This window comes from Mytilus edulis, chromosome 12 (genome assembly GCF_963676685.1).
Source record: "Mytilus edulis chromosome 12, xbMytEdul2.2, whole genome shotgun sequence".
NCBI classification, from domain to species: Eukaryota; Metazoa; Mollusca; class Bivalvia; order Mytilida; family Mytilidae; genus Mytilus; species Mytilus edulis.
In genome coordinates, this window is record NC_092355.1 from 81,704,251 (window position 1) to 82,280,966 (window position 576,716).

The following is a 576,716-nucleotide window of genomic DNA, read 5'->3' on the forward strand; positions in this document are numbered from 1 at the left end:
TGTTTTTGGTGTTCAGTAGGGCTCTCATCTGAAAGGCCTAGTTTTTGTATGCCGGTTACTAATCCCAGATCTGGGATTAAGGTAACTTCCGGTGACTTAGTATCGGAAGGCAAGACAGCAGATATCTGTGACAGCAAGTTCAATGCCACGGATGGCACGATCGCTGGTGCTTCGTGACTCAACTCGATCTTAACAGGAATTTGCTTTTTCTTTTGAAGACCTGTTACTTCCTTTACAACAGTTGATACAGGAAGTCTATTGACAAAATCTTGCACACGCTGGAGCGGGTCTTCCTTTTCGTTAGCGAGATCGATAAACGCTTGGCTATCATCGTATTCCAGGATACGAGCCTGCAGCTTCTCTCTGTGGTTCAAGAAGTTTAAATTTGGCTTTAAGCTCGACCTTTTCCCGGCTTACTCGTGCGGCTTCTTGTTGCATTTGAGCCTTACGTTGAGCGACTTCTTGTTCCATTTCTGCCTTTTTACGTGTGGCTTCCTGTTCCATTTCAATTTGTCTGGACAGGGCTTGTTCCTCTAACATTGCTTCCTGTTGTAGGATAAGGGCATGTTTTTCTACAAAGGCTATTTTAGACTTGGCAGCCTCTGCCTTGGCAAGCTTTCTCCGTGCTAGGCTTGACATGTCTGACACGTTAGAGCTACCACTGCGTGAGGTTTTCTTACCTTTTGACCCTGAGGTCCTTGTTTTAGTTGATTTAGCCTTAGTGAGGGCAAGGCGATGCTCGTGTAAAGAGTCCATGGCCAGTTCCACTTTGGACAGACGGAGATCCAATGTAAGGTTACATGCGTCTATGTCTTTTTGACTGTCCAACGTTCTGGTCCTTTTTAGAAAGTCCAGATATTCGTCTGTGAGCCTACGATAATTTGTATAGGCTTTTACAAGATTGTCCTGGGCTGTTAAGACTTGCTGAAGTTCATTGGGAGGTGTGGTAATTTCCGATAACTGGGTCGTTATATCTGACCAAAGGACCTCTAATTCCTCACAGAACTTATTACGTCTTTCTGTGTAGGCTCCTTTACCTTTTTCGGTGAGATCCCGTACTCGCCTAGTCTCGGGATTTTCATCTAAATGTGTGGTATTAGACGGATTTTGTAATAGTTCTAGATCTGGGACATTTCCCTCTGGGGGCTGTATCTCTTCTTGTTGTTCCACATGACTGGGATCCATGTTGACTCAACGTTGTTGGGTTGCTGCCTAGTACACACAAGTTATGTAGTCCACTGTCAGTGTAAAGGTATTAACGTTGTTATGTTGTCGTTCCTTGTCTGGATATGTAAAGACAGGTTGTCGTCAATTTACTATGCTGAGCCTGACTCAGCTAGTATAACCATGGGACTGTATCGCAATCTCGGCAAATTATAAAGAATAACAACTTGTGTGTGAAGATTGTAGATTATAATTCCACCAGAAATGGTACAGGAGTTTTACAGAGTGTGTATTGTTTGGTAAACTGAAAGAAATAAAAATACAATATTTACAATATGTACGAAAGAAATATATGAATGTTCAATGCAGTAATAATATCAAGTCAAAAACGAAAGTAGAATTATCAGGTCAATTCATAGAAATAAACAATTACAGTTCATATTTGTTGAATAAACGTGGAATTCAAGTTAACGGAATTAACGGTATATATATTTAACAGTTTATAATCGATTTGAAACGTACTTGACGGTGATTTGTCACAATATCCACAGGAGCAGATTTGTAGTGGCATCCATTTGCAATAGACAGGTGAGGAAGAGAAAGTAAACGGTAGTGAAAATACGGATAAGTCCAGATTATTTCCGGAAAATATGAATGTCTGAAAATTCAATCCAATAGACTTTATAGTAAATATAGTTGCGTATGTGATCCAGAATACTGTTTAAGGGTTTCATCAATGACCCTCCCAACTATTTGGAAAAATCCGAAGACCCTGTAAATATCCATTGTCTGATGTATGCCGATGACATCATTTTACTATCTTCTACAGCTACTGGTCTTCAATCAAAACTTGATATTTTGGGAAATTATTGTCAAGTTTGGTGTCCTACTCTCAACCCAAATAAAACAAAACTTGTGATTTTCAACAAGGCAGGCAGACACATCCGCCTCAAATTTAAATACAAAGAATATGATATTGTAAATATCTAGGTTTGTATGTTAGTGCTTCAGGTACATTCCTGTGCTCAGAATGAATTATACAAGAAAGCTTTAAAAGCATATTTTAAACTTAGAAAATATCTATTATCTCTAAATCCTAGCTTAAAAACTAAAAACTAGTGAACATGTTTTTGATCATTACCATTAAGCCTATTCTTCTTTATGGAAGTTAAATTTGGAGCTCATTTAATCCCTTTATAGCAAAATTTAGATCTGGAAACCAGTTAACTTTGGATAAAATTTATTCAAATTTAACTTGTGAAAAACTACACAGTAAATTTTGTAAATTTATTCTGGGTGTGCACAAAAAAAACCCCACAAATTTGGCAGCCTTATCTGAACTTGGTCGGTTTCCATTGTACTTTGACTTAGTTAAGTCTATTTTGAATTATTTGCTTAGAATAGAAAATTTAGACTCATTTCCTTTATTACAAGATGCATACTTCCATTCAAAATTATTTTTTTCTCAGCATAAATCGTCATGGAATAGCTCTCTCCGACAAATTTTAAAAACTCTTCCCGGGTTTGCAAACATAAATGATGGGAAAAATACCACCAGGAAAATATTGAAAAAGACGTTTATAAAAATTTGGAAGAACCAACTGACCAAGAATTCAGAAGGGAAGCTCCGCACTTATGTAAAATTTAAGAATAATTATGGTTTCGAAAAAATATCTAAATATCATAACCAATTTTGAGCTTAGGAGATCATTAACAAAATTGAGGGTGTCGTCTCGCCAGGGTGTCGTCTCACCATTTACAGATTGAAATAGGGTACTTCTCCACACCTTAGACTATGTCAGAAGTGTAACTCTGGTAATATTGAAGATGAAGTTCATTTACTCTTTTATTGCACTTAATATAACGAAGACAGACACATTATTTCGGAATCATTTCCCAACTTCATTAACTAAAATTCCCAAGAGAAATTGCTATGACTACTGTCTTGTGAGAACTCAACTGTATTAAAAGAGTTGTGTATATTCCTGGTTAAACACTGCAAATATCAGATTTGTATTACATGTTTCGCAAAATTAGCAATTGTTGTTATTTAAAAAATATTTGTTAATTGACAGGATTCAGTTTCTCTATTATTTTGTTCATCTGCTTCTGACACGAGGAGGATTGCTGTTATTGCCTATCGCAAACCAACAGTATATCCTACAGCACCGTCCCTTGGTGTCTCCTGCAGATGAACAAATTTCCATCTTTATAATCATTTAAGTTTATGAAAACTTTATTATTAAAATTTTTTTATGTGTGCACTGCTGGACATAGAAATAATAATGGCAAGAAGGAAGGAAGGAAAAAAGGTACTTTTAATGTATTTTTGTTATTAATGCTATTTTCATTTGTCTATTATAATATCTGCCACGTTATATACTGTACAATGTCTCATGTTAGTTGCTTATACTACCATAATTGTTAATTGTAAATGCCCCCTGTGGGACCCTGATTGGAATAATATTTTTTTTAATTTTAATTATATACATGTATGTACCTATTCCTTATTTTTATTCTCCAAGTAAAATGTAGTATAACTTACGTTGAACCAAGAAGAACTCTAAAATTAAAATAATGTGTAGCCGTATTGACCTTACAGAAAAGCCGTACAAGAATATTGACGGATTTTGAAAATGACCCGTCAATGAACAGCAAACCAACGACTAAAAATTCAAAGACATCTGGAGGTGAACATACGGGCTTCACCAAGACAGGTGTTATACGTATTAATTAAAGGTGATTTGGAGTTTATATCAATGATACAGCAAACCAACAACACAAAATCAAAGACATCTGGAGGTTAACATACGGGCTTCACCAATGAACAGGTGTCATACATATTAATCAAAGGATATTTGGAGTTTATATCAATGATACAGCAAACCAACAACACAAAATCAAAGACATCTGGAGGTTAACATACGGGCTTCACCAATAAACAGGTGTCATACATATTAATCAAAGGGTATTTGGAGTTTATATCAATGATACAGCAAACCAACAACACAAAATCAAAGACATCTGGAGGTAAACATACGGGCTTCACCAAAAAACAGGTGTCATACATATTAATCAAAGGATATTTGGAGTTTATATCAATGATACAGCAAACCAACAACACAAAATCAAAGACATCTGGAGGTTAACATACGGGCTTCACCAATAAACAGGTGTCAAACATATTAATCAAGGGAGATTTGGAGTTTATATCAATGATACAGCAAACCAACAACACAAAATCAAAGACATCTGGAGGTTAACATACGGGCTTCACCAATAAACAGGTGTCAAACATATTAATCAAGGGAGATTTGGAGTTTATATCAATGATACAGCAAACCAACAACACAAAATCAAAGACATCTGGAGGTTAACATACGGGCATCACAAATAGACAGGTGTCAAACGTATTAATCAAAGGATATTTGGAGTTTATATCAATGATACAGCAAACCAACAACACAACATCAAAGGCATCTGGAGGTTAACATACGGGCATAACCAATAAACAGGTGTCAAACATATTAATCAAAGGATATTTGGAGTTTATATCAATGATACAGCAAACCAACGACTCAAAAACAAAAGGCATCTGGAGGTTAACATACGGGCATCACAAATAGACAGGTGTCATACATATTAATCAAAGGATATTTGGAGTTTATATCAATGATACAGCAAACCAACAACACAAAATCAAAGACATCTGGAGGTAAACATACGCGCATAACCAATAGACAGGTGTCATACATATTAATCAAAGGATATTTGGAGTTTATATCAATGATACAGCAAACCAACAACACAAAATCAAAGACATCTGGAGGTTAACATACGGGCTTCACCAATAGACAGGTGTCAAACATATTAATCAAAGGATATTTGGAGTTTATATCAATGATACAGCAAACCAACAACACAAAATCAAAGACATCTGGAGGTTAACATACGGGCTTCACCAATAAACAGGTGTCAAACATATTAATCAAGGGAGATTTGGAGTTTATATCAATGATACAGCAAACCAAAAACACAAAATCAAAGACATCTGGAGGTTAACATACGGGCTTCACCAATAAACAGGTGTCAAACATATTAATCAAAGGATATTTGGAGTTTATATCAATGATACAGCAAACCAACGACACAAAATCAAAGACATCTGGAGGTTAACATACGGGCTTCACCAATAGACAGGTGTCATACATATTAATCAAAGGATATTTGGAGTTTATATCGATGATAAAGCAAACCAACGACACAAAATCAAAGACATCTGGAGGTTATCATACGGGCTTCACCAATAAACAGGTGTCATACATATTAATCAAAGGATATTTGGAGTTTATATCAATGATACAGCAAACCAACAACACAAAATCAAAGACATCTGGAGGTTAACATACGGGCTTCACCAATAGACAGGTGTCAAACATATTAATCAAAGGATATTTGGAGTTTATATCAATGATACAGCAAACCAACAACACAAAATCAAAGACATCTGGAGGTAAACATACGGGCTTCACCAATAAACAGGTGTCATACATATTAATCAAAGGATATTTGGAGTTTATATCAATGATACAGCAAACCAACAACACAAAATCAAAGACATCTGGAGGTTAACATACGAGCTTCACCAATAGACAGGTGTCAAACATATTAATCAAAGGATATTTGGAGTTTATATCAATGATACAGCAAACCAACAACACAAAATCAAAGACATCTTGAGGTTAACATACGGCCTTCACCAATAAACAGGTGTCAAACATATTAATCAAAGGATATTTGGAGTTTATATCAATGATACAGCAAACCAACAACACAAAATCAAAGACATCTGGAGGTTAACATACGGGCTTCACCAATAGACAGGTGTCATACATATTAATCAAAGGATGTTTGGAGTTTATATCAATGATACAGCAAACCAACAACACAAAATCAAAGGCATCTGGAGGTTAACATACGGGTTTCACCAATAAACAGGTGTCATACATATTAATCAAAGGATATTTGGAGTTTATATCAATGATACAGCAAACCAACAACACAAAATCAAAGACATCTGGAGGTTAACATACGGGCTTCACCAATAAACAGGTGTCAAACATATTAATCAAGGAAGATTTGGAGTTTATATCAATGATACAGCAAACCAACAACTAAAAATCAAAGACATCTGGAGGTTAACATACGGGCTTCACCAATAGACAGGTGTCATACATATTAATCAAAGGATATTTGGAGTTTATATCAATGATACAGCAAACCAACAACACAAAATCAAAGACATCTGGAGGTTAACATACGGGCTTCACCAATAAACAGGTGTCAAACATATTAATCAAGGAAGATTTGGAGTTTATATCAATGATACAGCAAACCAACAACACAAAATCAAAGACATCTGGAGGTTAACATACGGGCATCACCAATAAACAGGTGTCAAACATATTAATCAAAGGATATTTGGAGTTTATATCAATGATACAGCAAACCAACAACACAAAATCAAAGACATCTGGAGGTTAACATACGGGCATCACCAATAAACAGGTGTCAAACATATTAATCAGTGGATATTTGGAGTTTATATCAATGATACAGCAAACCAACAACACAAAATCAAAGGCATCTGGAGGTTAACATACGGGCTTCACCAATAGACAGGTGTCATACATATTAATCAAAGGATATTTGGAGTTTATATCGATGATACAGCAAACCAACGACACAAAATCAAAGACATCTGGAGGTTAACATACGGGCTTCACCAATAAACAGGTGTCATACATATTAATCAAAGGATATTTGGAGTTTATATCAATGATACAGCAAACCAACAACACAAAATCAAAGACATCTGGAGGTTAACATACGGGCTTCACCAATAGACAGGTGTCATACATATTAATCAAAGGATATTTGGAGTTTATATCAATGATACAGCAAACCAACAACTAAAAATCAAAGACATCTGGAGGTTAACATACGGGCATCACCAATAAACAGGTATCATACATATTAATCAAAGGATATTTGGAGTTTATATCAATGATACAGCAAACCAACAACTAAAAATCAAAGACATCTGGAGGTTAACATACGGGCTTCACCAAGAAACAGGTGTCAAACATATTAATCAAAGGATATTTGGAGTTTATATCAATGATACAGCAAACCAACAACACAAAATCAAAGATATCTGGAGGTTAACATACGGGCTTCACCAATAGACAGGTGTCATACATATTAATCAAAGGATGTTTGGAGTTTATATCAATGATACAGCAAACCAACAACACAAAATCAAAGGCATCTGGAGGTTAACATACGGGCTTCACCAATAAACAGGTGTCATACATATTAATCAAAGGATATTTGAAGTTTATATCAATGATACAGCAAACCAACAACACAAAATCAAAGACATCTGGAGGTTAACATACGGGCTTCACCAATAGACAGGTGTCATACATATTAATCAAAGGATATTTGGAGTTTATATCAATGATACAGCAAACCAACAACACAAAATCAAAGACATCTGGAGGTTAACATACGGGCTTCACCAATAAACAGGTGTCAAACATATTAATCAAGGAAGATTTGGAGTTTATATCAATGATACAGCAAACCAACAACACAAAATCAAAGACATCTGGAGGTTAACATACGGGCATCACCAATAAACAGGTGTCAAACATATTAATCAAAGGATATTTGGAGTTTATATCAATGATACAGCAAACCAACAACACAAAATCAAAGACATCTGGAGGTTAACATACGGGCATCACCAATAAACAGGTGTCAAACATATTAATCAGTGGATATTTGGAGTTTATATCAATGATACAGCAAACCAACAACACAAAATCAAAGACATCTGGAGGTTAACATACGGGCTTCACCAATAGACAGGTGTCATACATATTAATCAAAGGATATTTGGAGTTTATATCGATGATACAGCAAACCAACGACACAAAATCAAAGACATCTGGAGGTTAACATACGGGCTTCACCAATAAACAGGTGTCATACATATTAATCAAAGGATATTTGGAGTTTATATAAATGATACAGCAAACGAACAACACAAAATCAAAGACATCTGGAGGTTAACATACGGGCTTCACCAATAGACAGGTGTCATACATATTAATCAAAGGATATTTGGAGTTTATATCAATGATACAGCAAACCAACAACTAAAAATCAAAGACATCTGGAGGTTAACATACGGGCATCACCAATAAACAGGTATCATACATATTAATCAAAGGATATTTGGAGTTTATATCAATGATACAGCAAACCAACAACTAAAAATCAAAGACATCTGGAGGTTAACATACGGGCTTCACCAATAGACAGGTGTCATACATATTAATCAAAGGATATTTGGAGTTTATATCAATGATACAGCAAACCAACAACACAAAATCAAAGACATCTGGAGGTTAACATACGGGCTTCACCAATAGACAGTTGTCAAACATATTAACCAAAGGATATTTGGAGTTTATATCAATGATAAAGTAAACCAACAACACAAAATCAAAGACATCTGGAGGTTAACATACGGGCTTCACCAATAGACAGGTGTCATACATATTAATCAAAGGATATTTGGAATTTATATCAATGATACAGCAAACCAACAACTCAAAATCAAAGACATCTGGAGGTTAACATACGGGCTTCACCAATAAACAGGTGTCATACATATTAATCAAAGGATATTTGGAGTTTATATCAATGATACAGCAAACCAACAACACAAAATCAAAGACATCTGGAGGTTAACATACGGGCTTCACCAATAAACAGGTGTCAAACATATTAATCAAAGGATATTTGGAGCTTATATCAATGATACAGCAAACCAACAACACAAAATCAAAGACATCTGGAGGTTAACATACGGGATTCACCAATAGACAGGTGTCAAACATATTAATCAAAGGATATTTGGAGTTTATATCAATGATCCATAAAACCAACAACACAAAAACAAAAGACATCTGGAGGTTAACATACGGGCTTCACCAATAAACAGGTGCCAAACATATTAATCAAAGCAGATTCGGAGTTTATATCAATGATACAGCAAACCAACAACACAAAATCAAAGACATCTGGAGGTTAACATACGGGATTCACCAATAGACAGGTGTCATATATATTAATCAAAGGATATTTGGAGTTTATATCAATGATACAGCAAACCAACAACTCAAAAACAAAAGGCATCTTGAGGTTAACATACAGGCATCACCAATAGACAGGTGTCATACATATTAATCAAAGCAGATTTGGAGTATATATCAATGATACAGCAAATCGACAACTAAAAATCAAAGACATCTGGAGGTTAACATACGGGCTTCACCAATAAACAGGTGTCATACATATTAATCAAAGGATATTTGGAGTTTATATCGATGATACAGCAAACCAACGACACAAAATCAAAGACATCTGGAGGTTAACATACGGGCTTCACCAATAGACAGGTGTCATACATATTAATCAAAGGATATTTGGAGTTTATATCAATGATACAGCAAACCAACAACACAAAATCAAAGACATCTGGAGGTTAACATACGGGCTTCACCAATAGACAGGTGTCATACATATTAATCAAAGTATATTTGGAGTTAAATTCAATGATACAGCAAACCAACAACACAAAATCAAAGACATCTGGAGGTTAACATACGGGCTTCACAAATAGACAGGTGTCATACATATTAATCAAGGGAGATTTGGAGTTTATATCAATGATACAGCAAACCAACAACACAAAATCAAAGACATCTGGAGGTTAACATACGGGCTTCACCAATAGACAGGTGTCATACATATTAATCAAAGGATATTTGGAGTTTATATCAATGATACAGCAAACCAACAACAAAACATCAAAGACATCTGGAGGTTAACATACGGGCATCACCAATAAACAGGTGTCATACATATTAATCAAAGGATATTTGGAGATTATATCAATGATACAGCAAACCAACAACACAAAATCAAAGACATCTGGAGGTTAACATACGGGCATCACCAATAGACAGGTGTCATACATATTAATTAAATTGATTTGGAGTTTATATCAATGATATAGCAAACCAACAACACAACATCAAAGACATCTTGAGGTTAACAGACGGGCTTCACCAATAGACAGGTGTCAAACATATTAATCAAAGGATATTTGGAGTTTATATCAATGATACAGCAAACCAACAACACAAAATCAAAGACATCGGGTGGTAAACATACGGGCTACACCAATAAACAGGTGTCAAACATATTAATCAAAGGATATTTGGAGTTTATATCAATGATACAGCAAACCAACAACACAAAATCAAAGACATCTGGAGGTAAACATACGGGCTTCACCAATGAACAGGTGTCAAACATATTAATCAAAGGATATTTGGAGTTTATATCAATGATACAGCAAACCAACAACACAAAATCAAAGACATCTGGAGGTTAACATACGGGCATCACCAATAAACAGGTGTCAAACATATTAATCAAAGGATATTTGGAGTTTATATCAATGATACAGCAAACCAACAACACAAAATCAAAGACATCTGGAGGTTAACATACGGGCTTCACCAATAGACAGGTGTCAAACATATTAATCAAAGGATATTTGGAGTTTATATCAATGATACAGCAAACCAACAACACAAAATCAAAGACATCTGGAGGTTAACATACGGGCTTCACCAATAGACAGGTGTCATACATATCAAAAAAGGATATTTGGAGTTTATATCAATGATACAACAAACCAACAACTAAAAATCAAAGACATCGGGTGGTAAACATACGGGCTTTACCAATTAACAGGTGTCAAACATATTAATCAAAGGATATTTGGAGTTTATATAAATGATACAGCAAACCAACAACACAAAATCAAAGACATCGGGTGGTAAACATACGGGCATCACCAATAGACAGGTGTCATACATATTAATCAAAGGATATTTGGAGTTTATATCAATGAGACAGCAAACCAACAACACAAAATCAAAGACATCTGGAGGTTAACATACGGGCTTCACCAATAAACAGGTGTCAAACATATTAATCAAAGCATATTCGGATTTTATATCAATAATACAGCAAACCAACAACACAAAATCAAAGACATCTGGAGGTAAACATACGGGCTTCACCAATAAACAGGTGTCAAACATATTAATCAAAGCAGATTCGGAGTTTATATCAATGATACAGCAAACCAACAACACAAAATCAAAGACATCTGGAGGTTAACATACGGGCTTCACCAATAGACAGGTGTCATACATATTAATCAAAGGATATTTGGAGTTTATATCAATGATACAGCAAACCAACAACTAAAAATCAAAGACATCGGGTGGTAAACATACGGGCTTCACCAATAAACAGGTGTCAAACATATTAATCAAAGGATATTTGGAGTTTATATCAATGATACAGCAAACCAACAACACAAAATCAAAGACATCTGGAGGTAAACATACGGGCTTCACCAATAAACAGGTGTCAAACATATTAATCAAAGACATCTTAAGGTTAACATACGGGCTTCACCAATAAACAGGTGTCAAACATATTAATCAAAGGATATTTGGAGTTTATATCAATGATACAGCAAACCAACAACACAAAATCAAAGACATCTGGAGGTTAACATACGGGCTTCACCAATAAACAGGTGTCAAACATATTAATCAAAGGATATTTGGAGTTTATATCAATGATACAGCAAACCAACAACACAAAATCAAAGACATCGGGAGGTTAACATACGGGCTTCACCAATAGACAGGTGTCATACATATTAATCAAAGGATATTTGGAGTTTATATCAATGATACAGCAAACCAACAACACAAAATCAAAGACATCTGGAGGTTAATATACGGGCTTCACCAATAAACAGGTGTCAAACATATTAATCAAAGGATATTTGGAGTTTATATCAATGATACAGCAAACCAACAACACAAAATCACAGACATCTGGAGGTTAACATACGGGCTTCACCAATAGACAGGTGTCATACATATTAATGTAAGGATATTTGGAGTTTATATCAATGATACAGCAAACCAACAACACAAAATCAAAGACATCTGGAGGTTAACATACGGGCATCACCAATAGACAGGTGTCAAACATATTAATCAAAGCAGATTCGGAGTTTATATCAATGATACAGCAAACCAACAACACAACATCAAAGGCATCTGGAGGTTAACATACGGGTTTCACCAATAGACAGTTGTCAAACATATTAATCAAAGGATATTTGGAGTTTATATCAATGATACAGCAAACCAACAACACAAAATCAAAGACATCTGGAGATTAACATACGGGCTTCACCAATAGACAGGTGTCAAACATATTAATCAAAGGATATTTGGAGTTTATATCAATGATACAGCAAACCAACAACACAAAATCAAAGACATCTGGAGGTTAACATACGGGCTTCACCAATAGACAGGTGTCATACATAATAATCAAGGGAGATTTGGAGTCTATATCAATGATACATCAAACCAACGACTCAAAAACAAAAGACATCTGGAGGTTAACATACGGGCATCACAAATAAACATGTGTCATACATATTAATCAGAGGATATTTGGAGTTTATATCAATGATACAGCAAACCAACAACACAAAATCAAAGACATCTGGAGGTTAACATACGGGCTTCACCAATAAACAGGTGTCATACATATTAATCAAAGGATATTTGGAGTTTATATCAATGATACAGCAAACCAACAACACAAAATCAAAGACATCTGGAGGTTAACATACGGGCTTCACCAATAAACAGGTGTCATACATATTAATCAAAGGATATTTGGAGTTTATATCGATGATACAGCAAACCAACGACAGAAAATCAAAGATATCTAGGGGTTAACATACGGGCTTCACCAATAGACAGGTGTCAAACATATTAATCAAAGGATATTTGTAGTTTATATCAATGATACAGCAAACCAACAACACAAAATCAAAGACATCTGGAGGTTAACATACGGGCATCACCAATAAACAGGTGTCATACATATTAATCAAAGGATATTTGGAGTTTATATTGATGATACAGCAAACCAACAACACAAAATCAAAGGCATCTGGAGGTTAACATACGGGCTGCACCAAAAAACAGGTGTCAAACATATTAATCAAAGGATATTTGGAGTTTATATCAATGATACAGCAAACCAACAACACAAAATCAAAGACATCTGGAGGTTAACATACGGGCTTCACCAATAGACAGGTGTCAAACATATTAATCAAAGGATATTTGGAGTTTATATCAATGATACAGCAAACCAACAACACAAAATCAAAGATATCTGGAGGTTAACATACGGGCTTCACCAATAGACAGGTGTCATATATATTAATCAAAGGATATTTGGAGTTTATATCAATGATACAGAAAACCAACAACTAAAAATCAAAGACATCTGGAGGTTAACATACGGGCTTCACCAATAGACAGGTGTCAAACATATTAATCAAAGGATATTTGGAGTTTATATCAATGATACAGCAAACCAACAACACAAAATCAAAGACATCTGGAGGTTAACATACGGGCTTCACCAATAAACAGGTGTCAAACATATTAATCAAAGGATATTTGGAGTTTGTATCGATGATACAGCAAACCAACAACACAAAATCAAAGACATCTGGAGGTTAACATACGGGCTTCACCAATAGACAGGTGTCATACATATTAATCAAAGGATGTTTGGAGTTTATATCAATGATACAGCAAACCAACAACACAAAATAAAATCAAAGACATCTGGAGGTTAACATACGGGCATCACCAATAAACAGGTGTCATACATATTAATCAAAGGATATTTGGAGTTTATATCGATGATACAGCAAACCAACAACACAAAAGTAAAGGCATCTGGAGGTTAACATACGGGCTTCACCAATAAACAGGTGTCATACATATTAATCAAAGGATATTTGGAGTTTATATCAATGATACAGCAAACCAACAACACAAAATCAAAGACATCTGGAGGTTGACATACGGGCATCACCAATAGACAGGTGTCAAACATATTAATCAAAGGATATTTGGAGTTTATATCAATGATAGAGCAAACCAACAACACAAAATCAAATACATCTGGAGGTTAACATACGGGCTTCACCAATAGACAGGTGTCATACATATTAATCAAAGCAGATTCGGAGTTTATATCAATGATACAGCAAACCAACAACACAAAATCAAAGACATCTGGAGGTTAACATACGGGCATCACAAATAGACAGGTGTCATACATATTAATCAAAGCAGATTCGGAGTTTATATCAATGATACAGCAAACCAACAACACAAAATCAAAGATATCTAGGGGTTAACATACGGGCTTCACCAATAAACAGGTGTCAAACATATTAATCAAAGGATATTTGGAGTTTATATCAATGATACAGCAAACCAACAACACAAAATCAAAGACATCTGGAGGTTTACATACGGGCATCACAAATAGACAGGTGTCATACATATTAATCAAAGGATATTTGGAGTTTATATCAATGATACAGCAAACCAACAACACAACATCAAAGACATCTGGAGGTTAACATACGGGCTTCACCAATAGACAGGTGTCAAACATATTAATCAAAGGATATTTGGAGTTTATATCAATGATACAGCAAACCAACAACACAAAATCAAAGACATCTGGAGGTAAACATACGGGCATCACCAATAAACAGGTGTCAAACATATTAATCAAAGGATATTTGGAGTTTATATCAATGATACAGCAAACCAACAACACAAAATCAAAGACATCTGGAGGTTAACATACGGGCATCACAAATAGACAGGTGTCAAACATATTAATCAAAGGATATTTGGAGTTTATATCAATGATACAGCAAACCAACAACACAACATCAAAGACATCTGGAGGTTAACATACGGGCTTCACCAATAAACAGGTGTCAAACATATTAATCAAAGGATATTTGGAGTTTATATCAATGATACAGCAAACCAACAACACAAAATCAAAGACATCTGGAGGTTAACATACGGGCTTCACCAATAGACAGGTGTCATACATATTAATCAAAGGATATTTGGAGTTTATATCGATGATACAGCAAACCAACAACACAAAATCAAAGACATCTGGAGGTTAACATACGGGCTTCACCAATAAACAGGTGTCAAACATATTAATCAAAGGATATTTGGAGTTTATATCAATGATACAGCAAACCAACAACTAAAAATCAAAGACATCGGGTGGTAAACATACGGGCTTCACCAATAAACAGGTGTCAAACATATTAATCAAAGAATATTTGGAGTTTATATCAATGATACAGCAAACCAACAACACAAAATCAAAGACATCTGGAGGTTAACATACGGGCATCACCAATAAACAGGTGTCATACATATTAATCAAAGGATATTTGGAGTTGATGTCGATGATACAGCAAACCAACAACACAAAATCAAAGGCATCTGGAGGTTAACATACGGGCTTCACCAATAAACAGGTGTCATACATATTAATCAAAGGATATTTGGAGTTTATATCAATGATACAGCAAACCAACAACACAAAATCAAAGACATCTGGAGGTTAACATACGGGCTTCACCAATAAACAGGTGTCAAACATATTAATCAAAGGATATTTGGAGTTTATATCAATGATACAGCAAACCAACAACACAAAATCAAAGACATCTGGAGGTTAACATACGGGCTTCACCAATAGACAGGTGTCAAACATATTAATTAAAGCAGATTCGGAGTTTATATCAATGATACAGCAAACCAACAACACCAAATCAAAGACATCTGGAGGTTAGCATACGGGCTTCACCAATAAACAGGTGTCATACATATTAATCAAAGGATATTTGGAGTTTATATCGATGATACAGCAAACCAACGACACAAAATCAAAGATATCTAGGGGTTAACATACGGGCTTCACCAATAGACAGGTGTCATACATATTAATCAAAGGATATTTGGAGTTTATATCAATGATACAGCAAACCAACAACACAAAATCAAAGACATCTGGAGGTTAACATACGGGCATCACAAATAGACAGGTGTCATACATATTAATCAAAGCAGATTCGGAGTTTATATCAATGATACAGCAAACCAACAACACAAAATCAAAGATATCTAGGGGTTAACATACGGGCTTCACCAATAAACAGGTGTCAAACATATTAATCAAAGGATATTTGGAGTTTATATCAATGAAACAGCAAACCAACAACACAAAATCAAAGACATCTGGAGGTTTACATACGGGCATCACAAATAGACAGGTGTCATACATATTAATCAAAGGATATTTGGAGTTTATATCAATGATACAGCAAACCAACAACACAACATCAAAGACATCTGGAGGTTAACATACGGGCTTCACCAATAGACAGGTGTCAAACATATTAATCAAAGGATATTTGGAGTTTATATCAATGATACAGCAAACCAACAACACAAAATCAAAGACATCTGGAGGTAAACATACGGGCATCACCAATAAACAGGTGTCAAACATATTAATCAAAGGATATTTGGAGTTTATATCAATGATACAGCAAACCAACAACACAAAATCAAAGACATCTGGAGGTTAACATACGGGCATCACAAATAGACAGGTGTCAAACATATTAATCAAAGGATATTTGGAGTTTATATCAATGATACAGCAAACCAACAACACAACATCAAAGACATCTGGAGGTTAACATACGGGCTTCACCAATAAACAGGTGTCAAACATATTAATCAAAGGATATTTGGAGTTTATATCAATGATACAGCAAACCAACAACACAAAATCAAAGACATCTGGAGGTTAACATACGGGCTTCACCAATAGACAGGTGTCATACATATTAATCAAAGGATATTTGGAGTTTATATCGATGATACAGCAAACCAACAACACAAAATCAAAGACATCTGGAGGTTAACATACGGGCTTCACCAATAAACAGGTGTCAAACATATTAATCAAAGGATATTTGGAGTTTATATCAATGATACAGCAAACCAACAACTAAAAATCAAAGACATCGGGTGGTAAACATACGGGCTTCACCAATAAACAGGTGTCAAACATATTAATCAAAGAATATTTGGAGTTTATATCAATGATACAGCAAACCAACAACACAAAATCAAAGACATCTGGAGGTTAACATACGGGCATCACCAATAAACAGGTGTCATACATATTAATCAAAGGATATTTGGAGTTGATGTCGATGATACAGCAAACCAACAACACAAAATCAAAGGCATCTGGAGGTTAACATACGGGCTTCACCAATAAACAGGTGTCATACATATTAATCAAAGGATATTTGGAGTTTATATCAATGATACAGCAAACCAACAACACAAAATCAAAGACATCTGGAGGTTAACATACGGGCTTCACCAATAAACAGGTGTCAAACATATTAATCAAAGGATATTTGGAGTTTATATCAATGATACAGCAAACCAACAACACAAAATCAAAGACATCTGGAGGTTAACATACGGGCTTCACCAATAGACAGGTGTCAAACATATTAATTAAAGCAGATTCGGAGTTTATATCAATGATACAGCAAACCAACAACACCAAATCAAAGACATCTGGAGGTTAGCATACGGGCTTCACCAATAAACAGGTGTCATACATATTAATCAAAGGATATTTGGAGTTTATATCGATGATACAGCAAACCAACGACACAAAATCAAAGATATCTAGGGGTTAACATACGGGCTTCACCAATAGACAGGTGTCATACATATTAATCAAAGGATATTTGGAGTTTATATCAATGATACAGCAAACCAACAACACAAAATCAAAGACATCTGGAGGTTAACATACGGGCATCACAAATAGACAGGTGTCATACATATTAATCAAAGCAGATTTGGAGTTTATATCAATGATGCAGCAAACCAACAACACAAAATAAAAGACATCTGGAGGTTAACATACGGGCTTCACCAATAGACAGGTGTCATACATATTAATCAAAGGATATTTGGAGTTTATATCAATGATACAGCAAACCAACAACACAAAATCAAAGACATCTGGAGGTAAACACACGGGCATCACCAATAAACAGGTGTCATACATATTAATCAAAGGATATTTGGAGTTTATATCAATGATACAGCAAACCAACAACACAAAATCAAAGACATCTGGAGGTAAACACACGGGCATCACCAATAAACAGGTGTCAAACATATTAATCAAAGGATATTTGGAGTTTATATCAATGATACAGCAAACCAACAACACAAAATCAAAGGCATCTGGAGGTTAACATACGGGCATCACAAATAGACAGGTGTCATACATATTAATCAAAGGATATTTGGAGTTTATATCAATGATACAGCAAACCAACAACACAAAATCAAAGACATCTGGAGGTTAACATACGGGCTTCACCAATAAACAGGTGTCAAACATATTAATCAAAGGATATTTGGAGTTTATATCAATGATACAGCAAACCAACAACACAAAATCAAAGACATCTGGAGGTTAACATACGGGCTTCACCAATAGACAGGTGTCAAACATATTAATTAAAGCAGATTCGGAGTTTATATCAATGATACAGCAAACCAACAACACCAAATCAAAGACATCTGGAGGTTAGCATACGGGCTTCACCAATAAACAGGTGTCATACATATTAATCAAAGGATATTTGGAGTTTATATCGATGATACAGCAAACCAACGACACAAAATCAAAGATATCTAGGGGTTAACATACGGGCTGCACCAATAGACAGGTGTCAAACATATTAATCAAAGGATATTTGGAGTTTATATCAATGATGCAGTAAACCAACAACACAAAATAAAAGACATCTGGAGGTTAACATACGGGCTTCACCAATAGACAGGTGTCATACATATTAATCAAAGGATATTTGGAGTTTATATCAATGATACAGCAAACCAACAACACAAAATCAAAGACATCTGGAGGTTAACATACGGGCTTCACCAATAGACAGGTGTCATACATATTAATCAAAGGATATTTGGAGTTTATATCAATGATACAGCAAACCAACAACACAAAATCAAAGACATCTGGAGGTTAACATACGGGCTTCACCAATAAACAGGTTTCAAACATATTAATCAAAGGATATTTGGAGTTTATATCAATGATACAGCAAACCAACAACACAAAATCAAAGACATCTGGAGGTTAACATACGGGATTCACCAATAGACAGGTGTCATACATATTAATCAAAGGATATTTGGAGTTTATATCAATGATACAGCAAACCAACAACACAAAATCAAAGACATCTGGAGGTAAACACACGGGCATCACCAATAAACAGGTGTCAAACATATTAATCAAAGGATATTTGGAGTTTATATCAATGATACAGCAAACCAACAACACAAAATCAAAGGCATCTGGAGGTTAACATACGGGCATCACCAATAAACAGGTGTCAAACATATTAATCAAAGGATATTTGGAGTTTATATCAATGATACAGCAAACCAACAACACAAAATCAAAGACATCTGGAGGTTAACATACGGGCTTCACCAATAAACAGGTGTCATACATATTAATCAAAGGATATTTGGAGTTTATATCAATGATACAGCAAACCAACAACACAAAATCAAAGACATCTGGAGGTTAACATACGGGCTTCACCAATAGACAGGTGTCAAACATATTAATCAAAGTATATTTGGAGTTTATATCAATGATACAGCAAACCAACAACACAAAATCAAAGACATCTGGAGGTTAACATACGGCTTCACCAATAGACAGGTGTCATACATATTAATCAAAGCAGATTCGGAGTTTATATCAATGATACAGCAAACCAACAACACAAAATCAAAGACATCTGGAGGTTAACATACGGGCTTCACCAATAGACAGGTGTCATACATATTAATCAAAGGATATTTGGAGTTTATATCAATGATACAGCAAACCAACAACACAAAATCAAAGACATCTGGAGGTTAACATACGGGCTTCACCAATAGACAGGTGTCAAACATATTAATCAAAGGATATTTGGAGTTTATATCAATGATACAGCAAACCAACAACACAAAATCAAAGACATCTGGAGGTTAACATACGGGCTTCACCAATAGACAGGTGTCATACATATTAATCAAAGCAGATTCGGAGTTTATATCAATGATACAGCAAACCAACAACACAAAATCAAAGACATCTGGAGGTTAACATACGGGCATCACAAATAGACAGGTGTCATACATATTAATCAAAGCAGATTCGGAGTTTATATCAATGATACAGCAAACCAACAACACAAAATCAAAGATATCTAGGGGTTAACATACGGGCTTCACCAATAAACAGGTGTCAAACATATTAATCAAAGGATATTTGGAGTTTATATCAATGATACAGCAAACCAACAACACAAAATCAAAGACATCTGGAGGTTAACATACGGGCATCACCAATAAACAGGTGTCAAACATATTAATCAAAGGATATTTGGAGTTTATATCAATGATACAGCAAACCAACAACACAACATCAAAGACATCTGGAGGTTAACATACGGGCTTCACCAATAGACAGGTGTCAAACATATTAATCAAAGGATATTTGGAGTTTATATCAATGATACAGCAAACCAACAACACAAAATCAAAGACATCTGGAGGTTAACATACGGGCATCACCAATAAACAGGTGTCAAACATATTAATCAAAGGATATTTGGAGTTTATATCAATGATACAGCAAACCAACAACACAAAATCAAAGACATCTGGAGGTTAACATACGGGCATCACAAATAGACAGGTGTCAAACATATTAATCAAAGGATATTTGGAGTTTATATCAATGATACAGCAAACCAACAACACAAAATCAAAGACATCTGGAGGTTAACATACGGGCTTCACCAATAGACAGGTGTCATACATATTAATCAAAGGATATTTGGAGTTTATATCAATGATACAGCAAACCAACAACACAAAATCAAAGACATCTTGAGGTTAACATACGGGCTTCACCAATAAACAGGTGTCAAACGTATTAATCAAAGGATATTTGGAGTTTATATCAATGATACAGCAAACCAACAACACAAAATCAAAGACATCTGGAGGTAAACATACGGGCATAACCAATAGACAGGTGTGAAACATATTAATCAAAGGATATTTGGAGTTTATATCAATGATACAGCAAACCAACAACACAAAATCAAAGACATCTGGAGGTAAACATACGGGCATAACCAATAGACAGGTGTCAAACATATTAATCAAAGGATATTTGGAGTTTATATCAATGATACAGCAAACCAACAACACAAAATCAAAGACATCCGGAGGTAAACATACGGGCATAACCAATAGACAGGTGTCAAACATATTAATCAAAGGATATTTGGAGTTTATATCAATGATACAGCAAACAAACAACACAAAATCAAAGACATCTGGAGGTTAACATACGGGCTTCACCAATAAACAGGTGTCATACATATTAATCAAAGGATATTTGGAGTTTATATCGATGATACAGCAAACCAACGACACAAAATCAAAGATATCTAGGGGTTAACATACGGGCTTCACCAATAGACAGGTGTCAAACATATTAATCAAAGGATATTTGGAGTTTATATCAATGATACAGCAAACCAACAACACAAAATCAAAGGCATCTGGAAGTTAACATACGGGCTTCACCAATAGACAGGTGTCATACATATTAATCAAAGGATATTTGGAGTTTATATCAATGATACAGCAAACCAACAACACAAAATCAAAGATATCTAGGGGTTAACATACGGGCTTCACCAATAGACAGGTGTCAAACATATTAATCAAAGGATATTTGGAGTTTATATCAATGATACAGCAAACCAACAACACAAAATCAAAGACATCTGGAGGTTAACATACGGGCTTCACCAATAAACAGGTGTCAAACATATTAATCAAAGGATATTTGGAGTTTATATCAATGATACAGCAAACCAACAACACAAAATCAAAGACATCTGAAGGTTAACATACGGGCTTCACCAATAAACAGGTGTCAAACATATTAATCAAAGGATATTTGGAGTTTATATATCAATGATACAGCAAACCAACAACACAAAATCAAAGACATCTGGAGGTTAACATACGGGCTTCACCAATAAACAGGTGTCATACATATTAATCAAAGGATATTTGGAGTTTATATCAATGATACAGCAAACCAACAACACAAAATCAAAGACATCTGGAGGTTAACATACGGGCTTCACCAATAAACAGGTGTCAAACATATTAATCAAAGGATATTTGGAGTTTATATATCAATGATACAGCAAACCAACAACACAAAATCAAAGACATCTGGAGGTTAACATACGGGCTTCACCAATAAACAGGTGTCAAACATATTAATCAAAGGATATTTGGAGTTTATATCAATGAGACATAAAACCAACAACACAAAAACAAAAGACATCTGGAGGTTAACATACGGGCTTCACCAATAGACAGGTGTCATACATGTTAATCAAAGGATATTTGGAGTTTATATCAATGATACAGCAAACCAACAACACAAAATCAAAGACATCTGAAGGTTAACATACGGGCTTCACCAATAAACAGGTGTCATACATATTAATCAAAGGATATTTGGAGTTTATATCAATGATACAGCAAACCAACAACACAAAATCAAAGACATCTGGAGGTTAACATACGGGCTTCACCAATAGACAGGTGTCAAACATATTAATCAAAGGATATTTGGAGTTTATATCAATGATACAGCAAACCAACAACACAAAATCAAAGACATCTGGAGGTTAACATACGGGCTTCACCAATAGACAGGTGTCATACATATTAATCAAAGCAGATTCGGAGTTTATATCAATGATACAGCAAACCAACAACACAAAATCAAAGACATCTGGAGGTTAACATACGGGCATCACAAATAGACAGGTGTCATACATATTAATCAAAGCAGATTCGGAGTTTATATCAATGATACAGCAAACCAACAACACAAAATCAAAGATATCTAGGGGTTAACATACGGGCTTCACCAATAAACAGGTGTCAAACATATTAATCATAGGATATTTGGAGTTTATATCAATGATACAGCAAACCAACAACACAAAATCAAAGACATCTGGAGGTTAACATACGGGCATCACCAATAAACAGGTGTCAAACATATTAATCAAAGGATATTTGGAGTTTATATCAATGATACAGCAAACCAACAACACAACATCAAAGACATCTGGAGGTTAACATACGGGCTTCACCAATAGACAGGTGTCAAACATATTAATCAAAGGATATTTGGAGTTTATATCAATGATACAGCAAACCAACAACACAAAATCAAAGACATCTGGAGGTTAACATACGGGCATCACCAATAAACAGGTGTCAAACATATTAATCAAAGGATATTTGGAGTTTATATCAATGATACAGCAAACCAACAACACAAAATCAAAGACATCTGGAGGTTAACATACGGGCATCACAAATAGACAGGTGTCAAACATATTAATCAAAGGATATTTGGAGTTTATATCAATGATACAGCAAACCAACAACACAAAATCAAAGACATCTGGAGGTCAACATACGGGCTTCACCAATAGACAGGTGTCATACATATTAATCAAAGGATATTTGGAGTTTATATCAATGATACAGCAAACCAACAACACAAAATCAAAGACATCTTGAGGTTAACATACGGGCTTCACCAATAAACAGGTGTCAAACGTATTAATCAAAGGATATTTGGAGTTTATATCAATGATACAGCAAACCAACAACACAAAATCAAAGACATCTGGAGGTAAACATACGGGCATAACCAATAGACAGGTGTGAAACATATTAATCAAAGGATATTTGGAGTTTATATCAATGATACAGCAAACCAACAACACAAAATCAAAGACATCTGGAGGTAAACATACGGGCATAACCAATAGACAGGTGTCAAACATATTAATCAAAGGATATTTGGAGTTTATATCAATGATACAGCAAACCAACAACACAAAATCAAAGACATCCGGAGGTAAACATACGGGCATAACCAATAGACAGGTGTCAAACATATTAATCAAAGGATATTTGGAGTTTATATCAATGATACAGCAAACAAACAACACAAAATCAAAGACATCTGGAGGTTAACATACGGGCTTCACCAATAAACAGGTGTCATACATATTAATCAAAGGATATTTGGAGTTTATATCGATGATACAGCAAACCAACGACACAAAATCAAAGATATCTAGGGGTTAACATACGGGCTTCACCAATAGACAGGTGTCAAACATATTAATCAAAGGATATTTGGAGTTTATATCAATGATACAGCAAACCAACAACACAAAATCAAAGGCATCTGGAAGTTAACATACGGGCTTCACCAATAGACAGGTGTCATACATATTAATCAAAGGATATTTGGAGTTTATATCAATGATACAGCAAACCAACAACACAAAATCAAAGATATCTAGGGGTTAACATACGGGCTTCACCAATAGACAGGTGTCAAACATATTAATCAAAGGATATTTGGAGTTTATATCAATGATACAGCAAACCAACAACACAAAATCAAAGACATCTGGAGGTTAACATACGGGCTTCACCAATAAACAGGTGTCAAACATATTAATCAAAGGATATTTGGAGTTTATATCAATGATACAGCAAACCAACAACACAAAATCAAAGACATCTGAAGGTTAACATACGGGCTTCACCAATAAACAGGTGTCAAACATATTAATCAAAGGATATTTGGAGTTTATATATCAATGATACAGCAAACCAACAACACAAAATCAAAGACATCTGGAGGTTAACATACGGGCTTCACCAATAAACAGGTGTCATACATATTAATCAAAGGATATTTGGAGTTTATATCAATGATACAGCAAACCAACAACACAAAATCAAAGACATCTGGAGGTTAACATACGGGCTTCACCAATAAACAGGTGTCAAACATATTAATCAAAGGATATTTGGAGTTTATATATCAATGATACAGCAAACCAACAACACAAAATCAAAGACATCTGGAGGTTAACATACGGGCTTCACCAATAAACAGGTGTCAAACATATTAATCAAAGGATATTTGGAGTTTATATCAATGATACATAAAACCAACAACACAAAAACAAAAGACATCTGGAGGTTAACATACGGGCTTCACCAATAGACAGGTGTCATACATGTTAATCAAAGGATATTTGGAGTTTATATCAATGATACAGCAAACCAACAACACAAAATCAAAGACATCTGGAGGTTAACATACGGGCATCACCAATAGACAGGTGTCATACATATTAATCAAAGCAGATTCGGAGTTTATATCAATGATACAGCAAACCAACAACACAAAATCAAAGACATCTGGAGGTTAACATACGGGCATCACAAATAGACAGGTGTCATACACATTAATCAAAGCAGATTCGGAGTTTATATCAATGATACAGCAAACCAACAACACAAAATCAAAGACATCTGGAGGTTAACATACAGGCATCACCAATAGACAGGTGTCATACATATTAATCAAAGCAGATTCGGAGTTTATATCAATGATACAGCAAACCAACAACACAAAATCAAAGACATCTGGAGGTTAACATACGGGCATCACAAATAGACAGGTGTCATACATATTAATCAAAGGATATTTGGAGTTTATATCAATGATACAGCAAACCAACAACACAAAATCAAAGACATCTGGAGGTTAACATACGGGCTTAACCAATAAACAGGTGTCAAACATATTAATCAAAGGATATTTGGAGTTAATATCAATGATACAGCAAACCAACAACACAAAATCAAAGACATCTGGAGGTTAACATACAGGCATCACCAATAGACAGGTGTCATACATGTTAATCAAAGGATATTTGGAGTTTATATCAATGATACAGCAAACCAACAACACAAAATCAAAGACATCTGGAGGTTAACATACGGGCATCACCAATAGACAGGTGTCATACATATTAATCAAAGCAGATTCGGAGTTTATATCAATGATACAGCAAACCAACAACACAAAATCAAAGATATCTAGGGGTTAACATACGGGCTTCAATAATAAACAGGTGTCATACATATTAATCAAAGGATATTTTGAGTTTATATCAATGATACAGCAAACCAACAACACAAAATCAAAGACATCTGGAGGTTAACATACGGGCATCACCAATAGACAGGTGTCAAACATATTAATCAAAGCAGATTCGGAGTTTATATCAATGATACAGCAAACCAACAACACAAAATCAAAGACATCTGGAGGTTAACATAAGGGCATCACAAATAGACAGGTGTCATACATATTAATCAAAGGATATTTGGAGTTTATATCAATGATACATAAAACCAACAACACAAAATCAAAGACATCTGGAGGTTAACATACGGGCTTCACCAATAAACAGGTGTCAAACATATTAATCAAAGGATATTTGGAGTTTATATCAATGATACAGCAAACCAACAACACAAAATCAAAGACATCTGGAGGTTAACATACGGGCATCACAAATAGACAGGTGTCATACATATTAATCAAAGGATATTTGGAGTTTATATCAATGATACAGCAAACCAACAACACAAAATCAAAGACATCTGGAGGTTAACATACGGGCATCACAAATAGACAGGTGTCATACATATTAATCAAAGGATATTTGGAGTTTATATCAATGATACAGCAAACCAACAACACAAAATCAAAGACATCTGGAGGTTAACATACGGGCATCACAAATAGACAGGTGTCATACATATTAATCAAAGGATATTTGGAGTTTATATCAATGATACAGCAAACCAACAACACAAAATCAAAGACATCGGGTGGTAAACATACGGGCTTCACCAATAAACAGGTGTCAAACATATTAATTAAAGGATATTTGGAGTTTATATCAATGATACAGCAAACCAACAACACAAAATCAAAGACATCTGGAGGTTAACATACATGCTTCACCAATAGACAGGTGTCATACATGTTAATCAAAGGATATTTGGAGTTTATATCAATGATACAGCAAGCCAACAACACAAAATCAAAGATATCTAGGGGTTAACATACGGGCTTCACCAATAGACAGGTGTCATACATATTAATCAAAGGATATTTGGAGTTTATATCGATGATACAGCAAACCAACAACACAAAATCAAAGACATCTGGAGGTTGACATACGGGCTTCACCAATAAACAGGTGTCATACATATTAATCAAAGGATATTTGGAGTTTATCTCAATGATACAGCAAACCAACAACACAAAATCAAAGACATCTGGAGGTTGACGTACGGGCTTCACCAATAAACAGGTGTCATACATATTAATCAAAGGATATTTGGAGTTTATATCAATGATACAGCAAACCAACAACACAAAATCAAAGACATCTGGAGGTTAACATACATGTTTCACCAATAGACAGGTGTCATACATGTTAATCAAAGGATTTTTGGAGTTTATCTCAATGATACAGCAAGCCAACAACACAAAATCAAAGATATCTAGGGGTTAACATACGGGCTTCACCAATAAACAGGTGTCAAACATATTAATCAAAGGATATTTGGAGTTTATATCAATGATACAGCAAACCAACAACACAAAATCAAAGACATCTGGAGGTTAACATACGGGCATCACCAATAAACCGGTGTCAAACATATTAATCAAAGGATATTTGGAGTTTATATCAATGATACAGCAAACCAACAACACAAAATCAAAGACATCTGGAGGTTAACATACGGGCTTCACCAATAGACAGGTGTCATACATATTAATCAAAGGATATTTGGAGTTTATATCAATGATACAGCAAACCAACAACACAAAATCAAAGACATCGGGTGGTAAACATACGGGCTTCACCAATAAACAGGTGTCAAACATATTAATCAAAGGATATTTGGAGTTTATATCAATGATACAGCAAACCAACAACACAAAATCAAAGACATCTGGAGGTTAACATACGGGCATCACCAATAAACCGGTGTCAAACATATTAATCAAAGGATATTTGGAGTTTATATCAATGATACAGCAAACCAACAACACAAAATCAAAGACATCTGGAGGTTAACATACGGGCTTCACCAATAGACAGGTGTCATACATATTAATCAAAGCAGATTCGGAGTTTATATCAATGATACAGCAAACCAACAACACAAAATCAAAGATATCTAGGGGTTAACATACGGGCTTCACCAATAAACAGGTGTCAAACATATTAATCAAAGGATATTTGGAGTTTATATCAATGATACAGCAAACCAACAACACAAAATCAAAGACATCTGGAGGTTAACATACGGGCATCACCAATAAACCGGTGTCAAACATATTAATCAAAGGATATTTGGAGTTTATATCAATGATACAGCAAACCAACAACACAAAATCAAAGACATCTGGAGGTTAACATACGGGCTTCACCAATAGACAGGTGTCATACATATTAATCAAAGGATATTTGGAGTTTATATCAATGATACGGCAAACCAACAACACAAAATCAAAGACATCGGGTGGTAAACATACGGGCTTCACCAATAAACAGGTGTCAAACATATTAATCAAAGGATATTTGGAGTTTATATCAATGATACAGCAAACCAACAACACAAAATCAAAGACATCTGGAGGTTAACATACATGCTTCACCAATAGACAGGTGTCATACATGTTAATCAAAGGATATTTGGAGTTTATCTCAATGATACAGCAAGCCAACAACACAAAATCAAAGATATCTAGGGGTTAACATACGGGCTTCACCAATAGACAGGTGTCATACATATTAATCAAAGGATATTTGGAGTTTATATCGATGATACAGCAAACCAACAACACAAAATCAAAGACATCTGGAGGTTGACATACGGGCTTCACCAATAAACAGGTGTCATACATATTAATCAAAGGATATTTGGAGTTTATCTCAATGATACAGCAAACCAACAACACAAAATCAAAGACATCTGGAGGTTGACATACGGGCTTCACCAATAAACAGGTGTCATACATATTAATCAAAGGATATTTGGAGTTTATCTCAATGATACAGCAAACCAACAACACAAAATCAAAGACGTCTGGAGGTTAACATACGGGCTTCACCAATAGACAGGTGTCATACATATTAATCAAAGGATATTTGGAGTTTATATCAATGATACAGCAAACCAACAACACAAAATCAAAGACATCGGGTGGTAAACATACGGGTTTCACCAATAAACAGGTGTCATACATATTAATCAAAGGATATTTGGAGTTTATATCAATGATACAGCAAACCAACAACACAACATCAAAGACATCTGGAGGTTAACATACGGGCTTCACCAATAGACAGGTGTCAAACATATTAATCAAAGGATATTTGGAGTTTATATCAATGATACAGCAAACCAACAACACAAAATCAAAGACATCTGGAGGTTAACATACGGGCTTCACCAATAGACAGGTGTCAAACATATTAATCAAAGGATATTTGGAGTTTATATCAATGATACAGCAAACCAACAACACAAAATCAAAGACATCTGGAGGTTAACATACGGGCTTCACCAATAGACAGGTGTCAAACATATTAATCAAAGGATATTTGGAGTTTATATCGATGATACAGCAAACAAACAACACAAAATCAAAGACATCTGGAGGTTAACATACGGGCTTCACCAATAGACAGGTGTCAAACATATTAATCAAAGGATATTTGGAGTTTATATCAATGATACAGCAAACCAACAACACAAAATCAAAGACATCGGGTGGTAAACATACGGGCTTCACCAATAAACAGGTGTCAAACATATTAATCAAAGGATATTTGGAGTTTATATCAATGATACAGCAAACCAACAACACAAAATCAAAGACATCGGGTGGTAAACATACGGGCTTCACCAATAAACAGGTGTCAAACATATTAATCAAAGGATATTTGGAGTTTATATCAATGATACAGCAAACCAACAACACAAAATCAAAGACATCTGGAGGTTAACATACATGCTTCACCAATAGACAGGTGTCATACATGTTAATCAAAGGATATTTGGAGTTTATCTCAATGATACAGCAAGCCAACAACACAAAATCAAAGATATCTAGGGGTTAACATACGGGCTTCACCAATAGACAGGTGTCATACATATTAATCAAAGGATATTTGGAGTTTATATCGATGATACAGCAAACCAACAACACAAAATCAAAGACATCTGGAGGTTGACATACGGGCTTCACCAATAAACAGGTGTCATACATATTAATCAAAGGATATTTGGAGTTTATATCAATGATACAGCAAACCAACAACACAAAATCAAAGACATCTGGAGGTTAACATACGGGCTTCACCAATAGACAGGTGTCAAACATATTAATCATAGGATATTTGGAGTTTATATCAATGATACAGCAAACCAACAACACAAAATCAAAGACATCTGAAGGTTAACATACGGGCTTCACCAATAGACAGGTGTCATACATATTAATCAAAGCAGATTCGGAGTTTATATCAATGATACAGCAAACCAACAACACAAAATCAAAGACATCTGGAGGTTAACATACGGGCATCACAAATAGACAGGTGTCATACATATTAATCAAAGCAGATTCGGAGTTTATATCAATGATACAGCAAACCAACAACACAAAATCAAAGATATCTAGGGGTTAACATACGGGCTTCACCAATAAACAGGTGTCAAACATATTAATCAAAGGATATTTGGAGTTTATATCAATGATACAGCAAACCAACAACACAAAATCAAAGACATCTGGAGGTTAACATACGGGCATCACCAATAAACCGGTGTCAAACATATTAATCAAAGGATATTTGGAGTTTATATCAATGATACAGCAAACCAACAACACAACATCAAAGACATCTGGAGGTTAACATACGGGCATCACAAATAGACAGGTGTCATACATATTAATCAAAGGATATTTGGAGTTTATATCAATGATACATAAAACCAACAACACAAAATCAAAGACATCTGGAGGTTAACATACGGGCTTCACCAATAAACAGGTGTCAAACATATTAATCAAAGGATATTTGGAGTTTATATCAATGATACAGCAAACCAACAACACAAAATCAAAGACATCTGGAGGTTAACATACGGGCATCACAAATAGACAGGTGTCATACATATTAATCAAAGGATATTTGGAGTTTATATCAATGATACAGCAAACCAACAACACAAAATCAAAGACATCTGGAGGTTAACATACGGGCATCACAAATAGACAGGTGTCATACATATTAATCAAAGGATATTTGGAGTTTATATCAATGATACAGCAAACCAACAACACAAAATCAAAGACATCTGGAGGTTAACATACGGGCATCACAAATAGACAGGTGTCATACATATTAATCAAAGGATATTTGGAGTTTATATCAATGATACAGCAAACCAACAACACAAAATCAAAGACATCGGGTGGTAAACATACGGGCTTCACCAATAAACAGGTGTCAAACATATTAATTAAAGGATATTTGGAGTTTATATCAATGATACAGCAAACCAACAACACAAAATCAAAGACATCTGGAGGTTAACATACATGCTTCACCAATAGACAGGTGTCATACATGTTAATCAAAGGATATTTGGAGTTTATATCAATGATACAGCAAGCCAACAACACAAAATCAAAGATATCTAGGGGTTAACATACGGGCTTCACCAATAGACAGGTGTCATACATATTAATCAAAGGATATTTGGAGTTTATATCGATGATACAGCAAACCAACAACACAAAATCAAAGACATCTGGAGGTTGACATACGGGCTTCACCAATAAACAGGTGTCATACATATTAATCAAAGGATATTTGGAGTTTATCTCAATGATACAGCAAACCAACAACACAAAATCAAAGACATCTGGAGGTTGACGTACGGGCTTCACCAATAAACAGGTGTCATACATATTAATCAAAGGATATTTGGAGTTTATATCAATGATACAGCAAACCAACAACACAAAATCAAAGACATCTGGAGGTTAACATACATGTTTCACCAATAGACAGGTGTCATACATGTTAATCAAAGGATTTTTGGAGTTTATCTCAATGATACAGCAAGCCAACAACACAAAATCAAAGATATCTAGGGGTTAACATACGGGCTTCACCAATAAACAGGTGTCAAACATATTAATCAAAGGATATTTGGAGTTTATATCAATGATACAGCAAACCAACAACACAAAATCAAAGACATCTGGAGGTTAACATACGGGCATCACCAATAAACCGGTGTCAAACATATTAATCAAAGGATATTTGGAGTTTATATCAATGATACAGCAAACCAACAACACAAAATCAAAGACATCTGGAGGTTAACATACGGGCTTCACCAATAGACAGGTGTCATACATATTAATCAAAGGATATTTGGAGTTTATATCAATGATACAGCAAACCAACAACACAAAATCAAAGACATCGGGTGGTAAACATACGGGCTTCACCAATAAACAGGTGTCAAACATATTAATCAAAGGATATTTGGAGTTTATATCAATGATACAGCAAACCAACAACACAAAATCAAAGACATCTGGAGGTTAACATACGGGCATCACCAATAAACCGGTGTCAAACATATTAATCAAAGGATATTTGGAGTTTATATCAATGATACAGCAAACCAACAACACAAAATCAAAGACATCTGGAGGTTAACATACGGGCTTCACCAATAGACAGGTGTCATACATATTAATCAAAGCAGATTCGGAGTTTATATCAATGATACAGCAAACCAACAACACAAAATCAAAGATATCTAGGGGTTAACATACGGGCTTCACCAATAAACAGGTGTCAAACATATTAATCAAAGGATATTTGGAGTTTATATCAATGATACAGCAAACCAACAACACAAAATCAAAGACATCTGGAGGTTAACATACGGGCATCACCAATAAACCGGTGTCAAACATATTAATCAAAGGATATTTGGAGTTTATATCAATGATACAGCAAACCAACAACACAAAATCAAAGACATCTGGAGGTTAACATACGGGCTTCACCAATAGACAGGTGTCATACATATTAATCAAAGGATATTTGGAGTTTATATCAATGATACGGCAAACCAACAACACAAAATCAAAGACATCGGGTGGTAAACATACGGGCTTCACCAATAAACAGGTGTCAAACATATTAATCAAAGGATATTTGGAGTTTATATCAATGATACAGCAAACCAACAACACAAAATCAAAGACATCTGGAGGTTAACATACATGCTTCACCAATAGACAGGTGTCATACATGTTAATCAAAGGATATTTGGAGTTTATCTCAATGATACAGCAAGCCAACAACACAAAATCAAAGATATCTAGGGGTTAACATACGGGCTTCACCAATAGACAGGTGTCATACATATTAATCAAAGGATATTTGGAGTTTATATCGATGATACAGCAAACCAACAACACAAAATCAAAGACATCTGGAGGTTGACATACGGGCTTCACCAATAAACAGGTGTCATACATATTAATCAAAGGATATTTGGAGTTTATCTCAATGATACAGCAAACCAACAACACAAAATCAAAGACATCTGGAGGTTGACATACGGGCTTCACCAATAAACAGGTGTCATACATATTAATCAAAGGATATTTGGAGTTTATCTCAATGATACAGCAAACCAACAACACAAAATCAAAGACGTCTGGAGGTTAACATACGGGCTTCACCAATAGACAGGTGTCATACATATTAATCAAAGGATATTTGGAGTTTATATCAATGATACAGCAAACCAACAACACAAAATCAAAGACATCGGGTGGTAAACATACGGGTTTCACCAATAAACAGGTGTCATACATATTAATCAAAGGATATTTGGAGTTTATATCAATGATACAGCAAACCAACAACACAACATCAAAGACATCTGGAGGTTAACATACGGGCTTCACCAATAGACAGGTGTCAAACATATTAATCAAAGGATATTTGGAGTTTATATCAATGATACAGCAAACCAACAACACAAAATCAAAGACATCTGGAGGTTAACATACGGGCTTCACCAATAGACAGGTGTCAAACATATTAATCAAAGGATATTTGGAGTTTATATCAATGATACAGCAAACCAACAACACAAAATCAAAGACATCTGGAGGTTAACATACGGGCTTCACCAATAGACAGGTGTCAAACATATTAATCAAAGGATATTTGGAGTTTATATCGATGATACAGCAAACAAACAACACAAAATCAAAGACATCTGGAGGTTAACATACGGGCTTCACCAATAGACAGGTGTCAAACATATTAATCAAAGGATATTTGGAGTTTATATCAATGATACAGCAAACCAACAACACAAAATCAAAGACATCGGGTGGTAAACATACGGGCTTCACCAATAAACAGGTGTCAAACATATTAATCAAAGGATATTTGGAGTTTATATCAATGATACAGCAAACCAACAACACAAAATCAAAGACATCGGGTGGTAAACATACGGGCTTCACCAATAAACAGGTGTCAAACATATTAATCAAAGGATATTTGGAGTTTATATCAATGATACAGCAAACCAACAACACAAAATCAAAGACATCTGGAGGTTAACATACATGCTTCACCAATAGACAGGTGTCATACATGTTAATCAAAGGATATTTGGAGTTTATCTCAATGATACAGCAAGCCAACAACACAAAATCAAAGATATCTAGGGGTTAACATACGGGCTTCACCAATAGACAGGTGTCATACATATTAATCAAAGGATATTTGGAGTTTATATCGATGATACAGCAAACCAACAACACAAAATCAAAGACATCTGGAGGTTGACATACGGGCTTCACCAATAAACAGGTGTCATACATATTAATCAAAGGATATTTGGAGTTTATATCAATGATACAGCAAACCAACAACACAAAATCAAAGACATCTGGAGGTTAACATACGGGCTTCACCAATAGACAGGTGTCAAACATATTAATCATAGGATATTTGGAGTTTATATCAATGATACAGCAAACCAACAACACAAAATCAAAGACATCTGAAGGTTAACATACGGGCTTCACCAATAGACAGGTGTCATACATATTAATCAAAGCAGATTCGGAGTTTATATCAATGATACAGCAAACCAACAACACAAAATCAAAGACATCTGGAGGTTAACATACGGGCATCACAAATAGACAGGTGTCATACATATTAATCAAAGCAGATTCGGAGTTTATATCAATGATACAGCAAACCAACAACACAAAATCAAAGATATCTAGGGGTTAACATACGGGCTTCACCAATAAACAGGTGTCAAACATATTAATCAAAGGATATTTGGAGTTTATATCAATGATACAGCAAACCAACAACACAAAATCAAAGACATCTGGAGGTTAACATACGGGCATCACCAATAAACCGGTGTCAAACATATTAATCAAAGGATATTTGGAGTTTATATCAATGATACAGCAAACCAACAACACAACATCAAAGACATCTGGAGGTTAACATACGGGCTTCACCAATAGACAGGTGTCAAACATATTAATCAAAGGATATTTGGAGTTTATATCAATGATACAGCAAACCAACAACACAAAATCAAAGACATCTGGAGGTAAACATACGGGCATCACCAATAAACAGGTGTCAAACATATTAATCAAAGGATATTTGGAGTTTATATCAATGATACAGCAAACCAACAACACAAAATCAAAGACATCTGGAGGTTAACATACGGGCATCACAAATAGACAGGTGTCATACATATTAATCAAAGGATATTTGGAATTTATATCGATGATACAGCAAACCAACAACACAAAATCAAAGACATCTGGAGGTTAACATACGGGCTTCACCAATAGACAGGTGTCAAACATATTAATCAAAGGATATTTGGAGTTTATATCAATGATACAGCAAACCAACAACACAAAATCAAAGACATCTGGAGGTTAACATACGGGCTTCACCAATAGACAGGTGTCATACATATTAATCAAAGGATATTTGGAGTTTATATCAATGATACAGCAAACCAACAACACAAAATCAAAGACATCGGGTGGTAAACATACGGGCTTCACCAATAAACAGGTGTCAAACATTTTAATCAAAGGATATTTGGAGTTTATATCAATGATACAGCAAACCAACAACACAAAATCAAAGACATCTGGAGGTTAACATACATGCTTCACCAATAGACAGGTGTCATACATGTTAATCAAAGGATATTTGGAGTTTATATCAATGATACAGCAAGCCAACAACACAAAATCAAAGATATCTAGGGGTTAACATACGGGCTTCACCAATAGACAGGTGTCATACATATTAATCAAAGGATATTTGGAGTTTATATCGATGATACAGCAAACCAACAACACAAAATCAAAGACATCTGGAGGTTAACATACGGGCATCACAAATAGACAGGTGTCATACATATTAATCAAAGGATATTTGGAGTTTATATCAATGATACAGCAAACCAACAACACAAAATCAAAGACATCTGGAGGTTAACATACGGGCTTCACCAATAGACAGGTGTCATACATATTAATCAAAGGATATTTTGAGTTTATATCAATGGTACAGCAAACCAACAACACAAAATCAAAGACATCTGGAGGTTAACATACGGGCTTCACCAATAGACAGGTGTCATACATATTAATCAAAGGATATTTGGAGTTTATATCAATGATACAGCAAACCAACAACTAAAAATCAAAGACATCGGGTGGTAAACATACGGGATTCACCAATAAACAGGTGTCAAACATATTAATCAAAGGATGTTTGGAGTTTATATCGATGATACAGCAAACCAACAACACAAAATCAAAGACATCTGGAGGTTAACATACGGGCTTCACCAATAGACAGGTGTCATACATATTAATCAAAGGATATTTGGAGTTTATCTCAATGATACAGCAAGCCAACAACACAAAATCAAAGATATCTATGTGTTAACATACGGGCTTCACCAATAGACAGGTGTCATACATATTAATCAAAGGATATTTGGAGTTTATATCGATGATACAGCAAACCAACAACACAAAATCAAAGACATCTGGAGGTTGACATACGGGCTTCACCAATAAACAGGTGTCATACATATTAATCAAAGGATATTTGGAGTTTATCTCAATGATACAGCAAACCAACAACACAAAATCAAAGACATCTGGAGGTTGACATACGGGCTTCACCAATAAACAGGTGTCATACATATTAATCAAAGGATATTTGGAGTTTATCTCAATGATACAGCAAACCAACAACACAAAATCAAAGACGTCTGGAGGTTAACATACGGGCTTCACCAATAGACAGGTGTCATACATATTAATCAAAGGATATTTGGAGTTTATATCAATGATACAGCAAACCAACAACACAAAATCAAAGACATCGGGTGGTAAACATACGGGTTTCACCAATAAACAGGTGTCATACATATTAATCAAAGGATATTTGGAGTTTATATCAATGATACAGCAAACCAACAACACAACATCAAAGACATCTGGAGGTTAACATACGGGCTTCACCAATAGACAGGTGTCAAACATATTAATCAAAGGATATTTGGAGTTTATATCAATGATACAGCAAACCAACAACACAAAATCAAAGACATCTGGAGGTAAACATACGGGCATCACCAATAAACAGGTGTCAAACATATTAATCAAAGGATATTTGGAGTTTATATCAATGATACAGCAAACCAACAACACAAAATCAAAGACATCTGGAGGTTAACATACGGGCATCACAAATAGACAGGTGTCATACATATTAATCAAAGGATATTTGGAGTTTATATCGATGATACAGCAAACCAACAACACAAAATCAAAGACATCTGGAGGTTAACATACGGGCTTCACCAATAGACAGGTGTCAAACATATTAATCAAAGGATATTTGGAGTTTATATCAATGATACAGCAAACCAACAACACAAAATCAAAGACATCTGGATGTTAACATACGGGCTTCACCAATAGACAGGTGTCATACATATTAATCAAAGGATATTTGGAGTTTATATCAATGATACAGCAAACCAACAACACAAAATCAAAGACATCGGGTGGTAAACATACGGGCTTCACCAATAAACAGGTGTCAAACATATTAATCAAAGGATATTTGGAGTTTATATCAATGATACAGCAAACCAACAACACAAAATCAAAGACATCTGGAGGTTAACATACATGCTTCACCAATAGACAGGTGTCATACATGTTAATCAAAGGATATTTGGAGTTTATCTCAATGATACAGCAAGCCAACAACACAAAATCAAAGATATCTAGGGGTTAACATACGGGCTTCACCAATAGACAGGTGTCATACATATTAATCAAAGGATATTTGGAGTTTATATCGATGATACAGCAAACCAACAACACAAAATCAAAGACATCTGGAGGTTGACATACGGGCTTCACCAATAAACAGGTGTCATACATATTAATCAAAGGATATTTGGAGTTTATATCAATGATACAGCAAACCAACAACACAAAATCAAAGACATCTGAAGGTTAACATACGGGCTTCACCAATAGACAGGTGTCATACATATTAATCAAAGCAGATTCGGAGTTTATATCAATGATACAGCAAACCAACAACACAAAATCAAAGACATCTGGAGGTTAACATACGGGCATCACAAATAGACAGGTGTCATACATATTAATCAAAGCAGATTCGGAGTTTATATCAATGATACAGCAAACCAACAACACAAAATCAAAGGTATCTAGGGGTTAACATACGGGCTTCACCAATAAACAGGTGTCAAACATATTAATCAAAGGATATTTGGAGTTTATATCAATGATACAGCAAACCAACAACACAAAATCAAAGACATCTGGAGGTTAACATACGGGCATCACCAATAAACCGGTGTCAAACATATTAATCAAAGGATATTTGGAGTTTATATCAATGATACAGCAAACCAACAACACAACATCAAAGACATCTGGAGGTTAACATACGGGCTTCACCAATAGACAGGTGTCAAACATATTAATCAAAGGATATTTGGAGTTTATATCAATGATACAGCAAACCAACAACACAAAATCAAAGACATCTGGAGGTAAACATACGGGCATCACCAATAAACAGGTGTCAAACATATTAATCAAAGGATATTTGGAGTTTATATCAATGATACAGCAAACCAACAACACAAAATCAAAGACATCTGGAGGTTAACATACGGGCATCACAAATAGACAGGTGTCATACATATTAATCAAAGGATATTTGGAGTTTATATCAATGATACAGCAAACCAACAACACAAAATCAAAGACATCTGGAGGTTAACATACGGGCATCACCAATAGACAGGTGTCATACATTTTAATCAAAGGATATTTGGAGTTTATATCAATGATACAGCAAACCAACAACACAAAATCAAAGACATCGGGTGGTAAACATACGGGCTTCACCAATAAACAGGTGTCAAACATATTAATCAAAGGATATTTGGAGTTTATATCAATGATACAGCAAACCAACAACACAAAATCAAAGACATCTGGAGGTTAACATACATGCTTCACCAATAGACAGGTGTCATACATGTTAATCAAAGGATATTTGGAGTTTATATCAATGATACAGCAAGCCAACAACACAAAATCAAAGATATCTAGGGGTTAACATACGGGCTTCACCAATAGACAGGTGTCATACATATTAATCAAAGGATATTTGGAGTTTATATCGATGATACAGCAAACCAACAACACAAAATCAAAGACATCTGGAGGTTAACATACGGGCATCACAAATAGACAGGTGTCATACATATTAATCAAAGGATATTTGGAGTTTATATCAATGATACAGCAAACCAACAACACAAAATCAAAGACATCTGGAGGTTAACATACGGGCTTCACCAATAGACAGGTGTCATACATATTAATCAAAGGATATTTGGAGTTTATATCAATGGTACAGCAAACCAACAACACAAAATCAAAGACATCTGGAGGTTAACATACGGGCTTCACCAATAGACAGGTGTCATACATATTAATCAAAGGATATTTGGAGTTTATATCAATGATACAGCAAACCAACAACTAAAAATCAAAGACATCGGGTGGTAAACATACGGGATTCACCAATAAACAGGTGTCAAACATATTAATCAAAGGATATTTGGAGTTTATATCAATGATACAGCAAACCAACAACACAAAATCAAAGACATCTGGAGGTTAACATACGGGCATCACAAATAGACAGGTGTCATACATATTAATCAAAGGATATTTGGAGTTTATATCGATGATACAGCAAACCAACAACACAAAATCAAAGACATCTGGAGGTTAACATACGGGCTTCACCAATAGACAGGTGTCAAACATATTAATCAAAGGATATTTGGAGTTTATATCAATGATACAGCAAACCAACAACACAAAATCAAAGACATCTGGATGTTAACATACGGGCTTCACCAATAGACAGGTGTCATACATATTAATCAAAGGATATTTGGAGTTTATATCAATGATACAGCAAACCAACAACACAAAATCAAAGACATCGGGTGGTAAACATACGGGCTTCACCAATAAACAGGTGTCAAACATATTAATCAAAGGATATTTGGAGTTTATATCAATGATACAGCAAACCAACAACACAAAATCAAAGACATCTGGAGGTTAACATACATGCTTCACCAATAGACAGGTGTCATACATGTTAATCAAAGGATATTTGGAGTTTATCTCAATGATACAGCAAGCCAACAACACAAAATCAAAGATATCTAGGGGTTAACATACGGGCTTCACCAATAGACAGGTGTCATACATATTAATCAAAGGATATTTGGAGTTTATATCGATGATACAGCAAACCAACAACACAAAATCAAAGACATCTGGAGGTTGACATACGGGCTTCACCAATAAACAGGTGTCATACATATTAATCAAAGGATATTTGGAGTTTATATCAATGATACAGCAAACCAACAACACAAAATCAAAGACATCTGAAGGTTAACATACGGGCTTCACCAATAGACAGGTGTCATACATATTAATCAAAGCAGATTCGGAGTTTATATCAATGATACAGCAAACCAACAACACAAAATCAAAGACATCTGGAGGTTAACATACGGGCATCACAAATAGACAGGTGTCATACATATTAATCAAAGCAGATTCGGAGTTTATATCAATGATACAGCAAACCAACAACACAAAATCAAAGGTATCTAGGGGTTAACATACGGGCTTCACCAATAGACAGGTGTCAAACATATTAATCAAAGGATATTTGGAGTTTATATCAATGATACAGCAAACCAACAACACAAAATCAAAGACATCTGGAGGTTAACATACGGGCATCACCAATAAACCGGTGTCAAACATATTAATCAAAGGATATTTGGAGTTTATATCAATGATACAGCAAACCAACAACACAACATCAAAGACATCTGGAGGTTAACATACGGGCTTCACCAATAGACAGGTGTCAAACATATTAATCAAAGGATATTTGGAGTTTATATCAATGATACAGCAAACCAACAACACAAAATCAAAGACATCTGGAGGTAAACATACGGGCATCACCAATAAACAGGTGTCAAACATATTAATCAAAGGATATTTGGAGTTTATATCAATGATACAGCAAACCAACAACACAAAATCAAAGACATCTGGAGGTTAACATACGGGCATCACAAATAGACAGGTGTCATACATATTAATCAAAGGATATTTGGAGTTTATATCAATGATACAGCAAACCAACAACACAAAATCAAAGACATCTGGAGGTTAACATACGGGCATCACCAATAGACAGGTGTCATACATTTTAATCAAAGGATATTTGGAGTTTATATCAATGATACAGCAAACCAACAACACAAAATCAAAGACATCGGGTGGTAAACATACGGGCTTCACCAATAAACAGGTGTCAAACATATTAATCAAAGGATATTTGGAGTTTATATCAATGATACAGCAAACCAACAACACAAAATCAAAGACATCTGGAGGTTAACATACATGCTTCACCAATAGACAGGTGTCATACATGTTAATCAAAGGATATTTGGAGTTTATATCAATGATACAGCAAGCCAACAACACAAAATCAAAGATATCTAGGGGTTAACATACGGGCTTCACCAATAGACAGGTGTCATACATATTAATCAAAGGATATTTGGAGTTTATATCGATGATACAGCAAACCAACAACACAAAATCAAAGACATCTGGAGGTTAACATACGGGCATCACAAATAGACAGGTGTCATACATATTAATCAAAGGATATTTGGAGTTTATATCAATGATACAGCAAACCAACAACACAAAATCAAATACATCTGGAGGTTAACATACGGGCTTCACCAATAGACAGGTGTCATACATATTAATCAAAGGATATTTGGAGTTTATATCAATGGTACAGCAAACCAACAACACAAAATCAAAGACATCTGGAGGTTAACATACGGGCTTCACCAATAGACAGGTGTCATACATATTAATCAAAGGATATTTGGAGTTTATATCAATGATACAGCAAACCAACAACTAAAAATCAAAGACATCGGGTGGGAAACATACGCGATTCACCAATAAACAGGTGTCAAACATATTAATCAAAGGATATTTGGAGTTTATATCGATGATACAGCAAACCAACAACACAAAATCAAAGACATCTGGAGGTTAACATACGGGCTTCACCAATAGACAGGTGTCATACATATTAATCAAAGGATATTTGGAGTTTATATCGATGATACAGCAAACCATCAACACAAAATCAAAGACATCTAGAGGTTAACATACGGGCTTCACCAATAAACAGGTGTCATACATATTAATCAAAGGATATTTGGAGTTTATATCGATGATACAGCAAACCAACAACACAAAATCAAAGACATCTGGAGGTTAACATACGGGCTTCACCAATAGACAGGTGTCAAACATATTAATCAAAGGATATTTGGAGTTTATATCAATGATACAGCAAACCAACAACACAAAATCAAAGACATCGGGTGGTAAACATACGGGCTTCACCAATAAACAGGTGTCAAACATATTAATCAAAGGATATTTGGAGTTTATATCAATGATACAGCAAACCAACAACACAAAATCAAAGACATCTGGAGGTTAACATACGGGCTTCACCAATAAACAGGTGTCATACATATTAATCAAAGGATATTTGGAGTTTATATCAATGATACAGCAAACCAACAACACAAAATCAAAGACATCTGGAGGTTAACATACGGGCTTCACCAATAAACAGGTGTCATACATATTAATCAAAGGATATTTGGAGTTTATATCGATGATACAGCAAACCAACGACACAAAATCAAAGATATCTAGGGGTTAACATACGGGCTTCACCAATAGACAGGTGTCAAACATATTAATCAAAGGATATTTGGAGTTTATATCAATGATACAGCAAACCAACAACACAAAATCAAAGACATCTGGAGGTTAACATACGGGCTTCACCAATAAACAGGTGTCAAACATATTAATCAAAGGATATTTGGAGTTTATATCAATGATACAGCAAACCAACAACACAAAATAAAAGACATCTGGAGGTTAACATACGGGCATCACAAATAGACAGGTGTCATACATATTAATCAAAGGATATTTGGAGTTTATATCGATGATACAGCAAACCAACAACACAAAATCAAAGACATCTGGAGGTTAACATACGGGCTACACCAATAGACAGGTGTCAAACATATTAATCAAAGGATATTTGGAGTTTATATCAATGATACAGCAAACCAACAACACAAAATCAAAGACATCTGGAGGTTAACATACGGGCTTCACCAATAGACAGGTGTCATACATATTAATCAAAGGATATTTGGAGTTTATATCAATGATACAGCAAACCAACAACACAAAATCAAAGACATCGGGTGGTAAACATACGGGCTTCACCAATAAACAGGTGTCAAACATATTAATCAAAGGATATTTGGAGTTTATATCAATGATACAGCAAACCAACAACACAAAATCAAAGACATCTGGAGGTTAACATACATGCTTCACCAATAGACAGGTGTCATACATGTTAATCAAAGGATATTTGGAGTTTATATCAATGATACAGCAAGCCAACAACACAAAATCAAAGATATCTAGGGGTTAACATACGGGCTTCACCAATAGACAGGTGTCATACATATTAATCAAAGGATATTTGGAGTTTATATCGATGATACAGCAAACCAACAACACAAAATCAAAGACATCTGGAGGTTAACATACGGGCATCACAAATAGACAGGTGTCATACATATTAATCAAAGGATATTTGGAGTTTATATCAATGATACAGCAAACCAACAACACAAAATCAAAGACATCTGGAGGTTAACATACGGGCATCACAAATAGACAGGTGTCATACATATTAATCAAAGGATATTTGGAGTTTATATCAATGGTACAGCAAACCAACAACACAAAATCAAAGACATCTGGAGGTTAACATACGGGCTTCACCAATAGACAGGTGTCATACATATTAATCAAAGGATATTTGGAGTTTATACCAATGATACAGCAAACCAACAACTAAAAATCAAAGACATCGGGTGGTAAACATACGGGATTCACCAATAAACAGGTGTCAAACATATTAATCAAAGGATATTTGGAGTTTATATCGATGATACAGCAAACCAACAACACAAAATCAAAGACATCTGGAGGTTAACATACGGGCTTCACCAATAGACAGGTGTCATACATATTAATCAAAGGATATTTGGAGTTTATATCGATGATACAGCAAACCATCAACACAAAATCAAAGACATCTGGAGGTTAACATACGGGCTTCACCAATAAACAGGTGTCATACATATTAATCAAAGGATATTTGGAGTTTATATCGATGATACAGCAAACCAACAACACAAAATCAAAGACATCTGGAGGTTAACATACGGGCTTCACCAATAGACAGGTGTCAAACATATTAATCAAAGGATATTTGGAGTTTATATCAATGATACAGCAAACCAACAACACAAAATCAAAGACATCGGGTGGTAAACATACGGGCTTCACCAATAAACAGGTGTCAAACATATTAATCAAAGGATATTTGGAGTTTATATCAATGATACAGCAAACCAACAACACAAAATCAAAGACATCTGGAGGTTAACATACGGGCTTCACCAATAAACAGGTGTCATACATATTAATCAAAGGATATTTGGAGTTTATATCAATGATACAGCAAACCAACAACACAAAATCAAAGACATCTGGAGGTTAACATACGGGCTTCACCAATAGACAGGTGTCATACATATTAATCAAAGGATATTTGGAGTTTATATCGATGATACAGCAAACCAACGACACAAAATCAAAGATATCTAGGGGTTAACATACGGGTTTCACCAATAGACAGGTGTCAAACATATTAATCAAAGGATATTTGGAGTTTATATCAATGATACAGCAAACCAACAACACAAAATCAAAGACATCTGGAGGTTAACATACGGGCTTCACCAATAAACAGGTGTCAAACATATTAATCAAAGGATATTTGGAGTTTATATCAATGATACAGCAAACCAACAACACAAAATCAAAGACATCTGGAGGTTAACATACGGGCTTCACCAATAAACAGGTGTCAAACATATTAATCAAAGGATATTTGGAGTTTATATCAATGACACAGCAAACGAACAACACAAAATCAAAGACATCTGGAGGTTAACATACGGGCTTCACCAATAAACAGGTGTCAAACATATTAATCAAAGGATATTTGGAGTTTATATCAATGATACAGCAAACCAACAACACAAAATCAAAGATATCTAGAGGTTAACATACGGGCTTCACCAATAGACAGGTGTCAAACATATTAATCAAAGGATATTTGGAGTTTATATCAATAATACAGCAAACCAACAACACAAAATCAAAGACATCTGGAGGTTAACATACGGGCTTCACCAATAAACAGGTGTCAAACATATTAATTAAAGGATATTTGGAGTTTATATCAATGATACAGCAAACCAACAACACAAAATCAAAGGCATCTGGAGGTTAACATACGGGCTTCACCAATAGACAGGTGTCATACATATTAATCAAAGGATATTTGGAGTTTATATCAATGATAAAGCAAACCAACAACACAAAACAAAAGACATCTGGAGGTTAACATACGGGCATCACAAATAGACAGGTGTCATACATATTAATCAAAGGATATTTGGAGTTTATATCAATGATACAGCAAACCAACAACACAAAACAAAATACATCTGGAGGTTAACATACGGGCATCACAAATAGACAGGTGTCATACATATTAATCAAAGGATATTTGGAGTTTATATCAATGATACAGCAAACGAACAACACAAAACAAAAGACATCTGGAGGTTAACATACGGGCTTCACCAATAGACAGGTGTCATACATGTTAATCAAAGGATATTTGGAGTTTATATCAATGATACAGCAAACCAACAACACAAAATCAAAGACATCTGGAGGTTAACATACGGGCTTCACCAATAGACAGGTGTCATACATATTAATCAAAGGATATTTGGAGTTTATATCAATGATACAGCAAACCAACAACACAAAATCAAAGGCATCTGGAGGTTAACATACGGGCATCACAAATAGACAGGTGTCATACATATTAATCAAAGGATATTTGGAGTTTATATCAATGATACAGCAAACCAACAACACAAAATCAAAGACATCTGGAGGTTAACATACGGGCTTCACCAATAAACAGGTGTCAAACATATTAATCAAAGGATATTTGGAGTTTATATCAATGATACATAAAACCAACAACACAAAAACAAAAGACATCTGGAGGTTAACATACGGGCTTCACCAATAAACAGGTGTCAAACATATTAATCAAAGCAGATTCGGAGTTTATATCAATGATACAGCAAACCAACAACTAAAAAAAAAGACATCGGGTGGTAAACATACGGGCTTCACCAATAGACAGGTGTCATACATATTAATCAAAGGATATTTGGAGTTTATATCGATGATACAGCAAACCAACGACACAAAATCAAAGACATCTGGAGGTTAACATACAGGCTTCACCAATAAACAGGTGTCATACATATTTATCAAAGGATATTTGAAGTTTATATCGATGATACAGCAAACCAACGACACACAATCAAAGACATCTGGAGGTTAACATACGGGCTTCACCAATAAACAGGTGTCATACATATTAATCAAAGGATATTTGGAGTTTATATCGATGATACAGCAAACCAACGACACAAAATCAAAGACATCTGGAGGTTAACATACGGGCTTCACCAATAAACAGGTGTCATACATATTAATCAAAGGATATTTGGAGTTTATATCAATGATACAGCAAACCAACAACACAAAATCAAAGACATCTGGAGGTTAACATACGGGCTTCACCAATAAACAGGTGTCATACATATTAATCAAATGATATTTGGAGTTTATATCAATGATACAGCAAACCAACAACACAAAATCAAAGACATCTGGAGGTAAACATACGGGCATCACCAATAAACAGGTGTCAAACATATTAATCAAAGGATATTTGGAGTTTATATCAATGATACAGCAAACCAACAACACAACATCAAAGACATCTGGAGGTTAACATACGGGCTTCACCAATAGACAGGTGTCATACATGTTAATCAAAGGATATTTGGAGTTTATATCAATGATACAGCAAACCAACAACACAAAATCAAAGACATCTGGAGGTTAACATACGGGCTTCACCAATAGACAGGTGTCATACATATTAATCAAAGGATATTTGGAGTTTATATCAATGATACAGCAAACCAACAACACAAAATAAAAGACATCTGGAGGTTAACATACGGGCTTCACCAATAAACAGGTGTCAAACATATTAATCAAGGGAGATTTGGAGTTTATATCAATGATACAGCAAACCAACAACACAAAATCAAAGGCATCTGGAGGTTAACATACGGGCTTCACCAATAGACAGGTGTCATACATATCAATCAAAGGATATTTGGAATTTATATCAATGATACAGCAAACCAACAACACAAAATCAAAGGCATCTGGAGGTTAACATACGGGCATCACAAATAGACAGGTGTCATACATATTAATCAAAGGATATTTGGAGTTTATATCAATGATACAGCAAACCAACAACACAAAATCAAAGACATCTGGAGGTTAACATACGGGCTTCACCAATAAACAGGTGTCAAACATATTAATCAAAGGATATTTGGAGTTTATATCAATGATACAGCAAACCAACAACACAAAATCAAAGACATCTGGAGGTTAACATACGGGCTTAACCAATAAACAGGTGTCAAACATATTAATCAAAGGATATTTGGAGTTTATATCAATGATACAGCAAACCAACAACACAAAATCAAAGACATCTGGAGGTTAACATACGGCCATCACCAATAAACAGGTGTCATACATATTAATCAAAGCAGATTCGGAGTTTATATCAATGATACAGCAAACCAACAACACAAAATCAAAGATATCTAGGGGTTAACATACGGGCTTCACCAATAAACAGGTGTCATACATATTAATCAAAGGATATTTGGAGTTTATATCAATGATACAGCAAACCAACAACACAAAATCAAAGACATCTGGAGGTAAACACACGGGCATCACCAATAAACAGGTGTCAAACATATTAATCAAAGGATATTTGGAGTTTATATCAATGATACAGCAAACCAACAACACAAAATCAAAGACATCTGGAGGTTAACATACGGGCTTCACCAATAGACAGGTGTCATACATAATAATCAAAGGATATCTGGAGTTTATATCAATGATACAGCAAACCAACAACTCAAAATCAAAGACATCTGGAGGTTAACATACGGGCTTCACCAATAAACAGGTGTCATACATATTAATCAAAGGATATTTGGAGTTTATATCAATGATACAGCAAACCAACAACTCAAAAACAAAAGGCATCTTGAGGTTAACATACGGGCATCACAAATAGACAGGTGTCATACATATTAATCAAAGGATATTTGGAGTTTATATCAATGATACAGCAAACCAACAACACAAAATCAAAGACATCTGGAGGTTAACATACGGGCTTCACCAATAGACAGGTGTCATACATATTAATCAAAGGATATTTGGAGTTTATATCAATGATACAGCAAACCAACAACACAAAATCAAAGACATCTGGAGGTTAACATACGGGCTTCACCAATAGACAGGTGTCATACATATTAATCAAAGGATATTTGGAGTTTATATCAATGATACAGCAAACCAACAACACAAAATCAAAGACATCTGGAGGTTAACATACGGGCTTCACCAATAAGCATGTGTCAAACATATTAATCAAAGGATATCTGGAGTTTATATCAATGATACAGCAAACCAACAACTCAAAATCAAAGACATCTGGAGGTTAACATACGGGCTTCACCAATAAACAGGTGTCATACATATTAATCAAAGGATATTTGGAGTTTATATCAATGATACAGCAAACCAACAACTCAAAAACAAAAGGCATCTTGAGGTTAACATACGGGCATCACAAATAGACAGGTGTCATACATATTAATTAAAGGATATTTGGAGTTTATATCAATGATACAGCAAACCAACAACTAAAAATCAAAGACATCGGGTGGTAAACATACGGGCTTCACCAATAAACAGGTGTCAAACATATTAATCAAAGGATATTTGGAGTTTATATCGTTGATACAGCATACCAACAACTAAAAATCAAAGACATCGGGTGGTAAACATACGGGCTTCACCAATAAACAGGTGTCAAACATATTAATCAAAGGATATTTGGAGTTTATATCGATGATACAGCAAACCAACAACACAAAATCAAAGACATCTGGAGGTTAACATACGGGCTTCACCAATAGACAGGTGTCAAACATATTTTTTTTTTTTTACAACAAATAAATATTCTTTATTCATCAAATTGCTTGTTACAACTTTATTTCATTGTCCAAGCTTCAATAAAGTATCCCTGTGAAATACTTTCTGAGTATCCAGGAAAATACACAGAATATAAATAAATATAAACATTATTTTTTTTCCATCAATTATATCAATCTTTTTAACTTTATGAAAAATACATTATGAGATATTGTTTTGTTCTCATTCATAAACCTTCGTAGTTCCTTTATAAACATAGCATACACATCTAAAAATTTCAGTTTTTGCTCTGACACATAGTACGACTTGTAAATACAAAAACCTAAAATTGTCAAGAAATAATTTAAACCGTTATATCCTTGATCTGATATTTTGTATCCAAATACTATATGTTTTGCCAATATCTTGTTTTGAAAATTCATTTTGGCTAGAAGATAATATACTTTCTCCCAAAAATCTTTCAAAAATGAACATGTAATAAAAAAATGCAAATAATCTTCTTCTTTTGTTTTACAAAAGTTGCATTTATCGTTCTCAGATATTTTCCACTTTAATAGTAGCTGCTTTGTAGGAATGATATATTGAAGCAGTTTCCATCTGAAAATTTTCAACTTATTTTCCTTTAAAATTTTAAATATAAAATCATATACAAATGGCATCTGTGGTACGTATTCTAATTTTAAATATCTTGTCCAAATGTTGATACCGATTGGCTTTGTATATTTTGTATCTACTAAAGTTTTATAGAGTATTTTATTATTGATATCTTTTGTTTCAATTTGTTTATTTTGCCATCTTAATTTAACCTTACATATATTGATTTTACTCTTAACGGAGTTTTCTTTTTTTAAAACTTGCATCCATTCTTTTGGGATGCAGGATTTTAACATCTTAAACTCTGCAATCCAGTTTGTTTTATTAATTAACTTTTTTAAAATAAAACTTTCGGATAAATTTCCTTTACTATCCAACATGTCGTTTATATAAACCAATCCACTTTTAACCCAGTTCGGGAAAAACAGGCATTTGTTGCGATATTTAATATTTATTTCCCCAAATAATCTGTTTTCTAATATTAGAGAAGTGATTAGAAAATGTTGATAAACCTCCTCCTGTTTTAACCCAACTTGAAATTACTTGTGAATAAAAGTCGGGTATTTTTCCATGTCTATCTATTGATTTAATATTATCTAAATTCATGTTAAAAACAAGAAAGTTTTTACCAAGATTGTTAAAATATTTAGTAGGAATAATCTTCCAATTCGACATATTGGTTGTTGTTAATTTTGAGACCCATGAGGCTTTCAGTGCAGTAAAATAACTATCAAAATCGATCATTCTTAACCCCCCTTTTTGGTATTCTCCAATAAGTGTGTTTCTTTTTACTTTGTCATTTTTTCCTTCCCAAATGTATTTGAAACAGCAGCTTTCAATTTCTTTCAAGTAAATCTCTGGAACTTTACACGAAGTAGCCAAAAATGTAAATTTTGGTAATATTAAAGATTTTATGATCAATATTTTCCCAACCATTGTTAATTTTCTTTTTTCCCATGTTTTAATTAATGATTTCATGTTATCTATTTTAGGTTCCCATTTTAACTTTTCACATTGAAGTTTATCGTGACCAAAATAAATACCTAAAGCTTTGACGGGTTTGTCGGTCCAGCGTATGCCTTCAATCTTATCTACGCTGTTTTTAAGCGCCCCAATCCAAATTCCTTCTGTTTTATTACGATTTAGCTTTAACCCTGAGAAAGAGCCAAATGTTTCAATTATATTCATAGCTTTAGATATATCTGATTTTGAACTACAAAACAAAGTTGTATCATCAGCTAATTGTGATATTTTAATGCTATGTGTTTTATTATCTATAGTAACACGAAAACCTTTAATGTCTGAGGTTTGCCTCAATCGCTCGGCCATAATTTCGACTGATAAAACAAAAAGTAAAGCCGATAAAGGACACCCTTGACGGATTCCTCTAGAGTTTTCAAAAATTTCGGATACCCATCCATTATTTATTACACACGTCTGTATTCCCTTATATAATGTTTCCACCCATGATATGAATGATTCATTAAAACCAAAATGCTTTAGAACACTTAACATAAATTCCCATTCCAAAGAATCAAAAGCTTTTGTAAAATCAACAAATATTATAGCCCCATCTATTCCGTTTGATTCTGCATAGTCCATTATATCTTGGATTTGCCGTAAATTAAATCCAATAAAACGATTTTTTACATATCCGGTTTGATCTTCATTAATTAATTTAGGAAGAAGTTTTTTTAGTCTCTGTGCTAAAACATGAGATAGTATTTTCAAATCTACATTTAATAATGATATCGGACGATAATTGTCTAAAGATAATGGATCATTTTTCTTGAATAATAAAGAAAGAACACCTGTTCGTTGTGTATATAAAAGAAGTTTTTCCTCATGTCCCTTATTTAGAACTTTTACCAACATTGTTTTTAATTTTTCCCAGAATGTCTTATAAAATTCTAATGTTAAACCATCTAGACCAGGTGATTTATTTAGCTTCATCGTGTTAATAGCTTTAGTACATTCATCTATAGTAACCTCCCCATCACAAACTTTAAAGTCATTTACATTTATCTCCCTTTCCATAATAGTATCACCTACATATGTATGCAGTAGATCTTTATCTGGAGCCGTGGTTGTATATAATATTTTATAATAGTTTTTAATCATTTCTAAAATTTGTTCTTGATTTGTTGTTACCTCGTTATTTTCATTTCTGAGTTTGTTAATAGATTTTTTGACTTGTCGCTGTTTTTCTAATCCCAGAAAATAAGAATTATTCTTTTCCCCTAGTTCTATCCATTTCTCCCTTGATCTAATTTGAGCCCCCTTTGCTTTATATTCATAAATTGTGTCTAATTGTAATTCTAATTGTTTAATATTATTTGTTAGTGTTTCATCTTCTTTTAATTGTTTATCTCTGGTTGTCATTAAGTGTTCTAATTCGCTTTCTAATTTTCTTGTTGTCTCCCTTGATAACTTCGATTTTCTTTTACAGTATAGAATAGATTCATCTCTAATTTCAATTTTTAGATTGTCCCATAAAAGACGGATATCGCTACTGTCAGTATTGATCATACGATTTTCGAACTGATTTATTACCCTGTTGATTGTGTTTTTATATTCAATTTCCTTTAAGATAGAATTATTTAGTTTCCAGTATCCATTCCCTCTTTCTGAAGCCCCTGTCTTAAAGATTAAAACTATCCCTTGATGGTCAGTCACTTTAATCAGTGCCGGTTTAATTTTACAATATTCAACGAGAGACTGGAATTCTTTTGCAATTAAAATTAAATCTATCCTACTAGCTTGTGTCTTATCCTTTCTTCTCCATGTAAACTGTTGTGTGCTTTTATGTATAATACGCCAAATATCTATAAAATTATGATATTTTAAAAGAACTTTTAAACTATTAACAGGCTCTGAAAATTTCGTATTTTTATTTAAGCTTTTCCTATCTAAAGTTTTCAATGCTTCATTGAAATCGCCGGCAACTAGAGTAATGCCTATAGAATTTTCTTTTATAAAATTGTTTACTTTTTTAAAGAAAGAATTTCTATCGGTTCTATAATTTGGTGCGTAAAGACAAACTAAAGACAATATTACATTATCCATTTTCACATTTAATAAAATAAGTCTTCCGTCATTATCGCAGAATTTATTAATAACCTCAATGTCTGCATGCTTGTTTATACCTATTGCTACCCCCCTACTTGCCGTAGTTCCATGACTGCAGTGAAAAATAAAATCAGTTTCTTTTTCTAGACTAGCCCTAGTTTCTTCATTTAGATGTGTTTCTTGTAAAAGTGCAATGAACACTTATTACGTTTAACCCAATCTATGACTCTTAATCCTTTTTCTTTATTTTGTATACCATTAACATTAAGTGTACATAAATTAATATTTGTCATTGTAATGATTAGTTAAAAGGTAATTTAATTTCGTTGACTTATCTATATGATCTATTCTAACATTAAAGTACAAACTTTCAATTGACAACAGGTAAAAATTTGCGACCTTATTTAATCTCGTGTCAATTATTAACCCGTGAAGTACGGACGTACCCAGGTACATAAAATTTGTTTCATCACCTGTTACATTGTGTATAAAGCATTCAACATGTTCAATTTGGACAAATATTTCTACCTCTAACGGTTTAAATGGATTACGCTGCAGTACACTAAAAAATAAGTAAAATAAAAATAATGTGCGAGTAAGACCTTTTAAACATATGAACTGAGTATTTTGCAATTGAAAAGTGCTTTTGCTTATGTGGCATACTATAGAAAAGCCTGAACTTCGAATGGATTTAAATCCTGTTTTAGAATTCATACGTAAATGATTTTTTGGATTACTTTTACAATTCTGAAACAGATGTTTTCTGAAGATGAGCACATCACTGATAAGGTAAGTAATTTTGGATATATACCCAAGATTGTTTTTATTTGTTTGTTTATAAATTACTTTGTTATCACTTGCAACAAAAGGTTTGTGTTTGTTATCAACTAATAGTAAGTCCCAAAAAGTGTCGCTTTTATGATGTACATGCATATTGAAATTATATTTACTCACATTAACATTATACAAATACATTGTAAGAAATAACTGTTTCTCAAACATACAGCTACAGGTTTTAAAAATGACTATATGTAATCTACCTTGTTCTTGTTTAAAGGTAGTTTTACGATTTTTTTTGCTATAACATATTTCTAAAAATAGCTTTGGGAAAACCCGGTATTGCAAGTAAGCACATAATTGCTTGATATATAACATCCTCGACATTGTACATTTAAACCTCTGTTTATGATATAATTTAATTAACTCCTCATCTACTATCTTATAATAATTGTATAAAATCTCAACTTCACATGTTGATCTTCGTGCTATAAAACCATAAATGTTGTACATTGTCATTTCCATTTCAGATACGAACATTTCAAATTTAATCAATATACATTTGGCGAATAACAAAATGATAGTACTACATACCCATGTCCATGATAATATTGGTGTAGTACTAACAGCTAAATATATTTGATTGAAATTTATAAAGCAGCATAAAAGTGTATAATATAAACTATATGTTTTGGTCAATGAATAACTTCTGTTATCCGATAGATTTTCACACTGATTTAATGTTTCTAAATATAGCATAGGGAAAACCCAGTTTTTATAAAACAGCTGGTTGACTTTTTTTCCCATACAATAATACTTAAACAAATGATTATGCAAAATCTGGTTGATCATGATTCTGAAAATAAATATTATCTTTTGACCTATTAAATAATTTATGTAACACCATAACTTTGATTCTAATATTTTCAATTGACCTCTTAAAAATACAAACATTTGTATAGTAATACATAATATTAGTTTTATTAATAGCGTTTTCAACACCATATTAACTTTTTTATACCATATCTTGTTTAATAACATTCCAACATTTTTAAATATTTCATCTTTACTTCGATTAAACTCTGTATTTGAGCTTGATTTTTTTTCCATTTATATATTTTTTGTTTTTGTTTTTTTAAATAGTGTAAAAACATATGTTCAGATCATTATAGTACATTTCAGTGGTAAATCATTAAAATACAATATTTTGAAATATGTTACAACAGTTGTATTGACTATAACGTGATAAATTAGTCTACCCTTTTGATTTCTTAGGTGCAATGTTATCAGTAGGTGTTGGTGGGGTATGATTTCTTGCTGCGGTTCTTCTTGCATTTTTTGGAGTTCTCACAAATTTATCAATTGATTGTTGTGATTTGTCATTGCCTGAGTTACTGACATTTGATATTTGCACATTTTTTGTTGAACCTGTTCTTGTATCACTGTGTTTGCTAGATCCACTGCTATTTTGTGATGGTTTAAGTTTTGATGTGTTGGATGTTTTGTCAGTTGTTTCAGACATTTGTTCTTTTGTCTGAGCTTCATTGGACTGTAGATTTGCATCAGCACTTTCATTAACATCAACCTCTGAGTTTTCATCATTTTTATGTTCACTTTGAAGGTCAGTTGGGCAGTCTATCATTTTATGCCCACTTTCTTTGCAAGTTCTACAAACCCAGTCATTTGGACATTCATATATCAAATGACCAGGCTTCAAGCATTTATGACAAGTTTTTACATTGTTTTCATAATTGATGCTTCTGTTGAATTCAGGTTGTCCAGCATGGAAAACCCTAGCCATGTATTTGCCTATCTGCAGATTTCTTGGTATGGTCTTGTCTAGTACCTTGCTGATAACCACTCTGTCACCAGTCTGGCAAGCAGTTAATTCACCGTTGACTCTCAGATATTCTCGGAAAAGGTCTTGAATATCACACCCTTGTAGGGTTAGAGCTCTGTGGATTTGTCCATCGTCAGCGGACAGAGGGACATTCTTCACCTTAATACGAATAGTATTTTCTTGAAGCCTACCAGGATTGCGAGGATTTTGCGAGTACAGGGGCACCTGCCTGCCACGCAGGTTAAGCCCTGTCACTAACAAAGACAGTCTGTCCTCCTCGTTGTCCATATAAAGGCGCCACATTTCTCTGATCCGTTGAATACCTTTAATACACTCTGCTGGGACTTTGGTACCTATGGCATTGTATATCTCTACATTTGTGAGCCAAAGAGTTCTTGGGGGTTTTACTGAGCCATGTACATCTTCGTCTTTCAGAAAGATGGGTTTTACAAAGTTTCCGGTATTATTTCTTTGAGGTGTCTCAGATTGATTGTTTTCAGTTTGTTTGTTTTGAGTTTTACCAGTGACTACTTCAGAAAAAGACGCCATTTTTTCTTGGTTTTGATTATGTTCATTCACTTCATCTCCGTCAGATTCACTTTCTTCGTTTTGTAGAACACTCAGTAGGCGTTTCATACGATCAGCATTCATACGCTTACATATTGCTTCAAGTTGTGGATCCATCTTACCTCTATTTCATTAATAATTAAACTTTTTTAACGGAGTGCTATCTCAACGAGCCTTAGCAACAAGGGACATCACTGTCAAACATATTAATCAAAGGATATCTGGAGTTTATATCAATGATACAGCAAACCAACAACTCAAAATCAAAGACATCTGGTGGTAAACATACGGGCTTCACCAATAAACAGGTGTCATACATATTAATCAAAGGATATTTGGAGTTTATATCAATGATACAGCAAACCAACAACTCAAAAACAAAAGGCATCTTGAGGTTAACATACGGGCATCACAAATAGACAGGTGTCATACATATTAATTAAAGGATATTTGGAGTTTATATCAATGATACAGCAAACCAACAACTAAAAATCAAAGACATCGGGTGGTAAACATACGGGCTTCACCAATAAACAGGTGTCAAACATATTAATCAAAGGATATTTGGAGTTTATATCGTTGATACAGCATGCCAACAACTAAAAATCAAAGACATCGGGTGGTAAACATACGGGCTTCACCAATAAACAGGTGTCAAACATATTAATCAAAAGGATATTTGGAGTTTATATCGATGATACAGCAAACCAACAACACAAAATCAAAGACATCTGGAGGTTAACATACGGGCTTCACCAATAGACAGGTGTCAAACATATTAATCAAAGCAGATTCGGAGTTTATATCAATGATACAGCAAACCAACAACACAACATCAAAGGCATCTGGAGGTTAACATACGGGCATCACAAATAGACAGGTGTCAAACATATTAATCAAAGGATATTTGGAGTTTATATCAATGATACAGCAAACCAACAACACAAAATCAAAGACATCTGGAGGTTAACATACGGGCTTCACCAATAGACAGGTGTCAAACATATTAATCAAAGGATATTTGGAGTTTATATCAATGATACAGCAAACCAACAACACAAAATCAAAGAGATCTGGAGGTTAACATACGGGCTTCACCAATAAACAGGTGTCAAACATATTAATCAAGGGAGATTTGGAGTTTATATCAATGATACAGCAAACCAACAACACAAAATCAAAGGCATCTGGAGGTTAACATACGGGCATCACAAATAGACAGGTGTCATACATATTAATCAAAGGATATTTGGAGTTTATATCAATGATACAGCAAACCAACAACACAAAATCAAAGACATCTGGAGGTTAACATACGGGCTTCACCAATAAACAGGTGTCATACATATTAATCAAAGGATATTTGGAGTTTATATCAATGATACAGCAAACCAACAACACAAAATCAAAGACATCTGGAGGTTAACATACGGGCTTCACCAATAGACAGGTGTCATACATATTAATCAAAGCAGATTCGGAGTTTATATCAATGATACAGCAAACCAACAACACAAAATCAAAGACATCTGGAGGTTAACATACGGGCATCACAAATAGACAGGTGTCATACATATTAATCAAAGCAGATTCGGAGTTTATATCAATGATACAGCAAACCAACGACACAAAATCAAAGATATCTAGGGGTTAACATACGGGCTTCACCAATAAACAGGTGTCAAACATATTAATCAAAGGATATTTGGAGTTTATATCAATGATACAGCAAACCAACAACACAAAATCAAAGACATCTGGAGGTAAACATACGGGAATCACCAATAAACAGGTGTCATACATATTAATCAAAGGATATTTGGAGTTTATATCAATGATACAGCAAACCAACGACACAAAATGAAAGATATCTAGGGGTTAACATACGGGCATCACCAATAGACAGGTGTCAAACATATTAATCAAAGGATATTTGGAGTTTATATCAATGATACAGCAAACCAACGACACAAAATCAAAGACATCTGGAGGTTAACATACGGGCATCACAAATAGACAGGTGTCATACATATTAATCAAAGGATATTTGGAGTTTATATCAATGATACAGCAAACCAACAACACAAAATCAAAGACATCTGGAGGTTAACATACGGGCTTCACCAATAGACAGGTGTCATACATATTAATCAAAGGATATTTGGAGTTTATATCAATGATACAGCAAACCAACAATACAAAATCAAAGACATCTGGAGGTTAACATACGGGCTTCACCAATAAACAGGTGTCATATATATTAATCAAAGGATATTTGGAGTTTATATCAATGATACAGCAAACCAACAACACAAAATCAAAGACATCTGGAGGTTAACATACGGGCTTCACCAATAAACAGGTGTCATACATATTAATCAAAGGATATTTGGAGTTTATATCAATGATACAGCAAACCAACAGCACAAAATCAAAGACATCTGGAGGTTAACATACGGGCTTCACCAATAAACAGGTGTCATACATATTAATCAAAGGATATTTGGAGTTTATATCAATGATACAGCAAACCAACAACACAAAATCAAAGACATCTGGAGGTTAACATACGGGCATCACAAATAGACAGGTGTCATACATATTAATCAAAGGATATTTGGAGTTTATATCAATGATACAGCTAACCAACAACACAAAATCAAAGACATCTGGAGGTTAACATACGGGCTTCACCAATAAACAGGTGTCAAACATATTAATCAAAGGATATTTGGAGTTTATATCAATGATACAGCAAACCAACAACACAAAATCAAAGACATCTGGAGGTTAACATACGGGCATCACAAATAGACAGGTGTCATACATATTAATCAAAGAATATTTGGAGTTTATATCAATGATACAGCAAACCAACAACACAAAATCAAAGACATCTGGAGGTTAACATACGGGCATCACAAATAGACAGGTGTCATACATATTAATCAAAGGATATTTGGAGTTTATATCAATGATACAGCAAACCAACAACACAAAATCAAAGACATCTGGAGGTTAACATACGGGCTTCACCAATAAACAGGTGTCATACATATTAATCAAAGGATATTTGGAGTTTATATCGATGATACAGCAAACCAACAACACAAAATCAAAGACATCTGGAGGTTAACATACGGGCATCACAAATAGACAGGTGTCATACATATTAATCAAAGGATATTTGGAGTTTATATCGATGATACAGCAAACCAACAACACAAAATCAAAGACATCTGGAGGTTAACATACGGGCTTCACCAATAGACAGGTGTCATACATATTAATCAAAGGATATTTGGAGTTTATATCAATGATACAGCAAACCAACAACACAAAATCAAAGACATCTGGAGGTTAACATACGGGCATCACAAATAAACAGGTGTCAAACATATTAATCAAAGGATATTTGGAGTTTATATCAATGATACAGCAAACCAACAACACAAAATCAAAGACATCTGGAGGTTAACATACGGGCATCACCAATAAACAGGTGTCAAACATATTAATCAAAGCATATTTGGAGTTTATATCAATGATACAGCAAACCAACAACACAAAATCAAAGACATCTGGAGGTTAACATACGGGCATCACAAATAGACAGGTGTCATACATATTAATCAAAGGATATTTGGAGTTTATATCAATGATACAGCAAACCAACAACACAAAATCAAAGACATCTGGAGGTTAACATACGGGCTTCACCAATAGACAGGTGTCATACATATTAATCAAAGGATATTTGGAGTTTATATCAATGATACAGCAAACCAACAACACAAAAACAAAAGGCATCTTGAGGTTAACAGACGGGCTTCACCAATAAACAGGTGTCATACATATTAATCAAAGGATATTTGGAGTTTATATCGATGATACAGCAAACCAACAACACAAAATCAAAGACATCTGGAGGTTAACATACGGGCATCACCAATAAACAGGTGTCAAACATATTAATCAAAGCATATTTGGAGTTTATATCAATGATACAGCAAACCAACAACACAAAATCAAAGACATCTGGAGGTTAACATACGGGCATCACAAATAAACAGGTGTCATACATATTAATCAAAGGATATTTGGAGTTTATATCAATGATACAGCAAACCAACAACACAAAATCAAAGACATCTGGAGGTTAACATACGGGCTTCACCAATAGACAGGTGTCATACATATTAATCAAAGGATATTTGGAGTTTATATCAATGATACAGCAAACCAACAACACAAAAACAAAAGGCATCTTGAGGTTAACAGACGGGCTTCACCAATAAACAGGTGTCATACATATTAATCAAAGGATATTTGGAGTTTATATCAATGATACAGCAAACCAACAACACAAAAACAAAAGGCATCTTGAGGTTAACAGACGGGCTTCACCAATAGACAGGTGTCATACATATTAATCAAAGGAGATTCGGAGTTTATATCAATGATACAGCAAACCAACAACACAAAATCAAAGACATCTGGAGGTTAACATACGGGCTTCACCAATAAACAGGTGTCATACATATTAATCAAAGGATATTTGGAGTTTATATCAATGATACAGCAAACCAACAACACAAAATCAAAGACATCTGGAGATTAACATACGGGCTTCACCAATAGACAGGTGTCAAACATATTAATCAAAGGATATTTGGAGTTTATATCAATGATACAGCAAACCAACAACACAAAATCAAAGACATCTGGAGGTTAACATACGGGCTTCACCAATAGACAGGTGTCATACATATTAATTAAAGGTGATTTGGAGTTTATATCAATGATACAGCAAACCAACAACACAAAAACAAAAGGCATCTTGAGGTTAACAGACGGGCTTCACCAATAGACAGGTGTCATACATATTAATCAAAGGATATTTGGAGTTTATATCAATGATACAGCAAACCAACAACACAAAATCAAAGACATCTGGAGGTTAACATACGGGCTTCACCAATAAACAGGTGTCAAACATATTAATCAAAGGATATTTGGAGTTTATATCAATGATACAGCAAACCAACAACACAAAATCAAAGACATCTGGAGGTTAACATACGGGCTTTACCAATAAACAGGTGTCAAACATATTAATCAAAGGATATTTGGAGTTTATATCAATGATACAGCAAACCAACAACACAAAATCAAAGACATCTGGAGGTTAACATACGGGCTTCACCAATAAACAGGTGTCAAACATATTAATCAAAGGATATTTGGAGTTTATATCAATGATACAGCAAACCAACAACACAAAATCAAAGACATCTGGAGGTTAACATACGGGCTTCACCAATAAACAGGTGTCAAACATATTAATCAAAGGATATTTTGAGTTTATATCAATGATACAGCAAACCAACAACACAAAATCAAAGACATCTGGAGGTTAACATACGGGCTTCACCAATAGACAGGTGTCATACATATTAATCAAAGGATATTTGGAGTTTATATCAATGATACAGCAAACCAACAACACAAAATCAAAGACATCTGGAGGTTAACATACGGGCTTCACCAATAGACAGGTGTCAAACATATTAATCAAAGGATATTTGGAGTTAATATCAATGATACAGCAAACCAACAACACAAAATCAAAGACATGTGGAGGTTAACATACGGGCTTCACCAATAAACAGGTGTCATACATATTAATCAAAGGATATTTGGAGTTTATATCGATGATACAGCAAACCAACAACACAAAATCAAAGACATCTGGAGGTTAACATACGGGCATCACCAATAGACAGGTGTCATACATATTAATCAAAGGATATTTGGAGTTTATATCAATGATACAGCAAACCAACAACACAACATCAAAGACATCTGGAGGTTAACATACGGGCTTCACCAATAAACAGGTGTCATACATATTAATCAAAGGAGATTCGGAGTTTATATCAATGATACAGCAAACCAACAACACAAAATCAAAGACATCTGGAGGTTAACATACGGGCTTCACCAATAGACAGGTGTCAAACATATTAATCTAAGGATATTTGGAGTTTATATCAATGATACAGCAAACCAACAACACAAAATCAAAGACATCTGGAGGTAAACATACGGACATAACCAATAGACAGGTGTCATACATATTAATCAAGGGAGATTTGGAGTAAACATAAGTACAGTCACCTATAGCTGCTTACATCTACGTCATTTGTTCTCTGGTGGATACTTGTCTCTCTGGTAATCATACCTGTAGAACATACGTACAGTCACCTATAGCTGCTAAAATCTAAGTCATTTGTTCTCTGGTAGATACTTGTCTCTCTGGCAATCATACCTGTAGAACATTAGTACAGTCACCTATAGCTGCTTACATCTACGTCATGTGTTCTCTGGTGGATACTTGTCTCTCTGACAATCATACCTGTAGAACATAAGTACAGTCATCTATAGCTGCTTACATCTACGTCATGTCTTCTCTGGTGGATACCTGTCTCTCTGACAATCATACCTGAAGAACATAAGTACAGTCATCTATAGCTGCTTAGATCTACGTCATTTGTTCTCTGGTGGATACTTGTCTCTCTGACAATCATACCTGAAGAACATAAGTACAGTCACCTATAGCTGCTTACATCTACGTCATTTGTTCTCTGGTGGATACTTGTCTCTCTGACAATCATACCTGTAGAACATAAGTACAGTCATCTATAGCTGCTTACATCTACGTCATGTCTTCTCTGGTGGATACCTGTCTCTCTGACAATCATACCTGTAGAACATAAGTACAGTCACCTATAGCTGCTTACATCTACGTCATTTCTTCTCTGGTGAATACTTGTTTCTCTGGCAATCATATCTGTAGAACATACGTACAGTCACCTATAGCTGCTAACATCTATGTCTTTTGTTCTCTGGTGGATACTTGTCTGTCTGGTAATCATACATGTAGAACATACGTACAATCACCTATAGCGGCTTACACCTACGTCATTTGTTCTCTGGTGGATACTTGTCTCTCTGGGAATCATACCTGTAGAACATAAGTACAGTCACCTATAGCTGCTTACATCTACGTCATGTCTTCTCTGGTGGATACTTGTCTCTCTGGGAATCATACCTGTAGAACATAAGTACAGTCACCTATAGCTGCTAAAATCTATGTCATTTGTTCTCTGGTAGATACTTGTCTCTCTGGCAATCATACCTGTAGAACATTAGTACAGTCACCTATAGCTGCTTACATCTACGTCATGTGTTCTCTGGTGGATACTTGTCTCTCTGACAATCATACCTGTAGAATATTAGTACAGTCACCTATAGCTGCTTACATCTACGTCATGTGTTCTCTGGTGGATACTTGTCTCTCTGACAATCATACCTGAAGAACATAAGTACAGTCATCTATAGCTGCTTAGATCTACGTCATTTGTTCTCTGGTGGATACTTGTCTCTCTGGCAATCATACCTGAAGAACATAAGTACAGTCACCTATAGCTACTTACACCTACGTCATTTCTTCTCTGGTGAATACTTGTTTCTCTGGCAATCATACCTGTAGAACATACGTACAGTCACCTATAGCTGCTAACATCTATGTCTTTTGTTCTCTGGTGGATACTTGTCTGTCTGGTAATCATACATGTAGAACATACGTACAATCACCTATAGCGGCTTACACCTACGTCATTTGTTCTCTGGTGAATACTTGTCTCTCTGGGAATCATACCTGTAGAACATAAGTACAGTCACCTATAGCTGCTTACATCTACGTCATGTCTTCTCTGGTGGATACTTGTCTCTCTGGGAATCATACCTGTAGAACATAAGTACAGTCACCTATAGCTGCTAAAATCTAAGTCATTTGTTCTCTGGTAGATACTTGTCTCTCTGGCAATTATACCTGTAGAACATTAGTACAGTCACCTATAGCTGCTTACATCTACGTCATGTGTTCTCTGGTGGATACTTGTCTCTCTGACAATCATACCTGTAGAACATTAGTACAGTCACTTATAGCTGCTTACATCTACGTCATGTGTTCTCTGGTGGATACTTGTCTCTCTGACAATCATACCTGAAGAACATAAGTACAGTCATCTATAGCTGCTTAGATCTACGTCATTTGTTCTCTGGTGGATACTTGTCTCTCTGGCAATCATACCTGAAGAACATAAGTACAGTCACCTATAGCTACTTACACCTACGTCATTTCTTCTCTGGTGAATACTTGTTTCTCTGGCAATCATACCTGTAGAACATACGTACAGTCACCTATAGCTGCTAACATCTATGTCTTTTGTTCTCTGGTGGATACTTGTCTGTCTGGTAATCATACATGTAGAACATACGTACAATCACCTATAGCGGCTTACACCTACGTCATTTGTTCTCTGGTGAATACTTGTCTCTCTGGGAATCATACCTGTAGAACATAAGTACAGTCACCTATAGCTGCTTACATCTACGTCATGTCTTCTCTGGTGGATACTTGTCTCTCTGGGAATCATACCTGTAGAACATAAGTACAGTCACCTATAGCTGCTAAAATCTAAGTCATTTGTTCTCTGGTAGATACTTGTCTCTCTGGCAATTATACCTGTAGAACATTAGTACAGTCACCTATAGCTGCTTACATCTACGTCATGTGTTCTCTGGTGGATACTTGTCTCTCTGGCAATTATACCTGTAGAACATTAGTACAGTCACCTATAGCTGCTTACATCTACGTCATGTGTTCTCTGGTGGATACTTGTCTCTCTGACAATCATACCTGTAGAACATAAGTACAGTCATCTATAGCTGCTTACATCTACGTCATGTCTTCTCTGGTGGATACTTGTCTCTCTGGGAATCATACCTGTAGAACATAAGTACAGTCACCTATAGCTGCTTACATCTACGTCATTTGTTCTCTGGCGGATACCGTTTCTCTGGTGATCATACCTGTAGAACATAAGTACAGTCACCTATAGCTGATTACATCTACGTCATTTGTTCTCTGGCAGATACTTGTCTCTTTGGTAATCATAACTGCAGAACATACATACAGTCACCTATAGATGCTAACGCCTACGTCATTTGTTCTCTGGTGGATACTTGTTTCACTGGCAATCATACCTGTAAAACATACGTACAGTCACCTATAGCTGCTTACACCTACGTCATTTGTTCTCTGGTGAACACTTGTCTCTCTGGCAATCATACCTGTAGAACATACGTACAGTCACCTATAGCTGCTTACATCTACGTCATTTGTTCTCTGGTAGATACTTGTCTCTCTGGCAATCATACCTGTAGAACATAAGTACAGTCACCTATAGCTGCTTACACCTACGTCATTTGTTCTCTGGTGGATACTTGTCTCACTGGCAATCATACCTGTAAATCAAATTGAGAATGGAAATGGGGAATGTGTCAAAGAGACAACAACCCGACCAAATAAAAAACAACAGCAGAGGGTCACCAACAGGTCTTCAATGTAGCGAGAAATTCCCGCACCCGGAGGCGTCCTTCAGCTGGCCCCTAAACAAATATATACTAGTCCAGTGATAATGAACGCCAAACTAATTTCCAAATTGTACACAAGAAACTAAAATTAAAATAATACAAGACTAACAAAGGCCAGAGGCTCCTGACTTGGGACAGGCGCAAAAATGCGGCGGGGTTAAACATGTTTGTGAGATCTCAACCCTCCCCCTATACCTCTAACCAATGTAGAAAAGTAAACGCATAACAATACGCACATTAAAAGTCAGTTCAAGAGAAGTCCGAGTCTGATGTCAGAAGATGTAACCAAAGAAAATAAGCAAAATGACAATAATACATAAATAACAACTATTCATATCTACTGAGGTAAAAGTTCGAGGTATTAGCGATGAACGTGTATATGTGAGCCAAAATTTGTTCCTGTGAAAAAAGTTCCAGTGGAACTAATTTCACAGGAAATATGTTCTGGAAGAACTTTTTTCACAGACAGTTTCTATATAATTTGTTCCATCTCTATGAAATAAGTTCCACACTTTACTTCGTGAAAGAAGTTCTGGGTTGGTGAAATTTGTTCCTTACCTAGTGAAATAAGTTCCATGTTTGTGAGATTTGTTCCTTACCTGGTGGAATAAGTTCTGGATTTGTGAAACTTGTTCCTCACCTGGTGAAATAAGTTCCTTGTCTGTGAAATATGTTCCACTGGTTAAACAAAATGTCTTATATACTGAGCACTTGTCATCAGTGAGTTTAAAGTCATTATGAAAAACATGTATTATATTGCATAACGTAATAAATAAAAAGTGTAAACATCCAATTGGATCATGTGGAGTAAAGAAAAAGTTTAATCACATGCTCAAGTAATAATACTAAAAATGGCACTTATGAGCCAGGAAAGAGTAGAATAAGAAATAATAATAAAAGTCATTCCGAAAAAAAGTATTATAGTTGAAGATGAATATTTGTACTTTTTTGAAAAGGACAAAGTGGCTGATCAATTATATTAAAAGACATAAATAAACAAAATACACGCTCTTTAAAAACTGTGCAATGACCATAGCTAAGTACATGTATGATTAGAACACCAATGACAGATCATCAGGAAACATGTTGAATACCACATATACGATCAAACATAGATACATTATCATCGCTTTTATTTCTTATCTTCATCCTAAAGTCATTCCTTCAATTGCAAATGTACCCCATGCAAGCACAGAACTTATTTTCTGTGAAATAGGTTCGAGCAGAACATTTTCATTGATTTCTATAAAATACCTTCGTTTAAAACTAATATCACAAGAACTTATTTCACTTTTTTATTTAATTTTAATATTGGAACAAAATTCATGGTCCTGTGATTTTTGTTCCGGAACTTATTTCACACTTGGTTAAAAAATTAGTTCCAGAACAAATTTTATAGTGCTGGAACATATTTTCTGTAACATAAGTTCCGGTGGAACATATTTTTTGTTACATATACAGCAATTTGAAAAGGAATTTTCTTATGTGACCGGTATCCGGGGTCACCTACCACCTTTCGCATTGAATGCAATTATTGTTTTTATTTCAAAATGATTTAACAGATAAAGCATAAGACTTTAGTGTGTTCAGTTCAGATGAAAAAAGAAAGAATACTTTAGAAACATAAACTTTTCGGATTGACATTGTGTAAGAAATGAATTCCTGTATGTTTACATTATTTGGTTTCTAAGATAATGTTTCACGTTTTTACATAAACTTAATTTGTATAAAAAATCGAGACAGGGTAACATATCTTCTAAATTATTCTATAGCTACGTTGTGGAACCAATTTTGCAAATAATTTCGGGTGTAAAAATACTATTTTTCACCTGTGAAGTCTTGTTCAGTCCTGCAGTGGTCTGGAATGTCCCTGTTCTACGTGTATGTAATTCAATGCGTTCCCTTGGTTTTTAGTCTTAGCTGCTTTTATTGAATACCCCACCGTTTATATAGTTTTCCCTAGTATTGTAATTCACAAAACAAATGAAAAAAAGGTACACGCCTATATATATACGCTGGATTTTAATAAAAAGAAACTGCAATTACAAAAAGTTACACAAAAAGTTATTGACTTTAGTGAAGTGGATCATGTATTTACTGAGTCAGACCCGGGGGACATTCGTTATCGTAAAATGTAAAAATAGTAAATAGTATAGCTGGGCAGTGAACATTCAGTTTGTATGTCAAAGGTTGTGTTCGAGATAACGATTGATATCCCTCTCTGAAAATGTTGGTTCCGCAGCTGAAAGCAGCATAAATCAAAATCTATATTGTCAACAGATAACGATCAATCCCCTTTCAATAAAAATCTTGGGTTTTAAAGGTTCACGGAAATAAACGGGTTAAATGATAAAAAATCCGAAAATTGTACAAAAAAACCCAAAACATTCTGTCAAGTCTCCCTGCCTCCACCTTTTGACTTTTTGCAATACGTCCCATTCAGCAAGCGTTCAAGTTTCTGTTGGAACGGGGGAAGTCCAGGCCATATTTCTATACCCATTTACTTAGTATACACTATTGGAGGGTGGTTGTATAATGAAGGTAAAATGAGGTAAAATATTCCAAGAAATAAATTTTATTTCATATAAAACTAAGTGGATCTTCTTTGTAATTGTAGAAAATAACTAATTTTTGTATAAAGATATAATTAGAAAGTCTATAATGTTATGTAACTTTTAATATATAAGTATTAGATGTGAAATTCTTCTTATTTGACACTTAGCGACATAAATAAGGTTTGACAGCTTACACTCTTAGAAGTATTTTCTTTAGCAAATATATCTAATTCTTTTCTATTGTTCAACTAGAATTCTATCTAACCAAATAATCGGATTTCCCTTATGGTCGTAAAAACAAAGTATTAAGTAATTAAAAATAGTAACCCCAAATAATGTAAAATTGTAAATTAGTTTAAAAGATATCTAACCAATAGAAACTGTTCTTATAAAAATATGTATTCTAAAAGTCATTTTGATTGGTGAATAAAACAAGTCCAACCAGCACGTGTACTAGGGGTTTAAAATAGGAAACCCTAAGGAATCAAACATTAATTTACTGGTATGGTTGGACTCGAAATAAACATATATAGACATCTTTGTTTTATTCACCAGGAGGCCTCGAAAGAACACGAACGACAGTCCCCCAAACTGTTGTAGTTAAAATAGAAACACAGATATGTAAAACAGAAACCAACAACACATAAACCCTTCAACGGGAAAGGGGAGGCAACTGCCTTAGTCTGCGCTTTCCCCCTCTTTCCCGCACAACAGTTGTAACACAGGTTGCAGCTAGCGTTGGTTACTCATGATCGTATAGCTTTATATTATACCCGTATCCATCATGGAGTTTAGACACTTTTACGAATCCCCTTAAAAACCACTAAACTACGTTAGTGTTAGCACCACACAAATTATTTCTTAGTTCACCTGGCTCGCAACTTAGCGTCCGTCGTCGTCGTCGTCCGTCGTCGTCGTTAACTTTTTACATTTTGAACTTCTTCTAGAGAACCACTGAATGGAATGAAACCAAACATGGCATAAATGTTCCTTATGAGGTGCTGATCGAGTGTTGCTACATTGTTGCCGATTTACTGTTCAAGATGGCTGCCAGGATATTTTTTTATTAAATTACGGGGCCAATATTAAACCAAGTTTCGTTTAACATAGGACTCTATGGACAATTCATACAAATTTCTTTTAGAGAACCACTGAATGGAATGAAACCAAACATGGCATGAATGTTCCTTATGAGGTGTTGACCAAGTGTTGTTACTTTGAAGCCGATCCATCATCCAAGATGGCCGCCAGCGGGGGACTTCGTTTAACAAAGGACCCTAAGGGAAATATATACAAATGTTTTCTTTTGAAGAACCACTGAATGGAATGGAACCAAACGTGGCATGAATGTTCCTTATGAGGTGTTGACCAAGTGTTGTTACTTTGTACCAAATCCATCAACCAAGATGGCTGCCAACGGGGGACTTTGTTTAATAAAGGACCCTATCGACAATACATACAAATGTCTCCTTTTAGAGAACCATTAAATGAAATGAAACCAACCATGGCATGAATGTTCCTTATGAGGTGTTGACCAAGTGTTGTTACTTTGTAGCAAATCCGTCAACCAAGATGACTGCCAACGGGGGGACTTAGTTTAACAAAGGACCCTATGGGAAATATATACAAATGTTTTCTTCTAGAGAACCATTGAATGAAATGAAACCAAGCATGGCATATGTCTTCTTCTAGAAAACCGCTTAGGATTGAAACTAAACATGGTATGAATGTTTCGTTTGAGGTGCTGACCAAGTGTTGTTACTTTGTAGCTGATTTGTCATCCATATGGCTGCCGGGGGGGATACATACAAATGTTTTCTTCTAGAGAACCACTAAATAGAATAAACCAAACATGGCATAAATGTTCCTAATGAGGTGATAATTTATTTATTTGCCTCCTATTGGAGAGTATGAAACAAAGCAAAGACAATTACAATAAATCATATACAAACAACACGAACTATGATTTACACAGAGACAGTCAATAAAGACGAGATCACGACGAAAAGTTCAATTATTTACATATGTTCATTACAGTTTGAAGATAGTTTATGTACTTCTAGCAGCAGTTGCGGTTCTGTAACAATTTATAAGAATTGTAGATAAAGTTCACACACATGAAGTTAAACTGTTCACGTTCTTCATTCTGTAGATCAAAATCGGTGTCACAGGCAAGAATACAATTAAGCAATTTATTGTCAGTCATATTTCCTAAGTGAACACTAAATGTAATCGGGTTTATGTCTATAACACTCCTCCAAAATTGATCTCGAGCATCAACTGTATAGTCACATGAAAGTATTGCATGAGTACAAGGATCATCAAAAAGTTTACCACATTATCGCACAGTATTCTGTTGTTTTGTAAGTTCACGCGTATAAGACAGCACGTTGATGTTACAAAATGGGCCTGTCTGCGCATCAGTGGGTGACGTAGTGCTACTCTCCACGCCGCATGCGGAACACAAAACGAGTGAATGTCTTTAAAAACAACAAAATCAGGATCCACTGCCATACGATAATGCCACTTTACTACCTCAACCTGGTAAATTGACGTCTTGACTACCGATTTCCAAGTTGCCGAACTTGGGAATTGTCCATCATTGAGAAACTGATCTAGATATTTCGATAAACCATATTTTGTGAGTATTTCAATAATGTCACAAGCGAAACCTGATCTGGTGTCATATTGATTATGTCTCGCATCAATGAGTCTACGGAGAAGAATACGGAATGAGACAGCTGAGTATGGAAGACGACATGTTCTTCCAAAAAACAACAGTTTTCTTTCACATATAAAACTTTCAATTGAAAGCCATCCTAACAATGACACACACATGTCACTTCTTGTTCTTCTTGGTAAACCTTGTATAAATTTACAAATATAGTGGTGAGTTCTTTCAAGCATCAGTATTTCAGTGCAGGTAAGTTTTCCCCAGAGTTCACAACCGTATAGTGCTTTCGGATAGCAGAGCTGACGTATAATCTTTGCGCATACAATTGGATTTACAATGGCTGGGTGTATTCCAAGGCGTATAACTGATGTCGTTGTCGAGCGCAAGGTGCGACAAGCTTTAAGAGTTCTGTCCATTGTTTTTAAAGATGTATCTAGTTGAATACCAATATGTCGAGCAGAAGTTACATAGTTGATCGGTTCTTGATATAGATATGTTGGAGTAGAAGTTCTGCGTTTACCGAATTGTAATAATTTGCTTTTTGCTGGTGAAAACGTGAAACCCCACATGTTACTATAGTTCTCACATATTGTTACCATCCGTTGTGTCGAAACGCAGTTTGTAGCAATAATAGCAATATCGTCTGCCTGAACTGGAGAGCTAGCATTAAGATCATAAAAGAATGCACCTTCTTTTGAAGATTCTAGTTCGTTTATAAGGTCATTTATATATTTTTTTATATTAAATTACGGGGCCAATATTAAACCAAATTTGACCTCAATCATTATTAGGGTATCTGTTATGATTTTCATCTATTTATACATGATTTCCAAAACCAAAGTAGAATCCTGTGAGCGACACAGGCTCTTGAGAGCCTCTACTTATATTTCCTCCTATGTTTGCCTTATAACATTTTGATTTTTATTATTCGTTAAGTTTTGTATTTTTGTTTAAGGTAAAAAAAAACTACACTATGAACTTACAGTTTACATTTAATATATGGTCACGACCGTCTGCCAGTAAAATGTGGGTGTGATTTAGTTAAGAGAAGGACCAATACCATGCACAAGGCCAAGTCATTATCATAAAGATACATAGGAATAAGGGAATATTTGTGTCTCAATAATACACAAATTAAGATCGATTTTTATATCAGAAAATTATAAAAATTTAACAAAAAATAGATCTGGTATGAGCAATTTTCTATGGTAAGGACAATATTTTGAAAATTTTGATTTACGGAAAGTGGCAAAGTAAAGATTAGCAACAAAACATTCTGACAATATAATCTTACGGCTTTCAAATGAATTACTAAGAAGAAAAAATATATAATTTGTTTGTAAGAAAGCACATCCTGTCGATACCGTTTACTTATATTTTGGTATTACACTATGTCATGCGTTTCTAAGACTGTTTATGACGTTTTTACACTGAATCTGTTGGATGTGTATTGATTGATACTTTAGTCTTGGAGAACATGATTTCTTTATAGTTGTAATTTGCTTTAATTAGCTTTCAGTAACTACCAGTACTCTTGTATCGGTGTTATGTGTCTATTGTTTTATGATAGTTGTATCGATCTTTTGAGTTAATCCAATTGCAACTGAATTTTACAGTTTGTTCTTATGCATTGCTGTTACACCACTGCTCCATGTTAAGGGAGGGTTAAGCGCTCACAAATATGTTTAACCTCTCCACATTTTCAATGTGCCTGTCCCAAATGAGAAATCTGTAGTTCAGTGGTTGTCGTTGGTTCATGTCTGTCATATTTGTTTTTCGTTTATTTGTTATAGATTTTGTCGCTAGTTTTTTCGTTTAAATTGTTTCACATATTTCATGTCGTCGCATTGTATGGCCGACTATACAGTTAAGGTTTTCTCATTGTTGAAAGCCGAACGTTGACCTATTATGTCTTATATCCACTTAGTTGGACTCTGGTGGATAGTTGTCTCATTGACAATCATATTACCATATCTCCTTATGTTTATATTTGTTAGTATATATCTCAGAATATGAAAAAGAATCTTGACAAACAAATCCAGGGGCTATAAATTAACTTATCTTACACAAGACTCGTACGAAAGCTTGCTTTGGATCTTACCATTCTTCACAAGGCTCATACGAGCGCTTGCTTTGGATCTAACCAATCTTACACGGCTCAAACGATCGCTTGCTTTGGATCTAACCAATCTCCACTAGGCTCATACGAGCGCTTGCTTTGGATCTAACCAATCTTAACAAGGCTCATACGAGCGCTTGCTTTGGATCTAACCAATCTTCACAAGGCTCATACGAGATCTTGCTTTTGATCTAACCAGTCTTCACAAGGCTCATACGAGCGCTTGCTTTGGATCTAACCAATCTTACACAAGGCTAATACGACAGCTTGCTGTGGATCTAACCAATTTTATTCAAGGCTCAATCGAGCGCTGGCTTTGGATCTAACCAATATTACTCAAGGCAAATACGAGTGCTTGTTTTGGATCTAACCAATCTTTCTCAAGGCTCATACGAACCCTTGCTTTGGATCTAACCAATCTTAAAAAAGGCTCACACGAACCCTTGATTTGGGTCTAACAAGCCGTACAACATGCTCACACGAACCCTTGCTTTGGATCTAACAAGCCGTACGACAGGCTCACACGAATCCTTGCTTTGGATCTAACCAATCTTACAAAAGGCTCACACGAACCCTTGCTTTGGATCTAACAAATCGTACAAAAGGCTCCCACGAACCCTTGATTTGGATCTAACTAACCGTACAAAAGGCTCACACAAACCCTTATTTGGATCTAACAAATCGTACAAAACCTTAAGGCTCAAACGAACCCTTGATTTGGATCTCACCAATCGTACAAAAGGCTCACACGAACCCTTACTTTAGATCTAACCAATCGTACAAGAGGCTCACACGAACCCTTGATTTTGATCTAACCAATCGTACAAAAGGCTCACACGAATCTTTGTTTTGGATCTAACCAATCTTACAAAAGGCTCGCACGAACCCTTGCTTTGGATCTAACAAATCGTACCAAAGGCTCATACGAACCCTTGCTTTGGATCTAACCACTCGTACAAAAGGCTCACACGAACCCGTGGTTTGGATCTAACCAATCGTACAAAAGCCTCACACGAACCCATGATTTGGATCTAACCAATAGTACAAAAGGCTCACACGAACCCTTGATTTGGATCTAACCAATCTTACAAAAGGCTCACACGAACCCTTGGTTTGAATCTAACTAATCGTACAAAAGGCTCACACGAACCCTTGATTTGGATCTAACCAATCGTACAAAAGGCTCACACGAAGCCTTGATTTGGATCTAACAACTCGTACAAAAGGCTCAAGCGAACCCTTACTTTAGATCTAACCAATCGTACACAAGGCTCACACGAACCCTTGATTTGGATCTTACCGTTCGGACAAAAGGCTCACACGAACCCTTGCTTCCGATCCAACCAATCGTACAATAGGCTCACACGAACCCTTGATTTGGATCTAACAACTCGTACAAAAGGCTCACACGAACCCTTACTTTAGATCTAACCAATCTTACAAAAGGCTCACACGAACCCTTGGTTTAGATCTAACCACTCGTACAAAAGGCTCACACGAACCCTTGGTTTGGATCTAACCAATCTCACAAAAGGCTCACACGAACCCTTGGTTTGGATCTAACCAATCTTACAAAAAGCTCACACGAACCCTTGGTTTGGATCTAACCAATCTTACAAAAGGCTCACACGAACCCTTGGTTTGGATCTAACCACTCGTACAAAAGGCTCACACGAACCCTTGGTTTTGATCTAACCAATCTTACAAAAGGCTCACACGAACCCTTGGTTTAGATCTAACCAATCTCACAAAAGGCTCACACGAACCCTTGGTTTTGATCTAACCAATCTTAAAAAAGGCTCACACGAACCCTTGGTTTAGATCTAACCAATCTCACAAAAGGCTCACACGAACCCTTTGTTTAGATCTAACCAATCTCACAAAAGGCTCACACGAACCCTTGGTTTTGATCTAACCAATCTTAAAAAAGGCTCACACGAACCCTTGGTTTAGATCTAACCAATCTCACAAAAGGCTCACACGAACCCTTGGTTTAGATCTAACCACTCGTACAAAAGGCTCACACGAACCCTTGGTTTGAATCTAACCACTCGTACAAAAGGCTCACACGAACCCTTTTTGGATCTAACCACTCGTACAAAAGGCTCACACGAACCCTTGCTTTGGATTTAACCACTCGTACAAAAGGCTCACATGAACCCTTGGTTTAGATCTAACCACTAGTACAAAAGGCTAACACGAACCCTTGGTTTGGATCTAAGCAGGCTTACAAAAGGCTCACACGAACCTTTGGTTTGGATCTAACCACCCGTACAAAAGGCTCACACGAACCCTTGGTTTTGGATTTAACCACTCGTACAAAAGGATCACACGAACCCTTGGTTTGGATCTAACCAATCGTACAAAAGGCTCACACGAACCCTTTCTTTGGATTTAACCACTCGTACAAAAGGCTCACACGAACCCTTGGTTTGGATCTAACCAATCGTACAAAAGGCTCACACGAACCCTTGGTTTGGATCTAAGCAGGCTTACAAAAGGCTCATACGAACCCTTGGTTTTGATCTAACCAATCTTACAAAAGGATCACACGAACCCTTGCTTTGGATCTAACCAATCGTACAAAAGGCTCACACAAACCCTTGCTTTGGATTTAACTAATCGAACAAAAGGCTCACACGAACCCTTGGTTTGGATCTAACCAATCGCACAAAAGGCTCACACGAACCCTTGGTTTGGATCTAACCAATCGCACAAAAGGCTCACACGAACCCTTGGTTTGGATCTAACCAATCGCACAAAAGGCTCACACAAACCCTTGGTTTGGATCTAAGCAGGCTTACAAAAGGCTCACACGAACCCTTGGTTTGGATCTAACAACTCTTACAAAAGTCTCACACGAACCCATGCTTTGGATCTAACTAATCGTACAAAAGGCTCACACGAACCCTTGCTTTGGATTTAACCACTCGTACAAAAGGCTCACACGAACCCTTGTTTTGGATCTAACCAATCGTACAAAAGGCTCACATGAACCCTTGTTTTGGATCTAACCAATCGCACAAAAGGCTCACACGAACCCTTGCTTTGGATCTAACTAATCGAACAAAAGGCTCACACGAACCCTTGCTTTGGATCTAACTAATCGAACAAAAGGCTCACACGAACCCTTGGTTTGGATCTAACCAATCGCACAAAAGGCTCACACGAACCCTTGGTTTGGATCTAACCAATCGCACAAAAGGCTCACACGAACCCTTGGTTTGGATCTAACCAATCGTACAAAAGGCTCACACAAACCCTTGGTTTGGATCTAACCAATCGCACAAAAGGCTCACACGAACCCTTGGTTTGGATCTAACCAATCGCACAAAAGGCTCACACGAACCCTTGGTTTGGATCTAACCAATCGCACAAAAGGCTCACACGAACCCTTGGTTTAGATCTAACCACTCGTACAAAAGGCTCACACGAACCCTTGGTTTGGATCTAACCAATCTCACAAAAGGTTCACACGAACCCTTGGTTTGGATCTAACCAATCTTAGAAAAAGCTCACACGAACCCTTGGTTTGGATCTAACCAATCTTACAAAAGGCTCACACGAACCCTTGGTTTGGATCTAACCACTCGTACAAAAGGCTCACACGAACCCTTGGTTTTGATCTAACCAATCTTACAAAAGACTCACACGAACCCTTGGTTTAGATCTAACCAATCTCACAAAAGGCTCACACGAACCCTTGGTTTTGATCTAACCAATCTTAAAAAAGGCTAACACGAACCCTTGGTTTAGATCTAACCAATCTCACAAAAGGCTCACACGAACCCTTTGTTTAGATCTAACCAATCTCACAAAAGGCTCATACGAACCCTTGGTTTTGATCTAACCAATCTTAAAAAAGACTCACACGAACCCTTGGTTTAGATCTAACCATTCTCACAAAAGGCTCACACGAACCCTTGGTTTAGATCTAACCACTCGTACAAAAGGCTCACACGAACCCTTGGTTTGAATCTAACCACTCGTACAAAAGGCTCACACGAACCCTTTTTGGATCTAACCACTCGTACAAAAGGCTCACACGAACCCTTGTTTTGGATCTAACCAATCGTACAAAAGGCTCACATGAACCCTTGTTTTGGATCTAACCAATCGCACAAAAGGCTCACACGAACCCTTGCTTTGGATCTAACTAATCGAACAAAAGGCTCACACGAACCCTTGCTTTGGATCTAACTAATCGAACAAAAGGCTCACACGAACCCTTGGTTTGGATCTAACCAATCGCACAAAAGGCTCACACGAACCCTTGGTTTGGATCTAACCAATCGCACAAAAGGCTCACACGAACCCTTGGTTTGGATCTAACCAATCGTACAAAAGGCTCACACAAACCCTTGGTTTGGATCTAACCAATCGCACAAAAGGCTCACACGAACCCTTGGTTTGGATCTAACCAATCGCACAAAAGGCTCACACGAACCCTTGGTTTGGATCTAACCAATCGCACAAAAGGCTCACACGAACCCTTGGTTTAGATCTAACCACTCGTACAAAAGGCTCACACGAACCCTTGGTTTGGATCTAACCAATCTCACAAAAGGTTCACACGAACCCTTGGTTTGGATCTAACCAATCTTAGAAAAAGCTCACACGAACCCTTGGTTTGGATCTAACCAATCTTACAAAAGGCTCACACGAACCCTTGGTTTGGATCTAACCACTCGTACAAAAGGCTCACACGAACCCTTGGTTTTGATCTAACCAATCTTACAAAAGACTCACACGAACCCTTGGTTTAGATCTAACCAATCTCACAAAAGGCTCACACGAACCCTTGGTTTTGATCTAACCAATCTTAAAAAAGGCTCACACGAACCCTTGGTTTAGATCTAACCAATCTCACAAAAGGCTCACACGAACCCTTTGTTTAGATCTAACCAATCTCACAAAAGGCTCATACGAACCCTTGGTTTTGATCTAACCAATCTTAAAAAAGGCTCACACGAACCCTTGGTTTAGATCTAACCATTTTCACAAAAGGCTCACACGAACCCTTGGTTTAGATCTAACCACTCGTACAAAAGGCTCACACGAACCCTTGGTTTGAATCTAACCACTCGTACAAAAGGCTCACACGAACCCTTTTTGGATCTAACCACTCGTACAAAAGGCTCACACGAACCCTTGCTTTGGATTTTACCACTCGTACAAAAGGCTCACATGAACCCTTGGTTTAGATCTAACCACTAGTACAAAAGGCTAACACGAATCCTTGGTTTGGATCTAAGCAGGCTTACAAAAGGCTCACACGAACCTTTGGTTTGGATCTAACCACCCGTACAAAAGGCTCACACGAACCCTTGGTTTTGGATTTAACCACTCGTACAAAAGGATCACACGAACCCTTGGTTTGGATCTAACCAATCGTACAAAAGGCTCACACGAACCCTTGCTTTGGATTTAACCACTCGTACAAAAGGCTCACACGAACCCTTGGTTTGGATCTAACCAATCGTACAAAAGGCTCACCCGAACCCTTGGTTTGGATCTAAGCAGGCTTACAAAAGGCTCATACGAACCCTTGGTTTTGATCTAACCAATCTTACAAAAGGATCACACGAACCCTTGGTTTGGATCTAACCAATCGTACAAAAGGCTCACACAAACCCTTGCTTTGGATCTAACTAATCGAACAAAAGGCTCACACGAACCCTTGGTTTGAATCTAACCAATCGCACAAAAGGCTCACACGAACCCTTGGTTTGGATCTAACCAATCGCACAAAAGGCTCACACGAACCTTTGGTTTGGATCTAAGCAGGCTTACAAAAGGCTCACACGAACCCTTGGTTTGGATCTAACCACTCTTCGAAAGGCTCACACGAACCCTTGGTTTGGATCTAACAACTCTTACAAAAGGCTCACACGAACCCATGCTTTGGATCTAACTAATCGTACAAAAGGCTCACACAAACCCTTGCTTTGGATTTAACCACTCGTACAAAAGGCTCACACGAACCCTTGTTTTGGATCTAACCAATCGTACAAAAGGCTCACATGAACCCTTGTTTTGGATCTAACCAATCGCACAAAAGGCTCACACGAACCCTTGCTTTGGATTTAACCACTCGTACAAAAGGCTCACACGAACCCTTGGTTTGGATCTAACCAATCGTACAAAAGGCTCACACGAACCCTTGGTTTGGATCTAAGCAGGCTTGCAAAAGGCTCATACGAACCCTTGGTTTTGATCTAACCAATCTTACAAAAGGATCACACGAACCCTTGGTTTGGATCTAACCAATCGTACAAAAGGCTCACACAAACCCTTGCTTTGGATCTAACTAATCGAACAAAAGGCTCACACGAACCCTTGGTTTGAATCTAACCAATCGCACAAAAGGCTCACACGAACCCTTGGTTTGGATCTAACCAATCGCACAAAAGGCTCACACGAACCCTTGGTTTGGATCTAAGCAGGCTTACAAAAGGCTCACACGAACCCTTGGTTTGGATCTAACCACTCTTACAAAAGGCTCACACGAACCCTTGGTTTGGATCTAACAACTCTTACAAAAGGCTCACACGAACCCATGCTTTGGATCTAACTAATCGTACAAAAGGCTCACACGAACCCTTGCTTTGGATTTAACCACTCGTACAAAAGGCTCACACGAACCCTTGTTTTGGATCTAACCAATCGTACAAAAGGCTCACATGAACCCTTGTTTTGGATCTAACCAATCGCACAAAAGGCTCACACGAACCCTTGCTTTGGATCTAACTAATCGAACAAAAGGCTCACACGAACCCTTGGTTTGGATCTAACTAATCGAACAAAAGGCTCACACGAACCCTTGCTTTGGATCTAACCAATCGCACAAAAGGCTCACACGAACCCTTGGTTTGGATCTAACCAATCGCACAAAAGGCTCACACGAACCCTTGGTTTGGATCTAACCAATCGTACAAAAGGCTCACACAAACCCTTGGTTTGGATCTAACCAATCGCACAAAAGGCTCACACGAACCCTTGGTTTGGATCTAACCAATCGCACAAAAGGCTCACACGAACCCTTGGTTTGGATCTAATCAATCGCACAAAAGGCTCACACGAACCCTTGCTTTGGATCTAACCAATCGTACAAAAGGCTCACACGAACCCTTGCTTTGGATTTAACCACTCGTACAAAAGGCTCACACGAACCCTTGGTTTGGATCTAACCAATCGTACAAAAGGCTCACACGAACCCTTGCTTTGGATCTAACTAATCGAACAAAAGGCTCACACGAACCCTTGGTTTGGATCTAACCAATCGCACAAAAGGCTCACACGAACCCTTGGTTTGGATCTAACCAATCGCACAAAAGGCTCACACGAACCCTTGGTTTGGATCTAACCAATCGTACAAAAGGCTCACACGAACCCTTGCTTTGGATTTAACCACTCGTACAAAAGGCTCACACGAACCATTGGTTTGGATCTAACCAATTGTACAAAAGGCTCACACGAACCCTTGCTTTGGATCCAACCAATCAAGACTAATACGACTGGTTGTAATAATGCATAATGAGTGAAATATCCAGAATAAATGGCAAAAAAAAATAGGAAAAAATAAAGAATAGAGAATTATGGGTTGCTAAAACATAAAGAATAGATAATAATTTGCAAAAATAAAAAAATAAAAAAATAGAGAAAATGAATTAAAAACTACAGAAATGAAGGGCCCCCATCCAGATCCTCATTTACAGTTGTATTTGTTTGTAATTTTCTTTGTTCTGCTCATTATTATGCCATGAATATGTACTTAACACTTCAGCTTTTACTTTGCATTAAGCATGTTAAGTGAATAGAGAGATAAACAGATCTAACTGATCCTCCATTTTAACAACTGCTTACATGTACCTTGAAATTTAAATAAGAAATGAGCTAACTCAAATGTTTGCGTTATTCGCAAAGATTCGCATTATCAGTAAACACTTACATACTAGGTAGAAACCGTAAACACAAGTTTGCATGACGTTAACACGTTTCTGTACAAAACACTATTAAAGTTGATCTTTTGTTATTGGTTCAATAAACATATATTGCATTTGCATTGAATTGTATTGTATTACATACTTGATACCCGTATGTAGAAATAAATTGTTGACGATCGGCAACGTTTATAAATGAAACGAAAATGGAAATTCTTTTTAACTAAGAGGACTACTTTTAAAGGTAATTTTAGTAAGCTCTGTTGAATATATATTTGAAATATCAATATGATATGAAGTTGTTTTCCATTTGTGTGATGTTTTTAGCTTTTGATTTTGCCTTTTGATAAAGGACTCTCCAATTAAAAAAATTCTTTGAGTTCGGCATTTTGGTAACTTTTCTTTTCATTTTTCAGACAGAAATTTAAGTATATTCATTTTCTATAATTATGTTTTATATTAAATGACCTTTATGATAATAAAATACTATAGTAGTTTGTTGTGAACATGGGCGTATCAGGGATGCGTCTTTTATTGCTACATGTGTTTTAAGTTTTAAGTTGATTTTTTTTATATTGAGCGCCTGCTTTTTTAATCTTCCCCTTTGTATCCCCCCTCTATGAAAGTCCGCGATCTGTTACTGCATGGATATCATATGTTACACATATAAATGCCCTTTGAGTACCTCATTCTGGAATATGAGAAGACAACTATTTATGTTACTATTTAACTAAGTGATTTAATTCATAGTAAACCAAATAGAATAGCTGGACTTCATAATAAAACGTGTAAAGCCTCGTAAGATGTACAAAAGTTTTTGTTTAAATACACTTATAAACAAGTCTAACATGTAATTCAATCGTCTGTGTGTATCGCTCCATGAATTATTTGAAAAAAAACTATTAGTGCTATTTCAATGGGTTGCTAACAAGGGTTTATCTATTTAAAGGTCTATCTAACAAAGAATACCTACATGTAACTTCCTTATTCATTGTACACGCTCCATTGATTATACCATTTGAATGAACCAGTAAAGTGACTTAGACAAAAAAATCCCGAGTGAGACCTACCGTATAAGCCTTAATTCCGCGTTTACAACACGAAGCATGACATATGTTGAGAGGGATCTGCTTACCCTTCTTGAGCACCTGAGATTATCCCTAGTTTTTTGTGGTTTCGTCACGTGTTGCGCAGTCTTATGTTTTCTATGTTGTCAGTTTGAATGACTTATGAATGTCCTTCTAGAATCTTTCGACTGCATGACAACACCTACACTTAAAACAGCAAACAACTTTTGACACAAATCATTCGTCTTTTTCTGAAGATTAAACATTGTTTATGAAAGATTGTTAAAAAGTAAACAACATTGACATGAGATAGTTTGCTCAGTAAAGATAAAATCAGCATCTATCTAGAGTACTATTTTTAGTAGCAGGCGCCTTCCGGAGTGTCATGAACTTGTTTTTTTTGCCCTCCTCCTTATTTCAAAATCCATTGTTTGGTTTCTTTTAATTGTAATAATTTTTTTGTGTTTTTCTGTGTTATACTTCCATAAATTTTCAACAAACAGCGTTTGTTTACGATTTATATTCCTATCAATTGCTATAGTTTATTGTCGACAGCGGTCACTAATATTTCTTTGTATCAGTATTGCCGATTGACGACCAAATGTCTGATTTTTCGTCATTTTTTCTATGTGATCTTCATACTGCAAAGCAAATAATGTTTTGGAATGCAACATTTTTTGTTTTCTTTCAAGAAAACTGCTCACATGATCACATTAAAATTTTAGTACTAGTACATTGGACAATTCAGAGTCATTTAATATCTTAAAAGGGGTGGATGGTTTTTTTTTCTGTGGGATACCAATTTTCTTAGGCCCGATTGGCTCAAAATATATCTGAAGGGTGCCCATTTTTGTTTCTGATGGGTCTTTTGTTGTCTTAATATGTAAAATTGAGGAAATGCACCTGAGAGAAGTTGAAGTTTGCCTGAATTTTTTTTCTACAAGGTATAATCCCCCCTCCCGGCTTTTCATATATTAAATGGAATGTCCCATTACGAAATTGTTTCAATGCAGCATTTTTGTTTACCATATAAGACTATGGAGCAGTCAATATACAAGACTCAGGGTGGATATATTTCAAACGAGGGGGCGGCTTTATTTCAGAAAACGGAATCTATCTACTACCGATATCATGAGCGGAAACAGACCTTTTCGCTATTTAGGAATCTGTGACACTTCAGTAAACTATTGACGTATAATACAACAATCACTTTTCCTTTGTGGCGTCAGACATTTTCAATTGTGACATCATTTTTTTCGAGAATCAAAGGCTATGTGATGTCTAGTAATGACGGACAAAAAGCATTGTACGACTTTGCCCCCCCCCCCCGCAAAGCTATAGAAAAACAGTACATTAACGGGTGTTACACTCTTTTTAGACGATACACGGACTCATTTTAGTTGTTACACGGACTATTCTTATCAGTACACTAAGGGATTAGACATTTAACTTCAATAGTGGGGAGGGGGGGGGGGGGGTATGGTTTTCTCCTAAAATAGATATTTTGATCCCAAATTTTATGAGAAAAAAATTATCATGGTCAAGCAGATGACAACTTAATGTTTTGCATGATTCCTGATTTTCCGAATACCGTTAATAGTGCTCATTGGCGGATCCAAGGGGGGGGGGGGGGGTCAATGCATTTGAATGGGGACATATAGTTTGAACCCCCCTTTGTCCTGGGTTGGGACCCCCTTTTGGAAATGGCTGGATTCGCCCCTGGTTCTTATTTTAACAAAAACATTTGAGTGATGGCGTTGAAAAGTAAATAGTTAATATACTAAAAAAAACATACCGCCCCCTTTATGTAGCAAAGACGTTACGCATGATATTGGTGTACTTTTGGTAACGTCGTATGTAAAAGGAGGTAAGGGTTTACACCATGTTCTCTGTGGAACAAAAGAAATTATGAGGTATACGTAGTGTGTTCTATGAACGAAAAAAGATGTTGGATATTCAGTAAATGGGCATAAGGATTTGTCGCCTACGATTTGTTGTTATATATTTCATGTAAATCTACGTTTTTTTCATAAAAATTATTCAGAGACTATTTTATGTTGGGGGTTTTAATCAAAATTGGTGCCACAGAAGCAGAACTCTCATAGTTTTTTTGGTAAATTATTTGTTGTGAAGCGTTAATTATAAATTTCCGATGATACACACAAAATTGATTTTCATCCTAAAATTTGCTTAATATTCCAACTATCTTTATTTGAATAAAAGTAACTAAAGAAAAATTATGACCAAATAAACAAAAATATATTCTGCGTGATCCTTCTACACATGGTTGGTAAATGCCGTCAAAATGTATAGTTTTGCATCAAATTCTAATGATTTTTTTTATTAGCTGACCGATTTATTTGTATGTTCAGAAATCTAGGACAATCAAAAATATATGTATATGAGCATGTAGCTACATGTATAATGATTGATAAAATGTACGTCACACCAAAATTCACGGTATCACAATCAGAGTTATTTTTTTATATAGTTTTGTAGAGTTTTGAAAATGTTAAATGGAAGACTAGTATGAAGTTTTGAACTTAAACTTTTACGAATAATATACTTTTAATGAATTATTCTGTTCTTTTTAATACAATTTTATTGGTTATTAAAGAACCGATTTAGCATAATGTGATTTTATCGGTTTTTTTTCTCTCTCGATTTGTTTGAAAGTAAAAGCTTTATACAAAACATGAAATAGATCAACACGAAACAGTAATTGCTTTTTTGTTTCCTTAAATAGTAAATGAATGTGAAAATAACGAAAACAGCTCTTGTTTTCAAAACTAATAAACATTAAGTATAGGAACAATTATAGGTTTAGTTAGCTATAAAATCACTGACAGGTTTAATCCACAATTTTCTACATAAGTTAATGTCTGTACAAAGTAAGGAATATGACACTTTTTCTCTATTCGCTTGATGTGTGTTAGCTTTTGATTTTGCCATTTGAATTTTCGTTTTTAATTTTCCTCGGAGTATTTTTGTGATTTGGCTTGTTATAAATAAGTATTTTGAACTTGACCCACGCTTTAACCGAAAATTAATTGATTGAGAGTTGGTGATTAACGCAATTTCAGCAGTCTACTATATGAGAAGCATATGTTTATTTCTATCCAATGGGCCCACAAAAGCATATAGCATGTACAATAAAAGACATTATTTAAGACACCAACAGAAAAAAAAGAAAAGAATTGCGTCCAAAATTAGTTTTATTTGCAGAGGAGGCCGCAGTGCACAGAGAAAGCACTGATCTTCGACTGGAAACCGTCACTTCCTAGTAAATAAGGTTCGTCGAATTTACAACCTCGATGTTGACACGGTCACACCTAGTGATCAGTGTAAATATACTTCTTAGATCGCTTTGAAAACAAGGCCTCGGAAATTCTTTAAGTAGTAGAAATCAACCAAAGAATTTAACTATTACAGATCACAGTACGGCTCTCAACAATGAGCAAACTTGATTCCGCACAGTAATCTAAAAAAGGCCTCGAAATAAAATAAGGTAAAACCATTCAAACGAGAAAAGTAACGGCCTGATTTAAATACATAACAATCAACGGGAAAAAAAGATATACAGCAACAAACGACAGCCACTGAATTTACAGGCTCCTGACTTGGGACAGGCACATACAGAATGTAGCGATAAACATGTTTGCTGGCGCCAAACCCTCCCCTTACCTGAAAGTGAAACAGTACAACACATACCCTCGCACATTCAAAACTAGTATCATTTTCTTCTTTAATTTAATTCAATGTGTCTCAAGTCGGATATTTTCTTGTCAAATAGATATAGTCGACTTTGCAATGATTTAGGTTTTATTTGTAGTTACTTAGATCGATAATGAGACAATTAGGCAAGTAGGGGGCAGAATTTGGTGTTGTCTCACAAAATTTGTTTATTCGTTCAACTCGTAAAATATTGCTGTTTGATTTAAAAAAAAAAAACCATAACGAACAAAAAGACTTCACCGATGTTTACTGGGTATGTACCGTAAGACGATACATATACGTGTACTTATTTTAATTAAGAAACGTGAAATAAAATATATGGCATCGTATAGAATGTATCATTTATAATGATTTTTTTTTGTAATTTAAATGTCATTTGTTGCAGATATATATATAAAAAAATCTCCGAATTTGATTTATTGCTGTTGTGCCGAAGTTTGCGTTAATTCCTAAAACGATCAATATTCTAATTGATACGAATATCATTCAAGATATATCTAAATTTCCTATTTGGTCTCCGGAAGATTTGTGTAAATATGTTTAATATTTGTTGTTGAGTTGCTGTCTGATTGAAATATACTCAAATCAGATTTTATTGAAATATTATGGTATATTTAAATGAGAAACGCATTTCAACGAGGTGAAATCAAATATAAATTATAAATTCATATTTTATATATACTCTCTAAGTAAAATAAATACGTTACAAAAACACATTAACGTACCAAGTGAACGTCAAAAACGTCAAATTAGCGATGCTGTGACATATTGGTAGACCACCATGCGACCTCTTCATTTTGATGATTTTTAGATTTCTCTTTACTTTATACATGTTATATACATCAACATGTTCCTTTTGCAAAGGAATTTGACTTTATAGTGATGTTTTTCGAAACACTTATGTTGTTTTTACTTTTTTTTACGATAAGTAACAACTTGTCCTTAATAATTCTAAGAAAAAATGAAAACGCTTTCATTATGACATTTTGGTAGACTCTTTCAACGCATCGATATTCGATACTAATCGATAAAGATATTATTCTAAGCAAAGAATATTTTCTTTTGTGTTTGGAATTTATCATGCTGGCTTCATTTCTCCGATCTTTTATGCAAAACACATTATTTTTCGGTGTTTTCTATAACCAACACCGGAATTTCTAACGTAAAACGTTGGTGAAAATTGTTAGTGACGGGAGACCTTTGAGGTTAATATTAATATACTAAATATTTTTTTTGTTTTAATGCTATAAATGAGATTACTGTCCGAATAAATGCCGTTCAAATGTAATAGATTAGGAGGCATGTTATATTTCATGACTTGATGAACAATTTTGCATATTTTTAATCAATATTGATAATTTCTTTATAGAACAAGTTTTTTTAAACGTTATTGTGACAGTGTACTTTGGGCTAGATTTTTGGTAATGATGTCGAGGTTTTCAATGGTTTGCTCATTTATACATTGGATTTCTTTGCTTTCATAGAATTTTCAAAATTTGTTTTACAAAAGGATATGCGCAATCATAAATTTGAGAATATAATCTTCTCGCTATAAAAACATTTTAAATGGTTGTGCCGTAAGGGAGTTATATTTCTCCTTGGTGTCTACAGTCAAAATTGACTTCTTTCAAGACCTACTCGGTCCACAAATTGCGTTATTTATGTTTTAAACACATGTCACCCCAAAGCCCTAACGCTCTTCTTCCCAATGGTGTAGCAATATTATATATTATAAAGGTATATAATATATAATATTGCTACACCATTGGGAAGAAGAGCGTAATTAGGGCTTTGGGGTGACATGTGTTTAAATACTAACTCACCAATACACGATTGATCCTATATAAAACAAAAAGTGTTCATGTAATACACGTCCAAATAAACAGGAAATCTACAAGAAAATCATTCAACTTATGTCATCAATTTTAGGCGGTAGGCTGCGATTGGATCATATAGTAACACGTGTTTAATCCCGATCAACACTTGCAGATCAGAGACGAGCATGAATTTAAAGAAACAACAAAGTATATGCCTGAATATATATAATATTAAGACAAAATCCATTTTTTTCATAAACATTTCATTCACTAATGAAGTAGGAAATTCATTCTTTTGATACCGTTATATTGTAAGTTATATCAGTGGCAGATCTAGGTCTAAATCCAGGACAAAACAGGGGGGGGGGGGTCCAACTTTATGTCCACATAATGCATTTAAATGCATTGATCGTCAAAAAAAGGGTTGGTCCAACCCCTGGGACCCCCAACACTGCATATTAAATTCATGTATTTTGCAACAAATGCGCGATTTTTACGATTTTTTTTTAAGGTAGAATGGGGGGATGGAATGGCACATCCTGCATTTTTTCATCAAAAATAAAGATCACAGCCTGTTTATTTTAAATGAATTAGCCCCTCCTCGTTTTCCGTTTTATTCATACAAATCAAACGTTATCTTACTTATCACTAAAATATTTCTTTAATATATTACTTTTTTACAAAGTTGCATTTTAAAAAGTCTTAAATGTGTACAACATTTATCTTTTACTTGAAATGGTTCTTTTTTTTTTATCAAATTATTAGATTCCTGATTTTTTTTCTTGAAAAAAAAATCTCGGTTGAAGGGAAATGGAAATAAAATGTGTTTACATTATAACTTACATTTACTGCTTTATGGCTATCTAAGTTTCTCAAATGTTTAGTATTGCTAAAAGTATTATTACTTTCTTGAAACGTCGTACAAGTCAGATAAAAAACAAAAGTAACAAAAAAACAGGCCGGTTACAACCAGCCGAATAGTTTTTCTGCACTTGTAGTCAGGTCAAGGTCAGCCTCGTACCTTGACCCGACTACTCGTGCAGAAAAAACTATCCGGCAACGGTTGTTACCGGCCTGCTTTGTTACCTTTGTATTTTATCTAATACATAATGGAGGCCCCTCAGGGGGTGTCTAAGTAATTACATAATCACAATTTTTGTTGCCGCAATATGAATCGCAAATACAAATACAAATATACAAATACAAATATTTTATTGGCACAAACACAATTACAATAATTGGCAATGGCCCATACAACTGGTATACAAATAGTAATAATGCATAGAATATCAATAGGCATATTTAGAACAATATCATCGAACGATATCAATATCATCAACAGTAAATGATTAAAAAAAAATATATCAATTACATAGTTGGTCAAACATATTAAGTATTGCAAATAATGACAATATTAATATGTAATATTATGAACAATGATTATTAGCAATTTTATAGAGTTTGTTCTGCTTTACGCAGGTTCAAACTGTCTGAGATGAAAGAGGAAGTTAATTTTAGGATTGTGTATGAATTATTATTTAATAAAAAGATTATATTATTTTCATGTTTTTGAAATTTTGTAGGATCAACGATTATATTTGAAACTTTATGGTAAAATATGTCCCTCTTAGTTGAGTATTTTTCACAATGTAAAAGAAAATGTTTTTCATTTTCAATTTGACCAGAATTACATACAGAGCAGTATCTCTCATTTCTGGGAATATTTAGATGTCTCCCTCTTTCAATCATCAGTGTATGAGCGCTTATACGGATCTTACATATTACAGCTCTGTCACTTCTGTTTTTTAATATATCAACATAGGGTGGTCTTCTGCCCATTATGTAGACACTTTTGAAAAAGTCTAACTTTTTGGATTCAAATATATTTGCATTTTGAACTTGCAAACATTGGTCATTAATTCTTTGTTTAATAGAATTTAAATTACCTTTAACATAATTAAAGTTATTGATGATATAAGACATTCCAAGTTCATTCAAAAGACTCTTGACCTTTATGACCCAAGGGTTTGAATCTACAGATTTAGTGAATATATCATATGCCAAAGAATTTTCCGAAGAAACTATATGGTTCAGGTAGTTGAATATTGAATATAATATTTTATTTTTCAAGGGAATTCTATTAAGTTCAGCTCGACATCCATCATTAGATGCCTTACAGTGAACCCCTAATATGTCTTTGATAAATTTAACATGAAGTTTTTCAAATGGATCAGAGTCTTTAAAATGTGATTCCACCCCCCAAATTTCACTACAATATGTAAGAATTGGAGTAACTAAACAATCAAACAATTTTTCAAGAAGTCTACATGGGTTGTTGAGACCTATAGTTTTCTTTATTTTATAGTATGCCTTCCTGGCTTTTTCCATTAGAGTATTCACAGCAAGGCAAAAATTGCCATTATACTTTAAAACAATACCCAAGTAACAATAATTTGTTACTGTTTCAAGATATGCATTATCATAAGTAAAATGGTTTAACAATGTCTTGCCATTAGAATTAAATATCATAATTTTTGATTTATCAGTATTAACTTGTAGTTTCCATGTTGAACAATATTCATGTAAAATATCAAGAGATTTTTGTAGACCTTCTTTGCTTTCAGATAGTAAAACAATATCATCTGCATATAAAAGAATGTTCAAAGAGGTATCCCCAATAGCAACTGGATCCGTATGTTTGTTATCAAGATTACCTACTAGATCATTTATAAAATAGTTAAAAAGAAGTGGACTCAATACGTCACCTTGTTTAACACCCCTTTCTGATAGGAATGGAGGACTCAACCCATTAGAGAATTTTATTCTACATACTGTATCAGTATACATTGAATAAATAACATTAAACATTTTTTGGGGGATATTATGTTTTATGAGTTTAGAAAATAAGCCTAGTCGCCATACAGTATCAAATGCCTTTTTTAAGTCTATGAAGGCAGCAAAAACTTTTTTCTTTTTTTGTCTATATTGATCAGTTATGGTCTTAAGAGTGAATATGTGGTCAGCTGTACGACTTTTCTCTTTAAAACCTATTTGATTTTTACTTATTAAATTTTTGATATCCATAAATTTTACTAAACGTTTATATAAAACTTTATTAAAAAGTTTACCCAGGTTGGAACTAATAGATATACCTCTATAGTTCCCTGGATCAAATTTGTCCCCTTTCTTATGCAAGAGAACAAGTAAGCTCTCATTCCATATTCTCGGAAATTGACCAGATTCGAATATGCTATTAAAGAGTTTATGAAGTGGTTTTATTAAGATGGGGATTGCATTTTTCAACATTTCATTTGAAATCATGTCGGCTGATGTGCTTTTGCCATTTTTAATTAAACGAATAGCTGTTACTATCTCTTCAATTGTTATCTCTGAACTCAAGTGAGTTAAGTCATCTGTAACATGTGATAAATTAAACTTTTCTTTTAGAGAGTCAAAATCTTTAATAATTTTAGAGTGAAAACTATTGTGATTTATGTCACAGCTATTCAATTTTTTATAAAACTGGATGAAATCTTCTTGTGGTAAAGATTCATTTTCTTTGTTATTACTTTTTTGTCTACTTAATTTATTCAAGATGTTCCAAAACATCTTTGGGTCTTTCTCACATGTATAAAGTTCTGAAAATATATCTTTTTTGTATTTATTTTCTTCATATTTACATAGACGTCTTAGTCTAGATCTGAAAGAATAAAATTTATGTCTGTATTCAGAATTATAGGGATGTTTATTAACTAACTTTGCATAATTTTTTACTGTAACGCCAAGTTCACGGCAAGATTCAGAGTACCAAGGTCGTCTTTTTGACCTATTTTGATTTTTATTTCTGACTGGGACTTTCTTTACTAGTTTAGCAGACTTCAAAGCATTTTCATATAGTATATTATTAAATGAATTTACTGCTGATTCAGAGTCTTTAAAAGTTGATTTCAAAAACTGTTCAAATTTGTTTTTACTCTCTATACTATTGCTATATTTAATGTGTAGAGATTTATTGCTTCAGGTGTCCATATAAATTTATTTGGGATAGGATCCAACTGATATTGGGGTGTATTTTGAGGCATAATAAAACCTATTAATAAAGAACAACTTATTATACAATGATTTGACAAAGAAGTAAAGTCATGTACTTCAAAATAACCAACTATATGTAATAATTCTTTAGACACAAGCATATAATCTACAACACTACATCCATTGTATGTAATACAAGTGTGTTTACCATGTAAATCACCTATGGTTCTGCCATTTAGTATTCTAAGACTTGATTCCTTACATAAATTCAGTAGATACTTTCCACTATTGTTGACAAGTTTGGTGTCAAGGTTATTCCTTGGTATATTTTGATCAGAAATATATTGTAAATCATCTTGATTTGAAGTACAAGAATTATCAAAGGCAATAAAATCTGGTTTTGTATTAGTATAGGCATTGAAATCGCCTTGGACTATAATGTGCCCTAAATTAGAGTATTTAACAACATCAGCTAGTAGCTTGTCATAAATGGGTTCTAACCCGGTAGTGTTCGTGCTAGAACTTTCTGGAGACATATATACTGTAGCAATATATATGTCCTTATCTAATTTGAAAAAATTATGGTCAATTTTGATCCAAAGGATATCAGTGTGATATTTTGGTAATTTTTTTATTCCTTTTGAAATGGAATTTTTAGCAAAAATATTTATTCCACCAGAATTACGTCTGGCTTTATGATGCTTTTTCCTATTATTACTGTCAACAAAGCAGAAACCTGGGATACTTATTTCATTAACATCAACATCATTTGTCCAAGTTTCAATAAAGCTTATAATTTGAAAGTGTCGCATATAATGAAAAACTCCATGAGGAGTCTCATTTTATAAGGTATATTTAGAGCGGAATGTTTTTTTAACGTTTTTATATTCATATAAGTCGTGAGAACAATGAGAAACTGTTATGACGATCAAAGTGTAGCGTACGCCCTCTACGTACCCCTGGATCAACATGTACGACTGCAACCTGTCTTACTTACTAAAAAATCCTAACAGAAAAATTTCCGGAAAAAGTCCTGAAACGAGTTGTATATTATGCATAGTAGATAGTTACCCGCTCCCTGTCAAAGTATGTTTCCTAACGATTGTGAAAGAAATGGTAAGAATAGACGGTTTTTGTCAAACATACTCAAAGATATATCCAATATGTTGTGAATATACAAAGAAGTATGTTAAAATAAGACGTGCAAGTTGAAATTCTGGTCCCAGCTGGTGCAGTGGTGGTCCTAGTCATGTCCAAACAACAATAGAATATACACATGTAGCCTCACCGGACACAATTACGAACGATTTTTGAACTGTGATTAATATTTTTTTATGTAGACTACTTTTCTTGAATTCTTTATACCATAGAATTTAAGATGTATGAAGGCTTTCCATTTTGCATTATATTCCACATAAAATTTTATTCACGTTAGGATACTTTAGTAAGATTTGCGTGACCTCGTTTTACGGGTCGAGAGAGCCACATATGGACGCAATTCCGAACAGCGCTATATTGATTTATCTTGCAGAAGAAATCAATGACACCAGTCTAGATTGATAACGCATACATTAATCTTTATCTCAAACACACTTTCATCAGGCAGGGGACTTACTTAAATAAGTGATTTTCTAAATCACTGATTTAAGTAACATTATTTCCATAAAGGTTTGGAAATTAGAGTTGTCTTTCTTTAATAATCACCTATTTAAGTAGTACAAATTAATCACTAGAAGAAGTAATTTAATTTTACTGTAGCTTTAAATATAGAATACTAATGATCCAGGGACTAATTATGTTTCAAAACTTATCAGAACCAACATCTGTGTTGTCTAGGATGACCAGGTCATTTCAGGTGATGACCTTGTACTGAATCTAGGATAATGACATAAAAATCACTTGTTTAAGTATCAGACCTCAATTTCCTTCCCAAAAATCACTTCTTTAAGTATCATTCTTTTAATAATCCTTACTAATTTCAACACCCCCGAACAGTGAGATTTTTATCGCGAATAGTAGAATTTTATTACATAATCTGAAAGATGAAACCTTGAACTTCACAGGAAAGATACTCCCACTGCTGGGAAAAATCTTTTAAGAAAGTATCAGTTCATTATGTAAAGCCATTATTATAGCATTTTTTCAACTAAAATAGAATTTTCAGCTAAATGATAGCATCAAAGGCAGAAACCTTTCTACTTAAAAGAAGCAAAAAATTTTTTTTTTTTAATTTTACTAATTAAAAGATATTATTTAAACCTATGTGTTTAAAATTTGGAAAAAAATACAAAATTCCAATTTGTGACAAAACCACGATTTTGCTACTCAAATAAGTGATTTAAAAATCACCTATTTCAGTAAGTCCCCTGACTGTTCATAGGAAAAAAAATAAGATGCACAAGTTTGTTTTTTACTTCAATTACTTCAGCAGTGGTTGCAGACAAAATGTCGGTCATGTGTAAAGGAAAGATTTCTGATTTTTTTTGTTTTTGTGTAAGTTCCTCCTTTAAAGGAGCACGGAATTCAAGTTTATCCATTTCGGTGGTGTACTTATCATTCATCTATAAAAAAAAATATATAGGTCAACATTTCTTTCTGAGTTCTCTGGAATTATTGATAAAATTAACATATTTTCTTTTGACCACAAAATTAGGGTCACAAGAGTCTAAAAAACGTCAATTGTGGGGTTATTTGGGCAAGATAAAAGGCATTACGCACATGAACAGAATCAGGAGATATTTTTCTTTCTATATATTGACAAAAGAAGGCCATATGCACTTACCTTTATGTATTTTTTATATAACTTGCAGGCCAGATTGCCGTTCTTATAATATTTTCAGAATAATTTTGACCCCATGCGTCCACAAATATTCACTGGTTAAAGATTTTAAAATTTTAATAACTAATCATTGAATTGTTTATTCATGAATACAAATTTTCAAGTTGTATATTAATCAGGGGTTCAAACTTACTTTAAGCAATGGAAGGTCCAGGACTTTTGACCAAAAATACTTGAAGGTGACTGGTCTTCCATTATTCTTAAAAAGGTCCAATTTTTATTTAAAATTCAATTTATAAAAACAAAATGCTTACCATAACATGATAAGATAAAACCTGAGGATTCCAGTAAATAAGTTTTGAGCGGGAAATACAAATATGAGATTTTCGGTAGGAAAGAAAAAATAGATAAAAATAAAATATTGCTGGGAAATACAAATAAATGATTTTCAGTCGGAACGAATTAATAGCATGAATAGGGTCGGCCGGTAAAGGACAAACAAACAATATTTTAATTTAAGCCTTATGTAATATTTTGTTTTTGTGTCGAAAAGGGAAACCATTTTATTCAATGTTTCAAACATAAGCAGTGATAAGTGTGTTGAAGATTTCAGGTAAAGGAACTTTACCAATAATTTTGCCATCACTTGGGGACCTTGTCCGCCATCATCTTGTTTGCCGTCAAAGAATTAAAAATCTTCTCACCTGAAACTACTGGGCTAAAATGTTATCAAAATTTACCTGAATGTTCCTAAGGGCATCTACATTTGTAGTTTAAAAATTGTATCTGGTGATTTAATCCATTAACAAACATGGCTGATGAGGCTAAAAATAGAACATAGGGATAATTTGCATTTTTTAGCTTATACATTTTTTATTTCAAAAACTAAAGCAGATAGAGCAAAATTATTATTAATTCTCGTATCTCCTGTAAAATTTTCAAAAAATTTGACAACACGTTTCGGAGTTTTTGCCTCTGAAATGACAACTTTTAGTAAATTTTGAAAGTTTTTGGTTAATATATCTTAAAAACTAAAGCAGTTAAAGCAAATTTGACAATTTGGAGGTCTCGGTTTATCTTCTGTGGAATTTTTAGAAAAATTATTTATCATTTTTTCGAGTTATTGTCCCTGAAATGTCAATAACTTGTTGATTTCGTAGTTTTGAAATTTCAATAAGTAAAAACAATCAAAATAAGTTCTACAAATCATCAACTTAGACTGAATAGTCAAATGCATATATGACCCCTTACAGGAATTGTATTTTATAAATGATGCAGTATCTATAGATAAAAAGAAATTGTTTCTTGAAAATGTATTTCCAGGTCATTAATGTCATACATGTACATGAAGGTTGTAAATCTATGACCTCATAAATATGCACGATATACACACAAAGCAAAAGAACAAGGCTTTTATTGTTGTTCTTCTCATAGTCAAATTGAGGCCTTCAACACGGAATGTTGTATAATATGTATTATTATACCTTACATATATTTCAAATAATTCTATTGGGTGAAACGTTATCACGAGACATGGAATAATTCATTTAATTTTCATTCAATTGCAATGAACAATGATGAAGGACGAATAACCCTAAAAGCTTACCCCAGCGGAGAATAACCCTATTATTCAACGGTGAATAACCTTTTCAGTTTGTTTATTTGTACTTGAGTTATCTCCCATGAAAATAACGTCACAGGCGTAAATAAACAAAATGGCAGCGTTCACATTACACTGGAAGCCCATTGAGAGACGAGGAAATAAGACATTGGACATGAATATAGCTGAGAGTGCAAGAAGCCGATGATATCTCTTATATACAGTCCTTTTCAGGGCCATCAATATTTTACAAAAAGATTCTACTTTTGTTGTAAATTCGAGTATTTTAAACACAAAAATGTATTTTCAAAAGTCAGTCTGTGTGTTAGGTTAAAAATATAGACTTTACAGTGTAAGTGTTCAAAATGCCCTTCCACTGTTAGTTCGGTATAATAAAACAATTGTGTCCCGTTGAAAAGGTGAATATCCAAAATTGTCAACCCTTAAGTTAAAAATTATTTCATTTCGGGCTGCGCCCTCAATGAAATAACCTTCTCGTGTTGACAATTTTGGATATTCACCTTTTCAACCGGCCATAATTGTATATTGTATCATTGAATTATTTATTAAGAAAATCAATTTGTCCGACCTCATCAATCACTTGGTTGAATCCAGAATTGAAAAATCTAGGATATGTACATTAATAATGTGACACTGGGCTTTTATCATACCTGATGAAGGGAGTAAGTTGGTGTGTTGTATGAATTAGAAGACAATAAACATGATAAAATATCATCAGTACTAGACCTACAAAATGCCACTTAAGAAGATCTAAAAATAGGCAAAACTAACCATTATAACTGATTGCAATAAAGGAAAAAGAAAAAAATCAAAATGGCATATTTTTTACCAGGTGAGCGATTGAGGCTCACGAGAGGCTCTTTTTATTTGTTTTCCCATTGTATGCAGGTGTTGCTACACTACACATGCTCATTTTTTCACTTTTGTACAAAATTTTTCACAAAAATAACTCCCATGAGACAGCCTGGCTAATAATACAGTGACGTGACACAAAAATAACTCCCATTAGACAGCCTGGCTAATAATACAGTGACGTGACACAAAAATAACTCCCATTAGACAGCCTGGCTAATAATACAGTGACGTGACACAAAAATAACTCCCATTAGACACCCTTGCTAATAACACAGTGAAGTGACACAAGAATAACTCCCGTTAGGCAGCCTGGCTAATAACACAGTGACATGACACAAAATAACTCCCATTAGACAGCCTGGCTAATAATACAGTGACGTGACGCAAAAATAACTCCCATTTGATAGCCTTGCTAATACATGTAGCTCAGTGACGTGACACAACAATAACTCCCATTAGACAGCTTGGCTAATAATACAGTGACTTGACACAAAAATAACTCCCATTAGACAGCCTGGCTAATAGCACAGTAATGTGACACAAAAATAACTCCCATTAGACAGTCTTGCTAATAACAGGCCCTCATGTTATTGTGAATTTGTCCTAAAAAATCCTACACTGAGCTATGTATGGTACTATGGAAGGTTAAATCTCTTTCATTCATGACAAGTTACTTGTCATAAGCTAAAAAAGTATTATATATACATGTTTAGAAATGATACTGCAAATTGACAACAACACTTCAAATGGTCTGCATGGTGAACCAACGCCTGTGTGAATCAAACTTGCCACGAAATAACAACTGAACCAAAATTAATGTCTGTATAAAATTGTCCTGATGAAGCCTGCCTTGCAGGTGAAGACCATAGCAAATAAAATTGCAGACCATTTGAAGTGTTGAACATTGTCAATTTGGAGTATTATTTTAATGTTGCATTCATTTGCATAATTTGACAACCCTGCATACATGTACCAAGGTATCCACTTCAGGGACTCTATCGAAATGATTCACACAGGCATTGGTTCACCACATGGAGTTTAATGTTCAGAGATGGTTCAACCGATATTTATATAAATGTGAAGAACTGAAATTGAGCTATTTTATATTTTCAGTTTAAAGATCTACTGTCCATTTTTATTTGATTCAAGTCCAGTCAATTTATTACTTAGTAAAGGTAAGTGAACTGTTTACAGTGGCGTAGCTTGCATGTATGCTCAGATGCTCAAGCATCCACATCATTTTACAAGAAAAAAAATATAAATAAAGATATGTTCGCAGCAGTTAAACTCGGAGGTATAAAGTAAAATCATCGGAGGTATCCCTATGTAACAAGGGTTAGGATATAACATCCAATTATTTCCGATGAAGTATACGTGGTCTTTTATTAAGGATAATTTAGTTCATGTAATAAAACAAGATGATAAATTGCAGAAAAGTGTTCTCAATTTTTTTTCGTATGTTGTCAGCTACGGCAAGTGCAGAGGATGATGCACAGATCCTCGGACATGTTTCATCTGAAATATAGCCTAGCGGAGCGATGGCTTCCACAACTGACTAACAACATAACTGACAACTAAACCACCATATTCTGATATCGTTTCCTGTGACATGAAAGACGACGTGAAAAAAAAGTAATCTGTAATAGAGCGTGATCATACCTAGGCTTATCAGTAAATTCCAGTTTCTATCTAGGTCCACATATTAATTTTATTTTCAATAAAAGAACAAAGTTCCTATGTCCCCTGTATTGCACATATTTTGTGTAACAAAGGGACAAGGGCAATAACTAATAAAAAATATTGTTTTTCCTTTTCCTTTTTAGTTTAAAGGAGAAATAAAAGCTTCAGAGAAAATGCAATGGGATTTCCGTTATAATTTATATTTCAAAAGGTCAAAGCTTAGGACTTATTTTCGAAATTGTTATATTGATATAACAATGTGGCAAAAATTGTACACATGAGAGTGCAAACAAGACCGGATGGACGAACACCAGGTATTAAGATGATGTCCCCTGCGACACATTAATGGGATCACATCAATTCCTTTATACAGAAGTGCCGCTGTGATGGGGCCGTTTATGAGATGTCAAATATAAGATTGGTTGGAAACTTTTACATCAACATGATCAAATAAATAAACTATGAATTACATTCAATTTCGAGAATTTAGAGAAAAACATTTTGTTTTAAATATAATTATATGACATGTATGAATTGGTGGGTATTTTGAAATTAAACAAACATCTAACCAATGCCGGATTCTAGGGGAGTACTTGTGCTTACAGGAACAATGTCTGAAAAAAATATAATTTTCTGCATAAAATAGTCCCAAAAATGTTTCGCCTCGCTCCGCTGGGCAAAGGCAAAGCCGCATGCACATCATTTCAACCCTGGCTACGCAACTGGTTTAATTTCTGCCTTTGAACATTATAGTCAAATTGTATTTGAACGTTTGGTTATTTATTTTATCAAATGAAATTCAGAAATATATTTCAGTTGTAAATTTATATTAACATTCTTTAATGGGAGATAATCAAGAACTATCTGGTGAATTCTAAGTACACCAGCACTTATTTCTATTTTGTCCGCACCATATCTTTATATGATTTAAAATTACTCAAGCTACTCTTCCAATCTTTCCGTGAGTGATTTCCATCACTTTGATTTTAATTTTTTTTTAAACAGGATTAACATTTTGCCCTCATCTACTTATGTTAAATAAATTGGAAACAAAAAATAACATGACATAATTACAAAATAAATTGCATTTGGGAGTCCAAACTAAACAAAACATTGCAATCACAGGGATGATTCCACTATATAGTTTAGGGCCGCTTAGCGGCCCTTAAATAGGCCAGCGGCCCCAAAAAAATGTACATGAAAATTAATTCCCAATTCAGGAAAATAAAATAAAAATCGATATTTCCGGAAAAGTTTCTGTCACCGATTAAGGCAACTATAATTTTTCATAGTTTGTTGTCAAAACGTTTTAAAATCCGGATAAGAATGCTGTTTACGATCACATTTTATTAACAACGATTTAATTATGTCAGCATGTGGCAAACAATTTTAGCAGCCGAATTCAATTGATTAATATGTTATGGGAGTATTCGATCTTGTAAAAGCAGATCGCCCAGCAGGTTGATAAAAATGGGTGTCAAACCAGACCTCGGTAGAGAGCAAATTCAAATTTTGATATAACATTGATGGATAAAGTTAAATGGGCTCCGATCTCGTAAAAGCAGATCGCCCAGCAGAGCCGGTTATATAATATAATGAAAACTTGTTTTGTAAAAGAAATTATTTCCTCATTTAAGGCAAAAGTTTGAGCGTTTTTTGAAAATAATGTTGATGATAGACCATTCATGAAATACGATGTCATCATAATGGAACTATTTCAAAAGATTTAAGATGATCCAAATAATTTTAAAGATCACTGGTTCAATGCTTTAAATATCTTATCAATTAAGTATATGAACTTTTGTAATTACTTTTCTGAATTCGACAATTGACCAGTTCAATTTGAAATCCATTTGAATCAAGGTAAATTTATAGAGATGACCTGCTGTTGAAAAATACCCGATGAATGATTTTTTTCAGTGGTTTATGTTAGCTGAAATATATGTTTTTGTAATAGGCTTAGGTAACTATAGCTGAATTGATAGACTAGTACATCATGTTCAATGATATTCATGTAATAACAGGAGCCCATCCAGAATTATTCAAAATGTTACAACTTACATGAACATTAGTGTACAGGTTAAACTTAATAATATACATTTTCCGTTTTTACAGGAAAATAATGTTATTTCGTCTTAGATTTTTATGCTTAAAAAAAAAATCCCAATTAGAATAAAAATTCCCAATTTGATGTTCAAGGGACCCATTTGAAAACACCTGGAATCATCCCTGAATCATTACATAATGAGTTGCTTAAAGAGTAAGAGTTTTTAAGAAGTCACTTGTGGTGTACATGTATGAATGAAAGATTGGATGTTAATGTCAATGAGATAGCAACCATTCAATGAAAGAGGTCAACATTGTATTCAACCAATGAAAACTATCTTTAAATTAGAACTATCACTGAGTGTGTACTTACATTAATGAGCAACATAAGTGCCACATGTGGAGCACCTGAGATAACCCCCAACTTTTGATGTGTTTCCTGTTGCTCAGTCTTTAATTTTTAGTTTTGTGTTTTGTGTACTGTTGTTTGTCTTTTTCTTTTTTATCCATTTTTTTCTTTTGAATATCTATTATTTGTATTTATTAGATCCGTGTCCAGTCCGTGTGATCCTTGTACAGTCAAGTTGTTATTATAGTCCATGTGATTCTTGTCCAGCCAAGTTGTTATTATAGGTAAGTGTACATTATATATGAACTATATAGGATCATTTACTATATTGAAATTTGTTTCAAATGTAAAATGTTCAAACTCTATAGAGGAGATAATGTAAAATGTTTAAGCTCTATAAGGGGAGATAATGTAAAATGTTCAAACTCTATAAAGGGAGATAATGTAAAATGTTCAAACTCTACAAGGGGAGATAATGAAAAATGTTTAAGCTCTGTAAGGGGAGATAATGTAAAATGTTCAAACTCTATAAAGGGAGATAATGTAAAATGTTTAAGCTCTATAAGGGGAGATAATGTAAAATGTTCAAACTCTATAGAGGAGATAATGTAAAATGCTCAAACTCTATAAGGGGAGATAATGAAAAATGTTTAAGCTCTATAAGGGGAGATAATGTAAAATGTTCAAACTCTATAGAGGAGATAATGTAAAATGTTTAAGCTCTATAAGGGGAGATAATGTAAAATGCTCAAACTCTATAAGGGGAGATACTGTAAAATGTTTAAGCTCTATAAGGGGAGATAATGTAAAATGTTCAAACTCTATAGAGGAGATAATGTAAAATGTTTAAGCTCTATAAGGGGAGATAATGTAAAATGTTCAAACTCTATAGAGGAGATAATGTAAAATGTTTAAGCTCTATAAGGGGAGATAATGTAAAATGTTCAAACTCTATAGAGGAGATAATGTAAAATGTTTAAGCTCTATAAGGGGAGATAATGTAAAATGTTCAAACTCTATAGAGGAGATAATGTAAAATGTTTAAGCTCTATAAGGGGAGATAATGTAAAATGTTTAAACTCTATAGAGGAGATAATGTAAAATGTTCAAAATCTATGGAGGACTCAGGAGATAATGTAAAATGTTCAAACTCTATAGAGGAGATAATGTAAAATGTTCAAACTCTATAGAGGAGATAATGAAAAATGTTTAAACTCTATAGAGGAGATAATGTAAAATGTTCAAACTCTATAAGGGGAGATAATGTAAAATGTTCAAACTCTATAGGGGGAGATAATGTAAAATATTCAAACTCTATAAAGGGAGATAAAATAAAATGTCCAAACTCTATAAGGGGAGATAATGTAAAATGTTCAAACTCTATAAGGGGAGATAATCAACATATAGTTTTTACATTAAAAATACCATAACATCAATGTTTTTATAGTAAACAAGACACATAGAATGTGATGACATCATTACAATGTTATTTGTCTTCAAATATAAGCATTGAACTTGTGCTATAGAAAAATAAAGTGAGATATATATGTCAATGAGACAGCAACCCAACAAAGCAAGAATGGAGATGTGTAGAGGTCAATATATAGATGTGTAAAGGTCAATATATAGATGTGTACAGGTCAATATATAGGAGATGTGTAAAGTTCAGTCTATAGGAGATGTATACAGGTCAATATATAGTAGATGTATACAGGTCAATTTATAGTACAGGTTAATATGTAGTCAACAAATCAAAAATAACCTTATATGACAAGGTCTACATTTTCATGTATCTGGCCATAAAATTTAGGATTATTCATGTTAATGAAATAACTAAGAAATAATTCATGGAAGCCATAGATTGTTGGACATTTACACATGGCCTGGGTAGTGATATTTGAATTTTATCTTGAGCATTAGCGAGGGATAAAATTGACCAATATCACGGTCCAATGCCATGTGTAAATTTCAAACTATTTATGGCTTCCACAAATTATTTTGATACGGTCCTCAAAAAGCAGAAGTAAGGTTGGGTATGCTGTGTGTGGGGCTGTTCTTATTTACTCCCTGTTAGATAAAGCTCAAACATTCTAATAAATCTGTAGCTTGCATGGATCATTTCGTGAATAACCACTTGAAAAAATCTTTTTATTTCTTTCAATTCCCAAACCCAACATTTGCCATTATTTATTTACATGTTTTTGACGTAAGCTTCCGTCAAATCCAAAGTTGACATTTCGTAACTAAGGAGCCACCATGTTGACTTGCTGAAATCAGTTAACCTGCAAATAATGCAATAGAATAGAAAATAAAACAAAATCTACCTCAAAAATCAGTTTTAATACAATATCATACGAATTTCGATATTTCATGCAACACACACACATTGCTATGTTAATAAGAAACATTCATAACAAGTACGAATGAAGTATTTTTAAATCATACTTTAGTTTACATATATATCGTGCTTAAACAAGTAAATATGATTTATATTTTTCACAGATGCTTTAGATGATGGCACAACCTTACTTATAAATTAGACTGACCTCAGAGGTACATAAGTATTTATCTTATTATTATGTATTGTATAATATATGTTTTTAAAGACAAATCAATTTATAAAAACCACCTCATTGATCTTCAAGGTGTTGTGGTATTGTGTTCAACTTAAGTGTGTGAGGTGGTGGGTTTGAACCCTGGACAGTTCAATCAAAGACTTAAAAATTAATATTTGCTGCTTCTTCAAAATGAAGTTTTCACACCTGTACATGTTATACAGTCACTTCCTGTTTTCACATCTGCCATACAGCCACTTCCTGTTTTCACATCTTTCATACAGCCACTTCCTGTTTTCACATCTGTCATACATCCACTTCCTGTTTTCACATCTGTCATACAGCCACTTCCTGTTTTCACATCTGTCATACAGACTATAACCTATTTTCACATCTGCCATACAGCCACTTCCTGTTTTCACATCTGCCATACAGCCACTTCCTGTTTTCGCATCTGCCATACAGCCACTTCGTGTTTTCACATCTGCCATACAGCAACTTTCTGTTTTCACATCTGCCATACAGCCACTTCCTGTTTTTCGCATCTGCCAACCATCCACTTTTTGTTTTCACATCTGTCATACAGCCACTTCCTGTTTTCACATTTGTCATACATTCACTTCCTGTTTTCACACCTGTCATACAGCCACTTCCTGTTGGTTGATAGTTTGAAATAATACATCACTCATTGTACAATGAAAATTTCTTTTTCTTGGCTTCTATATGGAAGGGAATTATTTTATATTTGATGAGCAGCTTGGTAATGTTGATTTGTAGAATGTTAGCAATTTTTGTTTCTACTGTGCAACTAATCTTACTGTTAACCATATAAAAATAAGGAGATGTGGTATGATTAACAATGATACAAGTATCCTTAGACCAAAGAACAAAGATATAAACAATTACAGGTCGTCGAACATCCTGCAACAATGAGCAAAACCCATACCATAAAAAAATAAGGAGATGTGGTATGATTAACAATGATACAAGTATCCCTAGACCAAAGAACAAAGATATAAACAATTATAGGTCGTCCAACATCCTTCAACAATGAGCAAAACCCATACCATATGATAAAAAGGAGATGTGGTATTATTAACAATGATACAATTATTTCTAAACCATAGGACAAAGATATTATAAGTTATCTAAGTTCATATCCATATCTACGGATATGAACGCAGATATTGATTTATCCCCGGTCTTAGTCCGAGTCGAGCGAGTTTTATGCAATTCGGGTACAAAATGTAATGTAGAAAAGTTTTATCGAAATTTGGAAATTTTGCATATTTTTTACCGGGTGTAGGGTACTACCTCTGGTAGAACCGTACATGTAGTCAAATATAAGACGTTTTTAATACGGAGACAGAGAAACTGGATTGAGTCAAGTTCCCGGGATAATGGTTAGCAACGTCCGAGGATATGGGTTAGCAACACCCAGGGGCTATGGGTTTTGTAACGTCGTGCGTTAACCAATCATAATCCTAGATATAAACTAAGCCGGGGATAAAAACAATTACAGGTCCTCCAACAGCCTACAACAATCAGCAAAACCCATATATACCATATACTCATCTATAAATAGCCTTGGTATGATAAAATGTGAAACATTTCAAAAGAAAAAATCAACAGCCTACTTTGTACTACAACAATGAAGGAAAAACAAATATGGTACACAGCTTCTAACTAAATCCACTACGTTATAGGTCCTGTCTTTCGACAGGCACATACAGAATAAAAAATGATTGAATTTAATTTGACTGGTCTAGTTGATCGTAGACAGTGTTTTGAGAAGCTGCAATATGATATTTAATATTGTTCTTTATGTGTGTCTTAATGCTGGTAAATAAAACTTTTGAATTTTTTAGATCTGGGAAAGTGCAATAGATGTTCTGGTGTTTGATGGGAAAAGTCACACCCTGCTTGTAGAATACATTTGTACCTCATTCAGGTACATGTGATAAGATTTTTAAGGTTTTGAGTTCAGTTCGTTATTAAACTTTAAATAGTGCAAAAAAGTTGAGATAAATTACTGTTTCAATGCTATTATATATTATTTGAATGAAATAAGGAGATGAAAATATTAGGTCAGTATTTTACCACCCATAGTGATCATGTTTTTTCAATTGGCAATAACACAAATACCTCAATTAAAACTCAACAGTATATATTAAATATGACTTTTCTTTTCTATTTTTAGGCTATAATGGAAAGTTGGAATGTGGTAAGATTTACTTAATAGTCTTCTTGTCATTTGTAGTTTTGTTCCCCATTAGTGTACAATTAGATACAAGTATGTGATAATTTGAGATAAAAACTAGTAGAATTCTAAGTGAACTACCAAACTACTTATTCCAAAAACAAAAAAAATACAAAACTGGGACAAAGCAAGGTGCAAGCTGAAAAAAAGATTCTAAAAGTAGGTGGTGGGAGATAGTGTATTATTTATATAGTACCTTCAGAATCCTTGTTTATTTATAACTCTAAGTAGGTCTGTAGAGTTATTTGAAAAAAATATTGGTACAATTTTTCTACATAAAAAAAATAAAAAAATATAGAAGTTATCTCCCCTTGCCATTGTTAAGTTCATGTGAGTTGAATAAGACCAATCTATTTTATGGTATAAAGAGCCGACTGATACAACACACTTTTTTTCTTGTTAGGTTACTTCTCATTGCTTTATTATATCCCACATCTACATTTATTCAGTCTACATACATTTATATATGTATCTCTTTAAGTAAGTTAATAGAGAGATTTCTACTGGCTGATATGAAAAAGGATGAGAAAGTACCTAGGGGCAATTAAAGGACTAAGTGAATGAAACACAACTACATGTGACTTTGTCTTCAAAAGGCAATTAAAGGACTTAGTGAATGAAAAACACAACTACATGTCTTAAAAAAGACAAAAGTAGGGGCAACTAAAGGACATTGATTATCAAGATTAAATGTAATTTATATGTTATACTTACAGAAACTTACTACAGCTGCTAGGAAGGGAGATACAGAAGCCTTAAAATTAAGCCTACAGAATGGTGCAGACATTGATAATCAAGATGTAAGTAAAATAGTCACATTCAAAACTACCTTATTTTGATAATTCATAGAAAAATCATTTGAAGATACATCCTTTTATGGTACATGAACAAAAAAAGACACAAAACTACATGTTACTTAAAATTAAAGCACAGTGAAACAGTGAAAACTACAAGTAACTTCAAAATGTTGAATATTGTACATAAACTCACAACAACAATTTACTTTAGAACTATAAGAACAGAAGTATAAAAAATATAAAAACAAGTTGCTACAGAACATAACAGATTGTACATAAGCAGTATAAAACACACAACAACAATTTACTTTAGAACTATAAGAACAGAAGTATAAAAAATATAAAAACAAGTTGCTTCAGAACATAACAGATTGTACATAAGCAGAATAAAACAAAGAAAGTTATACAAATTACTTCAGAACAGAACAAATTGTACACCAGCAGTATAAAACACACAACTACAAGTTACTTCAGAACAGAACAAATTGTACATTAGCAGTAAAAAAACACACAACTACAAGTTACTTCAGAACAGAACAAATTGTACATAAGCAGTAAAAAAACACACAACTACAAGTTACTTCAGAACAGAACAAATTGTACACCAGCAGTATAAAACACACAACTACAAGTTACTTCAGAACAGAACAAATTGTACATAAGCAGTAAAAAAACACACAACTACAAGTTACTTCAGAACAGAACAAATTGTACATCAGCAGTAAAAAAACACACAACTACAAGTTACTTCAGAACAGAACAAATTGTACACCAGCAGTATAAAACACACAACTTCAAATTACTTCAGAACATAACAGATTGTACACCAGCAGTATAAAACACACAACTACAAGTTACTTCAGAACAGAACAAATTATACATAAGAAATGTAAAACACACAACTACAAGTTACTTCAGAACAGAACAAATTGTACACCAGCAGTATAAAACACAGAACTTCAAATTACTTCAGAACATAACAGATTGTACACAAGCAGTATAAAACACACAACTACAAGTTACTTCAGAACAGAACAAATTGTACATAAGAAATATAAAACACACAACAACAAATTACTTCAGAACATAACAGATTGCACACCAGCAGTATAAAACACACAACTACAAGTTACTTCAGAGCAGAACAAATTGTACATAAGCAGTAAAAAAACACACAACTACAAGTTACTTCAGAACAGAACAAATTGTACACCAGCAGTATAAACCACACAACTTCAAATTACTTCAGAACATAACAGATTGTACACCAGCAGTATCAAACACACAACTACAAGTTACTTCAGAACAGAACAAATTGTACATAAGCAGTATAAAACACACAACTACAAATTACTTAAGAACATAACAGATTGTACACCAGCAGTATAAAACACACAACTACAAGTTACTTCAGAACAAAACAAATTGTACATAAGAAATATAAAACACACAACAACAAATTACTTCAGAACATAACAAATTGTACACCAGCAGTATAAAACACACAACTACAAATTACTTAAGAACATAACAGATTGTACACCAGCAGTATAAAACACCCAACTACAAGTTACTTCAGAACAGAACAAATTGTACATAAGAAATATAAAACACACAACTACAAGTTACTTCAGAACATAACAGATTGTACACCAGCAGGTTAAAACACACAACTACAAGTTACTTAAGAACAGAACAAATTGTACATGAGAAATATAAAACACACAACTACAAATTACTTCAGAACATAACAGATTGTACACCAGCAGTATAAAACACACAACTACAAGTTACTTCAGAACAGAACAAATTGTACATAAGCAGTAAAAAAACACACAACTACAAGTTACTTCAGAACAGAACAAATTGTACAGAAGAAATATAAAACACACAACAACAAATTACTTCAGAACATAACAGATTGTTCACCAGCAGTATAAAACACACAACTACAAGTTACTTCAGAACAGAACAAATTGTACACCAGCAGTATAAAACACACAACTACAAGTTACTGCAGAACAGAACAAATTGTACATCAGCAGTAAACAAACACACACCTACAAGTTACTTCAGAACAGAACAAATTGTACATAAGCAGTAAAAAAACACACAACTACAAGTTACTTCAGAACAGAACAAATTGTACACCAGCAGTATAAAACACACAACTACAAATTACTTCAGAACATATCAGATTGTACACCAGCAGTATAAAACACACAACTACAAGTTACTTCAGAACAGAACAAATTGTACATAAGAAATATAAAACACACAACTACAAATTACTTCAGAACATAACAAATTGTACACCAGCAGGTTAAAACACACAACTACAAGTTACTTCAGAACAGAGCAAATTGTACATAAGAAATATAAAACACACAACTACAAATTACTTCAGAACATAACAAATTGTACACCAGCAGTATAAAACACACAACTACAAATTACTTCAGAACATAACAGATTGAACACCAGCAGTATAAAACACACAACTACAAGTTACTTCAGAACGGAACAAATTGTACATAAGCAGTAAAAAAACACACAACTGCAAGTTACTTCAGAACAGAACAAATTGTACATAAGAAATATATAACACACAACTACAAATTACTTCAGAACATAACAGATTATACACCAGCAGGTTAAAACACACAACTACAAGTTACTTCAGAACAGGACAAATTGTACATAAGAAATATAAAACACACAACAACAAATTACTTCAGAACATAACAAATTGTACACCAGCAGTATAAAACACACAACTACAAATTACTTAAGAACATAACAGATTGTACACCAGCAGTATAAAACACACAACTACAAGTTACTTCAGAACAGAACAAATTGTACATAAGAAATATAAAACACACAACTATAAATTACTTCAGAACATAACAAATTGTACACCAGCAGTATAAAACACACAACTACAAATTACTTCAGAACATAACAGATTGTACACCAGCAGTATAAACACACAACTACAAATTACTTAAGAACATAACAGATTGTACACCAGCAGTATAAAACACACAACTACAAGTTACTTCAGAACAGAACAAATTGTACATAAGAAATATAAAACACACAACTATAAATTACTTCAGAACATAACAAATTGTACACCAGCAGTATAAAACAAACAACTACAAATTACTTCAGAACATAACAGATTGTACACCAGCAGTATAAACACACAACTACAAGTTACTTCAGAACAGAACAAATTGTACATAAGCAGTAAAAAAACACACAACTACAAGTTACTTTTGAACAGAACAAATTGTACATAAGAAATCTAAAACACACAACTACAAATTACTTCAGAACAGAACAAATTGTACACCAGCAGTATAAAACACACAACTACAAGTTACTTCAGAACAGAACAAATTGTACATCGGAAATATAAAACACACAACAACAAATTACTTCAGAACATAACATATTGTACACCAGCAGTATAAAACACACAACTACAAGTTACTTCAGAACATAACAGATTGTACACCAGCAGTATAAAACACACAACTACAAGTTACTTCAGAGCAGAACAAATTGTACATCAGCAGTAAAAAAACACACAACTACAAGTTACTTCAGAACAGAACAAATTGTACATAAGAAATATAAAACACACAACAGCAAATTACTTCAGAACATAACAGATTGTACAGCAGCAGTATAAAACACACAACTACAAGTTACTTCAGAACATAACAAATTGTACACCAGCAGTATAAAACACACAACTACAAGTTACATAACAGATTGTACACCAGCAGTATAAAACACACAACTACAAGTTACTTCAGAACAGAACAAATTGTACATAAGCAGTAAAAAAACACACAACTACAAGTTACTTCAGAACAGAACAAATTGTACATAAGAAATATAAAACACACAACAACAAATTGCTTCAGAACATAACAGATTGTACACCAGCAGTATAAAACACACAACTACAAGTGACTTCAGAACATAACAAATTGTACACCAGCAGTATAAAACACACAACTACAAGTTACTTCAGAGCAGAACAAATTGTACACCAGCAGTATAATAACACACAACTACAAGTTACTTCAGAACAAAACAAATTGTACACCAGCAGTATAAAACACACAGCTACAAGTTACTTCAGAACAGAACAAATTGTACACCAGCAGTATAAAAACACACAACTACAAGTTACTTCAGAACATAACAAATTGTACACCAGCAGGTTAAAACACACAACTACAAGTTACTTTAGAACAGAACAAATTGTACATAAGAAATATAAAACACACAACTACAAATTACTTCAGAACATAACAAATTGTACACCAGCAGTATAAAACACACAACTACAAATTACTTCAGAACATAACAGATTGTACACCAGCAGTATAAAACACACAACTACAAGTTACTTCAGAACGGAACAAATTGTACATCAGCAGTAAAAAAACACACAACTGCAAGTTACTTCAGAACAGAACAAATTGTACATAAGAAATATATAACATCTAACTACAAATTACTTCAGAACATAACAGATTATACACCAGTAGGTTAAAACACACAACTACAAGTTACTTCAGAACAGAACAAATTGTACATAAGCAGTATAAAACACACAACTACAAATTACTTAAGAACATAACAGATTGTACACCAGCAGTATAAAACACACAACTACAAGTTACTTCAGAACAGAACAAATTGTACATAAGAAATATAAAACACACAACTACAAATTACTTCAGAACATAACAAATTGTACACCAGCAGTATAAAACACACAACTACAAATTACTTCAGAACATAACAGATTGTACACCAGCAGTATAAAACACACAACTACAAGTTACTTCAGAACAGAACAAATTGTACATAAGCAGTAAAAAAACACACAACTACAAGTTACTTTTGAACAGAACAAATTGTACATAAGAAATCTAAAACACACAACTACAAATTACTTCAGAACATTACAGATTGTACACCAGCAGTATAAAACACAACTGCAAGTTACTTCAGAACAGAACAAATTGTACACCAGCAGTATAAAACACACAACTACAAGTTACTTCAGAACAGAACAAATTGTACATCGGAAATATAAAACACACAACAACAAATTACTTCAGAACATAACATATTGTACACCAGCAGTATAAAACACACAACTACAAGTTACTTCAGAACATAACAGATTGTACACCAGCAGTATAAAACACACAACTACAAGTTACTTCAGAGCAGAACAAATTGTACATCAGCAGTAAAAAAACACACAACTACAAGTTACTTCAGAACAGAACAAATTGTACACCAGCAGTATAAAACACACAACTACAAGTTACTTCAGAACAGAACAAATTGTACATAAGAAATATAAAATACACAACAGCAAATTACTTCAGAACATAACAGATTGTACACCAGCAGTATAAAACACACAACTACAAGTTACTTCAGAACATAACAAATTGTACACCAGCAGTATAAAACACACAACTACAAGTTACATAACAGATTGTACACCAGCAGTATAAAACACACAACTACAAGTTACTTCAGAACATAACAAATTGTACACCAGCAGTATAAAACACACAACTACAAGTTACTTCAGAGCAGAACAAATTGTACATCAGCAGTAAAAAAACACACAACTACAAGTTACTTCAGAACAGAACAAATTGTACACCAGCAGTGTAAAACACACAATTACAAATTACTTCAGAACATAACAGATTGTACACCAGCAGTATATAACACACAACTACAAATTACTTCAGAACATAACAAATTGTACACCAGCAGGTTAAACACACAACTACAAGTTACTTCAGAACAGAACAAATTGTACATAAGAAATATAAAACACACAACTACAAATTACTTCAGAACATAACAAATTGTACACCAGCAGTATAAAACACACAACTACAAATTACTTCAGAACATAACAGATTGTACACCAGCAGTATAAAACACACAACTACAAATTACTTCAGAACATAACAGATTGTACACCAGCAGTATAAAACACAACTGCAAGTTACTTCAGAACAGAACAAATTGTACACCAGCAGTATAAAACACACAACTACAAGTTACTTCAGAACAGAACAAATTGTACATAAGAAATATAAAACACACAACTACAAATTACTTCAGAACATAACAAATTGTACACCAGCAGTATAAAACACACAACTACAAATTACTTCAGAACATAACAGATTGTACACCAGCAGTATAAAACACACAACTAAAAATTACTTCAGAACATAACAGATTGTACACCAGCAGTATAAAACACAACTGCAAGTTACTTCAGAACAGAACAAATTGTACACCAGCAGTATTAAACACACAACTACAAGTTACTTCAGAACAGAACAAATTGTACATAAGAAATTTAAAACACACAACTACAAATTACTTCAGAACATTACAGATTGTACACCAGCAGTATAAAACACAACTGCAAGTTACTTCAGAACAGAACAAATTGTACACCAGCAGTATAAAACACACAACTACAAGTTACTTCAGAACAGAACAAATTGTACATCGGAAATATAAAACACACAACAACAAATTACTTCAGAACATAACATATTGTACACCAGCAGTATAAAACACACAACTACAAGTTACTTCAGAACATAACAGATTGTACACCAGCAGTATAAAACACACAACTACAAGTTACTTCAGAGCAGAACAAATTGTACATCAGCAGTAAAAAAACACACAACTACAAGTTACTTCAGAACAGAACAAATTGTACACCAGCAGTATAAAACACACAACTACAAGTTACTTCAGAACAGAACAAATTGTACATAAGAAATATAAAATACACAACAGCAAATTACTTCAGAACATAACAGATTGTACACCAGCAGTATAAAACACACAACTACAAGTTACTTCAGAACATAACAAATTGTACACCAGCAGTATAAAACACACAACTACAAGTTACATAACAGATTGTACACCAGCAGTATAAAACACACAACTACAAGTTACTTCAGAACATAACAAATTGTACACCAGCAGTATAAAACACACAACTACAAGTTACTTCAGAGCAGAACAAATTGTACATCAGCAGTAAAAAAACACACAACTACAAGTTACTTCAGAACAGAACAAATTGTACACCAGCAGTGTAAAACACACAATTACAAATTACTTCAGAACATAACAGATTGTACACCAGCAGTATATAACACACAACTACAAATTACTTCAGAACATAACAAATTGTACACCAGCAGGTTAAACACACAACTACAAGTTACTTCAGAACAGAACAAATTGTACATAAGAAATATAAAACACACAACTACAAATTACTTCAGAACATAACAAATTGTACACCAGCAGTATAAAACACACAACTACAAATTACTTCAGAACATAACAGATTGTACACCAGCAGTATAAAACACACAACTACAAATTACTTCAGAACATAACAGATTGTACACCAGCAGTATAAAACACAACTGCAAGTTACTTCAGAACAGAACAAATTGTACACCAGCAGTATAAAACACACAACTACAAGTTACTTCAGAACAGAACAAATTGTACATAAGAAATATAAAACACACAACTACAAATTACTTCAGAACATAACAAATTGTACACCAGCAGTATAAAACACACAACTACAAATTACTTCAGAACATAACAGATTGTACACCAGCAGTATAAAACACACAACTAAAAATTACTTCAGAACATAACAGATTGTACACCAGCAGTATAAAACACAACTGCAAGTTACTTCAGAACAGAACAAATTGTACACCAGCAGTATTAAACACACAACTACAAGTTACTTCAGAACAGAACAAATTGTACATAAGAAATATAAAACACACAACAACAAATTACTTCAGAACATAACAGATTGTACACCAGAGTATAAAACACACAACTACAAGTTACTTCAGAACATAACAGATTGTACACCAGCAGTATAAAACACACAACTACAAGTTACTTCAGAACAGAACAAATTGTCCACCAGCAGTATAAAACACACAACTACAAGTTACTTCAGAACAGAACAAATTGTACACCAGCAGTATAAAACACACAACTACAAGTTACTTCAGAACAGAACAAATTGTACATAAGAAATATAAAACACACAACAGCAAATTACTTCAGAACATAACAGATTGTACACCAGCAGTATAAAACACACAACTACAAGTTACTTCAGGACATGACAAATTGTACACCAGCAGTATAAAACACACAACTACAAGTTACATAGCAGATTGTACACCAGCAGTATAAAACACACAACTACAAGTTACTTCAGAACATAACAAATTGTACACCAGCAGTATAAAACACACAACTACAAGTTACTTCAGAGCAGAACAAATTGTACATCAGCAGTAAAAAAACACACAACTACAAGTTACTTCAGAACAGAACAAATTGTACACCAGCAGTGTAAAACACACAACTACAAATTACTTCAGAACATAACAGATTGTACACCAGCAGTATAAAACACACAACTACAAGTAACTTCAGAACAGAACAAATTGTACATAAGAAATATAAAACACACAACTACAAATTACTTCAGAACATAACAAATTGTACACCAGCAGGATAAAACTAACAACTACAAGTTACTTCAGAACAGAACAAATTGTACATAAGAAATATAAAACACACAACTACAAATTACTTCAGAACATAACAGATTGTACACCAGCAGGTTAAAACACACAACTACAAGTTACTTCAGAACAGAACAAATTGTACATAAGAAATATAAAACACACAACAACAAATTACTTCAGAACATAACAAATTGTACACCAGCAGTATAAAACACACAACTACAAATTACTTAAGAACGTAACAGATTGTACACCAGCAGTATAAAACACCCAACTACAAGTTACTTCAGAACAGAACAAATTGTACATAAGAAATATAAAACACACAAATACAAATTACTTCAGAACATAACAGATTGTACACCAGCAGGTTAAAACACACAACTACAAGTTACTTCAGAACAGAACAAATTGTACATAAGAAATATAAAACACACAACTACAAATTACGTCAGAACATAACAAATTGTACACCAGCAGTATAAAACACACAACTACAAATTACTTCAGAACATAACAGATTGTACACCAGCAGTATAAAACACACAACTACAAGTTACTTCAGAACAGAACAAATTGTACATTAGCAGTAAAAAAAAACACACAACTACAAGTTACTTTTGAACAGAACAAATTGTACATAAAAAATCTAAAACACACAACTACAAATTACTTCAGAACATAACAGATTGTACACCAGCAGTATAAAACACAACTGCAAGTTACTTCAGAACAGAACAAATTGTACACCAGCAGTATTAAACACACAACTACAAGTTACTTCAGAACAGAACAAATTGTACATAAGAAATATAAAACACACAACAACAAATTACTTCAGAACATAACAGATTGTACACCAGCAGTATAAAACACACAACTACAAGTTACTTCAGAACATAACAGATTGTACACCAGCAGTATAAAACACACAACTACAAGTTACTACAGAGCAGAACAAATTGTACATCAGCAGTAAAAAAACACACAACTACAAGTTACTTCAGAACAGAACAAATTGTACATAAGAAATATAAAACACACAACTACAAATTACTTCAGAACATAAAAAATTGTACTACAACAGCATAAAACACACAACTACAAGTTACTTCAGAACAGAACAAATTGTACATAAGCAGTAAAAAAACACACAACTACAAGTTACTTCAGAACAGAACAAATTGTTCACCAGCAGTATAAAACACACAACTACAAGTTACTTCAGAACAGAACAAATTGTACATAAGAAATATAAAACACACAACTACAAATTACTTCAGAACATAACAAATTGTACACCAGCAGTATAAAACACACAACTACAAGTTACTTCAGAACAGAACAAATTGTACATAAGAAATATAAAACACACAACTACAAATTACTTCAGAACATAACAAATTGTACACCAGCAGGTTAAAACACACAACTATCCAAGTTACTTCAGAACAGAACAAATTGTACATAAGAAATATAAAACACACAACTACAAATTACTTCAGAACATAACAGATTGTACACCAGCAGGTTAAAACACACAACTACAAGTTACTTCAGAACAGAACAAATTGTACATAAGAAATATAAAACACACAACAACAAATTACTTCAGAACATAACAAATTGTACACCAGCAGTATAAAACACACAACTACAAATTACTTAAGAACGTAACAGATTGTACACCAGCAGTATAAAACACCCAACTACAAGTTACTTCAGAACAGAACAAATTGTACATAAGAAATATAAAACACACAACTACAAATTACTTCAGAACATAACAGATTGTACACCAGCAGGTTAAAACACACAACTACAAGTTACTTCAGAACAGAACAAATTGTACATAAGAAATATAAAACACACAACAACAAATTACTTCAGAACATAACAGATTGTACACCAGCAGTATAAAACACACAACTACAAGTTACTTCAGAACATAACAGATTGTACACCAGCAGTATAAAACACACAACTACAAGTTACTACAGAGCAGAACAAATTGTACATCAGCAGTAAAAAAACACACAACTACAAATTACTTCAGAACAGAACAAATTGTACATAAGAAATATAAAACACACAACTACAAATTACTTCAGAACATAACAAATTGTACTACAACAGCATAAAACACACAACTACAAGTTACTTCAGAACAGAACAAATTGTTCACCAGCAGTATAAAACACACAACTACAAGTTACTTCAGAACAGAACAAATTGTACATAAGAAATATAAAACACACAACTACAAATTACTTCAGAACATAACAAATTGTACACCAGCAGTATAAAACACACAACTACAAGTTACTTCAGAACAGAACAAATTGTACATAAGAAATATAAAACACACAACTACAAATTACTTCAGAACATAACAAATTGTACACCAGCAGGTTAAAACACACAACTATCCAAGTTACTTCAGAACAGAACAAATTGTACATAAGAAATATAAAACACACAACTACAAATTACTTCAGAACATAACAGATTGTACACCAGCAGGTTAAAACACACAACTACAAGTTACTTCAGAACAGAACAAATTGTACATAAGAAATATAAAACACACAACAACAAATTAATTCAGAACATAACAAATTGTACACCAGCAGTATAAAACACACAACTACAAATTACTTAAGAACGTAACAGATTGTACACCAGCAGTATAAAACACCCAACTACAAGTTACTTCAGAACAGAACAAATTGTACATAAGAAATATAAAACACACAACTACAAATTACTTCAGAACATAACAGATTAATGAGGGCTGCCTTGAGAGGACGCCTGGAGATCTCTAGACTCCTCATTGATACAGGATGTAAGATCGACATCACAGATGTATGTTATCTACTTAGTCTGATCACATTACTATTAATCTACACTAAATCATGCTGTTAATTAGACAGGTTTAATGAACAAATATTTGTTATAATTATATAAAGTAGGGTCTCATTTTACTCGTATTATTGTTCTGAATTAGAAAATATTACTCCTTTTCATGTTTCTTAAAAAAAAATATTTTATTAAAATGAACAATTATACTGAATCTACACTAATTCCTGTTGTTAATCAGACAGTTTTTAAAATGAACAAATATGTGTAAGAATCATATAGAGTGGGGTCTCATTTTGTTTGTTTTGTTCTACTGAATCCATTGATATAATTATTTCACACATTTCTTGAAAAAAATATTTTTTTAAGATATCAGGTTTAATGGAAGTTTTGATATTTCACAACAAAACATGTTTATTTGTTGTTTATGTACAATATAAATACAAGTATGACTGGTCATTTTATTCAGTTTTGACCACTGATTCATGTGATATATATTTTGTTTATATTTATTACACAACATTGTCCAGTTTATCAGACAAGTTTTGATGTCAGTTGTATTATTCCAGGGTAGAGGATGGACAGCATTAATGAGGGCTGCCAGGTGGGGACACCTGGAGATCTGTCGTCTCCTCATTGATAGAGGATGTAAGATCGACATCACAGATGTATGTTATCTACTTAGTCTGATCACATTACTATTAATCTACACTAAATCATGTTGTTAATTAGACAGGTTAATGGACAAATATTTGTAATAATTATATCAAGTGGGGTCTCATTTTACTCGTATTATTGTTCTGAATTAGAAAATATTACTCCTTTTCATGTTTCTTAAAAAAAAATATTTTATTAAAATGTTTATTATACTGAATCTACACTAATTCCTGTTGTTAATTAGACAGTTTTAACGAACAAATATTTGTAAGAATCATATAAAGTGGGGTCTCATTTTATTTGTTTTGTTCTACTGAATCCATTGATATAATTATTTTACACATTTCTTGAAATTTTTTTTTTTAAGATATCAGATTTAATGGAAGCTTTGACATTTCACAACAAAACATGTTTATTTATTGTTTATATATAATATAAATACAAGTGTGACTGGTCATTTTATTCAGTTTTGACCACTGATTCATGTGATATATATTATGTTTATATTTATTACACAACATTGTCCAGTTTATCAGACAAGTTTTGATGTCAGTTGTATTATTCCAGGTTAGAGGGACAGCATTAATGGAGGCTGCCAGGTTTGGACACCTGGAGATCTGTCGTCTCCTCATTGATAGAGGATGTAAGATCGACATCACAAATGTATGTTATCTACTTAGTCTGATCACATTACTATTAATCTACACTAATTCCTGTTGTTAATTAGACAGTTTTAATGAACAAATATTTGTAAGAATTATATAAAGTGGGGTCTCATTTTACTTGTTTTGTTCTACTGAATCCATTGATATAATAATTTTACACATTTCTTGAAAAAATTTTTTTTTTTAAGATATCAGGTTTTATGGAAGTCTTGACATTTCACAACAAAACATGTTTATTGTTTGTTTATATACAATATAAATACAAGTGTGACTGGTCATTGTATTCAGTTTTGACCACTGATCCATGTGATATATATTTAGTTTATATTTATTACACAACATTGTCCAGTTTATCAGACAAGTTTTAATGTCAGTGGTAGGATATGTTGTATATTATTGATATTGATAACAAAGTATTGTACATAATAGTTACATGTTATTTGGTTATATTATAGGGACTTGGATATACAGCTTTACATTGTGCTGCTGTGAAGGGACATCTACAGACCACACGATGTCTGGTAGAACAAGGAGGTGCCAGTCCCTTAGTTACAACACGTAAGGTAATATTTTATAGTATATGCCCAGTGTTCAACTATTAAGTAATAAATCACTAAAATGATGTATAACATATGCTTGGTCAAATTAAATCTTTTTCAAGGCTATAGTTAAAAATCATATGATAATTTAAATTGGACTTAAAATATGAAAAAAGTTATATAGACTTGAATGTCTAAATTTTACTATAAAACACAAGAACATAGACTATCATACTGGCTGTAATTAAAGTCAGTGTAAACAAACAAATTGTCAAACAAAACTTACACCAATCCGTTGTCATGACAACTATAACAAAGTTATGTGATAATATCAAAACAGTCTAGCAATGCATTGTCATTCGTTCACCATGTGTTTATATATTCAAACAGATGCGAGGTGGGCAATGACAGATAATCGTTATGATGGGTGAAACAAACTTTATATACAGGAATAAACACTACTAGACAATATTTATATGGATTCAATAAGGGGAAATACAAATTTCTTAATTATTTCATATAGTTGGCAGTTTGAAAATATTTAATGCAATAATTTGAAAGAGATGATCCTATGGAGACAATTTCTACAAAGCTGTTTAGTGTCAAGAGATAAATGTCCTAATCTATTTATTTCCTTATTTGAACAATACCAGTAGGACAACCGGAAGCGCCTGAGTAAGAATTTCAGCGCTCAATGATACGGTTCACTAGACGACGTTGTCAACACGTAATGGCGGCCATTATTTAACGTCGAATTTGGCATTCCACGTTGAAAAGTTGCATTTATGACATTCTTGGATGCTTAAACCTTGTGCCACACAACATAAAGATAAACACTAAAAACTATGAAATGCTGTAAAATAACTATATACAGATAAAGGAGGGTAGAAATAGGGTATACAAATATAGGAGGGTAGAAATAGGGTATACAAATATAGGAGGGTAGAAATAGGGTATACAAATATAGGAGGGTAGAAATAGGGTATACAGATATAGAAGGGTAGAAATAGGGTATACAAATATAGGAGGGTAGAAATAGGGTATAGAGATATAGGAGGGTAGAAATAGGGTATACAGATATAGAAGGGTAGAAATAGGGTATACAAATATAGGAGGGTAGAAATAGGGTATACAGATATAGAAGGGTAGAAATAGGGTATACAAATATAGGAGGGTAGAAATAGGGTATACAAATATAGGAGGGTAGAAATAGGGTATGCAGATATAGAAGGGTAGAAATAGGGTATACAAATATAGGAGGGTAGAAATAGGGTATACAGATATAGAAGGGTAGAAATAGGGTATACAAATATAGGAGGGTAGAAATAGGGTATACAAATATAGGAGAGTGTGGATGGGGTATACAGATATAGGAGGGTAGAAATAAGGTATACAGATATAGGAGGGTATACATGGGGTATACAAATATAGGAGGGTGTGGATGTGGTATACAGATATAGGAGGGTAGAAATAAGGTATACATATATAGGAGGGTATACATAGGGTATACAGACATAGGAGGGTAGAAATAAGGTATACATATATAGGAGGGTATACATAGGGTATACAGACATAGGAGGGAAGGAATAAGGTATACATATATAGGAGGGTATACATAGGGTAAACAGACATAGGAGGGTAGAAATAAGGTATAGATATATAGGAGGGTATACATAGGGTATACAAATATAGGAGGGTGTGGATGGGGTATACAGATATAGGAGGGTATACATAGGGTATACAAATATAGGAGGGTAGAAAAAGGGCATACAGATATAGGAGGGTGTGGATGGGGTATACAGATATAGGAGGGTGTGGATAGGGTATACAGATATAGGAGGGTAGAAATAGGGTATACAAATATAGAAGGGTAGAAATCGGGTATACAAATGTAGGAGGGTAGAAATAGGGTATACAAATATAGGAGGGTAAACATAGGGTATACAAATATAGGAAGGTAGAAATAAGGTATACAGATATAGGAGGGTATACATTGGGTATACACATATAGGAGGGTATACATAGGGTATAGAAATATAGGAGGGTAGAAAAAGGGTATACAAATATAGGAGGGTAGAAATAAGGTATACAGATATAGGAGGGTATACATTGGATATACACATATAGGAGGGTGTGGATGGGGTATACAGATATAGGAGGGTATACATAGGGTAGAGAAAGGGTATACAAATATAGGAGGGTAGAAATAGGGTATACAAATATAGGAGGGTGTGGATGGGGTTTACAGATATAGGAGGGTATACATATGGTATACAGATATAGGAGGGTAGAAATAAGGTATACAGATATAGGAGGGTATACATAGGGTTTACAAATATAGGAGGATGTGGATGGGGTATACAGATATAGGAGGGTGTGGATAGGGTATACAGATATAGTACGGGATACATAGGGTTTACAAATATAGGAGGGTGTGGATGAGGTATACATGTATAGGAGGGTATACAGATATAGGAGGGTAGAAATAAGGTATACAGATATAGGAGGGTAAACATAGGGTATACAGATGTAGGAGGGTAGAAATAAGGTATACAGATATAGGAGGGTATACCTAGGGTATACACATATGGGAGGGTGTCGAGGATAAATAGAGACAATCACATTACGCGGGATTCATACATGTACTTATACGCGTTACTGCTCTCTATATGTAACGTCATGGTTGATATGTATTAACGCCATTGTATTCCAGCATTAAATCATCAATTTGTATAGACGTCTTTTTCTCTATTCAAAACACAACGCAAACAACAAATATACAATCACGAGATGGGTGTGGATGGGGTATACAAATATAGGAGGGTAGAAATAAGGTATACAGATATAGGAGGGTATATATAGGGTTTATAAATATAGGAGGATGTGGATAGGGTATACAGATATAGGAGGGTACATTGGGTTTACAAATATAGGAGGGTGTGGAAGGGTATACAGATATAGGAGGGTATACATAGGGTATACAGATATAGGAGGGTAGAAATAAGGTATACAGATATAGGAGGGTATACATAGGGTATACCAATATAGGAGGATGCGGATAGGGTATACAGATATATGAGGGTACACATATGGTATATAAATATAGGAGGGTGTGGATTGGGTATACAGATATAGGAGGGTATACATAGGGTATACAAATATAGGAGGGTAGAAATAAGGTATACAGATAAAGGAGGGTATACATAGGGTATACAAATATAGGAGGATGTGGATGTGGTATACAGATATAGGAGGGTATACATTGGGTATACAAATATAGGAGGGTATGGACGTGGTAAAGAGATATAGGAGGGTATACATAGGGTATACAGATATAGGAGGGTGTGGATGGGGTATACAGATATAGGAGGGTATACAAATATAGGAGGGTGTGGATGGGTTATACAGATACAGGAGGTTGTGGATGAGTAATACAGATATAAGGAGGGTGTGGATAGGTTGTACAGATACAGGAAGGTGTGAATGAGGCACACATATATAGGAGGGTGAAGATGAGTAATATAGATATAGGAAAGATATAGGCGGGTGTGAATGGGTTATACAGATACAGGAAGTTGTGGATGGGTAATACAGATATAGAAGGGTGTGGATTGGAAATACAGATACAGGAAGGTGTGGATGAGTAATACAGATATAGAAAGATGTGGATAGGTTATACAGATAGAAGAAGGTGGTGTGGAGGAAGCACACAGATATAGAAGGGTGTGGAATGATAATATATAGAAGGGTTTAGATTTAAAGGAAATACAGATAAAGGAGGGTGTGGAGGGGGTTCATAGATTTTACAGATATAGGACAAACACATATTAGGAATGGAGAGAAATGGGCAAAACAATTAATTAAAACAAAAATACCAGGGTGGTAGGGTACAACAATATAAAGAATAGAGAATGATAGGGTACAACAAAATAAAGAATAGAGAATGATAGGGTACAACAATATAAAGAATAGAGAATGATAGGGTACAACAATATAAAGAATAGAGATGATAGGGTACAACAATATAAAGAATAGAGAATGATAGGGTGTAACAATATAAAGAATACAGGATGATAGGTTGTAACGATATAAAGAATAAAAAATGATAGGGTACAACAATATAAAGAATAGAGAATGATAGGGTGTAACAATATAAAGAATAGAGAATGATAGGGTACAACAATATAAAGAATAGATAATGATAGGGTGTAACAATATAAAGAATAGAGAATGATAGGGTACAACAATATAAAGAATAGAGATGATAGGGTACAACAATATAAAGAATAGAGAATGATAGGGTACAACAATATAAAGAATAGAGATGATAGGGTACAACAATATAAAGAATAGATAATGATAGGGTGTAACAATATAAAGAATAGAGAATGATAGGGTACAACATTATAAAGAATAGGGAATGATAGGGTACAACAATATAAAGAATAGAGAATGATAGGGTACAACAATATAAAGAATAGAGATGATAGGATACAACAATATAAAGAATAGAGAATGATAGGGTACAACAATATAAAGAATAGAGAATGATAGGATACAACAATATAAAGAATAGAGAATGATAGGGTACAACAATATAAAGAATAGAGATGATAAGGTACAACAAAATAAAGAATAGAGAATGATAGGGTGTAACAATATAAAGAATAGGAATGATAGGGTACAACAATATATAGAATAGAGAATGATAGGGTGTAACAATATAAAGAATAGAGAATGATAGGGTACAACAATATAAAGAATAGAGAATGATAGGGTGTAACAATATAAAGAATAGAGAATGATAGGGTGTAACAATATAAAGAATAGAGAATGATAGGGTACAACAATATAAAGAATAGAGAATGATAGGGTGTAACAATATAAAGAATAGAGATTGATAGGGTGTAACAATATGAGGAATAGAGAATGATAGGGTACAACAATATAAAGAATAGAGAATGATAGGGTACAACAATATAAATAATAGACAATGATAGGGTACAACAAAATAAAGAATAGAGAATGATAGGGTACAACAATATAAAGAATAGAGAATGATAGGGTACAACAATATAAAGAATAGATGATAGGGTACAACAATATACAGAATAGAGAATGATAGGGTGTAACAATATAAAGAATATAGAATGATAGGGTACAACAATATAAAGAATAGAGAATGATAGGGTATAACAATATAAAGAATAAAGAATGATAGGGTACAACAATATAAAGAATAGAGAATGATAGGGTACAACAATATAAAGAATAGAGAATGATAGGGTACAACAATATAAAGAATAGAGGATGATAGGGTACAACACTATCAAGAATAGAGAATGATAGGGTTTAACAATATAAAGAATAAAGAATGATAGGGTACAACAATATAAAGAATAGAGAATGATAGGGTGTAACAATATAAAGAATAAAGAATGATAGGGTACAACAATATAAAGAATAGAGAATGATAGGGTATAACAATATAAAGAATAAAGAATGATAGGGTACAACAATATAAAGAATAGAGAATGATAGGGTACAACAATATAAAGAATAGAGAATGATAGGGTACAACAATATAAAGAATAGAGGATGATAGGAGGGTACAACACTATCAAGAATAGAGAATGATAGGGTACAATAAAATAAAGAATAGAGAATGATAGGGTACAACAATATAAAGAATAGAGAATGATAGGGTACAACAATATAAAGAATAGACAATGATAGGGTACAACAATATAAAGAATAGAGAATGATAGGGTGTAACAATATAAAGAATAAAGAATGATAGGGTGTAACAATATAAAGAATAGAGAATGATAGGGTACAACAATATAAAGAATAGAGAATGATAGGGTGTAACAATATAAAGAATAGAGAATGATAGGGTACAACAATATAAAGAATAGAGAATGATAGGGTGTAACAATATAAAGAATAAAGAATGATAGGGTACAACAATATAAAGAATAGAGAATGATAGGGTGTAACAATATAAAGAATAAAGAATGATAGGGTACAACAATATAAAGAATAGAGAAGGATAGGGTACAACAATATAAAGAATAGAGAATGATAGGGTACAACAATATAAAGAATAGAGAATGATAGGGAGGGAACAACAATATAAAGAATAGAGAATGATAGGGTGTAACAATATAAAGAATAGAGAATGATAGGGTACAACAATATAAAGAATAGAGAATGATAGGGTGTAACAATATAAAGAATAGAGAATGATAGGGTACAACAATATAAAGAATAGAGAATGAAAGGGTGTAACAATATAAAGAATAAAGAATGATAGGGTACAACAATATAAAGAATAGAGAATGATAGGGTGTAACAATATAAAGAATAAAGAATGATAGGGTACAACAATATAAAGAATAGAGAATGATAGGGTGTAACAATATAAAGAATAAAGAATGATAGGGTACAACAATATAAAGAATAGAGAATGATAGGGTACAACAATATAAAGAATAGAGAATGATAGGGTACAACACTATAAAGAATAGAGAATGATAGGGTACAACACTATAAAGAATAGAGAATGGTAGGGTACAACAATATAAAGAATAGAGGATGATAGGGTACAACAATATACAAAATAGAGAATGATAGGGTACAACAATATAAAGAATAGAGAATGATAGGGTACAACAATATAAAGAATAGAGGATGATAGGGTACAACAATAAAAAGAATAGAGAATGATAGGGTGTAACAATATAAAGAATAGAGAATGATAGGGTACAACAATATAAAGAATAAAGAATGATAGGGTGTAACAATATAAAGAATAGAGAATGATAGGGTACAACAATATAAAGAATAGAGAATGATAGGGTGTAACAATATAAAGAATAGAGAATGATAGGGTACAACAATATGAAGAATAGAGAATCATAGGGTATAACAATATAAAGAATAGAGAATGATAGGGTACAACAATATAAAGAATAGAGAATGATAGGGTACACCAATATAAAGAATAGAAAATGATAGGGTGTAACAATATAAAAAATAGAGAATGATAGGGTACAACAATATAAAGAATAGAGAATGATAGGGTATAACAATATAAAGAATAGATAATGATAGGGTACAACAATATAAAGAATAGAGAATGATAGGGTCCAACAATATAAAGAATAGATAATGATAGGGTGTAACAATATAAAGAATAGAGAATGATAGGATACAACAATATAAAGAATAGAGAATGATAGGGTACAACAATATAAAGAAGAGAGAATGATAGGGTATAACAATATAAAGAATAGATAATGATAGGATGTAACAATATAAAGAATAGGGAATGATAGGATACAACAATATAAAGAATATAGAATGATAGGGTGTAACAATATAAAGAATAGAGAATGATAGAGTGTAACAATATAAAGAATAGAGAATGATAGGATGTAACAATATAAAGAATAGGGAATGATAGGATACAACAATATAAAGAATATAGAATGATAGGATACAACAATATAAAGAATATAGAATGATAGAGTGTAACAATATAAAGAATAGAGAATGATAGGGAGTAACAATATAAAGAATAGAGAATGATAGGGTACAACAATATAAAGAATAGAGAATGATAGGGTACAACAATATAAAGAATAGATAATGATAGGGTGTAACAATATAAAGAATAGAGATTGGTAGGGTACAACAATATATAGAATAGAGAATGATAGGGTACAACAATATAAAGAATAGAGAATGATAGGGTACAACAATATAAAGAATAGAGATGATAGGGTACAACAATATAAAGAATAGAGAATGATAGGGTGTAACAATATAAAGAATACAGGATGATAGGTTGTAACGATATAAAGAATAAAAAATGATAGGGTACAACAATATAAAGAATAGAGAATGATAGGGTACAACAATATAAAGAATAGAGAATGGTAGGGTACAACAATATAAAGAAAAGAGAATGATAGGGTACAACAATATAAAGAATAGAGAATGATAGGGTACAACAATATAAAGAATAGAGAATGATAGGGTATAACAATATAAAGAATAGAGAATGATAGGGTATAACAATATAAAGAATAGAGAATGATAGGGTGTAACAATATAAAGAATAGAGAATGATAGGGTACAACAATATAAAGAATAGAGAATGATAGGGTGTAACAATATAAAGAATAGGGAATGATAGGGTGTAACAATATAAAGAATAGAGAATGATAGGGTACAACAATATAAAGAATAGAGAATGGTAGGGTACAACAATATAAAGAATAGAGAATGATAGGGTGTAACAATATAAAGAATAGAGAGTGATAGGGTACAACAATATAAAGAATAGAGAATGATAGGGTACAACACTATAAAGAATAGAGAATGGTAGGGTACAACAATATAAAGAATAGAGAATGATAGGGTACAACAATATAAAGAATAGAGAATGATAGGGTACAACAATATAAAGAATAGAGAATGATAGGGTACAACAATATAAAGAATAGGGAATGATAGGGTACAACACTATAAAGAATAGAGAATGGTAGGGTACAACAATATAAAGAATAGAGAATGATAGGGTATAACAATATAAAGAAAAGAGAATGATAGGGTGTAACAATATAAAGAATAGAGAATGATAGGGTACATCAATAGTATAGGTATACAGATATGACACCCTCCCATATTTATATAATGAATCCTTGTGCTTTCTTGTTGCTTAAAAGTGCTGCGCGATTTTCCAGAAGTGAACATATTAAATAAAAATAATATTTTTAGTTTACCCGGCAGCATATAACGTTAAATTTGTACAGAGTTTCGTTCTTAATTTGATTACAGTTTCATATTCATTAAGCGCGCAGCACTATTTTTGAGAAGTATCGTCTCTGGTAACCTGCTTTTTGTGAATTTAGATTTCTTAACTATGGTTTCGATTAATTGTCTATGTCATTCAAGCGCACTGACGACCCGAACAATCATCAAAGAACCGCAACTCTGTTGTCACAGTTGACGATGCTGGAGTATTTACATTATTAAACCTCAACATAAATTGATCTTATTGACAATATCCGTTGAAATCGTTTGACCTTTGTAGTGACCGATGATAGTAAAACAAGTTGTGCGTGTTTGACGCACTTCTTCAGGTTTCAACTGTATGTAGAATGTCGAATTTTCTCGGAAAAAAAGACTGACAAAATATGTGCAGTTCCACCTTCATAAATAATTTGTAATTATGTCACCAATCTCTTTGCAAATTTGGTCGCTTAAACTTTGAAGAGTAGTCTTATGGTGTATAAGTTGGTTATCTGAGTTCTATATATATGTTATGTTGTCCTTGGCAGAGGCGGATTTAGGGGGGGCCCTCCCCATTTTTGGGAAAAAATTTGATTGCTTGTATAGGGAATCACTGAAACGTGACTAGAGCGGGCCCCCTCTTAGGTAGTCCAAATAATTATGACGTCTTGAAAGGACGAAGTAAGGCGTCAAAGAAAAAAATATAGCCTTTCAAGACGTCATAATTATTTGGACTACCTCTTAGGCAGTCAATGGGTCCCCACTTAAGAAAATTTCTGGATCCGCCAGTGCTTGGTCCTGTTCATCAACCATTTGTTTTCCTCCAGCCCCAGGGGATTTATGACTATGTCAGACTATTTATTTTGTGAAAAGCTAGATCTTGCTATATAAATCACTGATCTTTTGCTAAATAAATCCTTGATCTCAACATATTTAAATCCTTTCTATTAAATATGGATTTGTAAATTTATGCTAATAGTATGCATAAAATATATAAAAGAAAACAGCAGGGCCATAATAAATAATAGGTTTGTTTGCCCAAACGCTACCTACCCAGAAAAAAGCTGCCTACTCAAATTCTTTTATTGTCCTGATTTGAAGAAGTTTTTTTTTAATCAAATAGGCATGACGACTAATAAACATCTGATATTTCAATTTTTTTTTAAAAAGAAAAAAAAAGAAAATGCCTACCTACCTACCTACCCACTGTCTCAACCTTTGGGTAGGGTTTGGGCAAACCAAAATATTTTTAAGTGTGGCCCAGTTCTGACATATTCAGTTGCAAAATATGTTTGAAAATCAGTAAGACAAATCCAATCAGAAGTCTTGAAAAGTAAAGAGAACCACTTAATTTTAAATGGAAGATAATTTGATACTCAGGCTGGGGCAACTTCAAAGTTTTCTATCATCTGTTGCTACACAGACATTTTTTTTCTGGGGGTTGCTCACTTGCTGTGTATGATATAAAAACAGACAAATTGCATTAAAGTCTTTGTGTGACCATGTATCATGTGTATTGCTTACATGTTTCTTGTTGACCCCTCTTTAAAAAATCTGGATAAACTTAGAAATTATATAACCAACACTTACCAAATTAGATTTAACATATATATATATGTCAATTTTCAACTTTATATTATTGAAAAATGATTCATAATTTAAATAAAATCAGTTTATAAAAGATGTAAAATCTGGATATACCCAGCAATTTTTAAAAAACTGTAAATACTGAAAGTTTTGCATGCATTTATTATACTATTTCCAGTATATGATCATTTATTATTGCAATTATTCAAGAATGGATGCCTTAGCAGTTATCTGCTCTTTGGTTGGGTTATCTCATTGACATGCATATTCCCTAAATTCCATTCTCAAATTTTACTAAAAAATGTTTATTTATTGTGATTTTAAATAATTCCTCATCAATGTGTATGTTTCAGTTAAAAATGTTTAAGAATGCAAGTTCTTATTATTGCGATATTTACCTAGTCACATTATTCGCATTCAATTATTTCTGAATTTACAGTACTGTACATGTATAAAGTTTGAGTGGTTTACAATAGGCAATATGTGTAATGGAACTTTACGGAAGAAAAAGAAATAAGCGAAGACAATAATAGAAGTCTCATCTGTGTCTTATTTTGATAATGAAAATGGCAAGACTTTATGATTACATGTATCTGTATATTTAACACGACTGAAAGTATGTTTTCTATCCAAATACAGTCTAATCATCTAATGGAACATACTTTTACAAGTTCAACTTTTACTGGGATTCATGTTTAGTACCAAATTGTTGCTTTTATATATGTTTATCTTCTTTAAATATTTCTTTATGAGTCCTTGTGCATGTTTCGTGTGTTTTACACTAATCAAGTTTGATTGAGCTATTAATATATTTTTAGGCAGTTAAGCTGCCTTATGCGAGCACCCTGGATTTGGGTCCCCCCCTGGGAATTTTTGAAAAAGTGCCATTGCTCTGATCTGGCAGGTCTGGATGATTCTTTATAACTAATTAGACATTTATTTCACACTTTTTGTTATGAAAAACAATAAATATAAGGAAGATTACCTTAAATGATCGTCGATTTTCCCAAAACAATTGATGTTCCCCATTTGAAAAAGTGCTAATTAAAAAGTTAAGCATAGCTTTTTATCGTCTGTGCTTTTGATGAAGATGTAAGTGAACTATTGTAAGAATAATTTCATCGCCGAAAATGTTTGTAATGAAGGCATTAAAATTTGCCAAATGGCATGAATGGCGCATGGATATTATTTTGCGGCTCTGTGTTATAGTACGTAGTCTCAGCTATTTTTAATCAGTGACGCCGTAGAATTTGGTGGATTCCATCCTACTAAAGGTAAATATTTAAAAGCATTGTCTTACTTCCTCTCTGTATAAGTCTTGAATTTGTAAGAATATTTGATTATTTTATTTCTACATTGTACGAAGATATGTATTTTATTTAATTATTTAATGCAAGCTGATGTTATTATTTGTCATCGTGTAAACCCCCAAACATTATACTCGATCAGGACCATTGCAATTTCAATCGGGACCTCATTTGCATGTAACGTATTTATAGATTTTGTCGATGTCGCTTAAGGTCATTTCAAGATGGTTTCCTTTATCGGGTTTTAGTTAAGGCTTTGGTGTTACAGGATGCTACATGTGCTTTGATATAGCCAAAGGCGCTTCAAACAATATTAAGATTAAGTACGTTATCAATAATTTGCTAAAGGACAGAATTATTTCACTTCAAAAGCCGTAATTGATTTGGATTTACAAGCACTTTTCATTTTCCGGAAATGTAAACACATCTTTTTCCGATGTTTCTTTCTGTGATTTTTTCATATTTAAACACTCGTGAAGTTTTCATAAATCAGAACTTTGCGTTTTCTTCAGTAACTTGATACAGGTAAACCACTTTTCTATGAAATTACTGTTTAAATAACTCGCATGGTACGAAAAGAAGCCCTATAGAAGGTAACGTTGTGCCTTACGAAGTTTTTTGACGCATATTGAAGTAGACATTAAACATGTTTAACGTTTCAAATTGATATTGAATTATGTGTTAATGCAGAATTGATTTATTTAAGAAATTAAGAATATAGAAATATTAAAAAAAGATGGACAAAATATTTGTATTAAATTTGTTGGAATTTTTGTCTTGCCAAAGATGACAGAGTCAAAAAGAGAGGCATATATATAGTTGTGTTGTTTTGTCAGCATCAACAATGTATTACAAAAATGTAGTTTGTGATTGTTTGATTAGGTCTAGTATATGGGAGGTCAATGATATTTGGTAAGCAGTTGTGTTAGCATAGGTATATCTCATTACCATAATATTTAGACCACCCCCTTTGTCATGGTCTATTGACTCTAAAACTTAGTTTACATGTATTAGTTTTTGATTAGGTCAGTTATTGAGGAACCACTAGTGAACGGTCAATGATATTTGGTGTGCAGTTGGATAAACTTTGTCACTTTTAATTTCTATTGAGGATATTTGGCCCTGCCCCCTCAATTATTCTCTTTTTACTTGGAAACTTATGTTACTTTGAAATTTCATTTATTATTGAAACCAATCGTCGTAAGTACATGATGATTGCCATGCAGGTGAAGAAGCATTAGTTCTTCTCAGTTCCATAGAGGATATTTGGTCCATACCCCGCTTGGTCATATGCATGATCTATTGACTTTGAACTTTTAACTAGTTTACTTGAATAAGTTTGTGATTATTATACTTATGTTAGTTTAAGGTACCAGTAATCTTAAGTCAAAGCCATTTGGTATGCAAACATGTTGGTATTTAAAAGTTTCATTTCCATGGATATTATATAACCCCACCCTCTCATTATTGTTCATTGAATGACTTAGAAATTCGATATGTGTTAAGTAGATATAGGAAGATGTGGTGTGAGTGCCGATGACACAACTCTCCATCCAAATAACAATTAAAGAAAATAAACCATTATAGGTAAATGTAGGGCCTTCAACACGGAGCCTTGGCTCACACCGAACAACAAGCTATAATGGGCCCAGAAATTACTAGTGTAAAACCATTCAAACTAGAAAACCAAAGGTTTGTTCAAAGAGGACAACTTATGAAAAGTCAATGATATTTAGTTAGCAGTTGTATATTCCTCCATGCAGCTTGTAACTATTAGCAAAACCTACATGTATACTGCATAGTAAGCTTTAAAAGACCAGGAATTACAAATGTAAAACAATAAAAACTAAAGCAGCCTGATTTATGTACAAAACAATTATGAAAAATGGATATGATATACAGCAACAATTAACAAATTACTGGGTCCTCAATATGGACAGGCACAAACTTTCCCTGTCCATGGGACAGTGAAGAGTATATGCATAATCACAGATATTAAATATTAAAAAAAATAATTGGACATAACCTTTGAAAGTGGCGGGATTGGATAGTGAACATTTTAGGGTACAAACATTATTCAATACTTGAGAAATAGCCGAGATAATATTTTCACCAATTTTTCAACAATATTCGTCTTAACTTCTGCCAAGTTTGCCTCTGCTTTTTTTTTTACTTAACTGCCTACAGCGCCTTTGGTGCTTTGATTTTATCTTTCTGCATTGTCTACAGAGTTTGAACTTCATCAATTGCTGGTATTCATCGATATCTACATGTCATGCATGTATACTTAAAAGCTAGTCACTCATGTTGACCGACACTCTTTACCTTATACATGTAGTAGATTCTTTTAAATATATTGCAAGAATATAAAAATCCTAAATTTAGCTGTTGAATGTACATGAAACTTTCCGTAACATTAGAATAAAAAGTACAAGGTACCACCTTCGATTGAACAACCTGCATCTCAAACTTTGAACCTGTATTCACCACTGCATGTTTCATTTGTCATTATTTACATAATTTTCTAAGGATTTCTCAGGGTTGAATTTTTTTTCTGGTTTAATTCTTTTTTATTGAATTTTGTACTGCAACACCCTCAATTGTTAAAGGCAGTACAATTTTCAAGACGAGCATTTCAGCTAAATTACTATGTTGTATGAAATTTGCTCATAGTTGTAGGCCTTACACTGACCTTTAGTTTTTGACTTTTACGTCATTTAGTCATGTTAGTTGCTTGCCCATGTTGGGGAGAGTTGTCTCATTAGCAATGAAACCACATTTTCTTAATTTTGTATGTACCCCATACATGTACATGATATCTTATGCCCTTTCTTATTCTGATACATGTATATGTTAATGTCACAGAAAAACTCTCAAAAACATGATTACTATTGTCTGATTGGCAATCATACCACATCTTCTTTTTTATATTTACTATGTCACATTTTATGTGCCAGTCTCTCAACATGCTCAAGCTAAAACTTATGTTGTTCTTTTTTGGTTGCTGTCTGTCATTATTTGTTTATTTGTGTATTAAAGGTAGCATAACTCATGTACAAATGTAATTGTATGTATAATTGCAAATGATAAAGAAATTAATCATCATGCCTCTGTGTCCTATAGGTAACATGCATAGTCGCATTTGTCATCCATTCTTATGATTATTCAGATTGAGTTATTTTGGGAGAAAAACGACAAAAAGGGTGTCCGGATATTGATTCCGTCATCAGACTGACTTTTGGTCATAGATAGGTTTTCCAGTTTTAAACATGCACAACTACATCCAATCGTATGATGTATAACAAAAATGAAAATTAAATAAGCCAATCAGAGCGTTCTCAATATTATGGTTTATGTATCAATCGATTGATGAATAATAAAAATGAAAAATAAATAAGCCAATCAGAGCGTTCTCCATATTATGGTTTTTGGATCGCAAGAACCACAACTATTATTTTTATACGACTGCAAAAATTGAAAATTTTTGGTCGTATATTGGTATGATGTTAGCTGCGTCGTCGTCGTCGTCCGAATACTTTTAGTTTTCGCACTCTAACTTTACTAAAAAGGAATAGAAATCTATTGAATTTTAACACAAGGTTTATGACCACAAAAGGAAGGTTGGGATTGATTTTGGGAGTTTTGATCCCAACATTTTAGGAGTTAGGGGCCAAAAAGGGCCCAAATAAGCATTTTCTTGGTTTTCGCACTATTACTTTAGTTTAAGCAAATAGAAATCTATGAAATTTTGACACAAGGTTTGTGACCACAAAAGGAAGGTTGGGATTGATTTTGGAATTTGAGGTCTCAACAGTTTAGGAATTAGGGGCCAAAAAGGGGCCCAAATAAGCATTATTCTTGGTGTTCGCACCATAACTTTAGTATAAGTAAATAGAAATCTATGAAATTTAAACACAAGGTTTATGACCATAAAAAGAAGGTTGGGTTTGATTTTGGGAGTTTTAGTCCAAACAGTTTAGGAGTAAGGGACCCAAAGGGTCCAAAATTGAACTTTGTTTGATTTCATCAATAATTGAATAATTGGGTTTTTTTTTATATGCCAAATCTAACTGTGTATGTAGATTCTTAATTTTTGGTCCTGTTTTCAAATTGGTCTACATAGTCCAAAGGGTCCAAAATTAAATAAGTTTGATTTTAACAAAAATTGAATTCTTGGGCTTTTTTTATATGCTGAATCTAAACATGTACTTAGATTTTTGATTATGGGCCCAGTTTTCAAGTTGATTCAAATCAGGATCCAAAATTATTATATTAAGTATTGTGCAATAGCAAGAAATTTTCAATTGCACAGTATTCAGCAATAGCAAGAAATCTTCAATTGGAGTTATCTTTCTTTGTCCAGAATAGTAGTTGAATCAACTTAAATCATTGTTTTATACAATATACAATGTATATTCACTTTTACTACCAACTGATAAATTAAAACAATCTTTACCATTCAGTGATAACAAGCACTTTATTTTACATTTTAATATTTTATGATGTATTTAAATGAGTAGTTATTTTTGCAAACTCCATTAGAAATTTGAATTGAGATCAGTTTTGGAAAAAGGGAAAGGGGGATGTGAAAAAAAATTGGGGGGGGGGGAGGGTAAACTTGTCTCATTTCAGATTTCATAAAAAAAAAAAAAAAAAAATTCTTCGAACATTTTTTTGAGAGGATTAATATTCAACTGCATAGTGAATTGCTCAAAGGCAAAAAATATATTTTAAGTTCATTAGACCACATTTATTCTGTGTCAGAAACCTATGCTATGTCAACTATTTAATCACAATCCAAATTTAGAGCTGAATCCAGCTTGAATGTTGTGTCCATACTTGCCCCAACCGTTCAGGGTTCAACCTCTGCGGTCGTATGAAGCTGTGCCCTGTGGAGCATCTGGTTCGCATTTATCTACATGTAAGCTACGATTATAATTCTATGATATATAGAGACTTTCTGTATAATTCTGTCTACTGTTTTCTTTGAAATGACTATTTAAGGGGTCATACCAGTTGCATATATATTGAAATTAGTAAAACATGTGGAAAAAAGAATGTGTCCATATCACACGGATGCAACATCGGCACTATCATTTTCTATGTTCAGTGGACGGTGAAATTGAGTAACATCTCTAATTTTGCATTCAAAATTAGAAAGATTATATCATAGGGAACATAATTATTTACTAAGTTTCGAGTTGATTGAACTTCATCTTCATCAAAAACTTATAACCTTGACCAAAAAGTTAAACCTGAAGCCGGTCAGACGGACGGACGGTACGAACGAACGAACAAACGGTTGCACAGACTAGGATGCATAATGGCCTTAAATGGAGCATAAAAATTTATTGTTGAAAGTGAAAGTAGTGATTTGGCCAAAATGAAAGTATGGTGGAGACTTGAGGGAGGCAGGACTTTTTAGGGGCGTCAGGATCGGGTGTTTTTAAGCTCAGGATTTCGGGATTGATCCTTTCGTGGTCCGGGAATATTTTTTTTCGAATTTCGGGATGTCGGGATATGAATGTCTTTAAATTCGGCACCTCAGGATTTCATGTTTTTAAGCCCGGGATTTCGGGATGAGGACCCCTCCGACCCGTGACCCCTCAAATTAGCCTTCGTCATTTATACAAGATTAAAATCCTCCCATTCACATGTTAATAGGGCTCTCAAAAGAAAAAAAGCACTGATGGATTGTCCTAGAAGCATATTTATTTTTGTTAGAATAATAATGGTCTATATTTAAAGCAGTTACATTTATTTTATGTTTGAAGCGGTGCAAATTTTTAATTTCATAATTTGATTTGACTTTTACAAAGAAAATGCATTGTAGTAAAGGGGTAGAATAATTGTGGTTTGAGGCCAGAGACATGAACATAATTGAATTTAACAGAAAAGAAACAGATAACGGACATATGAACAAAAGTGAGGGGGCTTTTGATACCTTTTATGAAATTCTCCAGACATAATATCTTTTACAAAAATTCATCCTGCAACAGTTTACAACTGTGTATGCCCGCGATTTCGCGGGTGTGATCTAGTATAGGTTTAATTATTAATAAAATAATTTACACAATATATTTACACTGTGTGGTGGGGTGCTTAGAGGTTTAAAATCAATAAATACCGGTAAGACTGTGATTTGAAAACAAGTGTTAGTATCTTTTTATAATATTTACAAAAAATGATGCGGAAAATGGACATGATTACATTTCCAGATGCCAAAAGAGTCACAGTAACTAGTATAGTAACAGAATAAACCTTATTCTGGTAGTACAAAATGTTGAACAGAAAGTACTTCTGTAGCTGTCTCATGATATATGTCAGATTATGTACACAAAAAATGTACAATGAACACCCTCCATGTACATATTCTGTTATTCATAAGCATATTAAAGAACTTAAACATGTACATATGTACAAAGAAGCATACAGAATAAAATAAGTGTACATATTGTATATATAAGATTTACACTTGGGTACAGGACAAATAGCCCAGGTTTTTAAAAACTTCTTTTAGGTCTGTCAGAATTTCTATTTAGTAAGTACTATATTTGCTTGTACACTACAGACGAATAAGTATATGTACTATGCAAATAAAATTGAGAATGGAAATGGGGAATGTGTCAAAGAGACAACAACTCGACCATAGAAAAAACAACAGCAGAAGGTCACCAACAGGTCTTCAATGTAGCGAGAAATTCCCTCACCTGGAGGCGTCCCTCAGCTGACCCCTAAACAAATATATACTAATTCAGTGATAATGAACGCCATGATGTACTAATTTCCAAATTGTACACAAGAAACTAAAGTTAAAAGAATACAAGACTAACAAAGGCCAGAGGCTCCTGACTTGGGATATGCAAAATTTTCTTTAGAAAATAAGAGTGATCTGGCCTGCAGCAGCCCAAGAATAAAACATCAATCAGCATACAGTTACACTTAAGTCTTTCAAGTCTTTATGTGAATAAATATCTAGAATTTTTGTTGTTTTAGAACGTAAAAAAACTGACCTTGCATTTATGAATTGCTGGTGATTTGGTGACCATTGAGACTTCATTTAGATAACACACGTCTTCAAAATTAATAGTTTAAAATAAAATATTGGGGAGTTAAAAATTGAAAAGTGAAACGCTAAAATGTATATACAAACCTATTCTATTACTTTCCTCTGGGCAAAGTCTTAAGAAAAATATATATTGAAACTGTAGGAGATTATAGTGGGTTTAACGACAACGAGACAGCAATTAAACAACAAAAAACACATAAGGACAGCTAGTGGGCAACGTATATAGTGTTCACCAATAGATAGGTGTATACACAACATGCCAATTTCTAAATCATCCCTTATTTCTTTATCATTGTGAATAATTTATCCCAGATAATAGAATACATGTATTACATGTCTTTGATTTAACAGAACAATGATAAAAGATCTGGCATTAAAACGTGACTTCTCAATATAATTTAAAAATTGAGGAGAAAGTCAGAATATGAAAGTTATACAATATAAAGAATACCAATCTTAAAGTTTTACTACTTAGAGGTTTATTGTCCCCCTTCTTTTAACCTACAAGAAAACTTCCTAAGATCCGATGATTAAATATCTACCTTATTTTTCCGAAATGTTCATATATGATATGTATCAATATGGCGTCAAGTGTTTAAACACTTATCAAATCGGTGTGCACGTTAAATAAATATAAATAAATAAATGTTTAAAAATGATGCAATTTTATTATCAATCTAAAAATATTAATCGTGAAAAAAAATAAATATATATGCATATATTATATGACTGAAGCAATTAAAATTCTTAAGGATATTGTTAAAATATTGTTGAAAACTGAGACTACTATAACTGAAAATAATACGTAATATTATCATCATTTGAATTTTGTCAATTGATCTTTAATGATTAGGACTGATTGATGATGGCAGAGAATGTGTCTCTGTTGATGGTTATAAACACATTGATGATACTAGTATAAGCAAGTGTGACAAACCATAGATACCCAAATCAATCAAAAATTTGTTGTTTGGGATTATTCATGGTTGACTAGTTCCATATTTACCAGTGACATAAGTGTCCTTATTATTAAGAAAAGGGACAGAAAAAGCATTAATCTAAAATAACACTATATTTTCAAAATTCACTGCATGATTTAAACTGCTTTAAAGTGTTTCATTTTATTTTATCTTTGTGCATATACGAAAAATTGATAACAGGTTAAACATCAGTGTTCATGACTTGCGACTATTATATTTATTGTGAAATTGATAGATGAGAGGATTTTCACAAATACCGAACTAAAGAATATAGCGTAAACGTCAATTAATAGACAAGCAACCCAACGAGAAAAATAAGATATAAGAGGCATCTACATGTACATGTATTTCTAGTTTTGAGTTAAAGAAATCATTCAAGGTCATATAATTCTATTCAGATTTGTGCGTTTTTCGATTTACGAATAAGTCATTAAGATAAAAAAAAAAAGTAATTGAAGCAAAAAAAAAAAAAAGATACATGAAATAAAGTAACAACATAAGTTTACAAATACATACCTAGGTGCATTTAATAAAAACAACATTTGAACTCAATATTATTAACATTTTTTTTTCAATTGTAATTGTATGTGTATGTAAAATATACGGAAATGACACGGCTGGGTATTGTAAAGTTACTGAAGGAAGATTAGTGTCAGGTGCATATCCCCGGGCGAAGAATTTACTGATTTGTCAAAACGGTCAGGTGTAATATGTCAAATTGTAAAGGTTTGTATCGCGCCCATCTCTTCTTTTTCCGATGTAGTCGGTATATTCTGACGTAGTCGGTATAGTTTTAGTTTGTGCCCTTTGAACTTAAGGACGCTTAACTATGGCAACAGAATACGCATGCTCGAAAATCCTGTCTTTGATTGGACAAAATGCTGTCATGGTGGGTGATTTGATTGTGTTTGAAAAAACGTCTCGTTAATTATATCGTGATGGAAAGCAAGTGAAAAACTATAAATATTTGAACTAGATCTTACAAAGATTTATATTTTTATTAAAATAATTGTTTCTCCAATAGCTCTTTGCATCCATGACAGCTGTTTATTCGGAACAATTATATAATTTTTAATGTAAACTTTGTTGGACGAACGTACATGACTTTTAGAACGCACATACACATGTGAGATTTCCGCGGGGTAACACAAACAGAAAAATCGTTATTTAAATGGTAAATCAGTTATTTAAATATAATTGGAATAGTCACAAAACAATTTGTAATGTTCTTTTGTTGGTAATTATATGATTTTTAGATAGTTACAGCATTGTTGTTCACAAGATGAAGGCAGTGAATGGGCGTTGCCACCAAGGTCAAATTGTGTCAAACTATGCAGGTTTTCAGTGCACTGCAATCGCCTTCTTGTAGTTACATTCAGATGGAGATTTAATTAAAGAGGTCCTGCATCATTAAGTCATTGTGCTTCTGAAGGTTATCGAAATGATAGTTTTAAACATTTACTCAAATTTAAATACGTCGGATATCTTTTTTAAAGATAGTTCTTGTTTTTTATAATATGAATTGCCCCAATAAATAGAACTTGACACATTCCCCATTTCCATTCCCAGTTTTATTAGTTGTGTCATATTTACCTCGAAACGATTTACCTATTTACACGTACATGTTACATTAGAATACTGACTTCAACTGTTAAATAACTTTATAATTACTAAAGATATGATTATAAAATTTGAAATTAAGTACTTTAAGAAAGTCTCCATTTTTATGTCATGTTTTTTGTGTCAGTTCTATCATTCCATCAGGTCCTAAGTGCACTATTTTGATATAAGTGCACTAAGGAGGCCCTTTGCTTGTAACTGTTAATACCGGAAAGGACCTCCTCAGTGCACTAAGAACAAGCATATGAAAACAAGTCTATAATATTTGCGCAATTAAATGGTTGTTTTATTTGACGCAAATGAATGCTGCAGTTTTTACAATAAAGCATGCAAAATAAGAAGTCTTGCTCAAATTCATTCTTTTTCAGTGAAACAACTAGATATCCAGTGGCAGATTCAGAGGGGGTCGTAGAGGGTGTACGCCCCCCTCTGTAATTTTTGATAGAAAAAAATGCATTTCAATATTGTATATCTTTTTAACTATACTAAATTTGCAGTTTTGTGATATGTGCATGTAGTTTAAACAATGTCGTCAATAGTGTTAGAAAGAAGCTATCAAAAAATGATTTAGAACCTTATACTACACATAAGGAGGTAGTACAGGTATGAATACCATGACGGGTGAACGTATGATATAACTGTGAAATAGCCATTGTTATTGGCATGTTATTGTATGGATCGTTGATTTTATTACCCTTGGATTATTGGCACGTGCCATCGAACTTAATCTTTATAGACCAAATATTAAAGCATACATACTTTACTTTTACAGTTTAGAGGGAGAAGACGAAGAAGAATTATTTATAATAGTGCAATCTGAATAAACAAATAAATACATATTTTATATTAGATAAGTTTTTTATTCAAATGAAAGAAAGGATAAGCGCATTTACAAACAGATGTACTAAGACATATACTCGATGCTGAACTTAAAATTAGGTTATTTTGTTTTAATCTATGAGGATCAGGAGGGGGTCCTTCATTTCTGTATTCTTTAATGTTTAGGCCGTTTTTTTCTATTCTTTATATTTTTTGTCTATATTATACCATTCTTTATATTCAAGCACCTTATTATTCTCTATTCTTTATTTTTTTTCCATTTTCTCTATTATTCATATTTATAGCCGATCATTCTCTCAATTCTGCGAAACCCCATCAACATCCTTCTCTTTCCGATGGTATGTTATTTATAGTTTTGACACTCTAACTTCACGACCTAAGAGCAGTTTCAGAAGCTTAGTTCAAATGGAGACATGGTTCCCTGCTGCGGCCTTAAGAGGATAACGAAATTAACGATATAAATTATCTGACATATAAAATATTTGTATTTTGCAATAATCGTTCCTAATTAAGTAAAATCCAGAAACGTGATTTGGACGTATAAAATTTATAAGATGTTGTTGTCACTCTTTTGTTAGTGTTACGTTTAAAATTTGCAATTACTTTTTTCAAAGAATAATTAAATGCTTAAATTAATACCAGAAAATAAAAATAAAAAATAAAATCAGAAACACCGTTATTGGGGAATAATTTATTTCTACAACAAAACAAACTAACAAACCTGTATGTATATAAATATATATTATTAATTCTCTAATCCCTTAAACAAATACCAACAGAAATAAAAAGTCAACGAATGATTTTATGTTTAATAATTCAAAATAATACATGTTTTTTATTCTAGCATTTATAATACAATGTATCATCCACATGAAGGGGCGTAACTCCTAATATCATTCTGACACACTAATCTTAACCCGATCTGAAAGTTTTGAACGTTACTTTTTGTCGAGCCTGCAACTTTTGTTGCAGAAAGCTCGACATAGGGATAGTGATCCGGTGGCGGCGGCGGTGTTAGCTCACTTCTTAAAAGCTATATATTTTAGAAGGTGGAAGACCTGGATGCTTCATATTTTGTATATAGATGCCTCATGTTACGAAGTTTCCGTCAGTCACATGTCCATTGTCCTTGACCTCATTTTCATGGTTCAGTGACCACTTGAAAAAAAAGTTCAGATTTTTTGCAATGTTAAATTCTCTCTTACTGTAAGTAATAGGATAACTATATTTAGTATGTGCGTACCTTGCAAGGTCCTCATGCCCGTCAGACAGTTTTCACTTGACCTCAACCTCATTTCATGGATCAGTGAACAAGGTTAAGTTTTGGTGGTCAAGTCCATATTTCAGATACTATAAGCAATAGGTCTAATATATTCGGTGTATGGAAGGACTGTAAGGTGTACATGTCCAACAGGCAGGTGTCATCTGACCTTGACCTCATATTCATGGTTCAGTGGTTATAGTTAAGTTTTTGTGTTTTGGTCTGTTTTTCTCATACTTTATGCAATAGGTCTACTATATTTGTTGTATGGAATGATTGTAAGGTGTACATGTCTAGTGGGCAGATGTCATCTGACCTTGACCTCATTTTCATGGTTCAGTGGTCAAAGTTAAGTTTTTGAGTTTTGGTCTTTTTATCTAATACTATATGTCATAGGTCTACTATATTTTGTGTATGGAAATATTTTATGATCTATATGTCAGTCGTGCAGGTTTTATTTGACCTTGACCTGGTTTTCAAGGTTCATTGCTCAGTGTTAAGTTTTTGTGTTTTGGTCTATTTTCTTAAACTATAAGCAATAGGTCAACTATATTTGTTGTATGGAAGCATTGTTAGCTGTACATGTCTGCCTGGCATATGGTTCAACTGACCTTGACCTCATTTTCATGATTCATGTTAAGTCTATGTGACATGCAGTCGTAATAAAGCTTTAGATTTAGGAGTTTCAACATAATATCAATGATTAGTAAAGAAGGGGAGACATTTCTGTGTGTGCACTCTTGTTATGATTGGTCTTAATTTGTCCAAAACAGTCTTAACAGACTTGTTTTAACGCTAGAGCCTTCCATCTTGATTAACTTGACATGACTGAACAGACTTGACACAACAGATCTGAACAGTGTCTTAAAGTCTGAAAATTCTCAACGTTTTTCTCTAGCAGTAAATTAAGTCGATCAAGACTTGATCAGACCAAAATGACGGCTTCAGACTTTAATCTGGCTACTAGTGTATATAGGAGAGAGTGGATGGGGTATACAAATATAGGAGTATGTGGATGGGGCAAACAGATATAGAAGGTGGGGATGGGCTATACAGATATAGGAGGGTGTGGATGGGCTATACAGATATAGGAGGGTGTGGATGTGGTATACAGATATAGGAGGGTGTGGATGGGCTATACAGATATAGGAGGGTGTGGATGTGGTATACAGATATAGGAGGGATTGAAGGGGTATACAGATATAGGAAGGTGTAGATGTGGTATACAGATACAGGAGGGTATGAATGGGTTTACAGATTAGAAAATCATGAATTGAAGAAGAAAAAAATCATGAAAATGGAGAGAAATCGGTAAAAAAATAAATGAATAGAAAAAGAATTGGGTGCAGAAATATAAAAAATAGAGAACAATATTGGGGTGTTAAAAATATAAAGAACTGTCAATAATGTGTCCACAAAATTAGAAAAGATAGTTAAAAATGAAGATCCCAAAGTCCTCCACACCCTCATGTAGACATAAGGATGCATTTACCAATCTTCAAACTGCAAAGAAAATTATAGGACAAAAAAGAGTTAAAAGCCTATTTAAAGTCTTCACAAAATTGTGAAAAATGATCTAAATGTCGTCTCATGAGTTATATATATATATATATGGTTAGCATCTGTTAAGATAAGATAAATCACCACTCAGCTGCTACTGGTCTTACTAATTGTAAGATATGTGTAGAAGCCTTCTTTGTAACAGGTGAAAGCAATATAACAATGTATCTGTATTTCAGGGTAAGACTCCTTACGATCTAGCAGCAGAATGGAAAGAGGGGCAGTATGAAGAAGTGATGATATACTTACAGGTACTTATAGTGATAGATATGATGGTGTTGAATTACAAATGCTTACACTTAGAATGAATCAATTAGAAAATAAGTTACAAAAGATAAAAAAAATATTAAACTCAGAAATCAAATGCCACAAAACCAAGATACTTCAGGAGAGAAATCTTAAAAAAATAGTTTTGAACAAACAATTTAAAATTCTAATGCAATTTATTTGTTATCACCCTTTTGATTGGACATCATATATTTGAGGCGCTTCATTCACACTTAACAATCTTTTAACTAAGCTTAGTTGTCATTTTTCAATTCAGGAATTTATTATTATGTGTTTTCTTCAATATTCAATAAAATAAGCTAATGTCTTTTATTTCATATTCTAGAGCGAACAAGACAAGAGCAAGTTTTCTTGATTTTTGATATTTAATTGTTTTTATACGACCGCAAAATTTGAAAATTTTTTCGTTGTATATTGCTATCACGTTGGCGTCGGCGTCGTCGTCGTCGTCGTCGTCGTCGTCGTCGTCGTCGTCGTCGTCGTCGTCGTCGTCGTCGTCGTCCTGCGTCCGAATACTTTTAGTTTTCGCACTCTAACTTTAGTAAAAGTGAATGGAAATCTATGAAATTTTAACACAAGGTTTATGACCACAAAAGGAAGATTGGTATTGATTTTGGGAGTTTTGGTCCCAACATTTTAGGAATTAGGGGCCAAAAAGGGCCCAAATAAGCATTTTCTTGGTTTTCGCACTATAACTTTAGTTTAAATTTATAGAAATCTATGAAATTTTGACACAAGGTTTATGACCACAAAAGAACGGTTGGGATTGATTTTGGGAGTTTTGGTTTCAACAGTTTAGGAATTAGGGGCCAAAAAAGGGCCCAAATTAGCATTATTCTTGGTTTTCGCACAATAACTTTAGTTTAAGTAAATAGAAATCAATGAAATTTAAACACAATGTTAATGACTACAAAAGGAAGGTTGGTATTGATTTTGGGAGTTTAGGTCCCAACAGTTTAGGAATTAGGGGCCAAAAAGGGACCCAAATAAGCATTTTTCTTGGTTTTCGCACCATAACGTTAGTATAAGTAAATAGAAATCTATGAAATTTAAACACAAGGTTTATGACCATAAAAGGAAGGTTGGGTTTGATTTTGGGAGTTTTGGTCCTAACAGTTTAGGAATAAGGGGCCCAAAGGGTCCAAAATTGAACTTTGTGTGATTTCATCAAAAATTGAATAATTGGGGTTCTTTGATATGCCAAATCTAACTATGTATGTAGATTCTTAATTTTTGGTCCCGTTTTCAAATTGGTCTACATTAAGGTCCAAAGGGTCCAAAATTAAACTTAGTTTGATTTTAACAAAAATTGAATCCTTGGGGTTCTTTGTTATGCTGAATTTAAAAATGTACTTAGATTTTTAATTATTGGCCTAGTTTTCAAGTTGGTCCAAATGGGGGTCCAAAATTAAACTTTGTTTGATTTCATCAAAAATTGAATAAATGGGTTCTTTGATATGCCAAATCTAACTGTGTATGTAGATTCTTAATTTTTGGTCCAGTTTTCAAATTGGTCTACATTAAGGTCCAAAGGGTCCAAAATTAAACTAAGTTTGATTTTAACAAAAATTAAATTCTTGGGCTTATTTGATATGCTTTATCTAAATATGTAATTTGATTTTTGATTATGGGCCCAGTTTTCAAGTTGGTCCAAATCAGGATTCCATATCAAGTATTGTGCAATAGCAAGAAATTTTCAATTGCACAGTATTGCACAATAGCAAGAAATATCTAATTGCACAATATTGTGCAATAGCAATTAATTTTCAATTGGAGTTATCTTTCTTTGTATAGAATAGTAGTTGATAATATATGTTGGAAATTTGCCAGACATGACTATGATGTCATTTTATATTTTCATTTGCCAATAACTTTATGTAAATAACTTCATTGGAAATTTGCCAATATAAAATGTTGCTGATGAAGCTTTTTTTCCTTATTTTATCTAAAATGTTTTTAGATAATGTATGTTGGACATTTGCCAGACATGACTATGATGTCATTTTCTATTTTTATTTGCCAATAACTTTATGTAAATAACTTCATTGGAAATTTGCCAATATAAAATGTTGCTGATGAAGTTTTTTTTATTGTTTTATACAATAAACAATGTATATTCACTTTTACTACCAACCAATCTTTACCATATTCAGTGATAACAAGCACTTTATTTTACATTTTAATATTTTATGATGTATTTAAAAGAGTAGTTGTTATTGTTGCAAACTCCATTAGAAATTTGAATTGATATCAGTTTTGGAAAAAGGGAAACGGGGATGTGAAAAAAGGAGGGGGGGTTTAATTTTTGTCATTTCAGATTTCATAAATAAAAAGAAAATTTCTTCAAACATTTTTTTGAGAGGATTAATATTCAACAGCATAGTGAATTGCTCAAAGGCAAAAAAAACTTTTAAGTTCATTAAACCACATTCATTCTGTGTCAGAAACCTATGCTGTGTCAACTATTTAATTTTAGATTTAAAAAGTTTGAAGAAGAAATTTTTAATTGATTTGTAAAATCTTGACATTTGTTTTGTGTAAAAAAAAAACCATGTAATGTCAAAAATTTGATCACAATCCAAATTCAGAGCTGTATCACGCTTGAATGTTTTGTCCATACTTGCCCCAACTGTTCAGGGTTCGACCTCTGCGGTCGTATAAAGCTGCGCCCTGCGGAGCACCTGGTTGGTTATTGATTTAAGGATGTACAGCGGCGGGTGGGCAGCCGCCAAATACTGTCAGTTCATAAACATGAAAAAGCTTTGACGAAATCTTTTCAAATTAAGATATGTTGTTTCCTGTGACTAAATGAAGGTCAAGTTCAATTTTCACGATTTGAGCTGTTTTTGTTGTTGAGTTGTTGACCTTTCAGTAACAAAAGTGATTTTTACCATATGGATTTGAGTTATTTCCCTTTGAACAGAAATGGTGTAATTAATAATTAATTTCTATGTCTTTTACTTGGTCTCTTGTTTATTTTTATGCTCCACCTACGACAGTAGAGGGGCATTATGTTTTCTGGTCTGTGCGTCCGTTCGTCCATCCGTCCGTCTGTCCCGCTCCAGGTTAAAGTTTTTGGTCAAGGTAGTTTTTGATGAAGTTGAAGTTCAATCGACTTCAAACTTTGTACACATGTTCCCTATGATATGATCTTTCTAATTTTAATGCCAAATTAAAGTTTTTACCCCAATTTCACCGTCCACTGAACATGGAAAATGATAGTGCGAGTGGGGCATTCGTGTACTGAGGACACATTCTTGTTATTAGCTCACCTGGCCCGAAGGGCCAAGTGAGCTTTTCCCATCACTTTGCGTTTGGCGTCGTTAACTTTTACAAAAATCTTCTCCTCTGAAACTACTGGGCCAAATTAAACCAAACTTGGCCACAATCATCATTAGGGTATCTAGTTTAACAAAATGTGTCCGGTAACCCGGCCAACCAACCAAGATGGCCGCCATGGCTAAAAATAGAACATAGGGATAAAATGCAGTTTTTGGCTTATAACTGAAAAACCAAAGCATTTAGAGCAAATCTGACTGGATCAAATTGTTTATCAGGTCAAGATCTATCTGTCGTGAAATTTTCAGATGAATTGGGCTACCCGTTGTTGGGTTCCTGCCCCTGAATTGGTAATTTTAAGGAAATTTTGCTGTTTTTTGTTATTATCTTGAATATTATTATAGATAGAGATAAACTGTAAACAGCAATAATGTTCAGCAAAGTAAGATTTACAAATAAGTCAACGTGACTGAAATGGTCAGTTGACCCCTTAAGGAGTTATTGCCCTTTATATTCAATTTTTAACCATTTTTCTTAAATCTTAGTTATCGTTTACAAAAATCTTCTCCTCTGAAACTACTGGGCCAAATTAATCCAAACTTGGCCACAATCATCATTGGGGTATCTAGTTTAAAAAATGTGTGGGGTGACCTGGCCATCAAATCAAGATGGCCGCCACGGCTAAAAATAGAACATAGGGGTAAAATGCAGTTTGGCTTATAACTCAAAAACCAAAGCAATTAGAGCAAATCTGACAACAGGTAAAATTGTTTATCAGGTCAAGATATATCTACCATTAAATTTTCAGATGAATCGGACAACTCGTTGTTGGGTTGCTGCCCCTGAATCGGTAATTTTAAAGGAAATTTTGCTGTTTTTGGTTATTATCTTGAATATTATCATAGATAGAGATAAACTGTAAACAGCAATATTGTTCAGCAAAGTAAGATTTACAAATAAGTCAGCATGACCAAAATGGTTAATTGACCCCCTAAGGAGTTATTGTCCTTCTAACAATTTTAATAAAATTTGTAAATTTTTATTAACATTTTCCACTGAAACTACTTGGCCAAGTTCATTATAGATAAAGATAATTGTAAGCAGCAAGACTGTTTAGTAAAATAAGATGTACAAACACATCACCATCACCAAAACACAATTTTGTCATGAATCCATAAGCTTCCTTTGTTTAATATTCACATAGACCAAGGTGAGCGACACAGGCTCTTTAGAGCCTCTAGTTTTATTTGTGTCAAATATTCATTTTTTTTAATTTTGTATAGAATTTATATAAATTGAGATAACTGTATTGTATTAACTTTTTTTTGCTTGGCCAACAATTAACTTTGTCCTACTTTAGCAAATATCCTTTTACGTAGCTAGCAAATATATCACTAGCCTTTTTACACTCAGGTTATGAGTTTGAGTCCTTCACATGGCAGGTCCTTTGACTTCTTAAATTCACGCAAGGAATCAGTTTTCCAAACTTTTGGTCGTCATGCTTACAAAATCTGTAATACAGATGTTGATTTGATATTTGGTATACAGTTTTAGGTTTACTGTGACATATTATAGAACAATTTCAGATTTTGTTCTGGTCTGAAGTTTTGTGCAGAGTTATGGTCTTTTGGCTTAAACAATAAAGGAAAGTAATCAGTTTTCAGCATTTTTATACGTTCATATTTATAATGCTCTGATGTCATAGGTGTTGTCGTCAGCTGCGTCATTGTCCGAAGACACATTTGGTTTCCAGACAATAAATTTAGTTTAATTGATGCCTCTCTATGAAATTTACCAGAAGGTTCAATACAACAAAAGGAAGGTTGGGATTGATTTACGGGGTTATCGGTACCAACAGTTTAAGAAGTAGGGGCCAAAAGAAAGCATTTTTATAGTTTCCGAACAATAACTTGTGTTTTTGTGTATGAATCTTTCTAAAAAATTTTACTACAAGGTTCCATACCACAAAGAGAAAGCTGGGAATGAGTTTGGGGAGATTTTTTTTTCAAATTTTTTTGGGGGGTTCATTTTTTTTACTTCAAAATTTTTGAAAATTGAAATTTTCAAGTTTCAAGAAGAAATCTTCAATAGCACTCACTGTATTGCAAAAAGCACAGTATTGCACAATAGCAAGAAATCTTCCATTACGCAGTAGCACAGTATTGCACAATGGCACAGTATTGTGCAAATACACAGTATTGTACAATAGAACAGTATTTGGGCAATAGCAAGAAATCTTTATTTGCACATTATTGCACAATAGCATAGTATTGTACAATAGCAGGAAAACTTCAATTCAAAATAAAGACAAATCTTTTAACCAATTTTAAATTTAAAGTCTTTAATTTTTTTCAAGGAGAAATCTTCAATTGCACAGTATTGCAAAAAAACACAGTATTGTGCAACAGCACAGTATTGCGCAATAGCATTGTATTGGGCAATATCACAGTATTGGGCAATAGCAAGAAATCTTTAATTGCAAAGTATTGTACAATAGTACAGTATTGTGCAATAGCAAGAAATCTTTAAGTGCACAGTATTGCACAATAGCACAGTATTGGGCAATAGCAAGAAATCTATAATTGCAAAGTTTTGTGCAATATCACAGTATTGGGCAATAGCAAGAAATCTATAATTGCACAGTATTGTACAATAGCACAGTATTGGGCAATAGCAAGAAATCTATAATTGCAAAGTTTTGTGCAAAAGCATAGTATGGCATAGTAGCAAGAAATCTTCAATTGCACAGTATTGCACAATAGCACAGTATTGCACAATAGCACAATATTGCACAATAGCAGGAAATCTTCAATTGAAAATAAAGACATTCTTTTAACCAATTTCAATTGAATTAATTAAAAGTCTTTAATATTTGGGGTTCTAACCTTGTATTACTATTTTGGATAATGAGCCCCATTTTTAAATTGATCTACATTGAGATCAAAAGGGTCAAAAAATTAAACTTTGTTTGATTTCATCAAAATGTGTATTATTGCTTTTCTTTCATATGCAGACTAACTATGCATTTAGATTTTTAATTTCTTCAAATTGGTCAATATTAAGGTCCAAAGTGTCCCAAATTAAACTTTAATTTTAATTTCAAAAAAGAAATGAATTCTAGGTGTTCTTTAATATGCTGAATCAAAGCGTGTTTTAAGATTTTTAAGATTACTGGGCACAGTATTGGTTGGTTAAAATTGAATTATTATATGCCCAATCAAACAGTGTTTTGAATTTTAGATTTTGAGCATGTTTTCAAAGTTGGTCCAATTTGTGTTCCAAAATTAAACTTTGTTTGATTTCATCAAAAATTGAATTATCAGTGATCTTTGATTTGCTCAATCTTTCACTGTATTAAGATTTTGGATTTTAAACTCCTGTTTGATATCATCAAAAATTGAATTCTTGCAGTTCTTTGATATACTTAGATTGTGGATATTGAACCATAATAGGTAAATGTCAAATTTTTAATTTTAATCATTCTGTCATTCATTCTGTGTAACAAATATATATTCTTGAGTAATTCATTCAGAACGAGAAATTTCATTGTACATTTACAAATATTTCGAGGGGGTAGATTCCACGCTCTACCTGCAGTCCTTAACTAGGGAAAGTAGCCATTTTGTATTCGAAATTTATACGACCACTAAAATTATTTTTGCATTTATAGCATTATTCGTAATATTATGATGTTGGCCTCAGCGTCATCTTCAGAAAACGCATTTGGTTTCCAGACAATAACTTTAGTTTAAGTGAATGGCTCTCTATGAAATTTTACCAAAAGGTTCAATACCACAAAAGGAAGGTTGGAATTGATTTTGGGGGTTATGGTACCAACAGCATAATATAAGCATTTTTGTAGTTTCCAGAATAACTTTAGTGTAAGTGTATGGATCTCTCTGAAATTGGATCACAAGGTTCAATATCACAAAGGGAAGGGTGGGATTGATTCAATGAGTAATTGCCCTAAATGTTCAGAAATTAGGTGCAAGAAGGGCCCAAAAACAAGCATTTTTCTAGTTTCTAGACAATAACTTGTGTTTAAGTTTATGGATCTCTCTTAAATTGTACAACAAGGTTCCATACCACAAAGGGAAGGCTGAGATTGAGTTTTGGGGTAAAAAATCCATGAAGGGGGGGGAGGGTTGTGTCAAAAAGTTTTTTTCCAATTTTTTGGGGGAGTTCATATTTTTTCTTCAAAATTTTTGAAAAGTTTCAAGAAGAATTCAATTGCACAGTATTGCACAATAACAAGAAATCTTCAATTGCACAGTAGCACAGTATTGTACAATAGCACAGTATTGTACAATAGCACAGTATTGTACAATAGCACAGTATTTTGGAAATTGTAAGAAATCTTTAATTGCACAGTATTGCACAAAAGCACGGTATTGCTCAATAGCACAGTACTGCATAATAGCAAGAAATCTTCAATTGCACAGTATTGCACAATAGCACAGTATTGTGCAATTGCAAGAAATCTTCAATTGCACAATAGCACAGTATTGCACAATAGCAAGAAATCTTCAATTGCACAGTATTGTGCAGTAGCACAGTATTGTACAATAGTATAGCATTGGGCAATAGCAAGAAATCTTCAATTGCACAGAATTGTGCAATAGCAGAAAATCTTTAATTGAACATAAAGACAATTCTTTTAACCAATTTCAATGGGATAAATTAATTTCAAAATAACACAGTATGTTTTGTTAATCTTTTAACCAATTCCAATGGGATTTATTTAAAGTCTTTAATTTTTGGGGTTCTAACCTTGTATTACTCTTTTGGATATTGGGCCCCATTTTTAAATTGGTCTACATTGAGGTCAAAAGGGTCCGAAATTAAACTTTGTTTGATTTCATCTAAAACTGAGTTATTGCGGCTGTATGAGATGCTGAATCTTATTGTGCATATAGATTTCTTATTGTGCATATAGATTTCTTATTTTGGGCCCTGTTTTCAAATTAGTCCATATTAAGGTTTGAAGGGTCCAATATTAAACAGAGTTTGATTTCAACTAAAATTAAATTTTTGGTGTTCTTTTTATATGCTGAATATAACCATGTTGTTAGATTTTGGATATCAGACCATTCTAGAAAAATTAAATGTCCCATCTCAAATTTTTAAGATCTTTAACTACATTTATTTGTGTCAGAAACCTATATATGTTATGTCAAAAATTTGATCTCAATCCAAATTCAGACAGTATCAACCTTGAATATTGGGTCCAAACTTGACCAAACTGTTCAGGGTTCAACCTCTGTGGTTGTATCAGGCTGCACTCAGCGAAGCATTTTATTTTATCTTGCTTTAAGATATTCATTTGATATTTGGTATATAGTTGTACCATGACAAGTTACAGATCAAGTTCAGATTTGTTCTGGTGTGTTGATTTTGTGCAAAGTTCTGGTCCTTGGACTTAGAAAATTCGTTTGTATATATTGGTGTAGACAATTGATTTTATTTGTACATGCTTTGGATCTGTACTTGTATGTTTAATTATGATGAAGGACCAAAAAATATGGAGATTGGATACAAAATCATCAAGTGTCATATCGACAACACACTTGACCTCGGATGAGTTGAACCTCTGATAAGTCGAATACTTTGATCTGTTACCTTCGACTTCAACATAGCGAGGTTCGACTGTATATAATGTGACACATTTTTATTGCATACTATTTTTGGGGGTAAATATTTTAGAATTTAATAGTTCTACGAGTGACATGATTGAAGATATATTAACATAGCATATTCTTCATTTTTTAGACTGTCATGTCAGATAATTCTTCAGGTGTGACTGCTGGACAAGGGAAAGAAGGTAATTTATTGTTGAGCCTGTCGCAGAAAGCTCGACATAGGTATAGTGATCCTGCCGCGGCGGCGTTTGCTTACTTCCTTAAAGCTATAAATATTTTAGAAGCTAGAAAACCTGGATCCTTCATACTTTGTATATAGATGCCTTTTGTTACCAAGTTGTCCTTGACCTCATTTTCATGGTTTAGTGACTACTTGAAAAAAAAAGTCAACATTTTTTACGACCGCAAAATTTGAAAAAAATTTCGTCGTATATTGCTATCACGTTGGCGTCGTCGTCGTCGTCGTCGTCGTCGTCGTCATCGTCCGAATACTTTAAGTTTTCGCACTCTAACTTGAGTAAAAGTGAATGGAAATCTATGAAATTTTAACACAAGGTTTATGACCACAAAAGGAAGGTTGGTATTGATTTTGGGAGTTTTGGTCCCAACATTTTAGGAATTAGGGGCCAAAAAGGGCCCAAATAAGCATTTTCTTGGTTTTCGCACTATAACTTTAGTTTAAGTTAATAGAAATCTATGAAATTTTGACACAAGGTTTATGACCACAAAAGAACGGTTGGGATTGATTTTGGGAGTTTTGGTTTCAACAGTTTAGGAATTAGGGGCCAAAAAAGGGCCCAAATAAGCATTATTCTTGGTTTTCGCACAATAACTTTAGTTTAAGTAAATAGAAATCAATGAAATTTAAACACAATGTTAATGAGTACAAAAGGAAGGTTGGTATTGATTTTGGGAGTTTAGGTCCCAACAGTTTAGGAATTAGGAGCCAAAAAGGGACCCAAATAAGCATTTTTCTTGGTTTTCGCACCATAACGTTAGTATAAGTAAATAGAAATCTATGAAATTTAAACACAAGGTTTATGACCATAAAAGGAAGGTTGGTATTGATTTTGGGAGTTTTGGTCCCAACAGAATAAGGGGCCCAAAGGGTCCAAAATTAAACTTTGTTTGATTTCATCAAAATTGAATAATTGGGGTTCTTTGATATGCCGAATCTAACTGTCATGACTGTGTATGTAGATTCTTAACTTTTGGTCCCGTTTTCAAATTGGTCTACATTAAGGTCCAAAGGGTCCAAAATTAAACTTAGTTTGATTTTGACAAAAAATGAATCAGTTAGGTTCTTTGATATGCTGAATCTAAAAATGTACTTAGATTCTTGATTATTGGCCCAGTTTTCAAGTTGGTCCAAATCGGGGTCCAAAATTAAACTTTGTTTGATTTCATCAAAAATTGAATAAATGGGGTTCTTTGATATACCAAATCTAACTGTGTATGTAGATATTTCATTTTTGGTCCTGTTTTCAAATTGGTCTACACTAAAGTCCAAAGGGTCCAAAATTAAACTTAGTCTGATTTTAACAAAAATTGAAATCTTGGGGTTCTTTGATATGCTGAATCCAAAAATGTACTTAGATTTTTGGAAAATGACGCAGTCATTGTTCCATAACTGCCGACCTGAACTTCATTACATTTCTCTGCCTACCGCGCTTGGTTTCGTATTTCCTATTTTCCATACAAACTGGAATCTGCTTGTGTTATCATTATGCATCATTGTGTAGTATTAAATCAGCCAGGACCCAGTTTACACTGGTTTTTGCTTGTATTCCACTACACTCGAACAAAGTGTTGTAGTTTGACGGGAACCAGTTTTAGAATTTGTAAACTACAAAACGTAATCGGTTATTGTTCATTCCGTTTTGGTGTTTCATACCGACTTATATGGTTTGAATAAGCTTAAGACCCTTCAAACATTAATGTGATAGGTATATTTAAGATCATTGTTTTACAAAAGGATTGAACTGTTTTACTTTCAAAGTCGTACTATATCTGTTATATACGGATTTCCACTCTCACCGGTTAATTTCTTCTTTTACACGTGCTTTAGAAACTTCCTGTTTAATCGCAAGTTTTAAAATTGTTTTTGAGTGAACAGGTGAATTAAACTTATTTTAACAATCATGAAGCGTTCCAGAATCATTTTAAAGCAGTTTCTTCTTCTCTTTGATGATGGAAAATAGGTTTTCTCAAGAAAATACCGCAAACGATCGCAGAGGAATTGAAACGTACAAGTCAAGTCGGCACCTGGTTAAATTGGCATCTAGTCAAATCGGCACCTATTCGACGTCAATTCGGCATCCAATAATATTTGTTATAATATTTTCTATTCAATTAATTAATTACTGTTACCAAGTACATAGTGAATATGTTGTTGTGTATTTTGGTAAACTACGAAACGAAAGTGAATATGTAGTGTAAAGTAAAAACACAAAAATACCGAACTCCGAGGAAAATTCAAAAAGGAAAATCCAAAATCAAAAGGCAAAATCAAAAGTCCAAACACATCAAACGAATGGATAACAACTGTCAAATTCCTGACTTGGAGGTAAACAACGAAGCCCTTACCAAAGCTGTAGTTTTAACAATTAGACAATTTGTGTAATTGTAAAAACAAGTCAATTATTAAAATAAAATGGAAAACTATGAGTCCCTTTCAATAAATCAAACTTTCATGCCAAATAATTAGCAAATTTAAGGTGTTTGTTTTTCAGTAAAGTTTAAACAGCATTAAACCAACAATCCTGTAAAATGCTCAACTGGTTAAAATAATGCAGAAAAATACACAATATCTCATGTATTAGTCCAAATTATTATGACGTCTGGCAAGGCTATTTTATTATTTTTCTGGGACGCCTTCCTACGACGTTCGTAGGAAGGCGTCCCAGAAAAAAATTAACATAGCCTTGCGGTCATAGGAAGGTGTTCCAGAATAAAATTAAAAAAGCCTTGCCAGACGTAATAATTATTTGGACTACTCATATATATATATATATATATCATTAAAAATACACCAAAAAAGTCATTAGTTGAGAAAAATAAATATATACAAAATGTACATGAACACCCAAAAATGTGAAAGTTAGTATTTAACTCTTTTTGCTTAAATACTGAAAAAAATTCTGGCAACCCCTTTCTTATTTTTACCCTATTGCTTAAAATACTGTTAAAAATATATATTTAACATGGGTGACGAATTGACTATATCAGGTGTCGATTTTAACCAGGTGCTGATTTGTCCAGGTGCCAATTTAACTAGGTGCAGTTTGACTAGAATTCTTTGACAAATGTTTGAAACTATCTGAGTTTCATTAGACCTTTGATAGCAGTAACAAAAAGATTATTTACTTAATATTTTGTGGGAGAAGGGGGTTCAGACTGTGTGGTATCAGGTCTGTTTGTGCCCAATACATTTTCGCACCCTACACGTTCGCACATTCACACTCAACTCATTCGCACCCAATTTTAATTCAAATTCAAGTTGAATAATTGGAAAATCATGGTTTTTGTTTTAAATTGCTTTGGTGTAAATACTGAATGAATTTATAGCTTGGTATGAGTAAAACATTGAAGATTTTAAAGGAAAAAACACAAAAGATAATTGTTTTTAACAGCTTGGTCCTATTGATCTGAAACAACGAAACAATAAAACATAGAAACCAAAATATAGCAATCCACTAATATAACCAAAACATGATAAAATTTATTCAACACGCAGAAACAAACATAGTCAGAATCTCACTTCATTTTGAAACAAGTCAATGAAACAAGTTATAGCAATACACTAACCAAAACATGATTAAGAGTTATTCAACACAAAATAAAACGTTGACAAAATACCACTTTATTTAGAAAGGATTATTATTATTTTTAGCAATACCTTATCCAAAACATGATTAAGATTTATTCAACACAAAAAAAAAATTGCTGTCTCACTTTATTTTGAGACAATGACAACAATTATACTTATAAGAAAACACTTGCTTACAGAGTTATTAAACACAAAACCAATTAAGATTGGGTGCGAACATGTAGGGTGTGAAAGTGAAAGGGGTGAAAATGAGTGGGCGCAAACGTGAATGGAAGCGAACGGACCCAGATTCGGACTATGTACCAGTGAGAAATATACAAGCCTTTCTACGGTATTTATTTGTACAATTCAGCTAGTCTTGACCTATTCATTTGTCTTAAAAAACCAGCCAGTTGTCACCTTCACTTCACACACACACACACACATATAGGAATATCAATTATATGCTCACGATACATGTTGCATTGTTAAACTAATTACGGTATGTGAAAATCAAGACTTGCATAAAAACTATCCCAATATTAGAGACATTGGCGTCATTTTTCTTCAGAGCTTTCAGCTCTTTGATTTATTATGGGCCCAGTTTTCAAGTTGGTCCAAATCAGGATCTAAAATTATTATATTAAATATTGTGCAATAGCAAGTCTTTTCAATTGCACAGTATTGCGCAATGGCAAGAAATATCTAATTGCACAATATTGTGAAATAGCAAATTTATTTTTTAATTAGAGTTATCTTTCTTTGTCCAGAATAGTAAGCAAGAAATATCTAATTGCAAAATATTGTGCAATAGCAAGATTTTTTTTTAATTGGAGTTATCTTTCTTTGTCCAGAATCAACTTAAATCTTTGTTATATACAATATACAATGTATATTCACTTTTTACTACCAACTGATAAATTAAAATAATCTTTACCATTCAGTGATAACAAGCAGTTTTTTTTACATCTTAATATTTTATGATGTATTTAAATGAGTAGTTATTGTTGCAAACTCCATAAGAAATTTTAATTGAGATTAGTTTTGGAATAAGGGAAAGGGGGATGTGATTAAAAAAATTGGGTTCATTTTTTCTCATTTGAAATTTCATAAATAAAAAAGAAAATTTCTTCAAACATTTTTTTGAGAGGATTAATATTCAACAGCATAGTGAATTGCTCTAAGAGAAAACAAAAATTTTAAGTTCATTAGAACACATTCATTCTGTGTCAGAAAGCTATGCTGTGTCAACTATTTAATCACAATCAAAATTTAGAGCTGAATCCAGCTTGAATGTTGTGTCCATACTTACCCCAACCGTTCAGGGTTCAACTTCTGCGGTCGTATAAAGCTACGCCCTGCGGAGCATCTGGTTTGTAATGTTAACTTCTTTCTTATTATGAGTAATAGGATTTAGTAGGTGCGTACCTTGCAAGATCCTCAAGCCCGTCACAATTTTTATTTGACCCCGACCTCATTTCATGGATCAATGAACAAGGTTAAGTTTTTGTGGTCAAGTCCATTTATCATATACTATAAGCAGAAGGTCTACTATATTTGGTATATGGAATGATTGTAAGGTGTACATGTCCAACTGGTAGGTGTCATCTGACCTTGACCTCATTTTCATGGTTCAGTGGTCAAAGTTAAGTGTTTGAGTTTTGTTCTTTTTTTCTAATACTATATACAATAGGTCAACTATATTTGGTGTATGGAAATATTTATGATGTTCGTGTCAGTCGCACAGGTTTTATTTGACCTTAACCTCATTTTCACAGTTCATTTCTCAGTGTTAATTTTTGGTGTTTTGGTCTGTTTTTTTTCAACTATAAGCAATAGCTCAACTGTATTTGTTGTATGGAAGGATTGTAAGATGTATATGTATGTTTGGCAGGCATCATCTGACCTTGACCTCATTTTCATGGTTCATTGGTCAATGTTAAGTTTTCATGGTTAAGTTTGTGTCTTAGATACTATAAGCAATAGGTCAACTATATTTAATGCATACATTGATTGTAAGGTGTATGTCTATCTGGCATGGTTCATCTGACCTAGACCTCATTTTCATGGTTCATTGGTGAATGTTAAGTTTTCTTGGTTATTACTGTTTCTTAGAAACTATAAGCAATAGGTCAACTATGTTTGGTTTATTGAATGATTGTATAAAGGTGTACATGTATTTCCCGTTTGGTTTATCTGACCTAGACCTCATTTTCTCGGATCTTGTTAAGTTTATGTGTTACTTGTAGTGAAGCTTTATAATTGAGACTATCAACATAAAATCAATGGTTAGTAAAGAAGGCGAGACATTTCAGCGTGTGCACTCTTGTATGTTATACTCTAGGAATTGCAGAATAACATGTTTTTGTACTATGTCCTGCAATTATCTGCAATGTATTGATGAGATTAGTCACTATAAATGATAATAACAAACTATGGACCTATAGTGTTAGCAGCTTTCCAATAGATGAAATACATGACATAGTAAGTACCATCAAATATATGGTCTTCTGTAGGATGCTATATTCATGTTTATTCGTACACTGCAATTGCAAACAATATTCTACTTTGCTAGAATTATTTTCCCAAGAAAATTTTAAAAGGTAGGTATTGTATAGACAACATACTGACACTGAACTATAGGTTTCTGACTTGGGACAGGCACATAAAGAATGTGACATAGTTAATATAAAAAAGATGTGGTATGATTGCCAATGAGACAACTCTCCACAAGAGACCAAATGACAATGAAATTAACAAAAATAGGTCACTGTACAGTACAGCCTTCAATAGTTATCAAAAGTACCAGGATTATAATTTTATACGCCAGACGCGCGTTTCGTCTACATAAGACTCATCAGTGACGCTCAGATCAAAATATTTAAAAAGCCAAACAAATACAAAGTTGAAGAGCATTGAGGACCCAAAATTCCCAAAAGTTGTGCCAAATACGGCTAAGGTAATCTACTCCTGGGGTAAGAAAATCCTTAGTTTTTCGAAAAATTCAAAAGTTTTGTAAACAGAAAATTTATAAAAACAATGACCAAAGCCCGTACCGCATAGTCAGCTATAAAAGGCCACGTAATGACAATTGTAAAACAATTAAACGAGAAAACTAACTGCCTAGTTTAGGTACTAAAAAATTAAATGAAAACAGACTTTTTGCCATCAGCATAATTTTGTATTGAACTGGATTTTAAGGAAAACAAATTTTGTCCTAAGAATATTTAAAAAATAATTTAATCTTTACGTTTTACCAAGGACAGGTATAAGTTACTTGTGTTATATTATATGCTAAAAAAAAGGAAATTCATACTAAAGTTAGATAAATATCTAAATAACTTTTGTCTCGCCTGCAACGAAAGTCACAGAAAGCAAGACGTAGGGATCAGACTTGGGGTCAATTACATTGGAATGTAATTAAAAAAAATACACATTACATTGCAAAAATGATCAATTACATCAATTACACATTACACTGTTTTTGAAATGTAATTAATTAAATTACAATTACTTTACTAAATTACACATTACATGTCATCATAATATTTTTTAACTATATTATATATATATACATGTATATATAAACGCATGTGTAAACTATTCATGTAAGCATAGTAAGGGTTGCATTTGATGATCATTTGTAATTTTAATGTTTTTTTCATTTAGTCTACAACCCCCTGGTCTGGACACTTTGACAGCAATTCTAAATAGTCTTTTGACAGGAGCTAATGTGGCAGATATTGCTTTATTAGAACATGGAAGTAATATACTTCCATGATAAAAAAATGTGTTGATACATGTAGATGGAATTTGTTCCTATTAACTTGCCGATACATTAAGGGGTATTTTGACATCTCAGAAATGAAGTCATTTAAATTAAACATAATATAAATTAAGAAATTATAAATAAATCAAATTTTTCTTTTTTTTACTATGAAAATATTTAAAAGTATGCTTAAATTGTTACAATATTGAAAATATTTTTAGTACAAACAATGTAAATAATGTCTAAATATTAGCAATATTTTGCTAATTAGATAAAATTCATGTAATAGTGGCATTGTCACTGAGCATTTTAATCTGATTAATTGCTGTTTGTTTTTACAGCGGTTTATTTTTATTTTCATAATTCTTTTTGTGTCTATTAATTTGACAAAATTATTGTATACAGTGATTTTAAATTTTAAATGAACTGTCTAAGAAAGATTTTTCACACATTTTGTTTTGTTTTTGTTTATATTAACAAGGTGTTAAGTTACTTATTAATCTATTTAGTTAAAGATCTTTCTTAAAAACTACTAGGGATTGCTTTTCCGGCAAAGTTTCTGGCTCCAGCGATTATTCAGTCTTCTGCTTAAGTATATTTGATAGGAACTATACTGACTGACTTTAGAAACACAACACTAGATGATTCTTTTTATACGCCTGTTTACGGGACGTATTATGGTATGCCGTTGTCCGTCTGTCCGTCCGTCGTCAACATGTCGGACATTAACTCAAAAACACTTTGACCAATTTGCATAAGACTTTGGAGAATTGTTTATATCTATTGACGTAAGCTCCCTTTCGTTTTTTATTAATTTTAGATTTTACGTTTCTGAGTTACGGGTTTTATTTATAAAAAAAAGGAGATTTTCCAGTTTTTCACAAAAAAAAAAACTTTCAGCATTTCTTATGAAACTTTGGTGATTGTTTATATCTATTAATGTAAGCTCCCTTTAGAATTATATAAATTTTACATCTTACAGTTCTGAGTTATGGGGATTTATTCATTAAAAAAGGGGGATTTTCCAGTTTTTGCACAATAACTTTTAAATACTGTCAGCAATTCTCGTGCAGGGATGATTCCACTATATAGTTGAGGGTCGCTTAGCGGCCCTTAAATTCGCCCGTGGCCCCAAAAAAATGTTTGTGAATATACATTTCCAATTCAAAAAAATAAAATAAAAATCGGTATTTCCGGAAAAGTTTCTGCACCGATTACGGCAACTATAATTTGTCATAGTTTGTCGCCAAACATAGTAAAATCTGGATAAGAATGCTGACTACGATTGCATTTTATTTACAACGATTTCATTATGTGAACATGAGGTAAACAATTTTAACAGCCGGATTCAATTAATTTAAATGTTATTGGAGTATTTGATCTCTTAAAAGTAGATCGCTCAGCAGGTTGATCAAAAACATGCTTTTTGTCAAAATAGGTGTCACAGCAGACCTCAACAAAGAGCAAATTGAAATTTTGTATAAAATTGATGAATAAATTTTAATGGGTTGCTGATCTCGTAAAGCAGATTGCCCAATAGAGCCTGTTGTGGTTTTTTTTAAAATAATGTTAATGATAGACCATTCATGAAATGACCCTCGAAATACGATGTCATCGGTATGGATAAAGTATAAGATAGCTTTTAAAAATGAAATTATATAAGATATCTCATTATATATTACATGAGATATCTTATATAAATCTTATATATTACACAAATCGAAATTTTGAAATTGAAAAAAATATTAAAAGTTACTTATTCAAACAGCCCTCTACATAGGCAAATCTAAACAAACAGTACTTTAAGAACAAGATATTAAAAGATGCAATCTTAATGATGTCATACAAGAATATCTTAAAACATTTTTTGATCGGTGGTACAATATTTTGTCTATCCTGTTACCATTTTCAAAAGAAATTTTAGGCTATTAAGGAGGCTCGAGGGTATAAAAATTTCAGAAAAAAAATAAACATTTGTTTTTCATTACAAATTTTATTTATAACCTTTTGTAGTTGTTACTTTATCATATGGTACAAAAAACATTCAAAACAATTAATTCGTGTTGGCCCCAGATGACTTTTAAAATGTAAACATCATTGAAAAAGTTCCAAATTATCTCCCTTTGGTGAAAAAATGCCATTTTTTGGCTTCAAAATTGAAATATCTCTTTTAACTCATCGGTGACCTGTATTTTTTAATATAATTTCGATATATGCTGTACTTAAACTAAATTATTGTAAAATTTGAGCAATTTCTGTAATAAATTTCTTTTTTTATTTTCGATATTACCTTTATTTCTCCTATTAGTTCAACAGAAATAAACCACTTTTACAAAGATGTATGCTTCTTTCGAAAGCAGATTGTGAGCGCAAATGAACGGTGACCCCATTTTTTTATTTTACTTTTCTATTAACAATAATATAAAGTTCATTTATAGAAAAATATAGAAAAATCCTATATAAATGATTTAGACCCGCGAACCCCCTTAAGGTGGTACGTACCTAACACTACAGGGAGATAACTCTGTAAAGTCAGCTAAATGCTTTGATTACGTTGTGTTGTAAATGGAATATTAAGCTTCTCAATGATCAAAATTGGCGTTTGTCAAACTGCTATATAACCAGTGTAATTTTTCTGACAAAACGGTTGGTTCAAAATTTTTGAAATTTTTATATTTTTGTTTAAGGGTCAAAGTAAATACTATTTATGAAAATTAAACGAGCCAAATTAATTTTAGTGAAAGTGTTGGGTACCACCTTAAGAAAGATTTAGATAAAATGTTAAGCTTGTTTTACGTAGCCAGTTAGATGGTTTTCAAGAAAATAAACTTCTATATATATTCATTCTGTAAAATACTAGATTGTTTACTAATTTTTGAGGTTGTAGTGAAAAATGCCTCTAAAAATTGTTTTTCAAAGATTGTTAAAATTGCCACTAGTAATGCAAGTTTAAGATAGCAATTTATCTTGTTTGGCATTGTTTCACCCTTTCAAATAAACCCAACATCAATTATATAATTTTAAGATAAAATGTGAGAAGATAGCTCTTATAACATGCTTTTAGATCAGAAAAAGAAATGGGGTTGTCGGACTTGTTTTCTTGCTACATATTCAAATATGTAAATTCACAACACTTTCTATTATAAAAATTACTTAAACGAGGTATTTCCCCTACTATCTGAGTTAAGTCTCTTATGTGGCAAAGTTGAATAAAAATGAATCAAACATTAATAATTTTCTAAATAAACATTAAAAGTCTTAAACATTAATTACATACTACACTGAAAATTTGTACATTTCATTAAAGATCTAGACCAATTGTTATTTGCTATTTCAAAATCCAAGATAGAGGAAGACACCCGCCATTCTGAAGTTGCCTTATACTGCGGGAAAATGAAATTGGCGGCAATTAAAATATTTTCTGTTTTTTGTTTCTTATTACCTGTTGGAGTCAGAAATTGATGTCTTAAGCATGTGTCTTGTTAGAAAATATAATTCAAATTGGCTGTCCAAAAACAAATACATTCAAAATTATGCGAATTGTCTATTAGTTTTTTCTTCTTTTTTCACAAATAAACTTGCTCTAAATAAATTTTACAGAAAAAATAAAATAACAAAGTAAAAAAAAACACTATTTAAAGTCTAAAGTTCGTCACCCTTTATGAAACCCCATTTGAACTAATTTCCAAAAGAAAGACGATTTTACATAGTAGTTTTGTTTGTCTTAAACATGGATGTCAACATGCTCCCTGAGGCGTCCTTCAGCTGGGCCCTAAACAAATATCTATACTGGTTCAGTGATAATGGACGTCATACTAAACTCCGAATTATACTTGTAAATAACAGCATATGGTGCTAAGATGATAATTATTCTAATTTGTTTGAAGTGTCAATAAAGGGATGTAACTCATAAATTACTATTGCAACCGCTTCGTCAGAAAGTTTGACTGATTGAAGTGACACATACGTATGACAGCGTATTAAGTGGCACTTTGACACTGGGCAGTTCAGAAAAAGTCTCACCACATAATATAAGTTCAGCATAGCTCATAAGTTAAGAAAGAAATTTCTTTGTAAAGAAAAAAAAATTGCCTGGACAGGTTATAACAAGCTCGCGTTTGAAGGCGTCGTATTCTAATTATTAAATTTTATCAAAACATATGTTATGTTAGAACTTATAAAAATACGCAGTTGTCATTTATAGCGAACAGCATGATTTGGTTTCATTTGATATGACCTTTTTAATGAAACCAACGTGTTTCAGTTTAGTAGTAAATGAAAATAAATGCTCAAATATGGCAAACACATGACTTCCATTATTGTCTTAGTATTGAGGTCAAACCAGGGTCAGCTTTCCGTCTGTACTTAGCACAACATTGTGTGCTTTCTTGATTGTTTTTTTTGCCCACTTTCTCTTTTTTGAGAACTCAAGTATTTGGTTTTGTAAGATGTTAATTGTTATCAGATCAATATTTATTATATATTTCAATATGAAAACAATCTATTTTGAAGTGAGAAAAGATCATATTTATTTTTTGTTTTACCTTGGCAAAGTCAAGGCGTTGAGACTTGGGCCTGGTATTAATATTGTTGGTGTAAACAATTTGTTAAAAAATGTGATTAGTACAACAATAAGAGATGTGGTATAATTGCCAACAAGAGCCATTTAAGTATAACCATTCATACTGTTGCTGTTGCATATAATAGTTAATATATAGATATGGTATGATTACCAGAAAACAAATATGATATACAGCAATCAAGGAAAACCACTGAACTATATGCTGCTGACTTGGTGACAGGCACATGCTGAAAGATTACAAGGACATGGGGAATCTCTTTCTATATAAAGATTAACACAGACATAATGACGGTGTGAGTCACTGTTTTGGAATGTCAAATATATCAATGGTGTGTTTTTTTACGGAGGTAATACATCAAGGTGCCCACATTTATTATATGTCAATGGGTAATACATGTTAATCTTCAGTTCTGATGTTTGTAAAAACAGTGTTCTGATCTGTTTATCTCTTAATACGAATCATGGATCCCATAGGTTTGAGATAAGATGACTCATGCATGCATAATAGCTTAAAAATGTATATAAATGGTTTGTGATTTTCTTATGAAATGCATGAATGGGTAGGGATTTTAGCAAAAATCTATGAATGAATTGGGTGTGTTTATCAAGCCATGAGCCACACGTCTGTACCCAAATGTATAGGTTGACAAGAAGCAGTTGTCCCTTTTAGGTGGTCTGAATAAAGATAATCAATAGGTCAGGCAAAGGATAAATCATGTAAGAATTAGAGAAATGTGTAAACTTAGTTTTAAAAATAGAGTGAAGTTATAATGTTCTCCTTTATGAAAAGACTCTTTACGATAAATTATCTTTATAGATGAAATGGTTCCAACTGAAATAAAATTGATGGCTGACAAAAGATCTATTGAGTTGTACCTCAAATTACTTGAGTCAGGCTCTGAGAAAAAGAGAGACATACGTTTAGTTGTTGTTGGAAAACAAGGGGCTGGAAAGACATCATTGATTAGAAGATTGTTTGGTGAAGACGACATTAAAGATGTTACCAGTACAAATGGAATCAAAATTCACAAAATAAAATGTAAAGCAATGTCTGATGATGGAAAATGGAATAAATTAGATGGTATGATGTTGATAATTAAAAAAAATGGTTTATCCTTATCTGGTATACTGATCATAATGGTCTGATGTTATAGTTCTGCATATATCTAAAAAAAATGTTAGTTCTGTATAGTTTTATTTTAGGATATACCTTTCAGTCAGACATGATTCATGTGACCTAAACCCAGGGTTGGTAAAGTATTACCTGGGTGGGAAAACCCAGGTGGAAATTCCCAGGTTTTCCTGGGGTTGGACAATACTCCCAGAAATGGGTTATAATGGGCATTACTGTGCAATTCCTTTCAGGTAGGCGATACATTGGTAGCCTTTTCTTCCATTTTATTCAGGCTAGACATTTTAGTGTATGCACTCTTGTTAGCTCATTTTACCCATAAGAAAATTCCTAGGGATGTCAAAATTTACCCCCTTTTCATTCTTATCAAATGACCCAATAACTAGGCAGTACTCTTAAATGGCAATTTTGTGCAATTTTAAGAGTTTTTATCAAGACCTCTATTTATTTTCACCTAATCTGACCCATAAGACCATGTGCATTAATCATTTACAAAAATCTTTTTCACTGAAATACTAGGTCAATCTCAATCAAACTTTACGTCTATAATTTTTTTTTCTCGCCTGCAACTTATAGCGAGATATATGGATTGCTTTTCTGGTGACAGCTGCAGCGGTGGCATCAACAATTGTTAAGTTTTTTTGCTTAATTTAGTTTGATAGGATCTACATGTGATAGATCAGTGATATTTTGTATGAAGTCGCATTACTTTTATCACATATCACCTTTATGACTATATTGAGGCCCTCTCACAGGATGTGGTCCAGTGACTTTGAATTAAATAGCAATTTTCAATGTTAAGTTGTCTGCTTAAGTTAGTCTGATAGGATCTACTTGTGCTATATCATTATATGTTGTATGAAGCCACATTACTATCAGTAGATATTAGTTTGAGGGCAATTTTGAAGCCCTGTTCTCTGTGTCATGTGACTTTGAATTAATCAGCAATTTTCAATGTTAAGTTAGTTTGAAAAAAATGATTGCTAGGAAGTTGTTATGATAGAAAATAATATTTTCTATAAAGTTGCATTATTATATCAGTACATCTCAGTTTGACGATCATGTTGATGTGCACGTCATCTACGTCATGATCCAGCAACTTTGAATTAATAAACAATGTTGCTGTCCATCAAGTTTCTTTTTCTTAATGTTTTGCTGACAGACGAGACATATCTCTCTTTCAACAGTTTAAGTTAGTTTCGAAGAAACAATGATAGATATAGACAGAAACTTTAAACAAAAAAGGTTTAGCAAAGTAAGACCCTACAAATAAGTCAACATGGATATAAGAGTTTTTGCTCTTGAAAGATGATTTTTACCTTTTCTTAGTTTTTTGGCAGAAATATGATAGAGACAAACATTTTAAAGGCATATTTAATTTACACGCATTGATATACATAAAAATGGAAATAATCATTTGACGATGTATGCTTAAATAGATAATCCAAAAAAAGATCAAAACGTTGCAAAGTGGGAATATGGAATATTTGTAAAATAGTTAAATATTGCATACTGATAATAACAAAAATATAATTAATGATGTAACTATTTATTTTTAAATCTTTTTTAAATTTGTGTTTTCTTTACTGTTGTTTGTCCTTTGGTCCTTTGGTCAATTTCTGTTTTCACATTGTCATTTTGTTTTTAAATAAAGAGTTTGAATATCTCTTTGGTATCTTTCGCCGTGTTTAATGCTTATTTTATACCTTTATCTTAAGCTTTTTCTCATTTCTTCTTGCATAGAATATCAGAAAAAAACTAACATTTTTATTTTCTAATCATAGAAAACTATGAAAAAACTGAAACTCATGCAAGACTTTTGAAAGAATATGTGGGAAAACTTCAGGACAAAAGAACAATTAAAGAACCAGTAGAAGCCCATATAGCTTTTAAGGACAACACACCAGTAACATCTGTTGATGAATCAAAGAAATTAGAGACAGCATCCAAGCAACCTGATATAATAAAACCTCCATCAGAACATCCAGTAAATCCCCAGCAGCCAAACCAATCATCTGAACAAACAACAAAGGGTTTCGAAACTATGCTATCCGCTAAATCCAAAGTTGATGTAAATGACAAAGAGGAGTATGCCACATTTATGCTATGGGATTTTGCAGGAGATGAAGAATTTTACCACACACATCAAACCTTTCTGTCCCAAGATGCAATATACCTTGTTGTTACAAAACTCAATGAAGCTGATGATCCCAAAGCCCAAGGTAATATCTCAAATAGATCAATTAGTAAGTTATAAAATGATAATTGATATTTCATATTTCTACTTAGATTTATTAAAGATATTTTTACCAAAACTCTTGTCCTCAAACAGACAGTTGTAATTATAAATTTTGTTAATTGCAATTTAGCTTCTACAATATGGGTTCAGTCAGGATTCTACTTTGTCAAAATTATCTCCCCATTACGCCAGTTAATTTTTACAATCGTAAAAATGGAAGCCATTATAGGAATGACGCGATGCCAATTTAGCTCTTGAAAACTGATAAATTTATCCACATATCACCATTATCATTACGATCCATATAAACCAGTTGTATCTTAAAAGACAAATGTATCTACTAGCTGATAAGCATCAGTTAATGTACTTGTCTGCGTTCAGTCAACTTAAAACTATTGTCTGATCGGTTGTAATATGGAATTTTCGAAAATTCATAAACATTTAAAAAAAATTCTAATTCAATATTTCGTAGAAGGGCAGACTAAAAATGTTCAGTGGTTGAAGAGCATAAACCCTAAATAACACAAACACAAAAAGAAGTTTTTTTCAAAGATATGTATTTTTAAGATCCAACTTAAAAGTCTGTCTACAAGCATTTGTCAAGTACTTTTAGTAAAAAATTGCTATTCGAACACACTTACTCTGTTTTTGTGATTCATTAGAAAGGTATTTCACTTGACCCATATGTTTCATTTTTTAGTACTGTCAATTTTCGATGTTATAAAGTCAACCTGTAGCTTTGACATATAAAAATGATAGAATCAGAAGCGAGATGATGTATCAAATACTTTTGCTTTTTTCGTTTTCGAGACAAAATGTTCAACTCAAACACACCCTTCTATAAAAAGGTGCACTCGATTTTCTCTTTTCGGCGCAACTGTTACCCATTTTTTTGAATTTTTTTTTGAGTCACATAATGGAAGGGCAGAAACGAAAATTAAGGAACAAATATATTTATATGTGCTTCGTTCTTGGTATGTATATTTTTTTTAATCGGAGGTTATGCATTTTTTTAGATCCAACTGAAAAGACACCCATGTCGTGGACTTGATATCTAATTGTTTGGTTCCTGATGTAATAGATAAATTGAAAACTTATTCAAATGATATTTTTATCATAAAATACTTCGTAATTTAGTTGAAAATTGTCATTTCATTTGTTTCTTTTAACTTTTTAAATTTTTGTTACTATAGTAAACAACACAGTAAGCATTTATCGCCTTCTCTAACAAAGAGCTTCGATTCTTTTGTTCTATTTCAACTGGATTTCCGCCTGGGTTAATATGTAAAGCTTGATTAAAATTCAAAATGGTTGATAGTACATATATTTAAAAGGAGTGTAATGCATATATATATGTGTCTTTAATTGTCATTTATTTGATAGCTTTGTTCTACTTTGAAATGGACATTAAGTCTTAGGTTCAAACTAATTACAGCTTATTCTTATATATGAAAGGAAACAAAGGTTGAACATTTTGTGTAGAGGGCTAACAATCTGCCCTAACACTCTTAATTAAATCTTCAGTTATATGATATTCAATTTAAAATACTGAATGTTTTGTTATTTTTAATTATCAAATTGTTAACCAGCGCAAAGACAAACATTTTAAAGAAGACACAACACCATTTTCAATTTCTATTTAAAAATGTGTATTTATACATAATTTTTCCCAAAATTACATTGATAGCAATATATAAGTGCCAAATATTTAGTAAAATATGTATTTTAATGCAAGGATTATTGACCTGTTAAATATGCATATTTCCATCTCAACCTGAATGAGGCTACTACGTCAGGGGTTCCAATCATTCATATTGGCATTATGAAATAGCACAAATTTATTTTTTCGATTATTAGCCAACAAAACGCACGACAGTGCTAATAGTTATCATAAACAATGAATCTGTGTGATGCCGATGGATTCAACAATATAAATAAAAAGAATAGTGACATGATATTTTCCGTTTTTTTGAATAACCTGCAGAATTAGAACGTGGAAGATTGGACTTTTTATCAACACCAAACTACACTTTGTTCCAGTGTTGACCCATTGATGACCTTCGGCTGTTTTCTTATTGTTTGGTCGGGTTGTTGTCTCTTTGACACATTCCCAATTTCCATTCTCAATTTTATCATGCTAAATTGTCATTATTATATAATACTTGAATCTTCACTACATCAACAATGTAAGACAATTGTGAAAATAGATCGTGGAGTCAGCCAGATAAGTCACAGTGCGAAATAACGTATTTAAAAAAAATAAGCTGATATTAAACGATTAAGGCTAGGACTTAAAAATAAGTCGAGAAAATGACTCTATTATAGCAATATGGCTTTTTATCATTTCTTATTTATTTTGGGTGAAGTTTATAACCTTATGTCATTATATTACTGCTATCTTTACAAGCACTTACATAACAGTGGTAAAATTAAAAACAAAAATAATTAAATGTTGCTTTATATAAACAAAGGCCATACTGCGGCATGTAGCTGTTTACATCTTTATATTTTGTCTTTGGAGGATTGTTGTCTCATTCGCAATCAAATCACATCTCCGTATATGTTCAAAGAACCTTGTGTAATAAGTATGAACAAGATTGATTTTATATTCTGTTTACCTAAAATCTTATATAAAAATATTCCTTATACACAAATAATTTAAATTGTTAAACAATGCGTAAGCTTATATTATAGTACGTATCATGAATTCTCTAGAAACTTTAAAATTTTCTAAGAATTTAAAGAGAATCTTTTTTTGTTTATCCTGATTACATTGTCCATATATCGTTATGTCTTAATCAGGAATACGGCATTGTAAGCACATGGGCAAATAATGATTCCTTAGACATAATAAAATGCTAGTCGGGAGAACAACACCTTGAGATATTTGTCATCATATCTGTCAGATGGGCTATATGTTTTTATATCCTTTTGTGTATCAGTAAAGCTACTTTGTGTACTTCTCTTGATGAATCTCTTATAATTCAGTATAGTTACATGTATTTGATCTGTAATTTTACTGAATGTCTCCTAGTCCCAATTGTGTCATTTTTATACTGAGTGTGATTCGCATTACGGGTGATGCATGAATAGTAGGATATCATGTGATTCCTTCAGTTGCTGTTTTTACTTATATTATCTCTTCCAAATCGATTAGTTATAAACAAGATTTGTATATCGTTACTGTAACCCCCTTGATTTTAATTAATAAGAACTGGCAATTGTTATTACTCTTAAATAAATGCTGATATGAAATAGTTGTACTTTGACTTGTAGCTTTATTCCGACTCTGGATTGACTCAATACATTGTTACAGTAGACTGGAAGAGCAAAACATTATATCTGATGACATGACGATGACGTCAGGTGATCTTGATCCACCAGTAGTTATTGTTGGCACATGGAAAGATGCTGTGAACTTGGAAGCAGACACGGTATATGATGTTTTCAATTTGTAAAGAATAGAGACATTGCTATCGTTTCATGTGTTTGTTCTGCTTTTAAAATGATTATATTATTTTGTGTAAGAAGTGTTTTGTGTTTTTTAAGGGTTTAAACATTTATTTTGTATGACGTGCGGAAGCAATAACCAAAGACCTGCTTTTACTGAAAATCAGCCTTCTGGCGAACTGTTGCAGCAGATATGCGGTAAACACAGCAGTAAGGTTGCTGCTAATAGTTTGAAGCAACTTCACCGCAACTTTTTACCATGCAAATGAAGGTTGCAGCAGACTTGTTGCAACAGTAGATAGCCTTATATAGTTTGTAGCAAACTTCTGGCGACTAATTGTGGTGAACCTCTGGCGAACTTTGATAGCCTTATATAGTTTGTGATGAACATTCGGCGACTTTTTGCAGCAAATTAAATATGCCAATGATTCCTTGTGGCAACCTTTCTGGTAAATCTTTTTCAAAATTGTACGTTTTATTGAAAACATGCACATAGGGATCACAATTTAAATTGTATTAATTATTATGACCAATAATTGTTATTTATCATTTTGATCAAGAAGTAAATTATAATTATTGGTCATAATAAATAATGTGAAAGAGAGAAATATAAATTGTGACCACAAAAAAAAATGCAGAAAGCTAAATACATATATTTATAGAGGTACATGTATTTCTATGAATTTACTCATTGCAGAATTCAGAATGAGCTGATTTAAATTTTCTTAACAGATTCATATGTTTGAAAAAATCAAGAACAAATTTGTTTTATTATAAAGAAACAGGGATTTAGGCATGACAACATTTATACTATATAAAATTGAGAATGGAAATGAGCAATATGTCAAAGAGACAACAACCCGACCAGAAAGCAGATAACCGCCGAAGGCTACCAATGGGTCTTCAACGCAGCGAGAAAATCCCGCACACGGAGGTGGTCCTCAGCTGGCCGCTAAATAAAATTGTGTATTAGTTCAGTCGTGAAAATGCATGTCACACTAAACTCCAAAACATATATTGAACTAAAATAAAAAAAACATACAAGACTAACAAAGGCCAGAGGCTCCTGACTTGGCGCAAACATGCGGCGGGGTTAAACATGTTTTGTGAAATCTCAACCCTCCCCCTATACCTCTAGCCAATGTACTAAAAAGAAATACATAGCAATTCGCACAGTAAAACTCAGTTCAAAAGAAGTCCGAGTCCGATGTCAGAATAGGTAATAAAACAAACTAAGCAAAATGACAATGATACATAAACATGATAAATGAACAAAGGACTACTAGCAGTTACTGACATGCCAGCTCCAGACCTCAATTAAACTGATTGAAAGATTATGTCTTCATGATATGAAAATCAAGGACAATCCCTCCCGTATCGTAGTATTATACCATCATAAAATATATGAGAAGAACATAACCCGTATCATGCCAATAACTCGTTTTAGAATCTATGTGTTTTTTTCCAATGCAAAGACCCTATGAGTGAATCAATATTAATACCAAAATATGCAATCCTTAATGACTTTACAACAGTATCGTAACTATTCCTTTTCGAATAAGTCTGTTTAAAGGTTTAGTTAGCTTTGAGGTGAATGCCGACATTTTTGTGCTTTGTGAAGAATATGACCATAAAATATTGGATGTGAAATACCCGAATGTATAAGATGTCTGCATATTGATTTATATTTACGAATGATGTCCTTGTACCAATGATAATATTTAGTAAATGTTTTGACTAGTTTGTGATATCGAAAACCCTGGTATTATAATTTTTCAGTAATACAATGATTTCTTTCGTTGAAATCAAATACGTTGTTACAAACACGAGCGAATCGAACAAGTTGAGATATATAAACACCATAAGATGGTGACAAAGGAACGTCACCCTCTAAAAATGGATAATTAACAATAGGAAATGAAAAATTATCTCTTTCATCATAAATTTTAGTAATATGCTTCCCGTTAAAAATACAGATATCAAGATCCAGGAAAGGGCAGTGTTCATTATTACAAATGTAGTATTAGCTTTATTTAAAGTCAGTTCGGCAGGAAGGATAAATCTCTTTAGTGTACATACTGAAGTCGTCATTATTAGGAGCCAATATATCATCTAAATATCTAAAAGTGTTATTAAATTTTTTAATCAGATGTTGTTTCGATGAGTCTTTGCTGAGAATAAATATGGAATTTATTAAAAATTTCTAGGACAAGAAATTTTGCAAATTCCATAATTGAAAATAATTCCAAGTTTAAATAATAGCCTGTTAATTGTTTTTTTTTCAAAAATGATGGTTCTTTGACATACATCATGTACATTTTGTTCCAATAATAACAAATAAACATGTCTAAAATGACTTACAGAGAGATGATCAATGATGCATGGCCTGATCCAGGAACTAATTGAATCATATATAACTCAGACAATATACTATTTATATAAAATTCATTTACTCTGTACATGAAAAAGCCAACATTATAACTTCTTTTTCTGCCAGTTAACATTACATACAGTCTGCAGTTAAAGTTTATAAAACATTTATTAGATTCATAATTATATAAACTATCCTTGATTTTTTACCAAACTTGGAAGCTTCTGTCAATCAAAAGACAGTATCGAGAGGGAAATTTTTATTGATGTTTTTCCTCATTTTTGTTGAGTATGCGATTAACAGCAAAAGTAGGCGAGACACTGGGTTCCGTGGAACCCTTACGAATTTTTAAATATGTATCCATATAATCAAACCTTGGACTTGAAGACTTTTAAATTAAAATTTCAATCATGATCAGTAAAGTTGTTAAGATATCTCAACTAATGCACTCTTGTAAAATATACCTTCATGGAAATTAAATCCTTACACATAGTGTACGTAAATTGTAGTATTTCATCTCTATTACACACAGTGTACTTAAGTTATAGTATTTCACCTTACACACAGTGTACGTTAAATGCAGCATTTAAACAAGATATAATTAAACTCATCATAGATACCAGGACTAAATTTTGTATATACGCTAGACGCGGGTTTCGTCTACACAAGACTCATCAGTGACGCTCGAATCCAAAAAAAGTTAATATAACATTATGTATTATTGTCTACTTTCATATTTAGCTGCAATAGCAGTTGTTCAATATGGTCAAATAATTGGTTTATCTAATATTCTTCCTTAAAAACGAAACGCAATATAAAACCACACACAATACCAAGATCCTTATGTTTTGTAGGTTGAGGAGAAATGCAGAGAAAATTTGTTGGTGTACACCGAAAATCTGGCAGATGATGAACGTGGACATGTAAGGATTGAATACTTTATTTCTAATAAAGAAGATGATCCCAGTGTATTCCAGCAAATACGACTAGACATCATAAAATTAGCCAGAGGAATGAGGACATGGAACAAAGATTATCCGTTAAAATTTATACAACTGGAGCAAAGACTTCAAGAAAAGAAGAAAGAGTTACCGATTATTACTTATCAGGAAATTAAACACATTTCTACTGATACACCAAATCCGTTAAGTGAGGAAGAACTGATATTATTTCTAGAATTTCACCATGACCTCCGATCTTTAGTTTATTTCAAAGATCTCCCAGAGAATATTATTTTAGATACACAGTGGTTGTCTGATGCTTTTAAATGTATAGTAACAGCAAAGAAATTCCAAGCTAGTACTAAAAATCAAAAAAGGTGGAATGAATTTTACCATACAGGTCAATTAAATTATGAGGTTGTAGAAGATATATTTAAAAAAGAGACAACCATTTTGTATGAACATAAAGAATATATCCTGAAAGTAATGGAGAAATTTGATATCATTATACGTCCAAACAAATCAGGTGCTGATCAAAATCCTTACTTTTATGTACCTTGTATGGTTAAAGCAGAACCTGAGATTGACATTTATGAAATGTTTAATGTGACAAAAGATATACGTAAAAGATCCACGTGGTTGTGTTTCAAATTTATATTTCTACCTCCACATCTTCATAATCATTTGATTGCTTCACTTAGCAGGAAATATAACATTGCAGAGAGGGTTGTAACTGGACAGAAGGAAAGACAAATTGCTCTTTTCAAAAGCACTGCTGTCTTTGAGTTAGAAGAGACAACGAAATTACGAAAATTACTTGTAATGACATTGCCAAATGTTATTCAGATTCAGGTATGGGAATTTGGGGAAGACATTAAAAGCGGTTTGTACAAATACATTGCCGACTTTGTGACAGAGGAATTAAACACAATCATGCATACAAGATTCAAGATGTCAAATGTAAAATTTGAGAAAAAATGGGAATGTGGCCTTACTGAGCCAAAGTGTGTGACAGGATCAAACAAATTCATGGAAGAGCCTATATATCAATGTGACACATGTCAAATTAAACACATGTTCATAGATGAATGGTCAGATAAACAAAAAAAAGCACCATGGGTAAGTGTGATACATAAATACTTCATAGACACATAAAGGGGTGGTGGTCAATATGTCAAGTTCTACATACTTCCTGTTTGTTCCAAAATTATTGAATGACTTCTCAAGGAGTTATTACCCTTAAAGGATGATTTTTGTCGAGCCTGCGGCTTCTGTCGCAGGAAGCTCGACATAGGGATAGTGATCTGGCGGCGGCAGCGTTATTTCACTTTTTAAAGCTTTATATTTTAGAAGTTGGAAGACCTGGAGGCTTCATACTTTGTTTATAGATGCCTTATGTTAAGAAGTTTCCGTCTGTTACATGTCCATTGTCCTTGACCTCATTTTCATGGTTCTGTGATTACTTGAAAAAAGATTTTTTGTAATGTTAATTTCTCTCTTATTATGAGTAATAGGATAACTATATTTGGTATGTGCGTACCTTGCAAGGTCCTCATGCCCATCAGACAGTTTTCACTTGACCTCGACCTCATTTCATGGATCAGCAAACAAGGTTAAGTTTTGGTGGTCAAGTCCATATCTCAGATACTATTAAGCAATAGGTCTAGTATATTTGATGTATGGAAGGATTGTAAGGTTTACATGTCCAACTTGGAGGTGGCATCTGACCTTGACCTCATTTTCATGGTTCAGTGGTCAAAGTTATGTTTTTGAGTTACTATATATGCAATAGGTCAACTATATTTGGTGTATGGAAATATTTTTTTTATGTACATGCCAGTCTCGCAGGTTTTATTTGACCTTGACCTAATTTTCACGGTTCATTGCTCAGTGTTAAGTTTTTGTGTTTTGGTCTGTTTTTTGTTTTATTGGTATCACGTCGTCAGCGTCGTTCAAAGACACATTTGGTTTCCAGACAATAACTTTAGTTTAAGTTTATGGATCTCTATGAAATTCAACCAAAAGGTTCAATACCACATAAGGAAGGTTGGGATTGTTTTTTGGGGTGATGGTCCCAACCGTTTAGGAATTAGGGGGGCCAAAACAAGCATTTTTCTAGTTTAAGGACAATAACTTGTGTATAAGTATTTTGATTGCTCTGAAATTGTACCACAAGGTTCAATAATTGCCCAAACTGTTCAGGAATTAGGGGCCAAAAAGGGTCTAAAACTAGCATGTTTCTAGTTTTCACACAATAACTTGTCTCTTTATTTTACCACATTTTACAAAAAGAAAATTTCTTAAAAAAAAATTTGTATTTTGGAGGGGGGGGTGTAAGCATTTTCTTTATTTTGTGGGGGGGGGGGGAGGGGGCAATTTTTTTAAAGGGGGGAGGGGGTAAAAAATGGGGGAAACAATTTTTTTTTTTTGGGGGGGGGAGCAATTTTTATTCCCTTAAGATTTAAGAAATTGTCAATTTTCCAAAGAAAAAAATAGGGTTCACAATTTATTTTGCTAATCCTAAATATATAGTCTGAAAACAGATTTACTAAGTATTGCGCAAAGCACAGTGTTTGCACAACAGCAAGAAATCTGCAATTGAATATAAATTCAAATCATACAACCAATTTCAAGTTCTTTGACACATTTATTCTGTGTCAGAAAACTATAATGTGTCAAATATTTAATTACAATCCAAATTCAGACGTGTATCAAGCTTGAATATTTTGTCCATTTTTGTCCCAACTGTTCAGGGTTGGACCTCTGCAGTCGTATCCAGCTGCGCTTGGCGAAACAGTTATTCTTAAACTATATGCAATAGGTCAACTATACCTGTTGTATGGAAGGATTGTAAGCTGTTTGTGTCTGCCTTGCTTGGTTCATATTACCTTGACCTCATTCTCATGGTTCATTGGTCAATGTTTTCTTGGTTAAGTCTGTTTCTTAAAAACTAGAAAAGGTGTACATGTATTTCTCTTTTGGTTTATATGACCTTGACCTCATTTTCTTGTATCATGTAAAATTTACATATGTATGTGATAGTTGTAGTAAAGCTTTATATTTAGGATTATCAACATAAAATCAATGGTTAGTAAAGAAGGCGAGACATTTCAGCGTGTGCACTCTTGTTTGCTAATTTTCATGTTATTTGGCCTACATATATATTAACTTAATCCATTTTAGATAAATAGAAACTGTTTAAGGCTAAAATGCTAAGTAATAAAAGTTCTACAAAAATACTAATATGACTGAATCAATTGGATGACTCCTTGAGAAGTTATTTGGTGCCCTTACTTGACAATTTTTAACTCATATTTAGTGTTTTTGCTTTTTATCTGAAAAGATATGATAAATAGAGTGGAAACTGCAAACAGCAAAAAAAATCAGAAATAGAATAATCTACAAAAATGTCATACAACCGAAACAATAAGGAGTTATACCATTATACGACAATTTTTGTATATTTTTCGCATCCCTTGTATACTTTAAAAAAAAATCGTCAATCAAAATCTCAGTTTTATATGACCTCTGGATTGTCAAATAATATTTACAAAATGACGTGTAAGTGTATAACCATACATACAACTGTTTTCATTAAACAAAGCTAGAACACTCCTGCGACATCGCAGGTTCGTGACAGAATTAAAGTACCAACGCCTTATTTTCAGCCTGGATTTTTAATATTCGTATTGTCATTTGATAAAGCCATGCTGATTATAATATCTTTCTGTTTGACTCCATCCTGATTTTCTTACTACAACCTGAATATCCTTGTAGATATATTTTTTGGTCAATGATTGAATTAAGTAGTGTCAATTTCTTATAATGACGATGTTCAGGTGCAGATGTGATTATGACCCTTGTATATATAGCGAATCCCGAATACACTGTTTGGTGGTGCGCCTGACAGAGTCGGAACGTACAGTTTAGGTGACAGGTAACAGGTACTTAATATAGGTATCTGTATCAAATTCGATCCGAAACATGTTAATTATTGGTAATATTAATTATGTGGAAAACAAAAGGGCCTGGAATGGTGTAAGTTTTAATCAACACCATTGTCCTATATTAGTTATATATATTTAAAGTTGAATTCTTTTTTTCATTGTTTTTACGTCATGTCGGCTAACAAATTGAAATTGGACCTCGTTATTTTAGTAGTATATAATAATGATAAGCAGTGCATGGAGTATGGATCTAAAGTACAAATGTAGAATTATAAACAAAGGAAGATAGCTCAAATTCTAAATATTGCCTTTAGACATGTGAGAAATGTTATAAATTGATAAATACTAGTCAATGGTTGATTTTAAGTTTACACTAAAAACATTTGGCAATCTTCATTGTACAGTGCTCACAAGAATTTTGAATTTTGTTTGTTTGCCTATTATCTTGAAATACTCAATGAAAGTGTTACATATTTACCACATAGATAGAATATAAATCAGTTAAATACTAGTTTGAAAAAAACAACTGTAAAAGAATGTCAATATTTACCACATAACACCAATATAAAATATAATCAGTTAGAATAAAACAACTGTAAAAGAATGTCAATATTTACCACATAACACCAATATAAAATATAAATCAGTTAGAATAAAACAACTGTAAAAGAATGTCAATATTTACCACATAACACCAATATAAAATATAATCAGTTAGAATAAAACAACTGTAAAAGAATGTCAATATTTACCACATAACACCAATATAAAATATAATCAGTTAGAATAAAACAACTGTAAAAGAATGTCAATATTTACCACATAACACCAATATAAAATATAAATCAGTTAGAATAAAACAACTGTATTTAAAAGAATGTCAATATTTACCACATAACACCAATATGAAATATAATCAGTTAGAATAAAACAACTGTAAAAGAATGTCAATATTTACCACATAACACCAATATAAAATATAATCAGTTAGAATAAAACAACTGTAAAAGAATGTCAATATTTACCACATAACACCAATATAAAATATAAATCAGTTAGAATAAAACAACTGTAAAAGAATGTCAATATTTACCACATAACACCAATATAAAATATAATCAGTTAGAATAAAACAACTGTATTTCAAAGAATGTCAATATTTACTACATAACACCAATATAAAATATAAATCAGTTAGAATAAAACAACTGTAAAAGAATGTCAATATTTACCACATAACACCAATATAAAATATAAATCAGTTAGAATAAAACAACTGTAAAAGAATGTCAATATTTACCACATAACACCAATATAAAATATAAATCAGTTAGAATAAAACAACTGTAAAAGAATGTCAATATTTACCACATAACACCAATATAAAATATAATCAGTTAGAATAAAACAACTGTATTTAAAAGAATGTCAATATTTACCACATAACATCAATATAAAATATAAATCAGTTAGAATAAAACAACTGTAAAAGAATGTCAATATTTACCACATAACACCAATATAAAATATAAATCAGTTAGAATAAAACAACTGTAAAAGAATGTCAATATTTACCACATAACACCAATATAAAATATAAATCAGTTAGAATAAAACAACTGTAAAAGAATGTCAATATTTACCACATAACACCAATATAAAATATAAATCAGTTAGAATAAAACAACTGTAAAAGAATGTCAATATTTACCACATAACACCAATATAAAATATAAATCAGTTAGAATAAAACAACTGTAAAAGAATGTCAATATTTACCACATAACACCAATATAAAATATAATCAGTTAGAATAAAACAACTGTAAAAGAATGTCAATATTTACCACATAACACCAATATAAAATATAATCAGTTAGAATAAAACAACTGTAAAAGAATGTCAATATTTACCACATAACACCAATATAAAATATAAATCAGTTAGAATAAAACAACTGTATTTAAAAGAATGTCAATATTTACCACAAAACACCAATATGAAATATAATCAGTTAGAATAAAACAACTGTAAAAGAATGTCAATATTTACCACATAACACCAATATAAAATATAATCAGTTAGAATAAAACAACTGTAAAAGAATGTCAATATTTACCACATAACACCAATATAAAATATAATCAGTTAGAATAAAACAACTGTATTTCAAAGAATGTCAATATTTACTACATAACACCAATATAAAATATAAATCAGTTAGAATAAAACAACTGTAAAAGAATGTCAATATTTACCACATAACACCAATATAAAATATAAATCAGTTAGAATAAAACAACTGTAAAAGAATGTCAATATTTACCACATAACACCAATATAAAATATAAATCAGTTAGAATAAAACAACTGTAAAAGAATGTCAATATTTACCACATAACACCAATATAAAATATAATCAGTTAGAATAAAACAACTGTATTTAAAAGAATGTCAATATTTACCACATAACATCAATATAAAATATAAATCAGTTAGAATAAAACAACTGTAAAAGAATGTCAATATTTACCACATAACACCAATATAAAATATAAATCAGTTAGAATAAAACAACTGTAAAAGAATGTCAATATTTACCACATAACACCAATATAAAATATAAATCAGTTAGAATAAAACAACTGTATTTAAAAGAATGTCAATATTTACCACATAACACCAATATAAAATATAATCAGTTAGAATAAAACAACTGTATTTAAAAGAATGACCATATTTACCACATAACACCAATATAAAATATAATCAGTTAGAATAAAACAACTGTATTTAAAAGAATGTCAATATTTACCACATAACACCAATATAAAATATAATCAGTTAGAATAAAACAACTGTATTTAAAAGAATGTCAATATTTACCACATAACATCAATATAAAATATAAATCAGTTAGAATAAAACAACTGTAAAAGAATGTCAATATTTACCACATAACACCAATATAAAATATAAATCAGTTAGAATAAAACAACTGTAAAAGAATGTCAATATTTACCACATAACACCAATATAAAATATAAATCAGTTAGAATAAAACAACTGTATTTAAAAGAATGTCAATATTTACCACATAACACCAATATAAAATATAATCAGTTAGAATAAAACAACTGTATTTAAAAGAATGACAATATTTACCACATAACACCAATATAAAATATAATCAGTTAGAATAAAACAACTGTATTTAAAAGAATGACAATATTTACCACATAACACCAATATAAAATATAAATCAGTTAGAATAAAACAACTGTAAAAGAATGTCAATATTTACCACATAACACCAATATAAAATATAATCAGTTAGAATAAAACAACTGTATTTAAAAGAATGTCAATATTTACCACATAACACCAATATAAAATATAATCAGTTAGAATAAAACAACTGTATTTAAAAGAATGTCAATATTTACCACATAACACCAATATAAAATATAAATCAGTTAGAATAAAACAACTGTAAAAGAATGTCAACATTTACCACATAACACCAATATAAAATATAATCAGTTAGAATAAAACAACTGTATTTAAAAGAATGTCAATATTTACCACATAACACCAAAATAAAATATAATCAGTTAGAATAAAACAACTGTATTTAAAAGAATGTCAATATTTACCACATAACACCAATATAAAATATAAATCAGTTAGAATAAAACAACTGTAAAAGAATGTCAATATTTACCACATAACACCAATATAAAATATAATCAGTTAGAATAAAACAACTGTTTTTAAAAGAATGTCAATATTTACCACATAACACCAATATAAGATATAATCAGTTAGAATAAAACAACTGTATTTAAAAGAATGTCAATATTTACCACATAACACCAATATAAAATATAAATCAGTTAGAATAAAACAACTTTAAAAGAATGTCAATATTTACCACATAACACCAATATAAAATATAAATCAGTTAGAATAAAACAACTGTAAAAGAATGTCAATATTTACCACATAACACCAATATAAAATATAAATCAGTTAGAATAAAACAACTGTATTTAAAAGAATGTCAATATTTACCACATAACACCAATATAAAATATAATCAGTTAGAATAAAACAACTGTATTTAAAAGAATGTCAATATTTACCACATAACACCAATATAAAATATAAATCAGTTAGAATAAAACAACTGTAAAAGAATGTCAATATTTACCACATAACACCAATATAAAATATAATCAGTTAGAATAAAACAACTGTATTTAAAAGAATGTCAATATTTACCACATAACACCAATATAAAATATAATCAGTTAAAATAAAACAACTGTATTTAAAAGAATGTCAATATTTACCACATAACACCAATATAAAATATAAATCAGTTAGAATAAAACAACTGTAAAAGAATGTCAATATTTACCACATAACACCAATATTAAATATAATCAGTTAGAATAAAACAACTGTATTTAAAAGAATGTCAATATTTACCACATAACACCAGTATAAAATATAATCAGTTAGAATAAAACAACTGTATTTAAAAGAATGTCAATATTTACCACATAACACCAATATAAAATATAAATCAGTTAGAATAAAACAACTGTAAAAGAATGTCAATATTTACCACATAACACCAATATAAAATATAAATCAGTTAGAATAAAACAACTGTAAAAGAATGTCAATATTTACCACATAACACCAATATAAAATATAATCAGTTAGAATAAAACAACTGTATTTAAAAGAATGTCAATATTTACCACATAACACCAATATAAAATATAAATCAGTTAGAATAAAACAACTGTATTTAAAAGAATGTCAATATTTACCACATAACACCAATATAAAATATAAATCAGTTAGAATAAAACAACTGTAAAAGAATGTCAATATTTACCACATAACACCAATATAAAATATAATCAGTTAGAATAAAACAACTGTATTTAAAAGAATGTCAATATTTACCACATAACACCAATATAAAATATAAATCAGTTAGAATAAAACAACTGTAAAAGAATGTCAATATTTACCACATAACACCAATATAAAATATAATCAGTTAGAATAAAACAACTGTATTTAAAAGAATGTCAATATTTACCACATAACACCAATATAAAATATAATCAGTTAGAATAAAACAACTGCATTTAAAAGAATGTCAATATTTACCACATAACACCAATATAAAATATAAATCAGTTAGAATAAAACAACTGTAAAAGAATGTCAATATTTACCACATAACACCAATATAAAATATAAATCAGTTAGAATAAAACAACTGTAAAAGAATGTCAATATTTACCACATAACACCAATATAAAATATAAATCAGTTAGAATAAAACAACTGTAAAAGAATGTCAATATTTACCACATAACACCAATATAAAATATAATCAGTTAGAATAAAACAACTGTATTTAAAAGAATGTCAATATTTTGCTATAAAGGAAAAGTGGGGGAAGATACTTTTTTATATTCACATGTTTTGGTTCACATCAAGCAATTAAACATTTAAATCAAACTCCTCATACATGTCATATGAGATGTCAAATGTTGCACAATGAACAAGATTACATGACATTGTATATATTGTTATATATTTCAATAAAGATCTAAAAGTTTTAGTAGAGTGATGGGCATTAAATAGGGCTAACTATTTTGTAAATTTCTTTAGCCATCTCAGATGTCTGAAAATCTCCAACATGTTCCAGTATTGAATCCTAGCAAAAATAGTACCAGTCAAATCGTAAGTACATCCACATCTAACAATCTACTGTTAGAAACACAAAACATGTACATGATGTATGAGCTAGTACCATGTACCTTTTTATATGACTGCAAAAATTGAAAATTTGTTGGTGGTATATTGATGTCACGTTGGCGTCGTCGTCTGAAGACATTTGGTTTACGCACTCTTCATTAGTAAAAGTAAATAGAAATCTATGAAATTTAAACACAAGGTTTATGACCATAAAAGAAGGTTGGGATTGATTTTGGGAGTTTTGGTCCCAACAGATTAGGAATAAGGGGAAAAACAAGTCCAAAATAAGCATTTTTCTTGGTTTTTGCACAATAACTTAGTATTAGTTTATAGAAATCTATGAAATTTTAACACAAGGTTTATGACCACAAAAGGAAGGTTTGGATTGATTTTGGGAGTTTTGGTCCCAATGAATTAGGGGCCAAAAGGGGACAAAATTAAACTTTGTTTGATTTCATAAAAAAAATGAATTATTGGGGTTCTTTGATATGCCAAATCTAACCGTGTATTTAGATTCTTAATTTTTGGTCCTGTTTTCAAATTGTTCTACATTAAGGTCCAAAGGGTCCAAAATTAAACTTAGCTTGATTTTAATAAAAAAATGAATTCTTGGGGTTCTTTGATATGCTGAATCTAAACATGTACTTAGATTTTTATACGACCGCAAAATTTGAAAAAATTTTCGTCACATATTGCTATCACGTTGGCGTCGTCGTCGTCGTCGTCGTCGTCGTCTGCGTCGTCGTCGTCCGAATACTTTTAGTTTTCGCACTCTAACTTTAGTAAAAGTGAATGGAAATCTATGAAATTTTAACACGAGGTTTATGACCACAAAAGGAAGGTTGGTATTGATTTTGGGAGTTTTGGTCCCAACATTTTAGGAATTAGGGGCCAAAAAGGGCCCAAATAAGCATTTTCTTGGTTTTCGCACTATAACTTTAGTTTAAGTTAATAGAAATCTATGAAATTTTGACACAAGGTTTATGACCACAAAAGAACGGTTGGGATTGATTTTGGGAGTTTTGGTTTCAACAGTTTAGGAATTAGGGGCCAAAAAAGGGCCCAAATAAGCATTATTCTTGGTTTTCGCACAATAACTTTGGTTTAAGTAAATAGAAATCAATGAAATTTAAACACAATGTTAATGACTACAAAAGGAAGGTTGGTATTGATTTTGGGAGTTGAGGTCCCAACAGTTTATGAATTAGGGGCCAAAAAGGGACCCAAATAAGCATTTTTCTTGGTTTTCGCACCATAACGTTAGTATAAGTAAATAGAAATCTATGAAATTTAAACACAAGGTTTATGACCATAAAAGGAAGGTTGGTATTGATTTTGGGAGTTTTGGTCCCAACAGAACAAGGGGCCCAAAGGGTCCAAAATTAAACTTTGTTTGATTTTATCAAAATTGAATAATTGGGGTTCTTTGATATGCCGAATCTAACTGTCATGACTGTGTATGTAGATTCTTAACTTTTGGTCCCGTTTTCAAATTGGTCTACACTAAGGTCCAAAGGGTCCAAAATTAAACTTAGTTTGATTTTGACAAAAAATGAATCAGTTAGGTTCTTTGATATGCTGAATCTAAAAATGTACTTAGATTCTTGATTATTGGCCCAGTTTTCAAGTTGGTCCAAATCGGGGTCCAAAATTAAACTTTGTTTGACTTCATCAAAAATTGAATAAATGGGGTTCTTTGATATACCAAATCTAACTGTGTATGTAGATTCTTCATTTTTGGTCCTGTTTTCAAATTGGTCTACACTAAAGTCCAAAGGGTCCAAAATTAAACTTAGTCTGATTTTAACAAAAACTGAAATCTTGGGGTTCTTTGATATGCTGAATCCAAAAATGTACTTAGATTTTTTATTATGGGCCCAGTTTTCAAGTTGGTCCAAATCAGGATCTAAAATTATTATATTAAGTATTGTGCAATAGCAAGTCTTTTCAATTGCACAGTATTGCGCAATGGCAAGAAATATCTAATTGCACAATATTGTGAAATAGCAAATTTTTTTTTAATTAGAGTTATCTTTTTTTGTCTAGAATAGTAAGCAAGAAATATCTAATTGCAAAATATTGTGCAATAGCAAGATTTTTTTTTAATTGGAGTTATCTTTCTTTGTCCAGAATCAACTTAAATCTTTGTTATATACAATATACAATGTATATTCACTTTTTACTACCAACTGATAAATTAAAATAATCTTTACCATTCAGTGATAACAAGCAGTTTTTTTACATCTTAATATTTTATGATGTATTTAAATGAGTAGTTATTGTTGCAAACTCCATTAGAAATTTTAATTGAGATTAGTTTTGGAATAAGGGAAAGGGGGATGTGATTAAAAAAATTGGGTTCAATTTTTCTCATTTGAAATTTCATAAATAAAAAAGAAAATTTCTTCAAACATTTTTTTGAGAGGATTAATATTCAACAGCATAGTGAATTGCTCTAAGAGAAAACAAAAATTTTAAGTTCATTAGAACACATTCATTCTGTGTCAGAAACCTATGCTGTGTCAACTATTTAATCACAATCCAAATTTAGAGCTGAATCCAGCTTGAATGTTGTGTCCATACTTGCCCCAACCGTTCAGGGTTCAACCTCTGCGGTCGTATAAAGCTACGCCCTGCGGAGCATCTGGTTGTGTTTTGGTCTGTTTTTCTTATACTGTATGTAATAGGTCTACTATATTTGGTGTATGGAATGATTGGAAGGTGTCATCTGACCTTGACCTCATTTTCATGGTTCAGTGGTCAAAATTCAGTTTTTGAGTTTTGGTCTTTTTTTCTAATACTATATGTATAAGGTCAACTATATTTGGTGTATGGAAATATTTTATGATCTATGTCAGTCGCTCAGGTTTTATTTGACCTTGACCTCATTTTCATGGTTCATTGCTCAGTGTTAAGTTTTTATACGACCGCAAAATTTGAAAAATTTTTCGTCGTATATTGCTATCACGTTGGCGTCGTCGTCTGCGTCGTCGTCGTCGTCTGCGTCGTCGTCGTCGTCCGAATACTTTTAGTTTTCGCACTCTAACTTTAGTAAAAGTGAATGGAAATCTATGAAATTTTAACACAAGGTTTATGACCACAAAAGGAAGGTTGGTATGGATTTTGGGAGTTTTGGTCCCAACATTTTAGGAATTAGGGGCCAAAAAGGGCCCAAATAAGCATTTTCTTTGTTTTCGCACTATAACTTTAGTTTAAGTTAATAGAAATCTATGAAATTTTGACACAAGGTTTATGACCACAAAAGAACGGTTGGGATTGATTTTGGGAGTTTTGGTTTCAACAGTTTAGGAATTAGGGGCCAAAAAAGGGCCCAAATAAGCATTATTCTTTGTTTTCGCACAATAACTTTAGTTTAAGTAAATAGAAATCAACGAAATTTAAACACAATGTTAATGACTACAAAAGGAAGGTTGGTATTGATTTTGGGAGTTTAGGTCCCAACAATTTAGGAATTAGGGGCCAAAAAGGGACCCAAATAAGCATTTTTCTTGGTTTTCGCATCATAACGTTAGTATAAGTAAATAGAAATCTATGAAATTTAAACACAAGGTTTATGACCATAAAAGGAAGGTTGGTATTGATTTTGGGAGTTTTGGTCCCAACAGAATAAGGGGCCCAAAGGGTCCAAAATTAAACTTTGTTTGATTTCATCAAAATTGAATAATTGGGGTTCTTTGATATGCCGAATCTAACTGTCATGACTGTGTATGTAGATTCTTAACTTTTGGTCCCGTTTCAAATTTGTCTACATTAAGGTCCAAAGGGTCCAAAATTAAACTTAGTTTGATTTTGACCAAAAATGAATCAGTTAGGTTCTTTGATATGCTGAATCTAAAAATGTACTTGGATTCTTGATTATTGGCCCAGTTTTCAAGTTGGTCCAAATCGGGGTCCAAAATTAAACTTTGTTTGATTTCATAAAAAATTGAATAAATGGGGTTCTTTGATATACCAAATCTAACTGTGTATGTAGATTCTTCATTTTTGGTCCTGTTTTCAAATTGGTCTACACTAAAGTCCAAAGGGTCCAAAATTAAACTTAGTCTGATTTTAACAAAAATTGAAATCTTGGGGTTCTTTGATATGCTGAATCCAAAAATGTACTTAGATTTTTTATTATGGGCCCAGTTTTCAAGTTGGTCCAAATCAGGATCTAGAATTATTATATTAAGTATTGTGCAATAGCAAGTCTTTTCAATTGCACAGTATTGCGCAATGGCAAGAAATATCTAATTGCACAATATTGTGAAATAGCAAATTTTTTTTTAATTAGAGTTATCTTTCTTTGTCCAGAATAGTAAGCAAGAAATATCTAATTGCAAAATATTGTGCAATAGCAAGATTTTTTTTTAATTGGAGTTATCTTTCTTTGTCCAGAATCAACTTAAATCTTTGTTATATACAATATACAATGTATATTCACTTTTTACTACCAACTGATAAATTAAAATAATCTTTACCATTCAGTGATAACAAGCAGTTTTTTTACATCTTAATATTTTATGATGTATTTAAATGAGTAGTTAGTGTTGCAAACTCCATTAGAAATTTTAATTGAGATTGGTTTTGGAATAAGGGAAAGGGGAATGTGATTAAAAAAATTGGGTTCAATTTTTCTCATTTGAAATTTCATAAATAAAAAAGAAAATTTCTTCAAACATTTTTTTGAGAGGATTAATATTCAACAGCATAGTAAATTGCTCTAAGAGAAAACAAAAATTTTAAGTTCATTAAAACACATTCATTCTGTGTCAGAAACCTATGCTGTGTCAACTATTTAATCACAATCCAAATTTAGAGCTGAATCCAGCTTGAATGTTGTGTCCATACTTGCCCCAACCGTTCAGGGTTCAACCTCTGCGGTCGTATAAAGCTACGCCCTGCGGAGCATCTGGTTTATTATGGGCCCAGTTTTCAAGTTGGTCCAAATCGGGTTCCAACATTATATACATCCAAACAAATCAGAGGATTTTGATGAAAACCAGTGTTACTATGTACCCTGTATGATAAAAGAACAATGCCCGTGTGATATCTACCAAATGTTCAAAGTGCCAGAAGATACACGTCACAGGTCCACTTGGTTGTGTTTCAAATTTAGGTTTCTACCACCACATCTTAAGAATCATTTAATTGCATCACTGAGCCGGAGGTATGCTATAGCATAAGTCGGTATATCAAATCAGAAGAAAATGCAGATTGCAATTTTCCGGAACATTGTGGTCTTTGAGTTACAGAAGACGAAATTGAGAAAATTGCTTGTAACAAAATGTCCAAATGCAATTCAGATTCAAGTTTTAGAATTCGGGAAAGGTATTGAAAGAGGGTTGTTAAAGGACATAGCTGACTTTGTTGAGATGGAATTAGAAAAGATAATTCTTACGAGATTCAACATGTCAAATGTAAAATTTGAAAAAAGTGGGAATGTGGTCTTACAAAAACCAGAGTTTGTAACGGGTATCAATGACTTTGGTGGAGGGCAGATGACAGAATACTACTGTGAAACATGTATAACAGCCCACAAGTTCATGGATGAATGGTCAGGTTTACAAACGAAATCTCTATGCCTAAGTGAAAAATTGATATCTATATTAAAACAATATGTTATGCCAACATCACATGTATCACAAATGTATCAGGTCTCGTTAGATTATCTTTCAAAGAGGGACAACTGTATGAAACATACATTTGAAAGAATAACCACTAACGTTTAGATTACAGTGTTGAGGTATGAAGTATTACCGAACAATATTGGTATGTCTAAAAGCAAAATGAAAAGGGAAACACAATGTGAAAGCCTACAGACCAAAAAAAATCTTTCATGGAGAAATCTAATGTTTCAGTAGTACCATTGTGACCAATTTTAGTGTGCAAGAGGAATAATTCATAATTTTTTTCCAGTTTAAAGATTTTTAATTGTACATATATTCATTGCAGGCATTTGTTGACATTGCAATACCGGATTTACTTTACTCTTATATCTGTATATCATTTCAGTTGCTTCCGGGTTCTGACGATGATCAACACCAAAATCCTCATCCAGAGACGTCCAGTAAAAATCCAACATTTTCCACGAAGGTAACAAGCCATGATTGATTTTGTTTTAAAAAACTATCAGTGATTTATGCTGCAGTAATTTAATAAATAAACAGATGTATTAAATTATGAACAAATACTCACTCTTCGAATATCTAACATGTTGAATCAGTATTTTGAGACAGAGCTCTAGACTTTATTCAAGTATATCTACTTATATCTTTAGAATTGTACTACATTCAGTACATGTTTTGATTTCAAGAAAGCTCACTGACAAAAACAAACTGTTGATTGGTATATTGTTACAGTTCTTGACTTCTTGATATGCATGTCTATAGTAAAAAAAAATGTGAACTTAACATTTACAAGCCTTTAAACTGTTTTCATAGAATATACTTAGAGGTAACAAAAACTCAGAGAACAACTGCGATAGCAGAGTATTATTTAGAGAAACCCAACTGCTTGACAAAAGCTCATTTGAATTAACCTATAGTTTCATTTTTTATTAGGTTTTATTATGTCGGCACCTATCATTTCATTTTATTTATTTATTTAATGCGCAACATAAAGTCAGACTGTAGCTGCTTTTTTGTTTGTTCTTTTAAAATTTAAGTTTCATGTGAGTAGACATTCCTATTCTTTGAATCAATCAATTTTACTGCAATTGTTTGTTCCACTACTAGTGTATTAGCTGATTCCAATGGTATTAGCTCAGATCAATATTTGGGGATTCATTAGGGGTAAATCAATGCTGTTTCTTATGAAGTAGCATAAGAATTTGCATATTTCAGTTCCATGGTAAATGTTTGGCTTTGACCTTTGAGACATGATCTATTGACTTTAAACTTTTGGTCAATTTATATGTATCAGATTGTGATTAGGTCAGTTGATGGTGAAACCATAATTGGTATCCTTAAGTGGTAAATTCAGTATATTTGGTATGCTGTTGTGTATGAAACTTTTGCTTAGTTAACATGTTTTGGTTTTGTGATTAGTTATGTTTATTGGTATCCTTGAGTGATGTGTCAATGACAATTGGTATGCTGTTGTATTTGCATCGGCACATTAAAATGGTTTTTACCTTCAGTTGTGGTGTATTGATTTTGAAGATTATACATGTTTGAAGTGAATAAGGTTTGCCTTTTTAATTTCAACATATGCATTTACCATCAATAGTTATCAAAGCTACCAGAATTATAATGTAATACGCCAGACGCATGTTTCGTCTACATAAGACTCATCAGTGACACTCATATGAAAATAGTTTTAAAGCCAAACTAGTACAAAGTTGAAGAGCATTGATGACCCAAAATTCCAAACAAGTGTGCCAAATACGGCTAAGGTAATCTATTCCTGGGAAGAGAAAATACTTTAAAATTCAAAGTTTTGTCAACAGGAAATTTATAAATAAACAGTCAGGGGCATTACTTAAACAAGTAACATTTAAAATTACCTATACAAGTAATGTTGAAAACGAGGCTATTGTAAATATTACTTATATAAGTAACTTTTCTAAATATTATTTTTATAGGTGTCCAACTATACAGATTTTACTACCTTTAACAAATTTTCGCAGTCATTTGGTTATTTTTCCCATGAAATATGAAATATAATCTTTCTGAAACACTAATTGCCTTTTTGACGCACTTATCTTTCATATCCACGCTTTTTGGTCAAAGATTGGTCTCTTGGGACTATTAAAATAGCATGTTTCCTCAAAAACATAAAGGTAGACAGATATAAAAAGATAGAAACTTGTGAATTAATTAAGACTTGAAGTTATTTATAATTTGTAACCCAAAACAATTACATATGTTCCTTAAATAAGTGTTATTACTAATTATTTCAAAGATGTATAAAATAACTTATTCAAGTAATATTTTTGTCATTATTTTTAAAGTAACCCTTAATCTCTATACTCTTCTTAAATCTAATAAATTCCTCATTTTATGATATAAAATACTGTAAAAAATCATAAAAACTACATTTAGTCCATGCTTCTATTGAAATTTAAAATAACTCTATTGAGTTATTTTATAATTTTTTAAACAAAATTTACCTATTTAAGTAACTAAAAAAAATACTTGTTTGAGTAATGCCCCTGACTGATAAAGGCAACAGTAGTATACAGCTGTTCGAAACTAATAAATGGAAGAGAAAAAAAGGGTTTCAAACTACATGAATTTTGGATTAAAAAGTACCGTGACACGTCTTATAGCAATGCGAATTCACACTCAAATATAAGAGGAAACAAACGACACAACAGAAACACCACGTTAAAATTACCATATAATTGATATTCATATTCATGTCAACACCGAAGTGCTGACTAATGGGCTGTTGGTTCTCTAGGGGACGAAACGTCCACCAGCATTGGCATCGACTCAGTTATGTAAATAGTTATCAAAGGTTCAAGGATTATAATTTAATACGACAGCTAGACACATGTTTTGTCTACATATAGAGACTCATCAAATTAGCAATAAGACGAGACATAAATGAATGTTTTGACAGTTTAACATATTTATAATGTAAATACAAAGTTGACCGTAGATGAATTTGGTTGTTAATTTAATAACTTGTTTGGTCAGACCAGTATACCGTTTCAAATGTTTGTTTTGTATGCATTAATGACTTTCAAAAATTAAGCTACATGAGCTATGAGAATTCCTAATGAAGGTGCATAACTAAAAGTACTTTAGACGAAAACTTTGTATAAAGTGTTGTTTTCATTTTTGTCGAAAAAGCGAGACTAAGCGATCCTACATTTCGGCGGCGGCGGCGTCCACAAATATTCACTCTGTGGTTAAAGTTTTTGAAATTTTAATAACTTTCTTAAACTATACTGAATTTCTACCAAACTTGGACAGAAGCTTGTTTATGTTCATAAGATAGTAAATTTTGTAAAAATAAAATTCCATTTTTTCCGTATTTTACTTATAAATGGACTTAGTTTTTTCTGCGAGGAAACAATATTACATTCACTCTGTGGTTAAAGTTTTTGAAATTTTAATAACTTTCTTAAACTATACTGAATTTCTACCAAACTTGGACAGAAGCTTGTTTATGATCATAAGAAAGTATCCAGAAGTAAATTTTGTAAAAATAAAATTCCATTTTTTTCCGTATTTTACTTATAAATGGACTTAGTTTTTCTGCGAGGAAACAATATTACATTAACTCTGTGGTTAAAGTTTTTAAATTTTAATAACTTTCATAAACTATCCTTGATTTGTACCAAACTTGGACAGAAGCTTGTTTATGATCATAAGATAGTATCATGAAGAAAATTTTGTAAAAATAAATTTCCACTTTTCCGTATTTTACTTATAAATGGACTTAGTTTTTCTGCGAGGAAACATTACATTCACTCTGTGGTCAAAGTTTTTTAAAATTTTAATAACTTTCATAAACTATCCTTGATTTGTACCAAACTTGGACAGAAGCTTGTTTAAGAGGCTGACTTCATGCAGGAACTTCTTAGGAAGAAAGATAAGAAGTTAGCAATATCCTTTAACTCTACTTTCCGCTATATAGATGATGTTCTTTCACTAAACAATTCAAAATTTGGTGACTATGTGGAACGCATCTATCCAATCGAACTAGAGATAAAGGATACTACAGATACAGTTAAGTCGGCTTCATATCTTGACTTACATCTAGAAATTGACAATGAGGGTCGGTTGAAAACGACAAAAGAGATGATTTCAACTTTCCAATTGTGAACTTTTCATTTCTAAGTAGCAACATTCCAGCAGCACCTGCATACGGGGTATATATCTCCCAATTGATACGATATTCCCGTGCTTGCATTTCCTATCATGATTTTCTTGATAGAGGTTTGCTGCTCACAAGGAAGCTATTAAACCAAGAGTTCCAAATGGTGAAGTTGAAATCATCCCTTCGTAAATTTTACGGACGCCATCACGAGTTGGTTGACCGTTATGGAATAACCGTTTCACAAATGATATCGGATATGTTCCTTACGTCGTAACTACAATCCCCTTCCCTTTCATGAATATGACCTACCGAATTAGACTATTTACCGGATTTGTAATCACTTATGCAACACGACGGGTGCCACATGTGGAGCAGGATCTGCTTACCCTTCCGGAGCACCTGAGATCACCTTTAGTTTTTGGTGGGGTTCGTGTTGTTTATTCTTTAGTTTTCTATGTTGTGTCGTGTGTACTATTGTTTTTCTGTTTGTCTTTTTTATTTTTAGCCATGGCGTTGTCAGTTTGTTTTAGATTCATGAGTTTGACTATCCCTTTGGTATCTTTCGTCCCTCTTTTATGATCATAAGATAGTATCAAGAAGAAAATTTTGTAAAAATAAATTTCCACTTTTCCGTATTTTACTTATAAATGGACTTAGTTTTTTTTGCCAGAAACAAAACATTCACTCTGGTTAAAATTTTTGAAATTTTTATAATGTTCTTAAACTATCCTGGATTTCTACCAAACTTAGACAAAAGCTTGTTTCTGATCATAAGATATTATTCAGAAGTAAATTTTGTAAAAAAAAATCGCTTTTTCCGTATTTTACTTATAAATGGACTTAGTTTTTCTTCCAGTTAACATTACATACAGTCTGCAGTTAAAGTTTATAAAACATTTATTAGATTCATAAGCTATCCTGGATTTTTTACCAAACTTGGAAGCTTCTTTCAATCAAAAGACAGTATCGAGAGGGAAATTTTTATTGATGTTTTTCCTCATTTTTGTTGAGTCTGCGATTAACAGCAAAAGTAGGCGAGACACTGGGTTCCGTGGAACCCTTACGAATTTTTTATGTCAACAATCATTTATATCTTACATTACAAAAGCAGAACCCACATATATTAAAGTATGCATTAGGTAAACCCATTTAACTTTGATTCACATTAAACGATATACTTTGCAGTTACGTTGCATTGTCCAAGGCAGCATGCGAACAATTTCAAATGTAGCTGAAGAGTCAACTAGAACAGGATGTTTGACTGGGGTATGTAGATCAAAATAAAGCCAACATTTTAAGATAAATCAATTTAAAATATTTACAAAGAGCCATAAGCTTTTGGTGATCTTTCATGGTTTATATAATGTCGATTGAACTGCAGATCCTTTGTTCAAGCTTTGCTTTAGGACCTGCAAACCCACTGATATGTTTTATTTTATGTTCGGGATTCTCTAGTTTTGTCAAACTAATACACAGCTTCAAAAGGTTGGATGCTGAAATTTAATTGCCTGGTGGCTTTATCAATATGACAGTAAAAAAGACGATGAAGATGTTGATTAACATTAGTGTAATCGATCCCCAAAAAGGATCAAATTACAGGTCCCAGGTTGTATGGATCCAAACATTTCCAAATGAGGTTGAGTTTATATCTTGCAAGACAATACCATATCTGCTTTTTACCAGGTAACCAGATAACCAAACCTTTTACCTATTTGAGAGTCAATTGAAGCACAATAGAACTAATTTGTTTTTTTTTCAAAAAAGATTGTCAACATGTTTGGTAATGCACATTGAATTTGTTCAACACTTAAAATGCCAAAAAGCTATTTTATGTTTGTAATATTTGAAAAACTGAAAACACACTCCGAATCGTTGTTGTTAAAAATTCAGATCAGACAGATAAGTTGTCAGCAAGTGAACTTAATTTTGGCACTATACAGGAATCCCTATCTTATACCACATTTAAAAAAAAAAAAGTCATGTTTTGACATTTTTATAAATCGTCTTTTATTTAATCTTGGCACCGCCAAAAAAATAGTCTATGTCCCATGATATATTTAGTAGGTAACACATTATAGGCATATGACTACAGCACATGAATCAGTTGGTCACTAAGTTTGTTTACTTTCTTTTCCACTTTGATAGTGCCTAGATATTTTAATATCAACAAACTCTGACATTTTTTTAAGGTGCCGTTTTGATTAGTTATGTTATTGTTTGTGGGATTTTTAGCATGTTTGGTATAAATTGCTCATTCTTTGTTGTTTTGTTCTAGCATGTTTGGTATAAATTGCTCATTCTTTGTTGTTTTGTTCTAGCATGTTTGGTATAAATTGCTCATTCTTTGTTGTTCTGTTCTAGCATGTTTGGTATAAATTGCTCATTCTTTGTTGTTTTGTTCTAGCATGTTTGGTATAAATTGCTCATTCTTTGTTGTTTTGTTCTAGCATGTTTGGTATAAATTGCTCATTCTTTGTTGTTTTGTTCTAGCATGTTTGGTATAAATTGCTCATTCTTTGTTGTTTTGTTCTAGCATGTTTGGTATAAATTGCTCATTCTTTGTTGTTTTGTTCTAGCATGTGTGGTATAAATTGCTTATTCTTTGTTGTTTTGTTCTAGCATGTTTTGTATAAATTGCTCATTCTTTGTTGTTTTGTTCTAGCATGTTTGGTATACATTGCTCATTCTTTGTTGTTCTGTTCTAGCATGTTTGGTATAAATTGCTCATTCTTTGTTGTTTTGTTCTAGCATGTTTGGTATAAATTGCTCATTCCTTGTTGTTCTGTTCTAGCATGTTTGGTATAAATTGCTCATTCTTTGTTGTTTTGTTCTAGCATGTTTGGTATAAATTGCTCATTCTTTGTTGTTTTGTTCTAGCATGTTTGGTATAAATTGCTCATTCTTTGTTGTTCTGTTCTAGCATTTTTTGTATAAATTGCTCATTCTTTGTTGTTTTGTTCTAGCATGTTTGGTATAAATTGCTCATTCTTTGTTGTTTTGTTCTAGCATGTTTGGTATAAATTGCTCATTCTTTGTTGTTCTGTTCTAGCATGTTTGGTTTTACCACTATATAGGAATCTGTATCTTATATCACATTTTTACAAAAATAGGTCAAGTTTTGACATTTTTGTAAATCGTCTTTTTTTAAACCTTGGCGCCGCCCAAAACGTAGTCCATGCCCCATGATATATTTAGTAGGTAATACATTATAGGCATATATCTACAGCACATAAATTAGTTTGTAGTTTGTTAATTTTCTTTTCCACTTTGATAGTGTATAGATATTTTAATGTCAACAAACTCTGACATTTTTTTTTATGCCACTTTTATTAATTATGTACTAATAAAGCTGAATGAAATAATTATTGGCATATTTTACATGTCTTTTCTTAACTTTGTGATAGCTGCTTAACTCTTGCATATAAATCGACTTCTTAAATGGAACTTGCTTATTTTTTGTTGTTTGTGGGATTTCTAGCATGTTTTGTATAGCGTGTTTTGCCTCTTGGTATCTTCTATCTTATTTGATTTTGATGTTGTCTTACATGTCTTACTTAAAAGATTATTTCACTTCGGTTTATAAATCTTTCGGTTCACTAATGGTAGTTCAATTTTCAATTATGATGATCTGTGTGCTGTTCGTATTGCAAGTACTGTTTGGGTGATTTCATTATGTTTAAACACATTTTTTCTAATTACTTAAATTATTTATCTGAGTACAGAGTTGTGTTTCTCTACATATTTTACATCACTTATGTTTATATTTTTCATTTTTGCTTTTAAGTTAACAAAAGAGGAGATGAATTTTGCAAAGATGGGGATGATTGTGCTGAATATTCTTGCTGATGTTTTATATGATCTATTGAGGCCAGATAAACCACACCTGCCTCTTAGGAGTGATTGTGATATAACATACCTGTACAAGGCACATAGAAATCTTAATAAGAACATTCCTAGTAATCGATGGGGAGGAACATGGCAGACTATATTGGTTACAGATGTAGCTATTGGAGATGATATAGAACGCATAAGACTTACAAGGAATGACTTACAACACTCGACAACATTCACACTTAATGATAAACGTTTTAATGATTTATATGTTATAATAGTTGATCTTGTGAAGAGATTTGATTTACATAACAAACCAGCAAGGCTATATACAGACCAGCTAAAAGAAATAATGGCCAAAACAGTTTCTGAAGAGGAAGCAAAATGTATTAAGCATCAGCTTATAAGTGAATTAAAATTAGGTAAACTAACTTTTATTTGATAGGTAACCATAAAATTAATATGGCAAATTTTCTATTGGTATTGAATAATTAAAACGAAAAAATCGATTAAAGATACGATACTTATAATTTAGTAAGTCACCAGTAACGCTCCAATGAAACATTCGCTTGGAATTCCAAATCAATTACAAATTTAAGGAGGGAAAAAAGATACCAAAGGGACAATTAAACTCATAGATCGAAAATAAACTGACAACACCATGGCTAAAAAAGACGAAGACAAACAGACAACTAATAGTACACAAGACACAACATAGTAAACATAAGACTAAGCAACACGAACCCCACCAAACACTTGGGGGGATATCAGGTGCTCCGGAAAGATAAGCAGATCCTGCTCCACATTTAGCACCCGTGGTGTTGCTTATATAATCACAAACCCGATAAATAGTGTAATTGGGTAAGTCACATTCGTGAAAAGGGAAGGGATTCAAAAATATTACTAAATTGAAAATTTCAAAATGTTGTGCCTAAAATGGTTTAGACAGTGTACCCCTGCAGTAGAACAACCTAAGTATTTTAAATATTTAAACTTGAGCGTCACTGATGAGTCTTATGTAGACGAAACGTGCGTCTGGCGTACTAAATTATAATCCTAGTACCTTTGATAACTATTTATAAACAGTTTAGTAACGCAAATGAACAATAAAAATCATAAAATTAAATATCCACAAAAATACAAATTTCCCCAATTAACCGAAAAATTAATGTCCAGGATATATAAAACGAGAGTTAATTCCAAATAAAGGTTTTGACAGAAATTGTATGGTACACTGACATTTGAAATTTGATAATGTAAAACCAGTACATTCTCAAGTTCAGGTATATCATAATAAAATTGTGAACACATCAACTTATATCTTTGTAAACATGTTTATTATGGTCAACAATCAAATTAAATGTAAAAGTATTGATCTTGCTTTTACGGTTCACTGATCATTAGAATGTGATAGTGTGAGCAGGATTAATGTGCTGCAAACCCATTATACTAATAAATAAAATTTGAACAGTAAAAGTAATTTATATAATTCGTGTATGCATTGATGATTTTTTACTTTACTTTCAGAAATGGCAATTGATATTGAAATTGAACAGCAATGAATGTATCACCAAAATAGAACATTAACTCGTAATCACCATTGTTGTATAAAACTGCCCTTGAAGGCAAGCAACTGTTATAGCAAGAAATGGCTACTTAAGTCAGTGAACGAACTATAAAAAAATGAAAACCGATGATATAGGATTCCTACACAAACCTAGGCTATATTTCAAAAAGTGACATAAAAATAGGCCAACTTATGTATGGTCAAGTTTGCCTGAGGGAATAAGAACCTTAGTTTCTCAATGATTTCCCGAATTTACATATACATAATAAAATTAAGGGTACCAGATGATTTAGAATTATTTTTCTTTTTCAAATCATGTCAATACTTGACTACTAACTACTGAGTTGACATTCTCCTCAGCAAAGATATCGATAGCATATTGAAATAAAACATCATAAATTCGGTTCGTCTTTTCTGAATAAATCTTTCCTATGAACGGTCCAACCCAGTTCCAACTCAAACAACTAAATTGTTTTACTGATATGATAATATGTGTGTTTCCAGTGAAAGTTGAGGTATTAAACTGGAATTGCATTTTTAGTTTCACTTTGAAAACTGAACGAAAGCTTAACTATTGGATCACTGTTAATTTATATTTGAATATTTATACAAATTTGTTATCTTGAATCAATATGCAAATGCTGTCGAATATATGTGACAAATGTTACATTGTAGGTCTGCGTTTTAAAAAGGAAAGCAAGATATTGGGTGTAGGCTAACATTTAAAACCAATGTCAAAATATGAACAGATGTTGAAATATCTGATATCATTGAACTGAAGCTAAAATATATGTTTTAAATTGAGATAGAACCTCTTGTAAAATTGTGGAACTCTTATATTCTTCTTTCATGAATTGCAAGATAAATGTTAAAAAAATAATTAAAACTTAAAGCGTTCAATACTCTAGATTTATAAAACAAAAGTTATATAAGTTTTATTTACAAGAAGGGGAAAGTTTTAGATTTAAAAGTGTTCTATTGTCAGACAAACAACTGATCTCGACACTACATAAGGTAACGTCTGTATTCTGTTACACCGTTCCGTAATTTATATAGTTCGTTTGATTATATTCTTAATCTATTGATGTGTTCCAGTCTAGGAGGATTATTCATCTTTAACCTTATAAGAACGTTAAAATATCGTACCGTCGCTACCTTTCCCTCTCTCACACTTATCTAAAACTGAAAATTGCAAGGTCATACCAGCACTGGAGAACATTCAAAGGACAAAACATCATCTTGGACACAATTCGTGGATTACCACATAGTGTGTTTATTCTACAACATTGTATTTGAACCCTTCAAATTGCTCTCTACATATTTGAACCTTTTCTCCGTGAAATACCTGGAATTTATCTGTTCTTGAAAATATAACATTTTCTCGCATTCAACGGACTGTGCTATCAATTACCTTTGACATTTCGTTATAATAACATTAATTGATCACAATGAAAAAAAATGTATTGTATTTGTATTTACAGCTTTTCCCATCACTTTGCGTCCGGTGTCCGTCGTCCGTCGTCGTCCTGCGTCGTTAACTTTTACAAAAATCTTCTCCTCTGAAACTACTGGGCAAAATTAAGATTTACAAATAAGTCAACATGACGGAAATGGTCAGTTGACCCCCTTAGGAGTTATTGCCCTTTATAGTCAATTTTTTACCATTTTTCGTAAATCTGAGTAATCTCTTACAAAAATCTTCTCCTCTGAAACTACTGAGCCAAATTAATCCAAACTTAGCCACAATCATCATTGGGGTATCAAGTTTAAAAAAAGTGTCTGGTGACCAAGCCAACCAACCAAGATGGCCGCCATGGGTAAAAATAGAACAGAGGGGTAAAATGTAGATTTTGCTTATAACTCTAAAACCAAAGCATTTAGAGCAAATCTGACAAAGGGTGAAATAATCTATTAGGACAAAATCTATCTGCCCTGAATTTTTCAGACAAATCGGATAACCCGTTGTTTGGTTGCTGCCCCTGAATTAGTCATTTTAAGGAAATTTTGCAGTTTTTGCTTATTATCTTGAATATTATTATAGATAAAGATAAACTGTAAAAAGCAATAATGTTCAGCAAAGTAAGATTTACAAATAAGTCAACATGACCGAAATGGTCAGTTGACCCCTTTAGGAATTCTTGCCCTTTAGAATCAATTTTTAACCATTTTGAGCTCGCCTGGCCCGAAGGGCCAAGTGAGCTTTTCCCATCACTTGGCGTCCGTCGTCGTCGTTAACTTTTACAAAAATCTTCTCCTCTGAAACTACTGGGCCAAATTAAACCAAACTTGGCCACAATCATCATTGGGGTATCTAGTTTAAAAAATGTGTGGCGTGATCCGGCCAATCAACCAAGATGGCCGCCATGGCTAAAAATAGAACATAGGGGTAAAATGCAGTTTTTGGCTTATTACTCAAAAACCAAAGCATTTAGAGCAAATCTGACATGGGGGTAAAATTGTTTATCAGGTCAAGATCTATCTGCCCTGAAATTTTCAGATGAATCCGACAACCCGTTATTGGGTTGCTGCCCCTGAATTGGTAATTTTAGGGACTTTTTGCTGTTTTTGGCTATTATCTTGAATATTATTATAGATAGAAATAAACTGTAAACAGCAATAATGTTCAGCAAAGTAAGATTTACAAATAAGTCAACATGACCAAAATGGTCAGTTGACCTTTTTAGGAGTTATTGACCTTTATAGTCAATGTTTAACCATTTTTAGCTCACCTGGCCCATAGGGCCAATTGAGCTTTTCTCATCACTTTGCGTCCGGCGTCCGTCGTCGTCTGTTGTCGTCGTCCTACGTCCGGCGTTAACTTCACAAAAGTCTTCTCCTCTGAAACTACTGAGCCAAATTAATTCAAACTTGGCCACAATCATCATTGGGGTATTTAGTTTAAAAAATGTGTCCGGTGACCTGGCGAACCAACCAAGATAGCCGCCATGGCTAAAAATAGAACATAGGAGTAAAATGCAGTATTTTGGCTTATAACTCAAAAACCAAAGCATTTAGAGCAAATTTGACAGGTGTAAAATTGTTTATCAGGTCAAGATTTATCTGACCTGAAATTTTCAGATGAATCGGGCAGCCCGTTGTTGGGTTGCTGCCCCTAAAACGGTAATTTTAAGGAACTTTTACTGTTTTTGGTTTTTATCTTGAATATTATTATAGATAGAGATAAACTGTAAACAGCAATAATGTTCAGCAAAGTAAGATTTACAAATAAGTCAACATGTCCGAAATGGTCAGTTGACCCCTTTAGAAGTTATTGCCCTTTATAGCCAATTTTTAACCATTTTTCGTAAATCTTAGTAATCTTTTACAAAAATCTTCTCCTCTGAAACTACTGAGCCAAATTAATCCAACCTTGGCCATAATCATCATTGGGGTATTTAGTTTAAAAAATATGTCCGGTGACCCGGCCAACCAACAAAGATGGCCGCCATGGCTAAAAATAGAACATAGGAGTAAAATGCAGTTTTTTGGCTTATAACTCAAAAACCAAAGCATTTAGAGCAAATCTGACGGAGTAAAATTGTTTATCAGGTCTGCCCTGAAATTTTCAGATGAATCGGGCAACCTGTTGTTGGGTTGCTGCCCCTAAAACGGTAATTTTAAGGAAATTTTACTGTTTTGGGTTATTATCTTGAATATTATTATAGATAGAGTTAAACTATAAACAGCAATAATGTTCAGCAAAGTAAGATTTACAAATCAGTCAACATATCCGAAATGGTCAGTTGACCCCTTTCGGAGTTATTGCCCTTTATAGCCAATTTTTAACCATTTTTCGTAAATCTTAGAAATCTTTTACAAAAATCTTCTCCTCTGAAACTACTGAGCCAAATTAATCCAAACTTGGCCACAATCATCATTGGGGTATCTAGTTTAAAAAATGTGTCCGGTGACCCGGCCAACCAACCAAGATAGCCGCCATGGCTAAAAATAGAACATAGGAGTAAAATGCAGTTTTTTTACTTATAACCCAAAAACCAAAGCACTTAGAGCAAATCTGACATGAGTAAAATTGTCAGGTCAAGATCTATCTGCCCTGAAATTTTCAGATGAATCGAGCAACCCGTTGTTGGGTTGCTGCCCTTAAAACGGTAATTTTAAGGAAATTTTACTGTTTTTGGTTATTATCTTGAATATTATTATAGATAGAGATAAACTGTAAACAGCAATAATGTTCAGCAAAGTAAGATTTACAAATAAGTCAACATGTCCGAAATGGTCAGTTTACCCTTTTAGGAGTTATTGACCTTTATAGTCAATGTTTAACCATTTTTAGCTCACCTGGCCCATAGGGCCAATTGAGCTTTTCTCATCACTTTGCGTCCGGCGTCCGTCGTCGTCTGTTGTCGTCGTCCTACGTCCGGCGTTAACTTCACAAAAATATTCTCCTCTGAAACTACTGAGCCAAATTAATTCAAACTTGGCCACAATCATCATTGGGGTATTTAGTTTAAAAAATGTGTCCGGTGACCTGGCCAACCAACCAAGATAGCCGCCATGGCTAAAAATAGAACATAGGAGTAAAATGCAGTATTTTGGCTTATAACTCAAAAACCAAAGCATTTAGAGCAAATTTGACAGGTGTAAAATTGTTTATCAGGTCAAGATTTATCTGACCTGAAATTTTCAGATGAATCGGGCAGCCCGTTGTTGGGTTGCTGCCCCTAAAACGGTAATTTTAAGGAACTTTTACTGTTTTTGGTTTTTATCTTGAATATTATTATAGATAGAGATAAACTGTAAACAGCAATAATGTTCAGCAAAGTAAGATTTACAAATAAGTCAACATGTCCGAAATGGTCAGTTGACCCCTTTAGAAGTTATTGCCCTTTATAGCCAATTTTTAACCATTTTTCGTAAATCTTAGTAATCTTTTACAAAAATCTTCTCCTCTGAAACTACTGAGCCAAATTAATCCAACCTTGGCCATAATCATCATTGGGGTATTTAGTTTAAAAAATATGTCCGGTGACCCGGCCAACCAACAAAGACAGCCGCCATGGCTAAAAATAGAACATAGGAGTAAAATGCAGTTTTTTGGCTTATAACTCAAAAACCAAAGCATTTAGAGCAAATCTGACGGAGTAAAATTGTTTATCAGGTCTGCCCTGAAATTTTCAGATGAATCGGGCAACCTGTTGTTGGGTTGCTGCCCCTAAAACGGTAATTTTGAGGAAATTTTACTGTTTTGGGTTATTATCTTGAATATTATTATAGATAGAGTTAAACTATAAACAGCAATAATGTTCAGCAAAGTAAGATTTACAAATCAGTCAACATATCCGAAATGGTCAGTTGACCCCTTTCGGAGTTATTGCCCTTTATAGCCAATTTTTAACCATTTTTCGTAAATCTTAGAAATCTTTTACAAAAATCTTCTCCTCTGAAACTACTGAGCCAAATTAATCCAAACTTGGCCACAATCATCATTGGGGTATCTAGTTTAAAAAATGTGTCCGGTGACCCGGCCAACCAACCAAGATAGCCGCCATGGCTAAAAATAGAACATAGGAGTAAAATGCAGTTTTTTGACTTATAACCCAAAAACCAAAGCACTTAGAGCAAATCTGACATGAGTAAAATTGTCAGGTCAAGATCTATCTGCCCTGAAATTTTCAGATGAATCGAGCAACCCGTTGTTGGGTTGCTGCCCTTAAAACGGTAATTTTAAGGAAATTTTACTGTTTTTGGTTATTATCTTGAATATTATTATAGATAGAGATAAACTGTAAACAGCAATAATGTTCAGCAAAGTAAGATTAACAAATAAGTCAACATGTCCGAAATGGTCAGTTGACCCCTTTAGGAGTTATTGCCCTTTATAGCCAATTTTTAACCATTTTTCGTAAATCTTAGTAATCTTTTACAAAAATCTTCTCCTCTGAAACTACTGAGCCAAATTAATCCAACTTGGCCACAATCTTCATTGGGGTATCTAGTTTAAAAATGTGTCCGATGAACCGGCCAACCATCCAAGATGGCCGCCATGGCTAAAAATAGAACAGAGGGGTAAAATGTAGATTTGGCTTATAACTCTAAAACCAAAGCATTTAGAGCAAATCTGAAATGGGGTAAAATAATCTATTAGGTCAAGATCTATCTGCCCTGAAATTTTCAGACAAATCGGACAACCCGTTGTTTGGTTGCTGCCACTGAATTAGTAATTTTAAGGAAATTTTGCTGTTTTTGCTTATTATCTTGAATATTATCATAGATAGAGATAATCTGTAAACAGCAATAATGTTCAGCAAAGTAAGATTTACTAATAAGTCAACATGACCGAAATGGTCAGTTGACCCCTTTAGGAGTTTTTGCCCTTTATAGTCAATTTTTAACCATTTTTCGTAAATCTTAGTAATCTTTTACAAAAATCTTCTCCTCTGAAACTACTGAGCCAAATTAATCCAAACTTGGCCACAATCATCATTGGGGTATCTAGTTTAAAAAATGTTTCCAATGACGCGGCCAACCAACCAAGATAGCCGCCATGGCTAAACATAGAACATAGGAGTAAAATGCAGTTTTTTGGCTTATAACTCAAAAACCAAAGCATTTAGAGCAAATCTGACATGATTAAAAGTGTTTATCAGGTCAAGATCTATCTGCCCTGAAATTTTCAGATGAATCGGGCAACCCGTTGTTGGGTTGCTGACCCTAAAACGGTAATTTTAAGGAAATTTTACTGTTTTTGGTTATTATCTTGAATATTATTATAGATAGAGATAAACTGTAAACAGCAATAATGTTCAGCAAAGTAAAATTTACAAATAAGTCAACATGTCCGAAATGGTCAGTTTACCCCTTTAGGAGTTATTGCCCTTTATAACCAATTTTTAACCATTTTTCGTAAATCTTAGTAATCTTTTACAAAAATCTTCTCCTCTGAAACTACTGAGCCAAATTAATCCAAACTGGGCCACAATCTTCATTGGGGTATCTAGTTTTAAAAATGTGTCCGATGACCCGGCCAACCAACTAAGATGGCCGCCATGGGTAAAAATAGAACAGAGGGGTAAAATGTAGATTTGGCTTATAACTCTAAAACCAAAGCATTTAGAGCAAATCTGACATGGGGTAAAATAATCTATGAGGTCAAGATCTATCTGCCCTGAAATTTTCAGACAAATCGGACAACCCGTTGTTTGGTTGCTGCCCCTAAATTAGTAATTTTAAGGAAATTTTGCAGTTTTTGCATATTATCTTGAATATTATCATAGATAGAGATAAACTTCAGATGAAACGGGCAACCCGTTGTTGGGTTGCTGACCCTAAAACGGTAATTTTAAGGAAATTTTACTGTTTTTGGTTATTATCTTGAATATTATTATAGATAGAGATAAACTGTAAACAGCAATAATGTTCAGCAAAGTAAAATTAACAAATAAGTCAACATGTCCGAAATGGTCAGTTTACCCCTTTAGGAGTTATTGCCCTTTATAGCCAATGTTTAACCATTTTTCGTAAATCTTAGTAATCTTTTACAAAAATCTTCTCCTCTGAAACTACTGAGCCAAATTAATCCAAACTTGGCCACAATCTTCATTGGGGTATTTAGTTTAAAAAATGTGTCCGGTGACCCGGCCAACCAACCAAGATGGCTGCCATGGCTAAAAATAGAACAGAGGGGTAAAATGTAGATTTGGCTTATAACTCTAAAACCAAAGCATTTAGATCAAATCTGACATGGGGTAAAATAATCTATGAGGTCAAGATCTATCTGCCCTGAAATTTTCAGACAAATCGGACAACCCGTTGTTTGGTTGCTGCCCCTAAATTAGTCATTTTAAGGAAATTTTGCAGTTTTTGCATATTATCTTGATTATTATCATAGATAGAGATAAACTGTAAACAGCAATAATGTTCAGCAAAGTAAGATTTCCAAATAAGTCAACATGACCGAAATGGTCAGTTGACCCCTTTAGGAGTTTTTGCCCTTTATAGTCAATTTTTAACCATTTTTCGTAAATCTTAGTAATCTTTTACAAAAATCTTCTCCTCTGAAACTACTGAGCCAAATTAATCCAAACTTGGCCACAATCATCATTGGGGTATCTAGTTTAAAAAATGTGTCCAATGACGCGGCCAACCAACCAAGATAGCTGCCATGGCTAAAAATAGAATATAGGAGTAAAATGCAGTTTGGCTTATAACTCAAAAACCAAAGCATTTAGAGCAAATCTGACATGATTAAAAGTGTTTATCAGGTCAAGATCTATCTGCCCTGAAATTTTCAGATGAATCGGGCAACCCGTTGTTGGGTTGCTGACCCTAAAACGGTAATTTTAAGGAAATTTTACTGTTTTTGGTTATTATCTTGAATATTATTATAGATAGAGATAAACTGTAAACAGCAATAATGTTCAGCAAAGTAAAATTTACAAATAAGTCAACATGTCCGAAATGGTCAGTTTACCCCTTTAGGAGTTATTGCCCTTTATAACCAATTTTTAACCATTTTTCGTAAATCTTAGTAATCTTTTACAAAAATCTTCTCCTCTGAAACTACTGAGCCAAATTAATCCAAACTGGGCCACAATCTTCATTGGGGTATCTAGTTTTAAAAATGTGTCCGATGACCCGGCCAACCAACTAAGATGGCCGCCATGGGTAAAAATAGAACAGAGGGGTAAAATGTAGATTTGGCTTATAACTCTAAAACCAAAGCATTTAGAGAAAATCTGACATGGGGTAAAATAATCTATGAGGTCAAGATCTATCTGCCCTGAAATTTTCAGACAAATCGGACAACCCGTTGTTTGGTTGCTGCCCCTAAATTAGTAATTTTAAGGAAATTTTGCAGTTTTTGCATATTATCTTGAATATTATCATAGATAGAGATAAACTTCAGATGAAACGGGCAACCCGTTGTTGGGTTGCTGACCCTAAAACGGTAATTTTAAGGAAATTTTACTGTTTTTGGTTATTATCTTGAATATTATTATAGATAGAGATAAACTGTAAACAGCAATAATGTTCAGCAAAGTAAAATTTACAAATAAGTCAACATGTCCGAAATGGTCAGTTTACCCCTTTAGGAGTTATTGCCCTTTATAGCCAATGTTTAACCATTTTTCGTAAATCTTAGTAATCTTTTACAAAAATCTTCTCCTCTGAAACTACTGAGCCAAATTAATCCAAACTTGGCCACAATCTTCATTGGGGTATTTAGTTTAAAAAATGTGTCCGGTGACCCGGCCAACCAACCAAGATGGCTGCCATGGCTAAAAATAGAACAGAGGGGTAAAATGTAGATTTGGCTTATAACTCTAAAACCAAAGCATTTAGATCAAATCTGACATGGGGTAAAATAATCTATGAGGTCAAGATCTATCTGCCCTGAAATTTTCAGACAAATCGGACAACCCGTTGTTTGGTTGCTGCCCCTAAATTAGTCATTTTAAGGAAATTTTGCAGTTTTTGCATATTATCTTGATTATTATCATAGATAGAGATAAACTGTAAACAGCAATAATGTTCAGCAAAGTAAGATTTCCAAATAAGTCAACATGACCGAAATGGTCAGTTGACCCCTTTAGGAGTTTTTGCCCTTTATAGTCAATTTTTAACCATTTTTCGTAAATCTTAGTAATCTTTTACAAAAATCTTCTCCTCTGAAACTACTGAGCCAAATTAATCCAAACTTGGCCACAATCATCATTGGGGTATCTTGTTTAAAAAATGTGTCCAATGACGCGGCCAACCAACCAAGATAGCTGCCATGGCTAAAAATAGAATATAGGAGTAAAATGCAGTTTGGCTTATAACTCAAAAACCAAAGCATTTAGAGCAAATCTGACAGGTGTAAAATTGTTTATCAGGTCAAGATTTATCTGCCCTGAAATTTTCAGATGAATCGGGCAACCCGTTGTTGGGTTGCTGCCCCTAAAACGGTAATTTTAAGGAAATTGTACAGTTTTTGGTTATTATCTTGAATATTATTATAGATAGAGATAAACTGTAAACAGCAATAATGTTCCGCAAAGTAAGATTTACAAATAAGTCAACATGACCGAAATGGTCAGTTGACCCCTTTAGGAGTTTTTGCCCTTTATAGTCAATTTTTAACCATTTTTCGTAAATCTTAGTAATCTTTTACAAAAATCTTCTCCTCTGAAACTACTGAGCCAAATTAATCCAAACTTGGCCACAATCATCATTGGGGTATCTAGTTTAAAAAATGTGTCCAATGACGCGGCCAACCAACCAAGATAGCCGCCATAGCTAAAAATAGAATATAGGAGTAAAATGCAGTTTTTTGGCTTATAACTCAAAAACCAAAGCATTTAGAGCAAATCTGACAGAAGTAAAATTGTTTTTCAGGTCAAGATCTATCTGCCCTGAAATTTTCGGATGTATCGGGCAACCCGTTGTTGGGTTGCTTCCCTTTAAACGGTAATTTTAAGGAAATTTTACTGTTTTTGGTTATTATCTTGAATATTATTATAGATAGAGATAAACTGTAAACAGCAATAATGTTCCGCAAAGTAAGATTTACAAATAAGTCAACATGACCGAAATGGGCAGTTGACCCCTTTAGGAGTTTTTGCCCTTTATAGTCAATTTTTAACCATTTTTCGTAAATCTTAGTAATCTTTTACAAAAATCTTCTCCTCTGAAACTACTGAGCCAAATTAATCCAAACTTGACCACAATCATCATTGGGGTATCTAGTTTAAAAAATGTGTCCAATGACGCGGTCAACCAACCAAGATAGCCGCCATGGCTAAAAATAGAATATAGGAGTAAAATGCAGTTTTTTGGCTTATAACTCAAAAACCAAAGCATTTAGAGCAAATCTGACAGAAGTAAAATTGTTTTTCAGGTCAAGATCTATCTGCCCTGAAATTTTCAGATGAATCGGGCAACCCGTTGTTGGGTTGCTGACCCTAAAACGGTAATTTTAAGGAAATTTTACTGTTTTTGGTTATTATCTTGAATATTATTATAGATAGAGATAAACTGTAAACAGCAATAATGTTCAGCAAAGTAAAATTTACAAATAAGTCAACATGTTCGAAATGGTCAGTTTACCCCTTTAGGAGTTATTGCCCTTTATAGCCAATGTTTAACCATTTTTCGTAAATCTTAGTAATCTTTTACAAAAATCTTCTCCTCTGAAACTACTGAGCCAAATTAATCCAAACTTGGCCACAATCTTCATTGGGGTATCTAGTTTAAAAAATGTGTCCGGTGACCCGGCCAACCAACCAAGATGGCTGCCATGGCTAAAAATAGAACAGAGGGGTAAAATGTAGATTTGGCTTATAACTCTAAAACCAAAGCATTTAGAGCAAATCTGACATGGGGTAAAATAATCTATGAGGTCAAGATCTATCTGCCCTGAAATTTTCAGACAAATCGGACAACTCGTTGTTTGGTTGCTGCCCCTGAATTAGTAATTTTAAGGAAATTTTGCAGTTTTTGCATATTATCTTGAATATTATCATAGATAGAGATAAACTTCAGATGAATCGGGCAACCCGTTGTTGGGTTGCTGTCCCTAAAACGGTAATTTTAAGGAAATTTTACTGTTTTTGGTTATTATCTTGAATATTATCATAGATAGAGATAAACTGTGCACAGCAATAATGTTCAGCAAAGTAAGATTTACATATAGGTCAACATGTCCGAAATGGTCAGTTGACCCCTTTAGGAGTCACTGCCCTTTATAGCCAATTTTTAAGCATTTTTCGTAAATCTTAGTAATCTTTTACAAAAATCTTCTCCTCTGAAACTACTGAGCCAAATTAATCCAAACTTGGCCACAATCTTCATTGGGGTATCTAGTTTAAAAAATGTGTCCGGTGACCCGGCCAACCAACCAAGATAGCCGCCATGGCTAAAAATAGAACATAGGAGTAAAATGCAGTTTTTTGGCTTATAACTCAAAAACCAAAGCATTTAGAGCAAATCTGACAGAAGTAAAAGTGTTTTTCCAGATCAAGATTTATCTGCCCTGAAATTTTCAGATGAATCGGGCAACCCGTTGTTGGGTTGCTGCCCTTAAAACGGTAATTTTAAGGAAATTTTACTGTTTTTTGGTTATTATCTTGAATATTATTATAGATAGAGATAAACTGTACACAACAATAATGTTCAGCAAAGTAAGATTTACAAATAAGTCAACATGTCCGAAATGGTCAGTTGACCCCTTTAGGAGTTATTGCCCTTTATAACCAATTTTTAACCATTTTTCGTAAATCTTAGTAATCTTTTACAAAAATCTTCTCCTCTGAAACTACTGAGCCAAATTAATCCAAACTGGGCCACAATCTTCATTGGGGTATCTAGTTTTAAAAATGTGTCCGATGACCCGGCCAACCAACTAAGATGGCCGCCATGGCTAAAAATAGAACAGAGGGGTAAAATGTAGATTTGGCTTATAACTCTAAAACCAAAGCATTTAGAGCAAATCTGACATGGGGTAAAATAATCTATGAGGTCAAGATCTATCTGCCCTGAAATTTTCAGATGAATCGGGCAACCCGTTGTTGGGTTGCTGCCCCTAAAACGGTAATTTTAAGGAAATTTTACAGTTTTTGGTTATTATCTTGAATATTGTTATAGATAGAGATAAACTGTAAACAGCAATAATGTTCAGCAAAGTAAGATTTACAAATAAGTCAACATGACCGAAATGATCAGTTGACCCCTTTAGGAGTTTTTGCCCTTTATAGTCAATTTTTAACCATTTTTCGTAAATCTTAGTAATCTTTTACAAAAATCTTCTCCTCTGAAACTACTGAGCCAAATTAATCCAAACTTGGCCACAATCATCATTGGGGCATCTAGTTTAAAAAATGTGTCCAATGACGCGGCCAACCAACCAAGATAGCCGCCATGGCTAAAAATAGAATATAGGAGTAAAATGCAGTTTTTTGGCTTATAACTCAAAAACCAAAGCATTTAGAGCAAATCTGACAGAAGTAAAATTGTTTTTCAGGTCAAGATCTATCTGCCCTGAAATTTTCGGATGAATCGGGCAACCCGTTGTTGGGTTGCTTCCCTTTAAACGGTAATTTTAAGGAAATTTTACTGTTTTTGGTTATTATCTTGAATATTATTATAGATAGAGATAAACTGTAAACAGCAATAATGTTCAGCAAAGTAAGATTTACAAATAAGTCAACATGTCCGAAGTGGTCAGTTGACCCCTTTAGGAGTTATTGCCCTGTATAACCAATGTTTAACAATTTTTCGTAAATCTTAGTAATCTTTTACAAAAATCTTCTCCTCTGAAACTACTGAGCCAAATTAATCCAAACTGGGCCACAATCTTCATTGGGGTATCTAGTTTAAAAAATGTGTCCGGTGACCCGGCCAACCAACCAAGATGGCCGCCATGGCTAAAAATAGAACAGAGGGGTATAATGTAGATTTGGCTTATAACTCTAAAACCAAGGCATTCAGAGCAAATCTGACATGGGGTAAAATAATCTATGAGGTCAAGATCGATCTGCCCTGAAATTTTCAGACAAATCGGACAACCCGTTGTTTGGTTGCTGCCCCTAAATTAGTGATTTTAAGGAAATTTTGCAGTTTTTGCATATTATCTTGATTATTATCATAGATAGAGATAAACTGTAAACAGCAATAATGTTCAGCAAAGTAAGATTTCCAAATAAGTCAACATGACCGAAATGGTCAGTTGACCCCTTTAGGAGTTTTTGCCCTTTATAGTCAATTTTTAACCATTTTTCGTAAATCTTAGTAATCTTTTACAAAAATCTTCTCCTCTGAAACTACTGAGCCAAATTAATCCAACCTTGGCCATAATCATCATTGGGGTATCAAGTTTAAAAAATATGTCCGGTGACCTGGCCACCCAACCAAGATAGCCGCCATGGCTAAAAATAGAACATAGGAGTAAAATGCAGTTTTTTGGCTTATAACTCAAAAACCAAAGCATTTAGAGCAAATCTGACAGGTGTAAAATTGTTTATCAGGTCAAGATTTATCTGCCCTGAAATTTTCAGATGAATCGGGCAACCCGTTGTTGGGTTGCTGCCCCTAAAATGGTAATTTTAAGGAAATTTTACTGTTTTTGGTTATTATCTTGAATATTATTATAGATAGAGATAAACTGTAAACAGCAATAATGTTCCGCAAAGTAAGATTTACAAAGAAGTCAACATGACCGAAATGGTCAGTTGACCCCTTTAGGAGTTTTTGCCCTTTATAGTCAATTTTTAACCATTTTTCGTAAATCTAATAATCTTTTACAAAAATCTTCTTCTCTGAAACTACTGAGCCAAATTAATCCAACCTTGGCCATAATCATCATTGGGGTATCAAGTTTAAAAAATATGTCCGGTGACCTGGCCACCCAACCAAGATAGCCGCCATGGCTAAAAAAAGAACATAGGAGTAAAATGCAGTTTTTTGGCTTATAACTCAAAAACCAAAGCATTTAGAGCAAATCTGACAGGTGTAAAATTGTTTATCAGGTCAAGATTTATCTGCCCTGAAATTTTCAGATGAATCGGGCAACCCGTTGTTGGGTTGCTGCCCCTAAAACGGTAATTTTAAGGAAATTTTACTGTTTTTGGTTATTATCTTGAATATTATTATAGATAGAGATAAACTGTAAACAGCAATAATGTTCAGCAAAGTAAGATTTACAAATAAGTCAACATGTCCGAAATGGTCAGTTGACCCCTTTAGGAGTTATTGCCCTGTATAACCAATGTTTAACCATTTTTCGTAAATCTTAGTAATCTTTTACAAAAATCTTCTCCTCTGAAACTACTGAGCCAAATTAATCCAAACTGGGCCACAATCTTCATTGGGGTATCTAGTTTTAAAAATGTGTCCGATGACCCGGCCAACCAACCAAGATGGCCGCCATGGCTAAAAATAGAACAGAGGAGTAAAATGTAGATTTGGCTTATAACTCTAAAACCAAGGCATTTAGAGCAAATCTGACATGGGGTAAAATAATCTATCAGGTCAAGATCTATCTGCCCTGAAAATTTCAGACAAATCAGACAACCCATTGTTTGGTTGCTGCCCCTAAATTAGTAATTTTAAGGAAATTTTGCAGTTTTTGCATATTATCTTGATTATTATCATAGATAGAGATAAACTGTAAACAGCAATAATGTTCAGCAAAGTAAGATTTCCAAATAAGTCAACATGGCCGAAATGGTCAGTTGACTTTTTAGGAGTTTTTGCCCTTTATAGTCAATTTTTAACCATTTTTCGTAAATCTTAGTAATCTTTTACAAAAATCTTCTCCTCTGAAACTACTGAGCCAAATTAATCCAACCTTGGCCATAATCATCATTGGGGTATCAAGTTTAAAAAATATGTCCGGTGACCCGGCCACCCAACCAAGATAGCCGCCATGGCTAAAAATAGAACATAGGAGTAAAATGCAGTTTTTTGGCTTATAACTCAAAAACCAAAGCATTTAGAGCAAATCTGACAGGTGTAAAATTGTTTATCAGGTCAAGATTTATCTGCCCTGAAATTTTCAGATGAATCGGGCAACCCGTTGTTGGGTTGCTGCCCCTAAAACGGTAATTTTAAGGAAATTTTACTGTTTTTGGTTATTATCTTGAATATTATTATAGATAGAGATAAACTGTAAACAGCAATAATGTTCCGCAAAGTAAGATTTACAAATAAGTCAACATGACCGAAATGGTCAGTTGACCCCTTTAGGAGTTTTTGCCCTTTATAGTCAATTTTTAACCATTTTTCGTAAATCTTAGTAATCTTTTACAAAAATCTTCTCCTCTGAAACTACTGAGCCAAATTAATCCAAACTTGGCCATAATCATCATTGGGGTATCAAGTTTAAAAAATATGTCCGGTGACCTGGCCACCCAACCAAGATAGCCGCCATGGCTAAAAATAGAACATAGGAGTTAAATGCAGTTTTTTGGCTTATAACTCAAAAACCAAAGCATTTAGAGCAAATCTGACAGGTGTAAAATTGTTTATCAGGTTAAGATTTATCTGCCCTGAAATTTTCAGATGAATCGGGCAACCCGTTGTTGGGTTGCTTCCCCTAAAACGGTAATTTTAAGGAAATTTTACTGTTTTTGGTTATTATCTTGAATATTATTATAGATAGAGATAAACTGTAAACAGCAATAATGTTCAGCAAAGTAAGATTTACAAATAAGTCAAAATGTCCGAAATGGTCAGTTGACCCCTTTAGGAGTTATTGCCCTGTATAACCAATGTTTAACCATTTTTCGTAAATCTTAGTAATCTTTTACAAAAATCTTCTCCTCTGAAACTACTGAGCCAAATTAATCCAAACTTGGCCACAATCTTCATTGGGGTATCTAGTTAAAAAAATGTGTCCGATGACCCGGCCAACCAACAAAGATGGCCGCCATGGCTAAAAATAGAACAGAGGGGCAAAATGTAGATTTGGCTTATAACTCTAAAACCAAAGCATTCAGAGCAAATCTGACATGGGGTAAAATAATCTATTAGGTCAAGATCTATATGCCCTGAAATTTTCAGATGAATCGAGCAACCCGTTGTTGGTTGCTGCCCCTAAAACGGTAATTTTAAGGAAATTTTACTGTTTTTGGTTATTATCTTGAATATTATTATAGATAGAGATAAACTGTGCACAGCAATAATGTTCAGCAAAGTAAGATTTACAAATAAGTCAACATGTCCGAAATGGTCAGTTGACCCCTTTAGGAGTTATTGCCCTTTATAACCAATTTTTAACCCTTTTTCGTAAATCTTAGTAATCTTTTACAAAAATCTTCTCCTCTGAAACTACTGAGCCAAATTAATCCAAACTTGGCCACAATCTTCATTGGGGTATCTAGTTTAAAAAATGTGTCCGATGACCCGGCTAATCAACCAGGATGGCCGCCATGGCTAAAAATAGAACAGAGGGGTAATATGTAGATTTGGCTTATAACTCTAAAACCAAGGCATTTAGAGCAAATCTGACAAGGTGAAATAATCTATTAGGTCAAGATCTATCTGCCCTGAAATTTTCAGTCAAATCGGGCAACCCGTTGTTTGGTTGCTGCCCCTGAATTAGTAATTTTAAGGAAATTTTGCAGTTTTTGCTTATAATATTGAATAATATTATAGATAGAGATAAACTGTATACAGTAATAATGTTCAGCAAAGTGAGATTTACAAATAAGTCAACATGACCGAAATGGTCAGTTGAACCCTTTAGGAGTTATTGCCCTTTATGGTCAATTTTTAACAATTTTTCGTAAATCTTAGCAATCTTTTACAAAATCTTCTCCTCTGAAACTACTGAGCCAAATTAATCCAAACTTGGCCGAAATCATCATTGGGGTATCTAGTTTAAAAAATATGTTCGGTGACCCGGCCAACCAACCAAGATGGCCGCCATGGCTAAAAATAGAACAGAGGGGTAAAATGTAGATTTTGCTTATAACTCTAAAACCAAAGAATTTAGAGCAAATCTGACAGGGGGTAAAATTGTTTATCAGGTCAAAGTCTCTCTGCCCTGAAATTTTCAGATGAATCGGACAACTCGTTGTTGGGTTGCTGCCCCTAAAATGGTAATTTTAAGGAAATTTTACTGTTTTTGGTTATCTTGAATATTATTATAGATAGAGATAAACTGTTAACAGCAATAATGTTCAGCAAAGTAAGATTTACAAATAAGTCAACATGTCCGAAATAGTCAGTTGATCCCTTGAGGAGTTATTGCCCTTTATAGTCGATTTTTAAACATTTTTCGTAAATCTCAGTAATCTTTTACAAAAATCTTCTCCTCTGAAACTACTGGGCCAAATTTATCCAAACTTGGCCACAATCATCATTGGGGATCTAGTTTCAAAAAATGTTTTGCGTGACCCTGCCAACCAACCAAGATGGCCACCATGGCTAAAAATAGAACAGAGGGGTAAAATGTAGATTTGGCTTATAACTCTAAAACCAAAGCATTTAGAGCAAATCTGACATGGGGTAAAATAATCTATTAGGTCAAGATCTATCTGCCCTGAAATTTTCAGACAAATCGGACAACCCGCTGTTGGTTGCTGCCCCTGAATAAGTAATTTTAAGGAAATTTTGCAGTTTTTGCGTACTATCTTGAATATTATTATAGATGGAGATAAACTGTAAACAGCGATACTGTTCAGCAAAGTAAGATTTACACATAAGTCAACATGACCAAAATTGTCTATTGACTCCTTAAGGAGTTATTGCCATTGATAGTCAATTGACAAAATATTTTCCTCTGTTACTTATGGGCCAAGTTCATTGTAGATAGAGATAATTGTAAGTAGCAAGAACGTTCAGTAAAGTAAGAACTTCAAACACATCACCATCTGACACCAAAACACAATTTTGTCATGAAGCCATCTGTGTCCTTTGTTTAATATGGACAAACACCAAGGTGAGCGACACAGGCTCTTTAAAATTTGTTAGATTGGTTTAGGAATAAAGTATCAGCACCAGATAGTCTTTCTTGCTTGAGCCCAATCGTTGGTTAAACTTAATAGTCAGGCCATTACAGTAAAAAGTCTACAACTTGCCTGTTGTGTTTCACAGATAACACCACTCCACATTACTTCTACAGCTACAGAACAATAAAATTAACGGTACCAATTTTCTTGCACCAGATGCGCATTTCGACAATACACGTCTCTTCAGTGATGCTCGTGGCCAAACTATTTGAAATCCAAAGCTTATATAAAAGATGAAGAGCTATAATCCAAAAGGTCCAAAAAGTATAGCCAAAGTCAATCTACCTCTTGATCCCTGCATGTACGCGCCATCCCTTGAAGTACAGTAAATTGACGACAACTTGTCTTTACATATCCAGACAAAGAACAACACGGTAGCAACGTACATACCTTCACACTGACAGTGGACTACATATCTTGTGTGTACTCGGCAGCAACCTAACAACGTTGAGTCAACATGGATCCCAGTCATGTTGAACAACAAAAACAGATTCAGCCCCCAGAGGGAGGTGTCCCTGAATTATTAGAAAATCCGTCTAATACAACACAGTCAGATGAAAATATCGAGGCTAGGCGAGTACATGACCTCACGGAAAACGGAATAGGAGCTTTCACTAAAAAACGTGACAAGTTCTGTCAGGAACAAGAGGCTCTCTGAACAGACATTGAATCCCAGTTATTGGAAGTCACAACGCCTCCTAACGAGCTCCAGCAACTCCTAACAGCCCGGAACAAACTTGTTAAAGCCTGTTATAATTATTGTAGGCTCACAGATGAATACCTAGACTTTCTGAAAAGGACCAGAACATTGGAGTGTCAAAAAGAAAAAGATGCATGTTAACTCTCTTTGGATTTTCGTCAAATCCACTAAAGTAAAGACCTCAAAGGGTAAGAAAACCTCACACAGTGGTAGCTCTAACGTGTCAGACATGTCAAGTCTAGCACGGAGAAAGCGTGCCAAAGCAGAGGCCGCTAAATCAAAAATAGCCTTTCCTGAACAACATTCACTTATCCTACAACAAGAGGCAATGTTAGAGGAACAAGCCCTGTTCAGACAATCTAAAATGGAGCAGGATGCAGCACGCAAAAAGGCTGAAATGGAACAAGAAGCAGCACACAAACAGTCTGAGATCGACCAGGAAACTGCACGCAAAAGATTGAACAAGAAGCAGCACACAAAAGGCCGAAATGGAACAAGAAGCCGCACGTTCAAAGGCTAAAATGGAACATGAGGCAGAACAAGAGGCCATACGCTGAAAAGCACAAATCAAACAAGAGGCTGAACGCGTATGTCGAAAAAGAGTCGAGCTAAAGGCCAAGTTAAACCTTCTAGAAGCACGCAGAGAGGCTGCAGCCGCGGAAACAGAGGCTCGTATCCTAGAAATATAATGACAGCGAAGCGTTTAGCGATCTCCCCAACGAAAAGGAACACCCGCTTCAGCGTGTGAACGATTTCATCAATAAACTTCCTGTATCAACCGCTGTAAAGGAAGTAACAGGACCTCAAAAGAAAAAAATAAATTTCTGTTAAAATTGAGCTGAGTCATGAAGCACCAGTGTTTGTGCCATCTGTGGCACTGAACTTGCCATCACAAAGACTTAAGGTCTTGCCTACACGTGCTAAGTCACCAGTTTTCAATGTATTCCAAGATCTGGGAACAATAACTGGCATAGGAAAACAGGGTGTTTCAGAAAAGATCACTGTCTTACATCAAAATCAAGGCGTCATAGAGGAGATCCCTGCTGAACACCAAAAACAAATCAACCTTACATCAGAGATAACAAAATTCCTCTTACGAAAGGACCTGCTTTTCTCCCGGTTAACAAGCTTTAATGATCGGGAAGAATCATTCCATACTTGGAAAGCAAGGAACATGAATGACTGATGAGTTACAAGTCTCTGACTCAGAACAGATCGATTTACTGATCAAGTGGCTCGGTCCAGAGTCTGATAAACACGCCATTAGCATAAGAGCGTCGAACGCCAATAATCCTATCATAGGTATACAAAGATTATGGAAGAGGCTTGACGAGCGGTATGGTGCTCCAGAAATGTTGGAAGCCTCTTTCATGAGTATACTTACCAAATTCCCAAACCTTAACGAATAAGAACATTGCACGTCTCTATGACTGTCTGATATTCTATCAGAAATAGAATATCACAAGGAAAATCCAAAGGTGGGATGTTTGCTAGCATATTTTGACTCTTCATCCGGGAGAAATCCTATTGTGGAAAAACTGCCGTACGGACTCCAAGAAAAGTGGATTACAAGTCCTTTTAGATACAAGTCTAAATATGAAGTTGCCTTTCCACCTTTCACAGAATTATCTGCCTTCATGAAGGAAATGAGCAAAATTAAGAACGATCCTGGGTTCATTTTTGGGTCAAAAGTAACATCAAATATAAAAGACGCTACGCCAAGGTTCAAACCTCAGACGTACTCGAAAGTCAACGTCCATAAGACGGCAGTTGAACATCAAACTGAAGATAGCAGTCAACAACAATATATGTGTATCCTACACAAGACAAATCATACCTTGAATGAATGCCGAGCATTACGAGCCAAACCAATCGAGGAACGCAAGGAACTGTTAAGACAAAACAATGAGTGCTACAAGTGTTTTGAGTCAACCACACACAGAGGTCAGGATTGCAACGCAAGCATCAGTTGTAACGAGTGAGGAAGCGAACAACACACCACAGCACTTCACATCAATAGACCACAACAATCTGAAAGTTCCCAGTTTAGCTCACCCAGACAAGCCTACGGCGGGGAGCAGACAGAGTCAGCTGAAACAAAGTTAACCTCTGTGAGTTCGATCTGCAAAGAGATATACAAAGATCATAATAACGAGAAATTTTATGCCAAGATATTATCTGTGGACGTGTACCACAAGGACAAGACAGGATGTACGCCATTATTGACGACCAAAACAACCGGTATCTTGCCTCGCCTGAATTTTTCAGTCTGTTCAACGTTCGGGAAAAACCTGAAAGCTACTCTCTTACAACATGCTCCGGCTGAGTAGCTACTTCCGGGAAAAGAGGAAAAAATTTCGTCATAAAATCTGTACACAGTGACGTACAATGTGATCTGCCTACATTAATTGAATGTAATAATATAACCAATAATCGAGACGAAATTCCTACTCCTGAAGTCACAATGCATCATCCTGATCTGAAAGAACCCAGAGGAAGCATTCCACCAATAGAGCAACGTTGTTAAATTCTACTCCTAATTGCAAATATTAAGGTTTATTTGTAATAAGTTTTGTGATGATCATTTATTTGGTCGTTGGTCACGAATCAACTAATTATAGATAATCACCACAAAATGAGAGCTGGATTGAGCAAACGAATTTCAGGATAAACTCGTGAGTTGCATCCTCACCTATTCTACTCACTGTTTTCGCTTGCAATGGGGTAGGACAAAATAAAAATATGTTGTCGATTTCCTTTTACTCTGACAAACTTGAATTGCAGACAACTTCCTTAAAGGATATTTCCAAGTAGAGGAGGGAAAGTTAATTCAAATGTTCCCATAAGTCTTGAATAATTCGTAGAGAATATAAATCAATAACCGCGCCAACAAGACATAACAAGTTGCTACATTATTGTTTAGTAGCCAGTTTGCTGTAATAATCATTTAAAAGAAAATACAGTGAAGGGAAATATTTTTTACCGATGCAACTGCCTCGGTTGCCTCAACGTAAGCTACGCCCCTGCACTCGTGTCACTAAAAGCAAAATCTGTGACTTCTATAGAAAAATCTATACATAAAGAAAGTATCAATCCGAAATCAACAGGACCTATAGTTCATGGAGAGGACATCAATAGCATTTACAATCCTATTCCGAAAGAAGAACCTATTGCCAATCTCAATCTGCCATTGAACAAGCAACGTCTACTACGAGGAGGAAGCAGTATTGCCAAATCTGACTTGAATTTTAGTGAAAAGGAACCAGTAGTCTTATCTGGACATCGTCACAGAGAAACACCCTTTCTTGGACATTACTACGACAAAATAAAATATAGAGGACGCAACACTACATTTAGAGCGACTAGATCTGCAGGATTGAACGTTATGACGAAACGCCTAATTTCGTCATTTTGCCAAATCGGAAGACAACCAACTACTAAAGCTTGTTATACTTTCCGCAGGACCATCTTCGATCGTTGGAAAAACGGTTCCCATCATCGATTCAGCAGTAATGGAACATTCTACAGAACAAAACAATGCCGTCCGAGACATCCTTCTTCTAAAGGACAAGAAACTGCCTACCCAGTTTCCCGTGAAACGTACCTATTCAGGAACCTTTATCGTGGAAAGTCGTTGAGATCTGATATTTCTCACACGAAATAGTGGGCTCAAGCAAAAAATTTGTCCAGAAAAAAAACCATAGAACCCCCCCCCCCCCTAGAAAATCAAATGGTTGCTGCCTAAGACTATATCAAGTTTTGACATCATATCTGCTTAAAATGTTACTGTATATTAACACTAAAAGTCTCAATTTAAACAGCAGACATGCATACAAATGTTACTGAAATAACTTGTTTTTGTGACTTGTGTTTTAAAAGACATTAAACATCTGACCAGGCAAGGAGTAATGTAAATTTGTATCTATAATGCATGGTAATACATTACCGTTATCCAAGTACCTACATGTATTGTGTAATGCAGCAATGTTTGTATTAGTTCAGCAGATAGGATATTTAATTTAATGCGTCTCAATGCCTAACTTTTGTTATACCCCAACTACGATAGTAGAGGGGCATTATGTTTTCTGGTATGTGCGTCCGTTCGTTCGTCCTGCCGTCCGTTCGTGCCGCTTCAGGTAAAAGTTTTGGTCAAGGTAGTTTTTGATGAAGTTGAAGTCCAATCAACTTGAAACTTAATATACAACTTCCCTGTGATAAGATTTGTCTAATTAATTAGAGTTTTACCCCAATTCCACGGTCCACTAAACATAGAAAATGATAGTGCGAGTGGAGCATCCGTGTAATATGGACACACTCTTGTTTTCAAATATTATTATCTTAAATAGATTGTTGTTGATTTACCAAAAGCAGAATTTAAGTTTTATTGATTACAATAAATTGTTATAAATATGACCACATTACAATTCTAAATCAATAACACTACACTGTATATCAGGTTTCTTTATTTCATATATTTTCTAACATTACAAGATAAACATTTGCAAAGCATAAATGTAAAAGTGTGCCTGTTGTCAAACGCTCAAAAGGTACAGTACCTTGTCATGATAAATTTACAAATAATCGAACAGTGTCAAAACAAACACCAATTAGTTTGCTTTACAGTCATTCGTTTCACCATGTTGACACTTGTCATACATCAGGCTCTATGTTTATCATATTATTAGGAAAGAAATATATATTTATAAAAGTAAAGCTGTTAACATTAAGTTAAAAAAAATGTATAGCAGGTGAAACCCTCACGATGTTTAAATGTACAGTTCTTATTGAACAGATCTTTTACATGCATATTTAAATTCTATACATGAAACAGATACTGCATACGATATGATCTTTGAAGACTTAATGTTGGTTTTTTTTCAAAATGTTTGATTGATATTTTCACTTGATGATACAATTTACTGTGTAATTCAATGCATAACTTCGCAAAAGTGCAATTTTATGCATTACTTACATAAATGCATTCAATTGTTATTCATCTCATCGAACTACAGATAAAGGATACAAAAAATGCAGTAAAGCCTGCCTCATATATTGACCTACATCTAGAAATTGACAATGAGGGTCGGTTGAAATCCATGATTTTCTACATTTGAAAATGCATGTACCAAGTCAGGAATATGACAGTTTTCCTCGGAGTTCAGTATTTTTGTGATTTTACTTTTTGAAAAAAAAAACTTTACGACAAACGAGATGATTTTAGCTTTCTTATTGTGAACTTTCCTTTCCCATGAAGCAACATTTTAGCAGAGCCTGCATACGGAGTATATACCTCTTTAGTGAGACGATATTCCCGCACTTGTATTTCCTATCATGCTTTCCTTGATAGAGGGTTGCTGCCCACATGGAAGCAATTTAACCAAGAGATCCAACAAATGAAATGGAAATCATCCTTTCGTAAATTTTGCGGACGCCATTACGAGTTGGTTGACCATAAGAAAGAACTGTTTCACAGATGATATCGGATATGTTTCGTACGTTGTAACAACAATCCCCTTTGTTTTTCATGAATGTGATCTACCGTATTAGACTATTTACTGGGGTTATAATAACATTATTATTAGACGGTAGCCACATGTGGAGCATGATCTGCCAACCCTTACGGACCACCTGAAGATAACCCGAAGTTTTTGGTACGGTTCGTGTTACTCAGACTTCAGTTTTCTATGTTGTTACTTTTGTACTATTCAGGGATGATTCCACTATATAGTTTAGGGCCGCTTAGCGGCACCTAAATCTGCCAACGGCCCCCAAAATATGTACATGAAAATGAATTCCCAATTCAGGAAAATAAAATTAAAATCGATATTTCCGGAAAAGTTTTTGTCACCGATTAAAGTATAATTTTTCATAGTTTGTTGTCAAAACGTTTTAAAATCCGTATAAGAATGCTGTTTACGATCGCATTTTATTAACAACGATTTAATTATGTCAAAATGTGGCAATTTTTTCAGCCGAATTCAATTGATTAATATGTTATAGGAGTATTCGATCTTGTAAAAGCAGATCGCCCAGCAGGTTGATTTTTTTCAGTGGTTTATGTTTGCTGAAATATATATTTTTGTAATAGGCCTAGGTAACTATAGCTAAGATGATACACTAGTGCATCATATTCAATGATATTCATGTAATAACAGTAGCCCATCCAGAATTATTCAAAATGTTACAACTTACATGAACCTCAGTGTACAAGTTAAACTTAATAATATACATTTTCTGTTTTTTAAACAGGAAAATAATGTTATTTCGTCTTAAATTTTATGCTTGAAAAATTCACAATTAGAATAAAAATTCCCAATTTGATGTTCAAGGGACCCATTTGAAAACACCTGGAATCATCCCTGACTATTATTTGTCTGTATTTTTTTATTTTTTACCATAGCATTGTCAGTTTATTTTCGATTTATGAGTTTGACTATTCCTCTGGCATCTTTCGCCCCTCTTTCATTGTAATTGAATGCATGGTTTTGTTCAAGTAATTGTAATTTAATGCATTACGTAACAATGTAATTAGCTTCAAGTCTGCACCTGACCATAAGAAGTCGAACAATATATTGGATCTGAGGTAGATGCTTCAATATCCTTTCTTTAATTTTTGTGCTATTTTCACAGTTTCTGATCGATGTGAGACAGGGATGGGGTAATCGTAATCTGTAATTGTAATCGATTGAAATTGGTTCATTTTCTCCAGTAATCGACAGTTATATGTCATCTAAGACATTTTTGATTACATTTTTGATTACATGTAATCGTAATTTAATCGATTACAGCAAAACTGATGATGTAATCATCGATTACATTTCGATTACTTTAGTAAAATAGTTTGATGAAATATTACCATTTGAAAGGAAAATATGTTATGTAATCATCATATTGTAGTACATATAAAATGTTTTCTCTTATTTTTGAGTGTGAATTCACATACTATAAGACGTGTCACGGTACTTATCTATCCCAAATTCATGTATTTGGTTTTGATGCTATATTTGTTATTCTCATAGGATTTTTTTTAATGCTTAGTTTGTTTCTTTGTGTGTTACATTTTAATGTTGTGTCGTTGTTCTTCTCCTATATTTAATGCGTTTCCCTCAGTTTTAGTTTATTACCCTGATTTTGTTTTAATCCATGGATTTATGAGTTTTGAACAGCGGTATACTACTGTTGCCTTTATTTTTCACCTGTCTAAGACTCTTATTTCTATCTGTTTTCTTAAGCTGCATTATGAGCAACCAGACCCCCTTACAAAATAAACTGTATATCTAGGTTTTGAAGCAAACTGATGTGCTTGTGCTTGTGTATAATTTGAAAGCGTTAATATTATAATAAGGAAATAGATTTGAAATAAAAATTGATCTAAAATAAGAAATGTCTCTTCAGTTACGTTCCGTACTACATTACAAGGGGAGGAGGGACTGACAGCACTTGTTAAATCATACCCTGTTCTAACCAGAAAACATTGAAAAACATTCCCTGTTCTAAATAGAATTATTGAAAAACATACCTTGTTCTAGACACGTTCAGAAAATGTATACCCTTTTCTAGACACGCTCAGAAAATGTAAAATAGATGCTGTTCTAGACTCGGGTTCTAGACTTATTTCCACAGTTAAAAAAGCGATCATGTTCAAGACAAATGTTTTGTTTATTAAAAGACCCTGTACTCCCCAGCAGGGCAGGAAAATGCGAGACTGATCTTACCAGCAGGACATGAAAGAGGGACCCTATTCTTACCAGCAGGGCCTGATAAAAGGACCCTGTCTTGCGACACACGCATACCACTAGGAATAAAGGAAGTACCCCCCCCCCCCCAGGACTATACTGGAGTAGTATTTGTATTAAAAATTCCTTTAAGCAAGAGTTGGAATTAAAGTTTAGAATAGATAAACAGTTCATTTCTTAAATGTTATGATATACATGTATATAAAAATTAAGAAGGTACACTAATTTAGACAACAACAAAAGACAAACATGGTCGAGTGTTTCAACTTACAGTTTAAGTACGAATAAAGATTAATTGATCAAGCATTTTTTTGTTATATTTAATAAACTAGGATAAAAAAAAACTTCAAGAGTGCGTTTTCTGTTGAATCTTACCTTTTTTAAGTCATACATTGGCGGCCTTTTGAAAGTTTATAATTTGATTGTCACTAATAGATGTTTCGTAGACCGAACGCATGTCTGGTGGTCAAAGGTTTAAGTAGCAATACACATGCCTGAGTCTTGACTTATACTAAAATATGTGAACGTAAGCCAAACACATATTTAATAGACCCCTACTCCCTTTTTGGATAGCCAGACGCTAATATTGACCAAACCGACCCCTGATCTTTTTACCCTAACGACCAAATTGAGCATATTATAGGTCTATACAAGGTGTCATTTTCATCGTTAAGGCCTTGTCTAACCTTAAAATGTGTTTCGCAACATAAATAGGTGTTCAGTTAAGCATACAACAAGATAAACCAACATAAAAGCCTAGCAAACCATCATAAAGGCAATTATCAATAACAGTGAAAATCTTCCCCCAGCACCGACCAGGCATGTCATTGAGGTATATTATAGCTCAAACTATGACTAAGGGCCTGTGCTACATGCCAGAATCTTGATTTTTACTTAAATATGTGAACGTAAGCCAAACAAACATTCAATCTACCCCTACTTCCAATTTGGATAGCCAGACGCCAATATTGACCATACCAACCCAGGATTTTAGTTCTATAGGTCTATACAAGGTGTCATTTTCACCGTAAAGGCATTTGCAAACTTTAAAATGTGTTTTCAAAAATAAATAGTTGCTCAATTAAGCAGCTAATACGATAAAACATTATGAAACCCTAGACTACCAACATTAACCAACTCAGGTAGTCTGTCGTGTATTAAGACATGTTCAATAAAGGTTGCCTCAGTAAATATGGTGCGTTTGAGATTTGTTTAGTAAGGGTGACCTCAGGTAATCTGTCGTGTATGACGACTGTTTCAATAAAGGTGGCCTCAGTAAATATGGAGCGTTTTGAGATTTGTTTAATAAGGGTGACCTCAGGTAATTTGTTGTGTATTTAGACAGGTTCAATAAAGGTTGCCTCAGTAAATAGGGAGCGTTTTGAGATTTGTTTAATAAGGGTGACCTCAGGTAGTCTGTCGTGTATGAAGACTGGTTCAATAAAGTGGGCCTCAGTAAATATGGAGCGGTTTTAGATTTGTTTAATAAGGGTGACCTCAGGTAATCTGTCGTGTTTGAAGACTGGTTCAATAAAGGTGGCCTCAGTAAATATGGAGCGTTTTGAGATTTGTTTAATAAGGGTGACCTCAGGTAGTCTGTCGTGTATGAAGACTGGTTCAATAAAGGTGGCCTCAGTAAATATGGAGCGTTTTTAGATTTGTTTAATAAGGGTGACCTCAGGTAGTCTGTCGTGTATGAAGACTGGTTCAATAAAAGTGGCCTCAGTAAATATGGAGCGTTTTGTGATTTGTTTAATAAGGGTGACCTCAGGTAATCTGTTGTGTATGAAGACTGGTTCAATAAAGGTGACCTCGGTAAATATGGAGCGTTTTGTGATTTGTTTAATAAGGGTGGCCTCAGGTAGTCTGTCGTGTATGAAGACAGGTTTAATAAAGGTGGCCTCAGTAAATATGGAGCGTTTTGTGATTTGTTTAATAAGGGTGACCTCAGGTAGTCTGTCGTGTATGAAGACTGGTTCAATAAAGGTGGCCTCAGTAAATATGGAGCGTTTTGAGATTTGTTTAATAATGGTGACCTCAGAAATATGTTTTGAATGTGGAGTTGTTCAATAAAGGTGACCTTCACATGCTAGAGTTACCTATAGTGTATTAGGATTAGTTTATAAGGTGACCTCATGTAATTTGTGTAATCTGTGTATACAGATTGGTAAAATAAATGTGAACCTAGGTAATACGTAATCAGTATAAATGGAGCGTTTTGTGATTTGTTTAATAAGGGTGACCTCAGGTAATCTGTTGTGTATGAAGACTGGTTCAATAAAGGTGACCTCAGTAAATATGGAGCGTTTTGTGATTTGTTTAATAAGGGTGGCCTCAGGTAGTCTGTCGTGTATGAAGACAGGTTTAATAAAGGTGGCCTCTGTAAATATGGAGCGTTTTGTAATTGGTTTAATAAGGGTCACCTCAGGTAGTCTGTCGTGTATGAAGACTAGTTCAATAAAGATGGCCTCAGTAAATATGGAGCGTTTTGTGATTGGTTTAATAAGGGTGACCTCAGGTAGTCTGTCGTGTATGAAGACAGGTTTAATAAAGGTGGCCTCAGTAAATATGGAGCGTTTGGGATTTGTTTAATAAGGGTGACCTCAGGTAGTCTGTCTTGTATGAAGACAGGTTAAATAAAGGTGGCCTCAGTAAATATGGAGCGTTTTGTGATTTGTTTAATAAGGGTGACCTCAGGTAGTCTGTCGTGTATGAAGACTGGTTCAATAAAGGTGGCCTCAGTAAATATGGAGCGTTTAGAAATTTGTTTAATAATGGTGACATCAGAAATATGTTTTGAATGTGGAGTTGTTCAATAAAGATGACCTTCACATGCTAGAGTTACCTATAGTGTATTAGGATTTGTTTATTAAAGGTGACCTCAGGTAATTTGTGTAATCTGTGTATACAGATTGGTAAAATAAATGTGAACCTAGGTAATACGTTGTGTATGAAGACTTCTCTAATAAAGGTGGCCTAAGGTAATCTGAAGCGGTTTGATATTTGTTTGATGTTGTTGACCTCAGGAAGTCTGTTGTGCATGAAGACTGGTGTAATAAAGGTGACTTCAGGTAATCTCTGTATTGCGATTTGTTAATTAAGGGTGAACTAGGGTAATCTGTCTATTCAGATTGGATTAATACAGGTGATCTCGGGTAATCTGTTTAATATACAAGCTGCTTAAATTGAGGTAACCTCAGGTAATCTGTGTATGTAGACTGGTAAGACAAATCTCTATCCACTACAGATTACCTGATGTCTGCTCTATATACAAATATCCTGAGGTCACCTTTATTAAACCGGTCTGAATGGACAGATTACAATAGACAGATTACCTGAGGTAACTTTATAAACCAGTATGTAAACACAACAGATTTCCTGATTTGACCTTAATTCCACCAGTCTTCCTACACATATTATCTTAGGTCACCTTTATTAATCCGGTTTTTATAGACAGATTACCTGAGGTCACCTTTATTAATCTGGCTTTTATAGACAGATTACCTGAGGTCACCTTTATCAATCTGGCTTTTATAGACAGATTACCTGAGGTCACCTTTATTAATCCGGTCTGTGTAGACATATAACCTGAGTTCACCTTTATCAATTCGGTCTTTATAGAGAAATTACTTGAGGTCACCTTTAATAAACCAGTCTTTATAGACGGATTACCTGATGTCACCTTTATTTAACCAGTATTTTTCGTTCATTTTTTTATATAAATGAGGCCGTTGGTTTTCTCGTTTGAATTGTTTTACATTGTCTTATCGGGGCCTATTATAGCTGACTATGCGGTATAGGCTTTGCTCATTGTCGAAGGCCGTACGGTTACCTATAGTTGTTAATGTCTTTTGGTCTTTTGTGGATAATTGTCTCATTGGCAATCATACCACATCTTCTTTTTTATAATAGTACACAGATTAAATGATGTCACCTTTATTCAACCAGTCTTAGTACACAGATTACCTGGTGTCATCTTTATTAATCCGGCCTTCATATACAGATAAATAAAGGCAACAGTAGTTTACCGATGTTAAAAACTCATAAATCGATAGACAAAAAACAAATCTGGGGCATAAACCTAAACCGAGGAAAACGCATTAAATACAAGAAAATGACGACATAACATTAAAATGTAACACACACAGAAACGAACTAAGCATTAGACATAGTCCGATGCGAATAACAAATATAACATCAAAACTAAATACATGAATTTAGAATAGAAAAGTACCGTGACACGTCTTATAATAATGTGAATTCACACTCAAATATAAGAGGACACAAAAGAAACACAACGTTAAAATGTAACACACACAGAAACGAACTATAATATAACAATGACCATATTCCTAACTTGGTACAAGACATTTTTAAAAGAAAAAAATGTTGGGTTGAACCTGGTTTTGTGGCATGCCAAACCTCCCTATTTTATGGTCATGTGAAATATAACATTAAAATTACAACACAACATTACAGGACTACAATATAAATGAATAGGAGAACACAACAGACAAAGAAACACACAAATAACAGCTATTCTCATTGGTTGACCATAGGCATATATAATGATAAGATTATCTTAGTTGAACATCAGTTTGGCTCAGAGGATGTGCCGTATTATCAGCGTGCTAATATTTAGTGATCTCATTCTGTTACCAAGATGAACTCATTAGTGACATTACGTTCAATTCGGATGGTTCAAAATTCTACACATGTGGAAAGAGTTACATGGATTTACAGAAGAATCCTTAGATACACTTGATCGTGACGATTTTATCAAATGTATAACAAAAAATTTCGGTGTTGACATTGAAAGAATAGAAGCAATTCTTAAAAAGTCGCTGGACACCAATGCCTTGGTCAAGTTAGCTCATTGTGCTATCGAATTAGCAGACGAACATGTTAGTAAAGCTGATTCGAATAAAAAGCGAAAAAGTGAAGGAGATAATCAGGCGGGTCAAAGCAAGAAATGCAAGACAAATGAACCATCGGTAAGATCTTTAATTTTATTTATTGGTGTCGGTCGTTAAATCAGATTTTGTTAGATTAGACATAGGATAAGGTGTATACTACAGCTTGGTTATTCTATCAGATACACAGATGATAATGACAATGAGTGACAAAGTATGAGGTTATCTGAGGATAGGTTAGAGTAGACATAGAATTAGGTGGAGAAGGTTAAACGAGCATAACATTGATATCTATCTGGTACGCAGATTGTATTAACAATTAGTTTGATGAAGTATGAGGTTATCTGAGGATAAGAATGTCTAGTATCTTAGTAAAATCCACATGGTATATGTATCCATAGCATTACAAAGCAGCAGTTGTCATTTAATATATACAATGTAATGGATACTGTCAGACTGCTTTTAAGTTTCGGACGTCAGGTGGATCTGTGACATCTAAAATGCAGTGCACCTTTCAAAAAGTAATAATTGTAATGCAATTTAAAAAAAAAAGTCCATGGCAGGCATGATGTGAACGGGAGCCATGATATTTTAGGCTGCATGCGTTGGTTCGGAGCGAACCTTTGATTTTTTTTTAATTTGATACCTGTGGATCGGGAGAGAGCTACAGGAGAGTGACATATATTCAGTTTGAATATTATTTGTATTTTAGACTGCATGCGTTGGTTCGGGGTGAAGCTTAAAATTATCAAAATTTGATACAAGTGTTATAACCGGGACGAGAAAAAAATCATGCGATTATAGACTATGTTAGGTTGCTTCAGGGCAAAATTTGGAATTTGTTCAGAGTGGTATTAAGGATATGATTCGGATAGGGGGAGAGAGAGATATAAGTGAGAGTGAAAACTAATTTTGATATCATTTGCATTTTAGGCTGCATGCGTTTGGTTTGGGTCAAACCTTAAATCCTAAGTTCATTAAATTTGATAGAAGTGGTATAGGGCGAAAGAAAAAAAAATATGTGTTTATAGACTGTGTTAGGTCTTCGTTCGGGACAAACCTTGGAATTGTATGGACTGTCATTAATCAAGGATACGATTCGGGGAGAGCCGGATCAGACTACGAACGTTTACAATATGTATACGAGTCGAACCTTTGAATCTGATGTATTGGATATCGATCTTGGTTGATATGGTTTGGGGCGAACCTTAGAGTTAAGATTATAATATTAAAAAAATAATAAGTATGACAATAATTAAACAAAACAAAAAAAAATCAGAAAATTAAAACTATTTTTGCATTAGGATTTCCCTTGTTTGTTAAGGTTTTTTCTTTATCCTTTTATAGAATGACACGCCATTATCTTCTGGAATACACATTGATCATGACAGTATTAACGAGAGGTTACATGCATTGGATGCACTCTTACAAAGTACAAAATACTCCAAAAAGAAAGAAGCTTTAAAATGAGAACTGATTAGTTTCCTAATAAACAATTTGAATCATCAGAGAGATTTATCGTCCGCGCTGCCATTAGATGTACTGACTGGAATAATGGTAAAAGCTTTGGAAACCCTGCGTCAGCTTCTGTTATAAAAAAAAACATCAACAGCAATAAGACTAGAACAATCCTCCAGTGCTACCATTCCGAAGCATGCACCGCCTTAATTTAAAAACAAACTTTTAACAATTTCCAGACATATGTCATACAAACTCTGCAACCCTGAGCTTTCGAACGCACAAAAATATATCTACCAAAGATATCTGACATTTTTTAATTTTCTCGCTAGCACCGGGGATAGAGCAGGTGATCTTGTTTTTTTTTTGTACTTCCGGAAAATAATGGCATTGTAATTCAACTTTCCAAAGGTAAAACTGTTGACATTCGTGATCCAAGAGTTGTTTTTAAAAACTCATGCTGAATTTTGTCCAGTCAAAATGTTGATAGATTATGTAAAGCTGTGTGTGTGGGAGGAAGAAACCCCCATTGCACCCGCATTGACATTGGCATGGTTAGGCATAAATATAGATGCAATAAAACTTCGTGTAGGTTGCAAATCAGATTCAATGTTGCGTCAATATACATTAGGTAACGAGATGTGCAGCAAGTTTACATCTGCAGAGGCTATAGCAACAAAAGATCATTCTTCTTTATAATCTATTTTCGAACGTTTCAAGGATTTTTCAAAATTCAAGAATATAACTGATTAAATTTATGAAAAAGTGAAGCTTATTATTTAACAGAAGATTTGTGTCGTTTTAGAATTCTGATCTGAAGAATCAAATTGATAAGATGAAAAAGAGTTTAAGTGTGGACACAGTAGCTCAAGCGTTACGTGAAGTTAAGGAGTACGCCGCTAGAGCAGGACATATAAATGAAACTCATGCATTTAGATGAGACGGGTCGCAGATATGACCACAATGACAAAGAGTTGTTTTCTTCGGTATTGCAACGTTTTTTGTGCAATAAATCGCAACCCTGAATTGGCCATCATGTTACATCTTTATTATGTTCCGCAGCGGAGTCAAAAATATACGAAAAAGAACAGAAATGTTTAAAGCTGAATGGAAATATCAATCAAGACAACGAATCAACATCAAAGGTTGAAGGAAATGCTTCAAATTCTTTAGATCAGTTCACACCTATGTTCCAAATGATGCAACATTTTATGCCTCGTTTTCTCAACTCAGCACAACCAAGGTCATACTATAACCAAAATAGAAGAGGGGTGGTAACTCAAGAATGAGGCCTGGTCTCAGTTATAGTGGGTGTCATATTTGTGGCGATTTGTCTCATTTTAGAGTTGACTGTCCACGTAAATAGTGACGACTTATTTTGTAGATTTCATCTGGATCAACGACTGTAAAACTGAATGAATGGGAATATATGTTGTGTCATGTGTTCTATTGTTTGTCTGTTTTTCATTTTTATGCAGGTGTTATCAGTTTATTTTCGATTTATCAATTTGACTGTCCCTTTAATATCTTTAGTCCCTTTTTTATGAGAAGTTTTTGTTCCGAAAATCATATTTTGCTTTTTATAAATGCGTTTGTTTACGTATTCAGGGGTTTGATTTCTGGTGTTTGTAGATAAGAGTTCCAAGTTATCATTCGTAATGGACTGGTATACGTCGTTGTGAACGATATCGATCACAACCATTTGTTGTTCGAGGTCCTAATAGGCAGGTACAGGTCATCGTCGACGATATCGACCACACACATTTGTTGAGGGAAGTCTAATGGAAAGATATTGTTCATTGTTGACGATATCGATCTTTGTGGGATGTCTGAATGGACATGTGAAAGCAAGTCATTGTCGATGATATCATTTACATACATTTGTTGTAGACAAGTACAAGTCATTGTCGACGATATCAATCATATACATTTTGTTGGGAGGTCTTAATGAACAGGCATAAGTCATTGCGAACGATATCGATCACACACATTTGTTGAAGGAAGTTTTATGGAAATATACTGGTCATTTATTGTCGATACCATGGACATGCATTTGTTGTGGGAGGTCCTAATGAACAGGTACAAGTCATTGTGAACGATATCGATCACAAACAGTTGTTGTTGTAGGTCTGAATAGACAGGTACTAGTCATTATCGACGATATCGGTCACAAACATTTGTTGTGGTATGTTGTGGTATGTCGAAATAGACAGGTACAAGTCAATGTCGACGATAACGATTACAAACAATTGGTGTGGTAGGTTTTTAATAGACAGGTAAAAGTCATTGTGGACGATATCGATCACAAACATTTGTTGTTTAAAGTCTTTAAAAAACCAGGTACAAGTCATTGTCGATGATATCGATCGCAACTACTTGCTCTGTGATCCTAATAGACAGGTACAAGTTATTAAAACAATAGATAAAAAGAAAGTACAGCTGAAGGTAAAAAACATGTAATGATTCATGAAGAATAAGATACAAAATATGCGTATCATGATTTTTGCGTGTGCAGGGACTACTTATATTTTCCGCTCATATTTTCCGTATATAACTTTACATGCGTTTTTTGTTTTAAAATGGATAAAGTGATAGAAGAGTATTCGTAATGCAAAAAACGAAAAAAAGTGATAAAGTAGTGAAACCAGTTATATTATTTTGTTGTTCATCATAATTTTCAAGAGACTGTTTTCACCCTAACGGTACCAACAGAATACCCCACCCCCCTTTTTCCTGTTTTATTTCTATATGACCGTGTCGCTCTGTTGTCGTGTATTTGTGTATTGGTATAACTTGTGTTGTTACCTAAACGGTATCAAAAGAATACCCCACGCACTGTTTTCCTTTTTTCTTTCTATAAGGTCGTGTCGCTTTTTGGTCGTTTATTTGTGTATTGATATAACTTGTGTTTTTCAAATGTTACCGACACATAGTTATGTTATCGATTTCATTTTGAAAAAAAACATCTTTCTATTTTATTTTTTTTTATATAAAACGATCAGCACGAACAAAGCGCGAATCGGACAAACAATTGTTTTTTTTTTTTGACAGATAACATACAGTAATGCCTTCATTCTGCTTCTAAAATTCATCGTCGTTCATAAGTGAAGTGTTACCTTATATTCATAATCAAGTAATAATATTAGATTTAAAAACTTGTAAATCAACGCCGAAACTTACGCATTATAGAAAATATTGTTGTCCCCTAGTTCATAGAGCAAGTTCTAGAATCGCACTTTGTACAAAGGATAAGGTTTTGTTGTAAATCTATAACATAATGTGATTGTAGTTGTCAAATGGTATTAGGAAGAATAAGAGCAACACCAGAAGTCAATTTTGATAACCAAAGACTGACCAGGATAAATGTTTTGAAAAAACAAAATCAACAAAAACAGGACTTGCAATGAGCATAACAAATAAATTGAATTAGAGATAACAGAGACAACTCAAAAACATGAGAAAAATGACTGTGATAAACGTATTGGTAGTGTTAAAGTCCATTTGAAAGTGAATTTTTTTCTCAAGTTTTGATGAGTGACAAAATTATTGTATATGAAGGTAACTTTAATAAATAATTTTGTTTTAGTTGTCATATTAATAGTATTTGTTTCCGTGATTGAACTATTATTTACCTGTAAGAATCAGTTATGCTACCTTTAGCTGTCCAATATTTTTAAGAAAGATAAGTGCTATTCTTCAAAAAGTTGTACAGTTAAAGTTAACATAATGGTTTCTTAAAAGGAAATGATAGTCTAATCACTAAAAAAAGAACAGGTAAAACAATAGAATGACGTCAGAACAAATACTTATATATTATAAGCATTAAATGTTCAGGCACTTATGAATTATTGGAGACAGCATGCTAAATGTCTTTATATTTTTGTGTGCTTGGTTTTCTGTCTTACAGACGACATTTCATTCAACAAGGTATTTGCTTTGATATACTAAGTTGTCAGTAACTATATACAAGTACTCTTAGATTGACACTTGGTTTCTTTATAGATGGTGTTAGTTACACCACTGTCTCATATTAGGCGCCGGCAAACATGTTTTAAGTCATATTAAACTTCAAATTTAAAAAAAAAATGTTGAACATGTTGTATATATATACTTGAATGGCTACGTTTTACTCTAAAAGAAGTGAACGTGAACTTTTATTAAAAAGAAAATCCTTTGTAGAATCAAAATCTTCCTAAATGTACCGATATTGCATTAATAACTTCCAAAACACTAATTCGCCGATATTTTCCCGTATACATGACCTTTCTACGAAACCTCTCGTTATACATTTGGTCATCATACAGCATAAGTGCGAAAGTGGAACATTATGAAAGTAAACACACGTTCACTTAATCAGATTTGTAAAGAACAAATTTATTACAACAAATCATTTTACAACTATTAAGGAATAGTTCAATAAACAAATGGGAACACATAGAAAATATATGAACCAATGTTATGGCTCTTTAAATTCACCTATCCCTCACGCTTTCCAAGTGCCGGGTTTTTATTGTTTACCAAATTCTCGAAAGTTAATTAGCTTGCACTCACCAACTACTGAATGAAACATTATTTGTCGATGTGAAATAGATATGCAAGGCTTAGTTAGTTAGGAACATATATATTGAAAGATATTGTTAGATATACTGTTCCCAGGTTTAGTATACATGCATGAATTTGTTCAAAAATTTCGATAACATTAAAATTGCAAGAAACTAGTTTCGATGCCACTGCTGGTGGAGATTTATTTCCTTGAGGGTCTCACCAGCCCAGTAGACAGCACTTGTTTGTGCTGACATGAATTATCATTGATATGGTTATAATTATAAATGAACTGTTTACAAAATTTAGAGTTTTTGAAATGCTAAGGCTTTTCTACCTCAGGCACAGATTACCTTAGCTGTATTTGGAATTTTTTTTATGAATTTTGGTCCTAATTGCTCTTCAACTGCGTACTTTATTTGGCCATTTTAACTTTTTTGGGATTCGAGCGTCACTGATGAGTCTTTTGTAGACGAAACGGGCGTCTGGCATATATACAAAATTTAGTCCTGTTATCTATGATGAGTTTATGCATATGACCTAAGGCAGGTCACATTCTGTTTGTGTTTGTCAAAATACGGGAGCCTGTAAGGATAACGATAAATATAACTGGTGTGGTATGACCATCAATGAGACAACTATTCCTGATAACAGAAGGATAAAGATAAATGTAACTGGTGTTTTCCGTCAACAAGACAACTATTCATCAGGACGGAAGGATAAAAATAAAGATAACTAATGTGCTATGATCACCAATGAGACCACTATCCATAAGGACTGACGGATAAAGATAAGGAGAACTGATGTAGTAAGATCGTCAATTAGACAACTATCCATAATAGCAGTAGGATAAAGATAAGGAGATCTGATGTAGTAAGATCGTCAATGAGAAAACTATCCATAATAGCAGTAGGATAAAGATAAAGATAACTATTATTTCTTAATGTATATTATTTTCTTTTACTCTTTTTTTTTTATTCTTTTTTTCATTTTTGGTACAGATTTTCATATTTATTTTTTTAATTTTTCCGTTTGTTGATATTGTTTCATTATTGTAAATAACCTTGTAAATACCCTTAATCTTTTCCGCAATAGTTTCCTGTGCGGGGTTGCAACAGACATATATAGTTACTCCCATTTATCCTACTGACAATGATCAAAGAGTTTTAAAATTCTTTACTAAACGTAGTTTTGTTAATTTCTACTCGAGCACAACATATTTAAATACGGAAAGAAACATTGCACGCATCGACAATCAAGTATTAGGACACACTTAAATGTAGTACAGATTTTTAAATTTGGAATGTTTTTGAAATTTTCCCACATTTGATACTTACATTCCAATATTTGACGATGTAGATTTTAACTGCCTTGAGGTAAGTAGTTTTTCTTTCAGTTCTTTAAATTTGAGGACATTTACATTAATTTATTAAATCTTAAATCAAAGTTCACTTAAATGTATCTATTTTATTCCATCTTAAAACACAATGCGACACAATCCCGAGAAGGGTAACATTTGTAATTTCATGATCAAATATAGCTCACTATGCGGTACTGGCTTTGTTGAAGGCCGTATGATGTCTATAGTTAAAAATTTATGTGTAATTGGGTCTCTTGTGGACAATCACATGTAATAACATTTACGGTACCAATTTTCCGGCACTATTTCGAAAATAACTCTCTTCAGTGATGCTAGTGGCCAAAATAATTGAAATCCAAAGCTTAAATAAAAGATGAAGAGCTATAATACAAAAGGTCCAAAAAGTATAGCCAAATCCGTTAAAGGAATCAGAGCTTTGCATGAGGGAGATACATTCCTTAATTTATAATAATTTGTAGCATTTTGTTACAGAAAATTTTAATAACACAAACAATCCGTATTTTTATGCAAGAACTGAAGTACTGGCTACTGGGCTGGTGATACCCTCGGGGACTAACAGTCCACCAGCAGAGGCATCAACTCAGTGGTAGTAATAACATTAACGGTACCAATTTTCAGTGATGCTCGTGACCAAAATAATTGAAAATCAAAGCTTATATAAAAGAGGAAGAGCTATAATCCAAAAGGTCCAAAAAGTATAGCCAAATAGTAAGTAAGACGAACTGCATTCCTGTCTTATTGAACAGGTATGTTTTGATGGTCTAAATGGACGAAAGCTTTTTTTTTATTTTCATTTTTTTTTTATTATTAATTGCGTAATCACATATTTTGCAATTGCAATCCCATTTCCCCCTAAATGTAAACAGGTTCAAAGTAGAAAATATTGTTACAAGTCACACAATTCAGCTTTCCATTTAAAAAATTAATGTCGGTAAATTAAAATTGGACTAATGGTACTAAAATTACTCTTTAGTATAGTATAGCATTGGTATATGATATGCTTGTCTTAGTAAGCTTTGACTGCTATATTTTTGTTCACCTACTCAATTGGCAAATGTTTCAAGTAATATTAAATTGTACATGTCTTTAGTTATGTCACCCGATCGACAATGTCGGGTGACATATTGCTTTTCCTCTGTTTCTTTTTCCGTAATATTATTATTATACATCCACCTTTTTTTGTCCGGCAGGTTTTTTGGAGCGAAATGGAACCAATCTTAATGATAGTTCACTGTAAGGAGGAACACAAAATTTCGGGTTGCAGTAGCTGAGTAGGGTCTTAGACCATAAAAAATGGCTGTCGTTTCCATGGAAACGGAACAATTGTGAAAAATTAAAGTTTTTGGTTTTGGTGAATAATTTGGAGATGCTTAAACTCAGAATCATCATATTTTAATACAATGTAGGTGCCAGCCATATACTGGTTTTGGATGATTTTGGCAATCATTGGAACTTCTATGTTGCCATGGAAACTGCACCAAAAATTTCAAAAATATCAATCTGCTCTAAATTTTTTGAAACTTCTTGGTAACGATGAGCAACATTGCAATTTCGCGTTGGAATTTCAAAAATGTCTGCCGTTACCATGGAAACAAGTCAAAAATGGTCAAAATGCTTCAAAAACCTTAAAGTGGCATTTACTTTCTTAAAATGGTAGGTCAAATCCATTGAAACTTTGATGGTATGTTCCCTGCCATGTGCCAATGTGGTATCTGCCATTAGAAATTTGGAATGGTACCTGTTTTCATAGAAACCTGCTAAAATGACAAAATTTTCAAACATTTCAAAATGCTCAAAAATTGATGAAATTGTTGACTGTCAAGTCTGCATGAAAATTTTGAAGTTTGAATTTCCCAAATGGCCACCGTTGCCATGGAAACTGCAGAAATGTCAAATATTTTCAAAATGCTCCAAACTTAATGAAACATAATACTATTGTTAACTGGCATGGGTAGATGAGACTTTTGACTTCAGAATTTTCAAAATTGCTGCCGTTGCCATGGAAACAAAGAAATGTGAAACTTTTGACAATGCTCAAAATGTACTGAAAATTGATAGAAAGATGTTTACAAATGGCTGCCGCTTAGTTGCAATAGGGGAAGGGTGACATCTGCTATTGCTTGCAATGGCAATTCTAGTTCTAATTACGATTCAAATTACATAAGCTGAATCAAATATAACAAATTGTTTAATTTTAACTTCTATATTATACCAATCATTTTAACTTATCCTTTCTGTAATCATAATCAGTTAAGAACTTTTCACATTTTATTTAATTAATTTCCAGTTTAAAAGTTTGAACAAAGTTTCAAACGTAATTTTTTATTCATTACATCGAAATATTGACTACAATTGATAAAATGACGTGTTTTGAATTTGAGTGAAAACATAGTAAATTTTAGTAAGGCAAAGTTAAAGAGCAACTCAGTATATTTGTTTTTAACTTGTCCACCGGTTTCTTAACAGGTTGACGTCATATGTATACTGTTATATTCGACTGTTTAGACTTTATATACGCTTCTTGGCTTCTATATTATTAGATGAAAGTAGTAACAGTAGAGAGTAATGTGGTGTTTGTTTTTGTAATCATGTATTTATGTTACCATAATCATACTATTAGACCGTTGGTTTTCCCGTTTGAATGGTTTTACACTACTAATTTTGGGGCAGTTCGTTGTTCGCTGTGAGACAAGGCTTCGTTTGAAGGCCGTACTTTGACCTATAATGGTTTACTTTTATAAACTGTTATTTGGATTGAGAGCTGTCTCATTGGCACTCACACCACATCTTCATATATCTTGCTAATTGTTTTAATTGCGTATCTCTTCTACCAAATTCATAGCAGAATTAAATGGAAAAGTCAAATGTCTAGTATACATTGCATAGCAGATCGACCTGACATGAATGTTTTTCATGTACCTGTAGTACTTTATGAAGTTACATCCCGATTGTTGTGTGAAAAGAAAAATATCTTTCTGTGAGGTATGCACATATATTAGGGATGACAAAGAGTACTCCAGTATTCGGGTATTCGATCGGAAGACCTAGTACTCGAGTACAATTTTAGTATTCGGATACTCGTTTGTCTGTTACACATCTTGAGAGAAAGAAATAAAAACACATCTTGAGAGATATTTTCGCTTCACATTTCCACTCACGTTAGTTCCGTTGAAATATCACCTTCGTTTTACAAAATAAAGTTAATCAAGAACATTAATATGTTTATCCTAAGGCTACTATTTGTTATAGTAGTACCAGCAACGTCTTTTCCTTCAGAGGGTATGTTTTCATGCGCACTACTACAAAAATATAGAAAGTCAAACAGTCTTTCGTCTGAAATTGTTGACCAGTTGATATTTCTAAACAAGATCAAAACTAGAGTGACCTGCGGTATACCCTACGCTACTGATAAGAGACATTTTTAACAGTTTTTGTACACAGAATTAGCACTTTCATTGGTTAATAGTTAACTGATCACCACAAGCCGTAAAACTTACATTTGTGTGTTAAACAAGAATTTTATTTAAACGTGATTGATGTAAGACATACATTTGAAATAACTTATTTAACTTGTACTTGGTTCATGAACATGTACACAAACAATAAATGGTATTATGATAGGTTATTTGTAGAAGCAGCGGTCGGCTATTCATTGTTTAATTGATAAAAAAAAAGAAACATCAGAGGAGCAAGCTTTGTGTGTAGTACGTTTGTCTTATATTTCTGAAAGGCAATGACAAAATAACTACATCCAACCTTAAATCTAAACTTTTCAATAGACGTTGAAGATTATCCAAGTACTCGCGAGTACTAGAGTATCTTGACCGAGTATCCGAGTATTAATTTCAGATCTTTTGACTTCCCTTAAATATATAGTACAAAAACAACCCTTATTCTTTGAATGTTATTAAAACTCAGTGTCGCATATGCACAAAAAAGGGGGAGGGTGTTATCATCATTGGATTTCGAGTACAGACGCGTGCATCAATTTCTTTTTTCACATTTCATTTAAATGTTAAACTAAAACCTTATTGAAAGATGAAAATTATTGACCCATTATTCTCAAATGCAAATACAATAGTATCTTAAATACAAAATTATTGGCGTCAGAAAAGCAGTTTGTATTTTTGCACTGTTGCATGAATTATTTTATATTTTGTTTGAAATAAAACTCCACATAGATACCAGGATGGAACTTTTGTATAAGCGTTAGACGCACGTTCGTCTTCAAAAGTAACGTTAGAATTAAAACAAGTTAAATGGTCAAAATAAAGTATATACAGAGTTAAAGAGCATTGTACTAAAAATGTGTAAATGTTTTGCTACATACAGCTTAGGTAATCTATTGATGAGGTAGAAAAGTCTTGTAAACAATTAATCTATAATAATGACCGTTTCAATGATAATTCATGTCAACACAGCAGTGCTGACTATTGGCCTGGTAACATGGTGTTGTTATACAATAACGTGGCTTACTGAGTTATTTCTTACTGAATAAAATACTATAGAAATTCCACAAGTTGTCCCTTAATGATATGGTACTATCATAGTCGTCCATCAAAACAACTATTTTGCAATTTAGACAAAAATATGTTATGTTTATAAATATACTCTTTAAATCTTCGTTTCCTTTGTTTCGGTAGGTTTCATATTTACAACGACGTGTGAGGCGTTGAACAAAACTTTTTTGAATATAACAACAATTTGTCATGCGGTAATTGTAATGTATCTCTTTGAAATATTTCTTTAGATTTTCGATAAGAATAGAATGTAAAACAATATTCAAAAATTATGTCCGTGTGAACAATTCAAAATGCCTGTTGTGGGTACGTTTTTAACATTTTTAACACAAGCATAAAAATGTGTTCTCAAGTATTTCTTAACGAATATAGTAGAAGACAATATTATTATTTCCACATTTCAGTATCTTTCCAAACTATGCCTGTCTGGCATTAAACAATTGAAAAGGGCTTGTTGTGAATATTTATTTTAACAACAAACATATTTTTTTTATTTTATCCTCGCGGATTTTTTATGAATATAGACAATATCATTATTAACACATTTCAGATTCTTAACTTCTTCGAAAATTGATTTAATTTTTCCTTCTTATCATAACCTACTTCACAAAACTTCTATCAACTGCAGTTTTGTCTTTGGTTCCTGTAATAAGTGTTCTACAACTGACTTGTCTGTCCTGTTGACTAGTTTCCTGACAACGGCTATCACAAAACTAAAAATATTTTGCATTAAAGCAGATAAGAATAATGAAAACGGCTACTTTCAAACTGAATGTAATTTCCATTATAGCAGATAAGAATAATGACATTCATTATTTCTGGAGTGTAATACACTCCTTAGAAGTTTAAGATACTGTAAATGGTCCTTACAATTTAAATGACACTCCTGACTTTTTTACTCTTTTTTAATCAAATATAGATGTACTTACATAACTAAAGGAACTATTGATTGATCAGCACAGAAACGAGTGTGATGCGTATATGGTTCTGTGTTGTATTCATTGGACTTTTTTCAACATTTGTCTTGTGATGTATTTGAAATAGTTGTACAGAAAGTAGAAACAAACAAATCGGCCACGCTTATAACAAGAATATTTCAATATTAATAAAAGCTCATTTTGTATTATACATTTTGTAGAATAGACACTTCTTAGATGTCTGCCTTCATGAGGAATCCGATTGTGTTGTCCCCCTTCCGACTGCATGACGATATTAGATCAATTTGCAGAAAATTCTTAATTGTTTCCCTTCACGAGGAATCAGATTTTGTCCCTATTCCGACTGCATGAAGACAGGTTAGCCATAAACAGAAACTTCCAAGTTGTCTCCTTCACTTGACATAATATTGTGGTCCACGTTCCTACTGCACATGGCTGCGCATTTAAACATCACATATTTCCAAACTGACAATTATTTAGTTTATGGAGGTTGGACATGATAAGGCCATAGACTATTACATTTTATGCTATCTTTGGGTTTATTATAAAATAATTTTGTTTACTGTAATACGTTTCTGAAAATGTGTTGACTGGAAATTTGGAATTGTTGTCCCCATTCTGACTGGTTCCGAAAATCGAACCAATGTTGATGAGCTGGTTCTTTGTCCTTTAGAAAGTATGTCCATATACCAGATATAAAAATAATTATAGGTGAACCCATTTCACATGTGAGATTGAGGAGCATAGTGAACGTCGACTCTGTTGAAATAACGTCCGCCAACATAAAAAAAGTGTTATCTTAAAAATTTAAGAATTTTCTCTCCGTACGTTTAATATTCTTAAATATATGAGAAATATCACTTTGTTGTTTTAATTTCAAGATATTTGCTTCAAATACAAGATATATATATTTTTTTTTAAATTTGCTCTATTATCTATATGTGTTCATAAAAATATTTAAATGAGTTCTAATTGATGAAGTTATATACAACAGGTGATAAGGAATTTTATTTTGCACTCGATAATATCCCAAAATTATACAAAATAAGTCCAGTTAACATTAAAACGCGCAAACAACTTTTTGTGGTAGCATATCACCCGTAAAACCTCTTAAGGTCATAATCGATGTACACCTATTTCAAAATGAAAAACAGTGTTTGCACTTTTGCAGTTTAAAGACATATTATCTATATATGCGTATAAAGTTGGATTTTTTAGTTGAAAGGAGTGAGTATTTTAGTGATCTATTTCATATCTTTTATCTCTGTTATCATAATCATTATAGCAAAATTAAGTGGAAAAACTCCGTTACTCACTGCATAGCAAGACGACTTGCAATGACGGTATGTTAAGTACATTTAGTACTTCGTTAGGTTAAATCCCGAGTGAAAAGAGGAGTATCTTCCGGCAAAATATGTTAACATTATTGTTTTACTTTATCAAAACTCAGTGTCATAGATGCGCACAAAAAGGGGGGTGTTCTCAATATGAGATTTGAGTACAGACATGCATTTGGGATTTCAACTCCAATTCATATATTGAATGAAATATTTTAGAAATCGCCAACTATAGATATAGTTCATGGTAAATCATTACCCATGCATACATTTTTTTAGCTATTACAGTTATATTTTTTTACATTGCACTGTGATGTAAAACAATAACCTAATCGAAAGATGACAATTATTGACCTATTATTCACATATCCAAATGCAGTAAATGGTAACTCTAATACAAAATGATTATCGTCAGAAAGGCATTTTGTACTTTGACCAATTGTAAAATTATTGTCTATATTTTTTTTTAAATAATCACCATAGAAACCAAGATGGAGATTTTGTATTTGAGCTAGAGACGCGCGTTTTTTTTTACACAAGACTCATCAGTGACCCTCGAATTCAAAAGAGTTAATTAAGACCAAACAAGTACGAGGTTAAAGAGCATAGTACCAAAAATTCCTAAACGTTTTGCCAAATACAGATAAGGTAAACTATTCCTGAGGTAGAAAAGAAAAAACAGTTTCTTTATAATAATCACCATATCAATGACATTTCATGTCAACACAGAAGTGCTGACTACTGGGCTGGTGACAGTTTGTTGTTATACAAAAACGTGGTGAACTGAATAATACACTATAGAAATTCCTATCGTTGTCTCTCAATAATAGCGTACTATCATAGTCGTCCATCAAAACAACTATTTTGTAATTCAGACCAAAATGGATTTTCTTTATACTAATAAATATAATCTTTAAATCTGTTTTCCTTTGTTTCGGTAGGTTTCATATTAACTATGACTAGTGAGGCGTTAAACAAAAGTATAACTACAGTTTGTCATGCGGTAATTGTAATGTATAACACTTTAAACTGTTGATCAAAATAAAATGTTAAACAATTTTTTACAAAACTATGTCCGTGTAGCATCTAACTATCAAAATGCTTGTTCTGAGTACTTTTCTTTAGACATTTTTTACTCAAACATTAGATTTGAAATGTTTTTTCTAGTACGTCTTACTGAATATATAACTATCATTGGCTACTTGTACTTCACAAACATTCTGTCAATAGTCGTTCCGTCTGGGCTCTACAACTGATAGTTCTGCAGTGTTGACTTAATTTCTGACAATAGCTACTAAAGAATTCATAAGATAGATAGATCAGATCTAATAGATCATAAACGATTCATGACATACATTATTTCTGGAGTATACTACAGCTTTTGGATGATAAATATATTGTAATGGCTCTTGCAATCTTATTGACAATCTTGATTGTGTAACTCTCTACTAATTAACACTGACTAATCTTATGAAATAGAAGTTTATGTATTCCATTCGAACCATAAAAAAAAGTGTTTATGATGCTAATATGCTTTATTACAAAACTGTTTTTAAGACTTTTTAATTGTTATCTGTTCAATAAACGTATATTGCATTGCATTGAAAGGTATTGTTATACATACTAGATACCCGTATGAAGAAAGGACTTGTCGGCAATCGGCAATGTTTATAAAGGAAACGAAAAAAAAATCATTTTAACGAAAAGGATTATTTAAAAGGTATTTTTACTTTGGTATGTTAAATGTGTATTTTTATTTATCATATATAATATGACAGCTGTTTTCTATTCGTTTGATACATGTTTGAGCTTTTGATTCTGCCATTTGAAAATGGACTTTCTAATTAAAATTTCCTTGAAGTTCGATATTGTTGTTATTTGACTTTTTTTTATTATTCAGACAGTAATATAAGTATCGTGAAGTATATATGTTTTTCTTACATTAAATGACCTTTATAAGAAAAGCTAATTTTGTAGATTTTTGTGAAAATGAGCGTATAAGGTATGCATCTAAGTCTTATGTTCAAAAAGTGTATTTAGTTATTTTTATGAAACTGATTTTTAACTTTCTGTTTTCTAAATCTACTCTTCGTATACCATGACCCTATGAAATTTCTGGATCTGCTACTGTTGAATGATATCATATGTTACACGCATATATGCTCTCTTTTTATTAACCTCATTCTGAAATTTAAACAGACAACTTTTCAAGTAACTATTTTCCCATATTATCTAATTCAATGAATAGTAAACCAAATAAAAAAAGCTGCACTTCATAATGCAAACTTGATAAGCCTTGTAAGATTCACACATTTCTAATAAACTTATAAACAAGTCTTACAGGTTTTCCAATCTTCCTTGTTTATTCCACCATTCTTGATTTTTAATAACTATCAGTACTTTTAATGGTTAGCTAACAAAGATAATTATATTTAAAAGCATATTAAACAAAGAAGTTAACATAACTTCCTTATTATTTAACACGCACAGGTATCATCAAATATTTATATCATTTTAGAGATCAAATCAGGTGGCCTAGACACATTTTATGTTACATCCTTGCTCCATTGTTCTACGTGGGGTAATCTGATTCAGATCAACCCTACCAGATACCCCAACTTGAATTTTTTTTTTTTGCATGCTTTCTTTTGTTTTGTGACATTATGGCCGCAATGCATTAGAATAAAACAATGACCCGCGATAGGAAAACTTGTCTATTAAGATTCGAGTCAAGTGCACCTACACGAACGGAGTTCGAACTCACAACCGCAGTCTTGACTGGCTATTGATTAAATTATTAACTATGTAGACCACTCGGTCACCTATACGGAAAAGACTCTATTGCAAATGAATGTAGAACAAGTCTAGCGGCTATGCTGGGATTCGAACTCAAAGATCATTTCATACAAACCATAGACTCAAACCTCTACATCATGACCACTGGATGTCACTGTTAATACAATATATTTTTAAAAACATTGTGTCCGAGGCTCATTAAGGGTGTATGCTATAGAATGATATATACATAGTATTTTATAAGAATTGGTTTTCTCAACTAGACATAATGAAGCAAAAATGTGTTTAAGTAATGTAAAACAAGTCTAGTGGCTATGCTGGGATTCGAACTCAACACTTTTTTTTATATAAACTATTGACTCAAACCTCTACATCATGACCACTGGATCTCACTGTTAATATAATATACTTTTAAAAACATTGTGTCCGAGGCTCATTAAGGGTGTATGCTACAGAATGATATATATATAGCATATTATAAGAATTGGCGTTTTCAACTAGATGTAATGATGCGAAAATATTTTTAACTAATCTAAAACAACTGACACATGCATTCTCCTGAGATAACTATAAGATCCCAATTGTGACATATCCAATTGAACTTATTACTACCATCAGTAACTCGATTGGAAAAATATTGTGACGCCGTAGGGCTATGTTTAGTTCTTGTGTACCTTTAACCGTGTAATAAGACAATTTGTATAATAGTGGGACTTTGTTTGTTTATACTTTTACCGGTCAAAGTTACACCAATATACAAGAAAGGACTCTAAATACCAGAAGAACTTTTAATATAGCAACAACATTATGTTATCTATAAGGCATCGTTGAGTTTCTGGCTTTTGGTGAATATGAATAAGAAAGTTGAATATACAATATATAGTTTATTAATTATTTATATGAAATATTTATAATATGTTACAAATAAAACTAGCAGTTCTCTTTATTTTTAGCTTCGTTTCCGCCTTGAGCCTTGAATCCAGACTGCCCAACACAGTCTGTGCAGGATTGTTTTATAATAGTATTTACGTGTCCTATCCTCGTGCTTCTCACGAGGTCCCCTATGGTTACCTCAACAACCAATCAGCCAATCAGAAACCGATTTCTACAGTAAACGTAATTTTCCCGTTTCCTACCTGAACAGACTTTTGTAAATATGTCTTTATTCCGTATTTACGTCGTCGTAAAATTTGTATAATTATATTCTAGACATGGAGAGGAATGTAAGCTTATCTCGTTTATTATGATACGAGTTTTCTAAGTGATCAGCCGCATGAAACAGCTATGAATATTGTGCCGTCTAGATTTCGATTGCAACAACGTCAGTTTGTTATCAACTCTAGACCGCATATTTGTATATTCAGCTGTCACCATCTATTAACATTGTTATGAAGTTATTCTTTGGATTATGTGTGTTCCATGGATTATTCATTTACGCTGGTAAGACTCGTGTAAGCTGAGAACGACGATTATTGCATCCAGATCATCTACCTTGTTCTAGACAGTGTTTGTTTACGTCACATTCCAAAGAATGACAATGACATAGATGTGTGTAAAATTACAATACACATCTTTAAACGTTATAACGTTTGTAACAAAACCCATGTTACTATGAATTTCTACAACTACAACAATATATAATATATAATAATACATATTCTTCATCAACTTTGGGCATTACGACTCTTCGTGTAACGAAAATAGATATAAAAACAGCCTCGCTGCTCAAGTTTTTTTTTGTCTTTTTCTAAACAAGATAGTTTTTGCAAGACCTCTTCAGGCTCCTGTGCGTTCAATAACTGTTCATATAGATATTCGGCTTAAGGTACATGAGTCATGACCGTGACAATATGAAGAGCCGGACCCTTTTGGAGCACTGAGTTCAACCTCAGCTTGTGTAGGGTTCTGGTTGCTCAGTCTTTAGTTTTCTACTTTGTGCTTTATCTTTTGATCTTTTTCTTTTTGATAGCCAAGGCTTTTTAGTTTGTTTTCAACTTATGAGTTCGATTTTTTTATTTATTTTCTCTGCATGACAACACCTACACTTAACAACAAATACAACTTTGGACTTAAATCCTTCGTCTTTTCTAAGGTATAGTTAAACTATTATAAAAAAGTATGAATAAAAGTAAACAACATTGCCATGACATAACGTATGTTAGTAAAGAGAAAATCAGCTTCTATTTAGAGAAAAATGTTTAATAGCAAACGCCTTCCGGATTGTCATTGAACTTATAGACAGGACAATAGTTTTGCCCTCCCCCTTGTTCATTATCCTGATTTTTTATTTTCTTTTACTTGTGATTATTTGTTTATGTGTTTTGTCATACTTCAAAACATTGACTTCACTCAACAGTTCTTTACGATTTATAATCAATTACAAATTTATTATCAAAAGCGGACACTGATATTGCATTTGTGTACATATTTCCGATGTTAGTTTCTTATTATTTTTATTTCTGATCTTCATACCGCAAGCAAATAATGTTTTGAAATGCAAAGTTTTCGTTTTCTTTCAAATAAACTATTCACATGATCAACGTTAGTACAAGTATATTGGACAAATCAGAGTCTTTTAATATCTTAAATGGAATGGATGTTTTATTCGCAGGGATATCAAAAGTAATTTCTTAAGTCCAATTGGCACACAATATATCTGAATAGTGCCCATTTTGTTTGTGATTGATTTTGAATGTTGTCTTAATATTTAAATTTAGGAATCGCTCAATGTTCGCACAATTGTGCATTAGAAGTGTTTGAAACGAAGCAACTGAGAGATTAAAATGTACATGAAAGATTTCTTAGGAGGTCTTTGACAATATATAATCACCCTAGCTGTTGATATATTAAATGGAAAGTCCCTTTATGAATTCTAAAATGAAAATTGTTTCTAGGCAGCCTTGTTGTTTACCATATAAGACTTTGTAGCAGTCAAGATACAAGACTCAGATTTTGTACATGATTTTTGAAGCAGTTGCGGCTTTATTTCAGAAAACAGAATATATCTACAAACGGCGATCGGAAATAGACCCGATAAATAAAAAGTAAAATCACAAAAATACTGAACTCAGAGGAAAATCAATTCGGAAAGTCCACAATCACATGGCAAAACCAAATAACAAAACGCATAAAAAACGAATGGACAAGAACTGTCATATTCCTGACTTGGTACAGGCATTTTCAAATGTAGAAAATGGTGGATTGAACCTGGTTTTATAGCTAGCTAAACCTCTCACTTGTATGACAGTCGCATCAAATTCCATTATATTGTCACCGATGCGTGAACAAAACAAACAGACACAATAGGTAAAAATGTAAAAAAAAAATAGGGGTACAGCAGTCAACATTGTGTTATCATAGTTATCAAAGGTACCAGGATTATAGTTTTGTACGCCAGACGGGCGTTTCGTCTACAGAAGACTCATCAGTGACGTTCATATCAAAATATGTCTTAATCACTATAAAAACAACAAATGTAACGAAGAAGCACAAAAAGGCATACATCAAATTTAACATCCTCATTTTGCTTATATTATACGATTTAATTTATCTATGTAAAATGCACCCATAAAGGATGGAGGGTTAAATCACTATTTAGGTATCTGCGACACTTGACCCGAGAATCTATGTGATGTCCAGTAATGACGGAAACAAAAGCTGTTATACGAGCGGAACTTTTGTAACGATTTTTTGTTAAAAAAATAGTTAAATCGTAAGAAGGAATAAACACAAATAAAATTGAGAAAGGAAATGGTGAATATGTCAAAGCGACAACCACCCGACCATAGAGCAAACAACAGCCGAAGGCAACCAATGGGTCTTCAATGTAGCGAGGATTCCCGCACCCGTAGGTGTCCTTCAGCTGGCCCCTAAAATATGCATAATAGTACAGTGATAATGGACGCCATACTAAACTCCGAATTATACACAAGAAACTAAAATTTAAAATCATACAAGACTAACAAAGGCCAGAGGCTCCTGACTTGGGACAGGCGCAAAATTGCGGCGGGGTTAAACATGTTTATGAGATCTCAACCCTCCCCCTATACCTCTAGCCAATGTAGAAAAGTAAAAGAATAACAATACGCACAAACTGTTTTCAGAGTGCAGCGTCCTCCCTCAAAGGTGCCTGGATCAATCGATACGGCTGCGAACTGTCTGATTTATAGGTATCAGACCACCAATTCAACATCCTAATCTGTTCAACCAAATTGTGCAATTTTCACAGCTTTCTTAATATTTAACCTTAAGTGTAACTTATGAAAACCAGGTTAATCCCGATTGCAATTTCATATATGCTTATTTCCAAGTGTTGCGCAACAGAAACAGTAAGAAATCGCAAATCAAAAAGACCTACAATTTCCCTCTGCCTGTAAAAGTATTTGTCTTTTTATTAATTGTGAAAAATATGTTAAAAATAGACAGTTTTGGTCAAACATAATTGAATATATGTACACATTATATTGTAGATACAAAAATAAGTATGTTGAAATAAGACGTGCTTGTTGAAATACTGCATGGTCCCAAGTGGTCCTAGTTCTAAACAACAGTGAAATATTCATAGCCATATTTAACTAGTATGTCAACGATCATTAAAACGCACGTGACGATCGGTACAGAAACCCGATACGTGACAGTTGACAAAGATTTTAAATTACTGGTCCAAATAATAATGACATCTTGCAAGGCTACTCAATTCATTTTTTTTGTGACGCTTCCTTTCACGTCATAACTCTGAAGTTCTTTTATTTCGTCTAGACTTTTAGAGATACTTTTATTGATCGTTAAGACCCGATTTAAGTAATAAATCTTCATTAACAGATAGATTGTTTGCAAAGATACAAAATGTTACCTTTTATGTTCTTATTGGTGCAATATATTTCCAGAAATATTCAAAAGAAATGATGAAAAAAGATATGATTCCATTGTATGTGCGCAAATGTCTATTTAGAGTTCAAAATGGTTTCCCAGAATGTCCAAGATACGTCAGGCGAACGTAAAATATCAAACTCGTTAACATTTGATTGTCACTACATTCTGCTTGTTCTGTTAAATTTATATCATCCGGAAATTAAATTCTGACAAATTTTTACCTATTATACTATTTTTCTATTCGCTAAAAGTGATAATCTTGAAAATCAAGGAAACCACTTTGAATTCAAATTTACCGTTTTAGTATTATGCTCCTTTTTGAAAGAAAATTTGCCGACATTTTCGTTTTTGTTCTCACTATATCTGATGAAACTTATGAACAATGTTAAATACCACAACATTGAGATTATTTACAAATTTGGAAAGCGTCACTTTTACAGTTCTGGGGTTATGTCATTACTTTAAATGCAAAATGACGCATTGACACATTCCCAATTGATTTCAAATTAGTATGAATTATTTCTAAAAACTCATAGACCGAGCTGTCATTTGTTTTTATAGAATAATGGAAGGTTTATGTCTAACCCTTTCTTTGAATTTAATGACAATTATATGAAAATTCAGAGAAATATTTTATTAAACATGATTTAAACTGAATTTTATATATTTTATACTTTCAGTCTGAAGATATATTTGTATTCGAAGTCCTGTCAATTTATTACTTTAGGTAAGTGAACAGAATAGTCAAATAAGATTGGAACGATCAATAATCTACTTTGTCAATTGTTCAACTTAATATTAAAACTTTAGGAGGGGAGATAATCAAGAGCTAGTTGTTTCATTTCGAACACACCAGTGCGAGCGCTTTTTGATTTTCTTTTAACAGGCTTCACATTTTTCTCTAGGACTTCTATACAAAATTACAATGACGTAATTACAAAATTATTTGCATGTAAGAGTAAAAACCAAAAAGATGAAATGCAATAATTACAAAAGGAATTGTTTACTTTTATAAATTATGAATTGGATGGAGAGTTGTCTCATTCGAACTCATATCACATCTTCTTATAAATATAGTGTAAAATATGAAATGTATGAATGAAAATGGGATAAACTGTTAAATAAGGCCGTCAATCAGTTATTAACTAATGAAAATATATCTGAAATCATCATTTTTAAGATCGATCTAAAGATACATAGGAATCTTAAATATTCTATCCACTTAGTATGACTATCATCATTTTAAAGCAAATGTTTAAAAAAGTATTTAGAGCAAATCTGACAGGGGGTATAAAGGTCAAGTTCTATCAGTCCTAGAAAATATTCAGATGGATATAGCAACCAATTGTTGGGTTGCTGCCACTGAATACGTCATTTACAGAAAATTTTGCAGTGTGTAGTTATCTTTAATATTATTAATGATGAGTTCAACAACAAAAATGTTCAGCAAAGTAATATCTACAAATTAGTTTCACATGTCCTAAACTGTCAATAGACCCCTTAATAAGTTATTGCCTTTTAAGGGGCCTCGAGGGTAAAAATGTTCAATAGGTCAAGTTCTATCAGCCCTGAACATTTTCACATTCATCTACCAACCCATATTTGGGTTGCTGTTATCAAATTGGTAATGTTAATACCCCCAAAGTAGAAATAGATGGATGTAGTATGATTGCCAATGAGACAACTATCCGCCAAAGTAAAAAAAAAGAGATGTGGTATTATTGCCTATGAGACAAATATTCCCTAAAGTAAAAAAAAAAGGTGATAAGGTTTGGTTGCCTATGGTAGTTCTATCTGTCAAAGTAGAAATAAAGAGATGTGTTAGTGTTACTAATATGACAACTCCTGCCATTTTTAAACCAAGAGATGGGGTACAATTGCCAATGAGCCTATTGTCAGCCAAGTAAACATGAAGAGATGAGGTATGATTGCCTCTGAGACAATTTTCCGCCAAAAACAAAATAAGGAGATGTAATACAAAGCCTATTATACAACTTATCTGCCAATATAGAAAAAAAATCCAATGGCATGTGGTATGATTACCAAAGGTAAAATAAGTATGATTGCCAATGAGACACATATACGCTAAAGTTAGAATGAAATGAATTTTAGAAATAATAGGCAAAAATATGGCCTTCAGCCATGAGATAAATCATTAACGTGTAGTCGGTTATAAAAGGCCCTAACGTAAACAAATCAAATGAAACAATTCAATTGAGCCTAATTTACCCCAAACCTATTTATGAAAAACATTGACCTTAAATTAAAGATCTCGAAATACTGGTAATTTTTGCAATTTATAATAGGTTGATATCTGACACCTTTTGCAAGATATAGACAAAACTATACTTTTAAGAATTATCTCGTTGTAACATTTGAATAGACGGTGGGACATTTTTTAGTTTAATGTATACAATGTACAGGTCGTCAAGAGGAACATTTTATACACAATATGTATGCAGCAAACTCTTATCATTTTCTTAATATATAAGTTTGAATTTGCAGTGTGTTTTTTTTTTTTTTGGCACTCAGTGACCTTTGACCTTGCAAATTATAAATCACACGAATTATAGATTTCTTGCGACGGTCTGAAGTCTCTCCGACTTCCGATTCTCTAAAAATTATTTCTTTTTTAAATTGTGTATAATTTTTAAAGAGAAATGACTCCTATTAATGTTGGATATAATTGATTATATTCATTAATAAAATCAACGGTACCAATTTTCTTGCACCAGATGCGCATTTCGACAATACATGTCTCTTCAGTGATGCTTGTGGCCAAAATATTTGAAATCCAAAGCTTATATAAAAGATGAAGAGCTATAATCCAAAAGGTCCAAAAAGTATAGCCAAATCCGTGAAAGGAATCAGAGCTTTGCATGAGGGGGATACATTCCTTAATTTGTAATAATTTCTATCATTTTGTAACAGTAAATTTTAATAACACAAAAATCCGTATTTTCATGTCAGTACCGAAGTACTGGCTACTGGGGTGCTGATACCCTCGGGGACTAATAGTTCACCAGCAGAGGCAACGACTCAGTGGTAGTAATAAAATCAACGGTATCAATTGTCTTGCACCAGATGCGCATTTCGACAATACATGTCTCTTCAGTGATGCTCGTGGCCAAAACATTGCCATCTGTTCTTGTACAGTCGGGGCACTTAGCGAACTCCATAATATTATGGAATTCCGTAATTTTTGTGGAAAATTAAAGTTGTCTCCCTTTGACTAACAGGCTAAATTTAAGATGGGAGATAACTATATTTTGAAACTGATTCTCTAAAAAAAAAACAAGGGAGACAAATGAAATCTATTTATTGTTTTCTTAACTACAATGGAAAAAAATATATAATAACATGAAGGGATGTTACCTCGGTGAAGAGTACTCGCTCGGTAAAACATTTACAAAATGGAAACACAAAATTATATCCATTTTATGTATTGTGGGTCGTTGTCTTTTCATTGTTTTATATATATGTAATCTTAGGTCCGAGAACACAATTAATTCGTAGTGCATTTCTTTTAGAACATAAATGAAAATAAAAAAAATCCCACCTGCGCTTTCTCAAAGAAACTTTTACAGTGTGTTGTACCACTTTTGGGACAAATTATATCAAATTTATAGAAAACTTCATCGCCTCTAACTCAAAATATGGACAATTTTATGTTAAGGGCGTCTTGAAATCTTTTGACAGCTTCCGAAGTGCTCATTTTCAACCTTATTCAGCTGGACCAAATCACTACTTTCCTTTAAAATTCTGGACCCAATTTTTTTTACAGTGTAATTTCATCCCCCTTCTTGCAATTTGAGGCATTGAACATGGAGAAATAAATTTGGAAGGGGTATAAAAATTAATGGCAAGTAACCCACTGTCAACACTAGGGACTATATTTGTGAACAACGAAAATCAAGGGACGACAATGGTGGTCTCGGACCAACTGTATATTATGTATAATGTTTTAAGCTCATACTGAGGGCTCATATGGGCGTAAAGTGCTTTTCAATAAAGAATTTAAGGACTTATAAACGTAGAACCCTCAACATTATAACAATGGACTAGATAATATGAATTATATACCATATAAATCATAATTAAAAGCTTATTTAATACATGACATACATGTTCTTATTTTATTATGTAAACTGACAATTATCTAATCCAGTAATAAAGTGATATCTATAGAAAAATTATTACTCAAACAACAGTATTAAGGGACCGTAAAAAACACATTTTTAAAATAATCAACAAAGGGGTGATGTTTGAACTAACTGATGATCACTGATGACTTTAATAATTTTCTGAGGATCGACATAAGGTGCATTGAATTTGTCTGATCTAAAAGTAGTATCTTGACAACTGTGCCTGGGATGAGGCTAATTAGGTCTTTCCACCTTTCTTGTGGAAAGACCTATTGAATTCGTTCTGATTATTTTTTTTTTCTTCCGCCTAATTTTTTTCTTGCGGTGTAAAAATGTTTCAAATGATGTCGCTTAGTTTTTTTGTATATGATATTATTCAGTCTATACGCTTTTGAAACTGACCCTGTTTAACCGAACACTTTTCTTTGTAAGAGTTATCTCCCCAAACACTGTTTTTCTTGTTATCAGATCTCCTCCGCAACCGTAAAAGAAAGCGACAAATTTGTTTTTCCAAATTGCTCGTTATATCCTCAGGATGTTACGTTTTATTTTCACCGAAGCTTTACGAAGACTCCATATGAGAGTTATTTCCCCTTTTGTAATGAAATAAATGAAATAAATTTGTTACTGGAAAACCATTAGTGATAGAGGCCTAGGGTCTTTCGATTTGAGGTCATTGGTCCAAAAAAATTAAAATGAGGTCAAGGTCAAAGGTCAAGGTCATGTTCAAAAATATGATTTTTGCTTGTTATCTCTTCTTTTCAGAAATCCTTTAAGATATCGACAAAATATTTTTACAAAATGTGTGTTACGACATGGCGTAACACGTAAATTTTAGTTAAAAGGGTACGTAAACATTTGAGGCGACTTTTCCCCCTTTTATATCTTATATTAGTTGTATGGCAATATAACTCATTATCATTATAAAGTAAAGGCTTAGGGTCTTTTGATTTAAGATCCTTGGTCCAAAAAAATGAAAATTAGGTCAAGGTCAAAGGTCAAGGTCAAATTCGAAATTTTGATTTTGGCTTATTTTCACTCTTTTTCATTAACCTTATAAGATTTCAACAAATTATTTTTACTAAATTGTTAGTTGCGACATGTCGTAACTTATAAATTTTGATTGGAAGGGTGCGAAGAGAATAAATGGGATTTTTGCCCCTGTTATATTTAGAATTATGCGTAAAGTAATATTACTCATAAACCATACATAATACAGACCTAGGGTGTTTTAATTTGGGATCCTTGGTTTATGACCTTGAAATTGAGGTCAAAGTCATAGGTTAATTGGACGTTCTAGATTTTGACCTTTGCTTGAAATTCATATTTATATATCATTTAGCCATAGGAACTGACATTTTCAACTGAATTTGAATATTTTCATATCAAAATAGATCCTTATTGATGGAAAGACCTTCAATTGTTCTTTGAACAATTGGTTTTTAATTCTCAACTTTATTTGTAACTAACAGTCCTGCTGATGAAAATATATGCTCTGACGGTATAAATGGAGAGGGAATGACTTAGATTAGCTTAAAGTGTAAGATTTTGAAAACTGATATTGTTCATGGCATACCTCTGTTTGGGAGAATTTTAAATGAGAGCTAAGCGGAAATATTCGATTCGTATTTTAATTATCGAAAAATATTAGATAGTATAATTGCAGGACATACAAATACAACTATTGACAAATTGTTGATGCAATCACATTGACGTATGCGTATCTGTTTCCATATGTGTGCTATAAATACATTATAATCTGCAGAGATATATAAACTGTGTAATTATAAATCGTCTAAGCTACAAAATATTGTGTTTTATCAATGAAGTGAAATACGATACTAATACATCTGTGTACTGTAAGCTACAGTAACAAGGTATTTGATTTTTAATGGCTCAAGTGCATCAGGAAACCCCATTATAACTAATGATAGTTCAACGATTAGACATTTCTCTTAAGCTAGAGGTCACATTGGTACGCTGATCCCTCAAATTGCACTTGCCACTTTAATATATAATATTTTGTGATAAAAGTTTAGAGATTTATAATCGCCAACTTTGAAAACAGACAACGCAGCGTAGATATTAGTTATAAATTATTATTTTTGTTTTAACTTTAATTGTTAATATGCTTCTGAAGGAAAACAAACTAATCGACGACACAAAATAAAATAAAACTAAATTAATCATTTGAAAAAGTCTATATAATAGAAAAACACTCGCAACAAATTTATGAGTTTGTTTGAATGTTAAATTCGTTTGATTTTCTTTTTTCGTATGTTCTAACTTTCACGGACTTCAACGTGAAAGATTGCTGGAATTTAAATTAAATTTATAATCAATGCTAAAAGCTTGTGAAATACTAGAACTCTTTTCTTCTCGTGTTTGTTTGAATTATATGACTAATGTTATGGCATATTCAACTAAACTGGGAAGCAGCGCTGTATTTTGTTTACGTGCTAATGTACATGTAGATTTAAATAGTCAACAAAACTTAATATGACTCCGCGAGCACCACAGTCTTTCCTCTGACATATAATACAGGGACGGATCTAGCCATATTAAAAGCTTTAAGGGGTCCCAACTCAGGACAAAAAAAGGGGGGGGGGGTCCAACTATATGTTCCCATTCAAATGCATTGATCGGCCAAAAAGAGGAGGGTTCAAACACTCGGACCCCCTCCCCCTGGATCCGCTAATGTAATAGTTCTTATCAATTGCCTCGAAAAATATCACTCATACGAAAGATGTCTATGCCAGCACGAAACTGACGGGTCGGTTTGAACATGACATGACACATTTAATTATATTGCAATACATGTATTGTAATCTTTCTTTTAACATAAGCAGTATTGTTCATATGTTCAATTAATTTATTAAACTTTTCTAGGAGTTTTTGCTTAATTTCATTCTAATAATACGGTAGAGAATTAATATTTCCTGCAGGAAAAAAATGAGTAACAAGTCGACCTTCAATATTATTGCATTCATCACACAAAAGAACTACAAACAAGCTGTCCCAAGTCAGGATCATGTAATTCAGTGGTTGTCGTTTGTTGATGTATTACATATTTGTTTTTCGTTCATTTTTGTACGTAATTTAGGTTTGCATTGTTTTATATTTGTCATTTCGGAACCTATTATAGCTGACTATGTGGTATGGGTTTTGCTCATTGTTGAAGACCGTACGGTGACCTATAATTGTTAGTTTCTATGTCATTTGGTCTCTTGTGGAGAGTTGTCTCATTGGCAATCATACAACATATTTTTTATAAGATAAAGTTTAGTTCATGATTTCTGAAATCTTTCAACATCAAGAATCACTTACACAGTGAAAATTGTTTTTCTTGAACTTGAGGTGAGTGATATTTTCCCCATATCGAAGTCCTAACTAATATTTCATGTCGAGTTTTTAGCATTGCATACTGAAAGATGAAAAAAGGAATATTGCAGCTAGACAAAGTCTTTCAATTGCAGCTAGACAAAGTCTTTCAATTTTATTTATTCATTCATTGTCTGCACTGTAATGAAAGATTCGAATTACCTCTATTTTCACTACTGTCCCGGAATATTGTGCGAGTTAAAACAACACAAAAAAACGCCAGTTTAATAATAACAGGAGGCTCAAAATAGCCTGTGTTGCTCATCTTGGTCTATATCATATTAGACAAAGACACACTTCAACATTGTAGACGAGAAAAGTATTATTAAATGACAAAAACAGATATGTTTTTTTTTTATCTTATATTGGCGGTCATTTAAGTCTGTTCAGTTTCTCTCATTTATATCTTATTTAGGACTAAATGCTTAAGTTTCAGAGATATAAATCAAACACTGCATCCCCGCTTATTTACTATTTAGCCATTCTGCCATCTTGGTTAATGTTTGGTCAATGGATACATTTTTTTGAACTAGATACCCTAGGGATTGTTTATGCAAAGTTTGTTTTAATTTGGACAAGTAGTTTCAGAGGAGAATTTTTTGGCAAAGGATTACCGAAATGTAAGACAAATTGTGGGAAATTAACTGTAAAAGGCAATAACTACTTTTTGTAGACCTTGTTTTGCTGAAAAAGTTTGCTGTCAACAGTTTTTCTTCATGCATGGTAATATTCAGGATGATAGCCAAAAACTGCAAAATTTTCTTTCAACTATCAGTTCAAGGGGAAACAACACAACAACGGGTTGTCTACTGCATTGGCAGATAACTTTTGACTGAACGAACATAAGATTTGCTATAAATGCTTTAGTTTCAGAGATGTATACGCCAAAAACTGCATTTTACCCCGATGTTCTGTTTTAGCGATGACTGCCATCTCGGTGCACAAGCGTGGTCATATGCATCGGAATGAATTTATTATCTACATACCCTAATAATGATTTAGGCCGAAATTGGTTTTATTTGGCCCAGCAGATTCAGAGTGGAATATCTTTGTAAAAGCTATCAGACGACAACGACGGACGAAGGACGACAATTGATGAGAATAGTTTAATAAATAATCGCACTTTGTCACTTTTGGCCTGGTGAGCTTAAAAGGAGATATTGGCAATTTGTAAATTTTATATACACAGTTATACATATTTTCTTGGATTGAAAAAAAAACCAAACTAATCATAATGCGTCTCGTTTGAATTGTTTTATCATTTGTAATTTCGGGGCCTTTCATATAGCAGACTATGCTGCACGAATTTTACTCATAGTTGAAAGTCGTATCATGATCTTTATAGATATAAGGAGATAACATATGATTGCCAATGAGACAACTCTCCATTAAAGTCATAATTTTTAAAGATAAACCATTTAAGGTCAAAGTACAGTCTTATATGTACCATTTACTAGTTTTCTGGATCTTGAGTTGATTAAGAGAGCATGAAACTAAAAAGACTCAATGTGTCAGTGGCAACTCAGGTGCGGATCCAGAGGGGGGAGGGGGTCCGGGGGTTTGTTGGACGAACAATGCATTTGAATGGGGACATGTAATTGGACCCCCCCCCCTTTGTCCTGGGTTAGGACCCCCTCCCCCTTTTTAAAATGGCTGGATCCGCCCCTGCAACTATTTGATACCCTTTGATAATTTGATTCACTTCATGTCAAACCACCTTTAAAAAAGTCACACTTACAATTTTGTAAATATACACGTGGCTTAAGCATAGTTTCATCAAATTTATACCGTTGGTTTTTCCGTTTGAATGGTTTTACACTAGTAATTTTGGAGCCCTTTATAGCTTGTTGATCGGTGTGAGCCAATGCTCCGTTTTGAAGGCCGTACATTGACCTATAATGGTTAACTTTTTTTTAAATTGTTATTTGGATGGAGAGTTGTCTCATTGGCACTGCACACCACATCTTCCTATATCTAAGAGCTGGTCTTGAGAGACTTCCCCTGGAACTACATATTAAATTTCAATCTATATTGTATGGTATACGTTTATATTCTCATGCCATTTATCCTCTTGTAAAGGAATTATTTTTTTTTGTCTCAAAGCTTAGACTCTGTGCGAATTTATTCTTCAGTTGGTTCTCATTTGTAAAACATGTATCAGAAGAAACTGGTATGGATTTAGACACTTTCAAGAAATATTCCTCTCATAAGATAAATAAAACTATTAGAGAACAAATAAAATTAAAATTGAAGGATTTTTATGAAAAGAGAGTAAATGATAAGATATGAAGGATAACAGCAAACTCACTATTTATAATCTTGTAAGACTAAATAATACAAATGAAAAATATTTAACTTACTCAAAATTTTAATTTAGAAAACTAATAACAAAACTAGAATAAGAGATCATAATTTATTAATAGAAAAAGGAAGATATCTTAGAAATGTAGAATGCCAATATATATAAAAGAAAGATTAACTGCAACCAATTTGAAGATGAAATTCATTTCTTTTCTATTTTGTAATAGTAACAGTAATAATAGAAAAGTGTCTTTTTATTTAAAACCCAATCCAAGATCACACATTCAGGTAAATATAACAGGTGTTTTCGTCTTTCCTGTTATTTTTAGATTTCGGAGATAAAGCCACTGGCTAAAATCAAAACAGCTATAAGCATGATAAGTTAAGCTTTACGATGTTTTATATTATATAACTTCCTCAATAGTGCAAAAGAATTACAATGAAAGTTCAATGGTAATGTTCCAAAAAGACAGAATAGATAGTTATTTCAGTAAATGGTCAATACTAAATATACAATGTATACATGTATCAATGTAAATGCACGGCATCTCTTCAGCTTGCCCGCTATTATTTTATGAACAAGTCACACTAGACCACGATCGCACCACGCTCAGCACGATCTAAAAAGTATTCAGATCGTGTTGAGGTCGCGGTATGGGCGGCATTAAAATGTAAATTTTGGATGAGTTCACGATGCTACTACGACCTCATTACTTTTCTATAACGATTCCGCCAAGAGTATACCCCGTTTTCACCACGCTTGTTCTGCGACCTCACTACGATAATCACGATCTTGCTACGCTCATCACGTTCTTACTACGATTATATCACACTTTATCCGATTAAAAAACGATCTTAGCACGTTTCTTCTGCGATTAAAGAACGATTTTATCACGATCATTCTACGATCTTACCATGTTCATATGGCGATTTTACTACGCTCTCGGTAATATAATAACGTCAATATTATGTTGTCGGAGTCAATATAAATACTGTTCCATTCCTCCTTATTTTCATTTATACGTAAAATTCTCGATAACAACACAGACAGGCCACCAAAATCTACAATATTTTGTATTTGTGCATGATATGGATAGAGGTAGAGTCAGTGGGGCCTCTGATACGAATCCTGATCTAGATGAGATGTCGGATTAACCTATCACAACGTATATTGCTGATCTATCAAGATCAAATTAAGATATTTTATTGAACAATAAATAGTGGGATGATACAAATGTGTCAAGCATGGCATGTTGGAGACTAGCGACATTAGGTCCAAATTATATACAGACGAATAAAACCTGGAGAGCTTTTACATGCTTTATTTGACAATGAGAATGAGCCCGAGCATGGCTATAAGTAAAAATGGTCGTAATATGAACGTAGTAAGGTCGTAAGACGTGCGTGATTAGGACGGCATGAGCGTGCTAGAATCGTTCTATGATCTTTAAAGCGGGGTTTACACAGGGCGATTATTGCTCCCGTTTGAGATCAGACTGCGCTTAGACTCGAAAAGTTAAAAAGTCGGATTACTATCCTCAATGATATGGAATGTCCTGTTATTGCCTGAACGCTGTAGTATACGTTCGTAACACTCGGACTCCTACGGATCGGAGAGTTTGGACAAGCACCCCGACAGTAAGGTGCGTCCCTTAACATTCGGGAAGTCTCAATCAATTTTGTCTAGTCGAATTACAATCGTTATTATGTCGTGACAAATTCTCTAGTATCGCGATGATCAAAATCGTAACATTGATCTGTGACTAAGAATTTCATTATCCCAGGAATTGATCACCTTAGCCGTATTTGGCACAACTTTTTGGAATTGTTGGTCCTCAATGCTCTTCTTCTTTGTACTTGTTTGGCTTAATAACTATTTTGGAACTTAACGTCACTGATCAGTCTTATGTAGACGAAACGCGCGTCTGCCTTTAAAAACTATAATCCTTGTGTCTTTGATAACTATTTTCTGGACAGTGTCATGTGGAACGGGCATGATCTAGAAAAAATTTACCATTGCTGTTTTTTTGCCGATTGAGTCCAGATTGCATCCCGATTGCGAACAGTCCAAGATACAACTGAGTCCAGCATGCCGTCTTATGACGGAAATTGATATATGAGGTTTGAAAATTTTCAAAACTTTGTACCACAATGACGCACTGGGTCAGTTTATTAAGCGTGCTAGTTCACAAGGCAAATATAGAAAAAAGAAGAAATGGTATGATTGCCAATGCATCAACTCTTCACAAACGACCAAAAATGGCACAGAAATTAATAACTATAGGTCAACATACCGCAAAGTCAGCTATAAAAGACCCCAAAATGATAATATAAAACAATTTAAACGAGAAAAATAACGGCCTAATTTATGTACCAAAAAATGAACGAAAAACATATATGTAACAGAAACAAACGACAGCCACTGAATTACAGGCTCCAGATTTGGGAGAGACACATACATACTGGATGTGGCGGGGTCAAACATGTTTGCGTGATCGCAACCCACTCCCTTACATGAAACAGTGGTGTAATAGTACAACATAAGAACGATCTATAAAAATCAGTTGAAAGTCTTAACTCGACAGATGATTAAAGATACAAATACTACATGAAATTACACGTGGACGTGTCCGGGTACTTGTACATCCCAAACAAAACCAAATAGACACTAAGTACAAATATGAGAGTACTCACAGTAAGCCTAATAAACTCATCGTAGATACAAGGATTTAAATTTTGTATTTGAGCCAGACGCGCGTTTCGTCTACAAAAGGCTCATCAGTGACGATCGAATAAAGTTCGAAATTGCAGAGTTTCTACTCGAATACATTATTCTGACTCCTGGCAGACAAGATTTTCTTTTACACCTGTCAAGCAGCAAATACTGATTTTAAATTTATATGTTTGATCAGGCACAAGTCTTAATCCACGATCTTTTTCCCCCCAAAAAATCTATAACTTTCAGAATAAATCATGGTAGAGCTAAACAATTAATTTTTTGTGAGAGATGCATTCATCTATTTACTTTTCTGTTGTTTGTTTTGTAGGTGTTTTGTTACTCAGTATTTAATGTTGTTTTGTGTACTCTTTGTCTTTTTGTAGTTTTGCAACATTTCAGTACTAGGGTTTATTTCCGTTGGGCAGCCTCTTCGTGGGTGTGTTACATGCGATACGTTTTTCGTGCAGTTTTGCAACATTCAGACATTTGAATGTGTCCCTGTCGAGCTGACACAATCACAATAGCCGCCTTTCGAACGTGTCTTAAAATATTCTTGTGTTACCTATTCTAAGATCGGTTCCGGACTTCTTTTTACTTTGCATATTGCTGTGTGTTTGTTGATTCCACATAGGATAGATGTATACATGGGGGGGGGGGGGGGGGTAAGATTTCACTAAACAAGTCATATATAAATTGAGGTCTAGCAGGACGGCAACAGTGCAGGCGATTGGGTGTCCCGGCGAGGGAAGAACAAAAAATTTGCGAAAGCAAGTTTACAGATCTAACATTGTTGGGTTGATGTTAAGACGAGTTTTATATATATAAATATATATATTTATACGAGTCTAAATTGAAAACTACGTTCAAACCTATGATTGCGTTGGATAAAAACCGCAATTATTATACTCGTGCATGTAAACCAAATTTCGTTGTAGAAGGGTCTAAAAACAGCACAAACAACATTTTCCAAAAGACCAAAATAGTGAAAAAGTATATTTAAACAAAACGCATTTGACTAACAGGTCGAACAACTGATGTTCTTTAACCCTGCTGACTGCCATTATATAGCTGACTGCCATTATGTATATACATGCCGCATTTGTGCGGCTATTCTAAGTCGGGATTCTCTGGCCTATGTTAGTTTAGTATGGGTTTTTTTTACTACTTATTTTGGTTCCTTTATATGTTTCGGAGATTTTTTTTTTTTTTATTAAATTTCATATTTGCTGAACTTGGATACAAACATACTGTTTAGATTCAAGCAAAACCTCACTTGTGGGATTTCCTCACTGTGTCGAACAATTGGTGGCCCTGTGCTTTTTTCTGCTCTTTGGACGGGTTACTGTCTCTTTGACACATTCCCAATTTTCATTCCCAATTTTAAGTTCTAAAGTTTCCAATGAGAATAATGTCATGCTTTATACTATTCTAATATTGATATACATTATATTTGTCAATATCTAAATGGTCAGAGTCAACAATTAAAATCGTGATGTTTAAACTCCATACAGTTGCATAAAGGACCTACATGTTGTACTTATGATTTATCTGTTCTTGTCTTGAACATGTTCGAAATATTTGTGACTGGACGTAAAGAAAATAACAATCAATTACAGCGAATCAGTTAAAAGTAATATGTAGTAATATAATAATGTTTTAGAAAAAAAATGTATAAAGCTAGTTCTTTATACAGCCTCACCCTACACCTGGCTACACTAGTATTATAATACTAAAATGAAACTCGCATGTTATAACGTCCAACACATGCATTTCTTCTTTATATAGCGGATAATTATTTCGACAGGAAATCTCAATTGTTGACAGTTTAGTTGGAGCGTTTGTCTGAGATTTATTATCGGAACTCCCAGCCTGTTTATTCTAATTAGCAACAAGCCTAACTTTAACATTCCTATCTTGTTTGATAATCACATTTGATTGTTTCAACAACGCGCCTTTTTCTATCTGCGGTAAATATTGGTGAACTTTGATATATATTTCCAAGGTTGTATAAAATATGTTGTTTTAAAATGCTACACAATAAATTTGCAATGAAACCTAACATAACGTATATTTGAGAGGCGGATCCAGCCATTTAAAAAAAGGGGGGTCCAACATATGTCCCAATTCAAATGCAATAATAGTTAAGAAAAAAAGGGGGGTTCAACCCCTAGAACCTCACCCACCTCCACTCCGGAATCCCCAAACTGTAGTAAAATTTTAATTTACAAATCTACAAAAGTTACTTGCATGAAAATTGTTTTCCATTTTGTTTATAAAACTTGAGGAAGTCATAAAATTGAGAAAGGAAATGGGGAATTTGTCAAAGAGACAACTACCCGACCATAGAAAAGACAACAGCAGAAGGTCACCAACATGTCTTCAAAGTAGCGAGAAATTCCCGCACCTGGTCCTGGTCCTGGTCCCTATTAAATAAATATATACTATTTCAGTGATAATGAACACCATACTAAACTCCAAATTGTACACAAGAAACTAAAATTAAAAATAATACAAGACTAACAAAGGCCAGAGGCAGCTGACTTGGGACAGGCGCAAAAATGTTTATGTTTATAACATACATGTATGTACATGTTTATATAAAATCTGCTATTTTCGGTCGTTAAATTATTTATAAAAAATACGTTTGGCGTTACAGAAAAGAGATGATTCCTACTTTCAATTTTCTTAACCCCTATACGAAAATCCGTCAAATCATTTTCACCAGAATATCACATCTTTTACCTCTTCTCTTCATCCAGTTCCTAATCCCTTGACCCCAACTGCCCGCCCGCTAACCCCCGCTTCCCTTCCCATGTTCCTTTATCTCTGTCCGTCTCTCAGGAAATAACGGGTTATGTGGGATCGCTTCATTTTTAAGTGATACATGTATGTGTTTACCATAAATATGTGTCTTTTAAAAGGTGTGTGGGTTCCCTAGATAATTATTTACCAAACTGTAACTTGTACAATGTAAATGTGTTCTTAGTGTAATATTTCTATGTTCCCCTAACAGAACACTTCAATGGTGAAAATTGGCATATTTCACTTGAAGACCATTTAATATAAAATCCTCAAAGAAACATTGTATTCAATGTTAAGTTGATGTGTTTTCCTATATGCAAATTTATATATGTTCCTCCCAATATTGTTTCGCTAAATAATAATTTTATTAGGTGTTCCACATGGAATATTTCACTAAATGATGTATTTGTAATTCTTGTTTGATATTTTTTATTCATCTTGTTTTTGGTAATCAGTTTTTCTATTTATATAGTATACATATATATAGGAAGATGTGGCATGTGCTAGTGCCAATGAGACAACTCTCTATCTAAGTATCAATTTATAAAAGTAAACCATTATAGGTCAAGGTACGACCTTCAACACGGAGCCTTAGCTAACACCGGACAACAAGCTATAAAGTGTCTTAAAAATTACTAGTGTTAAACCATATACAAACAGGAACGGTCTTGTTTGTTTTTTTTTTTGGGTGGGTGGGGGGGGGGATTGACAGTCAAATGATAAAATCTGAGTCAAAACGTAGCGGAACTTTAGCCGTGTTTTTATTTACTTGATGTATAGTCAACCCATTGTCCTTTAAACTATCGATTTTCTAGACGAAAAGGTAACATTAAAAAAAAATTGTCACTCTCTCGGCCATGTGATAGAGTAAATTAACACCCTCGTATCAGCCCTCAAAATATTGCATTTTCATATGAAGTATAATTCATTTTTTTGTCGTTCACCAATTAAACCATAAGTCAGGCTGTTTGTTAACTTGTTTGTATTGTTTTACCTATCATTTCGAGTCTTTGTAACTGATTTTGCAGTTTGGTATTTTTTTTTATTAGTGAAGGTCGTACGGTGACCTTAAGTTGTTAATTTTTGTGTCACTTGGTCTGTTGTGAAAAATTGACTCATTGATTACAATATCACATCTTTCTTTAAATCATGTTAATTACGCGAGCAAAAATTTAATGCATTACACGACGGTTCCCCAATGAATAGCCTTCATCTATAGATAATTATATATATGGTTAGGAATCTGATATGCTACTGTGTAACAGTAATTGTAATATTTTCAAAAGTACACAAAGTCATCATGGTCACATGCAGTTGTGATAATACTAATTTGATTGAAAACCTAATACATATTTTTCTTAAAAAAATTACAAGTTGAGAAAATTTAAATAAAAGATGATCTAGTCTTAAGGTGGTATTAGTGTCTTCCTCCATCTTGGATTGTAAAAAACAGAGAACCAAAGATCTAGATTTTCCATCAAGATAGCAAAATTTGATGCAGGAATGCAGATATTTAATGTGAATTTTCATTTATAAGAGCCAATTTATAAGAATAGAACTTATAAATATTAATATTATTGCAAATGTTAACTATTTTGGCTTGTTTTTAGGTTTTTTAATTGGCATTTTAGGGGGAGGTATCTCTAAAACAGTGCATTTTCTGAAGGATTCATGGAATTTTCCTATTTTGTATTTTAGACGGAAAAAGTACGGTGACCCTATCTTTTCTTTTGATATTCTCAAAGTAGTGTCTGAAATCTATATGTTCCTGAAGTATTTAATAATTCTATCATTTTGTTTAGTTTCTAATCACAAAATGGTGTTTTTTCCTGTATAATCTATACAAAATGTGTCATTTTGTCCCGTCCTGTAGCTTGAGAAAATGCGCGTTATTATATTTTTCGACATGTATCAATAGATACTACGTTTTGGCAAAGTGACGAACAAATTCTATCATTTTTATTTAGACTCCCATACCACCTTAAGTATTTTCTAGACTGATTTAACTCATTTCTGTACAATAGTTAGTACAATCAGGGAAAATCCGTGAAATGTGAAAAGGGAGTGTAAATCCCAAAAAGGCAATTCATACTGGCGAGAGGAGCTAGGTGAAGGACTACTTTATCCTTTAGATACATATAACTGTGAGAGCCATACTATTTTCTGTCTATTTCGATGAAAGGAGGGGGTGAACATCTTACACACGCCCTATCATAGATCGCCACTGGCAATGACAAGACGCGATTCTTTTATGATTAAGTGGTAAAGTTGTTAAAAAAAACCTTAAAACATCAATTCTTAAATTTCTACACAAATATATTTGAACAAAAATTTGAAAAAATAAATAAAAAAAGTAAATTGTATTTATATAAAAGTTTAAAGCAAAATTTAGAAATGGAAAACTACTTAAACTGTAAATCTTTTGAAAAGAGAAGTAACATAACAAAAATGAGAATTAGCGATCATAATTTAATGATAGAAAAAGGCAGACATTTAAAAATACCTAGAGAAAAAAGACTATGCACATCCTGTAATACAATGGAGGATGAAGCCCATTTTATTTTATACTGCAAAAAAATTGCTAAACTAAGAGAGAACTTTATAGGACATGTAATTAAAGTGGGTCTCATTGGGGTCTAAGCGTGACGCGGGATTGCCGATTTTTTGTAAGCGTGACACGTGAAAGTCAAATTATTGTGTCGTGAAAACGGGAAATGAGGTCTAGCGGGACTCGGGAAATGACAAAAAAATGAGAATTGCTTACGTACATAGTGTAAGCGGGATACGGGAATCTGACAAAACAGTAAGCGGGATCCGGGATCGGAACCCCCCCAATGAGACCCCCATTAAACATATGCCAGATTTTATGTCCTGGCAAGAAAATGAAAAAAATACATATCTTCTTTGTCCATCAACCTCAAAAGAAGTTGAAAGCTTAGGGTCCTATTTTAAACAGGCATTAAAACTGAGGACAGGGGACTCTTGATTTATTTATAAAATATATATTTATATATCATATAGATAGATTGTTTTGCTTTTTTGCTTTTTTTGTTTTCATGGTTTTGTTTGTTAAATGTATTTTGTGTATGTTTATATTATTTGTCACAAACTTATTGTTCAGAGTTTATATGACAATAAATATTTGAATTGAATTGATAAAAGATATGACATGGGTATAATCTGTTCTAATCTTCATAAGTAGAGTTTGAATATTGATTATATTTTTTAGTAAGACTAGACATCGTGGTTTCGTCCTTGAATCAAAGTACCTAGTATGCTTATTTTTAGACTGGACTTTAAGTACACGTATTGACGACTAATAAACCCATGCTGATCTTAAGGTGCACAGTTATCTTTGATTTCAAAACCTTTCTGTTTGAACCCGTCTTTGTTTTCTTGATACATTACACTTACAATAAACGAAATTTAACTTTTCAACTTATTAACCAAAATCGAGTGATGTTATGGTGGGAGAGGACTGACATGTAAGAATGGTGTACCAAAGATTAACATAGATATAAAATAACTACTGGAAGAAGTCCATAATTAATAATAAATTACGTCTTGTGTGCATAGAGGAGCTTTGATACTACAGTTTATAAAAAAAATATTACATGTAATTATTCACTTGATATAAACAAGCTTCAACGATTTATATATACTAGTCAACAAAGGAAACGATTTGATTGAACTCCAGTGGCAAATAGTTCATGAATGGTTCCGGACGAACACAAGAAACAATACAAGGCAATGTATATCATTAAATTGAATACACTGTAATAAGGAAAATAATAGGCCAATTGGTCCTATATTTACAAAGTGTTATGTTCTTATTAAAACTATTGAAGACAAATACGCGATTTCTGTTGTTGCAATAATTGATATTTCAAAAATCTTATTTTCACCAAAAAAAATCATGAATCGATTTTGAACTGAAAACTTCCAACTTAATCAAAGTACTGAAGTACTGAACATCGGATGACTCAAGTTCTTGTGGATGGTCAAAAGCAGATGTCACAGAAAAAGATCACACCTCTGTACATTTGCTATACCTGAAACTGAGTTTAATGTACAGAGTATATTTTTTTCTGAGACAAGTTCTTGCGTGGATGATGAATAAATGACAGGAAATTCAACCGCACCGTAATAACTATGATATTGTTGAGATACAAATCAGTTTACTTGGAACTATTATACTAATATGGGGACGTAGTCCCCAATAACAGTAGAAAATTCAATAAAAAAAAAATACGGGAAAATTTCCCTAATTTTTCATTGTACTAATGAACTCAAAATCGTTCAAATTTATTTTTTTCGTGTTTTGAAATCCCGGACCTGCACAGAAATGTACTATGTACTTCCTTTTTCCGGTCTCGTTTGCATGAATCTTTGAGTAAAATATAAATTTATCAGTCTAGTATAAAAATAGGAAGGAACGCGCAATACCAATTTCATTTTACATAATTCCTTGATATGAAAAAACGTTACTTGATGATAGCGTTTCTTTGTTTACATTGTATATGACGTCATAATTTAAATAAGGTCATAACTAAAATCCCTAACAACAGAACCAAAATCGGAAACGTTACGGTATTTCCGTTTCTTTTTTTTTTTAACAAATATTTAAGTTACAAAATAATAATTCATACAGACTTCGTCCCCATTTACAGGTAATGCCTGCCTCATATTATAATAAACGTCACAGAGTATGTACTGGTTTGTTGTTATTTTATTATTAATATAACAGTTACATGTACAGTCCTTGGATGGTGTAAACTTCCCACTAACACCATACACCATTACACCATACACCTTACAGCATTACACCATACACCTTGTACCATTACACCATACACGTTACACCTTTGCACCATACACCTTACACCATGCACCATTCCCCATTCTATCTACACGATCCGAAATTACCCATAATGCAATTAAATTTCAAATATTAAGATTATTATTATTGAGTATGTTTACAACTCGAAAAAATAAAATAAAAAGAAATTCGTTTCAACCAATGAGATGTCGTACACCGTCATTCACACCATTCCCGATCGCTAGTTACACAATCACACCATTCCTCAAACACCATTACACCATTCCCCTTACACCATACACCACAGCACCATACACCACAGCACCATACACCTTAGACCATTACACCATTACACCAGTACACTATACAATTTTTTGGAAAGTTAACACCATCCAAGGGCTGTATATATAATTTCCAAATTATTTATGTATATGCCCGTCCCAAGTCAGGAGCCTGTAATTCAGTGGTTGTCGTTTGTTCAAGTGTTACAAATTTGTTTTTCGTTCATTTTTTAAACATAAATAAGGCCGTTAGTTTTCTCGTTTGAATTGTTTTACATTGTCTTATCGGGGCCTTTTATAGCTGACTACGCGGTATGGGCTTTGCTCATTGTTGAAGGCCTTACGGTGACCCATAGTTGTTAATGTTTGTGTCATTTTGGTCTTTTGTGGATAGTTGTCTCATTGGCAATCATACCATGCACATCTTCTTTTTTTATATTTCATCCATTTGTATATCAATATATTCTACTATGCTTTTAATAGTGCAGTGTAAGTGCATGGTGGACACTCTTTTGTAAGAAATCGATTTTTCTGAAAGATTAGATATGAGAAGCCATTCATATTTTCCCGCAAAAAAATACAGAGTTACCGGTCCTTATCGGGAGTGTCGTAAAACGTTTTTGAGATATTCTTCCGCAAGCTTTAACACAATTTACAACTTCAAACGTTTAATGTTTTGCATGTTATTTTCTGTAATAAAGCACTAGCATGAATTTTATTAAATGGCGTGCATATATATTTCCAATTTCCTTACTATTTCCTATACCTTTCCTAAGATTATAAATATAAGGCGATGTTGTATGATTGCCAATGAGACAACTTTCCACCAAAGTTCATATTAAGTAGATGTTAGCAATAATAGGTAACGGTACGACCTTCAACAATGACAAAAGCCGATACCTTAAAGTCGATTATGAAAGGCCAAGACATAAATAAAAAGTGAAACAAATAAATTGAGAAAAATAACGGCATAATTCACAAATCAATTGGGAAAAACAAAAATTAATGACATGAACCATTACAACCACTAAATTGCAGGTTCTATACAAAAGACAGGCGCATACATAATGTGGCGTGTTTAAACATGTTTGTGAGCGCTCAACCTTCTAACATATGAACAAACTATAGAAGCCAGTTGAAAATGGCTTGTCTCATCAGATCGATACAAACAGAAAAAAACTAACTAAAACATAGACCGGACGTGACAGAGTATTTATACATCTCTTACAACAAAATATAAAAAGTAGAGACCTAAGACTATATATATTGATGTTTCAACTCATGATGGGGTTCAACTTGATTTCTTAAACTTAGCCTTTTGAATATATGTTTAGGCTACAACAGTGAACTAATGGAAGAAATAAATGTCTAAAAAAAACCGAATGATATAAACATACAACAAAAGTGCCTAACTATATAAGTTTAACATAGAAAAGTATACGACGTATAATTGATTTTAAGACCCAGAAATATTTTCCAGTTAACAAACATATATACATAAGTACGTGTACGTACAATTGAAATTAAAATGAGATTTATAGAATAAATTATCGAAGAATCCAAAAAGAAAAATATTCAACGAGTGACCGAACAACACATGAATTTGCTAATGCGCGCAGCCTATTTGAATTCTTTGATTCGTTATTCTTTTTATTACATTGGCAAATGGCTTTTTTTTAAGTAAAAAGGGTAAGAAACTAACATGTATATCTAAATGAGATTTAAATTTCACACACATTATTTGATAAGAAGATACCAAGTCAATAGCTGATAAAGAAATTAAGAAAACAAATGGCACACATACAGGTGAACTCGTTTGGACCCTGCAAGATGATTGACCAAAAGGAAAAATGTAAATCCTATAATGCACTGGTCATTAGTCATTTCTTTGCATGTCTTCTGCCATAATCATAACAGACTAAATGCACTGATCCAGGGTTTGGTGTTTGAAGGCTCTACCAATGTTGGGAGTTAAAGAACCATATTTTACCCCAAAAAAAATGGATGTAGTCTAATCTATGAAATATATTCATTTCTTAAAAAAAGGGGGGTGGGGTAAAATTGAAGAAAAGAAAATAATAAGCAACTGCGCATCCAATTTAGGATTTCAAGCATGTCAGTCATTGTGATTACAATTTCTAATCATTTATTCATTTTTTTTTTCTAATATATTTTTCGGTGTTAAAGAAGTTATCTTGTCCTCCCCTGAGTGCTCCGTATAAAAACATTTTGGGGGGGAAAACACAGATACATTGGATTTGACAGTTTGACACCACCATTTATTTGTTTTCATGCTGCTACTCGTTACTCGACACGTTACTAGGATAACCTTGGGGTGATATGTATAAAACTACTTATCCGAAAGGACGGATTTTTTTCTACATGTCCTATACGATAAATAAATAATACGATAAGAACTGTCCTACTAAAAAGCGCTTGGGAACGCCCAAGAGCGCCCGAGAAAAGAAAAAGCGCCCGAGGAAGAAAAAAAGGCCCGGGAGAATAAGTGATTTCCTGAATGAAAAAAAAAACATTGCGTGTTTCACCCGTATAAATGGGGATATTAACGATGCTAAATCTAAAGTGTTTAGATAGTGTTGTTGCACTTTTACATTTTAGATTTAAAAATTGTATATAAGTTGGTAAATATAATTATATAGAAGAATCATGAACGATATTGTCCTCGATCAAAACGTATATTTAGTTAGTTTAAAAAAATTCAGTTCCCGAGGTCTAATATTCGCAACTGCATGGTGAACACTTGTTCAATTACTTTTACCGTTCTTAAATAATGTGCAACTCTTTTAATTTTATAAAATTAATATTTATCTGGGAAATTTGAGAAACGTATCTGTCGGTGTTTAACGATTTATAAATCTTCAGCATAAACTGTGATCCATTATTAGCTTTTCGAAATAGTATTCATATATTATTGTTAAAATTGAAACATTCATCTCTATATATTTTCCCCGGGCGCTAATTTTTTTTCCACGGGCGCTTTTTCTTCATCCGGGCGCTCCCGACGCTTTTTAGTAGGACCCGATTAGATATCTGAACTTAAATAGTTTTAAATTATTGAAAAACAATAGTTAATAGTTTTAAATAGTTTTAAGGAGTATGATTGAATTTAAGTAGAGTAGAACTCATTTTTATAGTTTTACTTATAATTTTGCAAGTTAAATTAATCTAATCGTTATTTTTCAGTACAATATGAATTATGTTGAAACAAAGTTACAATTTCTTTTAAAAATAACAGTATTTTTTAAATAGTTTATTACAGTGTAGAAAGTTGAACGTTATTCTTTACGGGATTCCTAAATGTTATGACACCTTCAGTAGGTCAGTCTAGTCATTAAGAGTTCAAATAATAGTCGTCTGCAAATGCAGCTGGTGGATATTTAATTACATTGTTTTTATCATCTCTGGGAATCAGGTTAACTTAGTGTGAAATTTTCTGTCTAATGTTGCAGACGTAAACAGTTCGCTTTTATTACAGCGAAAACAATGTTGTGAAATTATAATAAATGTTGTAAATATTGGATAAAAAAAATTAGTTATAAGAAAACATTCAATGTCACTGCTTTAGAGGAGATGATACTTTTGCAAATTTAAATGTGAAATTACAAAAAATCCTAATGCAATTGTTATAAAATATATCATATAACAAATACTATGATAAAAATATAAAAATATTTATAACTGTCATACAAGCGCGGACTATAGTTTCAATTGGGAGATATATTCTCCGTAACACATGCGAATATCAACCAGAATACAGGTGCGCCTATACATGCGATTTCTTTATAATAAATAACTAGAGGCTCTAAAGTACGAAGCCCTGTTGGTCTCACACAGATTATAAAGTGTCTTTTAAAGTCCTGCGCTGATAATGTGTAAAGTCTAGCGCTGGAAATGTAAAGTCCAGCGCTGAAAATGTAAAGTCTAGCGCTGAAGATATAATAAAATTAACGGTATCAATTTTCTTGCACCAGATGCGCATTTCGACAATACATGTCTCTTCAGTGATGCTCGTGGCCAAAATATTTGAAATCCAAAGCTTATAAAAAAGATGAAGAGCTATAACCCAAAAGGTCCAAAAATTATAGCCAAATCTGTGAAAGGAATCAGAGCTTTGCATGAGGGAGATACATTCCTTAATTTATAACAATTTCTATCATTTTGTAATAGCAAATTTTAATAACACAAAAAAATCCGTATTTTCATGCCAGTACCGAAGTACTGGCTATTGGGCTAGTGATACCCTCGGGGACTAATAGTCCATCACCAGAGGCATCGACCCAGTGGTAATAATAAAATTAACGGTATCAATTTTCTTGCACCAGATGCGCAATTCGACAATACATGTCTCTTCAGTGATGCTCGTGGCCAAAATATTTGAAATCCAAAGCTTATAAAAAAAAGATGAAGAGCTATAATACAAAAGGTCCAAAAAGTATAGCCAAATCCGTATAAAGTGTAGCACTGAAGATGTAAATTCAAGCGCTGTAGATGTAAAGTCTATCGCTAGAAATGAAAAATCGTGTTTTATAGTGTGTTGCAAATAAGGATGCAAGAAAAGCCTCGGTCACATCTTACCGGATATCTCGAACGCACGCCTAACGGAAAACCTTTTTTCAATCCGTTCATGTCCGTTAGACGTCCGTTCTTATTCGTAAGACGTCCGTCCATATCCGTTGCATATCCGTTACGCGTACGTTTTATCCGTCGACGTCCGTTCTGTCCGGTGTAAAATTTTGAGCATATTCAAAACGTTGAACGGACGTCCAACGGATAAAATGTCCGTTGAACGTCCGTTAGGCGTCCATTTTGTACGGTACTCGTCCGTTTCGTTTCCATTTTGTATACGTTACGTGTCCGTTATACATCTGTTGGTGGTCTGGATGATAAACTCACCAACGGACTTCTACCGGACGTATAACGGATAAAACGGATGTTGAACGAGTGAGATCGGACTTCTACCGGACGTATAACGGATAAAACGGATGATCAACGGATCTGAAACGGATATATGCCAATTGAAATTTTTCGTCAGAAATGCCAATTATTGGTATGTCAGATTTCTTAAGGTTCATGAATTCTTATTATTCATAATCAACCTTAAAGTAAGGGCGATTCTTCACAATCAAGCAGCTCTTATTTCAGACGCTGACCTTATGCGGTATTTTGAAGAATAAACCAAAAACAGTTACACCTAAACATTTTACTCCCAACGGATAACAATTCTGTCAACGGACAACTTTTATTTTCATTCGTTAGACGTCCGTTCGTGCTTCGGTCACACCTTACCGGATAGCACGAACGGACGCCTAACGGATGAAAAAAAAAAGATGTCCGGACAGAACGGATGTCAAATGTATATACGGATGGTATGCTGCTTTCACGAAAAAATACTTTGGGTAGCACTTTATCAAAGAGAATAAGCCTTCTGCAAATCTCTTCGATCATAAGTTTAAGTTTTATAAAAATGTCCATGAACCAGAGTTTGAATGGTGTCGAAACTTTTATATTGACTGCTTTATTTGAATGAACGAATCAGTACATTGCTTTAAAATTAATGCACTTATATAATAGAATCGAAGAGTACATCGATAGAGTATGGTTATTAAATTGGGTATGTTGTAAAGGTTAGATGAAATTGTCTACGTTTTTTTATTCTTCTGTAATGTTTACTGTTTTCAGAGTGTTTTTTTTGTTTTCTTTTTTAGCCATGGCTTAGTCAGTTTATTTTCGACTTGTGGGTTTTTATGTCCTCTGGGTATCCTTTGCCTGTTTTTTTAGTTATGATTTTTTTAAAGTAAAAGAAATAGCGGATAAATGGTTTATTTTTAAATAAATTGTTACATATGTCAAATTCAAAACATTGCCAGTGTTTATCTTATGAAAGCACCAAATGTTCTAACAGGACATGTCTACCGAAACAAAAACATATTCCAATAAAATCGTTATCACGATATGATCGATTTTTTAATATCTTGATGCATTATAAGCATTTCCAAAATTATTTGATTTCATAATATTAATCCACACATTATGATATCTTATAATATTATTGATTTTCATAATATATCTTAAATTATGGTGTACCATAATATTCGTTATGGTGTAATGTAACTAGCACTTTACCAAAGAAAATAAGCCTTCTTCAAAACTCTTCAACCATTAGCTTTAGTTTTTCAAAGATGACCATTAGACCATGAGAGTTTGAATGGTGTCGATAGAGTATGTTTATTAAATGTGGTATTTTGTAGATGATAAATGATAGTTATGGATTAACCGTTTTACAGATGATATCGGATATGTTCCTTATTTCATAACTAAAATCCCCTTTCCTTTTCACGTATATGACATACCGAATTAAAGTATTTACCGGGTTTGTAATAACATGAGCAACACGACGGGTGCCACATGTGGATCAGGATCAGCATACCCTTCCGGAGCACCTGATATCATCCACAGTTTTCGTTGGGGTTCGTGTTGCTCAGTTTTTACCTTTCTGTGTTGTGTATTGGGTTCTATTATTTGAATGTTTGTCTTTTCTTTTTTAGCCATAGCCTTGTCAGTTTATTTTCGATCTATAAGTTTGACTGTCCCTCTGGAATCTGTCGCCCATCTTTCACAGAGAGTGGTTATATTGTTTTAGTATTTTGTAAGCGCGACATTTTTGTAAACTTAATAGGAAGTAACATTCATATATGTAATATATTATTGTATTAGTTTAAAGCAATTTAATGGGACGTCATCAATCTTATATGAATTTACTCGTCTAAACTTAAATTGGAGAAAAACAGCTTCCTTACGACAAATCACGATAATACCATATCAACCCGGCTTTTTACTAGTCTTAAATGTTGACCAGGATTCAAGTCTTGCTAGTTCACAAAGTGTCAGTCTGTTGTCTGCTCTCTGGCTGGAGTGTTGTCTCTTTTACATATATTCCCTATTTCGATCTCAATTTTATGTAATTAGACATGACGTCCTACTCGGACATATTATTGTGAATCCGGAGCAATAAGTCATTACTCTCAATAAAAAAATACTACTTAATTCGGAAATTAAGGAATACAGGTGTTATAGTTTTAGAATATTAGCCGATATAATAGAACAATTTTTAAACCTTTATACAACATTTCTCGTAGCTTTTATATTATATTTTATTGTTTGAATCAACTGAATTACCATTCAATGAATTGCGATTAACACGTAGTTATTGATATTTGTTTGGAGTGTTCAAATCTCTATATTATAAATATTTAATATATTTATTTATATTATTCTATATTATATTTTGACTAACAAACTTCGTGTTTTGACTAGTATGATGTGCAAAGAAGTCAACGAATAAATTTGGATAAATAGAAATAGAATTTTTTTTTTCGATTTTAATATTATATATTAACAAACAAAAATAAAAGTCTTTTATAAATGTCGTCATGCATAAGTCATCTTCCACATTTCATACAGTACTTATATATTTATTTCCAAAAGATTATTTTGACAGGTTGCACTCCCATTAGTATGTTGTGATATAATTTCAACTAGGCATTAATATTATGAGTTCATTCTGCAATGTGTATAAATTTTCATATCAAACGTAAATTATGTCATCTGTTTCTTACCAATTAATCATACTGCTGAACTAAATAATATTGTATTACATGACCTTGTTTCGCTTTGAAATAGTTTAATATTTACAATTTCTTTCTTCTGCTGTTTTTATACTTGTATATAAATTAATTTTGTGGTTCTCAAGAACCAATATGTTATCTTAATTTTTTAAGAATTTTTTTCTGCAGATATATAGAAGTCAAATGAACAATAACTGAATTTTGATATGCAACGTGTTATGTAGGAAAATAACAATCATACATGTCATAGTGCTGTTTTAAATACTCAGGTGTATCTATCATCAAATATTGACCGACGTCGAAATAAATATGTATTGGTAATACATCAAAATGAATATCTAATGTCTACCTGCCTATGTTTATAGATTATGATTTTTTTTTTAAATTCTGTCTTGATGTCTCGATTTTTATTCTAAGATGTACATTTACATGTAAGACAACACAAGAGACTTTTCTTTTACAGACACAATTTTAATTTTAAAGGATTTGAAAAGAAACATTTCAAATTTGATGGTGACAGAAAAAATACGTTGTATGCATGTGTATTCGAATTAATGTACCCACCTTACCCAATATACACAAATACACATAAGCAACATTAAAACGGTCTGCAACATAAACTGAATTTGAAACAATAACAATTGCATGTAATGAGTTTTTGTGGATCAGACCATTAATTAAATTTCGTCAAATCAAGACATATAAACACGTGAAAGTAATGTGTTTCTATACCTATTGTGTACATAGTCATTTATAATTTATAAAGACGTCTGAAGGATGTGTACTATTTTTTTGTAACATTTCCCCTTGATAAAACTAATGTATTGAAAACGAGGTCAACTGACACACTTATTTTCTACATTTATTTTCTAAAACACGAATTATTCATTGTTTAAGGAACGATAATACATTTAAGAAAAATATGGCTTATAAGACGACACGATTTGTCTCCCTTGTACAAAATACTGTCCTAGATAAAAGACATTGAAGACGAAAGCATTTTAAATATGACGCGAGAAAGGCGACGATTGTCGGATGAATATAATCAATAGATGATCATAAAAATAGCATTTTAAGATTAATAAATTACGGAACTTGTTAGCAGTACCCAAAACATTGTTTTTCGGACACATCAAATTTAATTTTTTCATGCATAATTATGAAATTCAATAATATTCAAAATTATGGATACGCATAATATAACTGGAAATATTATTTAATCTCATAATATTATGGATTGTCATAAAGCAGTCAAATTTAGCCAATTCCATAATATTATGGAGTTCGCTAAGTGCCCCGACTGTTGTACATGTTGCCATTTTCAAATCGACTTTTTAAGAAAAGGTCAAATAAATGAAATTGCTTCGAGGGGATACAACTCTTAAAGAAGATGATGATAGTTATCAAAGGATTGTAATTCAGTACCCCAGACGCGCGTTCCGTCTTCATAAGACTTATCAGTGACGCTCATCTCAAAATAATTATAAACCTAAACAAGTACAAAGTTGAGGAGCATTGAGGACCTAAAATTCCCAAAAAGTTGTGCCAAATACAGCTAAGGTTATCTATTCCTGGAATAAGAAAATCATTAGTTTACGCGCGTTTCGTCTAGATAAGACTCACCAGTGACAGTCATCTCACAATAGTTATAAACCTTAATAAGTACAAATTTGAAGAGCATTGAGGACTCAAAATTTTAGAAAGTTGTGCCAAATACGGCTAAGGTAATCTTTTCCTGGGATAAAAAATCCTTAGTTTTGCGAAAAATTCAAAGTTTTGTAAGGAAATGCTTATACAAATGACCCTATAATTAATATTTCAGTCAACACCGAAGTGCTGACTACACGACTAGTGAAATTTTCTGCAGCCTCATACGGTTATACATCATGATGAGATGAACATATTGTCCAAATAAGGTTATAATATCTTAGAAAACAACGAGGAAGGGTCTATTCGAAAATATTCAATACCAGGGGGATAACTTCTTCAGGAGACAATGAAATCCGAAACAGGGTCATCTGGTTATACTTTATGATGATGTCTATCGCTGGTCCATATTTGATCTTTATTACGTCTACACAAACGGGGGAGGCCATCTATAAAAAAAAGTTGTTGGAAGAACAAAACATTAGAAAAACAATAATGAATTTAATAACATAGATAAATATAAATAAATGACACATGTTTATGAGACAGCAACCCATTTACTAATATAGTCATCAAGATCAACATACACGTTTTCAAGATGCTTGATTTCTTGATTGACAACATATTTGTTACGTTTGGAGGATGTGGTTTTCAAAAGACAGTCGGAATTCCAATGGGAACCAGGTGTGCCCCTCTGCCTGCCGACTTGTATCTTTATACAAGAACTTCTTAGGAAGAAAGATAATAAGTAAGCAACATCCTTTAACGTTACTTTCCGCTATAAAGACGATGTTCTATAACTGAATAATACAAAATTTGATGATTATGTTGAACGAATCTATCCCATCGAACTAGAGATAAAGAATACTACAGATACAGTCAAGTCTGCCACATATCTTGACAACAAAATTGTACGACAAAAAGAGAGGATTTCAGCTTCCCAAGTGTAAATGTTCCATTTCTTTGTAGCAACATTCCAGATGCGCCTGCATACGGAGTATATGTCTCCAAATGGATACGATATTTCCGGGCTTGTAATTCCTCTTTACTCTTTTGCATGATTTCTTTACTAGAATGTTGCTGCTTCAAAGGAAGCTATTAAACGAAGAGTTCTAAATGTTGAAGTTGACATCGTCCCTTTGCAATTTTTAAGGACGCCATCACAAGTTGGTTGACCGTTATGGAATAACTGTTTCACAGATGATATCGAATATGTTCCTTATGTCGCAACTAGAATCCCCTTCCCTTTTCACGAATTTGACCTTCTGAATATGACTATTTACCGAATTTGTAATAGCATGAGTAACACAACGGGTGCCACATGTGTAGCAGGATTTGCTTACCTTTTTGGAGCACCTGAGATCACTCCTAGTTTTTTGTGGGGTTCGTGTCGATTAGTATTTTTTTTTTCTTTGTTGTATCTTTTGTAATATTATTTGTCTGTTTGTCATTTTTCTATTTAGCCATGGCGGTGTTAGTTTTTGTTTGCCTGTTCCTTTGATATCTTTCGCCCCTCTTTTGTGACATTTCTACATCATTGTATTTGGTCATTAGGGCGTACAACGTCCCTATCTCTGTTTTCTTATACAAAACATGTATCATAATAGTAGAAAGTTTAATGCAAAGACTAATTAGTAAATAGTACACATTTTCAAGAAACTATTTTATCAAGTTATTTATTTTAATTTATTGTAAACTAAAAAGAAAAGGTGGACCCCAAAATACAAACTTGTTTAAGATAACATTTTCTAGTCGTACCTGTTTTGCATTCGTCTTTCGCCCCGTATAACAATTTATTCAGCTAGTACTAGATATCATTTTTCTGTCAATGGGTAGCAAACAAAGGTAAATGTATTTGAAGGCCCATCTAACAACAAAAAAACATACCTTCCTAAATTATTGTACACACACAGCCGAGTACCATTGATTATATACTTTCAATGCTCCAGCCAGGTGGCCTAGACATAAATTATTGATTTTTTCGACATGACAAACACATATACTTAAACAGGTAAAACTTTCGGCACACACCATTCGTCTTTTTCAGAGTGATAGTTTATTCATCAAAATTGTAAACAAAGGAAATACGGATTTGGAAAATTAAAACTTAAAGTGATATTTTTGTAGTAGGCGACTTCAGAAAGTCTTTGACAAATTAACAGGACATTTATTTGGCAATCTTCCTGTTTTTCCCAAATCCGTATTTCTTTTGTTTTTCATTAAATATAATCATATATGTATTTTTTTCTGTTATACTTGCAACAACGTACTATAAGTAACACTTGTCAACGGTTTACTATTACTTACTACTTTAATATCAGTGACTACATTGGAAAGTAAATTAGCAATTGAATACGAGAAAAAATTGAAATGAAAACAAAATTGTTTTTGGAAAAAGATAGATAATGGGAAAATTTGTTTGTCCTGTCGCCTATAAACTTATAAGTACCATTTTACATAATAATATAGCAAAATGTGTATTATTGACGAAAACAGGCACATTTGTATTTCTTATATTTTTTTCAGAATGAATAGTTTTACTTTTACTCGTGGCATACATCAGTTGTCAGTGGTGTAACAACTAAGCCTACACGTGCTTTCTTTGAATCTAACCAATATATTACAAGGCTATTATGAGCGCTTGTTTAGGAACTAATCAATTTTATACAAAGCTTATATGACCGCTTGTTAAAAATATAATAAATGTGCAGAATAAATGGAAATAATAAAAAGAAAAGAAAAGAGTCAAAAGAACAAAATGAAATAAAGAAGAGAGAATAATGGGTTGCTATAAAAAAAATAATAGTAGAGAATAATTGGAAAAACATATGAAGAATAGAGGAAATGATAAAAAAAACAAAGAATACAGAAATGAAGGACTCCCATCCAGATCTTCATTAACATGAACCTAAATCAATTTTACTAGAAATCGCATGAATATTGTTGATGTGAAATTCGCGTGGGTTTGACAAATTAAGTACTAAAAATAAAATTTAGATATTCAAATTTGATAAAAACAAAAGAACTATTAAAAATCACGTGAATTGCATGTGCAAAATTTCAGCTGAGATTAATATGCAACTAAATCCACATGAAGTTCACATGAAATATTAGCTCGTTTGAGGTGAATCCCACGGGAAATATTTCACGTGAATTTCATGTGAAATTGACGGGAAATTCTTGTGAGTCAATATTGCCTGTGTAATACTATAGTATTTCACTTTGAAATAAGTGAATAGAGAGATAAAAGTTAATGCATGCAGCTTACTTCATTTCAACAAGAGGCTCTGTGAAATTTGAATAAGAAAAAAGATGACTCAAATGTTCATTATTTGGCAAAGATTCACATTATAAGTAAACGCTTAGAAGCATAAACAACTCTTTAAAAGTTGATCTTTTGTTTTTGGTTTAATACACATATATAATGTATTGTATTGATGGGTCTTGTATTATATACTAGCTACCCGTATGTAGAAATGAATTGTTCACAATCGACAATGTTTATAATGAGAACAAAAATGGAAATTCTTTTAAACAAAGAGGACTACATTTAAATGTAATTTTGGTAAGTTCTTAGAATATGTATTTTGAATATAAATGGTTCGAGACCACATTAATGCCATTAATGTTGATACCCCTTCCAAATTTAATTCTCCATGTTTAATGCCTCAGATTGCAAGAAGGGAGTGAAATTACACTTTAAAAAATGTGATTACAGAATTTTTAAGGAAAGTAGTGATTTGGTCCAGCTGAAAAAGGTTACAAATTAGTTTGTCGAAAGCTGTCAAAAGATTTCAAGACGCCCTAAACATAGAATTGTCCATATTTTGAGTTACAGCCGATGAAGTTGTCTATAATTTTGATATAATTAGTACAACACACTGTAAAAATTGTATTGAGAAAGCGCAGGTGGGATTTTTTAATTTGCATTTATGTTCTAAAAGAAATGCACTACGAAATAATTGTGATCTCGGACCAAATATAATATGCGAGTTGTTTGGTGAGTGTTAGCTTTTGATTTTTCAATTTTTGTTTAGTTTAGCATTTTTGTTATTTTACTTTTCACTATTTAGACAGTACTTTTGGTAAAGTAATTTTCTATAATTGTAAGTTACATTAAATGACCTTTATGAGAAGAAAATAATATAATTTAGATTTTCGTAAAGATGTGCGTATCAAGGATGCATCTTGTCGAAGAAATGTTTTTTTCTTTTTTTCATTTTTCTTTTTATTTTTGACAGCCTGTTATTTAAGGGCATACGATACAGTTACAGGGAAGGTAATGACGTTGCTAACGTAAAATGTTATTTTCGCGACGTCAAACTATGACATATCGGGAAAAGATGCATTTTTCGACTGATTTTTATCATTCAAACTGATTTAATTTGAAAACGAGTGCATGGACCCCTATTTTTTCAAATAGCAATTTGTTTCATTTTGCAAGGAGATTATGTGACCCAAATTTTATAAAACTGTAAATAGCGCAATTTTTTTAATTTTAATAAACATGCAGCAAAAAATGACGTTTTTTCCTCTATTCATGAACATTTGATAAATATAGGGTTATTTCGGAATAAAATTGCATATTTTTTAATGATAGTTATAAAATACAGAAATTACCGATTATTTAACAAAAAACAATTTGTGTTTATCTTTTAAAGCAAAAAAGTTACGTCGTTATTTCGAAAAAGAAAATACGGACACAAATCTGAATTTTGAGCAAATATACAAAATTTCAACCTCATTTTACTCAAAAAGTAGTACATGAAGGTATATTTTTTATGACATATTTGATTTTATCAGGTAAAAAATAGCCTATATGCAAATTTTCATCAACTTGTAAATACAGGTTCAAAACTGTATCGTATGCCCTTAATTCAATTCATAGTAAACCAAATAGAAAAGCTGGACTTCACAAAATTGCTAAGCCTTGTTAGATGCACATATTTATTAGTTTAAAATAAACTTATAAACAAGTCTTATAGGTTTTTGAATCATCTATGTGTATCGACCCGTAAATGACTTGATTAACTAGCAATAGCTATCAGTGCTCTTTCAATAGGTAGCGTTCAAAATTAAATCTATTTAAAGATTCACCTAACAAAGGAACATCTATTTAAAGGACCACCTAACAAAGACAAATATATTCAAAGGTCCAGCTAACCATGTCAAATCTATTTAAAGATCCACCTAACAAAGAATTAAACATAGCCTCCTTATTCATTGCACACGCTAATGTACCATTGATTATACCATTGAGTATACCAGTCAGGTGGCCTAGATATAAATTATTTTCCTTAATGTGATCTACCGAATTAGACTTATTAACAGATTTGTACTAACATGAGCTACACATGAGCTACACAACGGGTGCCAAAAGTGGAGCAGGATATGTGTAACCTTTCGGGAGCACCTGATTTCAACCTCTATTTGATGGGGTTGCTCAGTCTTTAGTTTTCTATCATGTTGTTTTTTTGTGTACTATTACTTGTCTGTTGGTCTTTTCTCTTTTTAGCCATGACGTTTTCAGTTTGTTTTCAGCTTATGAGTTTGAATGTCCCTCTGGTATATTTCGTATACTCTTTGTTTTTCTTTACTGTACATTTTATACCCCCTCCCCTATTTCAATTTTTTAAAGAATTTGAAAACAAGATTGTAATTATTGTCAGCTTACCCTATTTGTATATTTTCTGATCAAAATGCCTAGAACCTGTTTAAAACTGTTTTGATAACATATTAAAAGCATATCAGAATGCTATAAATGTAATGTTTAGCATTCAAGCAATACAACATTCAAGGTTATATAAAGTATCCAATCCAGCCTCTGTCTCCAGTCCACATCTTACTGTATGCCTATTTGTAAATTAAAGTACACATTTTCTGCCTCAAATGCTCAATTTAGAATTTTTGTCACAACAGTATCATCTGTAACATTATCTGACACAATTTAGCTAATATATATACTAGAAGTGTTCAAACAAAGCCATATATGCAATAGTAGTATGTTTGCAGATACCAGTCTGCGATATAAATTCACTTAAAATGTTATAGAGATGACTGCTTACATCTGATTTTTGCCTAACATCCAAGCATAGTTATTGTTTTCTATATCAGGAACTTTAAAATCATAAAATCATAGCTTTTACAATTTAGATTATTTGTTTTATGACCCAGGGGGTAGTCAATTTTCTAAAAAAAATTGCCCTTGGGGCCTTAAATTTGCTAAATCATTCTGCTGTGTAAAGCAATTTAGAATATTTAGTACATATTCAGGATAGAACACACTATTTTAAGCTTTGTTGAGATATGTTTGTTTTTCTAGCTAGTACTTATTATGCCGTGGTAACAAACAAGCAGATTTTGGTGTTGCGGCTTACTTTTGGGTTATCGAAAATACACAAACACCCCATAAAAAATATTCAGGAAGGATCTTTGACTGAGAAGAGTAAATTTAAGCACTTCTTAACAATTTAACTTACAAATATGCAAATGTTTTGAAGTAATTTTGTATCCAGGACTTAAGTAGACTAAGCATACTGTAAACTGTGAATTTATGCTTAGTCATCATAATTAAGGCCCAGGATTCTATCCATCTTCATTAAATATTTATAAAACTTCATATTTGAGTTAATTTTTTTTAAATCTGTGAAATAAAGCAAATTTGGTTAAATTCGGAACGTTCCCCTATTTCACCCTATATAGGTTGCATTTCTGTAAATATTGACAATGCAATTTCCATAGGAACTCCTTTTACGGCTAAAACTGTACCACTTTTTCTGTGAAGTTTTGAAAAAAAGTCTTATCCTAGAATTGAAAGTTCATATGCACCACAACTGTTTTCAAAGGTCAAAATATAGGGCTGTGCGGCATATTTTTAATGTGTATATGCTCTGAACTTCTCAGAGTTTAAACTAACACTAATTTTCTTTACTACACCTACCTCGAATGAAAGGTTATCACATATTTCAATGTAAACAATATGCACATGTATATTTACTGGTACCATTCCCAAGTTATGTCTCTGTGATATGGAACAAGGAGCATAACTGGGAACCAGTATGCAAACAAAATTATGTTTTTATGAATAGTCAAGATCTCACCAAAAGAGGCGTGTTTTAAGAAACAGCTGTATTTACGATAGTTATCAAAAGCACCAGGATTATAATTTAGTACGGCAGACGCGCGTTTTGTCTACATAAGACTCATCAGTGACGCTCAAATCGAAATATTTATAAAGCCAAACAAGTAAAAAGTTGAAGAGCATTGAGGATCAAAAATTCCAACCTATAACCCCACCCCCCGGCTTTTCATATATTGAATGGAATGTCTCATTACGAAATTTTTTCTATGTAGCATTTTTGTTTACCATATAAGACTATGGAGCAGTCAATATACAAAACTCAAGGAGAGTCCAGGATTTTTCAAACAAGGGAGCGGCGTTATTTCAGAAAACGGAATTTATCGGACGATCGGAAAAAGACCTTTTTGTCTCTTTAGGAATCTGCGACACTTGAACTGTTGACGTAATTGAACAGTTACTATTCTTTAGTGGTGTCAGAAATTTTCTATTGTGACATCAAGGGCTATGTGATGTGCAGTAATGACGGACCAAAAGCGATAAGGGAGGCCCTTCATGGGGGTGTCCAAGTAATCACATAGTCACAAATTGTTTGCTGCAATATGAATCACATAATAAAAAAATCCATGAGGAGGCTCATTTTATAAGGTGTATTTAGAGCGTACCGTAGGATCAACCAGTACGACTGCAACCTGTCTTCTTCTTACGAAGTCCACCCTATTTGTAGGGTCACTGCATTAAAAATATACTAGTTTAGATAATTTTTTAAAATGCAGATACTTTATAAAATACTAAAATTATATTAAGTGTAAATATGTAACTTTGTTTTAGTAAAACAAAATCATAAGGATAAAAGGTAAAACTTGTATTTACACTGTACCAATCATATTGCCATGAGCTTAAAACATTACATTATAAAAATTCAAAATTGGATAAAACTTAAAATTAATAATTTTAAAAATGTACTAGTCCACTTGTTAAAAGATACAAATATGTGATAAGATTAATTAATGTAATAACATCAACGGTACCAATTTTCCTGCACCAGTGTAAGTGATGATAAAAATTAACAATCAAACGAGGTTCCTCATTAGATGTTTCATTAAAATCGAAAAACTCATTAACCCGTGTTATTAATTGCTTTATTAATTGCTTTTAACATTGATTATTATGTATGTTAGAAATAGAACATTGAGGGGCATATTTTAAATATTATTTATCATTCAGCAACAGGTTTAATTCTCTATTTCTATAAGGGTGGAATGACAAACAAAGCAATCATTAATGATATGTTCTTATTTATATCCATTCTCATGACTAACACTAGCTAGATTTTTATATGATGTGATGTTCACCAGCAAAGAGTCACGTACAAATGTTTTTTATCTTTCACTGAATTTCTGCTCTCTTGCAATTGGTAGGCAGAGTATAAATGTTATATATATGTCACTGAAATTCTGCTCTCTTGGTATGTAATGCATATACCCTGTCTTTGCAAATTCGTTCTATAGCTACTATACGACGGTTGGTTGAACAGTCGACTAATTATTGGAGTAGATCATTTTCAGATTTAATGATGTAGTTGTAGCTGATCTGATTTTCAATCATCAAACGATTGAGTCTGATATGGTAAATTTTTCTGACAGAGTTAAGGCGCTTGCAGTTAATAAGAAAATGTTTATAGTTTTCTGTTTCTTCAATACACATTTTGCACTCTGCAGATTTTGTTGAATCAAAGCAGTTCGTTATACTTTGAGTTTTATACGTCCCAGTCAGTATTCTGGATTTAATTATGCCTTTAGCAACATCTCTCTTGTTGTCTCTGAGTTTTATACGTCCCAGTCAGTATTCTGGATTCAATTATGCCTTTAGCAACATCTCTCTTGTTGTCTCTGAGTTTTATACGTCCCAGTCAGTATTCTGGATTCAATTATGCCTTTAGCAACATCTTTCTTAATGTCTCTGACAGTGCTCCAATAATTATTAGGATTTCGGAAATTCCATTTGCTTATTTCCATATGATTTAATGTTGATTAAGTTTGTTTTCCAAGTTGAATCTATCATGTCAATCTTTATCTTTTTGTCTTTGGATTTAAGACTATCTCTTGCGCAGAGGGCAATCCATATGACTTAAAAATATTATCCACTTTTATATACCAGCTGCTGGAGTTCTCATATTTTGTTGCTAATTGTCTGATTTCTATTTTATGCATAATTGAATTTGTATGTTTTGAAATTCTACGGAATAGAGAAATCATTGCCTTGTGGGTGAGTTGTTCAATGGATTCTGTCCCAAGCAAAATATATATTGCAGAGTCTGCAGTTCGTTGTGGTAGAGATAGCAGATGTTTAAATGTCTTTTTCTGGGAATTTTCCAATTTAAAAATGTCTGTCTTAGTAAACGTAAGAGTTTTAAAGCCGTATAGCATTTTTGGTATGACAAATGTTCTCCACAATTTATATGAAATATTGGATTTATTCCATTTATTCCATGTAAACCTGCTCCCATACAATACATGGTAGCTCTAGCAGTAGATATTCTATTGACTACATTTGGGGTATTTAGGTCTTGTCTTTCAATATCCAGATGCTTTGTGGTATATGTTTTTCGCTTATCTTCTCGATGAAGAGTTCAAAATTTGATTCTTTGTTCTTTTTATTGATCAATAATATTTCGGTCTTTTTACTTTTGATTTAAATCCTATCATTTTTGTACATCTTTTAATGATACGGAGTTGAGTTGATGTATCCTGTTCAGAAGTTGCTCATAGCATAATATCATCTACGCACGTTGGAATTGGTTCCGATCTTAAATCCAATATTTGTTGCTTCAAGTGTATCTAGGATATTCTTATTGTATGCATTGTAGAAGTTGGCAGATAAAATACCCTCTGCTTTATTCCTTGTTCGTTTGTGAAAGCTTGCGAAACACATCCTTGAGATTTTACTTGAGTCGATTTATTTTCTATAGCTCTCTGATCATTAACCAGGTTGGGCCTGTAATTCCTTGGTGATATAGTTTCCAAAATGGATGTATGGGATCTTCGACATCGAATGTTTTTTTTTCTGCATCTAGGGTGATTAAGATAATTTTTCATTATTATCTTTTGCTTTGTTTATCGCTTCAATGATTAATAGAGCAATGTTTATTGAGGAAGCACCTTTTATGAAACTGTTCTGGAGTCTATGGTGTTGCTTAGTCAATGTTTATTCAATTCTAGCTCGTAAGCAGAGTTCTAAGACTTTGCATAGGATAGAGATGACAGTTATTCCTCTATAATTTGATGGAATTGTTGGCTCCTTGTCTTTGTTATGGACTGGAGTTACAAGTCTCTTGTTCTATAGCAGCAGGTACATGTTTTGTAAAGAATATATTATTTATCAGAGTTGTCAGATATTCAATTAGAGCTATACCTCGTAATATAAGATGTTATCCCCGGCTTAGTATATAGCTAGGATTTTGATTGGTTAACGCACGTCGTTACAAAACCCAAAGCCCCTGGGTGTTGCTAATCCATATCCCCGGACGTTGCTAGCCATTATTCCGGGGAACTTCACGCAAGTATTCCTTAGTTCCTTGTGAAATATTGAATTCTGTAGATTATCCATGATGTTTTAATGTAATTAAATATGTAATTCATTAACAATTTTGTCCTATAATGCCGATCATTTACACTCATTTCATTATTAAAATGCATCACTTGACTGCCACATTTTCAAGGAATGGGACTTCTGAACTAGCTATGCAAATTACCCCCGTTGACGTTTCACCATCTATGACGTACCTCTCACAACATTGAGCGCCAAATTTGACTCAATCCAGTTTCTCTGTCTCCGTATTGAAAACGTCTTATATTTGACTACCTGTACCAAAGGTAGTAACCTACACCCCGAAAAAAAATATGTAAAATTTCCAAATTTCAATAAAACGTTTTTAGATAATGAAAAAAACGTTGTTTTCACGTTACACTTTGTACCAGAATTTCCATAAAACTCGCCCGATTCGGACTAAGACCGGGGATAAATTCGTTATCTACGTTCATATCCGTAGATATGGATATTTAAACACCCTTCAGTACCCTGTTCACCCTTCTGCTACGCCTCATGGTATACTGTGGTACTTCAGGGTGTTAAAATACCCATATCTACGGATATGAACGTAGATAACTTATATTAGACCGTCTACATCTCCAGATTTCCGCTTTTTTAATTGTGAAATAAGTTTTGAAATTCCAGGGGAGGTAACAGGTTGAACAGTTATGTCTTAATTTTAACATAATTTTACTATTGTTTCTGCATCCAATTTGACCAAATTGTCATGTACTTATCGAAAAAAAGGATTTTTCGCATTTGTTTTCGCTAATTTTGCTAAATGGTTTTTTTTAAGAGTTCATACATATCATCCGAGTGGATGATTCCTTATCTAGAGTCTGCATAGTATGAATGAATTTTGAGGAGGAGGATCTTTGGGTTTTTATTAACCTAAAGAATAGTTCTTTGTCCCTATCAGATGCTTTCATAATTTCTTCATGTAGCTGATTTCTTTGTCAGCACTTTTCTGTCATTGTTTTGATCTAATTATACGTTTAGCATCAAGCCTATGTATGTTATATATGTTACCTAATCATGCTTTTTTTTCCAGAGAAAGAATGTCTTTTTTTATTTACTGACAGCATTGGCCAGTTTTGGTGACCAGCTTATTGTTGTCCTTCTAATAAATTTCGATTTTCTTCGAGGATAGCATGTATCAAATGCGTTATTTAAACCAGTAAGTAATTCATTTGTAGCTTGATCAATTCCATATGGTGTTCTAATGTTAAGGTATTTTCTATCCTTTAGTACTTCCTGTACTTTTAGAGAATATTCTAGTTATCCTTATTAATAAAATTTACGGTACCAATTTTCATTCACCAGATGCGCATTTTGACAATACATGTCTCTTCAGTGATGCTCGTGGCCAAAATATTTGAAATCCAAAGCTTATATCAAAGATGAAGAGCTATAATCCAAAAAGTCCCAAAAGTATAGCCAAATTAACTTTTCCCAGTCAATGTTGGTACAGATATGTCCTCTGTACTGTTTCTGACTAGCCCTTAGATCTATACAGAGATCGGCAGACACATGATAATGGTCAGAGGTGTTGTGACCTTCACGTAGGATTTTAACCTGAATAAGTTCTTGTAATCTTATATTGTTCTCAACAAATATGTAGTCAATCTGTGATCTAGATATTCCTTGAAAATATGTGTGATCAGTTGGATATCTAACTTGAAGTTCCATTCGATTCTCTTTACAACAATGTTTGAACAGTTCATCTTTGGAGTTCTTGTTATGTCTAATAAGCGAGGCGTTAAAGTCCCCTGTCATAATAATTGAGTGGTTTTCTAGATACTTAAGAATAATCTATAAGCATCGTGTCAACTATCGGTATCTCTAGGAGGAAGATAAACATTAACAAGGCAAGTAGGATTTATGGTTGTAGGAATGTCAATAGCTTGAACTCTGTTGTTTCCGTCTGGAAGTTGATAAAACATCGAAGACATATATTTTCTGTATAAGATTGCGATACCATCATGTCCTCTCGGTCAACCAATCGGGGACATTGGTTCATCATCATCAATATGTCTTGAGAAGGTGCGAAAGTCTGAATTATGTTGTTTCAGTTGTTCTTTTTTATAATTAAAAAGCCAGTGTTTTTGCAAAGGAATCATGTCGTGTTTGTCTAGAAGTTCATTAAAGTATTTTTTGTTAGAGATGAAGCCTAACGTTGAAGGACACAATACGTAGTGGATTTGCTTTTTCCAAGGTTACATCTTTCGATTCACAGGGGGTTCGCTATTTCTGGATCTAGGAGAATGGTTTGTCCTTTGTCTAAAAAAGAAGTTCCATTTTTTAGCCCACTGTGAACAGGATGATTTGGATGCGGTTGAACAGCTTTGGGATAATTCTTTGCTTCCTTCAAATTTTTAACAGCAAAACAGTTTTTACTATTAGTAGTAGCAGATGAGATGAACATTATGTTTTGATAAGAATCATGCGGTAAGTTTGAAACTGTAGAATGATGATCCTGTATAGAACTATTTGGCACTTTCTCTATAGCATTTTCTATGCGGAGAGCAATATTATTTTTACTATCATTGCTCAGTGTGTTATATTTATCTTCAGGAACTTTAAATTTCAAGTCTTCTCTAAGAGCAAAATTGTTTTTACTATCATTGCTCAGTGTGTTATATTTATCTCAGGAACTTTAAATTTCAAATCTTCTCTAAGAGCAAAATTGTTTTTACTATCATTGCTCAGTGTGTTATATTTATCTTCAGGAACTTTAAATTTCAAGTCTTCTCTAAGAGCAAAATTGCTTTTACTATCATTGCTCAGGGTGTTATATTTATCTTCAGGAACTTTAAATTTCAAGTCTTCTTCGACTGCAAAACTTTTTTTACTATCATTGCTCAGTGTGTTATATTTATCTGTAGGAACTTTAAATTTCAAGTCTTCTACGACTGCAAAACTGTTTATACTATCATTGTTCAGTGTGTTATATTTATCTGTAGGAACTTTAAATTTCAAGTCTTCTTCGACTGCAAAACTGTTTTTACTATCATTGCTCAGTGTGTTATATTTATCTGTAGGAACTTTAAATTTCAAGTCTTCTTCGACTGCAAAACTGTTTTTACTATCATTGTTCAGTGTGTTATATTTATCTGTAGGAACTTTAAATTTCAAGTCTTCGTCGACTGCAAAACTGTTTTTACTATCATTGCTCAGTGTGTTATATTTATCTGTAGGAACTTTAAATTTCAAGTCTTCTCTGACAGCAAAATTGTTTTTACTATCATTGCTCAGTGTGTTATATTTATCTGTAGGAACTTTAAATTTCAAGTCTTCTACGACTGCAAAACTGTTTTTACTATCATTGTTCAGTGTGTTTTATTTATCTGTAGGAACTTTAAATTTCAAGTCTTTTTCGACTGCAAAACTGTTTTTACTATCATTGCTCAGTGTGTTATATTTATCTGTAGGAACTTTAAATTTCAAGTCTTCTTCGACTGCAAAACTGTTTTTACTATCATTGTTCAGTGTGTTATATTTATCTGTAGGAACTTTAAATTTCAAGTCTTCTTCGACTGCAAAACTGTTTTTACTATCATTGCTCAGTGTGTTATATTTATCTGTAGGAATTTTAAATTTCAAGTCTTCTCTGACAGCAAAATTGTTTTTACTATCATTGCTCAGTGTGTTATATTTATCTGTAGGAACTTTAAATGTCAAGTCATCTCTGACAGCAAAATTGTTTTTACTATCATTGCTCAGTGTGTTATATTTATCTTCAGGAACTTTAAATTTCAAGTCTTCTCTGACAGCAAAATTGTTTTTACTATCATTGCTCAGTGTGTTATATTTATCTTCAGGAACTTTAAATTTCAAGTCTTCTCTGACAGCAAAATTGTTTTTACTATCATTGCTCAGTGTGTTATATTTATCTTCAGGAACTTTAAATTTCAAGTCTTCTCTGACAGCAAAATTGTTTTACTATCATTGCTCAGTGTGTTATATTTATCTGCAAGAACTTTAAATTTCAAGTCTTCTCTAAGAGCAAAATTCTTTTTACTATCATTGCTCAGTGTGTTATATTTATCTGTAGGAACTTTAAATTTCAAGTCTTCTCTGAGAGCAAAATTGTTTTTTTCTATCATTGCTCAGTGTGTTATATTTATTATCAGGAACTTTAAATTTCAAGTCTTCTCTGACAGCAAAACTGTTTTTACTATCATTGCTCAGTGTGTTATGTTTATCTGTAGGAACTTTAAATTTCAAGTCTTCTCTAAGAGCAAAATTGTTTTTACTATCATTGCTCAGTGTGTTATATTTATCTCAGGAACTTTAAACTTCAAATCTTCTCTAAGAGCAAAACTGTTTTTACTATCATTGCTCAGTGTGTTATATTTATCTTCAGGAACTTTAAATTTCAAGTCTTCTCTAAGAGCAAAATTGTTTTAACTATCATTGCTCAGGGTGTTATATTTATCTTCAGGAACTTTAAATATCAAGTCTTCTCTTAGAGCAAAATTGTTTTTACTATAATTGCTCAGTGTGTTATATTTATCTGTAGGAACTTTAAATTTCAAGTCTTCTCTTAGAGCAAAATTGTTTTTACTATCATTGCTCAGTGTGTTATATTTATCTCCAGGAACTTTAACTTTCAATTCTTCTCTTAGAGCAAAATTGTTTTTACTATCATTGCTCAGTGTGTTATATTTATCTGTAGGAACTTTAAATTTTAAGTCTTCTACGACTGCAAAACTGTTTTTACTATCATTGTTCAGTGTGTTATATTTATCTGTAGGAACTTTAAATTTCAAGTCTTCTTCGACTGCAAAACTGTTTTTACTATCATTGCTCAGTGTGTTATATTTATCTGTAGAAACTTTAAATTTGAAGTCTTCTCTAAGATCAAAATTGTTTTTACTATCATTGCTCAGTGTGCTATATTTATCTCAGGAACTTTAAATTTCTCAAATCTTCTCTAAGAGCAAAATCGTTTTTACTATCATTGCTCAGTGTGTTATATTTATCTTCAGGAACTTTAAATTTCAAGTCTTCTCTAAGAGCAAAATTGTGTTTACTATCATTGCTCAGTGTGTTATATTTATCTTCAGAAATTTAAATTTCAAGTCTTCTCTTAGAGCAAAATTGTTTTTACTATCATTGCTCAGTGTGTTATATTTATCTGTAGGAACTTTAAATTTCAAGTCTTCTATGACAGCAAAATTGTTTTTACTATCATTGCTCAGTGTGTTATATTTATCTCCAGGAACTTTAAATTTCAAGTCTTCTCTTAGAGCAAAATTGTTTTTACTATCATTGCTCAGTGTGTTATATTTATCTGTAGGAACTTTAAATTTCAAGTCTTCTATGACAGCAAAATTGTTTTTACTATCATTGCTCAGTGTGTTATATTTATCTTCAGGAACTTTAAATTTCAAGTCTTCTCTAAGAGCAAAATTGTTTTTACTATCATTGCTCAGTGTGTTATATTTATCTTCAGGAACTTTAAATTTCAAGTCTTCTCTAAGAGCAAAATTATTTTTACTATCATTTCTCAGTGTGTTATATTTATCTTCAGGAATTTTAAATTTCAAGTCTTCTCTTAGAGCAAAATTGTTTTTACTATCATTGCTTAGTGTGTTATATTTATCTGTAGGAACTTTAAATTTCAAGTCTTCTCTGACAGCAAAATTGTTTTTATTATCATTGCTCAGTGTGTTATATTTATCTTCAGGAACTTTAAATTTCAAGTCTTCTCTTAGAGCAAAATTGTTTTAATATCATTGCTCAGTGTGTTATATTTATCTGTAGGAACTTTAAATTTCAAGTCTTCTCTCAGAGCAAATTTTTTTTACTATCATTGCTCATTGTGTTATATTTATCTTCAGGAACTTTAAATTTCAAGTCTTCTCTTAGAGCAAATTTTTTTTACTATCATTGCTCATTGTGTTATATTTATCTTCAGGAACTTTAAATTTCAAGTCTTCTCTAAGAGCAAAATTGTTTTTACTATCATTGCTCAGTGTGTTATATTTATCTTCAGGAATTTTAAATTTCAAGTCTTCTCATAGAGCAAAATTGTTTTTACTATCATTGCTCAGTGTGTTATATTTATCTTCAGGAACTTGAAATTTCAAGTCTTCTCTGACAGCAAAATTGTTTTTACTATCATTGCTCAATGTGTTATATTTATCTTCAGGAACATTAAATTTCAAGTCTTCTCTTAGAGCAAAATTGTTTTTACTATCATTGCTCAGTGTCTTAAATTTATCTTCAGGAACTTTAAATTTCAAGTCTTCTCTGACAACAAAATTGTTTTTACTATCATTGCTCAGTGTGTTATATTTATCTTCAGGAACTTTAAATTTCAAGTCTTCTCTGACAGCAAAATTGTTTTTACTATCATTTCTCAGTGTGTTATATTTATCTGTAGGAACTTTAAATTTCAAGTCTTCTCTTAGAGCAAAATTGTTTTTACTATCATTGCTCAGTGTGTTATATTTATCTGTGGGAACTTTAAATTTCAAGTCTTCTCTAAGAGCAAAATTATTTTTACTATCATTGCTCAGTGTGTTATATTTATCTTCAGGAACTTTAAATTTCAAGTCTTCTCTGACAGCAAAATTGTTTTTACTATCATTGCTCAGTGTGTTATATTTATCTTCAGGAACTTTAAATTTCAAGTCTTCTCTAAGAGCAAAATTGTTTTTACTATCATTGCTCAGTGTGTTATATTTATCTTCAGGAACTTTAAATTTCAAGTCTTCTCTGACAGCAAAATTGTTTTACTATCATTGCTCAGTGTGTTATATTTATCTTCAGGAACTTTAAATTTCAAGTCTTCTCTGACATCAAAATTGTTTTTACTATCATTGCTCAGTGTGTTATATTTATCTTTAGGAACTTTAAATTTCAAGTCTTCTCTAAGAGCAAAATTGTTTTTACTATCATTGCTCAGTGTGTTATATTTATCTTCAGGAACTTTAAATTTCAAGTCTGTCTTCTCTAAGAGCAAAATTGTTTTTACTATCATTGCTCAGTGTGTTATATTTATCTTCAGGAACTTTAAATTTCAAGTCTTCTCTGACAGCAAAATTGTTTTACTATCATTGCTCAGTGTGTTATATTTATCTTCAGGAACTTTAAATTTCAAGTCTTCTCTGACAGCAAAATTGTTTTTACTATCATTGCTCAGTGTGTTATATTTATCTTCAGGAACTTTAAATTTCAAGTCTTCTCTAAGAGCAAAATTGTTTTTACTATCATTGCTCAGTGTGTTATATTTATCTTCAGGAACTTTAAATTTCAAGTCTTCTCTGACAGCAAAATTGTTTTTACTATCATTGCTCAGTGTGTTATATTTATCTTCAGGAACTTTAAATGTCAAGTCTTCTTCGACTGCAAAATTGTTTTTACTATCATTGCTCAGTGTGTTATATTTATCTGTAGGAACTTTAAATTTCAAGTCTTCTCTGACAGCAAAATTGTTTTTACTATCATTGCTCAGTGTGTTATATTTATCTTCAGGAACCTTAAATTTCAAGTCTTCTCTAAGAGCAAAATTGTTTTTACTGTCATTGCTCAGTGTGTTATATTTATCTTCAGGAACTTTAAATTTCAAGTCTTCTCTGACAGCAAAAATGTTTTTACTATCATTGCTCAGTGTGTTATATTTATCTTTAGGAACTTTAAATTTCAAGTCTTCTCTTAGAGCAAAATTGTTTCTACTATCATTGCTCAGTGTGTTATATTTATCTTCAGGAACTTTAAATTTCAAGTCTTCTCTGACAGCAAAATTGTTTTTACTATCATTGCTCAGTGTGTTATATTTATCTTCAGGAACTTTAAATTTCAAGTCTTCTCTAAGATCAAAATTGTTTTTACTATCATTGCTCAGTGTGTTATATTTATCTTCAGGAACTTTACATTTCAAGTCTTCTCTGACAGCAATTTTTTTTTTACTATCATTGCTCAGTGTGTTATATTTATCTTCAGGAACTTTAAATTTCAAGTCTTCTCTAAGAGCAAAATTGTTTTTACTATCATTACTCAGTGTGTTATATTTATCTTCAGGAACTTTAAATTTAAGTCTTCTCTGACACCAAAATTGTTTTTACTATCATTGCTCAGTGTGTTATATTTATCTTCAGGAACTTTAAATTTCAAGTCTTCTCTAAGAGCAAAATTGTTTTTACTATCATTGCTCAGTGTGTTATATTTATCTTCAGGAACTTTAAATTTCAAGTCTTCTCTAAGAGCAAAATTGTTTTTACTATCATTGCTCAGTGTGTTATATTTATCTTTAGGAACTTTAAATTTCAAGTCTTCTCTAAGAGCAAAATTGTTTTTACTATCATTGCTCAGTGTGTTATATTTATCTTCAGGAACTTTAAATTTCAAGTCTTCTCTAAGAGCAAAATTCTTTTTACTATCATTGCTCAGTGTGTTATATTTATCTGTAGGAACTTTAAATTTCAAGTCTTCTCTAAGAGCAAAATTGTTTTTACTATCATTGCTCAGTGTGTTATATTTATCTTCAGGAACTTTAAATTTCAAGTCTTCTCTGACAGCAAAATTGTTTTTACTATCATTGCTCAGTGTGTTATATTTATCTTCAGGAACTTTAAATTTCAAGTCTTCTTCGACTGCAAAATTGTTTTTACTATCATTGCTCAGTGTGTTATATTTATCTGTAGGAACTTTAAATTTCAAGTCTTCTCTGACAGCAAAATTGTTTTTACTATCATTGCTCAGTGTGTTATATTTATCTTCAGGAACCTTAACTTTCAAGTCTTCTCTAAGAGCAAAATTGTTTTTACTATCATTGCTCAGTGTGTTATATTTATCTTCAGGAACTTTAAATTTCAAGTCTTCTCTGACAGCAAAAATGTTTTTACTATCATTGCTCAGTGTGTTATATTTATCTTTAGGAACTTTAAATTTCAAGTCTTCTCTTAGAGCAAAATTGTTTTTACTATCATTGCTCAGTGTGTTATATTTATCTTCAGGAACATTAAATTTCAAGTCTTCTCTGACAGCAAAATTGTTTTTACTATCATTGCTCAGTGTGTTATATTTATCTTCAGGAACTTTAAATTTCAAGTCTTCTCTAAGATCAAAATTGTTTTTACTATCATTGCTCAGTGTGTTATATTTATCTTCAGGAACTTTACATTTCAAGTCTTCTCTGACAGCAATTTTTTTTTTACTATCATTGCTCAGTGTGTTATATTTATCTTCAGGAACTTTAAATTTCAAGTCTTCTCTAAGAGCAAAATTGTTTTTACTATCATTACTCAGTGTGTTATATTTATCTTCAGGAACTTTAAATTTAAGTCTTCTCTGACACCAAAATTGTTTTTACTATCATTGCTCAGTGTGTTATATTTATCTTCAGGAACTTTAAATTTCAAGTCTTCTCTAAGAGCAAAATTGTTTTTACTATCATTGCTCAGTGTGTTATATTTATCTTCAGGAACTTTAAATTTCAAGTCTTCTCTAAGAGCACAATTGTTTTTACTATCATTGCTCAGTGTGTTATCTTTATCTGTAGGAACATTAAATTTCAAGTCTTCTCTGACAGCAAAATTGTTTTTACTATCATTGCTCAGTGTGTTATATTTATCTTCAGGAACTTTAAATTTCAAGTCTTCTCTAAGATCAAAATTGTTTTTACTATCATTGCTCAGTGTGTTATATTTATCTTCAGGAACTTTACATTTCAAGTCTTCTCTGACAGCAATTTTTTTTTTACTATCATTGCTCAGTGTGTTATATTTATCTTCAGGAACTTTAAATTTCAAGTCTTCTCTAAGAGCAAAATTGTTTTTACTATCATTACTCAGTGTGTTATATTTATCTTCAGGAACTTTAAATTTAAGTCTTCTCTGACACCAAAATTGTTTTTACTATCATTGCTCAGTGTGTTATATTTATCTTCAGGAACTTTAAATTTCAAGTCTTCTCTAAGAGCAAAATTGTTTTTACTATCATTGCTCAGTGTGTTATATTTATCTTCAGGAACTTTAAATTTCAAGTCTTCTCTAAGAGCACAATTGTTTTTACTATCATTGCTCAGTGTGTTATCTTTATCTGTAGGAACTTTAAATTTCAAGTCTTCTATAAGAGCAAAATTGTTTTTACTATTATTGCTCAGTGTGTTATATTTATCTTCAGGAACTTTAAATTTCAAGTCTTCTCTGACAGCAAAATTGTTTTTACTATCATTGCTCAGTGTGTTTTCTTTATCTGTAGGAACTTTAAATTTCAAGTCTTCTATAAGAGCAAAATTGTTTTTACTATTATTGCTCAGTGTGTTATATTTATCTTCAGGAACTTTAAATTTCAAGTCTTCTCTGACAGCAAAATTGTTTTTACTATCATTGCTCAGTGTGTTATATTTATCTTCAGGAACTTTAAATTTCAAGTCTTCTTCGACTGCAAAATTGTTTTTACTATCATTGCTCAGTGTGTTATATTTATCTTCAGGAACTTTAAATTTCAAGTCTTCTCTGACAGCGAAATTGTTTTTACTATCATTGCTCAGTGTGTTATATTTATCTTCAGGAACTTTAAATTTCAAGTCTTCTCTAAGAGCAAAATTGGTTTTACTATCATTGCTCAGTGTGTTATATTTATCTTCAGGAACTTTAAATTTCAAGTCTTCTCTGACAGCAAAATTGTTTTTACTATCATTGCTCAGTGTGTTATATGTATCTTCAGGAACTTTAAATTTCAAGTCTTCTCTAAGAGCAAAATTGTTTTTACTATCATTGCTTAGTGTGTTATATTTATCTTCAGGAACTTTAAATTTCAAGTCTTCTCTAAGAGCAAAATTGTTTTTACTATCATTGCTCAGTGTGTTATATTTATCTTCAGGAACTTTAAATTTCAAGTCTTCTCTTAGAGCAAAATTGTTTTTACTATCATTGCTCAGTGTGTTATATTTATCTGTAGGAACTTTAATTTCAAGTCTTCTCTTAGAGCAAAATTGTTTTTACTATCATTGCTCAGTGTGTTATATTTATCTGTAGGAACTTTAAATTTCAAGTCTTCTCTGACAGCAAAATTGTTTTTACTATCATTGCTCAGTGTGTTATATTTATCTTCAGGAACTTTAAATTTCAAGTCTTCTCTAAGAGCAAAATTATTTTTACTATCATTACTCAGCGTGTTATATTTATCTTCAGGAACTTTAAATTTCAAGTCTTCTCTGACAGGAAAATTGTTTTAACTATCATTGCTCAGTGTGTTATATTTATCTTCAGGAACTTTAAATTTCAAGTCTTCTCTAAGAGCAAAATTATTTTTACTATCATTACTCAGCGTGTTATATTTATCTTCAGGAACTTCAAATTTCAAGTCTTCTCTGACAGGAAAATTGTTTTAACTATCATTGCTCAGTGTGTTATATTTATCTTCAGGAACTTTAAATTTCAAGTCTTCTCTAAGAGCAAAATTCTTTTTACTATCATTGCTCAGTGTGTTATATTTATCTGTAGGAACTTTAAATTTCAAGTCTTCTCTGACAGCAAAATTGTTTTTACTATCATTTCTCAGTGTGTTATATTTATCTGTAGGAACTTTAAATTTCAAGTCTTCTCTTAGAGCAAAATTGTTTTTACTATCATTGCTCAGTGTGTTATATTTATCTGTAGGAACTTTAAATTTCAAGTCTTCTCTGACAGCAAAATTGTTTTTACTATCATTGCTCAGTGTGTTATATTTATCTTCAGGAACTTTAAATTTCAAGTCTTCTCTAAGAGCAAAATTATTTTTACTATCATTACTCAGCGTGTTATATTTATCTTCAGGAACTTTAAATTTCAAGTCTTCTCTGACAGGAAAATTGTTTTAACTATCATTGCTCAGTGTGTTATATTTATCTTCAGGAACTTTAAATTTCAAGTCTTCTCTAAGAGCAAAATTATTTTTACTATCATTACTCAGCGTGTTATATTTATCTTCAGGAACTTTAAATTTCAAGTCTTCTCTGACAGGAAAATTGTTTTAACTATCATTGCTCAGTGTGTTATATTTATCTTCAGGAACTTTAAATTTCAAGTCTTCTCTAAGAGCAAAATTATTTTTACTATCATTACTCAGCGTGTTATATTTATCTTCAGGAACTTTAAATTTCAAGTCTTCTTCGACTGCAAAATTGTTTTTACTATCATTGCTCAGTGTGTTATATTTATCTTCAGGAACTTTAAATTTCAAGTCTTCTCTGACAGCAAAATTGTTTTTACTATCATTGCTCAGTGTGTTATATTTATCTTCAGGAACTTTAAATTTCAAGTCTTCTCTAAGAGCAAAATTGTTTTTACTATCATTGCTCAGTGTGTTATATTTATCTTCAGGAACTTTAAATTTCAAGTCTTCTCTGACAGCAAAATTGTTTTTACTATCATTGCTCAGTGTTTTATGTATCTTCAGGAACTTTAAATTTCAAGTCTTCTCTAAGAGCAAAATTGTTTTTACTATCATTGCTTAGTGTGTTATATTTATCTTCAGGAACTTTAAATTTCAAGTCTTCTCTAAGAGCAAAATTGTTTTTACTATCATTGCTCAGTGTGTTATATTTATCTTCAGGAACTTTAAATTTCAAGTCTTCTCTTAGAGCAAAATTGTTTTTACTATCATTGCTCAGTGTGTTATATTTATCTGTAGGAACTTTAATTTCAAGTCTTCTCTTAGAGCAAAATTGTTTTTACTATCATTGCTCAGTGTGTTATATTTATCTGTAGGAACTTTAAATTTCAAGTCTTCTCTGACAGCAAAATTGTTTTTACTATCATTGCTCAGTGTGTTATATTTATCTTCAGGAACTTTAAATTTCAAGTCTTCTCTAAGAGCAAAATTATTTTTACTATCATTACTCAGCGTGTTATATTTATCTTCAGGAACTTTAAATTTCAAGTCTTCTCTGACAGGAAAATTGTTTTAACTATCATTGCTCAGTGTGTTATATTTATCTTCAGGAACTTTAAATTTCAAGTCTTCTCTAAGAGCAAAATTCTTTTTACTATCATTGCTCAGTGTGTTATATTTATCTGTAGGAACTTTAAATTTCAAGTCTTCTCTGACAGCAAAATTGTTTTTACTATCATTTCTCAGTGTGTTATATTTATCTGTAGGAACTTTAAATTTCAAGTCTTCTCTTAGAGCAAAATTGTTTTTACTATCATTGCTCAGTGTGTTATATTTATCTGTAGGAACTTTAAATTTCAAGTCTTCTCTGACAGCAAAATTGTTTTTACTATCATTGCTCAGTGTGTTATATTTATCTTCAGGAACTTTAAATTTCAAGTCTTCTCTAAGAGCAAAATTGTTTTTACTATCATTGCTCAGTGTGTTATATTTATCTTCAGGAACTTTACATTTCAAGTCTTCTCTGACAGCAAATTTTTTTTTATTATCATTGCTCAGTGTGTTATATGTATCTTCAGGAACTTTAAATTTCAAGTCTTCTCTAAGAGCAAAATTGTTTTTACTATCATTGCTTAGTGTGTTATATTTATCTTCAGGAACTTTAAATTTCAAGTCTTCTCTAAGAGCAAAATTGTTTTACTATCATTGCTCAGTGTGTTATATTTATCTTCAGGAACTTTAAATTTCAAGTCTTCTCTTAGAGCAAAATTGTTTTTACTATCATTGCTCAGTGTGTTATATATATCTTCAGGAACTTTAAATTTCAAGTCTTCTCTTAGAGCAAAATTGTTTTTACTATCATTGCTCAGTGTGTTATATTTATCTGTAGGAACTTTAAATTTCAAGTCTTCTCTTAGAGCAAAATTGTTTTTACTATCATTGCTCAGTGTGTTATATTTATCTGTAGGAACTTTAAATTTCAAGTCTTCTCTGACAGCAAAATTGTTTTTACTATCATTGCTCAGTGTGTTATATTTATCTTCAGGAACTTTAAATTTCAAGTCTTCTCTAAGAGCAAAATTATTTTTACTATCATTACTCAGTGTGTTATATTTATCTTCAGGAACTTTAAATTTCAAGTCTTCTCTGACAGGAAAATTGTTTTAACTATCATTGCTCAGTGTGTTATATTTATCTTCAGGAACTTTAAATTTCAAGTCTTCTCTAAGAGCAAAATTCTTTTTACTATCATTGCTCAGTGTGTTATATTTATCTGTAGGAACTTTAAATTTCAAGTCTTCTCTGACAGCAAAATTGTTTTTACTATCATTTCTCAGTGTGTTATATTTATCTGTAGGAACTTTAAATTTCAAGTCTTCTCTTAGAGCAAAATTGTTTTTACTATCATTGCTCAGTGTGTTATATTTATCTGTAGGAACTTTAAATTTCAAGTCTTCTCTAAGAGCAAAATTGTTTTTACTATCATTGCTCAGTGTGTTATATTTATCTTCAGGAACTTTAAATTTCAAGTCTTCTCTAAGAGCAAAATTGCTTTTACTATCATTGCTCAGTGTGTTATATTTATCTTCAGGAACTTTAAATTTCAAGTCTTCTCTGACAGCAAAATTGTTTTTACTATCATTGCTCAGTGTGTTATATTTATCTTCAGGAACTTTAAATTTCAAGTCTTCTCTAAGAGCAAAATTGTTTTTACTATCATTGCTCAGTGTGTTATATGTATCTTCAGGAACTTTAAATTTCAAGTCTTCTCTGACAGCAAAAATGTTTTTACTATCATTGCTTAGTGTGTTATATTTATCTTCAGGAACTTTAAATTTCAAGTCTTCTCTAAGAGCAAAATTGTTTTTACTATCATTGCTCAGTGTGTTATATTTATCTTTAGGAACTTTAAATTTCAAGTCTTCTCTTAGAGCAAAATTGTTTTTACTATCATTGCTCAGTGTGTTATATTTATCTTCAGGAACATTAAATTTCAAGTCTTCTCTGACAGCAAAATTGTTTTTACTATCATTGCTCAGTGTGTTATATTTATCTTCAGGAACTTTAAATTTCAAGTCTTCTCTGACAGCAAAATTGTTTTTACTATCATTGCTCAGTGTGTTATATTTATCTTCAGGAACTTTACATTTCAAGTCTTCTCTGACAGCAAATTTTTTTTTACTATCATTGCTCAGTGTGTTATATTTATCTTCAGGAACTTTAAATTTCATGTCTTCTCTAAGAGCAAAATTGTTTTTACTATCATTACTCAGTGTGTTATATTTATCTTCAGGAACTTTAAATTTAAGTCTTCTCTGACAGCAAAATTGTTTTTACTATCATTGCTCAGTGTGTTATATTTATCTTCAGGAACTTTAAATTTCAAGTCTTCTCTAAGAGCAAAATTGTTTTTACTATCATTGCTCAGTGTGTTATATTTATCTTCAGGAACTTTAAATTTCAAGTCTTCTCTAAGAGCAAAATTGTTTTTACTATCATTGCTCAGTGTGTTATATTTATCTGTAGGAACTTTAAATTTCAAGTCTTCTATAAGAGCAAAATTGTTTTTACTATTATTGCTCAGTGTGTTATATTTATCTTCAGGAACTTTAAATTTCAAGTCTTCTCTGACAGCAAAATTGTTTTTACTATCATTGCTCAGTGTGTTATATTTATCTTCAGGAACTTTAAATTTCAAGTCTTCTCTTAGAGCAAAATTGTTTTTACTATCATTGCTCAGTGTGTTATATTTATCTTCAGGAACTTTAAATTTCAAGTCTTCTCTAAGAGCAAAATTATTTTTACTATCATTACTCAGTGTGTTATATTTATCTTCAGGAACTTTAAATTTCAAGTCTTCTCTGACAGGAAAATTGTTTTAACTATCATTGCTCAGTGTGTTATATTTATCTTCAGGAACTTTAAATTTCAAGTCTTCTCTAAGAGCAAAATTATTTTTACTATCATTGCTCAGTGTGTTATATTTATCTTCAGGAACTTTAAATTTCAAGTCTTCTCTAAGAGCAAAATTGTTTTTACTATCATTGCTCATTGTGTTATATTTATCTTCAGGAACTTTAAATTTCAAGTCTTCTCTGACAGCAACATTGTTTTTACTATCATTGCTCAGTGTGTTATATGTATCTTCAGGAACTTTAAATTTCAAGTCTTCTCTAGGAGCAAAATTGTTTTTACTATCATTGCTTAGTGTGTTATATTTATCTTCAGGAACTTTAAATTTCAAGTCTTCTCTAAGAGCAAAATTGTTTTTACTATCATTGCTCAGTGTGTTATATTTATCTACAGGAACTTTAAATTTCAAGTCTTCTCTTAGAGAAAAATTGTTTTTACTATCATTGCTCAGTGTGTTATATTTATCTTCAGGAACTTTCAATTTCAAGTCTTCTCTTAGAGCAAAATTGTTTTTACTATCATTGCTCAGTGTGTTATATTTATCTGTAGGAACTTTAAATTTCAAGTCTTCTCTTAGAGCAAAATTGTTTTTACTATTATTGCTCAGTGTGTTATATTTATCTTCAGGAACTTTAAATTTCAAGTCTTCTCTGACAGCAAAATTGTTTTTACTATCATTGCTCAGTGTGTTATATTTATCTTCAGGAACTTTAAATTTCAAGTCTTCTTCGACTGCAAAATTGTTTTTACTATCATTGCTCAGTGTGTTATATTTATCTTCAGGAACTTTAAATTTCAAGTCTTCTCTGACAGCAAAATTGTTTTTACTATCATTGCTCAGTGTGTTATATTTATCTTCAGGAACTTTAAATTTCAAGTCTTCTCTAAGAGCAAAATTGTTTTTACTATCATTGCTCAGTGTGTTATATTTATCTTCAGGAACTTTAAATTTCAAGTCTTCTCTGACAGCAAAATTGTTTTTACTATCATTGCTCAGTGTGTTATATGTATCTTCAGGAACTTTAAATTTCAAGTCTTCTCTAAGAGCAAAATTGTTTTTACTATCATTGCTTAGTGTGTTATATTTATCTTCAGGAACTTTAAATTTCAAGTCTTCTCTAAGAGCAAAATTATTTTTACTATCATTGCTCAGTGTGTTATATTTATCTTCAGGAACTTTAAATTTCAAGTCTTCTCTTAGAGCAAAATTGTTTTTACTATCATTGCTCAGTGTGTTATATTTATCTTCAGGAACTTTAAATTTCAAGTCTTCTCTTAGAGCAAAATTGTTTTTACTATCATTGCTCAGTGTGTTATATTTATCTTCAGGAACTTTAAATTTCAAGTCTTCTCTTAGAGCAAAATTGTTTTTACTATCATTGCTCAGTGTGTTATATTTATCTGTAGGAACTTTAAATTTCAAGTCTTCTCTTAGAGCAAAATTGTTTTTACTATCATTGCTCAGTGTGTTATATTTATCTGTAGGAACTTTAAATTTCAAGTCTTCTCTTAGAGCAAAATTGTTTTTACTATCATTGCTCAGTGTGTTATATTTATCTTCAGGAACTTTAAATTTCAAGTCTTCTCTGACAGCAAAATTATTTTTACTATCATTGCTCAGTGTGTTATATTTATCTTCAGGAACTTTAAATTTCAAGTCTTCTCTAAGAGCAAAATTATTTTTACTATCATTACTCAGTGTGTTATATTTATCTTCAGGAACTTTAAATTTCAAGTCTTCTCTGACAGGAAAATTGTTTTAACTATCATTGCTCAGTGTGTTATATTTATCTTCAGGAACTTTAAATTTCAAGTCTTCTCTAAGAGCAAAATTCTTTTTACTATCATTGCTCAGTGTGTTATATTTATCTGTAGGAACTTTAAATTTCAAGTCTTCTCTTAGAGCAAAATTGTTTTTTCTATCATTGCTCAGTCTGTTATATTTATCTGTAGGAATTTTAAATTTCAAGTCTTCTCTGACAGCAAAATTGTTTTTACTATCATTGCTCAGTGTGTTATATTTATCTTCAGGAACTTTAAATTTCAAGTCTTCTCTGACAGCAAAATTGTTTTTACTATCATTGCTCAGTGTGTTATATTTATCTTCAGGAACTTTAAATTTCAAGTCTTCTCTAAGAACAAAACTTGTGAGTTGATGTTATTTTGATTTTGATTCCTGAGCGTTAGAATTTGGTTTTTATCAATCCGAGATTGGTCATTTTTCGTTCTAGTTTCAAACCCTGTTATCCAGTTGTGTACAATGGCAGCTTTGATGAGCAGCATTTGTGGTCAACACATTAGGGTTCGAGCTGAGCATGCTGAGATAGTCTTCTCTATTTTGGCTGCTATCATTAAGGTCTAACTGAGCAAGTGTCAAGTTCCTTATTGTGTTATTGTTATCTAAAACGGTGTTTTCTAGAGCTGTACTATGAGCTTCTGCAATGGCAAGCTTAGACTTTAGATCTTCTTGCTTTAGGCTCTTCTTTTTTCTTTGGTACCATTTGATTAGCTTGCTTTTTGGTGTTGTCTGATTAATCTATTTGGATCTGAGAGCTTGGTGTTATGTTTGCATGAGCTCTTGCATTTGTTAGTTGCTGGATACTATGCATATTTGAACGCAAGAGGTCATGAGGGTTTAATATGAGATGTGGTCAGATGTACCAGTTGCTGGTGATAATTTAACAAGTTCATTGTAGTTAGAGACTGTATTTACAATAGTATCAGGTGAGTTCAGGGAGTTAGCACTTTGTTCAGTGATTTGATTGTCTGTTTCTAGTTCTAAAATTGATAGGTCTTTCAACAAGACGTTACACTGCATACATTGAAAACGTTCTAATGTTTCGAAGCTCATTGATTTGCAAAAGTCTGATGTAATGTTTTGGCATTGAAAATGAAATTTTTCGTCACATACATTACAGATGATGAAATCATAGTCAAATATGTTTCCAGAACATGAAGGACAAGTTGAATAGTTTTGAGAGGGGTTATTGTTGTTACTGTTGCGTCATATGAAGCGATGTTTGAGATTGTGCTCAGTGCAACATTGTTGTCTCTATTTGACAGCTGTATTGTTCGTGAATCATGAGTTGAGATCTTATCTGATTGTATAGAATTGTGTACAAATTTATCTGCTAAAAATGAGCTACAAAATTCTTGTATAATTGAATTCATTTGGTTCAGGAGAGTCTGCAATATTTCCTGCAGATCTTTTCTGATAAAATCTCCTATGTCTCTACTATTGGCTTCTACTGAAAAAGCGGTTTTATACATGTTGATTCTATAGACTTGTGGCCTTCCAATTCCTGTGTTAGTGATTGGTTTTATACCGAAAGATTCTTCAACAAGAAGATTGTTTTTGTCTCTTTTAAAATGAGAAATAGCTGTAAGTTTTGTAGAATTTTCATAAAATGACAGAGTGTGCTTATGAAACATCAAAAAAGCAGCAGGAGTGAATTTCATTACCAGTGTTCCTCTTTTTAATTCAGCTTGAACATTCATTTGCTCAGTAGCATCAACCAGTTTTGGGCAGCTTTAGTTATATTGAGTGTGTACTTGGTAAAAGTTGTCTTCCCTTGTTGTATTCTATTTGGTGTGACGTTACTAGAGGGTTGTGCTAGTTCATTGCTCTTCAGTCGTGCCTTGTGTTTTGCAACGGCTAGACTGTATGCATATATCTGTATGGTGTTATCTTGTCTCTATGCGACCTATTTGGTGAGACCATTATATTTGTTCTGGTGACAGCAAAACAGTCTTTACTATCTATAGAATATTAAATGTTATATTGTTGTTATCCTATGCTAATGATCCTATTTAAGTTGTTTGTACTTGTTTGGCTTTATAAATACTTTGATATGAGCTCGAGCGTCACTGGTGAGTCTTATGAAGACGAAACCTGCGTCTGGCGTACTTAATTATAATCCTGGTACCTTTGATAACTGTAAGACAGCAAAACAGTTTTTACTATCACAGGTGGCGGGATTGGTTTGAAATTTGACTGATATGGAGAACTATGATGCGCATATGATATACTAATACCATGTGCAGAGGCAGGTTTTAGGAGAATAGACAGCAAAACAGTTTTTACTATATTATTTCCTGGTTAATAAGTATGTAGTTCTAGTTTGAAGATAGTATGTGACTTACTTTTTAAGGCCCCGCAACGAAGAAAACGGTGTCATATAGTTTTACCTTTGTCCGTAATTCCGTAATTCCAAATCCCGTAATTCCGTCATTCTGCAACAAACAATTATACGGAGTTTTTTCTAATCGCCTTCAAATATTGGGCTGCTTTTTAGTATGTAAGTTAATAATGATGAGTTACAGATCAAGTTTAAGTTTCGTTCCGGTCCGGTAATTTTTACCGAAAATACGGGCTTTGGACTTTGATAAATTGTTGAAAAGCACGTACAGTTATACGGAATTTTTTTTCAAAAAACTTTCAGATATTGGGATAATTTTTTGCATGTGAGTTAACCAAGATGAGTTACAGATCAAGTTTAAGTTTTGTTCTGCTTGGCTAACTTTTGCCGAAATAACGGGCTTTGGACCCTGATGAATTGTTGAAAATCACAGTTATACAGATTATTTTCTAAACCCTTTCAGGATACTGGGCTGATTTTGGTAATGTGAGTTACCCATGATGAGGTACAGATCATGGTAAGTTTTGTTTCACTCGGCTTAGTTTTGCTGTAATTTTGGGCTTTGGACTCAGATATTTAAAAAAAAAATCGCATTTATATGGACTTTTTTCTAAATTCTTTCAGATATTGGGCTGATTTTGTTTTAGCTAACTATGAAGAGTTGCAGATCAAGTTTAACTTTCGTTTTGTTCCGCTAATTTTTGCCAAAACTAAGGGTTAACAACTTTGAAAATGGTTGAAAAATTAAATCACAGTTATACAGACTTTTTTCTATACGCCTCCAGATTTTGAGCTGATTTTTGACCTGTGAGACTACCATCATGTTTGTGTCCACATGTGATATTGAAATTGCAGATTTTTCAACAGTTGGAGACGGGACCATTCGTGTCGCTTTGACATATCTAGTTTGACTTTATAACTGATAAAGGTATAGACGTTACGCGCGATGTTCGTACATGTAAGCGTAACACAACGTCGCGAATATTTCGTAACGTTCAAGCCAAAATTTCGACTGAAACGTTGTTTTTAAGGAAGTGCGACTTTTTTGTAAGACTCCGCAAAATCGACGGTGCTTTTTAACTACTTATTGAAAATTGATGTGTTTTTGATTTTTGAGAAATTAAGAAAAATAGTATTTTCAAAAATCATAAAATTCTCCCATTATAAGAGCACCGATAAGCAAACAATTGACGTAAATTTGAGGTGAGTTCGTTTTTACGTCAAGAAATGGCAGTGCGACAACCTTGTAAGCCTTTGAAAAATCGCTCATAAATTATCATATATTATTTTTCAGGATATTTGTCTTTAAATTCATAAAATTAAGCAAATTAACATTGATGTAGTAAATACAAACACTAACCTTTGTCCATTTTAGATAAATGTTTTTTTGATTCTCAAATCTGGAATCCAAATTATTTTCCCCGTGGGACAAATTTGCCCTTGTAGTATGGATCGCCTTTTTTTCTATGGCGTCATTATAACGTCATAAAAATTACATAAAAGACTGATGGAACCTTTATGTTAAATAATGGGAAAAAAAACGTTTTTCAAAATATTAAATAGTTTAGACGAAAATCATAGTTTAGTGGTTACAATAAATGAAATATGTTACGCGGGACAGACTAGCCGTTTTTTTAATGAAGCTTGTCGCATGGAGCATAAAACATAGTTTCAACAATTATTTTTTTCGTTTTTATAATGAATATGATATCACACAACTATATATTTTGGACTTGCTTCTTGCCAACTACACCGATTTTCCAATGAGGTACGAACATCGCGCCTAACGTCATAGCTATAATCAGTGGCGTGGCTGGGTCTTTTTTTACGTGTACGCCCGAACCTTGGCGAGGGATATGAGGAGTGCCAACCGCTCAATGTTAAGCACCTGCTGGTAGTGGGTATGAAAGGGACGAAGGCCCCGAAAGCTATCGAGAATGAGATACCATAATGATTCCTGTCAGTAAAAAATATTGATAGCAACATACTTTTGAATCTGAATGGTTTATCTGTTTTGGTAAAATTTTGTAATATGTTAACTTATTCATCGTGTTAAACTGGAAGCTAGCCTAATGGTCATTGGTTTTAGAGAAAACGTCCAAACCAATATTACTTTTAAATAAGTTTAAAGGGTGCCGTGAGTGAGCATTCAATCGACAAAAGCACCTTTTAAGAAACACGAGAAAAAAAATTTCTAAGATGTGCAATATAAAAAAGTTTTGGAACACCTAGGACTTCTTCCCACAAAAAGTGAATCAATTTATCATTCCTTTAAAGGGATTTAAAAATAATTTCTTTTTATGTTTTTTCTTGATCTGAAATATTTCGCGACAATCTATGAAGGTTTATAAATTTAACATGTAAAACAATTAATTGCGTAATGAAGAGTCCTGCTATCTGTCTATCAGAAAAGAATAGAAAAATGAACGAAATAAAATGCTTTCAAAATTTTAGCTTTAGGCATTTTTTAGTCATAAAAAAGCTTCTTCGGCATTTTCATAAAATTAATGTAATTGAGAAATAACAGAATGTAAGCCTAAACTGCGACCACTTATTAATTGCAGAAAGAAATTACATTTTGTCCTTAAAATGCGGGAAAATTAAAGATATAATTGCATTATTATCATTGCTCTGAATACTCTTTTGATCGTTTGTGTGAGTTCGATGTCTAGTGGTTATATTATTAATATTAAGACCGATGGCTACAGTGCTGAAGGTCTCGAGTTCGATTCTCACTCGGGGTGCTAAAAATATCAGTACATCAGAAGGGTAATTTTCACCCTCTCACACACATCTCTGGTACCCAGACCGGAGTTTAAACTAGAATGGGTACTTTGGGGGCCTCGGTTGGTCAAAGCTGTTCCCTACTTGACCTGGAGATCAATCTTCTGATATCTCTCTGGTTTGTCTGTTTCCACCGAGTGGCCCGGTGGTTCTCTCCGAGTACTTCGTCTTCCTCCACCATAATAACAGATTTCCCGGTGTCCTAGCACTCCCTTAGTGTTGGGTGGGGATTAAGTTGTCCATGTAAAAATAATTGTCGTATAATACGTTAGTGACACATCTCCATTAATCCCGATAGGGAGTGTACATGGATGCCACTGTACCCTCGCAGCTTTCGAGGGGTTCTTCGGATATCGGAGGCATTTACCAGTACATACATACATAAACAGTTTCGGTCAAACTTTCGTAAAATTTCACGGAGAGTCATGCAAAAGACTATAGGTGTCAGACCACCAATTAAAAATCCCTATCTGTTCAACCAAATTTTGCAATTTTCACAGCTTTCTAAATATTTTACCTTAAGTTTAACTTCAAGGAAACCAGGTATATCCTGAATTGTACATGTATCACCTTCCTACATGCCAATTTTCAACCAATGTTTAAAGTCTTGTAACAAATTTCTGATTTTGAAAAGACAGGTACTACCAAAATAACTCCCGGTTTTCTGGAAATCTTAAATTAGTGTACTATGTAGCGCATTCATCCTGAATTTTTAATGCAAACTCATAGACAAGTGAATTTTGGCTCAAAATGATCTAAATATATTTCCCTTTCACCAGAAGTTTCATTTCTGCAAATTTGTTGGTTAGTTTAAGTAAACAATGACATCAAAAGCACTATTTTGTGTCAAAGTAGGACTACTTTTACATACGTTCTAAATTGGAGGGAGTAATTGGTGGTCTGACACCTAAACACATTCGGAACCTAAATATTGACGCCGCTTTGTCTCGCTTTTGGAACATCAATCACAGGCTTGACAAAAATACCAAAAAAAATGAATCTGAGCAGATAGTGAATTGATTTAAATAAAGAAAAGTACGCAGAATTCATAGTAGATTCAGACTTTTACAAAAGATTCGCACAAATATATTAAATGATCTATTTGAGTAAATTAAGTCCCTTTTTATTCAAAAATTACAATCCATTGAAAAAAGAAGCACAAGGCTGATGTGCTTTTGACCAGTTTTTCTTATTCTATGTCGATTATTTGTTTTATTTTCAGAATGCAAGTGTACGCCCGGGCGTTTTGACGTAAACGTAGCTACGTACATGCTAATAAATATATATCCTTTAAATCCTCTTTGGACAGCAAAACTTTTTTTTACTATCCTGTATTCTGGACTAGTATAATTGTGTATATATCAAAATAAAATAAAAATATTTTGAATATACTTAAGTTATGATATTGCGAACAGTAAAACGAATTTCACTGTATATTTAAACCTTTTCAGACAATGACTGCTGGAATTTCACTTGGAAATGTTTATTATTTTTAGTGTTACCCGTTGATATGTCGGTTCTCTTTGGACAGCAAAACAGTATATTTATTATCCTGAACCCTTTAAAAGATCAAGTGAAAAAAAAAAATTCAAGATTATATTTTTATGAAGTCTGTTGAAATTAAACCTATAAGTTCATGTTATAGCTATATATAGATATTCCCGAGTGTTGTTCTCTAGACAGCAAAACTTTAAAAAAAAAAAAACCTATCTTTTTCTTGTCTCCGTATAAGCACCCTTTATAAGGATCACCACCATGAGTTATGGAGTATAAACTAAAAGGAAGCGTTTGGAGCCTGTATCGGTACAGATTAATGTGAACATTTGCCTATCCCAAGCCAGGCCGTGACGGGTCTTGTACCAGAAAGTTAACCTTCCCTATCATAAAATTTGCCGGAAACAAGTCCTGAAACGAGTTTTATATTATGCATAGTAGATAGTTTCCCGCCGCCTGTCAAAGTATGTTTCCTGAAACGAATCGTTACGATTGTGAAAGAAATGGTAAGAATAGACGGTTTTTGTCAAACAAACTAAAAAATATATCAAATATGTTGTGTATACACACAGAAGTATGTTAGAATAAGACGTGCAAGTTGAAATGCTGGTCCCAGCTGGTGCAGTGGTGGTTCTAGTTCCAAACAACAGTAAAACATACACATGTAATACTAAAAAGTGGTATCAGGTCCGTTCGCGCCCAATATACTTTCTAAAAAGTCATAGTTTTACTTTACAAGCAGAGGCGAATCCACTGACTGCCTAAGAGGGGGCCGACTTCCAGTCATGCTCCAGTGAATCCCTAACTAACCAAGTTTTTCCCACAAAAAAGGGGGATGATGGTTTTTATGGTGGAGGATGCTGTTCATTCATATTTTACAGAGGATTTATTGTGTGTTTTAATGTACATATACTGTTAACATTAATCGGTCTCATCCGAGTACTCCTAAACAGGAGGGAATTACGAAAGAAGAAGAAGAAGAAGAAGGACCCCATGCCCTCAATCCAAATCCGCCTCTATCATGTCTATGTTCTAACTAGTATATCTTTGACTCAGACCCGTAGCTAGGAATTCCTAAAAAAGGGGGGGGGGGGAGGTATTTGGACTTACAAACTCAACTTTAACAGTTACAATTCCAACAGAACCTTGAGTTTAACAGTGCTTGTATTTGTTTTCAAGGGATGGGTTCATCCGAACCCCCTCTGAATAAGGGTATGTTTGACTACCCAATAGGGTCTTGCACGTGACGGTCTGTAAATAGACAGTTCACAAATTGTACAGAGTATCAATGGCACTGGCTACAATTACCTTGAAACCAAGTGACATATAATACTGTATAGTTATTGTTATGTTGGACATAGTTGGACATTAATGTTTGCAATGCTAGGCTGGGTTAGTAAGAGATTAATTATAAATGTAACAAACTATTTGTGTTTCGGTTTAGATTGTATTATTGTTATTGCACATTTTTTCTTGTTTGAATTGTTTTACATTGTCTTATCGAGGCCTTTTATAGCTGACTATGTGGTATGGGCTTTGCTCATTTTTGAAGGCCGTACGGCGTACGGTGACCTATAGTTGTTAATTTCTTTTTTATATGTTAGATTTATTAAAATTTAAACCGACTTTATCCTGAATTTTAGTTTTTTTGCTGAATTCTCCAATATATAATCGATAAAAATCATGAAAATGATAAATTTAGTTATTATTATTTTTTCTATTATTATTTTTTCTATTATTATTTTTATTTTTTTTATTCAAAAAATTTATATTATTATAATATTGGTCAAATAGTTTTTAAGTATTTATTGTTTTAATAATATGTTCTTCAAGATAAAACTACAGTTTAGTAGTGCCAAAGGTAAATAATAAAGTTCATTGGTTCCATGTTTAAAAGAAAATTGCAGCATCACTTGTTTGTGGTGCATGGGTGGCTGTCTTTAATTGTTCCACCTGACCAAAAATTTGTAAAACATGCACCCAAAAGTACAAACTGGATGTGCTGAAGCTGCCATTGAAAAACAATGAATAATATAAAAGAAAAACAAATGATATGTGGTATCCATTTATGACACAAAATCAGTACAAGCACAGCAAAAAATAACACACGAAAAGCAAAGGAACAGTGCTTTTATTGTTGTTTTTAATCTCAGAGTCACAGTCAGTCAGGGGTACTACTTGTACAAGTAGAAGTAAATAATATATACTTAGGCCTAAATTAAAATATTGTTTGTTTCCCCAATCCCGACCCTGCCAAGCCAGGTGTGGGTAGGTAGGTAGGGAAATAATTTTATTTTTCCAAAGAGGTTGAAGATTATCGGACGATCCGGCAAGCCTGAAAATCCAAAATGAATAAAATAATATTTGACTTAGTTTTGACAATACAATTTTATGAGTAGCACCAATTTTGCAGGGTCGGTCGGGATTGGGGAAACAAACAATATTTTATTTTAGGCCTTATATAAGTTAATTATTTACTTCCTCAAGTTGTACCGTTTGGAGGCACACATATAGAATTCTGAAGCATGTCCGGAGAATACGGATAAAAGAATAACGTAGAAACTTCTGTCTCGTGTGTGTATTGATTTTTTTTTCGTCACTTCCTCTGATTAATTTGCTTTTTCTATGACGTCCATAATTGCGAATCCACCTCAAGGTATTTTATGTATGTCTAAAAGATTAATTCCTAAAAAGTAGTTATCAATAGAACTTTGTTTAATCAGGGATGATTCCAGGTGTTTTCAAATGGGTTACTTGAACATCAAATTGGGAATTTTTATCCCAATTGGGAATTTTTTATGCATACAATCTAAAACGAAATAATATCATTTTCCTGACCTGTAAAAACAGAAAATGTATATTAAGTTTCACCTGTACACTGATTGAAGAAGTTATTGGATTCAGACCAAGGAAGTTGTAATGTAAAGTTATTAATATATAATTATAATTATATATATACATGAATACCATTGTACATGATGCACTATCATCTTAACTTTGGTAAACCAGGCATATATGTAGGACTCTAAAGTGCGATGGGGATGCTAAAGTACGATTGTCTCGCTTAAGTGCGATGGTCTACGCTAAAGTCCGATGCCTCCATACGCTAAAGTGCGATGGTCCGCCAAAGTATAGACGTACAAAACGTAGTATACAATTTATAAGATATCTGATAAAGAAAACTATATATGGGATATCTTATAAACTATAAAAGATATCTCATAAATTTTATAACATATCTCATGAACTATGTAAGATAAGTTATAAACTTAATAAGATATATTACAAACTATATAAGATATCTTTTCATGAATGGTCCATCATCAATATTATTTTCAAAAACGCTCAAACTTTTGTCTTTTGAGGAAATTGAGCAAAATATAAAATAATTTCTTTTACAAAACAAGTTTTAATCAAGTTACATAACCGGCTCTGCTGGGTGATCTGCTTTTATAAGATCGGCACCCATTAAAATTTATTCTTCAATGTTATATGAAAATTTGACTTTGTTCTTTGCCGAGGTCTGCTTTGACACCAATTTTTACAAAAAGCATGTTTTGGTCAACCTGCTGAGCGATCTGCTTTTGCAAATTCAAATACTCCAATAAAATTGTATTCAATTGAATCTGGCTGCTAAAATTGTTTACCTCACGTTGACATAATTAAATTGTTGTTAATAAAATGCGATCGTAGTCAGCATTCTCATCTGGATTTTACTACGTTTTGACGTCAAACTATGAAAAATTATAGTTGCCGTAATCGGTGACTGAAACTTTTCCGGAAATACCGATTTTTATTTTATTATCCTGATTTGAGAATTTATATTCACAAACATTTTTTGGTGGCCGTTGGCAAATTTAAGGGCCGCTAAGCGGCCCTAAACTATATGGACCATAATTTGCTATTGGGCTCCGTTTCCTATAACTATAGAAAAGTGATAAAATTTGAATTACTGTAAGAAAAGTTGTAACTACATCTAAAGATGCCATTATTTTTATTAACATACAAGTGTATGCTACTCTTCCCTAGAAAAAAAATTGAAATATACGAATTTCCAAGATTCTACAACCGTATTTTTGTGTCGTTTCTCGCGTTACTTTTTGCTTCCGAAGAGCATAACGCTGACTGATTTATAGATAAGCGTCACCGGCAAATTCGTAACTTTTGCTTTCAAATAACAAAGAACATCGACCAATAAGAATAGTGAGAAGAAAATGCCGAGAACTATAAGTATTTATGTAGCAGATGTAAGAACAGTGGCGTGATTTTTGTGTCCGATTTCGTAACGCAAATTTTAGATGATGTAATCTGCTTTGTTGTAATAGAATTCTTAAAAACAATATGCAAATATGAACTCTCGGGAGATGTTCAAACAGGTAAATCAGAGATGATTTACATTCTTGTTTTGATCTTCGTAATAGTTAAGTAAGAAAATGACGTTATCGTTATGCGTTACATTTCACACGAAACAGAAGTCCAGTTATTTATTAAAATTGTTTTTGTCCTTAAGTTCTAATCATTTCCGGTCATACGTGAAACATGTGACTAACATGTGATCACGCCCTTACAGCCGGACATACGATATACTAGTTCTAAACATTGTTTTTGTTTCCAACGGGATGTTAGCAAACATAATCTGTAGACTTGTTTCGACTTGTTTAAAAAAGGAAAAGACAATTTTCAAATAGATTGCGCCGGGGGTCTATTATTATTCTTATGTGCATAATGTTACATACGATCTTGTGTGAAAATAAATGCCCAATGACTTGACAAAATCGATTTCAAATTTGACCGACGTTTAAACACACTACGTTTCCCAATAACGATGTAAAGGGTCCTTGGAAAATTCAATCGAAATTACGTCTCTTATCATGGTGCCGATGTTCGTTGGATTGATTTTGCTTCAGCAGTAAATATTACTGGATATTTTAGGTGAATAAAGATAATTAAATGAAAAATGCATGTTAATATACCGTTACACTAGAAATGTACAAAGTTGGTAACTTTGTCACAATTTTTTATTATTTTTTTTTATTCATGTTCTGCAAACACTTTTCAGAAACGCAATAAACTTGTCAAAGGAAAAGTAAACTTTTACCAGGCATGACTTGAAAGGAAGTACTTTATTGATTTTAGCCCACTAAAGTAGGTTAAAATGTGGAAACCATGTAGATGGTGTACAGGTCACAAATATCACATGGTGCCTATTTTAAAGATTTTAATTCCAAGTTAAAAGTTTTTTTCTTTACTGGATTTAAAGAATTTTACATTGCCAATGATTTGGAATAAATTTTATTTAACTGGAATTTCAAAACCAAATATAAATATATTTTTTTGGCCAAAACATCAAGATACAACGATTATGGTATCCTGTATCAATGAAGAAAATATGGAAAATTCTGAATAAATTGTACTAATTGTTTTCAAAACAAGCACATATTTAGGAGTTTTATAATACTGTTACATTTAAGATGGATTTTAAGAAAAAGTATACTGTTCAGATTATTTTAAGCAGATTTTGCAATAAAATAAAACTAAAAAAATGCTTTCGGTTTCTTATGGTTTCCTGTCACGTTTAAAAAAAACTTTAATATAACATTGAAAATAGATTTTAAATATTAACATGAAGCAAGTAACACTAGTAATGGTGTTTATTTATGCCTTTTGAATTATATTGTGCAAAATAAAGAAAATAAAGATTGGTTTCCTGTTTGGTTTCCTGTTATGTAAACGGTGAATCAAAATGTATTAATTTTTTCTCGAAAAACTCAATTGTTCCATTCATACTATTCTAACACCAACACAACCCACAAAATAAAAGTTAAAATTTTAGAACTTATAAAAAAGGATACAAAAAGAAACCAAAGGCCGAATACCAAATTATGGTCCATATAGTGGAATCATCCCTGTTTTATCTCCAGGATTTTTTAAAAAAAATGACGGGAGTACTTTCAAGATGTTCCTATGGAGCAGGGATGGGGTAATTAAAAATGTAATGGTAATTAAGTGTAATGCATTACAATTTTCCATGTAATTGAATGTAATGTGTAATTGAGCTTTTTTTTTAATTACATGTAATGGTAATTTAATTAAATTCAAAATTTGGTGACTATGTGGAACGCATCTATCCAATCGAACTAGAGATAAAGGATACTATAGATACAGTTATGTCGGCTTCATATCTTGACTTACATCTAGAAATTGACAATGAGGGTCGGTTGAAAACAAAACTTTACGACAAAAGAGATGATTTCAGCTTTCCAATTGTGAACTTTCCATTTCTAAGTAGCAACATTCCAGCAGCACCTGCATACGGGGTATATATCTCCCAATTGATACGATATTCCCGTGCTTGCATTTCCTATCATGATTTTCTTGATAGAGGTTTGCTGCTCACAAGGAAGCTATTAAACCAAGAGTTCCAAATGGTGAAGTTGAAATCATCCCTTCGTAAATTTTACGGACGCCATCACGAGTTGGTTGACCGTTATGGAATAACCGTTTCACAAATGATATCGGATATGTTCCTTACGTCGTAACTACAATCCCCTTCCCTTTCATGAATATGACCTACCGAATTAGACTATTTACCGGATTTGTAATCACTTAAGCAACACGACGGGTGCCACATGTGGAGCAGGATCTGCTTACCCTTCCGGAGCACCTGAGATCACCCCTAGTTTTTGGTGGGGTTCGTGTTGTTTATTCTTTAGTTTTCTATGTTGTGTCGTGTGTACTATTGTTTTTCTGTTTGTCTTTTTTATTTTTAGCCATGGCGTTGTCAGTTTGTTTTAGATTTATGAGTTTGACTGTCCCTTTGGTATCTTTCGTCCCTCTTTAATTAATTACATTGAAAAAAGCATGTAATGCTCAATTCCTTTTGAATTACATTTCAATTACATGTACTTTTATGGTGTTACAGTGAAGGATTTGTGTTAAATAATATAAATTGTAAAATTATATGTATTTTTCAAAAATTAATATCAATGCTTTTTTAATATATGAAGTCTGTAATCTATTTTGAAGTTTTTATATCATTTATTTGGCCTACAGATTTTTTTTGAATAGTCTTATAATTTGAAAAATGTGATAATCATATATAAGGATTGTTCAATTTTTAAGAAAGATCTTTAACTATTAAAATAGATTGAAAAGTAATAAACACCTTGTTTAACAAAAACAATAAAATGTGTCACTGTGAAACATCTTTCTGAGACAGATCATTTAGAATTTAAAATCACTGCATACAATCATTTTGTCAAATTAGTACATGTATACACAAAAGGATTATAGAAATAAAAATTAACAGCTGTAAAAACAAACAGCAATTAATCAGATTAAAATGTCCAGGGGCAATGCCACTATTACAGATATTTTATCTAATTAGCAAATATTGCTAATATTTAGACATTATATATACATTGTTTGTACTAAAAATTATTTTCAATATTGTGACAAGCACACTTTTTAATATTTTTAAAGTGAAATAAAAAAATATTTTAAATTCATTTATAATTTCTTTATTCATATTATGTTTAATTCAAATGAGATGCTAAAATACCCCTTCAAGTTGATGTATTGGCAAGTTAATAGGAACAAATTCCCTCTCCTATCAATATAATGATCTTCTTATCATAAAACTTCCATATCCTGATCAAGCAATATCTTGCACAACATTAGCTCCTGTCGAAAGACTTTTTACAATTGCTGTTTTCAGACCAGAAGATTCAGACTAATTAACAAAACATTAAAATAACTATATTAAATGATTATCAAATGCAACGCTTAAATTATGCTTTATACATGAATATTTTACACATGCATTATATATACAATGTACATGTAAAATATTGTTAAAAAAATTTCATGATGAAATGTAATGTGTAATTTAATTAATTACTTCAGTAAAGTAATTGTAATTTAATCAATTACATTTCAAAAACTGTGTAATGTGTAATAAGTGTAATTGACCATTTTTGCAATGTAATGTGTAATTTAATTAATTACATTCCAATGTAATTGACCCCAAGTCTGCTATGGAGGCTACTCTATTCCTTTGTGAATGAATCAATAGGCAAGATAATTGCGACTCCAATAGAATATATTTTGTTTGATATTAAAACGTTATTTTATCCGATAGATTTTTTTAAATTATTTTAATCGAATATGATGATTATTAGTTATCAATAGAATCATCACTTTGCATCCGTCGTCCGTCGTTGTCGTCCGTCGTTAGCTTTTACAAAAATGTTTTCCTCTGAAACTGCTGGGCCAAATTAAACCAAACTTGGCCACAATCATCATTGGGGTATCTAGTTTAAAAAATGTGTGGCGTGACCAGGCCAACCAACCAAGATGGCCATCATGGCTAAAAATAGATCATAGGGGTAACATGTAGATTTTGGCTTATAACTCTGAAACCAAAGCATTTAGAGCAAATCTGAAATGGGGTAAAATTGTTTATCAGGTAAAGATCTACAAATGTATCTGCCCTGAAATTTTCAGACAAATCAAAAACTGGTTGTTGGGTTGCTGGCCCTGAATTGGCAATTTTAAGGAAATTATACTGTTTTTTAGCTCACCTTTCCTAAAAAGGAAATGTGAGCTTTTGCCATCACTTGGCGTCCGTTGTCGTCCGTCGTCGTCGTCGCCGTAAACTATTTCAAAGATCTTCTCCTCTGAAACTACTGAACCAATTCAAACCAAACATCATCTGATTGATTCCTAGGGTATCTAGAATAAAGTTTGTGTTTTAATTCCCATTTCATCAAAAAACATGGCCGCCATGGCTAAAAATAGAACATAGGTGTAAAATGCAGTTTTTGGCTTATATCTCAAAAACTAAAGCATTTAGAGCAAATCTGACATGGTAAAAATGTTCAATAGGTCAATATCTATCATCCCTGAAATTTTCAGAAGAATCAAACAACCCATTGTTAGGTTGCTGCCACTTAATTGGTAATTTTAAGGAAATTTTGCATTTTTGGGCATTATCTTGAATATTACTATAGATAAAGAGAAACTGTAAACAGCAAAAATGTTCAGCAAAGTAAGATCTACAAATAAGTTCATATGACCAAAATTGTCAATTGACCCCTTAAAGAGTTATTGTCCTTTAATGACAATTTTACACAATTTGTTCATCATATTTGCAATTTTACACAATTTGTTCATCATATTTGCTAATTTATATATTATTTCATCCTTTCATTTTGCAAAAAAAACAAAGAAATTGTTTCAGACCAATATTTATGATTTATAATTTAAACCTCCCACCCCCATAAAACCAAAGGATTTTTTTTTTTGGGTGTAGGGGGTATAAAGAATTTCTCTGTCTATCTGTCCATATTTTTTGTAAGAACAACTCCTTTATGTATGTGTAATGAGACAACTCTTCACAAGAAACCAAATGACATAGAAATCAACAATCATACGGCCTTCATCAATGAACAAAGATCAAACAGCATTGTCGGCTATATGTTGGCTTACTTTTAGAAAATCTTCCTTTGAAACTGCTGTATCAATTTCAGCCAAACTTAGGCTGAATGAGTTTCAGAGTATCTAGTATAAATTTTATATTTTATTTCCTTGTACGTCAAGAAACAACTGCTAGGGCTAAAACAGAACATAGGGGGAAAATGCTTTTTTTTGTCTTGCCTGCAACTTTTGTCGCAAAAAACCGAGACTTAGGGATAGTGATCCGGCGGCAGCGTTAACTCTTGACTTAAAAGCTTAATATTTCAGAAGGTAGACGACTTGGATACTTCATACTTTGTATATAGATGCCTTATGTTACGAACTGTCCATCTGTCATATGACCATTGGCCTTGACCTCATTTTCATGGTTCAGTGACCACTTGAAAAAAAAGTTCAAATATTTTGCAATGTTAATTTCTCACTTATTATAAGTATAAATAGGTAATAATAAGTAACTATATTTGGTATGTGCGTACCTTGCAAGGTCCTCGTCTCTGTCAGTCAGTTTTCACATGACCTTGACCTCATTCCATGGATCAGTGAACAAAGCTAAGTTTACAGGGTTAAGTCCATATCACAGAAACTATAAGCAATAGGTCTTCTATATTTGGTGTGTGGAATGATTGTAAGGTGTACATGTCCAACTGGCAGGTGTCATCTGACCTTGACCTCATTTTCATGGTTCAGTGGTTAAAGTTAAATTTTGGTGTTTTGGTCTATTTCGAAGATACTATTAGCATTCAGTCAATTATATTTGGTGTATGGAATGATGGTAAGGTGTACATGTCCAACTGACAGGTGTCATCTGACCTTGACCTCATTTTCATGGTTCAGTGGTCAAAATTAAATTTGTGTGTTTTGGCCTATTTCTCAGATACTATTAGCATCCAGTCAATTATATTTGGTGTATGGAATGTTTGTAAGGTGTACATGTCTGTCTAGCAATAATCATCTGACCTTGACCTCATTTTTATGGTTCATTGGTCAATGTTAAATCATCAATGATTTGGTCTTTTTATCAGATACTATAGCGATAGTAGAACTATATTTGGTGTAGGGAATAATTGTAAGGTGTACATGTGTATGTCTGTTTAGTAAGTGTAAGTTGATCTTGACCTAATTTTCATGGTTCATTGGTCAAAGTTATTTTTTATGAGGTTATTTCTGAGATAATTTTAGCAATAGGTAAACTTGATTTGTTGTATGGAACATGTGGAATGAGTGTATGAACTACATTTATGTCTGAAAGGGTTTATCTCGCCTTCATCTCAAGTACAGTTAATTTAATGTAATGCTTGGGGTATACAATGTTTTTTTATACTTTCATCATAAATTATGTTATGAACACGAGACAAACGAGACATTTCAGTGTGTCCACTCATGTTTTTGCTTTTGAAGAAGATATGACAGAATCGAAGAACCATTTATATAAATTGAAAACCCAAAATAATCATTGATGGAAGATTTAAGCAAAAAATTTAAGGTGAGCGATTCAGGCTCTTGAGATATCTTGAATATTATTATAGATAGAGGTACACTGTAAACAGCAATAATGTTCGGCAAAGTAAGATCTACAAATAAGTCAACATGACCAAAATGGTCAGTTGACCCCTTTAGGAGTTATTGCCCTTTATAGTCAATTTTTGACCATTTTTCGTTAATCTTAGTTATCTTTCACAAAAATCTTCTCCTCTGAAACTACAGGGCCAAATTAATCCAAACTTTGCCACAATCATCTTTGGGGTATCTTGTTTAAAAAATATGTCTGGTGACCCAGCCAACCAACCAAGATGGCCACCATGGCTAAAAATAGAACATAGGGGTTAAACTTTCACCAGGAACTCTCAAAGATAGGTATTTTTAAGCCAAAGAACGTATAAAAGAGGATAGGAAATAATTACCAATGAAGGAAATACACATTCGCTCCTTATTATATGTACGTTCAAAGTCAGAAGCACGCAGTTTAGTAACTGTCGTTAATAAAAATAAGTCTGTTACATTTCTTTTCCTTTGTAAATTGTTAATGCCATTAGTTTTCTCAATTGAATTGGTTCTTATTTTTCATCTCGGGGCGGGACCTTTTAAAACCGACTATTTTTTCATTGTTGAAGGTCGTGTGGTTGCAATTGTCTATATTTGCCGCTTATAGCTTTTTGATTTGGCCTTTCTTGAACAGTTGTGCCATTGGCAATCATAATACATCTCCTTATTTTTGTTCATTGTTCAAAACATGAACATAAAAATAATTTAAATTTCGGTGAAGACATATGCATGTGTTCGTTACAAAATTATACTTTGCATTTGTGTAAGGCCAATTAAAATTAATTGATAGATTATCATCCCCGCCCGCCCCATTTCCGGATTTTGTTCATTTCCGTTTACCGGTAACCTTTTAAATTTCGTTTCATTCAAAGCTTCCTGTTTCAAATTTCGGTTTTGTACCTTGAGTAAATCTAGGGTTACACTAATGACTGGACCGAATGACAGGACCGAATGACAGGACCAAATGAAAAATGCTAATAACTTTTTCATTTCTCAAAGGATTGAACTCAAATTTGAAATATAATAAGATTTCATCATTTGATAAATAGATTTAAGAAAAAAAAAGAAAAAAAATTGTAAGAAACTTAAGAAAACGTGACATGACCAACTCTGATAATGACAGGACCAACATCGAGAATGACAGGACCAAATAAAAATGCTAATAACATTTTTATTTTTCAAAGGAATTATTTCAGATTTGAAATATAAAATGGTATGTCATATTTTGAAACTAAAATGTTATAAAAAATATAAATTTATTTTCAAAAACTTTCGAAAACGTGACATGACCATCGCTGACTGCCAGGACCAATCTCGACAATGACCGGACCAGATGAAATTGCTAATTTCTCTTTTATTTCTCAAAATATTTTTCTGAAATTTGAAATATAATAAGATTTTATCATTTTATACATAGATTTAAGAATTTTTTTTTTTAAATTGTAAGAAACTTTAGAAAACGTGACATGACCAACTCTGATAATGACATGACCAACATCGTCAATGACAGGACAAAATAAAAATGCTAATAACTTTTTTATTTTTCAAAAGAATTATCTCAGATTTGAAACATAAAATGATATGTCACATTTTGAAACATTTATGTTATAAAAAATATAGATTTATTTTCAAAAACTTTCAAAAACGTGACATGACCATCGCTGACTGACATGACCAACCTCGACAATGACCGGACCAAATGAAATTGCTAATTATTCTTTTTTTTTTCGCAGAATATTTCTCTGAAATTTTAAATTACCATTTCATACATAAATATAAGAAAAAGGTATAAAAAGCTTGCTGAAATGTGACCTGGTTAACGTTGTCAATAACAGGACAATCCTCGACAATTAATGACAGGACCAAATAAAAATGCTAATTATGCATAACATTTGTCAGAATATTCCTCTCAAATTTAAAATAATGACAATTTAGACCATTTTGCACATCATATTAGAAAAATATATAAAAAAAACCCGTATTGAAAGCTTGCGGTTGTGTGACCTGACCAACATCGGCTACATTACTGATGATCTGGCCAATGAAAAAAATCAAAATTTCTTTCTTATTTTAATGAAATTGTTCAGTTCTGATCCATAATTAGTAAGATTATATCTTATAAATACAGGAAAATATATTCTATGGTGGTTAAAAATCTTGACCTAGCTACTTATCGTATGTTGGCAGAGAGTCACAGGTCAAAAAGACACGAATTATCCCTATATTTAAGAAAGAGATCTTGAAATATTTATATGTTATTACATATATAATCATTTTATATAATATATCAGTTCATTAAACTATAGATAAATTCAGATTTATTGAATTATCATCATAATATTTCTTGACATAATGAAGCCCAATTTAAGCCACTTTGGAAAGGTATCAAACCTTTTAAAGTAGTCCGTGAAAATGTTTGATTCAGTGTATTTTATGAAAATATTTAAAACTACTTAGAAATCATGCATGCAAGGGTCGGGCACACTTCAAGAAATGTTTATTTGTTTATTATTACTATCAAGATAGACCCTGCATATACTCAAACATACATGGAAATAATTATTTACTGTTCTGAAAATATTAATAAAACAACGACATGAACTATCATGTGATTTTAATTACTGTCATCACAATCTTTATTGGATTTATCAACTTATTTATGGCTTATGTCACACCTTTTGTTTGTTACCTTATAATTATTTTCAGACGTGTCAGATTATGACCGGTAATTAATATACAAAATATTTTGAATGAATGAATGAATGATCTTTATTCTCATCAAACCAAATGCATAGTTACAGAGAAGATATTACAGTGATATATATAACATACATAAGATATAGCATGTGTGAAATATCAATTAATATGATAAATATTTACACCAAAGATGAATAAACATATAGTTGTACTAACCAGGAGGATAGACTTTCGCAGAAATAGATTTAATAAAGCTACAAAGTTTCTCAGGCTGAGAAGTAACGTTTCCCCCCAGTAATAGTTTTTTTTCTAGATTTTTTTCTTTAATTGATATATTTTAAATCTGACATAATTTTCTTTTCAAAATTAAAAAGTGAATAGCATTTTAAAATTTATTTGGTCCTGTCCTTGTCGAGGTTTGTCCTGTCATTGTCAGCGTTGGTCAGGTCACATTACAGCAAGCTTTTAATATTTTTTTCTATGTTATTTCTATCTTTATGTATAAAATGGTTAAATCTGATTATATCTCAAATTTCAGAAAAAATATTTTTTAGAAGAAAAAAGTAATTAGCAATTCCATCTGGTCCTGTCGTTGTCGAGGTTGGTCCTGTCAGTCTGCGATGGTCATGTCACGTTTAAACTTTCTATATTTTTTATAACATTTATTTTTCAAAATATGACATATTATTTTATATTTCAAATCTGAGATAATTCTTTTGAAAAATAAAAAAGTTATTAGCATTTTTATTTTGTCCTGTCATTGTCGATGTTGGTCATGTCATTATCAGAGTTGGTCATGTCACGTTTTCTAAAGTTTCTTACAATTTAAAAAAAAAAATTCTTAAATCTATGTATAAAATGATAAAATCTTATTATATTTCAAATTTCAGAAAAATATTTTGAGAAATAAAAGAGAAATTAGCAATTTCATCTGGTCCGGTCATTGTCGAGATTGGTCCTGGCAGTCAGCGATGGTCATGTCACGTTTTCGAAAGTTTTTGAAAATAAATTTATATTTTTTATAACATTTTAGTTTCAAAATATGACATACCATTTTATATTTCAAATCTGAGATAATTCCTTTGAAAAATAAAAATGTTATTAGCATTTTTATTTGGTCCTGTCATTCTCGATGTTGGTCCTGTCATTATCAGAGTTGGTCATGTCACGTTTTCTAAAGTTTCTTACAATTTTTTTTAATTTTTTTCTTAAATCTATTTATCAAATGATGAAATCTTATTATATTTCAAATTTGAGTTCAATCATTTGAGAAATGAAAAAGTTATTAGCATTTTTCATTTGGTCCTGTCATTCGGTCCTGTCATTCGGTCCAGTCATTAGTGTAACCCGTAAATCTAACCAAAATAATTAAGGTGACATAGTCTGCTGCTCTATGATGACAACATCACCTTCCCAGAGTAAAGATTGATAAGGAGAATTACGTGAAATATTCGTGTTATGAGAAACACTCTTTCCAGGGGCGGATCCAGCCATTTTAAAAAGGGGGGTTCCTAACCCAGGACAAAGGGGGGGGGGGGGGTTCCAATTATATGTCCCTTTTCAAATGCATTGATCGTCCAAAAAAAAGGGGGGTTCCAACCCCCAGAACCCCCCCTCTGGATCCGTGCCTGCTTTCCAAGACCATGAAGACCGCAAATCACGGTATGTAACAAATTTCTGTGATTAGAAAACTGAATTTTTTTTATTTATGCAATGACTTTGTGTCAGGAAATTTAAACCGAGAATGATATCCAAAGCGCAAGATTTGTGAAAACCATTGATTCAGAAAACATACATGTAACTGTGTTAAAGATATTGAAACACAAGCACGAACTTGTTAGACATATCCAGAAATAAACGCTACTTTGCTTATTTGAATATTATACTAAAGAAATCAGACACGGGTCACAGAAACTATATTAAAATGATAGGGAATTTTGAAAAAATGTCTGTTTTTATTCTAATTTAAGTGATAGACAGTTTGACGGGGCAGAAAATTAATATACAAAACACTATACACCATTTAAACGAAACATAATGACTGTTGTTGCAAAAATCAAGGTTCCTGAGCTATTTCAAAAATCGAAGCGAGAGGCTTTTCATTTTACAGTGTAAAATAAAGGCTGAAATGGCTGAAACGTCAAACTTGCAAACTTCGTGTTGAAAATTGGATTATAAGGTCATTAGAAAAAAGGTTGCCAGGGTGAAATTTGAAACTTGAATGTCCAAAGAATAAGCAAGTCCAAATCTTGTATAAGTAGTCTTTGAACTCTAAGTTCCCACGTAAAGTTAAAATGCCCCTATTTCAAGAAAAATAAACTCACGAAAACATGAAAAATTCACTAAATTCGTGTTCATTGTTTTGATTTTGACCGCCTGACAACTTTACGGAAATATCAAAGTGATTGTAAATAAGGACTCTGTGACAGGCAACTTATAATATCCGTGTTTTAAAGATTCTATTGATATCAAGCCAGAGTCTATCATGTCTATCCTGGTTCCCCGTACTACGTTCCAGTTATTAGCTATTAGCCATACTCTCTCTTATATTGGTAATGGTATATGTGTATGCGTAACATACTGAATATTGCGATCAGGAACCAGTCTAAAGCCAGTCCAGTTCAAACTATTATCACATGGTACAAATCTCATTTATATATTATGAATATTAATTAGCAAAAGCACTATTAATTTCTGGCTATGATTTATGACAAAAAGTCATCTAACATACGCATTTTATTTTTATGTAGACAAACAGCAAATGTCCCAAATTAAGGCAATACACACAAAAGAGTCATAAACAACATTTTTTTGTTTTTAAATTAATGTTTTACATGGTAATTATATTTTCATCTTGCAAAAATTATATAAGATTCTTCATACTTGTGTATACATGATATAAGCTCATCATTACACATGCATATATGAAGAACTCGTCACAAAAGGGTTTCATATGAAATAAAATTTTTAAATTAAAATCCTCCCATCCGCCCCATTTTTTTCAAAAATTAGTTTGGATAAAAATCTACTGATTAATTTTAGATGGCCTAACAATTCTTCATTAATAATTCTTTTTTGTCGAGCCTTCAAGAGAGACATATCCAACATGCATTCTTCTGTCCGCGGTGGAGATGTCCACAAATATGCACTCTGTGGGTAAAGATTTTTAAATGTTGATATTAACTTTCTTAAACTATCATGTATTTCTCCCATACTTTGACAGAAGCTTGTTTATGATCAAAATTTTGTAAAAAAAACCCAAAAAAAACCCACACTTTTTTGTCCGTATGTTAATCATAAAAAGACTTAGTTTTCCTGCCAATTAACATAGCATTCACTTTGTGGCTACAGTCGATTGCATTGAGTGTGTAGACAAAGGTAATATATTTGGTGAAATAGACACATTGGAGTGGTTACCTGTTCAGAGTATGCGAAAAGAAAAAATACGGTTTTGATAATTATTTGGGACTGGAAGAGTTTTAAAAGTGTGTATAATATATGATTTAAAAATAAAATTAAGAGGCATCATTAAGGTCATCTTCAAAAGTGATAAGAAAACTATTAAAATATCAGAATATACTTCACATGCAATTAGATTTAAATGCTAAAAGTTACATAAGAGTGAGTTAATATCTGACTACTAATATAAATTTCACGAGTTTTTTTGTCTGCACAAAAATCAAGGAGAAAGCAAGAGAGAGAATGACAACTTTATGTAAGTAAGTAAGTAAGTTATATGAACATGCATATGCAATCTCAGTAATTACTGTTTCTGATTTTTCATGGGCGTGTCTGCTACATAAACTGCGCGAAGAAGATGGAAAATAAACTCATCATAGATACCAGGACTAAATTTTGTATATACGCCAGACGCGCGTTTCGTCTACTAACAAAAGACTCATCAGTGACGCTCGAATCCAAAAAAGTTAAAAGGGCAAAATAAAGTAAGAACTTGAAGAGCATTAAGGACCAAAATTCCTAAAAAATTCCTGGAAGTTAACGGTTTCGCTGATCGGTTGACGGAATGTTACGGAAATAGCGGAAACTGTCGAAGTGATAATCACAATAACGACTCCCTGTTGTTTCCAGGAGACGGCAAAATGGCCGGCATAACAATGTTAAACATCCATAAGGATAGGAATTTGGGCGGTACATGATGATCAATGGAGCGGTCAGTTAAGGAATAATGTTAAATGGAATGGATGGACAGTTATCGAATGTAATTTCTTGGTCAAATGATTTAAATCATAGCGGTAAAAAAAATATAATGTTTTTAAGGCAGACAGGACCCCCTGAGCCAGACTATAGATGACGCTTGTACATATCACTTTACTAGACCAGACCAATTTGTATTGTACTTTGCCCAATGTCAGGCGACAGAGAATGACTAATTTTGAATGCTTTGTTTGGGAGCTTTGATTCGTACATGTAGCAGCATCCTGTTACAATTATTTCTTGTATGAAGTTTTTTTTTTAATGGAAAAAAGTTAACCAGGCAATCTACACGACAAGTTACTTGTCACAAGCTTAAAAGGTATATACATGTTCAGAAATGGTTCAACCAATATTTATCTAAAACTAAAATTGAGCTATTTTATATTTTCAGTTTAAAGATCGATCTACTGTTCGTTTTTATTTGATTTAAGTCCAGTCAGTTTATTACTAAGTAAAGGTAAGTGAACATTATAGTCAAACTGTATTGGAACGTTATTTATTTCATCAAATGAAATTCAGAAATATATTTCAATTGTAAAAGTTGAAATTATTAAAGGCTTCAAGAGCTAGCTGGTTCATTCTAAGTAACATTTCAGCAGTGCTTTTTTTAAAATTCTTTTTAAGGTGGTACCTAACGCTTTAACTAAATTTAATTTGGTTCGTTTAATTTTCTAGGTATTTTGACAAATATTTTACTTTGACCCTTTGACAAAAATATAAAAATTTCAAAAAATGTGAACCAACCGTTTAATCAGAAAAATTACACTAGTTATAAAATATAGCAGTTTGACAAACACTTATTTTGATCATTGAGAAGCTTGATACTCCCTTATAAACACAACGTCATTAAAACACTCTGCTGATTTTACAGTTATCTCCCTGTAGTGTCAGGTACCACCTTAAACAGGATTAACATTTTGCACTTACCAACTTTTGTTAAATAAATTGGAAACAAAAAATAACATGACATGATTACAAAAAATGAAGTGCATGCAGCATTGGGTAGTCAAAACAGCATTTGGTAGTCAAAACTAAACAAAACATTGCAATCATTACAATGTGAGTTGCTTAAAGAGTAAGAGTTTTTAAGAAGTCACTTGTGGTGTAGGAATGACAGATTGGATGTTAATGTCAATGAGACAGCAACCATTCAATGAAAGAGGTCAACATTGTATTCAACCATTGAAAACTATCTTTAAATTAGAACTATCACTGAGTGTGTACTTATTAATGAGCAACACAAGTGCCACATGTGGAGCACCTGAGATAACCCCTAACTTTTGATGTGTTAATGAGCAACACAAGTGCCACATGTGGAGCACCTGAGATAACCCAAACTTTTGATGGGTTAATGAGCAACACAAGTGCCACATGTGGAGCACCTGAGATAACCCCAACTTTTGATGGGTTAATGAGCAACACAAGTGCCACATGTGGAGCACCTGAGATAACCCTAACTTTTGATGGGTTAATGAGCAACACAAGTGCCACATGTGGAGCACCTGAGATAACCCCAACTTTTGATGGGTTAATGAGCAACACAAGTGCCACATTGGGAGCACCTGAGATAACCCCAACTTTTGATGGGTTAATGAGCAACACAAGTGCCACATGTGGAGCACCTGAGATAACCCCAACTTTTGATGGGTTAAAGAGCAACACAAGTGCCACATGTGGAGCACCTGAGATAACCCCAACTTTTGATGGGTTAATGAGCAACACAAGTGCCACATGTGGAGCACCTGAGATAATCCTAACTTTTGATGGGTTAATGAGCAACACAAGTGCCACATGTGGAGCACCTGAGATAACCCTAACTTTTGATGGGTTAATGAGCAACACAAGTGCCACATCTGGAGCACCTGAGATAACCCCAACTTTTGATGGGTTAATGAGCAACACAAGTGCCACATGTGGAGCACCTGAGATAACCCCAACTTTTGATGGGTTAATGAGCAACACAAGTGCCACATGTGGAGCACCTGAGATAACCCCAACTTTTGATGGGTTAATGAGCAACACAAGTGCCACATGTGGAGCACCTGAGATAACCCAAACTTTTGATGGGTTAATGAGCAACACAAGTGCCACATGTGGAGCACCTGAGATAACCCCAACTTTTGATGGGTTAATGAGCAACACCAGTGCCACATGTGGAGCACCTGAGATAACCCCAACTTTTGATGGGTTAATGAGCAACACAAGTGCCACATGTGGAGCACCTGAGATAACCCCAACTTTTGATGGGTTAATGAGCAACACAAGTGCCACATGTGGAGCACCTGAGATAACCCAAACTTTTGATGGGTTAATGAGCAACACAAGTGCCACATGTGGAGCACCTGAAATAACCCAAACTTTTGATGGGTTAATGAGCAACACAAGTGCCACATGTGGAGCACCTGAGATAACCCAAACTTTTGATGGGTTAATGAGCAACACAAGTGCCACATGTGGAGCACCTGAAATAACCCAAACTTTCTATGGGTTAATGAGCAACACAAGTGCCACATGTGGAGCACCTGAGATAACCCAAACTTTTGATGGGTTAATGAGCAACACAAGTGCCACATGTGGAGCACCTGAAATAACCCTAACTGTTGATGGGTTAATGAGCAACACAAGTGCCACATGTGGAGCACCTGAGATAACCCTAACTTTTGATGGGTTAATGAGCAACACAAGTGCCACATGTGGAGCACCTGAGATAACCCCAACTTTTGATGGGTTAATGAGCAACACAAGTGCCAGATGTGGAGCACCTGAGATAACCCCAACTTTTGATGGGTTAATGAGCAACACAAGTGCCACATGTGGAGCACCTGAGATAACCTCAACTTTTGATGGGTTAATGAGCAACACAAGTGCCACATGTGGAGCACCTGAGATAACCCCAACTTTTGATGGGTTAATGAGCAACACAAGTGCCACATGTGGAGCACCTGAAATAACCCTAACTGTTGATGGGTTAATGAGCAACACAAGTGCCACATGTGGAGCACCTGAGATAACCATAACTTTTGATGGGTTAATGAGCAACACAAGTGCCACATGTGGAGCACCTGAGATAACCACAACTTTTGATGGGTTAATGAGCAACACAAGTGCCACATGTGGAGCACCTGAGATAACCCCAACTTTTGATGGGTTAATGAGCAACACAAGTGCCACATGTGGAGCACCTGAGATAACCATAACTTTTGATGGGTTAATGAGCAACACAAGTGCCACATGTGGAGCACCTGAGATAACCCCAACTTTTGATGGGTTAATGAGCAACACAAGTGCCACATGTGGAGCACCTGAGATAACCCCAACTTTTGATGGGTTAATGAGCAACACAAGTGCCACATGTGGAGCACCTGAGATAACCCCAACTTTTGATGGGTTAATGAGCAACACAAGTGCCGCATGTGGAAAACCTGAGATAACCCCAACTTTTGATGGGTTAATGAGCAACACAAGTGCCACATGTGGAGCACCTGAGATAACCCCAACTTTTGATGGGTTAATGAGCAACACAAGTGCCACATGTGGAGCACCTGAGATAACCCAAACTTTTGATGTGTTTCCTGCTCAGTCTTTCATTGTTAATTTTGTGTTTTGTGTTTTGTTGTATTTCTTTTTCTTTTTTAGCCATATTTTTAGTTTAAACATCTATTATTTGTATTTATTAGATCCTTGTCCAGTCAAGATGTTATTATAGTTAATGTGATCCTTGTCCAGCCAAGTTGTTATTATAGGTAAGTGTATATTATATGTGAACTATATAGGATCATTTACTATTGAAATTTGATTCAAATGTAAAATGTTCAAACTCTATAGGGGAAGATAATGTGAAATGTTCAAACTCTATAGTCTATAAGCATGGTTAGGGGAGATAATGTAAAATGTTCAAACTCTATAGGGGGAGATAATGTAAAATATTCAAACTCTATAAGCATGGTAAGGGGAGATAATGTAAAATGTTTAAACTCTATAGGGGGAGATAATGTAAAATATTCAAACTCTGTAAGGGGAGATAATGTTAAATGTTCAAACTCTATAAGGGGAGATAAGGTAAAATGTTTAAACTCTAAAAGGGGAGATAATGTAAAATATTCAAACTCTGTAAGGGGAGATAATGTTAAATGTTCAAACTCTATAAGGGACGACATCAAAAGTTCAATGTAGAATAAAAAACTTAATTCACATAATTTTTTCGCTAACCCCCCTACCCCCTTCTTAACTTAATTTGGGAAAAATTGATTTACCTATATGGATATATGTAAAATCGATTTTAGATTAACAAAACTTGCAGCAATGTTGACCCCCCACCCCCAAACTATTTGATTTAAGTTTTTTATCCTACATCGATCTTTTGATGTCATCCCTAAGGGGAGATAAGGTAAAATGTTTAAGGTGTAACACCACTAATTAAGGCCAGGCCATAAAGCACATACCAGAAAGTAGTACATATTTAACACAAAATAGTTCCTACGCATGAGTGTAACTTTCAAAATATGTAGAATATTTAGGTATTGTTGGTATGAAATGAAAGCTGATGGACTGGTGATCATTGTAGAACACTTTTGGACTTTTAATTTTGAATATTAAAAAAACTGCATCAAATTTTAAAAAGAGGGTTCATTTTGTCTGTTTGTCAGATCTGAAGTGCCTGTTTTGGTACATCCGAAATTCCGGGAACCAGTTCTTTCTTATATGCAATTAAAGGTATGTTGATTTTTTCAGTAGAAAACACCATAAAGTGTTGCTTTGAAATGCAATGATTGCCACTTTATTTGAACTTAAAACAAAAGGGGTGTGCCTTCTTGAAACGGAGGAATTTAACATAGAAAGCAATGGGACCATGAATTAGTGGTGTACTTCCTTAAACTCTATAAGTGGAGATAATGTAAAATATTCAAACTCTATCAGGGGAGATAATGTAAAATATTCAAACTCTATCAGGGAGATAATGTAAAATGTCCAAACTTTAAAAGAAGAGTTAAAGTAAAATGTTCAAACTCTATAAGGGGAGATAATGTAAAATATTCAAACTCTATAAGGGGAGATAATCAACATATAGTTTTTACATTCAAAATACCACCAATGTCTTTATAGTAAACAAGACACAAAGAATGTGATAACATCATTACAATGTTATTTGTCTTCAAATATAAGCATTGAACTTGTGCTATAGAAAAATTAAGTGAGATATATGTCAATGACAGCAACCCAACAAAGCAAGAATGGAGATGTGTACAGGTCAATATATAGTCAACGATTCAAAAATAACCTCATATGATAAGGTCTTCATTTTCATGAAGCGGGCCATTAAATCTAGGATTTATTCATGTTAAGGAAATAATTGCACATTATACCTTTTTATCGCACCACGGGTAAATTATGACGTGATTGGTTTAACGCTGTCACATGGTGACCCCTATGGATCTGTATGGGGTTAGTAAATTTCATATGGGTTCATGACGTCTGTCTATTTTTAATGGTGACGTCATCTATTGATGTTGTTGTATTTCATTGTTTATTTTTATACAAAACACAGCAGGAAAAGTCCCATGTGCGATAAATTCGTTATATCATATATATGGTTCACTACTTACCCCCTTTGGCCTCAGCCCCTTTGGATTTTACTAACCCTCTACGGATCCGTAGGGGGTCAATAGCGAACCATATAACTTATAACTGTAAGTTTATTTTATTGAAACAGGGAGATAACACACACACATTGATATGTTTATAAGAAACATTCATAACAAGTACGAATGAAGTATTTGTTAGTCATACTTCAATTTTACATATATATCGGGCTTAAACAAGTATATATGATTTATAGTTATTTTTCACAGATGCTTTAGATGACGACACAACGTTACTTATAAATTAGGCTGACCTCAGAAGTACATTCATCAGTATTTATTTATTAGTATGTATTGTATAATATATGTTTTTTTAAGAGAACAAAACAAATCAATCCATAAAGACAGCCTCGATGATCTTCACAGTGTTGTAGTATTGTGTTCACCTTTAGTGTGGGAGGTGGTGGGTTTAAACCCTGGACAGTTCAACCAAAGATCTTCACGGTGTTGTAGGATTGTGTTAACTTTTAGTGTGGGAGGTGGTGGGTTTGAACCCTGGACAGTTAAACCAAAGATCTTCACGGTGTTGTAGGATTGTGTTAACTTTTAGTGTGGGAGGTGGTGGGTTTGAACCCTGGACAGTTAAACCAAAGATCTTCACGGTGTTGTGGTATTGTGTTAACCTTTAGTGTGGGAGGTGGTGGGTTTAAATCCTGGACAGTTCAACCAAAGATATTCACGGTGTTGTAGTATTGTGTTAACTTTTAGTGTGGGAGGTGGTGGGTTTGAACCGTGGACAGTTCAACCAAAGATCTTCACGGTGTTGTGGTATTGTTAACTTTTAGTGTGGGAGGTGGTGGGTTTGAACTCTGGACAGTTAAACCAAAGATCTTCATGGTGTTGTGGTATTGTGTTAACTTTTAGTGTGGGAGGTGGTGGGTTTGAACCCTGGACAGTTAAACCAAAGATCTTCACGGTGTTGTGGTATTGTGTTAACTTTTAGTGTGGGAGGTCGTGTGTTTGAACCCTGGACAGTTAAACCAAAGATCTTCATGGTGTTGTGGTATTGTGTTAACTTTTAGTGTGGGAGGTGGTGGGTTTGAACCCTGGACAGTTAAACCAAAGATCTTCACGGTGTTGTGGTATTGTGTTAACTTTAAGTGTGGGAGGTGGTGGGTTTGAACCCTGGACAGTTAAACCAAAGATCTTCACGGTGTTGTGGTATTGTGTTAACTTTTAGTGTGGGAGGTGGTGGGTTTGAACCCTGGACAGTTAAACCAAAGATCTTCACGGTGTTGTGGTATTGTGTTAACTTTTAGTGTGGGAGGTGGTGGGTTTAAACCCTGGACAGTTAAACCAAAGATCTTCATGGTGTTGTGGTATTGTGTTAACTTTTAGTGTGGGAGGTGGTGGGTTTGAACCCTGGACAGTTAAACCAAAGATCTTCACGGTGTTGTGGTATTGTGTTAACTTTTAGTGTGGGAGGTGGTGGGTTTGAACCCTGGACAGTTAAACCAAAGATCTTCATGGTGTTGTGGTATTGTGTTAACTTTTAGTGTGGGAGGTGGTGGGTTTGAACCGTGGACAGTTCAACCAAAGATCTTCACGGTGTTGTGGTATTGTGTTAACCTTTAGTGTGGGAGGTGGTGGGTTTGAACCGTGGACAGTTCAACCAAAGATCTTCATGGTGTTGTGGTATTGTGTTAACTTTTAGTGTGGGAGGTGGTGGGTTTGAACCGTGGACAGTTCAACCAAAGATCTTCACGGTGTTGTGGTATTGTGTTAACTTTTAGTGTGGGAGGTCGTGTGTTTGAACCCTGGACAGTTAAACCAAAGATCTTCATGGTGTTGTGGTATTGTGTTAACTTTTAGTGTGGGAGGTGGTGGGTTTGAACCCTGGACAGTTAAACCAAAGATCTTCACGGTGTTGTGGTATTGTGTTAACTTTAAGTGTGGGAGGTGGTGGGTTTGAACCCTGGACAGTTAAACCAAAGATCTTCACGGTGTTGTGGTATTGTGTTAACTTTTAGTGTGGGAGGTGGTGGGTTTGAACCCTGGACAGTTAAACCAAAGATCTTCACGGTGTTGTGGTATTGTGTTAACTTTTAGTGTGGGAGGTGGTGGGTTTAAACCCTGGACAGTTAAACCAAAGATCTTCATGGTGTTGTGGTATTGTGTTAACTTTTAGTGTGGGAGGTGGTGGGTTTGAACCCTGGACAGTTAAACCAAAGATCTTCACGGTGTTGTGGTATTGTGTTAACTTTTAGTGTGGGAGGTGGTGGGTTTGAACCCTGGACAGTTAAACCAAAGATCTTCATGGTGTTGTGGTATTGTGTTAACTTTTAGTGTGGGAGGTGGTGGGTTTGAACCGTGGACAGTTCAACCAAAGATCTTCACGGTGTTGTGGTATTGTGTTAACCTTTAGTGTGGGAGGTGGTGGGTTTGAACCCTGGACAGTTAAACCAAAGATCTTCACGGTGTTGTGGTATTGTGTTAACTTTTAGTGTGGGAGGTGGTGGGTTTGAACCCTGGACAGTTAAACCAAAGATCTTCATGGTGTTGTGGTATTGTGTTAACTTTTAGTGTGGGAGGTGGTGGGTTTGAACCGTGGACAGTTCAACCAAAGATCTTCACGGTGTTGTGGTATTGTGTTAACCTTTAGTGTGGGAGGTGGTGGGTTTGAACCGTGGACAGTTCAACCAAAGACTTGAAAATTAATATTTGCTGTTTCTCCAAAATGAGGGAAATCAATACAGAGTCAGAGTAAATAGTTTTCACATCTGCCATACAGCCACTTCCTTTTTTTCACATCTGCCATACAGTCACTTCCTTTTTTTTCACATCTGCCATACAGCCACTTCCTTTTTTTTCACATCTGCCATACAGTCACTTCCTGTTTTCACATCTGCCATACAGTCACTTCCTGTTTTCACATCTGCCATACAGCCACTTCCTGTTTTCACATCTGTAATACATCCACTTCCTGGTTTCGCATCTGTCATACATCCACTTCCTGTTCTCATATTTGTCATACAGCCACTTCATGTTTTCACATCTGCCATACAGTCACTTCCTGTTTTTACATCTGTAATACATCCACTTCCTGGTTTCGCATCTGTCATACATCCACTTCCTGTTCTCATATCTGTAATACAGCCACTTCCTGTTTTCACATCTGTCGTACAGCCACATCCTATTGGTTGATAGTTTGAAATTATACAACACTCATTGTACAATGAACATTTCTTTTTCTTGGCTTCTATGGAAGGTAATGATTTTATATTTGATGAACTGCTTGAAAATGTTGATTTGTAGAATGTTAGCAATTTTTATGGCCCATTTATTGGCATTATGTTTTTTGATCTGTGGGTCCTTCTGTTCGTCTGATCTTCCGTCCGTTTGTTCGTCTGTCCTGCTTCAAGTTAAAGTTTTTGATGAACTTGAAGTCCAATCAACTTGAAACTTAGTACACATGTTCCTTATGATATGATCTTTCTAATTTTAATGCCAAATTAGAGATTACTCCGTTCACGGTCCACTGAACATAGAAAATTATAATGCGGAATGGGCATCCGTGTACTTAGGACACATTCTTGTTGTTTATGCTGTGCAACTTCTTTCTGTTACCCAATAGTTTGAAATTATTCAAATTCATTGTATAAAGAAAATATTCATGAAAGTTCATGTGATGAATAACAATGATACACGTATCCCTAGACTGAAGAATAATGATATAAACAATTGCAGTTTGTCTAACAGCCTTCAACAATGAGCAAAACCCATACCATATAATAATTAGGAGATGTGGTACATGTATGATTAACAATGATACAATTAATCCTAGACCATAGGACAAACATATAAACAATTACAGGTCGTCCAACAGCCTTCAACAATGAGCAAAACCCATACCATATAATAATTAGGAGATGTGGTATGATTAACAATGATACAATTAATCCTAGACCATAGGACAAAGATATAAACAATTACAGGTCGTCCAACAGCCTTCAACAATGAGCAAAACCCATACCATATAATCATCTATAAAAAGCCTTGGTACGATAAAATGTGAAACATTTCAAAAGAAAAACCAACAGCCTACTACAACAATGAAGGAAACACCAATATGGTACACAGCTTCATTATAGGTCCTGGCTGTGGACAGGCACATACAGGCACATACAGAATAAAAAAAATGATTGAATTTAATGTGACTGTTCTAGTTGATTATAGACAGTGTTTTGAGAAGCTGCAATATGATATTTAATATTGTTCTTTATGTGTGTCTTTATAAATGCTGGTAAATAAAACTTTTGAAATTTTTAGATCTGGAAAAGTGCAATAGATGTTCTGGTGTTCGATGGAAAAAGTCACACCCTGCTTGTAGAATACATTTTTACCTTATTTAGGTATGTGATTAGATTTTTAAGGTTTTGAGTTCAGTTCATTAACTTTAAATAGTGCAGAAAAGTTGAGATAAATGACTGTTTCAATGCTATAAAAGAGGGACGAAAGATACCAAAGGGACAGTCAAACTCATAAATCTGAAACAAACTGACAACGCCATGGCTAAAAATGAAAAAGACAAACAGAAAAACAATAGTACACATGACACAACATAGAAAACTAAAGAATAAACAACACGAACCCCACCAAAAACTAGGGGTGATCTCAGGTGCTCCGGAAGGGTAAGCAGATCGTGCTCCACATGTGGCACCCGTCGTGTTGCTTATGTGATTACAAATCCGGTAAATAGTCTAATTCGGTAGGTCACATTCATGAAAGGGAAGGGGATTGTAGTTACGACGTAAGGAACATATCCGATATCATTTGTGAAATGGTTATTCCGTAACGGTCAACCAACTCGTGATGGCGTCCGTAAAATTTACGAAGAGATGATTTCAACTTCACCATTTGGAACTCTTGGTTTAATAGCTTCCTTGTGAGCAGTAACCCTCTATCAAGAAAATCATGATAGGAAATGCAAGCACGGGAATATCGTATAATATATTATTTGAATGAAATAAGAAGATAAAAATATTAGGTCAGTATTTTACCACTCATAGTGATCATGTTTCAATTGGCAATAACACAAATACCTCAATTAAAACTCAACAGTATATATTGACTATAATTCTTCTTTTCTATTTTTAGGCTATAATGGAAAGTTGGAATGAGGTAAGATTTACCTAATAGTCTCCTTGTCATTTGTAGTTTTGTTCCCCATTAGGCCAAATAAAAATATATGTGTGGTTCCAGTAACCCTACCGTCCCTACTTTTTCGGCTTAAAAAAAGCCTACCCTAAAGATTTTATAGTCATTTTTAATTAAGCACTGTTAAAGTCAGAATGTTGCTCCCATAGACTCAATGTAAAGAAAAAACATAAAATAAAAAAAATCCCTGCCTACCTACCCTAACTTATTTTCAGATGTAACTGGAACCACACATACTTTTTTATTTGGCCTTAGTGTACAATTAGATACAAGTATGTGATAACTTGAGATAAAAACTAGTAGAATTCTAAGTGAACTACCAAACTACTTATTCCAAAAACAAAAAAAAATTACAAAACTGGGACAAAGCAAGGTGAACTCAAAAACATTTCTACTCATTACACTGGTGACACAAACAGCCTTTGAATCAGTATTCAGTAACTGAACAAAACAAACAAAAATGCAGTTTAAGAAATTTAGCGAATATTTTTCAAGTATGAATGTACATGATGTAGGAGGGGATGGACAGCTTTTGAGGATGGACAGCTTTTGAGGGTGGTGGGAAAGGGGGGAGCAGGAATGATTCCAGGTGTTTTCAAATGGATCCCTTTAACATCAAATTGGGAATTTTTATCCAAATTGGGAATTTTTTATGCATACAACCTAAAAAGAAATAATATCATTTTCTGACCTATAAAAACAGAACATGTATATTAAGTTTCACCTGTACACTGATTGGAGAATTTATTGGATTCAGACCAGGGAAGTTGTATTACATGAATACCTTTGCACATGATGCACTATCATCTTAACTTTGGTAAACAAGGCATATATACCACCTAACATAAACCTATGTCAAGCAGTTTAACTATTTATTCGAATTTCAAATTATCTCAAATTATCTCATAATATATAAGATATCTTATATAACATATAAGATTTTTATAAGATATTTCATTTAATATATGAGATATCTTACATAATTTAATTTTTTAAATATATCTTATATATTATATGAGATATCTTATATATTATATGAGATATCTTATATATATAATAAGATATCTTATATATTTTATACAGTTAGCAGTTTAGCTATTTATTCGAATTTCAAATTATCTCAAATCATCTCATAATATATAAGATATCTTATATAACATATAAGATTTTTATAAGATATCTTATATAACATATAAGATTTTTATAAGATATCTTTTATAACATATAAGATTTTTATAAGATATCTTATATAACATATAAGATTTTTATAAGATATCTCATTTAATATATGAGATATCTTATATAATTTAATTTTTTAAAGCTATCTTATATATTATATGAGATATCTTATATATATAATAAGATATCTTATATATCTTATACTTAGATATCGTATATAATTATAAGATATCGTATATACTTTTAAAATATCGTATATACCTATAAGATACAAATGTATCTTATATACTTTATAAGATATCTTCTAAAGTTTATAAGATATCTCATTAAGTATATGAAATATATCTTATAAATATTTTTTATACAAGATATCTTATATAGTTTATTGGATATCATCTTAAGAAAATTATATAAGATATATTATATGAATTATCTTATAATTTCTATACGATGTCTCTAATAATATATCTTATATGATATGAGCCAGTCCATGTGAAAAGGTACAAAAAGTCCTTTTGATAAACTTTACAGGACACGTTATCAAAGTTTGTTCTAGTATTTTTTAAAAACAATTTTATCCACAAAAAAAAAATACATTAATGTAAACATTCATAAGATTGTCAATGCTATGCCGATATTGTCAATTAAAACAGAAAAAGGACGTAGAAATATCTGAATTTTTGGTATTTGAGCAAGTGTAAAATCATTTGTTCCCCGAACTAATGCTATGCCGACCAGAAACTTAAAAATTTACGACACTACAGAGACAAAAGTCAATAATTTAAAGAAAGTAAGACAACATTAAAACATGAGAAAAAATACAAAAACTATGACATCATGTGTTTTAGAAATTAAAAGTTAAGTTAAGTTAAGATAAGTTAAGTTAGGTTAAATTAAGTTAAGTTATTAAATATTATATTAATTTATTAAATATTATATAAATCAATGTAGGAGGGGATGGGCAGCTTTTGAGGATGGACAGCTTTTGAGGATGGACAGCTTTTGAGGGTGGTGGGAAAGGGGGGGGAGATTTTTAAAGTGGGAGATAGTGTATTATTTATGTAGTACCTTCAGAATCCTTGTTTATTTGTAACTCTAAGTTGGTCTATAGAGTTATTTGAAAAAAATATTGGGACAATTTTTGTACATAAAAAAAAATAAAATACAGAAGTTATCCCCCCTTGCCATTGTTAAGTTCATGTGAGTTGAATAAGACCAATCTATTTTATGGTATAACGAGCTGACTGATGCAACACATTTTTTGTCTTGTTAGGTTACATTCTCATTGCTTTATTATATCCCACATCTACATTTATTCAGTCTACATACATTTATATATGTATCTCTTTAAGTTAATAGAGAGATTTCTACTAGCTGATATGAAAAAGGATGAGAAATTACCTAGGGGCAAAGTGAAGGAAACACAACTACATGTCTTTAAAAGGCAATTAAAGGACTTAGTGAATGAAAAACACAACTACGTGTCTTAAAAAGGACAAAAGTAGGGGCAACTAAAGGACAAAGTGTATTACATGTCTTTAAAAGGACAAAGGTGAAAGTCCAGAAAATACTACAAGAAAGAAAAATCAAGGATATGCCAAATCTAGTCCATGATTCTATAAAAAATTTTTTTTTTAAAGATTAACAATTTTTGTCGAGCCTGTGGCTTTAGTCGCAGAAAGCTAGACGTGTGGGATAGTGATTCGACGGCGGATAACATCTTAAAAGCTTCATATTTTAGAAGGTTGAAGACCTGGATGCTTCATACTTTGTATATAGATGCCTCATGTTATGAAGTTTCCGTCAGTCACATGTCCAATGTCCTTGACCTCATTTCCATGGTTCAGTGACTACTTGAAAAAAATATTTTTTGTAATGTTAAATTCTCTCTTATTATAAGTAATAGGATTACTATATTAGGTATGTGTGTACCTTGCAAGGTCTTCATGCCTGTTAGACAGTTTTTACTCGACCTCATTTCATGAATCAGTGAACAAGGTTAAGTTTTGGTGGTCAGGTCCATATCGCAGATACTATAAGCAATAGATCTAGTATATTCAGTGTATGGAAGGACTGTAAAGTGTATATGTCCAAATGGCAGGTGTTTTCTGACCTTGAACTCATTTTGATTGTTCAGTGGTTACAGTAAGGTTTTTGTGAAAGAATTCCTCTCTGTCTGTTATTTGAAGGAAGGATACTACTGATTTATGTAGTCGTTGCTAAACAGAAGAATACATAATTATTACCTAATTTAACAGTAAGGACATTCATTTCAATATATTTTTATTACGGTTTACTTACAGAAACTTACTACAGCTGCTGGGAATAGAGATATAGAAGCCTTAAAATTATGTCTACAGAATGGTGCAGACATTGATTATCAAGATTAAATGTAATTTCTATGTTTTAGTTTCAGAAACTTACTACAGCTGCTAGAGATGGAGATACAGAAGCCTTAAAATTATGTCTACAGAATGGTGCAGACATTTATTATCGAGATGTAAGTAAAATAGTCACATTCAAACTACCTTATTTTAATAATTCATAGAAAAATCATTTGAAGAAACAGCCTTTTATGGTACATGAACAAAAAAAGACACAAAACTACATGTTACTTAAAATTAAAGCACAGTGAAACAGTGAAAACTATAAGTAACTTCAAAATGTTGAATATTGTACATGAACACACGACAACAATTTACTTTAGAACTATAATAACAGAAGTATGAAAAAAAAACAAGTTGCTTCAGAACATAACAGATTGTACATAAGCAGTAAAAAAACACACAACTACAAGTTACTTCAGGACAGAACAAATTGTACATAAACAGTAAAAAAACAGTAAAAAAACACACAACTACAAGTTACTTCAGAACAGAACAGATTGTACACCAGCAGTATAAAACACACAAGTTACTTCAGAACAGAACAAATTGTACATAAGAAATATAAAACACACAACAACAAATTACTTCAGACCATAACAAATTGTACACCAGCAGTTTAAAACACACAACTAGAAGTTACTTCAGAACATAACAAATTGTACATAAAACAGTAAAAAAACACACAACTACAAGTTACTCAGAACAGAACAAATTGTACATCAGAAATATAAAACAAACAACAACAAATTACTTCAGAACATAACAGATTGTACACCTGCAGTATAAAACACAACTGCAAGTTACTTCAGAACAGAACAAATTGTACATAAGACATATGAAGCACACAACAACAAATTACTTCAGAACATAACAGATTGTACACCAGCAGTATAAAACACACAACTACAAGTTACTTCAGAACAAAACAGATTGTACATCAGCAGTATAAAACACATAACTGCAAGTTACTTCAGAATATACCAGATTGTACACCTGCAGTATAAAACACAACTGCAAGTTACTTCAGAAAAGAACAAATTGTACATAAGGCATATAAAACACATAACTGCATGTTACTTTAGAACATAACAGATTGTACACCAGCAGTATAAAACACACAAGTTACTTCAGAATATAACAGATTGTGCATTAGCAGTATAAAACACACAACCACAAGTTACTTCAGAACATAACAGATAGTACACCAGCAGTATAAAATATACAACTGCAAGTTACTTCAGAACATAACAGATTGTGCACCAGCAGTATAAATAACACAACTACAAGTTACCTCAGAACATAACAGATTGGACATTAGCAGTATAAAACACACAACCACAAGTTACTTCAGAACATAACAGATAGTACACCAGCAGTATAAAACACACAACCACAAATGACTTCAGAACATAACAGATAGTACACCAGCAGTATAAAAGATACAACTACAAGTTACCTCAGAATATAACAGATTGTACATAAGCAGTATAAAACACACAACTACAAGTTACTTCAGAACATAACAGATTGTACATTAGCAGTATAAAACACACAACAACAAGTAAATCAGAACATAACAGATTGTACATAAGCAATATAAACATACAAATACATGTTACTTCAGAACATAACAGATTGTACACCAGCAGTATAAAACACACAACTACAAATTACTTCTGAGCATAACAGATTGTACATTAGCAGTATAAAACACATAACTACAAGTTACCTCAGAACATAACAGATTGTACAACAGCAGTATAAAATATACAACTGCAAATTACTTCAGAACATTACAGATTGTACATTAGCAGTATAAAACACACAACTACAAATAACTTCAGAACATAACAAATTGTACACAAGCATTATAAAATATACAACTACAAGTTACCCAAGAACAACACAGATTGTACACAAGCAGTATAAAACACACAACTGCAAGTTACCTCAGAACATCACAGATTTTACACCAGCAGTATCATACACATAACTACAAATTACTTCAGAACATAACAGATTGTACACAAGCAGTATAAACATACAAATACAAGTTACCTCAGAACATAACAGATTGTACACAAGCAGTATAACACACACAACTGCAAGTTACCTCAGAACATAACAGATTGTACATAAGCAGTATAAAACACATAACTACAAGTTACTTCAGAACATAACAGATTGTACACAAGCAGTATAAACATACAAATACAAGTTACCTCAGAACATAACAGATTGTACACAAGCAGTATAACACACACAACTGCAAGTTACCTCAGAACATAACAGATTGTACATAAGCAGTATAAAACACATAACTACAAGTTACTTCAGAACATAACAGATTGTACACAAGCAGTATAAACATACAAATACAAGTTACCTCAGAACATAACAGATTGTACACAAGCAGTATAAAATATACAACTACAAGTTACCTCAGAACATAACAGATTGTACACAAGCAGTATAAAATATACAACTACAAATTAACCTAAGAACATAACAGATTGTACAATAGCAGTATAAAACACATAGCTACATGTTATTTCAGAACATAACAGATTGTACACTAGCAGTATAAAACACACAACTACAAGTTACTGCACAGAACATAACAGATTGTACATTAGCAGTATAAAACACACAACTACAAGTTACTTCAGAACATAACAGATTGTACATTAGCAGTATAAAACACACAACCACAAGTTACTTCAGAACATAACAGATTGTACATTAGCAGTATAAAACACACAACTACAAGTTACTTCAGAACATAATAGATTGTACACTAGCAGTATAAAACACACAACCACAAGTTACTTCAGAACATAACAGATTGTACATTAGCAGTATAAAACACACAACTACAAGTTACTTCAGAACATAACAGATTGTACATTAGCAGTATAAAACACACAACTACAAGTTACTTCAGAACATAACAGATTGTACATTAGCAGTATAAAACACACAACTACAAGTTACTTCAGAACATAATAGATTGTACACTAGCAGTATAAAACACACAACCACAAGTTACTTCAGAACATAACAGATTGTACATTAGCAGTATAAAACACACAACCACAAGTTACTTCAGAACATAACAGATTGTACATTAGCAGTATAAAACACACAATTACAAGTTACTTCAGAACATAACAGATTGTACATTAGCAGTATAAAATAAACAACCACAAGTTACTTCAGAACATAACAGATTGTACATTAGCAGTATAAAACATAACTACAAGTTATTTCAAAACATAACAGATTGTACATAAGCAGTATAAACATACATTCACAAGTTACTTCAGAACATAACAATTTGTACATTAGCAGTATAAAACACACAACCACAAGTTACTTCAGAACATAACAGATTGTACATTAGCAGTATAAAACACACAACCACAAGTTACTTCAGAACATAACAGATTGTACATTAGCAGTATAAAACACACAACTACAAGTTACTTCAGAACATAACAGATTGTACATTAGCAGTATAAAACACACAACCACAAATTACTTCAGAGCATAACAGATTGTACACTAGCAGTATAAAACACATAACTACAAGTTACCTCAGAACATAACAGATTGTACATCAGCAGTATAAAATATACAACTGCAAGTTACTTCAGAACAAAACAGATTATACATAAGCAGTATAAAACACATAACTACAAGTTTCTTCAGAACATAACAGATTGTACATCAGCAGTATAAAATATACAACTGCAAGTTACTTCAGAACATAACAGATTGTACATTAGCAGTATAAAACACATAACTACAAGGTACCTCAGAACATAACAGATTGTACATTAGCAGAATAAAACACATAACTACAAGTTACTTCTGAACATAATATAATAATATATCTGTATGGAAACTGATATTTATATCATTATACTGAATTTGATATTAAATCAAAATCTGTTTTTAATTTAACAGTTTAAATGAAAGAAAAAAAGTATGTAAAGGTATTTTTTTCTCTCATTAATTGTTTTTGTTTGTTTTGAATTATAGTTGATAAAGTTCTTACTTTGAATATTTACAAGAACATTTTTTACACCAAGGTTTTACAGCGTGTAAAACAAATATCACACATGTATGTTATTGCTTCACTTTGACCACTTTCCTTAATATATACAAAATTATGTTGTTAATTAGACAGGTTGAATGGACAACAAATATTTGTAAGAATCATATAAAGTGGGGTCTCATTTTGTTTGTCTCCTTGTACTAAATCAGGAAATGTAACTATTTTTCATATTTCTTTGAAAAAGTTACTTTTTAAAAAATTGATCATTATTCTGAATCATGTTAATCAGACAGATTTAATCATTATATTAACAAATACTTGTTAGAATTATATAAAGTGATATGTCATTTTACTCAGAGAATTGTAATGAATCCATTGATATAAATATTTTGTTCATTTCTTAAAAAAAAAAAAAAAAAAAAATTAACACGACAGTTCTGATGGAAGTTTTGACATCTCACAAAAAAAACCAACAGTTGTTTATTTGTTGTTTATGATCAATATAAATACAAGTGTGACTGGTCATTTTATTCAGTTTTGACCACTGATTCATGTGATATATATTTTGTTTATATTTATTACACAACATTGTTCAGTTTATCAGACAAGTTTTGATGTCAGTTGTATTATTCCAGAAGTATGGACGGACAGCATTAATGAAGGCTGCCTTGAATGGATACCTGGAGATCTGTCGTCTCCTCATTGATAGAGGATGTAAGATGGACATCACAGATACAGTATGTTATCTACTTAGTCTGATCACATTACTATTAATCTACACTAAATCATGTTGTTAATTAGACAGTTTAATGAACAAATATTTGTAATAATTTTATCAAGTGGGGTCTCATTTTACTCGTATTATTGTTCTGAATAAGAAAATATTACTCTTTTTCATGTTTCTTAAAAAAAATATTTTATTAAAATGAACAATGATACTGAATCTACACTAATTCATGTTGTTAATTAGACAGTTTTAATGAACAAATATTTGTAAGAATCATATAAAGTGGGATCTCATTTTACTTGTTTTGTTCTACTGAATCCATTGATATAATTATTTTACACATTTCTTGAAAAAAATATTTTTTTTAAGATATCAGGTTTTATGGAAGTTTTGACATTTCACAACAAAACATGTTTATTTATTGTTTATATACAATATAAATACAAGTGTGACTGGTCATTTTATTCAGTTTTGACCACTGATTCATGTGATATATATTTAGTTTATATTTATTACACAACATTGTCCAGTTTATCAGACAAGTTTTGATGTCAGTTGTATTATTCCAGGTTGATGGATGGACAGCATTAATGTTTGCTGCCAGGGAAGGACACCTGGAGGTCTGTCGTCTCCTCATTGATAGAGGATGTAAGATCGACATCATATCAGTATGTTATCTACTTAGTCTGATCACATTACTATTAATCTACACTAAATCATGTTGTTAATTAGACAAGTTTAATGAACAAATATTTGTAAGAATCATATAAAGTGGGGTCTCATTTTACTCATATTATTGTTCTGAATCAGAAAATATAACTTTTTTCAAGTTTCTTTAAAAAAATTTTTTTTTATTAAAATGAATGATTATACTGAATCTACATGAAACCTGTTGTTAATTAGACAGTTTTAACGAACAAATATTTGTAAGAATCATATAAAGTGGGGTCTCATTTTGTTTGTTTTGTTCTACTGAATCCATTGATATAATTATTTTACACATTTCTTGAAAAAAATATTTTTTTTAAGATATCAGGTTTTATGGAAGTTTTGACATTTCACAACAAAACATGTTTATTTATTGTTTATATACAATATAAATACAAGTGTGACTGGTCATTTTATTCAGTTTTGACCACTGATTCATGTGATATATATTTTGTTTATATTTATTACACAACATTGTCCAGTTTATCAGACAAGTTTTGATGTCAGTTGTATTATTCCAGGATAGAGGATGGACAGCATTAATGTTTGCTGCCGGGGGAGGACACCTGGAGATCTGTAGACTCCTCATTGATACAGGATGTAAGATCGACACCACAACAGTATGTTATCTACTTAGTCTGATCACATTACTATTAATCTACACTAAATCATGTTGTTAATTAGACAGGTTTAATGAACAAATATTTGTAATAATTATATAAAGTGGGGTCTCATTTTACTCGTATTATTGTTCTGAATTAGAAAATATAACTCCTTTTCATGTTTCTTAAAATTTTTTTTTTTTTATTAAAATGATCAATTATACTGAATCTACACTTAATTCTGTTGTTAATAAGACAGGTTTAATGAACAAATATTTGTAAGAAACATATAAAGTGGGGTCTCATTTTACTTGTTTTGTTCTCCTGAATCCATTGATATAATTATTTTACACATTTCTTGAAAAAAATATTTTTTTAAGATATCAGGTTTAATGGAAGTTTTGACATTTCACAACAAAACATGTTTATTGTTTGTTTATATACAATATAAATACAAGTGTGACTGGTCATTTTATTCAGTTTTGACCACTGATTCATGTGATATATATTTTGTTTATATTTATTACACAACATTGTCCAGTTTATCAGACAAGTTTTGATGTCAGTTGTATTATTCCAGAGTAGAGGATGGACAGCATTAATGTTTGCTGCCGAGTGGGGACGTCTGGAGGTCTGTAGACTCCTCATTGATACAGGATGTAAGATCGACATCACACATGTATGTTATCTACTTAGTCTGATCACATTACTATTAATCTACACAAACTCATGTTGTTAATCAGACAAGTTTAATGAACAAATATGTGTAATAATTATATCAAGTGGGGTCTCATTTTACTCGTATTATTGTTCTGAATTAGAAAATATTACTCCTTTTCATGTTTCTTAAATTTTTTTTTTTATTAAAATGAATGATTATACTGAATCTACACTAATTCCTGTTGTTAATTAGACAGTTTTAATGAACAAAGATTTGTAACAATCATATAAAGTGGGGTCTCATTTTACTTGTTTTTTTCTACTGAATCCATTGATATAATAATTTTACACATTTCTTGAAAAAAATTTTTTTTTTAAGATATCAGGTTTTATGGAAGTCTTGACATTTCACAACAAAACTTGTTTATTTATTGTTTATATACAATATAAATACAAGTGTGACTGGTCATTTTATTCAGTTGTGACCACTGATTCATGTGATATATATTTAGTTTATATTTATTACACAACATTGTCCAGTTTATCAGACAAGTTTTAATGTCAGTTGTAGGATATGTTGTATATTATTGATATTGATAACAAAGTATTGTACATAATAGTTACATGTTATTTGGTTATATTATAGAGCGATGGATCCACAGCTTTACATTATGCTGCTCAGGGGGGACATCTACAGATCACAAGATGTCTGGTTGAACAAGGAGGTGCAAGTCCCTTGGTTACAACACGTAAGGTAATATTTTATAGTATATGACCAGTGTTCAACTATTAAGTAATAAATCACTAAAATGATGTATAACATATGCTTGGTCAAATTAAATCTTTTTCACGGCTATAGTTAAAAATCATATGATAATTTAAATTGGACTTAAAATATGAAAAAGTTATATAGACTTGAATGTCTAAATTTTACTACAAAACACATAGACTATCATACTAGCTGTAATTAAAGTCAGTGTAAACAAACAAATTGTCAAACAAAACTTACACCAATCCGTTGTCATGACAACTATAACAAAGTTATGTGATAATATCAAAACAGTCTTAGCAATGCATTGACATTCGTTCACCATGTGTTTATATATTCAAACAGATGTGAGGTGGGCAATGACAGATAATCTTTATGATGGGTGAAACAACCTTTATATACACGAATAAACACTACTAGACAATATTTATATGGATTCAATAAGGGGGAAATAAAAATTTCTTAATTATTTCATATTGTTGGCAGTTTGAAAATATTTAATGCAATAATTTGAAAGAGATGATCCTATGGAGACAATTTCTACAAAGCTGTTTAGTGTCAAGAGATAAATGTCCTAATCTATTTATTTCCTTATTTGAACAATACCAGTAGGACAACCGGAAGCGCCTGAGTAAGAATTTCAGCACTCAATGATACGGTTCACTAGACGACGTTGTCAACACGTAATGGCGGCCATTATTTAACGTCGGATTTGGCATTCCACATTGAAAAGTTGCATTTATGACATTCTTGGATGCTTAAACCTTGTGCCACACAACATAAAAGATAAACACTAAAAACTATGAAATGCTGTAAAATAACTATATACAGATATAGGAGGGTAGAAATAGGGTATACAAATATAGGAGGGTAGAAATAGGGTATACAGATATAGAAGGGTAGAAATAGGGTATACAAATATAGGAGGGTAGAAATAGGGTATACAGATATAGAAGGGTAGAAATAGGGTATACAAATATAGGAGGGTAGAAATAGGGTATACAGATATAGAAGGGTAGAAATAGGGTATACAAATATAGGAGGGTAGAAATAGGATATACAAATATAGGAGGGTGTGGATGGGGTATACAGATATAGGAGGGTATACATAGGGTATACAGATATAGGAGGGTAGAAATAAGGTATACAGATATAGGAGGGTATACATAGGGCTTACAAATATAGGAGGGTGTGGATATGGTAAACAGATATAGGAGGGTAGAAATAAGATATACAGATATAGGAGGGTGTGGATGTGGTATACAGATATAGGAGGGTAAAATAAGTTTTTACATATATAGGAGGGTATACATAGGGTATACAGACATAGGAGGGTAGAAATAAGGTATACATATATAGGAGGGTATACATAGGGTATACAGACATAAGAGGGTAGAAATAAGGTATACATATATAGGAGGGTATACATAGGGTATACAGACATAGGAGGGTAGAAATAAGGTATAGATATATAGGAGGGTCTACATAGGGTATACAAATATAGGAGGGTGTGGATGGGGTATACAGATATAGGAGGGTAGAAATAAGGTATACATATATAGGAGGGTATACATAGGGTATACAGACATAAGAGGGTAGAAATAAGGTATACATATATAGGAGGGTATACATAGGGTATACAGACATAGGAGGGTAGAAATAAGGTATAGATATATAGGAGGGTATACATAGGGTATACAAATATAGGAGGGTGTGGATGGGGTATACAGATATAGGAGGGTATACATAGGGCATACAAATATAGGAGGGTAGAAAAAGGGCATACAGATATAGGTGGGTGTGGATGGGGTATACAGATATAGGAGGGTGTGGATAGGGTATACAGATATAGGAGGGTAGAAATAGGGTATATAAATATAGAAGGGTAGAAATCGGGTATACAAATGTAGGAGGGTAGAAATAGGGTATACAAATATAGGAGGGTAAACATAGGGTATACAAATATAGGAGGGTAGAAATAAGGTATACAGATATAGGAGGGTATACATTGGGTATACACATATAGGAGGGTATACATAGGGTATAGAAATATAGGAGGGTAGAAAAAGGGTATACAAATACAGGAGGGTAGAAATAAGGTATACAGATAAAGGAGGGTATACATTGGATATACACATATAGGAGGGTGTGGATGGGGTATACAGATATAGGAGGGTATACATAGGGTATAGAAATATAGGAGGGTAGAAAAAGGGTATACAAATATAGGAGGGTAGAAATAGGGTATACAAATATAGGAGGGTGTGGATGGGGTTTACAGATATAGGAGGGTATACATATGGTATACAGATATAGGAGGGTAGAAATAAGGTATACAGATATAGGAGGGTATACATAGGGTTTACAAATATAGGAGGTGTTGATGGGGTATACAGATATAGGAGGGTGTGGATAGGGTATACAGATATAGTACGGGATGCATAGGGTTTACAAATATAGGAGGGTAGAAATAAGGTATACATATATAGGAGGGTATACATAGGGTATACAGACATAGGAGGGTAGAAATAAGGTTTACATATATAGGATGGTATACATAGGGTATACAGACATAAGAGGGTAGAAATAAGGTATACATATATAGGAGGGTATACATAGGGTATACAGACATAGGAGGGTAGAAATAAGGTATAGATATATAGGAGGGTATACATAGGGTATACAAATATAGGAGGGTGTGGATGGGGTATACATAGGGTATACAAATATAGGAGGGTAGAAAAAGGGCATACAGATATAGGAGGGTGTGGATGGGGTATACAGATATAGGTGGGTGTGGATGGGGTATACAGATATAGGAGGGTGTGGATAGGGTATACAGATATAGGAGGGTAGAAATAGGGTATACAAATATAGAAGGGTAGAAATCGGGTATACAAATGTAGGAGGGTAGAAATAGGGTATACAGATATAGGAGGGTGTGGATAGGGTATACAAATATAGGAGGGTAAACATAGGGTATACAAATATAGGAGGGTAGAAATAAGGTATACAGATATAGGAGGGTATACATAGGGTATACAGATATAGGAGGGTAGAAATAAGGTATACAGATATAGGAGGGTATACATAGGGTATACAGATGTAGGAGGGTAGAAATAAGGTATACAGATATAGGAGGGTATACCTAGGGTATACACATATGGGAGGGTGTCGAGGATAAATAGAGACAATCACATTACGCGGGATTCATACATGTACTTATACACGTTACCGCTCTCTATATGTAACGTCATTGTTGATATGTATTAACGCCATTGTATTCCAGCATTAAATCATCCATTTGTATAGACGTCTTTTTCTCTATTCAAAACACAACGCAAACAACAATTATACTATCACGAGATGGGTGTGGATGGGGTATACAGATATAGGAGGGTATACATAGAGTATACAGATATAGGAGGGTATACATAGAGTATACAGATATAGGAGGGTATACATAGAGTATACAGATATAGGAGGGTATACATAGGGTTTACAAATATAGGAGGATGTGGATAGGGTATACTGATATAGGAGGGTATATATAGGGTTTACAAATATAGGAGGATGTGGATAGGGTATACAGATATAGGAGGGTATACATTGGGTTTACAAATATAGGAGGGTGTGGAAGGGTATACAGATATAGGAGGGTATACATAGGGTATACAGATATAGGAGGGTAGAAATAAGGTATACAGATATAGGAGGGTATACATAGGGTTTACCAATATAGGAGGATGTGGATGTGGTATACAGATATAGGAGGGTATACATTGGGTATACAAATATAGGAGGGTGTGGAAGGGTATACAGATATAGGAGGGTATACATAGGGTGTACAGATATAGGAGGGTAGAAATAAGGTATACAGATATAGGAGGGTATACATAGGGTTTACAAATATAGGAGGATGTGGATAGGGTATACAGATATAGGAGGGTATATATAGGATTTACAAATATAGGAGGATGTGGATAGGGTATACAGATATAGGAGGGTATATATAGGGTTTACAAATATAGGAGGATGTGGATAGGGTATACAGATATAGGAGGGTATACATTGGGTTTACAAATATAGGAGGGTGTGGAAGGGTATACAGATATAGGAGGGTATACATAGGGTATACAGATATAGGAGGGTAGAAATAAGGTATACAGATATAGGAGGGTATATATAGGGTTTACAAATATAGGAGGATGTGGATAGGGTATACAGATATAGGAGGGTATATATAGGGTTTACAAATATAGGAGGATGTGGATAGGGTATACAGATATAGGAGGGTATACATTGGGTTTACAAATATAGGAGGGTGTGGAAGGGTATACAGATATAGGAGGGTATACATAGCGTATACAGATATAGGAGGGTAGAAATAAGGTATACAGATATAGGAGGGTATACATAGGGTACACCAATATAGGAGGATGTGGATGTGGTATACAGATATAGGAGGGTATACATTGGGTATACAAATATAGGAGGGTATGGACGTGGTAAAGAGATATAGGAGGGTATACATAGGGTATACAGATATAGGAGGGAGTGGATGGGGTATACAGATATAGGAGGGTAAATAAATAAAATAAATAAATAAATAATCTTTATTTCAAGAGGATGATCCCATTAGTTAAAACTAATCTTCCTGAGAGTCCTCAAAATAATAATAACATATTTATAAGTACATAGAGTATTATAAAGTTATATTATACACAATATACAATTGTATTTAAATAATAATGAAAAAGCATATTAATTTGCACAATTGATGAAAAATTTGTAACATTTTGTTTTAAAAGATACAAGTGTATTATTCATTTTTATTTCATTTGGTAAACTGTTCCATATTTGAGAACCTGAATATGTAAATGTTTTCTTTAAAAAATTTGTTTTTGGTTTTGGAAGATTTAATAGTTTTTCATCAGCTGAACGTAAGTTATAATTTTGATTATCAGTAAAATGAAAATTTTCTTGTAAATAGTTAGGAACCATACCATTTAATGATTTAAATACAAGTATTGCCTTTTGGTATTGAATGCGTTTTTCCATATTTAACCAGTGTAAACTATTAAACAATAAACTGGATGATGTCATTATGTCAGCTTCTACTATAACCCTAGCAGATTTCTTTAATAACTTATTTAGTTTATTTATTCCACTTTCACAACAGCTTCCCCATATATTGCAACAATAATCAAATAATGGCAGAATATAAGCATTAAAATAGATAATACGTATATGCATAGGTAAATATTTTCTTATCTTTTGTAATAAATTGATTCTGTTTGATATAGTACATGACATTTTATCTATCTGCTGATTCCAACTTAGGTTTTTGTCAATATATAAACCAAGAAGTTTTTCACAATCTACATTTTCTATTTGTTCATTTGAAATATTGATATCTAAACTGTTTCCAGTTGAACAAAGCCTTTGTTTTGAACCAATAATCATTGATTTACACTTTTTGGCATTTAATTTCATACAATTTTGCGAACACCAGTTTTCAATTACATGAATATCATTTTGAAGGTTAGAAGTTAACTGAAGTAAATTATTACCTTTACAATGTAATGTAGAATCATCTGCATATACATCTATTAATGAATGTTCTATATTAAGTGGTAAATCATTGATATATAAAATAAATAACAGAGGGCCCAGGATAGAACCTTGTGGTACCCCAGTTTTTATACATAGGGTATACAAATATAGGAGGGTGTGGATGGGTTATACAGATACAGGAGGTTGTGGATGAGTAATACAGATATAAGGAGGGTGTGTATAGGTTGTACAGATATAGGAAGGTGTGAATGAGGCACACATATATAGGAGGGTGTAGATGAGTAATATAGATATAGGAAAGTGTGGATGGGTTTAACAGATATAGGCGGGTGTGAATGGGTTATACAGATACAGAAGGGTGTGGATTGGAAATACAGATACAGGAAGGTGTGGATGAGTAATACAGATATAGAAGGATGTGGATAGGTTATACAGATATAGAGGAAGGTGGTGTAGAGGAAGCACACAGATATAGAAGGGTGTGGAATGATAATATATAGGAGGGTTTAGATTTAAAGGAAATACAGATAAAGGAGGGTGTGGAGGGGGTTCATAGATTTTACAGATATAGGACAAACACACATTAGGAATGGAGAGAAATGGGCAAAACAATTAATTAAAACAAAAATAACAAGAATAGAGATCCAATGATAGGGTACAACAATATAAAGAATAGAGAATGATAGGATACAACAATATAAAGAATAGAGAATGATAGGGTACAACAATATAAAGAATAGAGAATGATAGGGTACAACATTATAAAGAATAGAGAATGATAGGGTGCAACAATATAAAGAATAGAGAATGATAGGGTACAACAATATAAAGAATAGAGAATGATAGGGTGTAACAATATAAAGAATAGAGAATGATAGGGTGTAACAATATAAAGAATAGAGAATGATAGGGTGTAACAATATAAAGAATAGAGAATGATAGGGTGTAACAAAATAAGGAATAAAGAATGATAGGGTGTAACAATATAAAGAATAGAGAATGATAAGGTGCAACATTATAAAGAATAGAAAATGATAGGGTGTAACAATATAAAGAATAGAAAATGATAGGATACAACAATATTAAGAATAGACAATGGTAGGGTACAACAATATATAGAATAGAGAATGATAGGGTGTAACAATATAAAGAATAGAAATGATAGGGTGCAACATTATAAAGAATAGAAAATGATAGGGTACAACAATATAAAGAATAGAAAATGATAGGATACAACAATATCAAGAATAGACAATGGTAGGGTACAACAATATAAAGAATAGAGAATGATAGGGTAAACAATATAAAGAATAGAGAATGATAGGGTACAACAATATAAAGAATAGATAATGATAGGGAGCAACAATATAAAGAAAAGAGAATGATAGGGTACAACAATATAAAGAATAGATAATGATAGGGTACAACAATATAAAGAATAGAGAATGATAGGGTGCAACATTTATAAACAACAGGGAATGATAAGGTGCAACAATATTGTGAATAGAAAATGATAGGGGGTAACAACATAAAGAATAGAGAATGATAGGGTACAACATTATAAAGAATAGAGAATGATAGGGTACAACTGTATAAAGAATAGAGAATGATAGGGAGCAACAATATAAAGAATAGATAATGATAGGTTACAACAATATAAAGAATAGAGAATGATAGGGTACAACATTATAAAGAATAGAGAATGATAGGGTACAACTGTATAAAGAATAGAGAATGATAGGGTGTAACAATATAAAGAATAGAAAATGATAGGGAGCAACAATATAAAGAATAGAGAATGATAGGGTACAACAATATAAAGAATAGAGAATGATAGGGTGTAACAATATAAAGAATAGAGATTGATAGGGTACAACATTTATAAACAACAGGGAATGATAAGGTGCAACAATATTGTGAATAGAAAATGATAGGGTGTAACAATATAAAGAATAGAGAATGATAGGGTACAACAATATAAAGAATAGATAATGATAGGGTACAACAATATAAAGAATAGAGAATGATAGGGTAAACAATATAAAGAATAGAGAATGATAGGGTGCAACAATATAAAGAATAGAGAATGATAGGGTACAACAATATAAAGAATAGAGAATGATAGGGTACAACAATATAAACAATAGAGAATGATAGGGTACAACAATATAAAGAATAGATAATGATAGAGAGCAACAGTATAAAGAAAAGAGAATGATAGGGTAAACAATATAAAGAATAGAGAATGATAGGGTACAACAATATAAAGAATAGAGAATGAAAGGGTACAACAATATAAAGAATAGAGAATGATAGGGTGCAACAATATAAAGAATAGATAATGATAGGGAGCAACAATATAAAGAAAAGAGAATGATAGGGTACAACAATATAAAGAATAGATAATGATAGGGTACAACAATATAAAGAATAGAGAATGATAGGTTGCAACATTTATAAACAACAGGGAATGATAAGGTGCAACAATATTGTGAATAGAAAGTGATAGGGTGTAACAATATAAAGAATAGAGAATGATAGGATACAACAATATAAAGAATAGAGAATGATAAGGTGTAACAATATAAAGAATAGAAAATGATAGGGTACAACATTTATAAACAACAGGGAATGATAAGGTGCAACAATATTGTGAATAGAAAATGATAGGGTGTAACAATATAAAGAAAAGAGAATGATAGGGTACAACAATATAAAGAATAGATAGGGTACAACAATATAAAGAATAGAGAATGATAGGGTAAACAATATAAAGAATAGAGATTGATAGGGTGCAACAATATAAAGAATAGAGAATGATAGCGTACAACAATATAAACAATAGAGAATGATAGGGTACAACAATATAAAGAATAGAGAATGATAGGGTGTAACAATATAAGGAATAAAGAATGATAGGGTGTAACAATATAAAGAATAGAGAATGATAAGGTACAACAATATCAAGAATAGAGAATGATAGGATACAACAATATAAAGAATAGAGAATGATAGGATACAACAATATAAAGAATAGAAAATGATAGGGTACAACAATATAAAGAATAGAGAATGATAGGGTACAACAATATAAAGAATAGAGAATGATAGGGTGTAACAATATAAAGAATAGAGAATGATAGGATACAACAATATAAAGAATAGAGAATGATAGGATACAACAATATAAAGAATAGAGAATGATAGGGTACAACAATATAAAGAATAGAGAATGATAGGGTACAACAATATAAAGAATAGAGAATGATAGGGTACAATAATATAAAGAATAGAGAATGATAGGGTGCAACAATATAAAGAATAGATGATAGGGTACAACAATATAAAGAATAGAGAATGATAGGGTACAACAATATAAAGAATATAGAATGAAAGGGTACAACAATATAAAGAATAGAGAATGATAGGGTGTAACAATATAAAGAATAGAGAATGATAGGGTGTAACAATATAAAGAATAGAGAATGATAGGGTGTAACAATATAAACAATAGAGAATGATAGGATACAACAATATAAAGAATAGAGAATGATATGGTAAAACAATATAAAGAATATAGAATGATAGGGTACAACAATATAAAGAATAGAGAATGATAGGGTACAACAATATAAAGAATAGAGAATGATAGGATACAACAATATAAAGAATAGAGAATGATAGGGTAAAACAATATAAAGAATAGAGAATGATAGGGTGTAACAATATAAAGAATAGAGAATGATAGGGTACAACAATATAAAGAATAGATGATAGGGTACAACAATATAAAGAATAGAGAATGATAGGGTACAACAATATAAAGAATAGAGAATGATAGGGTGTAACAATATAAAGAATAGATAATAATAGGGTACAACAATATAAAGAATAGATGATAGGGTACAACAATATAAAGAATAGATAATGATAGGTTACAACAATATAAAGAATAGACAATGATAGGGTACAACAATATAAAGAATAGAGAATGATAGGGTACAACAATATAAAGAATATAGAATGAAAGGGTACAACAATATAAAGAATAGAGAATGATAGGGTACAACAATATAAAGAATAGAGAATGATAGGGTACAACAATATAAAGAATAGAGAGTGATAGGGTGCAACAATATAAAGAATAGAGAATGATAGGGTATAACAATACAAAGAATAAAGAATGATAGGGTACAACAATATAAAGAATAGGGAATGATAGGGTACAACAGTATAAAGAATAGAGAATGATAGGGTACAACAATATAAAGAATAGTGAATGATAGGGTGTAACAATATAAAGAATAGAGAATGATAGGGTGTAACAATATAAAGAATAGAGAATGATAGGGTGTAACAATATAAAGAATAGAGAATGGTAGGGTACAACAATATAAACAATAGAGAATGATAGGGTACAACAATGTAAAGAATAGAGAATGATAGGGTACAACAATATAAAGAATAGAGAATGATAGGGTACAACAATATAAAGAATAGAGAGTGATAGGGTGTAACAATGTAAAGAATAGAGAATGATAGGGTGTAACAATATAAAGAATAGAGAATGATAGGGTGTAACAATATAAAGAATATAGAATGATAGGGTAAAACAATATAAAGAATACAGAATGATAGGGTGTAACAATATAAAGAATAGAGAATGATAGGGTACAACAATATAAAGAATACAGAATGATAGGGTGTAACAATATAAAGAATAGAGAATGATAGGGTACAACAATATAAAGAATAGAGAATGATAGGGTACAACAATATAAAGAATAGAGAATGATAGGATACAACAATATAAAGAATAGAGAATGATAGGGTGTAACAATATAAAGAATAGAGAATGATAGGGTGTAACAATATAAAGAACAGAGAATGATAGGGTGTAACAATATAAAGAATAGAGAATGATAGGGTGTAACAATATAAAGAATAGAGAATGATAGGGTGTAACAATATAAGGAATAAAGAATGATAGGGTGTAACAATATAAAGAATAGAGAATGATAAGGTACAACAATATAAAGAATAGAGAATGATAGGTTACAACAATATAAAGAATAGACAATGATAGGATACAACAATATAAAGAATAGAGAATGATAGGATACAACAATATAAAGAATAGAGAATGATAGGGTACAACAATATAAAGAATAGAGAATGATAGGGTACAACATTATAAAGAATAGAGAATGATAGGGTGTAACAATATAAAGAATAGAGAATGATAGGGTACAACAATATAAAGAATAGAGAATGATAGGGTGTAACAATATAAAGAATAGAGAATGATAGGGTGTAACAATATAAAGAATAGAGAATGATAGGGTACAACAATATAAAGAATAGATGATAGGGTACAACAATATAAAGAATAGAGAATGATAGGGTACAACAATATAAAGAATAGATAATGATAGGGTACAACAATATAAAGAATAGAGAATGATAGGGTACAACAATATAAAGAATAGAGAATGATAGGGTGTAACAATGTAAAGAATAGAGAATGATAGGGTGTAACAATATAAAGAATAGAGAATGATAGGGTACAACAATATAAAGAATAGAGAATGATAGGGTACAACAATATAAAGAACAGAGAATGATAGGGTGTAACAATATAAAGAATAGAGAATGATAGGGTACAACAATATAAAGAATACAGAATGATAGGGTGTAACAATATAAAGAATAGAGAATGATAGGGTGTAACAAAATAAGGAATAAAGAATGATAGGGTGTAACAATATAAAGAATAGAGAATGATAGGGTACAACAATATAAAGAATAGAGAATGATAGGGTACAATAATATAAAGAATAGAGAATGATAGGGTACAACAATATAAAGAATACAGAATGATAGGGTACAACAATATAAAGAATAGAGAATGATAGGGTGTAACAATGTAAAGAATAGAGAATGATAGGGTGTAACAATATAAAGAATAGATAATGATAGGGTACAACAATATAAGGAATACAGAATGATAGGGTGTAACAATTTAAAGAATAGAGAATGATAGGGTACAACAATATAAAGAATAGAGAATGATAGGATACAACAATATAAAGAATAGAGAATGATAGGATGTAACAATATAAAGAATAGAGAATGATAGGGTACAACAATATAAAGAATAGAGAATGATAGGGTAAAACAATATAAAGAATAGAGAATGATAGGGTACAACAATATAAAGAATACAGAATGATAGGGTGTAACAATATAATGAATAGAGAATGATAGGGTACAACAATATAAAGAATAGAGAATGATAGGGTACAACAATATAAAGAATAGAGAATGATAGGGTGTAACAATATAAAGAATAGAGAATGATAGGGTACAACAATATAAAGAATAGAGAATGATAGGGTACAACAACATAAAGAATACAGAATGATAGGGTGTAACAATATAAAGAATAGAGAATGATAGGGTACAACAATATAAAGAATAGAGAATGATAGGATACAACAATATAAAGAATAGAGAATGATAGGATACAACAATATAAAGAATAGAGAATGATAGGGTAAAACAATATAAAGAATAGAGAATGATAGGGTACAACAATATAAAGAATAGAGAATGATAGGGTAAAACAATATAAAGAATAGAGAATGATAGGGTACAACAATATAAAGAATAGAGAATGATAAGGTACAACAATATAAAGAATAGAGAATGATAGGATACAACAATATAAAGAATAGACAATGATAGGGTACAACAATATAAAGAATAGAGAATGATAGGATACAACAATATAAAGAATAGAGAATGATAGGGTAAAACAATATAAAGAATAGAGAATGATAGGGTGTAACAATATAAAGAATAGAGAATGATAGGGTACAACAATATAAAGAATAGATTATAGGGTACAACAATATAAAGATTAGAGAATGATAGGGTACAACAATATAAAGAATAGAGAATGATAGGGTGTAACAATATAAAGAATAGATAATGATAGGGTACAACAATATAAAGAATAGATGATAGGGTACAACAATATAAAGAATAGAGAATGATAGGGTACAACAATATAAAGAATAGAGAATGATAGGATACAACAATATAAAGAATAGAGAATGATAGGATACAACAATATAAAGAATAGAGAATGATAGGGTAAAACAATATAAAGAATAGAGAATGATAGGGTACAACAATATAAAGAATAGAGAATGATAGGGTAAAACAATATAAAGAATAGAGAATGATAGGGTACAACAATATAGAGAATAGAGAATGATAAGGTACAACAATATAAAGAATAGAGAATGATAGGATACAACAATATAAAGAATAGACAATGATAGGGTACAACAATATAAAGAATAGAGAATGATAGGATACAACAATATAAAGAATAGAGAATGATAGGGTAAAACAATATAAAGAATAGAGAATGATAGGGTGTAACAATATAAAGAATAGAGAATGATAGGGTACAACAATATAAAGAATAGATTATAGGGTACAACAATATAAAGATTAGAGAATGATAGGGTACAACAATATAAAGAATAGAGAATGATAGGGTGTAACAATATAAAGAATAGAGAATGATAGGGTGTAACAATATAAAGAATAGAGAATGATAGGGTGTAACAATATAAACAATAGAGAATGATAGGATACAACAATATAAAGAATAGAGAATGATATGGTAAAACAATATAAAGAATATAGAATGATAGGGTACAACAATATAAAGAATAGAGAATGATAGGGTACAACAATATAAAGAATAGAGAATGATAGGATACAACAATATAAAGAATAGAGAATGATAGGGTAAAACAATATAAAGAATAGAGAATGATAGGGTGTAACAATATAAAGAATAGAGAATGATAGGGTACAACAATATAAAGAATAGATGATAGGGTACAACAATATAAAGAATAGAGAATGATAGGGTACAACAATATAAAGAATAGAGAATGATAGGGTGTAACAATATAAAGAATAGATAATAATAGGGTACAACAATATAAAGAATAGATGATAGGGTACAACAATATAAAGAATAGATAATGATAGGTTACAACAATATAAAGAATAGACAATGATAGGGTACAACAATATAAAGAATAGAGAATGATAGGGTACAACAATATAAAGAATATAGAATGAAAGGGTACAACAATATAAAGAATAGAGAATGATAGGGTACAACAATATAAAGAATAGAGAATGATAGGGTACAACAATATAAAGAATAGAGAGTGATAGGGTGCAACAATATAAAGAATAGAGAATGATAGGGTATAACAATATAAAGAATAGAGAATGATAGGGTACAACAATATAAAGAATAGGGAATGATAGGGTACAACAGTATAAAGAATAGAGAATGATAGGGTACAACAATATAAAGAATAGTGAATGATAGGGTGTAACAATATAAAGAATAGAGAATGATAGGGTGTAACAATATAAAGAATAGAGAATGATAGGGTGTAACAATATAAAGAATAGAGAATGGTAGGGTACAACAATATAAACAATAGAGAATGATAGGGTACAACAATGTAAAGAATAGAGAATGATAGGGTACAACAATATAAAGAATAGAGAATGATAGGGTACAACAATATAAAGAATAGAGAGTGATAGGGTGTAACAATGTAAAGAATAGAGAATGATAGGGTGTAACAATATAAAGAATAGAGAATGATAGGGTGTAACAATATAAAGAATATAGAATGATAGGGTAAAACAATATAAAGAATACAGAATGATAGGGTGTAACAATATAAAGAATAGAGAATGATAGGGTACAACAATATAAAGAATACAGAATGATAGGGTGTAACAATATAAAGAATAGAGAATGATAGGGTACAACAATATAAAGAATAGAGAATGATAGGGTACAACAATATAAAGAATAGAGAATGATAGGATACAACAATATAAAGAATAGAGAATGATAGGGTGTAACAATATAAAGAATAGAGAATGATAGGGTGTAACAATATAAAGAACAGAGAATGATAGGGTGTAACAATATAAAGAATAGAGAATGATAGGGTGTAACAATATAAAGAATAGAGAATGATAGGGTGTAACAATATAAGGAATAAAGAATGATAGGGTGTAACAATATAAAGAATAGAGAATGATAAGGTACAACAATATAAAGAATAGAGAATGATAGGTTACAACAATATAAAGAATAGACAATGATAGGGTACAACAATATAAAGAATAGAGAATGATAGGATACAACAATATAAAGAATAGAGAATGATAAGAATAGAGAATGATAGGGTGTAACAATATAAAGAATAGAGAATGATAGGGTGTAACAATATAAAGAATAGAGAATGATAGGGTGTAACAATATAAAGAATAGAGAATGATAGGGTGTAACAAAATAAGGAATAAAGAATGATAGGGTGTAACAATATAAAGAATAGAGAATGATAAGGTACAACAATATAAAGAATAGAGAATGATAGGGTACAACAATATAAAGAATAGAGAATGATAGGGTGTAACAATATAAAGAATAGAGAATGATAGGGTGTAACAAAATAAGGAATAAAGAATGATAGGGTGTAACAATATAAAGAATAGAGAATGATAGGGTGTAACAATATAAAGAATAGAGAATGATAGGGTACAACAATATAAAGAATAGATGATAGGGTACAACAATATAAAGAATACAGAATGATAGGGTGTAACAATATAAAGAATAGAGAATGATAGGGTGTAACAAAATAAGGAATAAAGAATGATAGGGTGTAACAATATAAAGAATAGAGAATGATAGGGTACAACATTATAAAGAATAGAGAATGATAGGGTGTAACAATATAAAGAATAGAGAATGATAGGGTACAACAATATAAAGAATACAGAATGATAGGGTGTAACAATATAAAGAATAGAGAATGATAGGGTGTAACAAAATAAGGAATAAAGAATGATAGGGTGTAACAATATAAAGAATAGAGAATGATAGGGTGTAACAATATAAAGAATAGAGAATGATAGGGTACAACAATATAAAGAATAGATGATAGGGTACAACAATATAAAGAATAGAGAATGATAGGGTACAACAATATAAAGAATAGATAATGATAGGGTACAACAATATAAAGAATAGAGAATGATAGGGTACAACAATATAAAGAATAGAGAATGATAGGGTGTAACAATGTAAAGAATAGAGAATGATAGGGTGTAACAATATAAAGAATAGAGAATGATAGGGTACAACAATATAAAGAATAGAGAATGATAGGGTACAAAAATATAAAGAACAGAGAATGATAGGGTGTAACAATATAAAGAATAGAGAATGATAGGGTACAACAATATAAAGAATACAGAATGATAGGGTGTAACAATATAAAGAATAGAGAATGATAGGGTGTAACAAAATAAGGAATAAAGAATGATAGGGTGTAACAATATAAAGAATAGAGAATGATAGGGTACAACAATATAAAGAATAGAGAATGATAGGGTACAATAATATAAAGAATAGAGAATGATAGGGTACAACAATATAAAGAATACAGAATGATAGGGTACAACAATATAAAGAATAGAGAATGATAGGGTGTAACAATGTAAAGAATAGAGAATGATAGGGTGTAACAATATAAAGAATAGATAATGATAGGGTACAACAATATAAGGAATACAGAATGATAGGGTGTAACAATATAAAGAATAGAGAATGATAGGGTACAACAATATAAAGAATAGAGAATGATAGGATACAACAATATAAAGAATAGAGAATGATAGGATGTAACAATATAAAGAATAGAGAATGATAGGGTACAACAATATAAAGAATAGAGAATGATAGGGTAAAACAATATAAAGAATAGAGAATGATAGGGTACAACAATATAAAGAATACAGAATGATAGGGTGTAACAATATAATGAATAGAGAATGATAGGGTACAACAATATAAAGAATAGAGAATGATAGGATACAACAATATAAAGAATAGAGAATGATAGGATACAAGAATATAAAGAATAGAGAATGATAGGGTAAAACAATATAAAGAATAGAGAATGATAGGGTACAACAATATAAAGAATAGAGAATGATAGGGTAAAACAATATAAAGAATAGAGAATGATAGGGTACAACAATATAAAGAATAGAGAATGATAAGGTACAACAATATAAAGAATAGAGAATGATAGGATACAACAATATAAAGAATAGACAATGATAGGGTACAACAATATAAAGAATAGAGAATGATAGGATACAACAATATAAAGAATAGAGAATGATAGGGTAAAACAATATAAAGAATAGAGAATGATAGGGTGTAACAATATAAAGAATAGAGAATGATAGGGTACAACAATATAAAGAATAGATTATAGGGTACAACAATATAAAGATTAGAGAATGATAGGGTACAACAATATAAAGAATAGAGAATGATAGGGTGTAACAATATAAAGAATAGATAATGATAGGGTACAACAATATAAAGAATAGATGATAGGGTACAACAATATAAAGAATAGAGAATGATAGGGTACAACAATATAAAGAATATAGAATGAAAGGGTACAACAATATAAAGAATAGAGAATGATAGGGTAAAACAATATAAAGAATAGAGAATGATAGGGTGCAACAATATAAAGAATAGAGAATGATAAGGTACAACAATATAAAGAATAGAGAATGATAGGTTACAACAATATAAAGAATAGACAATGATAGGGTACAACAATATAAAGAATAGAGAATGATAGGATACAACAATATAAAGAATAGAGAATGATAGGGTAAAACAATATAAAGAATAGAGAATGATAGGGTACAACAATATAAAGAATAGAGAATGATAGGATACAACAATATAAAGAATAGATGATAGGGTACAACAATATAAAGAATAGAGAATGATAGGGTGTAACAATGTAAAGAATAGAGAATGATAGGGTACAACAATATAAAGAATAGAGAATGATAGGGTGTAACAATATAAAGAATAGATGATAGGGTACAACAATATAAAGAATAGAGAATGATAGGGTACAACAATATAAAGAATAGAGAATGATAGGGTGTAACAATATAAAGAATAGATAATGATAGGGTACAACAATATAAAGAATAGATGATAGGGTACAACAATATAAAGAATAGAGAATGATAGGGTACAACAATATAAAGAATATAGAATGAAAGGGTACAACAATATAAAGAATAGAGAATGATAGGGTACAACAATATAAAGAATAGAGAATGATAGGGTACAACAATACAGTCGAACCTCGTTGTGTCGAACTCGGTTGTGTCGAAAACTCGGATGAGTCGAAGTAATTTCTCGGTCCCGGCATAATTCCCGTTTGATCAATGCATTTTAACCTCTGATGAGTCGAACTCGGGTGACTCGAATTCTCGGTTTAGTCGAGGTAATTCTTAAGTCCCGTCAATGTAAAATCGATGTAAATTGACCCCGATGTCTGGAAGTTCAAAATTTAAAAAAAATCGAAAGAAATAAAAATTTTAAAAATAAAATTCATAACGGATGTTTTTCTTGTTTAACCTATTCATTTCCATAAGTGATTAAAGCTGTGTAAATTCCATTAGTGATTAAAGCTGTGTAAACATACTTGTTTGTAAAACAGTTAAAATGACATGTTTATGATGACCGCTAATCAACACCTTTGTTGATCGTCCAAGTGGAACTTGAATGTGCTGAACCTATTTCACTTGGTATAAAAATGAAACGAATTTTAATGACCCAAGCTGAGATTAAATTAAGTAAACCATTAGAATAAGAACAATAATTAAAAGATTTAAAATATTTAATTAATTATTATGAGTCGGTCTTTTTAATCACACTCGACCTCGGATGAGTCGAACCTCGGATGAGTCGAATACTTTCGTCTGGTCCCTTCGACTTCGACACAACGAGGTTCGACTGTATAAAGAATAGAGAGTGATAGGGTGCAACAATATAAAGAATAGAGAATGATAGGGTATAACAATATAAATAATAGAGAATGATAGGGTGTAACAATATAAAGAATAGAGAATGATAGGGTGTAACAATATAAAGAATAGAGAATGATAGGGTGTAACAATATAAAGAATAGAGAATGGTAGGGTACAACAATATGAACAATAGAGAATGATAGGGTACAACAATGTAAAGAATAGAGAATGATAGGGTACAACAATATAAAGAATAGAGAATGATAGGGTACAACAATATAAAGAATAGAGAGTGATAGGGTGTAACAATGTAAAGAATAGAGAATGATAGGGTGTAACAATATAAAGAATAGAGAATGATAGGGTGTAACAATATAAAGAATACAGAATGATAGGGTACAACAATATAAAGAATACAGAATGATAGGGTGTAACAATATAAAGAATAGAGAATGATAGGGTACAACAATATAAAGAATACAGAATGATAGGGTGTAACAATATAAAGAATAGAGAATGATAGGGTACAACAATATAAAGAATAGAGAATGATAGGGTACAACAATATAAAGAATAGAGAATGATAGGATACAACAATATAAAGAATAGAGAATGATAGGGGGTAACAATATAAAGAATAGAGAATGATAGGGTGTAACAATATAAAGAATAGATAATGATAGGGTGTAACAATATAAAGAAAAGAGAATGATAGGGTGTAACAATATAAAGAATAGAGAATGATAGGGTGTAACAATATAAGGAATAAAGAATGATAGGGTGTAACAATATAAAGAATAGAGAATGATAAGGTACAACAATGTAAAGAATAGAGAATGATAGGTTACAACAATATAAAGAATAGACAATGATAGGGTACAACAATATAAAGAATAGAGAATGATAGAATACAACAATATAAAGAATAGAGAATGATAGGGTAAAACAATATAAAGAATAGAGAATGATAGGGTGTAACAATATAAAGAATAGAGAATGATAGGGTACAACAATATAAAGAATAGATGATAGGGTACAACAATATAAAGAATAGAGAATGATAGGGTGTAACAATATAAAGAATAGAGAATGATAGGGTACAACAATATAAAGAATAGATCATAGGGTACAACAATATAAAGAATATAGAATGATAGGGTACAACAATATAAAAAATAGAGAATGATAGGGTACAACAATATCAAGAATAGAGAATGATAGGGTACAACAATATAAAGAATAGAGAATGATAGGGTACAACAATATAAAGAATAGAGAGTGATAGGGTACAACAATATAAAGAATAGAGAATGATAGGGTACAACAATATAAAGAATAGAGAGTGATAGGGTGTAACAATGTAAAGAATAGAGAATGATAGGGTGTAACAATATAAAGAATAGAGAATGATAGGGTGTAACAATATAAAGAATAGAGAATGATAGGGTACAACAATATAAAGAATACAGAATGATAGGGTGTAACAATATAAAGAATAGAGAATGATAGGGTACAACAATATAAAGAATACAGAATGATAGGGTGTAACAATATAAAGAATAGAGAATGATAGGGTACAACAATATAAAGAATAGAGAATGATAGGGTACAACAATATAAAGAATAGAGAATGATAGGATACAACAATATAAAGAATAGAGAATGATAGGGGGTAACAATATAAAGAATAGAGAATGATAGGGTGTAACAATATAAAGAATAGATAATGATAGGGTGTAACAATATAAAGAAAAGAGAATGATAGGGTGTAACAATATAAAGAATAGAGAATGATAGGGTGTAACAATATAAGGAATAAAGAATGATAGGGTGTAACAATATAAAGAATAGAGAATGATAAGGTACAACAATGTAAAGAATAGAGAATGATAGGTTACAACAATATAAAGAATAGACAATGATAGGGTACAACAATATAAAGAATAGAGAATGATAGAATACAACAATATAAAGAATAGAGAATGATAGGGTAAAACAATATAAAGAATAGAGAATGATAGGGTGTAACAATATAAAGAATAGATGATAGGGTACAACAATATAAAGAATAGATGATAGGGTACAACAATATAAAGAATAGAGAATGATAGGGTGTAACAATATAAAGAATAGAGAATGATAGGGTACAACAATATAAAGAATAGATCATAGGGTACAACAATATAAAGAATAGAGAATGATAGGGTGTAACAATATAAAGAATAGAGAATGATAGGGTACAACAATATAAAGAATAGATCATAGGGTACAACAATATAAAGAATACAGAATGATAGGGTACAACAATATAATAAATAGAGAATGATAGGGTACAACAATATCAAGAATAGAGAATGATAGGGTACAACAATATAAAGAATAGAGAATGATAGGGTACAACAATATAAAGAATAGAGAGTGATAGGGTACAACAATATAAAGAATAGAGAATGATAGGGTACAACAATATAAAGAATAGAGAATGATAGGGTACAACAATATAAAGAATAGAGAATGATAGGGTACAACAATATAAAGAATAGAGAATGATAGGGTGTAACAATATAAAGAATAGAGAATGATAGGGTGTAACAATATAAAGAATAGAGAATGGTAGGGTACAACAATATAAAGAATAGAGACTGATAGGATACAACAATATAAAGAATAGAGAATGATAGGGTAAAACAATATAAAGAATAGAGAATGATAGGGTGTAACAATATAAAGAATAGAGAATGATAGGGTGTAACAATATAAAGAATAGATAATGATAGGGTACAACAATATAAAGAATAGAGAATGAAAGGGTACAACAATATAAAGAATAGAGAATGATAGGGTGTAACAATATAAAGAAAAGAGAATGATAGGGTGTAACAATATAAAGAATAGAGAATGATAGGGTGTAACAATATAAAGAAAAGAGAATGATAGAGTACAACAATATAAAGAATAGAGAATGATAGGGTACAACAATATAAAGAATAGACAATGAAAGGGTACAACAATATAAAGAATAGAGAATGATAGGGTACAACAATATAAAGAATAGATAATGATAGGGTGTAACACTATAAAGAATAGAGAATGATAGGGTGTAACAATATAAACAATAGAGAATGATAGGGTACAACAATATAAAGAATATAGAATGATAGGGTGTAACAATATAAAGAATAGATAATGATAGGGTACAACAATATAAAGAATAGAGAATGATACGGTGTAACAATATAGAGAATAGAGAATGATAGGGTGTAACAATATAAAGAAAAGATAATGATAGAGTGTAACAATATAAAGAATAGAGAATGATAGGGTGTAACAATATAAAGAATAGAGAATGATAGGTTACAACAATATAAAGAATAGAGAGTGATAGGGTACAACAATATAAAGAATAGAGAATGATAGGGTGTAACAATATAAAGAATAGAGAATGATAGGGTGTAACAATATAAACAATAGAGAATGATAGGGTACAACAATATAAAGAATAGATAATGATAGGATGTAACAATAAAAAGAATAGAGAATGATAGGGTGTAACAATATAAAGAATAGAGAATGATAGGGTACAACAATATAAAGAATAGAGAATGATAGGGTACAACAATATAAAGAATAGAGAATGATAGGGTACAACAATATAAAGAATAGACAATGAAAGGGTACAACAATATAAAGAATAGAGAATGATAGGGTACAACAATATAAAGAATAGAGAATGATAGGTTACAACAATATAAAGAATAGAGAATGATAGGGTACAACAATATAAAGAAATGAGAATGATAGGGTACAACAATATAAAGAATAAAGAATGATAGGGTGTAACAATATAAAGAATAGAGAATGATAGGGTACAACAATATAAAGAATAGAGAATGATAGGGTGTAACAATATAAAGAATAGAGAATGATAGGGTGTAACAATATAAAGAATAGCGAATGATAGGGTACAACAATATAAAGAATAGATAATGATAGGGTACAACAATATAAAGAACAGAGAATGATAGGGTACAACAATATAAAGAATAGAGAATGATAGGGTGTAACCATATAAAGAATAGAGTATGATAGGGTGTAACAATATAAAGAATAGAGAATGATAGGGTGTAACAATATAAAGAATAGAGAATGATAGGGTGTAACAATATAAAGAATAGAGAATGATAGGGTACAACAATATAAAGAATAGAGAATGATAGGGTACAACAATATAAAGAATAGAGAATGATAGGGTGTAACAATATAAAGAATAGAGAATGATAGGGTGTAACAATATAAAGAATAGAGAATGATAGGGTACAACAATATAAAGAATAGAGAATGATAGGGTACAACAATATAAAGAATAGAGAATGATAGGGTACAACAATATAAAGAATAGAGAATGATAGGGTGTAACAATATAAAGAATAGAGAATGATAGGGTGTAACAATATAAACAATAGAGAATGATAGGGTACAACAATATAAAGAATAGAGAATGATAGGGTGTAACAATATAAACAATAGAGAATGATAGGGTACAACAATATAAAGAATAGAGAATGATAGGGTGTAACAATATAAAGAATAGAAATGATAGGATGCAACAATATAAAGAATAGAAATGATAGGGTAAAACAATATAAAGAATAGAGAATGATACGGTACAACAATATAAAGAATAGAGAATGATAGGGTGTAACAATATAAAGAATAGACAATGATAGGGTACAACAATATAAAGAATAGAGAATGATAGGGTAAAACAATATAAAGAATAGAGAATGATAGGGTACAACAATATAAAGAATAGAGAATGATAGGGTGTAACAATATAAAGACTAGAGAATGATAGGGTGTAACAATATAAAGAATAGAGAATGATACGGTACAACAATATAAAGAATAGAGAATGATAGGGTACAACAATATAAAGAATAAAGAATGATAGGGTACAACAATATAAAGAATAGAGAATGATTGGATACAACATTATAAAGAATAGATAATGATAGGGTGTAACAATATAAAGAATAGAGAATGATAGGGTGTAACAATATAAACAATAGAGAATGATAGGGTGTAACAATATAAAGAATAGATGATATTGTACAACAATATAAAGAATAAATAATGATAGGGTGTAACAATATAAAGAATAGAGAATGATAGGGTACAACAATATAAAGAATATATAATGATAGGGTGTAACAATATAAAGAATAGAGAATGATAGGGTACAACAATATAAAGAATAGAGAATGATAGGGTGTAACAATGTAAAGAATAGAGAATGATAGGGTACAACAATATAAAGAATAGAGAATGATAGGGTGTAAAAATATAAAGAATAGATAATGATAGGGTGTAACAATATAAAGAATAGAGAATGGTAGGGTACAACAATATAAAGAATAGAGAATGATAGGGTACAACAATATAAAGAATAGAGAATGATAGAGTACAACAATATAAATAATAGAGAATGATAGGGTGCAACAATATAAAGAATAGAGAATGATAGGGTGTAACAATATAAAGAATAGATAATGATAGGGTACAACAATATAAAGAATAGAGAATGATAGGGTGTAACAATGTAAAGAATAGAGAATGATACGTTACAACAATATAAAGAATAGACAATGATAGGAATGATAGGGTGTATCAATATAAAGAATAGATAATGATAGGGTACAACAATATAAAGAATAGAGAATGATAGGGTGTAACAATGTAAAGAATAGAGAATGATAGGTTATAACAATATAAAGAATAGACAATTATAGGGTACAACAATATAAAGAATAGACAATGATAGGAATGATAGGGTGTATCAATATAAAGAATAGATAATGATAGGGTACAACAATATAAAGAATAGAGAGTGATAGGGTGTAACAATGTAAAGAATAGAGAATGATAGGGTACAACAATATAAAGAATAGATGATAGGGTGTAACAATATAAAGAATAGAGAATGATAGGGTGAAACAATATAAGGAATGGGGAATGATAGGGTACAACAATATAAAGAATAGAAAATGATAGGGTACAACAATATAAAGAATAAAGAATGATAGGGTACAACAATATAAAGAATAGAGAATGATAGGGTGTAACAATATAAAGAATAGACAATGATAGGGTACAACAATATAAACAATAGAGAATGGTAGGGTGCAACAATATAAAGAATAGAAAATGATAGGGTGTAACAATATAAAGAATAGAGAATGATAGGGTGTAACAATATAAAGAATAGAGAATGATAGGGTGTAACAATATAAACAATAGAGAATGATAGGGTACAACAATATAAAGAATAGAGAATGATAGGGTGTAACAATATAAACAATAGAGAATGATAGGGTACAACAATATAAAGAATAGAGAATGATAGGGTGTAACAATATAAAGAATAGAAATGATAGGATGCAACAATATAAAGAATAGAAATGATAGGGTAAAACAATATAAAGAATAGAGAATGATACGGTACAACAATATAAAGAATAGAGAATGATAGGGTGTAACAATATAAAGAATAGACAATGATAGGGTACAACAATATAAAGAATAGAGAATGATAGGGTAAAACAATATAAAGAATAGAGAATGATAGGGTACAACAATATAAAGAATAGAGAATGATAGGGTGTAACAATATAAAGACTAGAGAATGATAGGGTGTAACAATATAAAGAATAGAGAATGATACGGTACAACAATATAAAGAATAGAGAATGATAGGGTACAACAATATAAAGAATAAAGAATGATAGGGTACAACAATATAAAGAATAGAGAATGATTGGATACAACATTATAAAGAATAGATAATGATAGGGTGTAACAATATAAAGAATAGAGAATGATAGGGTGTAACAATATAAACAATAGAGAATGATAGGGTGTAACAATATAAAGAATAGATGATATGGTACAACAATATAAAGAATAGATAATGATAGGGTGTAACAATATAAAGAATAGAGAATGATAGGGTACAACAATATAAAGAATATATAATGATAGGGTGTAACAATATAAAGAATAGAGAATGATAGGGTACAACAATATAAAGAATAGAGAATGATAGGGTGTAACAATGTAAAGAATAGAGAATGATAGGGTACAACAATATAAAGAATAGAGAATGATAGGGTGTAAAAATATAAAGAATAGATAATGATAGGGTGTAACAATATAAAGAATAGAGAATGGTAGGGTACAACAATATAAAGATTATAGAATGATAGGGTACAACAATATAAAGAATAGAGAATGATAGAGTACAACAATATAAATAATAGAGAATGATAGGGTGCAACAATATAAAGAATAGAGAATGATAGGGTGTAACAATATAAAGAATAGATAATGATAGGGTACAACAATATAAAGAATAGAGAATGATAGGGTGTAACAATGTAAAGAATAGAGAATGATACGTTACAACAATATAAAGAATAGACAATGATAGGAATGATAGGGTGTATCAATATAAAGAATAGATAATGATAGGGTACAACAATATAAAGAATAGAGAATGATAGGGTGTAACAATGTAAAGAATAGAGAATGATAGGTTATAACAATATAAAGAATAGACAATTATAGGGTACAACAATATAAAGAATAGACAATGATAGGAATGATAGGGTGTATCAATATAAAGAATAGATAATGATAGGGTACAACAATATAAAGAATAGAGAGTGATAGGGTGTAACAATGTAAAGAATAGAGAATGATAGGGTACAACAATATAAAGAATAGATGATAGGGTGTAACAATATAAAGAATAGAGAATGATAGGGTGAAACAATATAAGGAATGGGGAATGATAGGGTACAACAATATAAAGAATAGAAAATGATAGGGTACAACAATATAAAGAATAAAGAATGATAGGGTACAACAATATAAAGAATAGAGAATGATAGGGTGTAACAATATAAAGAATAGACAATGATAGGGTACAACAATATAAACAATAGAGAATGGTAGGGTGCAACAATATAAAGAATAGAAAATGATAGGGTGTAACAATATAAAGAATAGAGAATGATAGGGTGTAACAATATAAAGAATAGACAATGATAGGGTACAACAATATAAACAATAGAGAATGGTAGGGTGCAACAATATAAAGAATAGAGAATGATAGGGTGTAACAATATAAAGAATAGAGAATGATAGGGTGTAACAATATAAATAATAGACAATGATAGGGTACAGCAATATAAACAATAGAGAATGGTAGGGTGCAACAATATAAAGAATAGAGAATGATAGGGTGTAACAATATAAAGAATAGAGAATGATAGGGTATAACAATATAAAGAATAGAGAATGATAGGGTGTAACAATGTAAAGAATAGAGAATGATAGGTTATAACAATATAAAGAATAGACAATTATAGGGTACAACAATATAAAGAATAGACAATGATAGGGTACAACAATATAAAGAATAGAGAATGATAGGGTGCAACAATATAAAGAATAGAGAGTGATAGGGTGTAACAATGTAAAGAATAGAGAATGATAGGGTACAACAATATAAAGAATAGATGATAGGGTGTAACAATATAAAGAATAGAGAATGATAGGGTGAAACAATATAAGGAATGGGGAATGATAGGGTACAACAAGTTAAAGAATAAAAAATGATAGGGTACAACAATATAAAGAATAAAGAATGATAGGGTACAACAATATAAAGAATAGAGAATGATAGGTGTAACAATATAAAGAATAGACAATGATAGGGTACAACAATATAAACAATAGAGAATGGTAGGGTGCAACAATATAAAGAATAGAAAATGATAGGGTGTAACAATATAAAGAATAGAGAATGATAGGGTGTAACAATATAAAGAATAGACAATGATAGGGTACAACAATATAAAGAATAGAGAATGATAGGGAGCAACAATATAAAGAATAGGGAATGATAGGGTACAACAATATAAAGAATAGAGAATGATAGGGTGCAACAATATAAAGAATAGAGAATGATAGGGTACAACAATATAAAGAATAGATAATGATATTGTACAACAATATAAAGAATAGATAATGATAGGGTAAAACAATATAAAGAATAGAGAATGATAGGGTACAACAATATAAAGAATAGGGAATGATAGGATACAACAATATAAAGAATAGAGAATGAAAGGGTACAACAATATAAAGAATAGGGAATGATAGGATACAACAATATAAAGAATAGAGAATGATAGGGTGTAACAATATAAAGAATAGAGAATGATAGGGTACAACAATATAAAGAATAATGAATGATAGGGTACAACAATATAAAGAATAGATAATGATAGGGTAAAACAATATAAAGAATAGATAATGACAGGTTATAACAATATAAAGAATAGATAATGATAAGGTACAACAATATAAAGAATAGGGAATGATAGGGTACAACAATATAAAGAATAGAGAATGATAGGGTGCAACAATATAAAGAATAGAGAATGATAGGGTGTAACAATATAAAGAATAGAGAATGATAGGGTGTAACAATATAAGGAATAGGGAATGATAGGGTACAACAATATAAAGAATAGAGAATGATAGGGTACAACAATATAAAGAATAGAGAATGATAGGGTACAACAATATAAAGAATAGACAATGATAGGGTACAACAATATAAACAAGAGAGAATGGTAGGGTGCAACAATATAAAGAATAGAGAATGATAGGGTGTAACAATATAAAGAATAGAGAATGATAGGGTGTAACAATATAAACAATAGACAATGATAGGGTACCACAATATAAACAATAGAGAATGGTAGGGTGCAACAATATAAAGAATAGAGAATGATAGGGTGTAACAATATAAAGAATAGAGAATGATAGGGTGTAACAATATAAAGAATAGAGAATGATAGGGTGTAACAATATAAAGAATAGAGAATGATAGGTTACAACAATATTAAGAATAGAGAATGATAGGGTACAACAATATAAAGAATAGAGAATGATAGGGTACAACAATATAAAGAATAGAGAATGATAGGGAGCAACAATATAAAGAATAGGGAATGATAGGGTACAACAATATAAAGAATAGAGAATGATAGGGTGCAACAATATAAAGAATAGAGAATGATAGGGTGCAACAATATAAAGAATATAAAATGATAGGGTGCAACAATATACAGAATAGAAAAAATAGGGTGCAACAATATAAAGAATAGAAAAAGACAATAACGATGACAATCAAAACAAAGGAGTAAACAAAGACTCACAAATCCAAGTTATGAATAATAATAAAGAAACAACACGAACTCCACTAAAAACCGGTAGTGAAAATGAAAAGTCAAATAGAAAAGGATAAATTGCAACAATGTAAAGAATATAAAATGAAAGAGTGCAATAAAAATAATTGGATGCAAAAATATAAAGAATAGACAATGATAGTGTGCAGCAATATAAAGTATATAAAATAATAGGGTGCAACAATATAAAGAATAGAAAATGATAGGGTGCAACAATGTAAAGATCAAAAATTGTTAAGGTGCAACTATAAAAAGAATAGAAAATAATAGGGTGCAACAATATAAAGAACAGAAAAAATAAGAGGGTACAACAATATAAAGAATAGAGAATGATAGGGTGTAACAATATAAAGAATAGAGAATGATAGGGTGTAACAATATAAAGAATAGAGAATGATAGGTTACAACAATATAAAGAATAGAGAATGATAGGATACAACAATATAAAGAATAGAGAATGATAGGGTACAACAATATAAAGAATAGAGAATGATAGGGAGCAACAATATAAAGAATAGGGAATGATAGGGTGCAACAGTATAAAAAATAGAAAATGATAGGGTACAACAATATAAAGAATAGAGAATGATAGGGCACAACAATATAAAGAATAGAGAATGATACGGTACAACAGTATAAAAAATAGAAAATGATAGGGTACAACAATATAAAGAATAGAGAATGATAGGGTGTAACAATGTAAAGAATAGATAATGATATGGTACAACAATATAAAGAATAGAGAATGATAGGGTGTAACAATATAAAGAATAGAGAATGATAGGGTGTAACAATATAAAGAATAGAGAATGATAGGGTACAACAATATAAAGAATAGAGAATGATAGGGTACAACAATATAAAGAATAGAGAATGATAGGGTGTAACAATATAAAGAATAGGGAATGATAGGGTACAACAATATAAAGAATAGAGAATGATAGGGTGTAACAATATAAAGAATAGAGAATGATAGGTGCAACAGTATAAAGAATAAAAAATGATAGGGTTCAACAATATGAAGAATGGAAAATGATGGGGTGCAACAATATAAAGAATAAAAAATAATAGGCTTGTAAAATTTAATGAACTGGGAATAATTAGTAAAATAAATAGACAAATGAATAGTTTGAAATGAAGACACCAAAAAAAAACCCAACCCCTCGTAAAGACATGCATATAAACGTATTTAGAATCTTCAAACTGCGAAGAAAATTACAAAAATCAAACGATGACAGATGGAGCTTATATATATAAGAGCCAATTTAAAGTCTTGAAAAAATTTTGAAAAATAATCTGAATGTTGTCTAATCAGTTATATTTAATGTAGGAATATAATCTTGTTAGCATTGTTAAGATGAAATACAACATCACTCAGCTGCTACTAATTGTAAAATATGTGCTACAAAAGTCTTCTTTGTAATTAGCAGACGAAAGCAATATACAAATGTGTCTGTATTTCAGGGTAAGACTCCATACGATCTAGCAGCAGCAAGAAAAAAGAGGCAATGTAAAGAAGTGATGGAATACTTAGAAGTAATTAAAGTGTTAAAATGCAAATGCTTACACTTTAAATAGTTTGATATAAAATAATTAAATAAATGTAAAAGCTGAAAAACAGAATACCACCAAAAAGGTAAAACACATAAAACCATGTAAGGTTAACCAGAAGGGTAAACTTTTCTTTACATCTGATAGTTAAAATTTCTCATTACAAAAGTAAAAATTTCTCATTACAAAAGTAAAATTATGAAGTACAATATTTTTTTTATGATATTTGAGGTATCTGTGGGTCCTGTAGTCACCATACAGTTGCTATTGACATTGCGATGACAATGTGGTAACCTCTTTCTAGATTTAATCCTATATAGAAATATAATATGCATTAACTGGTTCACACCCTTTTAAGTCGGATTCCGTCCCAGCTTTATGAATAATAAACACATTTTCTATAAGACCTTCATACAACAACATGATACTGTTTTCAATTTGTCAAAGATATATTTCTGATCTTCCTTAATCAGGTTAGAAAGAGACTTCAACTTCTGAAAGCAAAACATCTTAAACATTTAAGCAAATAAAAATCAATAGGACCCGTAAAAGCTCAGCAAAGCTCATCTTCACAAACGGTTAATAACATTCTAATGCAATTCGTTTTTAAAGAGAGTTTTCATTGGACGTTGACAAATATTTTGAAGGGGTAAACTCCACGTTCTACTAGTCTGTAACTAAGAAAGCCATTTTGAATTAAGATTTTTTGGTACATGTATGTTAAATCTCACAAAATAATCACGAAAGATACATTTTGAGCTTGCAAATGTTCTTTTTATCAACGTTGGAATCATTATGAAGCGTACGAAATGTATAAATACCTCTAGAGTTGTATGTTGGACATCGTGGATATTCATATGACATCACATTGTTTAGTTGCTAAAGTCAATGCACTAGTTTCACAGACTTTTCCATTTACATCATTTTACGCCAAAAAATTTATTCAAAATGGTACTTATTTTCATTTGCTGAAATAGAATGGAGATAACTGTATTGTATAACGCGTCGCTAGGTAACCTCAATTTGTAAAATCTTCGTTTTACGTAAGCCAAACTTATCACTACAATGCAGTTATCTTCTAATTAATCTTTACAATAAATTCTTCAGTTGTTCTTAAACATGATTCTGTATAAACAAAGTACATATATTTAAAAAAAAAAATGTTTTATGGATTTCCACAAGGGACATAATCAATAATAAAGTCAATGTACAAACAATGTTATTAGTATTTAAGTTTTATGATGTTAATTTTTATTATTTGATAGTATTTTCTTTTCACACCACTCATTGTATACTTTATAGACTACTACTTAAAGTTGTGAAAACCCAAAACAACAAAATGTGTGAAAATGTGGAAATAAAAACGTTTGAATTGACAGCGAAAAAAAAGCCTGAAATTGTTAACTTTGCCTGATAGAGTTGCCACCTTTTGGTTTACCCAAATTACTTAACCATATCAATTGAAAATGACAGAAATAAAACAAAATATTTAACAACCACAGTGACTTTACTCCTAAAATAAATAAATGGAAACCCGAGAATGGGTTATTCACATTCAGAACATAATAACTGGTTCCCGTATAAATAAATGTCAGTCATTACAAGCATTCGAAAAGTTCTAAACCTAGGTTGTATTAAAAAATCGTAATAGTTTCAGAGCCTTATAACCAAAGAAGATCTAAAATAAATAAAGTGTACTTTGCAAATTGTGATTTTTATTTCTTTGTTAAACAATATTATAAGACAGCTACAATTTTTTTATATTGACTTATCGTAGTTACTTAAGACCAGGATAAACATAAATTAATAGACTAATTCTGTTAATTACATAGAAAATGACAGATCCCATTTTGACCAAACTCAGACAGTTGAATAGAAATGACTTCCAGGATCTTGTAGCTCTCGGAACATTTGCTTCCTATGAAAACAGGGTTTATTTGTCTGGGCCTTGTAACATTGGAAAATCGTCGCTTGCAAGTATTCTTATTGGCGAGGAAATTCCAAAGACGTGGTTTTCAACTGATGGACTAATTATTCATTTTGGAAGAAATGGCATCGACTTACAACAACGAAAGATGATTCCATTGGAAAAAGGTCTGTATTATATGTTTTACCACTAAACAATCTGCTCACAGTCTGAAAAGACCATATTTTGTGCTCATTGACAATCAATGACTTGACAAAATATCGACAGTACTGAACTTTAGTATCTACTTTACTTAATAAATCTAATTAGGTACTTAATAATTGTGGTAAAGTCTAAATATGTTCTCGACCAGTCTTGGCCTTTTTCGTCCTGCCTTGACATGTCTCGTCTCGGTTTAAATATTTTTGTTGAATTTGGAGGTTTGTTCTTCCAACAAACTATTGGAATCCCAATGGGTACCAATTGAGCCCCTCTACTTGCAGATTTGTTTTTATACTCCTATGAAGCAGAATTTATCCAAGGGCTTGTACAGAAAGGAGAAAAGAAATAAGCCCAGTCTTTTAATTTCACCTTTCGGTATATTGATGATGTACTGTCTCTTAATAATAATAGATTCAGTGATCACTTACATTTAACATATCCAAGTGAACTTGAAATTAAAGATACTACAGACACAGATAAATCTGCTTCATATTTAGACCTTTTTTCTCGAAATGACTACTGATGGTAGGTTGAATACCAAAATTTATGACAAACGCGATGGATTTAATTTTCCTATAGTCAACTTTCCATTTCTGTGTAGCAACATCCCCCAGCATCGGCATATAGAGTATATGTGTCTCAATTGATACGTTACTCTAGAGCTAGCTGAAAGTACGTTGATTTTGTTGAACGAGGAATACTACTTTCTCAAAAGTTGCTAAGACAGGGCTATGAATCACTCAAATTAAGGTCATCACTCGAGAAATTTTATGGTCGCCATCATGAGCTGATTGGCCATTATGAGAAAAGTGTGTCAGAAATCGTATCTGATATTCATCCTCAGTCATAGTAACCTTAGGTCATTACCGAACTGAACAAAGAAATAACATGACGGGTGCTGTATACGGTGCTGGAAATTCACTCCCGGTTTTTAGTAGAGTTCGTGTTGTTTCTTATTTATTATTTATAACTGTTGATGTAAATGTCCTTTTGTTTTATGAGTCTTTTGTTTACTCCTTGGTTTTGATTGGTTTTGATTGTTATATTGTCTTTCTATATTTTTTTCAACTCAACTTGAATTCTCAGCAAAATCTACAGCTACATGTATATTAATTATCTATTAATTATCTATTGATCTTACACATTGCTAGGTTATTTTGGTAGTTTATTTTGTTGCTGTCAAATTTAAATATTTTAATTATATGTACATGTACCTCTCTAAATTTAACCAAACTTAAATTTAAGCTTTTTTTTTACCTTCAAATTTCATCTTTATTAGTTATCAAAGGTATCAGGATAATAGTTGAGTACGCCACATGCGCTTTTTGTCTACGTAAAACTCATCAGTGTCGAAAGAACAAAGTTGAAGAGCATTTAAGATCCAAATTTCAAAAAAATTGTGCCAAATATGGCTGAGGTAATCTATGCCTGGAAAAAGACAATCCTTAGTTTTGTGAGAAATTTGAAAAAAAATGACCACATAATTGATATTCATTTCAATATTCGGGACCATATGAGTATTTGGACCATACGCGTATGGTAATGACTGTACTGGTATATACTAGTACGCATATGGTCCGACCATACGCGTAGTACTCATATGGTCCGACCGTACGCGTATGGTCAGGATAATCAACAAGTTTACAGTTAACATTTATCTCTTCATAAGGTATGAACCTTCTGGTTGTCACGTCAATAAAAAGACAATATCAAGGGTCAGAATATTATATTATAATGATAAAAATTAACCAGTTTTATGTATTTATTTTACTCTCTAGTCACTATAGTAAACACCCTTTATACATTACCGATTTGTTATGACAATTGAATGGCAATATGTCGACTTGGGGAGATATTTCCAAAATTTCCGAATGACTGTTATGTATGTCTCAGGACCTAAGTACCACGGCACGAAGCTGCTACATATCCTTAAAATGCTTTTTTTTTTACTCAAAAGCAAAAGGTTTAACTGCAAAGGATCGTGCAGAATCAAGACCTGCAGAAAATTTTATAGTACCATGTGGAAGTTTATGTCATCCTAAATGCAAGATACAATTAGCGATGAAAAATAATTGTGGCTTCAATATTTGGTCACCGTGTTATGTTGCCTTTGCATTATAATATACATTTTCATGTGAATCTCATTGGTTTATTTTTTAGATAAAGTAAATTGTATTATTGAAACGTTTCTTATAAAATTGAGAATGGAAATTTGGAATGTGTCAAAAAGACAACAACCCTACCATAGAGCAGACAATAGCCTACGGTCACCAACGGATCTTAATTACAGCAATAAACTCCTGCTCCCGGATGAGTCCATTAGCTAGGTCCTAAACAAATATGTATACCAATGCATATTTGAAAAAAAATAATGCCTGTATGGCTAAAATTTCATATGGTCCAACCCGTGAATAAACCAACAAGTATATACTAATATAGTCTGATCATACAAGTACGGTTGGAACATATCAAACTTGGGGTAATTGTAATTGTAATCGTTAATCAGCTGTAATTGATTACTATTTTTCAAGTAATCAGTGTAATCATTAATCAGCCAAAAATCTGATTACATGTTATTTAATTTAATCAATTACTTTTCAAAATACCCTGTAATCAGGATTACTTTTTGATTACATTCTGATTACAATGGAAAAAATCTAAAATTGTGTTTTTGGTCATTAAATGAACCTCTTTGTTATTCATATATATGATAAATTTTAAACATACTAAAATGGTTTGGTTACTTCAAGCATGTCTACTTCAGTAAAAAATAAAGTAACAGCATTGAAAAGTCATCATTAGCCTAAGCAGAGACATATAATACAATTATATACCTTTTTGGTAAAAGATATTGTACATACATGTATATTCATCGTTTTATAATGGTCTTCATATTAATATTTGATAATAACTGTTATATATTCAAGTAATACTTTTTTTTAACCCTGAATTATAATCTTTTGTTAATTTTTGTGATTTTGAATTGACAGGTAGGAGACTAATTAATGTTTGTTTTTATTGCAATTACCAATTGAGTATAGCTGTAGGGAAATATATATGATAAAAGATAAATCAGACATGAAAATTTATCTAATTAGCACAAACTAAATTAAAAGTTGGACAAATATGTTGTTTAATTGTTTTTGTATTTGGACTGGACATGTAAAATGCAATGATTTTTAGTACTTACATATTGTTTACAATTTGATTAAGCATTTCTATTACAATTTAACATTGTATTAACTGGTAACTTTATTTCATCCACATTTAAACTTCCATAAACTGCAACTTGGAATACATATAAATTATAAAGAGGTCAGAAGACAAACAAAAAAACTCTTGATTATGAAATATCGTTATTAAATTTAATTCAAAATAATCCAGAGATCATTGGTGATAAAGTGTAATGTATATATATGTAGTGAAATTTGGTGTTTATTTAAATAAATGAAGTTTAATTTGAAGTTATCATTTTATAATTGAACCAAATAAAATACTTTCTCAAAAATGCTATAGTTATATTGAACGTTTATTCATTCACATCATTCAAAATGTTTTGTTTTTAAATTCATTGTAATCAGATGTAATCATGATTACTTTGCCAATGTAATCATTAATTTAATCAGATACTTTCAGAAATGATGTAATCATTAATTTAATTTAATCGTACAAATGACAAAGTAATTGTAATTTAATCAATTACATCGAAAGTAATCAGACCCATCTCTGGAACATATGCGTATGGTCGGACCATATCATTATACGCATATGGACTTGACCATTCACATATGGTTAAAATACTCATATGTTCCGGAACATCAAAACCGAAGTGTTGACTACTGGGCAGGCGATACTCTTGGGGAGGAAACGTCGGTCAGTAGTGGCATCGACCCAGTGGTGTAAATAAGATCCAGGATTAAAATTGAGTACACCAGTCGCGTGTTTCGTCGACATAAGACTCATCAGTGACGCTTATATCAAAATAGTTATAAAGCCAAACAAGTACAAAGTTGAAGAGCATTGAGGATCCAAAATTCCCTTGAATAGATACATTATGTGCAACACAGTGGAAATTTGAACTCAGTTATTCTAATATCTAGGTGTCATTAAAATAAAATAATTTTGTAAGGCTTTCAAGAATAGGTTGACATCTATTTATTTTTAAATGTCCAGGGTCAAATTATTGCTTTTCTCATGCCTCTTCCTTTTATATTTAACCTTGTTAGGTAGTGGTGATGTTTTAGCAAAACTACTTCTTGGGAATCCAGAATTAAAGAAACAACCAAGTCTGCAAGGTGAGAGTATAGAAAAAAATCCAGGTGATCCAAAGTCTAATGTTAAAACAAAGGGAAATCAATTAAATCTATCGAATATAAATCTGGGTCCTTCAAACCAGGAACACATGTCATCGAAATCCAATCAGGAGACATCAAAAGACTTCAAGGAACCACCAATCCATACTGCTTATTCCATTCAAGATGACTTATTGGAAAAGATTAAGAAAGGTACAAATATCATGAATATAGCACCATCAGATCTGGTCGATTTTGGTGGACAAAAATCATTTGATATGACCCATCAGTTATTTATCCAGCACAGGGGAACGTTCATTCTGATGTTTGATGGACGTAAAGGCCTTTATACAGAATTAGAAGAATATCCGCAAGGAGATGTTACTGCAGCATGTAAGTCGCTTTGAATAGACAATTGGATTTTGAAATACTCTAAGAGATTATAATGTAATGTATTTAATTGAACGTTTCTGTATTGACCCTGATATAGATTCGAAGTAAGTTGTATTAAACAAGATACGGAAGGGCCAATATAGGAGATCGAGAATCTATAACATTTACAATACAGAAACACGGAGTTCATAAAACTTTTATTAAATGAGTTTTATTCACACTTTTCGCAGTCACGATTGATATATTGTCAACAGTGTTGTCAATCATGATTCCTAGTCCAAATTCTTCAGTCTTAGAGTAGCTAGATTGTGTCTAGCAAATTAAAAGGAGATGAGAAGAATAATTCAGACAGTTTAACCATTTATTCCACTGCTTTCAGATAATAATCGATCTACAGAAATGAAACAGTGATAATAATCAAAAGTTTAATGCGAAAGGCTGTAAAATATTTCCATCCTAAGACATTACAAAACAAGAAAAATCATTTAATTTATTTGTGCTATTTTAAGTCAAATTTCAAACTATATGAAACAAATGTATTGTATCCAGAATGATAAGCAAAATGTTATTTTAAGAATAAAGCGCTTCTGCAGTCATCAATAATATTTGTATTTCAATACTATAGTTAACCAATTATTTGATTAGTTTTTAAGAGAAGAAAAGTAACATGAATTTGAATCAATGTAATCATGGCTAAAATTGCAAGCTTTATACAGTTATATATATCCATCATGATAAAATATATTATTGAGAAGTCTGCAGAAAAATCAGGAAATAGGTTTAGAAAACCTCTGTACTGTTAATCATGAAAATTCAAGCAATTTGAAATAAAGTGAATCTTTTGGAAACATTTTATTACTTGGTTTACTGTTGTAGCTATTCTGGAGCATTGGATTAACTCTGTATTGACCTACTGTAACAAAACTGAAGATAAAATGTCTTCTTTATTATACTTTTGTAGCTGTTTTGGAGCATTGGATTAATTCTGTATTGACCTACTGTAACGAAACTGAAGATAAAATGCCTTCTTTATTATACTTTTGTAGCTGTTCTGGAGCATTGGATTAACTCTGTATTGACCTACTGTAACAAAACTGAAGATAAAATGCCTTCTTTATTATACTTTTGTAGCTGTTCTGGAGCATTGGATTAACTCTGTATTGACCTACTGTAACAAAACTGAAGATAAAATGCCAAGAATTTTGTTTGCGGCCACTCATAGTGATAGCTTCTCAGAGGTATGTCTGCCTTTATTATTCATTTTCCCATCTTACTTTTCAAAACACATATGCAAAATTTCAGTGACAAAACTGTTTCTCCCTCCATATTTTTAAATATTTAACAATTGAAACAATCAGACACTAAACTTAATTCTTTTTTGTCAAGGGCCAAGTTTGAATAAAGGGCTCAACCTATATTTGTCATATTAAATAAGACTTAAATGTACTTTTAATATACCAAATACAGCCTTTTTATGCAATCATATATGTAGCTCTTGAGTCTTAAAAAAGATTATCTGTAATAATTTTATATTAAAGTCAATGCCACTTAAACTACATGAACTATGTCAAATGGAAACAAACCTTATTCATCCACTGATCTACAATTTTCAATTACTTGTTATTGAAGATCGGAAGATTTTGCGTTTGGTATTTCATTGAAAATTTTGTAAATAGATATAAGTGGACAAGTTATTGTCAAATAAGTGCTTGTAAGCACTCCCTGGAAAACTATAATAAATCTCTGAATCAATGTTGAGTCAACAGTTTAGGAAGAAAACACAAAACACTAATGAAAAAATCGTTTGGAAAATCATGACTTTGCATTGAAAACCTAGTCGTTCGATCAAGTAATGGTTATTGAAATGAATTCTCGCTTTAATTTTTCCACTTTGATAAAACAATAAGGTTTCTGTTTTGGGATACTTTTTGGTTATATCGGTGGGAAACAGTAGAAATGGGATTCACTTCAAAATAGTTTGCAGTAACCAACTTGGCAGTCAAGAGGATAAAATACATTTACATGGTCAAGAATCTCAGATACAATGTACGTTTTTAAAGCTTAACCTGGAAATTTTGAGTCATCTGAAAAAAATAGGTTTTGTTATTGTTTAACAGTGTTTCAAAATATTTCGGTTGATTACAAATGGTTCTATGAAATATGTTAGCAATTATAAGAAAGGCCTCTCCAAATGATTTTTGTATAGAAATAAAAAGCTTTTTTGTAATTGCAAACTTCCTACTTACGTTTTTATTTTTGTTTTCTTGTGCTATTAGCGCTATACAACCAGGTTTAATCCACCATTTTCTACATTTGAAAATGCCTGTACCAAGTCAGGAATATGACGGTTCTTGTTCACTCCGTTTTTATGTGTTTTGTCATTTGAATGTGAACTTTCCGATTGGATTTTCCTCCGAGTTCAGTATTTTTGTGACTTTACTTTTTAACCGTTTCATTGTTATGATTGACAGGATGAGCAAAAGAAACTGGTGCTTAAATTCAAAGAAGAACTGCGGAAAATATTTTCCTTACACAAGCTTCATGAGCATATCATGTATGACAATGTCTTTTTCATAAATGCAACCGATGCAGTAGATCAAGATATTGAGCGTTTGAAGGATACATTAGTTGATATCGCCTTTCAGCAGTCAACATGGGGACAACAAATGCCGATTGTTTGGGTGCCTCTTGATTTACAGATATCTGATATGAGAGCGGAGGGAGTAAAGTTGATAACAAAAAAGAGACTTTTAGAGATAAACAAATCTAATAATGAATTTGCTCTAAATGAAAGAAGAGTAGACGATTTCTTACTTGTTCAGCACTCAATCGGAAAGCTGTTGTATTTCGATGAACCTGCTTTAAGAGATTTCATTGTCATTCAACCTTCAGCAATGGTCAATATCCTGAGAGCCTTCGTTACAGACATAATGTTTTGGCCAGAAAAAGGACCTGTTCGAGACATACTTGAAAATTTATCATCTACTGGAGTTCTAAAGAAGACAGATCTTTTTACTCTTTGGTCACAACCAGCTTTCAAGGAAATTTTGACCGATATCAAAACAAAGGAATATATAGTACAAGTCCTCCTCCATCTAGATATCCTTGTAGAACCTAAAAGATACACTGAAACGGAAGTTGCTGCAGATTCTTTTCTAGTACCCTGCATTGTGAAGGAAAATATTCCACAAAAAATGCGCAGAAATGCAACAGACGACAAAACACTATGCATAGCTTATCATCTGAAGGAGACAGTAGTTCCATCTGCTTTGTCGTTCAAGCTTATAGGGGCTGCTATTAGCATCTGGCCTCTGAAAGTAGACGACTCTCGGTTTTGTCTTTATTTTCAAGCTGCAATTATGGATGCTGACAACAGAAATGAACTTCAAATTCATGTTAAAGGGCAGAGAATATTTGCATACCTCATCAATGACGAGTCAAAGCAGCTCATATCACCAGATCTAGCAACAATAACACAGGAATGCCTAACTTTGGCACTTGAACGAATTCTTCAGTTTTACCATCGTTGTTTTGGTAAACAAAGTCACCATTTAATGTCAGATCTGTTTGAAATAGAAGTCGGAGAAGTATGCAAAGGCGAAACATGCTTACTTCCATTATGTGATGCTAAAACAAGAAAGTCTTGGATATGCAAGAATGGAATAGAACATAAAACCAAAATTTCTCTGAACTGGGTTTTTGATAAGGTCAGTGACACTTTTTAGCTCACCTGGCCCAAAGGGCCAAGTGAGCTTTTCTCATCACTTTGCGTCCGGCGTCCGTCGTCGTCCGGCGTTAGCTTTTACAAAAATCTTCTCCTCTGAAACTACTGGGCCAAATCAAACCAAACTTGGCCACAATCATCATTGGGGTATCTAGTTTAAAAAATGTGTGGCGTGACCCGGTCAACCAACCAAGATGGCCGCCACGGCTAAAAATAGAACATAGGGGTAAAATGCAGTTTTTGGCTTATAACTCAAAAACCAAAGCATTTAGAGCAAATCTGACATGGGGTAAAAATGTTTATCAGGTCAAGATCTATCTGCCCTGAAATTTTCAGATGAATCGGTCAATCGTATGTTGGGTTGCTGCCCCTGAATTGGTAATTTTGAGGAAATTTTGCTGTTTTTTGTTATTATCTTGAATATTATTATAGATAGAGATAAACTGTAAACAGCAATAATGTTCAGCAAAGTAAGATCTACAAATAAGTCAACATGACCAAAATGGTCAGTTAACCCGTTTAGGAGTTATTGCCCTTTATAGTCAATTTTTAACCATTTTTCGTTAATTAAAGTAATCTTTTACAAAAATCTTCTCCTCTGAAACTACTGGGCCAAATTAATCCAAACTTGGCCACAATCATCTTTGGGGTATTTAGTTTAAAAAATGTGTGGCGTGACCTGGTCAACCAACCAAGATGGCCGCCACGGCTAAAAATAGAACAAAGGGGTAAAATGCAGTTTTTGGCTTATAACTCAAAAACCAAAGCATTTTGAGGAAATCTGACATGGGGGTAAAATTGTTTATCAGGTCAAGATCTATCTGCCCTGAAATTTTCAGATCAATCGGTTGTTGGGTTGCTGCCCCTGAATTGGTAATTTTGAGGAAATTTTGCTGTTTTTGGTTATTATCTTGAATATTATTATAGATAGAGATAAACTGTAAACAGCAATAATGTTCAGCAAAGTAAGATCTACAAATAAGTCAACATGACCAAAATGGTCAGTTGACCCGTTTAGGAGTTATTGCCCTTTATAGTCAATTTTTAACCATTTTTCGTAAATTAAAGTAATCTTTTACAAAAATCTTCTCCTCTGAAACTACTGGGCCAAATTAATCCAAACTTGGCCACAATCATCTTTGGGGTATTTAGTTTAAAAAATGTGTGGCGTGACCTGGTCAACCAACCAAGATGGCCACCACCGCTAAAAATAGAACATGGGGGTAAAATGCAGTTTTTGGCTTATAACTCTGAAACCAAAGCATTTTGAGGAAATCTGACATGAAATAAAAAGGTTTATCAGGTCAAGATCTATCTGCCCTGAAATTTTCAGATGAATCGGTCAATCAGTTGTTGGGTTGCTGCCCCTGAATTGGTAATTTTGAGGAAATTTTGCTGTTTTTGGTTATTATCTTGAATATTATTATAGATAGAGATAAATGTAAACAGCAATAATGTTCAGCAAAGTAAGATCTACAAATAAGTCAATATGACCAAAATGGTCAGTTGACCCCTTTAGGAGTTATTGCCCTTTATAGTCAATCTTTAACCATTTTTCATAAATCTAAGTAATCTTTTACCAAATCTCCACTGAAACTACTAGGCCACAATCATCTTTGGGGTATCTAGTTTGAAAAATGTGTCCGATGACCTGGCCATTCAACCAAGATGGCCGCCACGGCTAAAAATAGAACATAGGGGTAAAATGCAGTTTTTGGCTTATAACTATGAAACCAAAGCATCTAGAGCAAATCTGACAAGAAGTTAAATTGTTAATCAAGTCAATATTTATCTGCCCTGAATTTTTCAGATGAATTGGACAACTGGTTGTTGGGTTGCTGCCCTCCAATTGGTAATTTTTAAAGAAATTTTGCCGTTTTTGGTTATCTTGAATACTATTATAGATAGCGATAAACTATAAACAGCAATAATGTTCAGCAAAGTAAGATCTACAAATAAGTCAACATGACCTAAATGGTCAATTGACCCCTTAAGGAGTTATTGCCCTTTATAGTCAATTTTTAACAATTTTCATTAATTTGGTAAATTTATGTAAATTTTTACCAAATATAGTTCTCTGTTACTAATGGGCAAAGTTCATTATAGATATAATTGTAAGAAGCAAAATCGTTCAGTAAAGTAAGAACTTCAAACACATCACCATCACCAAAATACAATTTTGTCATGAATCCATTTGTGTCCTTTGTTTAATATGCACATAGACCAAGGTGAGCGACACAGGCTCTTTAGAGCCTCTAGTTTATAACTATTATCTTTATCTTCTGACTGCATAAGACTGAATTTATTGAGGATAAATTGGAAAAATGAATTTGACATGTATCTTGTAAAACAGATTGATTGATGTGTTAATACATTTCAGCAAATTTCAAACACTTATTAGATTGCTTTAACGAAATATGAAGAAAATCTAGATCTGTAGAAAATGCCTTTACCAAGTCAGAAATATGACAGTTGTTATACATTCATTTTATGTATTTTATCTGTTGATTTTGCTATTTTATAAGGGACTTTCAATTTTGAATTTTCCTCAGAGTTTGGTATAGAAATCACACATAAACCACCATCACATCAGAGAATTGAGAACAAATCAAAAGTTACAATAATAAGATACATTTATACTTGGTTAATTTTTTCTTTTACATGCTCCTGATTTTATAAAAAGTAAAGTATAACTAACCTAACTCCCGTCTTGTCATTGGTTATATTGGAAAAGATAGCATATTAGAGTCCAACGTAAAAAAAATTAAATTGCTTCAAAATTGGTTGATTATCTTTAGAAAACTATCGAAAACGAAAAAAAAAATTGATAAACTCATCAGTGGCAAGATAAGTGAAATTATAACAGTAAAACCAAAACACAAAATTAGAAATCTAAAGAAGCAGTCCTGTAAAATAGTCAACAACAAAATAGTCATGCAAAACATTACTGATATCCCTAATGTATATATGTATCTCTTCATTTCAGAATAAAGAGACTTGTGACGAAAACTGCAATGGTAATAAATTACAATATTTTTGATAATATTTTTTTCAATGAATAGTACTTGGAGTATGTCGCAGATTTTAGTAAAATAATGCATATAACTGTGGCTCGTTACAATAACTTAAACAATTGAAAATCGAAAATATCTTATCTTTTTTATTATCTGACATTTAACTGATTGAATTCTTTCAGAACAATAAATCATTTGTAAAGAATGCATATAAAAGCGGCGAATACCATTCTTAACGTTCTTTAAACTAACAATTATTGTATTTCAAATCCACATTTAAAAAAATAAATATTGTATTGGTACATACATTTCAGTAGTAATAATTTTGAATAACCATATTGTCATCGATTTATTGTTTGCTCTATTAACCAACCGGTTACTTTATCGGTAGTTTAAAACAACACCTTAAAAGCCTACAACTCACTGGTGCTTTTGTTATCTGGACGATTTATGTGTGATGTTTTAAAAGAACAGACATGTATGTTTCAACTACACATGGTTTTTAACAAAAAATCAACTCTTTAAAATACATTTTCAAGAGCGTTTTACTCTGATGTAAGTAACTTTAATGTAATAATAAATGTTCTCTGCCTGAAGATAGTTTCTATGTTGTTTTTATTTACAACCGACTGGTATATACTCCGTATAATACTGCAATGAGGAGGGTCAAATGTTGTGAGTTCAATGAACCAAATGTTGCCGCTGTGATTGATAGATATGAAAAAAGTCTTACACGAAGATATAAAGTAGATAGAGAGGATTAAATGAGATGAGATAAAGATATAGACATTTTGGTATATAACAAAATTAGATAGCAAATCTAAATACTGATGTCAGTCATCATGGCATATCATATTAGCAACAGTCATTATTCTTTTATTTAAGGTCTTGGCTCAGAAATGCTCCTCCTAGAACCAAATGATCATCATTTCGTCCATTTAGCACAAATAATGGGGATTGATGAGTTTCGTGAATTCTTGATTCATCTAGGTATCAGCACAGCTGATTACGAAAAATTGAATCATTGTTATTTCTCAAATCCAATGAATTTTATGTTGATGGGGTTGTTTAAATGGAGGGATAAGGCAGAAATTGACCAATCAATATCAACATTTGAGGAATTGATGAGAGCACTGACAGCTATTGATAGAAAACATTATCTTTGCAAGGTACGTATAATCAACTGCTCTTTTGATTATTAGAATTGGGGGTTGTTTTTTTGGGGGGGAGGCGTTAACACTCTCTCCAGAATAAATTTGGTTACTGATTGTGGGTTGAACATGGATAATAGAATTGGGGTGAATGTCGATATTGACGATATAGATTTTGAGTTGAGCATGAATTATAGAATTGGGGTGACGTCGATATTGACGATATAGCTTTTGGGTTGAACATGAATCATAGAATCGGGGTGAGTGTCGATATTGACGATATCGCTTTTGGGTTGAACATGGATAGTATAATTGGGGTATATGTCGATATTGACGATAAAGATTGATTTTTTTATTTAAGAGTTATGGCCTTGCTTGATTATAAAATGGCACTTTGTCGTTTCTGCTCATTATTTTAAGGTACTTTTAACCATTATTTCTAAATCTTATTACGTTTCTATTGGTAGAAAAATTGAGGCCTAAATTTTCATATATCATTCAGAAGTAAGTCCTTGCTTGATTGGAAAATGTCATTTCATGTTGTTCCTATGTAATACCTTAAGCCAATGCTTTCATAATGCAGACAACACATTTAGCTGTCAATTTGGCCTCGTACTTCTTGTTTTGATTTACAAAAATAAGTAACAACTAGTTCATTGTATATATCATATTACAATTGTAAAAATTACTAATTTCAGGTACAGAGAGAGGACCATAGTTTGATGGGTATGTTTTATTTAAACGTTGTTGATTGAACTATCTAGATGACGACTTTACTTACAACTATAAATGTTGTTGGTTTATGTTTTTAAATTCATATGATCAAAATGATCTTGTAGTGATAAGGCTGATAAAAATAATTGAACAAATGCATGCATATATACCAATGCAAGCCGAATACTTTTTAAAGGTTTTATTTAACATGTATTACATATGAGTGTACAAGAGGACGCTATTTCAAATCATTTTTTTTTTATTTGAAATAAATGTCTTTAAACTTTAATTTTATTAATAACTTAGCCTTCACTAAACATGCTAAAGTAAGGTATGTTAATCCTTTTTTTTTATTTAAATGAGATCAAGTGCCTTTGAATGATTACAAATATCAATTCAATAGTATTTCATGTTGGTGAGTTTGAATGTTTGATATTTTTTCTCCCGTCGTAACAAAGTGACAAGGTCAGTTTAAGGGGACTTATATGTGTACGTACTATGGTAATCCGTATCCTTAGTAATGGTGTATGTACTTTGAAACTTTTGCATTGTTTGCATGATACATTTTAAGATGAATTGAGTTAAATTATAAGATGTGGACAGTGTAAAAAGTATCTTTACGGAAGTCTAACACAAACTAAAAAAAGCCATGGTTAACAATGAAATTCAACCACAAGACAAAAAACAGTCCTTAAATAAAGACTTAAGACAGAGAAAAACAAACATCCATAGAAATTATGATCTCAGATGCTCAGAAAAATTAAGTAATTACTGTTACACGTGTGCTAATATTAGTTGAAATTCGATGATGTTACATTCATGGAAATAATTTTGGTTGAGACAAATTCAACATATGTACTGTCATTTTTAAATGGTCAATAAAGGTCAGCCTACCTGTGATTAGGTCTGTAAAAATTTCTTAGATAAATGACTACAAATGGAAAAAAATGGGCTGTGCTTAAGTGCTCCAGAAGAGTATGTAGATCCTTCTCTACTTGTGGCACGGGAATTTTGTTACAACAATTGTAACATATTTGAGCCAGTTATTCCGAAGCCAGGTATAAAAGAGGGGCGTAAGATACCAGAAGGACAGTCAAACTCAGAGATCGAAAATAAACTGACAACGCCATGGATAAAATTGAAAAATACAAACAGACAAATGATAGTACAAATGACTTAACCTAAGCAACACGAACCCCTCCAAAAATTGGGGATGATCTCAGGTGTTCCGGAATAGCAAGCAGATCCTACTTCACGTGTGTCATACCAGGACGAAAGTACATACATATGATGTAAATTGAATACTAAATCAGTATATTACATTCTCTTTTTTCAATGTAATAGTCCAAAAGAAGATATGTCAACCTCTCTTAAACATTTTTCTCCTAATTTTTGTCCAGCCTCCGACTTTTGTAATAGAAAGCTCGACATAGGGATAGTGATACGGTGGCGGCGGCTTCAAACTTAAAAGCTTTATATTTTAGAAGGTGGAAGACCTAAATGCTTCATACTTAGTAGATAGATGCCACATGTTACGAAGTTTCAAGTCATGCCAAATGTCCTGGTCTTCCTTTTCATGGTTCAATGACATAAAAAAAAGATTTTTTGTAATGTTAAAGTCTTTCTTATTGTAAGTAATACGATAACTTCATTTAGTAAGTACATACCTTGCAAGGTCTGCATGCCCGACAGAGAGTGTTCATTACACTTCGACCTCATTTCATGGATCAGCTAACAAGGTTAAGTATTGGTGGTCAAGTCCATATCTTAGATACTATAAGCAATAGGTCTAGTATATTCGATGTATGGAAGGACTGTAAGGTGAACATGTACAAATGGGAGGTGTCATCTGACCTTGATTTCATTGTCATGGTTCGTTGGTCAATGTTGTTTTTTTTTGGTTAATGTTATGTTTATGGTTTACGTGACAGTTGTACATAAGCAACACGACGGGTGCCACATGTGGAGCAGGATCTGTTTACCCTTCCGGAGCACCTGAGATCACCCCTAGTTTTTGGTGGGGTTCATGTTGTTTATTCTTTGGTTTTCTATGTTGTGTCATGTGTACTATTGTATGTCTGTTTGTCTTTTTCATTTTTAGCCATGGCGTTGTCAGTTTGTTTTAGATTTATGAGTTTGACTGTCCCTTTGGTATCTTTCGTCCCTCTTTTGTAATAACGCTTTATATTAAGGACTTTCAACATAATATCAATGATTAGTAAAGAAGGCGAAACTTTTCAGCATGTATACTTTTAAACGCAACGGTATCAAAACAAAGGGACCAACTATAGTAAGAACCTAAATGTGCGTAGCATATCTTAGCATTGATTTTAGTTATGATACGCCAGTGATATTTTATATGAAGTTCAACTAGCATTAGCAGCATGTATGTCCATAGAAACCATGAAGCCTTTCAACTTAGTCAGTTTATTAACCCGAACTGTTTTCATAGTTAGGTTTTGTCTTTTTTTGTTATGTAGCTTTATTTATAGAACAGACAGAAGAAGTGGTCCAGTTTAAGCCTTAAAATGAGTTGCTATGGGTAGTTACGTTGTTTATATTAACCGGTTTTTAGTTGTGTTTGGTTGCTAAGTCTTTAGTTTTCTATGTTTTGTCCTATTTGTTTGTGTGTTTGTCTTCTTTCATTTTTAGCCATGACGTTGTCAGTTTATTTTTCGCTCTATGAGTTTGACTGTCCCTCCGGTATCTTTCGCCCCTCTTTTCCATACATACGACTGTCCCTCCGGTATCTTTCGCCCCTCTTTTCCATACATACGACTGTCCCTCCGGTATCTTTCGCCCCTCTTTTCCATACATACGACTATCCCTCCGGTATCTTTCGCCCCTCTTTTCCATACATACATGACTTTCAAATAGTCCGCTGTGGTCGTTCCTGGTGGAGGTAATTTCCGAGAAAAAAATTCGGTAGCATGAAATTAATTAAATGATGATTTAATTTTTTACAAGTTAAAGTCATATGCAATGATTGACTTGTGAAAAATAATGTTTATCCAGTTCTTAAACTAATGCATGTATATATCATAAACTTAGTCTGCTCTGCACGAATTAATTTGTTACAAGTTAAAGTATTACCATTTTAATTGTTAATGAGAAATATTATATCAAAGTAACAAACATGTATAAAATATATGTTGTAATGCTTAATATATCAAAAAAGTTGAGAAATTAATTCATTCTTATTTGTTTTTGTTTCCTCTATAATAATTAGTTATATATACAGTTTTCATGCTATTATTAATTGATTTTGTATTTAAAATTATTTTGTTAACCTTTTCAGTAAAATCTCACAGTCGCCTTCAAGATGTTCCACCAGAAGAGGTAATTAAAGCTTTGACACAAAAGAACCTAATAGGTGACTGCGTTGTTCACTTTGGTATTGAACTGGGTCTTACCAGTGTGGACATCAGTAAGACTCTGTACAATTTCCAAAGGGATTTAGATGGTCAAATACATGATCTTCTTATGAAATGGATGAAGACAGATGGGAAGAAACCAACAATATACTGGTTGATGGTGGCTTTAAAACGTGTTCAAGCAGTGAAAGGATTCAACTATGTGAAGAAAAAATATTGTGTTGAATAAGATTGTGTGCTCAAGTAGGAAAAAAGTAATCAGTATATAGGATAAGGATAATACTTTTTCTTAGATAAACTGTACCCATTGGTGGCCTTGGTATGTTTTCTACTCAATGGTTGGTTTAGTGCCTGTTTCACACATTCCCTGTTTTCTGCTCATTGGTCAGTTTAGTGCCTGTTTCACACATTCCCTGTTTTCTGCTCATTGGTCGGTTTAGTGCCTGTTTCACACATTCCCTGTTTTCTCCTCATTGGTCAGTTTAGTGCCTGTTTCACACATTCCTTGTTTTCGGCTCAATGGTCGGTTTAGTGCCTGTTTCACACATTCCGTTTTCTGCTCATTGGTCAGTTTAGTGCCTGTTTCACACATTCCTTGTTTTCGGCTCAATGGTCGGTTTAGTGCCTGTTTCACACATTCCGTTTTCTGCTCATTGGTCAGTTTAGTGCCTGTTTCACACATTCCTTGTTTTCATTCTCTATTTCAGATTTTTAACTCATTTTCGTATTTCCTGCAAACAATGGTGATTGCCATTGGCGTCATTTTTTGTCGAACTTGCAACTTCTGTTATGATAATGATCCAGCATAAATTATCATCTAAATTTCATGGGGCATTGGCCAGTGTTGAGTTCATGTTTCAGAGTGTTTCTTAGTAACTATATGCACTGATTCAACTATAGTTGTATTTAATGACTTTTAAGCATATATTTCTGTCTGGATAGCTTGTATTATGTTCAATGTTTTCAGTTGATGATTTTGGCTTTTTAACTCTACGCACTGCACTCTTTGTCACCAACTGTTCCTAATTTGTTGATAAATGTATGCAGGCTTTTTATGTTGTCACCTTATTTGAAGGGGAAATGTTTAATTTTTCGTCCTATAAGTAGTTTTTACATGTTAGACAGAGAGAAGTGAAGACCTTATATAGTTCGGGCTTCATGAGAATTAAGTAGAAGGGGTTGAACTTGTTAAATATATGCTCTTTGAATGATACATTTCATAGATTTATAAGCATTTACATTTTCAAGGATATTATTTTCTTGAAAATTAAGATTTAATTATCCAATTTCAGTAATCCAATCAGAGACGACAGAGTTTACAAATGCTAAAAGAATGTAAAAAGAAACACAGACTTTTTTCAGAATTTAAAATCCCTTTCAAACAATCCTGTTCAGAGAGGTTAATCCATATCGATAGAAATGACAATTCACTACATTGTATTATAAAATCCACCCTTCCCCTTTGCAAATAAATTTCCTACATTTATATTATGTACAAATGTAAGTTCTTTACTGGCTATAAATGACCAAATATAGTGGTAACCGTGATTTATAGGAAATAACACAATACTTTACTGCCAAATATCAAATGGCTGCAAACAAATGTAAACACCAATGTTGCTTGTGATATAGATTCGTTTGCAAGCTTATTATTTTTATTGAATTTGAAAATAAATTCCATCCAAAGTCTTTGATTAATTAACCCTGTATACCGCCATTATCCATGTGAAATTACATTTTTGTTAAAAACATCGAATAGCAAAATTATTTTATGTTAACTCCTATGTTACGTTTACATTTTAAGACGCGAATCAATGCATGTGGTTTTAAATTAGAAAGATGTTCTCTGTATTTTTTTGTTAAATATTTGTATGTTTAAAAGATATATAAATGATGTAATTAATAAATATTTATGATTTTTATTATAATGTAATAGTTGTAGACTACGGTAAAAAAGAAAAATCTTCAGATGAGTATAAAACAACTAGATTGATTATGTTTTTATTACAAGTTTTCAAGATTATCGGGTATAATTATAATTAAAACAATTCAAACATCAACATTAATCAGCAGTAATTAGCAATTTCTTTCAATTGACTTTGATTCTAACAAGTCTTTCATCTTGTGTAATAACAAATAGTTACACACACAACGGTACAAGCCGATCCCCAAGCTGATACATACAAACTTTGGCATTTGTTTTTTGATGAGCAAATATTATATATGTGTAGAATGATATAGTGCTTTGGTTTTTTGATGAGCAAATATTATATGAGCGTATGAAAGTTGCTCTATAACATGTTATTGTAGTGCTGCAAGTGTGACCCCTTTAAGTAAGTGACAGTAAATGATTTAAAAGTTATATATATTTATGTGAGTGTCAGAGATAGTGTGTTTGTTAGTATGTTATTTTCTTGCAATAAAGAATAATGGATACTCATATAACTTGTTTTTTTTTCTACACACATTCAAACGGGAAAACCAACGGTCTAATTGACAATATTCAATATTACAAAAATAAAAACCAAGTGCTATAGAAGTCTATGATGTTACCTGAAAAAAATACAATGAATTATTATTATATAAACCAACCGATATCAAACTAGAAAGACCTTGTTGATTACGTAACTTTAATTAATCAGGATTTGATTTAATTAAGTGATTACAAGCAGGGGCGTAGCTGCCGTTAGGCACTTTAGGCACGTGCCTACACATAATTTTTTCACAAATATTTTTTTTTTATTAAAAAAAATAATAAACAACGTTATATGTAGATGAAAGCCATTTAAGTTGTCAAAACTCTTTAATTATCGAATGTCATGTACACTAGTCTCATGTCCTTAGTGAGTGAAATATTGGTTAGAATTGAATGTTTTTACCTTATATAGAAACTATAAACTAGAACTTTGGTTCAGATAATATTTCACTTTTATCAACAAAAACTTCAATGAACGTCAACTTAGACACATGAGTTTTTTAATAAGGTGTTGTAAGTTTTCAACTAGCTTTCCACTTTGTCTTCACCCAATTTGCTAATGTTGGTCTTCCGTTTGGCTGTGCAGGATGTATAAATACGCAGTCACGTCTGGTCAGAATGGGGACATTAAATCCGATGCCTAGTTGTAGAGAGAATGCAAATATTTGATGAGTTCGTAGTTGGTCTACTGAAAGGCAAAATTTCTGCTCCTATCCAATAATCCCTCATTTTCCAATGCATGGCATTTTTAAATTTCCAGACCTTCGTCCTGGATGACACCTATCACAGGACCTAGCTCCAAGTTGTATTTATTGTAAAAAATTTTTCAACGGTCATGAACTTGCATAATATTTGACACTGGATGTAAAAAAATCAATCAACCAACTGGCTTCCAGTAATTTTTCTGCGTGTAATGGCCACAATTATTCAAAATTCCTAAGCAGGTAGGGATTTTACAGTAGAGGATTTAAAGAAATACGAATTTCTTGAATTTTGTTAGATATCGACTATGTCTGTATGTGTGGCTAGGGTGAAGGTTTAAGATTCAAAAGATTGATGGTTGATGTCTAGACGCTTCGTCCCCCCTGAACCCCCCACCAGGGCCAGGGGCGGATCCAGCCATTTTAAAAGGGGGGGTTCCCAACCCAGAGTAAAGGGGGGGGGGGGGGGTTCCAGCTATATGCTCCCATTCAAATGCATTGATCGGCCAAAAAAAAGGGGGGTTCCAACCCCCGGAACCCCCCCCCCCCTCTGGATCCGCGCCTGAGCTCTGTTCCAGACCCCCTGCCGATTGGTGCCTACAGTTGAATGAATACCTAGCTACGCCCCTGACAAGTGGCATTACCTTAGTTCACAATCATCAGACAATTGTTGAATAAACAAACCAATTATAGACTAATGATTTGATTAACCATCAAGTCATTATGATGAGTTAATTTTTATAGGTTCCAGTAAATATGTATTTAGATATTCTGTGTATGAACTAAACAAAATGAAATCGCCAAGACATTCAAAGTTAAAGTTATCATTAAAAATAACTTCATATTTTAAAATATGTTGAAAGTGCTATACAACCAACGACACATTAACTCTCATTTTCGTATCGATTTAAAATAGTTCTTTAACTGGTACTTCAATACTTCACTTACCTTTTGTCACTCATCATCGGACACTTTTTAAAAATTCCATTTATACTGTTGAAATGGGTCACAAATTCCTCCAAAATCAATACATTTTATTCATATTTTATTATGGGGCCGGATCGACTTGGGGCCGGATCGACGTGGGACGGATCGACTTGGGCCGGATCGACTTGGGGCCGGATTGAGTTGGGGCCGGATCGGTTTGGGGCCGGAACGACCGGATACCTGAGATTATGACGCAGTGATGACTGCTGTATCCATATGCTGACTATTTTACTTATTATGTCTGTTTATTCACGCATCGTTGTAAATATAACTGAATGTGATGCGACTGTCATACAAATGAGAGGTTTTGTGCTATAAAACCAGGTTTAATCCCCCATTTTCTACATTTGAAAATGCATGTACCAAGTCAGGAATATGACAGTTGTTGTCCATTCGTTTTATGTGTTCTATCATTTAATTTTGCTATTTGATTGAGTTCAGTATTTTTGTGATTTTACTTTTAAAGCATTTGGATTTTTAAAATAGTTTGGCTTTTTAACTGTTTTTGATTCGAGCGCACTGGTGAGTCTTTAGCAGTCGAAATGTGCGTTTGGACTAAATACAAAAGTTAGTCCTGGTACCTATAATGAGTTTATTTATTACCACTGGGTCGATACCACTGCTGGTGGAGTTTAAATTCCTCGAATTCTGTGCTGACATGGATTATCATTTTAAACAACGGTTATATTTATAAATTAACTGTATACAAAAATGCCAAATCTGATCCTGGTATCTATAATGAGTTTATTTGCATACAATTGTCCATTTTGTTAATAAATGCAATCAACAGTCAGTCCTTGTGGTTGTTATACATGTTATAGATGTATTTAATTAAGTAGTCTATTAACGGACAATTTACAAAAGTACTGACTAATGAGCTGAAGAAACCATTGGGGACTGATGAATCAAAAAAAAAATGAAGAAAAATATAATAGACCTTTAAAATAGTTATCAAAGGTATCAGGCTTAAAATTAAATACGCCAGACTCGCGTGTTTCCTCTACATAAGACTCATCAGTGAACATGCATTATAGTTCGAAAGCCAAACAAGTACAAAGTTGAAGAGCATCGTATAGACCTAACATTCCAAAAAATTGTGGCAAATACCGCTTAAGAAATTTATCTGGGGAAAAGTTAAATGGTGGGGCGCTATGAAAAGGGAAAATGACTGTCTGTAATCTGTTAAAAAAACACTGTATAATTCATGTAATTGTTGATTTTCGATTCTTTGTTTTTATTTCACGCTGTTAATCGCAGACGCGGGTTATGGGTAGGTTGGCTGCCCACAAGCATATTTAACCTGACACATTCTGAATCGGCTGTAATTCAGTGCTATTAGTTTGTTGGTGCATATCGTATTTGATTTTTGTATTTGTGCTTTATGATTTAATATTATATTGTAAAAGAAATTGAATTTATACATTTGTTTACCTAACATTTTGAGGAAAGACACTATTGGCCGCAATCAAGGCTCTTAAAAGTGTTTACTCTGAATCTTAAAATGAACTGTAATGAGAAGATTTGTTTAGCCGAAAAGTACAGTTTTTGATAGATATCAATTTCAGAACCAGGTTAATTGCATTTTGATAATTTATGATAATGTTGGATTTCCAGGCAAAAATGAAAGGACAGCCAAAAGTTTCCTAATTCCAACTTTGCAATTCTTAAGTTAAAATTTAGCTCACGAAAAAACGACAACTGTTCTCTGTAATGATCGTTCTAATATAAAGTATAACGACATGTTGTGCAGCTGTCAGATTTTTCAATCAAGGCTAGATAACTCGGTCTATAACAATGACGGACTGCAACATACTTGGACTAGACGAAAAATATAAGTAAGATGAAAGATGATATTTCTTCTTTTTAAAATTTATTATCCATTGACATAATAATATTACTTATATTTTACGAGAACAATAGGGTTAGGTCAGGGTTACGAAGACAGATTCCATCGATGCTGGATAACTCGTCCTTAGCCGATATCGGATTGTAACAAACTGTAACAAATCCGCACTATAAAAAGAAAATAAGCAAAATGTTATTTAATCACTTTGAAATCAATTATCAATTGAAATAGTAATATTATTCATCTTTCAAAAGATTACTAAAACAAAATATGTTAACAAGATAAAATAAGACTAATGTCCCACTTTTTTCCCCTATTTTCGAAACTTGAAAATGTTCATGCAGCTCTTCTTTTTATGCCCCACCTACGAAAGTAGAGGGGCATTATTTTTTCTGGTCTGTGCCTCCGTTCGTCCGTCCGTCTGTTCATACGTCCGTCCGTCTGTGCCTCCGTTCAACTTGAAACTTAGTACACTTGTTGCTTATGATATGATCTTTCTAATTTTAAAGCCAAATTAGACTTTTGACCCCAATTTCACGGTCCACTGAACATAGAAAATGAAAGGGGGAGTTTCAGGTTAAAGTTTTTGGTCAAGGAAGTTTTTGATGAAGCTGAAGTCCAATCAACTTGAAACTTATTAGACTTATTGCTTATGATATGATCTTTTTAATTTTAAAGCCAAATTAGACTTTTGACCCCAATTTCACGGTCCACTGAACATAGAAATGAAAGTGGGGGATTCAGGTTAAAGTTTTTGGTCAAGGTAGTTTTTGATGAAGCTGAAGTCCAATCAACTTGAAACTTAGTACACTTGTTGCTTATGATATGATCTTTCTACTTTTAAGCCATATTAGACTTTTGACCCCAATTTCACCGTCCATTGAACATAGAAAATGAAAGTGGGAGTTTCAGGTTAAAGTTTTTGGTCAAGGTAGTTTTGATGAAGCTGAAGTTCAATCAACTTAAAACTTAGTAAACTTGTTGCTTATGATATGATCTTTTTAATTTTAAAGCCAAATTAGACTTTTGACCCCAATTTCACGGTCCACTAAACATAGAAAATGAAAGGTGGAGTTTCAGGTTAAAGTTTTTGGTCAAGGTAGTTTTTGATGAAGCTGAAGTCCAATCAACTTGAAACTTAGTACACGTGTTGCTTATGATATGATCTTTCTAATTTTAAAGCCAAATTAGACTTTTGACCCCAATTTCACGGTCCACTGAACATAGAAAAATGAAAGGGGGAGTTTCAGGTTAAAGTTTTTGGTCAAGGTAGTTTTTGATGAAGCCGCAGTCCAATCAACTTGAAACTTAGTACACTTGTTGCTTATGATATGATCTTTCTAATCTTAAAGCCAAATTAGACTTTTGACCCCAATTTCACAGTCCACTGAACATAGAAAATGAAAGAGGGAGTTTCAGGTTGAAGTTTTTGGTCAAGGTGGTTTTTGATGAAGCTAAAGTCCAATCAACTTGAAACTTGGTACACTTGTTGCTTATGATATGATCTTTCTAATTTTAAAGCCAAATTAGACTTTTGACCCCAATTTCACGGTTCACTTAACATAGAAAATGAAAGTGGGAGTTTCAGGTAAGTTTTTGGTCAAGGTAGTTTTTGATGAAATTGAAGTCCAATCAACTTGAAATTTAGTACATATGTTCCCTATAGTATAATCTTTCTAATTTTAATGCCAAATTAGATGATTACTCAATTTTTACAGTCCATGGAACATGGAAAAGGATAGTGCGAGTGGGGCATCCGTGTACTTTGGACACATTCTTGTTAATTTTGCAATGTGTATTCTGTTTATACCTGTAACAGTCTCGTCCGTCTATCCTTTAGCCAGAAAAACTTAATTCAATTTCAAAATTTCACATTTGATCAAGTTTTAAGGTTAATATATTTTCTGTGATCAATGGTCTAGATATTTTTGAAAGCCTCAGGGTTAGATAAGGGTAAATCCACTATAACGTCATAGCTTATCACTTTTTATAGGTTGATCAGGATCCGTTTTGAACCTTCCAAAGCACATGGCAACACCATTGTTGTTATGGATCGTGTAGCTCAGTTTTCGGTTTTCTATGTTGTGTTTTGTGTACTTTTATTAGTCTTTATCCATACATCGTATAGTTGGTTATAAAAGGTGGGAAACAATTACGATTAAATGGATAAACTTTCGGTCTAATTTACAAAATAAATATGGCAGACATGAAACAACGACAACCATTGAACTACAGGCTTCTGGCTTTGTGTGGACTCCTTAAGGATGTGACGGTGTTAAACATGTTTGTGAGCGCTCAACCCACCCCAAATATAGGGCAGTGGTGTTACAGCAATTGCAATTGAAATTACCGTACGTTAACAGATCGATACAAAGCATGCAAACATCTAACAAACATGGCTAAATATTTGTATATCCACAACAATAAAAGTTACATATCTTAGAGAACCAGCAATTACTGACAGCTACATTTGTACAAGTATTTCCCAACAAATAACATATACAAGTATCTAAGACTAAAATGACGCTTTGATCTGTTCTTAATTGTCAATTAATTGTCAATTGAAACAAATAATTTATTGAAAAAACATGCAAATCTCAAATGTGTGATTGTCGATTTTCACTTTTACAAATGAAAAATTCCAAAGTTTGAGTTTTAAAATTACAGAGTTGCATACAACTTGAAATTTGCAAAATTATATTTCTGCCACTTTTGCTCTCTATAATGATGAGTGTTCAGTCTTTTTTTAATTCATGTCTGTCATAAAACATGGCCACCATGCCACACAATATAACATAGGGGTAAAATCAATGTATCGTCATGATGTGTTTCCCTCTTTTTCCTCGGTTTGTTTTTTCCTAATCGATAGATAACTTATGAAAAGCGGTATACTGCTGTAACAATTATTTACAAATCTCCAATGAAAAATTGTGAAAGGTCCCTGACTTATGATTGTGCACATCATGTACACTCTCGTCTAAATATTACTAATCAATAGAGCTCGAATCATAACAGTTGGAAGGCAACATTTGACAAAACTTGAAATCAAAACATTCCGAATACCTGAGCCGAAATATGATCCTGGAATTAATGCTTTGGATATAAAACCTAATTTTAGAATAGAAAACATTTGCATTAGATTAACAGATTTAATATGCTCAACATTTCAAGATCAATCTATTATTTTTTTTCTAAATAACTATCAAGTGATTTTTTATGAGTTATTGTCCTAGGATGCCAGTTATGTTTTACTTGTCTATTGTTAAAATACAATATAAGATAAGTTAGAAGCGTAAACAGTGAAATAAGTCAGTACGACCCAATCAATATCAACGGGGAAAAGGAGATATAAAGGATACTAAAGAGATAAACAAGATCATTATTCGAAAACAAACTACAATGTCATCCCCAAAAAAAAAAAACCTGAATAATTATTATTATTGTCATTCAGGCTAGAAAAGTTGCCTCTTCACAGACTTAATTGTTTGGCCCAACATAATTTTAGGCATAATTGGGAAATGTCAACTGGAGATAAATATACTTACTTTGTAGTCAGAGAAACCTTAAAAGATATTTTGACAAATGTCAGAACAAACATGACAAATGAGTATGTAGTGCAGGTCCCCATCTAGATAGCCTTCAACGACCTCATAGCTACACTACAATGGACACAGCTGCATAATTATTCGTGTACCACGTATCGTTTAGGAAAAGATCCAGCCAAGTTTTCGAGCAAAAAGTATTTGATAACAAAGACAATAACAATCAAAACCAAGGAGTAAACAAAGACTCATAAAACCAAAAAGACATTTACATCAACAGTTATAAATAATAAATAAGAAGCAACACGAACTCAAACAGGGAGTGAAATGGGGTGCTCCGGAAGGGCAAGCATTTCCTGCACCGTATTCAGAATGCAGAAGTTTCTTTTGTTTTGTCTTTAAACTAAACTGATTGCTTCAATTAGCATCTGACCTTTGGAGCGAGTAGACTCTTCTTTTTTTTTACGTTTAAGCTGCAATTGTCGATAACGATTGCATTGATGGACTTTAAATTTGTGTGGGCGGTACATCATTAATGAACCACTTATTTGATTGTTCAACAAAATACACATGCCATTTGTGTGTGTGCATAATTATAGATACGGGAAACATCGCATATTTCAGGGTTGTAATAGTGGTTATTTTTCACAAATACTGTATCAAATGTCGCTACGTGTATCTAGATATTTCCAAATGAAGCGCAAAGAACTTCTTACAGGGCATCTTACTTTAACTATGATTGTCACTTGGTGTTTGTTGTGTCGTCGTCTGTTAATAAACTGCTTATTTTACATTAAATAGCGCAACAAGTCGAACATGAGCTATGTCCTTATAAGGCACCTCAATTTAACTATTCTCGTCACTTGCCGTCCGTTGAGTCGTTGCCTGTTAACAATTTACCTATTTAACATAGTACAGGAACTGCACTTGTTTTAGGGCACCTCAGTTCAGCTGTTCTCCTTATTTGTCGTCTGTTGTGTCGCCGTCTGTTAACATTTTTTACTTATTTAACATAAGATAGTGCAACTATTGGAACAGGAGCTGCTATTCCTTCCAGGGCACCTCAGTTCATCTATTATCATAACTTGCCGTCCGTTGTGTCGTCTGTTAACATTTTATTTTTTTACATGAAATAGTGCCACTATAAATGCAATCTCTACTATTATCTTAACTTGCCGTCCGTTGTGTCGTCTGTTAATAATTTACTTATTTTGCATTATATACAACCACCAGCGAAGCAGGAGCTGGTTGTCCTGCCAGGGAATCAGAGTTTACTTATTCTCATCATTTGGTGTCCGTTGTGTCGTCGTCTGTTAATTTCTTTTATGTATTTAACATAATATATGCCACATGTGGAGTAGGAGCTGCTAGACCTTCCAGGGCATCTCAATTCATCTATGGCGAGCATTTGACTTCCATTGAGTCGTTGTCTATTAGCAAGTTACTTGTACTACATGAGATACATGTAGTGTAATTAATAGAGTAGAGGCTGCTTGTCACTCCAGGGCACCTCATGTCATCTATAACGAGCATTTTGCATCCATTGAGTCGTTTTCTGTTAGCAATTTACTTATTTTACAGAAGACAGTGCCACTAGTGGAGCAGGAGCTGCTCATCCTTCCAGGGCACCTCAATTCATCTATGACAGGCACTTGACGTCCATTGAGTCGTCTTTTAACAATTTACTTATTTTACATGAGATAGTGCCACTAGTGGAGCAGGAGCTGCTCGTCTTTCCAGGGCACCATAGTTTACATATTCTCGTCACTTGGCATCGTCAAAAATTACTTATTTTACATAATAAAGTGTCAATTGTGGAGCAGGACCTGCTTGTCCTTCCACGGCTCCACAGTTCAGTTAATATAATCACGAGGCGTCCGTTGTGTCGTCCTCTGTTAACATTTTACTTATTTGAGTAATTTTACTTAGGAGGTGCCACTTGTGGCGTAGGAGCTTCTCGTCCTTCTGTGGCACCTCAGTTCAGCGTTTATCATAACTTGGCGTCCATTGTGTCGTCGTATGTTAACATTTTACTTTTTAAAATAATAAAGTGACACTTTTGGAGATAATAGAGCAGGAGCTGCTCGTCCTTAACATCCAGGGTACCACAAATTGGCTGAGGTCATTACTTTTGGAGTAGGAGCTTCTCGTCTTTCTGGGGCACCTTAGTTCAGCTTTACTCATCATTTTACTTTTTTTAGCATAAGTTAGTGCCACTAGTGAAACAGGAGCTGCTCGTCCTTCCAGGGCACCTCAGTTTACATATTCACTTGGAGTCCGCTGTGTCGTTGTCTGTTAACATGTTACTTAATTTACATACGATAGTGGCCCCAGTGAAACATGAGTTTCAAAACATTCCAAGGCACACGGGTTCAGAGATTAATCATTATCACTTATAACGTTCGTTTTGTCGTCGTCTGTTTAGAAGTTTACATAAGATAATGCCAGTAGTGGAACAGAAGCATGTTGTCCTTTCAGGGCACCTCATTTGAACTAGGATCATCGCTTGATGTTGGTTGTGTTGTCGTCTATAAACAATTTACTTATTTGACATAACCTAGTGCCAATATTGGAACAGGAACTTCTCGTCCTTATAAGACACATCAGTTGTGCTATTTTCATCACTAGGCGTTTGCTGAGTCGTTGTTTATTAACATTTTACTTGTTTTACACAAGATTGTGCAACTAGTAGAACGGAGGCTGCTCAACTTTATAAGGCACCCCAGTTCAGCAATTTGCATCACTTGACGTTCGTTGTGTCGTCGTCCGTTAACATTTTACTTATTTAACATGAAATAGTGCCACTATAAATGCATTCTCTACTATTATCTAGAAGAAAAACTATAGATAATCTGACTTGAAAGGAGTGTTCATTATGTTGAGATCGACTATTAATGCATTTACATTTAAATTGTCGGAAGATTTCTGACGATTAAGAGTAATTGCCCTTAAATGAACATATTTTTTTTTGTCTATTGTTGGCCAACTATCTTGAATACTAGAATAGATAGTTAGAAATTTTGATACTTGAAATGAGCAGCGAGACAAAATCTAGACTACTTAGATAGAGGCTAGTCGCCTTCAAACTTCTTCATTCCCCTCACATTCGATGCGCGCATGTCCCAAGTCAGAAAACAGTTATTCAGTGGTAGTCAATTGTTTTTGTATTATTATGTACATAAATTAGGCCGTTAGATATCCCGTTTGAATTGTTTTACATTTGTCATTTCTGGGCCTTTTATTGCTGACTATTCGGTTAGGGCTTTTCTCATTGTTTAAGCTGTACGGTAACTGACCTATATATAGTTATCAAAGGTACCAGGTTTATAATTTAGTACGCTATAGTTTGTTTTTAATTTCTGTGTCATTTAGTCTCTTGGGGAGTGTTCTCATTGGCAACAATACCCCATTTTTTTAATAATATTTACAAATTATACACCTTAACCGAAATCGGGCTGTTTGCCGTTTCATAGATAGTATCACCATGAAGTGGCATTACTATCAGCATGATCAGAAAATACCAATTTGACAGCTATTTTGAAGACCTGCTCCCTATGACATAGTCAAGTGACTTTGAATTAATTAGCTTTTTCAATGTCAAACATTCTGCTTTGGTTAGTTTGATAGGATCTACTTGTGATAAGTCATTGAAATCGCATCTCTATCAGTTTATATCATTTTGATGACTATTCCGATACCTTGTCACCTGTGACATGATCACGTGACTGAGTTGATAGGCAATTTGCAATGTTACGTTTTTCTGATAAAGTTATATTGGTGATAAATATGCACAATAAACAACAATACTTTCTATAAAGTTACATGACTGTCTGTTTATCTCAGTTTGTCGACAATGATCAGGCTCTGTTCAGTAGATGATTGTCGAACTACTAGATTAATAAGCAATGGGATGTTCATCATTTTATGTTGATAGGCGAGAAGAATAAACTAAATTCTTTGTCCGTACCAAAACCAATTGTTTCAATGATAGACAAAATGCCATTACTCGTTTAAAATGGTCCAAAGAAATGATTGATAGTACATGTACAATATGGTAAGTTTCGTGCCATGGAAAACATTCCTTCTAATTATCCAAGCATTATGTCGGAGAAATTGCATTTTCAATTGATTTTCAATACAACAACTCCCGTCAAATTGTTGATTCTTAATGACAGTATAATATAAAATATTCTTAGTGTCCATGGTAAGGCTTCCAATCTTGCGTTACGTACATATCCGCAGCTTTATCTTTTATATTTTATATCATATTAGTAAAGAATGTTAAATATTGTTCTGGATTAACTGACATTGAAGTTGGTAACGACAAAAGTATGAACTGTTATGATCTGCATGAGTGAGACGTAGCATAACAAATCAAAGAACTGAAGTACTAAACATCGGATGACCAAAATTTCTTGTAAATGGTTCGACAAGAACTTTCTCAGATAAAAAAAAACACAACTCTATACCTGAACGTGATGTTAAGGTAGCAATACACAGTTAGGAAAAAACATAGAATTGACACTCATAACTTTTAAACACCTTCTTTTCCTTCCTTTCTTACAAATAAGGCTTTATATTTGTATTATGTATGTGTATATTGATTGAAAGTGAATATTCCATAGATTTGATTTCCAATAGCTATAATGGTGAAATATATTCTCTTTTTGGTGTACCCATGGCAACAATCTGCATTTATTTAATACAAAAATTGTAAAAATTGGGGTGAACATGTCACAAAAGTCTCCCAAAATTTGGTCAAGATGAAAATTTCAATCAATTAGAGTGATACCTTTCCTTTAACCATAGACCTTTATCTATCAAGAGGTCCAAAAATAATCAGAGAATTTCTGCTTGTTCTTCCATAAAATTGAATTGAAAAGATCGAGCAACAAACCTTTGATGATTTGATGAAAAACACTACATAATTTCTAGATCTATGGGCGGTACGCATAGGGAAATACGGATTGTCAAACAGGAAAATGGCCTATTAAACATGCTTAAAACAATCTTAATGTTCATATAAACCCGTAAGGCTATATTATTCTTCAAATATCTAAAAATCAATTTTATTGTACAAAAAACTTTCATATTTAAAAAATTCACTATGGCCATAATGCGAAACTAAACTTCTAACTGTGTATCGCTACCTAATGTACATACAATTTTTCTTGGACAAGTACGTGCATGGATCATAAATTAATGACAGGGAATTCATCCTCACTGTAATGACTATCATATTGTAGTGATACAAATCAGTATACTGTGGTCTATTGTTACAATGTATATATTATATTGATACTTGTATATAACAGTTACATGTGTACATCAGTTTCATGCATTTGTAGATCATCTTATTCTACTATATTAATAATAGTGTAGCGAAGTGCATGGTGGACACGTCACTCTTTTGTAATAGTTCGATTTTCTTTTAGAAATGAATGGATTTGAGTAGACATTCGTATTTTCCCGCAAAAATGTTTAATCATTTATGCAGTGTTATCATTTCTTGAAATTGCAAACGTTCTTGAGATATTCTTCCACATTTGTGTGCAGAGATATTAATGATTTGTTTTACTTATTTGTATACACATATAACAAAACATTTCAGTAATATTATTAATTTATCTTGTAAAAGTATTTGATGAGTATTCATTGAAGAAATGAATGCATAACAAGCGACAAGGAATGTTAGTTTGCACTTGATGATGTCTACGTGTTCATCATGTTTATAGATCGGTTTAAAACCCCAAAAGAATATTACGTAATGGAAATCTAGGAGATATCAATACACCGGAATCACTCACGGTCATCCGCTGTAATAAATGATTTATATTATGGCATGTACGAAATGCATATGTAAATCACCAAGTTGTTCATTTCATAAACTTGACAACTACAGGGTTAGCATTACAGTGTTATTTTTTTTACTCGATTCTACAATCGTCAAAATTTGCATTTTTACAGAGATCTTAGTGAGATCGTGGCCTTGTGTGACTGCGGTATTTTATGCTAGGTTCACACTGCCGATCAGATCAACTCGATGATCCCAATTGTCCAAATTTCCACGACCAGGCTCAACCAAAATCTTGATCGGACCTGTTTACGACTTTTACCCGACCGCCATCCGACTGTACACGACCTTACCTCGACCATTCACAAATCCTTACATGTAATGACTCCATCACGACTTCTTCCCAACGACAGCAAAATGAATACTTATTCGATAATTCCGAGTAATACATGATCTTTACTCGACTAGCTAGACCAAACCAATTATTCAAAATCTCAGCATGATCTCGACCAGACCAGATCGACCTGATCGTATATGGGTCGTAGGGATAATCTGGAATTGGTCGGGTATGCACATCTTTTGTATAAAAACGTCCGATTGTTTTATTCCCTGCCGCTTCGGAGTGGGCTTTAAGTGTTACCCTTGTAAGTCCGTGCTCACGTACGTCCCAACATGACCCTTAATAATGTTATACAATGTATATGCTAGCAGGGGCATTATTGGTGTCCCATGGACACATTCTCCGTTTATTTGGTAAAATTAAGTAGAAGGTCCGAGTAAAATCATAAATTGTTAAACAGCATTTAGTGCAATAAAGATGATTTAATTGTTTCAAAAAAAATAAAAAAAAATTGCTGTATTCCTACCAAACTCGATCTCTACACGAGTCTTTCCCGATCAATTCGACCGCTACTCGAGGAATTCTTGATCTCTTTAATTCTCGACTTGCTTCTAGATCCTTACTCGAAGAATGTTTTTGACATGTCAAAAACTTTCGGGTAGAAAGTCAGATCGATGACGAGCAAGGTAGACTATCCCGAACATTCTTGTCGATTGAGTCAGACCAGTCTCCCGATCACGTAATTTGTCTTGATGGGGATTAGTTCGAGTTGATCTGATCGGCAGTGTGAACCTAGCTTTACAGCCATTTATAGGTTTACCTCCGATTTTAGATAATTAATATCACGCCTTCAAAGTTGATTATGTCAGATTTATTGTATCGTTTTTTATGTCTCACTATGATTTTCGATATTTGCGTCTGTCGTTCTTTGGTCCGTCCGTCCTTTCATTCTTTCGTCTGTCCGTCCGTCCTTTAATTCGTTCGTACGTCCGTCTGTCTGTCCGTCTGTCCGTCCGTCTGTCCGTCCGTCTGTCCGTCCGTATCACTTTCGTGTCCGCTCCATATCTAGAGAACCATTATGATTTCATACTTTATACTTTACATGTATATTAACCACCACCAGAGGGTGTGTCATGATGTATGTACAAATTCCTAGGTCAAAGGTCAAGGTAAAAAAAACTTTGGTTTCAGTTGACAACCCTGTATCATGTGGTGAAGATCGTGTCCGCTCTGTATCTTGAGAACCATTATGATTTCAAAGTTTATACTTGACATCCATTTTAACCAACACCAGAGGGTGTGTCATGATGTATGTACAACATCCTAGATCAAAGGTCAAGGTCAAAAACTTTGGTTTCAGTTGACAACCCTGTGTTCTTTGGTGAAGATCGTGTCCGCTCCATATCTAGATTACCGTTATGAATTTATACTTAATACTTAACATGATTATTAACCAACACCAGAGGGTGTGTCATGATGTATGTACAACTTCCTAGGTCAAAGGTCAAGGTCAAAAACTTTGGTTTCAGTTGACAACCCAGTGTCCTGTGGTGAAGATCGTGTCTGCTCCATATCTAGATAACCGTTATGATTTCAAAGTTTATACTTGACATCCATTTTAACCACCACCAGAGGGCATGTCATGATGTATGTACAACTTCCAAGGTCAAAGGTCAACGTCAAAAAAACTTTGGTTTCTGTTGACAACCCCGTGTCCTATTGTGAAGATTGTGTCCGCTCTATATCTTGAGAACCGTTATGATTTCAAATAGTATACTTGACATCCATTTTAACCAACACCAGAGGGTGTGTCATGATGTATGAACCACTTCCTAGGTCAAAAGTCTGTCTGTCTGTTGGTCTGTCCATCGCTAACAAATTTGATCCACACTATATTTTGAGATATATATTTCATACTTTATATCTGACAAACATTTTCAATTTAACATATATATTAACCAACACCAGAGAATGTGTCATAATGTATGCATCCTAGGTCAAAGGTCAGTCTGTCGGTCTGTCAATCCGTTCGTTGTTCTTAAAAAATCGTGTCCGCTCTACCTTTCGAGAACCGTAAATATTTCATACTTTATACTTGGTGGGTCATAATATATTGAAGGCATAATTCTAAAAATATGTGACAAATATCAATTGGGCAGCACCTTTAAACATATTGTTCAAACATCAATCCATATATCCAGAAGTCACCTTAGAGTAGTCAACAATGAGTTCACAGCATGCAGTCATATCACTATTATACTATGAAAGTAAGTTGAGAATATTTATCAGTTTTAACTTAAAAACTTTGATTAACATCACACGTGAGACTATGCAATAACTTCAAATAATGCTTCATATCAGATTATCCATACAACTTATTTACCCCACGTTATGGACAGCGGGGCCCACAGAGATGGCTCCCATCTCAATGATATCTAACATGTTTAAGGCACTATCACGTTTGTCTTTTGCTCTTTATATCATTTTTACCACCGCGTTGTCTTAATTATGAGTTTGAATGATTCTTGGATATATTTATTCTTTCGTTTCTATCAACAGATTTACAATTTTAACCGAGGAAAGTGGTGTCGATATTTACAATGTACTGTGTGTGAAGAGTTTGTTACATAGTTAGTGTTTCGAAAAATTCAAAGTTTTGTAAACAGGCAATTTATGAAAATGACCACATTATTGATATTTATGTGATCTTTGACAAAATGGGTTAACAACTTTTAATTTCTTATGTGGATTAATGAAATACAATTACATTACAGGAATACTTTTTTCCATCCTGAAGACATATGGTGTTTATCGGAAAATAATAAATCGACGTCCAGGAAGCTTCACAGTAGTCTATAGGAACAACATTCATTGACACTACTTGCAGACGATCAGGATAATTTGTCCCTGTAATAAAATGATAAAATAGTCAACATAAATGATGTTGGTAATTTCCTTTTATAATAAGTTGTAAAATTAACTTTGTTGTTGTAAAAAATAAATTCTGTGTAACATAAGTGTCATCACTCTTCCAGGTAACGTCAGAGTTATACCCTAATTCAGATGTTTTTAAACCTACATGTACGTCACTTTATTGCTATTTTTTTCATTGATGAAGGTCATACGATGATATTATCTAATAACAATTTTCTGAAAAAGTTTAGGTGTCAGACTACCAATTAACAATCTCATCTGTTCAACCAAATTTTGCAATTTTCACAGCTTTCTCAATATTTTAACTTCCAGGAAACCAGGTATATACGGAATTGTACATGTATCACCTTTCTACATTCCAATTTCAACCAATGTTTCAGGTCTTATTAGAAATATTGAAAACACTGGTACTACCAAATTACTCCAGGCTTTCTAGAAATCTTTAATCTGTGTACTATGTGGCGCATTAATCCTGAATTTTAATGCAAACTCATACACAAGTGAATTTTGGTTCAAAATGGTCTAAATGTATCTCCCTTTCACTAAAAAATAAAGGCAACAGTAGTATACCGCTGTTCAAAACTCATAAATCCATGGACAAAAAACAAAATCGGGATAACAAACTAAAACCGAGGGAAACGCATTAAATATAAGAGAACAACGACATAACACTAAAATGTAACGCACATAGACAAAATCCCACGAGAATAACAAATATAACATATATATATAACATCAAAACCAAATACATGAATTTGGGATAGACAAGTACCGTGACACGTCTTATCGCAATGTGAATTTACACTCAAAAATAAGAGAAGGCAAACGACACAACGTTATAATGTAATACACACAGAAACGAACTATAATATAACAATGACCATATTCCTGACTTGGTACAGGGCATTTTTAAAGGAAAAAATGGTGGGTTGAACCTGGTTTTGTGGCATGCCAAACCTCGCACTTTTATGGCCATGTGAAATATAACATCAAAATGACAACACAGGACTACAATATAAATAAATTGGAGAACACAATTGACAAAGAATCACACGAACAACAGCCAACAAAAGGCAACAAGTTCAAAATTTTAATACGCCAGAAGTGTATTTTGTCCACACAAGAACTATGTGTGACGCACGAAAGTTCCATTTCTGCAAATGTGTTGGTTAGTTTGAGTAAACAATGACATCAAATGCAATATTTTTTGTCTGAGTAGTCCTACTTTCACTTTAATTGGAGGGAGTAATTGTTGGTCTGACACCTAGATACGATTCATTTGTATTTGGTGTAGCTTTGAAAAATACTCATGTTTCCGGTTTGCTTGCAGATTGCAAACATACACATTTTATTATTTACATCAGTTGGTAATTTGCACATGATATTTACGCGTTAAGAACTGAAAAATAGCTGCACTATTGCTGGATATCACCTACATCTGTTTTCCAACATTTAGTATTACCAAAATCTAATAATAGACAATCTCAATGTGTTTCTTACTTCTGCATTCGTTAATTGAAACTTATGGCAAGTTTACAAATCCAACACCATGACAACTTCTCAGAGAAAACAGATTAATATGACAGTTGGGAATTATTTCTTTCTATTCAAATATGGTTTTACAGTTATAGTATAAATACTTTTTTCTTTTTTTCCCTCAAAAATTGGGGAAATGTATCAGATAAATGTAAAAACACATGTACTGGTATAGTGCTGACAATAAAATATTCTCAGAAGGTACACAAAAAGTCTGTAACAGGAGAGAACAACACAATTATTTTTCTCCAATATCTGATCTTTTTGGAGTTCAGATTTTTTAAACTGGTTGCTGTTCATCTTGACATATGGAGTCAAACATTCAGGAAATGATGCTCTTCACATTGCATTATAAGAAATATATTTTTGGTCTTTCAAACATGTCCACAGGTGGGAAAAGACCAAGCGGTAACAGGAGGGAGATATCCCTGGGGACAACATTTAAAACACCCTTAAAAATGCAAAGTTTTCTTACATGCTTAAGTTATAAAAAAACCAGACCAGTAACGAAGAAGCTTTTTATATAATCTATCAGATTTGTGAAAATCGGAAGGCTGTTTACTTAATTTAGATATTCTTTGAATGATGTAATTTTCAGAAAATAACCGGGGACAACATGATTTTTTTTTGGAAAGGCGGGAGGATTAACCTTTTAAATTATAATATTTTATTAGAAGAAATATTCAAAAGAAAGTTTAGTTGGTTGCAGCTGGTGTATTATATACTGTAGTTAATACTGTAACTAAAAAAAACTTCCAAAAAGATGCCTGAATAAAAAAATAATTGCTGGTAAAGTATAAAAAAGAAGATGTGGTATGATTGCCAATGAGACAACTATCCATAAAAGACCAAAAAGACACAAACATTAACAATTATAGATCACCGTACGGCCTTCAACTATGAGCAAAGCCCATACCGCATATAGTCATCTTTAAAAGGCCCCGATAAGACAATGTAAAACAATTCAAACGAGAAAACTAACGGCCTTATTTATGTAATAAAATGAACGAAAAACAAATATGTAACACATAAACAAAAGACAACCACTGAATTACAGGCTCCTTACTTGGGACAGGCGCATACATAAATAAAAAATGGCGGGGTTAAACATCAGTTGAAAAAGGCTTAACTCATCAGGTAGACAAACAATACAAGTGGACGTGGCCGGGTACTTATACATTCCAACACAAAAAGACACAATGAACAGATCTGAGAGTACTCGCAGTTATCTGACAGCTAGTTAAAAGCCATTAACAACTAATAAAAAAATCATGCCTCTAAGACTAAGCAATCAATCCGTACACATCCAACATTCAATGGATTTAGTGTAAAGACGTCATAAACAGCCAGAGAAAAACATGACCTTGTGCAATGCCAAGTTACAGATATCGACAGACTGCAGATCCATGAAAATGTATATGTATTTAACATACTAGCAATATTTAGTTAGCTTTCAAAATACTGATAACAAAGTCAATATTTATACCAATAAATACAATATTTATTGATCTTATTACAGTGTTGAATAGGTAACTTTTAATAATTTTATTTAAAGGAGCAACAAGTTTACATGGATCATTCCTAAATATCCGGGTACGGTTAACAACATTTCCGTAAAAATGAGGATGTGATATCCCTGGTTTAATAATTTACCAGTAATACATAGGTTGCGTTCGTTAAAATAAAAAACGTCACAACAGACACGGGCATAGCGAACAAGTTGTGAAATATAAACACCGTAAGATGGTGCCAAAGGAACATCACCATCTAAAAATGGAAAATTAACAATAGGGAACGAAAAATCGTCTCTTTTGTCGTAAATTTTAGTGTGTAGTTTCCCGTTTAAAACCAAAATATCTTAATCCAGGAAAGGACAGTTATTACCGAATACATTTGATTTATTTTAAGAAAGTTCCTTGGGGTAAATTTCAGCAGTATATTGAGAAAATTATTGATTATTTACCGAAAAAATATCATCAAGATAACGGTAAGTGTTGTTGAATTTATCAATTAAATGCAATTTCGACGAGTCTTTACTGAGTTCAGTCATAAACTGTGATTCGTAACAGTACAAAAACAAGTCTGCTATTAAAGGGGCACAATTAGTGCCCATGGGGATACCTACATCCTGTCGATAAACTGTGTTGCCGAAACTTACGTAAATATTATCAAGGAGAAAATTAACAGCCTCAATCATCTCATCACACCTCCAGTAAATATATCTAGCATATTTACCTTTCTAAGTAGAGAAGAAGGCTTTAAATGAGTTGCAGCAAATATATCTACATTCAGATTTACCAAACGACCATTTAATTAAATAGGAAAACTTTTGTTTAATGAGATAGTGTGGAGGTGTAGTGTAAAGAGTAGAAAAATCAAAAGTATTAACAGAATCAAAAGGACCATCAAAAGCCCGCAATTTATCTAAAACATCCAAAGAATTTTTTACACTCCAAAAATGGTTTATACCACTATGTTCATATAATTTATTACAATAATTTATGATAAGCTCTTTAATAGTATTTAATGAACTAGTTAAGAGCACTGACAGATTAGTTGTAGAACACTTACTAGAGGCCGAGATGAAACGATATTTAAATGTTTTTTTGTGTAGTTTAGGTAGCCAATACATAGTAGGGACCTTCAAATGTTCAGTAGAAGCCGTAAGCTTTGATGTGGTTGTGATATGCTTGTTTACTGTATGACTCTCTGTGAAGCGGATAGACTTGAATGTAGATGAATTTAAAATTTCATTCTTAAGAACGTCCGGGTAGTATTTACGTCATACCACAACCACATTGTTGGCTGCTTTGACGGCCGGTACAAACACAAACCGCTTTGAAAGTATTAAAGTGTCGGACATGGACATTAAACTTTTTCAGATATTGTCTCATTTATTAAAGTTGAGCATACATGTGCTTATATTATGTAATTAATCACATGTGAGTGTGTTTCCGCATAGTTGTCATATATTGCTGTTTATAACAAAACACAGGTTTGTATTTTAGATATAGGATATTTCTGATTGGTCAATATTTGTCTAGTGCGTGAATATATTGAATAAGATATATGATATGTAAATAGCACGAGTTTTTTTTTAAGTTCAAATAGTTGAAACAAATTAAAATACATTGTCATTCGAAGCACGTATACTATTCAGTAAAGTGCAGTTTAGATTAGGTATTAGGTAAATTCCCCCCTCACAACCCCACAACCCTATTTGAAAGCTTGTATTTTTGAAAACTTTTAATGCATACATGTAGCTAGATAGATATTGATACTACCAGTACGACACTGCTTGGTTGATCATTTAGACAACTACATGTATATATGTGTATAAAAGATTTCTCATTTTTATTTTTTATTTTGAATGTTGTCGTGTACTACGCAGATGACATAAGAACTCAAATTTAATTTCGTTTAAATAAAATAAAGTGGGTTGCACATGAAGGCGAGCTATTTTTATGACGCAATTTATTGTTTTTATTTGATAAATACTTAATATCAATTTGCGGGAACGAATAAGAATATAATATCATAACACAATTGTATCTCGGCAAGTCAATTTATGATGACCAAAGTCAACTAAATGGATTTCATAAACCGTCAAGAGTAGATAACAATAGACAAGGTGGCAGTGTGACCATGTATATGAAACATGTCTTAATGTTATTGTACGGCATGAAAAATTTATGAGCAATCTTTAATTACTTTGGGTTGAAGTGGAAATTGTAGTAAACATTTTTTTAGTTGATGTCTTATGCCGACCTCCACACTTAAATTCTCTGAATCAGTAAATAAATCATTTGGTTGCAATTTCCTTTGTGGTTATTTCAATTGTGAGAGTATTTCAAACACAAGAAGTTACTTAATCGTTTAAATTTAGAAAATGATGTTTGGGACTGTTCTGTAGAACCAAAACTTACACTTGTATTGAATTATGTGGGAAAAATCGCAAAAACCTTATTCTGACGCAGACATGAAGTCATCGATCTCCCGTTTCACTCGAAATTTCATTTAAAACTTTAAAACAACACTCGTGTAAAAAGACAAAATTCGTGATGTTAAGTGTGCATATTATGATGGTCTTAACAACCATATAATTAGTACTGACTGAGATGATGTTGTTTCAGTCAAAATTTCATTTGAAACTTTAAAACAACACTCGTTTCAAAAGACAAATTCGTGATTTTAAGCGTGCATATTATGACGGACTTAACAACCAGTGATCGGTACTGACTGGGATGATGTTGTTTTAAATTCAAATAATATAAATTATATTGATATGAAATTTGTCAAATCATTTAAGTAAAATATGTCAGTACATCTGTATCATTTCTTTTAAAGCTTTTATGTCTGATTGAAATGCAACAAAAATTAATTATTATTATTTTAAAAATGAAGACTATTTTACATGTATAAGAAATTACAACACAAAACAATGCATCAGTAAACATATTTGTTGAGGGGCCAGCCGAGGAACGCCTCCGGGAACGGAAGTTTCTCGATCATAGTTTTATTTCATGCGGATCTAAAGGAAAACAACACTTCATCATTTTCAAATGGATTAATTGTATTATTCTTACTTTTATTCTTCTTTTAATGCCTTTTCAAAGGAGTCAACCTCCAAGGCAAGTTATATTTGTATTCTATAATATAAAATTATTATCATACTTTAGATATTTGGTTGTGACTAGGAACACGGTCATGATAACGTTTTTGAAATTGTAAAATGATCAAAATGATTACTATATACCCATATAGGTTTTCGTTTTGACAAATATAATGGTAAGGCTTAAATCAAAGAGTGCTGTCGATTCTCACAAATTGCAAGCAATCAATAGAAATATTCAATTCTAAACTTTGCAGAAAATTATAAAAACATATGTCAGCCAAAGAGGCTTTTTCTGTTCACTGATAACATTAGTTCATGGTTAACCTCACTTCCAATGTCAAATATTTTATGTTTATTCATGCCAAATAACACATATGTGATAATAAACAGTGAATGAAATGATCACGATCTGTCAGTGTAAACTTTGTTCTCATCGGAATTCATGTCAGCGGTTATCATAACTGATCTTAAAATTTTCAAATGATCCGTTCCCCTTTTGGAATATTTAATGCTTAGGTTTGAATTGTAGGGTGTTCCCGATGCTAATAACGTGTCCATATAAATAAAAATATTTATTTTGTGCATAAAGGAAAAAAAATATTGAAAGAGATGTCAGTTGATCATGTTTTACTTGTTTATAGATAAGATTGATTAACAGTCTGCTTGATGTCCACTGGCATCATATATTTGAAGACACGAACTCAATGCTGCCATTTTATACCACACTGTCAGAATCTGGTTGTTGCGGTTTTTATTTCAGTCGGCTTTTGTTTAAATCTGCAACCAAAGAACGACACAATAAGCTGTCTGTACCCATTTCTGAAGAATAAACTTGTCATAGTATAGATAATTGTGTTAACAGAAAAATTAAATAGTTCAAGGTATGTAATGGTTAAATAAACCCATGAACGTTCTTTCTGCAAAATACCGTCTTTCATTATACCAGCTAATAAACGACCTGGTTCCATACAGATTAAATATACACTGGTAACAGTCATTACCAATTTTGTGATGGCTGCTTCTTGTCTCATTCTCTCCCGTTCCAATTTAGCATTGATCACTGTAGTCAAAAGTCTGTTAGTTTTAATCAGTTCACGCGCAAGGAGTATGTTCGTTACCAAGATCACAGTAAAAGGGATTCCACGAATTAGGACATAATACGGCAAATACAAGTATCTATCGACAAAAGCTACACCAAAATGCAGGTGGAAAGAATGTTTCACAATAATAACAATAATCATCATACCCAGTATAACAGTATACAATTTTAATGTAAGGCCGGTATTTCACTTCTCCCTAAATTTAAAAGGGTTTCGAATGGCAAAACTTCTTTCCATCCCAATTATCATTGCACTGATGCAGCTACTTGACACCCACATTCACAACTTGGGTCATTTACTAAATTAACTCTGTATAAATCTCTTACAAGTGTTGTGTGCCAATAAATTTCCTTGCCGAGGAACTTCTGTGTTGGCATATAAATGATAGACGGAAGTGCCAGGGTGTCAGATATTGACATAATTACAATAAGAATGTTAACTGAAGTCCAAAGTTTTCTTTAAAACAAAACAATTAATGTTACCACATTTCCGATGATTACAAAAAACGATATTATCCAAAATATTATAATAGTTTGTAGCGACCGTCCGGTTCTACCGTAGCCTACTTGGAAAATATCTTTTGAACTATTTGTCAATGAGAAATTTGATTCCATGATACTCAAACAAAGAAAAAAACCAAAAAAGTTCGTGTTTGTTTGTTTGTTGTAATTGTGGCTCCTATTGAATTTCTTCTCAATGAAAATAACTTGATGGTCACATATATACTTTCATCTTTAAACCTTTTATATTAAAGAAAGAAATTTATTTAGATAAGTCTGTCTCAATATATGTGCATGTATAATTCAAGGGCATTAAATGCTGACCGACATGAAGAGGATCGGATTGGTGAGATTCGTATAATTCAAACGTTGTGATATTCACGTAACTTCTACAATTTTATGTATTTTCCTTTTTGTCAAAGAAATTAAAAAAAAACTATGATATATGCATTATGTGAAATTACATCTTAGAACTGTCTTACTTTGTTGACCGCTTTATTATGTTTTTCTGAACTCCATCGTCAACCCTTTTCATTTGTCATTTTTTGAAGAATAGTAATAGTTATTAAACGCAAGAAGGTGGACAGTCTAGAAACCAACTTATAAATTAGATAATCAAAATATGCCAATTAGATATATCTTAACATTGTTATCTTGTTCATTAATCAACAGATAATAAATTATTCATAAAATCTAATGACTGCTTGCAATTCAAAAGCAATGATCACACCCTTATACCCCTGATATAGATCAATCCGGACGTTGACGCGTTCGAATCGATGACAGCATACGCGTGTACCACTGTGTTAAGACAGTTAAGAAATCGTACTTTCAAAGCAAATCTAATATATCTTCTTTGGACATTCAGCTCCGATGTATTCTCTGCCAGAATACTCATTACATAATGTCTCTCGTGTTTCATTATCTTTAAAAGATACACTTTAAAATATCCACTGTTAAGAGTAAATAACTTTTATCATACATTTAGTAGTAAATACAGCAGTTTCGAATATTTGATAAATAGCCTGCTGTTTAACACATATCACGCAACTTTGATGCGCACCCTTTATCATACCCTTTATCACACCCTACCCTTTATCGCACCCTTTATCACACCCCTACACAATTTTTTTTTAAAAATTCAGCTACACAAAATGCAACTTTAAAAAAGAACTTAAAGAAATACCACAAAAAACACACAAAACATATAATAAAATTTTTTTTTTTAAAGCAACAGCAAGTAAATTTAAAGTTAACCCAGGTGCTTTTTAAACAAGACAAAAGAAGAACTGAAGGTAACCCAGGTGCAAGGGTTCAGAAAGCAGTTCATATATACTATCCTGTTGAAATAAATGATAAAGCGTATAAAATATGACAATATACGTATTACATTCCGAATCGCCCTTGACCAATATCATCCCTCGGGCCAAAATAAAGGCAACAGTAGTATACCGCTGTTCAAAACTCATAAATCCATGGACAAAAAACAAAATCGGGGTAGCAAACTAAAACCGAGGGAAACGCATTAAATATAAGAGGAGAACAACGACACAACACTGAAATGTAACACACACAGAAACGGACCAAGCATCCGACAAAATCTCACGAGAATAACAAATATAATATCAAAACCAAATACATGAATTTGGGATATACAAATACCGTGACACGTCTTATCGCAATGTGAATTTACACTCAAAAATAAGACGCAACGTTAAAATATAACAAACACAGAAACGAACAATAATATAACAATGGCCATCTTCCTGACTTGGTACAGGACATTTTTAAACGAAAAACTGGTGGGTTGAACCTGGTTTTGTGGCATGCCAAACCTCGCAATTTAATGGCAATGTAAAATATAACATTGAAATGACAACATAATACAACAGGACTACAATACAAATAAATAGGAGAACATATTAGACAAAGAAACACATTCAGTACGCCAAAAAGGCGCCTCGTCTACACAAGACTAGACGACACAAGACGCCCAGATATAAAAGATCGAAAGTGAAAAAAAGGGTACAAAGTTGTACAGCACTGAAGGATCAAAAATTGAAAAAAGGTTGGGTCACATACGGCTATGTTTTTATGCTTGGGATAAGAACATCCTTATTATTAAGAACTAAAGCTATAATTGCAATATTTATAATACCTAGTAAAAGACTACATTTGTAGTATAAAAAGAGAACAACGGACCATGTTTATCTTTTATCAAATTATAGAAGAATTAACTTATTGATAGTTGTTTCCTGCAACCCAGTGGCAAACATTACATGACTAAATATAAACAATATCAATATTGACAGAATTAAACTTAAAAATGCACAGATTACGATATCTTCTATACTAAATTAATTCTGATAATAAACCTATCGTCGTAAAGTCCATTATGAAGATATTTCAGTCAGACTTTCGACTGACCCCTGTCTTCATGTACGACCAAAGCATGACACAATCAAGATATGTGTACACTTCTTTGAAAAAGGAACTTGTTATTGTATAAATCACAGTGTTAACTGAAAACTTAGACAATTCAAGGAAAGTTAGAATTTAAATATATAGTTTTACAATAAAGATGATATCTGAATAACTATTTTTGAAAATTTACATGATTCGAATGTATACGCTTGTTTGAAGTAAAATTCAATTCTGTGAAATTTTCCTCTCTATACATTCACAAGTGTCGTTCGATTTAAGTTTAAATTGTTAATGTTTACAGCTTTTACCTTTTGATAACTGATCATTATTGTTGAGCATTTTTTACGTACAAATGTATATGGCATTATCCGACTAATTTAATCTGCTACATAAATATGGGCTGTTATTGACAATACAATGTACATATTCAGGCACTCGCATCATTCAGTTATGCTAAATTACTGTCATCTTTACATTTTTAGCATTTTAGTTAAATTCTAGGCGGTTTTCGTTTTAAATGAAAGTGGCCGCATTCGAGTTCATTCATAGTATTGGAATTTTAGTTTTATTTGATGATATTACATAACATATATTAAGGTTGACACTTTCATTCTTGACAAAAATCATCTGAAAAGTTACGTTTTTTTTTGCATATTTGATACATTTTTACATATTTCAGCTTGAATCGGAGCGTTTTTAATGACTAAATCAGTTAAAATCTTTCAAATTAATAGAAGAGATTAAAATAGACACAAAAAAAGTGTCCAAAATCTTTCGTTTGATGAACCTGAAATTTGAGACCAAAATCGGCCCTTACCGGACCTACTCCTTTTAATTTTTAAACTTTTTTACATTTTAAAATGATTGCTATTTAAACAAACTACTAGTAAGTAAATTAAAAATATTAATGTTTTTCTAATAGATTATTGTATTGTCAAAAATGTTAACTTTCTTATTGTTTGTATTAATTAAATATATTATAATGGTTTTTTAAAATCCTTTTTATTTTTCAATTTTCAAAGGATTTTGTTCTTATTCGAGCGTCATTGATGAGTCTTTTGTAGACGAAACGAACATCTGGCGTAAATTTAAAATATTAATCCGGGTACCTATGATCAGTTGATTTGCAACAACTGGGTCGATGCCACTGCTGGTGGGGATTTATTTTCCCGAGAGTATCACCAGCCCAGTAGTCAGCACTTCTGTGTTGACTTGAGTTATCATTGATATGTTCATTTTTTATTTTAACTGTTACATGTGTTAACAAATTTTAGAATTTTTGTAATACTAAGGCTTTACTACCGCAGGAATAGATTACCTCAGCTGTTTTTGGCAAAACTTTTGGGAATTTTTGGTCCTCAATGCTCTTCAACTTCGTACTTTATTGAGCCGTTTAAACATTTGTTGATTCGAGCGTCACTGATGAGTCTTTTGTAGACGAAACGCGCGTCTAATGTTTATATAAAATTTTAATCCTGGTACCTATGATGAGTTTATTTGAAGATATTTCTGCAAAATTTCGAAAGGATGGTTTCCATGGCAACCACGGTTCAAAAGATAAAGAATAAATATATGTTACTTGTTTTCGGGCCATATCTTCTTTACCAACAAAATATAAAGATATTTAAAGAGGGGTCATGAAATCCCCATTAGCAAGATCATACGATTTAAACCACTATCTTAAAGTTATTTACTTTAAACACATCATATACATCACCCAATTCGTGATGTTATCCATAAAGTTTACTAAGTTTAATTTGTATTCTTTCCTCCTCATAATTCAGATTAACAATTATGTTGTGAAGAGAACACTCCTACATATGAAGTCTGGATATTTAGAAGATACAGGAGCATTACGTATTAATTTACACCATACGATGAACCCATTCTTTCACGATAATATATTCCGATCGTATGCTTCATGATAACACTATTTGAAATTATTTTGAGAGTCATCAGACACATAATAAATTTAGTAAAATCACACAAACACTGAACTCCGAGGAAAATTCAAAACGAAATGTTCCTAATCAAATGGCAGAATCAAATGACAAAACACATAACACAAATGAACAATTGCAACAATCGTCATATTCATGACTTCGTACGGGAATTTAAAGAATAAGGAAATGGTAGATTGAATCTGGTTTTATAGCGCGAAACCTCTCACTTGTACATGTTGTACGAAAGTCGCATCAAGTTCCGTTATATTGACAACGATGCTTGAACAAAATGTCGCAAGTAAAGATAAAACAACTAAACAAACACCATCAAAACCTGGGGGTGATTTCATATGTTTCCGAAGTGTAAGCATATCCTGCTTTACATGTGGATCCTTTCGTATTGCTTATGTTATTACAAAGTCAATAAATAGCATATTTCGGTAAGTCACATTCGTGCAAAAGAAACGGGATTGCAATAATGACATAAGAACAGTATATAATATCATGTGTATAACGAATATTGTATTACGGTCAACCAACTCGAAATGGCGTACTAGAAAATTACGAAGTGATGATTTGGACAATAAAAGAGAGCGGCATTGTTCAGACAATAAATATATTAAATTATTCATCTTATTGAAAACATGTATTAACCAAGTATCGAACTTCAGTGAAGAAACCATGCAAACTTTATATTACTATTGTGCTCTAGACACCCATAACTGCAACATAGTGTCAAAGTAGAAGGAATGATGATGATTTTACACGATCTGCAAATTAGTGAAAGTGTCAGCGATCATAAATTGCTTCAATAACACATTCAGCGCCTTCCATGAAGATTTGGTTTCAAGTTTATTTCCCTCCTCGTTTTCCACCAATCAGATGAATTGGATATGTAGAATAATTGCATCACCTGTTAAATTAGAGTTAAGGCAAACGTAACGAGAATGTCGGCAATTATTCGACAACAGAAATTACCAAGTATATGTTAAATAAACAGGCTTCAATTCAAAGTGGACACTTTGTGTTTATCTACGTTTTAATATTTTATCGTATGTGTTTCTATGTTGTGATGTTATACTATTGTCTCAGTAGAATGGAGAAGGTTTGGCACCATTAAAACGTTTAATCCCGATACAAATTTTTGCACCTGTCCTTAGTCAGGAATCTAATGTACAGTAGTTGTCATTTGTTTATGTAAATTATGCATGTTTCTCGTTTTTTATATAGATAAACCGTTGGTTTCTCATTTGAATGGTTTTACACATGTAATTTTGGGGTCCATTTTAGCTTGTTGTTCGGTGTGAGCACATGCTCTATGTTGAAGGTCGTACCTTGACCTATAATTGTTTACTTTTATAAAATGGTATTTGGATGGAGAGTTATTTCATCGGCACTGACTTATACCACACCTTCTTACCTATTAGCTTTACGTGTGCAGTGCAGTTTACTTTGTTGTAAGCTTATTGACAAATAAGATATGGTATGATTGCCAATGAGATTTCTCTCTTCCTGGTACCAGAGAACATATGACACAAAAGTATTTAGCAACTGTCCACGATGAACAAAGTCCATGACAAGCAGAATTTTTAGAGGCATATGTAAAACCAAAACAAGAACACTAAGTACCTAACTTATCATTACATTATATCCATGATTTACAAAGCTATAAAAGAAAAAAAATGTGGTACACAACGACACCCCAAACTGAATTTTCAGGCTCCTGGTTCTAGTACGCCATCACGAGTTGGTTGACCGTAATCACTTTTTTTTATCACTTGTTTCTAATGTGTTAGTCTTGTCTCTGGGCATGAATTTATGCAACCATAAGTTGATATTATGGCCTGCTGTTTCCTCCACGGCCAACAATCAGTATCTAATGCATCAAAATTGAGTCAACAATTATAAGAAACAAAAACAACAAATGATATGAAAGACAGCAACCACCGAATGACAAGCTCCTAAATTGGATAACAAGGCATCGATTTATCCAGAATAGTCAAAAAGTCAGTATAAGAATTACGTGGCGCTCTGGAAAAGTAAATATTCCTTTTTCTTGTATAGGTATTCAGTTCCAGTTATTTTCAAGGAGTTTTGGGTTTTGGTTTTGATCACTGCTAAACATTTTTAAATTTCAACGGCATGCATGAAAAATTGTCAGTTGACTTTAATCTACCAATCAATTCAATCAAGTTTCAAAGTAACAATAAATTGTACTGGTTTTGCACAGAAAGATTAGTAAAGGAAACGATGCAAGTTGTTATCAATAAAAAGTATTTATTTTTCAAAAAAATAATCAAGCAGTAAACGGGTGTACTCTCAATTTATTAATAGTTTCTTCCCCTGTGGACGAGTCGTCTTTCTGAGGAATAGGTATTTTGAATAGATGAGAGGTAATTTTGACATTTCAATCCATCAACAAAGTTTCTTATTTGATATTTTAAACACATGCACTAATAAAACATAGTTCTTAGCTGATAAGTACACGCATAGACACAAACAGCACTATAACGACAATCAATAATGTTAATCAAAACTAAATTTTTGCATGTTGTAAAATGAAAGTAATATACCTTAAACGAACTATAAAATATGTAAACAACACTTGCACGAAACACAAAATGGTTTGTAAATAATAATGAAATACAATGTTTTAAGTGTGGCATCTCTTTTTGAAGGAATTTTGAAACTTTATTTTTGAATAAATTTTCAATAAAAGTCTTCTTCTCTTCCCTTGTTTTAGTACTCAGGCTCTCTTCAATGCTATTCACTGAATGCATATTTATCATAATCAGAGCAGCAAGGATGTTACGAAACACAGGAAGTCCCGACAACTAATCACAGCATCTTTTACCTGCAATACAATAATAGTACATATTAAATCAAAAGGAAAGATCTGGTCTTAAGAACATATTACTGCTTTTCTTATTCCAACTAAATCAGATATCAGTGTGATGTAGATTAATTATTTATGTAAACGGTTATATTGCTTTCACCGTACATGTAAAAAATACCAGTCCTCTGATCATCAACTTTGGTCAAAGTAAAATATATATATATATATGACTTTTTGATTCAGAACAGCAATAAGGGGATAGGGGTTGTGCATGTACTGATTATGAATCACGGATGGATACCACTAACCTTTTTTTTCAGCATATATAAAAAAAAGATGTGGTATGATTGCCAATGAGACAACTATCCAAAAAAGACCAAAATGACACAAACATTAACAACTATAGATCACCGTACGGCCTTCAATAGTTATTTCCTAATTTTAACATTTCTTTTCTCATAAAAAATATTTATCATAACAGTATTTGTTTATACAAAGATCACTAGTGGACTCTACTTTGATAACTTCAAACGTAGAATTGGTCTCTGTGATGTTTCCTTTTGTTAAATTTCTATATACATATACTAATACATGCCTCAGACTTAACACCTCTTTGGTCAAAAAGGTTCCGTAACTGAAATAATGTTCACTTTTCTGGTGAGGAGGTGCCTTTTAAGCTGGTTGAATGTGTCCTACAGATAAGAATGTGAACAGTTAGTGGTATACAAAGTAGATTTGAAAGGATGTTTCACAATATATCTTTAGCTGAATCAGAATAGGTACCATTTATCAATTAATTTTCCTATTCATTGGTCAGATAATATCAAATGCCATTGAACACGTTAAACAAAAAAATGTACGATATTGTATATGCACTCGGATGCTAAAAGTTTTTATGGAATAAAAGCACTTATAATTATTTATTTGTACTTGTTGTCTCTTTGACAGTCATATACAACTTGTCAATCTTTCATCTATACAATGAAATAGTTCTGTTATTTGAAAAATAAAATTCTTTGAGTTGAATTATTAAAATAAGTGCAATTTGCTATAAAAAGAAAAATCACAAAAAATACTGAACTGATGAAAATCGGAAAGTCCATAATCACATGGCAAAATCAAAAAACAAAAGGCTATAAGTTTAATTGCTATTATAAAAATAAAACCTCAATACTAATTCTCACCAATGATATGACATGGGCATGCCAGTCTTCGCTTTTCCAAATAAAACCTTCTACGTGATCTTCTTGTGAAATCCCATCAGCCCTTGATCTCTGTGCTCCTTTAAATTATCTCATAGTTATAATATATATAACTTCAGCAGCAACAACTTCCTTTCTGTTAAATATGAAAAATACTTAAAAGTAGCTCAGCCTCCTAATGCTGATTAACTGAACTTCTTTTCGAATTAAGACTGGTTTAAAGTACTTCACACATCTATTAGAAAATAAAACAAATACAATGACTTACCAATCAACATTTTCCCCTGGATTCTTCTGAAAACTGATCCGGTATATGATAAACAACGATGTCCTTGCAATCTTTCAACTCTTTCATGTTTCCAACAAGAACCATTTGTATTAAAATGTTGTATTACTAGTTTTGTTGAGTGTAGTCCTCTTTACTTGGTAGGAAAGCTTCATTTGGTATAGTTAAGATGTCAGCCTGAGGTACACAGTCCTCCAGGTCATGTGCAGAAACTCTGTTATAAACAGCTAAAGCATGGACAAGATTACACATTTTGTTTGACATGTCTTCTGTTTTATGTCTAGCTTTTGTCATCATGTTTAATTTGCTCATAACAATTTTGAAAGAAGATACGTCCTCTGTTTCTGTCGCCATAAAGGTGGTGTAAGGCGACTCTGTAAAGATTTCTGCTGATGTACGATCAGGTGTATCTATTCTGTTAAAATCAAATTGTACGAAAAAATAAATCTAAATTATCAAAGAATATTAATATAAGAGTGCTGTTCATATCAAAACTAATAACTTGACAGTCATTATTTCTTTTAGTCTTGCTTATTTTCTTTACTTATCGGTTTCTGCAAGTCCATGTGTTTTAACATCAGGTTATATATCATGTAATTTCTGTGTCATTTAGTCTCTAGTGAAGAGTAACGTCTCATTTGCAATCATACCACATCTTCTTTTTTATATGTAAATGAATTTCTATGAACTAAATTGTGCATTTCAACTAAAGGGCAAAAATTTGAAGACATTTTAATTACCTAAATGTTTTGTTCAATTGGTTGGTGTAATGACTGGCTACTCTATTAGTCCAATTCCGAACCGGCTTGTCAAAGTTTTGACATATCTGGTCTACATGTCTGATGAATGATTTGTCTGAGCTGCACAAACCTGCACGGTTAAATGTAGGGTAAATCTGAAAAACAAAACAAATCAAATATTCAATTTGAAACAATTCAACGGTCAGCATGGTCAGTACAAATACTGATCGACAGAAACTCATTTTTCTTTACATTCCGGTATATCATATATAAACAAGTTTCTTGTTTTAACCATTTCTACATATCTCATATATTCAGGCCTTTTATAGTTGACTTTGAAGTATGAAAGTGCTTTTTGTTGAAGCTTATACAGTATCATGTATATTTTTGATAACTCCTATGACATTTGGTCTTGTAGAGAACTGTCTCATTGACAATCATACCACATCTTTTTAATCTATATACACGTAATTATTTGTTGTGTGATAAACCTCCTGCAGATTTGTAACACAAAACATTTCTTATTCCAAAATTCCTTCCTAGATTGTACATGCATTTGTTATCATGAAAATATGTATTTACCTTGGTGCAAATGTGACCCCTGAACATCGGAATACTAGTAATGGCTTGCTTTGCACCCATCTGTGTGTTTCTGTTGAAAAGCAATATGTTTATGCTGAATACAATTCTTGGTATCTGTTTATTCTTATTTCCCGCAATCAACAACATCAACTCTGTTACCAATGGATATTTTTCTTTGAGTTCATTGTAAGCTCTCTTCCATGTAAATTTCACTAGATTATTTGTTCTTAACACACTCTGATTTGCTTGACACAATTGCAGCACATGTTTCATTTTGTTTTTAATTATTTGAAAATTGATCCTCTTTAAATTCTCATTCTAGAGTTTGTTAATTGCTGTTTTGTACTGCTTAAGCACAATTGCTTTGCAAGCCAGTTTACTTGAATCTCTGAATGTAGATTGTCTTGAAATTCTTTTAAATTCCAGATGTACATGTGAAGACAATACCAACATGTAAACACAGAAGAAATCAATTTGCATGTACATGTACATGGGCAAATCCAGAAGCTTGATGAATAAGGGGCACTATGAAGCCAAATTTATATCTTTCTTTAGAGATGTATAAATGTATATGCGAGTGTTAGTGGTAATGGATAAAAAATTAGTCACATAAAAGACAGTTTCATAAATTGATACCAACAGTCTTGACCTTTAACATCTATATGTATATCTATTTTTTCTACGAAAAACATATTTATATGGTTATTTGTTTCCTGGTCAGAAGATCTAGATTTCACCTGTTATAATTTTTTGATTTATAGGAGTTAAAAACAAATAAAAATACAAATATGTATACTATTCAAATAAAATATGTACATATAGCCTACATTGAAGGATCTAAGGGATTAAATAACAGTTGATTTAAGGAGTCAAATCCTCCCGCCGCATGTTTGCGCCTGTCCCTAGTCAGGAGGCTCTCGCCTTTGTTTAGTCTTGTAGTATTTTAACTTTTAGTTTCTTGTGCACAATTTGGAGTTTAGTATGGCGTTCATTATAACTAAACTAGTATATATTTGTAAAGGGGCCATCTGAAGGACGCCTCCGAGTACGGGTGACCTTCTGCTGTTATCTGCTCTATGGTCGGGTTGTTGTCTCTTTGGCACATTCCCCCTTTTTATTCTTAATTTGATATTGTGATTAATTTCATGTCCAGATAACAAATGGATAAACAGACTCAGTAGCAATAACATTATGTTAGAAACGGTCTTACCATACAAAACCTTGAGCATTGCATGTGCACAAACGTTTGGCACTGAACTAAACTTAAAAAGTACACATTTTACTGTTTGATAACACAGTAACTTTAATACCACGTAGGTTGTGATTCTATTTTATTATAAAATTACTAACCTGCACTTTTGGAACTGGACTGACAGGAGATATATTCTAGTAGATTTAGGGGTGCGTCTTTTGGTTTTTGTTGAAATTTAATCTCTTTCTTCTTGCTTTTGGAGTTTCACATGAAGCTGTCAATGGCTTCTTTCCATAAGGTTCACGTGTGTATTCCGACTTCACTGGAGTCAAACATTCCCTCGATCTTTTCTTGGTTGGAGATTGTTTTCCTGTGCAAGTGAACATGATTTGATTCATGGCGTTATTGCAGTTCTGTTTTCTGGATGCGGCAATGACAATTTTGTAGATGCTTCAGAGTCTGATAAAGTAGAAAGTGTCTTCTGACTCATATATATACCCTGTTTAACATTATAGCACTAACTGTCCAAACACCACTGAATTCTTGCAGTTCAACACAACCGTAACAGGTAAACTGACTTCAAATTTTCTAATATATTGATTTCACCGTGAATCTTATGAATATTCCTTCTGCATTCCTTCGTTAAACTCTTCAGATCAAACACGTGTGTACAATGAAAACACGTTTCTTGATCAATTGCACATGTTTACAAACAATGTTGAACTCCTTCTGTATTTCGCGCCATCCGTCAAGATATATTTAATCCCTGATGCAGCTCGTTTTTTTTAATTTACGATTGACTGTAATTTACTTCAGGCGTTAGTTGAGTTTTCGTACTGATCGGAATATAACGACTGGATTATTCGGGTTATGTTTTATATTGTTATATTGGGGCATATAATAGCTGGCTATGCGATTAGGGCGGCTTTGTTTATTAATGAAGGCTGTACGGTGACCTTAATTGTTAATTTATGTGTCTTGTTTGTCTCTTGTCGAGAGTTGTTTCCTTGGCAATCATACCACATCTCCTTTTTTATAGATAATTCAACTCTTTATAAATCCAATAAACTTATCCTATGTATCCCAAACATATATACTAGTAGTTATGTTCATTGTATGTATTGTACAACTTTTGTCAGATACTCATAGCTAGACTGGCTTTCTCATGGTCATATAGGAAGATAAATTTGACCTAACAAACCAAACTTAGACGAAACACAGTATATTAATACGTTAAATATGTATATCATAACTGTATGTTGACGGTTTGAAAGACATCTATTTATAGTTGCCTTATGGTCCCAATTGTAGCCCTATTGACCTTAAAGGTGTGAAACACAAAAGACACACAGTATGTCTCAGGAATCATACGAAATAGGACAGATTAAGGAAATCAACCCTGCATGTCATTGCTTTGGTGAATAAATAACCATGCTTTTTTATAGATTTGCTGTTTCTGTAAATTATTTTGCAATTTCAGGTCACATGGTTATTTGTTGTAGGTTAAACACCAAAATTTATTAAAAACGCGATGATTTTGATTTTCCTCAAGTCAGCTTTCCATTTCTGTGTAGCAACATCCCAGCGGCACCAGCATACGGAGTATATGTGTCTCAATTGATAAGTTACTCTAGAGCAAGCTCAACGTACGTTGATTTTGTTGAACGGGGAATACTACTTTCTCAAAACAGGGCTATGAATCAATTAAATCAAGGCCATCATTCAAGAAATGTTAAGGTCGCAATCATGAGCTGATTGGTAATTAAGACAGATTGTGTCTGAAATCATATCTGATATTCTCCGTTAGACATAATTACCTTCCATCATTACCGAACTGAACCAAGAAATAACACGACGAATGCCGTATACGACGGTGCAGAAAATGATTAACCTTCCGGAGCACCTGATTTTACTCCCGGTTTTTAGTGGAGTTCGTGTTGTTTCTAAATCATTATTTATATCTGTTGATGTAAATACCCTTTGGTTTTTTGAGTCTCTGTTTACTCCTTGGTTTTGGTTGTTATTGTCTTAAGCCTTTAAAAATCAGAAAAAAGGAGGGATAATTTGATTGGTTTATTTCTAGTGTGGTTATTATCTATCAATCAATGAAATATCATTTGAAATCTTAACTGTAGTACTTGACACGATAAAGCTTTACTAATGCCAATTAAGAAACATTTTGACATACTTCAGTTGTGAGATTGAAGACTTGGAGTTAATTAAGACAATAATAAACATATAATGATTTCTTAACATTCTTTATTCGACTTATGAAATTCATGCAAGTGTCATATTCAATTTTTGTTATTTTTGTTATTTTTCTTTTCTTTGTTATTTTTCTTGTCTGTGTTATTTTTCTTTCCTTTGTTATTACTTTTATTGTTCTTGCTTTTCTTATCTTTTTTATTCTTTTTATTTTCATTTTTAAGTTTTTCTTTAATCCAGTCTGTATAAGCAGAAACTGTGACATAAACACTTGGAATCCTTCCATCGCAAGGGGTAGGACCATACGATAATACACCTACTAGCTTTTTACTGCAAACCAAAGGCCCACCACTATCTCTCTGAATAAACAAAATTTCATTTCTTAAAATAAATACAATATAAGTATACAAAGCCAAGTTCTTGAGTCAATAAAAACCACCAGTCAAAACTTATTTTTGTTTTATCGGCGAGTGTTTACTGATAGCTTACGCCCTATTCTTTTTATCAATAGAATTTTGAGAATCTAAGAGTTTGCAGTTGTGTATATAGAAGCACTCCCGTCTACCATGTTGAAGACACCATCACGACTTGGCTGACAATAACGGAACATCTGTTTCACAAATGACGACGGATGAATTCCATTCGTCGTTATCATAATTACACAATCCCTTTCACTTTTTGAAACTTATTTGACGTGTTTTTATTTTCACGAATAACACGAAAGTGAAATATGTGTAACAAGATCTTACCTTTATTGACAACAGAGATCAATCCCGCTTAAAGGAGTTCGTGTTTGTTAGTTGCGAGTTTACTATGGTGTGGTTTATAGTCTAATGTTTGTCTTTTGATGCGTGTATCCTTTTTGATGTAGCGTAGTCTGACTTATGTGTTTGAACGTCTCTTTAGTATATTTAGTCTCTCGTTTATATCAACATATTTAAAATTTGAACCGAGAAACGTGGTGCCTATTTTCTACGATGTATACGAAGTGTTTATAACATATATGTTAATAGAACGTCTAGATATAAGCCAACAATCTTTCTCGCGAGGGCACGGGTTAATTATGAGTAATGATACGTATACATAATAATTAAAATAAAGTCAGATATCTTCGAAAGTTTTTTCGACAGCTTATTATAGTGATAATCAAATATCATTTATCTGGAAATTACCTAAGCAATGTGAAATTTACGGAAACATGAAAATAACTTTGAATTAATTATGTGGGCTAATGAAATATAGTTACATTACAAGAATCTTTTTTCCCATCCTGAAGACATGTGATGTTCACCGAGGACTTGGATGGAAAAGACCAGGAAGCCTGACAGAAGTCTTTAGCAACAACAGGCATTGACACTACTTGCAGACGATCAGGATAGTTCACCCCTATAATAAAAAGTATCAAATAGACCAAATTAATTATGTTGTAAAAATCCTTAAATGATAACTTTTTAAGGAGACGTAAGAGTTAAACTCTAACAAAGATACTTTAAAATCCCGTCACTTTATTGTTGTTTTTTTTTTCATTTATCAAGGTCCTACGATGATATTTTCTTTTAATAATTTCCAGAAAATATGCGTTTCCTTTGTATTTGGTTTTACCTAAACAAATACTCATGTGTCCGGTTTGCTTGCAGATTGCAAACGTACACATTTTATTATTAACATTCGTAAGTTATTTTTTTTTTGCACACACATAACTAAAAAGTGGTTGCACGATTACTGGATGTCACCTACATGTCTTCTTTCATAAAATAAGTTTTTTTATTATCCAACATTTACATTTTGCAATAGAGAATTGAAACATTAGAACATCTAATCTGGGAAGTGAGCAAAATCCAAAACTATAAAAAAGGATTGCAAAAAAGTATTCAATTTATGATGCCGAAAGTCAATTAAATGGATTTCAAAAACCGCCAAGAGTGGATAAGAAATAACATGGTGGCGGTGTGACCATTTTAGTGAAAAATAGTCAACATTTAATTGTACGGCATGAACTATTTGTAGGCAATCTGGAATTACTTTTGCTTGAAGTGAGGAATTGTAGTAACATGTTTACTTTGTGTGTTATGCTGGCCTCGAATCTCAAACTCTCATATATGAAACTTAATTATTGAGTTACATAATAAAGCACCTGGTTAGTTTTTGCTAATTTCGCTTTGTGGTGATTTGAATTTGGATATGATGTCAAAACATATAACTCTTAATAAAAGTAACTTTATCGTTTACATTTTATAGAAAATGATGTTTGGGAGTCTTTTTTACAGCCAAAACTCGAGCTTGTTTTGAATTATGTGTGAATAACAGAAAAACATCATTACATCAATATTTATTCTTACGCCGACATGCAGTCTTATATTCCCGTTTTAGTAAAAAAAAAAACAAAAAACTTTTAAACAATATTGATTTTAATGACAAATTCCTGATTTACAGCGTGCATATTATGACGGTCTTATATCGGTTCTGACTGGGATGATGTTATTTCAGTCGAACTTTCATTAAATACTTGAAAACAGCACTCGTTTAACAGGCAAATTCGTGATTTTAAGCGTGCAGATTATGACGGTCTCAACAACAATATATCGGTTCTGACTGGTATGATGTTATTTCAGTCGAAATTTGATTTAATACTCGTTTAACAGGCAAATTCGTGATTTTAAGCGTGCAGATTATATTGGTCTTAACAACCAGTTGCTCGGTACTGACTGGGATGTCGTAGTTTTTAATTCAAATAAAACAAATTATATTGATGAATGTGAAATTTGTCAAACCATTGTAAAGTATTGTCAATAGATATATATCTACTAGAACTATTACAGTAAGACCATATGATAAAACATTTAGAAACAATTTGATCTTGATAAGAACAAATATTAGACATCGAAATACAATTCAGAACAAACAGAAAACTTTCCAGAACACTTGAAGAATAAACGAAATTCGTAATGTTTTCATTCTAAATTATAAGAGATATTTGACAAAATTGGCAGGATATAACAAAATTTGGGACCTGGAAACATAGATCGCAGGCGTCGACAGACTAAATACTAAAGTTAAACATTTAAAATATCAGTTTAGTTATAAAAGCAAAAGATGACCATGATTACAAACTGATATCACAATTTCATGAACTTATTGTCATGGTATTTAATAAAATTCGTTGTCACAGAGTAATAAGTAATATAAGACCAGTTAAGAATCTTGAATGTTAACAAAACAGCTGGAATGGCGGTGTCAGTCCTATCTTTTATGGATATCTAGCTTTTTTTTGAAATCATTAACTAAATAATTTTGATATATATCTATTAGTTAAACGACTAAGAAGCAAATATAACCGGGATACGAGATGGAAGGAGGAGAAATGACCTTGGTCAATGACATGCCAAGGTACTATGGTTTATTACAGTCAGGTTTTGGTAATTAAATCACACGTTATCCCCATTGCATTGTCATTGTATAAAAACATATTTGCGTGCAAAGAACTCTACTCCAAAAGGACCAAAAAAGTTAACCAGCTTGTATGGGGCTTAAGTTGTACTGTTTGATGATGAACCATTTGTACAATTGTTTTAGTAATTATTCAAAGACATCTCTTATTTTGGTGTACGCAATGTACCTCGTATCGTATTTATCATATTTCATGCATTTCTGTCGTTTAGATATTTAATCCCGAGTATTTTTATTAACGTTCTAAAGTTTTTTCTCATTAAATCCTTTTACCTACACTATTTTTATCGTAATTCAAACCAAGAAAATAGTAAACGACTTCTCTAAATCTTCTTATCATGTTGTTTAACGTTCGCGAGAAAATAAAAGGCAAATTAGAAAGTCAAGGTATCTGATTAAAATTTAGTGGTGCTGCTATTCTTATACTAGTATAGTCTGTCTTTTCGTCTTTTAAGTTTTTTTTTGTCTATGGCGTTGTCCTTTTGTGTTAGACTTATGAGTTTGAATATTCGTTTTGTATCTTTAACCTCTAATTTCTATAAATAATTTATGAAAAATCTAACCAGTAGCATTGGTAGCTCCCCATCCAGATATTGTGCATAATTCACCAGTATAATTTTTCCCTATATCCGTGTCCAGGTCGATTTTATTAACGGTAGACCCAAATTTAAGCGGCGTCTTTAGCTGTAGTAGCATCAGGTCAGGATCGGTACTATCCCCACCAACTCCAACATATTCTTCGTGCTGAAACACAATGAGCACAATTTAGTTTATTGTATATTAATCAGTATATGCAAACGATATGATTGAAGTTTGTACAAAATAAAACAAAAGAAAACAGTTTCAAGATGTTTGTCTTCAAAGAAAAACTGAGTATGAAGTCGTAGTTGTTATGGCTTTCAAACATTTTACATCTGAGCATAGTTTTGTGTAGACGAAGCGTACTTCTGGTGTATAAAAATATTTTTTAACCTTTTACCTTTTGATGGCTACTATTTGTTTGCTTCTTTGTCTTATATATTTCGTGTTTATTTATTGTAACACTGTCGTGACACGCTGTCATTTTAATGTTGTAATTAACACAGTCATTTAAGTGGGAGGTTTGGCATGCCACAACACCGACAGGAAAGCAGGATAGGCGTAATATTACATGTACACCTATGTCAATGAATATTTAGGTATATTATATACTTCTTATAGTCCATACCACATAGTATTTTTTCAAGGGAATAATCTGTTTCATCTGACTTAAAAAAGAGCTTCCAGCTACTACTCTCATATTCTTTGGCCTACAATAGAAATAAAATCAAACTGTAGCGATATAATGAAGACATATTTTAATATACTACATGAAAACAGATGCGTGATTGCAAAAAAGATAGCCTTCCACACCAAATGACACTGAGTAGCTAGGTAACTACACATTCTTTATCATCAGATGGTGGATGGAAAATAAGCAGGTATATGACATGTCAGCACTTATTCAATCGTTGAACAAACAAACCTAAGCGTTGCAACATCAATGGCAAGGTATTCCTCATGTACTGAAGAAAAGTCTTTAGAAGAGGGTTACATGCATGTTATGTAACACGCGTCTTTGATATATATGTTGTATATTTTTTCAGTTAAAACAAAAGACGAATAAGTCCGAGGAAATGAATGCCCACTCTCAAGCTTTTCATCTGGCCAAAATCAGTTGGAATAATTCTTGACCGTTATATAACTAACAACTCAGATGTCTATACGTCAAACACTCAAATCAATCAATGTGTTCGTAGATAGTAGATGTTTTTGGTTCTGTTGGGTTGTTCCTTTTGGGATTGTTATACGATGATGACTGTTGTACCCATATTTTGACTATTTTATTTATTGTGGTTGTTTATTTAACGCATCAATGTAAATATAACGGAATTTGATAAGACTGTTATTAAGGTGAGAGGGTTAGCGCTATAGACCCAGGTTTAATCCACCATCTTCTACATCAGAAAATTCCTGTACCAAGTCAGGAATATGACACTTCTTGTCCTTTCGTTTTTGATGCGTCTTGTTATTTGATTTTGCCATGTGATTATGGACTTTCCTCTAAGTTCAGTATTTTTGTGATTTTACTTTTTTCTATATATTTTGTCGTTCTAAGCATTGTATATGAGTTTCGTAGAATTTGAATGACACATCTTAAGCTAAAGTGCAGATATGATACGAAGGTTCATAACTCTAGTACAGTCAGTCACTACCAGTTGCCAAATGCAAGCTTGAACTTATTCTACTAGTTCTTCGAATTGTGTAAAAGTTACATCAGTAAAGCGTAAGTGAATTGCGGATACGAAAGAAATGCATATTCCAAGGTATAAAGGGGTATAATTGTAGAGCCTTAGACGTACTGCTGTCAAAACTCTATAATCGTCTGCAATTGTTGGTTCTTAGCATTATAAATATTATCAACTTCGAATGAGTTCAAACATAACTTTATTGGTTGACCGTTATGGAAATAACCGTTTCACAAATGATATCGGATATGTTCCTTACGTCGTAACTACAATCTTCTTCCCTTCCATTAACGTCACCCCCCGAATTAGACTATTTACGGGATTTGTAATAACACATGTAACATAAGCAACACGACGGGTGACATATGTAAAGCAAGATCACTCCTAGATTTGGTGGGGCTTGTGTTGCTTATTCTTTGGTTTTCTATGTTGTAGCATGTGTTCTTTTGTTTATCTTTTTGTGTTTTTCATTTTTATCCAGGTGTTGTCAGTTTATTTTCGATTTATGAATTCGAATGTCCCTCTGGTAACTTTCGTCCCTCTGTAAGAGTGAAGAATCAAAAACTGGACAAACGGACAATACAAGACGACTACTTGACAATTATGACCATATCAAAAATTATACGCTTTTTTTAAGGTCTTCATAAATTAATGTTTCTTTTAATTGTTACTTTTTTAATTGTGTATTCAACGTTAAAGGAAATCAGACGTGGATCTTAACTTCATTCGTATTTATTTTCTGAATTGATTTTCAAAAAACACCTGTTTTTTATAAATGGAGCACGCGTAGGGACAATAGTTTGACCATAAAAAAGGAATGTATGGATCTCAAATTGAGAGCTCTGAAAAATCTTATCCAATGGCATGGTACAATCTCAACCAACATTTGAAAGTTAAGACTTAACGCATCTAACAATAAAAATAAAACAGTTTATCGCTATGTATACGGTAGCTGTGAAGAAGCAAACATAGATTAAAATCAATCTTAAGAACTTGAAAAATACCTGTGACATTGACCTTATTTTATTTTTAAAGAGGGGCAAAAGATACCAAAAGGGACAGTCAAACTCATTGTTCTAAATAAATTGACAACGCCATGGTTCAAAAACAACATAGAAAACTAAAGACTAAGCAACACAGCCCCACCAAAAACTGGGTATATGTTGAACAAATGCCATCAACTAAAAAACACCTGAAGTCTATATAAATGCTAATGGTTTACTGGATTTCAAATATTCACTACATCGATTGAAGAAAAATCTCAGTCAACAAGTTGCTTGTAACAAAATTATCGCAACATGATGATGATTTAACGAGTAATTTGGAAAATATAAAACAAATCAAAAATAAATTTTCATGGAAGAGTAGGAACACTTCAAAATTTATAATTTTTTAATTGTGTTTGAAATCGAATTGGACAAATTCACGAAAACGTATCAAATTAATTATTATTTTTCATAACACTGTGGACAGAACAATTTGATTGCGCGCTCAGATCACAAATTGACTGGGTCATATTTAAAGTGAAACGTTCGTTTGTAATGCCTTCTTATCACGTCGTACTTATTATAGAGATTTACACTGTGGAATCATCAAAGATTCTTAATACATAAATTCAATAATTCGAAAAGCTAGCACAGGAATTAACCTTGTGTTTGAACTAATTAATTTTTCTTTACATACACATTTCTAATAACTTTTTGTGTTCCACATTAATATGAAACTCTTTTGTTTTAATTTAAGATTTATACATTAACTGTAAAAAGAATAACTTACTCATAAACAGGATAAATAACACAATGTCCAGCTGTAAGAACCCAACTTCTGTCAATAATTGCTCCTCCGCAAATATGCGTAAAAGTGCCGCCTTCATTATCTCTGGCCTGAAGTGAAACCATCCATGGATGATCTTCTATGTTGGCCTCTTCCCCATTAACAATCTTCACACTTGTATCAGCCGCAAAAGTCTAAATTATGATATAAAATTAATTGAAAAAATACTTTCCATTTTCAACTTTATTTCTTTCGATATTTCTTATCAAATCTTAAGTAAAATCATTTCGACTAGAGAAAGCGAAAAAAAAACTGTCATTATCCAATAACCTTTAAGGTGGTACCCTACATTTTGACTAAAATTAATTTGGCTCGTGTAATTTTCGTAAAATTTTGACAAAGTATTTACTTTGACCCTTTGACAAAAATATAAAACTTTCAAACAAATTGAACCAAGCATTTTATCATAAAAATTACACTGGTTATAAAGCAGTTTGACAAACACTGATTTTGATCATTGAAAAGCTTAATATTCCCTTAACAACACAACGTAATTAAAACATTTAGCTGATTTACAGAGTTATCTTCCTGTAGTGTTAGGTACCACCTTTAAACTCTCTTCGATTACAGCGATTATACAGTTACATCATCAGGTCAAAAAGTCAAAGTAGTTCATTAATAGTGACTTATTCAAAGTAAAGACAATTCTATTGAAACTTAAAAACATATCTCCGCTAAATCACGAGCTTTAACATATTTTGAAAAATGATACTTGCATAACAGTTGTCATAATAAAATTCCCAAGAAAAAAGATAATAATATCACAATGTAATAACGCATTCCTTTTTTGGATTGATAGCGATAATTAGGTTTCTATCATAAAATCACAAAATTAAAACAATTCAGTCATGATGAAGGCGGACTACAAAAATAGCTTAAAATCATCTTCCTTTACACTTTTATTTCCGTAACGAGGAGACCAATATGATAGAAGCTACATTCTAGGACATACTGCATACACGTAGTTGCATAGATTAAGTAGTTGACTAAATTAATTCGAAGATACCATATTTATTGTTTTATACATCGGATATGCTACAGTGTACTCATCAAGGGTGTTATTAAATTTGTTTGGTATCGGCAAGCACAGAGTTGAAACCTCTGAAGATATTTTTCATGATTGGAATCATTCATCAATGAGTGATACGGTACTCTCCTGATTCACAACATGTTCGTTTCTTAAAATGTTCATTAATCAATTTATTAACTATTTAAAAATCAGCCTTTGATCAATTTGATCTTTTTTCACTTTTTTCCTTTTGGTCATATTTGTCTTAAACTCGTGTATTACTTATCAAGTGAATTCAAAAGATCTTGTCAGATGTATTTCTATCTGTAACATTCTGATGAGGTAAACTTTTTTTCAAATCAATTTTATTGTTCGTTCTTATGTTGAACTTTTGCACCACTGTCCCACGCTAACATGTTTAACCCTGCCACATTATGTATGTGCCTGTCCCAAAACGGGAGCCTATAACTCATTGGTTGTCGTTTGTTGATGTGTTACATAATTATTTTCCGTTCATTTTTTATTCTTCATAAATTATGCCGTTAGTTTTCTCGTTTGAATTAATTGACATTTGTTATAACGGGTATTTTTTTCAAAGGTGAGTATGCGGTATGGACTTTGTGCATTGTTGAAGGCCTTACGGTGACCTAGTGTTGTTAATTTTTGTGTCAGTTGGTGTGTTGTGGATAGTTATCTCATGTGCAACCATACCACATCTTTTTTTCATATATCATCATTCATGTAATCTCGGAAGTACTACAGTTCGGCTTATATGCTGTGTTTGTTTGTTTCTTCTAAAACATAATCTTATCTTCCTTTTTGTTTTCAATTGCACAAGCAGGATACCACGTTTATACCCGTCTTTCATTACCAACAAAGTTTGCTGTGTTTCCTTTACAGACCGATGTATGCTAAAACATATTGATGTTCTTAAGCAACACTGTTTATAAAAATTGTATTGGATCATATGTTTTATATTTTTAGTAAATGTTTATATACGTACCGAAGCAATATAGATCACTACAAATACACAAGAAAGTTAAATCATCAATATCGTCACTATAATTATTAAATTGTATTTTTTAGCATTATCTTTATATTGCATTCGTTTGAGAAAATCCTATTACAACAATTGTACTTGTATAATCATTCTCATTTCTATAATTATTCCTGTACTGATATCGAAACATCTGAACAGTATTGAATGTCCCGTATTGTCCATGTAATAATCTAGATATAACTGAATAACTTATTGTTCAAACGTTCACTTTGATGTTCAAATAAACATGGCTTTTTATGTTTACTTTTGTGGCGATACATAACATTTCACGCTTACCCTATAGTTCCAAGTGATATTGTTTTGTTTGAAGTTCATGCGATTCTCTGAGTTATTTTATTTGATATCATTGTTTTTCTCTTCCAAAAAGATTTACGATGCTTGAAAATAGGAAAATCTGTCACCGAAATGAATAGGTAAAACATTATTTACTTACCGATAAATGCACTGACGATGAATACTCGATACATCTTTGTGCTAACTAACAACTTCACTTCTGAAATCTAAAACATGCAATACCTATTACATGTATCCAATGACTAATTTACCCTAAACATGACATAGATATATAAAAAATAAATGCAAAACTAATGCGATTAACGAACAATCATGAAACATAACAACAAATCATATGAAAAAAAGAAAAGAAAAGAATCTTAAAGACACTTTTTCAACGAGAGAATACTGTCACTTTGTTCAGCTACATCGATTAAAACGATTGCTTTTCATTTGGTACTTTGTCTTTGATTTAACGGTGTTGTTTTATTGCAAGTTTGTTGCCCAGAACCACAAAACAGTAATATAGAATCTAAATGTTTATCTATGATTTCAAATTCTTTGATATACAAAAAAAAATGTTTTGCGTTGTCTTGTCTCAAACTATGCATTGTTTAAAAAGATCAAATTTATGATAGTGGAGATATTTCTGCAAGTTGTTAATCCCAAACGTAACAAATACAAGTCTCTCAAATATATTATAGTAAAACATTATACCTGTGTGTCATGTTTGTATAGAAATAAAACAAAAGACAATATATGTATGATATAAACTACCCTCAGCTTGTTTTCATTTTCTACGCAATCTTTATCCAAAGTATCCTTATGGCTAACTTGGTAAATACTAATAAATCTTTCATTTTCTCGATCATTCTACTCTTTTTTTCATGCAATATATCTATGAGACCAAGATTGCATCATTTCAGACAAACTTATTCAAAGTAAAAAGATGTAATTTATCAATTGACAAACCTTGAAAACTGAAATTTCTAAGACGGAACAGAAACGTTCGTCGTTGTATTACCTCTTCTGTGATGAATTAAAATCTGAACAGCCAGGTATATATACATGTACATCTACGTAGTGCGTGGTATGTAATTGAAGCTGTTACATCTTGTTTCGAAGATTACATTTTCAGCACGTCGATAATAATTTACCAATTGATACTGGTTAATTGCTGACATTAAATAAATATTTTTCTTATGATAAAACTTAAGATGGGGAATGGATCATAGTGCCTGTTTACTTTTCCTTGCATTTATTGTCAACTAAAAGGAAGATTTGATACTTATTAAGATCATACTATATTAGGTAATGTTCCTAATCAAAACAGTTATTGAAAAAATTTTAAATATTTATAAAATCTTATAAGGGTTCACATAATTCTTCTCGTCAACATTTATGTATTATCATAAACTATTAAGATTTCAGTTATATTGTATATACTGATAACTGGAAGTGTGATCTGTTGAACTGATATGGTGGTTTGATATCCAAGATTAGATAGTCGATTCTAAAAGTAAAAAAGATTGATTTAAATATGGCAGCGGGACAATATTTGATTACTCACAGTCAATTGTAAATCTGAATTCAGACAGTTTATTAACAAATCATAGTAGATACATATTTAATAATGCACGTATCTTTCTAGCTGTAAGAGCTACTAGAATAATTGTGTTCATTTCAAATTATAAATTAAGTAGATGTCAGAATAACCTGTAATCCTACATTTGATGAAATAATCCAAATGTTATCAGCACATCAATGACAAATATTTGAATGATAGATTACCTTAGACGTATTTGGCACAACTTTTTGGAATTTTGGATCCTCAATGCTATTCAACTTTGTACTTGTTTGGCTTAATACATATTTTGATATGAGCGTCAATGATGATTCTGATATAGACGAAACGCGCGTCTGGCGTACTAAATTATAATCCTGGTACCTTTTATAACTATTTACATCTCTGAGTCGATACCACTGCTGGTGGACGTTTCGTCTCGGAGGATATCATTAGCCCAGTAGTAAACACTTAAGCGATTAAGTGTTTTCATGAATATTAATAATGTGGTCATTTTTATATATTTCTGATTTTTTGGAATTTTTGGAAAAAAACGCGTTTGGCGTAATTACACTACGTAGTTCTAAACATTAGCTAAAATTGATCGAAAGACCATTTGAAATCAGAATTTTTTAATTTGTACGCTGTGCTATCATTTCTGTTTCGGTTCCTGATCGCACAACGCTAGTAACATAATTTACTGTTACCCGTTGTTTTGAAAACGTCAACAAAAAGTTTATTCAAATAAGTTAGGCAAACTGCAGTTCCAACAATATTGATTACACGGCAAATTTCTCACGCTTTTGAATGTTGGTTTACTTAATTTGGTCTGATCTTTTATTTATATAAAGGGTTTGGAAACTTCTTACTTTGCACATCATAAATCACAAAACCTCTAATGTAGCAAAGGTCAACTAATATTTACTGTTCTTTCGTGATGAAAGCACATTTAGAATTCACTTTTCGGAACAACTTAAAGTACATGAATCATATTATCAACGAAACTTTCAAACAACGTTTTTGTACATTTATCTTACAGAACAACATGTACTGTTAAAATATTCTTTTAATTTTGCAATTATTGGAATGTTCGTTAACGTAGTAATTACATGTTTGTACTCTTACATTTAATTTATGTTTGTATATATTTTTTATAATTTTCCTGGTGATTGTTCACTACATACAAGATGTCACACTGAATATGATTATAAAAATATTATGTAAAATAATGATGTAAAATTAATGGCAAAATACATTGATTTGTTTGTGTTTTTGTGTCCAAAGGAATAGAACCATGTGTCCTTTTTCACCACAAGAGGCAGAGCTCTAAGTATTTGGCCGAAATATCAACACATTAGAATACCGTTGTCTGTCTGTCCGTCCTTCGTCAACATAAAAAATAACGTAACCAAGTTGCATTAAACTTTGTTGAATTGTTTTTATCCATTAACATAAGCTCCCTTACGTTTATTTTTATAAATTATAGATTTTACGTTTCCGAGTTATTGGGTTTTATTCATTAAAAAGGGTTGATTTACCAGTTTTATGAAAATAAAATCTGAATTCTGTTAAAAAAAAAAACTCCAGTTCTCAAACAAACAGTTTTTATTAACATCCATTTACAAATGTATATTCAATTTCGTAATTCTGAAAAATTAACCTTCACAATTGTTAAATGTTTTATTAATTATTGTGTTACTTAATTACGAATATCAAACGTTAGCTAGATTTTTTTAAATTTTTATCTTGTCCTGGCCGGACTTTTACTTAAAACATGAAAACTTGAAACTTCACAAGAAGTTTTGCTAAAAGTGCTTCAATTTATAATAAATTAAATAATATTTTGATTTGACCTCGAAGATCTACTTCTGTTTGAACGATAAGGGTAATATTGTAGTTGATTTCATTGTGTTTCCGATTATTCATTTGATACATGTCAACTGAACAGGAATTTTATTTATAAACAACTGTTTAAACATTGAATTATACGGATGTGTATTGGAAATGAATCTCTAACTTGCTATCAGTAAATGCAAGTACTCTGAATTTGATATGTTTTGTTTTTTATGTTTTAAAGTATATAAGTCAACTTTTTCTTAAACTGATGTAAACAATTTATTTTGTGGTGTGTCATTACACCTCTTTCTAAATGAGGAGTAGTTCTACAATCGTAAATGAGCCAGTGCAAGACAAATACCATGATATACAGAGATTGTTGCTTGTTGCTTTCCATAATATGTTTTTTTTATTATTGTTTTAATTTTATGCAGCATGCTGTTTACCTGGTTAGTGAACTGTTTACATTTTCCCCTAATGTTTAATGCCGTATGATGAACTGTAATTGTTAATATGTTCATTTATTGGTTTAGTAATATTTTGTTTTCTTTATTTGAAGCCGTACCACTAAACAGTGTTAATAAATTATAGTTTCCAAGCGATTTAATGTCACAGCATTCACAAGTACAAACCTAACGCTTTAGAAATGTTGGTCCTCAATGCTCTTCAACTTCGTACTTTTTTGGCCCTTTTAACTTATTTGGATATGAGCGTCACTGATGAGTCTTTTGTAGACGAAACGCGCATCTGGCGTATATACTAAATTTAGTCCTGGTTTCTATGATGAGTTTATTTACAACCACTGGGTCGATGCCACTGCAGGTGGAGATTCATTTCCCCGAGGGTATCACAAGCCCAGTAGTCAGCACTTTTTGTGCTGACATGCAATATCATTGATATGGTTATATTTATAAATTTACTGTTTACAATTTTTTGAATTGTTTTTGAAAAACTGAGGCTTTTCTACCTCAGGCATAGATAACCTTAGCTGTATATGGCAAAACTTTTAGCAATTTTGGTCCTCAATGCTCTTCAACTTCGGATTCAGTAGAATGTTCCCGTGTCTGTAGTGTATGCCCTTATATTTTTACAGTTAGGGGTTTTTCGCTTGTGAGAGAGCTGTCTACTTTTTCAATTATCATTAATATTATTAATGATCTTTTTCTTATACTGTTTTTTTGTAATTTTGGTCTTTTGTGGATAGTTGTCTCATTGGCAATCATACCACATTTTCTTTTTTATATTCGTACTTTATTTGGGCTTTTTAACTTTTTTGGATTCGAGCGTCACTGATGAGTCTTTTGTAAACGAAACGCGCGTTTGGCGTATATACTAAATTTATCCTAATATCTATGATGAGTTTATTATACTTCACTACAAAATAATTATCAAGAACCTAGCAAGTATATATAAAATTAAAGACGGACAGCGAGGTTTAAGGTAAAGTATATGAAAAGTGTATCTTTTTTCAAGTATTTATAAGATTCAATAAAAAAAAAAAATATATATATAACAATATAGGCTGCTAGTCTTTTCGGTCAACGTACATTGACAAGAGTACATTATTCCACCATTGGAACTAATAAAGTAGTAAACACATTATGCAATATATTTTTTTTCAATATTTTTATGTTTCAAAAGCATGAAACTTACATGTATAGGTGACATCTTGTATGTAGGAAAACATTACAAGTAGGCATATTCTTGGTTTTTTTAATTATTAAATGTATTAGTTTAAGGATATACATTAAACTACTAAGTACAATGATGTAATATTAAATTTATCAAACGTTTACAAGAAATTGATCGGATATGTTAATTATGTCGTAACTACAACATGTACAATATCCTTCTATTTTCATGAATGTGACCTACCGAATAAGACTTTTACTGGATTTGTAATAACACAGACAACACGACGGGAGCCACATGTGAAGCATGATCTGCTTTCTCTTCCGAAGCACATGAGCTTACCCACAGTTTTCTGAGGGGTTCGTGTTGCTGAGTTTTTAGTTTTGTATGTTGTGTCCTCTGTACTATTATATGTCTGTTTGTCTTTTCATTTGTTGCCATTGCGTTGTCAGGTTTTTTTTCAATGTATCAGTTTGACTGTCCCTCAGCTGGTATCTTTCGCCCCTCCTTAATTTGAGACATGCTTTGTTGAACCGGTTAATGCTTTAATTGCACTTCTTTAATATTGTCTGGAGTTGAATCATGTTTTATTGTATTTGGTTAGGGGTAAATTGTTCAACGTAGAAAAATGAGAAAGGAAAAATAGTTAAAATTTATTTTTAAAACCAATTCAGCACAATAAAATAAACTCACCTTTTCCCCTCTATGTTTTAAGCAAATGTCGTTAAACATTGTTCAGTTGAATTATGTGTTAATTTTGTAATTTCTTGATTGTTGGTTGGTCGCTTAACTTACAGTGTCAAGTATTCAAGAGTGTTGCTATCGATTATAAATTAACAATAAGACAATACGTAGGTAGGTTTTGTCACAGTAGGCTGCCAAAAGTATGACCGGAATGCCCGAATTGATCTAAAATAATTTCGGTGTTTGAAACTATGTTCTATTTTTGAATATTGAATTGAATATTGAATTCGTATTGAATTCTAAACCTGATGCCGGTTGTAATCTATTTATCATGTGTTTCTTTGTCTAATACATTCTCCTAGTTATAAACATTGTAGTCCTATAATATTATGTTGTCATTTCAATGTTATATTTAAATAAAAGCAACAGTAGTATACCGCTGTTCAAAACTCATAAATCCATGGACAAAAAACAAAATCGGGGTAACAAACTAAAACCGAGGGAAACGCATTAAATATAAGAGGAGAACAACGAAACAACACTGAAATGTAACACACACAAAAACGGACCAAGCTTCAGACAAAATCCCACGAGAATAACAAATATAACATCAAAACCAAATAACCGGCTCAACTAAGCCATTAAATTTTGAGGTTTGGCATGCCACAAAACCAGGTTTAACCCACCATTTTTATCTATAAAAATGTCCTGTATCAAATCAGGAAAATGGCCATTGTTATATCATACATGTAGTTCGTTTCTGTGGATGTAGCATTTTAACGTTGTTTTTCCGTTGTGTCGTTTGTTTTCTCTTATATTTGAGTGTGCATTCACATTACTAAAAGACGTATCACGTCCGTTTCTGTGTGTGTTACATTTTAATGTTGTGTCGTTATTCTCCTCTTATATTTAATGCGTTTTTTCAGTTTTAGTGATACCCCAATCTTGTTTTTTGTTTATAGATTTACGAATTTTGAACAGTGGTATACTACTGTTGCCTTTATTTAACTGATAAGCGAGGAATTTAAAATATGAAATACAGGGTTGCTTATTCTATCCAATAAGTTACTATCCCTGTATAACAGCGTTGTCGTTTAAAAAAAAATATCTGTATTTGAACATATTGTTTCCCGAAAGAAATCATTCATAGATACTAGTTTTTCGATATCACAAACTAGTAAAAACATTTAAAATTGTTATCATCGGTATACACGTGAGGACATCATTCGTGAATATAGCTCAACATGCAGACTTCTTACACGTTCAGGTATTTTACATCCAATATTTTATGGAAATATTCTTTATAAAGCACAACAATGTCAGTATTCACCTCAGAAGCTAAAACAACCTTTACATAGACTTATTAAGAAGGGATATAGTTACGATACTGTTGTCTGGTCATTAAAGATTTCATATTTTGGCGTTAATATTGATTCACTTTGGGTCTTTGCATCGGAACTAAACACATTTAAAAAAAAACCAGTTGTTTGCATGACACGGTTATGTTCTTCTCCTATATGTTATGATGCTATGATACTAAACCCCTCACGGGAGGATTGTCCCTGATATTCATATGATGAAGATATAATATTTCGATCAGTTTTATTGAAGTCTGAAGCTGGCAGGTCAAGTTATCTGCTAGTAATCTGGTGTTATTTATATATTATTGTAATTTTGTTTATTTTCTTTGATTACATCTTCTGATATCAGACTCAGAATTTTAATGTGCAAATTGTTATGCGTTTACTTTCCTACGTTACCTAGAGTTATAGGGGAGGGTTGAAATCTCACAAACATGTTAACCCCGCCGCATTTTTGCGCCTATCCCAAGTCAGGAGCCTCTGGCCTTTGTTAGTCTTGTATTATTTTAACTTTTAGTTTCTTGTGTACAATTTGGGTTGAATATGGCGTTCATTATCACTGACCTAGTATATATTTGTTTATGGGCCAGCTGAAGGACGCCTCCGGGTGCAGTAATTTTTCGTTGCATTGAAGACCTGTTGGTGACCTCCTGTTGTTATCTGCTCCATGGGCGGGTTGTTGTCTTTTTGGCACATTCCCCATTTCCATTCTCAATTTAAGATAAAACTACAAACGAAAACCACTGCAGAATCAGAATTCTTACTTTCATCCAACAATTCTTATATTAAGTGATTCTTTTTATATTATATTCTTGATGTATTTCTATAAACATATTAATATGAGCAGACGTAGATTGAAAGCCAAAGAGACAAAATAGAAGAGATTGATAAACATGTTTATCCAAGCTGCATTTTTGCGCCTGTTCCAAGTCCGGAGATTCTGGCCTTTTTTAGTCTTGTATTATTTTTATTTGTAGTTTCTTGTGAATGATTTGGAGTTTAGTATCACTAAACTAGTTTATATATTTATCTAAGATCGATCTGAAGGACGCCTCCTGGTTTGGGAATTTCTCGCTGCATTGAAGACCTATTAGTGACCTTTTACTGTTGTCTGTTATATTGTCGCGTTGTTGTCATTTTGATACATTCCCCATAAACATTAACATTATTTGCAATAACTGTTATGATTTGGAACATTACTTATATACACTAACCTAAATAAGTTTCAAATCTGTCATGTCATGATCGGTGCCACAATTTAACACAAACACATAGACCTTTCCTGGTGTTTGTTTTGTTTCGTGTAGTTCACAAATGTGATGTCTGAAGAGTGTTATGTAAAATGTTGTTTGAACGTTACGTTTTTTCGTATTCCTTTTAGGATGTTTCTTTCTTTTTTTATCAATAACCAAAAAGTTACATACATTTGACCATAACGATTTATTTGTCTAGTTTCCGCAATTAACCCGTGTCAATTGGTAAATTGTTATTGACGTGCTGAAAATGTTATGTTTAAAACAAGATGTAACAGCTTTAACTACATACCACGCACTACGTAAATGTACATGTATATATACCTGGCTGTTCAGATCTACAGAAGAGGTAATACAACAACGAATATTTCTGTTCCGTCTTAGAAATTTCAATACAGGTTTGTCAATTGATAAATTGCATCTTTTTATTTTGAATATGTTGAATAAGTTTGTCTGAAATGATGCAATATTGATCTCATAGATATATTGCATAAAAAAACGAATAGAATGATCGAAAAAAAATATTAGTATTTTAGCAGTTAGTCAAAGGAATGCTTTGGATAAAGATTGCGTAGAAAATGAAAACAAGCTGTGGGTAGTTTATATCACATATATTGTCTTTTGTTTTATTTCTATACAAACATGACACACAGGTATAATTTTTTACTAAAATATATTTGAGAGACTTATATTTGTTACGTTAGTGATTTACAACTTTCCGAAATATCTCCACTTCCATGAATCTGATCTTTAAAACAATGCATAGTTTGAGACAGAATTTGAAATCATAAAAAAAAACAAAATGTAGATTCTATATTACTGTTCTGTGCATTCGTTTCAACCGATGTAGCTGAACAAAGTGACAGTATTCTCTCTCGGAAAAATTGTCTTTAAGATTACTTTCTTTTCGTTTTTCATATGAAGTGTTGTTATGTTTGATGATTGTTCATTTATCTCATTAGCATTGCATTGATTTTTGTTTATATATCTATGTTATGTTTAGGGTCAATTAGTCATTGGATACATGTAATAGGTATTGCATGTTTTAGATTTCAGAAGTGAAGTTGTTAGTCAGCACACAGATGTATCGAGTAGTCATCGTGTGTGCATTTGTCGGTAAGTTAATAATGTTTACCTATAAATTTCGGTGACAAATGTTTCTATTTTCAAGTATCGGAAATCTTTTTTGAAGGGACAAATTAGGATAACAAATACAATAGTTGAGAGAGTCACATGGAATTAAAACGAAACAAGACCAACTGGGTCGAAAGGGTAAGCGTCAAATGTTATGTATCGTCACAAAAGTAAATGTATTTCAGTCTTTAATAACCATTTTTAACTGAACATTAAAGTGAACGTTTGAACAATCAGTTATTCAGTTATATCTCGGATTTTAGATTATTGTCAGACATGTTCAATACGGGACATTCAATACTGTTTAGAACTTTTGATTTCAGTACAGGAATAATTATAGCAATAAAAATGAGTGCAAGTGTTGTAATAGTATTTTCTCAAACGAATGCAATAAAAAGATCATGCGAAAAAATAAAATTTAAAAATTATAATGATGATATTGATAATTTAACTTTCTTGTGTATTTGTAGTGATCTATATTGCTTCGGTACGTATATAAACATTTATTAAAGATAAAAAAAATTTGATCCAGTTCATCTTTTAGAAACAGTGTTGCTTATAAATGAATATCAATGTGTTTTAACATACATCGGTCTTTAAAGGAACACAGTAAACATTGTTGATAATGAATGACTGGTATCGATGTGGTGTCCTGCAATTAAAAAAAAGATAAAATGATGGGGTGCTAACTTGCCAAAATGTAGTATATTTCATGTTTAAAAAAAAATAAAAATAAAAAGAATGCGTCACGGTGCCTTTGCTACAGGTTGTTTTAAAAATTTTGTATAGATTATGCATGGAAAACCCAATTTTCTACCATACAACGAAAACTGCACAATAGAATTTTGAGATAAAATATGAGAAGATAGCTTTAATAGTATGCTTTCAAATATGAAAAAGAAAACAAATTAGATCATCGGACCCGTTTTCGTGCTACAGATGGGTGCACTCCTAACCTGTACAGCAAGTTAACTTGATAACCAGTCATTTGGACTTATCAAAGTTAACCTGTGACCGAATATAGGACTGCTCTGACCAGTCCTAGGACCAAAATCTAGTTAACTTGAAAAGCGGACTTGGTCCTAGGACTGTTTTTATGTCTTCCAAAAAGTTAACTTGGAAACAGGTCCGCTATTGATATAAGTTAACTTCGAACCAGTCCTGTCATAAAGTTAACATAAGTTAACTTCGGAACCAGTCCTGTCATAAAGTTAACATAAGTTAACTTGGAAACCGGTCCTCCCACAAAGTTAACTTCTGCTTGGACAAATCCGATCAAAACCAGAGCTGTTCCCAAGTTAACTTTTGACTGGTCTGCTCAACACTAAGTTAACTTGTAACCACGACCGCTCTTCGTTGATTTAAAAAAAAAATATTTTTAATATCTTTGTTTCGTAGTATAAACATCGAAAATAAAGTAATTTGAAAATTAATACTTCCGTTTTATGAACAGGATTAAATACAAATATTTGAAAATAAGTACGCACAGAACGTAACACAAATTATTCTGTGATCTGACAATCTATCTATTATAAAACGATTTCGGTTACAATAATAACAGGCACTGAATATATATATATATATTTCGAGATCAAATTCAATCCTATTATGTATATTTTTGAAAAGAAGTATATTTGATGTTAGGTGTATACGTCCTTGTTAGTTATACATCCTTGAACTATGCAGCCACAATCAGCAATAGTTTAATTCATTTAAATAATGACTACAAATTTTTGTTCGTCTAAATTAAGGGTGCAAGCATGTCCTCTTTTTACTCAAAATACTGATACGTAACAAAATTTCAGTAGTTTTGATGCCTCCAGTTGACTTGTATAACAAATTAATTAGACCGCATCCACCAAAACTGACCATATATGCACTTTAATTTGTAAATCTATATACCCGCATAGTAAATCAGCCATATTTTTTATGTCAGGATTCAATGTATAATACAATCATGACAATGGACAGCAAAATTGCAATATAATAACAAAAAATTTTGGTTCGCATAAATTTAAGATATCAGCATGTCCTCATTTTATTCAAAATATTGATACGTAACAAAATTTCAGTAGTTTTGATACCTCCAGCTGACTTGTACAACACAATTATTTGACCGCATTACCCAAACTGACCATATGTGAGATTTAAATTGTAAATCTATATACCAGCATAGTAAATCAGCCTTATTCTTAATTTATTCAAAATATTGATACGTAACAAAATTTCAGTAGTTTTGATACCTCCAGCTGACTTGTACAACACAATTATTTGACCGCATTACCAAAACTGACCATATGTGAGCTTTAAATTGTAAATCTATATACCAGCATAGTAAATCAGCCTTATTCTTAATGTCAGGATTCAATGTATAATACAATTATGACAATGGACAGCAATATTGCAATATAATAACAACAAATTTTGGTTCGCCTAAATTAAGGGTGCCAGCATGTCCCCTTTTTACTTATAATACTGATACGTAACAAAATTTCAGTAGTTTTGATGCCTCCTGTTGAATTGTACAACAAAATTATTTGACCGCATGTACCAAAACTGACCATATATGCACTTTAATTTGTAAATCTATATACCCGCATAGTAAATCAGCCATATTTTTTATGTCAGGATTCAATGTATAATACAATCATGACAATGTACAGCAATATTGCAATATAATAACAACAAATTTTTGTTCACATCAATTTAGGATACCAGCATGTCCTCATTTTATTCAAAATATTGATACGTAACAAAATTTCAGTAGTTTTGATACCTCCAGTTGACTTGTACAACAAAATCATTTGACCGCATCCACCAAAACTGACCATATGTGCACTTTAATTTGTAAAACTATATACCCGCATAGTAAATCAGCCATATTTTTTATGCCAGAATCAATGTATAATACAATCATGACAATGGACAGCAAAATTGCAATATAATATCAAAAAATTTTGGTTCATATAAATTTAGGATACCAGCATGTCCTTATTTTATTCAAAATATTGATACGTAACAAAATTTCAGTAGTTTTGATACCTCCAGCTGACTTGTACAACAAAATTATTTGACCGCATTACCAAAACTGACCATATGTGAACTTTAAATTGTAAATCTATATACCAGCATAGTAAATCAGCCTTATTTTTAATGTCAGGATTCAATGTATAATACAATCATGACAATGGACAGCAATATTGCAACATAATAACAACAAATTTTTGTTCACATACATTTAGAATTCCAGCATGTCCTCATTTTATTCAAAATATTGATACGTAACAAAATTTCAGTAGTTTTGATACCTCCAGCTGACTTGTACAACAAAATTATTTGACCACATTACCAAAGCTGACCATATGTGAACTTTAAATTGTAAATCTATATACCAGCATAGTAAATCAGCCTTATTTTTAATGTCAGGATTCAATGTATAATACAATCATGACAATGGACAGCAATATTGCAATATAATAACAACAAATTTTGTTTGCCTAAATTAAGGGTGCCAGCATGTCCTCTTTTTACTTAAAATACTGATACCTAACAAATTTCAGTAGTTTTGATGCCTCCAGTTGACTTGTACAACAAAATTATTTGACCTCATCCACCAAAACTGACCATATATGCACTTTAATTTGTAAATCTATATACCCACATAGTTAATCAGCCATATTTTTTTATGCCAGAATCAATTTATAATACAATCATGACAATGGACAGCAATATTGCAAGATAATAACAACAAACTTTTGTTCACATAAATTTAGGATACCAGCATGTCCTCATTTTATTCAAAATATTGATAAGTAACAAAATTTCAGTAGTTTTGATACCTCCAGCTGACCTGTACAACAAAACTGTTTTACCACATCCACCAAAACTGACTATATGTGAACTTTAATTTGTAAATCTATATACCTGCATAGTAAATCAGCCATATTTTTTTATGTCAGGATTCAATGTATAATACAATCATGACAATGGACAGCAAAATTGCAATATAATATCAAAAAATTTTGGTTCGCATAAATTTAGGATACCAGCATGTCCTTATTTTATTCAAAATATTGATACGTAACAAAATTTCAGTAGTTTTGATACCTCCAGCTGACTTGTACAACAAAATTATTTGACCGCATTACCAAAACTGACCATATGTGAACTTTAAATTGTAAATCTATATACCAGCATAGTAAATCAGCCTTATTTTTAATGTCAGGATTCAATGTATAATACAATCATGACAATGGACAGCAATATTGCAATCTAATAACAACAAATTTTTGTTCACATAAATTTAGAATTCCAGATTGTCCTCATTTTATTCAAAATATTGATACGTAACAAAATTTCAGTAGTTTTGATACCTCCTGCTGACTTGTACAACATAATTATTTGACTGCATCCACCAAAACTGACCATATGTGAACTTTAAATTGTAAATCTATATACCCGCATAGTAAATCAGCCATATTTTTTATGTCAGGATTCAAGGTATAATACAATCATGACAATGGACAGCAAAATTGCAATAGAATAACAAAAAATTTTGGTTCGCATAAATTTAAGATATCAGCATGTCCTCATGTTATTCAAAATATTGATACGTAACAAAATTTCAGTAGTTTTGATACCTCCAGCTGACTTGTACAACACAATTATTTGACCGCATTACCAAAACTGACCATATGTGAGATTTAAATTGTAAATCTATATACCAGCATAGTAAATCAGCCTTATTCTTAATTTATTCAAAATATTGATACGTAACAAAATTTCAGTAGTTTTGATACCTCCAGCTGACTTGTACAACACAATTATTTGACCGCATTACCAAAACTGACCATATGTGAGCTTTAAATTGTAAATCTATATACCAGCATAGTAAATCAGCCTTATTCTTAATGTCAGGATTCAATGTATAATACAATCATGACAATGGACAGCAATATTGCAATATAATAACAACAAATTTTGGTTCGCCTAAATTAAGGGTGCCAGCATGTCCCCTTTTTACTTATAATACTGATACGTAACAAAATTTCAGTAGTTTTGATGCCTCCTGTTGAATTGTACAACAAAATTATTTGACCGCATGTACCAAAACTGACCATATATGCACTTTAATTTGTAAATCTATATACCCGCATAGTAAATCAGCCATATTTTTTATGTCAGGATTCAATGTATAATACAATCATGACAATGGACAGCAATATTGCAATATAATAACAACAAATTTTTGTTCACATCAATTTAGAATACCAGCATGTCCTCATTTTATTCAAAATATTGATACGTAACAAAATTTCAGTAGTTTTGATACCTCCAGTTGACTTGTACAACAAAATTATTTGACCGCATCCACCAAAACTGACCATATGTGCACTTTAATTTGTAAAACTATATACCCGCATAGTAAATCAGCCATATTTTTTTATGCCAGAATCAATGTATAATACAATCATGACAATGGACAGCAAAATTGCAATATAATATCAAAAAATTTTGGTTCACATAAATTTAGGATACCAGCATGTCCTTATTTTATTCAAAATATTGATACGTAACAAAATTTCAGTAGTTTTGATACCTCCAGCTGACTTGTACAACAAAATTATTTGACCGCATTACCAAAACTGACCATATGTGAACTTTAAATTGTAAATCTATATACCAGCATAGTAAATCAGCCTTATTTTTAATGTCAGGATTCAATGTATAATACAATCATGACAATGGACAGCAATATTGCAACATAATAACAACAAATTTTTGTTCACATAAATTTAGAATTCCAGCATGTCCTCATTTTATTCAAAATATTGATACGTAACAAAATTTCAGTAGTTTTGATACCTCCAGCTGACTTGTACAACAAAATTATTTGACCACATTACCAAAACTGACCATATGTGAACTTTAAATTGTAAATCTATATACCAGCATAGTAAATCAGCCTTATTTTTAATGTCAGGATTCAATGTATAATACAATCATGACAATGGACAGCAATATTGCAATATAATAACAACAAATTTTGTTTGCCTAAATTAAGGGTGCCAGCATGTCCTCTTTTTACTTAAAATACTGATACCTAACAAATTTCAGTAGTTTTGATGCCTCCAGTTGACTTGTACAACAAAATTATTTGACCTCATCCACCAAAACTGACCATATATGCACTTTAATTTGTAAATCTATATACCCACATAGTTAATCAGCCATATTTTTTTTATGCCAGAATCAATTTATAATACAATCATGACAATGGACAGCAATATTGCAATATAATAACAACAAATTTTTGTTCACATAAATTTAGGATACCAGCATGTCCTCATTTTATTCAAAATATTGATAAGTAACAAAATTTCAGTAGTTTTGATACCTCCAGCTGACCTGTACAACAAAATTGTTTTACCACATCCACCAAAACTGACTATATGTGAACTTTAATTTGTAAATCTATATACCTGCATAGTAAATCAGCCATATTTTTTGATGTCAGGATTCAATGTATAATACAATCATGACAATGGACAGCAAAATTGCAATATAATATCAAAAAATTTTGGTTCGCATAAATTTAGGATACCAGCATGTCCTTATTTTATTCAAAATATTGATACGTAACAAAATTTCAGTAGTTTTGATACCTCCAGCTGACTTGTACAACAAAATTATTTGACCGCATAACCAAAACTGACCATATGTGAACTTTAAATTGTAAATCTATATACCAGCATAGTAAATCAGCCTTATTTTTAATGTCAGGATTCAATGTATAATACAATCATGACAATGGACAGCAATATTGCAATCTAATAACAACAAATTTTTGTTCACATAAATTTAGAATTCCAGCATGTCCTCATTTTATTCAAAATATTGATACGTAACAAAATTTCAGTAGTTTTGATACCTCCTGCTGACTTGTACAACATAATTATTTGACTGCATCCACCAAAACTGACCATATGTTCACTTTAATTTGAAAATCTATATACCCGCATAGTAAATCAGCCATTTTTTTTTATGTCAGGATTTAATGTATAATACAATCATGACAATGGACAGCAATATTGCAATATAATAACAACACATTTTGGTTCGCATAAATTTAGGATACCAGCATGTCCGCATTTTATTCAAAATATTGATATGTAACAAAATTTCAGTAGTTTTGATACCTCCAGCTGACGTGCACAACAAAATTATTTGACCGCATCCACCAAAACTGACCATATGTGCTCTTTAATTTGAAAATCTATATACCCGGACAGTAAATCAGTCATTTTTTTTATGTCAGGATTTAATGTATAATACAATCATGACAATGGACAGCAATATTGCAATATAATAACAACAAATTTTGGTTCGCATAAATCTAGGATACCAGCATGTCCTCATTTTATTCAAAATATTGATACGTAACAAAATTTCAGTAGTTTTAATACCTCCAGCTGATTTGTACAACAAAATTATTTGACCGCATTACCAAAACTGACCAAATGTGAACTTTAAATTGTAAATCTATATACCCGCATAGTAAATCAGCCTTATTTTTATGTCAGGAATCAATGTATAATATCATGAATATAATCATGACAATGGACAGCAATATTGCAATTTAATAACAACAAATTTTTGTTCGCATAAATTTAGGATACCAGAGTGTCCTCCTTTTATTCAAAATATTAGTACGTAACAAAATTTCACTAGTTTTAATACCTCATGCTGACTTGGAAAACAAAACTAGTTGACCAAAACTGATCATATGTGCACTTTTATATGCAAATCTATATACCTGCATACCATTGTACCGAGCGCCTTAATGTCTTCTCCTGGCGCTCCTGTTCACATTTTAGTAGGACCGTAAATGTATACGTAATCAATAATATTGGAAAACTATTAATGCAAAAAATATTCTGATTAAATTGAGAATGTCAGAATTTCATCTCTTTATTCATTATAACAGTCAGATCATATATAGGAGTTCATGATGGTGTACGTGTAAAACAAAAATATTATGCCACATCATCAAAGTACCAACACTGACATGTCTGAATTCAGTTGTACTATTTACAATGATTTAATAAAAAAAAGTATACGAGGTTCTCTTCTTGGAATCTATTATGTCGGTAGATTGATTTTGTTTATAGTTAAACGTCAAGTGGCAACTATTTCATTAGAGTGCGCATTGAGTATAATTTTAGGATGTCCCATATAAATATCGGCAATGACAAGTCTCTCGATAAATCTGACGAATTTGACGAGATTGTTGATAGTTTTACCACACCGTATGCTTACGGACACTGTACAATTTCTGTTAGAATATTCTGCGGGAAATAAAATAGTAAATCCAATGCAAACAAGTTGAGTATCAATGAAATATCCATGCAAGTATAAATTTATGCATAAAGTAAAATTTAGGAAGGAACAGGTAAACAACGGGGAACAAAATTTAGGAACAACGGGGAACGAAGTAACTGATAAGATATTATTTTTATCCATTTTAAAATCTTAAGATGTATAGTGTACATACAAGTTCCTGTTTTTAACTAATTTTTAGTTATATCCTATTCTAACTCTGTTACTATTATTTTAAATTTTAACTAGTAGATAAGATTTTAAATAACGCAATTTTAAAAATAAACAAAATTTTTAAATGCGGTGACCCTGCAGATAGGGTGGACTTCCTGAAGAAGAAGAAGAAGAAGAAGAAGAAGAAGAAGAAGAAGAAGAAGAAGAAGAAGAAGAAGAAGTAACGTAGACAAAGTTGCCGATATCCCGTGATATAAGAATATTGTTCCGATGCGTTGGATAACCTTTCTATCCGCCTTCTAATAAACAAAACTCTGTGTGATCGTATAGCCATTTTTTATTTATATAAGAATACAAGTATATAAAATAAAAGAGAGCATTTGTATAATATCTAGTAGAGTCTAGCGAGTAAATAATAAATGATATCTGTGGAAAAACAATGCGAATGTTGTTTACATCTTTTAATCATGCGGAAAGCTCAAGGCTGATATGAAAACTATTATAACGATAATCTGTCATAAGCAGACCTGTACTCAGGACTGGTCAAAAGCATACTTGTCCACAGGTCTGGTCTGGGGCAGACCTGTCCTCAGGACTGGTCAAAAGCAGACTTGTCCACAGGTCTGGTCTGGAGCAGACTTGTCGATAGGTCTGCAGCAGTCCTAAAAAAGCAGACCGTAGGTCTGGTCCACCAACGACGAAGTTAACTTGCTTGACTGCTTAAAAATTCTCAAGTTAACTTAGAAAGCAGTCAACAAGTTAACTCTAAGTTAACTTTTGTCAAGGTTAGGACCGCACCCATCTGTACATAATAAAATATTGAAATTCCTAACATATTTTTTTGAAAAAGTACCTTAATTTGAATTATCTGCCCTTACATTTCAGTTGCCTCCCCTTATCTGGCAAAGTTTGAAAAAAATGAATCGAACACAACTTTCCTTTTTTTTTTTTGTAAAATACAACCATAAATGTGATAATACATCACTTTTTCTATATTGAAATGACAATTCTTTAACATGAATTATCTACTACTTATGATGATGTAACTGTATAATCGATGTAATCGAAGTGAGTTTAAAAGGTTATCGGATGATGACAGTTCTATTGTCGCGAATTGATAATTATCTTTAATGGTAATTTAATGATGATATTTGTTTTATTGTAATCATGGGGGAAAGATGACAATTTGTAGTATCGCAATAATGAAACCGTCTTACTTGTTGATATATTGATATTTTTTTTTTGGTCTTCATTTCTCTAGTCGAAATGATTTTACTTGGGATTTGATAAAAAACTAATTTAAGAAATAAAATTGAGAATGGAAAGTATTTTTACAATAAATTTTATATCATAATTCAGACTTTTGCGGCTGATACAAGTGTAAAGATTGTTAATGGCGAAGAGGCAAACATAGAAGATCATCCATGGATGGTTTCAATTCAGGCCAGAGATAATGAAGGCAGCACTTTTACTCATATTTGCGGAGGAGCAATTATTGACAGAAGTTGGGTTCTTACAGCTGCACATTGTGTCGCTTATACTGCTTATGAGTAAGTTATTCTTTTTACAGTTAATGTATCAATCTTACCTGTCAGTAGATATTTAAATAGTGAAGATAATAATGTTTATACATTCGTGATTGTGCATGGGGAAGAATAAAACGACACACACCCACACTCAGAAAAAGAATGTTGAATCTATCATAGCATGGATCAATCTTTTCCAGTTTTTCTTTGGATTTAGGAATAGTCGGTACATGATCGTTAATACGTGTCTGTTGCCCAGATTTGTTTTTTTATATAGTTCTTAGCAGAAGAGATCCAGTTTCCAATATCACCAATATCATTTAAGGTAGCACAATACAAAGTTTTTTTTACTTCCAATCACTAACCTTTGAAATGCTGCAACTTTCTTATGAATGCATAAAAAAAATAATAAAAATAGGTATATATAGATAGACAAAAGAATAATCTTTTAAATGAATGCAATATTTTTATTATGCAATCATTATGTAATCAATTATTATGTAATTAGTGGCACAATCTGGGTAAGTTCACTTAAATGAATTTAGCTCTATCATCTCTTTAACTATACAGAAAATTTTAACAAATCTTAATCAACACATCATGGGCTTCAAAAGGGTGTCTCAGATTGTCCTTATGGTATTACATTCTCTCATAAATCTCTAATTAGTGTAAACATCCTAACGACATAAAAGAAGATAATGTTCAATTAGGTGTAAATTTTTTTCTATACATTCTATCTAAAATCTGAGACACCCTTTTGTAGATAATGGCCATAGGAACAACATATAATAAAATCAATTCTCTAGGGACACCTATGCAGAAGCTAAATTCATTTGAAGGTGGAAATTTTGTGAAAAATATTTAAGACACAGTTAACATTATAATTGGTTACACAATTGTTGCATAATACTAACATACATTAATTGGAAAGAGTAATCTGTTAGCTATCCAAAACTACCACTTTTATAAATTTTCAAGCATTATTAAGAAAGTTACAGCATTTTAAAACTTGGGAGTTGGAGATGTAAAATCTTTGTATTGTGCTACCTTAAGTACGAAAAGAGTGAACTAAGGGTGAGACCATTTAACCTCAAAATGGGGATATGTTTTTTTTCCTTAAGAATTTTTTGTCATCCTTGAATTATAAAACAAAACGTGGTCCACATGGTCAATATGATCAAGTAGATGAGAAATAAAAACAATTTCTGATTCCATAGTTTCCCAATATCTTATAGGATTCATTTTTGAACAAGGTAATTTGATTGATAGCGTCCAAAAATAAATTATGATTCAGACATAAACAAATAATTCCTGTCCATACCTTGCAGTTAAATGGTTGCTCCCTTATGAACATTTTGTGTATATTTTGTATTAGCAGAACTATTGAAAGTTGATAATGCATTGTGTTGAAATAACATTTAAGACAAAATAAAAAGTGAAAAAATAGCCAATCGGAATTGATAAGTCTCAAGGTACGTCACGTCCAAAAAGAAAATAAGTGAACATTTTAAATTATTATAAATGTGTATGTAAAATAATAATCACGCCCGTATAGAATGATTAGTTCTCTTTTAACCTATCTACTCAGTGTCATCTTGTGAAGAGCTTTCTTTTTTACAATCATGCTACATTTTCTTTTTTAAATGGTATATTAAAATATGTTTTCATTACATCGCTACAGTTTTATTTTATTTCTTTTTTAGGGCAAAGAATATGAGAGTAGTAGCTGGAAGCTCTTTTTTGAGTCAGATGATACAGATTAAACCCTTGAATAAATACTATGTGGTATGTGGACAATAAGAAGTATATAATTTACCCAACTGTTCATTGACATAAGTGTACATGTAATTTTACACCCATCCTGCTTTCCTGTTTCACTGTTTATACATTCAGCTTGGACAACATTAATTATGTCGTACATTTCATATGTATTACTGAACAGGATGACTCCATACACGATTAACCCCATATTCATTTTAAATGGTCATTATGACAATAAAAGCTGTTAGAACATTTCCAAATTTGATTGATGAGTGTCAGTCAATTTGCAGAGTTATCATCAGCGGTTAATTCAGAAATGTTCAAACACTTCGCTTGTAGTCAATTGAGATGTGTTTACCTACACTCTTAAACTTGCTACACGCTACTCAATTAACTGCAAAGCGTCTGAACAGTTATTAATTTTATTTATTCAATAACGTTAAAGCATAGGATTTTTGGATAACAAAGAGTCACATGACATTAATTATTTTACAGAGAAAAAAAGCATTCGGTCTTCAGCAGAACAAAACGAAACAGAAAACTGGTCGTTACCGGACCTATTCAAATTTAAATAACCAATGAACAGTTGATTATCTGTTAAGATTCACTGGGGTAAAGCTGATGACCGTAACTGCATTCACGGTCATCCCAAGATGTCGGACGAAAAATTAGGTCAGTATTTTTATTGTCTGTTAAGGTGTTTCTACATCATTTTATTTACAAAGCATACATTGGTACGATGTAAATTCATAAAATATTCACACGGAAGTCACAAATCTCTACCGAGGAACGTGTATAGAACGGGAAATTGGATTTGAAAAATTCGCTAAGATGACCGTAAATCATCTTTAAAATATTTTCAAGATGACCGTAACATATAATAAGGATGACCGTGATTGGTAAAATGATGACCATAATTTCGAAAGGATGACCATAATTTACAAAGGATGACCGTACCTTTCATAGTATAACCATCATTTCTAAGAAATATCCGTATTTGTATTACCTTTTTTGTATCAATTAATTAATTGTGTTGGTGAAAGACGTATTTATAAGACAACATTAGTTTAAACAATATTTATTCAGATAATTCATCATGATACAATATTATCCAAAGGAAATAATATTCAGGATTCGGAAACAAGCAATTTGCTTTTACAAATCTGTCTGAGTCTCCTTTACAAAAATAATACACTTATTGAACAATACATAAATATTAATACTGGCATGCTCTGTAATAAATATATGACTATGAAAAAAATGAAAGAAGAAAAAGAAGAAAATATTTAAGGAGAAAAAAAATTAAAAAAATAAACATGAATTGTTGTAATGTATACAGTGTGAAACAGTGTGAAATGCTTGGGTTCCTATTGAGTGATGAAGCATTAACATCAAGGGTTAAAACGTTTACTTTTAATAATATATTTCTGCACCAAACTAAATAAAAGACTATTTTGTTCATCTGAGAGTTTCGTTGATCCAAAAAGCAAAGTTTTTGTGTTAACTTGTACTGGAAGTACTGAAACAGAATCCAATAGTTCTTTTCTTAAATTAGTATATATAGGACAAGATAACAGGAAGTCAGAATTTGTTTCTACATCACCACCACGACAATTTGGAGAGTCTACTAAGTTACGAAGGAAAAGGTGAGAATTCCTTGAGCTTGAATCCATTTTTAAGCGAGCATGAAGAATTTGACCAAAACGATGTCCTATACAATTATACGCTGGGATCTTACTATTTTGGGTACTAATTTGTTTTTTAATAATGATAAAGATTCACATTTTTCTTATGTTTAAGTTAAGAGTGTCCCATTGTTTTGTTGTTGCAGGGATGAAATATTCAGAATATAAACGGGTCCGTGTGTTGACTTGTGAACTATTATTTCTCTGTCTTGTATTATGATCATGACTACTGGCTTCTGAATCAGGCAATAAGTCTCTTAAATACTCTGGAGTTTTATTATTCCAAATTTTGTGATAATGAGTTAGTCTGTGACTGCGTCGTCTTTCAGAAAAATTTTCCCATCGAGTTTCAAAATATAAATTGTTTAAACTGGTAAGTTTAGTACCCCCGTGACGATACGCGCTGCGTCAAGCTGATACTTTCAAGTTTCGCAATCAAATTCTGATTTTGAGAGTCCCAAACGACATCGGCATATTCAAGAATTGGGCGAAATTTTTTCAAGTCAAAATCTATCAAGAACATTTTTCATTATTCTCATTATATTTTTTTTTTGTAAGATTTAGAAACTATATATTCAATATGGTCGTTCCAGGATACGTTGTTAGAAAAAAAAGACACCTAGATGTTTGTGTTTACTTACTGTTTGTAGCTCTTGGGTGTTCATATTTAATGGAGGATGAAATGTTCTATTTATTTTTGCTTTGAAATTATCATACTTTCAGTTTTTTGGGCATTAAAATTAACAAGCCATTTTTTTGACCAATTATAAATCTTATCTAGATCGTCATTTTAAATTTTAGCTGTTTCTGTTGGATTGTCAACCATAATATATAATGAAGTGTCATCTGCGAATAGCTTAATTTGAGCTTGAATGTCTTCTACAATATCGTTTATAAATATCAAAAAAAAGGAGAGGGCCTAGAATGGACCCTTGTGGAACGCCTGCATTTACAGGTTACCATTTGGGACTTGAACCGTTAATAACCACCCGCTGGACTCTATTTGTAAGATAGTCTCGATAATCCAGACGCTCCATATGCATATGTATTGTTGGCTGCAAGAACGATTACTAGAGTACTCTGGTGCATCGATACTATTTGAAGATAATTTTCAAACCACCTTAGTAAACAACCCGGTATGCCCGCTTGTTGAAGTTTAAATAGCAGTCCTTTATGCCAGACTCGATCAAACGCTTTTATACTTATATCACAGAATACTACCCTTATTTCTTTACCGCTATCTAAAGCCTTCCCAAAATCATTCGAAATGTTAATTAATTGATTTACTGCTGAATCCCCCGTGTAAAGCCCGACTGATTTTTCGTTAAAATATTATTGCGCATAAAGTGATTGTAAACATGTTTATTTACACATCGTTCCATACACTTTGATATTACACTCAACAAGGAAATAAGTCTATAGTTTTTAACGTCATTCGGTTTACTATTTTTATATTATCGGACCGCAGATGAATTATCACGTTGTGATTGGTTAAACGCCGTCACGTGGTGACCCCCTATGAGATCGTATGGGGTTAGTAAGTTTCATATGGGGTTCATGACGCGTTAATGGCGACGTCATCTATTCATGTTGTTGTGTTTCTTTTTTTATTTTTCAACAAAACGCCGCAGAAAAAGCCCAGCGTCCGATAAATTCGTTATACGGTTAACTACTGACCCCCTACGGATCCATAGAGGTTGAATAAAATTTATAGGGGATTCGGCCTCCGGCCTCACCCACTATGGATTTTACTAACCCTCTTAGATCCGTAGGGGGTCAGTTGCGAACCGTATAACTTATAAACTGGGGTAACATTTGCTCTTTTCCATTGATCTGGAAAAAGTTGACGTACTTAACGATAATTTAAATAGTTTACATAGTGGATACTTTAAAACAGAATATGCTTCTTTTAACAATTTGGGACTTATGAGGTCTGGGCCAGAAGCTTTTGTGGGATTAACAATATTCAATATATCTTCAACTTCAGTAACAGTAAGTTCTATATAACTAATGTCATCACTTATATTATGAAGTTCTTCAGGTAACACAGCACAGCCACTTGAAACATCAATATTTGACTGGGAAGAAAAAAATCGATTAAATTAATTTGCCTTTTCGATTTCATCAAATATTAAGTTGTTATTAACCAGTAATGGGGGTGCACTTGCGTCGTTTGTTTTTAATCCGGATATTTGTTTAACCGTTTTCCACCAGTTAGTAGTTGACGGGTTACTGTTCGTGATTTTTTAAATTAAATTGTTGTTATAATCATCCTTCGATTTTCTTATAAAACTAGTAACTTCATTTCGTATTTTCTTAAATTTTGACCACTCCAACATGTCCAATGGGTTATTATATTTTTAAGCCTTTCTGTGGATTCTATTTTTTTTCCTTATCTTTGTTTTAACATCATTTGTTAGCCATGGAGGTTCATTTTTGCGAATAGTTATTATTTTATTTGGAATACAATTTTCAGCAGCTTCTATGTTTTTGTTATTTCGGTTGTAAATTGTTCAACGTTATTTAAGTTAATTACGGAATCCAATTTTTTTCCAGATAAAATGTTATGATATCTGTCATAGTCCCTCGATCATATAGCCAAATTTTCCGCTTAAAAGTTTTTTGACGACATTTTGGAAAGCTTAAAAGACTAATTATAGGACAGTGAAAACGTATTTGGTCTCATAAAGGTGGCCCGACTCCACAGTAATTTATTATGTGAGCATCATTTGTTATAAAAAGGTCTAACAATGATGACGACGATTCAGTAAAATGAGTAGGTTCATCTATCATTTGAGTAAGACTAAATTGGTTTAACAAAGGTGTAATTTTTGAAGACAACATTATCTTAAAGGTAGACAAAAATAAGACGTGCTTCAAATACATGGTTCGTCATATGTAGCATCCAACTACAAGCCAAATAGTTAAAAAGAACTAACTGAGCCCCTATTGCGACAAACTCAACAAAAACAATGCATACAAATATGGATATTTCTTTCAATTGACGGTCATCCTTTAAAATTTAGTCATTCTTTATAAATTACGGTCATCCTCAACAATTTACGGTCATCTTTTAACCAATTACGGTCAGCCTTGTTATGAATCGCTAATCCTGTTACGGTCATCTCGATTACGATTTACGGTCATCCTCGCGAATTTTTCAAATCCAAATTCCCGTTTTATACACGTTCCTCGGTAGAGATTTGTGACTTCCGAGTGAATCTTTTATATATTTACATCGTATCAAAGTATGCTTTGTAAAGAAAATGATGTAGAAACACCTTAACAGACGATAAAAATACTGACCTAATTTTTCATCCGACATCTTGGGATGACCGTGAATGCAGTTACGGTCATCAGCTTTACCCCAGTGAAGATTGATGTTCCTTTAATAAAACACAATCGCGATTCGAAAATTATAATAAACTTCAATTTTTTTACTCATATCTTCCTGTTTGCCGTTAATTTGAATATGTACGTTTGCGTCATCACTACAAAACAGAATAATGTAATTTTTGACGTAACGTATCATCTGATTGGTTGACACCGTTTTGTTTATCAGCACAGAGACATAATTTTTGCATGTGACCGTGTCGTCATCAACCTTCCTCATAGTTTATTCCGTTTTAAAATGGAATTAAAAATTAAATTATAAGAAATGACTGTACTATTTGTTTCTTTCTAGTCAAAATAACAAGAAAAAATGTAGTGCACACTTTAGAAAACCCGCTACGCGCGTAATTTAGTGTGCACCACATTTTATGTTATTTCTTCAGACAGAAAAAATAATACTAACATTCCTTAAATAAGTTATTTTTTTTATTTTTTTTATTTATTTTTCAATTTTACATTCTTTATTAAAACCTTTACATTTGTTTGATACAGAAAGTAACGGTACTTTAAATAACGTAAATAACTTGCATATGTTGGCAGCTTGGCATAAGTGATTTATAAAGTTTTTATGCTATTTGGATCCGATACTTTACATGGTACTTTTCAGTATTTAGGAGAAATGTCGAAATACATCAGTGAGTTAATTTAATTTTTTTTGGCACATATATTTTTATTGTTGATTTGCAACATATTTGAATTGTAACAAAATTAGAGTAGTAAAGGTTTTTCGTGACACTATATATTTTATTCCTTTTCTTCACTTTATTTCGTTGCACTCAGAGAAAACTATATGAACCACTAATACTGACTTTTTGAATGACAAATGGGTCATTGTATATATTTGTTATCTTTTTAGAATTTCATATCCATTTAGCATCTCGCATACCATTGCATACTGTTTCAACGGTACTTAAGTACCACAAAGAAAAGGTCGTCAACGATTATGCACGTCGAAATATTTAACATTATTTTTCAGAAATAGATAGTGAATGTAGTATTGTAATTGAAATTGTTGTAGAGACGATTATGCTCAGCACATTTGCAGATAGAGAGAAATTTACTCATTGCCCACTACACAAGTTATTTCTAGAATATATAATCATGTATAATATCGCAACGAAAAGAAAATTACTCTATCTTTGGAAAGTAAATTCAGTCGCCCTTCGGTGTATCGTCTTTGAAATTATTTAGTCGAATAACTGTACGTCCAGTTTAGGTCAATATCACGATTTTGACCTCCAAACATTTAACGTGGATATTTAGAACAAAACAGACATATTTAAGTGGTTCCAATTTCGAACGATTCTTTAATCGATCGATTTTTATTTATCTATTAATAGCTATTCCATATATCATTGAATACACCTAAAAATAACATGACGTCAAAGGATATCATAATATGCTATTCACGGTGGAATTCCGCTTTCAAAAATCATAGCATGTAAAGCATTTGTAAATAAGCTAGAACTTTCATTTTACCAACAAGATAAATTCATAGTAAGACTTCATACTCAGTTTCAAAATTTGATATTTTTTCTCGGAAGAAAACAATCACGATTTTTTTTCTTTAGTTTTATTTGTTCAAACGTCAATCATATCGTTTGCATATACTGATTTTACAATAAACTAAATTGTGCTCATTATGTTTCAGCACGAAAAATATTATACCGCTGGTGGCGATAGTATCGAACCTGACCTGATGCTACTACAGCTAAAGACGCCGCTTGAATTTGGGTCTACCGTTAATAAAATCGACCTGGACACGGATATAGGGAAAAATTATACTGGTGAATTATGCACAATATCTGGATGGGGAGCTACCAATGCTACTGGTTAGATTTATCATAAATTATTTATAGAAATTAAAGGTTAAGGATGTTTGCTGCTCAGTTTCATAATAAATAACTTTCCTTAAAACTGTATACATTGATAGGGGATTAATTGAAGAATCAAAAAAGCAAAAAAAATATAGGGGTCAATGTGCTTGTTTTTGAGATATAATTAGCTATTGAAATTTTGGCGGAAAATGTTCTCTCTTGATTTTTCATAGCTTTATCATTGACCAGTTAAAGTTCTCAAAAACTATTACAAAATAAATAAATTTTTATAAGACTTTTTCAAATGGCGTATAATTATACATGGAAAAGATTTATAAAAAGAAATATGGGTGTTCATGGGCAAAAATTTTTAAGATATTTAACTTGATAAAACCAGAAGATTTTGAAAATCTGACAAAAAGTCCAAAACATGACAAGCAAACATCCTTAAAGATACAAAACGAATATTCAAACTCATAAGTCTAACACAAAAGGACAACGCCATGGACAAAAAACACTTAAAAGACGAAAAGACAGACTATACTAGTATAAGAATAGCAGCACCACTAAATTTTAATCAGATACCTTGACTTTCTAATTTGTCTTTTATTTTCTTGCGAACGTTACACAACATGATTAGAAGATTTAGAGAAATCGTTTACTATTTTCTAGGTTTGAATTATGATAAAAATAGTGTAAGTAAAAGGATTTAATGTGAAAAACTTCAGAAAGCTAATAAAAAATAAAACAATTTAATTACCAAAACCTTACAAATACTAATGTTTTGAGGGGTTTTCCTGTTGATGTTACCTCTTGGAACGGTGTCTTATTACATGCAATGAGTTTACAGAAAACGATCTATTTGTGTATAATTATTATTTGAAAGGTTAAAACAACATAATATCTTTACACATTTCATCTTCTTTTCACACCAATTTTAATTGTTCGTTTTTACTACAAGCTCCTATACGGTTCCTGTCAAAGTTTTTTATTTTGTTTTAACATTTGCTTCATAATCTATGATCGGTATTTTTTTTTTAAAATGAATCTGTTCGTATTTTGTTTTTAAGGATGAACAAGGGCTTAGCTTATCAAAATAGAAAAAAAAAAGCATAGTGTTTAAGCAGGGGAAATAACAACAACAACAAAAAAACCAATGCGCGATGTCAGGTATACGTCTATGCAATTTTAACCAACAAAAAGAAAAAAAAATCTAGATGTGTACAGGACAAATCATGTCCCAATATAATAAAGATAACTACGGATTGCATTCTTGTCTTTAAGTTAAAATACTTCTGAAAAAAAGTAGGGCGTATGATTTAAGTTAACATCGTCGATAAAACAGAAATAAGTTTCAACTGGTGGTTTTTATTTACTAAAGAATTCGGCTTTGTATACTTATATTGTATTTATTTCAAGATATTTTGTTTATTCAGAGAGATAGCGGTGGGCCTATGGTTTGCAGTAAAAAGCTTGTAGGAGTATTATCGTTTGGTCCTACCCCTTGCGATGGAAGGAGTCCAAGTGTTCATATCAGAGTTTCTGCTTATACAGACTGGATTAAAGAAAAACTGAAAAATAAAAATAAGAAGAATAACAAAGATAAGAAAGGCAAGAACAATAAAAATAATAACAAAGGAAAGAAAAATAACAAAGAGAGGAAAAATAACAAAAATTGAATTTGACACTTGAATGAGGCAATTAAAGAATGTTATGAAATTGTTTTTATGTTTATTGTTGGCCTGATTACATTGTAACTCCAAGTCTTAAATCTCACAATTATGTCAAAATGTTTCTTAATTGGCATTAGTAAAGCTTCGTCCTGTCAATTACTACAGTTAAAATTTCAATTAACATTTCATTGATTAATAGGTAATAACCGCACTAGATATAAACCAATCAAGTTATTCATCCTTTTTTTTCTGCTTAAAAGGCTTAAATAACAATGTTACCTGAAGTTCAACAAAAATTTATAGAAACAACAAATATATATATAAAAAGGATGGTTATTTATTCACCCAAGAATTTTTCTTAGCAGGTTTAATTTCATAAAACCGTTAAAATTAACGAAATATGTTTTCGTATGAATCATGTGACTTACTGTGTGTCCTGTGTGCATCACTCCTTTTTGAATTTTTGAAATACTAAGGCTTTTCTATCTCAGGTATAGATTACCTTAGCTGGATTTAGAAAAACTATTATAAATTTTGGTCATCAATGCTCGTCAACTTCGTACTTGATTTTACCTTTTTAACATTTTTGGATCCGAGCGTCACTGATGAGTCTTTTGTGGACGAAACGTGCGTATAACGTATATACACAGTTTAGTCCTGGTATCTATGATGAGTTAATTTAATGTCAAAAGAGCTAAACTTGAAATCATAAGGCAACTATAAATAGATGTATTTTATACCGTCAACAGACAGTTATGATATACATATCTAACGTGATTAAATTGTGATATCAATATACTGTGTTTTGTCTAAGTTTGATTTGTGAGGTCGGATTTATCTTCCGATATGATCATGAGAGTGCCAGTCTAGCGATGAATATCCGACATTAGTTGTACAATACACACCATAAACATAACTATATATGTTTGTGATACCAAAGACAAGTTTATTGGGTTAATAAATATTTGAATCATCTATAAAAAAGGGAGATGTTGTACGATTGCCAATGACACAACTCTCCACAAGAGACACACAAGACACATAAATTAACAATTAAGGGCACCGTACAGCTTTCAACAATAAACACCGCCCATACCGCATAGACAGCTATTATAGGCCCCAACATAACAATGTTAAACATAACCTCAGGCTGTCATCTTAAATATATGAAATAAAGCTTTCCTACCAAGTAAAGAGGACTACACTCAACCATTCTAGGAATACAACATTTTGATACAAAGGGTTGTTGTTGGAAACATAAAAGAGTTGAAAGATTGAAAGGAATTCGTTGTTTATCATATACCGCATCAGTTTTCAAAAGAATCCAGGAAAACAGTTGCACGGTAAGTCTATGTATTTGTTTTATTTTTCTGATAAAAATGTGAAGTACTTTAAACCAGTCTTAATTCGAACAGATGTTCAATTTATCAGCATTACTACTACTAAGTTTTTTCATATTTAACAGAAAGGAAGTTGTTGCTGCTAATGTTATATATACTATAACTATGATATAATCTAAAGATAAATAAGCTTAATGGTTACAATCAATTCAAGTTTAATTTAAATACATGTCTTTAAACAGAAAAAAACATTTAAAAGAAGGTAAACACATGTTGTTATTATGTGTATTTTTAAAGTGTATAGTTGATAATGAATGCTAATAACATATTTCAGATACCACTTGGCATTTTGCAGGAAGACGAAAATTAGACGAGACATGATAAAAATTATAGAACATCTTCCACAGTATACACCTAATTCACACGATAAGATGATACCAATTTTGATGGGAGGTGATGAACTCTCTGTTGTAAGAGGGGAGGAGCACAGAAAGCAAGGGATGATGGGGTTTCACAAGAAGATCGCCTAGAAGGTTTTATTTGGAAAAGCGAAGACTGGCATGCCCATGTAGTATCATTGCAGGTGAGAATAAGAATTGAGGTTTTATTTTTATAATAGCATTTAAACTTATAGCAAATTACACTTATTTTAATAATCCAACTCAAAGTATTTTATTGTTCAAATAACAGAACTTTCATTGTATAGATAAAAGATGGACAAGTTGTAAAATACTGCCAAAGAAACAACAAGTATAAATAAACAATTATTAGTGAATTTTTCCCATAAAAACTCCTACCATCTGAGTGCATGTACAATACCGTAAATTTGTTTGTTTAACTTGTTCAATGGCATTTGATATCACCTGACAAATACATAGGAAAATTAATTGATAAATGGTACCCATTCTGATTCAACTAAAGTTATATTGTTAAACATCCTTTCAAAGCTACAGTTACGGAACCTTTTTGACCACAGAAGTGTAAAGTCTGAGGCATGAATTAGTATATGTATATAGATAAGGAAACATCACAGACACAAATTTTACGTTTAAGGTTATTCAAGTAGAGTTCACTAGTGATCTTTGTGAAAATTGGAGTTAACAAACACTTTTATGGTGAGTATTTTTTATGAGAAAAAATATTTGTTAAATTTAGGAATTAAACTTTGCTTAAAATAAAGGTTAGTGGTGTCCATCGGTGATTCAAAATCAGTACATGCACAGTCCCTCCCCCTCTATTGCTGTTCTTAATCTAAAGGTCATATATATATTTCTTACTTTGACCAAAGTTGATGATCAGAGGACTGGTATTTTATACATGTACGGTGTAAGAAATATAACCGTTTACTTAAATAATTTATCTACATCACATTGATATCTGATTTAATTGGAATAAGAAAAGCAATAATATGTACTTCTGACCAGATCTTTTCTTTTTGATTTAATATGCACCATTATTGTATTGCAGGTAAAAGATGCTGTAAATAATTGTCGGGACTTCCTGCGTTTTGTGACACAAGGGTATGTCATCATTGCTGCTCTGAATATGCTAAATATGCACTGTGAATGGCATTGAAGAGAGCCTGAGTACTAAAACAAAGAAAGAGAAGAAGACTTTTATTGAAAATGTATCCAAAAATATAGTTTTAAAATTCCTTCAAAAGGAGATGCCATCCTTAAAGCATCTCATCACATTATTATTTATAGACCATGTGGTGTTTCGTGCAAGTGTTGTTGACATAATTTTAAAGTACATTTAGGGTATATTCCTTTCATAACACAGTTTAGTTTTGATTTATATTAATGATTGTTGTTATAGTGCTGTATGTGTCTATGTGTGTACAAAAATGTACTTATCAGCTAAGAACTAGGTTTTATTAGTGCTTGTGTTTATATATCAAATAGGAAATTTTATTGATGGATTGAGATATCAAAATTACCCCTCATTTTTTCAAAATACCTATTCCTCAGAAAGAGAAGTCTGCGATAGGGGAAGAAACTATTGTAAATAACTAAAGACTTGTGTGGTAGAATTCATTTTAAATTGGAGAAAATCTGTTAATTTTTCTTTTTGACTGCTAGTAAAAATTAAACAAGTAATAAGAAATTGAGTTTATTAATATATTGTTTGTACAAATATTCACGCCTTGATTATTGTTTGAAAAATAAATACTGTTTATTGATAACAACTTGCATTGTTTCCTTTACTTAGTGTTCTTTCTGTGCAAAAACCGTACGACGTATGTTTACTTTGGAACTTGATTGCATTGATTGTTGGATTAAAGTCAATGACAATTTTTCATGCATGCCTTTGAAATTTGAAAAGGTTAAGCAGTGATCAAAATCAAAACCAAAAACTGTTTGAAAATAACTGGAACTACTCACAATAACTATACATTAAATAGGATTATTTGATTTCCCATTCTGCCACATACGTCTTATACTGACTGTCTAACTATTTGGATAAATCGATACCTTTTTATCGAATTCCGGAGCTTGTCTTTTAGTGGTTGCTGTCTTTTATATCATTTGTTGTTTTTGTTTCTAATAATTGATGACTCAATATTTACGCATTAATTTAACTAATTGCTGGCCATGGAGGAAAGGGCAGGCCATAATACTAACTTATGGTTGCATAAATTCATGCCCAGAAACAAAATGTATATATGAACCTGTCAAACCACGACACATGCCATATGTACAAGTGCATGTTAGTTGTACCAAGTCAGGAGCCTGAAAATTCAGTGAGGGTTGTTGTTGTGTACCACATCTGTTTTTCTTTTGTTGCTTTTTAAATCATGGATTTATTGTAATGATAAATTATGTAATTAGTTTTCTTGTTTGGTTTTACATATGCCTCTGAAGTCTCTAAAGTTCTGCTTGTCATTGACTTTGCTCATTGTTGAAGGTCTTACAGTTGCTAAATACTTTTGTGTCATATGTTTTCTGGTACCAGGAAGAGAGTAGTCTCATTGGCAATCATACCACATCTTATCAGTAAACAAGCAAACAACAAAAAGAAACTGCACTGCACAGGTCAAAGCTTATCTTCTTTGAATTGAAGCCCTTTAATTGAACATGTATTTAGTTATTTCTGTTGTCGGATAATTGCAACACTTCTATTGACGTTACCGTAACACCAATTTAATGGGTGATGTGATTCTTCTACATATCCAATCCATCTGATTGGGGGGAAATTAAAAAATGAAACTTGAAACAAAATCCTCAATGAACGACGCTGAAATGATTATTGAAGCAATTTTTGATCGCTGACACATTGACTAATTTGCAGATCATCTCTTCGTTAATTTTATTGACGCCATCACGATTTGGTTGACTGTAATAGAACATTCGTTATACACATGATATTATATACTGTCCTTATGTCATTATTACAATAGCGTTTCTTTTGCACGAATGTGATCTACCGAATTAGTCCTTTGTAATAACATAAGCAACACGAAGGAAGTCACATGTAAAGCAGGATATGCTTACCCTTAAAAAAACACATGAAATCCCCCCCAGTTTTGGTGGGGTTTGTTTTGTTGTTTTGTTGTTTTATCATTTTATTCATTTATATATGTTCCATCTGCTTTGCATAATAATATTCCATACTCATGTAGGCTTGAGTATATTATTATGCAAAGCAGATGGAATATACATAAATGGACAATTGCAATGTTTGTTAATTGATATCTCTAACTGGTTTTTCTATTATAATGCGACGAAACACCTGATTTAGTGTTCATGTGAATATGTTTGTCTGTTTGTCGTCTTTCGGGGTTGTTTTTTTTTTGCGTAGTCCATTTATCTTGACTTTCAATTCCGGTTTTTTTTTTAGTAAAGGTATGATAAATTCAAATACCAATTGGTAAGTCTACTGATGAATTCCATTTTAAACAGTGTAAATGGGGAAAAACCACAAAGCCAAACAGCCGCTTTATCTTGAGCATTTTCAGTGTCATTTACAATATTTTTTACTGTTATTCTGAAATATTGATAATTTCATATCTCATAAAAGTTCTTTTTCAAAAAAATCAATCAACTATAATTTTTAATTCAACATCCAGGTGTTTGCACAATATGCCAAGCCTTTAATCGTTTAGATTCCAAACATTAAATATGTGTAGTGTTGATACGCATTTATTGGTGTGTTAAATATATATTATTGTTTGGTATTTTAAAGTCCGTAGATCTGTCGTTTCTATTTTTAGGATTTGTAGATACTTACCCTCAACTAATAATTGCCTTATTATTAATATATAATTGTTCAGATTTGTTTTAGAATGTATTTCATACAAACGCTATTGAATATTGTGTATTTGTGGTGTTGTTTTCTACTATTATTTAACAATGATAGTCCCCAAGGGTAAAACCATCTCAGTAGCCATCACTTCGGTACTGGCATGCAAATACGGATTTTTTTGTTATTTAAATTTGCTGTTACAAAATTTTGGAAATTGTTTTAAATACAGAAACATATCTCCCTCATGCAAAGCTCTGATACCTTGCCCGGCTTTGGCTATACATGTTGTCCTTTTTTTTGTTGATAGCTCTTCATATTTTTGATAAACATTGGATTTTAAAATATTTTGGCCTCGATAATTACTGAAGAGACATTGATTATAGAAATGCGCATCTGGTGCAGAAACATTGGTACTGCTTATGTTTTTATCACCACCTGGTCGATGCCTCTGCTGGTGGACTGATAGACCCCGAGGGTATCACCAGCCCAGTAGCAAGTAATTCGGTACTGGCATAAAAATACAGTTTTTGTGTGATTAAAATTTGCTGTTACAAAATTTAGGAACTTGTTTTAATTACAGAAATATGTCTTCCTCATGCAAAGCTCTGATTCTTTGCCTGGCTTTGGCTATACCTTTTGTTCTTTTTGGTTTGGTTTATGTCTCTTCATCTTTTTAATGAGCTTTGGATTTTCAAATATTTAGGCCTCGAGCATCACTGAAGAAACATTAATTGTCGAAATGCGCATCTGGTACAGAAAAAATAGTACCGTTTATGTTGTTTTGATGTTATTATTATTCTTGTTTTATATTATAGTTTTGCGTTTGCGGCGAATTACTAATAAAACAAACCAACAGCAAAATAAGATATTAACACAAGTTCAATAACAAAAATCAACAATTGGATCCTTACATGTGTTACTACAATTCAGTGATGTATAAGTCATCATAGTTTTATTGATTTTTGCCAAAAACATAGCAGACAGAGGTGAACTGTTATAAACAAGACAAGATCTTCAAATAAGTCAATATGACAGAAAACGTAGCTCGACTAATTATTGAACAAGAATTGTTCTTTTTTAAAGAAGCCACTAGTTCAGCGGTTTAAGTCGTCATATAAATTGAACACGACAGAGATAAACTGTGAATAGCAAACTCTGTCTACAAAGTAGTCGGATAGCTGAAATTGTCAGTCGCCTTCATTAACGATCTTTACCACTGGGTCGATGCCATTGCTGGTGAACGTTTCGTCCCCGAAGGTATCACCAGCCCAGTTGTCAACACTTCGGTGTTGACATGAATATCAATTATGTGGTCATTTTTTTTTATAAATTTCCTGTTTACAAAGCTTTGAATTTTTCGAAACACTGAGAATTTTCTTATCCCAAGCATAGATTACCTTAGCCGTATTTGGCACAACTTTTTGTAATTTTGGATCCTCAATGCTCTTCAACTTTCTACTTGTTTGGCTCTATAAATATTTGAGCGTCACAGGATGTATCCGATTACCTGAATACTGTAATGCCGTCTGATTTTATACTAATGATAATCAATCAAATGCACTTCGATTCGTTTAAATTATAAATGGTGGTATCTAGAGAAGTAAGATAGTTTTTTAACAGTTGTATCGTTAGTTAATGTAGTCAAGTGTTTAGTTCTGTAAGTTTTTATGGACTTCCCAATTATAAATTCTCTGATTTTGGTATTTTTATTATTTCATTTGTAGAAAATTGTGACCAAGAACGACCAACTCTTTATCATCCCTTTGATATCCTAAGCGTAGATATTGTCTGCCTTACACGAACAAGTTCGAACCTTGACCTATATTGATGTTGATAATATTCTTCCAGTTTCAGACACCTAGAACAAGAATTTTCATATGAATAGAAAAATCCGACTAAGCAAATCAAATCTGGACGACACACAGCATATTTATATCAAGATGCAACCTCATTGAGTTTGCATATCATAATTGTCCCCTCAAGGTTTAAAAGTAACCAATTAACCATTAGATCGATGGCCTCGTTTTTACTCCTACTGATCTTGTATTAAACTATTGTTTAACTTTTGCTTAACCTAAATTTGGAGCTAACTATACGATGTTGATATAGGTTTTCTTTTACATGACGTCCCGGATATGTTTTCTAGAACTTTTTCAATTGTCTTTTGCTTTTGCTTTTTTGTTTCAGTTTCATATAAGTAGATTTTATTAGTTTAGCCCCATTTAATTCTCATATGAAGAAACAATTTGATAACGGCGTTGAGCGGGATTCCGTCTGTGGGGATGTAGATGCTGTGGAAACTAGCTTTTTTTCTGTAGTCGGCTGTTATAATAGGACAAGATAAAACAATTTTAACAACAGGTTAGATGATTTGGTACCAAAACATGATATATTGGGTTTAAGCTAATAAATTGGAGTCTAGATGACAGTTCATTCACATCCAAGTCCGCAGTCCAATCCAAGAAAAATAAACGAATTGGTAAAGTCTAAATTCTTTTTGTATGTAGAGTCAAAATATGAAATGAAACAGTATTATGAATCAGTAATTCGAAAATCTTATCGCAGCTCATGTGCTCTTGTTGGCATATCCAAAAAGTCTCCAAATACCAATTTACCTTTCTTTGAATACCAAGTAACGTTGCTAACAATAAAGTTTGTAATGGTAATTTTGTCAACAGAATTAGATAACGGATTGCTTCCGTATATCAAAAAGAATTATTTAGACGCTAATTTATCACACATAAAGATAACTGATGAAATAGAAATTTTGAAATACCTTACGGTTTAAGTTTAATCTAGACCATAAGTATTCACAAATATAAATTTATAATCTAATAGGTTGTAGGTGTTAACAAACATTTTTGGCATTTAAAATATATTGTGATTTCGAGATCATTACTATGAACAAAACATAATATTTTGATAGAATACATAGTTTATATAAAAGTATAATTACTTGGGTATGTGTATCATACTTGTCCCTACATTTTAAAAGAGATCAAACAACTAGTTGCTTTATGACCTTGATTTACTCCTACTGACCATGTACGCAGTCGCTGATAAAAAAAAAGCCACCCAACAAGTTTACGGGCTTTTACTTATAACATATCATCTGTTTAGAAACTAAATGTTTATTCATATATGAAAATATTTAAGGTGCTACTAATATATATGTTCAAAACGTAATCGCACATCCATCACAACTCAATAATAAATTTTCCTTTTGAAAGAAATTCAAACATCTCCGATAAACAAGTTAACAGCAACCTAATTAACTACGTACGTTCTTTATTTAACTTTATTGTAGTTACAATTTTAATTTCTGTTAATTTTTTTGTTTTTCTTTCCCTTTCTATTCGTATTGGACTTCTTTTTCTTATCTTTCTTCTTTTCCTTCTTTTTCTTATTCTTCATATTCATTTTGTCTTTAATCCAGTCTAAGTAAGCAGAAATTCTTGTATACACACTTGGAAGAAATCCATCGCAAGGGCCGTTAACACCATATGAAAGTGCTCCTACAAGCTTTTTACTGCAAACCACGGGTCCACCACTATCCTTCTGAAAGAATAAAAGTAACTTGAAATAATAGCCACAATCTTAAATTAAGGCTCAATAGATCAGTCTTACTTTTATCGATGTCAGTAAGCAAACTCTGCGTAAAAGATTTGTCACAGATATTAAACATTTGTTATAAGCACAACACTGGTACCTTTGATAACTATTTATGTATGTTAATCCGTTTTTTAAGTAAATGGTAAGAAATTTATTAGTCGTTATCTTTGTCATATTTGTTAACGAAATTTAGTGGATTTAACTATTAAAGATCTTAAAAGGCTCACTCACTCGTTTTCTTCTAAACTTTGGAATTATAAATAGTGACACAGGGCATATTTTCTTTTTTTTCAAATTTAATATTGATGTAAAAATGAATTTTGTTTTATTGTTAGTAACTGGTTCATAGAAGTATACTAAACATCTCGGTTTGATTATTGTGATTTACCCTGTAAGGTTGCATTTCTGTAGATATTGACAATGCAATTTCCCATAAGATCTCCTTTTACTGTACCACTTTTACTATGAAGTTTTATCCTAGAATTGAAAGTTCATATGCACTACAATTTTTACAAAGGTCAAAACATAGGGCTGTTCGGCATATTTTTAACGCTTTTATGTCCTGAACTTCTCAGAGTTTAAACTAACACTCATTTTCTGAACTACCCCTACCTCGAATGAAGGGTTACCATACATTTCAATATAAACAATATGCACATGTATATTTACAGGTGACATTCCCAAGTAATGTCTCTGTGAGATTGAACACAGACAGCAAAACTGGGAACCAGTATGTTTACAAAATTAATTTTCTATACATATTCAAGATCTCCCCAAAAGAGACGTGGTTTGAGAAACAGAGCTATTTACAAAGTGCAACCTATACAAATATTTATTCAAATAGAAAAACTCTAAAATCAGTTTTTCTTACATTAATACTCATTTATCAGAATTAAAGCCATAAATAAATCACTGCATATACTCTAAAGGCCTCTGCCTATTATGAATTTATTAATCTTGAAAGAAAAGGTCAGTGGTGAATGATCAGACCTGTAACTAACATCAATTTTAACATCGCTAGCAAAGTGAAAGACATCATCAGAAATTACAAAAAAGTGTAAACGAGATTTTTTCTCTCCAAGTAAATCTTTTCCTATTGGGGAACAATTTTCTAAATGGCTCAACTAGATTAAAGTCTTCCATTATCTGTATTTTTTCTCTAAACTTTGGGTTGTTGATATTTACATAATTATGAGTGTTAAGATTGAAACTTTGAGTTAGGTTCAAATCAACACAAAGAATACAAGACTGGTTATCAAATTCCTCAATAATGTATGCCACCTTTTGATACGGGCAAGACGTGTCTACATTTCGCCCATAAATATTGACTAAGGTAATTCATTGTGATTCAATTTTAATATACTATCGAAGAAGGTTACCGCCATCATCTTTTATAACTTTGTGTATATGAAGATGAACAATTTCATTATAAAAAAAGATGTACACACCTCGCGGATTGGATGTAAATGACTTGCAAATGCATTCTCCCTTCCACTGACTTTTAATGTTTAATTTGTCTCGTTCTATAAAATGCGTGTCCTGAAGAGAGTAAATATTAAAATTCTTCGACTTCAAATAATCCAAAACATCTTTCCGTTTCTCCTTTGTATAAAGACCTTGATATTATTATAAACTATTTAAGTATATCACCCTTTATACATGTGTTTAGCTGTATCAATATCTATTACTCTAATGATGAGTGAAAATAGACGAGTGCACCATGGTATTTGTGAAATCAAGGGATCTGTTACACCATAAGACAGGTTTGTAATGTACAAGAAATGCATATATATGAAAGCATAAAATTCAAGAACGAGAGAATCAAACATTAAAATCAAATATTAAATCTGCACTGTGAGACATTCACTGTTGTTGTATAGGATATTCCCTATCTGGTCTAAGGAAGATAACTCAGAAGAAATTATAATCTCAGATAGAAATCTTTTTGAGTATCTGTAAAATTCATGCTTTGTACATATTGTTAAGATGATATCAAACATTTACTTATCATTTTACATTCAATTTCCTTACTGGCATTTGTTCCATCATACAAATACATGTATTTCTATTATGTGTGGTTATGGCAAGACAAAAAGATCACACAAGAATCCCAACTATATAAAATATCCATTGTTTTGTGAATTCAAATCTCGAAAACAGATTTCATTAAATAAACCACATATAATACAGATAAGCATATTATTTACAATATTTAAAGTCTGTCAGCGTTGTTCAATTTACTAGATACTAAGATAGTAGTATTTCTATGTTCATATTTTGTAAACTGTTTTAAAAACTCCCGTGTTAAATTTACAAATTTATATGTATTGTTGTAAAAAGCAATGCGTACTTTGGGACAATGTCAAAAATTAAGAACTCTCACTGTCTTTAAATGAAGAATCACTCTTGACAATTATCAATGAGCGGCGAATATTATTAATCAAAATATTATCTTCCGCCTGAAATTTATCAAACCAAAATTAGATTTGCAAATTTGCGTTTGTCACAATGATTGTAAGGTATAAGCCAAATGAAATGTAGTTACCTCACAAGAATCCTTTTTTTCCTTATCTTGCAGACACAGTATGTTGTTCAAATATGTCTTTGAAATAAAGTGTTTAATTCCACAGTATTCATTTGAGACAACAGGCATAGACAGTACTTGTAGACGATCAGGGTAATTGCCTCCTGAAACCAGATAAGGTTTAATAGTCAAACTTATTATTAACCTAGAAATGGTTGTGACATTTACTTATTTTTGAATGAATGATTTAGAGATTATTCTGTAAGACCGCTGTTTGAGATAAGCTGATAGTTATATGTGTTCGTAGATAGTAGATGTTTTTGTGTCCTGTTAAATTGTTCCTTTAAAAATTGTTATACGATGATGACTGATGTACCCATATTTTGACTATTTTATTAATTGTGACTGTTTATTTAACGCATCATGTAAATGTAGCGGAATTTGACGAGACTGTTATTAAAGTGAGAGGGTTAGCGCTATAAAACCAGGTTTAATCCACCGTTTTCTACATTTGAAAATGCCTGTACCAAGTCAGGAATATGACAGTTCTTGTCCATTCGTTTTTGATGCGTTTTGTTTTTTGATTTTGCCATGTGATTATGGACTTTCCAAATTGATTTTCCTCTGAGTTCAGTATTTTTGTGATTTTACTTTTTAAATGCTGAAATACATATTAAACTTTGCTACATCTTCATGTGTCTGTTCCAAGTTAGAAGCCTGTAATGAGAGGTTGTCGTTGGTTTATATCTGTCGGATTTGTTTTCAATTATTAAGGAATTTTACCGTTATTTGTTTTCTTGTTTAAATTGTGTCACATTTTTCTTTTCGGGCCTTTTATAGCTGACTATAACGTATTGTTGTTTTCTCATTATTAAAGTTTAAAAGATAACCAATTTGTTTACATTTACGCCATCCTCACAACGGTGGATGGTTGTCACATTGGCAGTCATACCACATCTTCGTTTGATATAAATGGCTGCCTGCCAGAGGTTCTTTAAAACTCTAAATAGCCTTTTTGGAATCTATTCATTTTGCATTACATAGTATGGCATAAACTACAATTTGAGAGACGAATGGCAAAACCCTTAATAACGAAATGTCCATTTACAGTTGTTAAGATTAGCATTGGCAGGGGTCAACATGGAATTGCATTATTTTTTGCAATCATTTGATCTTTATTAATTCAGAAAACAAATTCAGCAGTGCATAAGAGAAAACAAGAATTGTCTTTTTAAACTTTCATGCAAATACTCCAATCTTATGCTGAGTAATTATTCATAAATACATTTCAAAACTACAATATAACATACTGTTATTTTATTTTCAAGGTGGTACCTTACACTACAGGGAGATAACTCTGTAAAATTAACAAAACGTTTTAGTTATGATATGTTGTGAAGGGAATATCAAGCTTCTCAGTGATCAAAATAAGTTCTTGTCAAACTACTATATAACTAGTGTATTTTTTCTGATTAAACGGTTGGTTCAAATGTTTTGAATTTTTTTATATTTTGTCAAAGTAAGTACTTGGTTCAAATTTTAAGAAAATTAAACGAGTCAAATTGATTTTAACTAAGTTGTTGGGTACCACCTTAATTACTTTTAATTGTTATTTGTTGCGAGGTATTTCATTTACAGTTTTTAGAATATAGCAAAGTGCTCTCGATCATTTGTATTGTAGAATTTAATGTTTACTAATTGCGAGTTAAATCTAGATCAATTTGTCCTGTTGTTTGGCCTGCGTACAGTTCAAAACAATGAATCAGCTACAAATGAATAATCACTGCAACTATGTTAAAGTTGAATTTGGAAGAACAATATCTTAGCAATGCAGAAGACCATGACATAGAAATAAGTTTTAATGTTTGATAAGACATACCTAAGTTGATATCTGTATCTCCCCATCCTGTTATTGTGCACATGTCTCCTGTATAATTTTTGCCTATTTCAGTGTCAATGTCGATTTTATTGATTGTAGACCCGAATTTAAGCGGTTTCTGAAGCTGTAGTAAGATAAGGTCATTTTCGAAGGCGAATAAATAAAATTTTTCGTGCTAAAAGTAAATGAATACAATTCAACTAATTAGTATATTGATGATTTTCGTCTTCCGGGAACCATTATTGTTCAAAGTTTACTTGTTTGGCTTTTTAACTGTTTTCATCTGAGCGTCACTGATGAGTCTTATGTAGACGAAACGCGCGTCTGGCGTATTAAATTATAATCCTGGTACCTTTGATAACTATTCACAGGGGGGGTTAGTTTGTATTAAAAATTGTCTTTTACAGGCTTATATATATAATTATATAACTATGTGAGGGTTATTTTGTTTCAGAACGACAGGTCTTTCTATTGAAGAATCAACCCGGACGATACCAAGTTTCAATGATATTTGCTTCAAGGCATAACATTATGACCTGTGTAAGGTCGTTATTTTTCTTGATTGAAATGCAGACTATGATTTACTTAAGCATTTAATGCATTTTCGTGTGCTGTAAATGAAGGCATAAATAATCCTCTCTTTCTTTTTTAGATTGAATTACAAAATCGTCGTGGACGCACATTTTACCTTTCAAAACAAATACTGTCAATTTTTTTGGGTTAATTTATTGCTTCAACCGATGGACAATATTTGAGATAGAATGCAAAACTGTTCATAACACTGTTAAAACAAGCCAGATTTAACATATTCGTGAGTAGGATTTTAAAAATCTTATTGAGTCGCACTTAATGTGTATTTGAAATCACACAATGTCCTATGGATATTCGTTGTTCGTGTTATATATATACATATATCACGATTTCGTGCCATATTTCGTGTCGGCTCTGAAGTTATTACATCTATATATATCTGTACCTTTTACTCTATCAAATGATCAAATTACCAAATATTTTAATTTCTATAAATTAACAGTCACCTACTTTGTGATAGGTTTGGGGAGGGGGAGGGGGTATAATATTTAATATTAACTAAATTCTATTTTTTTAAATGTATTGCCATTCAAAAGTGAAGAAATCAATAGTTCTGAACAGCTCTCTAAAACTGATAAACAAAATAATCTGCTTTTCCTCGATGCAAATATCACGAACAAATTTAAATTAAAATTCCTTACAAAGTGGCTTCATACATCGTCACAATTCATGTGTGTCTTGCTTCATGCAGTTAACGTAATAGTTATATCGCAACTGGATAATGATTGCTACAGCTTAAATCTAGATTAATTAGTGAGTTTTATTTCATGTTACAAATGTTCCGTAGGGCGTATTAAAACCAGACCACATCAGAAACGAATATCCAACTTTAGCATGGTCGGTAAAATAGGATATACATCCTGCAAATTTTCGAAGGAAATACTATTTGTTGAAGGTGTATAAGTCGATAATGCAGATTTAAAGTTTTTTCTTGTATAAAAGTTAGGGCAGTGACAAACAAATACCTACAGAATAAATCTTTTCTAATCATATTGACCGACATAAACTTATATTTTTATAAATGATGCAATATTGCCTTAATTCTTATATATAATTGGGTATAATATATTTCACGAAAAGTGCATACCTCATAATACTTTTTCACGGGTATTTTTACTTTCATCTGACTCAAAAAAGAGCTTCCAGCTGCTACTCTCATATTTTTAGCCCTAAAATGAACAAAAGATCCAAATGAAGAGTTATATAGAATCGAGTCTTATGAGAGAATCTCATTAGTTTATAGTACAATTGACCTCTTGAATTGACTGACAAAATCATTAAGACTATATTGTGTATAATTGATATAAAGCATCTTCTTACTTCAAAGTTCTTTAATGTAGAAGGACTATTTTCTTAGCCATAGTGTTGTGTTAATATTAGGTAATTGAGCAGTGTTTCATCATTATCAAAATCATTGATTGTTATAACTTATGGTTAAAGACTTGTAAATGTCCTGACCAACAAATGGAGATGATTCAATCAGGTGTCTTATGGAAGAAAACATAGCCATACCTTCTATTTAAACCCATTCAGTACTCTCTGTTTGAAAAAATATACATTTGTAATTTTTGTCTTTTAAAAAATCATAAGTTACGGTCGGTTTAAATAATGACTTTCGGCGTCAGCTAACAGCTTACTTTCCACTACTCCCCAAAATATATAGTTCAACCATTAAAGTGAGGTAGATTATCTGTAAACCCAATCAGGAACATCGAAGATGTGTCTCATTTCGGTCAAATCGGTGATTGCTATGACATGAGAAGGTTCTGATACATTCTGTGTCTTGTCACAACAAATGACCAGAATTGTTTTTTTTCTAATTATATTAACCGACATAAACATATGTTACCCATATCGGATAGAAAAGAGTATAAGCGAAACTTCGTTATGAAACAAATTTACGATATAATATGTAATATATAACATTATACTCTAAATAGCGGATTGCTGAACCAGCGCCTCTAAAGTTTGGTGAAACATGTCGACTTAATAAAAATTGCTGATAACTTAAGTGTTGTTGTCAATCTAGTGGCAATTATACTCGAAAGTGTGATGGTTGTCGCTTACGATAGATGGTGTGATCCGCAAAGTTTGATGCTTCAAGTTGCATTGATAGCTGTCTGGTTAAAGTGCGATGGTCTACCACGCTAATTATATATATATATATATATATAGTTTCTGATACAGTGTAAATTATTGATTAAGAAATTTTATACCATTGCCAAATAAATATAAAGTGCCTAGAAAATCAACCTAACAATGTAACTGTAAATAAGATAGCTTACGGTCCTCCAGAATTGATCAGATTACAATGTGCCGCTGTAAGAACCCAACTTTTGTCAATAATTGCACCTCCACAAAAGGTGGTAAAATTAGCACTTTCATTTCGTCTGATCTGAATATGAACCATCCATGGATGATCTTCTATGTTGGCATTGCTACCATTAATAATCTTTACACTTGTATCAGCCGAACAAACCTAAAATATTAAAATATATATTTGTTATAAGTGCCAGGTGAATACATAAACTTAGGAAATGCTACTGTCGTCATCAATAAATCTCCAAGACTTTTTCTTAACCATGTTTCTAGCGATGACAAAAAAGGCAATAGTAGTAGACCGCTCTTCAAAAGTGATAAATTGATTAAACTGAAACAAATCCGAGTCACAAAACAAAACTGAGGGAAACATATCAACTATAAGAGTAAACTAAACGCACCAACAGAAACACTGAACTGCTACAAAAACAAACTCCAACATACATATAAACGGACTTTGGGATGCCAACTGCCATATTCCTGACTCGGTACAGGACATTTTAAGACCAATTTTTTAAAATGGTGTATTGAACCTGTTTTTATTGCAAGTCAAACTTCCCGCTTATATGGCAATGTTGAAAATACCGCTAAAATTGTTATCTTTAAATTATCATTTAGGACAGTTCTCCTTTCACGATAATACGATTGTCATCATGAAATCACCGAATAAAGACAGCTTAAAGCGATTGTACAATGCTCATCATCAAATAGGATTGTAAATAGAGTTCGCTTATTGCTATTGTACAATTATACTCATCAAGTCTTTTAGGTCAAATCAGTTTCTTATAACGATTATAAAATCACCAAGATGGTCAATTTCCTTAACTAGCATAGCAATCGCCTTCATTCAATTATCGAGAACATTTGCTGTGTTGCTTTGAAAACCGATGTAAGTTAAAAAAAAAACATTGTAAAAATTGCATTATATTCATCACATATTGGAATAATATATAAGTACTTACTGTAGCCATATAGAACACTACAAACACAAAAAATGTTTTGAATTAATATCATTATTATAATTATTAATGTATATTATTTTTATTACTATTATAACAATGTATTAGTTCGAATATTAATTGTCACCGATATAACACTAACGTTTTTGTTGGGCTACGTGTTGATTAGTCTATATATTTTTGTGGAATGTATACTGTTGTTTTTCTTTTGGTCTTTTCATTATTTGCCAGGGCGTTGACAGTTATTTTTTTACCTATGAAAAAGATAGGTATTTATCGCCTCTCTTTTGAAATTGGTTGAAAGCAAATGGTCTGACCAGCACTGAATTTATCGCAGTAGGTATGTCTGAAAAATCGCAGAACGCTTGAATATACTTGAATATTTGATTGTGCAGACTTTCACATCACATGATGTCAGGACTAAAATGGCTGTTTAAGATTCAAGTTCAATCATTGTGTGATGCATTCAAGAGCTTGCAGCTGCTACTCAGACTTTGTAAAACCTCACCAATGTCTGAGCACAAAGTTGATGAACCAGGGGTTTTATCAAGGCACGTCTCGTCCTTTTTCTAAAGAAAGTTCATCGGAAGATACAAAAACATTGATGATAAATATTTCGTATCAATTTCACAAATAATACACGATAGTCTTGAAGTATAGATTATAGATACTGACGTTGTTTACTATCTAAATAACGTTTTATAGTATTCTTTTATTTGTCTATTTGAATATCACGTTTACTGTTTATTCTGGTGTTGGTGATATCCATTTGTCGTGGCTCGGTACTTGTACATCCCGTCATTGTATTCTGGTATTTCAGTTTTTGCTATGTGATTTGTCTATTTGTGTTTCTTTGTTGCAATTGTTTTTGTTTTTATGAGATGAGAATTATATTACAATGCTGACTGTTGTACCCCTATTTTGACATTTTTACCTATTATGTCTGTTTGTTTTGTACACATATTTGTCAATAAATTGGAATTTTAAACGACTGTCACATAAGTAAGAGGTCCAGCTTGCTATAAGACCAGGTTTAATCCACCATATTCTGTATTAAAAAAAATCCTGTACGAAGTCAGGAATATGACAGTTGTTATCCATTCGTTTAATATGTTGGAGCTTTTGATTTTGCCATTTGATGAGGGACATTCTGTTTTTAATTTTCCTCGGAGTTCGGTATTTTTCTGATTTTACTTTTTTCATAGTATTTGACGCTTATAATATCGACGTATTCTGCCTCGTTCCTCTTAGGGTTCGTGTGATGCCTTCAGTGATTGAAATATACTTGATTTGTTGTTTACTAATAGATTTACAATATTTGAACCTAGGTAAACTATTGTCCACTTCTTTTATTAGTAACATTATCAACTTACCAACAAATGCACCGACAATGAACACTCTATACATCTTTATGTTTCAAAACAATCACTCTTCTGAAATCGACATAAAACTTAGAATATCTATAACATGCCTCTTATGACTTATTACCCCTAGACATGAGGCATAATTTAATCTATGTTTTTTACAAAAATCTCATAATCTAATGGTGATATCTCAAAATAATCTAAAACAAAATTTGATAAAAACTTTATGCAATGCTACAGAATTAGGCATCTTTTGATAATTTTCATCTCAATACAATATACTGTGAACTTGGTATATTCATCAAGGAACTTATGTCGTGGATAGTTGGTGTCTTGTTAACAGACCGCCTCTTTTTGTTTTGGTTTTAATTGATGATAATAGTTAATAACCCTGATATGTTTCAAATATTGTAGTTTGGCTTTGTAGAAATTGCGATTATGTATCAAAGTGAATTCATGACATTAACTTAGGAAATATAACTCTTTGAAATACCATGTATCTAAAAAGTAGGCTTAAATTTTTCGATTTCAGAAGGCCACGTATGTTTCTCGTTTTTCTTGTCTCATATTATAAATTACTTTCACATGTAGGGGATTGGATGTATTTTGGTGAAATTTTTAATCAATAACTTGACAAATATCAGTCTCTCGTAATTCTTCGTAGTAAATAATTTTTATATTTTTGTATATAAATAAAAAAAATCATATCAAATGCCCAAACCTTATGCAATCTTCTATCTTAATCCAATCAGTCTAATCTATATCAAAATTTATAATAATAAAGCTAACAGGTAACATTTATATAAAATTTCTTTTTTTCGATTTTTGTAGCCGTCAAAAACTTCCCCTTTATTCAATATAATTGTGAGATCAAAGATGAAATCATTTAAGACAAAGGAGTAGGGGCTTTAATGGCCTAAAATGGCCCCAGATTTACAAGATAATAAAAATTCTAACAGAGCAGATTTTTCTGCATAAATTATTAGAATATGAGTCAATGATTAAAAAAAAGTGTTTTTATTTAACTAAAAAAGGTTCAATGACGTCACAATGGTAGGTGCAAATGACGTCATAATTGGGAAAATAAGCAAAAATACAGAAGTTTTGATGGTTTTTCTTAATTTTGAAGACCGCACCATGCTTGCACCAATTTGAAATTTTAACAGTTTGACAAGTTCATACATATCAAAATGCGGATAAAAAATCTTTTTGGTGCAAGGTTGGTGCGATAGTTTATCTTATATTTTTCATAGCCAAGCGGAGCAATAAAAAGCCGAAATTTGCCGTCCAAATCTTACAAAGTTTAGTTTATACATTCTTATGCCTATAGAAACTTATTTATTTTTGGTTTATGAATGTAAAGTGTATTCCTAATAATATTTCCGTAAGTAGATCTTGTTAAATTTCTTTAAAAAATCCAAAAGCAATGAACTTCATGTGTAAGGGAGTCAACAACAATAATTTTCGTTCATTTTTTTACATAAATAAGGCCGTTAGTTTTCTCGCTTGAATTGTTTTACATTGTCTTATCGGGGCCTTTTATAGCTGACTATATGCGGTATGGGCTTTGCTCATTGTTGAAGGCCGTACGGTGACCTATAATTGTTAATGTTTGTGTCATTTTGGTCTTTTGTGGATAGTTGTCTCATTGGCAATCATACCACATCTTCTTTTTTATAAAACTTTGAGGACATTTTTTTTTTTATTATATGAAATTTTAGATAGACCTTCGATATAACAAAATCTGTTCATTTCTTATGTTTTTACTAATTATCAATTCAAAATCTGTTGTTTGAACGGAGCAATCTTCTCTCTCTGGTATTAGGGTCGGATCCATGATTTATTTTTCGTAAAGGGGGTAGGGGAGGGGAGTTGAATTTAAAGATTTATTTTACTTAAATTTCCATAATTGGAGAGAAACACGAAATTTATTTTGAAAATGAAACTACCTATATTCCAATTGGATGTGTCTTTGTTGGTAATGAGCATAGAGAACAAGTTCTTTAAAATTTGATGGTAAGAGAACGGAAACGGCATAAGGTAGACTATCCATATATCCATGTCATGCATGTATATATAAATAAGTACGTCTGGTCCAGTGACAACTCTACAACAGATTTATCCATTGGATCACAAGCAGTGATAGTGATACATGGCTGTGTACATTATGTATATACAACTCATCTAAACATCAACCCAACAATGTAAGATCTGTAAATTTGCTTTCGCAAATGTATATATCATGATACATGTATATATGGATAATTGACCTTTCCATGCATAGAAACAAGAGCCTGAAGTCTGTAAGCATACTACATGTCTGTTATCTTTTGAAAGGTTACGTTTTGAAGTTTTATATTCATGCGTAAAAATAAGGTGTAAATTTTAAAATGTGACCCGGTTTTGTTGTTAAGCCCCATTTGTGTGCATTATGTTTTCTGGCCTATGCGTCTGTGTCTTTGTTGGTAATGAGCATAGAGAACAAGTTCTTTAAAATTTGATGGTAAGAGAACGGAAACGGCATAAGGTAGACTATCCATATATCCATGTCATGCATGTATATATAAATAAGTACGTCTGGTCCAGTGACAACTGCTATTAATCATAATTCAGATATTATTTTAGTTGGTGATTTTAATATAGATTTTTTAAAACCTAATAAACAACCACAAAAATGGCTAAGTTTATTAGAAACCTACAACCTCAACCAGATAATTCAAGAGGCAACAAGAGTTACACCTGATTCTAGTACACTAATTGATCATGTTTATGTCACCAATAAAGATTTGATACTAGAATCACATGTTGCTAAATTTTCAATAAGTGATCATTATCCAGTTTGTTTAACTAGAAAAGAAAAAAATTCCACTTATATCAAAAAAGATATTCATACTACCATTTCTTACAGAAATTTTAAAAATTTCAATGAGGCTAATTTTCTAAGTGACTTAGCTATTGCACCTTTTGGTAAAATTGAACATGAAAGTCACCCAAATACATGTATTCAGATGTGGTATGACATATTTAATGCAGTTCTAGATAAGCATGCACCAATTGTTACTAAACGAGTAAAAAGAGACAGACAACCTGAATAGTTCAATAATGAAATTGTATATGCCAGAAAAATGAGAGAAAAATACCATAAATTAGAAATGTGGTCCGAGTTCAAATTTTGGCGAAACAGGACAAAGCACATAATCGATGAATCAAAAAGAAATGTTTATTCAAAGATGGTAAAAGATTCAAAAGCATCTAAAGATTTGTGGAAATGTATTCACAGTCTTAACCCATCCCAACAAGAAAAGCCATATGAACTTTTAAATGAAGATGGTATTAAAACTAATAATGTCAGGGACATTTGTAATGTTTTTAATAAGTTTTTTACATCTTGTGTTGAAAACCTGAGGACTGACAGATGTATGAGCAAAAATAATGATTATGCAAAATTAATTAATTTTGTACAAAAGAAATTTACTAAGTCAGAACAAGTAAAATTTTCAATTCCACCAGTCACAATAAATGGTCTATTTAATGAGATGATCAAACTTGACATTAATAAATCCACCGGATCTGATAACATAGGACCAAAAATTTTAAAATTGAGTGCTCCTTTCATAACTTCATCTTTAACTTACATTTTTAACAGAATAATAGATACAAGTACATTTCCCTGTGTTTTAAAGAATGCAAGAGTAACCCCTGTTTTTAAAGCTGGTGAAAAATTCATGGCAACAAATTATAGACCAATTTCTGTACTTCCAGTTTTATCAAAACTTTTAGAAAAGCATGTTTCAAAACATTTGTTTGACTATCTTAAAAGATTAGATCTTTTACACCCAGCACAGTCTGGGTTTCGACAAGAACACTCTTGCCAAACTGCCCTTATCAATATCATAGATAAATGGATACAGGATATGAATGATGGTAATATCAACTTAGCAGTCCTGTTGGATTTTAAGAAAGCTTTTGATGTAGTAGATCATGATATCCTCTGTAAAAAACTTGAAATTTATGGATTTGATAATACTGCTGTTTCTTTTTTTCAATCGTATTTGAATGAAAGAACTCAACAAGTACAAATTGGTAATGCTCATTCTGAAAAACTTCATATCAAGTATGGTGTTCCCCAAGGCTCCATATTAGGCCCCCTTCTGTTTATATTATACATCAACGACCTTCCTATTTATATGAAAAATTGTTGCAATTGAAAATTTTACTTGTTCTGACTTAGTAAATTTCTTTTGTACAAAATTAATTAATTTTGCATAATCATTATTTTTGCTCATACATCTGTCAGTCCTCAGGTTTTCAACACAAGATGTAAAAAACTTATTAAAAACATTACAAATGTCCCTGACATTATTAGTTTTAATACCATCTTCATTTAAAAGTTCATATGGCTTTTCTTGTTGGGATGGGTTAAGACTGTGAATACATTTCCACAAATCTTTAGATGCTTTTGAATCTTTTACCATCTTTGAATAAAAATTTCTTTTTGATTCATCGATTATGTGCTTTGTCCTGTTACGCCAAAATTTGAACTCGGACCACATTTCTAATTTATGGTATTTTTCTCTCATTTTTCTGGCATATACAATTTCATTATTGAACCATTCAGGTTGTCTGTCTCTTTTTACTCGTTTAGTAACAATTAGTGCATGCTTATCTAGAACTGCATTAAATATGTCATACCACATCTGAATACATGTATTTGGGTGACTTTCATGTTCAATTTTATCAAAAGGTGCAATAGCTAAGTCACTTAGAAAATTAGCCTCATTGAAATTTTTAAAATTTCTGTAAGAAATGGTAGTATGAATATCTTTTTTGATATAAGTGGAATTTTTTTCTTTTCTAGTTAAACAAACTGGATAATGATCACTTATTGAAAATTTAGCAACATGTGATTCTAGTATCAAATCTTTATTGGTGACATAAACATGATCAATTAGTGTACTAGAATCAGGTGTAACTCTTGTTGCCTCTTGAATTATCTGGTTGAGGTTGTAGGTTTCTAATAAACTTAGCCATTTTTGTGGTTGTTTATTAGGTTTTAAAAAATCTATATTAAAATCACCAACTAAAATAATATCTGAATTATGATTAATAGCAGTTGTCACTGGACCAGACGTACTTATTTATATATACATGCATGACATGGATATATGGATAGTCTACCTTATGCCGTTTCCGTTCTCTTACCATCAAATTTTAAAGAACTTGTTCTCTATGCTCATTACCAACAAAGACACAGACGCATAGGCCAGAAAACATAATGCACACAAATGGGGCTTAACAACAAAACCGGGTCACATTTTAAAATTTACACTGCACATATAGTAGTATACCACTATTCAAAATTCATAAATCAAGAAAAAAAACCAAATCTCGGTTACAAACTAAAACTGGGAACTATGACACAACAGAGACACAACACCGAAACGTAACACACAGAGAAATGAACTATATACAATGTAACAATGGCCATTTTCCTGACTTTATACTGGGCATTTTATGAAAAAAATGGTGGGTTTGAATCTGGTTTTGTGGCATGCCAAATCTCCCGCTTTAATTGCAGTGTTTATTATAACATTAAAATTACAACATTTCACGACAGGGTTACAATAAATAAACAGATAAATTGGAGAAAATATAGAACAGAGAAACGAACGAATAGCGCCTTCCAAAGGATACAGGTTAAAAAATATTTTTATACACCAGACGCGCGCTACGTCCACACAATACTATGCTCAGATGTAAAAAGTTTGAATGCCATAACAACTATCAAGTTGACGATCGCCTCGGACCAAAAGTTCCAAAACGTTGTGAGGCCAGAGTTATCCGCCTAGGACAATACATCAATCTGCCTGGGACAGAAACATCATTATTATCCAAAATAATACATAGTTTTGCAAACAGTAAATTTTATAAAATGACTATATAATAGATATACATGATTTAACTGTAGTGGTGCTTAGCAATAAATAACGAATAAATTACAAAATCACAGCCCTGTGAGCCACAGTCAATGCAACGCCCGAAGTGACATCAAATATAAATTTCTAAAACGTCTTCTGAAAATTAAGAGAATTTGGATGAAATTCAAGATATGATTTGTATGACTCATCTAACTTATATTACTAACAGTGAACATTATAATACTTATTAATATTTAATTGAAGTAGTAATTAATTATCTAGCTTTGTGGTTATTTCTTCTGATCAAACTGCAAATCAAATATATAGTGTAAATTCCGTTGATCCAAAATGAACTGGATGAGTAGTTATCCCCCAATACAACACAATAATACAACAGAAAAAAATTAGATTTACAACTACAAACGTTAAAACATTTGAAAAATTTCGATGACAACAACAACCACCACATCAAAATTGGGATGGATAAACGTATGGAAATTCCAGGTATTTCATTTTATATTTCCGAATCTAAATTAAAATAAAAGCAATCATTCATAAAAGGTGAAAGAAATGAAGATATATTAATTAAATTATTATACTATTTCCTTAGTTTTCTTCTTAAACATTATTTTCAATGAAACAAAAATCCAACCCAAAACAGCACCCGAATCCTTATCATGATATATGTATATGACTTTTATGCAGCAATACAAAATTAACATTACGCTAAAGATGGTATGAAGAGAATTATTATAAATATTCGATACGAATTTCTGATTAGATTGTCTTATCAACCTATATTGGTATCTCCTTCACACAAGACAATTTCATTCAAGACCAAAATACTACAAATATTTATTAATATTAAAAGCTTACAATTGATAAATAAACAAAGAGAGATTATTTTGAAGTATTTAATTAAATGTTATTTTCGATTCTGTTTGCGACCGATGTAGTTAATTTGATCGTGTTCCTTTTTGGCAGTGATTTATCGTAAAAAGAAAAAAATATGCCTTCATTCTTTCTCCCTTTTATTTTTTACCTATCGGATTTCATGTGGATCTATAGGCAAACTAAACTTATCATTCACAATTAATTTACTATTTCCTTCTTTAAATGCCTCTTCAAAGGAGCCATTATCCTAGTCAAGTTATATGCTTATTCGATAACATAATATTAATATCATACTTAAGATATTTGTGTGTGTCCAGGAAAATGATTATGATGAAGTTTTTGAAATTTTAAAAAGATCAAATTGACCACTATATACCCATATCCATTTTGGCTTTGGCCAAAAAAAAAGGTAAGGCTTGAATCAAAGGGTGCTCTCGATTCTTACAAATTGCAAGCAATAAATACAAAACATTCAACTGATTTTTACATTTCAAATGCTCCGTTTCCCTCTTGGAATTTTTGATTCTATGCCTTGAATCTGAGGGTGTTCTCGATGCTTACAACGTGTCAGTTATGAATAGAAATATTTATTTCGTGAATAAAGGAAAAACAAATATTGAAAAAGATGTCAGTTGATCATGTTTTACTTGTTCATATCTAAGAATATTTATTAGTCTGATGAACATCCACTTGCTACATTCATTTCAAAACACGAACCTCAGGCTTACATTATAGTCACCCTGTCAGAATGAAGTTGTTTCGGTTGAAATTTCAGCCGGCTTTTGTTTAAACCTGCAACCAAAAAACGACACAATAAGCTGCTTGTACCCATTTCTAAAGAATGAACTTGTCATAGTATAGATAAATGTGTTAACAGAACAATTTAAAAGTTCAAGATATGTAATGGTTAAATAAACCCATGAACGTTCTTTCTGCAAAAGGCCGTCTTTCATTATACCAGCTAATAAACGACCTGGTACCACACAGACGAAGTAGACACTGGTAACAGTCATTACCATTTTTGTGATGGCTGCTTCTTGTCTCATTCTCTCTTGTTCCACTTTAGCATTGGTCATTGTAGTCAAAAGTCTGTTAGTTTTAATCAGTTCACGTGCAAGGAGTATGTTCGTCACCAAGATCACAGTAAAAGGGATTCCACGAACTAGTATATAATACGGCACATACAAGTATCTATCTTCAAAAGCTACACCAAAATGCAGGTTTAAATAATGTTTGACAATAATAACAATAATCATCATAAACAGTATAACAATATACAATTTTACTGTTAGGCCGGTATTCCACTTCTCCTTAAATTTAAGAGGATTTTGTATGGCAAAACTTCTTTCCATCCCAATTATCATTGCACTGATGCAGCTACTTGTTATAAAAATATCTCTTACCAGTGTTGTTTGCCAATAAATTTCCTTGCCCAGGAACTTCTGTGTTGGCATACAAGTGATAAACGGAAGTGCCAGGGTGTCAGATATTGACATAATCAAAACAAGAATGTTAACTGAAGTCCAAAGTTTTCTTTTGAACAATACAATCAATGTTATACTATTTCCGATGATTCCAAAAAACGATATTATCCAAAATATTATAAGAGTTTGTAGCGTTTGTCCGGCTCTGCTATAGCCTCCTTTGAAATTATATGTTGTAGCGTTTTCAGTAACGCAACTATTTCTCAATGATAAATTTGATTCCATGGTATTCAAACAAAGAGTTCGTGTTTGTTTGTTTGTAGCAGTTGTGGCTCTTAGAGAATTTTTTATAAATGAAGGTAACTTGATGGTCATATATATAATATCATCTCTAAACTTTTAATATTCAGGACAGAAAACTATTTACATAAATCTGACTAAATGTCTGTGTATGTATAATTCAATAGTTTTGATGTTATACAATTTTATGTATTTTCTTAGTTTTTCAAAGAAACGAAAAAAAGCTAGAATATATGCATAATGTTTAACTCAATATGTATATCCAGATCTTAGTTTGATGACCTCTTTATTATATGTATGTTCTTCGAAATTCATCGTCAACTCTTTTCATTTGTCAGCGTTTGAAGAGTAATAATATGTATTAGACGTAAGAAGATGATGGACTAGTGACAAACTTATAATTTAGATGATCCAATATACCAATTAGATTTATCTTAACGTTATCATCTTTTTCGTTAATCGACAGATAATATTCATAAAATATAATGACTGCTTGCAATTACAAGTCTATAATCACACCTGTATAACCCTGATACAGATCAATCCAGACGTCGACGCGTTCGAATCACGTGTACCACTGAGTTATGACAGTTAAGAAATCGTAATTTTAAAGCAAATACTATACATAATTCGGATATTTAGCTCCAATATATTCTTTACTAGAATACACCTTATCGCTAATCCCGGCTGACCCTGCCGCTTGAACTTTTGACGTCAACAACAATCACTTTTCCATTGTGGCGTCAGATATTTTGTTTTATGACGTCAACATTTTACGGGAACCTGTGTGAAATCCAGCAATGGCGGATAAATAGCGATAAGGTGTATACTCATTAAGGTTTTTTTAATGTGAGACATTTTTACAGGCACAAATTTAAAAAAAAAACGCACGACAATGCCACAGACAAAAGTGTGCTTGGTATTTTTATATATTCAAAACATAATGTTTCTCGTGTTTCATTGTTTTTAAAACATACATTTTAGAAAATTCATTGTTTAGAGTTAACCAAGGTCGTAGATTTATGTGGTATCTAGTAACAAAAACAAAAACACCATTTTAAAGTATCTTTGTTTTCATGCTGTGTTCGGTTCGTTATCATTACACTTTTCTATACTGTACGCTTCGTTGGGACACCATTGTATTTGTCAATGAATTTTCTATGTATAAAAGAATGCTTCGATAGGATTTTAACCGTACTTGTTTAGAAAAATCAATTTTCCACCGTAAGATGCATTCAGCAACCTACAATATCCGTTGTATTATTTAAACACTTTTGGAGGTATTGTGTACATGTTACACATTTCATTATCTATAAGAAAGTATAAATTACTAAGAAAATACAATTATTGGACAAAGGCTAATATCACTGGCTGAGCAAACGGATATCCTCTTCCGATTATCATTGTGATACCAATATTTAAAACGTTGGCATGCAATGAACTGTTACACCACTATCCAATGTTAGGTGAAGGGCTAGTTTCCCGCTAACATGTTTAGGCTCGCAACATTATGTATTCGCCTGTGGTAATTCAGTGGTTATATATTTGTTTTTCTTCATTATTTTGTGCATAAGCTAGACCGCCAAATTCTATCCTTTAAATTATTTTACATTTTTCTTTTCGGGGCCTTTTATAGCTAACTTTACGCAATATAAGCTTTGTTCATTGTTGAATGCCGTTCTGTGACCTATAGTTTTTCATTTTTATGTCATTTGGTCTCTTGTGAAGAGTTATCTCATTGGTAATCAATTACAATCCGTGAATTATAGGCTCTTGGCCTGAATCTCAGAGGCGGATTCAAGGGGGTTATTGAATACAATAGAGTTAAAAACATGTTAATAGAATGAACGTTTATGTTAAAGCCATTGTTTATAACAAATACAGTTTCTTTAATGCATGTGGAGATGTAAAGGCGAAGAGATATAATTCTCAATATTAACTGGTTTGCTTTCCTCAATTTTGTTTTTTTCTATCTTTAAGGTATAAAGGTTATGGTAAATTTCCTCTTAACATTACAGTCTTTTTACTGTGATGTTAAAATCTACAACTAATTGTCATTCAAGTTATTTTAATGCATCTTAAAGTCCATAACGACCAATATGAATTTCATTCAAATTTTGACTTATGTGTTTACACTCTCATCTTCTTAAAAAAAGAACCAACCACTCTTTATAGACCTAGAATGGGTATGGACCTTTCAGAGTCGGAGTGAACGTTCAATTGAAAATAAAATGTGGTAGTATTTCTGGTGAAATACACCATTCAATGTTCAAAGTCAGTTACTTCAAAATTTCAGAAACGCAAAAATTTATTGTTTTTCTATATTTAAGGTTTATAGAAAGTTTTGCTGTACCTGTCAATTTTTGTATTTAAAACGAGATATCACATCCTAATTTTCACGGTTAAGTTGTTTAGATAGCAATTGAATTTGTTTATGAAAAATCAAAACATAACTAAATATTATTACCATTCATCCACACTTATGAGAATTCGTGAGATCGTACAACATCTCGATGCTGTTTACTTATATTTGGCATTGCACAAGTTCATGCGATTTTTATTACGTCTTTACACTTAATTCATTGTACATATACTGACTGATACTTTCGTCTTGAATAACATATTGTACCTTTTAGCTGTAACAGGCTATGAAATAACTATCAGTTAGTAAAAAAGGTCAAATGTAATGTATAAATTAATTAAAGATTTTGTTATTGTAATTGAATGTTATTAATTACTTTCAAAAGTATTTGACCCCATGACTGACAGTTACAACACTGATTACTCTTATTTCGGTTCTTTATGTGTAATGTTTGAGTGCCTTGTACTTATATTTTGAGTAGAGCAAATTGCAACGGTACTCTATTAATTTGTGTCATGGTGTGCTGTTACACCGGTGTTTTAGGTTAGGAAGGGTTGAGGGCTCACATGTTTAATCCCGCTACATTAAGTCCTAATGCGTCCATCAAGCATCAGGAGCCTGTAGTACAATGGTTATATAGATATGTAATCTTTGTTTTTCTTCCATAGATAATTCGTTAGTTTTATAGTTTTAAGTTTCCACATTTTTTATATCGGGGCCTTTGATTACCAGGTATACAGTATAGGTTTTCCACATACTAATAGCAGTTCCATGCCGACCGACTATGATAGAATACACCCACTTCATATAAACTTTAGTGGATAGTTGTCTCATTGGTCATGATACAATATCTACAAATTTTTATATGAAAACAAAAGCCGAAGAAAATATCCGTTGGAACGCCTTCTTATGCAATATGCAAACACAGTTCAAAGAGCTCCTAATAGATATAGGAAGAGGTGGTTTGGGTGCCAATGAAACAACTCGCTATCCAAATAATAATTTATAAAAAAACACCATTATACGTCAGTGTACAGCCTTTAACACGGAGCCTTGGCTCACACCGAACAACAAGCTACAAAGGGCACCAAAATTACTAGTGTAAAACGATTCAAACGGGAAAACCAACGGTCCAATTAGACTGCTATCGTTTAGGCGAAGTTTGGCCAACATCAGCATTTGATATCGCCTCAAACTATGAAAGTAAGAGTATTTAAAGGTTTATTGGATGTACTATAATTTTTTACACTTTATTTCATCTGAAATATAGTCATTAACATTTTCTTTCATCGGGAATAACGTTAACAAATTTCTGTATGATGTACGCTGGTTTAAACAATGCCAATTGGATTGGATATTTGGTATTTTATGCTCAACTTCTTCGACTAGTTTACAGATATATATTTCCAACAGAATACAAAAAAAAAGGTCGCTGATGCCATCCCAAATACCTTATGAAAAAAAGAGTTTTGACGTTTATTTTTAAACGAATTTGTATATTGATTATCTAAGATAAGGTTTTAAAAAAAAGTTGAAAAAACATTATCTAAAGGCGAGCAAGGAACTCGACATATTTGGTTAAATGAACGGTACAATAAGAAGATTTTTTTTTATTTTGTATGATATTTCGATTATTCTGAGTTATAGAGAACATTTGAAGAGATGTACATGTATTAATTTTTTTCAACTTTAAATTATCTTATATCACTACTGTTTGTGAACAATGTCCTTATCGCTACAGGTGGCACGGTAGTATTTGCATTCCAGAATTTAAGTTGCTCTTTTGTGTACCCTACTTAGGTAAATGAATCTTAACAGTGCGATTGGATAAAAAATACAGTATCAACTGAACATACTTTCCCAAACTGAAGGATGAATCAGGTGTAGAAAAACATGAAATAATTTTACATACAGATGAAAATGAATTTTTGAGAATTTTTTGAAATTTTGTATTCACTGCAAACGGTCATGGTACATATTCAAATTCATTTCTGAATAGTAAAATGAAAGTACTTCAGTGAACTGTGAATGTAGATTTTTTTGCAGTGTTAGAAAGTGGTAAAAATTCTAAAAAGGCTATCGTTATCCCTTATTGGCCAGGAAATACTACCGTGCCACCTTAAGGGGGATATATATTTTTACACTAACTCAATGAAGGAACTTTTTATACCTTTGCAATTTGTAAGTTTATCAATAAGAAGTTGATTAAGGGCAACTATGATAAAACTAGCCTTAAATTCCACCACTGAGAGTAAAAATTGCCGATTCAGCAAATTTTGCCTGATCTGTAGGTAATAATTTTAAAATTTTCATAGAAAGTAGAAAGTAGAACTTCATTATTTTTATGTAACTTGCAATACATTTTTAATTATAAATGCTCGCTTTAACTTTTCGCAGTGTCTGACACATGTGCAACCACTAAAATTTGAGACGCGACATTCTACGGTTGCATGTTCATCCTATTATTTTCACTGAAATAAATGAATTGCATAATTCCTAATTTTTTTCAACATAAGTACAGTTAAACTAGCTTTCTTAAGGTTTAATTAGTAGTTCGGATGTTACATGACACCAGTAGGAGTTTTTGGGGAACCAGTAAGTGGTTAAGGGGTCCTTACTTATTCATCTAGCTCTCATATTGGTCTGAAATAGAGATAGAAATAGGGGTTTCTGTACATTGAATAGACATTATTTTTGACAAAGAATGTATGTATGATGCTATATCAGCAAGATTAAATGATTTATTCATTTTCCATGCAAATACTATTAGTTGTTAAGATTTTCTGACAGTGAAAAGCACAATAAAGGCAATTTGATTATGTAAGGGGACATAATTTAACTTAATAAGAGAAATAGACAAGCAGTCAACTTAGAGATGTATTCTAGTACATGTATTGTCAAACAGATTACGTAATAATTGTTAACTGCAATATAAAGACTCTTGTTGTAGTGCCCTCATAATCTAATAATGTTTAAAGTAATGTAAGGCATGCTGTAAATGTGGAATGGACTTTAATATCAGTTTTCATGATTTGTTGATTAAACTGTTTCTTTTAGTCTTGATAACTCCTTAAGTAAAAATGGTAAGATGAAAAAAAGTGAAAATCTGCTAGATGGGGTAGGGATGTAATGTTTCATTTTTTTTGGTAAGAAATAAGTGCAGACTAGTATTCTTTATTGTAATATGTTCCAAAGTAAGAAGTCTATGCATCATAGGTGTCATGACTGGTTTCAAGTTTGTTATGTCTTGGTTAAGGTGACACGGCAGTATTTGCATTCCAGAATAAATGTTACTCTTTTGTGTACCCTACTTAGGTAAATGTATCTAAACAGTGCGATTGGATAAAAAATACAGTATCAACTGAACATACTTTCCGAAAATGAGGGATGAATCAGGTGTAGAAAAATATGAAATAATTTTACATACAGATGAAAATGAATTTATGAGAATTTTTGTAAATTTTGTATTCACTGCACCATAAATGACCTAAAATTACTAGTGGCCTTAGGTTTCTAAATATAGCAAACGGTCATGGTACATATTCAAATTCATTTCTGAATAGTAAAATGAAAGTACTTCAGTTAACTGTGGATGTAGATTTTTTTGCAGTGCTAGAAAGTGGTAAAAATTCTAAAAAGGGTATCATTATCCCTTATGGGCCAGGAAATACTACCGTGCCACCTACAACAATGACGCTAAGTTTACTCCCTGTGTTATTAACTGCTAATGAAACCAGGGGATTTGATTAGCAAAATATTTCTGATATTTATAGTCTGTGTTAGTTGCATTTGATGCATACTACTAGCACACAAAACATATAAATCATTCAGTGATCCTACGCGATATAAAAAAATCATATTAGAAAGAAAAACCCGGATTTTTGTCCGTCATTTGTTTTGTTATAAAAAAAATCTAGTTGAAATTGAACGTAGAATTTACCAAACAAGGTAGGCTACATGGCTAGTTAATGATTTCATGAAATGGTGAGTAGTATCTTACAGTCTGAATACAAGTCACTTATCAAATGTATAAATTTTTTGACTTAGAATAATCGAATATTTCAGGTAATACAAGTCAATATTGTAGTATATAAAAGAGATCAAGGAAGGAGCTAGTAACCCTTGATCTTGATTGATTTGTTAAATTATTGATTGATTGATTCTTTGTTATTTAAATACTTTAGTATCTATTTAAGGTATAATTCTCATAAAACAATAATTTTTTAGAACTGAAAACATATTCACAAACTAATAATATTAATAATCTTCAATTTCATATCCAATTACAACATTTTTAAGATAAAAGACTTGTTGATCAATATTAAAATAGCAAGTATGCTAACATTGCCTATGTAAATTTTAAAATTATTTGTATGCACATTGAACGACAAATATATGTGACGTATAAAAATACTCAGACGTCAGACACTCAAATCAATCAATGTGTTGTAGATAGTAGATGTTTATGTGTTCTGTTAAATTGTTCCTTTCGAAATTGTTAAACGATGATGACTGATGTACCCATATTTTGACTATTTTATTTATTTTGTCTGTATATTTAACGCATCAATGTAAATATAACGGAATTTGACGAGACTGTCATTAAGGTGAGAGGGTTAGCGCTATAGAACCAGGTTTAATCCACCATGTTCTACATTTGAAAATGCCTGTACCAAGTCAGGAATATGACAGTTCTTGTCCATTCGTTTTTGATGCGTTTTGTTATTTGATTTTGCCATGTGATTATGAACTTCCCGAATTGATTTTCCTCTAAGTTCAGTATTTTTGTGATTTTTCTTTATACATAAATATATCATAAATTTTTGACCAATAATTATTACCCATTTACATTACGGAAAACAAACACGATTGTAGTTTTTACATTTTGATCAAACCACACCATTTGGATTATCAGATATGTCCAAACTGTACAGCATGTACAGTACAAATTATGATTAATTGCTGTTTCAGTAATTTCAATCTAAACATTTTATTCGATTATCTTTTAAAAAATTGAATGTAAAAGTAAGGTTCGTTTTTATAAAAAAAAAAGTAACGTTATCAAAAGTTAAATGATTTTTTCCATACATAGAATCCTACTGGGAGTTCTTTATTCGATTTTTTTTATAATTTCTGTGAATGACATTTTGTCCAGATTGTAAGACAAATCCACGGAAATTCATCTCTATATCTTGTTGAATATGACTTTTAGCATTTGTAAATGTTTTACTTTTTAATAATTTTTTCTAAGATTTGGGTATACCGTAACGTAAATCACATGTCTATGCTATCCAATTTTGTTCTCTTTTAGTTTATCTAAGATTTGTTGAGAATATCTCCTTTATCGTCAATTATGTCGTTAATAAAAATTAAATCTTTTTCTACCCAATGTTTGAAATACAAACCTTTGCCTTGATTCTTAATATATAGATTTCACCATATACTAAGTAACTAAGAAAAGTCTATAATGTCTTGAATTTGACGCACATTAAATCTTATATAGCGATTTATTGTGTATCCATTTTGGTCTCTATGGATTATTAAAGTAGGATTTTTAAAGTCTTTGTGCTAAATTATTAATTCAAAGTGTAGTTATTTATTATTTCTTAAGGTATTGACACACAAAGGTGTATGTTCGATGTTCGAAAAGATATTCAGCATTGATGACCTCTGAAAACGTAAGAAATTGCACCGTGTCTGTGCGTTTTGCATCTAGCAGTTTTATCAAACTTTCTATACAATATCTAAAACTTGGAACAACTGTATAACTGAAAAGGTAATCTAACATGCACATTGATCTATTTATATATACTCAAGTAAGTTCTAGAGAAGCATTCGAAATAGTTGTCATCTCAAATGTTGTCCTGATTATCGCTTCGAATGCGACCACGTCCTGATTCATTTGTATCGGGTTTATTCTGGGTGATGATACTTTTCTTTTCTTTTCTTTTTGCTTTCATTTTAAAGAGCATACAAGATGATTATGTTAAAGACAATTGAAGTACTTACGGATGAGGTTCAGGCATTGCATGTGTATGTTACGCATACGTTTAACTACTCGTTCATACTAGTTGCAACCTTTGCCATACAAATATCCAACGAAACGCAACTGACCTTTTACGTGAAACACACGTGTTAATATTTATGTGAATTCAGATACACCTGAATCGCAAGAGAAATGTTTTATAATAACATTAACTTTACAAAGTTTGATGATTTTAAATACATTTTTAAAATAATCAAATTTACGTGATTATCACGTGTCAGCTTATTTTAGGTAAAATCCAAGTAGTTCAAATGGTCCTACTGAGTTTACAATAACCAGTATCATAATAACATTATTTATATATTTAAATGACCTCTTTCATTGAAGGATTTAACGTTTGATCACTGATATCTGTTGTTAAGTATTCATTGCACGTGAAGGTTCTAACCGATTAATTTAAATATTTGTATTTCTCCGATTTGGTAAGTTGTGGCTTATAAAGTAAATGTTCTTATAACTTGAATTTCTCCTAAAATAACGCAATCTTTGAAACAAATAACATAAATTCCTTTTATTTGATATCCTCAATCTATTAAAAAATGATTTAACAACTCAAAACAATCAAAATACAAAACATGCACTAGTAGTTCAAATAAAAGAAAAACACACACAAACAAAACAAACAAATAATTAACTTACAGAAATTCCTGGGTATTTTTTCTCGATGATAAATGTTGAAATGTCAACATATATTTACAGTGCCTGCTTCACGAAATTTATAAACACTTGAGACAATCATTTATGTACCTCTACATTGAAAAGAGTTCAGGTGCTGACATTTGGTTTCTATAAAGGACCCAAACACTTACTAGTGTTTAACCATTCAAACCCAACGGTATAATCTATATTAAAACGAGAAACACTCATGAACCACATGAACAGAAGACAACCACTGAACATCTAATTCCTGATTTAGTGCAAACAATTGCAGCGGGATTAAACATTTCCATGGTACCAAACCTTCTCCCCTTTCTGAAACAATAGTATAACATCACAACATAGAAAGATATATAGATTCAATCACAATAAAATAAATGCACAGTGACAATACCCCAATCTAGAATAATTGAATAATAAATTAGAATATAAAACTAGTATCTAAAGATTTCTGATCAATTTTATACATATATCTGGTAAACTGAGGTACCGACATATCGTATTGGTCATCCAATCTGAGAATGTAACCGAAGTTTCATTGTGTCTATTTCAGTTGTTCGTCCCCTTAAATCTGTTTGAGCAATTATTGATTGAAGGATCACACTATTGTTAGTGAATTCCTTATAATGTAAACATGCACGAGAGTAACGTTTTTAACGAAATATATATGATATCCCAGATGATGAGTATATCCTGCGTAAAAGGGGAGTTGACAAATGTTACTGGTAGGAGAAAATCACCACATGTCTCGTATATTCGACGTATATTGTCTCCAATCAATGAACATTTCAAGAATATAACATGCGCATGAAATATAAAAATGAAAAAGGACAAAACCGACAAAATGCAATTTCAAAGTTTGCTTACGTGTAATAATATAAAATTAGAATTTGAAACCAGAATGGGCACTAATGAGGAGAGTTAAATTATCCCTTTGATAGCCTTCGCCTTTCTGTTGTCTCATTGGCAATTATTATACATCTTTTTATTGTTATATATTCCTAAAAAAAACATTACAAAGATAATAGGAATTTCCAAAAATTAGAATTTTTCGATCAAAGCAAAAATATCTTAGAATTATTAATCGTATACATTTAGAAAAGTTATGATAACAATCGTAGACGTCAAGAGTAACACCTTTATGTGGACAGTTGTGTCATTGGCAATCATAACACATTTTCTTTTTTATATAAATGCTTTCGGGATAATCAGAAGCTTGCCATCTTCTATAAACATCTGTTTTTCGACGGAGACTGTATATGACACTCCACATGTCTGTTGACTATTTCTTATCGTTGTGTTGTTGTGTTTCGACGTATATACATTTTAATTCGTGTAAGTAATCAATGTCGCCATTTCTCTATTGTGTTTCCAGAATATTAAAAAATCTCAACCAGAGAAATGGTTGTGTATGGTCCAGTAAAGATAATAAGTTTTTGTAGACATAATACAAATGAAAAACCTTAAGGGAGGGACGAAACATACCAAAGGGACAGTCAAACTCATAAATCGAAAATAAACTGACAACGCCATGGCTTTAAATGAAAAAGACAAACAGACAACAAATAATTTAAAGTTAATACCTATTAATGTATAAACGCATAACAAAAATACATTTTGCATTTATTTATTTATCATAGCTAACAAGCTAATAGAGGATAAAAGTAAACTATTTGCAACAGTATAATACATTTTACAAGCAGTAGACATTAAAACAATTGATAAATGATCACTACATATACAGACCAGACTTTATCACACAATTCTTATCGTCATGTCTCGTAGTCAAATTAAAAATTCACGAGACTTCTTTATTTCTTAATTTCATCTTAGAATTTTGAAAAAGAGGTGTTCTTATAGTACTTTTCCCCAACAGTAACATATATATGATGCACAGATGAACTTTGTATAGGTGTAATACCACCAAATCATGGTACGTCACATCTGGTTGCATACGAAAGTAGGCCTAAAAAAATATTCCCTTGAATTTGACAGTTGTAGAAAATTAACCCTGCATTTCAATGCACTTCAATTTTTCGGAGTCGTAAATATGTATGTTGGATGTCTGAAAGCATCATTGTTTTTTTAATTGATGGTCTTATAAAATATTTTGGAACGTTAAGGTAACATATTTACCAAAGCAGGTAAGCAGTAAATAACAGTGTAAAAATTGGGTTGTTTACTTCCGGTGATGATTATTTTCTTATATGCAATGCAATGTAGTGTGAAATTTTCACTGTATCACTGGAAAGGATTAAACTTTACACATGCAAAGTATTTCTTTGGATGAAATAAAGGAAAATACTGTACAATTTTTTTTAAAGTGCCAGTTTAACAAAGACTAATAGGGAAAATCAATGGTGGTATTACACCTATACAAATATCAAATAGACACTTTATAATAAAATACAACAAACATATAATATAACAAAATGTTAATTGCAATAATATGCTAATACTTTTAAATAATCAATGTTTTACTTTTAATTTATCAAAGTTATACTTTTAAATAATCAAAGTTAAAAATAAAATAAGAATATTTACAAATGCTATCTTTCGGGTAATCGCTTACCATCCGATGCAGTGCGAGTCCTTCTGATAAAGTTTTGAAAAAAATCATTCAGTATCATTTTAACACATAACGCGGACGATTTCATCAACTTTATCAAAAAAAGAATATTTCTTAACGAACCTTCAGTAAAAAATTATGTATGTTGGGTTTTTGGTTCCTTTAATGACCCTTAATATCTTTATACAACAAAACAACACATATATACATAAAATCGTAGAAAAATTCTTTCAGAGGAAAATTAGAAAAATAAAAGGGCATTAAAAGTCGTCTGTCATCACATTCATCCCTCTGATAGAGAAATTCAAACTATTTCGTTTTGTCACGGGTCAAAAGGAAAACAAAACCATTCAGTCGCAAGCAACTGTATTATAAAATGAAAACAACAATTTAGAAATTTCATGTGTCAGAATAGTTTTTCTTTATAAACCTTCATCAGGAACGCTTAGAGTCGAATATTTGAAAGCCATTGGTGTATAAAAGCCAAACCGAAGCAGGTGAAGATTTATTATTCATATGATTTGAACTGAATGTTCTTCTCAATTAATTCTTAAAAAAATCAACAGCATCCAAATCAATGTCATGTAATTTCGTGAGACGTGTATTCAACATTTCAAAATTATTGCTTCACTTTCATTGGCAAATATTTTAAGTATATGCATGCATCTTACAGATATGTGATTATTAACAGAGTATATGAAATGATAAAGATCAGTGTACGTTTCAATCTCATCAGTACTCATTTCGACGGTTATGATAACTTATATTAAATTCTCAATTAGTCTGTTTCAGTCTTTGAATATTTAAGGCTAATGTTTGATTCCGAAGGTGTTACCTATGCTAACAACGTGTCAGTAATGAATAGAAATATTCATATCGTGAATTAAGGTGAAATAATATTGAAAAATATGTCAACTGATTAATAGACTACTACAAATCAACTTTCCACATCCATTTCAACACACGAACCGCTTGACTACATTGTATTTCACCCTGTCAGAATCTGGTTATGTCGGTTGACATTTCAGCCGTCTTTTGTTTATAAAAGCAGTTGAAAAACGAAAAACTAATGCACAGGACATATTATGACATACATTACGACTGTTTGGTGTTTTTGTATAAGTATGTCGTTCAGGTAAATATTAAATAAAACACAGAACTTAATATTTTATCGTATGCCGTTGTATGGATAGTTGTGTCATTGGCACCCATACGGTATTTCATTATTCTAAAGTAACCGGATTGTGTACATGCCGCTAGAATTCGGGGTGCTATGATTATCAGATGCTCTTTGTAATAGGAGGTATACAGCAAACTCATTTCATATAAAATCATTAAGCATAGATTTCTTTTTAATCCTACCATTTTGAAGGATTATAAAGATCAATTAAATTATGTTTTAAAATTCTATCTAATGATTTAGATAAACATAAATAAATAGCGTTATACTGTATTAGCTACTGTAAAAAAAAAAGTACACTGTTTAAGAAATCCAGGTCCAAAGTTGCGCTGTCTATCCAAGTGAAGCTTGTCATAGTGATCATCTATAGCGTTACAGATGACATCGGGATATGTTGTACTAGTTTTAAAACATCCAGGATCAATTATATGAACAGTTATCCCTCTTTTGTATAATTCGCGTCGGAAAGAAAAGAAACAATAATATTAAGACCCATTGAACCTGAAAACTCTTGTATAAGACGGTATGCTTTGAAATTGGGGTCCTATTCCTAAATGAGAGAACATTTGTATTGTCAGTCATCGGTCGAAACGGGTTACTTTCTGTCAAACTGCACACTCTAGGGAGATTTGGAGAATATAGTACTTAAAGAGGAACCAAATTCGCTTTTCTAATCACAGTGGTACAGGTTCATCTGTTTAAAAGTAATCATAATGAATACAATCACTTCCGTCGAATCATTGACACTACATCTAAGCCACAGACTCGTTGAATGTCATGTTTATTATATAATCTGGCAGGTGTGACTAACAACTCTTCAGAATTTCTGAAAGATATATATTGTTAGCAAAAAAAACATTTCCATTAATGCTAGTAAAACCGAAAATTTGCTTTTAATACAACTTCAGAAAGGATAGATCAAACAAATATCCTTCTATACATTTCCGTATGTCAAAATGGTGATATTATTTTATTGCGGAACAAGATTGAAGTTATTTATATATTTTTGTGTTCAACGTATCATGCGTTAACTTTGGCAATCTGTAATATTTACTCAGATAACTCTCGATATGTCAGTCTTAGTATGTCTGCAGATTTAAAAGGTTGCTGACAATCTGGGGAGACCAACTAATGAAACATGCATAAAAAAGGTCAGACATATATATAATAGTTTTAATTCAAAACGACCAATAATTTGAGTTAGGTCTTGTTATTTGAACGCTTCTCAATCCATCAAAGTATCAAGTGGTTTTTTTTTTATGTGGTATAAACTCCTCCTCCTAATTACTTGTTAATGGTGTGCATATGATATATGTTTGCCTGTGTTCATTTAATTGTTTTTGGCTAAGAGTACCGTGCTTGTATTTTTTGGTATACTTGTTTTTTACTGCTTGTTTGTTTACATATATGTATTGTTCATATGTAGTGATCCGTAATTCTGCAGCATTCCTCTTGCTCACCTTTGATCGGGGTTGATCAGTATAGAGCGGGTATCGGAATATTTCATAAAACTATTACATCAAAGCAATTACGACTAAACAGTTCTTAAGTTTTGAGTAACACCTCGTCACAATCACGTAACGTGTAAGTATTTTATTCAGTTATTTTCTGTTTTTCTGTACATCACTTCAACGCACTTAGTTTATATTCTTTTGATAGCCTATTAAAGTTTAACCGAACTGAGCTAGACGAAATTGAGTTCGTCATGTGCAACGAATTCCAATATGATGTGATCTGTATTAGTGAAATTTGGTTAAAACCAGATTTTTCAGTTGAAAATTTATTTGAATAATCTACGTTGTTTTCACCTCATCTCTAGTAGAGGAAGCACTTTATTGCTTTTTAAGACCTTATCTAAAAATTTCGGCGTTTACAATCATTTTGTTCTCTGGAAATCGATGTTGGTTCCCATTTTGAATAGGAACAGTTTAGAAGCAGGCTCTTGTCAATTCTTTTAATACAATTTAACAATGTTTAAATACATAGTATGCTACACTCTTGACATATCGTTGTTATACTGAACTATTGATTACTATACGTGTAAAGCATAAGAAATAGATTACAATACCTGTAGTTTTGGGCAAAGTCAATTGAACGAATTCAAAAGCCGTTTCGATGCTTTCTGTTTTTAATACGTCAAGAATGACAGGTTTGACTTTTGACTATGTCTCTTCCTTTAAATTCGCACATCCTTCCTCTGTTAGACATCCAGAAAAAAACATGAAATTTTAGTTCGTCTAACTTCTTTGAAAGAGAATGTCAAAATCCAAAGTGACAGTCTGTTATAACGATATACCGGTTTCCATAGTTACCGATTCTGTGTTTATTTCGAAACCATTTAATTGACACCCATAGGAAAAATTACTATTGTCACACAAACCCACATGATGAGAAGCTTGGAAGGTAGGAAAACGTTGTAATTGATATATATTAGAAAATCTATAATATTATATTTTTTATAACTTCAATGCAAGTATTGAAATAATGACGAATATGTCTAGACAAGAGACATGAATTTTGCCATACACTGTTCCTTATAAATAGATACAGTTTGGTGATCATCGGATTTATAATAATGTAAAATTGATTCCAAAACATTGCGGATGAAATCAAGTCGGTTGTTTAAAAGAACTTGCATACATGTGAAACCGGGAGGAAATTGACATGAGTATAACCAGCACTCGGTTGTAAATAAATATCGATTTTTTATTAAATGTCTTGGGTGATCTCAAATTATCCCCGGCTTAGTATATATCTAGGATGTTGATTGGTTAACGCACGTCGTTACAAAACCCATAGCCCCTGGGTGTTGCTAACCCATATCCCCGGACATGCTAACCATTATCCCGGGGAACTTCACGCAAGTTTTCCTTAGTTCAATGATCGCTCCTTGTGAAATATTGAATTTTGTAGATTACCCATGGTGTTTGTAATTAAATATTTAATTCATTAACGATTTTGTCCTATTATGCCGATCATTTACACTAATTTCATTAAATGAATCACTTGACTGCCACATTTTCAAGGAATGGGACTTCTGACCTAGCTATGCAAATTACCCACGTTGACGTCACATCATCTATGGCGTAAAGCTCACAAAATTGGGCGCCAAATTTGACTCAATCCAGTTTCTCTGTCTCCGTATTAAAAACGTCTTATATTTGACTACCTGTAGGGTTCTACCAAAGGTAGTACCCTACACCCCGTAAAAGATATGTAAAATTTCCAAATTTCAATTAAACTTTTTTAGAGAATGAAAAAAACGTTGTTTTCGCGTTACACTTTGTATCCGAGTTTTCATAAAACTCGCCCGATTCGTACTAAGACCGGGGATAAATTCGTTATCTACGTTCATATCCGTAGATATGGATATTTTAACACCCTTCAGTACCCTGTACACCCTTCGGCTACGCCTCATGGTGTACTGGGGTACTTCAGGGTGTTAAAATATCCATATCTACGGATATGAACGTAGATAACTTATAATATCAGTCTATTAAAAACATACACACCCCAATCCTAGCTTTGCATAGCTCAGTAGTTGGTATTTCGTTGTTGACATGAATAATTATTGATGTGGTTATAATTATTAATTAACTCTTCACAAAACATAGCAAAAATATGCCATTTTTTTACTAAATTAAAAAAACTACATAACACAACTTTTTGCTTACCTCAAGTGCTGATTAGAAGGTCACTAGACTATATGTACATCATATGTTTACATCAAATACTAACCGGAAGATACTTATGAATTTAAAAATAACCTAAGTCTTCAATGAGTACGACAAAAATAGAAAAACTGAAATTTGAAATCATCTAAGCTAGTGTTAATTTTTTTATAAATGATTAGCTGACATGGTTTGCCCATTTGAGTGCAAATAGATTACTTGTGATTTAGCTATGAAGCTGTAACAGGCGTAACTTACCATATTTGGACTAAAATCATAGTATTTTTTCTATAAGTTATGAGCAACATCAATTAATTACCCTAAAAGATCTTAAAAGGTTTGTAAAATACACAGTTTGTATTAAGATATTTGTTTAGTTAAAACTGTTGCTCCGCCCTACACATGGATGACAGGTTCTTAAAAGGATGTTATGTAGCAACGCTTCACAATAGGAGTGAAATTGAAAGAAGCCTTAGGGTTTATGCACATATGGGCGATTTGTTTTTTATAATATAAATACTTATGATTGATAGTTTCTCTTTAATCTTGTTTGAAATCAAAAATACGTTTCTAAGGTAAAAAGGAAATAACTTAAGCGAAACTTTAAATGTCAAAATTCACCACTGATAGTATGCTATTAGAAAGTTAAAATAGTTCCACTAGTAGAGCTACAGATCAAGTGTAGTTACATTAGTAGAGTATACCAATACATGTACTCACGAAATATATTTCTTAGCATTTACTATTGTTTGTCTGTTTGTCATTTCAATTTTAGCCATGGCGTTGTCAGTTTATTTTCGATTTATGAGTTTGATTGTCCCTCTGGTATCTTTCGTCCCTCTTTTACCTTCATCGGAAATACTCGATCCAAACAAGTATATTTGGAGGATAAAAACCATCTATGCATACATTTTCTACTCGTCGCCATTTGTCGACGGTTGTGAGTCCGACCGACAGAAAATAATAAATTGTAATAAAATTGTGCAAAATTTCATCGAGTATGGCTCTCAGATCAAACCTAAGAGTGGATTGAATAAACCGCATATCAAGACTGATTTGATCTTTAGAAAAAGTAATAATGTTGAACATGCATAGACAAGTGAGTCTTCTGATGTGCTCATCATTTTTATAAGGACTGATTAAACAAATTTCTGAAAAGTTTACTCATGAAGAAATAAAATATCTCCTTTCACAACACAAACGACGAGAAAATGCATAATAGAAAATTGCATCATGATTATCCTAAGTTAGTCTTCTCTGAATCAGGAATTGGTATATTGAAAGCAAATATATAGTCAGCAATCAACTCTGGTAATCGACCAAGGATATGCACTAACAATCCTGCATCCCATCCTACTAAATATCGATGTTTAGGGAACTTGGCTGTCAAGGCATGGACGTATGCATTAATGACATGATCAATATTAGAACACGCTCCAGTAGTTAGCCCTTTTTTGACCGATTTCTTATCTGAAAATAAATTATCACAATATATATATATATTTATTAACATTTCTAAGACACAAGCATGGACATTCGTTGATCTGAATGTATTTATATATCAGTTGTGTTAATAGTGTACACTGTCGTAAATTTTCATTCGATAGATGAGAACTATAATTTATAGTTCATTATATAGCTTAAATGATAACAAACAAAAACAACATACAAACAACCATTAAAAAAACGAAAAATTTATTCAGAAGTCATTTTAATACAGATATTACAAATGTCCGTTGTTTTCCTATCAGGACACTGTATGTCATTCATGTAATATCAAACGAAACACACATAACTTAACTTATATCGTTTACCATGGTATGAATAGTTGTCTGATTGGTATTCAGACTGCATTTTCCTAATCTGTACATTTCTGAAATTACTTGCGGCTTAGCCACAATAAAGCTATTTACATTGTGCAAGAAGAGTAACCCATTAAAGAACAAGCATCCATTCAAAAAGATAATTGATGCGTTCATATTTTTTTACGTCTTTTGTTATATTTTACATCATTAATATATTTCTAGCCAGTTATAACTTTTAAGTGCCTTTATAATGTCATCCTCATGGAATTTTTTAATTGATCATGATAATAGTGGAAAGTTGAATAATCATAAAAGAGCGCGAACGATACTAGAGGAACATTCAAACTCAAAGATAGAAAATAAACTGAGAACGCCACAGCTTAAAAAAGAAGAAAAACCAAACACACAATATCAGTACACAAGACACACAATAGAAAAAAATACTAAGCAGCACAAACCCCATCAAAAACTTGTGGTGATTACAGGTGTTCAGGTTGGATAAGCAGATCCTGCTCCTCTAACTGCATACCTATCTGGCTTCTTCATGTCAGAAAATTTGTCAGTGGTTATCTCTATCGCCTTTTCTTTGTTCATGATATATTTAGAACGATTGGTGACAAATGTATATACCGATGTTAAAGGCTGTCTACAACTTGTCATTTTCTTTAATTCTGAGTTCGTTTTACATACAAGTATAACGTTGCTGTCTTAGTGATATTTTTTCTTAATTTGTTTTTACATTTTCACATTTATTTTTAAAAAATACAGTTAATGCTTTGAACAACTTCAAACATCTAATGTCCTTGGATTCTTAATCATCACCAGAATAAAATTACTAAATTATATCAAGGATAAGTAAAAACCGATTTGGATGCTACTAAAAAAGACAACCATTCATTAGTCAAAGATACACTGACAAATAATAGCAAAAATTAAAAACTGACAGTCGTGGTGATATGACTATCAGATTATCAGATTATGATATCAGATGCTCTTGATAAGGGGATGTTTCAAATTATAAAATATTGATTTGTTTCAATATTACCATTTTTTAGGATTATAAAGATGATTAATTTGTTTCATCAATCCTTTTCAATGGTTTTAATAAAACATAAATCTTTACAATTCAAAGGAATAAAAAACTGTTTACAGACTTACACTGTTTAAGAAATCCAGGTCCAAAGTAATCCTGTATATTCTTTTGAAGCTTGTCATAGTAAACATCTATTGTGTTACAGGTGACATCAGGATCTGTAATACGAGTTTGAAAACACCCGGGTTCAATGATATGAACTGATACCCCTCTTTTGTACAACTCGCGTCTGAAAGACAAGGAACGGAACATTTAGACCAATTGATCCTTTATCTCTTACAATTAACATGCTGTCAAAAGGAAATTTATCACGGTTAAACATGTTGTTCAAATTTCTAAATGATAAATAGGACTTAAAATTGTTGTATAAAACGGTGGACTTTAAAACAAGGTTCAATTCATAAATGAGAGAGCAAAAAACCCGCTTACGGTCAAAACTTACTTTCTGTAAAATTGCAAACCCTAAGGGGAATTGGAGAAAATGGATCACTTCGGCTTTTCTAGTCACAGAAACCATCATCAGTGTGGAAGTTATCCTAATAAATATCCTATATTGAAATGTTGCTGAGTAATGTGGGAAGTCCATGTATTGGAACAAGCATTATACTATCAGATATCTATATTAATTCATAACTCAAAACAACCAATAGATGAGGTCAGATTTTCGAAACGCGTCTCAAACGCCTCAAAATAGCAGGTGTTTCTATATTTAAATGATATATATTCCCCATTTCCATTCTCAATTTAAATGTGACATTTACTCCTCAGTTTGTCACTTCAATTCTGCCTTCCTGATAAAGTGAGTGTACCGTTTATTACCATGTATCTCCTTTTACTCATATATTCGGCAGCAATAGTTTGACTTCAAAGGAGTAGGTCCGGTAAGGACCCATTTTGACCTCAAATTTCAGGTTCATCTGACGTAAGATTTTTACCACTTTTTAAACACTAAAGTGTCTATTTCATTTGAATCAATTAGTTTATGTGAAAGATGTTAACTGAGTCATTAAAAACGATCCGATTCAAGCTCAAATATGAAAAATCTACCAAAAATGCCGAACAAGGTCACTTTTCAGATAGTTTTTGTCATAAATGAAAGTGACCGCATCCGTGTTCATTCTTAATCTTTATATATGTTATTTATTATCATAAAATACAACTTTCACTTAAGTATTAACGATGAACACGAATGCGGCTACTTTCGTTTCACACGAAAACCGTCTAAAATTTAACTAAAATGATAGAATTTTGAAGATTTCAGTAATTAAGCATGACTTAATGATGCTAGTACTCGATATATGTGCATCTTATTGTCAAAAACAGCCCATATTTATATAGCAGAAGCATTCTACTGTCCAATAAATAACTACAAGTTTACATTTTAACAATTTTGTAAAACTGCTATATTTTGGGGCCAAAATGGGGTCTTACTGGACCTACTCCTTTCGTTAGAATGTTTTTTGGTTCTTAGTGATGGGATTCTTTCATGCGCTTTTATGGCAGTTTTTATTAACGTCATACCTTAGCGCATCAGAATACCCCTCAGCAGCGTGCTTAGATACGGCGTACGGACCATATAATACAGCTACACGCCCTGCTACACTGGTGATGTTGACAACTCGACCTTTAGTTTTGAGAACCAATGGAAGAAAGATACGGGTTGTTTCGACCATACCTAAAGTATTTACTTCAAATACATTTTCATAGTCTGTTTTGCTTAACCATTCAATTGGAACAACAGGTCCGGCTATTCCAGCATTGTTAACTACTCCCCAGATTCCTTGCAAGACAAAAAAAAAACCAAATCAATAAATATACAAGGAAAGGAAATGATTTTTGGAAAAGAAGACCAATAGTTTCGACGAAAAGTAAACATCTCATACATTATCCATGTATCATCCCAAAATAAGCAAGTAATGTTTAAATATATATTTATTGTAGTGCTATGGTATTCTTATGATTTGTTTTCTTATTTCAGAAAATCCGTAGTTATTTTCTTGATCTGCCTGATTGTTTTTACACCTATAATGTATAGAAGCAAGCTCTTTTCAAATTAGTAGATAACATTTATCATGATGCTTTTATATATCGTTGATTTTAATGAAATAATCTTGTTTAGTACAACATAATAGATATAGCTCATTACCTGTATTTTGGGGCAAATTCAATTGAACGAATTCAAAAGCTCTTTCGATGCTATCAGTTTTTAATACGTCAAGCATGACAGGTTTGACTTTCGACGATGTCTCTTCCTTTAATTTGGCCAATCCTTCACCCGTTAGACATCCAGCAAAAACATTAAATCCTAGTTCGTCTAACTTCTTTGTGAGGGAATATCCAAATCCTGAGTCACAGCCTGTTATAACAATATACCGGTTTCCATAGTTACCGATTATTTCTTTATTTCGATACCATTTAAGTAACAGCCACAGGAAAATTGATATTGCCACATAAATCCACATACTGAAAACTTTGGAAGTTAGAACAATATTGTAAGTAATCTTTATTATAAAATCTAATACATAATAATTTTTTTTATAACTTTATGTATTCAAATTATATAAGATATGTCTAGACCAGGGATTTTGATCTTTTGTTATATACACTGTTAGTGTTTCTTTTATCAATAGATACAGTTTGATGACAATCATATTTATCAAAGTGTATCATGTTATATTGATTTTGAAAAAGTGCGGGTAAAATCAAGTCGATTGTTTACAAGGACTTGAAAATATGAGAAATCTACCTATCCGCATATAAAAAACAGAGAAGACTGTGCCTCGACCCCTATAATGGTTTACTTTTATAAATTGTTATTTGGATGGAGAGTTGTCTCATTGACACCCATAACACATCTTCCTTTATCTATATAATTTGAATTTTAAATCATGCATTTAAAAAATCTAGCTCACAGAATATAGTTTTCATCACAAATTTTAAAATTTGATGTCACGGATTAAATTTATGATATGATAAATTTGAGGTATCAGTGTTATATCAAAGATAGCTATTATTCATAATCATAATCTCGAATTCAAAACATTCGTCAGCACTAATTGAATCTTTGATAACGGATCTTGGAATTTTAATCCAACGACTACCGAATCAATCCTTTCATCGGGTGTGTACTTACATTAGAAACATGACGGGTGCCACATGTGGAGCAATATCTGCTTACCCTATCAGAGCACTTGGGATCATCCTGGTTTCGGTGGGGTTTGTATTGTTTCGTCTTTAGCTGTGTGTACTTTTGTTTGTATGTCATTCTTTTTATATTTGTTGCCAAGACATTGGTCCTTTGTGCCGGGTGTATTATACATGTAATTATATTTTGTACAAATTTATATATTTATGCTGACTTACACATGTCACTATAATAAACGATTTACTTACTTACTTACTTACATTGTCAGTTTATTTTCGACTTATGATTTTTAATGTCACTTTGGTATTTTTGGCTCATTTAGAAAAGTGTGATATGACAAAAGAGAACATGTGGCCCTTGAAATTGATTTTTTTTTAAACTTTTTCAAGCCTTTTCAAGCATTTAAAACTAAGCTGATTTCATACATGAGCTTCTCAATGAAAAGGATAAAAAGCATGCATAATCCCTAAATTTCACTTTCCGCTATATAAATAATGTCCTCTCACTAAATCATACAAAGTTTTGCGGCTGTATTTAATGCATCTATCCAATCGCACTTGAAAACAGAAACAATAAAAACAGTTAAGTCTTACTCATTTCTACGATAGCATCTCGAAATTGAAGGGTCGGTTCAGAACAAAATTCTACGACAAAAGAAATGCTTTCCATTGTGAACTTCTATTTTTATGTAGCAACATTCAAACAAGACTTGTCAACGAGTGTTTACAGATGTGAACAATTAGAATGGTGCCGAGTGTGGAGCAGGATCAACTTACCCTTTCGAAGTACTTGAGCTCACACCCAGATATGGAGTGGGTCGTGTTGTTCAGTGTTTAGTTTTCTATTTTGTGGTTGATGCTTTGTGTACTGTTGTTTTCTGTTGGTCTGTTTCCTTTTTAGCCATAGCGTTGTCAGTTTATTTTCGACTTATAAATTTGAATGTACCTTTGGTATCTTTTGCCTCTCTTAAAACCATAATGTCAATGTCTAAGACATAATTGTAAAAACACATACATTATGTTGTCCGACCGTGTATAGGCATACAAGCAATTGAAAGAAGGGCCAAACTAGTGGCTTTTGTATACCCTTTCTTTTTTTGTTCAATTCAACACCACAGAGAATTCGATTATAAGTCGTATGAGCAAAAACTGGTTGGCATAGTCATATTAATGTGTCCGGATAGTGAAATGTTACGTGTCTTTGACGTTTAAAGAATTGCTCAGATAAGTATGTCGGACTAGTGCAATTCATACAATATTCACCTGTTTTCGAGCTGAAACATGTACGCGTTTCATTATAAAACACTGATCCGATAAAACTTTAGCGTTACGTTTGGTTAACGTTCAAACGTACGCTAACGATCGTTTTATGAAACGGCAGTCTGATCTGTTTTGTAAACGTGGATGTCAATACGTTGATGATCATTCAAAATGCATAAATATCGTGCTAATGATATAGTTTACTATTTTGTAAACATCATTATTTTGTCATTATCTAATGTGATATTTACATTTTTTATTTGTAAAGTCAAAATGGATAGCATGGATTGATGGACACTATATTATTATCATGATATTCCTGCATTTTGAATAATCTTCAACTTATTAACATTACTAAACAAATATTTTACTTAGCAGATTATGTGAAAAAAAACTCCGACATATAACATTAAAATATACAAGAAGCTTTAATAGCTTAAGTTAAATACAATGATCTATAAATAAACCAGACATTACTCACCCTAATATATCAACTATTTTTGTTTACTTTATTAGATATTATCTTTGCGCGTGGAAGACCTATATAGATTTTACTGTGTAAATTTATAAATATGTATTAATAAGTAATATATAATCAAAGGTAATGTACTAACATTTATAGTAAATAAATGACATAGAAAGGTCATCGGGTAAGGGCCGGGGGTGGTCGTAGGATAATTGACTTTGGTAAAATTTCTGTAATGTATTTTTATATTTCGTTTTAAAATGACTGTGCTTATTTCGCATAAATAAAAATAGACTTTTCTTGTTAGAATTTTCATATTCGTTTTCAATATAAGGTAAGAAAAAATGTATGAAACTGAGTGATAAATTTGGTCATTTATTACGAAAGACAATTGGCGTGTACAAAGTTGTCAATGTGCAATGACTAATTATGTACCGGTTAAAACTGCATGGTCCATTTGGATGTTTACACACCTTACACAAAGCGACGGGATTACTCAACCCAAGCACACACCACGTTTTGAACGGGATTTGTGGTTAAAAAAAATAGTTTTTTGTGTATTTGTTATTTGTCTCTTCGACGACTTGTTTGTAAATGATGGTCACTGTACCTGTTCCGATTGATGAAACATGTTTTATATGTTGTGGGTGCCCCTTTCATTTGACTATGATGTTCCTAGTGAACCATGTCAATGTCAACATCGTGTTTCTACTAAATGGCAGAGCACTGTCACCTTTAATCTATACAATGACTTTAACTAATTAAGTATTTGCGCCAGACACGCGTATCGTCTACAAAAGACTCATCGATGGCGATAGAATAAAAAAAACACGATAAAAGTCAAAATACAGTACGAAGTTGCAGAGCATTGAGGACAACATATTTCTAAATGTGTTGCCAAACACAGCTAAGGTAATCTATTCCTGAGGTAGAAAATCCTTAGTATAGTTTTGTAAACAGTTAACTTATAATTATGACCATATCAGTGATATTTCATGTCAACACAGAAATGCTGACAACTGGGCTTGTGTGATGTGTCCAACATAAAAAGCAGCGTGAAATAGACAATCTAAATATATCCTTTTAAAAGGTTAAAAGATGTGAATTCGTTGATACGAATAAGAATGAAAAACAATAAATGGATATTACGAAAATGCATGCAACAGCCATCCATTCAGGTTTGTTGTGTCTTTGACATATCCCCCATTTACAATCTCAATTTTATCATGTTTCTAGATGTCGGTATGACAGTAAGCTTCATGATGCATATGTTATTATTCCAGCAGTAACGATTAAAAAATACGGCTTATGTTTGTAATTAAATTTAAAAAAAATGAGATGAAATTAGCTATTCTCAATTTACCCATCAATGAAATAAATAAAAACATTGAAAAGGTACATGTTATTGTAGATAAAAGAACAGCATTTCAACAATATTGTCACTGAACTTTCAATCACAAATTTACAGTTGTATTGACTGGTTTAGATACTTCAAATCATTAACATACTACATTACTGAATACCAGAATAATACTCGCCTTATTTCTTTTCCTAATATAGTCATTTAAGTACCTTTGACATATCAATATTAACAAGTTATATAGCAGTTACGCCAAATGCACTGGTGGTAATCTAATGAAATCAAACGTACTGCAGCGAAGTCTTTGTAATAGGGCAAAGGACAGAATACATATTTAGAAATATGTTTTTGAATTGTTCAACTTTTCGAGGCTATTGCTTTTCTTAGAATTGGACATCACCGACGTTTAATATAGTTACTATTTCATAAAAGTAAATATGGAATATTACAGGTACTATCACAGTAACAAAGCTGCTATTTGTTTGAATATAAAGTGTAACCAGATTGTCTTTTTCAAAGCTTTACTTTGTATCTGCCCAGACAAGAACGCCTTTATATGTAAAGCACATAATATATACTGCTTCATAAGGATTTATGCGATGACAATTCTTTTGTTGACGAAACGCGCGTCTGGTGCAAATATAAAATGTCAATCCTGGTATCAATGATGAATTTATTCATTGGAGAATCATAGGTCTGTTCTGATGATGCAGTAGAATTTAAAGCAAAGAGGAAAAACTAGACCTTCCTTCACTGCATTGGATACATAAATAACATAGACACACAGGATTATCTTGCCTGGTCGTTCAAGTATTAGACATTCTCAATTATAGACTTTAGTTTTCTCACAAATTAAAGATTTGGTTCAATTTGAAACTATATACCCTATGTGTGATGTAATCAGATTTAGGCACTTAAAATTCCAAAGTACTGTTATACTACATCAAACATATATTTACTCTTGCAATTGTATTAAAACAGTTCACATTTTTGCCCTATATACAAGATTCTACAATCATACTAAAACACAACATATTGGTGTTTCTTTGTTTGATTATTACAAACGTAGATACATTGTACACGTGGCTTGTCTCAGGGAGGGTAAACTCGTTTTAGAAAACCATTTTCATTATAACAAAAAATGCTCTGACATTACACAGATGTTTGACAACAGCTCGTTAACGTTCAAAATGTGTGTTTTTTTCAACAAGCAATCTATATTCGCAAAGGAATCAACTGTAATCCTATTGTTGTCGACTTGTTTGTTTATAATTCATATGAGGCAGACTTCATTGAGGAACGTCTTGAGAAGACTTAAAGTCCAACCATATAAATGATGTCCTATAATTAGATAATTTCAAGTAGGAAGACTAGGTTGTACGCGCAATTTGAAATAAAAGATACATGAATTACATGTACAGTATGGGCTGTTTAAACTTTTTGATTTACATCTATAAATTGAAAATAAGGGTTAGTTGAGAAAACAATAAAATTAACGGTACCAATTTTCTTGAACCAGATGCGCATTTCGACAATACATGTCTCTTCAGTGATGCTCGTGGCCAAAATATTTGCAATCCAAAGCTTATATAAAGGTTAAGAGCATTAATCCAAAAGGTCCAAAAAGTAAAGCCAAAGTACAAATTATGATACAAAAGAGGATTCCAGCTTCTGAATTGTGAACATTCAGTCTTGTATGTATAAAAATTTTAACATCCTATATATGGAGTACTAGTATATATCTCCGATATTCAGGATGTGTATTTCTTTTCAAGTTTTTTCCGTTATATATAAGGCTACTTGTTATTTAACAAACGAGAAGCGTTTTGAACAAAAACTGCAATGTGTTCAATTTGAAAGCAACCCGCAGAACAATTTTCGAACGACATCACGAGTTGGTTGGCCGTCATCTGTATTTGTTGCACAGATAACGACGAATATGAATCCCCTTTTCCATTAATCATGTTAATTATAAGAAAATAAAGCAAAATGCTTTTAACAATTTTCCACAAAGTTTCCATGAACAAGTACTATCTTGGCAAATAGTTTGAACATCCAAATCATACAACTTTGAGAGCTTAATGGCCATAATGATTTAAATAGAATAAACAAAATCAACAAATGTTAAGTTTGCAATCTTACATTATTAGTTTGAACTGGTCTTTTTATTTTGTGAGTCTTGAAATTAGGAATACTATCTTTCAAGGTTTTCCTTGTACATGTATGTATTAGAGCATGCACGTCTACAAAAAATGTTCGTATGTCATTCAAATTAATCTTTATTTCTTTCCCATTTCCTATGTTCTAAATTATTCATATTCATTGATAACCACAACTATACCGCAAACAGACTGATATCACTTTGTGTTATATTATGTAAGTATAACTTTATTCATTATCCCATTTTTATCAATTGAATTTCATGAGCATCAATTGACAAATTTTTTAAATATTAAAAAGAAAAATTTCTAAAAAGTGGGCTGTTCAAACTTCAATGCAAACTTTGTTAAACCATGATTATTTTTGTCTAACAAACTAAATCCGAATTGCTGACGATTAACATCATAAAATTTTATTGTACCAACGCAATAAATCAAACAATATTTACATTGTATTCATTTAAATATTATGATACAAACGAATATTCACCTGAGGTTAAATGCGATTTCTCTGTAAGGAAGTAGCTTAATTTCCCTTTCCGTGACTAAAGCACACTCGAGTTAATGTAAACATTATGTATTCTTTTCTCTTCAATTCGTAACTTTTTAAAAGAAAAAGAACTGGACAAAATAAAAAAAAAATGACTTTTTTTATGAAAAAAAATAATTGGTTGTTACCTTCTTATGAAACTAAAACTAAATGTAATTTTTTGTAAATGAACAAATTTGTCAAAAAAAATAACCTATTATTCAAGGAAAATGAAAGTTTTTACGTATTTTATAATGTTCATATTTTTGTAAAATGGATTAATGTCCGAATTTCAGATCAGCTTACCTTTTATTCAAAAGACTCTATACACGGATGAAATAGCCCTAATTTATTGTTACGAGTGGTTACATGACTGCGTTTTTCACCTTGTGACCGTGTATATCATAATGTGTTTCATCCTTTCTCTATAGATTTACGAGTATATTGAATTATGTCATAAAAATCCATACTTTCAGCCTGACCCCCCATCCGAACCAAAACCCCATCCCGACCCAACAGAAATAAAACAGTTGCTAGTTCTAGCAAAAGAGAATAGACTGCATTCAAATGCAAACATCATTGTAGTTTTTAGGAAGTCTTAATTACATTTATTCAAAATAATTGTTGGTCTGTTTGCTCTGTATATTAGATCACGATTTCATTGTTTATAGTACATTGTCATAAAATATTTGTTTGATATCAGGAGCAATATAATTTTTATGATCGTGATTGATACTTATAAAACAGTAATTGAACATTTATGACTTATATTTTGTGGATTTTTCGTCAATGATTAGTATTAAAATTTTCATTTTACCTCTACATCCTTAAGAAGGAAGTTTTATGACAACCATGAAAACAGTGAATATGTCAAACACATTTGAAATTATGCTGCTTATACATTTCATGGGTGAGTTTCATCTGATTATAATTGTTATTTTCGTGCTGATGATTCAAATTGTTTTACTTGTTTGTAAGTCTGAATACATGCACTAGTCGTCGCATTATCAAATGTATCAGCCAAGTTTTTTTTTTAATTCAATTTGTGAAATTATTACCTGATTGATTGTAGAAGAGAGTTCTTTTAGTGCAATAACTTTACACTGTTTAACCAAATCGTATTGTTCAAGTTAGTCATTGACGATTTTAACACTAACTGTTAAAGAGTTAAGACTAGGTCGGTTCGTTATTTAAATTTTAAGCTACACATTAGTTAATACATTTCACATTTAATTATGTTCTTATGGATTTCAAAATTGAGTTCAGGTACGACAGTTTTAAGTTTACTTTTGTTGTTTCGGAATAAATTGCAACGGTCCTGAATTATTTTGAAAATTGCATGTGTATACTTGCTGTGAAATAACGTGAGTTTTATCAATGGTTCTTAAATATACCAATGTTTGACTGATTTACAGTTAAGCAAGTGTTGGGTTATACTTAAAAAAATCACCAGCTCAGTAAGTATGCCAACAATACAACGATTGAGTGTGACAAATGAACAGGAACCGCTTACCCTTCCGGGGCACATGCAGACATCAAAGTTTTGTGGAGGTTGTGTTGACCAAATTCAATATACTAAAATACACAACACTAAAATGTAACACACACAGAAACTGACCAAGCATCAGACAAAATCCCACGAGAATAACAAATATAACATCAAAACCAAATACATGAATTTGGGAGAGACAAGTACCGTGACACGTCTTATCGCAATGTGAATGTACACTCAAAAATAAGAGAAAACAAACGACGCAACGTTAACATGTAACACACACAGAAACGAACAATAATTTAACAATGGCCATATTCCTGACTTGGTACAGGACATTTTTAAAGGAAAAAAGGTGGGTTGAACCTGGTTTTGTGGCATGCAGAACCTCGCACTTTAATGGCAATGTTATATATTATGTATTAGACAAAGTAACACATGATAAATAGATATAAAAAAATCAGGTTTAAAATGTTATACGCCAAAATTGCGCCTTGTCCACACAAGACTCACCAGTGACGCCCAGTTATAAAAGATCGAAAGTGAAAAAAAGTACAAAGTTGTACAGCACTGAAGATCAAACGTTGAAAAGGGTTGTGTCAAATACGGCTATGTAAGCGTCTATTACTTTGACCATGGTTGCATCTGTTATTAATGTGTTATTTTGGTTGGCCCTTCGCATTCGTGTTTCTTAATTTCTCATGTTTTATCTGGGTGGTAAGAAATTTACGCTTATATAACGGAAACATAAATTATGCAAAGTGACAATTGATTATGAAAGATTATGAAAGAATATTTAAGATCAGGCATTTTTGTAAAAATGGTAAAACGATGCCATAAACACAAACCATGATACATAATGTTGATATTGTTGAGAAAATGGAGGTAAAGTTTGATATTGACAAGTTTCACATTCAGTAAGTACTGCAAACTTACGTTGCAAAGAGACTGATGTTAAACTCGAAAATTATAAAAAAAAATAATATATTTAGTTATATATAAAAAAAAAAAGATTATGTGGGATGATTGTCAATGAGACAACTCTCCACAAGAGACAAAAATAACACATAAATAAACACTTATATGTTACCGTACGGTCTTTAACAATGAGAATAGTATGACATGTACCATGTGAAAAAATAAAGGGCTCAATTTTATATAAATTAACTGTTTATCGCCATTTTGAATTGTACAATAGCAGTAAACAACCAGTTTAGTGATTTGCATAAATATATAAAGTTTGAGACTATTTGGCAATGAATGTGTGGCAATATTTACTTATATACTGACAAAATATGCGATTTATTTAGACTGCTTTAATAAATACCAAACACTTTTTTGTTTTCTAAAATTAGCCACATATAACTTAAAATAATTTAGATTAGGTTGAGCTTGTTGGTGGAAGTGACATGAACCATTTATAATCTTAATAATAATACCAAATAATCTTGGTATCTAGTATCTAGTATCGGGTGCCTCTTACAGAAACAAGACAGGGTCCTTTTGACTAAAACCAACCTAGTTGAAAAATTCAATCGAAGTACTAGTTTATCGTAAAACCTGTAAATAATCCGTCCGTTCGGGAAAAAAACATAAGTAGCTTTTAAACATACGGACCCTGTTCATATAAAATTCAGAAAAATTATATTTTTCCTCGCCATTCAGATAACTTTAGACTATTATAGTTTCATTCGTCCAGCTCTGAAAACTATGAGGAACGAAATGAAAGAAAGACTATCTTTCAAATTGCGATAAATCCATTATAACATAAATATTATATAATTGATAATTAATTACTTGCTAGATTGTGATGTCCACAAGCTTCTTTTTATTTACAAAATCCCATTTCTTTTTTTAAAGATTCTCAAGCAAATTGGTTTGACCTCCAAAACCATGGATCAGTTTTCTCCTATTACTGTGGATTCATTAATTTTCGTGGGTATCAATTTTCGTTGATTACTGAAGACTGGCATTTTCATGGATATTTTATTTCGTTGTTTTGCCAATCTCTGTATACAATTGGAAATATTTTATTCGTTTAACATTTGAATTCGTTGTTCAACTGTACCCACGAAAGCAACGAACATTGGTATGCCACTAATAATAATGAATCCACAGTATATTCAGTTCTCTCATAATCCTTTCAACAAGTATGCAACCCTAATTCATTAATTAGAAATCACAACTTCTTTCCAATTTATTCTAAAAATGTTTTTGGAAATCAGACACGATTTTGAAAATAACTGGAACAACATGTGTTCAAATCAGACACCTTTTTCATGATAAAAAATAATTTGTCATATTGCATATGGAAGGATTTTCCCTTTTGAACCTTACAAACTTCAATTCAATGCATACAAGTGCAATCGGGATACTTTAGCTAGATTGGCATTAAATCATAAATCAATTAGGTTTTGACCAGTAAGATAGCATTTTATTTCAATCATTATGATTATATAAAGAAAATTCACACCCGATGCATCAAAATTCTGGTATGGCAAGAAAAGTTATATCATTATTGACCCTGCTGTTAGTCAGTTGCTACTGATATTGTCAAAAACCAGCAAACCATGATAAACCGTACTATAACTGATGATTGATCTTTAAAAAAAAATTGTTTTTGTTTCAATGGATTTCATACACAAAAAGTAAGATATGTATGTATGCATAGAACATAATGATCAGTTGGTCAGTATAGAGGATATAAAAAGGGATTTCTATATTCTTAATTGTAAACAATGATAATACGTTTTTTTACACAAAATATAAAGTTTTTGTTTAAGTAGTTTGAACATAACATACCTAACTTGTGTTTTCTTTTTTAAAGGAGCTCATCTTTCCTTACAGCCGTTTATGAAATGTTGAGTTACTTAAATTTTCAACGATTTTAAATCTTTCGACAGATCTTCAAAAAGTTACTTGCTGATCTTTTTGTTCATCAATTGCGTACACATTTGTTTACATCATTATTTCAGCCAAATTGTATGGATCAACTATTTACACTGGACACATGTCTACTGTGACATTAAATTGTTCATATCGATATAAACAATGGTATTTGGAATGGATTCGACAAACAAATGGCTCGAATCAGCTCCAGTTAAGTGTACATACAAACATAGTCAAAAATCTACCAAACCAGCTTAATGAGCGACTAGAAGTTTACGTGAATAGTTCCAGCCGAGTCTACTATTTGATAATACATAATGTAACAAAAACTGACGAAGGGGAATATTTATGTACTGATAATAACGAAAAAGGAGATGCCATTTACGCACGTTATACTTTATATACGATACGTAAGTACACTGGTTAATAGTATACAGTTATTTAATATGTAACTATGCAATAGATCAAAATATATTTCCCGAGGTAATGAAGATCATCTCATTTTTCTATAGCCCGAAGCCAACGGGTTGGTCGGGTTGTTACCTTTTTTTACTCTTTTCAAATTTTCATTCTTAATTTTATACTTGACGCTCTTCAACCTTGTACTTGTTTGGCTTAAGAACTATTTTGATCTGAGCGTCACTGATGAGTCTTATGTAGACGAAACGCGCATCTGGCATTCTAAATTATAATCCTGGTACTTTTGATAACTATTATTGCCTAATATATACTGAAAAAAGTAAAATCACAAAAATACTGAACTCAGAGGAAAATCAATACGGAAAGTCCATAATCACATGGCAAAATCAAATAACAAAACGCATCAAAAACGAATAGACAAGAACTGTCATATTCCTGACTTGGTACAGGCATTTTCAAATGTAGAAAATGGTGGAGTCAGTTCTAACAAATTCTTAGAAATAAAACACATGAAAGTAACAACTGTATTAATTATGATGTGTAAGGAGAATACATGTACAACCAATACTTTTCAATAAAACGGATATGAAATCAGAGTAATTTAAATGACAAGAAATCATTAAAGTCAACATATTAAATATTCTTAAAAATTTAACGGAGAACGTTTAAAAAACCAATTTGATTGGACAACATGAATACCTTTCAACTAATCAGATTTCAGAATAAGAGGTCATAAAAGGTCAGTGCAATTGACTGCACACATGTGCAATAGAAAGATAACTTCCAGTGCATAGACCATGGAATAAAAAAATGGCAAAAAAAAGTGAATAATAAAACAGTAAATATAAAAAAGAAGATGTGGTATGATTGCCAATGAGACAACTATCCACAAAAGAACAAAATGACACAAACATTAACAATTATAGGTCACCGAACGGCCTTCAACAATGAGCAAAGCCCATACCGCATATAGTCAGCTATAAAAGGACCCGATAAGACAATGTAAAACAATTCAAGCGAGAAAACTAACGGCCTTATTTATGTGAAAAAATGAACGAAAAAAAATATGTAACAAATAAACAAACGACAACCATGGATAACCGGTTCCTGACTTGGGACAGGCACATACATAAATAATGTGGCGGGGTTAAACATGTTAGCGGGATCTCAACCTTCCCCTTACATGGGACAGTGGTATAACAGTACAACATAAGAACGAACTATAAAAATCAGTTGAAAAAGGCTTAACTCGTCAGATAGACAAAAAATAAAAGTGGACGTGGCCGGGTACGTATACATCCCGACACAAAAAGACACAATGAACAGATCTAGGAGTACTCGCAGTTATCTGACAGCTAGTTCAAAGCCATTAACAACTAATAAAAAAAACATGCCTCTAAGACTAAGCAATCAATTTGTACACATCCAACATACAATTGATTTAGTGTAAAGACGTCATAAACATTACCTTGTGCAATGCCAAATTACATGTATCGACAGATTGTAGATTCATGAAAATGTATATGTATATAACATACTAGTAATATTTAGTAAGCTTTTAATCTACGTATAACAAAGTCAATATTTATACCAATAAAAACAATATTCAATGATCTTATCACAGTGTTGAATAGGTAACCTTTAAGAAAAAGTTTATTTAAAGGAGCAACAAATTTACATGGATCATTTCTAAATTTCCGGGCACGGTTAACAACATTTCTGTAAAAATAAGTTTTCTACAGGTACAACCAAACTTCAAAACCAAATCTTTATATCTATGGAAAAATTTAGTAAAAGTAATAATTTACCAGTAATACATAGGTTGCGTTCGTTAAAATCAAAAACGTCACAACAGACACGGGCATACATGTAGCGAACAAGTTGTGAAATATAAACACCGTAAGATGGTGCCAAAGGACATCACCATCTAAAAATGGAAAATTAACAATAGGGAACGAAAAATCGTCTCTTTTGTCGAAAATTTTAGTGTGTAGTTTCCCGTTTAAAACCGAAATATCTGAATCCAGGAAAGGACAGTTATTACCGAATACATTTGATTTATTTAAAGTAATTTCCTTGGGGTAAATTTCAGCAGTATATTGAGAAAATTATTGATTATTTAACGAAAAAAAATATCATCAAGATAAAGGTAAGTGTTGTTGAATTTATCAATTAAATGCAATTTCGACGGGTCTTTACTTAGTTTAGTCATAAACTGTGATTCGAAACAGTACAAAAACAAGTCTGATATTAAAGGGGCACAATTAGTACCCATGGGGATACCTACAACCTGTCGATAAACTTTGTTGCCGAAACGTACGTAAATATTATCAAGGAGAAAATTAACAGCCTCAATCATCTCATCACACATCCAGTAAGTATATCTAGCATATTTACCTTTCTCATTAGAGAAGAAGGCTTTAAATGAGTTGATGCAAATATATCTACATTCAGCTTTACCAAACGACCATTTAATTAAATAGGAAAACTTTTGTTTAATAAGATAGAGTGGAAATGTAGTGTGGAGAGTAGAAAAATCAAAACTATTAACAGAATCAAAAGGACCATCAAAAGCCCGCAATTTATCTAAAACATCCAAAGAATTGTTTTAGGTAATAATTCAGAATATTTGTTCGTTTCTGTTTTCCCATATGCACGTACGGTTTGAAATGTGAAATGATCTAAAAAAAAATACTTAGTAATGGCTTTCTTACTACTACAATGCAGTTGATAAGGCTTCTTAAATTGTTTTAGCAGCTTATTCACACTGTGTGATAAATGCATCATATTTATATTTCTGGTAAAAAAAAAAGATCAGACACCATCTTTTGGTAGAATAGAAAATGATCATAAAGGATCAGTAACCATTTTTGAACTTTGGTTCATTTTTGTGAACTATTTCAAATTGACTTTTACTGTGCATTTTGCTGTACATTTTGCTGTATGTATAATAAGTTATCAAAGGTACCAGGATTATAATTTTATAAGTCAGACGTGCGTTCCGTCTTCACAAGGCTCAACAGTGACGGTCAGATAAAAAAAAAAAGCCGTAAAGCCAAAAAGTACAAAGTTGAAGCGCATCGAGTACAATTTTTTCAATTGTTTGTACGATTTTTTAAATTGTTTTTAAATTTCAAAAATATTTCAATTCAGAAAATTGTTTGAATCGTTTGTAAGATTTTTTCAATCATTATTTTGCAGATCTATTGTACAAGCAATTGATAAATTCGTTCTAACGATTTTCTTATAATACATGGTACAAATCAGTCCTCAAAATTGTATAAAAGGTTCGGAAAAAAATGTAAAGACTACAATAGAATATTGTCTGAACGGGTTGTGAAATTGTACTCTCCAGAGATTAAGAAAAACATACATAATATTTAAAATAGATAATACAAACGATTTCAAAATCGTTCAAGCAAGTTTCAAACAATCGCATTATTGATTTTAAATAGAACATTCTATTTTCTAAATTCTTTTAAGGATTTCAAAAATCGTTCAAACATTTTTAAAATCGCACGAACACTTTGTCGTACATTGACCTGTACGTGACTTTTTTGTTTGGTCCTCAATAAAACTCAAACATGTTGTCTAATCGCCATAGAGTGCACTAATTGTAGGATTATGTGTTTAACTTATCTTGTCAAGAAAAGGTGTTTTTTTTAAGATATAACACAATTATATGATTTTTCAATACTTAATACGATCTTTGTCAATCACAGAGAACAAATAAATTATATTTTTTTTCCATATTGATGGAGCCAGTGGACAACCTTGAACTTTTGAATAAAACAATTTACAACAGATTGAATGGAGTAGAAGGTCAAGACTTTCACATCCAGTGTGAAGCAAATGGAGATCAACAGACCCTTTTACTTACATTCAAAGTACGAAATAAAGAGGTTGCACAAGGTAAACAGTCTGTTGTGCATACAATAAAGAAAATAACCAGAGATTTTGACAATAGTACAGTGCAGTGTGCTGCAAATAACAGCTATTTGAGCACATACCTATCAACAAAAGCATACATTTACCTCAGTCGTAAGTACACATTCAATGCATCTTTGTATCACCACTGATAACGCTTCCTCACATATGCAGTAAAAATTAATTTTGATGAGCTTTTTTTATTTTGCAGACTGCTGACATTTATATCATACTGGTATTATACCCATTTTTGTCACCTGGATTCCTATTTAGGACCTCTTGTACGTAAACGCATGTGCATTTATACAATTGTTTCGAATCTCTGTAGTTCAGATATGTCTGTTACTCTAATCACAGTACATGTATTTTATTATCCTTATCATAAGCTGAATTGCCTACTTGAGATTTATCATCTGCCCTTTTTATATATGAAGCATTCTGTTAGTATTTTGCCAGAAATAAACAATTTATTGTAAATGCAGTCCTAAAATAATCAAACTGCTTATGGTCTTAAAATGTATTGTTTTTTTATTCATTCTAGTATGAGTTCTCTAACAAACATCTTTGAACTCTAGATGAAGTATCATATAGCATAGAATAGAAGAGTTCTTTGGTTATGAAAACAGCATTCTTTTTAACCGTAGAAATCTGGACAATTATTGTGTAGTGTTTAATATGCTTTGAAATATATCAAAACTAATCATACTATTTTTTCTATTTTTTTGCTACTGTACAATGTAGTCTTAATTAACGCCTTTCGGTGTGTTAGGCGCTATACTTAACACATAGGTTCTATCATTTTAAACAACACAGAAAAATGGGAAAAGGTTGAAAAAAACAAAAAAAACCACGTATATGGTAAAATTGTCAGTACTCACAAATGTACTTCTTTCGGCGAACGTGAACCTAGCATATGACAACAGACTTACTGTACACTTTATCAGAGCTATCCCTGATATAGACAATAACTGTTTAGTGTCTTTAAATATCAGCTGTATTTGTACGAGGCTATGAAACAAGGTGTATACGAGCTTTTAGCGAGCTATTGCATCTGTTTCGAGCCGAGTACAAATACAGCTGATAATTAAAGACACTGAACAGTTATTGTCTTTATCCTGCAATTAAATCTGTATATTATTTGCGTTTTGGAAGACACAAAAACGCGTTTTTCATTTATTTTCGATTTGAAATCCCTTGAGGCTCGTGTGGTAATATTATACATTAATCACACATTTACCTGAAGACGGGTTCGCACAAAAAGAATCTCGAGTGGTCAACAATAGTACATTGCTCAAGATGAATAATTATCCAATTTAATATAACAACTAATTTCAACAGTAAAAACAAATATCGAAACATTGTCCAATTTGAAACAGGAGTTGTCCTACGCTTTAGACTTGACATTCACTATTAAAACATGCATGCTGAAATTGACATGGTTGTTTTTGTTGCACAATCTTACACATTCAAGTTTTAAAATAAATAGTTGTCATCGTAGAAACGACGGCTGTTAATGAATGTATGTTATCAGAAAATTGGTGTGATTCTTATTGCTCTTAAAAAAAATGTTTGAAAACAAACAGAACGTATAAATTCGCAATTGTTATGTCATTAAAATGCGAATGCAATACACATTCTATGGTCACGCAGATTCATTCAATGCTCAGTCCGGCAGTGGGCGGAGCTTTTAAGCGATATCTGTATGTATACAGATACAGCATAGCGATATCTGTAGGGATGTATCTGTATAGTAGAACACCCAACTGCAGGATAAAATAAAGTAACCCAGTGCTAGTGTTTCCTTAGCTTATCAAGAAATGTTTTGAAGTAAGCACGACTGTTACACAATTTGTTTTCTGTTACGAGTATATGAATTCGTTGTTGAATATCATTTTTTTCAAATTGGTCTATGCATTACACTGTCTTACTTCTTATTCAGTTAAACCTCTTGCACCTGTATTTGATCGTGATCCTGGGATTTTAAAGGACACTGAACAGCTAGAAATATCGTGCACAAGTACTGGAAATCGTCCAACCGCTTTATTGGATTGGTTCATGGCGGATAAAAATATAACATCTTACTCAACTCAGAAAATTACATATGAGTCCATAACAGACATGTATACAACAAAATCTATATTGCGGTACACAGTGGTCAGACATAATAATGGTCAGTGGATTACATGCAGAGCAAGCAATGAAGCAGATCCCATCGGCATTTCAGCAATTCAACCGATAGAAGTACAATGTAAGTTTGAAAGAATAATATGTGTTTCAAAAGTTTTGTATTTGAAACTCCATGTGTGGCTCTTTGTGGTCACACAATGTCATTAAAATAATTATGTCAATCATACAAACAAATGTAGATTTTTTAATTGAATAATCAATCGACTTTAGATAACTATCACAGATTGTAAACATGGACAAGTGTTAAAATATAACGCAAACCACGTTATCATAACTTTAAGAGCCACATGAAATGAAATCAAAGGAAACTATGAACTTCAAAGTTCTTAAATTAATACAATATCAAGAACAATAAAAACTGCAGCAATGTACACAAGTGTTTTGCTGATGAAGTTCAATATCCTCACCTAAGTCGAGTCATTAAGTGATTGTAGTTTGTGGATTCACGTTAAATTTGTTTGTCGATAATGGTTTTTTTCTACATTAACAAGGCTATTAGTTGTCTTTTGAATTTGTTAAAATTTTTCATATCGGGCCTTTTGGAAGTTTACTGTGCAGTATTTAGGTTTGTACATTGTTTAAGGCTGTGCGTAGTGACCTAATGTTGTTACCTTTTCGGTCATTTAGTCTCTGATAGAGAGTTGTCTCATTCATACCATATCTTTTTATTTTTATATATACGTGAGTATGATAAAGCGTCAAAATAGTGTTTGAGATTTTAACCTCTTTCTACTTTATATTTGAATAGTTGCTCCAAACATATTTGTCAACAATGTGACCTTCAACCAACTGGAGAATTTCAGAGTGATTTCTTGCAATGCTTCTGGTAATCCTACTAAGTACACATACTACCAGTGGAATCATACTTCATCAAATGGAAAACTGATAAGAGAAATGAAAGGTAACAGAAAAGGCAAACTGGAGTTACCGTCCTCTTACACTGATGATAGTTATCAGGACAACGGAATATATGTGTGCAAAGCAGGAAACGGAATACAAGATAAAGATGGAATCATTGAGCAGACTGGATATGGTTTTGTCACTATAAATGGTAGGAAATTAATGTAATGTAATGTTGTTGGTTTTTTTTATTTTGTTTTAGAAAAGGGAACATTAAGATGGTAGTTGACAATGTATGTAGTAGGAAATCACAAACATCTTTTATTGCTAGAGTATAACATATTGTCAGTGACTTCCGACTTTTTTTGTTACGTTTTTCATTATACATTTTTAATAAGTAATGCTCAACCATAAAAAAAGGATATTAAGAAAACAGGGGTATATAATTTACTAGTCTTTAGAAGCAGACAGTTGTTTTAATATATGTAATACAACCTATAGTGTTAAAGGTGCAATTTTATTTATTCGGAACATATTGAATTACGTTTGTGTGTAGTGCAATGTGGCGTACCTCTTTAATTTGTAAATTGTGATTTTCTCCTTAGAAAAGTAATAATGCGAATATAATTATTTCTAGCACAACCTGTTTTTATGCCGAACATCAAAGATGTTAACAAATCGACTATGCATGGGGAAATTGGAAGAACGGTAGAATTAACGGTCAAGGTGTATAGTATTCCCAAGTATAAATCAGTAACATGGTTTCGGGGAATAAACAAAGAACTCCAGATTATTCCTTCCCAAAAGTACAGTTTGTCCGAAACAGCCGCGATTGTGAAAGGGTTTTTTTACGACACAGAAATTGATCTCGATGGATTCATTTTGACTCTCAAAGTCAATAATTTAACTACTGATGATTTCACTACTTACATAATTCAATTAGACAACAACGTTGGCAGTCCAGCTGAATACGCAGTTACTCTACAACTATCAGAAAGTAAGTGAAATATCTATTTCTTGAGTTAAAAAATTGGTCGTATCTTTGTATGTGTAAGACACGTATTGTCTAAGCTTGTGCATCGTTGCATTAGTGTATCATTTGCATGATTATCATTCCGTCGATTCATCTTAAATTCAATTGTCTCCTTTGTTCTAGCGATGTTAAGATCCAAATACCACAGATACAAACCTTTAAAACGCACAAGCAATTCAAATATGTGTTATTCAAACCTTTTTCAATCAGGGAACTTAATCAAACTATCAATTAACTCACCATAGATACCAGGACTAAATTTAGTATACGCCAGACGCGCGTTTGCCTACAAAAGACTCTTCAGTGACGCTCGAATCCAAAAAAGTATTAAAAAGGCCACATAAAGTACGAAGTTGAAGAGCATTGAGGTCAAAATTCCTGAAAGTTTTGCCAATTACAGCTAAGGTAATCTCTGCCTGAGGTAGAAAAGAAACATGGTCATATAATCAATCTGAATGATTCCCTTATTTAATAATGTGTATATCCTTTTGTAGCAATTTTATTTTTGGCAGTTTAACTTATTATTATGTAAGATGTCTTTCGTTTCAATACGTTCGGTTTAAACTACTTTTTAATATAAATTACATTTCTACAGGGTACCGCCCGCTACTTAATTTATTTGAACTGCTTTTTATTTATTTTCTTAAATTCAACGCCCGTTATCTTTAGAACCGCCCGATACCCCATCTTTTGAACCGTCGGGGTAATGTCTATTATTGCCTATATAAGAGAAGCAAGAGAGATCAGAGTAATTGATAGATAGTTAGTTCGCAGAGTTGAGAGGATAGTTAGAAAACGAAAGGACAGTGACATTGAATTTGTGTTAGTGAGAGCAGGATTATTGTTCGGCTGTTTTATTATGTTAAACTGATATAATACATTTAAAAGATTACATAGAATGTACATTGTGATTTTAATTGAGACTTTAAGTTGTGATTCTTTTTCTCTGTGCCATTTGAACATGGATTTTCCGTAATTAAATTTACGCTACCTCAAAATAACACATCGACATACAAGAATCAATATAACAAATTGAGAAGGCTACACTTTTTACCAAATATATAAATGAGAGTCGTATGATACAGGAGGGATATTCAATCCTCTCTAGAGGGAGAAAAACTGGCAACGCCATGCTGAAGGCAAACAAACTAACAACAAAAAGACAAACAATTTCAGACTGCGCATCATGAACAATTTGAATACTAGGAGTGATCACAGGTGCTCCGAATAATGAATTTATATTTGTAAAGCTATGACATGACAAAGAAGTGTCACATTTTTAAGAACTGAAATCCTTTGATAATAATCATTATTATTCCTTTTAACTACATTTCATTGTTTAAGCTTCAGATTCAGGTAATCATCAAGACAGTAGCATTTCTGTTGTTGTTGGTAGCATTTTTGGGAGTCTAGCATTGATTATTGTTGGATTAGTTATCATTATCGCATTGAGGAAAACAGGTATGATAACTTTTTTCAACACATTATTTCTGAAATCACATTTTAAAAATGACATTTATGTACCAGTTTCTTCTGTTACCTATTTTAAAATTATACTCCGACTTTAACTTTTAACTAAGTTTTACAGTGTGCATTACTGGGTGTTTGTTTATTGAACATTGGATAGAGGTAAAAGGGAAGGTTGAGATCTCACAAAGCATGTTCAACCGAACGGCATTTTTTTTAGGAGCCTCTGGCATTTGTAAGTCTTGTATGTTTTTTTGTTTTTAATTGTTGTTCATATTTATGTTTTGTAGTTAAATATGAGTTCTATTTTCACTAAACTAGTACATATGGTTTTATGGGCCAGTTCAGTGAAGCACGCACGCCTGTGGGTGGTGTAATGTCTCGCTGTGCCGAATACCCATTTGTGGATGTGTTTCTGTTATTTGTTTGGTTTGTTGTCTCTTTGCATCATTCCCCATTTTCATTCTCAATTTTAAAAGTTTATGATTAATTGAATTGTTCATTGATGTAACAATAAAAATAAAATGGCGTCATTGGTTGTATTACCATTAATTGTGGATGTGTTTATCAGTCACAACACTTTTCGGGTAGTCTTTTTTTTTATTATTATTTATCACCATACACAAGGTATATACTCACATAATATATTACAGTATCTTAAGTCAGATAAATCGCGTCTTGGTCTGTTAGTTCCCTCGAGATTACGTTTATCCGCCAATACTGGTTTCTCGATTGCGACTGATTATATTTATTCTAAATTATTCTAATAATTGTTATCTTCTTGTTATTTTAACAACGAAATATTGATTCTACGTTTAAAGAATAACCTGAAGTCACATAAAACTATAGATTCAACAAGAGATTGATAAGCCCTAGCATATTAAACGTCGTTATAATAATCAGAACTCGTTTCATATTACCTTAATAACGTAATATAAAACGCAAGACGATATACACTCTAGAAATATTCTAAAACAATTAAATGCATGAATTACAATCATGATAATGTTAGTAATAGAATTAAAATAAAATCGCAAAAGCAAACAATTAAATGCATGAATTACAATCATGATTATAATTACTTAATAATAGTAATAAAATTCAAAAAATTGCAAAGCAATGCTAAATAGAAAATATATTTTACAATACGTCATGCCTATACACAAATTGCATATATATATTTTTGGATTTTATATTTCTGATTTTTAGGATGCAATCTCGAAAAGAAACCTGATTCTAAACCAAAAGCGGAGAGTGATATTCATTTCTATCAGAATCAACAATGTAAGTTAATTGTTTTGTCAAGAAACCACCTTAACCTTTAAATTACAAACCCTTCATTATTTTTTATGTGTCTGCTATTGTTCCGTGCCAAAACAGACCTCCTTCGTTATAAGAAAAAAAAATACAATTAACTGTGTTGTCCATTTTTTAAACGAAAGATATTTTTGTCTTACATTTATCAAACAGTCAAAATTGGTTAACATTACTTTGTATTTTTGCATTATACACAAGAATCGAAATACACTAGTGCTTTTACATTTCAGTTGCTACCAAAGAAAACAGGTATGAAATCTCGATATATTTTTCTATAAATTAAAAATTCGTGGGAAGTACCAACGAGTTCAAACTTATTTCCATGTAAAGACACAAAGAAACAACTATAAATAAGAGGATGGTAGATAAGTAGTACAAAACTTACAGTTGTATGACAGTTGTTTTCCATTCGTTTGATGGGTTTGAGCTTTTTTTTCTGCCATTTTTAAAGAGACTTTTTGTCTTGAATTTTCCTTTGATCTCATCATTTTTTCATTTTTTTTACGTTTTATATTTAAAAAAAAAAGGCGACAGAGATTAAAAAAAAAATTAAAAAACAATATCATCAATCAATTTAATGCATTTGGAGAACTATCATTTTAGAGAGCCAAAATACGAAGGTTTGAATCTGAAACCTGATTGCCAGGATCAACATACAACATATGACTCTCTAAATAGTCACCAATCAGCGGTTATGCATAATGGGATCAACAATGAAACAAAGATGGGAGGAGGAAAATCAAAATTCAACATCGATGGTATGTTGATTGGTAAAACTAATCAAATTTAAAAACCTTGTCAAAATTTCATTATATAGAAATTGGCCAGACCAAAATATAAGAACGTTTTGCTTTGCAAATTCATGTTTCCGTACTCCATCTGCTTTTTGTGGTGATATATAACATGAATAATGCTCGAAAACTACAATAATTGAATTTATCCAATCTTATATACCTATATCGAGTTATTTTCTTTCAGAACGTAAGGTCATTCTTTTTCAGAATCAACCCGGACGATACCATGTTTCAATGATATATGATCCAAGGCATAAAATAATGACCTGTGTAAGGTCATTATTTTCCTTGATAAACATGCAATCTATGATTTACTTCAAAACTTTATTCGTCTGATAGTTTTTTGTTGCGTATTTGGAAATTTATTTTTTTAAAGTTCAATTGATGATAGGTGTAAAAGAAACCGTCATTGTAGTCCCGCATTTTAATTTTAGAAACAAATAACGTGAAATTTTGTTGATTTATCGCTACAATAAAGAAACACTATCGTATATGTCAGATGAATTTTAATGTAGACTTTCATAAAATAAATCTAGATTTAACATATTCGTGTGTAAGATTTTGAAAATCTTATTGAGTCAAACTGAATAGGTTGAATGATTTTTGGTTGCTTGCTTTACGTCCAGTGGCAAATATTTCATGCATGTTCAGAACGATACACACTGAATAGGAAATCATACTGTGACCTACATGTATTCATATTCGTCTTCGTGTCAGTTCTTAACTTTTTTAAATTTATGTATACCTTTTACTCTATCAAATGATCAACTAATAAGATAATCTTATATTCTATTGAATAACATAAACGTAACTCACGAAAGGGTCGGGTGCGGAAGGTATATAATTATATCCTGATTATCTTTTGATAAAATGTATTGCTTTTCAAAAGACAATCTTTCTGAATTTTTCATTCGATTCAAGTAAAATTGTCAAAAAAATAACCACTTTTCCGCGAAAGGAATAACATAACAAATAGAAAAAAACATACCCCCTCCCCCTTTTCCATAACGTGGTACAATAAATAACTTACAATGTGTCTTGTATTTGTCATACACCGTAATCGGATGGTAACAATACATTTGTGTCTTACTTCATGCAGTTACAGTAATATTGTTTTGTGTTTGGAAAACAATTTTTAAAAGGTTTATATCTAAATTATTTAGTGAGTTTTATTTCACATTTTAAATGAACAGCAGGGCGCATTAAAACATGAACGCATTAGAAAGGAATATCCCACTTTAGTGTTGTCGGTAAAATAGGATACTAAATTTTACAAATCTTTATAAAGTTAATATTTTTTGACGGTATATAAGTCAGATAATGCATATTTTAAGATTTTTCTTGTCGTAGAACACACCTCGGGGTGTTCTACGACAAGAAAAACCTTAAAAGATGCATTATCTATAACAGAACACAAAAAGTATATGTGGGAATAATAGATGAATTTTAATTGAATTTTATTTTAAAACACAGACATAAACATGAAAGAAAATATCAGAATGATGTCTAGAAAACAAATAATAACCCCTATTTTTTCAAAATAGTTAATATATAAATCAAAGGTTTGTCTAGTCCAAAAACAAGGTTTACCCCGACCATACAACATAGCAATGTAGTATGGTTACTTTGGGTGCAACTAAAATCTAAATGTTCAGAGGACTCTTATGTACTTGTATTTAGAAGAACCTTTGTACTAAGATAAAACATGATTTCATTAATCTAACCTTACATATATATTCCTGACATAAACAGTTCTTGTTTGATCAATTTTATGACCGTTAGTTTGATTCAAAAATGGCATAGTTTCAGTTTATCTTCACTATTGTGTTTTTATGACAGAACATATACTATTACAGGTATTGTGTCAGTAATGATTACTATACCTTTTTTGTTTTAGAATCACAAGGTCAATATGCTAATCAAGGTGGAGACTACTTAAACGTTATGTGATGCATTAACCTAATATACATTGAATGATAGAAACTAAGTATATTAGTATATATCTATATAGATAAAATTATCTCTGTGAAATTTTTGTAGTATATGTTTAGAAATATTAAAAATCATTATTTTGTCTCGATTACATGCTGTGTTCAGCGTTGGTATAAACGTCCCTTCATCGTCATTGACTCCGTCAACAATTATGAGTATGTATATGTGCAAATATTTTAAGTTTATTTGAAAGTTATGAGTATATTTTTATTATTTCACTCTTCACTGCAAGATAAAGATGAACATACAACTTCAGAAATTAAACGCTCTTTCGTGCGTCAGACAAAACTGAAAATTCTACCAGCTTACGCAATATAATAAACAACATACTGCACACAACAACATATGAAATAAACATGCACTATTTTTTCTATCAATTCAATCAAATGGCATGGTTAATATCAATATATACGGCTAAGCACACAATGAAGCATCTTTTACCGTAAGGATAGTCCTAATAAGGTACAGTTTGTGTATTTGCTATCAACAAACTGATACACAGACACATGTTTAATACATATAAAGTAATGGCATATATGTATATTATCTTTTTTAATTTCATTCATCAAATAACATATACAGCATAAAAATTATAAAAAAAGCATTCATTACGTTTTCATTATAGGATTAAACACATTTTTTCTAGAGGTTATTGATGTGTAAACCGGGGCGATTAACTCACAAACTGAATAAAAGTCCGAAGGACTTTTATGTTGAGTTTGTGAGTAAGAGCCCCGGTTTACACATCAATAACCTCTAGAAAAAATATGTTTAATCCTTATAATTCTTCAGCCAAACATTTTTTTTTGTTGATGGCTACTATATATATTTACAATCAAAAGCACAATGGCAAGTCGTAACTAAGGAGTACGCCGCCATCTTGACTTTCTAAAAACCATGCATGTCCGATAAATACAACGGAATCTTAAATGAAATAGCACCTACCTCAAAAACTTCATTTTAATTAAATGTTATCCGAATTTGAAGCGTACACGTAACAAAATAATCTTTCCCTTGAAAATTTCCATTCGTATGACGTCGTGTTTTGCCATGACGTAAATTCGCCAAATCCTTCATGAAATTTCGCGGAGTTTTATTAAATTTATTTTTTGTACATTTTCGAAGCTCTAGTGCAATAAATTTATTTCTTTTTTTTTTGTTATATATGCACTAGAATAGTCACAACTGTTATGCAATTGTTTTTTAATCTCAATTTACTGAAAATCCCGGGATCACTGCAAGCTTGTGTATCGCGCATGAATAGATTACAAAAGTAGTTTCGGAAACATGGTTTATCGAAGTGTAAACTTAGAGAAAAATTCTAATTGACCAATCCAATTCAAGTATTTATAGATATGCAAATCATATAAGAATTATCAACTTATAGTAGGCAATTAATTACGTTTCAGGGGAATTAATATATACAGAAAAAAATAGGTGCTTCTGAAATTGTTTAACATTTCACAGCGGTATACTACTGTTGCGTATATTTATTCACACTTTTTATAATTGATTTCGTATTTACATTGTACCATAGATCAAATGTTTTCGTTACATGTATGTTTATTTGTATTGATATGTCTTTAGATGAGTTAAGCTATTTGAATGGATATGTTATAGTGTGTGTTTCGTTGTTTGGATGTTACAAGAGTGTTGCAAGTTGCATTAAAACAAATCAATCACATCATTAAAAATCACAAAAATAGGTCGCATTCCGTAAGTATATTTTCTCAAGCGTGTATTTATCCTTCTGATTCGAATACAAACATACCGGCCGAACAATGAAAGATTTATTCGTGTCCAAGCACACGTTATTGTGAATTCTACATAGAAGATTCCTTTTAAAGTTTGTTGGAATTGTAGCTGGATGTTTGTTGTACTGATTAAACTTATTTTTGACAACATACCATTTAGGCTACTCTCTCATTGTCTAGAATCATGTCGATTAATAACTTATCATGCGGAACACAATCTGTCTATCATATATGCATGGTTAAAGACAAAACTTAAATTCAAGAAGGCTTTTTAATAGTTCTGGTTGTTGAGTTGTTGACTCATCAGACTATACCCCCCCATATTTAAAACGCAAACAGGATTTGTTTAGGAGCCTGCAATTACAGTACTTGCAAAATGGTGAATAATCGGTGACGGATGTTTGACTGACCGATGAGTGATCGGTGATCGGTAACCCATAGTAAAGGATCCGTAAGATAAGTCAAATAAGCTATGTGAGAGTTACCGTGACAACGGTCATCGATCGATCAGTAAATCAAATGCATGCACCGATTGGACGAATACGTATATATTTCAAATTCTTATGTAAACCGATTTCAACAGTGTTTACAATCCATAAATGCAGACCTCGACGAAGACACCATAATGTACACGTTAATTCGTAATTGAATTGTTAGCAATAAAAAAAGTAAAAATAGTATTACAGTATAAGAGGCTTAATATAGTGTTAAATTGTTTGTGTTGATTAATAGTTTTGTATTAAGTATTGTACACCTCAGAGAAATATATAATACATGATTGTATTATATGTCTCAGTTAACAGGAGATTCTTCCTACGAAAATGCAGGAAATTTTCCGCCATTGGAGTTTTGAACTTTTTATCGTTTAGAAAAGGTCTTTTCATAAAATTAAAAGAATGTCAGAGAAATTATCTTAAAATTTTGTTCGCATTGTTAAAAACTATCAAAAATTATTCTCCTTTTTATTTAAAAAATGACACTATTTTATTTGAAATCAGTTATTTCAAACAACTCGAGTTACATCTTTTAATTAAAATTGAGATATAGTCAGATTTTAAATACTTAAACTTTTATTATTGTGGAATAAGGATGTCGTTATTGCTTTATTTTGAGACAAATTATTACCCACCATATGATTTCAGTACTTTTAATTTTGTTCAGCAGGATTGGTTGTTCGTCATAAATAATTATGTTTACTTTAAGGAAAAAGATATTAAATTTGTGTGTGCCTTGCGTAGAATGCAAAATAGATTTTTGTATGCGTTGCCTAAAATGCAAAAATTTCTTCTTATATTTGAAAATATTGTAACTTCAATTGCAATCAGTTGCTATAAATTCCTTTTTCTGACTAATTTTGTATAAAATGTGAATATTTGAAGGATAAGTATCTGTTTAATTTTGATTTTGTTGAACCATAATGCAATCATTTCTTCATTTGAATGGAAATTATTGACCACAAATTGATTTTTTTTACTGTATATAGTTCAAAATTGGTAGTTTTTTCATAAAAGTAAAAGAATGTCAGAGAAATCATACTAAAATTTTATTTGCATTATTTAAAATATCCAAAATTGTTCTTCTTTTTATTGAAAATGATACTACTTTATTTGAAATCAGTTATTGATAACATCTCGAGACGAGTCTTTTAATTAGATTTTAGATACAATAAGATTTAAAATACTTTAGCTTTTATTTTTATGAAATAGAAATAAAGTTGTTACTTTATTTGGATACAAATAATTAACCGCCATATCTTTTCCAATACTCTATGTACATCAGGATTGTCTGTTCTTCATAAAATATGCTTCCTTTAAGGGAAAAGATACTCATTTTCAAAGCGTTGCCAAAAATGCAAATATTTCTTTATTTTACTGAAATTATTGACCGCCATTGGATTTTTTTACTTTTTATAGCATAAGGTCACCAACAGGTCTTCAATGTAACGAGAAATTCCCGCACCCGGAGGCGTCCTTCAACGCGTTGTATAAAATGCAAATATTTCTTCTCATATTTGAAAATATTGTAATTTCAATTGCAATCAGTTGTTATAAATTCCTTTTAATGGCTAGTTTTGTATAAGATTTAAATATTTGAAGGATAAGTATTTGTTTACTTTTGATTTTGTTGATCCAGAATGCAATCATTTCTTCATTTGAATGGAAATTATTGACCACAAATTGATGTTTTTACTGTATATAGTTTAGAATAGGTAGTTTTTCATAAAATTAAAAGAATCTCAGAGAAATCATACTAAAATTTTAATCGCATTATTTAAAATATCCAAAAGTGTTCTTCTTTTTATTGAAAAGGATACTATTTTATTTGAATTCAGGTTTTTTTAAACATTTCGAGACAAGTCTTTTAATTAGAATTGAGATATAATGAGAATTAAAATACTTAAACTTCCTTTTGTTGTGGAATAAGAATAATATTTTATTTTGATACAAATTATTAACCACCATATGATTTCTGTACTTTTTGTACACGAGGATTGCCTGTTGTTCATAATATATTCTTTCTTCAAGAAAAGATACTAGATTTTTGTATGCGTTGCTTAAAATGCAAAAATTTCTTCTCATATTTGAAAATATTGTAACTTCAATTGGAATGAGTTGTTATAAATAAATTTCATATGTAGGTACTTTGTACAAAACGGAATGTTCAAGAATAAATCTGCTTTAATTTTTTTTTTTTTAACAAACATGAAACTATTTTACATGTTCATGGAATATATTGACCTCCTTTGGTTTTATGTACTTTTTTTGTTTAACATGTTTAAAAATGGTTATTTTTTAATAAGGCAAAAAAGACTATCAGTAAAATATAATATAATGTTGTTTGCATTGTTCAAAATTATTCATGTCTCTTGTTTGAAAAAAAACAGCATTTTTGGTAATTTGTTGTTTCGATTGTGACAAGAATATAGAAAGGCCGTGATCATGATTGTGATAAAATAAATTTAAAAAATATTGAAAATAATAGACTAAAATTTCAATAACTTATCCTTTCATTTCGTTTTCCCGAGTATTTTTGGAAAATAATAAAATCAAAATCGCGATAAAGACACCGTTTTAGAACTCGCCGGGTTTGAAAATATATTATAACCTAAATGAAAACAGAAAAGACCATTCTTTAATGATAATATTTTAATTTAGGTTTTATCTGTACATTTCTTTTCATTTCACTTCATTAAACTTTGTTAAATAATCAATAAATAATGTATCAGTTGTACTTGAACGTTCGTATTTCACGGGTCGCCATTTCAATTAACTTAAACGAAACTATGATTCCGTAATTTGTATTAGTTTGTCATGTGACGTATTAAAGTTCAATCTGTCAGCAAGGTCGATCGGTACTATCCGTCCGATCCGTCCGATCAGTCAGATCAGTCAAGTACTTTTACTATAAGTCTGACGGATTGCTGACGCGAGTTTGACGCGAACTTGACTGATCGGTGACTGATCGATGACCGCTGATTGACGCTAAAACAGTAACGCCTTAGGTTGCAAGTACTGTAAGTGATTTTTTTGTTGTTGTTGTTTTTTGGTTCATAAATCAGGCCGTCTTTTTTTTTTTCTTTTTTGTGTACATGTGTATTCATGGAATGTCGATAAACTTACCCCATCAATGACAGTTAACGTGTTTTAAACCTTTTTTTTCAAGCGTCACTGATGAGTCTTTTGTAGACAAAACGGGCGTCTGGCGTATATACTTAATTTAGTCCTGGTATCTATGATGAGTTTATTTACAACCACTGGGTCGATGCCATTGCTGGTGGAGATTTATTTCCCCGAGGGTATCCCAAGCCCAGTAGTCATCACTGTTTGTGCTGACATGAATTGTGATTGATATGGTTATATTGAAAAAATTTACTGTTTACAAATTTTTGAAATTTTTGACATACTAAAGCTGTTCTACCTCAGGCATAGATTAACTAAGCTGTATTTGGCAAAACTTTTAGGAATTGTGGTTCTCAATGCTCTTCAACTTCTACTTTATTTAGCATTTTCAACCTTTTTTTATTCGAGCGTCACTGATGAGTCTTTTGTAGACGGAATGCGCGTCTGGCGTATATACTTAATTTAGTCCTGGTATCTATGATGCATATAAGTTCACCAGTAGACTAACCCACTCATTGACAATTAACGTACATTCGATTTATAGTCCCCTAGAATATTAAGTTTACCAGTAGACTTACCCTATCAATGACAGTTAACGTAATACGAATTATAGCCACTTGTCTAGAATATTACGTTTACCAGTAGACTTACACAGTTGACGTACATGCGAGTTATACCCCCTAATCTAGAAGCGATTCGAACCTGGATGACATAATAATTCACTCAATGTACCATTTCTTATACAATGTGAAGTATATATCAATAAGACAGCACATATAGTAAGGTGGTATTTATAGTATAACAATACAAACATGTCTATCAATGTGCCAATATCTAGCCGTCTTGAGTCTTAATAAAAAAATCTTAAATGAAACCAAATTTGTCAACAAACTGCCGTACACATATATTATCTAAATAGCACAAAACATAGGGTAATGATATGACATAATACGAACGATAACGAGGCTCCTGACTTGTAACGAATACACAGACATGCTTTTTTTCTGTCATCCCTTTATTTAGCTTAACATCTCGGCAGAATGTAGAATGTGAATAACAACGAAATGGAAATGCAAAACTCACAAACTAACAGTATGATTGATACAAAAACTCTGGTTAAAATGAAATTATAATAAAATATACAGCAGACTTATAACATGGTAATCCCCTTCCCCATGACACGTGTTTCGTCTACATAGGACTCTTCGTATAATAGTAATAGATGCAAAACAGAAATAAGTTCAATAATAAAAGGCATTTCAAACAAAAAAGATAATAAATGTAAATAGTAAACCGTTTACTAAGTGATTTCATCTATGGAGGATGGTGTCAGTGACTGCTGTCATTATACCCTCAGTGGTGCGCAAACCGAAACAGTTGAAAGCGAAATATGGCTCCCAGTTGAAGAACACTGAAACCAAAAAATAGATCGAATCGTTTTTAAACGCTTATGAGTGTAATTATATGTTCCTAACATGCAAATCCTTTACTAACCTTCCAAAAATCATAATCCGCTGGTTAATATATAATTACTACTTCAAACTTTTTACATGTACACGAAGAAGATTTTCAAATTTAAGATATACTGACAATTTCTTATGGTTTCAATATGCACACACAATGGAATATTTCATTTTTTAATCATATAAAATTATGTTTATATTTTACTTTTCGTAATATATTAAAGTCAGAAAACTGTTGGACTCTCTCACAAATCTTCATAGTATCGTTTTTTTGTGAAACAATGTTATCTATAAAACGATATTATAAGAGTTTTATGACAGTATTTTATAAATGTTCTTTATTATCAAAGCTGTGGTTCTTTATTGTCAAACTATGGAATACGGAATTTAATGATAGTTATCAAAAATACCAGGATTATAATTTAGTACGCCAGACGAGCGTGAAGTCTACATAAGACTCACCAGTGACGCTCATATCAAAATATATTATATAGCCAAACAAGTACAAAGTTGAAGAGCATTGAGAATCCAAATTCCAAAAAGTTGTGCCAAATACGGCTAAGGTTATCTATGCCTGGGATAAGAAAATCCTTAGTTTTTCGAAAAATTCAAAGTTTTGTAAACAGGAAATTTATAAAAATGACCACATTATTTATATTCATGTCAACACCGAAGTGTTGACTACTGGGCTGGTGATTCCCTCTGGGACGAAATGTCCACCAGCAGTGATATCGACCCAGTCGTGTAAATAGTTATCAAAGGTATCAGGATTATAATTTAGTACGCCAGACGCGCGTTTCGTCTACATAAGTCTCATCAGGGACGCTCATATAAAAATATAATATAGCTAAACAAGTACAAAGTTGAAGAGCATTGAGAATCCAAATTCCAAAAAGTTGTGCCAAATAAGGCTAAGGTAATCTATGCCTGGGATAAGAAAATCCTTAGTTTTTCGAAAAATCCAAATAAAAAAAGTTTTGTAAACAAGAAATTTATAAAAATGACCACATTATTGATATTCATGTCAACACCAAAGTGTTGACTACTGGGCTTGTGATACCCAGATTAATGAGACTGTCGTACAAAATGAGAGGTTTAGCGCTATAAAACCAGGTTTAATCCACCATTTGTTTTACATTTGAAAATGCCTGTATCAATAATTATCAAACGTACCAGGATTATAATTTAGTACGCCAGACGCGCGTTTCGTCTACATAAGACTCATCAGTGACGCTCATATCAAAATATTCATCAAGCCAAACAAGTACAAAGTTGGAGAGCATTGAGAATCCAAATTCCAAAAAGTTGTGCCAAATACGGCTAAGGTTATCTATGCCTGGGATAAGAAAATCCTTAGTTTTTCGAAAAATTCAAAGTTTTGTAAACAGGAAATTTATAAAAATGACCAGATTATTTATATTCATGTCAATACCGAAGTGTTGACTACTGGGCTGGTGATTCCCTCTGGGACGAAATGTCCACCAGCAGTGATATCGACCCAGTCGTGTAAATAGTTATCAAAGGTACCAGGATTATAATTTAGTACGCCAGACGCGCGTTTCGTCTACATAAGTCTCATCAGGGACGCTCATATAAAAATATAATATAGCTAAACAAGTACAAAGTTGAAGAGCATTGAGAATCCAAATTCCAAAAAGTTGTGCCAAATAAGGCTAAGGTAATCTATGCCTGGGATAAGAAAATCCTTAGTTTTTCGAAAAATCCAAATAAAAAAAGTTTTGTAAACAAGAAATTTATAAAAATGACCACATTATTGATATTCATGTCAACACCAAAGTGTTGACTACTGGGCTTGTGATACCCAGATTAATGAGACTGTCGTACAAAATGAGAGGTTTAGCGCTATAAAACCAGGTTTAATCCACCATTTGTTTTACATTTGAAAATGCCTGTATCAATAATTATCAAACGTACCAGGATTATAATTTAGTACGCCAGACGCGCGTTTCGTCTACATAAGACTCATCAGTGACGCTCATATCAAAATATTCATCAAGCCAAACAAGTACAAAGTTGGAGAGCATTGAGGATCCAAAATTCCAAAAAGTTGTACCAAATACGGCTAAGGTTATCTATGCTTGGGATAAGAAAAATCCTTAGTTTTTCAAAAATCAAAAGTTTGGTAAACGGGAAATTTATAAGATGACCACATTATTGATATTCATGTCAATACCGAAGTGTTGACTACTGGGCTGGTGATTCCCTCTGGGACGAAATGTCCACCAGCAGTGATATCGACCCAGTCGTGTAAATAGTTATCAAAGGTACCAGGATTATAATTTAGTACGCCAGACGCGCGTTTCGTCTACATAAGTCTCATCAGGGACGCTCATATAAAAATATAATATAGCTAAACAAGTACAAAGTTGAAGAGCATTGTGAATCCAAATTCCAAAAAGTTGTGCCAAAAACGGCTAAGGTAATCTATGCCTGGGATAAGAAAATCCTTAGTTTTTTTCGAAAAATCCAAATAAAAAAAGTTTTGTAAACAAGAAATTTATAAAAATGACCACATTATTGATATTCATGTCAACACCAAAGTGTTGACTACTGGGCTTGTGATACCCAGATTAATGAGACTGTCGTACAAAATGAGAGGTTTAGCGCTATAAAACCAGGAGCAATCCACCATTTGTTTTACATTTGAAAATGCCTGTATCAATAATTATCAAAGGTACCAGGATTATAATTTAGTACGCCAGACGCGCGTTTCGTCTACATAAGACTCATCAGTGACGCTCATATCAAAATATTTATAAAGCCAAACAAGTACAAAGTTGAAGAGCATTGAGGATCCAAAATTCCAAAAAGTTGTACCAAATACGGCTAAGGTTATCTATGCCTGGGATAAGAAAAATCCTTAGTTTTTCAAAAATTAAAAGTTTGGTAAATGGGAAATTTATAAAAATGACCACATTATTGATATTCATGTCAACACCGAAGTGTTGACTACTGGGCTGGTGATACCCTCGGGGACGAAACGTCCACCAGCAGTGGCATCGACCCAGTGGTGTAAATAATTATCAAAGGTACCAGGATTATAATTTAGTACGCCAGACGCGCGTTTCGTCTACATAAGACTCATCAGTGACGCTCATATCAAAATATTTATAAAGCCAAACAAGTACAAAGTTGAAGAGCATTGAGGATCCAAAATTCCAAAAAGTTGTACCAAATACAGCTAAGGTTATCTATGCCTGGGATAAGAAAAATCCTTAGTTTTTCAAAAATTAAAAGTTTGGTAAACGGGAAATTTATAAAAATGACCACATTATTGATATTCATGTCAACACCGAAGTGTTGACTACTGGGCTGGTGAAGTCAGGAATATGACAGTTGTTGTTCATTTATTTTTGATGTTTTCTATTATTCTTTTTTTTTTATGCCATGAGATAAGGGACATTCTGATTTGATTTTCCTCTGAGTTCAATAGTTTTGGGATTTTACTTTCTAAATAAGCGACTTTTGTTACCGCAGTGAATAAATAGAGAAAAAACTTTCTTGCCATCAGCAGCAATCGAATATAAATAGATAGCATGTATAATAAGGACAATGTTGAACACCATTGTAACCCAAAAATCAAATCTGTGTCAAATCTAGCCAAACTATATATTTCATGCATGTTTTGAGCTAGGAAAAATGTAATGAACTGCCATTATACATATAATTGACTTCACCATATATACTTTATAACAGTACTGGAACACTGACTCCTGTGTTGGTCCTATCAGAAGGAAAGATACGGTCTACACAGGGGTTGTGAAAGCACGGACATATGATGGATCAGTGGTACTCTGATATATCTTGTTTAGAAATTCACTTACATCGAATGAAACGGACTAAAAATAGGTAAAAATAGAACTCAAAAGAAAGTTTCAAACGGAAAATCCCTAATAAATGGCAAAATTAAAAGCTCAAACTCATCAAACGAAAGGAAAATAAAATTCCTTTTTTGGAACAGGCAGTTCCTTGTGTACAAAATAGTAGATTGAACCTGGTGGTATAGCAAGCTAAAACTTAAACTTGCATGACAGTCTCATATAATTACTATTATAGAATTATTATAGGTCAAAATCTCAAGAAGTCATGGTATAGCAGACAACATTATGTTGTAATCGTCATAGACCAATAATACAGTGGCGAGATGTATGAATACCTAGCCATGCAAATAAAACGAAAAATGGACAAAAACAGTAAATAGTTGAAAATATAAAAATAGAATAGAAAGAACACTATGATACGTTATTAGCTATAAGATGATCATCATCGCCAGTAAAAGAGGGACGAAAGATACCAAAGGGACAGTCAAATGATTATAACTAGCATTGATATTTAAATACCATAAAAACGGGAGAAGGTTTGGATCCATTAAAACGTTTAATCCCGCTGCAAATGTTTGCGTCTGTCTTAAGTCAGAAATCTGAGGTACAGTAGTTGTCGTTTGTTTGTGTTATTTATACGTGTTTCTCGTTTCTCGTTTTTTTTATATAGATTAGAACGTTGGTGTTCCCGTTTGAATGGATTTAAACTAAAAACCCTTATAGCTTGTTGTTCGGTGTGGGCCAAGGCTCCGTGTTGAAGGCCGTACAATGACCTACAATGGTTTACTTTTTTTTAAATTGTTATTTGGATGTTATTTGGATGAAGAGTTGTCTCATTCGCACTCACATCACATCTTCCTATATCTATGCATGTATTATTTAAGTTAATAATGAATAGCTATCAACAAGGTCGTTGAAATTGTTTCTTCCGATGAATTTGTTTTTAGAAAGAAAAAAAAACACCTTAAAAATATAAAAGTCATAAAACTATGGAATAGAGGTCAGCAACATATCACCACTGATTGGTCGTTTTACCAGTTTTCGATATTTCGGTATGAAAATTACCATGGGAAATTTTTAGAGTCATCTGTACCTTTTAGAGTTGGATTTATTGTTCTTTAGCCAAGATCAAATTCTTATTTTTTTTTCTTTAACCTTATTAGAGAAACAGGTGTATTATTAAAAATTTTATTTTAATCTTCAATATTTTCAAGTGGATAATTGCCATTTTTAAATTTAAGAGATTTATGGATAATTTCCTGTTATAATTGTAAGTGTTACTAGAAGTAACATCCTTCTTGCATATTCCTTTTAATACTTTAGCTTAATCTGCATATGTTCCTCCATTGTACAAATAATATAGTTTGGGTACGTTGTAGTATGTTGTAATTGTAATAGCGTATTGCTTAGCCTTAATATGAGCCAATTAACTTTTATTCTTGTCGATGGAAAATTAAAACGTTTCCCTGTATCTACATTTAGTTTTCGTATCTTTATAATAAATGATATATGTTATGGTTTAAGTGATATTTCATTTCTTAATATATGTTATGTTCATGAATCTTGAAGTAAGAAAATATTGTAATGCAGTTCGACTAAACAAGCCATACAGTATCTACATGTTTGTATCACGTTATCATTTGCCATCAAAAACGTTGGTGCTAGGAAATAATATTACATAGAGACATAGAAAGTAAATTTCCAAACAAAAGTAGTCGCTTTGACATGAATCGCAAATCTGAATACTTAGGTTTGTATAAATAAACTTGAAATGCCGTATGATATGACAATTTAAACCAGTAAAAGTCCTAAATGGGCCGTATTTTGATTTGACTATACTAAAACTGAATCGACCATTCTAAACAAGACTTGTTTTCTGGAAATTGCTTGAACCAATCTAAACAATACTTGTATTTAATGTTTTGTACTCGACACTTGTCCTTTGTCTTTTTAAAAGTTCTTTATTTTGTTACTTTCAAACTAGATAAGAAAATCCGTGTTTCTTGCTTAAAAATTCTCTAACGTACTTTCATATTTTGTTTATAAGTTGTCTTATAACTGCATAATATCTTTTAATTGTTTTTACAGTACATCTCGTATATGATTAGATACATTAGATTAAACTATAGTATAGATATGGTAGTTGTAAAAATGCTGATTCAAAATATGGCAATCTATTGTTTTTTACCAAGTTTGGGTTGTTTTTCATGCTTCAAAATAGTTACTGGTTTTATACGCTACATTGTATGAGGGATAGTGCTAGGATATACCAAGAGGTTTCATGATTAATAAAAATGTCAAAAAAACTGTTGGATAAATTGGCACCTATCATATTACGTATGACTATTTGAGCTAACAATGAGTTCTATTAGATTTATTTATAGTGAACAGGGTTGATTTGCGGCTTGTATAATACTAGGTGTTTGTCATGCA

General features: G+C 32.5%; 9 protein-coding genes and 1 long non-coding RNA gene across 11 annotated transcripts; 4 read left to right on the forward strand and 6 right to left on the reverse strand.

The window, feature by feature from the left end:
- Window positions 1-56,393: 56,393 nt before the first annotated feature.
- On the reverse strand, window positions 56,394-57,676 carry LOC139497892 (uncharacterized). The gene has a single exon (XM_071286132.1). It carries the CDS (start codon window positions 57,674-57,676, stop codon window positions 56,408-56,410), a length of 1,269 nt encoding a protein of 422 aa, XP_071142233.1. The 3' UTR covers window positions 56,394-56,407.
- Window positions 57,677-82,485: 24,809 nt separating this feature from the next.
- Window positions 82,486-410,346, forward strand: LOC139499213 (uncharacterized). The gene is made up of 20 exons (XM_071287890.1): window positions 82,486-82,598; window positions 339,317-339,382; window positions 342,603-342,668; window positions 344,775-344,851; window positions 348,834-348,916; window positions 349,662-349,685; window positions 353,204-353,292; window positions 358,644-358,742; window positions 359,309-359,402; window positions 359,970-360,063; window positions 360,691-360,798; window positions 391,158-391,229; window positions 393,077-393,338; window positions 397,599-398,057; window positions 399,189-399,295; window positions 400,529-401,764; window positions 404,768-404,798; window positions 405,681-405,964; window positions 406,645-406,672; window positions 409,959-410,346. Exons 10-20 carry the CDS (start codon window positions 359,986-359,988, stop codon window positions 410,261-410,263), a joined length of 2,970 nt encoding a protein of 989 aa, XP_071143991.1. The 5' UTR covers window positions 82,486-82,598; window positions 339,317-339,382; window positions 342,603-342,668; window positions 344,775-344,851; window positions 348,834-348,916; window positions 349,662-349,685; window positions 353,204-353,292; window positions 358,644-358,742; window positions 359,309-359,402; window positions 359,970-359,985; the 3' UTR covers window positions 410,264-410,346.
- LOC139497893 (death-associated protein kinase 1-like) lies at window positions 105,871-203,069 on the forward strand. Its single transcript, XM_071286133.1, has 18 exons — window positions 105,871-105,879; window positions 106,759-106,815; window positions 107,091-107,114; window positions 107,867-107,950; window positions 120,057-120,155; window positions 120,712-120,807; window positions 121,265-121,372; window positions 146,554-146,625; window positions 155,711-155,762; window positions 168,557-168,820; window positions 170,656-171,093; window positions 174,387-174,544; window positions 177,786-178,991; window positions 187,523-187,594; window positions 193,625-193,705; window positions 198,569-198,649; window positions 201,168-201,636; window positions 202,742-203,069. Exons 1-18 carry the CDS (start codon window positions 105,871-105,873, stop codon window positions 202,774-202,776), a joined length of 3,405 nt encoding a protein of 1,134 aa, XP_071142234.1. The 3' UTR covers window positions 202,777-203,069.
- On the reverse strand, window positions 301,243-316,809 carry LOC139497894 (leucine-rich repeat and coiled-coil domain-containing protein PF3D7_0703800-like). Its single transcript, XM_071286134.1, has 2 exons — window positions 316,766-316,809; window positions 301,243-301,693 (listed from the first exon to the last, which is right to left on the reverse strand). The coding sequence occupies exons 1-2, from the start codon at window positions 316,807-316,809 to the stop codon at window positions 301,243-301,245; spliced, it is 495 nt and encodes a 164-aa protein (XP_071142235.1).
- Window positions 410,347-449,855: 39,509 nt separating the features above from the next.
- LOC139499215 (chymotrypsinogen A-like) lies at window positions 449,856-460,797 on the reverse strand. Its single transcript, XM_071287891.1, has 8 exons — window positions 460,677-460,797; window positions 459,865-459,931; window positions 459,375-459,391; window positions 457,306-457,496; window positions 454,470-454,551; window positions 453,826-454,006; window positions 451,062-451,201; window positions 449,856-450,174 (listed from the first exon to the last, which is right to left on the reverse strand). Exons 2-8 carry the CDS (start codon window positions 459,896-459,898, stop codon window positions 449,905-449,907), a joined length of 915 nt encoding a protein of 304 aa, XP_071143992.1. The 5' UTR covers window positions 459,899-459,931; window positions 460,677-460,797; the 3' UTR covers window positions 449,856-449,904.
- Window positions 460,798-468,372: 7,575 nt separating this feature from the next.
- Window positions 468,373-490,963, forward strand: LOC139499216 (hypodermin-A-like). Of its 2 annotated transcripts, XM_071287892.1 has the most exons (7): window positions 468,373-468,432; window positions 469,084-469,150; window positions 469,639-469,655; window positions 479,081-479,271; window positions 480,951-481,032; window positions 487,738-487,918; window positions 489,340-490,963. In XM_071287892.1, exons 2-7 carry the CDS (start codon window positions 469,117-469,119, stop codon window positions 489,345-489,347), a joined length of 513 nt encoding a protein of 170 aa, XP_071143993.1. In that variant the 5' UTR covers window positions 468,373-468,432; window positions 469,084-469,116; the 3' UTR covers window positions 489,348-490,963. The 2 variants fall into 2 exon arrangements, with proteins under 2 accessions (XP_071143993.1, XP_071143994.1); XM_071287893.1 differs by lacking the exons at window positions 487,738-487,918; window positions 489,340-490,963 and adding an exon at window positions 481,504-481,896.
- A 7,513-nt stretch (window positions 490,964-498,476) lies between these two features.
- On the reverse strand, window positions 498,477-508,452 carry LOC139497895 (trypsin-like). Its single transcript, XM_071286135.1, has 7 exons — window positions 508,419-508,452; window positions 507,049-507,065; window positions 506,053-506,246; window positions 504,855-504,936; window positions 503,177-503,351; window positions 501,319-501,461; window positions 498,477-498,719 (listed from the first exon to the last, which is right to left on the reverse strand). Exons 1-7 carry the CDS (start codon window positions 508,450-508,452, stop codon window positions 498,477-498,479), a joined length of 888 nt encoding a protein of 295 aa, XP_071142236.1.
- Window positions 508,453-527,621: 19,169 nt separating this feature from the next.
- Window positions 527,622-533,494, reverse strand: LOC139498165 (uncharacterized). The gene is made up of 3 exons (XR_011657834.1): window positions 533,434-533,494; window positions 531,828-531,956; window positions 527,622-530,585 (listed from the first exon to the last, which is right to left on the reverse strand). It is a non-coding gene; the product is annotated as an uncharacterized lncRNA (long non-coding RNA).
- A 1,102-nt stretch (window positions 533,495-534,596) lies between these two features.
- LOC139498166 (retinol dehydrogenase 16-like) lies at window positions 534,597-538,793 on the reverse strand. The gene is made up of 4 exons (XM_071286499.1): window positions 538,475-538,793; window positions 537,850-538,108; window positions 536,394-536,557; window positions 534,597-534,900 (listed from the first exon to the last, which is right to left on the reverse strand). Exons 1-4 carry the CDS (start codon window positions 538,788-538,790, stop codon window positions 534,668-534,670), a joined length of 972 nt encoding a protein of 323 aa, XP_071142600.1. The 5' UTR covers window positions 538,791-538,793; the 3' UTR covers window positions 534,597-534,667.
- A 15,009-nt stretch (window positions 538,794-553,802) lies between these two features.
- LOC139497897 (cell adhesion molecule 3-like) lies at window positions 553,803-558,006 on the forward strand. Its single transcript, XM_071286137.1, has 4 exons — window positions 553,803-553,959; window positions 555,914-556,222; window positions 556,910-557,212; window positions 557,639-558,006. The coding sequence occupies exons 1-4, from the start codon at window positions 553,803-553,805 to the stop codon at window positions 558,004-558,006; spliced, it is 1,137 nt and encodes a 378-aa protein (XP_071142238.1).
- Window positions 558,007-576,716: the final 18,710 nt, after the last annotated feature.

Excerpts from the sequence above, each read along its gene's own strand:
- LOC139498166 (XM_071286499.1), bottom strand. The coding sequence starts at position 538,790 with ATGTGGATTTATGTGGCAATATCAATTTTCCTGTGGCTGTTACTTAAA. Across the intron at positions 536,558-537,849 it reads GGGTATTCTGATGCGCTAAG|ACGCGAGTTGTACAAAAGAG; the intron begins GTATGACGTTAA and ends CTTGTCTTTCAG. Across the intron at positions 534,901-536,393 it reads ACCTGGATTTCTTAAACAGT|ATAAGAAATCGGTCAAAAAA; the intron begins GTAAGTCTGTAA and ends ATTTATTTTCAG.
- LOC139497895 (XM_071286135.1), bottom strand. The coding sequence starts at position 508,452 with ATGTATAGAGTGTTCATTGTCGGTGCATTTGTTG. Across the intron at positions 504,937-506,052 it reads CTGATCAATTCTGGAGGACC|GGCTAAAAATATGAGAGTAG; the intron begins GTAAGCTATCTT and ends TGTTCATTTTAG. Across the intron at positions 498,720-501,318 it reads AAAAAAAGGATTCTTGTGAG|AAGGATAGTGGTGGACCCGT; the intron begins GTAACTACATTT and ends TTATTCTTTCAG.
- LOC139497894 (XM_071286134.1), bottom strand. The coding sequence starts at position 316,809 with ATGACGGAATTACGGGATTTGGAATTACGGAATTACGGACAAAG. Across the intron at positions 301,694-316,765 it reads TTACGGAATTACGGACAAAG|AGAAGACTTCAAATTTAAAG; the intron begins GTAAAACTATAT and ends TTTTGATCTTAG.
- LOC139499216 (XM_071287892.1), top strand. The coding sequence starts at position 469,117 with ATGTATCGAGTAGTCATCGTGTGTGCATTTGTCG. Across the intron at positions 479,272-480,950 it reads GTCGCTTATACTGCTTATGA|GGCAAAGAATATGAGAGTAG; the intron begins GTAAGTTATTCT and ends TTTCTTTTTTAG. Across the intron at positions 481,033-487,737 it reads CCTTGAATAAATACTATGTG|CACGAAAAATATTATACCGC; the intron begins GTATGTGGACAA and ends ATTATGTTTCAG.
- LOC139497893 (XM_071286133.1), top strand. Across the intron at positions 106,816-107,090 it reads GGAAAAGTCACACCCTGCTT|GCTATAATGGAAAGTTGGAA; the intron begins GTAGAATACATT and ends TTCTATTTTTAG. Across the intron at positions 107,115-107,866 it reads TAATGGAAAGTTGGAATGTG|AAACTTACTACAGCTGCTAG; the intron begins GTAAGATTTACT and ends TTATACTTACAG.
- LOC139499215 (XM_071287891.1), bottom strand. The coding sequence starts at position 459,898 with ATGTATCGAGTATTCATCGTCAGTGCATTTATCG. Across the intron at positions 454,007-454,469 it reads CCTTGAAAAAATACTATGTG|CACGAAGAATATGTTGGAGT; the intron begins GTATGGACTATA and ends ATTGTGTTTCAG. Across the intron at positions 450,175-451,061 it reads GGAAAAAAGATTCTTGTAAT|AGAGATAGTGGTGGGCCTTT; the intron begins GTAACTATATTT and ends TTGTTTATTCAG.
- LOC139497897 (XM_071286137.1), top strand. The coding sequence starts at position 553,803 with ATGGAGCCAGTGGACAACCTTGAACTTTTGAATAAAACAATTTACAAC. Across the intron at positions 556,223-556,909 it reads TCAACCGATAGAAGTACAAT|TTGCTCCAAACATATTTGTC; the intron begins GTAAGTTTGAAA and ends ATATTTGAATAG. Across the intron at positions 557,213-557,638 it reads TGGTTTTGTCACTATAAATG|CACAACCTGTTTTTATGCCG; the intron begins GTAGGAAATTAA and ends AATTATTTCTAG.
- LOC139497892 (XM_071286132.1), bottom strand. The coding sequence starts at position 57,676 with ATGGATCCACAACTTGAAGCAATATGTAAGCGTATGAATGCTGATCGT.
- LOC139499213 (XM_071287890.1), top strand. The coding sequence starts at position 359,986 with ATGTTTGCTGCCGAGTGGGGACGTCTGGAGGTCTGTAGACTCCTCATT. Across the intron at positions 360,799-391,157 it reads CCTTGGTTACAACACGTAAG|GGTAAGACTCCATACGATCT; the intron begins GTAATATTTTAT and ends TCTGTATTTCAG. Across the intron at positions 398,058-399,188 it reads AGGAGATGTTACTGCAGCAT|CTGTTCTGGAGCATTGGATT; the intron begins GTAAGTCGCTTT and ends ATACTTTTGTAG.